Source organism: Xylocopa sonorina, chromosome 2 (assembly GCF_050948175.1).
Source record: "Xylocopa sonorina isolate GNS202 chromosome 2, iyXylSono1_principal, whole genome shotgun sequence".
Taxonomy (NCBI): domain Eukaryota; kingdom Metazoa; phylum Arthropoda; class Insecta; order Hymenoptera; family Apidae; genus Xylocopa; species Xylocopa sonorina.
Window position 1 is genome coordinate 3,320,678 of NC_135194.1, and position 576,716 is coordinate 3,897,393.

Here is a 576,716-nt window from a genome sequence, read left to right on the forward strand (position 1 = left end):
CTATATTGCTACGATAGTCAGACATCAGCAAACGCTCTTTCCTAGCAAGGAAGTGTCGCATTTACATTCTTTTGAAGTGAATACGAGGTATACATAACACTGCACTCTGAATATTATACCTTATCATGAAACATAGAAATGAGATGCGATATGACGATTTAAGAAGCATTAGAACTCTATTGCTTCGATACGTAGACATCTGCAAACACTATTTCCCAGCAAGGAACTGTCGCATTCACATTCGTTTGAATTGTATGCGAGGTATACATGGAACTTCGCAATGAATATTATATATTATCATGAAACATAGATATGAGATGCGATATCGCGAATTAGCAAGCTTTAGAAATCTATTGCTTCGATACGTAGACATCTGCAAACGCTATTTCCTAGCAAGGAAGTGTTGCATTTACATTCATTTTAAGTGTATGCGAGGCATACATGACACTTCGCAATGAATGTTATATATTGTCATGAAACATAGGAATGAAATGCGATACCGCGATTTAAGAAGCATTAGAACACTATTGCTTCGAAACGTAGATATCTGCAAACACTATTTCCTAGCAAGGAACTGTCGCATTCACATTCATTTGAAGTGCATGCGAGGTATACATAACACTCCACAATGAATATTATATGTTATCATGAAACATAGTAATGAGTAGCGATATGGCGATTTAAGAAGCATTAGAACACTATTTCTTCGATACGTAGACATCTGCAAACGCTACATCCTAGCAAGGAAGTGTCGCATTTACATTCTTTGAAAGGAATACGAGGTATACATGACACTTCCCCAATGAATACTATATCTTATCATGAAACGTAGATATGAGATGCGATATGACGATTTAAGAAGCATTAGAAAACTATTTCTTCGATACGTAGACATCTGCAAACGCTATTTCCAAGCAAGGAAGTGTCGCATTTGCATTCTTTTGAAGTGAATACGAGGTATTCGTAACACTGCACAATGAATATTATATCTTACCATGAAACATAGAAATGAGATGCGATATCGCGAATTAGGAAGCATTAGAACACTATTGCTTCGATACGTAGACATCTGCAAACGTACTTCCTAGCAAGGAAGTGACGCATTTACATTCATTTGAAAGGAATACGAGGTATACGTGACATTTCGCAATGAATGTTATATATTATCATGAAACATAGATATGAGATGCGATATCGCGAATTTGCAAGCTTTAGAAATCCATCGCTTCGATACGTAGACATCTGCAAACGCTATTTCCTAGCAAGGAAGTGTCCCATTTACATTCATTTGAAGTATAGAGGAGATAAACATAACACTACATAATGAATATTATATCTTATCATGAAACATAGAAATGAGGTGCGATATGGCGATATATGAAGCATTTGATGTCTATTACTTCGATACGTAGACATCTGCAAACGCTATTTCGTAGCAAGAAATTGTAGCATTTTCATTCTTGTGAAGTGAATAAGAGGTATACGTGACACTGCACAAAGAATATTATATCATATCAAGAAACGTAGAAATGAAATGCGATATTGCGTTTTAAGAAGCATTAGAAATCTATTGCTTTAGTACGTAGACATCTGCAAACGCTATTTCCTAGCAATGAAACGTCGCAATTTACATTCACCTGAAGTGTATGGAAGGTACAAGTGACACTTCGCAATGAATATTATATCTTATCATGAAACATAGAAACGAGATGCGTTATCGCGTTTTAGGGAGCATTAGAACACCATTGCTACGATACGTAAACATCTGGAATCGCTATTTCCTAACGGAAGTATCGCATTTACATTCCTTTGAAGTGAATACGGGGTATACATAACACTCCACAATGAACATTATACCTTATCAAGAAACATAGAAATGGGATGCGATATCGAGATTGAAGAAGCATTAGAACTCTATTGCTACGATACGTAGACATCTGCATACGCTATTTCTTAGGAAGGAAATATCGCATTTACATTCATTTGATGGGAATGCGAGGTATACATGACACTTCGCAATGAATATTATATCTAATTATGAAACATAGAAATGAAATGCGACGTCTTGTTTTAAGAAGCATTAGGACTCCATTGCTACGATACCTAGACATCTGCAAATGCTATTTCCTGGCAAGGAAGTGTCGCGTTTACATTCTTTTGAGTGAATACGAGGTATACATAAAACTCCGCTATGAATATTATATCTTATCATGAAAAGTAGATATGGGATGCGATATGACGATTTAAGAAGCATTAGAAAACTATTGCTTCGATACGTAGGCATCTGCAAACGCTATTTCCAAGCTAGGAAGTGTCGCATTTATTCTTTTGAAAGGAATACGAGGCATACATGACACTTCGCAATGAATGTTTTATCTTATCATGAAACATAGAAACGAGATGCGATATGGCGATTTATGAAGCATTAGATGTCTAGAGCTTCGATACGTAGACATCTACAAACGCTAATGCCTAGCAAGGAAGTGTCGCGTTTACACTCATTTGAAGTGAATACAAGGTATACATGACACTTCGCAATGAATATTATATCTTATCATGAAACATAGAAATGAGATGCGACATCTCGTATTGAGAAGCATTAGAACTCTATTGCTGCGATACGGAGACATCTGCAAACGCTATTACCTACCATGGAAGTGTCGAACTTACATTCTTTTGAAGTGAATACGAGGTATACATGACACTTCGCAATGAATCTTATACCTTGTCATGAAACGTAGAAATGAGAAGCGATATCGCGATTTAAAAAGCACTAGAACCCTATTGCTTCGATACGTAGACATCTCCAAACGCTATTTCGTAACATGGAAGTGTCGCATTTACATTCTTTCGAAGTGAATACGAGGTATTCATGAAACTTCGCAATTAATATTATATCATATCATGAAACAAAGAAATGAGATGCGATATTCCGTTTTAAGAAGCATTTGCACTCTATTGCTTCGATACGTAGACATCTGCAAACACTATTTCCTAGCAAGGAAGTGTCGCATTTACATTCATTTGAAGTGTATGCGAGGAATACATAACACTTCGCAATGAATATTATATCTTATCATGAAACGTAGAAATGAGATGCGATATCTCACTCCACAATGAATACTATATCTAGTCATGAAACAAAGAAATGAGATGCGATATTCCGTTTTAAGAAGCATTAGCACTCTATTGCTTCGATACGTAGACATCTGCAAACACTATTTCCTAGCATGGAATTGTCGCATTTATATTCTTTTGAAGTGAGTACGAGGTATACATGGCACCTCGCAATGAGTATTATACCTTATCATGAAACATAGAAATGGTATGCGATATCGCGTTGCAAGAAGCATTAAAGCACTATTGTTACGATACGTAGACATCTACAAACGCTAGTTACTAGCAAGGAAGTGCCGCATTTACATTCTTTTGAGGTGTATACGAGGAATACATAACACTTCGCAGTGAATATTGTATCTTATCGTGAAACACAGAACTGAGATGCGGTATCTCGTTTTAAGAAGCAATAGAACTCTATTGCTTCGATACGTAGACATCTGCAAACGCTATTTCCTTGCAAGGAAATGTCGCATTTAATTCATTTTAAGTGTATGCGAGGTATACATGACACTTGGCAATGAATATTATATATTATAAAGAGACACAGAAATGAGAAGCGATATCGCGTTTTGAGAAGCCTAGAGCACTAATGCTGCGATACGTAGACATCTGCAAACGCTACTTCCTAGCAAGGAAATGTCGCATTCACATTCATTTGAAGTATAGACGAGATATACATAACACTGCACAATGGATATTATATCTTATCATGAAACATAGAAATGAGATGCGATATCGCGAATTAGCAAGCTTTAGAAATCTATTGCTTCGATACGTAGACATCTGCAAACGCTATTTCCTAGAAAGGAAGTGTCGCATTTACATACTTTTGAAGTGAATACGAGGTACACATTACACTCCACAATGAATATTATATATTATCATGATACATAGCATTGAGTAGCGATATCGCGTTTTGAGAAGCATTAGAACACTAATGCTACGATACGTAGCCACCTGCAAATGCTATCTCCTGGCAAGGAAGTATCGCGTTTACACTCTGTTTAGTGAATTCGAGGTATACATAACACTCCGCAATGAATATTATATCTTATCATGAAACATAGAAATGAGATGCGATATTGCGATTTATGAAGCATTAGATGTCTAGAGCTTCGATACGTAGATATCTGCAAACGCTATTTCCTAGCAAGGAAGTGTCGCATTTACATTCATTTTAAGTGTATGCGTGGTGTACATGACACTTCGCAAGGAATATTATATATTATCATGATACATAGAAATGAGATGCGATATCGCGTTTTGAGAAGCTTTAGTGATCTAATGCCACGATACGTAGACACCTGCAAACGCTATTTCCGAGCAAGGAAGTGTGGCATTTACATTCATTTTAAGTATATGCGAGGTATACATGACACATCGCAATGAATATTATATATTATCATGAAACACAGAAATGAGATCCGACCTCGCGTTTTGTGAAGCATTAGAACTCTATTGCTGCGCTACGTAGGTATGTGTAAACGCTATTTCCTAGCAAGGAAGTGTCGCATTTACATTCTTTTGAAATGAATACCAGGTAAGAACGACACTTCCCAATGAATATTATATCTTATCATGAAACATAGAAATGAGATGCGATATCATTTTTTACGAAGATTTAGAAATCTACTGCTTCGATACGTAGACATCTGCAAACGCTAGTTCCTAGCAAGGAAGTGTCGCATTTACATTCTTTTGAAGTGAATACGAGGTATACATAACACTGCACAATGAATATTATATCTTATCATGAAACATGGAAATGATATGCGATATCGCGTTTTAAGAAGCGTTAGAACTCTATTGCTACGAAACGTAGACACCTGCAAACGCTATTCCCAAGCAAGGAAGTATCGCATTTACATTCATTTTATATGTATGCGAGGTATACATGACACTTCGCAATGAATATTATATATTATCATGAAACACAGGAATGAGATGCGACCTAGTGTTTTGTGAAGCAATAGAACTCTATTGCTACGATACGCAGATATCTGTAAACGCTATTACCTAGCAAAGAAGTGTCGCATTTACACTCCATTGATATGAATACCAGGTAAGCATGACACTTCCCAATGAATATTATATCTTATCATGAAACATAGAAATGTTATGCCATATCATGTTTTACGAAGATTTAGAACTCTATTGCTTCGATACGTAGGCACCTGCAAACGCTACTTCCTAACAAGGAAGAGTCGCATTTACATTCTTTTGAAAGGAATACGAGGTATACATGACACTTCGCAATGAATATTATATCTTATCATGAAACATAGAAATGAGATTCGATATGACGATTTAAGAAGCTTTAGAATTCTATTGCTTCGACACGTAGACATCTGCAAACGCTATTTCCTAGCAAGGAAGTGTCGCATTTACATTCTTTTCAAGTGAATACGAGGTATACATAACACTCCACAATGAATATTATATATTATCATGAAACATAGCATTGAGTAGCGATGTCGCGTTTTGAGAAGCATTAGAAATCTAATGCTACGATACGTGGACATCTGCAAATGCTATGTCCTGGCAAGGAAGTGTCGCGTTTACATTCTATTGGGTGAAAACGAGGTATACATAACACTCCGCAATGAATATTATATCTTATCATGAAACATAGAAATGAGATGCGATATCGCGAATTAGCTAGCTTTAGAACCCTATTTCTTCGATACGTAGACATCTGCAAACGCTATTTCCTGGCAAGGAAGTGTCGCGTTTACATTCTTTTGAAGTGAATACGGGGTATACGTAACACTCCACAATGAATATTATATCTTATTATGAAACATAGTAATGAGATGCAATATTGCGATTTAAGAAGCATTAGAACTGTATTGCTTCGATACGTAGACATCTGCAAACGCTACTTCCTAACAAGGAAGTGTCGCATTTACATTCTTTTGAAAGGAATACGAGGTATAAATGACACTTCGCTATGAATTTTATATCTTATCATGGAAAGAAGATATGGGATGCGATATGACGATTTAAGAAGCATTAGAAAACTATTGCTTCCATACGTAGACATCTGCAAACGCTATTTCCAAGCTGGGAAGTGTCGCATTTATTCTTTTGAAAGGAATACGAGGCATACATGACACTCCGCAATGAATATTATATCTTGTCATGAAACATAGAAATAAGGAGCGATTTCGCTTTTTAAGAAGCATTAGAACTCTATTGCTACGATACGTAGATATCTGCAAACCCTATTTCCTAGCAAGGAAGTGTCGCATTTACATTCTTTTGAAGATAATACGAGGTATACATAACACTTCGCAATGAATATTATATATTATAATGAAACATGGTAATGAGATGCGATATCGCGATTTAAGAAGCTTTAGAACTCTATTGCTTCGATACTAGATACGTGCAAACACTATTTCCTAGGAAGGAAATGTCGCCTTCACATTCTTTTGAAGTGGATACGAGGTATACATGACACTTCGCAATGAATATTATATCTTAACATGAAGCACAGAAATGTGATGCGATATCTCGTTTTAAGATGCATTAAAATACTATTACTTCGATACGGAGACATCTGTAAACGCTATTTCCTAGCAAGGAAGTGTCGCATGTACATTCAGTTGATGTGTTTGCGAGGTATACATGGCACTTCGCAATGAATATTATATGTTATCATGAAACATAGAAATGAGATGCGATATCGCGAATTAGCAAGCATTAGAACACTATTGCTTCGATACGTAGACATCTGCAAGCGCTATTTCCTAGCAAGGAAGTGTCGCATTTACATTCTTTTGAAGTGTATGCGAGGTATACATGACACTTCGCAATGAATATTATCTATTATCATGAGACATAGTAATGAGTAGCGATATCGCGAATGAGCAAGCTTTGGAACTCTATTGCTTCGATACGTAGACATCTGCAAGCGCTATTTCCTAGCAAGGATGTGTCGCATTTACATTCATTTGAAGTATAGACGAGATATACATAACACTGCACATTGAATATTATATCTTATCATGAAACACAGAAACGAGATGCGATAAGGCGACGTAAGAAGCATTAGAACACTATTGCTTAGATACGTCGACATCTGCAAACGCTACTTTCTAGCAGCGAAGTGTCGCATTTACATTCTTTTGAAGGGAATACGAGGTATGCAAGACACTTCGCAATGAATATTCTATCTTATCAGGAAACGTAGATATAAGATGCAAAATGACGATTTAAGAAGCATTAGAAAACTATTGCCTCGATACGTAGACATCTGCAAACGCTATTTCCAAGCAAGGAAGTGTCGCATTTACATTCTTCTGAAGTGAATACGAGGTATTCATAACACTACAAAATGAATATTATATCTTATCATGAAACATAGAAATGAGATGCGATATCGCGATTTAAGAAGCAGTAGAACTCTATTGCTTCGATACGTAGACATCTGCAAACGCTATTTCAGGGCAGGGAAGATTCGCATTTACACTCATTTGACGTGTATGCGAGGTATGCATGACACTTCTCAATGAATATTATATCTTATCATGAAACATAGAAATGGGATGCGATATCTCGTTTTAAGAAGCATTAGAACTCTATTGCTTCGATACGTAGACATCTGCAAACGCTATTTCCTAGCAAGGAAGTGTCGCATTTACATTCTTTTGAAGATAATACGAGGTATACATAACACTTCGCAATGAATATTATATATTATAATGAAACATAGAAATGAGATGCGATATCCCGTTCTAAGAAGCATTAGAACGCAATTGCTTCGATACGTAGACATCTGGAAACGCTACTTCCTAGCAAGGAAGTTTTGCAGTTACATTCTTTTGAAGTGAATACGGGGTATGCATAACACTGCAGAATGAATATTATATATTATCATGAAACATAGAAATGAGATGCGATATCGCGATTTAAGGAGCATTAGAACATTATTGCTTCGATAGGAAGACATCTGCAAACGCTATTTCGTAGGAAGGAAGTGTCGCATTTACATTATTTTGAAGTGAGTACGAGGTATACATGCCACTTCGCAATGAATATTATATATTATCATGAAACATAGAAATGAAATGCGATATCGCGGTTTAAGAAGCTTTAGAACTCTATTGCTTCGATACGTAGATATCTGCGAACGCTATTTCCTAGCAAGGAACTGTCGCATTCACATTCATTTGAAGTGTATGCGAGTTATACATGACACTTCGCAATGAATATTATAAATTATCATGAAACATATGTATGAGATAAGATATCGCGTTTTGAGAAGCATTAGAACTCTAATACCACGATACGTAGACATCTGCAAACGCTATATCCTAGCAAGGAAGTGTCGTATTTACATTCATTTGAAGTATAGACGAGATATACATAACACTGCACAATGAATATTATATCTTATCAGGAAACGTAGATATGAGATGCGATATGACGATTTATGAAGCACTAGAAATCTATTACCTCGATACGTAGACATCTGCAAACGCTATTTCCTAGCAAGGAAGTGTCGCATTTACATTCTTTTGAAGTGAATACGAGGTATTCATAACACTGCACAATGAATATTATATCTTATCATGAAACATAAAAATGAGATGCGATATCGCGATTTATGAAGCTTTAGAAATCTATTGCTTCGATACGTCGATATCTGCAAACACTATTTCCTAGCAAGGAACTGTCGCACTCACATTCATTTGAAGTGTATGCGAGGTATACATGGCACTGCACAATGGATATTATATCGTATCATGAAACATAGAAATGACATGCGATATGGCGATTTAAGAAGCATTAGAACTGTATTGCTTCGATACGTAGACATCTGCAAACGCTATTTCCTAGCAAGGAAGTGTCGCATTTAGTTTCTTTTGGAGTGAGTACGAGGTATACATAACACTGCACAGTGAATATTGTATCTCATCATGTAACATAGAAATGAGATGCGATATGGCGATTTAAGAAGCTTTAGAACTCTATTGCTTCGATACGTAGACATCTGCAAACGCTATTTCCTAGCAAGGAAGTGTCGCATTTACATTCATTTGAAGTGTATGCGAGGTATACATGACACTTCGCAGTGAATATTATATATTATCATGAAACATAGAAATGAGAAGCGATATCGCGATTTAAGAAGCATTAGATACCTATTGCTTCGATTCGTAGACATCTGCAAACACTGCTTCCTAGCAAGGAAGTGTCGCATTTACATTCTTTTGAAAGGAATGCGAGGTATACATGACACGTCGCAATGAATATTATATCTGATCATGAAACATAGAAATGAGATGCGATATGGCGATTTTTGAAGCATTAGATGTCTATTGCTTCGATACGTAGAAATCTGCAAACGCTATTTCCCAGCAAGGAATTGTCGCATTTACATTCTTTTGAAGTGAATACGAGGTATACATGCCACTTCGCAATGAATATTATATATTATCATGAAACATAGAAATGAAATGCGATATCGCGGTTTAAGAAGCTTTAGAACTCTATTGCTTCGATACGTAGATATCTGCGAACGCTATTTCCTAGCAAGGAACTGTCGCATTCACATTCATTTGAAGTGTATGCGAGTTATACATGACACTTCGCAATGAATATTATAAATTATCATGAAACATATGTATGAGATAAGATATCGCGTTTTGAGAAGCATTAGAACTCTAATACCACGATACGTAGACATCTGCAAACGCTATATCCTAGCAAGGAAGTGTCGTATTTACATTCATTTGAAGTATAGACGAGATATACATAACACTGCACAATGAATATTATATCTTATCAGGAAACGTAGATATGAGATGCGATATGACGATTTATGAAGCACTAGAAATCTATTACCTCGATACGTAGACATCTGCAAACGCTATTTCCTAGCAAGGAAGTGTCGCATTTACATTCTTTTGAAGTGAATACGAGGTATTCATAACACTGCACAATGAATATTATATCTTATCATGAAACATAAAAATGAGATGCGATATCGCGATTTATGAAGCTTTAGAAATCTATTGCTTCGATACGTCGATATCTGCAAACACTATTTCCTAGCAAGGAACTGTCGCACTCACATTCATTTGAAGTGTATGCGAGGTATACATGGCACTGCACAATGGATATTATATCGTATCATGAAACATAGAAATGACATGCGATATGGCGATTTAAGAAGCATTTGAACTGTATTGCTTCGATACGTAGACATCTGCAAAGCAAGGAAGTGTCGCATTTACATTCTTTTGAAAGGAATACGAGGTATACATGACACTTCGCAATGAATATTATATCTTATCAGGAAACGTAGATATGAGAAGCGATATGACGATTTAAGAAGCATTAGAACACAACTGCTTCGATACGTAGACATCTGCAAACGCTATTTCCTAGCAAGAAAGTGTCGCATTTACATGCTTCTCAAGTGAATACGAGGTATACATAACACTGCACAGTGAATATTATATCTTATCATAAAACATAGAAATGAGATGCGATAGGACGATTTAAGAAGCATTAGATCTCTATTCTTTCGATACGTAGACACCTGCAAACGCTATTTCCTAGCAAGGAAGTGTAGCATTTACATGCATTTGAACCGTATGCGAGGTATAGATGACACAACGCAATGAATATTATATACTATCATGAAACATAGAAATGAGAAACGATGTCGCGTTTTGAGAAGCATTAGAGCACTAATGCAACGATACGTAGACATCTGCAAACGCTATTTCCTAGCAAGGAAGTGTCGCATTTAGTTTCTTTTGGAGTGAGTACGAGGTATACATAACACTGCACAGTGAATATTGTATCTCATCATGAAACATAGAAATGAGATGCGATATGGCGATTTAAGAAGCTTTAGAACTCTATTGCTTCGATACGTAGACATCTGCAAACGCTATTTCCTAGCAAGGAAGTGTCGCATTTACATTCATTTGAAGTGTATGCGAGGTATACATGACACTTCGCAGTGAATATTATATATTAACATGAAACATAGAAATGAGAAGCGATATCGCGATTTAAGAAGCATTAGATACCTATTGCTTCGATTCGTAGACATCTGCAAACACTGCTTCCTAGCAAGGAAGTGTCGCATTTACATTCTTTTGAAAGGAATGCGAGGTATACATGACACGTCGCAATGAATATTATATCTGATCATGAAACATAGAAATGAGATGCGATATGGCGATTTTTGAAGCATTAGATGTCTATTGCTTCGATACGTAGAAATCTGCAAACGCTATTTCCTAGCAGGGAAGTGTCGCATTTACATTTATTTGACGTGTATGCGAGGTATACATGACACTTCGCAGTGAATATTATATATTATCATGAAACATAGAAATAAGAATCAATATCGCGATTTAAGAAGCATTAGATCCCTATTGCTTCGATACGTAGACATCTGCAAACGCTGCTTCCTAGCAAGGAAGTGTCGCATTTACATTCTTTTGAAAGGAATACGAGGTATACATGACACTTCGCAATGAGTATTACATCTTATTATGAAACATAGAAATGGGATACAATATGGCGATTTAAGAAGCATTAGAATTCTATTACTTCGATACGTAGATATCTGCAAACGCTATTTCCTAGCAAGGAACTGTCGCATTCACATTCATTTGAAGTGTATGCGAGGTATACATGACACCTCGCAATGAATATTAAACATTATCATGAAACATAGAAAGGAGATGCGATATCGCGAATTAGCAAGCTTTAGAACTTTATTGCTTCGATACGTAGACATCTGCAAACGCTGTTTCCTAGCAAGGAAGTGTCACATTTACATTCTTTTGTAAGTGAATACGAGGTAAGTGAATACAAGTGAATACGAGGTACACATAACACTCTACAATGAATATTATATATTATCATGAATCATAGTAATGAATAGCCATATCGCGCTTTGAGAAGCATTACAACTCTAATGCTACGACACGTAGACATCTGCAAGATCTAATTCCTAGCAAGGAAGTGTCGCATTTACATTGTTTTGAAAGGAATACGAGGTATACATGACACATCGCAATGAATATTATATCTTATCATGAAACATAGAACTGAGGTGCGATAGATAGTTTTAAGAAGTATTAGAACTCTATTCCTTCGATACGTAGATATCTGCTAACGCTACTTCCTAGCAAAGTGTCGCATTTTGTGACGTCAGGCGTATCGCCTGCCACCCTCAGACGTCGCCCCCCAACCTCGACGGCCACAGATCAGCATCCGCATCTCCTCCAGCATCCGGATCCCCTACACGCTGGCAACCCGCATACTCGCCGCCACGGAATGGGGAGGAGACGCCGCACATACGCCACGCTACGAGTATGAGGAGAGCTACGACGCCTGGAGCATCGAAAGGTAAGTTGCACGCCACTGTACCCTGTAAATCGAGTCTTGTCCCCCGACGAACCCAGCTCCGCGCAATTCGCGTCGATTTCGGGAACGGCTACGAAAAGTGTCCACGTGACGAGCGCTTTCGCGACTTCAGCACGTGACACTTCAAAAAAATGTAAATGAGACACTTCCTTGTTAGGAAATAGCCTTTGCAGATGCCTCCGTAACGAAGCAATACTGTTATAGTGCTTCCTAAAACGCGATATCGCATCTCATTTCTATGTTTCATGATAAGATATAATGTTCATTGCGAAGAGTCCTGTATACCTAGTACTCACTTCAAGGGAATGTAAATGCGACACTTCCATGATAGGAAATAGCGTTTGCAGATGTCTCCGCATTGAGAGGATATATTATTCATATATAATAAGATATATTATTAATTGAATAAGAGATATTATCTCTTAATGAGAATAAGATATATTATTCATTGCGAAGTGTCGTGTATACCTCGTATTCACTTTAAAAGAATGTAAATGCGACTATTCCTTGCTAGGATATAGCGTTTGCAAATGTCTACGTATCGAAACAATAGAGTTTTAATGTTTCTTATAACGAGATGTCGCATCTCACATCTATATTTCATGATAAGATATAATATTCATTGCGAAGTGTCATGTATATCTCGAATTCACTTCAAAAGAATGTAGATGCGACGTTTCCATTCTAGGAAATAGCGTTTGCAGATGTCTATGTATCTTGGCAGTAGAGTCCTAATGCTACTTAAATTGCGATATCACATCTCATTTCTACGTTTCGTGATAAGATATAATATTCATTGCGAAGTGTCATGTATACCTCGTATTCACTTCAAAGGAATGCAAATGCGACAATTCCTTGCTAGGAAATAGCGTTGGCAGATGTTTACGTATCGAAGAAATGGCGTCCTAATGCTTCTTATAACGCGATATCGCATCTCACTTCTAGGTTTCATGATAAGATATAATGTTCATTGCGAAGTGTCCTGTATACCACGTCTTCACTTCAAATGAATATAAATGCGAATCTTCCTTCCTAGAAAATAGCGTTTGCACATGTCTACGTACCGTAGCAACAGAGTTCTAATGCTACTCAACACGCGATATCGCATCTCATTTCTGTGTTTCATGATAAGATGTAACATTCATTGCGAAGTGTCCTGTACACCTCGTCTTCACTTCAAATGAATGTAAATGCGAAACTTCCTTCCTAGGAAATAGCGTTTGCAGATGTCTAAGTACCGTAGCAATAGGGTTCTAATGCTTCTCAAAACGCGATATCACATCTCATTTCTATGTTTCATGATAGATATAATATTAAATGCGAAGTTTCATGTATACATCGTATTCACTTCAAAAGTATGCAAGTACTACACTTCCGTGCTAGGAATAGGCGTTTGCAGAAGTCTACGTATCGTAGCAACAGAGTTCTAATGCTTCTCAAAACGCGATATCGCATATCATTTCTACGTTTCATGATAACATATAATATTCATTGCGAAGTGTCATGTATACCTCTTATTCACTTCAAAGGAATCTAAATGCGACAATTCCTTGCTAGGAAATACCGTTTGCAGATGTCTACGTATCGTAGCAATAGTGTTCTAATGCTTCTAAAATCGCGATATCGCATCTCATTTCTATGTTTCGTGATAAGTTATAATATTTATTGCGAAGTATCATGTATACCTCGTATTCACTTCTAGAGAATGTAAATGCGACACTTCTATGCTATGAAATAGCGCTTGCAGATGTCTCCGCATCGTGGCTATACGGTTCTAATGCTTCTCAAAACGCGATATCGCATCCCACTTCCATGTTTCATGACAAGATGTATTATTCATTGGGAAGTGTCGTGTATACCTCGTGTTCACTTCAAAGGACTGTAAATGCGACAATTCCTTGCTAGGAAATAGCGTTTGCAGATGTTTACGTATCGAAGAAATAACGTTCTAATGCTTCTTATAACGCGATATCACATCTCACCTCTAGGTTTCATGATAAGATATAATGTTCATTGCGAAGTGTCCTGTATACCTCGTCTTCACTTCAAATGAATGTAAATGCGAAACTTTCTTCCTAGGAAACAGCGTTTGCAGATGTCTAAGTATCGTAGCAGTAGAGATCTAATGCTTCTTAAATCGCGATATCGCATACCATTTCTATGCTTCATGATAAGATATAATATTCACTGCGATGTGTCCTGTATACCTCGTCTTCACTTCAAATGAATGTAAATGCGAAACTTCCTTCCTAGGAAATAGCGTTTGCAGATGTCTAGGTACCGTAGCAATAGAGTTCTAATGCCTCTCAAAGCGCGATATCGCATCACATTTCCGTGTTTCGTGATAAGATATAATATTCATTGCGAAGTGTCATGCATACCTCGTACTCACTTCAAAAGAATGTAAATGCTACACTTCCTTGCTAGGCATTAGCGTTTGCAGATGTCTACGTATCGAGGCAATAGGGTTCTAATGCTCCTTAAAACGCGATACCGCATCTCATTTCTATGTTTCATGATAGATATAATATTCATTGCGAAGTGTCATGTATACCTCGTATTCACTTCAGAAGAATGTAAATGCGACACTTCCTTGCTATTAAATAGCGTTTCCAGGTGTCTGCGTATCGAAGCAATAGAACTTTAATGCCTCTTAGGCATATAATAAATATTATATCTTATCATGGAACATAGAAATCAGATGCGATATCGCGTTTTAAGAAGCATTGGAACCCTATTGCTACGATACGTAGACATCTGTAACGCTATTTCCTAGCAAGGAACTATCGCATTTACATTCATTTGATGTGTAGACTAGGAATTCATAACACTTCACAATGAATATTATATCTTATCTTGAAACATAGAAATGTGATGCGATATCGCGATTTAACAAGCCTTAGAACTCCATTGCTTCCATACGTAGACATCCGCAAATGCTATTTCCTAGCAAGGAAGTGTCGCATTTACATTCTTTTGAAGCGAATACGAGGTATACATGACACTTCGCAATGAATATTATATCTTATCATGAAACATAGAAATGCGATGCGATATCGCCATTTAACAAGCGTTAGAACTCTATTGCTACGATACGTAGACACCTACAAACGCTATTTCCTAGCAAGGAAGTGTCGCATTTACATTTTTCTGATGTGGATACGAGGTATACATAACACTGCACAATGAATATTATTTGTAATCATGAAACAGAGATATGAGATCAGACATCGCGTTTTGAGAAGCATTAGAACACTATTGCTTCGATACGTAGACATCTGCAAACGCTACTTCCTAGCAAGGAAGTGTCGCATTTAAGTTCTTTTGAAGTGAATACGAGGTATTCATAACACTGCACAATGAATATGATATCTTATCATGAAACTTAGAAATGTGTTGCGATATCGCGATTTATGAAGCTTTGGAACTCTATTGCTTCGATACGTAGATGTCTGCAAACACTATTTCCTAGCAAGGAACTGTCGCATTCACATTCATTTGAAGTGTATGCGAGGTATACATAACACTGCACAATGAATATGATATCTTATCATGAAACATAGAAATGTGATGCGATATCGCGGTTTAAGGAGCTTTAGAAATCTATTTCTTCGATACGTAGATATCTGCAAACACTATTTCCTAGAAGGAAGTGTCGCATTTACATTCATTTGAAGTGTATGCGAGGTATACATGTCACTTCGCAGTGAATATTATATATTATCATGAAACATAGAAATGAGATGCGGTATCCCGTTTTAAGAAGCATTAGAACTTTATTGCTTCGATACGTAGACATCTGCAAACGCTATTTCCTAGCAAGGAAGTGTCGCATTTACATTCTTTTGAAGTGAATACAAGGTATACATAACACTCCACAATGAATAACATATATTATAATGAAACATGGTAATGAGTAGCGATATCGCGTTTTGAGAAGCATTAGAACTCTACTGGTACGATACGTAGATATCTGCAATCGCTATTTCCTAGCAAGGAAGTGTCGCACTTACATTCTTTTGAGGTGAATACGAGGTATACATAACACTGCACAATGAGTATTATATCTTATCATGAAACATAGAAATGAGATGCGATATGGCGATTTATGAAGCAGTAGATGTCTATTGCTTCGATACGTAGACATCTGCAAACGCTATTTCCTAGCAGGGAAGTGTCGCATTTACATTCATTTGAAGTGTATGCGAGGTATACATGACACTTCGCAGTGAATATTATTTATTGCCACGAAACATAGAAATGAGAAGCGATATGGCGATTTAAGAAGCATTAGATCCCTATTGCTTCGATACGTAGACATCTGCCAACGCTACTTCCTAGCAAAGAAGTGTCGCATTTACATTCTTTTGAAAGGAATACGAGGTATACATAGCACTCCACAATGAATATTATACATTATCACGAAACATATTAATGAGTAGCGATATCGCGTATTGAGAAGCATTAGAACTCTAATGCCACGATACGTAGACGTCTGCAAACGCTATTTCCTAGCAAGGAAGATTCGCATTTACATTCATTTGAAGCATAGACGAGATATACATAACACTGCACAATGAATATTATATCTTATCATGAAACATAGAAACTAGATGCGATGTGGCGATTTAAGAAGCATTAGAAGTCTATTGGCTCGATACGTAGACATCTGTAAACGCTACTTCCTAGCAAGGAAGTGTCGCATTTACATTCTTTTGAAAGGAATACGAGGTATACATGACACTTCGCAATGAATATTATATCTTATCATGAAACATAGATATGAGATGCGATATGACGATTTAAGAAGCATTAGAGGTCTATTGGTTCGATACGTAGACATCTGTAAACGCTACTTCCTAGCAAGGATGTGTCGTATTTACATTCTTTTGAAAGGAATACGAGGTATACATGACACTTCTCAATGAAGATTATATCTTATCATGAAACATAGAATTGAGATACGATATCGTGTTGATAGAAGCATTAGAACTCTATTCCTTCGATACGAAGACATCTCGAAACGCTATTTCCTGGCGAGGAAGTGTGGCATTTACATTATATTGAAGTGTAGGCGAGGCATACGTAACACTTCGCAGTGAATATTGTATCTTATCATGAAACATAGAATTGAGATGCGATATTGTTTTTAAGCAAGTATTAGAACTCTGTTGCATCGATACGCAGACATCTAGAAACTCTATTACGTCGCAAGGAAGAGTGGGATTTACATTCTTTTGACATGCAGGCGAGATATACATAACGGGTTGCATTGAATATTACATCTGATCATGAGACACAGAAATGAGATGCGATATCGCGTTTTATGAAGAATTAGAACACTATTGCTTCGACATGTAGTTTGACATGATGACGTCACAAGGCTTGCTCACCTCTCCCCCCTGCTTCGGTTAGACTATCTCGCTGATCACCACCCATGCGAGAAGCGCGACACGGACAATCCCCCCCTTGTTCTTTTTTCTCTCTCCGTTCTACGGATTAGACTCGCGAGCTGATTGAAGAAGCGACCCAGGTGACACCCCTTCGGCGAATTAAAATACCACAGGTTCTCGGAAGTACTGTGCGCCGAGGTAGCGTGACGGGCTCGACGGTGGCGGAGTCGGGAAGTGAGCAAGAACAGACCCTGAAGCCCAAGGGATACGATCCAAGGCCCTGCAACGATATGACCGTTGCCACAGTCCATGGAGACGAACAGGATGGACTCCGGGTGTGAGAAGAACCACCACCCCTCCCGTGAGCCCATGAAGAGGAAAATGCAAGGTGCGCTGCGGAACTGCAGGTGAGCCGTGGAATACGCGGCGCGCGACACGCGCCGCAGTTCAAATAATCCAGAGGACTCCCTCTAGACACACCAGAGGGGGGCGATCAGGGAAGATCACCGAAATCCACCGATCGATGCCCCGAACAATACCGAAGCATATAGTCCTACCCCACCAAGGAGCCTTAAGGAGGATCTAAGGGGATCCGAAGACCCCCAGCAAACCTATATAACCAGCTCGCCAGCATGAAGACAGCCTCTACATCTTAGCGACTTCTTAGCGACTACTTAGCGACGACTTAGCGAAGACTTAGCGAAGACATAGCGAGCAACCTAGCAAACGATTGTACGGAGCGATTTGGAGGAGAGAGAGAGAGAGAGAGAAAGAGAGAGAAGGACGGAGCGAGATCCAGAATTGTTGGAAACGAGAACGTGAGTCCTTCTACGCTAAAGCGTCCCATTTGTTCCCTGCCGCAATTGTGATATCGCGTATTGTAATTTGTATTGTATAACGGGTGGTGATCCACGGTCATTCGCGGCGTGTCGTATACCCTTTTGTAATACCGCGTCGAGGCAATCTAGAAAGAAGCCGTGAGTTCAGTATCCCGCGACCCTAATTTGCGCACTCGGCTAGAAGCAGTCGAGCGAAAGAGTATTTCGAAATTTCGAGGGTTATCTTGAACCGGGTTGCGTGGTTTACTAGTTTTTGCTACTTTTTGAGTAGCTGGCGCTCAGAAAGTCCCAACCTCGCAGCTTCGAAATACTCGCTGGATAGGAAATTTATTGTTCTGTACTTCGCGTTGCCGAATCACGCGGATATTCTGTACCCCGATATAACCCCGGATTAAGCTTCTGGATACCCCGTTATTATTGGTTCTATATACCCTTTTCTTGAGGATTGAAACGAGAAAAACCGTCACAGTACATAATTATACATGACTGCATAAGAAGGATATCATACACTTTTATAATTAATGCGATATAAGAATATAAAACGAAGAACTATCCACTCCCATCAGGAGTAAAAACAATGTTTTGTACGCAAAGTTCATTGCAAAATATAATCAAGCAGTTAATATATCAAATCACAGCACACAATAAATCACTGAATGTATAATGATATGAATAGTAAGAAAAACATATTTACCTGTTAGATGTTTATAAATTCAAATTTAAAAGTCCAAGTCACATTTAATATATTATTGTTTAACAAGGTGATTTAATGTTGTTTCAAATAGGCGTGCAGAACTAGCTCGTACTTCTGTCAATGTAATTTCACTCGAAAAATACAAAGGATAAGAGGAAATATTCTCCAATATATAACATATATAAATCAACGGATGCAAGAGAGAACACTCGATCTCGGTGTAACGAGACCGGGGCGTCATCCTGCAGTAATCGTATAACGCCTGTTCCGAGATGGTGTACAGAGGGACTGTGGAGGGTGAAAAGCATAAAATAACAACAATGTAACTAAAGAGAAAGAGAAAGAAAATATGTGGAAGCATTGCATTTATTAAGAGGAAAACCTAGAAATATCAAACAACAGATTATATACCATACTGTAAAGGTAAGATACAACCAAATAGACGTTATCGTGAGAGAAACTAAAAAAATCGAGAAACTTAAACAGAAAATAATAATTTAGATTGAGCGAATCAATATCACTGATCCCGGCAAGCTTAATGGAAAACGCATAACGATGAATCGATTAGAGTATAAGATAGATGTTGGTCGCGGTTTGAGTGGCCCTGGGAATCCTTTGCCCGCATCAGGGCAGGCAGTAGGATGGTGGAGGGCCTGCCCTCCTGTTGCTTGGATCTATAGAATTCACATTCTATTGTAGAGTAGAAGCAGATAATTATCATGCTTTTCATAGAAGATTACAGCTTACTTAATTCGAAACGTTGAAATGAGATGAGTCATGGCATTGTGTAATGCATTAGTACTCTATTGTCTCGACATGTAGACACTACGAAGGGCAATCCTGTTGCATGGAGCTGTAGAATTTACATTCTTATGAAGTTTTAAAGCAGATAAGCATAGAGCTATGCATTAGAGATTACAGCATTCTTACATTAAAACGATGAAATGGGATGCGCTAGCGCATTGCATGGAGAATTCTAGCTCGATTGCTTTAACAGACAGGCACTACGGAGCGCCATGCCGTTGCATGGAATTATATAGTTCACATTCTATTGAAGACCTCTAACAGTTAAGCATAATGTTATGGATATATGATTACAGATTCTTTGCTTTGAAACGTTGAAATGAGATGCGACATTGCGCTGCATGAAGTATTATAAATGTCTTGCTTGGACACGTAGAGATCTGGAAAAGATATTCTGTTGCAAGTAAGTATAGGATTCACATCCTTCTAAGGACTAGATGCAGACAAATGTAAGATATTGCATAGAACAATGCAATTTACCATGAATCATTGAAATGACTTGCGACATCGTGTTGAATGAAGCAATAGAACTCCATTGCTCCGATAAGTAAACAACTGGAAACGCTATTTTCTAGCAAGGAAGTGTGGCATTTACATCCTTTTGGAGTGTAGACGAGGTATACATAACACTTCGCAATGAATATTATATCTTATTATGCAACATAGAAATGAGATGCGATATCGCGTTTTAAGAAGCAATAGAACTATATTGCTTCGATACGTATGCATCTGGAAACGCATTTCCTAGCAAGCATGTGTAGCATTTACATTCCTTTGAAGTGTAGACGAGGCATACCTAAAATTTCGCAATGAATATTATGCCTTGCCATGAAACATAGAAATGTGATGCGATATCGCGTTTTAAGAAGCATTAGAACTCCATTGCTTCGATACCTAAACACATGGAAACGCATTTCCTAGCAAGGATGTGTGACGTTTAAATCCTTTTAAAGTATGGACGAGGTATACATAACACTTCGCAATAAATATTATGCCTTGTCACGAAACATAGAAATGAGATGCGATATCGCGTTTTAAGATGCATTAGAACTCTATTGGTACGATACGTAGATATTTGGAGACGCTATTTCCTAGCAAGGAAGTGTCGCATTTACATTCTTTTGAAGTAAATACGGGGTGTACGTGACACTTCGCAGTGGATATTATATCTTATCATGAAACGTAGAAGTAAGATGCGACATCACGTTTTAAGAATCACTAGAACACCATTGCTTCGATACACAAACATGTGCAAACGCTATTTCCTAGCAAGGAAGTATCGCGTTTACATTCATTTGAAGTAAATACGAGGTATACATGACACTCCGCAATGATTATTATATATTATCACGAAACATAGAAATGAGATGCGATATCGCGATTTAAGAAGCATTAGAACTCTATTGCTACGATACGTAGACATCTGCGAACGCTATTTCCTAGCAAGGAAGTGTCGCATTTACATTCTTTTGAAGTGAATAAGAGCTATACATAACACTTCGCAATTAATATTATATGTTATCATAAAACATAGAAACGAGATGCGATATCGCGTTTTAAGCAGCAATAGAACTCAATTGCATCGATACGGTGACATCTGCAAACGCTATTTCCTAGCAAGGAAGTGTCGCATTTACATTCTTTTGAAGTGAATACGATGTATACATGACACTTCACACTGAATATTATATCTTATCACGAGACATAGAAATGAAATGCGACATCTCCTTTTAAGAAGCATTAGGACTCTATTGCTACGATACATAGACATCTGCAAACGCTATTTCCTAGGATGGAAACATCGCATTTACATTCTTTTGAAGTGAATACGAGGTATGCATGACACTTCGCAATGTATATTATATCTTATCCCGAAACATAGAAATGAGATGTGATATCGCGATTTAAGAGCATTAGAACTCTATTGCTACGATTCGTAGACATCTGCAAACGCTATTCCCTAGCATGGAAGTGTCGCATTTACATTCTTTTGATGTGAATACGAGCTATACATGACACTTCGCAATGAATATTGTATCATATCATGAAACATAGAAATGAGATGCGATATCGCGTTTTGAGATGCATTAGAAGCCTACTACTACGATACGTGGATATCTGGAGACGTTATTTCCTAGCAAGGAAGTGTCGCATTTGCATTCTTTTGAAGTGAACACGATGTATACATGACACTTCGCAATGAATATTATATCTTATCTTGAAACATAGAAACGAGATGCGATATCGCGATTTAAGAAGCATTAGAACTCTATTGCTACGATACGTAAATATCTGGAGACGCTATTTCCTAGCAAGGAAGTGTCGCATTTACATTCTTTTGAAGCGAATACGAGGTATACATGACACTTTGCAATGGATATTATATCTTATCATGAAACATAGAAATGAGATGCGATATCACGTTTTAAGAAGCATTAGAACTCTATTGCTTGGGTACGTAGACATGTGCAAACGCTATTTCCTAGCAAGGAAGTGTCGCATTTACATCCATTTGAAGTGAATACGCGATATAAGTGACACTTCGCAATGGATATTATATCCTATCTTGATCAATAGTAGTGAAAAGCGATATCGCGGTTTAAGCAGTATTAGAACATTATTCCTACGATACGCAGACATCTGCAAACGCTATTTCCTAGCATGGAAGTGAAGCATTTACCTTCTTTTGAAGTGAATACGAGGTATGCATGACATTTCGCAATGAACATTATATCTTATCACGAAACAAAGAAATGATATGCGACATCTCGTTTTAAGAAGCATTGGAACTCTATTGTTTCGATACGTAGACATCTGGAAATGCTATTTCCTGGCAACGACGTGTCGCATTTACATTCTTTCGAAGTGAATTACGAGGTATACATGACACTTTGCAGTGAATATTATATCTTAGCACGAAACATAGAAATGAAATGCGACATCACGTTTTAAGAGGCATTAGGACTCTATTGCTACGATACATAGACATCTGCAAACGCTATTTCCTTGGATGGAAACGTCGCATTTACATTCTTTTGAAGTGAATACGAGGTATGCATGACACTTCGCAATGTATATTATATCTTATCCCGAAACATTGAATTGAGATACGATATCGCGATTTCAGAGCATTAGAACCCTATTGCTACGATACGTAGACATCTGCAAACGCTATTTCCTGGCAACGACGTGTCGCATTTACATTCTTTCGAAGTGAATTACGAGGTATACATGACACTTTGCAGTGAATATTATATCTTAGCACGAAACATAGAAATGAAATGCGACATCACGTTTTAAGAGGCATTAGGACTCTATTGCTACGATACATAGACATCTGCAAACGCTATTTCCTAGCATGGAAGTGTCGCAATTTCATTCTCTTGAAGTGAATTACGAGGTATACATGACACTTCGCAATGAATATTATATCTTAGCACGAAACATAGAAATGAAATGCGACATCACGTTTGAAGAAGCATTAAGACTCTATTGCTACGATTCGTAGACATCTGTAAACGCTATTTCCTAGCATGGAAGTGTCGCATTTACATTCATTTGAAGTGTATGCGAGGTATACATGACACTTCGCAATGAATATTATATCTTATCATGAAACACTGAAATGAGATGCGATATTGCGTTTTGAGAAGCGTTAGAACTCTATTGCTACGATACGTAGACATCTGCGAACGCTATTTCTTAGCAAGGAAGTGTCGCATTTACATTCTTTTGAGTTGAATACGAGGAATACATAACCCTCCTCAATGAATATTATATCTCATCATGAAGCATAGAAATGAGATACGATATGGCGAATTAAGGTGCATTAGAACTCTATTGCTTCGATACGTAGACATCTGCAAACGCTATTTAATAGCAAGGAAATGTCGCATTTACATTCTTCTGAAGTGAATACGAGGTATACATAATACTGCACAATAAATATTGTGTCTTCTCGCGAAACATAGAAATGAGATGCGATATCGCGTCTTAAGAAGCATTAGAACCCTATTGCTTCGATACGTAAACATCTGCAAACGCTATTTCCTAGCAATGAAGTGTCGCATTTACACTCTTTTGTTGTGAATTCGATGTAGACATAACACTCCACAGTGAATATTATATCTTATCAGGAAACATAGAAGTGAGATGCGATATCGCGTTCTAAGAAGCATTACAACTCCATTGCAACGATACGTACATATCTGCAAACTCTATTTCGTAACAAGGAAGTGTCGCATTTACATTTATTTGATGTGTATGCGAGGTATACATGACACTTCGCAATGAATATTATATCTTATCATGAAACATTGAAATGAGATGCGATATCGCGAATTGAGATGCATTAGAACTTTATTGGTACGATACGTAGACATCTGCAAACGCTATTTCCTAACATGAAATTGTCGCATTCACATTCCTTTCAAGTCAATACGAGATATACGTGGCACTGCACAATGTATATTATATCTTATCATGAAACATAGAAATGAGATGCGATATCGTGTTTTAAGAAGCATTAGAGCTATATTACTTCGATACCTTGACACCTGCAAACGCTATTCCTTACCAAGGAAGTGTCAAATTTACATTCTTCTGAGGTGAATATGAGGTATATATAACACTCCACAATGAATATTATATCTTATCATGAAACATAGGAATGAGATGTGATATCGCGATTTAAGATGCATTAGAAATCTATTGCTTCGATACGTAGACATGTGCAAGCGCTACTTCCCTGCAAGGAAGTGTCGCTTTTAGATTCTTCTGAAATGAATACGAGGTATACATAACACTCCACAATGAATATTATATCTTATAATGAACAATAGAAATAAGATACTATATAGCGATTTAAGAAGCATTAGAACTCTATTGCTATGATACATAGACATCTGCAAACGCTTTTTCCTAGCAAGGAAGTGTCGCATTTACATTCTTTTGAAAGGAATACGAGGTATACATAATACTCCACAACGAATATTATATATTATCATGAAACATAGTAATGATTAGCGATATCGCGTTTTGAGAAGCATTGGAACTCTAATGCTACGATACGTAGACATCTGCAAGCGCTATTTCCTGGCAAGGAAGTGTCGCGGTTACATTATTTTGAAGTGAATACGAGGTATACATAACACTCCACAATGATTATTATATATTATCATGAAATATAGTAATGAGTAGCGATATCGCGTTTTGAGAAGCATTAGAACTCTAATGCTACCATACGTAGACATCTGCAAACGCTATTTCCTTGCAGAGAGGTGTCGCGTTTACATTATTTTGAAGTGAATACGAGGTATACAGAACACTCCACAATGTATATTATATCTTATCATGAAACATAGAAATGAGATGTAATATGGCGGTTTAAGAAGCACTAGAACCCTATTGCATCGATACATAGACATCTGCAAACGCTATTTCCAAGCAAGGAAGTGTCGCATTTACATACTTTTGAAGTGAATACGAGGTATTCATAACACTGCACAATGAAAATTATATTTTATCATGAAACATAGAAATGAGATGCGATATCGCGATTTAAGAATCTTTAGAACACTATTGCCTCGATACGTTGATATCTGCAAACACTATTTCCTCGCAAGGAAGTGTCGCATTTACATTCATTTGAAGTGTATGCGAGGTATACATGTCACTTCGCAGTGAATATTATATATTATCATGAAACATAGAAATAAGAAGCGATATGGCGGTTTAAGAAGTATTACATACCTATTGCTTCGATACGTAGACATCTGGAAACGCTATTTCCTAGCATGGAAGTGACGCATCTACATTCCTTTCAAGTGAAAACAAGGTATACATGACACTTCGCAATGAATACTATATCTTATCATGAAACGTAGATGTGAGATGCGATATCGCGTCTTAAAAGCATTAGAACTCCATTGCTTCTATACGTAGACATCTGCAATTGCTGTTTTCAAACATTTAAGTGTCGCATTTACATTCATTAGAAGTATAGACGAGACATACATAACACTGCACAATGAATATTATATCTTATCATGAAATATAGAAATGAGATGCGATATGGCGATGTAAGAAGCATTAGAAGTCTATTGGTTCGATACGTAGACATCTGCAAACGCTACTTCCTAGCAAGGACGCGTCGCATTTACATCCACTTGAAGTATAGACGAGGTATACATGACACTTCGCAATGAATATTATATCTTATCATGAAACATAGATATGAGATGCGATATGACGATTTAAGAAGCATTAGAACTCTATTGCTTCGATACGTGGACATCTGCAAACGCTACTTCCTGGCAAGGAAGTGTCGCGTTTACATTCTTTTGAAGTGAATACGGGGTATACATAACACTGCACAGTGAATATTATATCTTATCATGAAACATAGAAATGGGATGCAATATAGCAATTTAAGGAGCATTGGAACTCTATTGCTACGATACGTAGACATCTGCAAACGCTATTTCCTTCCATGGAAGTGTCGCATTTACATTCACTTGAAGTGTGTGCGAGGTATAGATGAAACTTTGCAATGAATATTATGCGTCATCATGGAACATAGAAATGAGATGCGATATCGCGATTTAAAAAGCATTGGAACATTACTGCTTCGATACGGAGACAATTGCAAACGCTATTTCCTCGCATGGAAGTGTCGCGTTTACGTTCTTTTAGAAGTGAATACGAGGTATACATAACACTCCGCAAAGAATATTATATCTTATCATGAAACACAGAAATGGGATGCAATATAGCGACTTAAGAAGCATTAGAACTCTATTGCTTCGATACGTAGACATCTGCTAACTCTATTTCCTAGCAAGGAAGTGTCGCATTTACATTCACTTTATGTGTAAGCGAGGTATACATGAAACTTCGCAATGAACATTATATCTTATCATGAAACCTAGATGTGAGATGCGATATCGCTTTATAAGAAGCATTAGAACCCTATTTCTTCGATACGTAAACAACTGCAAACGCTATGTCCTAGCAAAGAAGTGTCGCATTTACACTCTTTTGAAGTGAATACGAGGTATACATGACACTTCGCAATGAATATTATAACTTATTCCAGGCGTCGTAGCTCTCCTCATTCTCGTAGCGTGGAGTGGAATCCTCCCTCGCATATGTGTGGCATTGCATCTCCGTTCCGTGGCGGCGAGTATGGGGGTTGCCAGCGTGTAGGGGATCCGGATGCTGGAGGAGATGCGGATGCTGATCTGTGGCCATCGAGGTTGGCGGGCGATGCCTGAGTGTGGCAGGCGGTACGCCTGACGTCACAAAATGCGACAATTTGCTAGGAAGTAGCGTTGGCAGATATCTACGTATCGAAGCAATAGATTTCTAATGCTTCTTCAAACGAGATATCGCATCTCATTCCCATGTTTCATGATAAGATATAATATTCACTGCGAAGTGCCATGTATACCTCGCATACACTTCAAATGAATGTAAATGCGACACTTCCTTGCTAGGAAATAGCGTTTGCAGATGTCTACGTATCGAAGAATTAGAGTTCTAATGCTTCTTAAATGGTTATGTCGCATCTCATATCTACATTTCCTGATAAGATATAATATTCATTGCGAAGTGTCAGGTATACCTCGAATTCCTTTCAAAAGAATGTAAATGCGACACTTCCTTGCTAGGAAGTAGCGTTTGCAGGTGTCTACGTATCGAAGCAATAGTATTCTAATGCTTCTCAAAACGCGATATCGCTACTCATTACTATGTTTCATGATAATATATAATACTCATTGTGGAGTGTTATGTATACCTCGTATTCACTTCCAAAGAATGTAAATGCGACACTTCCTTGCTAGGAAGTAGCGTTTGCAGATGTCTACGTATCGAAGCAATAGAATTCTAATGCTTCTTAAAACGTCATATCGCATCTCATTTCTATGTTTCATGATAAGGTATAATATTCATTGTGAAGTGCCACGTATACCTCGTACTGACTTCAAAAGAATGTAAATGCGACACTTCCTTGCTAGGAAATAACGATTGCAGATGTCCACGTATCGAAGCAGTAGATATCTAATGCTTCTTAATACGTGACATAGCATCTGATTTCTATTTTTCACCATAAGATATAATATTCATTGCGAAGTTTCAAGTATACCTAGTATTCACTTAAAAGTATGTAAACGCGACACTTCCTTGCTAGGAAGTAGCGTTTGCAGATGTCTGCGTATCGTAGCAATAGAGTTCTAATGATCCTCAAATCGCGATGTCGCATCTCATTTCTATGATTCATGATAAGATATAATATTCATTGTGCAGTGTTACGTATACCTCGTATTCACCTCAAAAGAATGTAAATGCGACACTTCCTTGCTAGGAAGTAGCGTTTGCAGATGTCTACGTATCGAAGAAATAGAATTCTAATGCTTCTTAAAACGTCATATCGCATCTCATTTCTATGTTTCATGTTAAGATATAATATTCATTGTGGAGTGTTATGTATACCTCGTATTCACTTCAAAAGAATGTAAACGCGACACTTCCTTGCCAGGAAATAGCGTTTGCAGATGTCTACGTATGGTAGCATTAGAGTTCTAATGCTTCTCAAAACGCGCTATCGCTACTCATTACTATGTTTCATGATAATATATAATACTCATTGTGGAGTGTTATGTATACCTCGGATTCACTTCCAAAGAATGTAAATGCGACACTTCCTTGCTTGGTAATAGCGTTTGCAGATATCTACGTATCGAAGCAATAGAGTTCTAATGCTTCTTAATTCGCCATATTGCATCTCATTTCTATGTTTCATGATTAGATATAATATTCATTGTGGAGTGTTATGTATACCTCGTATTCACTTCAAGAGAATGTAAACGCGACACTACCTTGCGAGGAAATAGCGTTTGCAGATGTCTACGTATCGTAGAATTAGAGTTCTAATGCTTCTCAAAACGTGATATCGTTACTCATTACTATGTTTCTTATAAGATACAATATTCATTGCGGAGGGTTATGTATACCTCGTATACACATCAAGTGAATGTAAATGCGACACTTCCGTGCTAGGAAATAGCGTTTGCAGATGTCTACGTATCGAAGAAATAGATTCCTAAAACTTGCTAATTCGCGATATCGCATCTCATATCTATGTTTCATGATAATATATAATATTCATTGCGAAGTGTAATGTATACCACGCATACACTTCAAATGAATGTGAATGCGACAGTTCCTTGCTGGGAAATAGTGTTTGCAGATGTCTACGTATCGTAGAATTAGAGTTCTAATGCTTCTCAAAACGCGCTATCGCTACTCATTACTATGTTTCATGATAATATATAATACTCATTGTGGAGTGTTATGTATACCTCGGATTCACTTCCAAAGAATGTAAATGCGACACTTCCTTGCTTGGTAATAGCGTTTGCAGATATCTACGTATCGAAGCAATAGAGTTCTAATGCTTCTTAATTCGCCATATTGCATCTCATTTCTATGTTTCATGATTAGATATAATATTCATTGTGGAGTGTTATGTATACCTCGTATTCACTTCAAGAGAATGTAAACGCGACACTACCTTGCGAGGAAATAGCGTTTGCAGATGTCTACGTATCGTAGAATTAGAGTTCTAATGCTTCTCAAAACGTGATATCGTTACTCATTACTATGTTTCTTATAAGATACAATATTCATTGCGGAGGGTTATGTATACCTCGTATACACATCAAGTGAATGTAAATGCGACACTTCCGTGCTAGGAAATAGCGTTTGCAGATGTCTACGTATCGAAGAAATAGATTCCTAAAACTTGCTAATTCGCGATATCGCATCTCATATCTATGTTTCATGATAATATATAATATTCATTGCGAAGTGTAATGTATACCACGCATACACTTCAAATGAATGTGAATGCGACAGTTCCTTGCTGGGAAATAGTGTTTGCAGATATCTACGTATCGAAGCAATAGAGTTCTAAAGCTTCTTAAATCGTCATATCGCATCTCATTCCTATGTTTCATGATAAGATATAATATTCATTGCGAAGTGTCAGGTATGCCTCGAATTCCTTTCAAAAGATTGTAAATGCGACACTTCCTTGCTAGGAAGTAGCGTTTGCAGGTGTCTACGTATCGAAGCAATAGAATTCTAATGCTTCTTAAATCGTCATATCGCATCACATTTCTATGTTTCATGTTAAGATATAATATTCATTGTGGAGTGTTATGTATACCTCGTATTCACTTCAAAGGAATGTAAACGCGACACTTCCATGCTAGGAAGTAGCGTTTGCAGATGCATACGTATGGTAGCATTAGAGTTCTAATGCTTCTCAAAACGCGATATCGCTTCATTACTATGTTTCATGATAATATATAATACTCATTGTGGAGTGTTATGTATACCTCGGATTCACTTCCAAAGAATGTAAATGCGACACTTCCTTGCGAGGAAATAGCGTTTGCAGATGTCTACGTATCGTAGAATTAGAGTTCTAATGCTTCTCAAAACGTGATATCGTTACTCATTACTATGTTTCATGATAACATATAATATTCATTGTGGAGTGTTATGTATACCTCGTATTCACATCAAAAGAATGTAAGTGCGACACTTCCCTGCTAGGAAATAGCGTTTGCAGATGCCTACGTATCGAAGCAATAGAGTTCTAATGCTTCTCAAAACGCGATATCGCATCTCATTTCTATGATTCATGATAAGATATAATATTCACTGTGCATTGTTATGTATACCTCGTATTCACTTCAAAAGAATGTAAATGCGACACTTCCTTGCTAGGAAATAGCGTTTGCAGATGTCTATGTATCGTAGAGTTAGTGCTCTAATGCTTCTCAAAACGCGACAGCGTTTCTCATTTCTATGTTTCATGATAGTATATAATATTCATCGAGTAGTGTCGTGTATACCTTGCATACACTTCAAATGAATGTAAATGCGACACTTCCTTGCTAGGAAATAGCGTTTGCTGATGTCTTCGTATCGAAGCAATAGAGTTCTAATGCTTCTTAAATCGCCATATCGCATCTCATTCCTATGTTTCATGATAAGGTATAATATTCATTGTGCAGTGTTATGTATATCTCGTCTATACTTCAAATGAATGTAACTGCGACACTTCCTTGCTAGGAAATAGAGTTTGCAGATGTCTACGTATCGATGCAATAGAGTTCTAATGCTTCTCAAATCGCCATATTGCACCTCATTCCTATGTTTCATGATAAGATATAATATTTATTGTGGAGTGTTATGTATACCTCGTATTCACATCAAATGTATGTAAATGCGACACTTCCTTGCCAGGAAATAGCGTTTGCAGATGTCTACGTATCGTAGAGTTAGTGCTCTAATGCTTCTCAAAACTCGACAGCGTTACTCATTTCTATGCTACATGATAGTATACAATATTCATCGAGTAGTGTCATGTATATCTCGCAAACACTTCAAAAGAATGTACATGCGACACTTCCTTGCTAGGAAATAGCGTTCGCAGATGTCTACGTATCGAAGCAATAGAGTTCTAATGCCTCTTAAATCGCCATATCGCATCTCATTTCTATGTTTCATGATAAGATATAATATTCACTGTGCAGTGTTATGTATACCTCGTATTCACTTCAAAAGAATGTAAATGCGACACTTCCTTGCTAGGAAATAGCGTTTGCAGATGTCTATGTATCGTAGAGATTGTGCTCTAATGCTTCTCAAAACGCGACATCGTTTCTCCTTTCTATGTTTCATGATAGTATATAATATTCATTGCGTAGTGCCATGTATACCTCGCATACACTTCAATTGAATGTAAATGCGACACTTCCTTGCTAGGAAATAGCGTTTGCTGATGTCTTCGTATCGAAACAATAAAGTTCTAAATCTTCTTAAATCGCGATATCGCATCTCATTCCTATGTTTCATGATAAGATATAATATTCATTGTGCAGTGTTATGTATACCTCATCTATACTTCAAATGATTATAAATGCGACACTTCCTTGCTAGGAAATAGCGTTTGCAGATGTCTACGTATCGTGGCATTAGAGTTCTAATGCCTCTTAAATCGCCATATCGCATCTCATTTCTATGTTTCATGATAAGATATAATATTCACTGTGCAGTGTTATGTATACCTCGTATTCACTTCAAAAGAATGTAAATGCGACACTTCCTTGCTAGGAAATAGCGTTTGCAGATGTCTACGTATCGAAGCATTAGACATCTAATGCTTCATAAATCGCGATATCGCATCTCATTTCTATGTTTCATGATAAGATATAATATTCACAGTGCAGTGTTATGTATACCTCGTATTTACGTCGAAAGAGTGTAAATGCGACACTTCCTTCCTAGGAAATAGCGTTTGCAGATGTCTACGTATCAAAGCAATAGGGTTCTAATGCTTCTTAAATCGCGATATCGCACCTCATTTCTATGTTTCATGATAAGATATGATGTTCATTGTGTAGTGTTATGTTTATCTCATCTATACTTGAAAGGAATGTAAATGCAACACTTCCTTGCTAGGAAATAGCGTTTGCAGATGTCTTCGTATCGTGGCAGTAGAGTTCTAATGCTTCTCAAAACCCGATATCCCATATCATTTCTATGTTTCATGATAAGATATAATATTCAGAGTGCAGTGTTATGTATACCTCGTATTCACTTCTAAAGAATGTAAATGCGACACTTCCTTGCTAGGAAGTAGCGTTTGCAGATGTCTACGTATCGAAGCAATAGAGTTCTAATGCTTCTCAAAACGCGATATCGCTACTCATTAGTATGTTTCATGATAATATATAAAATTCATTGTGGAGTGTTATGTATACCTCGTATTCACTTCAAAAGAATGTAAATGCGACACTTCCTTGCTAGGAAATAGCTGTTTGCAGATGTCTACTTATCGAAGCAATAGAGTTCCAAAGCTTTCTAATTCGCGATATCGCATCTCATTTCTATGTTTGATGATAAGTTATAATATTCATTGTCGAATGTTATGTATACCTCGTATTCGTTTCAGAAGAATGTAAATGCGACACTTCCTTGCTAGGAAGTAGCGTGTGCAGATGTCTACGTATCGAAGCAATAGTTTTCTAATGCTTCTTAAATCGCGATATCGCATCTCATTTCTATGTTTCATGTCAATATATAATATTCATTGCGAAGTGTCATGTATACCTCGCATACACTTCAAATGAATGTGAATGCGACAGTTTCTTGCTAGGAAATAGTATTTGCAGATATCTAGTATCGAATCAATAGAGTTCCAAAGCTTCTTAAATCGCGATATCACATCTTATTTCTATGTTTCATGATAAGATATCATATTCATTGTGCAGTGTTATGAATACCACGTATTCACATCAAAAGAATATAAATGCAACACTTCCTTGCTTGGAAATAGCGTTTGCAGATGTCTACGTATCGAAGCAATGGAGTTCTAATGCTTCTTAAAACGCGATATCCCATGTCATTTCCATGTTTCATGATAAGTTATAACATTCACTGCGAAGTGTCATGTATACATTGTATTCACTTCAAAAGAATGTAAATGCGACACTTCCTTGCAAGGTAGTAGCGTTTGCAAATGTCTACGTATCGAAGCAATAGATTTCTAAAGCTTGCTAATTCGCGATATCGCGTCTCATATCTATGTTTCATGATAATATATAATATTCATTGCTAAGTTTCATGTATACTTCGCATACAATACAAACGAATGTGAATGCGACAGTTCCTTGCTAGGAAATAGTGTTTGCAGATGTCTACGTATCGAAGAAATAGTGTTCTAATGCTTCTTATATCGCGATATCGCATCGCATTTCTATGTTTCATGATAAGATATAATACTCATTGCGAAGTGTCATGTATACCTCGTATTCCTTTCAAAAGAATGTAAATGCGACACTTCCTTGTTAGGAAGTAGCTTTAGCAGATGTCTACGTATCGAAGCAATAGAGTACTAATGCTTCTTAAATCGCCATATCGCATCTCATTTCTATGTTTCGTGATAAGATATAATATTCATTGCGAAGTGTCATGTACACCTCGTATTCCTTCCAGAAGAATGTAAATGCGACACTTCCTTTCTAGGAAGTTACGTTTCCAGACGTCTACGTATCGAAGCAAGAGAGTTCTAACGCGTCTTAAAACGCGATATCGCATATCATTTCCATGTTTCATAATAAGTTATAATATTCATTGCGAAGTGTCATGTGTACCTTGTATTCACTTCAAAAGAATGTAAATGCGACACTTCCTTGCAAGGTAGTAGCTTTTGCACATGTTTACGAATCGAAGCAATAGAGATCAAATGCTTCTTAAATAGCGATATCGCATCTCATTTCTGTGTTTCATGATAAGATACAATTTTCATTGTGCAGTGTTATGTATACCTCGTTTTCACATCAAAAGTAAGTAAATGCGACACTTCCTTGCTAGGATATAGCGATGGCAGATGTCTACGTATCGAAGCAACAGAGTTCCAATGCTTCTTTAAACGAGATATCGTAATCTCATTTCTATGTTTTATGATAGGATATAATGTTCATTACGAAATGTCAAACATTCCTCGCATATGTTAGGAAGTAGCGTTTGCAGGTGTCTACGTATCGATGCAGTAGGGTTCTAATGCTTCTTATATCGCAATATCGCATCTCAAGTGTTATGTCTAATTCGCATACACTACAAATGCATGTAAATGCGACACTTCCTTGCTATTAAATAGCGTTTGCAGATGTCTACGTATCGCAGCAATAGAGTTCTAATGCTCTTTAAATCGCAATATCGCACCTCATTTCTATGTTTCATGATAAGATATAATATTCCTTGTGCAGTGTTATGTATACCTCGTATTCACTTCAAAAGAATGTAATTGCGACACTTCCTTGCTAGAAAGTAGCGTTTGCAGATGTCTACGTATCGAAGCAATAGAGTTCTAATGCTTCTTAAATCGCGATATCGCACCTCATTTCTATGTTTCATGATAAGATATAATATTCATTATATAGTGTTATGTTTATCTCATCTATACTTCAAATGAATGTAAATGCGACACTTCCTTGCTAGGAAATAGCGTTTGCAGATGTCTGCGCATCGTGGCATTAGTGTGCTAATGCTACTCAAAACGCGATATCGCATCTCATTACTATGTTTCATGATAATATATTATATTCACTGTGCAGTGTTATGTATACCTCGTATTCACGTCAGAAGAATGTAAATGCGACACTTCCTTGCTAGGAAGTAGCGTTTGCAGATGTCTACGTATCGAAGCAACAGATTTCTAAAGCTTGCTAGTTCGCAAATTCGCATCTCATATCTATGTTTCAAGATAGTATATAATATTCATTGCGAAGTTTCATGTATACCTCGCATACAATACAAGCGAATGTGAATGCAACAGTTACCTGCTGGGAAATAGTGTTTGCAGATGTATACGTATCGGAGCAATAGAGTACTAATGCTTCTTAAATCATCATATCGCATCTCATTTCTATGTTTCATGATAAGATATAATATTCATTGCGAAGTGTCACGTATACCTCATATTCCTTTCAAAATAATGTAAATGCGACACTTCCTTACTGGGAAGTAGCGTTTGCAGATGTCTACGCATGGAAGCAATAGAGTTCTAATGCTTCTTAAATCGTCATATCGCATCTCATATCTACGTTTCAGGACAAGATATAATATTCATTGCGAAGTGTCATGAATACCTCGTATTCCTTTCAAAAGAATGAAAACGCGACACTGCCTTGCTAGGAAGTAGCGTTTACAGATGTCTACGTATCGAAGAAATAGTGTTCTAATGCTTCTTAAATCGCGATATCGCATAACATTTCTATGTTTCATGATAAGATATCATATTCATTGTGCAGTGTTATGAATACCTCATATTCACTTCAAAAGAATATAAATGCGACACTTCCTTGCTAGGAAATAGCGTTTGCAGATGCCTACGTATCGAAGCAATAGTTTTCTAATGTTTCCTAAATCGTCATATCGCATCTGATATCCACGTTTCTTGATAAGATATAATATTCATTGCGAAGTGTCACGTATACCTCGTGTTCCTTTCAAAAGAACGTAAGTACGACACTTCCTTGCTCGGAAGTAGCGGTTGCATGTGTCTACGTATCGAAGCAATAGGGATCTAATGCTTCTTAAATCGCCATATCGCTTCTCATTTCTATGTTTCATGATAATATATAATATTCACTGCGAAGTGTCATGTATACGTCGCATACACTTAAAATGAATGTAAATGCGACACTTTCTTGCTAGGAAATAGCGTTTGCAGATGTCTACGTATCGAAGCAATAGATTTCTAAAGCATGCTAATTCGCGATATCGCATCTCATATCTATGTTTCAAGATAGTATATAATATTCATTGCGAAGTTTCATGTATACCTCGCATACAATACAAGCGAATGTGAATGCAACAGTTACCTGCTGGGAAATAGTGTTTGCAGATGTATACGTATCGGAGCAATAGAGTACTAATGCTTCTTAAATCATCATATCGCATCTCATTTCTATGTTTCATGATAAGATATAATATTCATTGCGAAGTGTCACGTATACCTCATATTCCTTTCAAAATAATGTAAATGCGACACTTCCTTACTGGGAAGTAGCGTTTGCAGATGTCTACGCATGGAAGCAATAGAGTTCTAATGCTTCTTAAATCGTCATATCGCATCTCATATCTACGTTTCAGGACAAGATATAATATTCATTGCGAAGTGTCATGAATACCTCGTATTCCTTTCAAAAGAATGAAAACGCGACACTGCCTTGCTAGGAAGTAGCGTTTACAGATGTCTACGTATCGAAGAAATAGTGTTCTAATGCTTCTTAAATCGCGATATCGCATAACATTTCTATGTTTCATGATAAGATATCATATTCATTGTGCAGTGTTATGAATACCTCATATTCACTTCAAAAGAATATAAATGCGACACTTCCTTGCTAGGAAATAGCGTTTGCAGATGCCTACGTATCGAAGCAATAGTTTTCTAATGTTTCCTAAATCGTCATATCGCATCTGATATCCACGTTTCTTGATAAGATATAATATTCATTGCGAAGTGTCACGTATACCTCGTGTTCCTTTCAAAAGAACGTAAGTACGACACTTCCTTGCTCGGAAGTAGCGTTTGCATGTGTCTACGTATCGAAGCAATAGGGATCTAATGCTTCTTAAATCGCCATATCGCTTCTCATTTCTATGTTTCATGATAATATATAATATTCACTGCGAAGTGTCATGTATACGTCGCATACACTTCAAATGAATGTAAATGCGACTCTTCCTTGCTAGGAAATAGCGTTTGCAGATGTCTACGTATCGAAGCAATAGAGTTCTAATGCTTCTTAAATCGCGATATCGCACCTCATTTCTATGTTTCATGATAAAATACAATATTCATTATATAGTGTTATGTTTATCTCATCTGTACTTCAAATGAATGTAAATGCGACACTTCCTTGCTAGGAAATAGCGTTTGCAGAAGTCTGCGTATCGTGGCATTAGAGTGCTAATGCTACTCAAAACGCGATATCGCATCTCATTTCTATGTTTCATGATAAGATATAATATTCATTGTGCAGTGTTATGTATATCTCGTCTATACTTCAAATGGATGTAAATGCGACACTTCCTTGCTAGGAAATAGCGTTTGGAGATGTCTACGTATCAAAGCAATAGAGTTCTAATGCTTCTTAAATCGTCATATCGCATCTCACTTCTATGGTTCATGATAAGATACAATATTCATTGCGAAGTGTCTTGTATACCTCGTATTCCTTTCAAAAGAATGTAAATACGACACTTCCTTGCTAGGAAGTAGCGTTTGCAGATGTCTAGGTATCGAACCAATGGATTTCTAATGCTTCTTAAGTCGCCATATCGCATCTCATTTCTATGTTTTGTGATAAGATATAATATTCATTGTGCAGTGTTATATATACCTCGCATACACTTAAAATGAATGTAAATGCGACACTACCTTGCTAGGAAATAGCGATTGCAGATGTCTACGTATCGAAGCAATAGTTTTTTAATGCTTCTGAAATCGTCATATCGCATCTCATATCTACGTTTCATGATAAGATATAATATTCATTGCGAAGTGTCATGTATTCCTCGTATTCCTTTCAAAAGAATGTAAACGCGACACTTCCTTGCTAGGAACTAGCGTTTGCAGATGTCTACGTATCGAAGCAATAGGGATCTAATGCTTCTTAAATCGCCATATCACTTCTCATTTCTATGTTTCATGATAATATATAATATTCACTGCGAAGTGTCATGTATACGTCGCATACACTTCAAATGAATGTAAATGCGACACTTCCTTGCATGGAAATAGCATTTGCAGATGTCTACGTATCGAAGCAATGGTGTTCTAATGTTTCTTAAATCGCGATATCGCATCCCATTTCTATGTTTCATGATAAGATATAATATTCATTGTGCAGACTTATGTATACCTCGTATTCACTTCAAAAGAATGTAAATGCGACACTTCCTTGCAAGGAAATATCGTTTGCAGATGTCTACGTATCGAAGCAATAGGGATCTAATGCTTCTTAAATCGCCATATCGCTTCTCATTTCTATGTTTCATGATAATATATAATATTCACTGCGAAGTGTCATGTATACGTCGCATACACTTCAAATGAATGTAAATGCGACTCTTCCTTGCTGGGAAATAGCGTTTGCAGGTGTCTACGTATCGAAGCAACAGTGTTCTAATGCTTCTCAAAACGCGATATCGCTTCGCATTTTTATGTTTCATGATAATATATAATATTCATTGCGAAGTGTCATGTATATCTCGCATACACTACAAATGACTGTGAACGCGACAGTTCCTTGCTAGGATGTAGCGTTTGCAGATGTCTACGTATCGAACCAATAGATTTCTAATGCTTCTTAAATCGCCACATCGCATCTCATTCCTATGTCTCATGATAAGATATAATATTCAATGTGGAGTGTTATGTGTACCTCGTATTCACTTCAAAAGTATGTAAATGCGACACTTCCTTGCTAGGAAATAGCGTTTGCAGATGTCTACCTATCGTGGCATTAGATTTCTAATGCTTGTCAAAACGCGATATCGCTACTTATTACTATGTTTCATGATAATAAATAATATTCATTGTGGAGGGTTATGTATACCTCATATTCACTTCAAAAGAATGTAAATGCGACACTTCCTTCCTAGGAAATAGCGTTTGCAGATGTCTACGTATCGAAGCAATAGAGTTCTAAAACTTTCTAATTCGCGATATCGTCATCTCATTTCTATGTTTCATGATAAGATATAATATTCATTGTGGAGTGTTATGTATACCTCGTATTCGTTTCAAAAGAATGTAAATGTGACACTTCCTTGCTAGGAAGTAGCGTTTGCAGATGTCTACGTATCGAAGCAATAGTGTTCTAATGCTTCTTAAATAACGATATCGCATCTCATTTCTATGTTTCATGACAATATATAATATTCATTGCGAAGTGTCATGTATACCTCGCATACACTTAAAATGAATGTAAATGCGACACTTCCTGGATAGGAAATAGCGTTTGCAGATGTCTACGTATCGAAGCAACAGATTTCTAAAGCTTGCTAATTCGCGATATCGCATCTCATATCTATGTTTCATGATAATATATAATATTCATTGCGAAGTTTCATGTATACGTCGCTTACAATTCAAACGAATGTGAATGCGGCAGTTCCTTGCTGGGAAATAGTGTTTGCAGATGTCTACGTATCGAAGCAATAGTGTGCTAATGCTTCTTAAATCGCGATATCGCATCTCCTTTCTATGTTTCATGACAATATATAATATTCATTGCGAAGTGTCATGTATACCGCGCATACACTTAAAATGAATGTAAATGCGACACTTTCTTGCTAGGAAATAGCGTTTGCAGATGTGTACGTATTGAAGCAATAGATTTCCAAAGCATGCTAATTCGCGATATCGCATCTCATATCTATGTTTCAAGATAGTATATAATATTCATTGCGAAGTTTCATGTATACCTCGCATACAATACAAGCGAATGTGAATGCAACAGTTTCCTGCTGGGAAATAGTGTTTGCAGATGTCTACGTATCGGAGCAATAGAGTACTAATGCTTCTTAAATCATCATATCGCATCTCATTTCTATGTTTCATGATAAGATATAATATTCATTGCGAAGTGTCATGTATACCTCGTATTCGTTTCAAAAGAATGTAAATGCGGCACTTCCTTGCTAGGAAGTAGCGTTTGCAGATGTCTACGTATCGAAGCAATAGTTTTCTAATGTTTCTTAAATCGCGATATCGCATCCCATTTCTATGTTTCATGATAAGATATAATATTCATTGTGCAGTGTTATGTATACCTCGTATTCACTTCAAAAGAATGTAAATGCGACACTTCCTTGTTAGGAAGTAGCGATTGCAGATGTCTACGTATCGAAGCAACAGATTTCTAAAGCTTGCTAATTCGCGATATCGCATCTCATATCTATGTTTCATGATAAGATATAATATTCATTGCGAAGTGTTATGTATACCTCGTATTCGTTTCAAAAGAATGTAAATGCGACACTTCCTTGCTAGGAAGTAGCGTTTGCAGATGTCTACGTATCGAAGCAATAGTGTGCTAATGCTTCTTAAATCGCGATATCGCATCTCATTTCTATGTTTCATGACAATATATAATGTTCATTGCGAAGTGTCATCCATACCTCGCATACACTTAAAATGAATGTAAATGCGACACTTCCTGGATAGGAAATAGCGTTTGCAGTTGTCTACGTATCGAAGCAACAGATTTCTAAAGCTTGCTAATTTGCGATATCGCATCTCATATCTATGTTTCATGATAAGATATAATATTCATTGCGAAGTGTTATGTATACCTCGTATTCGTTTCAAAAGAATGTAAATGCGACACTTCCTTGCTAGGAAGTAGCGTTTGCAGATGTCTACGTATCGAAGCAATAGTGTGCTAATGCTTCTTAAATCGCGATATCGCATCTCATTTCTATGTTTCATGACAATATATAATATTCATTGCGAAGTGTCACGTATACCGCGCATACACTTAAAATGAATGTAAATGCGACACTTTCTTGCTAGGAAATAGCGTTTGCAGATGTCTGCGTATCGAAGCAATAGATTTCTAAAGCTTGCTAATTCGCGATATCGCATCTCATATCTATATTTCATGATAATATATAATATTCATTGCGAAGTGTCATGTATACCGCGCATACACTTAAAATGAATGTAAATGCGACACTTTCTTGCTAGGAAATAGCGTTTGCAGATGTCTACGTATCGAAGCAATAGATTTCCAAAGCATGCTAATTCGCGATATCGCGTCTCATATCTATGTTTCAAGATAGTATATAATATTCATTGCGAAGTTTCATGTATACCTCGCATACAATACAAGCGAATGTGAATGCAACAGTTCCCTGCTGGGAAATAGTGTTTGCAGATGTCTACGTATCGGAGCAATAGAGTACTAATGCTTCTTAAATCATCATATCGCATCTCATTTCTATGTTTCATGATAAGATATAATATTCATTGCGAAGTGTCATGTATACCTCGTATTCGTTTCAAAAGAATGTAAATGCGGCACTTCCATGCTAGGAAGTAGCGTTTGCAGATGTCTACGTATCGAAGCAATAGTTTTCTAATGCTTCTTAAATCGCGATATCGCATCCCATTTCTATGTTTCATGATAAGATATAATATTCATTGTGCAGTGTAATGTATACCTCGTATTCACTTCAAAAGAATGTAAATGCGACACTTCCTTGTTAGGAAGTAGCGATTGCAGATGTCTACGTATCGAAGCAACAGATTTCTAAAGCTTGCTAATTCGCGATATCGCATCTCATATCTATGTTTCATGATAAGATATAATATTCATTGCGAAGTGTTATGTATACCTCGTATTCGTTTCAAAAGAATGTAAATGCGACACTTCCTTGCTAGGAAGTAGCGTTTGCAGATGTCTACGTATCGAAGCAATAGTGTGCTAATGCTTCTTAAATCGCGATATCGCATCTCATTTCTATGTTTCATGACAATATATAATGTTCATTGCGAAGTGTCATCCATACCTCGCATACACTTAAAATGAATGTAAATGCGACACTTCCTGGCTAGGAAATAGCGTTTGCAGATGTCTACGTATCGAAGCAACAGATTTCTAAAGCTTGCTAATTCGCGATATCGCATCTCATATCTATGTTTCATGATAAGATATAATATTCATTGCGAAGTGTTATGTATACCTCGTATTCGTTTCAAAAGAATGTAAATGCGACACTTCCTTGCTAGGAAGTAGCGTTTGCAGATGTCTACGTATCGAAGCAATAGTGTGCTAATGCTTCTTAAATCGCGATATCGCATCTCATTTCTATGTTTCATGACAATATATAATATTCATTGCGAAGTGTCACGTATACCGCGCATACACTTAAAATGAATGTAAATGCGACACTTTCTTGCTAGGAAATAGCGTTTGCAGATGTCTGCGTATCGAAGCAATAGATTTCTAAAGCTTGCTAATTCGCGATATCGCATCTCATATCTATATTTCATGATAATATATAATATTCATTGCGAAGTTTCATGTATACCTCGCATACAATTTAAGCGAATGTGAATGCGACAGTTCCCTGCTGGGAAATAGTGTTTGCAGATGTCTACGTATCGAAGCAATAGAGTTCTAATGCTCCTTAAATCGTCATATAGCATCTCATTTCTATGTTTCATGATAAGATATAATGTTCATTGCGAAGTGTCATGTATACCTCGCGTACGCTTCAAATGAATGTAAATGCAACACTTCCTTGCTAGGAAATAGAGTTTGCAGATGTCTACTTATCGTAGCGATTGAGCTCTAATGCTTCTTAAAACACGATATCGCATCTCACTTCTATGTTTCATGATAAGATTTAATAATCATTGCGAAGTGTCATGTATACCTCGTCCACACCTCAGAAGAATGTAACTGCCACACTTCTTCACTAGGAAATAGCGTTTCCAGATGTCAACGTATCGAAGCAATAGAGTTCTAATGTTTCTCAAAACGCGATATCGCATCTCATTTCTATGTTTCATAATAAAATATAATATTCATTGCGACGTGTCATGTATACCTCGTACTCACTTCAAATGAATGTAATTCCGGCACTTCCTTGATAGGAAATAGCGTTTGCAGATGTCTACGTATCGTAGCAATAGGCTTCTAATGCTTCTCAGAACGTGATATCGCATCTCACTTCTATTTTTTCATGATAATATATAGTATTCATTGCGAAGTGCCACGTGTTCCTCGTCTACACTTCAAATGAATGTAGATGCGACACTTCCTCTCTAGGAAATAGCGTTTCCAGATGTCTACGTATCGAAGCAGAAGGGTTCTAATGCTTCTTAAATCGCGGTATCGCTTCTCATTTCTATGTTTCATGATAAGATATAATACTCATTGTGCAGTGTTATGTACACCTCGTATTCACTTCAAAAGAATGTAAATGCGACACTTCCTTGATAGGAAAATGCGTTTGCAGATGTCTACGTATCGTTGCAATAGAGTTCTAATGCTTCTTAGAACGCGATATCGCATCTCACTTCTATCTTTCATGATAAGATATAATATTCAATGCAAAGCGTCATGTATACCTCGTATTCACTTCAAAAGAATGTAAGTGCGACACTTCCTCGCTAGGAAATAGCGTCTGCCGATGTCTACTTATCGTAGCGATTGAGCTCTAATGCTTCTTAAAACACGATATCGCATCTCACTTCTATGTTTCATGATAAGATATAATATTCATTGCGAAGTGTTATGTATACCTCGTATTCGTTTCAAAAGAATGTAAATGCGACACTTCCTTGCTAGGAAGTAGCGTTTGCAGATGTCTACGTATCGAAGCAATAGTGTGCTAATGCTTCTTAAATCGCGATATCGCATCTCATTTCTATGTTTCTTGATGAGATATAATAGTCATTGCGAAGTGTCATGTGTACCTCGTCCACACCTCAGAAGAATGTAACTGCCAGACTTCCTCACTAGGAAATAGCGTTTCCAGATGTCAACGTATCGAAGCAATAGAGTTCTAATGTTTCTCAAAACACGATATCGCATCTCATTTTTATGTTTCATGATAAGATACAATATTCATTGCGAAGTGTCATGTATACCTCGTACTCACTTCAGTGGAATGTGAATGCGACTCTTCCTTGCTAGGAAATAGCGTTTGCAGATGTCTCCGTATCGAAACAATAGAGTTCTAATGCTTCTTAAAACGAAATGTCGCATATCATTTCGATGTTTCATGATAAGATATATTATTCATAGCGAAGTGTCATGTATACTTCGTATTGACTTCAAAAGAATATAAATGCAACACTTCCTCACTAGGAAATAGCGTTTCCAGATGTCAACGTTTCGAAGCAATGGAGTTCTAATGTTTCTCAAAACGCGATATCGCATCTCATTTCTATGTTTCATGGTAAGATACAATATTCATTGCGAAGTGTCATGTATACCTCGCATACACTTAAAATGAATGTAAATGCGACACTTCCTTGCTAGGAAATAGCGTTTGCAGATGTCTACGTATCGAAGCAATAGACATCTAATGCTTCATAAATCGCCATATCACATCTCATTTCTATGTCTCATGATAAGATATAATATGCATTGCGATGTGTCATGTATACCTCGTATTCTGTTCAAAAGAATGTAAATGCGACACTTCCTTGCTACGAAATAGCGATTGCAGATGTCTACGTATCGAAGCAATAGGGATCTAATGCATCTCAAATCGCCATATCGCATCTCATTTCTATGTTTCATGATAAGATATAATATTCATTGCGAAGTGTCATGTATACCTCGTACTCACTTCAAAAGAATGTAAATGCGACACTTCCTTGCTAGGAAATATCGTTTGCAGATGTCTACGTATCGTAGCAATAGAATTCTAAAGCTTCTTAAATCGCGATATCCCTCCTAATTTTTATGTTTCATGACAAGATATAATATTCATTGCGAAGTGTCATGTATACCTCGTATTCACTTAAAAAGAATAAAATGCGACACTTCCTTGCTAGGAAGTAGCATTTGCAGATGTCTACGTAACATAGCAATAGATTTCTAGTGCTTCTTAAATCGCGATATCGCATCTCATTTCTACGTTTCATGATAAGATATAGTATTCATTGCGAAGTGTCATGTATACCTCGTAATCACTTCAAAGGAACGTAAACGCGATACTTCCTTGCTAGGAAATGTCGTTGCAGATGTCTACGTATCGTAGCAATAGAATTCTCATGCTTCTTAAATCGCGATATCTCTCCTAATTTTTATGTTTCATGATAAGATGTAATATTCATTGCGAAGTGTCATGTATACCTCGTATTCACTTCAAAAGAATGTAAATGCGACACTTCTTTCCTAGGAAATAGCGTTTGTAGATGTCTACGTATCGAAGCAATAGAGTTCTAACGCTTCTTCTAACACGATATCGCATCTCTTTTCTATGTTTCATGATAAGATATAGTATTCATTGCGAAATTTCATGTATACCTCGTAATCACTTCGAAAGAATGTAAATGCGAATCTTCCTTGCTAGGAAATATCGCTTGCAGATGTCCACGTATCGTAGCAATAGAGTTCTAATGCTTCTTAAATCGCGATATCCCTCTTAATTTCTATGTTTCATGACAAGATATAATATTCATTGCGAAGTGTCATGTATACCTCGTATTCACTTAAAATGAATTAAGTGCGACACTTCCTTGCTTGGAAATAGCGTTTGCAGATGTTTACGTATCGTAGCAATAGAGTTCTAATGCTTCTTAAAACGCGATATCGCATCTCATTTCTATGTTTCATAATAAGATATAATATTCAATGCGAAGTGTTATCTATACCTCGTATTCATTTCAAAAGAATGTAAATGCGACACTTCCATGCTAGGAAATGTCGTTTGCAGATGCCTACGTATCGTAGCAGTAGAGTTCTAATGCTCCCTAAAACGCGATATCTCATCTCATTTCTATGTTTCACGATAAGATATAATATTCATTGCGAAATGTCACTTATACCTCGCATACACTTCAAACGAATGTAATTGCTACACTTCCTTGCTAGGAAATAGTGTTTGCAGATGTCTACGTATCGAAGCAGCGGAGTTCTAATGCTTCTTATAACGGGATACCGCATCTCTTTTCTGTGTTTCGTGATAAGGTATAATATTCATTTCGAAGTGTCATGTATACCTCGTATTCACTTCAAAAAAAAGTACATCCGACACTTCCTTCCTAGGAAATAGCGTTTGCAGATGTCTACGTATCTTAGCAGTACTGTTCAAATGCTTCTTAAAACGCGATATCGCATCTCATTTCTATGTTTCATAATATGGTAAAATATTCATTGGGAAGTGTCATGTACACCTCGTATTCACTTCGAAAGAATGTAAATGCGACACTTCCTTGCTAGGAAATAGCGTTAGGAGATGTCTCCGTATCGTAGCAATAATGTTCTAATGCTTCTTAAAACGCGATATCGCATCTCATTTCTATCTTTCATAATAAGATATAATATTCAATGCGAAGTGTCATGGATACCTCGTATTCATTTCAAAAGAATGTAAATGCGACACTTCCATGCTAGGAAATAGCGTTTGCAGATGTCTACGTATCGTAGCAATAGATTTCTAATGCTTCTTAAAACGCGATATCGCATCTCAATTCTATGTTTCATGATAACACATAATAGTCATTGCGAAATGTAACTTATACCTCGCATACACTTCAGAAGAATGTAAATGCGACACTTCCTGGCTATGGAATTGCGTTTGCAGATGTCTACGTATCGAAGCAATAGAGTTCTAATGCTTCTTATAACGGCATATCGCATCTATTTCTATGTTTCATAATAAGATATAATATTCATTATGGATTGTAATGTATACCTCGTATTCACTTCGAAAGAATGTCAATGCGACATTTCCTTGCTAGGAAATAGATATATTATTCATTGCGAAGTGTCATGTATACCTCGTATTCACTTCAAATGAATGCAAATGCGACACCTCCTTTCTAGGAAATAGTGTTTCCAGATATCAACGTACCGTAGCTATAGAGTTCTAAAGCTTCTTAAAACAAGATATCGCATCTCATTTCTATGTTTCATGATAAGATATAGTATTCATTGCGAAGTGTCATGTATACCTCGTAATCACTACAAAAGAATGTAAACGCGACACTTCCTTGCTATGAAATGTCGTTTGCAGATGTCTACGTATCGTAGCAATAGAATTCTAATGCTTCTTAAATCGCGATATCGCTCCTAATTTCTATGTTTCATGATAAGATATAATATTCAATGCGAAGTGTCATGTATACCTCGTATTCACTTAAAAAGGATGTAAATGCGACACTTCCTTGCTATTAACACGTTGAACGCCACGTCACCCTGATCTGGGTGACGGCTATATTTCCACAGGGGCCCCGTCACCCGTAAACGAGTGACGCTATTTTTCGTCCAATTAAAACAGGATTTATGGGGTAATTTATAATAGTTTTATTTATAACATAATTATTATGAGTATAAACAACAGAAAGTAACAATAAACTATAAAATAACCAAAAAAAAATTATATAAATAATATTTATATTTGGTTTTATATTATATACTATTTGGTTCTGAAATATTATAATATTTTATTAGTTATGGTATTCGTTAAAACAGTTTAAATATAATTGAGGTGACTGTGGACACTCTGGACAATATGTTATAGTCTTTCGCACATTTTTTTTGCGCCCTGGCGTTCGAGAGTTTCCCTCTGTTTTGCGTAGCACCGAACGCACATTCTTCTAGTAGATTTGCCCTGAGGATTTTTGCGAATTTGCAGGCGCTGAGATGCTTTCTTTACTGCTTGGTGTCTTGCTTTTTCGGATTCCAACCACTCCCGAAATATAAGCTCTCGGAATTTTCTTATTTGTATATTCCGGTGCGTTGCTTTTTGATAAACAGCGTGTGCATTCACTACAGAAGTACCTATTAGGAAATGAATTGCTAGTTTCCGATACCATTTTATGCTCTTTCGAATTGTCGTTGCATATGATGCCATTTGGTCACTTCTGTCAATGCCAGACTTTCCAGTATTGTAAGCTATGACTGTTAAAGGTTTTATTTTTGGAGGACGTCCGCGAAGAGTGGACGAGTTCGAAACTGGTACCATAATAGGTGCATGTTTCGATGATAATATTCTGATAATGCTATTATCGTTCTCCCGTGATATTATTTCACCTGTCTTCAGTGGGTGAAGCATAACAGCTTTTGGCATAAATTTCCTATTATGGCGTACCGTTCCGACAACATGGGTTTTAAAATTTAACAATTTTACTGCTAATTCGTAGCTAGTATAGAAATTGTCGATAAACAAAATTCGCCCTTCGTTCAACAGCTTGTTTATGAGTTCGAAGCAAACGTTTTCGGCCATGCCAACTCGCTGAATTCTGCTGGAATCGCGTCCAGCATATATTTTAGTGGACCACGTATATCCTTCTGTAGAATACAATTTGAAGAGTTTTATCCCATATTTGTGTGATTTTGTCGGTATGTACTGCCTGAATATGAGCCTTCCTCTCCAAGGAACCATAGTCTCATCAACTACAATTTCTGCGCCGGGTAAGAATATTTGTTGGTAATTATTTGTAAGTATCTCCACTAATGGCAATACACTTTCCCAAGTCGATTATTACACTGTATGGCTTCGTTGTTTGCGAAATGTAAATTCGACAACAATAATTCGAATTGATTGCGAGACATTTTACTTCGAGGAAACGGAAAATTATAAAGAATCCGTTTACCAATATTTAGTTAGTGGCACTTCCACTAAACTCATCCAAAGCAACAGTCCAAGAAATATTTTGATTTCTTCGGAATTTGTAGGTTTCCATCTGTTCATTCGAGCGTGTTCGCTGCTTGCATTGTGATCTAATTTGTTTTCTGCATACCTGTTTGTTTCTTTCACCATAAGGTCTATCACTTGTTCATTCAGGAAGAGAGAAAGGGCTTCACCCGCTGTAATATTGGAAGGTAGTTCCACAAGAAGTCCACTTTTTCCGGTGAACTCGAATGATTTTTGTTTTCCGGTGAACTCCTTCCACTGGATATTGTCAGATGAACCGACAGTATCAATCTGTTCATCCTCTTCTTCTACAGCCAGGATTGCTAATAGTTCTTCAAAATCTTCACTCTCATACAAATCCTCATTTTTCGAGCTTGAACTTCACACAACAATAATTCTGACTTTTCTTGGAAACCTGAATAATTCTTCGTCACTATTCGGCTCACTTTCATCTACACTTTTGCGCTGTCTAACGAACATTTTAGGGATCAAGAAGTAAATAAAAATGTCAAAAATATGCAAAAAGTACTGTTTGACTGACTGATTTGAAGAAACTGAAAGTTCTGAGACAACTAAAGGTTCTGAGGAGACTGAAAGTTCTAGTGTAAATGCCATGAGATCTGTCCTAGTGAATTTTGTCCGGAACGCTGATCGCATTCCCCACTTCGAGGCCCTTTATACTTTGTAAGCACTTTCTACAAAGTTATCTTCTAAAACACTTTCAAAAAAATAAACTGTGGTTATATTTATACGACGCATTGCATTGTATCGCTCTTCCTTGCCGCGCTGTTTACACTCCCGGATTTGGGCCCCGGGAGAAACTCCACCGATTTACGCTGGGCGTTCAACGTGTTAAATAGCGTTTGCAGATGTCTACGTATCGAAGCAATAGAGTTCTAATGCTTCTTATAACGGGATATCGCATTTCATTTTTGTGTTTCGTGATAAGATATATTATTCATTGCGAAATATTATATATACCTCGTCTACACTTCAAAAGAATGTAAATGCCGCACTTCCTTGCTACGATATGCGTATCCAGATGTCTACGTTTGGAGGCAATATTTTTCTAATGTTTCTTAAAACGCGATATCGCTTCAGATTTTTATGATTCATGATGAGATATAGTATTCGTTCCGAAGTGTTATGTATATTTCCTCTATGCTTCAAAAGAATGTAAATGCCACACATCCTTGCTAGGAAATGCGTTTCCTGATGTCTACGTATGGAAGCTGTAGAGTTCTAATGCTTCTTAAGACGCGATATCGCATCTCATTTCTATGTTTCACGATAAGATATACTATTCATTGCGAAGTGTTATGTATACCTAGTCTACACATCAAAAGAATGTAAATGCCACACTTCTTTGCTAGGAAATAGCGTTTCCAGATGTCTACGTATCGAAGCAATAGATTTCTAGTGCTTCTTAAAACGCGATATCGAATCGCAGTTCTATGCTTCATGATAGGATATAATATTCATTGCGAAGTGCTATGTATACCTCGTCTACACTTCAAAAGAATGTAAATACCACACTTCCTTGCTAGGAAATTGCGTTTCTAGATGTCTACGCATCGAAGCAATAGATTTCTAACTCTTTATTAAACGCGATATCGAATGTCAGTTCTAAGTCACATGATAAGATGTAATTTCAATGCAACGCGTTATTTATATCTCCTCTACACTTCAAATGAATGTAAATGCATCACTTCCTTGCTACGGAATATCGTTTCTATATCTGAAGGTTTAGAAGCAATAGAGTTATAATGCTTCGTAAAGCGTGGCTGCGCATCTTACTTCTATATTTCATGATAAGATGTAATATTCATAGCATCGCTTTATGTTTATCTGCTTCTGCACATGAATTGAGTGTGAACCCTACACTTTCTTGCCCGGGGATAGCGTTTCTAGATATCCTGGTGCCGAAGCAATTAATTTGTCATGCTTCATGCACCGCAATATCGCATTTCATATAAGCAGTTCAAAGTAAGTTAGAAGGTTGTAAAGCTCTATGCATCGCATTATGCTTATCTGCTTCCGTACTTTATAATGCTCTGGGATGTGAGAAGGTCCTCAACCATCCTTAATCCTCTAAAGAGAAGTCAAAAGTCCAGCGGCCCTGCAGGTGGGCCATGGGAGCGCGGCGCGCGAGGCGCTACGCAATTTAAATTATCAGGAGGATCCCCTCAGGGACACCCAAGGGGGCGAGAAGAGGAAGTCGCCGAAATCCACTGACCGATGGACCCGAACAATGCCGAAGCCTACAGCCCACTCCACCAAGGAGCCCCGAGGAGGATCCAGGAGACCTGAGGACCACCAGCGAATTCAAGGAACCTGAAGAAGAGAACGTGAGAGCTTATTCGCTAAAGCGTCCTATTTCTTGTGTCGCATATTGTATATTGCATCTTATATCGTGAAGCGAGTTATGATACCCGGTAATTCGCGGCGTGTTGCGTAGTTTTCCGTAGCCCTTGTTAGTTAAACCCACGTCGAGACCGTAAATAAACATGCCGTGACTTCAGTATCTCGCGACCTGAGTGTGTTTACTTGGCTAGGCGTACTCGAGAGGAGGAGCATTTCGAAGTTTCAAGGGTTGTTCCGCCTCACGGTTCCCGGTGTCGTGCAGTCTATCCCTTTGCTACTTTCTGAGCAGCTGGCGCCCAAGAAAAGTTGTACGTGAGCGGATACCTTGGAACGATAGATCGCTTTAGATTAAAGTACGTTTTACTCCTTAAAGCATTTAGATAATTAACCCCTTCGAGCTTCCCTGACTTACTATATATAGGTTTCCGTCACAACTAATAGGAACCATCACTTTACATAGATATATAGAACACACATAGTTTTAAACGTAGAACTGAGAATTTGAGAACTTACTTTGAACGTTAGTAGTGAGGAATTCCATCGGATTTCATAGAAATTCAGAACTTACTTGCCATGAAACATAGGCAAATAAGGGCCATAGCGTTGCTTAGGACTTTAGAACTTGCTTACTTCAACAAAGTTTTCTATTGGCTTCGTCCGTTCTTTTAGAAGAGTTTTTGATAAACCACATACTTTTCACGCTTCTGATATCTTTGAAAGTTCGTGAGATGTAATCGTTTAAGTTTTAAAATGATTACTTAGTGTGGATTATTATTTAGTAACTCGCTCATAAACGAGTCTGCATAGGATTTAATCCATAAGTTTTTAAGCCTGGAATTTATGCAGTTATTTGTTATTCACTTATTGCTCAAACGACAAAGATTCTGACCACTTCAAAATGGTTGACTTTCATCAATTTGATTAAAAATTGAAATACTGCCCAACTGCTTGCATTAAAGACTGTAATTAAAGCTTTCAAAACATTTTACCTCTTATAGATGAATTCTGGAATTGAAATTGAATGTTTGACTTTTCTAACTCCTGTTTAGACATCTTTCTATTGGAATGTTCAAGTATTTTTCATATTCATAATTATTAAAAATGTTTTACTTGATTCTTTAATTTAATATTTAGAATTTTCTGAGAAATATTTTTTATCGTAATGAACTATATAATTGCAATTATAATTCTTTATGAAATACTAATAACAGAAAGGTATGTATCCATTCTTGTAATTTTGTAAAGAGTATTTAATCTTACTATCTAAAATGAAACATTGAGATCTGTTTACAATCTAATGGAATTTAATTACCTTTTGATTCAAATTCACAATGATAATCTTCCATAGTTCAACAATTTTGTGAGCTGTCCTCAGGAATCCGCAGCTCAGTACTTATAAAATGAACGACACAAAGAACAGCCTAACCAAACGTATTCGAACCGATTTTTCAATACTAATCTTATCATGTTTAACTTATGCTGCAAACTATTGAAATGCCCTTCGAAAAGTGTTTATTCACAGTGAAGTAAACGGTAAGTATTACGCCTTCCACCACTGTTTACAATACGTATGTTTCATTTACTATCAAAACCGTGAGTATTATCGCCTTTCTTTACTTTTTGTAACCTTCAATGCCTTCATGTTACAGATCGTTAAACTTGCTTTAAAATGCTCTATTACGGAAGAATGGACATACCAATTCATTTTAAAAAAGAAGGAAACCTTCATATGTCCAACATAACTCCACTTAGCAACAACTTCTATGAAACTTATAGTTTCGTGGATATCTGAGGTGCTAATTATTACTGCCCCACCCTGTATATTGTTATGGATGTGTCCAATAAGGCAACGATGAACAGAGTTAAATTTAATATTATGATGCTTATTATTTTACTTATAGTATATTTGTTTTTCTGGAATTTTGCCAAAAAACAATGTTCACGATGTCGACAGATGAATATATTTGCCTTAGAATTACAAGAGCCAACAATTTCGAAAGTAGAATATTACTTTACTTCGCTAACCGAATCATTTCAAACGTTAAGTAAGGTGCGTGCCTTTCAAAACAGTCAGATGCAAATTACGATACAACGTTTCCAAGAAATGGTACGTGCCACTGTTTTTTAATTTCCGTTTATTTAATCAAAGGAAATTTAATTGAAATATCCGCAAAATTTGAGGACAAAAAGTTATTGTAATTTTACGCAACATATATGATGGTGATAAAGGATAAGTATACGGAACTGAAAATGGAAAGTAGCGAGCAGAAAAAGAAACTGATAGAGCTACAAAGTAGATTGATACATCCGTCAAATGATGATTCTAGGTTAATACAATCTGTTAATCAAAGAACTATTGCAAAAATCAAGTATAATCAATATTACTTCTGCTCAAAGGCTATAATAGAATTGGACCGAAATGGGTACAAAACAGGCAATTATATCTATACGTTCTATTCTATGCAAAGGCAAATATTTCAAAGAGAAAAGATGTGTTACTTACAAATTACTTATGTTCCTAGATATCTCACTAATTCAGGCTTCTTGTCTTGCAGAACTAATCATTCATTTAACATGTAAAGGGGTCGAAGAATAGTAAAAGATTTTTATATTTCATAGCCTCACTCGATACGTCAATTCGATCACGTAAAATATCGGACATTAATTGCATCTACATCTTCAGACTTGTAATTTGTATTGTATAACGGGTGGTGATCCACGGTCATATTTCGAAATTTCGAGGGTTATCTTGAACCGGGTTGCGTGGTTTACTAGTTTTTGCTACTTTTTTAGTAGCTGGCGCTCAGAAAGTCCCAACCTCGCAGCTTCGAAATACTCGCTGGATAGGAAATTTATTGTTCTGTACTTCGCGTTGCCGAATCACGCGGATATTCTGTACCCCGATATAACCCCGGATTAAACTTCTGGATACCCCGTTATTATTGGTTCTATATACCCTTTTCTTGAGGATTGAAACGAGAAAAACCGTCACAGTACATAATTATACATGACTGCATAAGAAGGATATCATACACTTTTATAATGAATGCGATATAAGAATATAAAACGAAGAACTATCCACTCCCATCAGGAGTAAAAACAATGTTTTGTACGCAAAGTTCATTGCAAAATATAATCAAGCAGTTAATATATCAAATCACAGCACACAATAAATCACTGAATGTATAATGATATGAATAGTAAGAAAACCATATTTACCTGTTAGATGTTTATAAATTCAAATTTAAAAGTCCAAGTCACATTTAATATATTATTGTTTAACAAGGTGATTTAATGTTGTTTCAAATAGGCGTGCAGAACTAGCTCGTACTTCTGTCAATGTAATTCCATTCGAAAAATACAAAGGATAAGAGGAAATATTCTCCAATATATAACATATATAAATCAACGGATGCAAGAGAGAACACTCGATCTCGGTGTAAAGAGACCGGGGCGTCATCCTGCAGTAATCGTATAAAGCTTGTTCCGAGATGGTGTAGAGAGGGAATGTGGAGGGTGAAAAGCATAAAATAACAAAAATGTAACTAAAGAGAAAGAGAAAGAAAATATGTGGAAGCATTGCATTTATTAAGAGGAAATCCTAGAAATATCAAACAACAGATTATATACCATACTGTAAGGATAAGGTACAACGAAATAGACGATATCGTGAGAGAAACTAAAAAAATCGAGAAACTTAAACAGAAAATAATAATTTAGATTGAGCGAATCAATATCACTGATCCCGGCAAGCTTAATGGAAAACGCATAACGATGAATCGGTTAGAGTATAAGATAGATGTTGGTCGCGGTTTGAGTGGCCCTGGGAATCCTTTGCCCGCATCAGGGCAGGCAGTAGGATGGTGGAGGGCCTGCCCTCCTGTTGCTTGGATCTATAGAATTCACATTCTATTGTAGAGTAGAAGCAGATAATTATAATGCTTTTCATAGAATATTACAGCTTACTTAATTCGAAACGTTGAAATGAGATGAGTCATGGCATTGTATAATGCATTAGTACTCTATTGTCTCGACATGTAGACACTACGAAGGGCAATCCTGTTGCATGGAGCTGTAGAATTTACATTCTTATGAAGTTTTAAAGCAGATAAGCATAGAGCTATGCATAAGAGATTACAGCATTCTTACTTTAAAACGATGAAATGGGATGCGCCAGCGCATTGCATGGAGAATTCTAGCTCGATTGCTCTAACAGACAGACACTACGGAGCGCCATGCCGTTGCATGGAATTATATAGTTCACACTCTATTGAAGACCTCTAACAGTTAAGCATAATGTTATGGATATATGATTACAGATTCTTTGCTTTGAAACGTTGAAATGAGATGCGACATTGCGCTGCATGAAGTATTATAAATGTCTTGCTTGGACACGTAGAGATCTGGAAAAGATATTCTGTTGCAAGTAAGTATAGGATTCACATCCTTCTAAGGACTAGATGCAGACAAATGTAAGATATTGCATAGAACAATGCAATTTACTATGAATCATTGAAATGACTTGCGACATCGTGTTGAATGAAGCAATAGAACTCCATTGCTCCGATAAGTAAACAACTGGAAACGCTATATCCTAGCAAGGAAGTGTGGCACTTACATCCTTTTGGAGTGTAGCCGAGGTATACATAACACTTCGCAATGAATATTATATCTTATCATGAAACATGGAAATGAGATGCGGAATCTCGTTTTAAGAAGTGTCTACTTCGAAACGCAGACATCTGCAAACGCTATATCCTGGCAAGGAACTGTCGCATTTACAATTATTTGAAGTGTGCGCGATGTACACATAACACTGCACAACGAATATTATATCTTATCGTTAAACATTGAAGTGAGATGCGATATCTCGTTATAAGAAGCAATAGAACACTATTATTTCGATACGTAGACATCTGGAAGCGCTATTTCCTAGCATGGAAGAGTCGCATTTACATTCCTTTGAAGTGAATACGAGCTATATATGACACTTCGCAATGAATATTATATCTTATCATGAAACATAGAAATGTGATGCGATATGGGGTTTAAGAAGAATTATAACTCTATTGCTTCGACACGTAGACATCTGCAAACGCTATTTCCTAGGAAGAAAGTGTCTCATTTACAATCATTTGAAGTGAATACGAGGTATAAGTGGCACTTCGCAATGGATATTATATCTTATCATGAAACATAGAAATGAGGTGCGATATCGCGTTTTAAGAAGCATTAGAACTATTTTGCTACGATACGTAGACATCTGCAAACGCCTTCTCCTAACGCGGAAGTGTAGCATTTTCATTCATTTGAAGTGTATGGGAGGTATAAATGACACTTCGCTATGAATATTATACCTTATCGCGAAACATTGAAGAGAGATGCGATATTGTGATTTAATAAGTATTAGAAATCTATTGCTACGATACGTCGACATTTGCTATTTCCTAGCATGGAAGTGTCGCATTTACTTTCTTTTGAAGTGAATACGAGGTATGCATGACACTTCGCAATCAACATTATATCTTATCATGAAACATAGAAATGTGATGCGATGTCGCGTTTTGAGAAGCATTAGAACTCTATTGCTACGGCACGTAGACATCTGCAAACGGTATTTCCTAGGAAGGAAGTTTCGCATTTACATTCATTTGAAGTGCAGACGAGGTATACAGGATACTACGCAATGAATATTATATCTTATCATGAAGCATAGAAATGAGATGCAACATCTCGTTTTAAGAAGCATTAGAACTCTATTGTTTCCATACGTAGACATCTGCAGACGCTATTTCCTAGCAAAGGAAATCTCGCATTTACGTTCATTTGAAGTGAGTACGAGGTATGCATGACACATCGCAATGAATATTATATCTTATCATGAAACATAGAAATGGGATGCGATATCGCGTTTTGAGAAGCATTAGAACTCTATTGCTACGGTACGTAGACATCTGCAAACCCTATTTTCTAGGAAGGAAGTTTCGCGTTTACATTCATTTGAAGTGAAGACGAGGTATACAGGACACTTCGCAATGAATATTATATCTTATTATGAAGCATAGAAATGAGATGCGATATCACGTTTTGAGAAGCATTAGAACTCTACTGCTACAAGACGTAGATATTTTCAATCGTAATTTCCTAGCAAGGAAGTATCGCACTTACATTCTTTTGAACGGAATACGAGGTATACATGACACATCGCAATGAATACTATATCTTACCACGAAACATAGAAATGGTATGCGATATCGCGATTTAAGAAGCATTAGATCTCTATTGCTACGATACTTAGACATATGCAAACGCTATTTCCTAGCAAAGGAAATGTCGCATTTACGTTCATTTGAAGTGTATTCGCGGTATACATGACACTTTACACTGAATATTATATCTTATCATGAAACGTAGAAATGAGATGCAACATCTCGTTATAAGAAGCATTAGAACTCTATTTCTTCCATACGTAGACATCTGAAAACGCTATTTCCTAGCAAAGAAGTGTCGCACTTACATTCTTTTGAAGTGAGTACGAGGTATGCATGACACTTCGCAATGAATATTATATCTTATCACAAAACATAGAAAGGACTTACGATATCGCGTTTTAAGAAGCATTAGAACTCTATTGCTTCGATACGTAGACATCCGCAAACGCTATTTCTAGCAAGGAAATGTCGCATTTACATTCATTTGAAGTGTATGCGAGGAATAAATGACACTTCGCAATGAATATTATATATTATCGTGAAGCATTGAAATGAGATGTGATGTCGCGTTTTAAGAAGCATTGGAACTCCATTGCTTCGATACGTAGAAATCTGCAAACACTATTTCCCAGCAAGGAAGTGGCGCATTTACATTCTTTTGAAGTGAGTACGAGGTATACATGACACTTCGCAATGAATATTATATCTTATCATGAAACATAGAAGTGAGATGCGACATCTCGTTTTAAGCACTAGAAATCAATTGTTCTGATACGTAGACATCTGGATAGGCTATTTCCTAGCAAGGAAGTGTCTCATTTACATTGTTTTTAAGTGAATACGAGGTATACATGACACTTCGCAATGAATATTATATCATATCATGAAACATAGAAATGTGAAGCGATATCGCGTTCTAAGAAGCATTAGGACTCTATTGCTTCGATATGTTGACATCTGGAAACGTAGTTTCCTAGAAATGAAATGACGCATTTACATTCATTGTAAGTGTAGTGGAGGAATACATAACTCTTCGATATTAGTATTATATCTTATAATGAGACATAGAAATGAGATGCGATAACCCGTTTTAGGAATCATTTGAACACTATAGCTTCGATACGTGGACATCTGTCAACGCTATTTCCTAGAAAGGAAGTGTGGCATTTACATTCATCTGAAGTGCAGACGAGGAATACATAACACTTCGCAATGAATATTATATCTTATCATGAATCATAGAAATGAGATGCTATATCGCGTTTTAAGAAGCTCTAGAACCCTATTTCTACGATGCATAGACGATACATCTACAGACGCTATTTCCTAGCAAGGAAGTGTCGCATTTACATTCATTTGAAGTCAATGCGAGGTATAGATAACACTCAACAATGAATATTATATCTTATCACGAAACATAGAAATGAGATGCGATATGGCGTTTTAAGGGGCATTAGTACTCTATAGCTTCGATTCAGAGATATCTGGGAACGTAATTTCTTAGAAAGGAACCTCCTCGCACCCCCCAGCATCAACCCCTGGACGTATGCAACTAGCCAAACTCGCCTGCAGAACCAGCAACTGGAAGTGTTCGTGCGCGCATACCTGCACGCGCTCACTCACACCGAATTTCGCTGCCTCACTCGCACCGTCGAATATACCTGTCTCGCTCGTACCGGGCACCAGTGTCTCACTCGCACCACCGAGTATACCTGTCTCGCCCGCACCAAGGACGGGCAGCCCTATCTCCCTCGCACCGAGGATTCTGTCCTGCAGGAAGACGTAGCCGCAGCCCATCACCTGAATGGGGCCTTTTCCAATTCCGGGAACGGGATCTGCTAGAACCTATATATTACTTCTAAGCTAGGACATACATACCATATCATGACGAATATATAAGAATTCCTAGATGTAAGTTACACTAAGTAAGATGCGTCCGGCCAGCGGCATACGCCAGAGCCGCGAGTCCCCACTCGCTGGACCGCGCGCTCTCCGCCTCGAGACGTGAGTCCCCCACTCGCGGGTGCCACGATCTCCCTACCACGAGCCTCCGCGACCGTAGCGCACCGCGAACCGAGGAGGTCAGAGACGCGTCTCCAGAGCACACACTCTGACTCGAGATCTCCTAGCAAGGAGTCGAAACCTCTAGTTCTAGATCGTTAGCCACCTCATTGTGGGGTTCAGGCATTGTATTTCTATCTCCATTTTAACTTAGTCTTAGTCTTAGAAGAATTCCAGTTCTTGTATACTTTAAACCTAGAATATATTTTATTTTTACTTTTACTATATCCAAGTACAAGTTCTTTTACCAAGTCTACTATCTCCACATCCATTAATTTTATCAAGTGTTTACAATACTAGTTCTACTTTTAACATTACATTTAACTACGAATTCTTCCACGGGTTCTTCCATACAACTGGGGTTGCTCTTCATCAACTTGAAGGAGTATAGAAATCGGCTTTGTGACGTTGAGACCGCCGCCTATCCTTCAGATCTTAGTCGAAAGTACAGAAAAACCTGGTGAATGAATCGTGCTTCCGGTTTGCGAAGAACGCGACGTGCGAGTAGGAAGAACTTCATACGATCACTTGTGCGTGAATATTTGGAGGGCGTTCCGAGAGTCCTCGTATACTAGCGACCTGCCATCGCACCAGCCCAGACGCCGCTTTCCGAAGCGACCGTCGACGCTTCCGATCCAGACACCACGACGCATCACGCCGATTCTGCCACATTCAGCATCATCGCTGTGTTCCGACCGCCGTCCTCCTCTTCGCTGGCGACTGATCGAGATTTCCGTAGCAGCCAACAGAACGTAATCCGCTACGATCCCAGCGAACGATCCTCCACGCTGTATCTACGTACAAATGGAGAGAGAAGTCATCGAAAGGCAGGGTCATTCCCTTATTATCGCGAGTGTTTTCGCTAGTGTCGCGTCAGCCGAAATTGTCGGTCCCGGTCTTAACGCGTTCCCGCAGACCGAATTACGGGAAAATAGGCTCGTGTCGTAAAGCCACCGGAGCAATGGAAAATAGTTTCGCCGGACGTGACATCTCGTATTCACTTCAAAAGAATGTAACTGCGACACTTCCCTGCTAGGAAATAGGGTTTGCTGATTTCTACGTATATTAGCAATAGAGTTCTAACGCTTCTCAAAACGCGATATCGCAACTCAGTTTTGTGTTTCATGATGAGATATAATATTCATTCCGAAGTGTTATGTATACGTCGTGTACACTACAAAAGAAAGTAAATTGCACACTTCCTTCCTAGGACATGCTTTTCCAGATGTCTACGTATCGAAGCAATGGAGTTCTAATGCTTCTTAAAACGCGATATCGCATCTCATTTCTGTATTTCATGATAAGATATAATATGCATCGCGATTTGCTATGTATACCTCGTCTACACTTCAATAGAATGTAAATGTCACACTTCCTTACTAGGAAATAGCGTTTCCTGTTGTCCACGTACCGAAGCAATGAAGTCCTAATGCTTCTTAAAACACGACATCGCATCTCACTTCTGTATTTCATCATAAGATATAGTATGCATCGCGAAGTGCTATGTATACCTCGTCTACACTTCAATAGAATGTAAATGTCACACGTCCTTGCTAGGAATTAGCATTTCTAGATGTCTAGGTATCGAAGGAATAGAGTTCTATTTCTTCTTAAAACGCGAGATCGCATCTCATTTCTATGTTTCATGATGTAATATAATATTCATTGCGATGTGCTATGTATACCTCGTCTACACTTCAAAGGAATGTGAATATCACACTTCCTTGCTTGGAAATGCGTTTTCAGATGTATACGTATCGGAGCAATAGAGTTCTAATGCTCCTTTAAACGCGATATCGCATCACAATTTTGTGTTTCATGATAAGATATAGTATTCATTGCGAAGTGTTATGTATACGTCGTGTACACTTCAAAGGAATGTAAATTGTACACATCATTCCTAGGAAATGCGTTTCCTCTTGTCCACGTATCGGAGCAATGGAGTTCTAATGCTTCTTAAATCGCGATATCGCATCTCAATTCTGTGTTTCATGTTGAGATATAATATTCAATGTGAAGTGTTATGTGTACGTCGTTTACACTTCAAAAGAATGTAAATTGCACACTTCCTTCCTAGGAAATGCGTTTCCTGTTGTCCACGTATCGAAGCAATGGAGTTCTAATACTTCTTAAATCGCGATAACGCATCTCATTTCTATGTTTCATGATAAGACATAATATTCATCGCGAACTGTTATGTATACCTCGCATACACTCAACAGAATGTAAATGTCATATGTGCTTTCTAGGAAATAGCGTTTCCAGATGTCTACGTATCGAAGAAATAGAGTTGTAACGCTTTTTAAAACGCGATATAGCATCTCATTTCTATGTTTCATGATATGATGTAATATTCATTGCGAAGTGTTATGTATACGTCGTGTACACTTCAAAAGAATGTAAATTGCACACTTCCTTTCTAGGAAATGCGTTTCCAGCTGTCCATCTATCGAAGCTATAGAGCTTAGAAGCTAATGCTTCTTAAAACGCTATATCGCATCCCGTTTCTATGTCCCATGGTAAGATATAATATTGATCGCGAAGTGCTATGTATACTTCGTCTACACATCAATAGAATGTAAATGTCACAGGTCCTTGCTAGGAAATAGCGTTTCCATATATCTACGTATCGAAGCAATAGAGTTGTAACGCTTTCTAAAACGCGACATCGCATCTCATTTCTATTTTTCATGATATGATATAATATCCATTGCGAAGTGCTATGTATACATCGTCTACACTTCAAAGGAACATGAATGCCACACCTCCATTCTAGGAAATGCGTTTCCAGATATCTACGTATAGAAGCAATAGTGTTCCAATGTTTCTTAAAACGCGATATAGAATCTCGTTTCTATGTTCCATGATATGATATAGTATTCATTACGAAGTGCTATGTATTGCTCGTCAACACTTCAAAAGCATGTAAATGCCACACTTCCTTGCTAGGAAATGCGTTTCCAGATGTCTACGTATCGAAGCAATAGTTTTGTAATGCTTCTTAAAACGCGATATCGCGTCTCATTTCTATGCTTCATGATATGGTATAAAATTCAATGTGAAGTGTTATGTATACCTCGTCTACACATCAAACGAATGTAAATGCCACATTTCCTTGCTAGGCAATAGCGTTTCCAGATTTCTACGTATCGAAGCTATAGGGTTGTAATGCATCTTAAAACGCGATATCGTATCTCAGTTCTATGTTTCATTATAAGTTATAATATTTATTGCGAAGTGTTATGTATACCTCGTATACACTTCAAATGGATGTAAATGCCACACTTCCTTGCTAGGAAATAGCGTTTCCAGATGGCTAGGTATCGAAGAAATAGAGTTGTAACGCTTTTTAAAACGCGATATCGCATCTCATTTCTATGTTTCATGATATGATATAATATACATTGCGAAGTGTTATGTATACGTCGTGTACACTTCAAAAGAATGTAAATTGCACACTTCCTTTCTAGGAAATGCGTTTCCAGCTGTCTATCTATCGAAGCAATAGAGTGCTAATGCTTCTTAAAACGCTATATCGCATCTCGTTTCTATGTCCCACGGTAAGATATAATATTCATTGCGCAGTGCTATGTATACCTCGTCTACACCTCACATTTACAAATGTAAATGCCACATTTCCTTGTTAGGAAATAGCGTTTGCAGATCTCTACATATCGTAGCAATGGAGTTCTAATGCTTCTCAAAACGCGATATCGCATCTCATTTCCATGTTTCATGATAAGTTATAATGTTCATTGCGAAGTGTCACTTATACCTCGCATACACTTCAAATGAATGTAAGTGCGACACTTCGTTGCTAGGAAATAGCGTTAGCAGATGTCTACGTATCGTAGCAATAGAGTTCTAACGCTTCTTAAAACGCGATATCGCATTTCATTTCTATGTTTCACGATAAGATATAATATTCATTGCGAAGTGCCATGTATACCTCGTATTCACTTCTAAAGAATGTAAATGCGTCACTTCCTTGCTAGGAAATAGCGTTTCCAGATGTCTACGTATCGAAGCAGCAGAGTTCTAATGATTCCTAAATCCGGATATCGCATTTCATTACTATGTTTCGTGATATGGTATAATATTCATTGTGGAGTGTTATATATACCTCGTATTCACATCAAAAGAATGTTAGTGCGACACTTCCATGCTAGGAAATAGCGTTTGCAGATAAAAAATAATAGGAAATAGGTTTCTAATGCTTCTCAAAACGCGCTATCGCATCTCGTCTCTATGCTTCATGATAGGATATAATATTCATTGCGAAGTGTCATGTATACCTCGCATTCACTTCAAAAGAATGTAAATGCGACACTTCCTTGCTAGGAAATAGCGTTTCCAGATGTCTCCGCTTCGAGGCCATAGAGCTCTAATGCTTCTTAAACGCGATATCGCATCTCTCTTCTATATTTCATGATAAGATATAATATTCACTGCGAAGTGACATGTACACCTCGCATTCACTTCAGAAGAATGTAAATGCGACTACTCCTTGCTAGGAAATACCGTTTGCAGATGTCTACGTATCGAAGCAATAGAGTTCTAGTGCTTCTTATAACGCGATATCGCATCGCACTTCTATGTTATTGATAAGATATAATGTTCAGTGCGATGTGTCATGTATACCTCGTATTCACTTCAAAATAATGTAAACGTGACACTTCCATGCTAGGAAATAGCGTCTGCAGATGTCTACGTATCGTAGCAATAGAGTTTTAATGCTTCTCAAAACGCGATATCGCATCTCATTTCTATGTTTCATGATATGATATAACATTCATTGCGAAGTGTCATGTATACCTCGTATTCACTCCAAAAGATTGTAAATGCGAAACTTCTATGCCAGGAAATAGCGTTTGCAGATGTCTCCGCATCGAGGCAATAGGGTTCTAAAGCCCCTTAAAACGCGATATCGCATCTCACTTCTATGTTTCATGTTAAGATATAATGTTCATTGCCAAGTGTCAAGGTATACCTCGTATACACGTCAAAAGAATGTAAATACGACTCATCCTTGCTAGGAAATAGCGTTTCCAGATGTCTACGTATCGAAGCAGTGGAGTTCTAATGCTTCTTAAATCATGATATCGCAACTCATTTCTATGTTTCACGATATGGTATAATATTCATTGCGAAGTGTTATGTATACCTCGTTTACACGTCAAAAGAATGTAAATGCCACAATGCCTTGTTAGGAAATGCGTTTCCAGATGTCTACATACCGAAGCATTAGAACTCTGGTGCTACTTAATACGCGATATCGCATCTCATTCCTATGCTTCATGATAAGATATGATATTCATTGCGAAGTGTTATGTATACCTCATCTACACTTCAAAGAGGTATAAATGCCACATTTCCTTGCTAGGTAATGCGTTTCCAGATGTCTGCGTATCGATGCAAGTGGGTTCTAATGCTTCTTAAGACTCGATATCGCATCTCATTCCTACGTTTCATGATAGGATGTAATATTCATTGCGAAGTGATATGTATACCTCGTCTACACATCAAAAGAATGTAAATGCCAGGCTTCCTTGGTAGGAAATGCGTTTCCTGGAGTCCACGTATCGAAGCAATAAAGTTCTAATGCTTCTTAAAACGCGATAACGCATCTCAGTTTTATGTTTCATGATAAGATATAATATTCATTGCGAAGTGTTATGTTTACCTCGTCTACACTTCAAAAGATTGTAAATGCCACACATCCTTGTTAGGAAAGGCGTTTCCAGATATCTACGTATCGGAGCAAAAGAGTTCTATTGGTCCTTGAAACGCGATAACGCACCTCATTTCTATGTTTCATGATGAGATGGTGAGGTTTCATGATAATATTCATGATGAGGTTTCATGATAATATTCATCGCGAAGTGTTATGTATACCTCGTCTACACTTCAAATGAATGTTAATGTCACACATCCTTGCTAGGATATAGCATTTCCAGATGTCTAAGTATCGGAGCAAAAGAGTTCTATTGTTTCTTAAAACACGATATCGCATCTCCTTCCTATGTTGCATGATAAGATATAATGTTCATTGCGAAGTGTTATGTATACGTCGTGTACACTTCAAAAGAATGTAAATTGCACACTTCCATCCTAGGAAATGTGTTTCCTGTTGTCCACGTATCGAAGCAATGGTGGAATATTTCCCAGCAAGGAAGTGTGGCATTTACTTTCATTCGGAGTATAGACGAAGTATACATAATACGTCGCAGTGAATGTTATATCTTATCATGAAGCATAGAAATGAGATGCGATATCGCGATTTAAGTAGTATTAGAACACTATTGCTACGATAGATAGACATATGCAGACGCTATTTCTTAGCAAGGAAGTGTCGCTTTTACATTCGTTTGGAGTGAATACGAGGTATACATGACACTTCGCAATGAATATTATATCTTATCATGAAGCATAAAAATGAGATGCGTTATCGCGTTTTGAGAAGCATTAGAACTCCATTGCTACGATACGTAGACATCTGCAAACGCTATTTCCTAGCAAGGAAGATTCGCATTTACATTCGTTTGGAGTGAATAGGAGGTATACATGACACTTCGCAATGAATATTATACCTTATCACGAAACATAGAAATGAAATACGACTTCTCGTTTTAAGAAGCATTAGGACTCTATTGCTACGATACGTAGACATCTGCGAACGCTCTTTCCTAGGATGGAAACGTCGCATTAACATTCTTTTGAAGTGAATACGAGGTATACATGACAATTCGCAATGAACATTATATCTTATCACGAAACATATAAATGAGATGCGATATCGCGATTTAAGTAGCATTAGAACTCTATTGCTACGATACGTAGATATCTGCAAACGCTATCTCCTAGCAAGCAATAGTCTCATTTACATTCTTTTGAAGTGAATTCGAGGTGTACATGACACTTCGCAATGAATATTATATCTTATCACGAAACATAGAAATGAGATGCGATATCGCGATCTAAAAAGCATTAGAACCCTATTGCTACGATACGTAGGCATCTGCAAACTCTATTACCTAGCATGGATGTGTCGCACTTACATTCTTTTGAAGTGAATACGTTCATTTCGCAATGAACATTATATCTTATCATGTAACATAGAAGTGAGATGCGATATCGCTGTCTTAGAAGCATTAGAACCCTATTGCCTCGATGCGGAGATATCTGCAAACGCTATTTCCTAGCGTGGAAGTGTCGCACTTACATTCTTTTGAAGTGAATTCGAGGTATGCATGACACTTCGGAATGAATATTATATCTTATCGCGAAACATGGAAATGAGATGCGAAATCGCGATTTAAGAAGCATTATAGCTCTATGGCCTCGATGCGGAGACATCTGGAAACGCTATTTCCTAGCAAGGAAGTGTCTCATTTACATTCTTTTGAAGTGAATGCGAGGTATACATGACACTTCGCAATGAATATTATATCCTATCATGAAGCATAGAAATGAAATGCGATATCGCGTTTTAAGAAGCATTAGAACCCTATTGCCTCGATGCGGAGATATCTGCAAACGCTATTTCCTAGCGTGGAAGTGTAGCATTTACATTCTTTTGAAGTGAATACGAGGTATACGTGACACTCCGCATTGAATATAATATCTTATCATGAAGCACAGAAATGGGATGCGATATCGCGTTATAAGAAGCAATAGAACACTACTGCTACGATACGTAGTTATCTGGAAACGCTACTTCCTAGCAAGGAAGTGTCGCCTTTAAATTCTTTTGAAGTGAATACGAGGTATACGTGACACTTCGCATTGAATATAGTATCTTATCATGAAACATTGAAATGTGATGCGACATCTCGCTTTAAGAAGTATTAGAACGCTCTTCTTTCGATACGTGGTCATCTGGAAACGCTACTTCCTAGCAAGGAAGTGTCGCTTTTACATTCTGTTGAAGTGAATACGAGGTATACATAACATTCCACATTGCATATTATATATTATTACGTAACATAGATTCTACATTGAATATTATATCTTATTACGAAACATAGAAATGAAATACGACTTCTCATTTTAAGAAGCATTAGAACTCTATTATTACGATACATAGACATCTGCAAACGCTATTACCTAGCATGGAAGTGCTGCATTCACATTTGTTTGAAGTGAATACGAGGTATGCATGACACTTTGCAATGAATACTATATCTTATCATGAAACATAGAAATGACGTGCTATATCGCGTATTGAGAAACATTAGAACTCTCTTGCTAATATACCTAGACATCTGCAAACTATATTTCCTAGCAAGGAAATGTCGCATTTACATCCCATTGAAGTGAATACGAGGTATACATGACACTTCGCAGTGGATAGTACATCTTATCGTGAAACATAGCAGCGAGATGCGATATCGCGTTTTAAGAAGCATTAGAACCCTATTCCTACGATGCGTAGACATCTGCAAATGTTATTTGCTAGCAAGGAAGTGTCGCATTTACATTCTTTTGAAGTGAATACGAGGTATACATAACATTCCACAATGAATATCATATCTTATTACGAAACATAGAAATGCAATGCGACTTCTCATTTTAAGCAGCATTAGAACTCTATTGCTACGATACGTAGACACCTGCAAACAATATTTCCTGGCAAGGAAGTGTCGCATTTACATTCTTGTGAAGTGAAATCGAGGTATACATAACACTCCACAATGGATATTATATCTTATCACGAAACATGGAAATGAAATGCGACATCTCGTTTTAAGAAGCATTAGAACTCTATTGCTACGACACGTAGACATCTGCAAACGCTATTTCCTAGCATGGAAGTGTCGCATTTACATTCCTTTGAAGTGAATACGAGGTATACACGACACTTCGCAATGAATATTAAATCTTGTCATGAAACATAGAAATGTTGCGATATCGCTTTTTAATAAGTAATGGAAATCTATTGCTACGGTGCATAGACATTCTCAAACGCTATTTCCTAGGAAGGATGTGTCGCATTTACATTTATTTTAAGTGTATGCGAGGTATGCATGACACATCGCACTGTATATTATATCTTATCATAAAGCATAGGAATTAGATGCGATATCTCGTTCTAAGAAGCATTAGAACTCCATTGCTTCGATACGTATTGATCTGCAAACGCTATTTCCTAGCAAGGAAGTGTCGCATTTACATTCATTTGCGGTGTATGCGAAGTACAAGTGACGCATCGCAATGTATACTATATCTAATCATGAGCGATAGAAATGAGATGCGATATCGCATTTCAAGAAGCATTAGAACTCTATTGCTACGAAACGTAGATATCTGGAAATGCTGTTTCCTAGCATGGAAGTGTCGCATTTATATTCTTTTGAAGTGAATACGAGGTATAAATAACACTCCACAATGAATATTATATATCATCATGAAACATAGAAATGAGATGCGGCCTCCCGTTTTAATAAGCATTAGAACTCTCCTTCGATACGTAGACATCTGCAAACGCTATTTCCTAGGAAGGAAGTGTCGCACTTACATTCATTTGAAGTGTATGCGACGTTTAATTGACATTTCGCAACGAATATTATATTCTATCATGAAACATAAAAATGGGATGCGATATCCCGTTTTAAGAAGCATTAGAACTCTATTGCTTCGATACGTAGAGATCTACAAACGCTATTTCATAGCAAGGAAGCGACGCATTTACATTCATTTCAAGTGTATGCGAGGTATAAGTGACATTTCGCAACGAATATTATATCTTATTTGAAACATAGAAATGAGATGCGACATCGCGTTTTAAGAAGCATTAGAACTATATTGCAACGATACGTAGACATACGCAAACGCTATTTCCTAGCAAGGATGTATCGCAATTATATTCATTTGAAGTGTATGCGAGGTATACATGACACATCACAATGAATATTATACCCTATTACGAAACACAGAAATGAAATGCGATATCGGGATTTAAGAAGCGTTAGAACTCTACTGCTTCGATACGGAGACATCTGCAAACGCTATTTAATAGGAAGAATGTGTCGCATTTACATCCTTTTGAAGTGAATACGAGGTATACTTAACACTCCACAATGAATATTATACCATATCACGAAACATAGAAATGAATTGCGATATCGGTATTTAAGAGGCATTAGAACTCTACTGCTTCGATACGTAGATATCTGGAGACGCTATTTCCTAGCAAGCAAGTGTCGCATTTACATTCCCTTGTAGTGAATACGAGGTATACATGACGTTCGCAATGTATATTAACTATTATTATGAAGCATAGAAATGAAATGCGATATCGCGTTCCGAGACGCATTAGAACATTATTGCTTCGATACGTAGGCATCTGCAAACGCTATTTCCTAGCAAGGAAGTGCCGCATTTACATACTATTGAAGTGAGTACGAGGTATACATGACACTTCGCAATGAATATTATATCTTGTCATGAAACATAGAAATCAGATGCGATATCGCGTTTTAACAAGCATTGGAAATGCATTGCACGATACGTAGATATCTGGAGACGCTATTTCCTAGCACGGAAGTATCGCATTTACATTCTTTTGAAGTGAATACGTGGTATACATGACACTTCGCAATCAATATTATATCTCTTCATGAAACATAAAAATGAGATGCGATATCGCGTTTTAAGAAGCATTAGAACTCTATTGCTACGATACATAGACAGCTGCCAACGCTATTTCCTATGACGGAAACGTCGCATTTACTTTCTTTTGAAGTGAATACGAGGTATACATGACACTTCCCATGAATATTATACCTTATCACGAAACATAGAAATGAGATGTGATATCGCGATTTAGGTAGCATTAGAACTCTATTGCTACAATAATTAGACATCTGCAAGCGCTATTTCCTAACAAGGAATATTCGCTTTTACATTCTTTGAAGTGAATACGAGGTATACATGACACTTCGCAATGAATATTATATCTTATCACGAAATATAGAAATGAAATGCGACATCTCGTTTTAAGAAGCATTAGGACTCTATTGCTACGATACATAGACAGCTGCCAACGCTATTTCCTAGGACGGAAACGTCGCATTTACTTTCTTTTGAAATGAATACGAGGTATACATGACACATCGCACTGAATATTATATCTTATCATGAAACATAGAAATGAGATGCGATACCGCGTTTTATAAAGCGTCAGGACACTATTGCTACGATACGTAGATATCTGCAAGCGCTATTTCCTAGCAAGGAAGCGTCGCATTTACATTGATTAGAAGTGAATACGAGGTATACATGGCACATCGCAATGAATATTATACCCTATCACGAAACATAGAAATGAGATGTGATGTCGCGATTTCAGTAGCATTAGGACTCTATTGCTACGACACGTAGACAGCTGCCAACGCTATTTCCTAGGACGGAAACGTTGCATTTACTTTCTTTTGAAGTGAATACGAGGTATACATGACACTTCCCATGAATATTATGCCCTATCACGAAACATGGAAATGAGATGTGATATCGCGATTTAAGTAGCATTAGATGTCTACTGCTACAATACGTAGACATCTGCAAACGCTATTTCCTAGCAAGGAGGTGCCGCATTTACATTCTTTTGAACGGAATACGAGGTATACATGACACTACGCAATGAATATTATACCTTATCACGAAACATAGAAATGAAATACGGACATCTCGTTTGAAGAAGCATTAGGACTCTATTGCTACGATACATAGACATCTGCCAACGCTATTTCCCGGACGGAAACGTCGCATTTACTTTCTTTTGAAGTGAAAACGAGGTACACATGACACTTCGCAATGAATATTATATTTTATCATGAAACATAGTAGTGAGATGCGATATCGCATTTTAAGAAGCATTAGAACACTATTGCTACGATACATAGACATCTGCAAACGCTATTTCCTAGCAAGGAAGTGGCGCATTTGCATTCTTTTGAAGTGAATACGAGGCATACATGACACTTTGCTATGAATATTATATCTTATCATGAAACACAGAAATGCGATGCGATATCGCGATTTAGAAAGCATTAGAACATTATTCCTGCGATACGTAGGCATCTGCAAACGCTATTTAATAGCAAGGAAGTGTCGTATTTACATTCCTTTGAAGTGAAAACGTGGTATACATAACTCTCCACAATGATTATTATATCTTATCATGAAACATAGAAATGAGATGCGACATCCCGTTTTAAGAAGCTTTAGAATTCTATTGCTTCGATACGCAGACATCTGCAATCGCTATTTCCTAACAAGGAAGTGTCGCGTTTACACTCATTTGAAGTGTATGCGAGGTATACATATCACTTCGCAATTAATATTATATCTTATCGAGAAACATAGAAATGAGTTGCGATATCGCGTTTTAAGATGCATTAGAACCCTATTGTTTTGATGCGGAAACATCTGCAAACGCGATTTCCTAGCATGGAAGTGTCGCATTTACATGCTTTTGAAGTGAACTCGAGGTATACATGACACTTCGCAGTGAATATTATATCTTGTCATGACACATAGAAGTGAGATGCGACATATCGTTTTAGGAAGCACTAGAACCATGTTGCTTCGATACGTAGAGATCAGCAACCGCTATTTCCTAGCAAGGAAGTGTCGCATTTACATTCTTTTGAAGTGACTACGAGGTATACATGACACTTCGCAATGAATATTATATCTTATCATGAAACATAGAAGTGTGGTGCGACATCTCGTTTTAGGAAGCACTGGAACCCTATTGTTTCGATACGTAGAGATCAGCAAACGCTATTTCCTAGCAAGGAAGTGGGGCATTTACATTCTCTTGAAGTGAATACGAGTTATACATGACCCTTCGCAATGAATATTATAACTTATCACGTAACAGAGAAATGAGATGCGATATCGTGATTTAAAAAGCATTAGAACTCTATTGCTACGATACGCAGACATCTGCAAACGCTATTTCCTAGCATGGAAGTGTCGCTTTTATATTCTTTTGAAGCGAATACGAGGTATACATGGCACTTCGCACTGAATATTATAACTTATCACGAAACATAGAAATGAGATGCGTTATCGCGATTTAAGAAGCATTAGAATTCTATTGCTACGATACGTAGACATCTACAATCGCTATTTCCTAGCAAGGAAGTGTCGAATTCGCATTCTTTGGAAGTGAGTAAGAGATATACGTGACACTTCGCAATGAATATTATATCTTATCATGAAGCATAGAAATGAGATGCGATATCGCGTTTTGAGAAGCATTAGAACTATATTGCTACGATGCATAGACATCTGCAAACGCTATTTCCTAGGAAGGAAGTCTCGCATTTATATTCTTTTGAAGTGAATACGAGGTATACATGACACTTCGCAATGAACATTATATCTTATCATGAAACATAGAAGTGAGATGCGATATCGCGTTATAAGAAGCATGAGAACTCTATTGCTTCCATACGTAGAGATCTGCAAACGCTATTTCCTAGCAAGCAAGTGTCGCATTTTCATTCCTTTGAAGTGAATACGAGGTACACATGACACTTCGCAATCAATATTATATCTTATCATGAAACATAGAAGTGTGATGCGACATCTCGGTTTAAGAAGCACTAGAAATCTCTTGTTTTGATACGTAGACATCTGGATACGCTATTTCCTGCTAGGGAAGTGTCGCACTTACATTCTTTTGAAGTGAATTCGAGGTATACATGACCCTTCGCAATGAATATTATAACTTATCACGTAACATAGAAATGAGATGCGATATCGCGATTTAAAAAGCATTAGAACTCTATTGCTACGATACGTAGACATCTGCAAACGCTATTTACTAGGAAGGAAGTCTTGCATTTACATTCTATTGAAGTGAATACGAGGTATACATGACACTTCGCAATGAACATAATATCTTATCATGAAACATAGAAGTGAGATGCGATATCGCGTGATAAGATGCATGAGAACTCTATTGCTTCCATACGTAGACATCTACAATCGCTAATTCCTAGCAAGGAAGTGTCGCATTCTCATTCCTTGGAAGTGAGTACGAGGTATACATGAGACTTCGCAATGAATATTATATCTTTTCATGACACATAGGAGTGAGATGCGACATCTCGTTTTAGGAAGCACTAGATCCCTATTGTTTCGACACGTAGAGATCTGCAAACGCTATTTCCTAGCAAGGAAGTGTCGCATTTACTTTCTTTTGAAGTGAATACGAGGTATACATGACACTTTGCAATGAATATTATATCTTATCATGAAACGTAGAAATGAGATGCGATATCGCGATTTAAGAAGCATTAGAACTCTATTGCATCGATACGTAGACTTCTGCAAACTCTACTACCTAGCAAGGAAGTGTCGCATTTACATTCTTTTAATGTGAATACTAGGTATACATGACTCTTCGCAATGAATATTATATCTTATCATGAAACATAGAAATGAGGAGCTATATCGCGTTTTGTGAAGCACTATATCTCTATAGCTTCGATACAGAGATATCTGGGAACGTAATTTCCTAGAAAGTAAGTGTCGCGTTTACATTCATTTGAAATGTAGACGAGGAATACATAACACTTCGCAATGAATAATATATCTTATCATGAGACATAGAGGTGAGATGCGATATCCCGTTTTAAGAATCATTAGAACTCTATTGCTTCGATAAGTAGACATATGGAAACGTAATTTCCTAAAAGGAAGTGTCACATTTACATTCTTTTGAAGCGAATAGGAGGTATACATAACACTCCACAATGAATATTATATCCTATCATGAGACATAGAAATGAGATGCGATACCCCGTTTTAAGAAGCATTAGAACTCGATTGCTTCGATACGTAGATATCTGCAAACGCCTAGCAAGGAAGTGTCGCCTTTTGTGACGTCAGGCGTACCGCCTGCCACCCTCAGACGCTGCCCGCCACCCTCGACGGCCACAGATCAGCATCCGCATCTCCTCCAACATCCTGATCCACAACACGCTGGCAACCCGCATACTCGCCGCCACGGGACGTGGAGGCGACGCCACACATACGCGAGGGAGGATTTCACCCCACGCTACGAGGATGAGGAGAGCTACGACGCTTACGAACTGGATTCTCCTGCAATCAAGTATCCGTACACGCTATTCTCGTACCGACGATATTAGGATAAGCACACTACACACTCATGTACATACATAAACCACAGTCACATCGAAATAAGCAAAGATCTGTAAATATGTATTTATAAATGCGATATAGATTAAGACGCGCACGCTCGAGCTTGCGGCCCACGCGCGTGGCTCACCGCGTAACGCGGGCGACCCCACCACGAGTAGTCTCCCCGCTCTCCGCCCACGCGCCGTCCTCACTCTGGGGCCAAGCGACTCGCGCGCCGCGCGAACCGACGAGGTCGCGGACGCGCCGATCCGACATCAGTATCATTCTTCGATCCGAACAGAGCAATTGGCTCTCAGGAATACGAGCTCGCATCTCAATGCACCGAACTCATTCGCATCTCCCATAGTGGAGTCTTTATTTTATTCAACTTCCAGTTCTCTTATTATACATTACGTAGTAACTTAGATTTAGTGTATTAGGGTATTCAAGTAAGAATATATCTTAGTTTATAACAAGTCAAAGTGTTTATTCTGTTTCAATTACAAATTCATTTTACATTCCATTCCACGGGTACGCTCGCGATTAGTTACTATTTCTATTAAACCATCCTCAACGGTTTTATGGCTGGACGGTTAGAGCGAACCAACGCTTAGCCGCTCTTACTTTATTTCTGTTGTGTCAAGGTATATTGCGCCTAGGTGTATCCGGTAAGCTAGAGTGAACCAGCGCTTAGCCGTGCCGTGCTTTACCGAAGTGCAAGGACTTTCGATGAGCTTCGATTCTCGGGTAAAGCGTACACGACGCGCGGGGAGGAAGGAATTCATCCGTCGGCTTGCGCGTGAATACATGGGTGGTGCACCCAAATATCCGGACCGTCGCAGAGCTCTTCCGTATGCTGCCAAGGAAGTCTTCACCGCCGTACGTCCCGTACGAGCCTCCGAGCACCCGATTCCAGCTTCAATACCGGTTAGCCGGGATCTGCCTACCTGGCGCCTGATTCCAGTCTCCATTCCGCCGTTCCAGCCGTACGCCACCGTTATCCGGGTCACCGATCCTCGGCGCCTACACTACCTGGACCGAGAAAGAAGTCAATGAATCAAGAGCATCGAAAGGTAAGTTGCACGTCTTTGTACCCGGTAAATCGAGTCTTCTCCGCCGACGAACCCAGCTCCGCGCAATTCGCGTCGATTTAGAGAACGGCTAAGAAAAGTGTCCACGTGACGAGCGCTTTCGCAACTTCAGGACGTGACACTTCAAAAGAATGTAAATGCGACACTTCCCTGCTAGAAAATAGCGTTTGCAGATGTCTCCGTATCGTAGCAACAGAGTTCTAAAGCTTCTTAAATCGCGATATCGCATCCCATTTCTATTTTTCATGATACGATGTAATATTCATTGCGAAGTGTCATGTACACCTCGCGTACACTTTAAATGAATGTAAATGCGTCACATCCTTCCTAGGAAATAGCGTTAGATGTCTGCGTATCGTAGCAATAGATTTCTAATGCTTCTTAAAACGCGATATCTCATCTCATTTCTATGTTTCGAGATAAGAGATACTATTCATTGCGAAGTGTCACGTATACCTCGCATTCACTTCAAAAGAATGTAAATGCGACACTTCCTTTCTAGGAAATAGCGTTTGCAGATGTCGACGTATCGTAGCAATAAAGTTCTAATGCTTCTTAAATGCGATATCGCATCACATTTCTATGATACATGATAAGATGTGATATTCATTGTGGAGTGTTATGTATACCTCATATTCAATTCAAAACAATGTAAATGAGACACTTGCTTGCTAGGAACTAGCGTTTACAGATTTCTACGTATCGAAGCAATAGGGTTCTAATGCTTCTTAAAACGCGATATCTCATCTCTCTTCTATGTTTCATGATAAGATATAGTATTCATCGCGAAGTGTCATGAATACCTCGTACTCTCTCCAAACGAATGTAAATGCGACACTTCCTTGCTAGGAAATGGCGTATTCAGATGTCTACGTATCGTACCAATAGAGTTCTAATGCTACTTATATCGCGATATCGCATCTCATATCTATGTTTCGTGATAAGATATAATATTCATTGCGAAATGTCCTGTACACTTCGTATTCACTTCAAAAGAATGTAAATGCGACACTTCCATGCTAGGAAATAGCATCTGCAGATCTCTACGCGTCGATGCAAAGTAGTTCAAATGCTTCTTATATCGCGATATCGCATCTCACTTCTATGTTTCATGATAAGATATAATATGCATTGTGGTGTGTGATGTATACCTCGTATTCACCTCAAATGAATGTAAATGCGACACTTCCTTGCTTGGAAATAGCGTTTGCAGATGTCTCCGCATTGAGGCCATAGAGTTCTAATGCTTCTTACAACGCGATATCGCAACTCTCTTCTATGTTTCATGATAAGATATAATATTCATTGCGAAGTGTCATGTATACCTCAAATTCACTTCAAAAGAATGTAAGTGCGACACTTCAATGCTAGGAAATAGCGTTTGCAGATGTCTCCGCATCGAGGCCATAGAGTTCCAATGCTTCTTAAAACGCGATATCTCATCTCTCTTCTATGTTTCATGATAAGATATAATATTCATTACGAAGTGGCATGTATACCTCGTATTCACTTCAAAAGAATTTAAAAGCGACACTTCCTTGCTAAGAAATAGCGTTTGCAGAAGTCTACGTATCGTAGCAATATAGTTCTAATGCTTCTCAAAACGAGATGTCGCATCTCATTCCTATGTTTCATGATAAGATATAATATTCATTGCGAAGTGTCATGTATACTTCGTATTCACTTCAAAAGATTGCAGATGCGACACTACCTTCCCAGGCAATAGCGTTTCCAGATATCTACGTATCATAGCAATAGAGTTCTAATGCATCTTAAGACGCGATATCGCATCTCATTTCTATGTTTCGTGATAACATACAATATTCATTGCGAAGTATCATGTATACCTTGTATTCACTTCAAATGTATGTAAACGCGACACTTCCTTGGTAAGATTTAGCGTTTGCAGATGTGTACGTATCGGGGCAGTGGGGTTCTAATGCTTCTTAAAACGCGGTATCGCATCTCATTTCTATGTTTCATGATAGATATAATATTCATTGCAAAGTGTCATGTATACCTCGTATTCACTTCAAAAGAATGCAAATGCTACACTTCCATGATAGGAAATAGCGTTTGCAGAAGTCTACGTATCGTAGCAATGGAGTTCTAATGCTTCTCAAAACGCGATATCGCATTTCATTTCTATGTTTCATGATAAGATATAATATTCATTGCTAAGTGTCATGTATACCTCGTATTCTCTTCAAAGGAATGTAAAAGCGACACTTTCTTGCTAGGAAATAGCGTTCGCAGAAGTCTACGTATCGTAGCAATAGAGTTTTAATGCCTCTCAAAACGAGATGTCGCATCTCATTTCTATGTTTCGTAATAAGATATAATATTCATTGCGAAGTGTCATGTATACCTCGTACTCACATCACAAGAATGTAGATGCGACACTTCTATGCTAGGAAATAGCGTTTGCAGATGTCTACGTATCGCAGCAATAGAGTTCTAATGCACCTTAGAACGCGATATCGCATCTCATTTCTATGTTTCATGATAACAAATAATACTTATTGCGAAGTGTCATGTACACCTCGTATTCACTTCAAAAGAATGTAAGTGCAACACTTCCATGCTAGGAAATAGCGTTTGCAGATGTCAACGAATTGTAGCAATAGATTTCTAATGCTTCTTAAAACGAGATGTCGCATTTCATTTCTATGTTTCGTAGTAAGATATAATATTCATTGTGGAGTATCATGTATACCTCGCACTCACATCACAAGAATGTAAATGCGACACTTCCATGCTAGGATATAGCGTTTGCAGATGTCTATGTATCGTAGCAATGGAGTTCTAATTCATCTCAAAACGCGATATAGCAACTCATTCCTATGTTTCATGATAAGATATAATATTCATTGCAAAGTGTCATGTATACCTCGTATTCTCTTCAAAAGAATGTAAATGCGACACTTCCATGCTAGGAAATAGCATTTGCAGATGTCAATGTATCGTAGCAACAGAGTTCTAATGCTTCTTAAAACGAGATGTCGCATTTCATTTCTATGTTTCGTAATAAGATATAATATTCATTGTGGAGTGTCATGTATACCTCGCACTCACTTCAAAAGAATGTAAATGCGACACTACCTTGCTAGGAAATAGCGTTTGCAGATGTCTACCTATCGTAGCAATAGAGTTCTAATGCTACTTAAATCGCGATATCACATCTCATTTATATGTTTCGTGATAAGATATAATATTCATTGCGATGTGTCATGTATACCTCGTATTCACTTCAAAAGAATGTAAGTACGACACTTTCATGCTAGGAAATAGCGTCTGCAGATCTCTACCCGTCGAGGCAATAGAGTTCTAATGCCTCTTAAAACGCGATATCGCATCGCAATTCTATGTCACATAACAAGATATAATGTTCATTGCGAAGTGTCATGTATACCCCGAATTCACTTCAAAAGAATGTAACTGCGACACTTCCATGCAAGGAAATAGCGTTTGCAGATATTTCCGCATCGAGGCAAAAGGGTTCTAGTGCTTCTCAAAACGCGATATCGCATTTCAATTCTATGTCACATAATAAGATATAATGTTCATTGCGAAGTGTCATGTATACCTCGTATTCACTTCAAAAGAATGTATATGCGAATCTTCCTTGCTAGGAAATAGCGTTTGCAGATCTCTACGTATCGTAGCAATAGAGTTCTAATTCATCTCAAAACGCGATATAGCAACTCATTCCTATGTTTCATGATAAGATATAATACTCATTGCGAAGTGTCATGTATATCTCGTATTCACTTCAAAAGAATGTAAATGCGACACTTCCATGCTAGGAAATAGAGCTTGCAGATGTCTACGTATCGCAGCAATAGAGTTCTAATGCTTCTTAGAACGCGATATCGCATCTCATTTCTATGTTTCATGATAACAAATAATACTTATTGCGAAGTGTCATGTATACCTCGTATTCACTTCAAAAGAATGTAAGTGCAACACTTCCATGCTAGGAAATAGCGTTTGCAGATGTCAACGTATCGTAGCAATAGATTTCTAATGCTTCTTAAAACGAGATGTCGCATTTCATTTCTATGTTTCGTAGTAAGATATAATATTCATTGTGGAGTATCATGTATACCTCGTACTCACATCACAAGAATGTAAATGCGACACTTCCATGCTAGGATATAGCGTTTGCAGATGTCTATGTATCGCAGCAACAGAGTTCTAGTGCTTCTTAAAACGAGATGTCGCATTTCATTTCTATGTTTCGTAATAAGATATAATATTCATTGTGGCGTGCCATGTATACCTCGTACTCACATCACAAGAATGTAAATGCGACACTTCCATGCTAGGATATAGCGTTTGCAGATGTCTACGTATCGTAGCAATAGAGTTCTAATTCATCTCAAAACGCGATATAGCAACTCATTCCTATGTTTCATGATAAGATATAATACTCATTGCGAAGTGTCATGTATATCTCGTATTCACTTCAAAAGAATGTAAATGCGACACTTCCATGCTAGGAAATAGAGCTTGCAGATGTCTACATATCGTACGAATAGTGTTCTAATGCTTCTTAGAACGCGATATCGCATCTCACTTCTATGATTCATGATAAAATATAATATTTATTGCGAAGTGTCATGTATACCTCGTATTCACTTCAAAAGGATGTAAGTGCGACATATCCTTGCTAGAAAATATTGTTTGCAGATGTCTACGTATCGTAGCAATAGAGTTTTAGTGCTCCTTAAATCACGATATCGAATCTCATTTCTATGTTTCGTGATAAGGTATAATATTCATTGCGAAGTGTCATGTATACCTCGTATTCACTTCAATGGAATGTAAGTGCGATATTTCCTTGCTAGGAAATAGAGTTTGCAGATGTCTACGTATATTAGCAATAGAGATCTAATGCTTCTCAAAACGCGATATCGCATCTCATTCCTATGTTTCATGGTAAGATATAATACTCATTGCGAAGTGTCATGTATATCTCGTATTCAATTCAAAAGGAAGTAAGTACGACACTTCGTTGCTAGGAAATATTGTATGCAGATGTCTACGTATCGTAGCAATAGAGTTCTCGTGCTTCTTAAATCACGATTTCGAATCTCATTTCTATGTTTCGTGATAAGGTATAATATTCATTGCGAAGTGTCATGTATACCTCGTATTCACTTCAAAAGAATGTAAATGCGACACTACCTTGCTAGGAAATAGCGTTTGCAGATGTCTACCTATCGTAGCAATAGAGTTCTAATGCTACTTAAATCGCGATATCACATCTCATTTATTGGTTTCGTGATAAGATATAATATTCATTGCGATGTGTCATGTGTACCTCGTATTCACTTCAAAAGAATGTAAGTACGACACTTTCATGCTAGGAAATAGCGTCTGCAGATCTCTACGCGTCGGGGCAATAGAGTTCTAATGCCTCTTAAAACGCGATATCGCATCTCAATTCTATGTCACATAACAAGATATAATGTTCATTGCGAAGTGTCATGTATACCTCGAATTCACTTCAAAAGAATGTAACTGCGACACTTCCATGCGAGGAAATAGCGTTTGCAGATATTTCCGCATCGAGGCAATAGGGTTCTAGTGCTTCTTAAAACGCGATATCGCATTTCAATTCTATGTCACATAATAAGATATAATGTTCATTGCGAAGTGTCATGTATACCTCGTATTCACTTCAAAAGAATGTATATGCGAATCTTCCTTGCTAGGAAATAGCTTTTGCAGATCTCTACGTATCGTAGCAATAGAGTCCTAATGCTTCTTAAAACGAGATGTCGCATTTCATTTCTATGTTTCGTGATAAGATATAATATTCATGGCGAAGTGTCATGTATACCTCCTATTCACTCCAAACGAATGTGAATGCGACACTTGCTTGCTAGGGAATAGCGTATTCAGACGTCTACGTATCGTAGCAATAGCGTTCTAATGCTTCTTAGATCTCGATGTAGCATCTCATTTCTATGATTCGTGATAAGATATAATGTTCATTGCGATGTGTCATGTATACCTCGAATTCACTTCAAAAGAATGTGAATGCGACACTTCCTTGCTAGGGAATAGCGTTTGCGGATGTCTACGTATCGTAGCAATAGTGTTCTAACGGCCCTTAAGCCGCGAAATCCCATCTCATTTCTATCTTTCATGATAGGATATAATATTAATTGCGAAGAGTCATGTATACCTGTCTACACATCAAACGAATGTAAATGCGACACTTCCTTGCTAGGAAATAGCGTATTCAGACGTCTACGTATCGTAGCAATAGCGCTCTAATGCTTCTTAAAACGCGATACCGCATCTCACTTCTATGTTTCATGATAAGATATAATGTTCTTTGCGAAGTGTTATGTCTACCTCGTATTCACACCAAACGAATGTAAATGCGACACTTCCTTGCTCGGAAATAGCGTACTCAGATGTCTACGTATCGTAGCAATAGAGTTCTAATGCTACTTAAATCGCGATATCGCATCTCATTTCTATGTTTCGTGATAAGATATAATATTCATTGCGAAGTGTCATGTATACCTCGTATTCACTTCAAAAGAATGTAAATGCGACTATTGCATGCTAGGAAATGGCGTTTGCAGATGTCTACGTATCGTAGCAATAGCGTTCTAATGCTACTTAAATCGCGATATCACATCTCATTTATATGTTTCGTGATAAGATATAATATTCATTGCGAAGAGTCATGTATACCTCGTATTCACTTCAAAAGAATGGAAAAGCGAATCTTCCTTGCAAGGAAATATCGTTTGCAGATGTCTACGTATCGAAACTATAGGGTTCTAGTGCTTCCTAAAACGAGATGTCGCATTTCACTTCTATGTGTCATGACAAGGTATAATATTCATTGCGAACTGCCATGTATACCTCGTATTCACTTCAAAAGAATGTAAATGCGACACTTCCATGCTAGGAAATCGCGTTTGCGGATGTTTCCGCATCGAAACAATAGGGTTCTAATACATCTTAAAACGCGATATCGCATCTCACTTCTATGATTCATGATAAGATATAATGCTCATTGCGAAGTGTCATGTATACCTCGTATTCACTTCAAAAGAATGTAAATGCGACACTTCCTTGCTAGGAAATAGCGTTTGCAGATGTCTACGCATCGTAGCAATATAGATCTAATGCTTCTCAAAACGCGATATCGCATCTCATTTCTATGCTTCATGACAAGATATAATATTCATTGCGAAGTGTCATGAATACCTCGTAGTCACTTCAAAACAATGTAAATGCGACACTTCCTTGCTAGGAAATAGAGTTTGCAGATCTCTACGTATCGAAACTATAAGGTTCTAGTGCTTCGTAAAACGAGATGTCGCAACTCACTTCTATGTGTCATGACAAGGTATAATATTCATTGCCAACTGCCATGTATACCTCGTATTCACTTCAAAAGAATGTAATCGCGACACTTCCATGCTAGGAAATCGCGTTTGCAGATGTTTCCGCATCGAAACAATAGGGTTCTAATGCATCTTAAAACGCGATATCGCATCTCACTTCTATGTTCCATGACAAGCTATAATATTCATTGCGAAGTGTCATGTATACCTCGTATTCACCTCAAAAGAATGTAAATGCGACACTACCTTGCTAGGAAATAGCGTTTGCCGAAGTCTACGTATCGTAGCAATAGAGTTCTAATGCTTCTCAAAACGCTATATCGGATCCCATTTCTACATTTCATGATAAGATATAATATTCATTACGAAGTGTCATGTATACCTCGTATTCACTTCAAAAGAATTTAAAAGCGACACTTCCTTGCTAAGAAATAGCGTTTGCAGAAGTCTACGTATCGTAGCAATATAGTTCTAATGCTTCTCAAAACGAGATGTCGCATCTCATTCCTATGTTTCATGATAAGATATAATATTCATTGCGAAGTGTCATGTATACTTCGTATTCACTTCAAGAGATTGCAGATGCGACACTACCTTCCCAAGCAATAGCGTTTCCAGATATCTACGTATCGTTGCAATAGAGTTCTAGTGCATCTTAAGACGCGATATCGCATCTCATTTCTATGTTTCGTGATAACATACAATATTCATTGCGAAGTGTCATGTATACCTTGTATTCACTTCAAATGTATGTAAACGCGACACTTCCTAGGTAAGGTTTAGCGTTTGCAGATGTGTACGTATCGGGGCAGTGGGGTTCTAATGCTTCTTAAAACGCGGTATCGCATCTCATTTCTATGTTTCATGATAGATATAATATTCATTGCGAAGTGTCATGTATACCTCGTATTCACTTCAAAGGAATGCAAATGCTACACTTCCATGATAGGAAATAGCGTTTGCAGAAGTCTACGTATCGTAGCAATGGAGTTCTAATGCTTCTCAAAACGCGATATCGCATCTCATTTCTATGTTTCATGACAAGATATAATATTCATTGCTAAGTGTCATGTATACCTCGTATTCTCTTCAAAGGAATGTAAAAGCGACACTTTCTTGCGAGGAAATAGCGTTCGCAGAAGTCTACGTATCGTAGCAATAGAGTTTTAATGCCTCTCAAAACGAGATGTCGCATCTCATTTCTATGTTTCGTAATGAGATATAATATTCATTGCGAAGTGTCATGTATACCTCGTACTCACATCACAAGAATGTAGATGCGACACTTCTATGCTAGGAAATAGCGTTTGCAGATGTCTACGTATCGCAGCAGTAGAGTCCTAATGCTTCTTAGAACGCGATATCGCATCTCATTTCTATGTTTCATGATAACAAATAATACTTATTGCGAAGTGTCATGTGTACCTCGTATTCACTTCAAAAGAATGTAAATGCAACACTTCCATGCTAGGAAATAGCGTTTGCAGATGTCAACGTATCGTAGCAATAGATTTCTAATGCTTCTTAAAACGAGATGTCGCATTTCATTTCTATGTTTCGTAGTAAGATATAATATTCATTGTGGAGTATCATGTATACCTCGTACTCACATCACAAGAATGTAAATGCGACACTTCCATGCTAGGATATCGCGTTTGCAGATGTCTATGTATCGTAGCAATAGAGTTCTAATTCATCTCAAAACGCGATATAGCAACTCATTCCTATGTTTCATGATAAGATATAATATTCATTGCAAAGTGTCATGTATACCTCGTATTCTCTTCAAAAGAATGTAAATGCGACACTTCCATGCTAGGAAATAGCATTTGCAGATGTCAATGTATCGAAGCAACAGAGTTCTAATGCTTCTTAAAACGAGATGTCGCATTTCATTTCTATGTTTCGTAATAAGATATAATATTCATTGTGGAGTGTCATGTATACCTCGCACTCACTTCAAAAGAATGTAAATGCGACACTACCTTGCTAGGAAATAGCGTTTGCAGATGTCTACCTATCGTAGCAATAGAGTTCTAATGCTACTTAAATCGCGATATCACATCTCATTTATATGTTTCCTGATAAGATATAATATTCATTGCGATGTGTCATGTATACCTCGTATTCACTTCAAAAGAATGTAAGTACGACACTTTCATGCTAGGAAATAGCGTCTGTAGATCTCTACGCGTCGAGGCAATAGAGTTCTAATGCCTCTTAAAACGCGATATCGCATCTCAATTCTATGTCACATAACAAGATATAATGTTCATTGCGAAGTGTCATGTATACCCCGAATTCACTTCAAAAGAATGTAACTGCGACACTTCCATGCAAGGAAATAGCGTTTGCAGATATTTCCGCATCGAGGCAAAAGGGTTCTAGTGCTTCTTAAAACGCGATATCGCATTTCAATTCTATGTCACATAATAAGATATAATGTTCATTGCGAAGTGTCATGTATACCTCGTATTCACTTCAAAAGAATGTATATACGAATCTTCCTTGCTAGGAAATAGCGTTTGCAGATCTCTACGTATCGTAGCAATAGAGTCCTAATGCTTCTTAAAACGAGATGTCGCATTTCATTTCTATGTTTCGTGATAAGATATAATATTCATTGCGAAGTGTCATGTATACCTCCTATTCACTCCAAACGAATGTGAATGCGACACTTCCTTGCTAGGGAATAGCGTTTGCGGATGTCTACGTATCGTAGCAATAGAGTCCTAATGCTTCTTAAAACGAGATGTCGCATTTCATTTCTATGTTTCGTGATAAGATATAATATTCATTGTGAAGTGTCATGTATACCTCGTATTCACTCCAAACGAATGTAAATGCGACACTTCCTTGCTAGGAAATAGCGTATTGAGATGTCTACGTATCGTAGCAATAGAGTTCTAATGCTACTTAAATCGCGATATCACATCTCATTTATATGTTTCGTGATAAGATGTAATATTCATTGCGATGTGTCATGTACACCTCGTATTCACTTCAAAAGAATGTAAGTACGACACTTTCATGCTAGGAAATAGCGTCTGCAGATCTCTACGCGTCGTGGCAATAGAGTTCTAATGCCTCTTAAAACGCGATATCGCATCTCAATTCTATGTCACATAACAAGATATAATGTTCATTGCGAAGTGTCATGTATACCTCGAATTCACTTCAAAAGAATGTAACTGCGACACTTCCATGCAAGGAAATAGCGTTTGCAGATATTTCCGCATCGAGGCAATAGGGTTCTAGTGCTTCTTAAAACGCGATATCGCATTTCAATTCTATGTCACATAATAAGATATAATACTCATTGCGAAGTGTCATGTATATCTCGTATTCACTTCAAAAGGAAGTAAGTGCGTCACTACCTTGCTAGGAAATATTGTTTGCAGATGTCTGCGCATCGTAGCAATAGAGTTCTATTGCTTCTTAAAACGAGAAGTCGTATTTCATTTCTATGTTTCGTAATAAGATATAATATTCATTGTGGAATGTTATTTATACCTCGTATTCACTTCCAAAGAATGTAAATGCAACACTTCCTTGCTAGGAAAGAACGTTTACAGATGTCTTTGTATATTAGCAATAGAGTTCTAATGCTTCTCAGAACGCGATATCGCATCTCATTTCTATGTTTCATGATAAGATATAATATTCATTGCGAAGTGTCATATATACCTCGTATTCACTCCAAAAGAATGTAAATGCGACACTTCCTTGCTAGGAAATAGCGTTTGCAGATGTCTACACATCGTAGCAATATAGATCTAATGCTTCTCAAAACGCGATATCGCATCTCATTTCTATGCTTCATGATAAGATATAATATTCATTGCGAAGTGTCATGTATACCTCGTATTCACTTCAAAAGAATGTAAATGCGACACTTCCATGCTAGGAAATAGCGTTCGCAGAAGTCTGCGTATCGTAGCAATAGAGTTTTAATGCTTCTCAAAACGAGATGTCGCATTTCATTTCTATGTTTCAAAATAAGATATAATATTCATTGCGAAGTGTCATGTATACCTCGTACTCACATCACAAGAATGTAAGTGCGACACTTCTATGCTAGGAAATAGCGTCTGCAGATGTCTACGTATCGTCGAAATAGAGTTCTAATTCATCTCAAAACGCGATATCGCAACTCATTCCTATGTTCCATGATAAGCTATAATATTCATTGCGAAGTGTCATGTATACCTCGTATTCACCTCAAAAGAATGTAAATGCGACACTACCTTGCTAGGAAATAGCGTTTGCCGAAGTCTACGTATCGTAGCAATAGAGTTCTAATGCTTCTCAAAACGAGAGGTCGTATTTCATTTCTATGTTTCGTAATAAGACATAATATTCATTGTGGAGTGTTATTTATACCTCGTATTCACTTCAAAAGGGTGTAAGTGCGACACTTCCTTGCTAGGAAATATTGTTTGCAGAGTTCTAATGCTTCTTGAAACGCGATATCGCACCTCATTAATATGTTTCATGATAACAAACAATATTTATTGCGATGTGTCATGTATACCTCGTATTCACTTCAAAAGAATGTAAATGCGAAACTTCCATGCTAGGAAATAGTGTTTGCAGATGTCTGCGTATCGCAGACTAACACTTCTTAAAACGAGATGTCGCATTTCATTTCTATGTTTCGTAATAAGATGTAATATTCATTGTGGAGTGTTATGTGTACCTCGTATTCACTTCAAAAGAATGTAAATGCGACACTTCCATGCTAAGAAATAGCGTTTGCAGATGTCTACGTATCGTAGCAATAGTGTTCTGTTACTTCTTAGAACGCGATATCGCGTCTCACTTCTATGTTTCATGATAAAATATAATATTTATTGCGAAGTGTCACGTATACCTCGTATTTACTTCAAAAGGATGTAAATGCGACACTTCCATGCTAGGAAATATTGTTTGCAGATGTCTACGTATCGTAGCAGTAGTGTTCTAATGCTTCTTAATACGAGATGTCGTATTTCATTTCTATGTTTCGCAATAAGATATAATATTCATTGTGTAATGTTATGTATACCTCGTATTTACTTCAATGAAGTGTAAGTGCGACATTTCCATGCTACGATATAGAGTTTGCAGATGTCTACGTATATTAGCAATAGAGATCTAATGCTTCTCAAAACGCGATATCGCATCTCATTCCTATGTTTCGTGATAAGATATTAGATTCATTGTGGAGTGTTATGTATACCTCGTATTCACATCAAGAGAATGTAAATGCGACATTTCCTTCCTATGAATTAGGGTTTGCAGATGTCTACGTATGTTAGCAATAGAGTACTAATGCTTCTCAAAACGCGATATAGCACCTCATTCCTATGTTTCATGATAGGATATAATATTCATTGCGAAGTGTCATGTATACCTCTCATACACTTCAAATGAATGTAAAAGCGCAGCTACCTTGCTAGGAAATAGCGTTTGCAGAAATCTACGTATCGTAGCAATAGAATTCTAATGCGTCCCAAAACGAGATGTCGCATCTCATTTCTATGTTTCATGATAAGATATAATATTCATTGCGAAGTGTCATGTATACCTTGTATTCACTTCAAATGTATGTAAGCGCGACACTTCCTTGTTAGGAAATATTGTTTGCAGATGTCTACGTAACGTAGCAATAGAGTTCTAAGGCTTCTTAAAACGAGATGTTTCATTTCATTTCTATGTTTCGTGATAAGATATATTATTCATTGTGGAGTGTTATGTATAGCTCGTATTCACATCAAAAGAATGTAAATGCGACACTTCCTTGCTAGGAAATATTGTTTGCAGATGTTTACGTATCGTGGCAATAGAGTTCTAATGCTTCTTAGAACGCGATATCGCATCTCACTTCAATGCTTCATGATAAGATATAATATTCATTGTGAAGAGTCGTGTCTACCTCGTATTAACTTCAAAAGAATGTAAATGCGACACTTCCATGCTAGGAAATATCCTTCGCAGGTGTCTACGTATCGTAGCATTAGATTTCTAATGCTTCTTAAAACGACATGTTGCATTTCAATTCCATATTTCGTGATAAGGTATAATATTCATTGTGGAGTGTTATGTATACCTCGTATTCACTTCAAAAAAATGTAAATACGAAACTTCCTTGTTAGGAAATATTGTTTGCAGATGTCTACGTAACGTAGCAATAGAGTTCTAAGGCTTCTTAAAACGAGATGTTTCATTTCATTTCTATGTTTCGTGATAAGATATATTATTCATTGTGGAGTGTTATGTATACCTCGTATTCACATCAAAAGAATGTAAATGCGACACTTGCATGCTAGGAAATAGCGTTTGCAGATGTCTACGTATCGAAGCAATAGAGTTCTAATGCTTCTCATAACGCGATATCGAATCTCACTTCTATGTTTCATGATAAGATATTATATTCATTGCGAAGTGTCATGTATACCTCGTATTCACTTCAAAGGAATGTAAATGCGACACTTCCATGCTAGGAAATAGCGTTTGCAGATGTCTACGTATCGTAGCAATAGAGTTCTAATCATTCTTAAAACGAGATGTCGCATTTCATTTCTATCCTTCGCGATAAGATATAATATTCATTATGGAATATTATGTATACCTAGTATTCACTTCAAAAGAATGTAAATGCGACACTTCCATGCTAGGAAATAGCGTCTGCAGATGTCTACGTATCGTAGCAATAGAGTTCTAATGCTTCTTAAAACGAGATGTCGCATTTCATTTCTATGTTTCGTGATAAGATATTATATTCATTGTGGAGTGTTATGTATACCTCGTATTCACTTCAAAAGAATGTAAGTGCGACACTTGCATGCTAGGAAATAGCGTTTGCAGATGTCTACGTATCGAAGCAATAGAGTTCTAATGCTTCTTAAAACGCGATATCGAATTTCACTTTTATGTTTCATGATAAGATATTATATTCATTGTGGAGTGTTATGTATACCTCGTATTCACTTCAAAAGAATGTAAGTGCGACACTTGCATGCTAGGAAATAGCGTTTGCAGATGTCTACGTATCGAAGCAATAGAGTTCTAATGCTTCTTAGAACGCGATATCGAATTTCGCATCCATGTTTCATGATAAGATATAATATTCATTGCGAAGTGTCATGTATACCTCGTATTCACATCAAGAGAATGTAAATGCGACATTTCCTTCCTATGAAATAGAGTTTGCAGATGTCTACGTATGTTAGCAATAGAGTACTAATGCTTCTCAAAACGCGATATAGCACCTCATTCCTATGTTTCATGATAGGATATAATATTCATTGCGAAGTGTCATGTATACCTCTCATACACTTCAAATGAATGTAAATGCGCCGCTACCTTGCTAGGAAATAGCGTTTGCAGAAATCTACGAATCGTAGCAATAGAATTCTAATGCGTCCCAAAACGAGATGTCGCATCTCATTTCTATGTTTCATGATAAGATATAATATTCATTGCGAAGTGTCATGTATACCTTGTATTCACTTCAGATGTATGTAAGCGCGACACTTCCTTGTTAGGAAATATTGTTTGCAGATGTCTACGTAACGTAGAAATAGAGTTCTAAGGCTTCTTAAAACGAGATGTTTCATTTTATTTCTATGTTTCGTGATAAGATATATTATTCATTGTGGAGTGTTATGTATAGCTCGTATTCACATCAAAAGAATGTAAATGCGACACTTGCATGCTAGGAAATTGCGTTTGCAGATGCCTACGTATCGAAGCAATAGGGTTCTAATGCTTCTTAAAACGCGATATCGAATCTCACTTCTATGTTTCATGATAAGATATTATATTCATTGCGAAGTGTCATATACACCTCGTATTCACTTGAAAAGAATGTAAATGTGACACTTACATGCTAGGAAATAGCGTTTGCGGATGTCTACGTATCGTAGCAATAGAGTTCTAGTGCTTCTTAAATAGCGATATCGCATCTCACTTCTGTGTTTCATGATAAGATATAATATTCATTGCGAAGTGTCATATACACCTCGTATTCACTTGAAAAGAATGTAAATGTGACACTTACATGCTAGGAAATAGCGTTTGCGGATGTATACGTATCGTAGCAATAGAGTTCCAATGCTTCTTAAAACGAGATGTCGCATTTCATTTCTATTTTTCGTGATAAGATATAATATTCATTGTGGAGTGTTATGTATACCTCGTATTCACTTCAAGAGAATGTAAATGCGAAACTTCCTTGCTAGTAAATATTGTTTGCAGATGTCTACCTATCGAAGCAATAGGGTTCTAATACTTCTTAAAACGCGATATCGAATCTCACTTCTATGTTTCATGATAAGATATAATATTCATTGTGAAGAGTCATGTCTACCTCGTATTAACTTCAAAAGAATGTAAATGCGACACTTCCATGCTAGGAAATATCCTTCGCAGATGTCTACGTATCGTAGCATTAGATTTCTAATGCTTCTTAAAACGACATGTTGCATTTCATTTCTATATTTCGTGATAAGGTATAATATTCATTGTGGAGTGTTTTGTATACCTCGTATTCACTTCAAAAAAATGTAAATACGACACTTCCTTGTTAGAAAATATTGTTTGCAGATGTCTACGTATCGAAGCAATAGTGTTCTAATGTTTCTTAAAACCCGATATCGCATCTCACTTCTATGTTTCATGATAAGATATATTTTTCATTGCGAAGTGTCATGTCTACCTCGTATTCACATCAAAACAATGTAAATGCGACACTTCCATGCTAGGAAATATCGTTTGCAGATGTCTTCGTATCGTAGCAATAGAGTTCTAGTGCTTCTTAAATTGAGCAGTCGTATTTCATTTCTATGATTCGTAATAAGATATAATATACATGGTGGTATGTTATGTATACCTCGTATTCACTTCAAAAGAATGTGAATGCGACACTCCCTTGCTAGGAAATATTGTTTGCAGATGTTTACATATCGTAGCAATAGAGTTCTAATGCTTCTTAAAACGCGATACCGCATCACAATTCTATGTTTCATGATAGGATATAATATCCATTGCGAAGTGCCATGTATACCTCGTATTCACTTCTAAGGAATGTAAACGCGACACTTCCTTGCTAGGAAATAACATTTGCAGATGTCTACGCATCGTAGCAACAGAGTTCTAGTGCTTCTTAAATAGCGATATCGCATCTCACTTCTGTGTTTCATGATAAGATATAATATTCATTGCGAAGTGTCATATACACCTCGTATTCACTTGAAAAGAATGTAAATGTGACACTTACATGCTAGGAAATAGCGTTTGCGGATGTCTACGTATCGTAGCAATAGAGTTCTAATGCTTCTTAAAACGAGATGTCGCATTTCATTTCTATTTTTCGTGATAAGATATAATATTCATTGTGGAGTGCTATGTATACCTCGTATTCACATCAAGAGAATGTAAATGTGACACTTCCTTGCTAGGAAATATTGTTTGCAGATGTCTACGTATCGTAGCAATAGAGTTCTAATGCTTCTTAAAACGCGATACCGCATCACACTACTATGTTTCGTGATAAGATATAATATCCATTGCGAAGTGCCATGTATACCTCGTATTCACTTCAAAAGAATGTAAATGCGACACTTCCATGCTAGCAAATAGCGTTTGCAGATGTCTACGTATCGTAGCAATAGAGTTCTAATGCTTCTTAAAACGAGATGTCGCATTTCATTTCTATGTTTCGTGATAAGATATAATATTCATTGCGAAGTGTAATGTATACCCCGTATTCACTTCAAATGAATGTAAATGCGACACTTCCATGCTAGGAAATAGCGTTTTCAGGTGTCTACGTATCGTAGCAATAGAGTTCTAATGCTTCTTAAAATAAGCAGTCGTATTTCATTTCTATGTTTCGTAATAAGATATAATATACATGGTGGAATGTTCTGTATACCTCGTATTCACTTCAAAAGAATGTAAATGCGGCACTTCCTTGCTAGGAAATATTGTTTGCAGATGTCTACGTATCGTAGTAATAGAGTTCTAATGCTTCTTAAAACGGGATGTCGCATTTCATTTCTATGTTTCGTGATAAGTTATAATATTCATTTTGGAGTGTTATGTATACCTAGTATTCACTTCAAGAGAATGTAAATGCGACACTTACATGCTAGGAAATAGCGTTTGCGGATGTCTACGTATCGTAGCAATAGAGTTCTAATGCTTCTTAAAACGAGATGTCGCATTTCATTTCTATTTTTCGTGATAAGATATAATATTCATTGTGGAGTGTTATGTATACCTCGTATTCACTTCAAAAGAATGTAAATGCGGCACTTCCATGCTAGGAAATAGCGTTTGCAGATGTCTTCGTATCGTAGAAATAGAGTTCTAATGCTTCTTAAAACGCGATATCGAATCTCACTTCTATGTTTCATGATAAGATATTATATTCAATGCGAAGTGTCATGCATACCTCGTATTCACTTCAAAAGAATGTAAATGCGACACTTTCATGCTAGGAAATAGCGTTTGCAGATGTCTACGTATCGTAGCAATAGAGGGCTAATGCTTCTTAGAACGAGATGTTGCACTTCATTTCAATGTCTCGTGAGAAGATATAATATTCATTGTGGAATGTCATGTATACCTGGTATTAACTTCAAAAGAATGTAAATGCGACACTTCCATGCTATGAAATGGCGTTTGCAGATGTCTACGTATCGTAGCAACAGAGTTCAAATGCTTCTTAAAACGAGATATCGCATCTCAATACTATGTTTCATGATAAGATATCATATTCATTGCGAAGTGTTGTGTATGCTTCGTCTACACTTCAGAAGAATGTAAATGCCTCACTTCGTTGCTAGGAAATATCGTTTCCAGATGTCTACGTATCGAAGAAGTAGAGTTCTAATGCTTCTTAGAACGCGATATCGCATCTCAATTCTATGTTTCATGATAAGATATAATATTCATTGCGAAGCGTTATGTATACCTCGTCAACACTTCAAAAGAATGTAAATGCCACACTTCCTTGTATATCTCGTCAGCACTTCAAAAGAATTGAAATGCCACACTTCTTGGCTACGAAATAGCGTTTCCAGGTGTCTACGTATCGAAGCAAAAGAATTCTAATGCTTCTTAAAACGCGATATCGCATTTCATTCCTATGTATCATGATAAGATATAATATTCATTGCGAAGTGTTATGTATACCTCGTCTACACTTCAAAAGAATGTAAATGCCACACTTCTTGGCTAGGAAATAGCGTTTCCAGATGTCTGCGCATCGAAGCGATAGAGTTGTAATGCTTTTTAAAACGCGATATCGCAGCGCTTTTCTATGATTGATGGTAAGATATAATATTCATTACGAAGTGTTATGTATACCACGCCACACTCCAAAAATGCCACACTTCCTTGCGACGGAATAGCGTTTCTAGATGTCTACGCATCGAAGCAATAGATTTCTAACTCTTTATAAAACGCGATATCGCATATCAGTTCTATGTCACATGATAAGATGTAATTTCAATGCAGCGCGTTATGTATATCTCCTCTACACTTCAAATGAATGTAAATGCATCACTTCCTTACTACGGAATATCGTTTTTATATAAACAGTTCAAAGTAAGTTAGAAGGTTGTAAAGCTCCTTCTAAAGGTTTTAAAGCATATCTGCTTCTCTGCTTTATAATGCTCTGGGATGTGAGAAGATCCTCAACCATCCTTAACCCCCTATAGAGAAGTCAAAAGTCCAGGGGCCCTGCAGGTGGGCCATGGGAGCGTGGCGTGCGAGGCGCTACGCAATTTAAATGATCAGGGGGATCCCCACAAGGACACCCAAGGGGGCGAGTGGAGGAAATCGCCGAAGTCCACTGATCGATGGACCCGAACAATACAGAAGCCTACAACCCACTCCTCCAAGGAGCCCCGAGGAGGATCCAGGAGACCCGAGGACCACCAGCGAATTCAATGAACCTGATGAAGAGAACGTGAGAGCTTATTCGCTAAAGCGTTCCGTTTCTTGTGTCGCATATTGTATATTGTATCCTATATCGTGAAGCGAGTTATGATACCCGGTAATTCGCGGCTTGTTGCGTAGTTTCCCGTAGCGCTTGTTAGTTAAACCCACGACGAGACCATAAATAAACATGCCGTGACTTCAGTATCTCGCGACCTGAGTGTGTGTACTTGGCTAGGCGTAGTCGAGAGGAGGAGCATTTCGAAGTTTCAGGGGTTGTTCCGCCCCAGGGTTCCCGGGGTCGTGTAGTCTATCCCTTTGCTACTTTCTGAGCAGCTGGCGCCCAAGAAAAGTTGTACGTGAGCGGATACCTTGGAACGATAGATCGCTTCAGATTAAAGTACGTTTTACACCTTAAAGCATTTAGATAATTAACCCCTTCGAGCTTCCCTGACTTACTACATATAGGTTTCCTTCACAACTAATAGGAACCATCACTTTACATAGATATATAGAACACACATAGTTTTAAACGTAGAACTGAGAATTTGAGAACTTACTTTGAAACATTAGTAGTGAGGAATTCCATCGGATTTCATAGAAATTCAGAACTTACTTGCTATGAAACATAGGCAGATAAGGGCCATCGTGTTGCTTAGAACTTTAGAACTTGCTTACTTCAACAAAGATTTCTATTGGCTTCGTCCGTTCTTTTAGAAGAGTTTTTGATAAACCACATACTTTTCACACTTCTGATATCTTCGAAAGTTCGCGAGATGTAATCGTTTAAGTTTTAAAATGATTACTTAGTGTGGATTATTATTTAGTAACTCGCTCATAAACGAGTCTGCATAGGATATAATCCATAAGTTTTTAAGCCTGGAATTTATGCAGTTATTTGTTATTCACTTATTGCTCAAGCGACAAAGATTCTGACCACTTCAAAATGGTTGACTTTCATCAATTTTCTTAAAAATTGAAATACTGCCCAACTGCTTGCATTAAAGACTGTAATTAAAGCTTTCAAAACATTTTACCTCTTATAGATGAATTCTGGAATTGAAATTGAATGTTTGATTTTTTTAACTCCTGTTTAGACATCTTTCTATTGGAATGTTCAAGTATTTTTCATATTCGTAATTATTAAAAATGTTTTACTTGATTCTTTAATTTAATATTTAGAATTTTCTGAGAAATATTTTTTATCGTAATGAACTATATAATTGCAATTATAATTCTTTATGAAATAATAATAACAGAAAGGTATGTATCCATTCTTGTAGTTTTGTAAAGAGTATTTAATCTTACTATCTTAAATGAAACATTGAGATCTGTTTACAATCTAATGGAATTTAATTACCTTTTGATTCAAATTCACAATGATAATCTTCCATAGTTCAACAATTTTGTGAGCTGTCCTCAGGAATCCGCAGCTCAGTACTTATAAAATGAACGACACAAATAACAGCCTAACCAAACGTATTCGAACCGATTTTTCAATACTAATCTTATCATGTTTAACTTATGCTGCAAACTATTGAAATGCCCTTCGAACAGTGCTTATTCACAGTGAAGTAAACGGTAAGTATTACGCCTTCCACCACTGTTTACAATACGTATGTTTCACTTCCTATCAAAACCGTGAGTATTATCGCCTTTCTTTACTTTTTGTAACCTTCAATGCTTTCATGTTACAGATCGTTAAACTTGCTTTAAAATGCTCTATCGTATTACGGTGGAATGGACATACCAATTCATTTTAAAAAATGAAGGTAACCTTCATATGTCCAACATAACTCCACTTACAAAAAAACTATTTTCATCAATGGTCTTTGTACTATGCAATTTTATATTAGCAAAATCTTCTATGAAACTTATAGTTTCGTGGATATCTGAGGTGCTAATTATTACTGCCCCACCCTGTATATTGTTATGGATGTGTCCAACAAGGCAACGATGAACAGAGTTAAATTTAATATTATGATGTTTATTATTTTACTTATAGTATATTTGTTTTTCTGGAATTTTGCCAAAAAACAATGTTCACGATGTCGACAGATGAATATATTTGCCTTAGAATTACAAGAGCCAACAATTTCGAAAGTAGAATATTTCTTTACTTCGCTAACCGAATCATTGCAAACTTTAAGTAAAGTGCGTGCCTTTCAAAACAGTCAGATGCAAATTACGATACAACGTTTCCAAGAAATGGTACATGCCACTGTTTTTTAATTTCCGTTTATTTAATCAAAGGAAATTTAATTGAAATATCCGCAAAATTTGAGGACAAAAAGTTATTGTAACTTTACGCAACATATATGATGGTAATAAAGGATAAGTATACGGAACTGAAAATGGAAAGTAGCGAGCAGAAAAAGAAACTGATGGAGCTACAAAGTAGATTGATAAATCCGTCAAATAATGATTCTAGGTTAATAAAATCTGTTAATCACAGAACTATTGCAAAAATCAAGTATAATCAATATTACTTCTGCTCAAAGGCTATAATAGAATTGGACCGAAATGGGTACAAAACAGGCAATTATATCTATACGTTCTATTCTATGCAAAGGCAAATATTTCGAAGAGAAAAGATGTATTACTTACAAATTACTTATGTTCCTAGATATCTCACTAATTCAGGCTTCTTGTCTTGCAGAACTTATCATTCATGTAACATGTAAAGGGGTCGAAGAATAGTAGAAGATTTTTATATTTCATAGCCTCACTTGATACGTCGATTGGATCACGTAAAGTATCGGACATTAATTGCATCTACATCTTCAGACCTTAAGTATATAATTGCAACAACATATTTAATAGCGTTTTAATAACATTTTTCTAATTGTTTATATCTATGTCTAATAAATATATATTAATCGAATAAGTTGCTTTACCAAAGAATAAAAGTATCTGAGGCTTACAAATCGGAGCATTACATAACAAACGTGCATCACATATATAATATTACATGTAACAAAAGATGAAGACCAAAAAGATCGTACATAAGATGAATCCACAATGCGGTCATAGAGATACAGAAACGGCAAAAATTCCAAACAATAATGTAAAAAATTCAAAAAGGGGGGAGTGAAAATCCATCTCCTTGACGATGATAAGGAAGAAGTCTGCCTCATGCACTACAATATCCCAAACAGCCAGCGATTGGCACGCCAATGACAACGGATGGAACGAATTCCGTGACAGAAATGTGCTAACAAAGTGGCATACTGTTAGTGCTGGGGCGGCATTCGTATCACGGCACTATTAAAGCACCGAGATATAGCACACGGGCTACACGGCCGTGACAATGACACTATCAGCTCACCATAGCTACACGCGTGGTTGTGGCGTAGGCTGACATTTACTAATGGGGAAGCTGTTTCCATAAAAATTATAAGTAAATATGAAAAATGACTAAACTGCGCAATTTATTTATTTTGATTCCAAAATAGATACACCGGCACAAAACAAAGATATAAGAACTCGATTTTATTATTTTCTATAAACTAGCTCGATAGGGCGATTCTTTCCATAAAGTCGATAATTACTTTGTCATAAAAATATATACACTTATTTTATATGTATTTTCTTCAATTTATTGTTACAAATTCATGCAATTGAGTGTTACATTAAATACGATGACAGCATGTTATTGCAAAAATTACACAAGGCGAAGTTAGGGACGCAACAGCATGAATTTTTATTTTATAAGTAATATTTTTTTATAAATAATATTTTTAGTCTATGATGGGTTGAAAGAAATATATACGACTCGCTCAATAACTATAAATATAGGAAAACGACCATCAAAATGTCTATCAATAGTCATATGCTGAACATCTATTGACATCTAACGGTTCTAATTTGTATGAAAGCACAGGTTCCCCATTGCTAAATGTGATCCTGCGTCATTGCTGAGGAGATTCATGAATGGAGCGATGATACGCGTGTCACCATGGTGCTGGTGCTGCGCGATTCGCTTGTCTAGAACGTGCTGGTAACACGTTCTGGCATTTTAGTTAACGAATCCGGTCACAGATGACTACGAATCAGTTGACACTCCTCGGAAGTGGCAATATAGTGCCAGCATGGTGTCGCTACCATCTTGCCGTTTGTTATCTGGGATGCTTTTTAGTGCATTATTCGGAATTGAATTTGAACACATAGCTACTTAATCGCGAATTTGTATGTACATAATTATACATGACTGCATAAAAAGGATATCATATACTTTTATAATCAGTGCGATATAAGAATATAAAACGAAGAACTATCCACTCCCATCAGGAGTAAAAACAATGTTTGGTACGCAAAGTTCATTGTAAAATATAATCAAGCAGTTAATATATCAAATCACAGCACACAATAAATCACTGAATGTATAACGATATGAATAGTAAGAAAAACATATTTACCTGTTAGATGTTTATAAATTCAAATTTAAAAGTCCAAGTCACATTTAATATATTATTGTTTAACAAGGTGATTTAATGTTGTTTCAAATAGGCAGAACTAACTTGTACTTCTGTCAATGTAATTTCATTCGAAAAATACAAAGGATAAGAGGAAATATTCTCCAATATATAACATATATAAATCAACGGATGCAAGAGAGAACACTCGATCTCGGTGTAACGAGACCAGGGCGTCATCCTGCAGTAATCGTATAACGCCTGTTCCGAGATGGTGTAGATAGGGAATGTGGAGGGTGAAAAGCATAAAATAACAACAATGTAACTAAAGAGAAAGAGAAAGAAAATATGTGGAAGCATTGCATTTATTAAGAGGAAATCCTAGAAATATCAAACAACAGATTATATACCATACTGTAAGGGTAAGGTACCACGAAATAGACGATATCGTGAGAGAAACTAAAAAAATCGAGAAACTTAAAGAGAAAATAATAATTTAGATTGAGCGAATCAATGTCACTGATCCCGGCAAGCTTAATGGAAAACGCATAACGATGAATCGGTTAGAGTATAAGATAGATGTTGGTCGCGGTTTGAGTGGTCCTGGGAATTCTTTGCCCGCATCAGGGCAGGCAGTAGGATGGTGGAGGGCCTGCCCTCCTGTTGCTTGGATCTATAGAATTCACATTCAATTGTAGAGTAGAAGCAGATAATTATAATGCTTTTCATAGAAGATTACAGCTTACTTAATTCGAAACGTTGAAATGAAATGAGTCATGGCATTGTATAATGCATTAGTACTCTATTGTCTCGACATGTAGACACTACGAAGGGCAATCCTGTTGCATAGAGCTGTAGAATTTACATTCTTATGAAATTTTAAAGCAGATAAGCATAGAGCTATGCATAAGAGATTACAGCATTCTTACTTTGAAACGATGAAATGGGATGCGCCAGCGCATTGCATGGAGAATTCTAGCTCGATTGCTTTAACAGACAGACACTACGGAGCGCCATGCCGTTGCATGGAATTATATAGTTCACATTCTATTGAAGACCTCTAACAGTTAAGCATAATGTTATGGATATATGATTATAGATTCTTTGCATTGAAACGTGTAAATGAGATGCGTCATTGCGCTGCATGAAGTATTAGAAATGTCTTGCTTGGACACGTAGAGATCTGGAAACGATATTCTGTTGCAGGCAAGTATAGGATTCACATCCTTCTAAGGTCTAGATGCAGACAAATGTAACATATTGCATAGAACATTGCAATTTACCATGAATCATTGAAATGACTAGCGACATCGTGTTGAATGAAGCAATAGAACTCTATTTCTTCGAAAAGTAGACATCTAAGAACGCAATTCCCTTGCAAGGAAGTGTAGAAATCACAGTCTTTTGGCGTGTATATGCAGACAAGCATAACGAGATGTGTAGAGTATTTTTATCTACTTACATACTTCGAACAGTTGATATCAAATGCGATATCGCGTTTTATATAGCATTAGAAATCTATTGCTTCAATACGAGCACATCTAGAAACGCTACCTTCTGGCAAGATATTGTAGGATTTTTATACTGTTGACGTGTAGAAGCAGATAAACGAAACGAGTTTCATTGAATATTAAATCTCAACACGCGGCATTGAAATGAGATGCGACATCGATCTGAATAAAGTAATAGAACTTTATTGCCCCGACAAGTAGATATCTAAAAACGCTATTCCCCTGCAAGGAAGTGTAGGGTTCATATTCGCTAGAAGTGTTGAAGAGTTAAACGTAACGCGCTGCATTGAATATTACATCTTACATTACACATTGAAATGTGATGCGCGATCGCGATGAATGATGTATTAGAACTCTATTGCTTCGACACATTTACATACAGAATCGCTATCCTCTTGTCAGGAAGTGTGGAAACCACACTTTTGGGGCGCAGAAGCAGATGAGCATAATGATATATACAGTGCATGAAAATCTACATACATACCTCGAACTCTTGATGTGAAATGCTATATCGCATTCCATGAAGCATTAGAACTCCTATGCCTCGATTCGTAGACATCTAGAAACACTGCTCCGTAGCAAGCAAGTGCGGTATTTACATTATTTTGAAGTCTAGATGAGACATACATAACTTGTTGCAATGAATAGTACATCTTATTGGGAGACATAGAAATGAGATGTGATATCGCGTTTTATGAAGCATTAGAACTCTAATGCTTCGATACCTAGACATTTGGAAACGCATTTCCTAGCAAGGAAGTGTGGCATTTACATTCTTTTGATGTGTAGACGAGCTATACATAACACTTCGTAATGAATACTATATCATATCATGGAACCTAGAAACGAGATTCTATATCGCGTTTTAAGAAATATTGGAACACTATTGGTTCTATACGTAGATATCTGGATACGAATTTCCTAGAAAGGAGGTGTGGCATTTACATTCTTTTGAAGTGTAGACTAGGTGTACATAACACTTCGCAATGAATATTATATCTTATCATGAAACATACAAATGAGATGCGATATCGCGCTTGAAGAAGTAATAGAATTCTATTGCTTCGGTACGGAGACATCTGCAAACGCTATTTCCTAGCAAGGAAGTTTCGCATTTACATTCATTTGAACTGTAGGCGAGGAATACATAACACTTCGCAATGAATATTATATCTCATCATGAGACATAGGAATGAGATGCGATATCGCGTTTTAAGAAGCATTGGAACTCTATTGCATCGATACGTAGACATCTGCAGACGCTACTTCCTAGCAAGGAAGTGTCGCATTTACATTCTTTTGAAGTGAAATCGAGGTATAAGTGACACTTCGCAATGAATATTATACCTTGTCATGAAACATAGAAATGAGATGCGATATCGCGTTTTAAGAAGCATTAGAACCCTATTGCCTCGACGCGTAGACATCTGTAGACGCTATTTCCTAGCATGGAAGTGTCGCATTTACATTCTTTTGAAGTGAATACGAGGTGTACATGACACTTCGCAATGAATATTACATCTTATCACGAATCATAGATATGAGATTTAACATCTCGGTTTAAGGAGCATTAGGACTCTTTTCCTACGATACGTAGACATCTGCAAATGCTATTTCCTAGGATGGAAACGTTGCATTTACATTCTTTTGAAGTGAATACGAGGTATACATGACACTTCGGAATGAATATTATATCTTATCACGAAACATAGAAATGAGATGCGATATCGCGATATAAGAAGCATTAGAACTCTATTGCTACGATACGTAGACATCTGCAAACGCTATTTCCTAGCAAGCAATAGTCGCATTTACATTCTTTTGAAGTGAATTCGAGGTTTACATGACACTTCGCAATGAATATTATACCTTGTCATGAAACATAGAAATGAGATGCGATATCGCGTTTTAAGAGGCGTTAGAACACTATTGCTACGTTACGTACACAACTGCAAACGCTATTTCCTAGGAAGGAAGTGTCGCATTTACATTCATTTGAAGTGAATACGAGGTATACATGACACTTCGGAATGGATATTATATCTTATCATTAAACATAGAAACGAGATGCGATATTTCGTTTTAAGAAGCATTAGAACTCTATTGCTTCGATACGTAGACATCTGGAAACGTAATTTCCTAGCAAGGAAGTGTCACATTTACATTCCACTTAAGTGTAGACGATATATACATAACACTTCGCAATGAATATTATGTCTTATCATGAAACATACAAATGTGGCGCGATTTCGCATTCTTAGAAGCATTAGAACACCAATGCTACGATATGTAGGCATCTGCGAACGCTATTTCCTAGCAAGGAAGTGTCGCATATGCATTCTTTTGAAGTAATTACGGGGTATACATAAAACTCCACAAGGAACATTATACCTTATCATGAAACATAGAAATGATATGCGATATCGCGATTTATCAAGATTTAGAACTCTGTTGTTTCGATACATAGACATCTGCAAACGCTACTTCCTAGCAGGGAAGTGTCGCATTTACATTCTTTTGAACTGAATAAGAGGTATACATGACACTTCGCAACGAATATTATATCTTATCTTGAAACATAGAAATGAGGACTGATTTCGCGTTTTAAGAAGCATTAGAATTCCATTGCTACGATACGTCGACATCTGCAAACGCTATTTCCAAGCAAGGAAGTGTCGCATTTACATTCTTTTGAAGTGTATGCAAGGTATACATGACACGTCACAGTCAATATTATATATTATCATGAAACATAGAAATGAGAAGCGATATGGCGATTTAAGAAGCATTAGATCCCAATTGCTTCGATACGTAGACATCTGCAAACGCTACTTCCTAGCAAGGAAGTGTCGCATTTACATTCTTTTGGAAGGAATACGAGGTATACATGACACTTCGCAATGAATATTATATCTTATCGTGAAACGTAGATATGAAATGCGATATGACGATTTAAGAAGTATTAGAAAACCATTTCTTCGATACGTAGACATCTGCAAACGCTATTTCTTAGCAAGGAAGTGTCGCAATTACATTCTTTTGAGGTGAATACGAGGTATACATAACACTGCACAATGAATATTATATCTTATCATGAAACATAGAAATGAGATGTGATATGGCGATTTATGAAGTATTAGATGTCTATTTCTTCTATACGTAGACATCTGCAAACGCTATTTCCTAGGACGGAAGTGTCGCTTTTACATTCATTTTAAGTGTATGCGAGGTATACATGACACTTCGCAACGAATATTATATATTATTATGAAACATAGATATGAGATGCGATATCGTGAATTAGCAAGCTTTAGAAATCTATTGCTTCGATATGTAGACATCTGCAAACGCTAATGCCTAGCAAGGAAGTGTCGCATTTACATTCATTGGTGGTATAGACGAGATATACATAATACTGCACAATGAATATTATATCTCATCATGAAAGGTAGTAATGAGATGTGATATTGCGAGTTAAGAATCATTAGAACTCTATTGCTTCGATACGGAGACATCTGCAAACGCTATTTCCTAGCAGGGAAGTGTCGCATTTACATTCATTTGAAGTGGATGCGTTGTATAATTGACACTTCGCAATGAATATTATATCTTATCATTGAAAATAGAAATGAGATGCGATATCGCGTTTTGCGAAGCATTAGAGCTCTAATGCTAAGATACGTAGACATCTGCAAACGCTATTTCCTAGAAAGGAAGTGTCGCAGTTACATTCCTTTGAAGTGGATGCGAGGTATACATGACACTTCGCAATGAATATGATATCTTATCACGAAACATAGAAATGGGATACGATATCGCGATTTAAGAAGCATTAGAACTCTATTGCTTGGATACGTAGACATCTGCAAACGCTATTTCCTAGCAAGGAAGTGTCGCATTTACATTCTTTTGAAGTGAATACGAGGTATACATAACACTGCACAGTGAATATTATATCTTGTCACGAAACATAGAAATGAGATGCGATATCACGATTTAAGAAGCTTTAGAACTCTTTTGCTTCGATACGTAGACATCTGCAAACGCTACTTCCTAGCAAGGCAGTGTCGCATTTACATTCATTTTAAGTGTATGAGAGGTATACATGACACTTCGCGATGAATATTATATATTATCATGAAACATAGAAATGAGAAGCGATATCGCGTTTTAAGAAGCATTGGAATTCAATTGCTACATACGTAGACATCTGCAGATGCAATTTCCTAGCAAGAAAGTGTCGGATTTACATTCATTTGAGTGTATGCGAGGTATACATGCCACTTTGCAACGAGTATTATATCTTATCATGAAACATAGAAATGGCAGGCTATATCGCGTTTTAAGGAGCAATAGAACTTTATTGCTTCGACACGTAGACAACTGGTAACGTAATTTCCTAGAAAGGAAGTGTCGCATTTACCTTCATTTGAAGTGTAGACGAGGGATGCATAACACTTAGCAATGAATGTTATATCTTATCATGAGACAAATAAATGAGATGCGATATCGATCTCGAGAAGCTAGGAAATAGCGTTTGCAGATGTCTACGTATCGATGCAATAGAGTTCTAATGCTTGTTAAAACGCGATATCGCACCTTATTTCTATGTTTCATGATAAGATATAATAGTCATTGCGCAGTGTCATGTATACCTCGTATTCACTTCAAAAGAATGTAAATGCGACACTTCCTTGCCATTAAATAGCGTTTGCAGATGTCTACGTATCGTAGCATCAGTGTTCTAATGCTTCTTAAAACGAGGTATCGCATCTCATTTCTATGTTCATGTATACCTCGTTTTCACTTCAAAAGAATGAATATGCGACACTTCCTGGCTAGCAAACAGCGTCTGCTGATGTCTACGTATGGCAGCAATTGAATTCTAATGCTTCCTAAAACGCGATATCATATCTCATTTCTATGTTTCGTAATAAGATATAATATTCATGGCGGAGTGTATTGTATACCTCGCATACACTACAAATGAATGTAAATGCGACACTTCCTTGCCAGGAAATAACGTTTGCAGATGTCTACGTTTCGTAGCAATAGAGTTCTAATGCTTCTTAAATCGCGAAAACGCATCTCACTTCTATGTCTCATGATGAAATATATTTTTCATTGCGAAGTGTTATGTATTCCTCGTATTCACTTCTAAAGAATGTAAATACGACACTTTCTTGCCAGGAAACAGCGTCTGCAGATGACTAGGCATGGTAGCAATAGTGTTCAAATGCATCTTCAAACAAGATATCGCATCTCACTTCTATGTATCATGATAAGATATAATATTCATTGCGAAGTGTTATGTATTCCTCGTCTACGTTTCAAATGAATGTAAATTCGACACTTCCTTTCCAGGAAATAGCGTTTCCAGATGTCTACGTATCCTAGCAATAGAGTTCTAATGCTTCTTAAAACGCGATATCGCATCTCTCTTCTATGTTTCATGATAAGATATAATATTCATTGCGAAGTGTCATGTATACCTCGTATTCTCTCCAAACGAATGTAAATGCGACACTTCCTTGCTAGGAAATGGCGTACTCAGATGTCTACGTATCGTAGCAAAAGAGCTCTAATGCTTCTTCAAACGCGATATCGCATCTCATTTCTGTTCCATGATAAGATATAATATCCATTCCGAAGTGTCATGTATACCTCGCATAAACTTACAATGAAGGTAAATGCGACACTTCCTTGCTAGGACATGGCGATGGCAGATGTCTACGTATCGAAGCAACAGAGTTCTAATGCTTCCCAAAACGCGATATCACATCTCATTTCTATGTTTCATGATAAGATATAATATTCATTGCGGAGTGTCATGTTTACCTCGTATTAACTTCAAATGAATGTAAATGCGACACTTCATTCCTAGGAAATAGCGTTTGCACATGTCTACGTAACGAAGCAATAGATTTCTAATGCTTCTTAAAACGGGATGCCGTATCTCATTATTATGTTTCGTGATAAGGAATAATATTCATTTCGAAGTGTCACGTATACCTCGCATTCACTTGAATGGAATGTAAATGCGATACTTCCTTGCTCGGAAGTAGCGTTTGCAGTTGTCTAGGTATCGAAGCAATAGAGTTCTGATGCTGCTTATAAATCGATATCGCATCTCATTTCTATGTTTCATGATAAGATATGATATTCTTTGCAGAGTGTTATGTATACCTCGTATACACTTCAAATGAATGTAAATGCCACTCTTCCTTGCTGGGAAATACCGTTTGCAGATATCTACGTATCGAAGCAATAGAGTTCTAATGCTTCTCAAAACGCCATATCGCATCTGATTTCTATGTTTCATGATATGATACAATATTCACTGCGAAGTGTCATGTATACCTCGGATGCACTTCAAATGATTGTAAATGCGACACTTCCTTGCTAGGAAATAGCGTTTGCAGATGTCTAAGTATCGAAGCAATAGTGTTCTAATGTAACGTAAAACGCGATATCGCATCTCATTTCTATGTTTCATGATAAGATATAATATTCATTGCGAAGTCTTATGTATACCTCGCATACACTTGATATGAATGTAAGTGCGACACTTCCTTGCTATGAAATAGCATTTGCAGATGTCTACGTATCTAAACAATAGAGTTCTAATGCTTCTTAATACGCGATATCGCATCTCATTTCTATGTCCCATGATAAGATATAATATTCATTGCGGAGTGTTATGTATATCTCGTCTACACTTCAGAAGCATGTAAATGCCAAACTACTTTGCCACGGAATAGTAATTCTAGAAGTCTACGGTAACGTCAGGCGTGACGCCTGCCACCCTCCGGCGTGCTCCAGGTCCAGCAACCGCTCATCCGTCAGCATCTGGAACCGCAGCATACGTGCGAGGACCGCACGGCGTCCCGGCGCCTCAGGACGAGGAGACAGAGCTACAAGGACGTAGAGTACAGCAGCACGTACCCACATACTTACCCTCCATACGTGTAACCTTAGGTTAAGCACGCTACACGACTGTGTACATACACACAACAACACACACGTCGAATTCTAAGTTCGATTAGAGATAATCTGTGATGCGCTCGCGCGCACACTCGACGCTCGCAGCTCACGCTCAACGTGAGCCGCACCCCACTCCGACCGGCCGCCCCATCACGAGGGCCGAGTGGCCGCCCTACTCCACCGTCTGCCCCACCGCGAGGGCCCAGAGACTCGCGCGCGGCCCGACCCGAGGAGGTGGCGAACGTGCTTCCGATACGAGACTTCTAATCCGAGCGCCGAACCGAGCAGATCGAATCTGCCTCCGTTGTATCCTGCAGCGAGCTACCAGCTCCAATGCAGTCGTTTCTATTCCATCTCCCATAGAGGAGTCTTTATTATAACTTAGTCTCATCTCTATTTCATTTTGTACTCATATTTAGTAACATAGTCTTAGTGTTTGTATTAGGATAGTATTCATAGAATATACACTAATTTTACCCGATTCGATGTCTCTTTATTATACTACAATCTCCTTCGACTCTATTCCACGGGTACGCTCGCGTATTATTACTATTTCGCACTATTTCATCTGCGACAGTCTTGAAGCTGGACGGTTAGAGCGCACCAACGCTTAGCCGCTCTTACTTCACCTCTGCCGTAACAACGGTGTCTTGACCAGCGCTTAGGCGTGCCGTCGTCCTCCTGTGTGCAAGTACCCACGATGAACTCTGAGCTTTCTATGAAGCGTACTCGACGCGCGGAGAGGAAAGAGTTCCTACGTCGTCTCGTCCGCTAATACGTGGGCAGTGCCTCATGCCCTTTTATGTCTCATGATAAGATGTAATATTCAATGAAACGCTTTAATTATCAACAATTCAAAAGAATGTAAAGCCCACTCTTCCTTGCAACGTAATAGCGTCCCTAAATGTCTACGTATCGAAGCAATAGAGTTGTAATGCTTCACAAGACGCGATATCGTATCTCATTTCTATGTCCAATGATTATATGTAATATTCAATGCAGTGCGGTATGTATATCTCCTCAATACTTCAAGAGAACGTAAATCCCACATTTCCATGCGACGGACTAACGTTTCTGGATGTCTGCGCATCGAAGGAGTAGAGTTCTAATGTTTCATAAAACGCGATATCGCATCTCATTTCTATGTTTTCTGATAAGATGTAATTCAATGCAACGCGTTAATTATATCTCGTCAACATTTCAAAAGGTTGTAAAGCCCACTCTTCCTTGCAATGGAATAGCATCTCTAGATGTCTCCAAATCGAAGTAATAGAGTTCTAACGCTTCATGAAACGCGATATGGCATTTCGTCTCTATGTCTCATGATAAGATGTACTATCAACGCTACGTACTTTGTATATCTAACACATCAAACGGATGTAAATCCTACACTTCCATGTTACGGAATAGCGTTCCTTGATGTTTACGTACCGAAGAAGTATTGTTCTATTCCTTTATAGAACGCGATATCGCATCTCACTTCTATGTCCCATGATAAGATGTAACATTCAATGGAACTCTTTAAGTATATCACGTCTACACTTAAAAAGAATGTAAATGCCACACTTCCTTGTTACGGAATAGCTTTCCTAGATGTCTATGTATCGAAGCAATACAGCTCTAGTCCATCGTATAACGTGATATCGCAACTCATTTCAATTTTTCATGATATGATGTAATTCAATGCAACACGTTATGTACATCCCGTCAACACTTGCCCAAGCTAGTCCGAGCCACATTCATAGAGCAAAATTGAATGATACTGAGGCTGGCAGTCTGCATCATCTACGAATTTGGCCAAACCGATCTATCCTAATTCAAAAAGGGTCAGAGTGAGCGAATCGCGTACACGAAGTGAGTTCGCCTCCCCGTGGTTCCCCGTGGGTACTCCGGCGGTTAAGATTCGTCCCCACCAACGGAGTAGCTAAAGGACGCACCCGCGGGAAAGGCGCCGCGGCACATCTGGATTCTTCAATCGCCCGCTTCAGTGAGGTGGGTGTAACTGGTTGGAAGATGGTAGATTCAGTCTAGGTATACCAGTCTGGGCCATGAACCACGCCCGATCACCGTCCTGGTGCAGGGCAGATAATATCTTGTAAGCACTTCAAAAGAATGTAAAGCACCACACATCTTTGCTACGGAATAGAGTATTAGATGTCTACATATCGAAACAATAGAGTTCTAATGCCTCATGAAACACGATATCTCATATCATTTCTATGTCTCATGAGAAGATGTAACATCAATGCAACGCGTTATGTATATCTCGTCAGCACTTCAATCGAATGAAAGTGCCACACTTCCTTGCGACGGAATAGCGCTTCCCGATGTCTACATATGGAAGAAATAGAGTTCTAATGATTACTAAAACGCGATATGGCATCTCATTTCTATGACTCATGATAAGATGCAATATTCAATGCAGCACGTTATGTACATCTCGTCAACACTTCAAGAGAATGTAAATCCCACACATCCTTGCGGTCGATGAGCGTTTCCATACGTCTACGTATCGAAGCAATACAGTTCTAATTCTTTATAAAACCGGATATCGCAAATCATTTCGATGTTTCATGGCCAGATGCAACTCAATGCAACGCGTTATGTATTTATAGTCGATAATTCTAAAGAATGTAAATGCAACGCCTCCTAGCTCCGGAACAGAGTTCCTAGGTGCCTATGTTTCGAAGCAATAGAATTCAAACCCTTTATGAAGCGCGATATCGCACATCATTTCTATGTCTCACGATAGGATGTAATATTCAGTGCAACGCGTTATGTATGTCTCGTCTACACCTGTAGAGAATGTAAATGTCGCCCTTCCTTGCTACGCAACAGGGTTACTAGATGTCTACGTATCGAAGCAATAGTGTTCTAACTCTTCATAAAACGCCATGTCGCATCTCATTTCTATGTCTCATCATAAGATGTAATATTCAATGCAATGCGTTATGTGTACCTCGTCTGCACTTCAAAAGAATGTAAATGCGACTCTACCTTGCAACGGAATAGTGCTTCCAGGTGTCTACGAATCGAAGCAGTACAGTTCCAATTCTTCATAAAACGCGATTTCGTATCTCAAGTCTATGGTTCACGTTATGATGTAATTCAATGCAACGCGTTATCTATTTTTCGTCATTACTTCAAGAGAATGTAAATCCCACACTTCCTAGCGACGGAATAGCGTTACTAGATGTCAAGTAATCGAAGCAATAGAGTTATAATGCTTGGTAAAACGCGATATCGCATCTAGATGTCCACGTATCGAAGCAATAGATATATTTACGAAATTACTTAAAACGTCTTAATCTCAAAAATAGCCTTTTCATCACAAACGTGTAATAAATAAAGTCTTCGAAGGCCCCACGTTTTATTTGTTCCATCGGTCGGAACATGTTCTCCCCGTTGAGAGACCGTGACGATCAATCTAAATCGGTTTGATCTGAATATCGCCTCGACGTCGATGGTTCACGCTATCGTCTCGGATGTGGGCAGCTCCGCTAACTGCTTGACGTTGCGATTGTAGACCCCCTGGCTGGTCCGTACGGTGACCGTTCGGGTGATCTTGTCTGGACCTGGGTGCACCTCTTCGACTCGACCGCAGTGCCACTGCAAAGGCAGGACGTAGTCATCCCTTAAGACTACGAGGGATCTTTTCTTGATCTCGTGGTAGCCCTTGGTCCATTTTTTTCGCTCGTTCAGATGGTGGATATACTCCTTGTGCCACCTGGTTCAAAATTCCTGCTGGACGTTCTGGATGTGTTGCTAGTGTGACAATCAGTTACGAGGAGTATCGCTGAAATCAGTCTCGGGCAAACTACGTGCCGATCAGGAAGTGGGTCGGAGTTAGGGACCATTAGGATCGGATGATAATGGAGTAAGCGGGCGGGAGTTTAGGATCGCTTCGATTTCGATCGCGAACGTATTGAACTATTCGAATGTATCCCGTATCTTCCCCGATGACTCGTTTGACGTGGTGTTTAAGCGATTTCACAGCTGCCTCCCAAAGGCCGCCGAAATTGGGAGAAGGAGCTGGCATGAAATGCCATGATATTCCTTTGCCCGTGAGGAAGTGTCTTACCTTATCGTCCGTTTGCAGTTTTTGGTACAGTGCGCTTAATTCGTTATTCACTCCAACGAAATTTTGTCCCGTTGTCGGAATAAATGTTCCGACAGATGCCCCTACGACCGATGAAGCGTTTCAATGCCGCGATGAACGCTTCGGTAGTCATGTCACCGACGATCTCAAGATAGACCGCTCTCGTTGCAAAGCACACAAACACTGCTACATATATTTTTACTCGCGCACAATTTCGGAAACGTTTTTCCTTGATATAAAAAGGACCGTAATAATCTGTTCCGCAATTATAAAAGGATCGGCATTCGGATTCGCGTGACGCAGGTAGAGTGCCCATTACGTATTTCACGGCCGGTGGTTTTACGCGGAAGCACCAGATATACTTCTTACCATCAATGGGCCAATACCTCTGCCTTAGTGTCGCCAGCGTGGTATTGATACCCGAATGATGTCCCTCTAATTGCGTGTGACGAATGATCAGATCGGTGATGTGATGCGATCTTGGAAGCAGGATCGGATGTTTCTGTCCGCAGGGAATGTTTGCGTTTTGTAGTCGACCGCCTACCTGTAGAATTCCCGTTTCGTCTAAGAATGGCTGCAGCGAGAGCCGGTTACTGTTTGGATGCAGCTCTGTACCGTTCTTCAAATTTCGGATCTCTTTTTCGAACGCGAAGGCTTTCACGAGCCTCAAGATCCGATCATTAGCGTCGTGGACCTCTCGTACGGTTAGAGGTCCTGTGTTACAATGATTTTTGCGAAATCGGAGGCAATACGCGACGGTCCTCCTTAATTTCGCGATGTCTGAATAGCGGCCGAGAATTTCGTTGCTACGGATGGTCGTTGCCAAGCATGTATGGGGATGAATATCGGGTATTTCCAAATCGAGGTTGAACGTAGATTTCGGCCAATCCCTGTTATCGTCGGCAAACCACGATGGTCCATAACGTCAGATGGAGGACTTCAAGAATTCCGCCGGTGTTTGTCCTCTCTATATGAGGTCCGCTGGATTGTCGTTTGACCCGACGTGCCGCTATCGGTCCTCGTTTGAATTTCGGCCACTCTATTTGCCACGAATGTTCTTAGCGTGGCTGGTTCGAGTTGCAGCCAATTTAAAACTATCGTGGAATGCGTCCAGAAGTTAATCGAGTCGAATCGGCGTGCATTATTATCTCGGACGTTAGACAATAATGACGTCAGTAGCACCGCACCGCAAAGTTCGAGACGTGCGAGGCTGACAACTTTTACTGGTGCTACCCGAAATTTCGCGCATAATAGTCTCGTTTTAATTCGTCCGCGATTGTCGACTGACCGTAGATACACGCACGCTCCGTATGCTCGTTCGCTCGCGTCGCAGAACCTGTGCAATTCCACCCTTCGCACCTTCGATTGGCATACGTGTCACTCGAAGAATGTTTCGTTATATAACTGCATTTCCTTCACGTACGTGGACCATTCTGTATGGAGGATAGTTGGTAACGATTCGTCCCAGGCCAATTGCAGTTTCCAAAGGTGTTGCATAAATATTTTTGCCGTTATTATTACTGGCGCCAGTAAACCTAACGGGTCGAATATTTTTGTCATGGAGGATAAGATCATGCGTTTGGTGATCCTCGTATCGATGTTTGGATCCACGGAATAGATGATTCGGTCGTTCTACGCGTGCCCCGAAACGCCAAGAGATTTCATTGTGGCGTCTCCAAAATACTTTGGGTGAATTTCGCCTTCCGGAAGTCCTACTAAAAGTTTCGGTTCGTTCGAGACCCATTGTTGAATGTGGAGGTTGCCGCCGTTAAGTAGCTTTATTACCTGGTCCCGTAGTTGTCTAGCGTCTTCGTAATTATCTGTGCCAGTTAAGAGATCGTCGACGTATAGATCTCGCTGGAGCACGGTCGATGCGAAAGGAGCATTCACCTTTTCGTCGTCCGCTAGCTGATGAATATACCTGATGACGAGGAAAGGCGCTGAAGATAGTCCGAACGCGATCGTGTTCAGCTCGTACGTTTTCACCTTTCCCTTGTTATCTCGTCACAATATCGGCTGGTATCGCCGGTCTTCCGGTCTTACGAGGAACTGCCGATACATCTTCTCGATATGACTCCGGTTAAGACATAGGTGTGTTGACGGAACCTTATGAGAAAAGCGAATATGTCGTCCTGTATCGTTGGTCCTGCCAAAAGCGTATCGTTCAATGTCAGTCTACTGCTCGATCTTGCAGATCCATCGAAGACGATGCGAACATTCGTTGTAGAGCTGGACAGTTTGATGACGGCGTAGTGGATGAGGTAGAAGCCATCCGAATCGCGTGGCCCTACCTGGCTCATGTGTCCCATCTCGAGATATTCCTCGGTGACGGTGGAGTATTCTCGTTTCAGCTCTGGATCTTTCATGAATTTTCGTTCGAGCGAAACAAGAAGGTTCAGGGCGCGCGACCGAGTTTCGCCTAACTGCATCTTCTTTTCACTGAACGGCAGTGCGACAATGAAACGACCGGTTCGTGTCTGTTTAACGTGGTCGTGAAAATACTGCTCGCATTCCTGCTTCGCGGAAAATAGCTGTCGTACGTGTGGACCCTCTACTAGCACCCAGAATTTTTGAAGTTCGAAATTCAGAGTTGTAACGAACGTTTGATGTCACCTCCACGACGCCGATGTGGATACGCTCCTCCCGATGATCCGTCCAAATTGGGTCCTTTGGAGGATTAATTCAGAATCGTTGCGAGGAGAAAGATTGTACTGGCCGATGCTAAGGGATGATAAAGCGGGGCCGGTGCCGATTAATATATCCACATTTGCCGGTCGATGAAATTGTGAATCTGCTAGTTTTACGTTTGCTGGAGTCGGAATTCACATTCTGTTGTTGGTTGCAAACACGTCGTCCTCTGGTTCTGCAGCGCATACAATTCAATACAATGTAAATGCCACACTTGCTACGGAACAGGGTTTCTAGATGTCTACATATCGGAGCAATGGAGTTCTAATGCTTCATAGAAAGCAATATGGCTTATAAATTCTATGTCTCATGATAAGATGTAATCTTCAATGCAACGCGTTTTGTATATCTCGTCAACACTTAAAAAGAATATAAATCCCACACTTCCATGCTACGTAAAGCGTTTCTAGATGTATACGTTTCGAAGCAATAGAGATCTAATGCTTCATTTAACGCGATACCGCATCTCATTTCTATGTTTCATGATAAGATATAATATTCATTGCGAAGTGTCATGTATACCTCGTATTCACTTCAACGGAATGTAAATGCGACACTTCCTTTCTAGGAAATAGCGTTCGCAGATGTCTACGTATCGTAGCAATAGAGATCTAATGCTTCTTAGAACGCGATATCGCATCACACTACTGTGTTTCATGATATGATATAATATTCACTGCGAAGTGTTATGTATTCCTCGTCTACACTTCAAATGGATGTAAATGCAACACTTCCTTGCTAGGATATAGCTGGTCCAGATGTCTACGTATCGAAGCAGTAGAGTTCTAATGCTTCTTAAAACGCGGCATCGCATTTCATTTCTATGTTTCGTGATAAGATATAATATTCAATGTGCAGTGTTATGTATTCGTCGCCTACACTTCAAAAGAATGTAAATGCGACACTTCCTTGCTAGGAAATAGCGTTTGCACATGTCTACTTATCGAAGCAATAGAGTTCTAATGCTTCTTAAAACTGGATATCGCGTCTAATTACTATGTTAAATGATAAGACATAATATTCATTGCGACGTGTCATGTATACCTCGTATTCACTTCAAATGAATGTAAGTGCGACACTACCTTGCTAGGAAATAGCGTTTGCAGATGTCTACGTATTGTAGCAATAGAGTTCTAATGCTTCTTAAAATGCGGCATTGCATCTCATTTCTATGTTTCGTGATAAGATATAATATTCAATATGCAGTGTTATGTATTCGTCGTCTACACATCAAAGGAATGTAAATGCGACACTTCCTTGCTAGGAAATAGCGTTTGCAGATGTCTACGTATCGAAGCAATAGAATTCTAATGCTTCTTAAACCGTCATATCGCATCTCATTTCTATGTTTCATGATAAGATACAATATTCATTGCGAAGTGTCATGTATACCTCGTATTCCTTTCAAAAGAATGTAAATGCGACACTTCCTTGCTAGGAAGTAGCGTCTGCAGATGTCTACGTATCGAAGCAATAGTGTTCTAATGCTTCTTAAAGCGCGATATCGCATCTCATTTCTATGTTTCATGATAAGATATAATATTCATTGCGAAGTGTCATGTACACCTCGTATTCACTTCAAAAGAATGTAAATGCAACACTTCTATGCTAGGAAATAGCGTTTGCAGATGTCTCCGCATCGGGGCCAGCGATTCCTAATGGCTCTTAAAACGCGATATCGCTTCTCTCTCCTCTGTTTCATGATAAGATATAATATTCATTGCGAAGTGTCATATATATCTCGTATTCTCTCCAAGCGAATGTAAATGCGACACTTCCTTGCTATGAAATAGCATATTCAGATGTCTACGTATCATAACAATAGAGTTCTAATGCTACTTAAATCGCGATATCGCATCTCTTTTCTATGTTTCGTGATAAGATATAATATTCATTGCGAAGTGTCATGTACACTTCGTATTCACTTCAAAAGGATGTAAATGCGACACTTCCATACTAGGAAATTGCGTCTGCAGATCTCTACGCGTCGAGGCAATAGAGTTCTAATGCTTCTCCAAACGCGATACCGCATCTCATTTCTATGTTTCAAGATAAGATATAATATTCATTGCGAAGTGTCACTTATACCTTGCATACACATCAAATGAATGTAAATGCGACACTTCCTTGCTAGGAAATAGCTTTTGCAGATGTCTACGTATCGAAGCAATAGGCATCTAATGCTTCATAAATCGCCATATCGCATCTCATTCCAATGTTTCATGATGAGATATAATATTCATTGTGCAGTGTTATGAATACCTCGTATTCACTTCAAAAGAATGTAAATGCGACACTTCCTAGCTAGGAAGTAGCGTTTGCAGATGTCTACCTATCGAAGCAATAGGGATCTAATGCATCTTAAATCGAGTTATCGCTTCTCATTTCTATGTTTCATGATAATATATAATATTCATTGCGAAGTGTCATGTATACCACGCATACACTTCAAATGAATGTGAATGCGACAGTTCCTTGATAGGAAATAGCGTTTGCAGATGTCTACGTATCGAAGCAATAGTGTTCTAATGCTTCTTAATTCGTCATATCGCATCTCATATCTACGTTTCCAGATAAGATATAATATTCATTGCGAAGTGTCATGTATACCTCTTATTCCTTTCAAAAGAATGAAAATGCGACACTTCCTTGCTAGGAAGTAGCGTTTGTGGATGTCCACGTATCGAAGCAATAGAGATCTAATGCTTCTTAAATCACCCTATCGCATCTCATTTCTATGATTCATAATAAGATATAATACTCATTGCGAAGTGCCATGTATACAACGCATACACTTCAATTTTATGTAGATGCGACTCTTCCTTGCTAGGAAGTAGCGTTTGCAGATGTCTACGTATCGAAGCAATAGGCATCTAATGCTTCATAAATCGCCATATCGCATCTCATTTCAATGTTTCATGATGAGATATAATATTCATTGTGCAGTGTTATGAATACCTCGTATTCACTTCAAAAGAATGTAAATGCGACACTTCCTAGCTAGGAAGTAGCGTTTGCAGATGTCTACGTATCGAAGCAATAGGGATCTAATGCTTCTTAAATCGAGTTATCGCTTCTCATTTCTATGTTTCATGATAATATATAATATTCATTGCGAAGTGTCATGTATACCACGCATACACTTCAAATGAATGTGAATGCGACAGTTCCTTGATAGGAAATAGCGTTTGCAGATGTCTACGTATCGAAGCAATAGTGTTCTAATGCTTCTTAAATCGTCATATCGCATCTCATATCTACGTTTCCAGATAAGATATAATATTCATTGCGAAGTGTCATGTATACCTCTTATTCCTTTCAAAAGAATGAAAATGCGACACTTCCTTGCTAGGAAGTAGCGTTTGCGGATGTCCACGTATCGAAGCAATAGGGATCTAATGCTTCTTAAATCACCCTATCGCATCTCATTTCTATGATTCATAATAAGATATAATATTCATTGCGAAGAGCCATGTATACCTCGCATACACTACAATTGAATGTACATGCGACACTTCCTTGCTAGGAAATAGCGTTTGCAGATGTCTACGTATCGAAGCAATAGAATTCTAATGCTTCTTAAATCGCCATATTACATCTCATTTCTATGTTATAAGATAAGATATAATATTCATTGTGGAGTGTTATGTATACCTCGTATTCACTTCAAGGGAATGTAAATGCGACACTTCCTTGCAAGGAAATATCGTTTGCAAAAGTCTACGTATACAAGCAATAGATTTCTAGAGCTTGCTAATTCGCCATATCGCATCTCATATCTATGTTTCATGATAATATATAATATTCAATGCGAAGTGTCATGTACACCTCGCATACACTTCAAGTGAATGTGAATGCGACAGTTCCATGCTAGGAAATAGTGTTTGCAGATATCTACGTATCGAAGCAATAGAGTTCTATAGCTTCATAAACCGCGATATCGCATCTCGTTTCATTGTTTCATGATGAGATATAATATTCATTGTCCAGTGTTATGAATACCTCGTACTCACATCAGAAGAAAGTAAATGCGACACTTGCTTGCTAGGAAGTAGCGTTTGCAGATGTCTACGTATCGAAGCAATAAAGTTCTAATCCTTCTTAAATCGCCATACCGCATCTCATTTCTATGTTTCATGATAAGATGTAATATTCATTGCGAAGTGTCATGTATACCTCGTATTCACTCCAAGCGAATGTAAATGCGACACTTCCTTGCTATTAAATAGCTTCTTCAGATGTCTACGTGTCGCAGCAATAGAGTTCTAATGCTTCCTAACATCTCATTTGTTTGTTTCATGATATGATATAATATTAATTGCGAAGTGTCATGAATACCTCGTATTCACTTCAAAAGTATGTAAACGCGACACTTCCATGCTAGGAAATTGCGTTTGGAGATGTCTACGTATCGTAGCAATAGAGTCCTAATGCTTCTTAAAACGAGATATCGCATCTCATACCTGTTTCATGATAAGATATAATATTCATTGCGAAGTGTCATGTATACCTCCTATTCACTCCAAACGAATGTAAATGAGAATCTTCCTTGCTAGGAAATAGCGTTTGCAGATTTCTACGTATATTAGCAATAGGGTTCTAATGCTTCTCAAAACGCGATATCGCATCTCATTTCTATGTTTCAAGATAAGATATAATATTCATTGCGAAGTGTCACTTATACCTTGCATACACATCAAATGAATGTAAATGCGACACTTCCTTGCTAGGAAATAGCTTTTGCAGATGTCTACGTATCGAAGCAATAGGCATCTAATGCTTCATAAATCGCCATATCGCATCTCATTCCAATGTTTCATGATGAGATATAATATTCATTGTGCAGTGTTATGAATACCTCGTATTCACTTCAAAAGAATGTAAATGCGACACTTCCTAGCTAGGAAGTAGCGTTTGCAGATGTCTACGTATCGAAGCAATAGGGATCTAATGCATCTTAAATCGAGTTATCGCTTCTCATTTCTATGTTTCATGATAATATATAATATTCATTGCGAAGTGTCATGTATACCACGCATACACTTCAAATGAATGTGAATGCGACAGTTCCTTGATAGGAAATAGCGTTTGCAGATGTCTACGTATCGAAGCAATAGTGTTCTAATGCTTCTTAATTCGTCATATCGCATCTCATATCTACGTTTCCAGATAAGATATAATATTCATTGCGAAGTGTCATGTATACCTCTTATTCCTTTCAAAAGAATGAAAATGCGACACTTCCTTGCTAGGAAGTAGCGTTTGTGGATGTCCACGTATCGAAGCAATAGAGATCTAATGCTTCTTAAATCACCCTATCGCATCTCATTTCTATGATTCATAATAAGATATAATACTCATTGCGAAGTGCCATGTATACAACGCATACACTTCAATTTTATGTAGATGCGACTCTTCCTTGCTAGGAAGTAGCGTTTGCAGATGTCTACGTATCGAAGCAATAGGCATCTAATGCTTCATAAATCGCCATATCGCATCTCATTTCAATGTTTCATGATGAGATATAATATTCATTGTGCAGTGTTATGAATACCTCGTATTCACTTCAAAAGAATGTAAATGCGACACTTCCTAGCTAGGAAGTAGCGTTTGCAGATGTCTACGTATCGAAGCAATAGGGATCTAATGCTTCTTAAATCGAGTTATCGCTTCTCATTTCTATGTTTCATGATAATATATAATATTCATTGCGAAGTGTCATGTATACCACGCATACACTTCAAATGAATGTGAATGCGACAGTTCCTTGATAGGAAATAGCGTTTGCAGATGTCTACGTATCGAAGCAATAGTGTTCTAATGCTTCTTAAATCGTCATATCGCATCTCATATCTACGTTTCCAGATAAGATATAATATTCATTGCGAAGTGTCATGTATACCTCTTATTCCTTTCAAAAGAATGAAAATGCGACACTTCCTTGCTAGGAAGTAGCGTTTGCGGATGTCCACGTATCGAAGCAATAGGGATCTAATGCTTCTTAAATCACCCTATCGCATCTCATTTCTATGATTCATAATAAGATATAATATTCATTGCGAAGAGCCATGTATACCTCGCATACACTACAATTGAATGTACATGCGACACTTCCTTGCTAGGAAATAGCGTTTGCAGATGTCTACGTATCGAAGCAATAGAATTCTAATGCTTCTTAAATCGCCATATTACATCTCATTTCTATGTTATAAGATAAGATATAATATTCATTGTGGAGTGTTATGTATACCTCGTATTCACTTCAAGGGAATGTAAATGCGACACTTCCTTGCAAGGAAATATCGTTTGCAAAAGTCTACGTATACAAGCAATAGATTTCTAGAGCTTGCTAATTCGCCATATCGCATCTCATATCTATGTTTCATGATAATATATAATATTCAATGCGAAGTGTCATGTACACCTCGCATACACTTCAAGTGAATGTGAATGCGACAGTTCCATGCTAGGAAATAGTGTTTGCAGATATCTACGTATCGAAGCAATAGAGTTCTATAGCTTCATAAACCGCGATATCGCATCTCGTTTCATTGTTTCATGATGAGATATAATATTCATTGTCCAGTGTTATGAATACCTCGTACTCACATCAGAAGAAAGTAAATGCGACACTTGCTTGCTAGGAAGTAGCGTTTGCAGATGTCTACGTATCGAAGCAATAAAGTTCTAATCCTTCTTAAATCGCCATACCGCATCTCATTTCTATGTTTCATGATAAGATGTAATATTCATTGCGAAGTGTCATGTATACCTCGTATTCACTCCAAGCGAATGTAAATGCGACACTTCCTTGCTATTAAATAGCTTCTTCAGATGTCTACGTGTCGCAGCAATAGAGTTCTAATGCTTCCTAACATCTCATTTGTTTGTTTCATGATATGATATAATATTAATTGCGAAGGGTCATGAATACCTCGTATTCACTTCAAAAGTATGTAAACGCGACACTTCCATGCTAGGAAATTGCGTTTGGAGATGTCTACGTATCGTAGCAATAGAGTCCTAATGCTTCTTAAAACGAGATGTCGCATTTCATTTCTATGTTTCGTGATAAGATATAATACTCATTGCGAAGTGTCATGTATACCTCCTATTCACTCCAAACGAATGTAAATGAGAATCTTCCTTGCTAGGAAATAGCGTTTGCAGATTTCTACGTATATTAGCAATAGGGTTCTAATGCTTCTCAAAACGCGATATCGCATCTCATTTCTATGTTTCATGATAAGATGTAATATTCATTGCGAAGTGTCATGTATACCTCGCATTCACTCCAAGCGAATGTAAATGCGACACTTCCTTCCTGGGAAATAGCGTATTCGGATGTCTACGTACCGTAGCAATAGAGTTCTAATGCTACTTAAATCGCGATATCGCATCTCACTTACATGTTTCGTGATAAGATATAATATTCGTTGGGAACTGTCATGTATACATCGTATTCACTTCAGAAGAATGTAAATGCGACACTTCCATCCTAGGAAATAGCGTTTGCAGATGTCTACGTATCGTAGCAATAGAATTCTAATGTTTCTCAAAACGCGATATCGCATCTCATTTCTGTGCTTCATGATAAGATATAATATTGATTGCGAAGCGTCATGTATACCTCGTATTCACTCCAAACGAATGTAAATGCGACATTTCCTTGCTGGGAAATAGCGTATTCAGATGTCTACGTATCGTAGCAATAGAGTTCTAATACTACTTAAATCGCGATATCGCATCTCATTTCTATGTTTCGTGATAAAATATAATATTCATTGCGAAGTGTCATGCATCCCTCGTATTCACTTCAAAAGAATGTAAATGCGACTATTCCTTGCTAGGAAATAGCGTTTGCAGATGTCTACGTATCGTAGCGACAGAGTTCTGATGCTACTTGGTCCGCGATATTGCATCTCATTTCTATGTTTCGTGATAAGATATAATATTGATTGCGGAGTGTCATGTATACCTAGTATTCACTTCAAAAGAATGTAAATGCAACTATTGCTTGCTAGGAAATAGCGTTTGCAGATGTCTACGTATCGTAGCAATAGCGTTTTACTGCTACTTAAATCGCGATATCACATCTCATATATTGTAACGTCAGGCGTACCGCCTGCCACCCTCCGGCGTCCAACTCATCATCCCCAGCATCCGTATCCGGAGCCCCTGCACACGGGCCACCCACCGACTCGCCGTCCTTACAGAAGGAGACAAAGGTACGAGAGGGAAGAAGGATGCAGCATGCCGCGCCCACGCGCGATCTCCACACACGAGGGGGAGGACTTCACCCCGTATTACGAGGGCGAGGAGCTCTCCGACACATACTGGGTCGAATCCCCAGCGATCACGAAGCCCTATACGTACTTCTCGTACATGTGGGATTAGAATAAGGACACTACTCACCTATGTACATACACACCAACACACACCTAGATTTAAGTGAATATATGTATATATTTCATTCATGCACGGCTATGTTCCGTGCACTCGCGCGCACACTCGACGCTCGCGGCTCACGCTTAACGCGGGCCGCGCCCCACTCCGAACGGCCGCCCCACCACGAGGGCCGAGCGGCCGCCCTACTCCGACCGTCCGCCCCACCGCGAGGGCCCAGCGACTCGCGCGCCGCGCGACCCGAGGAGGTCGCGGACGCGAGATCCGAGAGTCAGTTCCAATCTCACCTCCGAACGGGAGAGTTCGTAACTCATCTCCGAACTGGAGAGTTCCAATCTCATCTCCGAACTGGAGAGTTGGTATCTCATCTCCGAACCGAGGAGTTCTAATCCAGCATCCGAACGATGCACTTCCGATCCGAGCAATAGGCTCATTCGCAACGAGCAATTAGCTCTAATGCATTCGTCTCTATCCATACTCCCATAGCGGAGTCCATTCGATACTTTATACTATTTTTAATTCTCATTGTAATCGCTAGTCAGTAACTTAGAACTTAGTCAAGTGTATTTAGTATAGTGAAATCATAGAATATAGTTTATTTTTACCAGATTCAAAGTATCTTTATTCGAGTCCAAATACAATTCCTTAATTCTACTCCACGGGTACGCTCGCGATTATTCTATTTCTATATCTCATCTGCGATAGTCTTGAGGCTCGACGACTAGAGCGAACCAGCGCTTAGTTGCTCCATCCTCACTTCTACCGTGTACAGAATATCTTGCGCCCAGGTCGATCCCGGTAAGCTAGAGCGAACCAACGCTTAGCCGTGCCGTACTCAACCGAAGTTCAAGTATTCTCGACGAGCCTTGCACCTCCGACAAAGCGTACACGACGCGCGGGGAGGAGAGAGTTTATTCGTCGTCTCGCTCGGGAATACGTGGGTGATGCACCAGAATATTCAATTTCCTGCGTTCGAGTCCTGGTTCCTGTGAAGGAGGTTTCCTTCGCCGCACGACCCGTACCTCCGTTCCAACCGTACGCCGCCGCCATCCCGGTTGCGGATCCAAGGCGCTCCAGGTACCTGGAAAGAGAAATCAGACAGTAGAATCAAGCCATCACAAGGTAAGTTTCGTGTTAATTACCGTTTTATCGAGTCCGAAACGCCAACGAACCCGGTCCGGACGCAATTCGCGTTATTTTCGGGAACGGTTACGACTTTGTGCCACCGTTGCGAGCGCAACCGCACCTCGGGACGTGACAATATATGCTTCGTGATAAGATAAAATATTCAGTGCGAAGTGTCAACTATACCTCGTATTCACTTCAAAAGTATGTAAGTGCGACACTTCGATGCTAGGAAATAGCGTTTCCAGAGGTCTCCGCATCGAGGCCATATAGTTCTAATGTTTCTCTTCTATTTTTCATGATAAGATATAATATTCATTGTGAAGTGTCATGTATACCTCGTGTTCCCCCCAAACGAATGTAAAAGCGACACTTCCCTGCTAGGAAATGGCGTTTTCAGATGCCTACGTACCGTAGCAATAGATTTCTGATGCTACTTAAATCGCGATATCGCATATCATTTCTATGTTTCGGGATAAGATATAATATTCATTGCGAAGTGTCATGTACACCTCGTATTCAATCCAAAGGAAACTAAATGCGACTATTGGTTGCTAGGAAATAGCGTTTGCAGATGTCTACGTATCGTAGCAATAGACATGTAATGCTTCATAAATCGTCATATCGCATCTCATTTCCATGTTTCATGATAAGATATAATATTCATTGTGGTGTGTTATGTATACCTCGTATTCACTTCAAGAGAATGTAAATGCGACACCTCCTTGCTAGGAAGTAGCGTTTGCAGATGTCTACGTATCGAAGCAATAGAGATCTAATGCTACTTAAATCGAAATATCGCATCTCATTTCCATGTTTCATGATAAGATATAATATTCATTGTGGTGTGTTATGTATCCCTCGTATTCACTTCAAGAGAATGTAAATGCGCCACTTCCTTGCTAGGAAATAGCGATTGCAGATATCTACGTATCGTAGCAATAGAGTTCTAATGCTTCTCAAAACGCGATATAGCTTTACATTTCTATGTCTCATTATAAGATATAATATTCAGTGCGAAGTGCCATGTATACCACGCCTACACTTCAAATGAATGTAAAGGTGACACATCCTTGCAGAGAAATAGCGTTTGAAGATCTCTCCGTATCAAAGCAATAGTGTTCTAACGCTTCTTAAAACGCGATATCGCATGTCATTTCCATGTTTCACGATAAGATATAACATTCATTGTGCAATGTTATGATTACCTCGCATACACTTCAAATGAATGTAAATGCGACACTTCCATGCTAGGAAATAGCGTTTCCAGATATCTACGTACCGTAGCAATAGAGTTCTAATGCATCATAGAACGCGATATCGCATCTCATTTCTATGTTTCATGATAGATATAATATTAAATGCCAAGTGTCATGTATACCTCGTATTCACTTCAAAAGAATGCAAATGCTACACTTCCGCGCTAGGAGAACGCGTTTGCAGATGTCTACGTATCGTAGCAATAGAGTTCTATTGCCTCTTGAGACGGGATGTCGCATCTCATTTCTATGTTACATTATAAGATATAATATTCATTGCGATGTGTCATGAATACCTCGTATTCACTTCAGCATAATGTAAATGCAACACTTCCTTTCTAGGAAATGGCGTTTACAGGTTTCTACTTATCGTAGCAATAGTGTTCTAACGCTTCTTAGAACGAGATATCGCATCTCATATCTACGTTTCATGTTAAGATATAATACACATTGCGAAGTGTCACTTATACCTCGCATACATTTCAAATGAATGTAAATACGACACTTCCTTCCTAGGAAATAGCGTTTGCAGATATCTACGTATTGAAGCAATAGAGCTCTAAAGCTTCTTAAAACAAGATATCGCATCTCATTTCTATGATTCGTGACAAGATATAATATTCATTGCGAAGTGTCATGTATACCTCGTATTCACTTCAAAAGAAAGTAAATGCGACACTTCATTGCTAGGAAATAGCGTTTGCAGAAGTCTAAGTATCGTAGCAATGGAGTTCTAATGCTTCTCAAATCGCGATATCGCATCTCATTTCTATGTTTCGCGATAAGGTATAATATTCATTGTGGAGTGTTATGTATAAATCGTACTCACTTCAAGAGAATGTAAATGCGACACTTCCTAGCTAGGAAATAGCGTTTGGAGATATCTACGTATCGTAGCATTACAGTTCTAATCCTTCTTAGAACGTGATATCGCATCTCATTTCTATGATTCACGATAAGATATAATATTCTTTCCGAAATGTTATGTATTCCTCGTCTACACTTCAAAAGAATGTAAATGCCACACTTAATTTCTAGAAAGCTACGTTTCCAGATATCTCTGCATCGAAGCAATAGAGTTCTAATGCTTCTTAAAACGCGATATCGCATCTCATTCGTATGTATCATGATAAGATATAATATTCATTGTGGAGTGTTACGTATACCTCGCACTCACTTCAAAAGAATGTAAATGCGACACATCCTTGCTAGGAAATAGCGTTTGCAGATGTCTACGTATCGAAGCAATAGAGTTGTAGTGCTTCTTAAAACGCGATATCGCATCTCAGGTCTATGTTGCATGATAAGATATAATGTTCATTGCGAAGTGAGACATAGAAATGAGATGCGATATCGCGTTTTAACAAGCACTACAACACTATTGCTTCGATGCGCAGACATCTGGAAACGCATTTCCTAGCAAGGAAGTGTGGCATTTATGTTCTTTTGAAGTGTAGAAAAGATATACGTAACGTGTTGCTTTGACTATTACATCTCATCATGAAACATAGAAATGAGATGCGATATCGCGTTTTAAGGAGCATTAGAACTCCATTGCTTCGATACCCAGACATCTGCAAACGCTACGTCCTAGCAAGGAACAGTCGCATTTACATTCTTTTGAATTAATACGAGGTATACATGACGCATCGCAATGAATATTATATCTTATCATGAAACATAGCAATGAGATGCGATTTCGCGTTTTGCGAAGCATTAGAACCCTATTGCAATGATACGTAGACATCTGCAAACGCAAATTCCTAGCAAGGAAGTGTCTCATTTACATTCTTTTAAAGTGAATGCGGGGTATACATGACACTTCGCAATGGATATTATATCTTATCATGAAACATAGAACTGAGATGCGATATCGCGATTTAAGAAGCATTAGAACTCTATTGCTACGATACGTAGACATCTGCAAACGCTTTTTCCTAGCAAGGAAGTGTCGCATTTACATTCTGTTGATGTGAATACGAGGTATACATAACACTTCGCAAATGGATATTATATTTTATTATGAAACATAGAACTGAGATGTGATATCGCGTTTTAAGCACTATAAGAACACTATTACTACGATACGTAGACATCTGCAAACGCTATTTCCCAGCAAGGAAGTGTCGCATTTACATTCTCTTCAAGTGAATACGAGGTATACGTGACATATCGCAATGAATATTATACCTTGTCGCGAAACATAGAAATGGAATGCGACATCTCGTTTAAGATGCATTAGATCTCTATTGCTACGATACGTAGACATCTGCAAACGCTATTTCCTAGGATGGAAAGGTCGCATTTACATTCATTTGAAGTGAATACGATGTATACATGACACTTCGCAATGAATATTATATCTTACCATGGAACATAGAAATGAGTTGCGATATCGCCATTTAAGAAGCACTAGAACTCTATTGATACGATACGTAGACATCTGGAAACGCTATTTCCTAGCAAGGAAGTGTCGCATTTACATTCCATTGAGGTGAATACGAGACATACATAGCACTCCACAATGAATATTATATCTTATCATGAAACATAGAAACGAGGTGCGATATCGCGTTTTAAGAAGCAATAGAACACTATTATTTCGATACGTAGACATCTGGAGACGCTATTTCCTAGGAAGGAAGTGTCGCATTTACAGTCTTTTGAAGTGAATACGGTTATACATGACAATTCGCAATGGATATTGTATCTTATCATGAAACATAGAAGTGAGATACGATATCGCGTTTTAAGCGGTATTGGAACACTGTTGCTTCGATACGTAGACATGTGCTAACGCTATTTCCTAGCAAGGAAGTGTCGCATTTACATTCTTTTGAAGTGAATACGATGTATACATGACATTTCGCAAAGAATATTATCTCTTATCATGAAACAAGAAATGAGGTGCGACATCTCGTTTTGAGACGCATTAGAACCCTATTGCTACGATACGTAGACTTCTACAAACGCCATTTCCTAGCAAGGAAGTGTCGCATTTACATACTTTTGAAGTGAATACGAGGTATACATCACACTTCGCAATGAATATTATATCTTAAGATTAAACATAGAAATGAGATGCGATATCCAGTTTTAAGAAGCATTAGAAATCTATTGCTTCGATACGTAGACATCTGCAAACGCTATTTGCTAGCATCGAAGTGTCGCATTTAAATTCTTTAGAAGTGAATACGAGGCACACATGACACTTCGCAATGAATATTATATCGTATCATGAAACATAGGAACCAAATACGATATCTCGTTTTAAGAAGCACTAGAACAGTATTGCTTCGTTGCGGAGACATCTGCAAACGCTATTTCCTAGCAAGGACGTGTCGTATTTACATTTTTTTGAAGTGTCACGTCCTGAAGTCGCGAAAGCGCTCGTCACATGGACACTTTTCGTAGCCGTTCCCGAAATCGGCGTGAATTGCGCGGAGCTGGGTTCGTCGGCGGACAAGACTCGATTTACATGGTACAGTGACGTGCAACTTACCTTTCGATGCTCCAGGCGTCGTAGCTCTCCTCATCCTCGTAGCGTGGAGTGGAATCCTCCCTCGCGTATATGTGGCGTCTCCTCCCCGTTCCGTGGCGGCGAGTATGCGGGTTGCCAGCGTGTAGGGCATCCGGATGCTGGAGGAGATGTGGATGCTGATCCGTGGCCGTCGAGGTTGGCGGGCGACGTCTGAGTGTGGCAGGCGGTACGCCTGACGTCACAAAATGCGACACTTTGCCAGGAAGTAGCGTTAGCAGATATCTACGTATTGAAGTAATAGGGTTCTAATGCTCCTTAAAACGAGATATCGCATTTCAGTTCTATGTTTCATGATAAGATATAATATTCATTGCGAAGTGCCATGTATACCTCGCATACACTTCAATTGAATATACATGCGACACTTCCTTGCAAGGAAATAGCGTTTGCAGATGTCCACGTATCGTAGCAACAGTGTTCTAATGCTTCTCAGAACGCGATATAGCATCTCATTTCTATGTCTCATTATAAGATATAATATTCATTGCGAAGTGTCATGTATACCTCGCATACACTTCAAATGAATCTGAATGCGACAGTTCCTTGCTAGGAAATAGCGTTTGCAGGTGTCTACGCTTCGTAGCAATAGAGTTCTAATTCTTCTTAAATCGTTATATCGCATCTCATTTCTATTACATTATGATAAGATATAATATTCATTGTGCAGTGTTATGTATATCTCGTATTCACTTGAAAAGAATGTAAATGCGATACTTCCTTGCTAGGAAATAGCGTTTGAAGATGTCTACGTATCGAAGCAATAGAGTGCTAATGCTTCTCAAAACGTGATATCGCATCTCGATAACGCACCTCAATTCTATGTTTCATGATAAGATATAATATTCATTGCGAAGTGGCATGTGTACCTCGCATACACTTCAAATGTATGTAAATACGATACATCCTTGCTAGGAAATAGCGTTTGCAGATGTCTACTTATTGAAGCAATAGTGTTCTAATGCTTCTTCAAACGGGATATCGCATCTCATTTCTATGTTTCATGATGAGATATAATATTCATTGCGAAGTGTTATGCAGAGCACGCATACACTTCAAATGAATGCAAATGCGACACTTCCTTGCTAGGAAATAGTGTTTGCAGATGTCTAAGTACCGAAGCAACAGATTGCTAATGCTTCTTTAAACGGGATATCGCATCTCATTTCTATGGTTCATGGTAAGATGTAATATGATTTGCGAAGTGTTATTTATTCCTCGTCTACACTTCAAATGAATGTAAATGCGACACTTCCTTGCTAGGAAATAGCGTTTGCAGATGTCTACGTATCGTAGCAATAGCGTTCTTATGATTCTTAAAACGCGATATCGCATCTCATTTCTATGGTTCATGGTAAGATATAAAATGATTTGCGAAGTGTTATGTATTCCTCGTCTACACCTCAAATGAATGTAAATGCGACACTTCCTCGCTAGGAAATAGCGTTTGCAGATGTCTACGTATCGTAGCAATAGAGTTCTCATGATTCTTAAAACGCGATATCGCATCTCATTTCTATGGTTCATGGTACGATATAATATGATTTGCGAAGTGTTATGTTATTCCTCGTCTACACTTCAAATGAATGTAAATGCGACACTTCCTTGCTAGGAAATAGCGTCTGCAGATGTCTAGGTATCGTAGCGATGGAGTTCTAATGCTTCTTAAAACACGATATCGCATCTCATTTCTATGTTTCATGGTAAGATATAATATGATTTGCGAAGTGTTATGTATTCCTCGTCTACACTTCAAATGAATGTAAATGCGACACTTCCTTGCTAGGAAATAGCGTCTGCAGTTGTCTAGGTATCGTAGCAATAGAGTTCAAATGCTTCTTAAAACGAGATATTGCATCTCATATCTATGTTTCATGATAAGATATAATATTCATTGCGAAGTGTTATGTATTCCTCGTCTACGATTCAAATGAATGTAAATGCGACACTTCCTTGCAAGGAAATAGTGTTTGCAGATGTCTACGTATCGTAGCAATAGAGTTCTAATGCTACTTAAAACGCGATATCGCATCTCATTTCTATGGTTCATGGTAAGATATAATATGAATTGCGAAGTGTTATGTTATTCCTCGTCTACACTTCAAATGAATGTAAATGCGACACTTCCTTGCTAGGAAATAGCGTCTGCAGATGTCTACGTATCGTAGCGATAGAGTTCTGATGCTTCTTAAAACGCGATATCGCAACTCATTTCTATGTTTCATGGTAAGATATAATATGATTTGCGAAGTGTAATGTATTCCTCGTCTACACTTCAAATGAATGTAAATGCGACACTTCCTTGCAAGAAAATAGCGTTTGCAGATGTCTATGTATCGTAGCAATAGAGCTCTTATGATTCTTAAAGCGCGATATCGCATCTTATTTCTATGTTTCATGGTAATATATAATATGATTTGCGAAGTGTCATGTATTCCTTGTCTACACTTCAAATGAATGTAAATGCGACACTTCCTTGCTAGGAAATAGCGTCTGCAGTTGTCTAGGTATCGTAGCAATAGCGTTCAAATGCTTCTTAAAACGAGATATTGCATCTCATATCTATGTTTAATGATAAGATATAATATTCATTGCGAAGTGTTATGCATTCCTCGTCTACGATTCAAATGAATGTAAATGCGACACTTCCTGGCAAGGAAATAGCGTTTGCAGATGTCTACCTATCGTAGCAATAGAGTTCTAATGCTTCTTAAATCGCGATATCGCATCTCATTTCTATGTTTCATGGTAAGATATAATATGATTTGCGAAGTGTTATGTTATTCCTCGTCTACACTTCAAATGAATGTAAATGCGACACTTCCTTGCAAGGAAATAGCGTTTGCAGATGTCTACGTATCGTAGCAATAGAGTTCAAATGCTTCTTAAAGCGACATATTGCATCTCATATCTATGTTTCATGATAAGATATAATATTCATTGCGAAGTGTTATGCATTCCTCGTCTACGATTCAAATGAATGTAAATGCGACACTTCCGTGCTAGGAAATAGCGTCTGCAGATGTCTAGGTATCGTAGCGATAGAGTTCTAATGCTTCTTAAAACGCGATATCGCATCTCATTTCTATGTTTCATGGTAAAATATAATATGATTTGCGATGTGTTATTTATTCCTCGTCTATACTTCAAATGAATGTAAATGCGACACTTCCTTGCAAGGTAATAGCGTTTGCAGATGTCTACCTACCGTAGCAATAGAGTTCTAATGCTTCTTAAAACGCGATATCGCATCTCATTTCTATGTTTCATGGTAAGATATAATATGATTTGCGAAGTGTTATGTATTCCTCGTCTACACCTCAAATGAATGTAAATGCGACACTTCCTCGCTAGGAAATAGCGTTTGCAGATGTCTACGTATCGTAGCAATAGAGTTCTTCTGATTCTTGAAACGCGATATCGCATCGCATTTCTATGTTTCATGGTAAGATATAATATGATTTGCGAAGTGTTACGTATTCCTCGCCTACACATCAAATGAATGTGAATGCGACACTTCCTCGCTAGGAAATAGCGTTTGCAGATGTCTACGTATCGTAGCAATAGAGTTCTCATGATTCTTAAAACGCGATATCGCATCTCATTTCTATGGTTCAGGGTACGATATAATATGATTTGCGAAGTGTTATGTTATTCCTCGTCTACACTTCAAATGAATGTAAATGCGACACTTCCTTGCTAGGAAATAGCGTCTGCAGATGTCTAGGTATCGTAGCGATAGAGTTCTAATGCTTCTTAAAACGCGATATCGCAACTCATTTCTATGTTTCATGGTAAGATATAATATGATTTGCGAAGTGTTATGTATTCCTCGTCTACACTTCAAATGAATGTAAATGCGACACTTCCTTGCTAGGAAATAGCGTCTGCAGTTGTCTAGGTATCGTAGCAATAGCGTTCAAATGCTTCTTAAAACGAGATATTGCATCTCATATCTATGTTTAATGATAAGATATAATATTCATTGCGAAGTGTTATGCATTCCTCGTCTACGATTCAAATGAATGTAAATGCGACACTTCCTGGCAAGGAAATAGCGTTTGCAGATGTCTACCTATCGTAGCAATAGAGTTCTAATGCTTCTTAAATCGCGATATCGCATCTCATTTCTATGTTTCATGGTAAGATATAATATGATTTGCGAAGTGTTATGTTATTCCTCGTCTACACTTCAAATGAATGTAAATGCGACACTTCCTTGCAAGGAAATAGCGTTTGCAGATGTCTACGTATCGTAGCAATAGAGTTCAAATGCTTCTTAAAGCGACATATTGCATCTCATATCTATGTTTCATGATAAGATATAATATTCATTGCGAAGTGTTATGCATTCCTCGTCTACGATTCAAATGAATGTAAATGCGACACTTCCTTGCAAGGAAATAGTGTTCGCAGATGTCTACGTATCGTAGCAATAGAGTTCTAATGCTACTTAAAACGCGATATCGCATCTCATTTCTATGTTTCATGGTAAGATATAATATGATTTGCGAAGTGTTATGTATTCCTTGTCTACACCTCAAATGAATGTAAATGCGACACTTCCTCGCTAGGAAATAGCGTTTGCAGATGTCTACGTATCGTAGCAACAGAGTTCTCATGATTCTTAAAACGCGATATCGCATCTCATTTATATGTTTCATGGTACGATATAATATGATTTGCGAAGTGTTATGTTATTCCTCGTCTACACTTCAAATGAATGTAAATGCGACACTTCCTTGTTAGGAAATAGCGTCTGCAGATGTCTAGGTATCGTAGCGATAGAGTTCTAATGCTTCTTAAAACGCGATATCGCATCTCATTTCTATGTGTCATGGTAAGATATAATATGATTTGCGAAGTGTTATGCATTCCTCGTCTACGATTCAAATGAATGTAAATGCGACACTTCCTTGCAAGGAAATAGCGTTTGCAGATGTCTACGTATCGTAGCAATAGAGTTCAAATGCTTCTTAAAGCGACATATTGCATCTCATATCTATGTTTCATGATAAGATATAATATTCATTGCGAAGTGTTATGCATTCCTCGTCTACGATTCAAATGAATGTAAATGCGACACTTCCTTGCAAGGAAATAGTGTTTGCAGATGCCTACGTATCGTAGCAATAGAGTTCTAGTGCTACTTAAAACGCGATATCGCATCTCATTTCTATGTTTCGTGGTAAGATATAATATGATTTGCGAAGTGTTATGTATTCCTCGTCTACACTTCAAATGAATGAAAATGCGACACTTCCTTGCAAGGAAATAGCGTTTGCAGATGTCTAGGTATCGTAGCAATAGAGTTCTAATGCTTCTTAAAACGCGATATCGCATCTCATTTCTATGTTTCGTGGTAAGATATAATATGATTTGCGAAGTGTTATGCATTCCTCGTCTACGATTCAAATGAATGTAAATGCGACACTTCCTTGCAAGGAAATAGCGTTTGCAGATGTCTACGTATCGTAGCAATAGAGTTCAAATGCTTCTTAAAGCGACATATTGCATCTCATATCTATGTTTCATGATAAGATATAATATTCATTGCGAAGTGTTATGCATTCCTCGTCTACGATTCAAATGAATGTAAATGCGACACTTCCTTGCAAGGAAATAGCGTTTGCAGATGTCTACGTATCGTAGCAATAGAGTTCTTATGATTCTTAAAACGCGATATCGCATCTCATTTCTATGTTTCATGGTGAGATATAATATGATTTGCGAAATGTTACGTATTCCTCGTCTACACTTCAAATGAATGTGAATGCGACACTTCCTCGCTAGGAAATAGCGTTTGCAGATGTCTACGTATCGTAGCAATAGCGTTCTTATGATTCTTAAAACGCGATATCGCATCTCATTTCTATGGTTCATGGTACGATATAATATGATTTGCGAAGTGTTATGTTATTCCTCGTCTACACTTCAAATGAATGTAAATGCGACACTTCCTTGCTAGGAAATAGCGTCTGCAGATGTCTACGTATCGTAGCAATAGAGTTCTAATGCTACTTAAAACGCGATATCGCATCTCATTTCTATGTTTCGTGGTAAGATATAATATGATTTGCGAAGTGTTATGTATTCCTCGTCTACACTTCAAATGAATGAAAATGCGACACTTCCTTGCAAGGAAATAGCGTTTGCAGATGTCTAGGTATCGTAGCAATAGAGTTCTAATGCTTCTTAAAACGCGATATCGCATCTCATTTCTATGTTTCATGGTAAAATATAATATGATTTGCGAAGTGTTATGTATTCCTTGTCTACACCTCAAATGAATGTAAATGCGACACTTCCTCGCTAGGAAATAGCGTTTGCAGATGTCTACGTATCGTAGCAACAGAGTTCTCATGATTCTTAAAACGCGATATCGCATCTCATTTATATGTTTCATGGTACGATATAATATGATTTGCGAAGTGTTATGTTATTCCTCGTCTACACTTCAAATGAATGTAAATGCGACACTTCCTTGTTAGGAAATAGCGTCTGCAGATGTCTAGGTATCGTAGCGATAGAGTTCTAATGCTTCTTAAAACGCGATATCGCATCTCATTTCTATGTGTCATGGTAAGATATAATATGATTTGCGAAGTGTTATGCATTCCTCGTCTACGATTCAAATGAATGTAAATGCGACACTTCCTTGCAAGGAAATAGCGTTTGCAGATGTCTACGTATCGTAGCAATAGAGTTCAAATGCTTCTTAAAGCGACATATTGCATCTCATATCTATGTTTCATGATAAGATATAATATTCATTGCGAAGTGTTATGCATTCCTCGTCTACGATTCAAATGAATGTAAATGCGACACTTCCTTGCAAGGAAATAGTGTTTGCAGATGTCTACGTATCGTAGCAATAGAGTTCTAGTGCTACTTAAAACGCGATATCGCATCTCATTTCTATGTTTCGTGGTAAGATATAATATGATTTGCGAAGTGTTATGTATTCCTCGTCTACACTTCAAATGAATGAAAATGCGACACTTCCTTGCAAGGAAATAGCGTTTGCAGATGTCTAGGTATCGTAGCAATAGAGTTCTAATGCTTCTTAAAACGCGATATCGCATCTCATTTCTATGTTTCGTGGTAAGATATAATATGATTTGCGAAGTGTTATGCATTCCTCGTCTACGATTCAAATGAATGTAAATGCGACACTTCCTTGCAAGGAAATAGCGTTTGCAGATGTCTACGTATCGTAGCAATAGAGTTCAAATGCTTCTTAAAGCGACATATTGCATCTCATATCTATGTTTCATGATAAGATATAATATTCATTGCGAAGTGTTATGCATTCCTCGTCTACGATTCAAATGAATGTAAATGCGACACTTCCTTGCAAGGAAATAGCGTTTGCAGATGTCTACGTATCGTAGCAATAGAGTTCTTATGATTCTTAAAACGCGATATCGCATCTCATTTCTATGTTTCATGGTGAGATATAATATGATTTGCGAAATGTTACGTATTCCTCGTCTACACTTCAAATGAATGTGAATGCGACACTTCCTCGCTAGGAAATAGCGTTTGCAGATGTCTACGTATCGTAGCAATAGCGTTCTTATGATTCTTAAAACGCGATATCGCATCTCATTTCTATGGTTCATGGTACGATATAATATGATTTGCGAAGTGTTATGTTATTCCTCGTCTACACTTCAAATGAATGTAAATGCGACACTTCCTTGCTAGGAAATAGCGTCTGCAGATGTCTACGTATCGTAGCAATAGAGTTCTAATGCTACTTAAAACGCGATATCGCATCTCATTTCTATGTTTCGTGGTAAGATATAATATGATTTGCGAAGTGTTATGTATTCCTCGTCTACACTTCAAATGAATGAAAATGCGACACTTCCTTGCAAGGAAATAGCGTTTGCAGATGTCTAGGTATCGTAGCAATAGAGTTCTAATGCTTCTTAAAACGCGATATCGCATCTCATTTCTATGTTTCATGGTAAAATATAATATGATTTGCGAAGTGTTATGTATTCCTCGTCTACACCTCAAATGAATGCAAATGCGACACTTCCTCGCTAGGAAATAGCGTTTGCAGATGTCTACGTATCGTAGCAATAGAGTTCTAGTGCTACTTAAAACGCGATATCGCATCTCATTTCTATGTTTCATGGTAAGATATAATATGATTTGCGAAGTGTTATGTATTCCTCGTCTACACTTCAAATGAATGTAAATGCGACACGTCCTTGCTAGGAAATAGCGTCTGCAGTTGTCTAGGTATCGTAGCAATAGAGTTCAAATGCTTCTTAAAACGAGATATTGCATCTCATATCTATGTTTCATGATAAGATATAATATTCATTGCGAAGTGCTATGCATTCTTCGTCTACGATTCAAATGAATGTAGATGCGACACTTCCTTGCAAGGAAATTGCATTTGCAGATGTCTACGTATCGTAGCAATAGAGTTCTTATGATTCTTAAAACGCGATATCGCATCTCATTTCTATGTTTCATGGTGAGATATAATATGATTTGCGAAATGTTACGTATTCCTCGTCTACACTTCAAATGAATGTGAATGCGACACTTCCTCGCTAGGAAATAGCGTTTGCAGATGTCTACGTATCGTAGCAATAGCGTTCTTATGATTCTTAAAACGCGATATCGCATCTCATTTCTATGGTTCATGGTACGATATAATATGATTTGCGAAGTGTTATGTTATTCCTCGTCTACACTTCAAATGAATGTAAATGCGACACTTCCTTGCTAGGAAATAGCGTCTGCAGATGTCTACGTATCGTAGCAATAGAGTTCTAATGCTACTTAAAACGCGATATCGCATCTCATTTCTATGTTTCGTGGTAAGATATAATATGATTTGCGAAGTGTTATGTATTCCTCGTCTACACTTCAAATGAATGAAAATGCGACACTTCCTTGCAAGGAAATAGCGTTTGCAGATGTCTAGGTATCGTAGCAATAGAGTTCTAATGCTTCTTAAAACGCGATATCGCATCTCATTTCTATGTTTCATGGTAAAATATAATATGATTTGCGAAGTGTTATGTATTCCTCGTCTACACCTCAAATGAATGCAAATGCGACACTTCCTCGCTAGGAAATAGCGTTTGCAGATGTCTACGTATCGTAGCAATAGAGTTCTCATGATTCTTAAAACGCGATATCGCATCTCATTTCTATGGTTCATGGTACGATATAATATGATTTGCGAAGTGTTATGTTATTCCTCGTCTACACTTCAAATGAATGTAAATGCGACACTTCCTTGCTAGGAAATAGCGTCTGCAGATGTCTACGTATCGTAGCAATAGAGTTCTAATGCTACTTAAAACGCGATATCGCATCTCATTTCTATGTTTCGTGGTAAGATATAATATGATTTGCGAAGTGTTATGTATTCCTCGTCTACACTTCAAATGAATGAAAATGCGACAATTCCTTGCTAGGAAATAGCGTCTGCAGTTGTCTAGGTATCGTAGCAATAGAGTTCAAATGCTTCTTAAAACGAGATATTGCATCTCATATCTATGTTTAATGATAAGATATAATATTCATTGCGAAGTGTTATGCATTCTTCATCTACGACTCAAATGAATGTAAATGCGACACTTCCTTGCAAGGAAATAGCATTTGCAGATGTCTACGTATCGTAGCAATAGAGTTCTTATGATTCTTAAAACGCGATATCGCATCTCATTTCTATGTTTCATGGTAAGATATAATATGATTTGCGAAGTGTTACGTATTCCTCGTCTACACTTCAAATGAATGTGAATGCGACACTACCTCGCTAGGAAATAGCGTTTGCAGATGTCTACGTATCGTAGCGATAGAGTTCTAATGCTTCTTAAAACGCGATATCGCATCTCATTTCTATGTTTCATGGTAAGATATAATATGATTAGCGAAGTGTTACGTATTCCTCGTCTACACTTCAAATGAATGTGAATGCGACACTTCCTCGCTAGGAAATAGCGTTTGCAGATGTCTACGTATCGTAGCAATAGAGTTCTTATGATTCTTAAAACGCGACATCGCATCTCATTTCTATGTTTCATGGTAAGATATAATATGATTTGCGAAGTGTTATGTATTCCTCGTCTACACATCAAAATGAATGTAAATACGACACTTCCTTGCTAGGAAATAGCGTCTGCAGTTGTCTAGGTATCGTAGCAATAGAGTTCAAATGCTTCTTAAAACGAGATATTGCATCTCATATCTATGTTTAATGATAAGATATAATATTCATTGCGAAGTGTTATGCATTCTTCATCTACGACTCAAATGAATGTAAATGCGACACTTCCTTGCAAGGAAATAGCATTTACAGATGTCTACGTATCGTAGCAATAGAGTTCTTATGATTCTTAAAACGCGATATGGCATCTCATTTCTATGTTTCACGGTAAGATATAATATTCATTGCGAAGTGTTGTGCATTCCTCGTCTACGATTCAAATGAATGTAAATGCGACACTTCCGTGCTAGGAAATAGCGTCTGCAGATGTCTAGGTATCGTAGCGATAGAGTTCCAATGCTTCTTAAAACGCGATATCGCATCTCATTTCTATGTTTCATGGTAAGATATAATATGATTTGCGAAGTGTTATGTATTCCTCGTCTACACCTCAAATGAATGTAAATGCGACACTTCCTCGCTAGGAAATAGCGTTTGCAGATGTCTACGTATCGTAGCAATAGAGTTCTCATGATTCTTAAAACGCGATATCGCATCTCATTTCTATGTTTCATGGTAAGATATAATATGATTTGCGAAGTGTTATGTATTCCTCGTCTACACTTCAAATGAATGTAAATGCGACAATTCCTTGCTAGGAAATAGCGTCTGCAGTTGTCTAGGTATCGTAGCAATAGAGTTCAAATGCTTCTTAAAACGAGATATTGCATCTCATATCTATGTTTAATGATAAGATATAATATTCATTGCGAAGTGTTATGCATTCTTCATCTACGACTCAAATGAATGTAAATGCGACACTTCCTTGCAAGGAAATAGCATTTGCAGATGTCTACGTATCGTAGCAATAGAGTTCTTATGATTCTTAAAACGCGATATGGCATCTCATTTCTATGTTTCATGGTAAGATATAATATGATTTGCGAAGTGTTATGTATTCCTCGTCTACACTTCAAATGAATGTAAATGCGACACGTCCTTGCTAGGAAATAGCGTCTGCAGTTGTCTAGGTATCGTAGCAATAGAGTTCAAATGCTTCTTAAAACGAGATATTGCATCTCATATCTATGTTTCATGATAAGATATAATATCCATTGCGAAGTGTTATGCATTCTTCGTCTACGATTCAAATGAATGTAGATGCGACACTTCCTTGCAAGGAAATAGCATTTGCAGATGTCTACGTATCGTAGCAATAGAGTTCTTATGATTCTTAAAACGCGATATCGCATCTCATTTCTATGTTTCATGGTAAGATATAATATGATTTGCGAAGTGTTACGTATTCCTCGTCTACACTTCAAATGAATGTGAATGCGACACTTCCTCGCTAGGAAATAGCGTTTGCAGATGTCTACGTATCGTAGCAATAGCGTTCTTATGATTCTTAAAACGCGATATCGCATCTCATTTCTATGGTTCATGGTAAGATATAAAATGATTTGCGAAGTGTTATGTATTCCTCGTCTACACTTCAAATGAATGTAAATGCGACACTTCCGTGCTAGGAAATAGTGTCTGCAGATGTCTAGGTATTGTAGCGATAGAGTTCTAATGCTTTTTAAAACGCGATATCGCATCTCATTTCTATGTTTCATGGTAAAATATAATATGATTTGCGAAGTGTTATGTATTCCTCGTCTACACCTCAAATGAATGTAAATGCGACACTTCCTCGCTAGGAAATAGCGTTTGCAGATGTCTACGTATCGTAGCAATAGAGTTCTCATGATTCTTAAAACGCGATATCGCATCTCATTTCTATGGTTCATGGTACGATATAATATGATTTGCGAAGTGTTATGTTATTCCTCGTCTACACTTCAAATGAATGTAAATGCGACACTTCCTTGCTAGGAAATAGCGTCTGCAGATGTCTACGTATCGTAGCAATAGAGTTCTAATGCTACTTAAAACGCGATATCGCATCTCATTTCTATGTTTCATGGTAAGATATAATATGATTTGCGAAGTGTTATGTATTCCTCGTCTACACTTCAAATGAATGTAAATGCGACAATTCCTTGCTAGGAAATAGCGTCTGCAGTTGTCTAGGTATCGTAGCAATAGAGTTCAAATTCTTCTTAAAACGAGATATTGCATCTCATATCTATGTTTAATGATAAGATATAATATTCATTGCGAAGTGTTATGCATTCTTCGTCTACGATTCAAATGAATGTAAATGCGACACTTCCTTGCAAGGAAATAGCATTTGCAGATGTCTACGTATCGTAGCAATAGAGTTCTTATGATTCTTAAAACGCGATATCGCATCTCATTTCTATGGTTCATGGTAAGATATAAAATGATTTGCGAAGTGTTATGTATTCCTCGTCTACACTTCAAATGAATGTAAATGCGACACTTCCGTGCTAGGAAATAGTGTCTGCAGATGTCTAGGTATCGTAGCGATAGAGTTCTAATGCTTCTTAAAACGAGATATTGCATCTCATATCTATGTTTCATGACAAGATATAATATTCATTGCGAAGTGTTATGCATTCCTCGTCTACAATTCAAATGAATGTAAATGCGACACTTCCTTGCAAGGAAATAGCGTTTGCAGATGTCTAGGTATCGTAGCAATAGAGTTCTAATGCTTCTTAAAACGCGATATCGCTTCTCATTTCTATGTTTCATGGTAAAATATAATATGATTTGCGAAGTGTTATGTATTCCTCGTCTACACCTCAAATGAATGTAAATGCGACACTTCCCCGCTAGGAAATAGCGTTTGCAGATGTCTACGTATCGTAGCAATAGAGTTCTCATGATTCTTAAAACGCGATATCGCATCTCATTTCTATGGTTCATGGTACGATATAATATGATTTGCGAAGTGTTATGTTATTCCTCGTCTACACTTCAAATGAATGTAAATGCGACACTTCCTTGCTAGGAAATAGCGTCTGCAGATGTCTACGTCTCGTAGCAATAGAGTTCTAATGCTACTTAAAACGCGATATCGCATCTCATTTCTATGTTTCATGGTAAGATATAATATGATTTGCGAAGTGTTATGTATTCCTCGTCTACACTTCAAATGAATGTAAATGCGACAATTCCTTGCTAGGAAATAGCGTCTGCAGTTGTCTAGGTATCGTAGCAATAGAGTTCAAATGCTTCTTAAAACGAGATATTGCATCTCATATCTATGTTTAATGATAAGATATAATATTCATTGCGAAGTGTTATGCATTCTTCATCTACGACACAAATGAATGTAAATGCGACACTTCCTTGCAAGGAAATAGCATTTACAGATGTCTACGTATCGTAGCAATAGAGTTCTTATGATTCTTAAAACGCGATATGGCATCTCATTTCTATGTTTCACGGTAAGATATAATATTCATTGCGAAGTGTTGTGCATTCCTCGTCTACGATTCAAATGAATGTAAATGCGACACTTCCGTGCTAGGAAATAGCGTCTGCAGATGTCTAGGTATCGTAGCGATAGAGTTCCAATGCTTCTTAAAACGCGATATCGCATCTCATTTCTATGTTTCATGGTACGATATAATATGATTTGCGAAGTGTTATGTATTCCTCGTCTACACCTCAAATGAATGTAAATGCGACACTTCCTCGCTAGGAAATAGCGTTTGCAGATGTCTACGTATCGTAGCAATAGAGTTCTCATGATTCTTAAAACGCGATATCGCATCTCATTTCTATGTTTCATGGTAAGATATAATATGATTTGCGAAGTGTTATGTATTCCTCGTCTACACTTCAAATGAATGTAAATGCGACAATTCCTTGCTAGGAAATAGCGTCTGCAGTTGTCTAGGTATCGTAGCAATAGAGTTCAAATGCTTCTTAAAACGAGATATTGCATCTCATATCTATGTTTAATGATAAGATATAATATTCATTGCGAAGTGTTATGCATTCTTCATCTACGACTCAAATGAATGTAAATGCGACACTTCCTTGCAAGGAAATAGCATTTGCAGATGTCTACGTATCGTAGCAATAGAGTTCTTATGATTCTTAAAACGCGATATGGCATCTCATTTCTATGTTTCATGGTAAGATATAATATGATTTGCGAAGTGTTATGTATTCCTCGTCTACACTTCAAATGAATGTAAATGCGACACGTCCTTGCTAGGAAATAGCGTCTGCAGTTGTCTAGGTATCGTAGCAATAGAGTTCAAATGCTTCTTAAAACGAGATATTGCATCTCATATCTATGTTTCATGATAAGATATAATATCCATTGCGAAGTGTTATGCATTCTTCGTCTACGATTCAAATGAATGTAGATGCGACACTTCCTTGCAAGGAAATAGCATTTGCAGATGTCTACGTATCGTAGCAATAGAGTTCTTATGATTCTTAAAACGCGATATCGCATCTCATTTCTATGTTTCATGGTAAGATATAATATGATTTGCGAAGTATTACGTATTCCTCGTCTACACTTCAAATGAATGTGAATGCGACACTTCCTCGCTAGGAAATAGCGTTTGCAGATGTCTACGTATCGTAGCAATAGCGTTCTTATGATTCTTAAAACGCGATATCGCATCTCATTTCTATGGTTCATGGTAAGATATAAAATGATTTGCGAAGTGTTATGTATTCCTCGTCTACACTTCAAATGAATGTAAATGCGACACTTCCGTGCTAGGAAATAGTGTCTGCAGATGTCTAGGTATTGTAGCGATAGAGTTCTAATGCTTTTTAAAACGCGATATCGCATCTCATTTCTATGTTTCATGGTAAAATATAATATGATTTGCGAAGTGTTATGTATTCCTCGTCTACACCTCAAATGAATGTAAATGCGACACTTCCTCGCTAGGAAATAGCGTTTGCAGATGTCTACGTATCGTAGCAATAGAGTTCTAATGCTACTTAAAACGCGATATCGCATCTCATTTCTATGTTTCATGGTAAGATATAATATGATTTGCGAAGTGTTATGTATTCCTCGTCTACACTTCAAATGAATGTAAATGCGACAATTCCTTGCTAGGAAATAGCGTCTGCAGTTGTCTAGGTATCGTAGCAATAGAGTTCAAATTCTTCTTAAAACGAGATATTGCATCTCATATCTATGTTTAATGATAAGATATAATATTCATTGCGAAGTGTTATGCATTCTTCATCTACGACTCAAATGAATGTAAATGCGACACTTCCTTGCAAGGAAATAGCATTTGCAGATGTCTACGTATCGTAGCAATAGAGTTCTTATGATTCTTAAAACGCGATATCGCATCTCATTTCTATGTTTCATGGTAAGATATAATATGATTAGCGAAGTGTTACGTATTCCTCGTCTACACTTCAAATGAATGTGAATGCGACACTTCCTCGCTAGGAAATAGCGTTTGCAGATGTCTACGTATCGTAGCGATAGAGTTCTAATGCTTCTTAAAACGCGATATCGCATCTTATTTCTATGTTTCATGGTAAGATATAATATGATTAGCGAAGTGTTACGTATTCCTCGTCTACACTTAAAATGAATGTGAATACGACACTTCCTCGCTAGGAAATAGCGTTTGCAGATGTCTACGTATCGTAGCAATAGAGTTCTTATGATTCTTAAAACGCGACATCGCATCTCATTTCTATGTTTCATGGTAAGATATAATATGATTTGCGAAGTGTTATGTATTCCTCGTCTACACATCAAATGAATGTAAATACGACACTTCCTTGCTAGGAAATAGCGTCTGCAGTTGTCTAGGTATCGTAGCAATAGAGTTCAAATGCTTCTTAAAACGAGATATTGCATCTCATATCTATGTTTAATGATAAGATATAATATTCATTGCGAAGTGTTATGCATTCTTCGTCTACGATTCAAATGAATGTAAATGCGACACTTCCTTGCAAGGAAATAGCATTTGCAGATGTCTACGTATCGTAGCAATAGAGTTCTTATGATTCTTAAAATGCGATATCGCATCTCATTTCTATGTTTCATGGTAAGATATAATATGATTTGCGAAGTGTTATGTATTGTAACGTCAGGCGTACCGCCTGCCACCCTCCGGCGTCCAACTCATCATCCCCAGCATCCGTATCCGGAGCCCCTGCACACGGGCCACCCGCCGACTCGCCGTCCTTACAGAAGGAGACAAAGGTACGAGAGGGAAGAAGTATGCAGCATGCCGCGCCCACGCGCGATCTCCACACACGAGGGGGAGGACTTCAGGGGAGAGTCAGTCAGCTGCTAACTCATCTCCGAACTGGAGAGTTCGTATCTCATCTCCGAACCGAGGAGTTCTAATCCAGCATCCGAACGATGCACTTCCGATCCGAGCAATAGGCTCATTCGCAACGAGCAATTAGCTCTAATGCATTCGTCTCTATCCATACTCCCATAGCGGAGTCCATTCGATACTTTATACTATTTCTAATTCTCATTGTAATCACTAGTCAGTAACTTAGAACTTAGTCAAGTGTATTTAGTATAGTGAAATCATAGAATATAGTTTATTTTTACCAGATTCAAAGTATCTTTATTCGAGTTCAAATACAATTCCTTAATTCTACTCCACGGGTACGCTCGCGATTATTCTATTTCTATATCTCATCTGCGATAGTCTTGAGGCTCGACGACTAGAGCGAACCAGCGCTTAGTTGCTCCATCCTCACTTCTACCGTGTACAGAATATCTTGCGCCCAGGTCGATCCCGGTAAGCTAGAGCGAACCAACGCTTAGCCGTGCCGTACTCAACCGAAGTTCAAGTATTCTCGACGAGCCTTGCACCTCCGACAAAGCGTACACGACGCGCGGGGAGGAGAGAGCTTATTCGTCGTCTCGCTCGGGAATACGTGGGTGATGCACCAGAATATTCAATTTCCTGCGTTCGAGTCCCGGTTCCTGTGAAGGAGGTTTCCTTCGCCGCACGACCCGTACGAGTCGCCAATCGTCAGGGCCAAACGCCGATACCTGCCAGCCGGAGTCAACCCGCCTGGACGCTTATTCCCGTAGACGTACCTCCGTTCCAGCCGTACGCCGCCGCCATCCCGGTTGCGGATCCAAGGCGCTCCAGGTACCTGGAAAGAAAAATCAGACAGCGGAATCAAGCCTTCGCAAGGTAAGTTTAGTGTTAATTACCGTTTTATCGAGTCCGAAACGCCAACGAACCCGGTCCGGACGCAATTCGCGTTATTTTCGGGAACGGTTACGACTTTGTGCCACCGTTGCGAGCGCAACCGCACCTCGGGACGTGACACGAAAGTTATTTTTGGTGACAGCGGTGGGATAGCCACGCGTTTCCTCCGGAAATTCCGCCGAAAGGAACCGCGAAACTAGATATGGCAACCCGGACTCCGACAAAAACGCGCCAGCAGACACAGCGAGCTGCCGCGATGGCCGATTCCGAACGCGAAAAACGCACTAGCAGAACGCTTGATTTCCAAGACGCTATCGCCGAGCCTCTTCCTAGTACCGCGCAACAAAATACTTCCGCGAAAAATACGAAAACGGCCGATCCGAGTAATGCCGCGTTGCTCCAGCAAATAGAAATTTTACGCCGTGAATTAGAATCTATTCGCAGAACGCCTGATTTAACGCGCGACGAAACTGTTTCTCTGGATATTCCTCGGGGAAATCCGCTTTCCGGACATAATTCGAGCTCCGATTCCAATACAAATAGTTCGCAACACGACGAGCTATCGCTTAAGCAGGCCCTCGAAGCCGTGCCGACATTCGATGGTCAGAACATTCCCATTCTTCAGTTTACCCGAGCGTGTAAACGCGCTTATGAGCTTATCCCTAATGGGTGCGAGCGAACTTTCACACGCCTGCTTAAGGGAAAACTCAAGGGTCGTGCCTACGCCGCGCTAGAAGACGAGCCATGTTACACAATACTCGAATTAACGGACGTTCTTCGCAGCACTTTTTGCTCCGTAAAATCAGCTCATCATTATCGGGGTGAACTTGCAAATATATTTATGCGCGCGAACGAGCACATTCTAGATTACATCGGTCGAGTAAAAGATCTTAGAACCGCTATAATTGATTGCGAGAGGCTTGCTCGACGAGACACACCGGAATCGCTCGATGACGTAGACGCGCTCACTCTACAATGTTTTAAAGACGGTCTCATTCCGGAAATTCGAATGCAAATGACTGTAAATTCATTCGGTACGTTGCGAGAAACGTTCGCTCGAGCGCGAGAGCTTTACCAAATGCACGAACGTGATTGCAACCGACTAGGTAGATCGCGTGCCGCGCGACCAGAATCGCGCGAAAAACCAGCCGAAATTATTTGCCGAAAATGCAATAATATCGGACATTACGCGACCGAGTGTCGGCTCAGACCGCCATCGCCGTACCGACCGCAGGAATACTTGCGATCCAGGGACGTACCGCCTCCTACTCGAGGCCCCGCGTACGAACAACCGAGACAAATCGTAGCCAGGGACGCGCCCAAATTTTGTCGCTATTGCAAGACCCCGGGGCACGAAATAGGCGAGTGCCGCAAAAGACAGTACAACAACGCGGTAAATAAAAATTCGGGAAACGACAATGGCCTCCGCACCCGCCGCGAGACAGGTGGCGAGGCCGCGCACCAAGTCCGTCCTCTCGCCGCGAACAACTCCAACGCGGAAATCGACGAAACGCCGCGATAAACATAACCGGAAAAACTAGCACGCCAAACGTAATTTTAAAATCCGATCTTCTAATTTCACCAACTCGCTTCATGGTGGACACTGGGGCGGAAATAAATATTATAAAACGTTCGGCTCTAAAAGCATCCGCGCGAATCGATAAGTCCGAGATCGTCATAATAACAGGGGTAACCGATGGCAAAACCGCAACCTTAGGGACGGTGAATCTTGTCATTTTCGGTCGCGTCGTTCCTTTTAATGTGGTCGAGGATGATTTTCCCCTTAAACCAAGCGGGATCCTCGGCTCCGGGTTCTGTATGGACGCAGAAATCTCTTTTCCAAATAAAATAATCAAATGGAATGGTAAGAGAATTCCTTTCGAAGACGATATCGAAGCACTCGAGGAACCGTCACCGGACTCGAAAATAAAGCCTCTCCTATCGCCGAAACGTAAACAAGCGCCGCGCACGGAATCTATTCCCCCTCCGCCGCCGCGCCCGCCGCGTAAATCATCGCCTCCGCTGAAACGCGATGCAGCAACGAAATCGAAGCTTCGAACGCAAGACAAAGCAGCTTCTCCGAAGTCAGGAGACCGTATCTCCATTCCGCCGAGATCAAATATCGGTATCAAGGTCCGCGTAGTTAATACGAACCTCGCGGAAGGTATAATTCCTCGTATCGATCTTGCGCCGGGTATATTTTTCGGAAACGCTCTCGTCAGAGTAATTCGGGGCAAAGCGGTAACTCGAATAATTAATTCATCCGACCGCGCCGTCGAAATCGCGTTACCAGAGATCATACTTGAGCCCGCGCAAATCATGACTCCCCTCCATAAGGAGGAAAGTCCATCGCTCTATCCGGTTTTTTCTAAATCCAACGTATCCGCCGTACCGATCGGCTCATCCCAAAAAGGGAAAACTTCTATTTCTTTCTCGAATCAGACACCATATTCGACAATCGAAACTCCTCCTTCGCGTTGCAAAATCGCGAATGTTCAGCAAATCTCCTATGCTCAGGCGGTTAAAAATAATGTACAACAGGCGCCGTTAAAACAAACATCAAAATCCGCCAATCTTTCGAAATCTCGCTTAGATCGAATTCTTAGTCTCCTCCGTCTCGACCACCTCAACGCAGAGGAAAGAGAGCACGTCGTCCGTCTCGTTCAAAGCACGCAGGAGCTTTTTCACATTGAGGGGGATAAATTAGGGCATACGTCAGCAACCACGTACAAGATTCCAACCGTCGACGACCGCCCCGTCAATGTGAAACAATACCGTTTCCCACCAGCTCATAAGGAGGAGATTCGACGACAAGTCGACAAATTTTTACAAAATGGTGTCATCTCTCCGTCAAAATCACCATATAATTCGCCATTGTGGGTTGTCCCAAAGAAACCGGACTCCTTGGGCAACAAGCAATGGCGCGTCGTCATCGACTACCGCGCACTCAATGAGAAATCTGTCGCCGATGCCTATCCCCTCCCTTGCATTACCGAGATACTTGATCAGCTCGGGAGCGCGAAGTATTTTAGTACATTCGATCTCGCGAGCGGATTTCACCAGATCCCAATGGAGCCCGCCGATGCTCCCAAAACCGCTTTTTCGACGCCTCACGGGCATTATGAATTTAAAAGAATGCCATTCGGATTAAAAAATGCGCCAGCGACGTTCCAACGACTTATGGACAATGTCCTGTCCGGTCTCCAGGGGAACGAAATTTTCGTCTATTTGGACGACATTGTTATCTACGCTAGCTCTCTTCAAGAACATCGACTTAAATTCGAGAAATTAACTCAACGGCTCAAAGAAGCTAATTTAGTATTGCAGCCGGATAAGTGCGAATTCTTGAGGAGAGAAGTAAGCTATTTGGGTCATATTATCAGTGAGCATGGTGTAAAACCTGACCCTGCGAAAATTAGCGTCGTCACAAATTTTCCGCGCCCGCGCAACACGAAACAGATCAAACAATTCCTCGGGCTCGCGGGGTACTACAGGCGGTTCATCGCAAATTTTTCTAACATTGCTAAGCCTCTAACGAATTTGTTAAAAAAGGACGCGCCCTTTGTATGGCGTAACGAGCATGAGAATTCATTCGTCAAACTCCGAGATTGCCTATGCGAAGCGCCTATCTTGCAGTACCCCAACTTTAAACAACCATTCGTGATAACGATCGACGCGTCCGCCGAAGCTATTGGTGCTATCTTGAGTCAAGGACCAATAGGCCGCGACTTGCCAATCGCGTACACGTCGCGACTGTTAAACGCTGCGGAGAAAAACTACTCCACGATCGAGAAGGAGTGTCTGGCGATTGTCTACGCCGTCCATTACTTTCGTCCATACATATACGGTAATCAATTCAAACTCGTTACCGACCATCGACCGTTAGTGTGGATGAATTCGGTCAAGGACCCGTCAAGTAGACTCGTACGGTGGAGGCTTAAGTTAGCGGAATTTGACTACGAGATGGTCTATAAAAGTGGAAAAATGAACCTTAATGCGGACGCATTGTCGCGAAATCCCGCTCAAATTTTTCCGCTCTCGTATTCAGAAAACTCGGAGGACGACATCTTCGATGTGCCTCCGGAAACCCGTAAAAAGTATACCACACTAGCGCCTCCTCCTACCCCGGTAACATCAGAACCTGAATTACCGACTCCAGGCACGTCCTTCTGTACCAACACAGCATCACCTCCGCAAGCCGCCAGCGACAGCACCGACTTTTATACTCCTGCTCCAAATGAATTTATCCGACGCGAACCTCTATTTAATTTCAGCCGTGACGCATTATCAACGCGACGAGACAATGTAGTTGTCTTCGTCACGCAATCTGGGCACCCCTATGACACGGGCGCCAAAGATCTAGCGAACGCTGAAAAATTCCTCCTAAACAAAAATCACGTCCTTACCAAAGCCAAAGTCATAAAAATCGAAAACGAATTCCAAATCCAGCTTCCAATCATCGAACATTCCACCAGATCAATCAATTTCCAGACCGTAATAGAAACATTCAGATCCTTGTGCGACGTTGTAAACGAATTACAATTACAAACATTTAGTATCGCACAAACCTATCTAGACTCCGTATCCTGGTCCCGAATCCAGAAAATCCTTCAGGACCTGTTCTACGAAACAACTGTCCAGATTACGGTCTGCCAGGGCCTCATTAAAACCCCTTCGGTCGAAGAGCGACTGAAAATAATAAGAGAAAACCACGACTCCCCTGTGGGAGGTCACAAAGGGGTTAATAAAACTTATTCTCGCATCAGACAACAATACTTTTGGCCAAACATGAAAACACAAATACAAGAATATATTGGCAAATGTAAAAGTTGTCAGACAGAGAAACTGGTCCGGGTGAAGACCAGACAGCCTCTCACTTTAACCGACACCCCTGGCAGGGCATTCGATAAGATTTCAATGGACGTAATGGGTCCTCTTCCCGAAACTTCCGACGGTTATACAAGTATCCTCACGATCCAAGATCTCCTCACTAAATACTCAGTCGCAGTTGCTCTCAAAACCACCACCGCAGTAGACATTGCCGAAGCTTTAATAAAAGAATTCATTTGTAAGTTCGGATGCCCGAAAGGCATACTCACGGACCAAGGTTCGAACTTTATAAATAGCTTGATTAAAGCCATAGCAATCAAATTCCGTATTAAACAATACAAGTCCACTGCGTTCCATCCACAGACAAACGGGTCCGTTGAACGATCTCACCACGTCCTGGCCGAATATCTGAAGCATTACATAGAGTCGAGTAACGATTGGGTGAATTGGTTACCGTATGCAATGTTTTCATACAACACCAGTGTGCACGAGGGTACATTATACACCCCACACGAACTAGTGTTCGGCAGGATAGCTAGGACGCCGTCAGCCACTCCTTTTCAGGACAGCTCTGATAACGAAACCTATAGCGACTATCTTATACAACTTCAGGAGAAAATCTCGAAATCTCAGGATTTGGCCAAAGCCAATCTAGACAATGCGAAACGCCGTTCTAAATATTATTATGACCGAAATCTCAATGTCCAAAACTTCGAGGTAGGCCAATGGGTCTATCTTTTAAAAGAGCCGAACAAACATAAGTTCCAGGCACAGTATTCTGGACCGTACCGTATCCTCGAAATTTTGGGAAATTGTAATGTTAAGCTGAATGTAAAAGGGCGCCATAAAATTGTTCATACGAACAAATTCAAAATTTGTAACCGAATGCATAGTATGCAGAGTATGGATGCTAGTGAAAGAAAAGTGCAAAAAACTGAAAATGAAGCCAGTGAGAGCAGTGACATTCAAACGAACGCTGAAAGTGAAAGCGACGAAAGTGCCTGCAATCCGAAGGAAGCCCGCAGCCACGGTCCAAACTTCAAACGTTATCGCCAGGATCAACCAGGCGAAAAACCTCAGATTCCGCAGCATCCAGCCGACAGGACCAAGAGAAGGATCCAGCATCCCGAAATCTACCCAACAGACAAGAGATCTCGGCATGGCCGAGATTCTTTTTCCAAGGGGGGTGGTGTAACGTCAGGCGTACCGCCTGCCACCCTCCGGCGTCCAACTCATCATCCCCAGCATCCGTATCCGGAGCCCCTGCACACGGGCCACCCGCCGACTCGCCGTCCTTACAGAAGGAGACAAAGGTACGAGAGGGAAGAAGGATGCAGCATGCCGCGCCCACGCGCGATCTCCACACACGAGGGGGAGGACTTTACCCCGTATTACGAGGGCGAGGAGCTCTCCGACACATACTGGGTCGAATCCCCAGCGATCACGAAGCCCTATACGTACTTCTCGTACATGTGGGATTAGAATAAGGACACTACTCACCTATGTACATACACACCAACACACACCTAGATTTAAGTGAATATATGTATATATTTCATTCATGCACGGCTATGTTCCGTGCACTCGCGCGCACACTCGACGCTCGCGGCTCACGCTTAACGCGGGCCGCGCCCCACTCCGAACGGCCGCCCCACCACGAGGGCCGAGCGGGCGCCCTACTCCGACCGTCCGCCCCACCGCGAGGGCCCAGCGACTCGCGCGCCGCGCGACCCGAGGAGGTCGCGGACGCGAGATCCGAGAGTCAGTTGCTAACTCATCTCCGAACTGGAGAGTTCGTATCTCATCTCCGAACCGAGGAGTTCTAATCCAGCATCCGAACGATGCACTTCCGATCCGAGCAATAGGCTCATTCGCAACGAGCAATTAGCTCTAATGCATTCGTCTCTATCCATACTCCCATAGCGGAGTCCATTCGATACTTTATACTATTTCTAATTCTCATTGTAATCACTAGTCAGTAACTTAGAACTTAGTCAAGTGTATTTAGTATAGTGAAATCATAGAATATAGTTTATTTTTACCAGATTCAAAGTATCTTTATTCGAGTTCAAATACAATTCCTTAATTCTACTCCACGGGTACGCTCGCGATTATTCTATTTCTATATCTCATCTGCGATAGTCTTGAGGCTCGACGACTAGAGCGAACCAGCGCTTAGTTGCTCCATCCTCACTTCTACCGTGTACAGAATATCTTGCGCCCAGGTCGATCCCGGTAAGCTAGAGCGAACCAACGCTTAGCCGTGCCGTACTCAACCGAAGTTCAAGTATTCTCGACGAGCCTTGCACCTCCGACAAAGCGTACACGACGCGCGGGGAGGAGAGAGTTTATTCGTCGTCTCGCTCGGGAATACGTGGGTGATGCACCAGAATATTCAATTTCCTGCGTTCGAGTCCCGGTTCCTGTGAAGGAGGTTTCCTTCGCCGCACGACCCGTACGAGTCGCCAATCGTCAGGGCCAAACGCCGATACCTGCCAGCCGGAGTCAACCCGCCTGGACGCTTATTCCCGTAGACGTACCTCCGTTCCAGCCGTACGCCGCCGCCATCCCGGTTGCGGATCCAAGGCGCTCCAGGTACCTGGAAAGAGAAATCAGACAGCGGAATCAAGCCTTCGCAAGGTAAGTTTAGTGTTAATTACCGTTTTATCGAGTCCGAAACGCCAACGAACCCGGTCCGGACGCAATTCGCGTTATTTTCGGGAACGGTTACGACTTTGTGCCACCGTTGCGAGCGCAACCGCACCTCGGGACGCGACAGTATTCCTCGTCTACACTTCAAATGAATGTAAATGCGACACTTCCTTGCAAGGAAATATCGTTTGCAGATGTCTACGTATCGTAGCCATAGAGCTCTTATGATTCTTAAAACGCGATATCGCATCTCATTTCTATGGTTCATGGTAAGATATAATATGATTTGCGAAGTGTTACGTATTCCTCGTCTACACTTCAAATGAATGTGAATGCGACACTTCCTCGCTAGTGTCACGTCCCGAGGTGCGGTTGCGCTCGCAACGGTGGCACAAAGTCGTAACCGTTCCCGAAAATAACGCGAATTGCGTCCGGACCGGGTTCGTTGGCGTTTCGGACTCGATAAAACGGTAATTAACACTAAACTTACCTTGCACAGGCTTGATTCCGCTGTCTGATTTCTCTTTCCAGGTACCTGGAGCGCCTTGGATCCGCAACCGGGATGGCGGCGGCGTACGGCTGGAACGGAGGTACGGGTCGTGCGGCGAAGGAAACCTCCTTCACAGGAACCAGGACTCGAACGCAGGAAATTGAATATTCTGGTGCATCACCCACGTATTCCCGAGCGAGACGACGAATCAACTCTCTCCTCCCCGCGCGTCGTGTACGCTTTGTCGGAGGTGCAAGGCTCGTCGAGAATACTTGAACTTCGGTTGAGTACGGCACGGCTAAGCGTTGGTTCGCTCTAGCTTACCGGGATCGACCTGGGCGCAAGATATTCTGTACACGGTAGAAGTGAGGATGGAGCAACTAAGCGCTGGTTCGCTCTAGTCGTCGAGCCTCAAGACTATCGCAGATGAGATATAGAAATAGAATAATCGCGAGCGTACCCGTGGAGTAGAATTAAGGAATTGTATTTGAACTCGAATAAAGATACTTTGAATCTGGTAAAAATAAACTATATTCTATGATTTCACTATACTAAATACACTTGACTAAATTCTAAGTTACTGACTAACGATTACAATGAGAATTAGAAATAGTATAAAGTATCGACTGGACTCCGCTATGGGAGTATGTATAGAGACGAATGCATTAGAGCTAATTGCTCGTTGCGAATGAGCCTATTGCTCGAAAGTGCATCGTTCGGATGCTGGAGGCGAGTTAGGAACTCGTCGGTTCGGAGATGAGATAGGAACTCTCCAGTTCTGAGATGAGTTACGAACTCTCCCGTTCGGAGGTGAGATTGGAACTGACTCTCGGATCTCGCGTCCGCGACCTCCTTGGGTCGCGCGGCGCGCGAGTCGCTGGGCCCTCGCGGTGGGGCGGACGGTCGGAGTAGGGCGGCCGCTCGGCCCTCGTGGTGGGGCGGCCGGTCGGAGTGGGGCGCGGCCCGCGTTAAGCGTGAGCCGCGAGCGTCGAGTGTGCGCGCGAGTGCACGGAACATAACCGTGCATGAATAAAATATATACATATATTTACTTAAATCTAGGTGTGTGTTGGTGTGTATGTACATATATGAGTAGTGTGCTTATTCTAATCCCACATGTACGAGAAGTACGTATAGGGCTTCGTGATCGCTGGGGATTCGACCCAGTATGTGTCGGAGAGCTCCTCGCCCTCGTAATACGGGGTGAAGTCCTCCCCCTCATGTGTGGAGATCGCGCGTGGGCGCGGCATGCTGCATCCTTCTTCCCTCTCGTACCTTTGTCTCCTTCTGTAGGGACGGCGAGTCGGCGGGTGGCCCGTGTGCAGGGGCTCCGGATACGGATGCTGGGGATGATGAGGTGGACGCCGGAGGGTGGCAGGCGGTACGCCTGACGTTACACTAGGAAATAGCGTTTGCAGATGTCTACGTATCGTAGCAATAGCGTTCTTATGATTCTTAAAACGCGATATCGCATCTCATTTCTATGGTTCATGGTAAGATATAAAATGATTTGCGAAGTGTTATGTATTCCTCGTCTACACTTCAAATGAATGTAAATGCGACACTTCCTCGCTAGGAAATAGCGTTTGCAGATGTCTACGTATCGTAGCAATAGAGTTCTTATGATTCTTAAAACGCGATATCGCATCTCATTTCTATGTTTCATGGTAAGATATAATATGATTTGCGAAGTGTTACGTATTCCTCGTCTACACTTCAAATGAATGTGAATGCGACACTTCCTCGCTAGGAAATAGCGTTTGCAGATGTCTACGTATCGTAGCGATAGAGTTCTAATGCTTTTTAAAACGCGATATCGCATCTCATTTCTATGTTTCATGGTAAGATATAATATGATTAGCGAAGTGTTACGTATTCCTCGTCTACACTTCAAATGAATGTGAATGCGACACTTCCTCGCTAGGAAATAGCGTTTGCAGATGTCTACGTATCGTAGCCATAGAGTTCTTATGATTCTTAAAACGCGACATCGCATCTCATTTCTATGTTTCATGGTAAGATATAATATGATTTGCGAAGTGTTATGTATTCCTCGTCTACACATCAAATGAATGTAAATACGACACTTCCTTGCTAGGAGATAGCGTCTGCAGTTGTCTAGGTATCGTAGCAATAGAGTTCAAATACTTCTTAAAACGAGATATTGCATCTCATATCTATGTTTAATGATAAGATATAATATTCATTGCGAAGTGTTATGCATTCTTCGTCTACGATTCAAATGAATGTAAATGCGACACTTCCTTGCAAGGAAATAGCATTTGCAGATGTCTACGTATCGTAGCAATAGAGTTCTTATGATTCTTAAAACGCGATATCGCATCTCATTTCTATGTTTCATGGTAAGATATAATATGATTTGCGAAGTGTTATGTATTCCTCGTCTACACTTCAAATGAATGTAAATGCGACACTTCCTTGCAAGGAAATAGCGCTTGCAGATGTCTACGTATCGTAGCCATAGTGCTCTTATGATTCTTAAAACGCGATATCGCATCTCATTTCTATGGTTCATGGTAAGATATAATATGATTTGCGAAGTGTTACGTATTCCTCGTCTACACTTCAAATGAATGTGAATGCGACACTTCCTCGCTAGGAAATAGCGTTTGCAGATGTCTACGTATCGTAGCAATAGCGTTCTTATGATTCTTAAAACTCGATATCGCATCTCATTTCTATGTTTCATGGTAAGATATAATATGATTTGCGAAGTGTTATGTATTCCTCGTCTACACTTCAAATGAATGTGAATGCGACACTTCCTCGCTAGGAAATAGCGTTTGCAGATGTCTACGTATCGTAGCGATAGAGTTCTAATGCTTCTTAAAACGCGATATCGCATCTCATTTTTATGTTTCATGGTAAGATATAATATGATTAGCGAAGTGTTACGTATTCCTCGTCTACACTTCAAATGAATGTGAATGCGACACTTCCTCGCTAGGAAGTAGCGTTTGCAGATGTCTACGTATCGTAGCAATAGAGTTCTTATGATTCTTAAAACGCGATATCGCATCTCATTTCTATGGTTCATGGTACGATATAATATGATTTGCGAAGTGTTATGTTATTCCTCGTCTACACTTCAAATGAATGTGAATGCGACACTTCCTCGCTAGGAAATAGCGTTTGCAGATGTCTACGTATCGTAGCAATAGCGTTCTTATGATTCTTAAAACGCGATATCGCATCTCATTTCTATGGTTCATGGTAAGATATAAAATGATTTGCGAAGTGTTATGTATTCCTCGTCTACACTTCAAATGAATGTAAATGCGACACTTCCGTGCTAGGAAATAGTGTCTGCAGATGTCTAGGTATCTTAGCGATAGAGTTCTAATGCTTCTTAAAACGAGATATTGCATCTCATATCTATGTTTCATGACAAGATATAATATTCATTGCGAAGTGTTATGCATTCCTCGTCTACAATTCAAATGAATGTAAATGCGACACTTCCTTGCAAGGAAATAGCGTTTGCAGATGTCTAGGTATCGTAGCAATAGAGTTCTAATGCTTCTTAAAACGCGATATCGCATCTCATTTCTATGTTTCATGGTAAAATATAATATGATTTGCGAAGTGTTATGTATTCCTCGTCTACACCTCAAATGAATGTAAATGCGACACTTCCTCGCTAGGAAATAGCGTTTGCAGATGTCTACGTATCGTAGCAATAGAGTTCTCATGATTCTTAAAACGCGATATCGCATCTCATTTCTATGGTTCATGGTACGATATAATATGATTTGCGAAGTGTTATGTTATTCCTCGTCTACACTTCAAATGAATGTAAATGCGACACTTCCTTGCTAGGAAATAGCGTCTGCAGATGTCTACGTATCGTAGCAATAGAGTTCTAATGCTACTTAAAACGCGATATCGCATCTCATTTCTATGTTTCATGGTAAGATATAATATGATTTGCGAAGTGTTATGTATTCCTCGTCTACACTTCAAATGAATGTAAATGCGACAATTCCTTGCTAGGAAATAGCGTCTGCAGTTGTCTAGGTATCGTAGCAATAGAGTTCAAATGCTTCTTAAAACGAGATATTGCATCTCATATCTATGTTTAATGATAAGATATAATATTCATTGCGAAGTGTTATGCATTCTTCATCTACGACTCAAATGAATGTAAATGCGACACTTCCTTGCAAGGAAATAGCATTTGCAGATGTCTACGTATCGTAGCAATAGAGTTCTTATGATTCTTAAAACGCGATATCGCATCTCATTTCTATGTTTCATGGTAAGATATAATATGATTTGCGAAGTGTTATGTATTCCTCGTCTACACTTCAAATGAATGTAAATGCGACACTTCCTTGCAAGGAAATAGCGCTTGCAGATGTCTACGTATCGTAGCCATAGAGCTCTTATGATTCTTAAAACGCGATATCGCATCTCATTTCTATGTTTCATGGTAAGATATAATATGATTTGCGATGTGTTACGTATTCCTCGTCTACACTTCAAATGAATGTGAATGCGACACTTCCTCGCTAGGAAATAGCGTTTGCAGATGTCTACGTATCGTAGCGATAGAGTTCTAATGCTTCTTAAAACGCGATATCGCATCTCATTCTTATGTTTCATGGTAAGATATAATATGATTAGCGAAGTGTTACGTATTCCTCGTCTACACTTCAAATGAATGTGAATGAGACACTTCCTCGCTAGGAAATAGCGTTTGCAGATGTCTACGTATCGTAGCAATAGAGTTCTTATTATTCTTAAAACGCGATATCGCATCTCATTTCTATGGTTCATGGTACGATATAATATGATTTGCGAAGTGTTATGTATTCCTCGTCTACACTTCAAATGAATGTAAATGCGACACTTCCTTGCTAGGAAATAGCGTCTGCAGTTGTCTAGGTATCGTAGCAATAGAGTTCAAATGCTTCTTAAAACGAGATATTGCATCTCATATCTATGTTTCATGATAAGATATAATATTCATTGCGAAGTGTTATGCATTCCTCGTCTACGATTCAAATGAATGTAGATGCGACACTTCCTTGCAAGGAAATAGCATTTGCAGATGTCTACGTATCGTAGCAATAGAGTTCTTATGATTCTTAAAACGCGATATCGCATCTCATTTCTATGTTTCATGGTAAGATATAATATGATTTGCGAAGTGTTACGTATTCCTCGTCTACACTTCAAATGAATGTGAATGCGACACTTCCTCGCTAGGAAATAGCGTTTGCAGATGTCTACGTATCGTAGCAATAGCGTTCTTATGATTCTTAAAACGCGATATCGCACCTCATTTCTATGGTTCATGGTAAGATATAAAATGATTTGCGAAGTGTTATGTATTCCTTGTCTACACTTCAAATGAATGTAAATGCGACACTTCCGTGCTAGGAAATAGTGTCTGCAGATGTCTAGGTATCGTAGCGATAGAGTTCTAATGCTTCTTAAAACGAGATATTGCATCTCATATCTATGTTTCATGACAAGATATAATATTCATTGCGAAGTGTTATGCATTCCTCGTCTACAATTCAAATGAATGTAAATGCGACACTTCCTTGCAAGGAAAGAGCGTTTGCAGATGTCTAGGTATCGTAGCAATAGAGTTCTAATGCTTCTTAAAACGCGATATCGCATCTCATTTCTATGTTTCATGGTAAAATATAATATGATTTGCGAAGTGTTATGTATTCCTCGTCTACACCTCAAATGAATGTAAATGCGACACTTCCTCGCTAGGAAATAGCGTTTGCAGATGTCTACGTATCGTAGCAATAGAGTTCTCATGATTCTTAAAACGCGATGTCGCATCTCATTTCTATGGTTCATGGTACGATATAATATGATTTGCGAAGTGTTATGTTATTCCTCGTCTACACTTCAAATGAATGTGAATGCGACACTTCCTCGCTAGGAAATAGCGTTTGCAGATGTCTACGTATCGTAGCAATAGCGTTCTTATGATTCTTAAAACGCGATATCGCATCTCATTTCTATGGTTCATGGTAAGATATAAAATGAATTGCGAAGTGTTATGTATTCCTCGTCTACACTTCAAATGAATGTAAATGCGACACTTCCTTGCAAGGAAATAGCGCTTGCAGATGTCTACGTATCGTAGCCATAGAGCTCTTATGATTCTTAAAACCCGATATCGCATCTCATTTCTATGTTTCATGGTAAGATATAATATGATTAGCGAAGTGTTACGTATTCCTCGTCTACACTTCAAATGAATGTGAATGCGACACTTCCTCGCTAGGAAATAGCGTTTGCAGATGTCTACGTATCGTAGCAATAGAGTTCTTATGATTCTTAAAACGCGATATCGCATCTCATTTCTATGGTTCATGGTACGATATAACATGGTTTGCGAAGTGTTATGTTATTCCTCGTCTACACTTCAAATGAATGTAAATGCGACACTTCCTTGCAAGGAAATAGCGTTTGCAGATGTCTACCTATCGTAGCAATAGAGTTCTAATGCTTCTTAAAACGCGATATCGCATCTCATTTCTATGTTTCATGGTAAGATATAATATGATTTGCGAAGTGTTATGTATTCCTCGTCTACACTTCAAATGAATGTAAATGCGACACTTCCTTGCTAGGAAATAGCGTCTCCAGTTGTCTAGGTATCGTAGCAATAGAGTTCAAATGCTTCTTAAAACGAGATATTGCATCTCATATCTATGTTTCATGATAAGATATAATATTCATTGCGAAGTGTTATGCATTCCTCGTCTACGATTCAAATGAATGTAGATGCGACACTTCCTTGCAAGGAAATAGCATTTGCAGATGTCTACGTATCGTAGCAATAGAGTTCTTATGATTCTTAAAACGCGATATCGCATCTCATTTCTATGTTTCATGGTAAGATATAATATGATTTGCGAAGTGTTACGTATTCCTCGTCTACACTTCAAATGAATGTGAATGCGACACTTCCTCGCTAGGACATAGCGTTTGCAGATGTCTACGTATCGTAGCAATAGCGTTCTTATGATTCTTAAAACGCGATATCGCACCTCATTTCTATGGTTCATGGTAAGATATAAAATGATTTGCGAAGTGTTATGTATTCCTCGTCTACACTTCAAATGAATGTAAATGCGACACTTCCGTGCTAGGAAATAGTGTCTGCAGATGTCTAGGTATCGTAGCGATAGAGTTCTAATGCTTCTTAAAACGAGATATTGCATCTCATATCTATGTTTCATGACAAGATATAATATTCATTGCGAAGTGTTATGCATTCCTCGTCTACAATTCAAATGAATGTAAATGCGACACTTCCTTGCAAGGAAAGAGCGTTTGCAGATGTCTAGGTATCGTAGCAATAGAGTTCTAATGCTTCTTAAAACGCGATATCGCATCTCATTTCTATGTTTCATGGTAAAATATAATATGATTTGCGAAGTGTTATGTATTCCTCGTCTACACCTCAAATGAATGTAAATGCGACACTTCCTCGCTAGGAAATAGCGTTTGCAGATGTCTACGTATCGTAGCAATAGAGTTCTCATGATTCTTAAAACGCGATGTCGCATCTCATTTCTATGGTTCATGGTACGATATAATATGATTTGCGAAGTGTTATGTTATTCCTCGTCTACACTTCAAATGAATGTGAATGCGACACTTCCTCGCTAGGAAATAGCGTTTGCAGATGTCTACGTATCGTAGCAATAGCGTTCTTATGATTCTTAAAACGCGATATCGCAACTCATTTCTATGTTTCATGGTAAGATATAATATGATTTGCGAAGTGTAATGTATTCCTCGTCTACACTTCAAATGAATGTAAATGCGACACTTCCTTGCAAGAAAATAGCGTTTGCAGATGTCTATGTATCGTAGCAATAGAGCTCTTATGATTCTTAAAGCGCGATATCGCATCTTATTTCTATGTTTCATGGTAATATATAATATGATTTGCGAAGTGTCATGTATTCCTCGTCTACACTTCAAATGAATGTAAATGCGACACTTCCTTGCTAGGAAATAGCGTCTGCAGTTGTCTAGGTATCGTAGCAATAGCGTTCAAATGCTTCTTAAAACGAGATATTGCATCTCATATCTATGTTTAATGATAAGATATAATATTCATTGCGAAGTGTTATGCATTCCTCGTCTACGATTCAAATGAATGTAAATGCGACACTTCCTGGCAAGGAAATAGCGTTTGCAGATGTCTACCTATCGTAGCAATAGAGTTCTAATGCTTCTTAAAACGCGATATCGCATCTCATTTCTATGTTTCATGGTAAGATATAATATGATTTGCGAAGTGTTATGTATTCCTCGTCTACACTTCAAATGGATGTAAATGCGACACTTCCTTGCAAGAAAATAGCGTTTGCAGATGTCTATGTATCGTGGCAATAGAACTCCTATGATTCTTAAAGCGCGATATCGCATCTCATTACTATGTTTCATGGTAATATATAATATGATTTGCGAAGTGTCATGTATTCCTCGTCTACACTTCAAATGAATGTAAATGCGACACTTCCTTGCTAGGAAATAGCGTCTGCAGTTGTCTAGGTATCGTAGCAATAGAGTTCAAATGCTTCTTAAAACGAGATATTGCATCTCATATCTATGTTTAATGATAAGATATAATATTCATTGCGAAGAGTTATGCATTCCTCGTCTACGATTCAAATGAATGTAAATGCGACACTTCCTTGCAGGGAAATAGCGTTTGCAGATGTCTACCTATCGTAGCAATAGAGTTCTAATGCTTCTTAAAACGCGATATCGCATCTCATTTCTATGTTTCATGGTAAGATATAATATGATTTGCGAAGTGTTATGTATTCCTCGTCTACACCTCAAATGAATGTAAATGCGACACTTCCTCGCTAGGAAATAGCGTTTGCAGATGTCTACGTATCGTAGCAATAGAGTTCTCATGATTCTTAAAACGCGATATCGCATCTCATTTCTATGGTTCATGGTACGATATAATATGATTTGCGAAGTGTTATGTTATTCCTCGTCTACACTTCAAATGAATGTAAATGCGACACTTCCTGGCAAGGAAATAGCGTTTGCAGATGTCTAGGTATCGTAGCGATAGAGTTCTAATGCTTCTTAAAACGCGATATCGCATCTCATTTCTATGTTTCATGGTAAGATATAATTTGATTTGCGAAGTGTTATGTATTCCTCGTCTACACTTCAAATGAATGTAAATGCGACACTTCCTTGCAAGAAAATAGCGTTTACAGATGTCTATGTATCGTAGCAATAGAGCTCTTATGATTCTTAAAGCGCGATATCGCATCTTATTTCTATGTTTCATGGTAATATATAATATGATTTGCGAAGTGTCATGTATTTCTCGTCTACACTTCAAATGAATGTAAATGCGACACTTCCTTGCTAGGAAATAGCGTCTGCAGTTGTCTAGGTATCGTAGCAATAGCGTTCAAATGCTTCTTAAAACGAGATATCGCAACTCATTTCTATGTTTCATGGTAAGATATAATATGATTTGCGAAGTGTAATGTATTCCTCGTCTACACTTCAAATGAATGTAAATGCGACACTTCCTTGCAAGAAAATAGCGTTTACAGATGTCTATGTATCGTAGCAATAGAGCTCTTATGATTCTTAAAGCGCGATATCGCATCTTATTTCTATGTTTCATGGTAATATATAATATGATTTGCGAAGTGTCATGTATTTCTCGTCTACACTTCAAATGAATGTAAATGCGACACTTCCTTGCTAGGAAATAGCGTCTGCAGTTGTCTAGGTATCGTAGCAATAGCGTTCAAATGCTTCTTAAAACGAGATATTGCATCTCATATCTATGTTTAATGATAAGATATAATATTCATTGCGAAGTGTTATGCATTCCTCGTCTACGATTCAAATGAATGTAAATGCGACACTTCCTGGCAAGGAAATAGCGTTTGCAGATGTCTACCTATCGTAGCAATAGAGTTCTAATGCTTCTTAAAACGCGATATCGCATCTCATTTCTATGTTTCATGGTAAGATACAATATGATTTGCGAAGTGTTATGTATTCCTCGTCTACACTTCAAATGAATGTAAATGCGACACTTCCTTGCAAGAAAATAGCGCTTGCAGATGTCTATGTATCGTAGCAATAGAGCTCTTATGATTCTTAAAGCGCGATATCGCATCTCATTACTATGTTTCATGGTAATATATAATATGATTTGCGAAGTGTCATGTATTCCTCGTCTACACTTCAAATGAATCTAAATGCGACACTTCCTTGCTAGGAAATAGCGTCTGCAGTTGTCTAGGTATCGTAGCAATAGAGTTCAAATGCTTCTTAAAACGAGATATTGCATCTCATATCTATGTTTAATGATAAGATATAATATTCATTGCGAAGAGTTATGCATTCCTCGTCTACGATTCAAATGAATGTAAATGCGATACTTCCTTGCAGGGAAATAGCGTTTGCAGATGTCTACCTATCGTAGCAATAGAGTTTTAATGCTTCTTAAAACGCGATATCGCATCTCATTTCTATGTTTCATGGTAAGATATAATATGATTTGCGAAGTGTTATGTATTCTTCGTCTACACCTCAAATGAATGTAAATGCGACACTTCCTCGCTAGGAAATAGCGTTTGCAGATGTCTACGTATCGTAGCAATAGAGTTCTCATGATTCTTAAAACGCGATATCGCATCTCATTTCTATGGTTCATGGTACGATATAATATGATTTGCGAAGTGTTATGTTATTCCTCGTCTACACTTCAAATGAATGTAAATGCGACACTTCCTTGCTAGGAAATAGCGTCTGCAGATGTCTAGGTATCGTAGCGATAGAGTTCTAATGCTTCTTAAAACGCGATATCGCATATCATTTCTATGTTTCATGGTAAGATATAATTTGAGATGCGAAGTGTTATGTATTCCTCGTCTACACTTCAAATGAATGTAAATGCGACACTTCCTTGCAAGGAAATAGCGTTTGCAGATGTCTACGTATCGTAGAAATAGAGCTCTTATGATTCTTAAAACGCGATATCGCATCTCATTTCTATGGTTCATGGTAAGATATAATATGAATTGCGAAGTGTTATGTTATTCCTCGTCTACACTTCAAATGAATGTAAATGCGACACTTCCTTGCTAGGAAATAGCGTCTGCAGATGTCTACGTATCGTAGCGATAGAGTTCTGATGCTTCTTAAAACGCGATATCGCAACTCATTTCTATGTTTCATGGTAAGATATAATATGATTTGCGAAGTGTAATGTATTCCTCGTCTACACTTCAAATGAATGTAAATGCGACACTTCCTTGCAAGAAAATAGCGTTTGCAGATGTCTATGTATCGTAGCAATAGAGCTCTTATGATTCTTAAAGAGCGATATCGCATCTTATTTCTATGTTTCATGGTAATATATAATATGATTTGCGAAGTGTCATGTATTCCTCGTCTACACTTCAAATGAATGTAAATGCGACACTTCCTTGCTAGGAAATAGCGTCTGCAGTTGTCTAGGTATCGTAGCAATAGCGTTCAAATGCTTCATAAAACGAGATATTGCATCTCATATCTATGTTTAATGATAAGATATAATATTCATTGCGAAGTGTTATGCATTCCTCGTCTACGATTCAAATGAATGTAAATGCGACACTTCCTGGCAAGGAAATAGCGTTTGCAGATGTCTACCTATCGTAGCAATAGAGTTCTAATGCTTCTTAAAACGCGATATCGCATCTCATTTCTATGTTTCATGGTAAGATATAATATGATTTGCGAAGTGTTATGTATTCCTCGTCTACACCTCAAATGAATGTAAATGCGACACTTCCTCGCTAGGAAATAGCGTTTGCAGATGTCTACGTATCGTAGCAATAGAGTTCTCATGATTCTTAAAACGCGATATCGCATCTCATTTCTATGGTTCATGGTACGATATAATATGATTTGCGAAGTTTTATGTTATTCCTCGTCTACACTTCAAATGAATGTAAATGCGACACTTCCTGGCAAGGAAATAGCGTTTGCAGATGTCTAGGTATCGTAGCGATAGAGTTCTAATGCTTCTTAAAACGCGATATCGCATCTCATTTCTATGTTTCATGGTAAGATATAATTTGATTTGCGAAGTGTTATGTATTCCTCGTCTACACTTCAAATGAATGTAAATGCGACACTTCCTTGCAAGGAAATAGCGTTTGCAGATGTCTACGTATCGTAGCAATAGAGCTCTTATGATTCTTAAAACGCGATATCGCATCTCATTTCTATGGTTCATGGTAAGATATAATATGAATTGCGAAGTGTTATGTTATTCCTCGTCTACACTTCAAATGAATGTAAATGCGACACTTCCTTGCTAGGAAATAGCGTCTGCAGATGTCTACGTATCGTAGCGATAGAGTTCTGATGCTTCTTAAAACGCGATATCGCAACTCATTTCTATGTTTCTTGGTAAGATATAATATGATTTGCGAAGTGTAATGTATTCCTCGTCTACACTTCAAATGAATGTAAATGCGACACTTCCTTGCAAGAAAATAGCGTTTGCAGATGTCTATGTATCGTAGCAATAGAGCTCTTATGATTCTTAAAGCGCGATATCGCATCTTATTTCTATGTTTCATGGTAATATATAATATGATTTGCGAAGTGTCATGTATTCCTCGTCTACACTTCAAATGAATGTAAATGCGACACTTCCTTGCTAGGAAATAGCGTCTGCAGATGTCTAGGTATCGTAGCGATAGAGTTCTAATGCTTCTTAAAACGCGATATCGCATCTCATTTCTATGTTTCGTGGTAAGATATAATATGATTTGCGAAGTGTTATGCATTCCTCGTCTACGATTCAAATGAATGTAAATGCGACACTTCCTTGCAAGGAAATAGCGTTTGCAGATGTCTACGTATCGTAGCAATAGAGTTCAAATGCTTCTTAAAGCGACATATTGCATCTCATATCTATGTTTCATGATAAGATATAATATTCATTGCGAAGTGTTATGCATTCCTCGTCTACGATTCAAATGAATGTAAATGCGACACTTCCTTGCTAGGAAATAGCGTCTGCAGTTGTCTAGGTATCGTAGCAATACAGTTCAAATGCTTCTTAAAACGAGATATTGCATCTCATATCTATGTTTAATGATAAGATATATTATTCATTGCGAAGTGTTATGCATTCTTCGTCTACGATTCAAATGAATGTAGATGCGACACTTCCTTGCAAGGAAATAGCATTTGCAGATGTCTACGTATCGTAGCAATAGAGTTCTTATGATTCTTAAAACGCGATATCGCATCTCATTTCTATGTTTCATGGTAAGATACAATATGATTTGCGAAGTGTTACGTATTCCTCGTCTACGATTCAAATGAATGTGAATGCGACACTTCCTCGCTAGGAAATAGCGTTTGCAGATGTCTACGTATCGTAGCAATAGCGTTCTTATGATTCTTAAAACGCGATATCGCATCTCATTTCTATGGTTCATGGTAAGATACAATATGATTTGCGAAGTGTTACGTATTCCTCGTCTACACTTCAAATGAATGTGAATGCGACACTTCCTCGCTAGGAAATAGCGTTTGCAGATGTCTACGTATCGTAGCAATAGCGTTCTTATGATTCTTAAAACGCGATATCGCATCTCATTTCTATGGTTCATGGTAAGATATAAAATGATTTGCGAAGTGTTATGTATTCCTCGTCTACACTTCAAATGAATGTAAATGCGACACTTCCGTGCTAGGAAATAGCGTCTGCAGATGTCTAGGTATCGTAGCGATAGAGTTCTAATGCTTCTTAAAACGAGATATTGCATCTCATATCTATGTTTCATGACAAGATATAATATTCATTGCGAAGTGTTATGCATTCCTCGTCTACAATTCAAATGAATGTAAATGCGACACTTCCTTGCAAGGAAATAGCGTTTGCAGATGTCTAGGTACCGTAGCAATAGAGTTCTAATGCTTCTTAAAACGCGATATCGCATCTCATTTCTATGTTTCATGGTAAAATATAATATGATTTGCAATGTGTTATTTATTCCTCGTCTATACTTCAAATGAATGAAAATGCGACACTTTCTTGCAAGGAAATAGCGTTTGCAGATGTCTACCTACCGTAGCAATAGAGTTCTAATGCTTCTTAAAACGCGATATCGCATCTCATTTCTATGTTTCATGGTAAGATATAATATGATTTGCGAAGTGTTATGCATTCCTCGTCTACGATTCAAACGAATGTAAATGCGACACTTCCTTGCAAGGAAATAGCGTTTGCAGATGTCTAGGTATCGTAGCAATAGAGTTCTAATGCTTCTTAAAACGCGATATCGCATCTCATTTCTATGTTTCATGGTAAAATATAATATGATTTGCAATGTGTTATTTATTCCTCGTCTATACTTCAAATGAATGTAAATGCGACACTTCCTTGCAAGGAAATAGCGTTTGCAGATGTCTACCTACCGTAGCAATAGAGTTCTAATGCTTCTTAAAACGCGATATCGCATCTCATTTCTATGTTTCATGGTAAGATATAATATGATTTGCGAAGTGTTATGCATTCCTCGTCTACGATTCAAATGAATGTAAATGCGACACTTCCTTGCAAGGAAATAGCGTTTGCAGATGTCTACGTATCGTAGCAATAGAGTTCAAATGCTTCTTAAAACGAGATATTGCATCTCATATCTATGTTTAATGATAAGATATAATATTCATTGCGAAGTGTTATGCATTCTTCGTCTACGTTTCAAATGAATGTAAATGCGACACTTCCTTGCAAGGAAATAGCATTTGCAGATGTCTACGTATCGTAGCAATAGAGTTCTTATGATTCTTAAAACGCGATATCGCATCTCATTTCTATGTTTCATGGTAAGATATAATATGATTTGCGAAGTGTTACGTATTCCTCGTCTACACTTCAAATGAATGTGAATGCGACACTTCCTCGATAGGAAATAGCGTTTGCAGATGTCTACGTATCGTAGCAATAGCGTTCTTATGATTCTTAAAACGCGATATCGCATCTCATTTCTATGGTTCATGGTAAGATACAATATGATTTGCGAAGTGTTACGTATTCCTCGTCTACACTTCAAATGAATGTGAATGCGACACTTCCTCGCTAGGAAATAGCGTTTGCAGATGTCTACGTATCGTAGCAATAGCGTTCTTATGATTCTTAAAACGCGATATCGCATCTCATTTCTATGGTTCATGGTAAGATATAAAATGATTTGCGAAGTGTTATGTATTCCTCGTCTACACTTCAAATGAATGTAAATGCGACACTTCCGTGCTAGGAAATAGCGTCTGCAGATGTCTAGGTATCGTAGCGATAGAGTTCTAATGCTTCTTAAAACGAGATATTGCATCTCATATCTATGTTTCATGACAAGATATAATATTCATTGCGAAGTGTTATGCATTCCTCGTCTACAATTCAAATGAATGTAAATGCGACACTTCCTTGCAAGGAAATAGCGTTTGCAGATGTCTAGGTACCGTAGCAATAGAGTTCTAATGCTTCTTAAAACGCGATATCGCATCTCATTTCTATGTTTCATGGTAAAATATAATATGATTTGCAATGTGTTATTTATTCCTCGTCTATACTTCAAATGAATGAAAATGCGACACTTTCTTGCAAGGAAATAGCGTTTGCAGATGTCTACCTACCGTAGCAATAGAGTTCTAATGCTTCTTAAAACGCGATATCGCATCTCATTTCTATGTTTCATGGTAAGATATAATATGATTTGCGAAGTGTTATGCATTCCTCGTCTACGATTCAAACGAATGTAAATGCGACACTTCCTTGCAAGGAAATAGCGTTTGCAGATGTCTAGGTATCGTAGCAATAGAGTTCTAATGCTTCTTAAAACGCGATATCGCATCTCATTTCTATGTTTCATGGTAAAATATAATATGATTTGCAATGTGTTATTTATTCCTCGTCTATACTTCAAATGAATGTAAATGCGACACTTCCTTGCAAGGAAATAGCGTTTGCAGATGTCTACCTACCGTAGCAATAGAGTTCTAATGCTTCTTAAAACGCGATATCGCATCTCATTTCTATGTTTCATGGTAAGATATAATATGATTTGCGAAGTGTTATGCATTCCTCGTCTACGATTCAAATGAATGTAAATGCGACACTTCCTTGCAAGGAAATAGCGTTTGCAGATGTCTACGTATCGTAGCAATAGAGTTCAAATGCTTCTTAAAACGAGATATTGCATCTCATATCTATGTTTAATGATAAGATATAATATTCATTGCGAAGTGTTATGCATTCTTCGTCTACGATTCAAATGAATGTAAATGCGACACTTCCTTGCAAGGAAATAGCATTTGCAGATGTCTACGTATCGTAGCAATAGAGTTCTTATGATTCTTAAAACGCGATATCGCATCTCATTTCTATGTTTCATGGTAAGATATAATATGATTTGCGAAGTGTTACGTATTCCTCGTCTACACTTCAAATGAATGTGAATGCGACACTTCCTCGATAGGAAATAGCGTTTGCAGATGTCTACGTATCGTAGCAATAGCGTTCTTATGATTCTTAAAACGCGATATCGCATCTCATTTCTATGGTTCATGGTAAGATATAATATGATTTGCGAAGTGTTATGCATTCTTCATCTACGACTCAAATGAATGTAAATGCGACACTTCCTTGCAAGGAAATAGCATTTGCAGATATCTAGGTATCGTAGCAATAGAGTTCTAATGCTTCTTAAAACGCGATATCGCATCTCATTTCTATGTTTCATGGTAAGATATAATATGATTTGCGAAGTGTTATGTATTCCTCGTCTACACCTCAAATGAATGTAAATGCGACACTCCCTCGCTAGGAAATAGCGTTTGCAGATGTCTACGTATCGTAGCAATAGAGTTCTCATGATTCTTAAAACGCGATATTGTCACGTCCCGAGGTGCGGTTGCGCTCGCAACGGTGGCACAAAGTCGTAACCGTTCCCGAAAATAACGCGAATTGCGTCCGGACCGGGTTCGTTGGCGTTTCGGACTCGATAAAACGGTAATTAACACTAAACTTACCTTGCGAAGGCTTGATTCCGCTGTCTGATTTTTCTTTCCAGGTACCTGGAGCGCCTTGGATCCGCAACCGGGATGGCGGCGGCGTACGGCTGGAACGGAGGTACGTCTACGGGAATAAGCGTCCAGGCGGGTTGACTCCGGCTGGCAGGTATCGGCGTTTGGCCCTGACGATTGGCGACTCGTACGGGTCGTGCGGCGAAGGAAACCTCCTTCACAGGAACCGGGACTCGAACGCAGGAAATTGAATATTCTGGTGCATCACCCACGTATTCCCGAGCGAGACGACGAATAAACTCTCTCCTCCCCGCGCGTCGTGTACGCTTTGTCGGAGGTGCAAGGCTCGTCGAGAATACTTGAACTTCGGTTGAGTACGGCACGGCTAAGCGTTGGTTCGCTCTAGCTTACCGGGATCGACCTGGGCGCAAGATATTCTGTACACGGTAGAAGTGAGGATGGAGCAACTAAGCGCTGGTTCGCTCTAGTCGTCGAGCCTCAAGACTATCGCAGATGAGATATAGAAATAGAATAATCGCGAGCGTACCCGTGGAGTAGAATTAAGGAATTGTATTTGAACTCGAATAAAGATACTTTGAATCTGGTAAAAATAAACTATATTCTATGATTTCACTATACTAAATACACTTGACTAAGTTCTAAGTTACTGACTAGTGATTAAAATGAGAATTAGAAATAGTATAAAGTATCGAATGGACTCCGCTATGGGAGTATGGATAGAGACGAACGCATTAGAGCTAATTGCTCGTTGCGAATGAGCCTATTGCTCGGATCGGAAGTGCATCGTTCGGATGCTGGATTAGAACTCCTCGGTTCGGAGATGAGATACGAACTCTCCAGTTCGGAGATGAGTTAGCAACTGACTCTCGGATCTCGCGTCCGCGACCTCCTTGGGTCGCGCGGCGCGCGAGTCGCTGGGCCCTCGCGGTGGGGCGGACGGTCGGAGTAGGGCGCCCGCTCGGCCCTCGTGGTGGGGCGGCCGTTCGGAGTGGGGCGCGGCCCGCGTTAAGCGTGAGCCGCGAGCGTCGAGTGTGCGCGCGAGTGCACGGAACATAGCCGTGCATGAATGAAATATATACATATATTCACTTAATTCTAGGTGTGTGTTGGTGTGTATGTACATAGGTGAGTAGTGTCCTTATTCTAATCCCACATGTACGAGAAGTACGTATAGGGCTTCGTGATCGCTGGGGATTCGACCCAGTATGTGTCGGAGAGCTCCTCGCCCTCGTAATACGGGGTGAAGTCCTCCCCCTCGTGTGTGGAGATCGCGCGTGGGCGCGGCATGCTGCATCCTTCTTCCCTCTCGTACCTTTATCTCCTTCTGTAAGGACGGCGAGTCGGCGGGTGGCCCGTGTGCAGGGGCTCCGGATACGGATGCTGGGGATGATGAGTTGGACGCCGGAGGGTGGCAGGCGGTACGCCTGACGTTACAATATCGCATCTCATTTCTATGGTTCATGGTACGATATAATATGATTTGCGAAGTGTTATGTTATTCCTCGTCTACACTTCAAATGAATGTAAATGCGACACTTCCTTGCTAGGAAATAGCGTCTGCAGTTGTCTAGGTATCGTAGCAATAGAGCTCAAATGCTTCTTAAAACGAGATATTGCATCTCATATTTATGTTTAATGATAAGATATAATATTCATTGCGAAGTGTTATGCATTCTTCATCTACGACTCAAATGAATGTAAATGCGACACTTCCTTGCAAGGAAATAGCATTTGCAGATATCTAGGTATCGTAGCAATAGAGTTCTAATGCTTCTTAAAACGCGATATCGCATCTCATTTCTATGTTTCATGGTAAGATATAATATGATTTGCGAAGTGTTATGTATTCCTCGTCTACACTTCAAATGAATGTAAATGCGACACTTCCTTGCTAGGAAATAGCGTCTGCAGTTGTCTAGGTATCGTAGCAATAGAGTTCTTATGATTCTTAAAACGCGATATCGCATCTCATTTCTATGTTTCATGGTAAGATATAATATGATTTGCGAAGTGTTACGTATTCCTCGTCTACACTTCAAATGAATGTAAATGCGACACTTCCTTGCTAGGAAATAGCGTCTGCAGATGTCTAGGTATCGTAGCGATAGAGTTCTAATGCTTCTTAAAACGCGATATCGCATCTCATTTCTATGTTTCATGCTAAGATATAATTTGATTTGCGAAGTGTTATGTATTCCTCGTCTACACTTCAAATGAATGTAAATGCGACACTTCCTTGCAAGGAAATAGCGTTTGCAGATGTCTACGTATCGTAGCAATAGAGCTCTTATGATTCTTAAAACGCGATATCGCATCTCATTTCTATGGTTCATGGTAAGATATAATATGAATTGCGAAGTGTTATGTTATTCCTCGTCTACACTTCAAATGAATGTAAATGCGACACTTCCTTGCTAGGAAATAGCGTCTGCAGATGTCTACGTATCGTAGCGATAGAGTTCTGATGCTTCTTAAAACGCGATATCGCAACTCATTTCTATGTTTCATGGTAAGATATAATATGATTTGCGAAGTGTAATGTATTCCTCGTCTACACTTCAAATGAATGTAAATGCGACACTTCCTTGCAAGAAAATAGCGTTTGCAGATGTCTATGTATCGTAGCAATAGAGCTCTTATGATTCTTAAAGAGCGATATCGCATCTTATTTCTATGTTTCATGGTAATATATAATATGATTTGCGAAGTGTCATGTATTCCTCGTCTACACTTCAAATGAATGTAAATGCGACACTTCCTTGCTAGGAAATAGCGTCTGCAGTTGTCTAGGTATCGTAGCAATAGCGTTCAAATGCTTCATAAAACGAGATATTGCATCTCATATCTATGTTTAATGATAAGATATAATATTCATTGCGAAGTGTTATGCATTCCTCGTCTACGATTCAAATGAATGTAAATGCGACACTTCCTGGCAAGGAAATAGCGTTTGCAGATGTCTACCTATCGTAGCAATAGAGTTCTAATGCTTCTTAAAACGCGATATCGCATCTCATTTCTATGTTTCATGGTAAGATATAATATGATTTGCGAAGTGTTATGTATTCCTCGTCTACACCTCAAATGAATGTAAATGCGACACTTCCTCGCTAGGAAATAGCGTTTGCAGATGTCTACGTATCGTAGCAATAGAGTTCTCATGATTCTTAAAACGCGATATCGCATCTCATTTCTATGGTTCATGGTACGATATAATATGATTTGCGAAGTGTTATGTTATTCCTCGTCTACACTTCAAATGAATGTAAATGCGACACTTCCTGGCAAGGAAATAGCGTTTGCAGATGTCTAGGTATCGTAGCGATAGAGTTCTAATGCTTCTTAAAACGCGATATCGCATCTCATTTCTATGTTTCATGGTAAGATATAATTTGATTTGCGAAGTGTTATGTATTTCTCGTCTACACTTCAAATGAATGTAAATGCGACACTTCCTTGCAAGGAAATAGCGTTTGCAGATGTCTACGTATCGTAGCAATAGAGCTCTTATGATTCTTAAAACGCGATATCGCATCTCATTTCTATGGTTCATGGTAAGATATAATATGAATTGCGAAGTGTTATGTTATTCCTCGTCTACACTTCAAATGAATGTAAATGCGACACTTCCTTGCTAGGAAATAGCGTCTGCAGATGTCTACGTATCGTAGCGATAGAGTTCTGATGCTTCTTAAAACGCGATATCGCAACTCATTTCTATGTTTCATGGTAAGATATAATATGATTTGCGAAGTGTAATGTATTCCTCGTCTACACTTCAAATGAATGTAAATGCGACACTTCCTTGCAAGAAAATAGCGTTTGCAGATGTCTATGTATCGTAGCAATAGAGCTCTTATGATTCTTAAAGCGCGATATCGCATCTTATTTCTATGTTTCATGGTAATATATAATATGATTTGCGAAGTGTCATGTATTCCTCGTCTACACTTCAAATGAATGTAAATGCGACACTTCCTTGCTAGGAAATAGCGTCTGCAGTTGTCTAGGTATCGTAGCAATAGCGTTCAAATGCTTCTTAAAACGAGATATTGCATCTCATATCTATGTTTAATGATAAGATATAATATTCATTGCGAAGTGTTATGCATTCCTCGTCTACGATTCAAATGAATGTAAATGCGACACTTCCTGGCAAGGAAATAGCGTTTGCAGATGTCTACCTATCGTAGCAATAGAGTTCTAATGCTTCTTAAAACGCGATATCGCATCTCATTTCTATGTTTCATGGTAAGATATAATATGATTTGCGAAGTGTTATGTATTCCTCGTCTACACTTCAAATGAATGTAAATGCGACACTTCCTTGCAAGAAAATAGCGTTTGCAGATGTCTATGTATCGTAGCAATAGAGCTCTTATGATTCTTAAAGCGCGATATCGCATCTCATTTCTATGTTTCATGGTAATATATAATATGATTAGCGAAGTGTCATGTATTCCTCGTCTACACTTCAAATGAATGTAAATGCGACACTTCCTTGCTAGGAAATAACGTCTGCAGTTGTCTAGGTATCGTAGCAATAGAGTTCAAATGCTTCTTAAAACGAGATATTGCATCTCATATCTATGTTTAATGATAAGATATAATATTCATTGCGAAGAGTTATGCATTCCTCGTCTACGATTCAAATGAATGTAAATGCGATACTTCCTTGCAGGGAAATAGCGTTTGCAGATGTCTACCTATCGTAGCAATAGAGTTCTAATGCTTCTTAAAACGCGATATCGCATCTCATTTCTATGGTTCATGGTACGATATAATATGATTTGCGAAGTGTTATGTTATTCCTCGTCTACACTTCAAATGAATGTAAATGCGACACTTCCTTGCTAGGAAATAGCGTCTGCAGATGTCTAGGTATCGTAGCGATAGAGTTCTAATGCTTCTTAAAACGCGATATCGCATCTCATTTCTATGTTTCATGGTAAGATATAATTTGATTTGCGAAGTGTTATGTATTCCTCGTCTACACTTCAAATAAATGTAAATGCGACACTTCCTTGCAAGGAAATGGCGTTTGCAGATGTCTACGTATAGTAGCAATAGAGCCCTTATGATTCTTAAAACGCGATATCGCATCTCATTTCTATGGTTCATTGTAAGATATAATATGAATTCCGAAGTGTTATGTTATTCCTCGTCTACACTTCAAATGAATGTAAATGCGACACTTACTTGCTAGGAAATAGCGTCTGCAGATGTCTACGTATCGTAGCGATAGAGTTCTGATGCTTCTTAAAACGCGATATCGCAACTCATTTCTATGTTTCATGGTAAGATATAATATGATTTGCGAAGTGTTATGTATTCCTCGTCTACACCTCAAATGAATGTAAATGCGACACTTCCTCGCTAGGAAATAGCGTTTGCAGATGTCTACGTATCGTAGCAATAGAGTTCTCATGATTCTTAAAACGCGATATCGCATCTCATTTCTATGGTTCATGGTACGATATAATATGATTTGCGAAGTGTTATGTTATTCCTCGTCTACACTTCAAATGAATGTAAATGCGACACTTCCTGGCAAGGAAATAGCGTTTGCAGATGTCTAGGTATCGTAGCGATAGAGTTCTAATGCTTCTTAAAACGCGATATCGCATCTCATTTCTATGTTTCATGGTAAGATATAATTTGATTTGCGAAGTGTTATGTATTCCTCGTCTACACTTCAAATGAATGTAAATGCGACACTTCCTTGCAAGGAAATAGCGTTTGCAGATGTCTACGTATCGTAGCAATAGAGCTCTTATGATTCTTACAACGCGATATCGCATCTCATTTCTATGGTTCATGGTAAGATATAATATGAATTGCGAAGTGTTATGTTATTCCTCGTCTACACTTCAAATGAATGTAAATGCGACACTTCCTTGCTAGGAAATAGCGTCTGCAGATGTCTACGTATCGTAGCGATAGAGCTCTTATGATTCTTAAAACGCGATATCGCATCTCATTTCTATGGTTCATGGTAAGATATAATATGAATTGCGAAGTGTTATGTTATTCCTCGTCTACACTTCAAATGAATGTAAATGCGACACTTCCTTGCTAGGAAATAGCGTCTGCAGATGTCTACGTATCGTAGCGATAGAGTTCTGATGCTTCTTAAAACGCGATATCGCAACTCATTTCTATGTTTCATGGTAAGATATAATATGATTTGCGAAGTGTAATGTATTCCTCGTCTACACTTCAAATGAATTTAATGCGACACTTCCTTGCAAGAAAATAGCGTTTGCAGATGTCTATGTATCGTAGCAAAAGAGCTCTTATGATTCTTAAAGCGCGATATCGCATCTTATTTCTATGTTTCATGGTAATATATAATATGATTTGCGAAGTGTCATGTATTCCTCGTCTACACTTGAAATGAATGTAAATGCGACACTTCCTGGCAAGGAAATAGCGTTTGCAGATGTCTACCTATCGTAGCAATAGAGTTCTAATGCTTCTTAAAACGCGATATCGCATCTCATTTCTATGTTTCATGGTAAGATATAATATGATTTGCGAAGTGTTATGTATTCCTCGTCTACACTTCAAATGAATGTAAATGCGACACTTCCTTGCAAGAAAATAGCGTTTGCAGATGTCTATGTATCGTAGCAATAGAGCTCTTATGATTCTTAAAGCGCGATATCGCATCTCATTTCTATGTTTCATGGTAATATATAATATGATTTGCGAAGTGTCATGTATTCCTCGTCTACACTTCAAATGAATGTAAATGCGACACTTCCTTGCTAGGAAATAGCGTCTGCAGTTGTCTAGGTATCGTAGCAATAGAGTTCAAATGCTTCTTAAAACGAGATATTGCATCTCATATCTATGTTTAATGATAAGATATAATATTCATTGCGAAGAGTTATGCATTCCTCGTCTACGATTCAAATGAATGTAAATGCGACACTTCCTTGCAAGGAAATAGCGTTTGCAGATGTCTACCTATCGTAGCAATAGAGTTCTAATGCTTCTTAAAACGCGATATCGCATCTCATTTCTGTGTTTCATGGTAAGATATAATATGATTTGCGAAGTGTTATGTTATTCCTCGTCTACACTTCAAATGAATGTAAATGCGACACTTCCGTGCTAGGAAATAGCGTCTGCAGATGTCTAGGTATCGTAGCGATAGAGTTCTAATGCTTCCTAAAACGCGATATCGCATCTCATTTCTATGTTTCATGGTAAGATATAAAATGATTTGCGAAGTGTTATGTATTCCTCGTCTACACTCAAATGAATGTAAATGCGACACTTCCGTGCTAGGAAATAGCGTCTGCAGATGTCTAGGTATCGTAGCGATAGAGTTCTAATGCTTCTTAAAACGCGATATCGCATCTCATTTCTATGTTTCATGGTAAGATATAATATTCATTGCGAAGTGTTATGCATTCCTCGTCTACGATTCAAGTGAATGTAAATGCGACACTTCCTTGCAAGGAAATAGCGTTTGCAGATGTCTACCTATCGTAGCAATAGAGTTCTAATGCTTCTTAAAACGCGATATCGCATCTCATTTCTATGTTTCATGGTAAGATATAATATGATTTGCGAAGTGTTATGTATTCCTCGACTACACCTCAAATGAATGTAAATGCGACACTTCCTCGCTAGGAAATAGCGTTTGCAGATGTCTACGTATCGTAGCAATAGAGTTCTAATGCTACTTAAAACGCGATATCGCATCTCATTTCTATGTTTCGTGGTAAGATATAATATGATTTGCGAAGTGTTATGCATTCCTCGTCTACGATTCAAATGAATGTAAATGCGACACTTCCTTGCAAGGAAATAGCGTTTGCAGATGTCTACGTATCGTAGCAATAGAGTTCAAATGCTTCTTAAAGCGACATATTGCATCTCATATCTATGTTTCATGATAAGATATAATATTCATTGCGAAGTGTTATGCATTCCTCGTCTACGATTCAAATGAATGTAAATGCGACACTTCCTTGCTAGGAAATAGCGTCTGCAGTTGTCTAGGTATCGTAGCAATACAGTTCAAATGCTTCTTAAAACGAGATATTGCATCTCATATCTATGTTTAATGATAAGATATATTATTCATTGCGAAGTGTTATGCATTCTTCGTCTACGATTCAAATGAATGTAGATGCGACACTTCCTTGCAAGGAAATAGCATTTGCAGATGTCTACGTATCGTAGCAATAGAGTTCTTATGATTCTTAAAACGCGATATCGCATCTCATTTCTATGTTTCATGGTAAGATACAATATGATTTGCGAAGTGTTACGTATTCCTCGTCTACACTTCAAATGAATGTGAATGCGACACTTCCTCGCTAGGAAATAGCGTTTGCAGATGTCTACGTATCGTAGCAATAGCGTTCTTATGATTCTTAAAACGCGATATCGCATCTCATTTCTATGGTTCATGGTAAGATATAAAATGATTTGCGAAGTGTTATGTATTCCTCGTCTACACTTCAAATGAATGTAAATGCGACACTTCCGTGCTAGGAAATAGCGTCTGCAGATGTCTAGGTATCGTAGCGATAGAGTTCTAATGCTTCTTAAAACGAGATATTGCATCTCATATCTATGTTTCATGACAAGATATAATATTCATTGCGAAGTGTTATGCATTCCTCGTCTACAATTCAAATGAATGTAAATGCGACACTTCCTTGCAAGGAAATAGCGTTTGCAGATGTCTAGGTATCGTAGCAATAGAGTTCTAATGCTTCTTAAAACGCGATATCGCATCTCATTTCTATGTTTCATGGTAAAATATAATATGATTTGCAATGTGTTATTTATTCCTCGTCTATACTTCAAATGAATGAAAATGCGACACTTTCTTGCAAGGAAATAGCGTTTGCAGATGTCTACCTACCGTAGCAATAGAGTTCTAATGCTTCTTAAAACGCGATATCGCATCTCATTTCTATGTTTCATGGTAAGATATAATATGATTTGCGAAGTGTTATGCATTCCTCGTCTACGATTCAAACGAATGTAAATGCGACACTTCCTTGCAAGGAAATAGCGTTTGCAGATGTCTAGGTATCGTAGCAATAGAGTTCTAATGCTTCTTAAAACGCGATATCGCATCTCATTTCTATGTTTCATGGTAAAATATAATATGATTTGCAATGTGTTATTTATTCCTCGTCTATACTTCAAATGAATGTAAATGCGACACTTCCTTGCAAGGAAATAGCGTTTGCAGATGTCTACCTACCGTAGCAATAGAGTTCTAATGCTTCTTAAAACGCGATATCGCATCTCATTTCTATGTTTCATGGTAAGATATAATATGATTTGCGAAGTGTTATGCATTCCTCGTCTACGATTCAAATGAATGTAAATGCGACACTTCCTTGCAAGGAAATAGCGTTTGCAGATGTCTACGTATCGTAGCAATAGAGTTCAAATGCTTCTTAAAACGAGATATTGCATCTCATATCTATGTTTAATGATAAGATATAATATTCATTGCGAAGTGTTATGCATTCTTCGTCTACGATTCAAATGAATGCGAATGCGACACTTCCTCGCTACGAAATAGCGTTTGCAGATGTCTACGTATCGTAGCGATAGAGTTCTAATGCTTCTTAAAACGCGATATCGCATCTCATTTCTATGTTTCATGGTAAGATATAATATGATTTGAGAAGTGTTACGTATTCCTCGTCTACACTTCAAATGAATGTGAATGCGACACTTCCTCGGTAGGAAATAGCGTTTGCAGATGTCTACGTATCGTAGCAATAGAGTTCTTATGATTCTTAAAACGCGACATCGCATCTCATTTCTATGGTTCATGGTAAGATATAATATGATTTGCGAGGTGTTATTTATTGCTCGTCTACGATTCAAATGAATGTAAATGCGACACTTCCTTGCAAGGAAATAGCGTTTGCAGATATCTAGGTATCGTAGCAATAGAGTTCTAATGCTTCTTAAAACGCGATATCGCATCTCATTTCTATGTTTCATGGTAAGATATAATATGATTTGCGAAGTGTAATGTATTCCTCGTCTACACTTCAAATGAATGTAAATGCGACACTTCCTTGCAAGGAAATAGCGTTTGCAGATGTCTACGTATCGTAGCCATAGAGCTCTTATGATTCTTAAAACGCGATATCGCATCTCATTTCTATGGTTCATGGTAAGATATAATATGATTTGCGAAGTGTTATGTTATTTCTCGTCTACACTTCAAATGAATGTAAATGCGACACTTCCTTGCTAGGAAATAGCGTCTGCAGATGTCTACGTATCGTAGCGATAGAGTTCTGATGCTTCTTAAAACGCGATATCGCAACTCATTTCTATGTTTCATGGTAAGATATAATATGATTTGCGAAGTGTTATGTATTCCTCGTCTACACTTCAAATGAATGTAAATGCGACACTTCCTTGCAAGAAAATAGCGTTTGCAGATGTCTATGTATCGTAGCAATAGAGCTCTTATGATTCTTAAAACGCGATATCGCATCTCATTTCTATGTTTCATGGTAAGATATAATATGATTTGCGAAGTGTTACGTATTCCTCGTCTACACTTCAAATGAATGTGAACGCGACACTTCCTTGCTAGGAAATAGCGTCTGCAGTTGTCTAGGTATCGTAGCAATAGAGTTCAAATGCTTCTTAAAACGAGATATTGCATCTCATATCTATGTTTAATGATAAGATATAATATTCATTGCGAAGTGTTATGCATTCTTCGTCTACGATTCAAATGAATGTAGATGCGACACTTCCTTGCAAGGAAATAGCATTTGCAGATGTCTACGTATCGTAGCAATAGAGTTCTTATGATTCTTAAAACGCGATATCGCATCTCATTTCTATGTTTCATGGTAAGATATAATATGATTTGCGAAGTGTTACGTATTCCTCGTCTACACTTCAAATGAATGTGAATGCGACACTTCCTCGCTAGGAAATAGCGTTTGCAGATGTCTACGTATCGTAGCAATAGCGTTCTTATGATTCTTAAAACGCGATATCGCATCTCATTTCTATGGTTCATGGTAAGATATAAAATGATTTGCGAAGTGTTATGTATTCCTCGTCTACACTTCAAATGAATGTAAATGCGACACTTCCGTGCTAGGAAATAGCGTCTGCAGATGTCTAGGTGTCGTAGCGATAGAGTTCTAATGCTTCTTAAAACGAGATATTGCATCTCACATCTATGTTTCATGAAAAGATATAATATTCATTGCGATGTGTTATGCATTCCTCGTCTACAATTCAAATGAATGTAAATGCGACACTTCCTTGCAAGGAAATAGCGTTTGCAGATGTCTAGGTATCGTAGCAATAGAGTTCTAATGCTTCTTAAAACGCGATATCGCATCTCATTTCTATGTTTCATGGAAAGATATAATATGATTTGCGAAGTGTCATGTATTCCTCGTCTACACTTCAAATGAATGTAAATGCGACACTTCCTTGCAAGGAAATAGCGTTTGCAGATGTCTACCTACCGTAGCAATAGAGTTCTAATGCTTCTTAAAACGCGATATCGCATCTCATTTCTATGTTTCATGGTAAGATATAATATGATTAGCGAAGTGTTACGTATTCCTCGTCTACACTTCAAATGAATGTGAATGCGACACTTCCTCGCTAGGAAATAGCGTTTGCAGATGTCTACGTATCGTAGCAATATAGTTCTTATGATTCTTAAAACGCGACATCGCATCTCATTTCTATGTTTCATGGTAAGATATAATATGATTTGCGAAGTGTTATGTATTCCTCGTCTACACTTCAAATGAATGTAAATGCGACACTTCCTTGCAAGGAAATAGTGTTTGCAGATGTCTACGTATCGTAGCCATAGAGCTCTTATGATTCTTAAAACGCGATATCGCATCTCATTTCTATGGTTCATGGTAAGATATAATATGAATTGCGAAGTTTTATGTTATTCCTCGTCTACACTTCAAATGAATGTAAATGCGACACTTCCTTGCTTGGAAATAGCGTCTGCAGATGTCTACGTATCGTAGCGATAGAGTTCTGATGCTTCTTAGAACGCGATATCGCAACTCATTTCTATGTTTCATGGTAAGATATAATATGATTTGCGAAGTGTTATGTATTCCTCGTCTACACTTCAAATGAATGTAAATGCGACACTTCCTTGCAAGAAAATAGCGTTTGCAGATGTCTAGGTATCGTAGCAATAGAGTTCTAATGCTTCTTAAAACGCGATATCGCATCTCATTTCTATGTTTCATGGTAAGATATAATATGATTTGCGAAGTGTTATGTATTCCTCGTCTACACCTCAAATGAATGTAATTGCGACACTTCCTCGCTAGGAAATAGCGTTTGCAGATGTCTACGTATCGTAGCAATAGAGTTCTTATGATTCTTAAAACGCGACATCGCATCTCATTTCTATGGTTCATGGTAAGATATAATATTCATTGCGAAGTGTTATGCATTCCTCGTCTACGATTCAAATGAATGTAAATGCGACACTTCCTTGCAAGGAAATAGCGTTTGCAGATGTCTACCTATCGTAGCAATAGAGTTCTAATGCTTCTTAAAACGCGATATCGCATCTCATTTCTATGTTTCATGGTAAGATATAATATGATTTGCGAAGTGTTACGTATTCCTCGTCTACACTTCAAATGAATGTGAATGCGACACTTCCTCGCTAGGAAATAGCGTTTGCAGATGTCTACATATCGTAGCAATAGCGTTCTTATGATTCTTAAAACGCGATATCGCATCTCATTTCTATGGTTCATGGTAAGATATAAAATGATTTGCGAAGTGTTATGTATTCCTCGTCTACACTTCAAATGAATGTAAATGCGACACTTCCGTGCTAGGAAATAGCGTCTGCAGATGTCTAGGTGTCGTAGCGATAGAGTTCTAATGCTTCTTAAAACGAGATATTGCATCTCATATCTATGTTTCATGAAAAGATCTAATATTCATTGCGAAGTGTTATGCATTTCTCGTCTACAATTCAAATGAATGTAAATGCGACACTTCCTTGCAAGGAAATAGCGTTTGCAGATGTCTAGGTATCGTAGCAATAGAGTTCTAATGCTTCTTAAAACGCGATATCGCATCTCATTTCTATGTTTCATGGTAAAATATAATATGATTTGCGATGTGTTATTTATTCCTCGTCTATACTTCAAATGAATGTAAATGCGACACTTCCTTGCAAGGAATTAGCGTTTGCAGATGTCTACCTACCGTAGCAATAGAGTTCTAATGCTTCTTAAAACGCGATATCGCATCTCATTTCTATGTTTCATGGTAAGATATAATATGATTTGCGAAGTGTTAGGTATTCCTCGTCTACACCTCAAATGAATGTAAATGCGACACTTCCTCGCTAGGAAATAGCGTTTGCAGATGTCTACGTATCGTAGCAATAGAGTTCTAATGCTTCTTAAAACGCGATATCGCATCTCATTTCTATGTTTCATGGTAAGATATAATATGATTAGCGAAGTGTTACGTATTCCTCGTCTACACTTCAAATGAATGTGAATGCGACACTTCCTTGCTAGGAAATAGCGTTTGCAGATGTCTACGTATCGTAGCAATAGAGTTCTTATGATTCTTAAAACGCGACATCGCATCTCATTTCTATGTTTCATGGTAAGATATAATATGATTTGCGAAGTGTTATGTATTCCTCGTCTACACTTCAAATGAATGTAAATGCGACACTTCCTTGCAAGGAAATAGCGTTTGCAGATGTCTACGTATCGTAGCCATAGAGCTCTTATGATTCTTAAAACGCGATATCGCATCTCATTTCTATGGTTCATGGTAAGATATAATATGAATTGCGAAGTGTTATGTTATTCCTCGTCTACACTTCAAATGAATGTAAATGCGACACTTCCTTGCTTGGAAATAGCGTCTGCAGATGTCTACGTATCGTAGCGATAGAGTTCTGATGCTTCTTAGAACGCGATATCGCAACTCATTTCTATGTTTCATGGTAAGATATAATATGATTTGCGAAGTGTTATGTATTCCTCGTCTACACTTCAAATGAATGTAAATGCGACACTTCCTTGCAAGAAAATAGCGTTTGCAGATGTCTATGTATCGTAGCAATAGAGCTCTTATGATTCTTAAAGCGCGATATCGCATCTCATTTCTATGTTTCATGGTAATATATAATATGATTTGCGAAGTGTCATGTATTCCTCGTCTACACTTCAAATGAATGTAAATGCGACACTTCCTCGCTAGGAAATAGCGTCTGCAGTTGTCTAGGTATCGTAGCAATAGAGTTCAAATGCTTCTTAAAACGAGATATTGCATCTCATATCTATGTTTAATGATAAGATATAATATTCATTGCGAAGTGTTATGCATTCCTCGTCTACGATTCAACTGAATGTAAATGCGACACTTCCTTGCAAGGAAATAGCGTTTGCAGATGTCTACCTATCGTAGCAATAGAGTTCTAATGCTTCTTAAAACGCGATATCGCATCTCATTTCTATGTTTCATGGTAAGATATAATATGATTTGCGAAGTGTTATGTATTCCTCGTCTACACCTCAAATGAATGTAAATGCGACACTTCCTCGCTAGGAAATAGCGTTTGCAGATGTCTACGTATCGTAGCAATAGACTTCTCATGATTCTTAAAACGCGATATCGCATCTGATTTCTATGTTTTATGGTACGATATAATATGATTTGCGAAGTGTTATGTTATTCCTCGTCTACACTTCAAATGAATATAAATGCGACACTTCCTTGTTAGGAAATAGCGTCTGCATATGTCTAGGTATCGTAGCGATAGAGTTCTAATGCTTCTTAAAACGCGATATCGCATCTCATTTCTATGTTTCATGGTAAGATATAATATGATTTGCGAAGTGTTATGCATTCCTCGTCTACGATTCAAATGAATGCAAATGCGACACTTCCTTGCAAGGAAATAGCGTTTGCAGATGTCTAGGTATCGTACCAATAGAGTTCTAATGCTTCTTAAAACGCGATATCGCATCTCATTTCTATGGTTCATGGTACGATATGATATGATTTGCGAAGTGTTATGTTATTCCTCGTCTACACTTCAAATGAATGTAAATGCGACACTTCCTTGCTAGGAAATAGCGTCTGCAGATGTCTACGTATCGTAGCAATAGAGTTCTAATGCTACTTAAAACGCGATATCGCATCTCATTTCTATGTTTCTTGGTAAGATATAATATGATTTGCGAAGTGTTATGTATTCCTCGTCTACACCTCAAATGAATGTAAATACGACACTTCCTCGCTAGGAAATAGCGTTTGCAGATGTCTACGTATCGTAGCAATAGAGTTCTCATGATTCTTAAAACGCGATATCGCATCTCATTTCTATGGTTCATGGTACGATATAATATGATTTGCGAAGTATTATGCTATTCCTCGTCTACACCTCAAATGAATGTAAATGCGACACTTCCTCGCTAGGAAATAGCGTTTGCAGATGTCTACGTATCGTAGCAATAGAGTTCTCATGATTCTTAAAACGCGATATCGCATCTCATTTCTATGGTTCATGGTACGATATAATATGATTTACGAAGTGTTATGTTATTCCTCGTCTACACTTCAAATGAATGTAAATGCGACACTTCCTTGCTAGGAAATAGCGTCTGCAGATGTCTACGTATCGTAGCAATAGAGTTCTAATGCTACTTAAAACGCGATATCGCATCTCATTTCTATGTTTCATGGTAAGATATAATATGATTTGCGAAGTGTTATGTATTCCTCGTCTACACATCAAATGAATGTAAATGCGACACTTCCTCGCTAGGAAATAGCGTTTGCAGATGTCTACGTATCGTAGCAATAGAGTTCTCGTGATTCTTAAAACGCGATATCGCATCTCATTTCTATGGTTCATGGTACGATATAATATGATTTGCGAAGTGTTATGTTATTCCTCGTCTACACTTCAAATGAATGTAAATGCGACACTTCCTTGCTAGGAAATAGTGTTTGCAGATGTCTACGTATCGTAGCCATAGAGCTCTTATGATTCTTAAAACGCGATATCGCATCTCATTTCTATGGTTCATGGTAAGATATAATATGAATTGCGAAGTGTTATGTTATTCCTCGTCTACACTTCAAATGAATGTAAATGCGACACTTCCTTGCTTGGAAATGGCGTCTGCAGATGTCTACGTATCGTAGCGATGGAGTTCTGATGCTTCTTAGAACGCGATATCGCAACTCATTTCTATGTTTCATGGTAAGATATAATATGATTTGCGAAGTGTTATGTATTCCTCGTCTACACTTCAAATGAATGTAAATGCGACACTTCCTTGCAAGAAAATAGCGTTTGCAGATGTCTATGTATCGTAGCAATAGAGCTCTTATGATTCTTAAAGCGCGATATCGCATCTCATTTCTATGTTTCATGGTAATATATAATATGATTTGCGAAGTGTCATGTATTCCTTGTCTACACTTCAAATGAATGTAAATGCGACACTTCCTTGCTAGGAAATAGCGTCTGCAGTTGTCTAGGTATCGTAGCAATAGAGTTCAAATGCTTCTTAAAACGAGATATTGCATCTCATATCTATGTTTAATGATAAGATATAATATTCATTGCGAAGTGTTATGCATTCCTCGTCTACGATTCAAATGAATGTAAATGCGACACTTCCTTGCAAGGAAATAGCGTTTGCAGATGTCTACCTATCGTAGCAATAGAGTTCTAATGCTTCTTAAAACGCGATATCGCATCTCATTTCTATGTTTCATGGTAAGATATAATATGATTTGCGAAGTGTTACGTATTCCTCGTCTACACTTCAAATGAATGTGAATGCGACACTTCCTCGCTAGGAAATAGCGTTTGCAGATGTCTACGTATCGTAGCAATAGCGTTCTTATGATTCTTAAAACGCGATATCGCATCTCATTTCTATGGTTCATGGTAAGATATAAAATGATTTGCGAAGTGTTATGTATTCCTCGTCGACACTTCAAATGAATGTAAATGCGACACTTCCGTGCTAGGAAATAGCGTCTGCAGATGTCTAGGTGTCGTAGCGATAGAGTTCTAATGCTTCTTAAAACGAGATATTGCATCTCATATCTATGTTTCATGAAAAGATCTAATATTCATTGCGAAGTGTTATGCATTTCTCGTCTACAATTCAAATGAATGTAAATGCGACACTTCCTTGCAAGGAAATAGCGTTTGCAGATGTCTAGGTATCGTAGCAATAGAGTTCTAATGCTTCTTAAAACGCGATATCGCATCTCATTTCTATGTTTCATGGTAAAATATAATATGATTTGCGATGTGTTATTTATTCCTCGTCTATATTTCAAATGAATGTAAATGCGACACTTCCTTGCAAGGAATTAGCGTTTGCAGATGTCTACCTACCGTAGCAATAGAGTTCTAATGCTTCTTAAAACGCGATATCGCATCTCATTTCTATGTTTCATGGTAAGATATAATATGATTTGCGAAGTGTTATGTATTCCTCGTCTACACCTCAAATGAATGTAAATGCGACACTTCCTCGCTAGGAAATAGCGTTTGCAGATGTCTACGTATCGTAGCAATAGAGTTCTAATGCTTCTTAAAACGCGATATCGCATCTCATTTCTATGTTTCATGGTAAGATATAATATGATTAGCGAAGTGTTACGTATTCCTCGTCTACACTTCAAATGAATGTGAATGCGACACTTCCTCGCTAGGAAATAGCGTTTGCAGATGTCTACGTATCGTAGCAATAGAGTTCTAATGCTTCTTAAAACGCGATATCGCATCTCATTTCTATGTTTCATGGTAAGATATAATATGATTAGCGAAGTGTTACGTATTCCTCGTCTACACTTCAAATGAATGTAAATGCGACACTTCCTTGCAAGAAAATAGCGTTTGCAGATGTCTATGTATCGTAGCAATAGAGCTCTTATGATTCTTAAAGCGCGATATCGCATCTCATTTCTATGTTTCATGGTAATATATAATATGATTTGCGAAGTGTCATGTTTTCCTCGTCTACACTTCAAATGAATGTAAATGCGACACTTCCTTGCTAGGAAATAGCGTCTGCAGTTGTCTAGGTATCGTAGCAATAGAGTTCAAATGCTTCTTAAAACGAGATATTGCATCTCATATCTATGTTTAATGATAAGATATAATATTCATTGCGAAGTGTTATGCATTCCTCGTCTGCGATTCAAATGAATGTAAATGCGACACTTCCTTGCAAGGAAATAGCGTTTGCAGATGTCTACCTACCGTAGCAATAGAGTTCTAATGCTTCTTAAAACGCGATATCGCATCTCATTTCTATGTTTCATGGTAAGATATAATATGATTTGCGAAGTGTTACGTATTCCTCGTCTACACTTCAAATGAATGTGAATGCGACACTTCCTCGCTAGGAAATAGCGTTTGCAGATGTCTACGTATCGTAGCGATAGAGTTCTAATGCTTCTTAAAACGCGATATCGCATCTCATTTCTATGTTTCATGGTAAGATATAATATGATTAGCGAAGTGTTACGTATTCCTCGTCTACACTTCAAATGAATGTGAATGCGACACTTCCTCGCTAGTAAATAGCGTTTGCAGATGTCTACGTATCGTAGCAATAGAGTTCTTATGATTCTTAAAACGCGACATCGCATCTCATTTCTATGTTTCATGGTAAGATATAATATGATTTGCGAAGTGTTATGTATTCCTCGTCTACACTTCAAATGAATGTAAATGCGACACTTCCTTGCAAGGAAATAGCGTTTGCAGATGTCTACGTATCGTAGCCATAGAGCTCTTATGATTCTTAAAACGCGATATCGCATCTCATTTCTATGGTCCATGGTAAGATATAATATGATTTGCGAAGTGTAATGTATTCCTCGTCTACACTTCAAATGAATGTAAATGCGACACTTCCTTGCAAGGAAATAGCGTTTGCAGATGTCTACGTATCGTAGCCATAGAGCTCTTATGATTCTTAAAACGCGATATCGCATCTCATTTCTATGGTTCATGGTAAGATATAATATGATTTGCGAAGTGTTATGTTATTTCTCGTCTACACTTCAAATGAATGTAAATGCGACACTTCCTTGCTAGGAAATAGCGTCTGCAGATGTCTACGTATCGTAGCGATAGAGTTCTGATGCTTCTTAAAACGCGATATCGCAACTCATTTCTATGTTTCATGGTAAGATATAATATGATTTGCGAAGTGTTATGTATTCCTCGTCTACACTTCAAATGAATGTAAATGCGACACTTCCTTGCAAGAAAATAGCGTTTGCAGATGTCTATGTATCGTAGCAATAGAGCTCTTATGATTCTTAAAACGCGATATCGCATCTCATTTCTATGTTTCATGGTAAGATATAATATGATTTGCGAAGTGTTACGTATTCCTCGTCTACACTTCAAATGAATGTGAACGCGACACTTCCTTGCTAGGAAATAGCGTCTGCAGTTGTCTAGGTATCGTAGCAATAGAGTTCAAATGCTTCTTAAAACGAGATATTGCATCTCATATCTATGTTTAATGATAAGATATAATATTCATTGCGAAGTGTTATGCATTCTTCGTCTACGATTCAAATGAATGTAGATGCGACACTTCCTTGCAAGGAAATAGCATTTGCAGATGTCTACGTATCGTAGCAATAGAGTTCTTATGATTCTTAAAACGCGATATCGCATCTCATTTCTATGTTTCATGGTAAGATATAATATGATTTGCGAAGTGTTACGTATTCCTCGTCTACACTTCAAATGAATGTGAATGCGACACTTCCTCGCTAGGAAATAGCGTTTGCAGATGTCTACGTATCGTAGCAATAGCGTTCTTATGATTCTTAAAACGCGATATCGCATCTCATTTCTATGGTTCATGGTAAGATATAAAATGATTTGCGAAGTGTTATGTATTCCTCGTCTACACTTCAAATGAATGTAAATGCGACACTTCCGTGCTAGGAAATAGCGTCTGCAGATGTCTAGGTGTCGTAGCGATAGAGTTCTAATGCTTCTTAAAACGAGATATTGCATCTCACATCTATGTTTCATGAAAAGATATAATATTCATTGCGATGTGTTATGCATTCCTCGTCTACAATTCAAATGAATGTAAATGCGACACTTCCTTGCAAGGAAATAGCGTTTGCAGATGTCTAGGTATCGTAGCAATAGAGTTCTAATGCTTCTTAAAACGCGATATCGCATCTCATTTCTATGTTTCATGGAAAGATATAATATGATTTGCGAAGTGTCATGTATTCCTCGTCTACACTTCAAATGAATGTAAATGCGACACTTCCTTGCAAGGAAATAGCGTTTGCAGATGTCTACCTACCGTAGCAATAGAGTTCTAATGCTTCTTAAAACGCGATATCGCATCTCATTTCTATGTTTCATGGTAAGATATAATATGATTAGCGAAGTGTTACGTATTCCTCGTCTACACTTCAAATGAATGTGAATGCGACACTTCCTCGCTAGGAAATAGCGTTTGCAGATGTCTACGTATCGTAGCAATATAGTTCTTATGATTCTTAAAACGCGACATCGCATCTCATTTCTATGTTTCATGGTAAGATATAATATGATTTGCGAAGTGTTATGTATTCCTCGTCTACACTTCAAATGAATGTAAATGCGACACTTCCTTGCAAGGAAATAGTGTTTGCAGATGTCTACGTATCGTAGCCATAGAGCTCTTATGATTCTTAAAACGCGATATCGAATCTCATTTCTATGGTTCATGGTAAGATATAATATGAATTGCGAAGTATTATGTTATTCCTCGTCTACACTTCAAATGAATGTAAATGCGACACTTCCTTGCTTGGAAATAGCGTCTGCAGATGTCTACGTATCGTAGCGATAGAGTTCTGATGCTTCTTAGAACGCGATATCGCAACTCATTTCTATGTTTCATGGTAAGATATAATATGATTTGCGAAGTGTTATGTATTCCTCGTCTACACTTCAAATGAATGTAAATGCGACACTTCCTTGCAAGAAAATAGCGTTTGCAGATGTCTAGGTATCGTAGCAATAGAGTTCTAATGCTTCTTAAAACGCGATATCGCATCTCATTTCTATGTTTCATGGTAAGATATAATATGATTTGCGAAGTGTTATGTATTCCTCGTCTACACCTCAAATGAATGTAATTGCGACACTTCCTCGCTAGGAAATAGCGTTTGCAGATGTCTACGTATCGTAGCAATAGAGTTCTTATGATTCTTAAAACGCGACATCGCATCTCATTTCTATGGTTCATGGTAAGATATAATATTCATTGCGAAGTGTTATGCATTCCTCGTCTACGATTCAAATGAATGTAAATGCGACACTTCCTTGCAAGGAAATAGCGTTTGCAGATGTCTACCTATCGTAGCAATAGAGTTCTAATGCTTCTTAAAACGCGATATCGCATCTCATTTCTATGTTTCATGGTAAGATATAATATGATTTGCGAAGTGTTACGTATTCCTCGTCTACACTTCAAATGAATGTGAATGCGACACTTCCTCGCTAGGAAATAGCGTTTGCAGATGTCTACATATCGTAGCAATAGCGTTCTTATGATTCTTAAAACGCGATATCGCATCTCATTTCTATGGTTCATGGTAAGATATAAAATGATTTGCGAAGTGTTATGTATTCCTCGTCCACACTTCAAATGAATGTAAATGCGACACTTCCGTGCTAGGAAATAGCGTCTGCAGATGTCTAGGTGTCGTAGCGATAGAGTTCTAATGCTTCTTAAAACGAGATATTGCATCTCATATCTATGTTTCATGAAAAGATCTAATATTAATTGCGAAGTGTTATGCATTTCTCGTCTACAATTCAAATGAATGTAAATGCGACACTTCCTTGCAAGGAAATAGCGTTTGCAGATGTCTATGTATCGTAGCAATAGAGCTCTTATGATTCTTAAAGCGCGATATCGCATCTCATTTCTATGTTTCATGGTAATATATAATATGATTTGCGAAGTGTCATGTATTCCTCGTCTACACTTCAAATGAATGTAAATGCGACACTTCCTCGCTAGGAAATAGCGTCTGCAGTTGTCTAGGTATCGTAGCAATAGAGTTCAAATGCTTCTTAAAACGAGATATTGCATCTCATATCTATGTTTAATGATAAGATATAATATTCATTGCGAAGTGTTATGCATTCCTCGTCTACGATTCAACTGAATGTAAATGCGACACTTCCTTGCAAGGAAATAGCGTTTGCAGATGTCTACCTATCGTAGCAATAGAGTTCTAATGCTTCTTAAAACGCGATATCGCATCTCATTTCTATGTTTCATGGTAAGATATAATATGATTTGCGAAGTGTTATGTATTCCTCGTCTACACCTCAAATGAATGTAAATGCGACACTTCCTCGCTAGGAAATAGCGTTTGCAGATGTCTACGTATCGTAGCAATAGACTTCTCATGATTCTTAAAACGCGATATCGCATCTGATTTCTATGTTTTATGGTACGATATAATATGATTTGCGAAGTGTTATGTTATTCCTCGTCTACACTTCAAATGAATATAAATGCGACACTTCCTTGTTAGGAAATAGCGTCTGCATATGTCTAGGTATCGTAGCGATAGAGTTCTAATGCTTCTTAAAACGCGATATCGCATCTCATTTCTATGTTTCATGGTAAGATATAATATGATTTGCGAAGTGTTATGCATTCCTCGTCTACGATTCAAATGAATGCAAATGCGACACTTCCTTGCAAGGAAATAGCGTTTGCAGATGTCTAGGTATCGTACCAATAGAGTTCTAATGCTTCTTAAAACGCGATATCGCATCTCATTTCTATGGTTCATGGTACGATATGATATGATTTGCGAAGTGTTATGTTATTCCTCGTCTACACTTCAAATGAATGTAAATGCGACACTTCCTTGCTAGGAAATAGCGTCTGCAGATGTCTACGTATCGTAGCAATAGAGTTCTAATGCTACTTAAAACGCGATATCGCATCTCATTTCTATGTTTCATGGTAAGATATAATATGATTTGCGAAGTGTTATGTATTCCTCGTCTACACCTCAAATGAATGTAAATGCGACACTTCCTCGCTAGGAAATAGCGTTTGCAGATGTCTACGTATCGTAGCAATAGAGTTCTCATGATTCTTAAAACGCGATATCGCATCTCATTTCTATGGTTCATGGTACGATATAATATGATTTACGAAGTGTTATGTTATTCCTCGTCTACACTTCAAATGAATGTAAATGCGACACTTCCTTGCTAGGAAATAGCGTCTGCAGATGTCTACGTATCGTAGCAATAGAGTTCTAATGCTACTTAAAACGCGATATCGCATCTCATTTCTATGTTTCATGGTAAGATATAATATGATTTGCGAAGTGTTATGTATTCCTCGTCTACACATCAAATGAATGTAAATGCGACACTTCCTCGCTAGGAAATAGCGTTTGCAGATGTCTACGTATCATAGCAATAGAGTTCTCGTGATTCTTAAAACGCGATATCGCATCTCATTTCTATGGTTCATGGTACGATATAATATGATTTGCGAAGTGTTATGTTATTCCTCGTCTACACTTCAAATGAATGTAAATGCGACACTTCCTTGCTAGGAAATAGTGTTTGCAGATGTCTACGTATCGTAGCCATAGAGCTCTTATGATTCTTAAAACGCGATATCGCATCTCATTTCTATGGTTCATGGTAAGATATAATATGAATTGCGAAGTGTTATGTTATTCCTCGTCTACACTTCAAATGAATGTAAATGCGACACTTCCTTGCTTGGAAATGGCGTCTGCAGATGTCTACGTATCGTAGCGATAGAGTTCTGATGCTTCTTAGAACGCGATATCGCAACTCATTTCTATGTTTCATGGTAAGATATAATATGATTTGCGAAGTGTTATGTATTCCTCGTCTACACTTCAAATGAATGTAAATGCGACACTTCCTTGCAAGAAAATAGCGTTTGCAGATGTCTATGTATCGTAGCAATAGAGCTCTTATGATTCTTAAAGCGCGATATCGCATCTCATTTCTATGTTTCATGGTAATATATAATATGATTTGCGAAGTGTCATGTATTCCTTGTCTACACTTCAAATGAATGTAAATGCGACACTTCCTTGCTAGGAAATAGCGTCTGCAGTTGTCTAGGTATCGTAGCAATAGAGTTCAAATGCTTCTTAAAACGAGATATTGCATCTCATATCTATGTTTAATGATAAGATATAATATTCATTGCGAAGTGTTATGCATTCCTCGTCTACGATTCAAATGAATGTAAATGCGACACTTCCTTGCAAGGAAATAGCGTTTGCAGATGTCTACCTATCGTAGCAATAGAGTTCTAATGCTTCTTAAAACGCGATATCGCATCTCATTTCTATGTTTCATGGTAAGATATAATATGATTTGCGAAGTGTTACGTATTCCTCGTCTACACTTCAAATGAATGTGAATGCGACACTTCCTCGCTAGGAAATAGCGTTTGCAGATGTCTACGTATCGTAGCAATAGCGTTCTTATGATTCTTAAAACGCGATATCGCATCTCATTTCTATGGTTCATGGTAAGATATAAAATGATTTGCGAAGTGTTATGTATTCCTCGTCGACACTTCAAATGAATGTAAATGCGACACTTCCGTGCTAGGAAATAGCGTCTGCAGATGTCTAGGTGTCGTAGCGATAGAGTTCTAATGCTTCTTAAAACGAGATATTGCATCTCATATCTATGTTTCATGAAAAGATCTAATATTCATTGCGAAGTGTTATGCATTTCTCGTCTACAATTCAAATGAATGTAAATGCGACACTTCCTTGCAAGAAAATAGCGTTTGCAGATGTCTAGGTATCGTAGCAATAGAGTTCTAATGCTTCTTAAAACGCGATATCGCATCTCATTTCTATGTTTCATGGTAAAATATAATATGATTTGCGATGTGTTATTTATTCCTCGTCTATATTTCAAATGAATGTAAATGCGACACTTCCTTGCAAGGAATTAGCGTTTGCAGATGTCTACCTACCGTAGCAATAGAGTTCTAATGCTTCTTAAAACGCGATATCGCATCTCATTTCTATGTTTCATGGTAAGATATAATATGATTTGCGAAGTGTTATGTATTCCTCGTCTACACCTCAAATGAATGTAAATGCGACACTTCCTCGCTAGGAAATAGCGTTTGCAGATGTCTACGTATCGTAGCAATAGAGTTCTAATGCTTCTTAAAACGCGATATCGCATCTCATTTCTATGTTTCATGGTAAGATATAATATGATTAGCGAAGTGTTACGTATTCCTCGTCTACACTTCAAATGAATGTGAATGCGACACTTCCTCGCTAGGAAATAGCGTTTGCAGATGTCTACGTATCGTAGCAATAGAGTTCTAATGCTTCTTAAAACGCGATATCGCATCTCATTTCTATGTTTCATGGTAAGATATAATATGATTAGCGAAGTGTTACGTATTCCTCGTCTACACTTCAAATGAATGTAAATGCGACACTTCCTTGCAAGAAAATAGCGTTTGCAGATGTCTATGTATCGTAGCAATAGAGCTCTTATGATTCTTAAAGCGCGATATCGCATCTCATTTCTATGTTTCATGGTAATATATAATATGATTTGCGAAGTGTCATGTTTTCCTCGTCTACACTTCAAATGAATGTAAATGCGACACTTCCTTGCTAGGAAATAGCGTCTGCAGTTGTCTAGGTATCGTAGCAATAGAGTTCAAATGCTTCTTAAAACGAGATATTGCATCTCATATCTATGTTTAATGATAAGATATAATATTCATTGCGAAGTGTTATGCATTCCTCGTCTGCGATTCAAATGAATGTAAATGCGACACTTCCTTGCAAGGAAATAGCGTTTGCAGATGTCTACCTATCGTAGCAATAGAGTTCTAATGCTTCTTAAAACGCGATATCGCATCTCATTTCTATGTTTCATGGTAAGATATAATATGATTTGCGAAGTGTTACGTATTCCTCGTCTACACTTCAAATGAATGTGAATGCGACACTTCCTCGCTAGGAAATAGCGTTTGCAGATGTCTACGTATCGTAGCAATAGCGTTCTTACGATTCTTAAAACGCGATATCGCATCTCATTTCTATGGTTCATGGTAAGATATAAAATGATTTGCGAAGTGTTATGTATTCCTCGTCTACACTTCAAATGAATGTAAATGCGACACTTCCGTGCTAGGAAATAGCGTCTGCAGATGTCTAGGTATCGTAGCGATAGAGTTCTAATGCTTCTTAAAACGCGATATCGCATCTCATTTCTATGTTTCATGGTAAGATATAATATGATTTGCGAAGTGTTATGCATTCCTCGTCTACAATTCAAATGAATGTAAATGCGACACTTCCTTGCAAGGAAATAGCGTTTGCAGATGTCTAGGTATCGTAGCAATAGAGTTCTAATGCTTCTTAAAACGCGATATCGCATCTCATTTCTATGTTTCATGGTAAAATATAATATGATTTGCGATGTGTTATTTATTCCTCGTCTATACTTCAAATGAATGTAAATGCGACACTTCCTTGCAAGGAAATAGCGTTTGCAGATGTCTACCTACCGTAGCAATAGAGTTCTAATGCTTCTTAAAACGCGATATCGCATCTCATTTCTATGTTTCATGGTAAGATATAATATGATTTGCGAAGTGTTATGTATTCCTCGTCTACACCTCAAATGAATGTAAATGCGACACTTCCTCGCTAGGAAATAGCGTTTGCAGATGTCTACGTATCGTAGCAATAGAGTTCTCATGATTCTTAAAACGCGATATCGCATCTCATTTCTATGGTTCATGGTACGATATAATATGATTTGCGAAGTGTTATGTTATTCCTCGTCTACACTTCAAATGAATGTAAATGCGACACTTCCTTGCTAGGAAATAGCGTCTGCAGATGTCTACGTATCGTAGCAATAGTGTTCTAATGCTACTTAAAACGCGATATCGCATCTCATTTCTATGTTTCATGGTAAGATATAATATGATTTGCGAAGTGTTACGTATTCCTCGTCTACACTTCAAATGAATGTGAATGCGACACTTCCTCGCTAGGAAATAGCGTTTGCAGATGTCTACGTATCGTAGCGATAGAGTTCTAATGCTTCTTAAAACGCGATATCGCATCTCATTTCTATGTTTCATGGTAAGATATAATATGATTAGCGAAGTGTTACGTATTCCTCGTCTACACTTCAAATGAATGTGAATGCGACACTTCCTCGCTAGTAAATAGCGTTTGCAGATGTCTACGTATCGTAGCAATAGAGTTCTTATGATTCTTAAAACGCGACATCGCATCTCATTTCTATGTTTCATGGTAAGATATAATATGATTTGCGAAGTGTTATGTATTCCTCGTCTACACTTCAAATGAATGTAAATGCGACACTTCCTTGCAAGGAAATAGCGTTTGCAGATGTCTACGTATCGTAGCCATAGAGCTCTTATGATTCTTAAAACGCGATATCGCATCTCATTTCTATGGTCCATGGTAAGATATAATATGAATTGCGAAGTGTTATGTTATTCCTCGTCTACACTTCAAATGAATGTAAATGCGACACTTCCTTGCTTGGAAATAGCGTCTGCAGATGTCTACGTATCGTAGCGATAGAGTTCTGATGCTTCTTAGAACGCGATATCGCAACTCATTTCTATGTTTCATGGTAAGATATAATATGATTTGCGAAGTGTTATGTATTCCTCGTCTACACTTCAAATGAATGTAAATGCGACACTTCCTTGCAAGAAAATAGCGTTTGCAGATGTCTATGTATCGTAGCAATAGAGCTCTTATGATTCTTAAAGCGCGATATCGCATCCATTTCTATGTTTCATGGTAATATATAATATGATTTGCGAAGTGTCATGTATTCCTCGTCTACACTTCAAATGAATGTAAATGCGACACTTCCTCGCTAGGAAATAGCGTCTGCAGTTGTCTAGGTATCGTAGCAATAGAGTTCAAATGCTTCTTAAAACGAGATATTGCATCTCATATCTATGTTTAATCATAAGATATAATATTCATTGCGAAGTGTTATGCATTCCTCGTCTACGATTCAACTGAATGTAAATGCGACACTTCCTTGCAAGGAAATAGCGTTTGCAGATGTCTACCTATCGTAGCAATAGAGTTCTAATGCTTCTTAAAACGCGATATCGCATCTCATTTCTATGTTTCATGGTAAGATATAATATGATTTGCGAAGTGTTATGCATTCCTCGTCTACAATTCAAATGAATGTAAATGCGACACTTCCTTGCAAGGAAATAGCGTTTGCAGATGTCTAGGTATCGTAGCAATAGAGTTCTAATGCTTCTTAGAACGCGATATCGCATCTCATTTCTATGTTTCATGGTAAAATATAATATGATTTGCGATGTGTTATTTATTCCTCGTCTATACTTCAAATGAATGTAAATGCGACACTTCCTTGCAAGGAAATAGCGTTTGCAGATGTCTACCTACCGTAGCAATAGAGTTCTAATGCTTCTTAAAACGCGATATCGCATCTCATTTCTATGTTTCATGGTAAGATATAATATGATTTGCGAAGTGTTATGTATTCCTCGTCTACACCTCAAATGAATGTAAATGCGACACTTCCTCGCTAGGAAATAGCGTTTGCAGATGTCTACGTATCGTAGCAATAGAGTTCTCATGATTCTTAAAACGCGATATCGCACCTCATTTCTATGGTTCATGGTACGATATAATATTCATTGCGAAGTGTTATGCATTCCTCGTCTGCGATTCAAATGAATGTAAATGCGACACTTCCTTGCAAGGAAATAGCGTTTGCAGATGTCTACCTATCGTAGCAATAGAGTTCTAATGCTTCTTAAAACGCGATATCGCATCTCATTTCTATGTTTCATGGTAAGATATAATATGATTTGCGAAGTGTTACGTATTCCTCGTCTACACTTCAAATGAATGTGAATGCGACACTTCCTCGCTAGGAAATAGCGTTTGCAGATGTCTACGTATCGTAGCGATAGAGTTCTAATGCTTCTTAAAACGCGATATCGCATCTCATTTCTATGTTTCATGGTAAGATATAATATGATTAGCGAAGTGTTACGTATTCCTCGTCTACACTTCAAATGAATGTGAATGCGACACTTCCTCGCTAGTAAATAGCGTTTGCAGATGTCTACGTATCGTAGCAATAGAGTTCTTATAATTCTTAAAACGCGACATCGCATCTCATTTCTATGTTTCATGGTAAGATATAATATGATTTGCGAAGTGTTATGTATTCCTCGTCTACACTTCAAATGAATGTAAATGCGACACTTCCTTGCAAGGAAATAGCGTTTGCAGATGTCTACGTATCGTAGCCATAGAGCTCTTATGATTCTTAAAACGCGATATCGCATCTCATTTCTATGGTCCATGGTAAGATATAATATGAATTGCGAAGTGTTATGTTATTCCTCGTCTACACTTCAAATGAATGTAAATGCGACACTTCCTTGCTTGGAAATAGCGTCTGCAGATGTCTACGTATCGTAGCGATAGAGTTCTGATGCTTCTTAGAACGCGATATCGCAACTCATTTCTATGTTTCATGGTAAGATATAATATGATTTGCGAAGTGTTATGTATTCCTCGTCTACACTTCAAATGAATGTAAATGCGACACTTCCTTGCAAGAAAATAGCGTTTGCAGATGTCTATGTATCGTAGCAATAGAGCTCTTATGATTCTTAAAGCGCGATATCGCATCTCATTTCTATGTTTCATGGTAATATATAATATGATTTGCGAAGTGTCATGTATTCCTCGTCTACACTTCAAATGAATGTAAATGCGACACTTCCTCGCTGGGAAATAGCGTCTGCAGTTGTCTAGGTATCGTAGCAATAGAGTTCAAATGCTTCTTAAAACGAGATATTGCATCTCATATCTATGTTTAATCATAAGATATAATATTCATTGCGAAGTGTTATGCATTCCTCGTCTACGATTCAACTGAATGTAAATGCGACACTTCCTTGCAAGGAAATAGCGTTTGCAGATGTCTACCTATCGTAGCAATAGAGTTCTAATGCTTCTTAAAACGCGATATCGCATCTCATTTCTATGTTTCATGGTAAGATATAATATGATTTGCGAAGTGTTATGTATTCCTCGTCTACACCTCAAATGAATGTAAATGCGACACCTCCTCGCTAGAAAATAGCGTTTGCAGATGTCTACGTATCGTAGCAATAGACTTCTCATGATTCTTAAAACGCGATATCGCATCTGATTTCTATGTTTTATGGTACGATATAATATGATTTGCGAAGTGTTATGTTATTCCTCGTCTGCACTTCAAATGAATATAAATGCGACACTTCCTTGTTAGGAAATAGCGTCTGCATATGTCTAGGTATCGTAGCGATAGAGTTCTAATGCTTCTTAAAACGCGATATCGCATCTCATTTCTATGTTTCATGGTAAGATATAAAATGATTTGCGAAGTGTTATGTATTCCTCGTCTACACTTCAAATGAATGTAAATGCGACACTTCCGTGCTAGGAAATAGCGTCTGCAGATGTCTAGGTATCGTAGCGATAGAGTTCTAATGCTTCTTAAAACGCGATATCGCATCTCATTTCTATGTTTCATGGTAAGATATAATATTCATTGCGAAGTGTTATGCATTCCTCGTCTACGATTCAAATGAATGTAAATGCGACACTTCCTTGCAAGGAAATAGCGTTTGCAGATGTCTACCTATCGTAGCAATAGAGTTCTAATGCTTCTTAAAACGCGACATCGCATCTCATTTCTATGTTTCATGGTAAGATATAATATGATTTGCGAAGTGTTATGTATTCCTCGTCTACACCTCAAATGAATGTAATTGCGACACTTCCTCGCTAGGAAATAGCGTTTGCAGATGTCTACGTATCGTAGACATAGAGCTCTTATGATTCTTAAAACGCGATATCGCATCTCATTTCTATGGTTCATGGTAAGATATAATATGATTTGCGAAGTGTTATGTTATTTCTCGTCTACACTTCAAATGAATGTAAATGCGACACTTCCTTGCAAGGAAATAGCGTTTGCAGATATCTAGGTATCGTAGCAATAGAGTTCTAATGCTTCTTAAAACGCGATATCGCATCTCATTTCTATGTTTCATGATAAGATATAATATGATTTGCGAAGTGTTATGTATTCCTCGTCTACACTTCAAATGAATGTAAATGCGACACTTCCTTGCAAGGAAATAGCGTTTGCAGATGTCTACGTATCGTAGCCATAGAGCTCTTATGATTCTTAAAACGCGATATCGCATCTCATTTCTATGTTTCATGGTAAGATATAATATGATTTGCGAAGTGTTACGTATTCCTCGTCTACACTTCAAATGAATGTGAATGCAACACTTCCTCGCTAGGAAATAGCGTTTGCAGATGTCTACGTATCGTAGCAATAGCGTTCTTATGATTCTTAAAACGCGATATCGCATCTCATTTCTATGGTTCATGGTAAGATATAAAATGATTTGCGAAGTGTTATGTATTCCTCGTCTACACTTCAAATGAATGTAAATGCGACACTTCCGTGCTAGGAAATAGCGTCTGCAGTTGTCTAGGTATCGTAGCAATAGAGTTCAAATGCTTCTTAAAACGAGATATTGCATCTCATATCTATGCTTAATGATAAGATATAATATTCATTGCGAAGTGTTATGCATTCCTCGTCTACGATTCAAATGAATGTAAATGCGACTCTTCCTTGCAAGGAAATAGCGTTTGCAGATGTCTACCTATCGTAGCAATAGAGTTCTAATGCTTCTTAAAACGCGATATCGCATCTCATTTCTATGTTTCATGGTAAGATATAATATGATTTGCGAAGTGTTACGTATTCCTCGTCTACACTTCAAATGAATGTAAATGCGACACTTCCGTGCTAGGAAATAGCGTCTGCAGATGTCTAGGTATCGTAGCGATAGAGTTCTAATGCTTCTTAAAACGCGATATCGCATCTCATTTCTATGTTTCATGGTAAGATATAATATTCATTGCGAAGTGTTATGCATTCCTCGTCTACGATTCAAATGAATGTAAATGCGACACTTCCTTGCAAGGAAATAGCGTTTGCAGATGTCTACCTATCGTAGCAATAGAGTTCTAATGCTTCTTAAAACGCGATATCGCATCTCATTTCTATGTTTCATGGTAAGATATAATATGATTTGCGAAGTGTTATGTATTCCTCGTCTACACCTCAAATGAATGTAATTGCGACACTTCCTCGCTAGGAAATAGCGTTTGCAGATGTCTACGTATCGTAGCAATAGAGTTCTTATGATTCTAAAAACGCGACATCGCATCTCATTTCTATGGTTCATGGTAAGATATAATATGATTTGCGAAGTGTTATTTATTGCTCGTCTACGATTCAAATGAATGTAAATGCGACACTTCCTTGCAAGGAAATAGCCTTTGCAGATATCTAGGTATCGTAGCAATAGAGTTCTAATGCTTCTTAAAACGCGATATCGCATCTCATTTCTATGTTTCATGGTAAGATATAATATGATTTGCGAAGTGTTATGTATTCCTCGTCTACACTTCAAATGAATGTAAATGCGACACTTCCTTGCAAGGAAATAGCGTTTGCAGATGTCTACGTATCGTAGCCATAGAGCTCTTATGATTCTTAAAACGCGATATCGCATCTCATTTCTATGTTTCATGGTAAGATATAATATGATTTGCGAAGTGTTACGTATTCCTCGTCTACACTTCAAATGAATGTGAATGCAACACTTCCTCGCTAGGAAATAGCGTTTGCAGATGTCTACGTATCGTAGCAATAGCGTTCTTATGATTCTTAAAACGCGATATCGCATCTCATTTCTATGGTTCATGGTAAGATATAAAATGATTTGCGAAGTGTTATGTATTCCTCGTCTACACTTCAAATGAATGTAAATGCGACACTTCCGTGCTAGGAAATAGCGTCTGCAGATGTCTAGGTATCGTAGCGATAGAGGTCTAATGCTTCTTAAAACGCGATATCGCATCTCATTTCTATGTTTCATGGTAAGATATAATATTCATTGCGAAGTGTTATGCATTCCTCGTCTACGATTCAAATGAATGTAAATGCGACACTTCCTTGCAAGGAAATAGCGTTTGCAGATGTCTACCTATCGTAGCAATAGAGTTCTAATGCTTCTTAAAACGCGATATCGCATCTCATTTCTATGTTTCATGGTAAGATATAATATGATTTGCGAAGTGTTATGTATTCCTCGTCTACACCTCAAATGAATGTAATTGCGACACTTCCTCGCTAGGAAATAGCGTTTGCAGATGTCTACGTATCGTAGCAATAGAGTTCTTATGATTCTTAAAACGCGACATCGCATCTCATTTCTATGGTTCATGGTAAGATATAATATGATTTGCGAAGTGTTATTTATTGCTCGTCTACGATTCAAATGAATGTAAATGCGACACTTCCTTGCAAGGAAATAGCGTCTGCATATGTCTAGGTATCGTAGCAATAGAGTTCTAATGCTTCTTAAAACGCGATATCGCATCTCATTTCTATGTTTCATGGTAAGATATAATATGATTTGCGAAGTGTTACGTATTCCTCGTCTACACTTCAAATGAATGTAAATGCGACACTTCCGTGCTAGGAAATAGCGTCTGCAGATGTCTAGGTATCGTAGCGATAGAGTTCTAATGCTTCTTAAAACGCGATATCGCATCTCATTTCTATGTTTCATGATAAGATATAATATGATTTGCGAAGTGTTATGTATTCCTCGTCTACACTTCAAATGAATGTAAATGCGACACTTCCTTGCAAGGAAATAGCGTTTGCAGATGTCTACGTATCGTAGCCATAGAGCTCTTATGATTCTTAAAACGCGATATCGCATCTCATTTCTATGTTTCATGGTAAGATATAATATGATTTGCGAAGTGTTACGTATTCCTCGTCTACACTTCAAATGAATGTGAATGCAACACTTCCTCGCTAGGAAATAGCGTTTGCAGATGTCTACGTATCGTAGCAATAGCGTTCTTATAATTCTTAAAACGCGATATCGCATCTCATTTCTATGGTTCATGGTAAGATATAAAATGATTTGCGAAGTGTTATGTATTCCTCGTCTACACTTCAAATGAATGTAAATGCGACACTTCCGTGCTAGGAAATAGCGTCTGCAGTTGTCTAGGTATCGTAGCAATAGAGTTCAAATGCTTCTTAAAACGAGATATTGCATCTCATATCTATGCTTAATGATAAGATATAATATTCATTGCGAAGTGTTATGCATTCCTCGTCTACGATTCAAATGAATGTAAATGCGACTCTTCCTTGCAAGGAAATAGCGTTTGCAGATGTCTACCTATCGTAGCAATAGAGTTCTAATGCTTCTTAAAACGCGATATCGCATCTCATTTCTATGTTTCATGGTAAGATATAATATGATTTGCGAAGTGTTACGTATTCCTCGTCTACACTTCAAATGAATGTAAATGCGACACTTCCGTGCTAGGAAATAGCGTCTGCAGATGTCTAGGTATCGTAGCGATAGAGTTCTAATGCTTCTTAAAACGCGATATCGCATCTCATTTCTATGTTTCATGGTAAGATATAATATTCATTGCGAAGTGTTATGCATTCCTCGTCTACGATTCAAATGAATGTAAATGCGACACTTCCTTGCAAGGAAATAGCGTTTGCAGATGTCTACCTATCGTAGCAATAGAGTTCTAATGCTTCTTAAAACGCGATATCGCATCTCATTTCTATGTTTCATGGTAAGATATAATATGATTTGCGAAGTGTTATGTATTCCTCGTCTACACCTCAAATGAATGTAATTGCGACACTTCCTCGCTAGGAAATAGCGTTTGCAGATGTCTACGTATCGTAGCAATAGAGTTCTTATGATTCTAAAAACGCGACATCGCATCTCATTTCTATGGTTCATGGTAAGATATAATATGATTTGCGAAGTGTTATTTATTGCTCGTCTACGATTCAAATGAATGTAAATGCGACACTTCCTTGCAAGGAAATAGCCTTTGCAGATATCTAGGTATCGTAGCAATAGAGTTCTAATGCTTCTTAAAACGCGATATCGCATCTCATTTCTATGTTTCATGGTAAGATATAATATGATTTGCGAAGTGTTATGTATTCCTCGTCTACACTTCAAATGAATGTAAATGCGACACTTCCTTGCAAGGAAATAGCGTTTGCAGATGTCTACGTATCGTAGCCATAGAGCTCTTATGATTCTTAAAACGCGATATCGCATCTCATTTCTATGGTTCATGGTAAGATATAATATGATTTGCGAAGTGTTACGTATTCCTCGTCTACACTTCAAATGAATGTGAATGCGACACTTCCTCGCTAGGAAATAGCGTTTGCAGATGTCTACGTATCGTAGCAATAGAGTTCAAATGCTTCTTAAAACGCGATATCGCATCTCATTTCTATGTTTCATGGTAAGATATAATATGATTTGCGAAGTGTTATGTAGTCCTCGTCTACACTTCAAATGAATGTAAATGCGACACTTCCTTGCTAGGAAATAGCGTCTGCAGTTGTCTAGGTATCGTAGCAATAGAGTTCAAATGCTTCTTAAAACGAGATATTGCATCTCATATATATGTTTAATGATAAGATATAATATTCATTGCGAAGTGTTATGCATTCCTCGTCTACGATTCAAATGAATGTAAATGCGACACTTCCTTGCAAGGAAATAGCGTTTGCAGATGTCTACCTATCGTAGCAATAGAGTTCTAATGCTTCTTAAAACGCGATATCGCATCTCATTTCTATGTTTCATGGTAAGATATAATATGATTTGCGAAGTGTTACGTATTCCTCGTCTACACTTCAAATGAATGTGAATGCGACACTTTCTTGCAAGGAAATAGCGTTTGCAGATGTCTACGTATCGTAGCAATAGAGTTCTCATGATTCTTAAAGCGCGATATCGCATCTCATTTCTATGTTTCATGGTACGATATAATATGATTTGCGAAGTGTTATGTTATTCCTCGTCTACACTTCAAATGAATGTAAATGCGACACTTCCTTGTTAGGAAATAGCGTCTGCAGATGTCTAGGTATCGTAGCGATAGAGTTCTAATGTAACGTCAGGCGTACCGCCTGCCACCCTCCGGCGTCCACCTCATCATCCCCAGCATCCGTATCCGGAGCCCCTGCACACGGGCCACCCGCCGACTCGCCGTCCCTACAGAAGGAGACAAAGGTACGAGAGGGAAGAAGGATGCAGCATGCCGCGCCCACGCGCGATCTCCACACATGAGGGGGAGGACTTCACCCCGTATTACGAGGGCGAGGAGCTCTCCGACACGTACTGGGTCGAATCCCCAGCGATCACGAAGCCCTATACGTACTTCTCGTACATGTGGGATTAGAATAAGCACACTACTCACATTTGTACATACACACCAACACACACCTAGATTTAAGTAAATATATGTATATATTTTATTCATGCACGGCTATGTTCCGTGCACTCGCGCGCACACTCGACGCTCGCGGCTCACGCTTAACACGGGCCGCGCCCCACTCCGAACGGCCGCCCCACCACGAGGGCCGAGCGGCCGCCCTACTCCGACCGTCCGCCCCACCGCGAGGGACCAGCGACTCGCGCGCCGCGCGACCCGAGGAGGTCGCGGACGCGAGATCCGAGAGTCAGTTCCAATCTCACCTCCGAACGGGAGAGTTCGTAACTCATCTCCGAACTGGAGAGTTCCTATCTCATCTCCGAACCGATGAGTTCCTAACTCGCCACCAGCATCCGATCGATGCACTTTCGAGCAATAGGCTCATTCGCAACGAGCAATTAGCTCTAATGCATTCGTCTCTATCCATACTCCCATAGCGGAGTCCAGTCGATACTTTATACTATTTCTAATTCTCATTGTAATCGTTAGTCAGTAACTTAGAATTATAATATAAAGTAGTATAAAGTAAGATATAATATGATTTGCGAAGTGTTATGTATTCCTCGTCTACACTTCAAATGAATGTAAATGCGACACTTCCTTGCTAGGAAATAGCGTCTGCAGTTGTCTAGGTATCGTAGCAATAGAGTTCAAATGCTTCTTAAATCGAGATATTGCATCTCATATCTATGTTTAATGATAAGATATAATATTCATTGCGAAGTGTTATGCATTCCTCGTCTACACTTCAAATGAATGTAAATGCGACACTTCCTTGCAAGGATATAGCGTTTGCAGATGTCTACCTACCGTAGCAATAGAGTTCTAATGCTTCTTAAAACGCGATATCGCATCTCATTTCTATGTTTCATGGTAAGATATAATATGATTTGCGAAGTGTTACGTATTCCCCGTCTACACTTCAAATGAATGTGAATGCAACACTTCCTCGCTAGGAAATAGCGTTTGCAGATGTCTACGTATCGTAGCAATAGCGTTCTTATGATTCTTAAAACGCGATATCGCATCTCATTTCTATGGTTCATGGTAAGATATAAAATGATTTGCGAAGTGTTATGTATTCCTCGTCTACACTTCAAATGAATGTAAATGCGACACTTCCGTGCTAGGAAATAGCGTCTGCAGATGTCTAGGTATCGTAGCGATAGAGTTCTAATGCTTCTTAAAACGCGATATCGCATCTCATTTCTATGTTTCATGGTAAGATATAATATTCATTGCGAAGTTTTATGCATTCCTCGTCTACGATTCAAATGAATGTAAATGCGACACTTCCTTGCAAGGAAATAGTGTTTGCAGATGTCTACGTATCGTAGCAATAGAGTTCTAGTGCTACTTAAAACGCGATATCGCATCTCATTTCTATGTTTCATGGTAAGATATAATATGATTTGCGAAGTGTTATGTATTCCTCGTCTACACCCCAAATGAATGTAATTGCGACACTTCCTCGCTAGGAAATAGCGTTTGCAGATGTCTACGTAACGTAGCAATAAAGTTCTCATGATTCTTAAAACGCGATATCGCATCTCATTTCTATGTTTCATGGTACGATATAATATGATTTGCGAAGTGTTATGTTATTCCTCGTCTACACTTCAAATGAATGTAAATGCGACACTTCCTTGTTAGGAAATAGCGTCTGCAGATGTCTAGGTATCGTAGCGATAGAGTTCTAATGCTTCTTAAAACGCGATATCGCATCTCATTTCTATGTTTCATGGTAAGATATAATATGATTTGCGAAGTGTTATGCATTCCTCGTCTACGATTCAAATGAATGTAAATGCGACACTTCCTTGCAAGGAAATAGCGTTTGCAGATGTCTTCGTATCGTAGCAATAGCGTTCTTATGATTCTTAAAACGCGATATCGCATCTCATTTCTATGGTTCATGGTAAGATATAAAATGATTTGGGAAGTGTTATGTATTCCTCGTCTACACTTCAAATGAATGTAAATGCGACACTTCCGTGCTAGGAAATAGCGTCTGCAGATGTCTAGGTATCGTAGCGATAGAGTTCTAATGCTTCTTAAAACGAGATATTGCATCTCATATCTATGTTTCATGACAAGATATAATATTCATTGCGAAGTGTTATGCATTCCTCGTCTACAATTCAAATGAATGTAGATGCGACACTTCCTTGCAAGGAAATAGCATTTGCAGATGTCTAGGTATCGTAGCAATAGAGTTCTTATGATTCTTAAAACGCGATATCGCATCTCATTTCTATGGTTCATGGTACGATATAATATGATTTGCGAAGTGTTATGTTATTCCTCGTCTACACTTCAAATGAATGTAAATGCGACACTTCCTTGCTAGGAAATAGCGTCTGCAGATGTCTACGTATCGTAGCGATAGAGTTCTGATGCTTCTTAGAACGCGATATCGCAACTCATTTCTATGTTTCATGGTAAGATATAATATGATTTGCGAAGTGTTATGTATTCCTCGTCTACACTTCAAACGAATGTAAATGCGACACTTCCTTGCAAGAAAATAGCGTTTGCAGATGTCTATGTATCGTAGCAATAGAGCTCTTATGATTCTTAAAGCGCGATATCGCATCTCATTTCTATGTTTCATGGTAATATATAATATGATTTGCGAAGTGTCATGCATTCCTCGTCTACACTTCAAATGAATGTAAATGCGATACTTCCTTGCTAGGAAATAGCGTCTGCAGTTGTCTAGGTATCGTAGCAATAGAGTTCAAATGCTTCTTAAAACGAGATATTGCATCTCATATCTATGTTTAATGATAAGATATAATATTCATTGCGAAGTGTTATGCATTCCTCGTCTACGATTCAAATGAATGTAAATGCGACACTTTCTTGCAAGGAAATAGCGTTTGCAGATGTCTACCTATCGTAGCAATAGAGTTCTAATGCTTCTTAAAACGCGATATCGCATCTCATTTCTATGTTTCATGGTAAGATATAATATGATTTGCGAAGTGTTATTTATTCCTCGTCTACGATTCAAATGAATGTAAATGCGACACTTCCTTGCAAGGAAATAGCGTTTGCAGATATCTAGGTATCGTAGCAATAGAGTTCTATTGCTTCTTAAAACGCGATATCGCATCTCATTTCTATGTTTCATGGTAAGATATAATATGATTTGCGAAGTGTTATGTATTCCTCGTCTACACTTCAAATGAAAGTAAATGCGACACTTCCTTGCAACGAAATAGCGTTTGCAGATGTCTACGTATCGTAGCCATAGAGCTCTTATGATTCTTAAAACGCGATATCGCATCTCATTTCTATGGTTCATGGTAAGATATAATATGAATTGCGAAGTGTTATGTTATTCCTCGTCTACACTTCAAATGAATGTAAATGCGACACTTCCTTGCTAGGATATAGCGTCTGCAGATGTCTACGTATCGTAGCGATAGAGTTCTGATGCTTCTTAAAACGCGATATCGCAACTCATTTCTATGTTTCATGGTAAGATATAATATGATTTGCGAAGTGTTATGTATTCCTCGTCTACACCCCAAATGAATGTAATTGCGACACTTCCTCGCTAGGAAATAGCGTTTGCAGATGTCTACGTAACGTAGCAATAAAGTTCTCATGATTCTTAAAACGCGATATCGCATCTCATTTCTATGTTTCATGGTACGATATAATATGATTTGCGAAGTGTTATGTTATTCCTCGTCTACACTTCAAATGAATGTAAATGCGACACTTCCTTGTTAGGAAATAGCGTCTGCAGATGTCTAGGTATCGTAGCGATAGAGTTCTAATGCTTCTTAAAACGCGATATCGCATCTCATTTCTATGTTTCATGGTAAGATATAATATGATTTGCGAAGTGTTATGCATTCCTCGTCTACGATTCAAATGAATGTAAATGCGACACTTCCTTGCAAGGAAATAGCGTTTGCAGATGTCTTCGTATCGTAGCAATAGCGTTCTTATGATTCTTAAAACGCGATATCGCATCTCATTTCTATGGTTCATGGTAAGATATAAAATGATTTGCGAAGTGTTATGTATTCCTCGTCTACACTTCAAATGAATGTAAATGCGACACTTCCGTGCTAGGAAATAGCGTCTGCAGATGTCTAGGTATCGTAGCGATAGAGTTCTAATGCTTCTTAAAACGAGATATTGCATCTCATATCTATGTTTCATGACAAGATATAATATTCATTGCGAAGTGTTATGCATTCCTCGTCTACAATTCAAATGAATGTAGATGCGACACTTCCTTGCAAGGAAATAGCATTTGCAGATGTCTACGTATCGTAGCAATAGAGTTCTTATGATTCTTAAAACGCGATATCGCATCTCATTTCTATGTTTCATGGTAAGATATAATATGATTTGCGAAGTGTTACGTATTCCTCGTCTACACTTCAAATGAATGTGAATGCGACACTTCCTCGCTAGGAAATAGCGTTTGCAGATGTCTACGTATCGTAGCAATAGAGTTCTCATGATTCTTAAAACGCGATATAGCATCTCATTTCTATGGTTCGTGGTACGATATAATATGATTTGCGAAGTGTTATGTTATTCCTCGTCTACACTTCAAATGAATGTAAATGCGACACTTCCTTGCTAGGAAATAGCGTCTGCAGATGTCTACGTATCGTAGCGATAGAGTTCTGATGCTTCTTAGAACGCGATATCGCAACTCATTTCTATGTTTCATGGTAAGATATAATATGATTTGCGAAGTGTTATGTATTCCTCGTCTACACTTCAAATGAATGTAAACGCGACACTTCCTTGCAAGAAAATAGCGTTTGCAGATGTCTATGTATCGTAGCAATAGAGCTCTTATGATTCTTAAAGCGCGATATCGCATCTCATTTCTATGTTTCATGGTAATATATAATATGATTTGCGAAGTGTCATGCATTCCTCGTCTACACTTCAAATGAATGTAAATGCGATACTTCCTTGCTAGGAAATAGCGTCTGCAGTTGTCTAGGTATCGTAGCAATAGAGTTCAAATGCTTCTTAAAACGAGATATTGCATCTCATACCTATGTTTAACACGTTGAGTGCCACGTCAGTCACCGGTGACTGACACCGACTTTTCCGTTCAGGCCGCGTCAGTCACCAGTGACTGACAGTATAAAATATGATAGTAAAAGTAAAAATTTTTTCCCTTTCTTCTTCTTCCTCTGATGAAGAAACAATGCGCACTCTATGCCGCCTTTTAGCAAAAATAATTTCGCTATTGTCACTTTCTGAATCTTGAACTGACATTCTGAGGGCTAAGAAATAACATTGCTGTTCCAAGATATCTGTGCACGCGGCCTGACGGGGAAGTCGCTATAAAACCGCGTGGCACTCAACGTGTTAATGATAAGATATAATATTCATTGCGAAGTGTTATGCATTCCTCGTCTACGATTCAAATGAATGTAAATGCGACACTTCCTTGCAAGGAAATAGCGTTTGCAGATGTCTACCTATCGTAGCAATAGAGTTCTAATGCTTCTTAAAACGCGATATCGCATCTCATTTCTATGTTTCATGGTAAGATATAATATGATTTGCGAAGTGTTATTTATTCCTCGTCTACGATTCAAATGAATGTAAATGCGACACTTCCTTCCAAGGAAATAGCGTTTGCAGATATCTAGGTATCGTAGCAATAGAGTTCTAATGCTTCTTAAAACGCGATATCGCATCTCATTTCTATGTTTCATGGTAAGATATAATATGATTTGCGAAGTGTTATGTATTCCTCGTCTACACTTCAAATGAAAGTAAATGCGACACTTCCTTGCAACGAAATAGCGTTTGCAGATGTCTACGTATCGTAGCCATAGAGCTCTTATGATTCTTAAAACGCGATATCGCATCTCATTTCTATGGTTCATGGTAAGATATAATATGAATTGCGAAGTGTTATGTTATTCCTCGTCTACACTTCAAATGAATGTAAATGCGACACTTCCTTGCTAGGATATAGCGTCTGCAGATGTCTACGTATCGTAGCGATAGAGTTCTGATGCTTCTTAAAACGCGATATCGCAACTCATTTCTATGTTTCATGGTAAGATATAATATGATTTGCGAAGTGTTATGTATTCCTCGTCTACACTTCAAATGAATGTAAATGCGACACTTCCTTGCAAGAAAATAGCGTTTGCAGATGTCTATGTATCGTAGCAATAGAGCTCTTATGATTCTTAAAACGCGATACCGCATCCCATTTCTATGTTTCATGGTAAGATATAATATGATTTGCGAAGTGTTACGTATTCCTTGTCTACACTTCAAATGAATGTAAATGCGACACTTCCTTCCAAGGAAATAGCGTTTGCAGATATCTAGGTATCGTAGCAATAGAGTTCTAATGCTTCTTAAAACGCGATATCGCATCTCATTTCTATGTTTCATGGTAAGATATAATATGATTTGCGAAGTGTTACGTATTCCTCGTCTACACTTCAAATGAATGTGAATGCGACACTACCTCGCTAGGAAATAGCGTTTGCAGATGTCTACGTATCGTAGCAATAGAGTTCTTATGATTCTTAAAACGCGACATCGCATCTCATTTCTATGGTTCATGGTAAGATATAATATGATTTGCGAAGTGTTATGTATTCCTCGTCTACACTTCAAATGAATGTAAATGCGACACTTCCTTGCAAGGAAATAGCGTTTGCAGATGTCTACGTATCGTAGCCATAGAGCTCTTATGATTCTTAAAACGCGATATCGCATCTCATTTCTATGGTTCATGGTAAGATATAATATGAATTGCGAAGTGTTATGTTATTCCTCGTCTACACTTCAAATGAATGTAAATGCGACACTTCCTTGCTAGGAAATAGCGTCTGCAGATGTCTACCTATCGTAGCGATAGAGTTCTGATGCTTCTTAAAACGCGATATCGCAACTCATTTCTATGTTTCATGGTAAGATATAATATGATTTGCGAAGTGTTATGTATTCCTCGTCTACACTTCAAATGAATGTAAATGCGACACTTCCTTGCAAGGAAATAGCGTTTGCAGATGTCTATGTATCGTAGCAATAGAGCTCTTATGATTCTTAAAACGCGATACCGCATCTCATTTCTATGTTTCATGGTAAGATATAATATGATTTGCGAAGTGTTACGTATTCCTTGTCTACACTTCAAATGAATGTGAATGCGACACTTCCTCGCTAGGAAATAGCGTCTGCAGATGTCTACGTATCGTAGCGATAGAGTTCTAATGCTTCATAAAACGCGATATCGCATCTCATTTCTATGTTTCATGGTAAGATATAATATGATTTGCGAAGTGTTACGTATTCCTCGTCTACACTTCAAATGAATGTGAATGCGACACTTCCTCGCTAGGAAATAGCGTTTGCAGATGTCTACGTATCGTAGCAATAGAGTTCTTATGATTCTTAAAACGCGACATCGCATCTCATTTCTATGGTTCATGGTAAGATATAATATGATTTGCGAAGTGTTATTTATTCCTCGTCTACGATTCAAATGAATGTAAATGCGACACTTCCTTACAAGGAAATAGCGTTTGCAGATATCTAGGTATCGTAGCAATAGAGTTCTAATGCTTCTTAAAACGCGATATCGCATCTCATTTCTATGTTTCATGGTAAGATATAATATGATTTGCGAAGTGTTATGTATTCCTCGTCTACACTTCAAATGAAAGTAAATGCGACACTTCCTTGCAAGAAAATAGCGTTTGCAGATGTCTATGTATCGTAGCAATAGAGCTCTTATGATTCTTAAAACGCGATATCGCATCTCATTTCTATGTTTCATGGTAAGATATAATATGATTTGCGAAGTGTTACGTATTCCTCGTCTACACTTCAAATAAATGTGAATGCGACACTTCCTCGCTAGGAAATAGCGTTTGCAGATGTCTACGTATCGTAGTGATAGAGTTCTAATGCTTCTTAAAACGCGATATCGCATCTCATTTCTATGTTTCATGGTAAGATATAATATGATTTGCGAAGTGTTACGTATTCCTCGTCTACACTTCAAATGAATGTGAATGCGACACTTCCTCGCTAGGAAATAGCGTTTGCAGATGTCTACGTATCGTAGCGATAGAGTTCTAATGCTACTTAAAACGCGATATCGCATCTCATTTCTATGTTTCATGGTAAGATATAATATGATTTGCGAAGTGTTATGTATTCCTCGTCTACACTTCAAATGAATGTAAATGCGACACTTCCATGCAAGAAAATAGCGTTTGCAGATGTCTATGTATCGTAGCAATAGAGCTCTTATGATTCTTAAAACGCGATATCGCATCTCATTTCTATGTTTCATGGTAAGATATAATATGATTTGCGAAGTGTTACGTATTCCTCGTCTACACTTCAAATAAATGTGAATGCGACACTTCCTCGCTAGGAAATAGCGTTTGCAGATGTCTACGTATCGTAGTGATAGAGTTCTAATGCTTCTTAAAACGCGATATCGCATCTCATTTCTATGTTTCATGGTAAGATATAATATGATTTGCGAAGTGTTACGTATTCCTCGTCTACACTTCAAATGAATGTGAATGCGACACTTCCTCGCTAGGAAATGGCGTTTGCAGATGTCTACGTATCGTAGCGATAGAGTTCTAATGCTTCTTAAAACGCGATATCGCATCTCATTTCTATGTTTCATGGTAAGATATAATATGATTTGCGAAGTGTTACGTATTCCTCGTCTACACTTCAAATGAATGTGAATGCGACACTACCTCGCTAGGAAATAGCGTTTGCAGATGTCTACGTATCGTAGCAATAGAGTTCTTATGATTCTTAAAACGCGACATCGCATCTCATTTCTATGGTTCATGGTAAGATATAATATGATTTGCGAAGTGTTATGTATTCCTCGTCTACACTTCAAATGAATGTAAATGCGACACTTCCTTGCAAGGAAATAGCGTTTGCAGATGTCTACGTATCGTAGCCATAGAGCTCTTATGATTCTTAAAACGCGATATCGCATCTCATTTCTATGGTTCATGGTAAGATATAATATGAATTGCGAAGTGTTATGTTATTCCTCGTCTACACTTCAAATGAATGTAAATGCGACACTTCCTTGCTAGGAAATAGCGTCTGCAGATGTCTACCTATCGTAGCGATAGAGTTCTGATGCTTCTTAAAACGCGATATCGCAACTCATTTCTATGTTTCATGGTAAGATATAATATGATTTGCGAAGTGTTATTTATTCCTCGTCTACGATTCAAATGAATGTAAATGCGACACTTCCTTGCAAGGAAATAGCGTTTGCAGATATCTAGGTATCGTAGCAATAGAGTTCTAATGCTTCTTAAAACGCGATATCGCATCTCATTTCTATGTTTCATGGTAAGATATAATATGATTTGCGAAGTGTTATGTATTCCTCGTCTACACTTCAAATGAAAGTAAATGCGACACTTCCTTGCAAGAAAATAGCGTTTGCAGATGTCTATGTATCGTAGCAATAGAGCTCTTATGATTCTTAAAACGCGATATCGCATCTCATTTCTATGTTTCATGGTAAGATATAATATGATTTGCGAAGTGTTACGTATTCCTCGTCTACACTTCAAATAAATGTGAATGCGACACTTCCTCGCTAGGAAATAGCGTTTGCAGATGTCTACGTATCGTAGTGATAGAGTTCTAATACTTCTTAAAACGCGATATCGCATCTCATTTCTATGTTTCATGGTAAGATATAATATGATTTGCGAAGTGTTACGTATTCCTCGTCTACACTTCAAATAAATGTGAATGCGACACTTCCTCGCTAGGAAATAGCGTTTGCAGATGTCTACGTATCGTAGTGATAGAGTTCTAATGCTTCTTAAAACGCGATATCGCATCTCATTTCTATGTTTCATGGTAAGATATAATATGATTTGCGAAGTGTTACGTATTCCTCGTCTACACTTCAAATGAATGTGAATGCGACACTTCCTCGCTAGGAAATAGCGTTTGCAGATGTCTACGTATCGTAGCGATAGAGTTCTAATGCTACTTAAAACGCGATATCGCATCTCATTTCTATGTTTCATGGTAAGATATAATATGATTTGCGAAGTGTTATGTATTCCTCGTCTACACTTCAAATGAATGTAAATGCGACACTTCCTTGCAAGGAAATAGCGTTTGCAGATATCTAGGTATCGTAGCAATAGAGTTCTAATGCTTCTTAAAACGCGATATCGCATCTCATTTCTATGTTTCATGGTAAGATATAATATGATTTGCGAAGTGTTATGTATTCCTCGTCTACACTTCAAATGAAAGTAAATGCGACACTTCCTTGCAAGAAAATAGCGTTTGCAGATGTCTATGTATCGTAGCAATAGAGCTCTTATGATTCTTAAAACGCGATATCGCATCTCATTTCTATGTTTCATGGTAAGATATAATATGATTTGCGAAGTGTTATGTATTCCTCGTCTACACTTCAAATGAATATGAATGCCACACTTCCTCGCTAGGAAATAGCGTTTGCAGATGTCTACGTATCGTAGCAATAGAGTTCTTATGATTCTTAAAACGCGACATCGCATCTCATTTCTATGGTTCATGGTAAGATATAATATGATTTGCGAAGTGTTATTTATTCCTCGTCTACGATTCAAATGAATGTAAATGCGACACTTCCTTGCAAGGAAATAGCGTTTGCAGATATCTAGGTATCGTAGCGATAGAGTTCTGATGCTTCTTAAAACGCGATATCGCAACTCATTTCTATGTTTCATGGTAAGATATAATATGATTTGCGAAGTGTTATGTATTCCTCGTCTACACTTCAAATGAAAGTAAATGCGACACTTCCTTGCAAGAAAATAGCGTTTGCAGATGTCTATGTATCGTAGCAATAGAGCTCTTATGATTCTTAAAACGCGATATCGCATCTCATTTCTATGTTTCATGGTAAGATATAATATGATTTGCGAAGTGTTACGTATTCCTCGTCTACACTTCAAATAAATGTGAATGCGACACTTTCTCGCTAGGAAATAGCGTTTGCAGATGTCTACGTATCGTAGCGATAGAGTTCTAATGCTTCTTAAAACGCGATATCGCATCTCATTTCTATGTTTCATGGTAAGATATAATATGATTTGCGAAGTGTTACGTATTCCTCGTCTACACTTCAAATAAATGTGAATGCGACACTTTCTCGCTAGGAAATAGCGTTTGCAGATGTCTACGTATCGTAGCCATAGAGCTCTTATGATTCTTAAAACGCGATATCGCATCTCATTTCTATGGTTCATGGTAAGATATAATATGAATTACGAAGTGTTATGTTATTCCTCGTCTACACTTCAAATGAATGTAAATGCGACACTTCCTTGCTAGGAAATAGCGTCTGCAGATGTCTACGTATCGTAGCGATAGAGTTCTGATGCTTCTTAAAACGCGATATCGCAACTCATTTCTATGTTTCATGGTAAGATATAATATGATTTGCGAAGTGTTATGTATTCCTCGTCTACACTTCAAATGAATGTGAATGCGACACTTCCTCGCTAGGAAATAGCGTTTGCAGATGTCTACGTATCGTAGCGATAGAGTTCTAATGCTACTTAAAACGCGATATCGCATCTCATTTCTATGTTTCATGGTAAGATATAATATGATTTGCGAAGTGTTATGTATTCCTCGTCTACACTTCAAATGAATGTAAATGCGACACTTCCATGCAAGAAAATAGCGTTTGCAGATGTCTATGTATCGTAGCAATAGAGCTCTTATGATTCTTAAAACGCGATATCGCATCTCATTTCTAGGTTTCATGGTAAGATATAATATGATTTGCGAAGTGTTACGTATTCCTCGTCTACACTTCAAATAAATGTGAATGCGACACTTCCTCGCTAGGAAATAGCGTTTGCAGATGTCTACGTATCGTAGTGATAGAGTTCTAATGCTTCTTAAAACGCGATATCGCATCTCATATCTATGTTTCATGGTAAGATATAATATGATTTGCGAAGTGTTACGTATTCCTCGTCTACACTTCAAATGAATGTGAATGCGACACTTCCTCGCTAGGAAATAGCGTTTGCAGATGTCTACGTATCGTAGCGATAGAGTTCTAATGCTACTTAAAACGCGATATCGCATCTCATTTCTATGTTTCATGGTAAGATATAATATGATTTGCGAAGTGTTATGTATTCCTCGTCTACACTTCAAATGAATGTAAATGCGACACTTCCTTGCAAGGAAATAGCGTTTGCAGATATCTAGGTATCGTAGCAATAGAGTTCTAATGCTTCTTAAAACGCGATATCGCATCTCATTTCTATGTTTCATGGTAAGATATAATATGATTTGCGAAGTGTTATGTATTCCTCGTCTACACTTCAAATGAAAGTAAATGCGACACTTCCTTGCAAGAAAATAGCGTTTGCAGATGTCTATGTATCGTAGCAATAGAGCTCTTATGATTCTTAAAACGCGATATCGCATCTCATTTCTATGTTTCATGGTAAGATATAATATGATTTGCGAAGTGTTACGTATTCCTCGTCTACACTTCAAATAAATGTGAATGCGACACTTCCTCGCTAGGAAATAGCGTTTGCAGATGTCTACGTATCGTAGCGATAGAGTTCTAATGCTACTTAAAACGCGATATAGCATCTCATTTCTATGTTTCATGGTAAGATATAATATGATTTGCGAAGTGTTATGTATTCCTCGTCTACACTTCAAATGAATATGAATGCGACACTTCCTCGCTAGGAAATAGCGTTTGCAGATGTCTACGTATCGTAGCAATAGAGTTCTTATGATTCTTAAAACGCGACATCGCATCTCATTTCTATGGTTCATGGTAAGATATAATATGATTTGCGAAGTGTTATTTATTCCTCGTCTACGATTCAAATGAATGTAAATGCGACACTTCCTTGCAAGGAAATAGCGTTTGCAGATATCTAGGTATCGTAGCGATAGAGTTCTGATGCTTCTTAAAACGCGATATCGCAACTCATTTCTATGTTTCATGGTAAGATATAATATGATTTGCGAAGTGTTATGTATTCCTCGTCTACACTTCAAATGAAAGTAAATGCGACACTTCCTTGCAAGAAAATAGCGTTTGCAGATGTCTATGTATCGTAGCAATAGAGCTCTTATGATTCTTAAAACGCGATATCGCATCTCATTTCTATGTTTCATGGTAAGATATAATATGATTTGCGAAGTGTTACGTATTCCTCGTCTACACTTCAAATAAATGTGAATGCGACACTTTCTCGCTAGGAAATAGCGTTTGCAGATGTCTACGTATCGTAGCGATAGAGTTCTAATGCTTCTTAAAACGCGATATCGCATATCATTTCTATGTTTCATGGTAAGATATAATATGATTTGCGAAGTGTTATGTATTCCTCGTCTACACTTCAAATGAATGTAAATGCGACACTTCCTTGCAAGAAAATAGCGTTTGCAGATGTCTATGTATCGTAGCAATAGAGCTCTTATGATTCTTAAAACGCGATATCGCATCTCATTTCTATGTTTCATGGTAAGATATAATATGATTTGCGAAGTGTTACGTATTCCTCGTCTACACTTCAAATGAATGTGAATGCGACACTTCCTCGCTAGGAAATAGCGTTTGCAGATGTCTACGTATCGTAGCGATAGAGTTCTAATGCTACTTAAAACGCGATATCGCATCTCATTTCTATGTTTCATGGTAAGATATAATATGATTTGCGAAGTGTTATGTATTCCTCGTCTACACTTCAAATGAATGTAAATGCGACACTTCCTTGCAAGAAAATAGCGTTTGCAGATGTCTATGTATCGTAGCAATAGAGCTCTTATGATTCTTAAAACGCGATATCGCATCTCATTTCTATGTTTCATGGTAAGATATAATATGATTTGCGAAGTGTTATGTATTCCTCGTCTACACTTCAAATGAAAGTAAATGCGACACTTCCTTGCAAGAAAATAGCGTTTGCAGATGTCTATGTATCGTAGCAATAGAGCTCTTATGATTCTTAAAACGCGATATCGCATCTCATTTCTATGTTTCATGGTAAGATATAATATGATTTGCGAAGTGTTACGTATTCCTCGTCTACACTTCAAATAAATGTGAATGCGACACTTCCTCGCTAGGAAATAGCGTTTGCAGATGTCTACGTATCGTAGCGATAGAGTTCTAATGCTACTTAAAACGCGATATCGCATCTCATTTCTATGTTTCATGGTAAGATATAATATGATTTGCGAAGTGTTATGTATTCCTCGTCTACACTTCAAATGAATATGAATGCGACACTTCCTCGCTAGGAAATAGCGTTTGCAGATGTCTACGTATCGTAGCAATAGAGTTCTTATGATTCTTAAAACGCGACATCGCATCTCATTTCTATGGTTCATGGTAAGATATAATATGATTTGCGAAGTGTTATTTATTCCTCGTCTACGATTCAAATGAATGTAAATGCGACACTTCCTTGCAAGGAAATAGCGTTTGCAGATATCTAGGTATCGTAGCGATAGAGTTCTGATGCTTCTTAAAACGCGATATCGCAACTCATTTCTATGTTTCATGGTAAGATATAATATGATTTGCGAAGTGTTATGTATTCCTCGTCTACACTTCAAATGAAAGTAAATGCGACACTTCCTTGCAAGAAAATAGCGTTTGCAGATGTCTATGTATCGTAGCAATAGAGCTCTTATGATTCTTAAAACGCGATATCGCATCTCATTTCTATGTTTCATGGTAAGATATAATATGATTTGCGAAGTGTTACGTATTCCTCGTCTACACTTCAAATAAATGTGAATGCGACACTTTCTCGCTAGGAAATAGCGTTTGCAGATGTCTACGTATCGTAGCGATAGAGTTCTAATGCTTCTTAAAACGCGATATCGCATCTCATTTCTATGTTTCATGGTAAGATATAATATGATTTGCGAAGTGTTACGTATTCCTCGTCTACACTTCAAATAAATGTGAATGCGACACTTTCTCGCTAGGAAATAGCGTTTGCAGATGTCTACGTATCGTAGCATTAGAGATCTTATGATTCTTAAAACGCGATATCGCATCTCATTTCTATGGTTCATGGTAAGATATAATATGAATTGCGAAGTGTTATGTTATTCCTCGTCTACACTTCAAATGAATGTAAATGCGACACTTCCTTGCTAGGAAATAGCGTCTGCAGATGTCTACGTATCGTAGCGATAGAGTTCTGATGCTTCTTAAAACGCTATATCGCAACTCATTTCTATGTTTCATGGTAAGATATAATATGATTTGCGAATTGTTATGTATTCCTCGTCTACACTTCAAATGAATGTAAATGCGACACTTCCTTGCAAGGAAATAGCGTTTGCAGATGTCTACGTATCGTAGCCATAGAGCTCTTATGATTCTTAAAACGCGATATCGCATCTCATTTCTATGGTTCATGGTAAGATATAATATGAATTACGAAGTGTTATGTTATTCCTCGTCTACACTTCAAATGAATGTAAATGCGACACTTCCTTGCTAGGAAATAGCGTCTGCAGATGTCTACGTATCGTAGCGATAGAGTTCTGATGCTTCTTAAAACGCGATATCGCAACTCATTTCTATGTTTCATGGTAAGATATAATATGATTTGCGAAGTGTTATGTATTCCTCGTCTACACTTCAAATGAATGTAAATGCGACACTTCCTTGCAAGAAAATAGCGTTTGCAGATGTCTATGTATCGTAGCAATAGAGCTCTTATGATTCTTAAAACGCGATATCGCATCTCATTTCTATGTTTCATGGTAAGATATAATATGATTTGCGAAGTGTTACGTATTCCTCGTCTACACTTCAAATGAATGTGAATGCGACACTTCCTCGCTAGGAAATAGCGTTTGCAGATGTCTACGTATCGTAGCGATAGAGTTCTAATGCTACTTAAAACGCGATATCGCATCTCATTTCTATGTTTCATGGTAAGATATAATATGATTTGCGAAGTGTTATGTATTCCTCGTCTACACTTCAAATGAATGTAAATGCGACACTTCCTTGCAAGAAAATAGCGTTTGCAGATGTCTATGTATCGTAGCAATAGAGCTCTTATGATTCTTAAAACGCGATATCGCATCTCATTTCTATGTTTCATGGTAAGATATAATATGATTTGCGAAGTGTTACGAATTCCTCGTCTACACTTCAAATGAATGTGAATGCGACACTTCCTCGCTAGGAAATAGCGTTTGCAGATGTCTACGTATCGTAGCGATAGAGTTCTAATGCTTCTTAAAACGCGATATCGCATCTCATTTCTATGTTTCATGGTAGGATGTAATATGATTTGCGAAGTGTTACGTATTCCTCGTCTACACTTCAAATGAATGTGAATGCGACACTTCCTCGCTAGGAAATAGCGTTTGCAGATGTCTACGTATCGTAGCAATAGAGTTCTTATGATTCTTAAAACGCGACATCGCATCTCATTTCTATGGTTCATGGTAAGATGTAATATGATTTGCGAAGTGTTATTTATTCCTCGTCTACGATTCAAATGAATGTAAATGCGACACTTCCTTGCTAGGAAATAGCGTCTGCAGTTGTCTAGGTATCGTAGCAATAGAGTTCAAATGCTTCTTAAAACGAGATATTGCATCTCATATATATGTTTAATGATAAGATATAATATTCATTGCGAAGTGTTATGCATTCTTCATCTACGACTCAAATGAATGTAAATGCGACACTTCCTTGCAAGGAAATAGCATTTGCAGATGTCTACGTATCGTAGCAATAGAGTTCTTATGATTCTTAAAACGCGATATCGCATCTCATTTCTATGTTTCATGGTAAGATATAATATGATTTGCGAAGTGTTACGTATTCCTCGTCTACACTTCAAATGAATGTGAATCCGACACTTCCTCGCTAGGAAATAGCGTTTGCAGATGTCTACGTATCGTAGCGATAGAGTTCTAATGCTTCTTAAAACGCGATATCGCATCTCATTTCTATGTTTCATGGTAAGATATAATATGATTTGCGAAGTGTTACGTATTCCTCGTCTACACTTCAAATGAATATGAATGCGACACTTCCTCGCTAGGAAATAGCGTTTGCAGATGTCTACGTATCGTAGCAATAGAGTTCTTATGATTCTTAAAACGCGACATCGCATCTCATTTCTATGGTTCATGGTAAGATATAATATGATTTGCGAAGTGTTATTTATTCCTCGTCTACGATTCAAATGAATGTAAATGCGACACTTCCTTGCAAGGAAATAGCGTTTGCAGATATCTAGGTATCGTAGCAATAGAGTTCTAATGCTTCTTAAAACGCGATATCGCATCTCATTTCTATGTTTCATGGTAAGATATAATATTATTTGCGAAGTGTTATGTATTCCTCGTCTACACTTCAAATGAATGTAAATGCGACACTTCCTTGCAAGGAAATAGCGTTTGCAGATGTCTACGTATCGTAGCCATAGAGCTCTTATGATTCTTAAAACGCGATATCGCATCTCATTTCTATGGTTCATGGTGTCACGTCCCGAGGTGCGGTTGCGCTCGCAACGGTGGCACAAAGTCGTAACCGTTCCCGAAAATAACGCGAATTGCGTCCGGACCGGGTTCGTTGGCGTTTCGGACTCGATAAAACGGTAATTAACACTAAACTTACCTTGCGAAGGCTTGATTCCGCTGTCTGATTTTTCTTTCCAGGTACCTGGAGCGCCTTGGATCCGCAACCGGGATGGCGGCGGCGTACGGCTGGAACGGAGGTACGTCTACGGGAATAAGCGTCCAGGCGGGTTGACTCCGGCTGGCAGGTATCGGCGTTTGGCCCTGACGATTGGCGACTCGTACGGGTCGTGCGGCGAAGGAAACCTCCTTCACAGGAACCGGGACTCGAACGCAGGAAATTGAATATTCTGGTGCATCACCCACGTATTCCCGAGCGAGACGACGAATAAACTCTCTCCTCCCCGCGCGTCGTGTACGCTTTGTCGGAGGTGCAAAGCTCGTCGAGAATACTTGAACTTCGGTTGAGTACGGCACGGCTAAGCGTTGGTTCGCTCTAGCTTACCGGGATCGACCTGGGCGCAAGATATTCTGTACACGGTAGAAGTGAGGATGGAGCAACTAAGCGCTGGTTCGCTCTAGTCGTCGAGCCTCAAGACTATCGCAGATGAGATATAGAAATAGAATAATCGCGAGCGTACCCGTGGAGTAGAATTAAGGAATTGTATTTGAACTCGAATAAAGATACTTTGAATCTGGTAAAAATAAACTATATTCTATGATTTCACTATACTAAATACACTTGACTAAGTTCTAAGTTACTGACTAGTGATTACAATGAGAATTAGAAATAGTATAAAGTATCGAATGGACTCCGCTATGGGAGTATGGATAGAGACGAATGCATTAGAGCTAATTGCTCGTTGCGAATGAGCCTATTGCTCGGATCGGAAGTGCATCGTTCGGATGCTGGATTAGAACTCCTCGGTTCGGAGATGAGATACGAACTCTCCAGTTCGGAGATGAGTTAGCAACTCTCCCGTTCGGAGGTGAGATTGGAACTGACTCTCGGATCTCGCGTCCGCGACCTCCTTGGGTCGCGCGGCGCGCGAGTCGCTGGGCCCTCGCGGTGGGGCGGACGGTCGGAGTAGGGCGGCCGCTCGGCCCTCGTGGTGGGGCGGCCGGTCGGAGTGGGGCGCGGCCCGCGTTAAGCGTGAGCCGCGAGCGTCGAGTGTGCGCGCGAGTGCACGGAACATAGCCGTGCATGAATAAAATATATACATTTATTTACTTAAATCTAGGTGTGTGTTGGTGTGTATGTACATATATGAGTAGTGTGCTTATTCTAATCCCACATGTACGAGAAGTACGTATAGGGCTTCGTGATCGCTGGGGATTCGACCCAGTATGTGTCGGAGAGCTCCTCGCCCTCGTAATACGGGGTGAAGACCTCCCCCTCGTGTGTGGAGATCGCGCGTGGGCGCGGCATGCTGCATCCTTCTTCCCTCTCGTACCTTTGTCTCCTTCTGTAAGGACGGCGAGTCGGCGGGTGGCCCGTGTGCAGGGGCTCCGGATACGGATGCTGGGGATGATGAGTTGGACGCCGGAGGGTGGCAGGCGGTACGCCTGACGTTACATGCGACACTTCCTTGCTAGGAAATAGCGTCTGCAGTTGTCTAGGTATCGTAGCAATAGAGTTCAAATGCTTCTTAAAACGAGATATTGCATCTCATATCTATGTTTAATGATAAGATATAATATTCATTGCGAAGTGTTATGCATTCTTCATCTACGACTCAAATGAATGTAAATGCGACACTTCCTTGCAAGGAAATAGCGTTTGCAGATGTCTACGTATCGTAGCCATAGAGCTCTTATGATTCTTAAAACGCGATATCGCATCTCATTTCTATGTTTCATGGTAAGATATAATATGATTTGCGAAGTGTTATGTATTCCTCGTCTACACTTCAAATGAAAGTAAATGCGACACTTCCTTGCAAGAAAATAGCGTTTGCAGATGTCTATGTATCGTAGCAATAGAGCTCTTATGATTCTTAAAACGCGATATCGCATCTCATTTCTATGTTTCATGGTAAGATATAATATGATTTGCGAAGTGTTATGTATTCCTCGTCTACACTTCAAATGAATATGAATGCCACACTTCCTCGCTAGGAAATAGCGTTTGCAGATGTCTACGTATCGTAGCAATAGAGTTCTTATGATTCTTAAAACGCGACATCGCATCTCATTTCTATGGTTCATGGTAAGATATAATATGATTTGCGAAGTGTTATTTATTCCTCGTCTACGATTCAAATGAATGTAAATGCGACACTTCCTTGCAAGGAAATAGCGTTTGCAGATATCTAGGTATCGTAGCGATAGAGTTCTGATGCTTCTTAAAACGCGATATCGCAACTCATTTCTATGTTTCATGGTAAGATATAATATGATTTGCGAAGTGTTATGTATTCCTCGTCTACACTTCAAATGAAAGTAAATGCGACACTTCCTTGCAAGAAAATAGCGTTTGCAGATGTCTATGTATCGTAGCAATAGAGCTCTTATGATTCTTAAAACGCGATATCGCATCTCATTTCTATGTTTCATTGTAAGATATAATATGATTTGCGAAGTGTTACGTATTCCTCGTCTACACTTCAAATAAATGTGAATGCGACACTTTCTCGCTAGGAAATAGCGTTTGCAGATGTCTACGTATCGTAGCGATAGAGTTCTAATGCTTCTTAAAACGCGATATCGCATCTCATTTCTATGTTTCATGGTAAGATATAATATGATTTGCGAAGTGTTACGTATTCCTCGTCTACACTTCAAATGAATGTGAATGCGACACTTCCTCGCTAGGAAATAGCGTTTGCAGATGTCTACGTATCGTAGCGATAGAGTTCTAATGCTACTTAAAACGCGATATCGCATCTCATTTCTATGTTTCATGGTAAGATATAATATGATTTGCGAAGTGTTATGTATTCCTCGTCTACACTTCAAATGAATGTAAATGCGACACTTCCTTGCAAGGAAATAGCGTTTGCAGATATCTAGGTATCGTAGCAATAGAGTTCTAATGCTTCTTAAAACGCGATATCGCATCTCATTTCTATGTTTCATGGTAAGATATAATATGATTTGCGAAGTGTTATGTATTCCTCGTCTACACTTCAAATGAAAGTAAATGCGACACTTCCTTGCAAGAAAATAGCGTTTGCAGATGTCTATGTATCGTAGCAATAGAGCTCTTATGATTCTTAAAACGCGATATCGCATCTCATTTCTATGTTTCATGGTAAGATATAATATGATTTGCGAAGTGTTACGTATTCCTCGTCTACACTTCAAATAAATGTGAATGCGACACTTCCTCGCTAGGAAATAGCGTTTGCAGATGTCTACGTATCGTAGCGATAGAGTTCTAATGCTACTTAAAACGCGATATAGCATCTCATTTCTATGTTTCATGGTAAGATATAATATGATTTGCGAAGTGTTATGTATTCCTCGTCTACACTTCAAATGAATATGAATGCGACACTTCCTCGCTAGGAAATAGCGTTTGCAGATGTCTACGTATCGTAGCAATAGAGTTCTTATGATTCTTAAAACGCGACATCGCATCTCATTTCTATGGTTCATGGTAAGATATAATATGATTTGCGAAGTGTTATTTATTCCTCGTCTACGATTCAAATGAATGTAAATGCGACACTTCCTTGCAAGGAAATAGCGTTTGCAGATATCTAGGTATCGTAGCGATAGAGTTCTGATGCTTCTTAAAACGCGATATCGCAACTCATTTCTATGTTTCATGGTAAGATATAATATGATTTGCGAAGTGTTATGTATTCCTCGTCTACACTTCAAATGAAAGTAAATGCGACACTTCCTTGCAAGAAAATAGCGTTTGCAGATGTCTATGTATCGTAGCAATAGAGCTCTTATGATTCTTAAAACGCGATATCGCATCTCATTTCTATGTTTCATGGTAAGATATAATATGATTTGCGAAGTGTTACGTATTCCTCGTCTACACTTCAAATAAATGTGAATGCGACACTTTCTCGCTAGGAAATAGCGTTTGCAGATGTCTACGTATCGTAGCGATAGAGTTCTAATGCTTCTTAAAACGCGATATCGCATATCATTTCTATGTTTCATGGTAAGATATAATATGATTTGCGAAGTGTTATGTATTCCTCGTCTACACTTCAAATGAATGTAAATGCGACACTTCCTTGCAAGAAAATAGCGTTTGCAGATGTCTATGTATCGTAGCAATAGAGCTCTTATGATTCTTAAAACGCGATATCGCATCTCATTTCTATGTTTCATGGTAAGATATAATATGATTTGCGAAGTGTTACGTATTCCTCGTCTACACTTCAAATGAATGTGAATGCGACACTTCCTCGCTAGGAAATAGCGTTTGCAGATGTCTACGTATCGTAGCGATAGAGTTCTAATGCTACTTAAAACGCGATATCGCATCTCATTTCTATGTTTCATGGTAAGATATAATATGATTTGCGAAGTGTTATGTATTCCTCGTCTACACTTCAAATGAATGTAAATGCGACACTTCCTTGCAAGAAAATAGCGTTTGCAGATGTCTATGTATCGTAGCAATAGAGCTCTTATGATTCTTAAAACGCGATATCGCATCTCATTTCTATGTTTCATGGTAAGATATAATATGATTTGCGAAGTGTTATGTATTCCTCGTCTACACTTCAAATGAAAGTAAATGCGACACTTCCTTGCAAGAAAATAGCGTTTGCAGATGTCTATGTATCGTAGCAATAGAGCTCTTATGATTCTTAAAACGCGATATCGCATCTCATTTCTATGTTTCATGGTAAGATATAATATGATTTGCGAAGTGTTACGTATTCCTCGTCTACACTTCAAATAAATGTGAATGCGACACTTCCTCGCTAGGAAATAGCGTTTGCAGATGTCTACGTATCGTAGCGATAGAGTTCTAATGCTACTTAAAACGCGATATCGCATCTCATTTCTATGTTTCATGGTAAGATATAATATGATTTGCGAAGTGTTATGTATTCCTCGTCTACACTTCAAATGAATATGAATGCGACACTTCCTCGCTAGGAAATAGCGTTTGCAGATGTCTACGTATCGTAGCAATAGAGTTCTTATGATTCTTAAAACGCGACATCGCATCTCATTTCTATGGTTCATGGTAAGATATAATATGATTTGCGAAGTGTTATTTATTCCTCGTCTACGATTCAAATGAATGTAAATGCGGCACTTCCTTGCAAGGAAATAGCGTTTGCAGATATCTAGGTATCGTAGCGATAGAGTTCTGATGCTTCTTAAAACGCGATATCGCAACTCATTTCTATGTTTCATGGTAAGATATAATATGATTTGCGAAGTGTTATGTATTCCTCGTCTACACTTCAAATGAAAGTAAATGCGACACTTCCTTGCAAGAAAATAGCGTTTGCAGATGTCTATGTATCGTAGCAATAGAGCTCTTATGATTCTTAAAACGCGATATCGCATCTCATTTCTATGTTTCATGGTAAGATATAATATGATTTGCGAAGTGTTACGTATTCCTCGTCTACACTTCAAATAAATGTGAATGCGACACTTTCTCGCTAGGAAATAGCGTTTGCAGATGTCTACGTATCGTAGCGATGGAGTTCTAATGCTTCTTAAAACGCGATATCGCATCTCATTTCTATGTTTCATGGTAAGATATAATATGATTTGCGAAGTGTTACGTATTCCTCGTCTACACTTCAAATAAATGTGAATGCGACACTTTCTCGCTAGGAAATAGCGTTTGCAGATGTCTACGTATCGTAGCATTAGAGATCTTATGATTCTTAAAACGCGATATCGCATCTCATTTCTATGGTTCATGGTAAGATATAATATGAATTGCGAAGTGTTATGTTATTCCTCGTCTACACTTCAAATGAATGTAAATGCGACACTTCCTTGCTAGGAAATAGCGTCTGCAGATGTCTACGTATCGTAGCGATAGAGTTCTGATGCTTCTTAAAACGCTATATCGCAACTCATTTCTATGTTTCATGGTAAGATATAATATGATTTGCGAAGTGTTATGTATTCCTCGTCTACACTTCAAATGAATGTAAATGCGACACTTCCTTGCAAGGAAATAGCGTTTGCAGATGTCTACGTATCGTAGCCATAGAGCTCTTATGATTCTTAAAACGCGATATCGCATCTCATTTCTATGGTTCATGGTAAGATATAATATGAATTACGAAGTGTTATGTTATTCCTCGTCTACACTTCAAATGAATGTAAATGCGACACTTCCTTGCTAGGAAATAGCGTCTGCAGATGTCTACGTATCGTAGCGATAGAGTTCTGATGCTTCTTAAAACGCGATATCGCAACTCATTTCTATGTTTCATGGTAAGATATAATATGATTTGCGAAGTGTTATGTATTCCTCGTCTACACTTCAAATGAATGTAAATGCGACACTTCCTTGCAAGAAAATAGCGTTTGCAGATGTCTATGTATCGTAGCAATAGAGCTCTTATGATTCTTAAAACGCGATATCGCATCTCATTTCTATGTTTCATGGTAAGATATAATATGATTTGCGAAGTGTTACGTATTCCTCGTCTACACTTCAAATGAATGTGAATGCGACACTTCCTCGCTAGGAAATAGCGTTTGCAGATGTCTACGTATCGTAGCGATAGAGTTCTAATGCTACTTAAAACGCGATATCGCATCTCATTTCTATGTTTCATGGTAAGATATAATATGATTTGCGAAGTGTTATGTATTCCTCGTCTACACTTCAAATGAATGTAAATGCGACACTTCCTTGCAAGAAAATAGCGTTTGCAGATGTCTATGTATCGTAGCAATAGAGCTCTTATGATTCTTAAAACGCGATATCGCATCTCATTTCTATGTTTCATGGTAAGATATAATATGATTTGCGAAGTGTTACGAATTCCTCGTCTACACTTCAAATGAATGTGAATGCGACACTTCCTCGCTAGGAAATAGCGTTTGCAGATGTCTACGTATCGTAGCGATAGAGTTCTAATGCTTCTTAAAACGCGATATCGCATCTCATTTCTATGTTTCATGGTAGGATGTAATATGATTTGCGAAGTGTTACGTATTCCTCGTCTACACTTCAAATGAATGTGAATGCGACACTTCCTCGCTAGGAAATAGCGTTTGCAGATGTCTACGTATCGTAGCAATAGAGTTCTTATGATTCTTAAAACGCGACATCGCATCTCATTTCTATGGTTCATGGTAAGATGTAATATGATTTGCGAAGTGTTATTTATTCCTCGTCTACGATTCAAATGAATGTAAATGCGACACTTCCTTGCTAGGAAATAGCGTCTGCAGTTGTCTAGGTATCGTAGCAATAGAGTTCAAATGGTTCTTAAAACGAGATATTGCATCTCATATATATGTTTAATGATAAGATATAATATTCATTGCGAAGTGTTATGCATTCTTCATCTACGACTCAAATGAATGTAAATGCGACACTTCCTTGCAAGGAAATAGCATTTGCAGATGTCTACGTATCGTAGCAATAGAGTTCTTATGATTCTTAAAACGCGATATCGCATCTCATTTCTATGTTTCATGGTAAGATATAATATGATTTGCGAAGTGTTACGTATTCCTCGTCTACACTTCAAATGAATGTGAATCCGACACTTCCTCGCTAGGAAATAGCGTTTGCAGATGTCTACGTATCGTAGCGATAGAGTTCTAATGCTTCTTAAAACGCGATATCGCATCTCATTTCTATGTTTCATGGTAAGATATAATATGATTTGCGAAGTGTTACGTATTCCTCGTCTACACTTCAAATGAATATGAATGCGACACTTCCTCGCTAGGAAATAGCGTTTGCAGATGTCTACGTATCGTAGCAATAGAGTTCTTATGATTCTTAAAACGCGACATCGCATCTCATTTCTATGGTTCATGGTAAGATATAATATGATTTGCGAAGTGTTATTTATTCCTCGTCTACGATTCAAATGAATGTAAATGCGACACTTCCTTGCAAGGAAATAGCGTTTGCAGATATCTAGGTATCGTAGCAATAGAGTTCTAATGCTTCTTAAAACGCGATATCGCATCTCATTTCTATGTTTCATGGTAAGATATAATATTATTTGCGAAGTGTTATGTATTCCTCGTCTACACTTCAAATGAATGTAAATGCGACACTTCCTTGCAAGGAAATAGCGTTTGCAGATGTCTACGTATCGTAGCCATAGAGCTCTTATGATTCTTAAAACGCGATATCGCATCTCATTTCTATGGTTCATGGTGTCACGTCCCGAGGTGCGGTTGCGCTCGCAACGGTGGCACAAAGTCGTAACCGTTCCCGAAAATAACGCGAATTGCGTCCGGACCGGGTTCGTTGGCGTTTCGGACTCGATAAAACGGTAATTAACACTAAACTTACCTTGCGAAGGCTTGATTCCGCTGTCTGATTTTTCTTTCCAGGTACCTGGAGCGCCTTGGATCCGCAACCGGGATGGCGGCGGCGTACGGCTGGAACGGAGGTACGTCTACGGGAATAAGCGTCCAGGCGGGTTGACTCCGGCTGGCAGGTATCGGCGTTTGGCCCTGACGATTGGCGACTCGTACGGGTCGTGCGGCGAAGGAAACCTCCTTCACAGGAACCGGGACTCGAACGCAGGAAATTGAATATTCTGGTGCATCACCCACGTATTCCCGAGCGAGACGACGAATAAACTCTCTCCTCCCCGCGCGTCGTGTACGCTTTGTCGGAGGTGCAAAGCTCGTCGAGAATACTTGAACTTCGGTTGAGTACGGCACGGCTAAGCGTTGGTTCGCTCTAGCTTACCGGGATCGACCTGGGCGCAAGATATTCTGTACACGGTAGAAGTGAGGATGGAGCAACTAAGCGCTGGTTCGCTCTAGTCGTCGAGCCTCAAGACTATCGCAGATGAGATATAGAAATAGAATAATCGCGAGCGTACCCGTGGAGTAGAATTAAGGAATTGTATTTGAACTCGAATAAAGATACTTTGAATCTGGTAAAAATAAACTATATTCTATGATTTCACTATACTAAATACACTTGACTAAGTTCTAAGTTACTGACTAGTGATTACAATGAGAATTAGAAATAGTATAAAGTATCGAATGGACTCCGCTATGGGAGTATGGATAGAGACGAATGCATTAGAGCTAATTGCTCGTTGCGAATGAGCCTATTGCTCGGATCGGAAGTGCATCGTTCGGATGCTGGATTAGAACTCCTCGGTTCGGAGATGAGATACGAACTCTCCAGTTCGGAGATGAGTTAGCAACTCTCCCGTTCGGAGGTGAGATTGGAACTGACTCTCGGATCTCGCGTCCGCGACCTCCTTGGGTCGCGCGGCGCGCGAGTCGCTGGGCCCTCGCGGTGGGGCGGACGGTCGGAGTAGGGCGGCCGCTCGGCCCTCGTGGTGGGGCGGCCGGTCGGAGTGGGGCGCGGCCCGCGTTAAGCGTGAGCCGCGAGCGTCGAGTGTGCGCGCGAGTGCACGGAACATAGCCGTGCATGAATAAAATATATACATTTATTTACTTAAATCTAGGTGTGTGTTGGTGTGTATGTACATATATGAGTAGTGTGCTTATTCTAATCCCACATGTACGAGAAGTACGTATAGGGCTTCGTGATCGCTGGGGATTCGACCCAGTATGTGTCGGAGAGCTCCTCGCCCTCGTAATACGGGGTGAAGACCTCCCCCTCGTGTGTGGAGATCGCGCGTGGGCGCGGCATGCTGCATCCTTCTTCCCTCTCGTACCTTTGTCTCCTTCTGTAAGGACGGCGAGTCGGCGGGTGGCCCGTGTACAGGGGCTCCGGATACGGATGCTGGGGATGATGAGTTGGACGCCGGAGGGTGGCAGGCGGTACGCCTGACGTTACATGCGACACTTCCTTGCTAGGAAATAGCGTCTGCAGTTGTCTAGGTATCGTAGCAATAGAGTTCAAATGCTTCTTAAAACGAGATATTGCATCTCATATCTATGTTTAATGATAAGATATAATATTCATTGCGAAGTGTTATGCATTCTTCATCTACGACTCAAATGAATGTAAATGCGACACTTCCTTGCAAGGAAATAGCGTTTGCAGATGTCTACGTATCGTAGCCATAGAGCTCTTATGATTCTTAAAACGCGATATCGCATCTCATTTCTATGTTTCATGGTAAGATATAATATGATTTGCGAAGTGTTATGTATTCCTCGTCTACACTTCAAATGAATGTAAATGCGACACTTCCTTGCAAGAAAATAGCGTTTGCAGATGTCTATGTATCGTAGCAATAGAGCTCTTATGATTCTTAAAACGCGATATCGCATCTCATTTCTATGTTTCATGGTAAGATATAATATGATTTGCGAAGTGTTACGTATTCCTCGTCTACACTTCAAATGAATGTGAATGCGACACTTCCTCGCTAGGAAATAGCGTTTGCAGATGTCTACGTATCGTAGCGATAGAGTTCTAATGCTACTTAAAACGCGATATCGCATCTCATTTCTATGTTTCATGGTAAGATATAATATGATTTGCGAAGTGTTATGTATTCCTCGTCTACACTTCAAATGAATGTAAATGCGACACTTCCTTGCAAGAAAATAGCGTTTGCAGATGTCTATGTATCGTAGCAATAGAGCTCTTATGATTCTTAAAACGCGATATCGCATCTCATTTCTATGTTTCATGGTAAGATATAATATGATTTGCGAAGTGTTACGTATTCCTCGTCTACACTTCAAATTAATGTGAATGCGACACTTCCTCGCTAGGAAATAGCGTTTGCAGATGTCTACGTATCGTAGCAATAGAGTTCTTATGATTCTTAAAACGCGACATCGCATCTCATTTCTATGGTTCATGGTAAGATATAATATGATTTGCGAAGTGTTATGTATTCCTCGTCTACACTTCAAATGAATGTAAATGCGACACTTCCTTGCTAGGAAATAGCGTCTGCAGATGTCTACGTATCGTAGCGATAGAGTTCTGATGCTTCTTAAAACGCGATATCGCAACTCATTTCTATGTTTCATGGTAAGATATAATATGATTTGCGAAGTGTTATGTATTCCTCGTCTACACTTCAAATGAATGTAAATGCGACACTTCCTTGCAAGAAAATAGCGTTTGCAGATGTCTATGTATCGTAGCAATAGAGCTCTTATGATTCTTAAAACGCGATATAGCATCTCATTTCTATGTTTCATGGTAAGATATAATATGATTTGCGAAGTGTTTCGTATTCCTCGTCTACACTTCAAATGAATGTGAATGCGACACTTCCTCGCTAGGAAATAGCGTTTGCAGATGTCTACGTATCGTAGCGATAGAGTTCTAATGCTTCTTAAAACGCGATATCGCACCTCATTTCTATGTTTCATGGTAAGATATAATATGATTTGCGAAGTGTTACGTATTCCTCGTCTACACTTCAAATGAATGTGAATGCGACACTTTCTCGCTAGGAAATAGCGTTTGCAGATGTCTACGTATCGTAGCAATAGAGTTCTTATGATTCTTAAAACGCGACATCGCATCTCATTTCTATGGTTCATGGTAAGATATAATATGATTTGCGAAGTGTTATTTATTCCTCGTCTACACTTCAAATGAATGTAAATGCGACACTTCCTTGCAAGGAAATAGCGTTTGCAGATATCTAGGTATCGTAGCAATAGAGTTCTAATGCTTCTTAAAGCGCGATATCGCATCTCATTTCTATGTTTCATGGTAAGATATAATATGATTTGCGAAGTGTTATGTATTCCTCGTCTACACTTCAAATGAATGTAAATGCGACACTTCCTTGCAAGGAAATAGCGTTTGCAGATATCTAGGTATCGTAGCAATAGAGTTCTAATGCTTCTTAAAACGCGATATCGCATCTCATTACTATGTTTCATGGTAAGATATAATATGATTTGCGAAGTGGTATGTATTCCTCGTCTACACTTCAAATGAATGTAAATGCGACACTTCCTTGCTAGGAAATAGCGTCTGCAGATGTCTACGTATCGTAGCGATAGAGTTCTGATGCTTCTTAAAACGCGATATCGCAACTCATTTCTATGTTTCATGGTAAGATATAATATGATTTGCGAAGTGTTATGTATTCCTCGTCTACACTTCAAATGAATGTAAATGCGACACTTCCTTGCAAGAATATAGCGTTTGCAGATGTCTATGTATCGTAGCAATAGAGCTCTTATGATTCTTAAAGCGCGATATCGCATCTCATTTCTATGTTTCATGGTAAGATATAATATGTTTTGCGAAGTGTTATGCATTCCTCGTCTACGATTCAAATGAATGTAAATGCGACACTTCCTTGCAAGGAAATAGTGTTTGCAGATGTCTACGTATCGTAGCAATAGAGTTCTAATGCTACTTAAAACGCGATATCGCATCTCATTTCTATGTCTCATGGTAAGATATAATATGATTTGCGAAGTGTTATGTATTCCTCGTCTACACCTCAAATGAATGTAAATGCGACACTTCCTCGCTAGGAAATAGCGTTTGCAGATGTCTACGTATCGTAGCAATAGAGTTCTCATGATTCTTAAAACGCGATATCGCATCTCATTTCTATGGTTCATGGTACGATATAATATGATTTGCGAAGTGTTATGTATTCCTCGTCTACACTTCAAATGAATGTAAATGCGACACTTCCTTGCTAGGAAATAGCGTCTGCAGTTGTCTAGGTATCGTAGCAATAGAGTTCTAATGCTTCTTAAAACGAGATATTGCATCTCATATCTATGTTTAATGATAAGATATAATATTCATTGCGAAGTGTTATGCATTCCTCGTCTACACTTCAAATGAATGTAAATGCGACACTTCCTTGCAAGGAAATAGCGTTTGCAGATGTCTACGTATCGTAGACATAGAGCTCTTATGATTCTTAAAACGCGATATCGCATCTCATTTCTATGGTTCATGGTAAGATATAATATGATTTGCGAAGTGTTACGTATTCCTCGTCTACACTTCAAATGAATGTGAATGCGACACTTCCTCGCTAGGAAATAGCGTTTGCAGATGTCTACGTATCGTAGCAATAGCGTTCTTATGATTCTTAAAACGCGATATCGCATCTCATTTCTATGGTTCATGGTAAGATATAAAATGATTTGCGAAGTGTTATGTATTCCTCGTCTACACTTCAAATGAATGTAAATGCGACACTTCCGTGCTAGGAAATAGCGTCTGCAGATGTCTAGGTATCGTAGCGATAGAGTTCTAATGCTTCTTAAAACGAGATATTGCATCTCATATCTATGTTTCATGACAAGATATAATATTCATTGCGAAGTGTTATGCATTCCTCGTCTACAATTCAAATGAATGTAAATGCGACACTTCCTTGCAAGGAAATAGCGTTTGCAGATGCCTAGGTATCGTAGCAATAGAGTTCTAATGCTTCCTAAAACGCGATATCGCATCTCATATCTATGTTTCATGGTAAAATATAATATGATTTGCGATGTGTTATTTATTCCCCGTCTATACTTCAAATGAATGTAAATGGGACACTTCCTTGCAAGGAAATAGCGTTTGCAGATGTCTACCTACCGTAGCAATAGAGTTCTAATGCTTCTTAAAACGCGATATCGCATCTCATTTCTATGTTTCATGGTAAGATATAATATGATTTGCGAAGTGTAATGTATTCCTCGTCTACACTTCAAATGAATGTAAATGCGTCACTTCCTTGCTAGGAAATAGCGTCTGCAGTTGTCTAGGTATCGTAGCAATAGAGTTCAAATGCTTCTTAAAACGAGATATTGCATCTCATATCTATGTTTAATGATAAGATATAATATTCATTGCGAAGTGTTATGCATTCCTCGTCTACGATTCAAATGAATGTAAATGCGACACTTCCTTGCAAGGAAATAGCGTTTGCAGATGTCTACGTATCGTAGCAATAGAGTTCAAATGCTTCTTAAAGCGACATATTGCATCTCATATCTATGTTTCATGATAAGATATAATATTCATTGCGAAGTGTTATGCATTCCTCGTCTACGATTCAAATGAATGTAAATGCGACACTTCCTTGCAAGGAAATAGTGTTTGCAGATGTCTACGAATCGTAGCAATAGAGTTCTAATGCTACTTAAAACGCGATATCGCATCTCATTTCTATGTCTCATGGTAAGATATAATATGATTTGCGAAGTGTTATGTATTCCTCGTCTACACCTCAAATGAATGTAAATGCGACACTTCCTCGCTAGGAAATAGCGTTTGCAGATGTCTACGTATCGTAGCCATAGAGTTCTCATGATTCTTAAAACGCGATATCGCATCTCATTTCTATGGTTCATGGTACGATATAATATGATTTGCGAAGTGTTATGTATTCCTCGTCTACACTTCAAATGAATGTAAATGCGACACTTCCTTGCTGGGAAATAGCGTCTGCAGTTGTCTAGGTATCGTAGCAATAGAGTTCTAATGCTTCTTAAAACGAGATATTGCATCTCATATCTATGTTTAATGATAAGATATAATATTCATTGCGAAGTGTTATGCATTCCACGTCTACACTTCAAATGAATGTAAATGCGACACTTCCTTGCAAGGAAATAGCGTTTGCAGATGTCTACGTATCGTAGACATAGAGCTCTTATGATTCTTAAAACGCGATATCGCATCTCATTTCTATGGTTCATGGTAAGATATAATATGATTTGCGAAGTGTTACGTATTCCTCGTCTACACTTCAAATGAATGTGAATGCGACACTTCCTCGCTAGGAAATAGCGTTTGCAGATGTCTACGTATCGTAGCAATAGCGTTCTTATGATTCTTAAAACGCGATATCGCATCTCATTTCTATGGTTCATGGTAAGATATAAAATGATTTGCGAAGTGTTATGTATTCCTCGTCTACACTTCAAATGAATGTAAATGCGACACTTCCGTGCTAGGAAAAAGCGTCTGCAGATGTCTAGGTATCGTAGCGATAGAGTTCTAATGCTTCTTAAAACGAGATAATGCATCTCATATCTATGTTTCATGACAAGATATAATATTCATTGCGAAGTGTTATGCATTCCTCGTCTACAATTCAAATGAATGTAAATGCGACACTTCCTTGCAAGGAAATAGCGTTTGCAGATGCCTAGGTATCGTAGCAATAGAGTTCTAATGCTTCTTAAAACGCGATATCGCATCTCATATCTATGTTTCATGGTAAAATATAATATGATTTGCGATGTGTTATTTATTCCCCGTTTATACTTCAAATGAATGTAAATGCGACACTTCCTTGCAAGGAAATAGCGTTTGCAGATGTCTATCTACCGTAGCAATAGAGTTCTAATGCTTCTTAAAACGCGATATCGCATCTCATTTCTATGTTTCATGGTAAGATATAATATGATTTGCGAAGTGTTATGTATTCCTCGTCTACACCTCAAATGAATGTAAATGCGACACTTCCTTGCTAGGAAATAGCGTCTGCAGTTGTCTAGGTATCGTAGCAATAGAGTTCAAATGCTACTTAAAGCGACATATTGCATCTCATATCTATGTTTAATGATAAGATATAATATTCATTGCGAAGTGTTATGCATTCCTCGTCTACGATTCAAATGAATGTAAATGCGACACTTCCTTGCAAGGAAATAGCGTTTGCAGATGTCTACGTATCGTAGCAATAGAGTTCAAATGCTTCTTAAAGCGACATATTGCATCTCATATCTATGTTTCATGATAAGATATAATATTCATTGCGAAGTGTTATGCATTCCTCGTCTACGATTCAAATGAATGTAAATGCGACACTTCCTTGCAAGGAAATAGTGTTTGCAGATGTCTACGTATCGTAGCAATAGAGTTCTAATGCTACTTAAAACGCGATATCGCATCTCATTTCTATGTCTCATGGTAAGATATAATATGATTAGCGAAGTGTTATGTATTCCTCGTCTACACCTCAAATGAATGTAAATGCGACACTTCCTCGCTAGGAAATAGCGTTTGCAGATGTCTACGTATCGTAGCCATAGAGTTCTCATGATTCTTAAAACGCGATATCGCATCTCATTTCTATGGTTCATGGTACGATATAATATGATTTGCGAAGTGTTATGTATTCCTCGTCTACACTTCAAATGAATGTAAATGCGACACTTCCTTGCTAGGAAATAGCGTCTGCAGTTGTCTAGGTATCGTAGCAATAGAGTTCTAATGCTTCTTAAAACGAGATATTGCATCTCATATCTATGTTTAATGATAAGATATAATATTCATTGCGAAGTGTTATGCATTCCTCGTCTACACTTCAAATGAATGTAAATGCGACACTTCCTTGCAAGGAAATAGCGTTTGCAGATGTCTACGTATCGTAGACATAGAGCTCTTATGATTCTTAAAACGCGATATCGCATCTCATTTCTATGGTTCATGGTAAGATATAATATGATTTGCGAAGTGTTACGTATTCCTCGTCTACACTTCAAATGAATGTGAATGCAACACTTCCTCGCTAGGAAATAGCGTTTGGAGATGTCTACGTATCGTAGCAATAGCGTTCTTATGATTCTTAAAACGCGATATCGCATCTCATTTCTATGGTTCATGGTAAGATATAAAATGATTTGCGAAGTGTTATGCATTCCTCGTCTACGATTCAAATGAATGTAAATGCGACACTTCCTTGCAAGGAAATAGCGTTTGCAGATGTCTACGTATCGTAGCAATAGAGTTCAAATGCTTCTTAAAGCGACATATTGCATCTCATACCTATGTTTCATGATAAGATATAATATTCATTGCGAAGTGTTATGCATTCCTCGTCTACGATTCAAACGAATGTAAATGCGACACTTCCTTGCAAGGAAATAGTGTTTGCAGATGCCTAGGTATCGTAGCAATAGAGTTCTAATGCTTCTTAAAACGCGATATCGCATCTCATATCTATGTTTCATGGTAAAATATAATATGATTTGCGATGTGTTATTTATTCCCCGTCTATACTTCAAATGAATGTAAATGCGACACTTCCTTGCAAGGAAATAGCGTTTGCAGATGTCTACCTACCGTAGCAATAGAGTTCTAATGCTTCTTAAAACGCGATATCGCATCTCATTTCTATGTTTCATGGTAAGATATAATATGATTTGCGAAGTGTTATGTATTCCTCGTCTACACCTCAAATGAATGTAAATGCGACACCTCCTTGCTACGAAATAGCGTCTGCAGTTGTCTAGGTATCGTAGCAATAGAGTTCAAATGCTTCTTAAAACGAGATATTGCATCTCATATCTATGTTTAATGATGAGATATAATATTCATTGCGAAGTGTTATGCATTCCTCGTCTACGATTCAAATGAATGTAAATGCGACACTTCCTTGCAAGGAAATAGCGTTTGCAGATGTCTACCTATCGTAGCAATAGAGTTCTAATGCTTCTTAAAACGCGATATCGCATCTCATTTCTATGTTTCATGGTAAGATATAATATGATTTGCGAAGTGTTATGTATTCCTCGTCTACACCTCAAATGAATGTAAATGCGACACTTCCTCGCTAGGAAATAGCGTTTGCAGATGTCTACGTATCGTAGCAATAGAGTTCTCATGATTCTTAAAACGCGATATCGCATCTCATTTCTATGGTTCATGGTACGATATAATATGATTTGCGAAGTGTTATGTTATTCCTCGTCTACACTTCAAATGAATGTAAATGCGACACTTCCTTGCTAGGATATAGCGTCTGCAGATGTCTACGTATCGTAGCAATAGAGTTCTAATGCTACTTAAAACGCGATATCGCATCTCATTTCTATGTTTCATGGTAAGATATAATATGATTTGCGAAGTGTTATGTATTCCTCGTCTACACTTCAAATGAATGTAAATGCGACACTTCCTTGCTAGGAAATAGCGTCTGCAGTTGTCTAGGTATCGTAGCAATAGAGTTCAAATGCTTCTTAAAACGAGATATTGCATCTCATATCTATGTTTAATGATAAGATATAATATTCATTGCGAAGTGTTATGCATTCTTCATCTACGACTCAAATGAATGTAAATGCGACACTTCCTTGCAAGGAAATAGCATTTGCAGATGTCTACGTATCGTAGCAATAGAGTTCTTATGATTCTTAAAACGCGATATCGCATCTCATTTCTATGATTCATGGTAAGATATAATATGATTTGCGAAGTGTTACGTATTCCTCGTCTACACTTCAAATGAATGTGAATGCGACACTTCCTCGCTAGGAAATAGCGTTTGCAGATGTCTACGTATCGTAGCGATAGAGTTCTAATGCTTCTTAAAACGCGATATCGCATCTCATTTCTATGTTTCATGGTAAGATACAATATGATTTGCGAAGTGTCATGTATTCCTCGTCTACACTTCAAATGAATGTAAATGCGACACTTCCTTGCTAGGAAATAGCGTCTGCAGTTGTCTAGGTATCGTAGCAATAGAGTTCTAATGCTTCTTAAAACGAGATATTGCATCTCATATCTATGTTTAATGATAAGATATAATATTCATTGCGAAGTGTTATGCATTCCTCGTCTACACTTCAAATGAATGTAAATGCGACACTTCCTTGCAAGGAAATAGCGTTTGCAGATGTCTACGTATCGTAGACATAGAGCTCTTATGATTCTTAAAACGCGATATCGCATCTCATTTCTATGGTTCATGGTAAGATATAATATGATTTGCGAAGTGTTACGTATTCCTCGTCTACACTTCAAATGAATGTGAATGCGACACTTCCTCGCTAGGAAATAGCGTTTGCAGATGTCTACGTATCGTAGCAATAGCGTTCTTATGATTCTTAAAACGCGATATCGCATCTCATTTCTATGGTTCATGGTAAGATATAAAATGATTTGCGAAGTGTTATGTATTCCTCGTCTACACTTCAAATGAATGTAAATGCGACACTTCCGTGCTAGGAAAAAGCGTCTGCAGATGTCTAGGTATCGTAGCGATAGAGTTCTAATGCTTCTTAAAACGAGATATTGCATCTCATATCTATGTTTAATGATAAGATATAATATTCATTGCGAAGTGTTATGCATTCCTCGTCTACACTTCAAATGAATGTAAATGCGACACTTCCTTGCAAGGAAATAGCGTTTGCAGATGTCTACGTATCGTAGACATAGAGCTCTTATGATTCTTAAAACGCGATATCGCATCTCATTTCTATGGTTCATGGTAAGATATAATATGATTTGCGAAGTGTTACGTATTCCTCGTCTACACTTCAAATGAATGTGAATGCGACACTTCCTCGCTAGGAAATAGCGTTTGCAGATGTCTACGTATCGTAGCAATAGCGTTCTTATGATTCTTAAAACGCGATATCGCATCTCATTTCTATGGTTCATGGTAAGATATAAAATGATTTGCGAAGTGTTATGTATTCCTCGTCTACACTTCAAATGAATGTAAATGCGACACTTCCGTGCTAGGAAAAAGCGTCTGCAGATGTCTAGGTATCGTAGCGATAGAGTTCTAATGCTTCTTAAAACGAGATATTGCATCTCATATCTATGTTTCATGACAAGATATAATATTCATTGCGAAGTGTTATGCATTCCTCGTCTACACTTCAAATGAATGTAAATGCGACACTTCCTTGCAAGGAAATAGCGTTTGCAGATGTCTACGTATCGTAGCCATAGGGCTCTTATGATTCTTAAAACGCGATATCGCATCTCATTTCTATGGTTCATGGTAAGATATAATATGAATTGCGAAGTGTTATGTTATTCCTCGTCTACACTTCAAATGAATGTAAATGCGACACTTCCTTGCAAGGAAATAGCGTTTGCAGATGTCTACCTACCGTAGCAATAGAGTTCTAATGCTTCTTAAAACGCGATATCGCATCTCATTTCTATGTTTCATGGTAAGATATAATATGATTTGCGAAGTGTTATGTATTCCTCGTCTACACCTCAAATGAATGTAAATGCGACACTTCCTTGCTAGGAAATAGCGTCTGCAGTTGTCTAGGTATCGTAGCAATAGAGTTCAAATGCTTCTTAAAACGAGATATTGCATCTCATATCTATGTTTAATGATGAGATATAATATTCATTGCGAAGTGTTATGCATTCCTCGTCTACGATTCAAATGAATGTAAATGCGACACTTCCTTGCAAGGAAATAGCGTTTGCAGATGTCTACCTATCGTAGCAATAGAGTTCTAATGCTTCTTAAAACGCGATATCGCATCTCATTTCTATGTTTCATGGTAAGATATAATATGATTTGCGAAGTGTTATGTATTCCTCGTCTACACCTCAAATGAATGTAAATGCGACACTTCCTCGCTAGGAAAAAGCGTTTGCAGATGTCTACGTATCGTAGCAATAGAGTTCTCATGATTCTTAAAACGCGATATCGCATCTCATTTCTATGGTTCATGGTACGATATAATATGATTTGCGAAGTGTTATGTTATTCCTCGTCTACACTTCAAATGAATGTAAATGCGACACTTCCTTGCTAGGATATAGCGTCTGCAGATGTCTACGTATCGTAGCAATAGAGTTCTAATGCTACTTAAAACGCGATATCGCATCTCATTTCTATGTTTCATGGTAAGATATAATATGATTTGCGAAGTGTTATGTATTCCTCGTCTACACTTCAAATGAATGTAAATGCGACACTTCCTTGCTAGGAAATAGCGTCTGCAGTTGTCTAGGTATCGTAGCAATAGAGTTCAAATGGTTCTTAAAACGAGATATTGCATCTCATATCTATGTTTAATGATAAGATATAATATTCATTGCGAAGTGTTATGCATTCTTCATCTACGACTCAAATGAATGTAAATGCGACACTTCCTTGCAAGGAAATAGCATTTGCAGATGTCTACGTATCGTAGCAATAGAGTTCTTATGATTCTTAAAACGCGATATCGCAGCTCATTTCTATGATTCATGGTAAGATATAATATGATTTGCGAAGTGTTACGTATTCCTCGTCTACACTTCAAATGAATGTGAATGCGACACTTCCTCGCTAGGAAATAGCGTTTGCAGATGTCTACGTATCGTAGCGATAGAGTTCTAATGCTTCTTAAAACGCGATATCGCATCTCATTTCTATGTTTCATGGTAAGATATAATATGATTTGCGAAGTGTCATGTATTCCTCGTCTACACTTCAAATGAATGTAAATGCGACACTTCCTTGCTAGGAAATAGCGTCTGCAGTTGTCTAGGTATCGTAGCAATAGAGTTCAAATGCTTCTTAAAACGAGATATTGCATCTCATATCTATGTTTAATGATAAGATATAATATTCATTGCGAAGTGTTATGCATTCCTCGTCTACGATTCAAATGAATGTAAATGCGACACTTCCTTGCAAGGAAATAGCGTTTGCAGATGTCTACGTATCGTAGCAATAGAGTTCAAATGCTTCTTAAAGCGACATATTGCATCTCATACCTATGTTTCATGATAAGATATAATATTCATTGCGAAGTGTTATGCATTCCTCGTCTACGATTCAAATGAATGTAAATGCGACACTTCCTTGCAAGGAAATAGTGTTTGCAGATGTCTACGTATCGTAGGCAATAGAGTTCTAATGCTACTTAAAACGCGATACCGCATCTCATTTCTATGTCTCATGGTAAGATATAATATGATTTGCGAAGTGTTATGTAATCCTCGTCTACACCTCAAATGAATGTAAATGCGACACTTCCTCGCTAGGAAATAGCGTTTGCAGATGTCTACGTATCGTAGCCATAGAGTTCTCATGATTCTTAAAACGCGATATCGCATCTCATTTCTATGGTTCATGGTACGATATAATATGATTTGCGAAGTGTTATGTATTCCTCGTCTACACTTCAAATGAATGTAAATGCGACACTTCCTTGCTAGGAAATAGCGTCTGCAGTTGTCTAGGTATCGTAGCAATAGCGTTCTAATGCTTCTTAAAACGAGATATTGCATCTCATATCTATGTTTAATGATAAGATATAATATTCATTGCGAAGTGTTATGCATTCCTCGTCTACGATTCAAATGAATGTAAATGCGACACTTCCTTGCAAGGAAATAGTGTTTGCAGATGTCTACGTATCGTAGGCAATAGAGTTCTAATGCTACTTAAAACGCGATACCGCATCTCATTTCTATGTCTCATGGTAAGATATAATATGATTTGCGAAGTGTTATGTATTCCTCGTCTACACCTCAAATGAATGTAAATGCGACACTTCCTCGCTAGGAAATAGCGTTTGCAGATGTCTACGTATCGTAGCCATAGAGTTCTCATGATTCTTAAAACGCGATATCGCATCTCATTTCTATGGTTCATGGTACGATATAATATGATTTGCGAAGTGTTATGTATTCCTCGTCTACACTTCAAATGAATATAAATGCGACACTTCCTTGCTAGGAAATAGCGTCTGCAGTTGTCTAGGTATCGTAGCAATAGCGTTCTAATGCTTCTTAAAACGAGATATTGCATCTCATATCTATGTTTAATGATAAGATATAATATTCATTGCGAAGTGTTATGCATTCCTCGTCTACACTTCAAATGAATGTAAATGCGACACTTCCTTGCAAGGAAATAGCGTTTGCAGATGTCTACGTATCGTAGACATAGAGCTCTTATGATTTTTAAAACGCGATATCGCATCTCATTTCTATGGTTCATGGTAAGATATAATATGATTTGCGAAGTGTTACGTATTCCTCGTCTACACTTCAAATGAATGTGAATGCGACACTTCCTCGCTAGGAAATAGCGTTTGCAGATGTCTACGTATCGTAGCAATAGCGTTCTTATGATTCTTAAAACGCGATATCGCATCTCATTTCTATGGTTCATGGTAAGATATAAAATGATTTGCGAAGTGTTATGTATTCCTCGTCTACACTTCAAATGAATGTAAATGCGACACTTCCGTGCTAGGAAAAAGCGTCTGCAGATGTCTAGGTATCGTAGCGATAGAGTTCTAATGCTTCTTAAAACGAGATATTGCATCTCATATCTATGTTTCATGACAAGATATAATATTCATTGCGAAGTGTTATGCATTCCTCGTCTACACTTCAAATGAATGTAAATGCGACACTTCCTTGCAAGGAAATAGCGTTTGCAGATGTCTACGTATCGTAGCCATAGGGCTCTTATGATTCTTAAAACGCGATATCGCATCTCATTTCTATGGTTCATGGTAAGATATAATATGAATTGCGAAGTGTTATGTTATTCCTCGTCTACACTTCAAATGAATGTAAATGCGACACTTCCTTGCAAGGAAATAGCGTTTGCAGATGTCTACCTACCGTAGCAATAGAGTTCTAATGCTTCTTAAAACGCGATATCGCATCTCATTTCTATGTTTCATGGTAAGATATAATATGATTTGCGAAGTGTTATGTATTCCTCGTCTACACCTCAAATGAATGTAAATGCGACACTTCCTTGCTAGGAAATAGCGTCTGCAGTTGTCTAGGTATCGTAGCAATAGAGTTCAAATGCTTCTTAAAACGAGATATTGCATCTCATATCTATGTTTAATGATGAGATATAATATTCATTGCGAAGTGTTATGCATTCCTCGTCTACGATTCAAATGAATGTAAATGCGACACTTCCGTGCTAGGAAAAAGCGTCTGCAGATGTCTAGGTATCGTAGCGATAGAGTTCTAATGCTTCTTAAAACGAGATATTGCATCTCATATCTATGTTTCATGACAAGATATAATATTCATTGCGAAGTGTTATGCATTCCTCGTCTACAATTCAAATGAATGTAAATGCGACACTTCCTTGCAAGGAAATAGCGTTTGCAGATGCCTAGGTATCGTAGCAATAGAGTTCTAATGCTTCTTAAAACGCGATATCGCATCTCATATCTATGTTTCATGGTAAAATATAATATAATTTGCGATGTGTTATTTATTCCCCGTCTATACTTCAAATGAATGTAAATGCGACACTTCCTTGCAAGGAAATAGCGTTTGCAGATGTCTACCTACCGTAGCAATAGAGTTCTAATGCTTCTTAAAACGCGATATCGCATCTCATTTCTATGTTTCATGGTAAGATATAATATGATTTGCGAAGTGTTATGTATTCCTCGTCTACACTTCAAATGAATGTAAATGCGACACTTCCTTGCAAGGAAATAGCGTCTGCAGTTGTCTAGGTATCGTAGCAATAGAGTTCAAATGCTTCTTAAAACGAGATATTGCATCTCATATCTATGTTTAATGATAAGATATAATATTCATTGCGAAGTGTTATGCATTCTTCATCTACGACTCAAATGAATGTAAATGCGACACTTCCTTGCAAGGAAATAGCATTTGCAGATGTCTACGTATCGTAGCAATAGAGTTGTTATGATTCTTAAAACGCGATATCGCATCTCATTTCTATGATTCATGGTAAGATATAATATGATTTGCGAAGTGTTACGTATTCCTCGACTACACTTCAAATGAATGTGAATGCGACACTTCCTCGCTAGGAAATAGCGTTTGCAGATGTCTACCTATCGTAGCAATAGAGTTCTAATGCTTCTTAAAACGCGATATCGCATCTCATTTCTATGGTTCATGGTAAGATATAATATGATTTGCGAAGTGCTATGCATTCCTCGTCTACGATTCAAATGATTGTGAATGCGACACTTCCTTGCAAGGAAATAGCGTTTGCAGATGTCTAGGTATCGTAGCGATAGAGTTTTAATGCTTCTTAAAACGCGATATCGCATCTCATTTCTATGTTTCATGGTAAGATATAATATGATTTGCGAAGTGTTATGCATTCCTCGTCTACGATTCAAATGAATGTGAATGCGACACTTCCTTGCAAGGAAATAGCGTCTGCAGATGTCTAGGTATCGTAGCGATAGAGTTCTAATGCTTCTTAAAACGCGATATCGCATCTCATTTCCATGCTTCATGGTAAGATATAATATGATTTGCGAAGTGTTATTTATTCCTCGTCTACACTTCAAATGAATGTAAATGCGACACTTCCTTGCAAGGAAATAGCGTTTGCAGTTGTCTAGGTATCGTAGCAATCGAGGTCAAATGCTTCTTAAAGCGAGATATCGCATCTCAAATCTATGTTTCATGGTAAGATATAATATGATTTGCGAAGTGTCATGTATTCCTCGTCTACACTTCAAATGAATGTAAATGCGACACTTCCTTGCTAGGAAATAGCGTCTGCAGATGCCTACCTATCGTAGCAATAGAGTTCTAATGCTCCTTAAAACGCGATATCGCATCTCATTTCCATGTTTCATGGTAAGATATAATATTTGTTGCGAAGTGTTATGTATTCCTCGTCTACACTTCAAATGAATGTGAATGCGACACTTCCTTGCAAAGAAATAGCGTTTGCAGATGTCTACGTATCGAAGCAATAGAGTTCCTATGATTCTTAAAACGCGATATCGCATCTCATTTCTATGTTTCATGGCAAGATGTAATATGATTTGCGATGTGTTACGCATTCCCCGTCTACGATTCAAATGAATGTAAATGCGACACTTCCTTGCAAGGAAATAGCGTTTGCAGACGTCTACCTATCGTAGCAATAGGGTTCTAATGTTTCTTAAAACGCGATATCGCATCTCATTTCTATGTTTCATGGTAAGATATAATATGATATGCGAAGTGTTATGTATTCCTCGTCTACACTTCAAATGAATGTAAATGCGACATTTCCTTGCAAGGAAATATCGTTTGCAGATGTCTACCTATCGTAGCAATATGGTTCTAATGCTTCTTAAAACGCGATATCGCATCTCATTTCTATGGTTCATGGTAAGATATAATATGATTTGCGAAGTGTTATGTATTCCTCGTCTACACTTCAAGTGAATGTAAATGCGACACTTCCTTGCTAGGAAATAGCGTCTGCAGATGTCTAGGTATCGTAGCAATAGAGTTCAAATGCTTCTTAAAGCGAGATATTGCATCTCATATCTATGTTTCATGATAAGATATAATATTCATTGCGAAGTGTTATGTATTCCTCGTCTACACTTCAAATGAATGTGAATGCGACACTTCCTTGCAAAGAAATAGCGTTTGCAGATGTCTACGTATCGAAGCAATAGAGTTCCTATGATTCTTAAAACGCGATATCGCATCTCATTTCTATGTTTCATGGCAAGATATAATATGATTTGCGATGTGTTACGCATTCCCCGTCTACGATTCAAATGAATGTAAATGCGACACTTCCTTGCAAGGAAATAGCGTTTGCAGTTGTCTACGTATCGTAGCAATAGAGTTTTTATGATTTTTAAAACGCGATATCGCATCTCATTTCTATGTTTCATGATAAGATATAATATTCATTGCGATGTGTTATGCATTCCTCGTATACGATTCAAATGAATGTAAATGCGACACTTCCTTGCAAGGAAATAGCGTTTGCAGATGTCTAGGTATCGTAGCGATAGAGTTTTAATGCTTCTTAAAACGCGATATCGCATCTCATATCTATGTTTCATGGTAAGATATAATATGATTTGCGAAGTGTTATGTATTCCTCGTCAGCACTTCAAATGAATGTAAATGCGACACTTCCTTGCAAGGAAATAGCGTTTGCCGATGTCTAGGTATCGTATGTAACGTCAGGCGTACCGCCTGCCACCCTCCGGCGTCCACCTCATCATCCCCAGCATCCGTATCCGGAGCCCCTGCACACGGGCCACCCGCCGACTCGCCGTCCCTACAGAAGGAGACAAAGGTACGAGAGGGAAGAGGGATGCAGCATGCCGCGCCCACGCGCTATCTCCACACACGAGGGGGAGGACTTCACCCCGTATTACGAGGGCGAGGAGCTCTCCGACACATACTGGGTCGAATCCCCAGCGATCACGAAGCCCTATACGTACTTCTCGTACATGTGGGATTAGAATAAGCACACTACTCATATATGTACATACACACCAACACACACCTAGATTTAAGTAAATATATGTATATATTTTATTCATGCACGGTTACGTTCCGTGCACTCGCGCGCACACTCGACGCTCGCGGCTCACGCTTAACGCGGGCCGCGCCCCACTCCGAACGGCCGCCCCACCACGGGGGCCGAGCGGCCGCCCTACTCCGACCGTCCGCCCCACCGCGAGGGCCCAGCGACTCGCGCGCCGCGCGACCCGAGGAGGTCGCGGACGCGAGATCGGAGAGCCAGTTCCAATCTCATCTCCGAACTGGAGAGTTCGCACCTCATCTCCGAACCGAGGAGTTCTAATCCAGCATCCGAACGATGCACCTCCGATCCGAGCAATAGGCTCATTCGCAACGAGCAATTAGCTCTAATGCATTCGTCTCTATCCATACTCCCATAGCGGAGTCCATTCGATACTTTATACTATTTCTAATTCTCATTGTAATCGCTAGTCAGTAACTTAGAACTTAGTCAAGTGTATTTAGTATAGTGAAATCATAGAATATAGTTTATTTTTACCAGATTCAAAGTATCTTTATTCGAGTTCAAATACAATTCCTTAATTCTACTCCACGGGTACGCTCGCGATTATTCTATTTCTATATCTCATCTGCGATAGTCTTGAGGCTCGACGACTAGAGCGAACCAGCGCTTAGTTGCTCCATCCTCACTTCTACCGTATACAGAATATCTTGCGCCCAGGTTGATCCCGGTAAGCTAGAGCGAACCAACGCTTAGCCGCGCCGTACTCGACCGAAGTTCAAGTATTCTCGACGAGCCTTGCACCTCCGACAAAGCGTACACGACGCGCGGGGAGGAGAGAGTTTATTCGTCGTCTCGCTCGGGAATACGTGGGTGATGCACCGGAATATTCAATTTCCTGCGTTCGAGTCCTGGTTCCTGTGAAGGAGGTTTCCTTCGCCGCACGACCCGTACCTCCGTTCCAGCCGTACGCCGCCGCCATCCCGGTTGCGGATCCAAGGCGCTCCAGGTACCTGGAAAGAGAAATCAGACAGCGAAATCAAGCCTTCGCAAGGTAAGTTTAGTGTTAGTTACCGTTTTATCGAGTCCGAAACGCCAACGAACCCGGTCCGGACGCAATTCGCGTTATTTTCGGGAACGGTTACGACTTTGTGCCACCGTTGCGAGCGCAACCGCACCTCGGGACGTGACACGAAAGTTATTTTTGGTGACAGCGGTGGGATAGCCCCGCGTTTCCTCCGGAAATTCCGCCGAAAGGAACCGCGAAACTAGATATGGCAACCCGGACTCCGACAAAAACGCGCCAGCAGACACAGCGAGCCGCCGCGATGGCCGATTCCGAACGCGAAAAACGCACTAGCAGAACGCTCGACTTCCAAGACGCTATCGCCGAGCCTCTTCCTAGTACCGCGCAACAAAATACTTCCGCGAAAAATACGAAAACGACCGATCCTAGTAATGCCGCGTTGCTCCAGCAAATAGAAATTCTACGTCGTGAAATAGAATCTATCCGCAGAACGCCTGATTTAACGCGCGACGATACCGTTTCGCTGGATATTCCTCGGGGAAATCCGCTTTCCGGACATAATTCGAGCTCCGATTTTAATACAAATAGTTCGCAACACGACGAGCTATCGCTTAAGCAGGCCCTCGAAGCCGTGCCGACATTCGATGGTCAGAACATTCCAATTCTTCAGTTTACCCGAGCGTGTAAACGCGCTTATGAGCTTATCCCTAATGGGTGCGAGCGAACTTTCACACGCCTGCTTAAGGGAAAACTCAAGGGTCGTGCCTACGCCGCGCTAGAAGACGAGCCGTGTTACACAATACTCGAATTAACGGACGTTCTTCGCAGCACTTTTTGCTCCGTAAAATCAGCTCATCATTATCGGGGTGAACTTGCTAATATATTTATGCGCGCGAACGAGCACATTCTAGATTACATCGGTCGAGTAAAAGATCTTAGAACCGCTATAATTGATTGCGAAAGGCTTGCTCGACGAGACACACCGGAATCGCTCGATGACGTAGACGCGCTCACATTTCAATGTTTTAAAGACGGTCTCATTCCAGAAATTCGAATGCAAATGACGGTAAATTCATTCGGCACATTGCGAGAAACGTTCGCTCGAGCGCGAGAGCTTTACCAAATGCACGAACGTGATTGCAACCGACTAGGTAGATCGCGTGCCGCGCGACCAGAATCGCGCGAAAAACCAGCCGAAATTATTTGCCGAAAATGCAATAATATCGGACATTACGCGACCGAGTGTCGGCTCAGACCGCCATCGCCGTACCGACCGCAGGAATACTTGCGATCCAGGGACGTACCGCCTCCTACTCGAGGCCCCGCGTACGAACAACCGAGACAAATCGTAGCCAGGGACGCGCCCAAATTTTGTCGCTATTGCAAGACCCCGGGGCACGAAATAGGCGAGTGCCGCAAAAGGCAGTACAACAACGCGGTAAATAAAAATTCGGGAAACGACAATGGCCTCCGCACCCGCCGCGAGACAGGTGGCGAGGCCGCGCACCAAGTCCGTCCTCTCGCCGCGAACAACTCCAACGCGGAAATCGACGAAACGCCGCGATAAACATAACCGGAAAAACTAGCACGCCAAACGTAATTTTAAAGTCCGACCTTCTAATTTCACCAACTCGCTTCATGGTGGACACTGGGGCGGAAATAAATATTATAAAACGTTCGGCTCTAAAAGCATCCGCGCGAATCGATAAGTCCGAGATCGTCATAATAACAGGGGTAACCGATGGCAAAACCGCAACCTTAGGGACGGTGAATCTTGTCATTTTCGGTCGCGTCGTTCCTTTTAATGTGGTCGAGGATGATTTTCCCCTTAAACCAAGCGGGATCCTCGGCTCCGGGTTCTGTATGGACGCAGAAATCTCTTTTCCAAATAAAATAATCAAATGGAATGGTAAGAGAATTCCTTTCGAAGACGATATCGAAGCACTCGAGGAACCGTCACCGGAGTCGAAAATAAAGCCTCTCCTATCGCCGAAACGTAAACAAGCGCCGCGCACGGAATCTATTCCCCCTCCGCCGCCGCGCCCGCCGCGTAAATCATCGCCTCCGCTGAAACGCGATGCAACAACGAAATCGAAGCTTCGAACGCAAGACAAAGCAGCTTCTCCGAAGTCAGGAGACCGTATCTCCATTCCGCCGAGATCAAATATCGGTATCAAGGTCCGCGTAGTTAATTCGAATCTCGCGGAAGGTATAATTCCTCGTATCGATCTTGCGCCGGGCATATTTTTCGGAAACGCTCTCGTCAGAGTAATTCGGGGCAAAGCGGTAACTCGAATAATTAATTCATCCGACCGCGCCGTCGAAATCGCGTTACCAGAGATCATACTCGAGCCCGCGCAAATCATGACTCCCCTCCACGAGGAGGATAGTCCGTCGCTCTATCCGGTTTTTTCTAAATCTACTAAATCTAACGTATCCGCCGTACCGATCGGCTCATCCCAAAAAGGGAAAACTTCTATTTCTTTCTCGAGTCAGACACCATACTCGACAATCGAAACTCCTCCTTCGCGTTGCAAAATCGCGAATACTCAGCAAATCTCCTATGCTCAGGCGGTTAAAAATAATGTACAACAGGCGCCGTTAAAACAAACATCGAAATCCGCCAACCTTTCGAAATCTCGCTTAGATCGAATTCTTAGTCTCCTCCGTCTCGACCACCTCAACGCAGAGGAAAGAGAGCACGTCGTCCGTCTCGTTCAAAGCACGCAGGAGCTTTTTCACATTGAGGGGGATAAATTAGGGCATACGTCAGCAACCACGCACAAGATTCCAACCGTCGACGACCGCCCCGTCAATGTGAAACAATACCGTTTCCCACCAGCTCATAAGGAGGAGATTCGACGACAAGTCGACAAATTTTTACAAAATGGTGTCATCTCTCCGTCAAAATCACCATATAATTCGCCATTGTGGGTTGTCCCAAAGAAACCGGACTCCTTGGGCAACAAGCAATGGCGCGTCGTCATCGACTACCGCGCACTCAATGAGAAATCTGTCGCCGATGCCTATCCCCTCCCTTGCATTACCGAGATACTTGATCAGCTCGGGAGCGCGAAGTATTTTAGTACATTCGATCTCGCGAGCGGATTTCACCAGATCCCAATGGAGCCCGCCGATGCTCCCAAAACCGCTTTTTCGACGCCTCACGGGCATTATGAATTTAAAAGAATGCCATTCGGATTAAAAAATGCGCCAGCGACGTTCCAACGACTTATGGACAATGTCCTGTCCGGTCTCCAGGGGAACGAAATTTTCGTCTATTTGGACGATATTGTTATCTACGCTAGCTCTCTTCAAGAACATCGACTTAAATTCGAGAAATTAACTCAACGGCTCAAAGAAGCTAATTTAGTATTGCAGCCGGATAAGTGCGAATTCTTGAGGAGAGAAGTAAGCTATTTGGGTCATATTATCAGTGAGCACGGTGTAAAACCTGACCCTGCGAAAATTAGCGCCGTCAAAAATTTTCCGCGCCCGCGCAACGCGAAACAGATCAAACAATTCCTCGGGCTCGCGGGATACTACAGGCGGTTCATCGCAAATTTTTCCAATATTGCTAAGCCACTTACAAATTTGTTAAAAAAAGACGCGCCCTTTGTATGGCGTAACGAGCAAGAGAATTCATTCGTCAAACTCCGAGATTGCCTATGCGAAGCGCCTATCTTGCAGTACCCCAACTTCAAACAACCATTCGTGATAACGACCGACGCGTCCGCCGAAGCTATTGGTGCTATCTTGAGTCAAGGACCAATAGGCCGCGACTTGCCAATCGCGTACACGTCGCGACTGTTAAACGCTGCGGAGAAAAACTACTCCACGATCGAGAAGGAGTGTCTGGCGATTGTCTACGCCGTCCATTACTTTCGTCCATACATATACGGTAATCAATTCAAACTCGTTACCGACCATCGACCGTTAGTGTGGATGAATTCGGTCAAGGACCCGTCAAGTAGACTCGTACGGTGGAGGCTTAAGTTAGCGGAATTTGACTACGAGATGGTCTATAAAAGTGGAAAAACGAACCTTAATGCGGACGCATTGTCGCGGAATCCCGCTCAAATTTTTCCGCTCTCGTATTCAGAAAACTCGGAGGACGACATCTTCGATGTGCCTCCGGAAACCCGTAAAAAGTATACCACACTAGCGCCTCCTCCTACTCCGGTAACATCAGAACCTGAATTACCGACTCCAGGCACGTCCTTCCGTACCAACACAGCACCACCTCCGCAAGTCGCCAGCGACAGCACCGACTTCTATACTCCTGCTCCAAATGAATTTTTCCGACGCGAACCTCTATTTAATTTCAGCCGTGACGCATTATCAACGCGACGAGACAATGTAGTTGTCTTCGTCACGCAATCTGGGCACCCCTATGACACGGGCGCCAAAGATCTAGCGAACGCTGAAAAATTCCTTCCAAACAAAAATCACGTTCTTACCAAAGCCAAAGTCATACAAATCGGAAACGAATTCCAAATCCAGCTTCCAATCATCGAACATTCCACCAGATCAATCAATTTCCAGACCGTAATAGAAACATTCAGATCCTTGTGCGACGTTGTAAACGAATTACAATTACAAACATTTAGTATCGCACAAACCTATCTAGACTCCGTATCCTGGTCCCGAATCCAGAAAATCCTTCAGGACCTGTTTTATGAAACAACTGTCCAGATTACGGTCTGCCAGGGCCTCATTAAAACCCCTTCGGTCGAAGAGCGACTGAAAATAATAAGAGAAAACCACGACTCCCCTGTGGGAGGTCACAAAGGGGTTAATAAAACTTATTCTCGCATCAGACAACAATACTTTTGGCCAAACATGAAAACACAAATACAAGAATATATTGGCAAATGTAAAAGTTGTCAGACAGAGAAACTGGTCCGGGTAAAGACCAGACAGCCTCTCACTTTAACCGACACCCCTGGCAGGGCATTCGATAAGATTTCAATGGACGTAATGGGTCCTCTTCCCGAAACTTCCGACGGTTATACGAGTATCCTCACGATCCAAGATCTCCTCACTAAATACTCAATCGCAATTCCTCTCAAAACCACCACCGCAGTAGACATTGCCGAAGCTTTAATAAAAGAATTCATTTGTAAGTTCGGATGCCCGAAAGGCATACTCACGGACCAAGGTTCGAACTTTATAAATAGCTTGATTAAAGCCATAGCAATCAAATTCCGTATTAAGCAATACAAGTCCACTGCGTTCCATCCACAGACAAACGGGTCCGTTGAACGATCTCACCACGTCCTGGCCGAATATCTGAAGCATTACATAGAGTCGAGTAACGATTGGGTGAATTGGTTACCGTATGCAATGTTTTCATACAACACCAGTGTGCACGAGGGTACATTATACACCCCACACGAACTAGTGTTCGGCAGGATAGCTAGGACGCCGTCAGCCACTCCTTTTCAAGACAGCTCTGATAACGAAACATATAGCGACTATCTTATACAACTTCAGGAGAAAATCTCGAAATCTCAGGATTTGGCTAAAGCTAATCTAGACAATGCGAAACGCCGTTCTAAATATTATTATGACCGAAATCTCAATGTCCAAAACTTCGAGGTAGGCCAATGGGTCTATCTTTTAAAAGAGCCGAACAAACATAAGTTCCAGGCACAGTATTCTGGACCGTACCGTATCCTCGAAATTTTGGACAATTGTAATGTTAAGCTGAATGTAAAAGGGCGCCATAAAATTGTTCATACGAACAAAATCAAAATTTGTAAACGAATGCATAGTATGCAGAGTGTGGATGCTAGTGAAAGAAAAGTGCGAAAAACTGAAAATGAAGTCAGTGAGAGCAGTGACATTCAAACGAACGCTGAAAGTGAAAGCGACGAAAGTGCCTGCAATCCGAAGGAAGCCCGCAGTCACGGTCCAATCTCCAAACGTTATCGCCAGGATCAACCAGGCGAAAAACCTCAGATTCCGCAGCATCCAGCCGACAGGACCAAGAGAAGGATCCAGCATCCCGAAATCTACCCAACAGACAAGAGATCTCGGCATGGCCGAGATTCTTTTTCCAAGGGGGGTGGTGTAACGTCAGGCGTACCGCCTGCCACCCTCCGGCGTCCACCTCATCATCCCCAGCATCCGTATCCGGAGCCCCTGCACACGGGCCACCCGCCGACTCGCCGTCCTTACAGAAGGAGACAAAGGTACGAGAGGGAAGAAGGATGCAGCATGCCGCGCCCACGCGCGATCTCCACACACGAGGGGGAGGACTTCACCCCGTATTACGAGGGCGAGGAGCTCTCCGACACATACTGGGTCGAATCCCCAGCGATCACGAAGCCCTATACGTACTTCTCGTACATGTGGGATTAGAATAAGCACACTACTCATATATGTACATACACACCAACACACACCTAGATTTAAGTAAATATATGTATATATTTTATTCATGCACGGTTATGTTCCGTGCACTCGCGCGCACACTCGACGCTCGCGGCTCACGCTTAACGCGGGCCGCGCCCCACTCCGAACGGCCGCCCCACCACGAGGGCCGAGCGGCCGCCCTACTCCGACAGTCCGCCCCACCGCGAGGGCCCAGCGACTCGCGCGCCGCGCGACCCGAGGAGGTCGCGGACGCGAGATCCGAGAGTCAGTTCCAATCTCATCTCCGAACTGGAGAGTTCGCACCTCATCTCCGAACCGAGGAGTTCTAATCCAGCATCCGAACGATGCACCTCCGATCCGAGCAATAGGCTCATTCGCAACGAGCAATTAGCTCTAATGCATTCGTCTCTATCCATACTCCCATAGCGGAGTCCATTCGATACTTTATACTATTTCTAATTCTCATTGTAATCGCTAGTCAGTAACTTAGAACTTAGTCAAGTGTATTTAGTATAGTGAAATCATAGAATATAGTTTATTTTTACCAGATTCAAAGTATCTTTATTCGAGTTCAAATACAATTCCTTAATTCTACTCCACGGGTACGCTCGCGATTATTCTATTTCTATATCTCATCTGCGATAGTCTTGAGGCTCGACGACTAGAGCGAACCAGCGCTTAGTTGCTCCATCCTCACTTCTACCGTATACAGAATATCTTGCGCCCAGGTTGATCCCGGTAAGCTAGAGCGAACCAACGCTTAGCCGCGCCGTACTCGACCGAAGTTCAAGTATTCTCGACGAGCCTTGCACCTCCGACAAAGCGTACACGACGCGCGGGGAGGAGAGAGTTTATTCGTCGTCTCGCTCGGGAATACGTGGGTGATGCACCGGAATATTCAATTTCCTGCGTTCGAGTCCTGGTTCCTGTGAAGGAGGTTTCCTTCGCCGCACGACCCGTACCTCCGTTCCAGCCGTACGCCGCCGCCATCCCGGTTGCGGATCCAAGGCGTTCCAGGTACCTGGAAAGAGAAATCAGACAGCGGAATCAAGCCTTCGCAAGGTAAGTTTAGTGTTAGTTACCGTTTTACCGAGTCCGAAACGCCAACGAACCCGGTCCGGACGCAATTCGCGTTATTTTCGGGAACGGTTACGACTTTGTGCCACCGTTGCGAGCGCAACCGCACCTCGGGACGTGACAATATCGCATCTCATTTCTATGGTTCATGGTAAGATATAATATGATTTGCGAAGTGTTATGCATTCCACGTCTACGATTCAAATGAATGTAAATGCGACACTTCCTTGCAAGGAAATAGCGTTTGCAGATGTCTAGGTATCGTAGCGATAGAGTTTTAATGCTTCTTAAAACGCGATATCGCATCTCATTTCCGTGTTTCATGGTAAGATATAATATGATTTGCGAAGTGTTATGTATTCCTCGTCTACACTTCAAATGAATGTAAATGCGACACTTCCTTGCAAGGAAATAGCGTTTGCAGATGTCTACCTATCGTAGCAATAGGGTTCTAATGCTTCTTAAAACGCGATATCGCATCTCATTTCTATGTTTCATGGTAAGATATAATATGATTTGCGAAGTGTCATGTATTCCTCGTCTCCACTTCAAATGAATGTAAATGCGACACTTCCTTGCAAAGAAATAGCGTGTGCAGATGTCTACGTATCGTAGCAATAGAGTTCTTAAGATTCGTAAAACGCGATATCGCATCTCATTTCTATGGTTCATGGTAAGATATAATATGATTTGCGAAGTGTTATGTATTCCTCGTCTACGCTTCAAATGAATGTAAATGCAACACTTCCTTGCAAGGAAATAGCGTTTGCAGATGTCTACCTATCGTAGCAATAGGGTTCTAATGCTTCTTAAAACGCGATATCGCAACTCATTTCTATGTTTCATGGTAAGATATTATATGATTTGCGAAGTGTTATGTATTCCTCGTCTACACTTCAAATGAATGTAAATGCGACACTTCCTTGCAAGGAAATAGCGTTTGGAGATGTCTACGCATCGTAGCAACAGATTTCTAATGCTTCTTAAAACGCGATATCGCATCTCATTTCTATGTTTCATGGTAAGATATAATATGATTTGCGAAGTGTTATGTATTCCTCGTCAGCACTTCAAATGAATGTAAATGCGACACTTCCTTGCAAGGAAATAGCGTTTGCCGATGTCTAGGTATCGTAGCAATCGAGTTAAAATGCTTCTTAAAGCGAGATATCGCATCTCATATCTATGTTTCATGGTAAGATATAATATTCATTGCGAAGTGTTATGTATTCCTCGTCTACACTTCAAATGAATGTGAATGCGACACTTCCTCGCTAGGAAATAGCGATTGCAGATGTCTACGTATCGTAGCAATAGATTTCTAATGCTTCTTAAAACGCGATATCGCATCTCATTTCTATGGTTCATGGTAAGATATAATATTCATTGCGAAGTGTTATGCATTCCCCGTCTACGATTCAAATGAATGTAAATGCGACACTTCCTTGCAAGGAAATAGCGTTTGCCGATGTCTAGGTATCGTAGCAATTGAGTTCAAATGCTTCTAAAAGCGAGATATCGCATCTCATTTCTATGTTTCATGGTAAGATATAATATGATTTGCGAAGTGTCATATATTCCTCGTCTCCACTTCAAATGAATGTAAATGCGACACTTCCTTGCAAAGAAATAGAGTGTGCAGATGTCTACGTATCGTAGCAATAGAGTTCTTAAGATTCGTAAAACGCGATATCGCATCTCATTTCTATGGTTCATGGTAAGATATAATATGATTTGCGAAGTGTTATGTATTCCTCGTCTACGCTTCAAATGAATGTAAATGCAACACTTCCTTGCAAGGAAATAGCGTTTGCAGATGTCTACCTATCGTAGCAATAGGGTTCTAATGCTTCTTAAAACGCGATATCGCAACTCATTTCTATGTTTCATGGTAAGATATTATATGATTTGCGAAGTGTTATGTATTCCTCGTCTACACTTCAAATGAATGTAAATGCGACACTTCCTTGCAAGGAAATAGCGTTTGGAGATGTCTACGCATCGTAGCAACAGATTTCTAATGCTTCTTAAAACGCGATATCGCATCTCATTTCTATGTTTCATGGTAAGATATAATATGATTTGCGAAGTGTTATGTATTCCTCGTCAGCACTTCAAATGAATGTAAATGCGACACTTCCTTGCAAGGAAATAGCGTTTGCCGATGTCTAGGTATCGTAGCAATCGAGTTAAAATGCTTCTTAAAGCGAGATATCGCATCTCATATCTATGTTTCATGGTAAGATATAATATTCATTGCGAAGTGTTATGTATTCCTCGTCTACACTTCAAATGAATGTGAATGCGACACTTCCTCGCTAGGAAATAGCGATTGCAGATGTCTACGTATCGTAGCAATAGATTTCTAATGCTTCTTAAAACGCGATATCGCATCTCATTTCTATGGTTCATGGTAAGATATAATATTCATTGCGAAGTGTTATGCATTCCCCGTCTACGATTCAAATGAATGTAAATGCGACACTTCCTTGCAAGGAAATAGCGTTTGCCGATGTCTAGCTATCGTAGCAATTGAGTTCAAATGCTTCTAAAAGCGAGATATCGCATCTCATTTCTATGTTTCATGGTAAGATATAATATGATTTGCGAAGTGTCATGTATTCCTCGTCTCCACTTCAAATGAATGTAAATGCCACACTTCCTTGCAAAGAAATAGAGTGTGCAGATGTCTACGTATCGTAGCAATAGAGTTCTTAAGATTCGTAAAACGCGATATCGCATCTCATTTCTATGGTTCATGGTAAGATATAATATGGTTTGCGAAGTGTTATGTATTCCTCGTCTACGCTTCAAATGAATGTAAATGCAACACTTCCTTGCAAGGAAATAGCGTTTGCAGATGTCTACCTATCGTAGCAATAGGGTTCTAATGCTTCTTAAAACGCGATATCGCAACTCATTTCTATGTTTCATGGTAAGATATTATATGATTTGCGAAGTGTTACGTATTCCTCGTTACACTTCAAATGAATGTAAATGCGACACTTCCTTGCAAAGAAATAGCGTTTGGAGATGTCTACGCATCGTAGCAATAGATTTCTAATGCTTCTTAAAACGCGATATCGCATCTCATTTCTATGTTTCATGGTAAGATATAATATGATTTGCGAAGTGTCATGTATTCCTCGTCTACACTTCAAATGAATGTAAATGCGACACTTCCTTGCTAGGAAATAGCGTTTGCAGATGTCTACGTATCGTAGCAATAGATTTCTAGTGCTTCTTAAAACGCGATATCGCATCTCATTTCTATGGTTCATGGTAAGATATAATATGATTTGCGAAGTGTTATGTATTCCTCGTCTACACTTCAAATGAATGTAAATGCGACACTTCCTTGCTAGGAAATAGCGTCTGCAGATGTCTACCTATCGTAGCAATAGAGTTCTAATGCTCCTTAAAACGCGATATCGCATCTCATTCCTATGTTTCATGGAAAGATATAATATGATTTGCGAAGTGTTATGTATTCCTCGTCTACACTTCAAATGAATATAAATGCGACACTTCCTTGCAAGGAAATAGCGTTTGCAGATGTCTAGGTATCGTAGCAATAGAGTTCAAATGCTTCTTAAAGCGAGATATTGCATCTCATATCTATGTTTCATGATAAGATATAATATTCATTGCGTAGTTTTATGCATTCCTCGTATACGATTCAAATGAATGTAAATGCGACACTTCCTTGCAAGGAAATAGCGTTTGCAGATGTCTAGGTATCGCAGCGATAGAGTTTTAATGCTTCTTAAAACGCGATATCGCATCTCATTTCCATGTTTCATGGTAAGATATAATATTCATTGCGAAGTGTTATGTATTCCTCGTCTACACTTCAAATGAATGTAAATGCGACAGTTCCTTGCAAAGAAATAGCGTTTGCAGATGTCTACGTATCGTAGCAATAGATTTCTAATGCTTCTTAAAACGCGATATCGCATCTCATTTCTATGTTTCATGGCAAGATATAATATGATTTGCGATGTTACGCATTCCCCGTCTACGATTCAAATGAATGTAAATGCGACACTTCCTTGCTAGGAAATAGCGTCTGCTGATGTCTGGGTATCGTAGCGATAGAGTTTTAATGCTTCTTAAAACGCGATATCGCATCTCATTTCCATGTTTCATGGTAAGATATAATATTCATTGCGAAGTGTTATGTATTCCTCGTCTACACTTCAAATGAATGTGAATGCGACACTTCCTTGCAAAGAAATAGCGTTTGCAGATGTCTATGTATCGTAGCAATAGAGTTCTTATGATTCGTAAAACGCGATATCGCATCTCATTTCTATGGTTCATGGTAAGATATAATATGATTTGCGAAGTGTTATGTATTCCTCGTCTACGCTTCAAATGAATGTAAATGCGACACTTCCTTGCAAGGAAATAGCGTTTGCAGATGTCTACCTATCGTAGCAATAGGGTTCTAATGCTTCTTAAAACGCGATATCGCATCTCATTTCTATGTTTCATGGTAAGATATTATATGATTTGCGAAATGTTATGTATTCCTCGTCTGCACTTCAAATGAATGTAAATGCGACACTTCCTTGCAAGGAAATAGCGTTTGCCGATGTCTAGGTATCGTAGCAATCGAGTTCAAATGCTTCTTAAAGCGAGATATCGCATCTCATATCTATGTTTCATGGTAAGATATAATATTCATTGCGAAGTGTTATGCATTCCTCGTATACGATTCAAATGAATGTAAATGCGACACTTCCTTGCAAGGAAATAGCGTTTGCAGATGTCTAGGTATCGTAGCGATAGAGTTTTAATGCTTCTTAAAACGCGATACCGCATCTCATATCTATGTTTCATGGTAAGATATAATATGATTTGCGAAGTGTTATGTCACGTCCCGAGGTGCGGTTGCGCTCGCAACGGTGGCACAAAGTCGTAACCGTTCCCGAAAATAACGCGAATTGCGTCCGGACCGGGTTCGTTGGCGTTTCGGACTCGATAAAACGGTAATTAACACTAAACTTACCTTGCGAAGGCTTGATTCCGCTGTCTGATTTCTCTTTCTAGGTACCTGGAGCGCCTTGGATCCGCAACCGGGATGGCGGCGGCGTACGGCTGGAACGGAGGTACGGGTCGTGCGGCGAAGGAAACCTCCTTCACAGGTACCAGGACTCGAACGCAGGATATTGAATATTCTGGTGCATCACCCACGTATTCCCGAGCGAGACGACGAATAAACTCTCTCCTCCCCGCGCGTCGTGTACGCTTTGTCGGAGGTGCAAGGCTCGTCGAGAATACTTGAACTTCGGTCGAGTACGGCGCGGCTAAGCGTTGGTTCGCTCTAGCTTACCGGGATCAACCTGGGCGCAAGATATTCTGTCTACGGTAGAAGTGAGGATGGAGCAACTAAGCGCTGGTTCGCTCTAGTCGTCGAGCCTCAAGACTATCGCAGATGAGATATAGAAATAGAATAATCGCGAGCGTACCCGTGGAGTAGAATTAAGGAATTGTATTTGGACTCGAATAAAGATACTTTGAATCTGGTAAAAATAAACTATATTCTATGATTTCACTATACTAAATACACTTGACTAAGTTCTAAGTTACTGACTAGCGATTACAATGAGAATTAGAAATAGTATAAAGTATCGAATGGACTCCGCTATGGGAGTATGGATAGAGACGAATGCATTAGAGCTAATTGCTCGTTGCGAATGAGCCTATTGCTCGGATCGGAAGTGCATCGTTCGGATGCTGGATTAGAACTCCTCGGTTCGGAGATGAGGTACCAACTCTCCAGTTCGGAGATGAGATTGGAACTCTCCCGTTCGGAGGTGAGATTGGAACTGACTCTCGGATCTCGCGTCCGCGACCTCCTCGGGTCGCGCGGCGCGCGAGTCGCTGGGCCCTCGCGGTGGGGCGGACGGTCGGAGTAGGGCGGCCGCTCGGCCCTCGTGGTGGGGCGGCCGTTCGGAGTGGGGCGCGGCCCGCGTTAAGCGTGAGCCGCGAGCGTCGAGTGTGCGCGCGAGTGCACGGAACATAACCGTGCATGAATAAAATATATACATATATTTACTTAAATCTAGGTGTGTGTTGGTGTGTATGTACATATATGAGTAGTGTGCTTATTCTAATCCCACATGTACGAGAAGTACGTATAGGGCTTCGTGATCGCTGGGGATTCGACCCAGTATGTGTCGGAGAGCTCCTCGCCCTCGTAATACGGGGTGAAGTCCTCCCCCTCGTGTGTGGAGATCGCGCGTGGGCGCGGCATGCTGCATCCTTCTTCCCTCTCGTACCTTTGTCTCCTTCTGTAAGGACGGCGAGTCGGCGGGTGGCCCGTGTGCAGGGGCTCCGGATACGGATGCTGGGGATGATGAGGTGGACGCCGGAGGGTGGCAGGCGGTACGCCTGACGTTACAATATCGCGTTTTAAAAATCATAAAAACTCTATTGCTACGATACGTAGACAACTGCAAACGCTATTTCCTTGCAAGGAAGTGTCGCATTTACATTCATTTGAATCGTAGACGGGGAATGCGTAACACATCGCAAATCATATTATATCTTGCCATGAAACATAGAAATGAGATTCGATATCGCGTTTTAAGAATCATAGGAACTCTATTGCTTCGATACGTAGACATCTGCAAACGATATTTCCTTGCAAGGAAGTGTCGCATTTACATTCATTTGAAGTGTAGCCGCGGAATACATAACTGTAACGTCAGGCGTACCGCCTGCCACCCTCCGGCGTCCACCTCATCATCCCCAGCATCCGTATCCGGAGCCCCTGCACACGGGCCACCCGCCGACTCGCCGTCCTTACAGAAGGAGACAAAGGTACGAGAGGGAAGAAGGATGCAGCATGCCGCGCCCACGCGCGATCTCCACACACGAGGGGGAGGACTTCACCCCGTATTACGAGGGCGAGGAGCTCTCCGACACATACTGGGTCGAATCCCCAGCGATCACGAAGCCCTATACGTACTTCTCGTACATGTGGGATTAGAATAAGCACACTACTCATATATGTACATACACACCAACACACACCTAGATTTAAGTAAATATATGTATATATTTTATTCATGCACGGTTATGTTCCGTGCACTCGCGCGCACACTCGACGCTCGCGGCTCACGCTTAACGCGGGCCGCGCCCCACTCCGAACGGCCGCCCCACCACGAGGGCCGAGCGGCCGCCCTACTCCGACCGTCCGCCCCACCGCGAGGGCCCAGCGACTCGCGCGCCGCGCGACCCGAGGAGGTCGCGGACGCGAGATCCGAGAGTCAGTTCGTATCTCATCTCCGAACGGGAGAGTTCCAATCTCACCTCCGAACTGGAGAGTTGCTAACTCATCTCCGAACCGGAGAGTTCCCATCTCATCTCCGAACCGAGGAGTTCTAATCCAGCATCCGAACGATGCACTTCCGATCCGAGCAATAGGCTCATTCGCAACGAGCAATTAGCTCTAATGCATTCGTCTCTATCCATACTCCCATAGCGGAGTCCATTCGATACTTTATACTATTTCTAATTCTCATTGTAATCGCTAGTCAGTAACTTAGAATTTAGTCAAGTGTATCTAGTATAGTGAAATCATAGAATATAGTTTATTTTTACCAGATTCAAAGTATCTTTATTCGAGTTCAAATACAATTCCTTAATTCTAATCCACGGGTACGCTCGCGATTATTCTAATTCTATATCTCATCTACGATAGTCTTGAGGCTCGACGACTAGAGCGAACCAGCGCTTAGTTGCTCCATCCTCACTTCTACCGTATACAGAATATCTTGCGCCCAGGTTGATCCCGGTAAGCTAGAGCGAACCAACGCTTAGCCGCGCCGTACTCGACCGAAGTTCAAGTATTCTCGACGAGCCTTGCACCTCCGACAAAGCGTACACGACGCGCGGGGAGGAGAGAGTTTATTCGTCGTCTCGCTCGGGAATACGTGGGTGATGCACCGGAATATTCAATTTCCTGCGTTCGAGTCCTGGTTCCTGTGAAGGAGGTTTCCTTCGCCGCACGACCCGTACCTCCGTTCCAGCCGTACGCCGCCGCCATCCCGGTTGCGGATCCAAGGCGTTCCAGGTACCTGGAAAGAGAAATCAGACAGCGGAATCAAGCCTTCGCAAGGTAAGTTTAGTGTTAGTTACCGTTTTACCGAGTCCGAAACGCCAACGAACCCGGTCCGGACGCAATTCGCGTTATTTTCGGGAACGGTTACGACTTTGTGCCACCGTTGCGAGCGCAACCGCACCTCGGGACGTGACACGAAAGTTATTTTTGGTGACAGCGGTGGGATAGCCCCGCGTTTCCTCCGGAAATTCTGCCGAAAGGAACCGCGAAACTAGATATGGCAACCCGGACTCCGACAAAAACGCGCCAGCAGACACAGCGAGCCGCCGCGATGGCCGATTCCGAACGCGAAAAACGCATTAGCAGAACGCTCGACTTCCAAGACGCTATCGCCGAGCCTCTTCCTAGTACCGCGCAACAAAATACTTCAGCGAAAAATACGAAAGCGACCGATCCGAGTAATGCCGCGTTGCTCCAGCAAATAGAAATTTTACGTCGTGAAATAGAATCTATTCGCAGAACGCCTGATTTAACGCGCGACGATACCGTTTCGCTGGATATTCCTCGGGGAAATCCGCTTTCCGGACATAATTCGAGCTCCGATTTTAATACAAATAGTTCGCAACACGACGAGCTATCGCTTAAGCAGGCCCTCGAAGCCGTGCCGACATTCGATGGTCAGAACATTCCAATTCTTCAGTTTACCCGAGCGTGTAAACGCGCTTATGAGCTTATCCCTAATGGGTGCGAGCGAACTTTCACACGCCTGCTTAAGGGAAAACTCAAGGGTCGTGCCTACGCCGCGCTAGAAGACGAGCCATGTTACACAATACTCGAATTAACGGACGTTCTTCGCAGCACTTTTTGCTCCGTAAAATCAGCTCATCATTATCGGGGTGAACTTGCTAATATATTTATGCGCGCGAACGAGCACATTCTAGATTACATCGGTCGAGTAAAAGATCTTAGAACCGCTATAATTGATTGCGAGAGGCTTGCTCGACGAGACACACCGGAATCGCTCGATGACGTAGACGCGCTCACATTACAATGTTTTAAAGACGGTCTCATTCCGGAAATTCGAATGCAAATGACGATAAATTCATTCGGCACATTGCGAGAAACGTTCGCTCGAGCGCGAGAGCTTTACCAAATGCACGAACGTGATTGCAACCGACTAGGTAGATCGCGTGTCGCGCGACCAGAATCGCGCGAAAAACCAGCCGAAGTTATTTGCCGAAAATGTAATAATATCGGACATTACGCGACCGAGTGTCGGCTCAGACCGCCATCGCCGTACCGACCGCAGGAATACCGTGACGCTTACTTGCGATCCAGGGACGTACCGCCTCCTACTCGAGGCCCCGCGTACGAACAACCGAGACAAATCGTAGCCAGGGACGCGCCCAAATTTTGTCGCTATTGCAAGACCCCGGGGCACGAAATAGGCGAGTGCCGCAAAAGGCAGTACAACAACGCGGTAAATAAAAATTCGGGAAACGACAATGGCCTCCGCACCCGCCGCGAGACAGGTGGCGAGGCCGCGCACCAAGTCCGTCCTCTCGCCGCGAACAACTCCAACGCGGAAATCGACGAAACGCCGCGATAAACATAACCGGAAAAACTAGCACGCCAAACGTAATTTTAAAATCCGATCTTCTAATTTCACCAACTCGCTTCATGGTGGACACTGGGGCGGAAATAAATATTATAAAACGTTCGGCTCTAAAAGCATCCGCGCGAATCGATAAGTCCGAGATCGTCATAATAACAGGGGTAACCGATGGCAAAACCGCAACCTTAGGGACGGTGAATCTTGTCATTTTCGGTCGCGTCGTTCCTTTTAATGTGGTCGAGGATGATTTTCCCCTTAAACCAAGCGGGATCCTCGGCTCCGGGTTCTGTATGGACGCAGAAATCTCTTTTCCAAATAAAATAATCAAATGGAATGGTAAGAGAATTCCTTTCGAAGACGATATCGAAGCACTCGAGGAACCGTCACCGGAGTCGAAAATAAAGCCTCTCCTATCGCCGAAACGTAAACAAGCGCCGCGCACGGAATCTATTCCCCCTCCGCCGCCGCGCCCGCCGCGTAAATCATCGCCTCCGCTGAAACGCGATGCAACAACGAAATCGAAGCTTCGAACGCAAGACAAAGCAGCTTCTCCGAAGTCAGGAGACCGTATCTCCATTCCGCCGAGATCAAATATCGGTATCAAGGTCCGCGTAGTTAATTCGAATCTCGCGGAAGGTATAATTCCTCGTATCGATCTTGCGCCGGGCATATTTTTCGGAAACGCTCTCGTCAGAGTAATTCGGGGCAAAGCGGTAACTCGAATAATTAATTCATCCGACCGCGCCGTCGAAATCGCGTTACCAGAGATCATACTCGAGCCCGCGCAAATCATGACCCCCCTCCACGAGGAGGATAGTCCGTCGCTCTATCCGGTTTTTTCTAAATCTACTAAATCTAACGTATCCGCCGTACCGATCGGCTCATCCCAAAAAGGGAAAACTTCTATTTCTTTCTCGAGTCAGACACCATACTCGACAATCGAAACTCCTCCTTCGCGTTGCAAAATCGCGAATGTTCAACAGATCTCTTATGCTCAGGCGGTTAAAAATAATGTACAACAGGCGCCGTTAAAACAAACATCGAAATCCGCCAACCTTTCGAAATCTCGCTTAGATCGAATTCTTAGTCTCCTCCGTCTCGACCACCTCAACGCAGAGGAAAGAGAGCACGTCGTCCGTCTCGTTCAAAGCACGCAGGAGCTTTTTCACATTGAGGGGGATAAATTAGGGCATACGTCAGCAACCACGCACAAGATTCCAACCGTCGACGACCGCCCCGTCAATGTGAAACAATACCGTTTCCCACCAGCTCATAAGGAGGAGATTCGACGACAAGTCGACAAATTTTTACAAAATGGTGTCATCTCTCCGTCAAAATCACCATATAATTCGCCATTGTGGGTTGTCCCAAAGAAACCGGACTCCTTGGGCAACAAGCAATGGCGCGTCGTCATCGACTACCGCGCACTCAATGAGAAATCTGTCGCCGATGCCTATCCCCTCCCTTGCATTACCGAGATACTTGATCAGCTCGGGAGCGCCAAGTATTTTAGTACATTCGATCTCGCGAGCGGATTTCACCAGATCCCAATGGAGCCCGCCGATGCTCCCAAAACCGCTTTTTCGACGCCTCACGGGCATTATGAATTTAAAAGAATGCCATTCGGATTAAAAAATGCGCCAGCGACGTTCCAACGACTTATGGACAATGTCCTGTCCGGTCTCCAGGGGAACGAAATTTTCGTCTATTTGGACGACATTGTTATCTACGCTAGCTCTCTTCAAGAACATCGACTTAAATTCGATAAATTAACTCAACGGCTCAAAGAAGCTAATTTAGTATTGCAGCCGGATAAGTGCGAATTCTTGAGGAGAGAAGTAAGCTATTTGGGTCATATTATCAGTGAGCACGGTGTAAAACCTGACCCTGCGAAAATTAGCGCCGTCAAAAATTTTCCGCGCCCGCGCAACGCGAAACAGATCAAACAATTCCTCGGGCTCGCGGGATACTACAGGCGGTTCATCGCAAATTTTTCCAATATTGCTAAGCCACTTACAAATTTGTTAAAAAAAGACGCGCCCTTTGTATGGCGTAACGAGCAAGAGAATTCATTCGTCAAACTCCGAGATTGCCTATGCGAAGCGCCTATCTTGCAGTACCCCAACTTCAAACAACCATTCGTGATAACGACCGACGCGTCCGCCGAAGCTATTGGTGCTATCTTGAGTCAAGGACCAATAGGCCGCGACTTGCCAATCGCGTACACGTCGCGACTGTTAAACGCTGCGGAGAAAAACTACTCCACGATCGAGAAGGAGTGTCTGGCGATTGTCTACGCCGTCCATTACTTTCGTCCATACATATACGGTAATCAATTCAAACTCGTTACCGACCATCGACCGTTAGTGTGGATGAATTCGGTCAAGGACCCGTCAAGTAGACTCGTACGGTGGAGGCTTAAGTTAGCGGAATTTGACTACGAGATGGTCTATAAAAGTGGAAAAACGAACCTTAATGCGGACGCATTGTCGCGGAATCCCGCTCAAATTTTTCCGCTCTCGTATTCAGAAAACTCGGAGGACGACATCTTCGATGTGCCTCCGGAAACCCGTAAAAAGTATACCACACTAGCGCCTCCTCCTACTCCGGTAACATCAGAACCTGAATTACCGACTCCAGGCACATCCTTCCGTACCAACACAGCATCTCCTCCGCAAGTCGCCAGCGACAGCACCGACTTCTATACTCCTGCTCCAAATGAATTTTTCCGACGCGAACCTCTGTTTAATTTCAGCCGTGACGCATTATCAACGCGACGAGACAATGTAGTTGTCTTCGTCACGCAATCTGGGCACCCCTATGACACGGGCGCCAAAGATCTAGCGAACACTGAAAAATTCCTCCTAAACAAAAATCACGTCCTTACCAAAGCCAAAGTCATAAAAATCGGAAACGAATTCCAAATCCAGCTTCCAATCATCGAACATTCCACCAGATCAATCAATTTCCAGACCGTAATAGAAACATTCAGATCCTTGTGCGACGTTGTAAACGAAGTACAATTACAAACATTTAGTATCGCACAAACCTATCTAGACTCCGTATCCTGGTCCCGAATCCAGAAAATCCTTCAGGACCTGTTTTATGAAACAACTGTCCAGATTACGGTCTGCCAGGGCCTCATTAAAACCCCTTCGGTCGAAGAGCGACTGAAAATAATAAGAGAAAACCACGACTCCCCTGTGGGAGGTCACAAAGGGGTTAATAAAACTTATTCTCGCATCAGACAACAATACTTTTGGCCAAACATGAAAACACAAATACAAGAATATATTGGCAAATGTAAAAGTTGTCAGACAGAGAAACTGGTCCGGGTAAAGACCAGACAGCCTCTCACTTTAACCGACACCCCTGGCAGGGCATTCGATAAGATTTCAATGGACGTAATGGGTCCTCTTCCCGAAACTTCCGACGGTTATACAAGTATCCTCACGATCCAAGATCTCCTCACTAAATACTCAGTCGCAGTTCCTCTCAAAACCACCACCGCAGTAGACATTGCCGAAGCTTTAATAAAAGAATTCATTTGTAAGTACGGATGCCCGAAAGGCATACTCACGGACCAAGGTTCGAACTTTATAAATAGCTTGATTAAAGCCATAGCAATCAAATTCCGTATTAAGCAATACAAGTCCACTGCGTTCCATCCACAGACAAACGGGTCCGTTGAACGATCTCACCACGTCCTGGCCGAATATCTGAAGCATTACATAGAGTCGAGTAACGATTGGGTGAATTGGTTACCGTATGCAATGTTTTCATACAACACCAGTGTGCACGAGGGTACATTATACACCCCACACGAACTAGTGTTCGGCAGGATAGCTAGGACGCCGTCAGCCACTCCTTTTCAAGACAGCTCTGATAACGAAACATATAGCGACTATCTTATACAACTTCAGGAGAAAATCTCGAAATCTCAGGATTTGGCTAAAGCTAATCTAGACAATGCGAAACGCCGTTCTAAATATTATTATGACCGAAATCTCAATGTCCAAAACTTCGAGGTAGGCCAATGGGTCTATCTTTTAAAAGAGCCGAACAAACATAAGTTCCAGGCACAGTATTCTGGACCGTACCGTATCCTCGAAATTTTGGGAAATTGTAATGTTAAGCTGAATGTAAAAGGGCGCCATAAAATTGTTCATACGAACAAAATCAAAATTTGTAAACGAATGCATAGTATGCAGAGTGTGGATGCTAGTGAAAGAAAAGTGCGAAAAACTGAAAATGAAGTCAGTGAGAGCAGTGACATTCAAACGAACGCTGAAAGTGAAAGCGACGAAAGTGCCTGCAATCCGAAGGAAGCCCGCAGTCACGGTCCAATCTCCAAACGTTATCGCCAGGATCAACCAGGCGAAAAACCTCAGATTCCGCAGCATCCAGCCGACAGGACCAAGAGAAGGATCCAGCATCCCGAAATCTACCCAACAGACAAGAGATCTCGGCATGGCCGAGATTCTTTTTCCAAGGGGGGTGGTGTAACCTCAGGCGTACCGCCTGCCACCCTCCGGCGTCCACCTCATCATCCCCAGCATCCGTATCCGGAGCCCCTGCACACGGGCCACCCGCCGACTCGCCGTCCTTACAGAAGGAGACAAAGGTACGAGAGGGAAGAAGGATGCAGCATGCCGCGCCCACGCGCGATCTCCACACACGAGGGGGAGGACTTCACCCCGTATTACGAGGGCGAGGAGCTCTCCGACACATACTGGGTCGAATCCCCAGCGATCACGAAGCCCTATACGTACTTCTCGTACATGTGGGATTAGAATAAGCACACTACTCATATATGTACATACACACCAACACACACCTAGATTTAAGTAAATATATGTATATATTTTATTCATGCACGGTTATGTTCCGTGCACTCGCGCGCACACTCGACGCTCGCGGCTCACGCTTAACGCGGGCCGCGCCCCACTCCGAACGGCCGCCCCACCACGAGGGCCGAGCGGCCGCCCTACTCCGACCGTCCGCCCCACCGCGAGGGCCCAGCGACTCGCGCGCCGCGCGACCCGAGGAGGTCGCGGACGCGAGATCCGAGAGTCAGTTCGTATCTCATCTCCGAACGGGAGAGTTCCAATCTCACCTCCGAACTGGAGAGTTGCTAACTCATCTCCGAACCGGAGAGTTCCCATCTCATCTCCGAACCGAGGAGTTCTAATCCAGCATCCGAACGATGCACTTCCGATCCGAGCAATAGGCTCATTCGCAACGAGCAATTAGCTCTAATGCATTCGTCTCTATCCATACTCCCATAGCGGAGTCCATTCGATACTTTATACTATTTCTAATTCTCATTGTAATCGCTAGTCAGTAACTTAGAATTTAGTCAAGTGTATCTAGTATAGTGAAATCATAGAATATAGTTTATTTTTACCAGATTCAAAGTATCTTTATTCGAGTTCAAATACAATTCCTTAATTCTAATCCACGGGTACGCTCGCGATTATTCTAATTCTATATCTCATCTACGATAGTCTTGAGGCTCGACGACTAGAGCGAACCAGCGCTTAGTTGCTCCATCCTCACTTCTACCGTATACAGAATATCTTGCGCCCAGGTTGATCCCGGTAAGCTAGAGCGAACCAACGCTTAGCCGCGCCGTACTCGACCGAAGTTCAAGTATTCTCGACGAGCCTTGCACCTCCGACAAAGCGTACACGACGCGCGGGGAGGAGAGAGTTTATTCGTCGTCTCGCTCGGGAATACGTGGGTGATGCACCGGAATATTCAATTTCCTGCGTTCGAGTCCTGGTTCCTGTGAAGGAGGTTTCCTTCGCCGCACGACCCGTACCTCCGTTCCAGCCGTACGCCGCCGCCATCCCGGTTGCGGATCCAAGGCGTTCCAGGTACCTGGAAAGAGAAATCAGACAGCGGAATCAAGCCTTCGCAAGGTAAGTTTAGTGTTAGTTACCGTTTTACCGAGTCCGAAACGCCAACGAACCCGGTCCGGACGCAATTCGCGTTATTTTCGGGAACGGTTACGACTTTGTGCCACCGTTGCGAGCGCAACCGCACCTCGGGACGTGACAATATCGCATCTCATTTCTATGTTTCATGATAAGATATAATATTCATTGCGATGTGTTATGCATTCCTCGTATACGATTCAAATGAATGTAAATGCGACACTTCCTTGCAAGGAAATAGCGTTTGCAGATGTCTACGTATCGTTGCAATAGATTTCTAATGCTTCTTAAAACGCGATATCGCATCTCATTTCTATGGTTCATGGTAAGATATAATATGATTTGCGAAGTGTTATGCATTCCACGTCTACGATTCAAATGAATGTAAATGCGACACTTCCTTGCAAGGAAATAGCGTTTGCAGATGTCTAGGTATCGTAGCGATAGAGTTTTAATGCTTCTTAAAACGCGATATCGCATCTCATTTCCGTGTTTCATGGTAAGATATAATATGATTTGCGAAGTGTTATGTATTCCTCGTCTACACTTCAAATGAATGTAAATGCGACACTTCCTTGCAAGGAAATAGCGTTTGCAGATGTCTACCTATCGTAGCAATAGGGTTCTAATGCTTCTTAAAACGCGATATCGCATCTCATTTCTATGTTTCATGGTAAGATATAATATGATTTGCGAAGTGTCATGTATTCCTCGTCTCCACTTCAAATGAATGTAAATGCGACACTTCCTTGCAAAGAAATAGCGTGTGCAGATGTCTACGTATCGTAGCAATAGAGTTCTTAAGATTCGTAAAACGCGATATCGCATCTCATTTCTATGGTTCATGGTAAGATATAATATGATTTGCGAAGTGTTATGTATTCCTCGTCTACGCTTCAAATGAATGTAAATGCAACACTTCCTTGCAAGGAAATAGCGTTTGCAGATGTCTACCTATCGTAGCAATAGGGTTCTAATGCTTCTTAAAACGCGATATCGCAACTCATTTCTATGTTTCATGGTAAGATATTATATGATTTGCGAAGTGTTATGTATTCCTCGTCTACACTTCAAATGAATGTAAATGCGACACTTCCTTGCAAGGAAATAGCGTTTGGAGATGTCTACGCATCGTAGCAACAGATTTCTAATGCTTCTTAAAACGCGATATCGCATCTCATTTCTATGTTTCATGGTAAGATATAATATGATTTGCGAAGTGTTATGTATTCCTCGTCAGCACTTCAAATGAATGTAAATGCGACACTTCCTTGCAAGGAAATAGCGTTTGCCGATGTCTAGGTATCGTAGCAATCGAGTTAAAATGCTTCTTAAAGCGAGATATCGCATCTCATATCTATGTTTCATGGTAAGATATAATATTCATTGCGAAGTGTTATGTATTCCTCGTCTACACTTCAAATGAATGTGAATGCGACACTTCCTCGCTAGGAAATAGCGATTGCAGATGTCTACGTATCGTAGCAATAGATTTCTAATGCTTCTTAAAACGCGATATCGCATCTCATTTCTATGGTTCATGGTAAGATATAATATTCATTGCGAAGTGTTATGCATTCCCCGTCTACGATTCAAATGAATGTAAATGCGACACTTCCTTGCAAGGAAATAGCGTTTGCCGATGTCTAGGTATCGTAGCAATTGAGTTCAAATGCTTCTAAAAGCGAGATATCGCATCTCATTTCTATGTTTCATGGTAAGATATAATATGATTTGCGAAGTGTCATGTATTCCTCGTCTCCACTTCAAATGAATGTAAATGCGACACTTCCTTGCAAAGAAATAGAGTGTGCAGATGTCTACGTATCGTAGCAATAGAGTTCTTAAGATTCGTAAAACGCGATATCGCATCTCATTTCTATGGTTCATGGTAAGATATAATATGGTTTGCGAAGTGTTATGTATTCCTCGTCTACGCTTCAAATGAATGTAAATGCAACACTTCCTTGCAAGGAAATAGCGTTTGCAGATGTCTACCTATCGTAGCAATAGGGTTCTAATGCTTCTTAAAACGCGATATCGCAACTCATTTCTATGTTTCATGGTAAGATATTATATGATTTGCGAAGTGTTACGTATTCCTCGTTACACTTCAAATGAATGTAAATGCGACACTTCCTTGCAAAGAAATAGCGTTTGGAGATGTCTACGCATCGTAGCAATAGATTTCTAATGCTTCTTAAAACGCGATATCGCATCTCATTTCTATGTTTCATGGTAAGATATAATATGATTTGCGAAGTGTCATGTATTCCTCGTCTACACTTCAAATGAATGTAAATGCGACACTTCCTTGCTAGGAAATAGCGTTTGCAGATGTCTACGTATCGTAGGAATAGATTTCTAGTGCTTCTTAAAACGCGATATCGCATCTCATTTCTATGGTTCATGGTAAGATATAATATGATTTGCGAAGTGTTATGTATTCCTCGTCTACACTTCAAATGAATGTAAATGCGACACTTCCTTGCTAGGAAATAGCGTCTGCAGATGTCTACCTATCGTAGCAATAGAGTTCTAATGCTCCTTAAAACGCGATATCGCATCTCATTCCTATGTTTCATGGAAAGATATAATATGATTTGCGAAGTGTTATGTATTCCTCGTCTACACTTCAAATGAATATAAATGCGACACTTCCTTGCAAGGAAATAGCGTTTGCAGATGTCTAGGTATCGTAGCAATAGAGTTCAAATGCTTCTTAAAGCGAGATATTGCATCTCATATCTATGTTTCATGATAAGATATAATATTCATTGCGAAGTGTTATGCATTCCTCGTATACGATTCAAATGAATGTAAATGCGACACTTCCTTGCAAGGAAATAGCGTTTGCAGATGTCTACGTATCGTAGCAATAGAGTTCAAATGCTTCTTAAAGCGAGATATTGCATCTCATATCTATGTTTCATGATAAGATATAATATTCATTGCGAAGTGTTATGTATTCCTCGTCTACACTTCAAATGAATGTGAATGCGACACTTCCTCGCTAGGAAATAGCGATTGCAGATGTCTACGTATCGTAGCAATAGATTTCTAATGCTTCTTAAAACGCGATATCGCATCTCATTTCTATGGTTCATGGTAAGATATAATATGATTTGCGAAGTGTCATGTATTCCTCGTCTACACTTCAAATGAATGTAAATGCGACACTTCCTTGCTAGGAAATTGCGTCTGCTGATGTCTAGGTATCGTAGCAATAGAGTTCTTATGATTCTTAAAACGCGATATCGCATCTCATTTCTATGATTCATGGAAAGATATAATATGATTTGCGAAGTGTTATGCATTCCTCGTATACGATTCAAATGAATGTAAATGGGACACTTCCTTGCCAGGAAATAGCGTTTGCAGATGTCTAGGTATCGTAGCAATAGAGTTCAAATGCTTCTTAAAGCGAGATATTGCATCTCATATCTGTGTTTCATGGTAAGATATAATATGATTTGCAAAGTGTTATGCATTCCTCGTATACGATTCAAATGAATGTAAATGTAGCGTTTGCAGATGTCTACGTATCGTAGCAATAGAGTTCAAATGCATCTTAAAGCGAGATATTGCAACTCATATCCATGTTTCATGATAAGATATAATATTCATTGCGAAGTGTTATGCATTCCTCGTACACGATTCAAATGAATGTAAATGAGACACTTCCTTGCTAGGAAATAGCGTTTGCAGATGTCTAGGTATCGTAGCAATAGAGCTCAAATGCTTCTTAATGCGAGATATTGCATCTCATATCTGTGTTTCATGGTAAGATATAATATGATTTGCAAAGTGTTATGCATTCCTCGTATACGATTCAAATGAATGTAAATGCGACACTTCCTTGCAAGGAAATAGCGTTTGCAGATGTCTAGGTATCGTATGTAACGTCAGGCGTACCGCCTGCCACCCTCCGGCGTCCACCTCATCATCCCCAGCATCCGTATCCGGAGCCCCTGCACACGGGCCACCCGCCGACTCGCCGTCCTTACAGAAGGAGACAAAGGTACGAGAGGGAAGAAGGATGCAGCATGCCGCGCCCACGCGCGATCTCCACACACGAGGGGGAGGACTTCACCCCGTATTACGAGGGCGAGGAGCTCTCCGACACATACTGGGTCGAATCCCCAGCGATCACGAAGCCCTATACGTACTTCTCGTACATGTGGGATTAGAATAAGCACACTACTCATATATGTACATACACACCAACACACACCTAGATTTAAGTAAATATATGTATATATTTTATTCATGCACGGTTATGTTCCGTGCACTCGCGCGCACACTCGACGCTCGCGGCTCACGCTTAACGCGGGCCGCGCCCCACTCCGAACGGCCGCCCCACCACGAGGGCCGAGCGGCCGCCCTACTCCGACCGTCCGCCCCACCGCGAGGGCCCAGCGACTCGCGCGCCGCGCGACCCGAGGAGGTCGCGGACGCGAGATCCGAGAGTCAGTTCGTATCTCATCTCCGAACGGGAGAGTTCCAATCTCACCTCCGAACGGGAGAGTTGGTATCTCATCTCCGAACTGGAGAGTTCGTATCTCATCTCCGAACCGAGGAGTTCTAATCCAGCATCCGAACGATGCACTTCCGATCCGAGCAATAGGCTCATTCGCAACGAGCAATTAGCTCTAATGCATTCGTCTCTATCCATACTCCCATAGCGGAGTCCATTCGATACTTTATACTATTTCTAATTCTCATTGTAATCGCTAGTCAGTAACTTAGAATTTAGTCAAGTGTATCTAGTATAGTGAAATCATAGAATATAGTTTATTTTTACCAGATTCAAAGTATCTTTATTCGAGTTCAAATACAATTCCTTAATTCTAATCCACGGGTACGCTCGCGATTATTCTAATTCTATATCTCATCTACGATAGTCTTGAGGCTCGACGACTAGAGCGAACCAGCGCTTAGTTGCTCCATCCTCACTTCTACCGTGTACAGAATATCTTGCGCCCAGGTCGATCCCGGTAAGCTAGAGCGAACCAACGCTTAGCCGTGCCGTATTCAACCGAAGTTCAAGTATTCTCGATGAGCCTTGCACCTCCGACAAAGCGTACACGACGCGCGGGGAGGAGAGAGTTTATTCGTCGTCTCGCTCGGGAATACGTGGGTGATGCACCAGAATATTCAATTTCCTACGTTCGAGTCCTGGTTCCTGTGAAGGAGGTTTCCTTCGCCGCACGACCCGTACGAGTCGCCAATCGTCAGGGCCAAACGCCGATACCTGCCAGCCGGAGTCAACCCGCCTGGACGCTTATTCCCGTAGACGTACCTCCGTTCCAGCCGTACGCCGCCGCCATCCCGGTTGCGGATCCAAGGCGTTCCAGGTACCTGGAAAGAGAAATCAGACAGTAGAATCAAGCCATCACAAGGTAAGTTTCGTGTTAATTACCGTTTTATCGAGTCCGAAACGCCAACGAACCCGGTCCGGACGCAATTCGCGTTATTTTCGGGAACGGTTACGACTTTGTGCCACCGTTGCGAGCGCAACCGCACCTCGGGACGTGACATTATGTATTCCTCGTCTACGCTTCAAATGAATGTAAATGCGACACTTCCTTGCAAGGAAATAGCGTTTGCAGATGTCTACCTATCGTAGCAATAGGGTTCTAATGCTTCTTAAAACGCGATATCGCATCTCATTTCTATGTTTTATGGTAAGATATTATATGATTTGCGAAATGTTATGTATTCCTCGTCTGCACTTCAAATGAATGTAAATGCGAGACTTCCTTGCAAGGAAATAGCGTTTGCAGTTGTCTACGTATCGTAGCAATAGAGTTCTTATGATTCTTAAAACGCGATATCGCATCTCATTTCTATGTTTCATGGTAAGATATAATATTCATTGCGAAGTGTTATGCATTCCTCGTATACGATTCAAATGAATGTAAATGCGACACTTCCTTGCAAGGAAATAGCGTTTGCAGATGTCTAGGTATCGTAGCGATAGAGTTTTAATGCTTCTTAAAACGCGATATCGCATCTCATATCTATGTTTCATGGTAAGATATAATATGATTTGCGAAGTGTTATGTATTCCTCGGCTACACTTCAAATGAATGTAAATGCGACACTTCCTTGCAAGGAAATATCGTTTGCAGATGTCTACCTATCGTAGCAATAGGGTTCTAATGCTTCTTAAAACGCGATATCGCATCTCATTTCCATGTTTCATGGTAAGATATAATATGATTTGCGAAGTGTTATGTATTCCTCGTCTACGCTTCAAATGAATGTAAATGCGACACTTCCTTGCAAGGAAATAGCGTTTGCAGATGTCTACCTATCGTAGCAATAGGGTTCTAATGCTTCTTAAAACGCGATATCGCATCTCATTTCTATGTTTCATGGTAAGATATTATATGATTTGCGAAATGTTATGTATTCCTCGTCTGCACTTCAAATGAATGTAAATGCGAGACTTCCTTGCAAGGAAATAGCGTTTGCCGATGTCTAGGTATCGTAGCAATCGAGTTCAAATGCTTCTTAAAGCGAGATATCGCATCTCATATCTATGTTTCATGGTAAGATATAATATTCATTGCGAAGTGTTATGCATTCCTCGTATACGATTCAAATGAATGTAAATGCGACACTTCCTTGCAAGGAAATAGCGTTTGCAGATGTCTAGGTATCGTAGCGATAGAGTTTTAATGCTTCTTAAAACGCGATATCGCATCTCATATCTATGTTTCATGGTAAGATATAATATGATTTGCGAAGTGTTATGTATTCCTCGGCTACACTTCAAATGAATGTAAATGCGACACTTCCTTGCAAGGAAATATCGTTTGCAGATGTCTACCTATCGTAGCAATAGGGTTCTAATGCTTCTTAAAACGCGATATCGCATCTCATTTCCATGTTTCATGGTAAGATATAATATGATTTGCGAAGTGTTATGTATTCCTCGTCTACACTTCATATGAATGTAAATGCGACACTTCCTTGCTAGGAAATAGCGTTTGCAGTTGTCTACGTATCGTAGCAATAGAGTTCTTATGATTCTTAAAACGCGATATCGCATCTCATTTCTATGTTTCATGGTAAGATATAATATGATTTGCGAAGTGTCATGTATTCCTCGTCTGCACTTCAAATGAATGTAAATGCGACACTTCCTTGCAAGGAAATAGCGTTTGCAGATGTCTAGGTATCGTAGCAATCGAGTTCAAATGCTTCTTAAAGCGAGATATCGCATCTCATTTCTATGTTTCATGGTAAGATATAATATGATTTGCGATGTTACGCATTCCCCGTCTACGATTCAAATGAATGTAAATGCGACACTTCCTTGCTAGGAAATAGCGTCTGCTGATGTCTGGGTATCGTAGCAATAGAGTTCAAATGCTTCTTAAAGCGAGATATTGCATCCCATGTCTATGTTTCATGATAAGATATAATATTCATTGCGAAGTGTTATGCATTCCTCGTATACGATTCAAATGAATGTAAATGCGACACTTCCTTGCAAGGAAATAGCGTTTGCAGATGTCTAGATATCGTAGCGATAGAGTTTTAATGCTTCTTAAAACGCGATATCGCATCTCATTTCCATGTTTCATGGTAAGATATAATATTCATTGCGAAGTGTTATGTATTCCTCTTCTACACTTCAAATGAATGTGAATGCGACACTTCCTTGCAAAGAAATAGCGTTTGCAGATGTCTACCTATCGTAGCAATAGAGTTCTAATGCTCCTTAAAACGCGATATCGCATCTCATTTCCATGTTTCATGGTAAGATATAATATGATTTGCGAAGTGTTATGTATTCCTCGTCTACACTTCATATGAATGTAAATGCGACACTTCCTTGCAAGGAAATAGCGTTTGCAGATGTCTACCTATCGTAGCAATAGGGTTCTAATGTTTCTTAAAACGCGATATCGCATCTCATATCTATGTTTCATGGTAAGATATAATATGATTTGCGAAGTGTTATGTATTCCTCGACTACACTTCAAATGAATGTAAATGCGACACTTCCTTGCAAGGAAATATCGTTTGCAGATGTCTACCTATCGTAGCAATAGGGTTCTAATGCTTCTTAAAACGCGATATCGCATCTCATTTCCATGTTTCATGGTAAGATATAATATGATTTGCGAAGTGTTATGTATTCCTCGTCTACACTTCATATGAATGTAAATGCGACACTTCCTTGCAAGGAAATAGCGTTTGCATATGTCTACCTATCGTAGCAATAGGGTTCTAATGTTTCTTAAAACGCGATATCGCATTTCATATCTATGTTTCATGGTAAGATATAATATGATTTGCGAAGTGTTATGTATTCCTCGTCTACACTTCAAATGAATGTAAATGCGACACTTCCTTGCAAGGAAATATCGTTTGCAGATGTCTACCTATCGTAGCAATAGGGTTCTAATGCTTCTTAAAACGCGATATCGCATCTCATTTCCATGTTTCATGGTAAGATATAATATGATTTGCGAAGTGTTATGTATTCCTCGTCTACACTTCATATGAATGTAAATGCGACACTTCCTTGCAAGGAAATAGCGTTTGCAGATGTCTACCTATCGTAGCAATAGGGTTCTAATGTTTCTTAAAACGCGATATCGCATTTCATATCTATGTTTCATGGTAAGATATAATATGATTTGCGAAGTGTTATGTATTCCTCGTCTACACTTCAAATGAATGTAAATGCGACACTTCCTTGCAAGGAAGTATCGTTTGCAGATGTCTACCTATCGTAGCAATAGGGTTCTAATGCTTCTTAAAACGCGATATCGCATCTCATTTCCATGTTTCATGGTAAGATATAATATGATTTGCGAAGTGTTATGTATTCCTCGTCTACACTTCATATGAATGTAAATGCGACACTTCCTTGCTAGGAAATAGCGTTTGCAGTTGTCTACGTATCGTAGCAATAGAGTTCTTATGATTCTTAAAACGCGATATCGCATCTCATTTCTATGTTTCATGGTAAGATATAATATTCATTGCGAAGTGTTATGCATTCCTCGTATACGATTCAAATGAATGTAAATGCGACACTTCCTTGCAAGGAAATAGCGTTTGCAGATGTCTAGGTATCGTAGCAATCGAGTTCAAATGCTTCTTAAAGCGAGATATCGCATCTCATTTCTATGTTTCATGGTAAGATATAATATGATTTGCGATGTTACGCATTCCCCGTCTACGATTCAAATGAATGTAAATGCGACACTTCCTTGCTAGGAAATAGCGTCTGCTGATGTCTGGGTATCGTAGCAATAGAGTTCAAATGCTTCTTAAAGCGAGATATTGCATCCCATGTCTATGTTTCATGATAAGATATAATATTCATTGCGAAGTGTTATGCATTCCTCGTATACGATTCAAATGAATGTAAATGCGACACTTCCTTGCAAGGAAATAGCGTTTGCAGATGTCTAGATATCGTAGCGATAGAGTTTTAATGCTTCTTAAAACGCGATATCGCATCTCATTTCCATGTTTCATGGTAAGATATAATATTCATTGCGAAGTGTTATGTATTCCTCTTCTACACTTCAAATGAATGTGAATGCGACACTTCCTTGCAAAGAAATAGCGTTTGCAGATGTCTACCTATCGTAGCAATAGAGTTCTAATGCTCCTTAAAACGCGATATCGCATCTCATTTCCATGTTTCATGGTAAGATATAATATGATTTGCGAAGTGTTATGTATTCCTCGTCTACACTTCATATGAATGTAAATGCGACACTTCCTTGCAAGGAAATAGCGTTTGCAGATGTCTACCTATCGTAGCAATAGGGTTCTAATGTTTCTTAAAACGCGATATCGCATCTCATATCTATGTTTCATGGTAAGATATAATATGATTTGCGAAGTGTTATGTATTCCTCGACTACACTTCAAATGAATGTAAATGCGACACTTCCTTGCAAGGAAATATCGTTTGCAGATGTCTACCTATCGTAGCAATAGGGTTCTAATGCTTCTTAAAACGCGATATCGCATCTCATTTCCATGTTTCATGGTAAGATATAATATGATTTGCGAAGTGTTATGTATTCCTCGTCTACACTTCATATGAATGTAAATGCGACACTTCCTTGCAAGGAAATAGCGTTTGCAGATGTCTACCTATCGTAGCAATAGGGTTCTAATGTTTCTTAAAACGCGATATCGCATTTCATATCTATGTTTCATGGTAAGATATAATATGATTTGCGAAGTGTTATGTATTCCTCGTCTACACTTCAAATGAATGTAAATGCGACACTTCCTTGCAAGGAAGTATCGTTTGCAGATGTCTACCTATCGTAGCAATAGGGTTCTAATGCTTCTTAAAACGCGATATCGCATCTCATTTCCATGTTTCATGGTAAGATATAATATGATTTGCGAAGTGTTATGTATTCCTCGTCTACACTTCATATGAATGTAAATGCGACACTTCCTTGCTAGGAAATAGCGTTTGCAGTTGTCTACGTATCGTAGCAATAGAGTTCTTATGATTCTTAAAACGCGATATCGCATCTCATTTCTATGTTTCATGGTAAGATATAATATGATTTGCGAAGTGTCATGTATTCCTCGTCTGCACTTCAAATGAATGTAAATGCGACACTTCCTTGCAAGGAAATAGCGTTTGCAGATGTCTAGGTATCGTAGCAATCGAGTTCAAATGCTTCTTAAAGCGAGATATCGCATCTCATTTCTATGTTTCATGGTAAGATATAATATGATTTGCGATGTTACGCATTCCCCGTCTACGATTCAAATGAATGTAAATGCGACACTTCCTTGCTAGGAAATAGCGTCTGCTGATGTCTGGGTATCGTAGCAATAGAGTTCAAATGCTTCTTAAAGCGAGATATTGCATCCCATGTCTATGTTTCATGATAAGATATAATATTCATTGCGAAGTGTTATGCATTCCTCGTATACGATTCAAATGAATGTAAATGCGACACTTCCTTGCAAGGAAATAGCGTTTGCAGATGTCTAGTGTCACGTCCCGAGGTGCGGTTGCGCTCGCAACGGTGGCACAAAGTAGTAACCGTTCCCGAAGATAACGCGAATTGCGTCCGGACCGGGTTCGTTGGCGTTTCGGACTCGATAAAACGGTAATTAACACTAAACTTACCTTGCGAAGGCTTGATTCCGCTGTCTGATTTCTCTTTCCAGGTACCTGGAGCGCCTTGGATCCGCAACCGGGATGGCGGCGGCGTACGGCTGGAACGGAGGTACGGGTCGTGCGGCGAAGGAAACCTCCTTCACAGGAACCAGGACTCGAACGCAGGAAATTGAATATTCCGGTGCATCACCCACGAATTCCCGAGCGAGACGACGAATAAACTCTCTCCTCCCCGCGCGTCGTGTACGCTTTGTCGGAGGTGCAAGGCTCGTCGAGAATACTTGAACTTCGGTCGAGTACGGCGCGGCTAAGCGTTGGTTCGCTCTAGCTTACCGGGATCAACCTGGGCGCAAGATATTCTGTATACGGTAGAAGTGAGGATGGAGCAACTAAGCGCTGGTTCGCTCTAGTCGTCGAGCCTCAAGACTATCGCAGATGAGATATAGAAATAGAATAATCGCGAGCGTACCCGTGGAGTAGAATTAAGGAATTGTATTTGAACTCGAATAAAGATACTTTGAATCTGGTAAAAATAAACTATATTCTATGATTTCACTATACTAGATACACTTGACTAAATTCTAAGTTACTGACTAGCGATTACAATGAGAATTAGAAATAGTATAAGGTATCGAATGGACTCCGCTATGGGAGTATGGATAGAGACGAATGCATTAGAGCTAATTGCTCGTTGCGAATGAGCCTATTGCTCGGATCGGAGGTGCATCGTTCGGATGCTGGATTAGAACTCCTCGGTTCGGAGATGAGATGCGAACTCTCCAGTTCGGAGATGAGATGAGAACTCTCCCGTTCGGAGGTGAGATTGGAACTGACTCTCGGATCTCGCGTCCGCGACCTCCTCGGGTCGCGCGGCGCGCGAGTCGCTGGGCCCTCGCGGTGGGGCGGACTGTCGGAGTAGGGCGGCCGCTCGGCCCTCGTGGTGGGGCGGCCGTTCGGAGTGGGGCGCGGCCCGCGTTAAGCGTGAGCCGCGAGCGTCGAGTGTGCGCGCGAGTGCACGGAACATAACCGTGCATGAATAAAATATATACATATATTTACTTAAATCTAGGTGTGTGTTGGTGTGTATGTACATATATGAGTAGTGTGCTTATTCTAATCCCACATGTACGAGAAGTACGTATAGGGCTTCGTGATCGCTGGGGATTCGACCCAGTATGTGTCGGAGAGCTCCTCGCCCTCGTAATACGGGGTGAAGTCCTCCCCCTCGTGTGTGGAGATCGCGCGTGGGCGCGGCATGCTGCATCCCTCTTCCCTCTCGTACCTTTGTCTCCTTCTGTAGGGACGGCGAGTCGGCGGGTGGCCCGTGTGCAGGGGCTCCGGATACGGATGCTGGGGATGATGAGGTGGACGCCGGAGGGTGGCAGGCGGTACGCCTGACGTTACACCACCCCCCTTGGAAAAAGAATCTCGGCCATGCCGAGATCTCTTGTCTGTTGGGTAGATTTCGGGATGCTGGATCCTTCTCTTGGTCCTGTCGGCTGGATGCTGCGGAATCTGAGGTTTTTCGCCTGGTTGATCCTGGCGATAACGTTTGGAGATTGGACCGTGACTGCGGGCTTCCTTCGGATTGCAGGCACATTCGTCGCTTTCACTTTCAGCGTTCGTTTGAATGTCACTGCTCTCACTGACTTCATTTTCAGTTTTTCGCACTTTTCTTTCACTAGCATCCACACTCTGCATACTATGCATTCGTTTACAAATTTTGATTTTGTTCGTATGAACAATTTTATGGCGCCCTTTTACATTCAGCTTAACATTACAATTGCCCAAAATTTCGAGGATACGGTACGGTCCAGAATACTGTGCCTGGAACTTATGTTTGTTCGGCTCTTTTAAAAGATAGACCCATTGGCCTACCTCGAAGTTTTGGACATTGAGATTTCGGTCATAATAATATTTAGGACGGCGTTTCGCATTGTCTAGATTGGCTTTAGCCAAATCCTGAGATTTCGAGATTTTCTCCTGAAGTTGTATAAGATAGTCGCTATAAGTTTCGTTATCAGAGCTGTCCTGAAAAGGAGTGGCTGACGGCGTCCTAGCTATCCTGCCGAACACTAGTTCGTGTGGGGTGTATAATGTACCCTCGTGCACACTGGTGTTGTATGAAAACATTGCGTACGGTAACCAATTCACCCAATCGTTACTCGACTCTATGTAATGCTTCAGATATTCGGCCAGGACGTGGTGAGATCGTTCAACGGACCCGTTTGTCTGTGGATGGAACGCAGTGGACTTGTATTGCTTAATACGGAATTTGATTGCTATGGCTTTAATCAAGCTATTTATAAAGTTCGAACCTTGGTCCGTGAGTATGCCTTTCGGGCATCCGTACTTACAAATGAATTCTTTTATTAAAGCTTCGGCAATGTCTACTGCGGTGGTGGTTTTGAGAGGAACTGCGACTGAGTATTTAGTGAGGAGATCTTGGATCGTGAGGATACTTGTATAACCGTCGGAAGTTTCGGGAAGAGGACCCATTACGTCCATTGAAATCTTATCGAATGCCCTGCCAGGGGTGTCGGTTAAAGTGAGAGGCTGTCTGGTCTTTACCCGGACCAGTTTCTCTGTCTGACAACTTTTACATTTGCCAATATATTCTTGTATTTGTGTTTTCATGTTTGGCCAAAAGTATTGTTGTCTGATGCGAGAATAAGTTTTATTAACCCCTTTGTGACCTCCCACAGGGGAGTCGTGGTTTTCCCTTATTATTTTCAGTCGCTCTTCGACCGAAGGGGTTTTAATGAGGCCCTGGCAGACCGTAATCTGGATAGTTGTTTCATAAAACAGGTCCTGAAGGATTTTCTGGATTCGGGACCAGGATACGGAGTCTAGATAGGTTTGTGCGATACTAAATGTTTGTAATTGTAATTCGTTTACAACGTCGCACAAGGATCTGAATGTTTCTATTACGGTCTGGAAATTGATTGATCTGGTGGAATGTTCGATGATTGGAAGCTGGATTTGGAATTCGTTTCCGATTTGTATGACTTTGGCTTTGGTAAGAACGTGATTTTTGTTTGGAAGGAATTTTTCAGCGTTCGCTAGATCTTTGGCGCCCGTGTCATAGGGGTGCCCAGATTGCGTGACGAAGACAACTACATTGTCTCGTCGCGTTGATAATGCGTCACGGCTGAAATTAAATAGAGGTTCGCGTCGGAAAAATTCATTTGGAGCAGGAGTATAGAAGTCGGTGCTGTCGCTGGCGACTTGCGGAGGTGGTGCTGTGTTGGTACGGAAGGACGTGCCTGGAGTCGGTAATTCAGGTTCTGATGTTACCGGAGTAGGAGGAGGCGCTAGTGTGGTATACTTTTTACGGGTTTCCGGAGGCACATCGAAGATGTCGTCCTCCGAGTTTTCTGAATACGAGAGCGGAAAAATTTGAGCGGGATTCCGCGACAATGCGTCCGCATTAAGGTTCGTTTTTCCACTTTTATAGACCATCTCGTAGTCAAATTCCGCTAACTTAAGCCTCCACCGTACGAGTCTACTTGACGGGTCCTTGACCGAATTCATCCACACTAACGGTCGATGGTCGGTAACGAGTTTGAATTGATTACCGTATATGTATGGACGAAAGTAATGGACGGCGTAGACAATCGCCAGACACTCCTTCTCGATCGTGGAGTAGTTTTTCTCCGCAGCGTTTAACAGTCGCGACGTGTACGCGATTGGCAAGTCGCGGCCTATTGGTCCTTGACTCAAGATAGCACCAATAGCTTCGGCGGACGCGTCGGTCGTTATCACGAATGGTTGTTTGAAGTTGGGGTACTGCAAGATAGGCGCTTCGCATAGGCAATCTCGGAGTTTGACGAATGAATTCTCTTGCTCGTTACGCCATACAAAGGGCGCGTCTTTTTTTAACAAATTTGTAAGTGGCTTAGCAATATTAGAAAAATTTGCGATGAACCGCCTGTAGTATCCCGCGAGCCCGAGGAATTGTTTGATCTGTTTCGCGTTGCGCGGGCGCGGAAAATTTTTGACGGCGCTAATTTTCGCAGGGTCAGGTTTTACACCGTGCTCACTGATAATATGACCCAAATAGCTTACTTCTCTCCTCAAGAATTCGCACTTATCCGGCTGCAATACTAAATTAGCTTCTTTGAGCCGTTGAGTTAATTTATCGAATTTAAGTCGATGTTCTTGAAGAGAGCTAGCGTAGATAACAATGTCGTCCAAATAGACGAAAATTTCGTTCCCCTGGAGACCGGACAGGACATTGTCCATAAGTCGTTGGAACGTCGCTGGCGCATTTTTTAATCCGAATGGCATTCTTTTAAATTCATAATGCCCGTGAGGCGTCGAAAAAGCGGTTTTGGGAGCATCGGCGGGCTCCATTGGGATCTGGTGAAATCCGCTCGCGAGATCGAATGTACTAAAATACTTCGCGCTCCCGAGCTGATCAAGTATCTCGGTAATGCAAGGGAGGGGATAGGCATCGGCGACAGATTTCTCATTGAGTGCGCGGTAGTCGATGACGACGCGCCATTGCTTGTTGCCCAAGGAGTCCGGTTTCTTTGGGACAACCCACAATGGCGAATTATATGGTGATTTTGACGGAGAGATGACACCATTTTGTAAAAATTTGTCGACTTGTCGTCGAATCTCCTCCTTATGAGCTGGTGGGAAACGGTATTGTTTCACATTGACGGGGCGGTCGTCAACGGTTGGAATCTTGTGCGTGGTTGCTGACGTATGCCCTAATTTATCCCCCTCAATGTGAAAAAGCTCCTGCGTGCTTTGAACGAGACGGACGACGTGCTCTCTTTCCTCTGCGTTGAGGTGGTCGAGACGGAGGAGACTAAGAATTCGATCTAAGCGAGATTTCGAAAGGTTGGCGGATTTCGATGTTTGTTTTAACGGCGCCTGTTGTACATTATTTTTAACCGCCTGAGCATAAGAGATCTGTTGAACATTCGCGATTTTGCAACGCGAAGGAGGAGTTTCGATTGTCGAGTATGGTGTCTGACTCGAGAAAGAAATAGAAGTTTTCCCTTTTTGGGATGAGCCGATCGGTACGGCGGATACGTTAGATTTAGTAGATTTAGAAAAAACCGGATAGAGCGACGGACTATCCTCCTCGTGGAGGGGAGTCATGATTTGCGCGGGCTCGAGTATGATCTCTGGTAACGCGATTTCGACGGCGCGGTCGGATGAATTAATTATTCGAGTTACCGCTTTGCCCCGAATTACTCTGACGAGAGCGTTTCCGAAAAATATGCCCGGCGCAAGATCGATACGAGGAATTATACCTTCCGCGAGATTCGAATTAACTACGCGGACCTTGATACCGATATTTGATCTCGGCGGAATGGAGATACGGTCTCCTGACTTCGGAGAAGCTGCTTTGTCTTGCGTTCGAAGCTTCGATTTCGTTGTTGCATCGCGTTTCAGCGGAGGCGATGATTTACGCGGCGGGCGCGGCGGCGGAGGGGGAATAGATTCCGTGCGCGGCGCTTGTTTACGTTTCGGCGATAGGAGAGGCTTTATTTTCGACTCCGGTGACGGTTCCTCGAGTGCTTCGATATCGTCTTCGAAAGGAATTCTCTTACCATTCCATTTGATTATTTTATTTGGAAAAGAGATTTCTGCGTCCATACAGAACCCGGAGCCGAGGATCCCGCTTGGTTTAAGGGGAAAATCATCCTCGACCACATTAAAAGGAACGACGCGACCGAAAATGACAAGATTCACCGTCCCTAGGGTTGCGGTTTTGCCATCGGTTACCCCTGTTATTATTACGATCTCGGACTTATCGATTCGCGCGGATGCTTTTAGAGCCGAACGTTTTATAATATTTATTTCCGCCCCAGTGTCCACCATGAAGCGAGTTGGTGAAATTAGAAGGTCGGACTTTAAAATTACGTTTGGCGTGCTAGTTTTTCCGGTTATGTTTATCGCGGCGTTTCGTCGATTTCCGCGTTGGAGTTGTTCGCGGCGAGAGGACGGACTTGGTGCGCGGCCTCGCCACCTGTCTCGCGGCGGGTGCGGAGGCCATTGTCGTTTCCCGAATTTTTATTTACCGCGTTGTTGTACTGCCTTTTGCGGCACTCGCCTATTTCGTGCCCCGGGGTCTTGCAATAGCGACAAAATTTGGGCGCGTCCCTGGCTACGATTTGTCTCGGTTGTTCGTACGCGGGGCCTCGAGTAGGAGGCGGTACGTCCCTGGATCGCAAGTATTCCTGCGGTCGGTACGGCGATGGCGGTCTGAGCCGACACTCGGTCGCGTAATGTCCGATATTATTGCATTTTCGGCAAATAATTTCGGCTGGTTTTTCGCGCGATTCTGGTCGCGCGGCACGCGATCTACCTAGTCGGTTGCAATCACGTTCGTGCATTTGGTAAAGCTCTCGCGCTCGAGCGAACGTTTCTCGCAATGTGCCGAATGAATTTACCGTCATTTGCATTCGAATTTCTGGAATGAGACCGTCTTTAAAACATTGAAATGTGAGCGCGTCTACGTCATCGAGCGATTCCGGTGTGTCTCGTCGAGCAAGCCTTTCGCAATCAATTATAGCGGTTCTAAGATCTTTTACTCGACCGATGTAATCTAGAATGTGCTCGTTCGCGCGCATAAATATATTAGCAAGTTCACCCCGATAATGATGAGCTGATTTTACGGAGCAAAAAGTGCTGCGAAGAACGTCCGTTAATTCGAGTATTGTGTAACACGGCTCGTCTTCTAGCGCGGCGTAGGCACGACCCTTGAGTTTTCCCTTAAGCAGGCGTGTGAAAGTTCGCTCGCACCCATTAGGGATAAGCTCATAAGCGCGTTTACACGCTCGGGTAAACTGAAGAATTGGAATGTTCTGACCATCGAATGTCGGCACGGCTTCGAGGGCCTGCTTAAGCGATAGCTCGTCGTGTTGCGAACTATTTGTATTAAAATCGGAGCTCGAATTATGTCCGGAAAGCGGATTTCCCCGAGGAATATCCAGCGAAACGGTATCGTCGCGCGTTAAATCAGGCGTTCTGCGGATAGATTCTATTTCACGACGTAGAATTTCTATTTGCTGGAGCAACGCGGCATTACTAGGATCGGTCGTTTTCGTATTTTTCGCGGAAGTATTTTGTTGCGCGGTACTAGGAAGAGGCTCGGCGATAGCGTCTTGGAAGTCGAGCGTTCTGCTAGTGCGTTTTTCGCGTTCGGAATCGGCCATCGCGGCGGCTCGCTGTGTCTGCTGGCGCGTTTTTGTCGGAGTCCGGGTTGCCATATCTAGTTTCGCGGTTCCTTTCGGCGGAATTTCCGGAGGAAACGCGGGGCTATCCCACCGCTGTCACCAAAAATAACTTTCGTGTCACGTCCCGAGGTGCGGTTGCGCTCGCAACGGTGGCACAAAGTAGTAACCGTTCCCGAAGATAACGCGAATTGCGTCCGGACCGGGTTCGTTGGCGTTTCGGACTCGATAAAACGGTAATTAACACTAAACTTACCTTGCGAAGGCTTGATTCCGCTGTCTGATTTCTCTTTCCAGGTACCTGGAGCGCCTTGGATCCGCAACCGGGATGGCGGCGGCGTACGGCTGGAACGGAGGTACGGGTCGTGCGGCGAAGGAAACCTCCTTCACAGGAACCAGGACTCGAACGCAGGAAATTGAATATTCCGGTGCATCACCCACGAATTCCCGAGCGAGACGACGAATAAACTCTCTCCTCCCCGCGCGTCGTGTACGCTTTGTCGGAGGTGCAAGGCTCGTCGAGAATACTTGAACTTCGGTCGAGTACGGCGCGGCTAAGCGTTGGTTCGCTCTAGCTTACCGGGATCAACCTGGGCGCAAGATATTCTGTATACGGTAGAAGTGAGGATGGAGCAACTAAGCGCTGGTTCGCTCTAGTCGTCGAGCCTCAAGACTATCGCAGATGAGATATAGAAATAGAATAATCGCGAGCGTACCCGTGGAGTAGAATTAAGGAATTGTATTTGAACTCGAATAAAGATACTTTGAATCTGGTAAAAATAAACTATATTCTATGATTTCACTATACTAGATACACTTGACTAAATTCTAAGTTACTGACTAGCGATTACAATGAGAATTAGAAATAGTATAAGGTATCGAATGGACTCCGCTATGGGAGTATGGATAGAGACGAATGCATTAGAGCTAATTGCTCGTTGCGAATGAGCCTATTGCTCGGATCGGAGGTGCATCGTTCGGATGCTGGATTAGAACTCCTCGGTTCGGAGATGAGATGCGAACTCTCCAGTTCGGAGATGAGATGAGAACTCTCCCGTTCGGAGGTGAGATTGGAACTGACTCTCGGATCTCGCGTCCGCGACCTCCTCGGGTCGCGCGGCGCGCGAGTCGCTGGGCCCTCGCGGTGGGGCGGACTGTCGGAGTAGGGCGGCCGCTCGGCCCTCGTGGTGGGGCGGCCGTTCGGAGTGGGGCGCGGCCCGCGTTAAGCGTGAGCCGCGAGCGTCGAGTGTGCGCGCGAGTGCACGGAACATAACCGTGCATGAATAAAATATATACATATATTTACTTAAATCTAGGTGTGTGTTGGTGTGTATGTACATATATGAGTAGTGTGCTTATTCTAATCCCACATGTACGAGAAGTACGTATAGGGCTTCGTGATCGCTGGGGATTCGACCCAGTATGTGTCGGAGAGCTCCTCGCCCTCGTAATACGGGGTGAAGTCCTCCCCCTCGTGTGTGGAGATCGCGCGTGGGCGCGGCATGCTGCATCCCTCTTCCCTCTCGTACCTTTGTCTCCTTCTGTAGGGACGGCGAGTCGGCGGGTGGCCCGTGTGCAGGGGCTCCGGATACGGATGCTGGGGATGATGAGGTGGACGCCGGAGGGTGGCAGGCGGTACGCCTGACGTTACACTAGATATCGTAGCGATAGAGTTTTAATGCTTCTTAAAACGCGATATCGCATCTCATTTCCATGTTTCATGGTAAGATATAATATTCATTGCGAAGTGTTATGTATTCCTCTTCTACACTTCAAATGAATGTGAATGCGACACTTCCTTGCAAAGAAATAGCGTTTGCAGATGTCTACCTATCGTAGCAATAGAGTTCTAATGCTCCTTAAAACGCGATATCGCATCTCATTTCCATGTTTCATGGTAAGATATAATATGATTTGCGAAGTGTTATGTATTCCTCGTCTACACTTCATATGAATGTAAATGCGACACTTCCTTGCAAGGAAATAGCGTTTGCAGATGTCTACCTATCGTAGCAATAGGGTTCTAATGTTTCTTAAAACGCGATATCGCATCTCATATCTATGTTTCATGGTAAGATATAATATGATTTGCGAAGTGTTATGTATTCCTCGACTACACTTCAAATGAATGTAAATGCGACACTTCCTTGCAAGGAAATATCGTTTGCAGATGTCTACCTATCGTAGCAATAGGGTTCTAATGCTTCTTAAAACGCGATATCGCATCTCATTTCCATGTTTCATGGTAAGATATAATATGATTTGCGAAGTGTTATGTATTCCTCGTCTACACTTCATATGAATGTAAATGCGACACTTCCTTGCAAGGAAATATCGTTTGCAGATGTCTACCTATCGTAGCAATAGGGTTCTAATGCTTCTTAAAACGCGATATCGCATCTCATTTCCATGTTTCATGGTAAGATATAATATGATTTGCGAAGTGTTATGTATTCCTCGTCTACACTTCATATGAATGTAAATGCGACACTTCCTTGCAAGGAAATAGCGTTTGCATATGTCTACCTATCGTAGCAATAGGGTTCTAATGTTTCTTAAAACGCGATATCGCATTTCATATCTATGTTTCATGGTAAGATATAATATGATTTGCGAAGTGTTATGTATTCCTCGTCTACACTTCAAATGAATGTAAATGCGACACTTCCTTGCAAGGAAATATCGTTTGCAGATGTCTACCTATCGTAGCAATAGGGTTCTAATGCTTCTTAAAACGCGATATCGCATCTCATTTCCATGTTTCATGGTAAGATATAATATGATTTGCGAAGTGTTATGTATTCCTCGTCTACACTTCATATGAATGTAAATGCGACACTTCCTTGCAAGGAAATAGCGTTTGCAGATGTCTACCTATCGTAGCAATAGGGTTCTAATGTTTCTTAAAACGCGATATCGCATTTCATATCTATGTTTCATGGTAAGATATAATATGATTTGCGAAGTGTTATGTATTCCTCGTCTACTGTCACGTCCCGAGGTGCGGTTGCGCTCGCAACGGTGGCACAAAGTCGTAACCGTTCCCGAAAATAACGCGAATTGCGTCCGGACCGGGTTCGTTGGCGTTTCGGACTCGATAAAACGGTAATTAACACGAAACTTACCTTGTGATGGCTTGATTCTACTGTCTGATTTCTCTTTCCAGGTACCTGGAACGCCTTGGATCCGCAACCGGGATGGCGGCGGCGTACGGCTGGAACGGAGGTACGTCTACGGGAATAAGCGTCCAGGCGGGTTGACTCCGGCTGGCAGGTATCGGCGTTTGGCCCTGACGATTGGCGACTCGTACGGGTCGTGCGGCGAAGGAAACCTCCTTCACAGGAACCAGGACTCGAACGTAGGAAATTGAATATTCTGGTGCATCACCCACGTATTCCCGAGCGAGACGACGAATAAACTCTCTCCTCCCCGCGCGTCGTGTACGCTTTGTCGGAGGTGCAAGGCTCATCGAGAATACTTGAACTTCGGTTGAATACGGCACGGCTAAGCGTTGGTTCGCTCTAGCTTACCGGGATCGACCTGGGCGCAAGATATTCTGTACACGGTAGAAGTGAGGATGGAGCAACTAAGCGCTGGTTCGCTCTAGTCGTCGAGCCTCAAGACTATCGTAGATGAGATATAGAATTAGAATAATCGCGAGCGTACCCGTGGATTAGAATTAAGGAATTGTATTTGAACTCGAATAAAGATACTTTGAATCTGGTAAAAATAAACTATATTCTATGATTTCACTATACTAGATACACTTGACTAAATTCTAAGTTACTGACTAGCGATTACAATGAGAATTAGAAATAGTATAAAGTATCGAATGGACTCCGCTATGGGAGTATGGATAGAGACGAATGCATTAGAGCTAATTGCTCGTTGCGAATGAGCCTATTGCTCGGATCGGAAGTGCATCGTTCGGATGCTGGATTAGAACTCCTCGGTTCGAAGATGAGATGGGAACTCTCCGGTTCGGAGATGAGTTAGCAACTCTCCAGTTCGGAGGTGAGATTGGAACTCTCCCGTTCGGAGATGAGATACGAACTGACTCTCGGATCTCGCGTCCGCGACCTCCTCGGGTCGCGCGGCGCGCGAGTCGCTGGGCCCTCGCGGTGGGGCGGACGGTCGGAGTAGGGCGGCCGCTCGGCCCTCGTGGTGGGGCGGCCGTTCGGAGTGGGGCGCGGCCCGCGTTAAGCGTGAGCCGCGAGCGTCGAGTGTGCGCGCGAGTGCACGGAACATAACCGTGCATGAATAAAATATATACATATATTTACTTAAATCTAGGTGTGTGTTGGTGTGTATGTACATATATGAGTAGTGTGCTTATTCTAATCCCACATGTACGAGAAGTACGTATAGGGCTTCGTGATCGCTGGGGATTCGACCCAGTATGTGTCGGAGAGCTCCTCGCCCTCGTAATACGGGGTGAAGTCCTCCCCCTCGTGTGTGGAGATCGCGCGTGGGCGCGGCATGCTGCATCCTTCTTCCCTCTCGTACCTTTGTCTCCTTCTGTAAGGACGGCGAGTCGGCGGGTGGCCCGTGTGCAGGGGCTCCGGATACGGATGCTGGGGATGATGAGGTGGGCGCCGGAGGGTGGCAGGCGGTACGCCTGACGTTACACCACCCCCCTTGGAAAAAGAATCTCGGCCATGCCGAGATCTCTTGTCTGTTGGGTAGATTTCGGGATGCTGGATCCTTCTCTTGGTCCTGTCGGCTGGATGCTGCGGAATCTGAGGTTTTTCGCCTGGTTGATCCTGGCGATAACGTTTGGAGATTGGACCGTGACTGCGGGCTTCCTTCGGATTGCAGGCACTTTCGTCGCTTTCACTTTCAGCGTTCGTTTGAATGTCACTGCTCTCACTGACTTCATTTTCAGTTTTTCGCACTTTTCTTTCACTAGCATCCACACTCTGCATACTATGCATTCGTTTACAAATTTTGATTTTGTTCGTATGAACAATTTTATGGCGCCCTTTTACATTCAGCTTAACATTACAATTGCCCAAAATTTCGAGGATACGGTACGGTCCAGAATACTGTGCCTGGAACTTATGTTTGTTCGGCTCTTTTAAAAGATAGACCCATTGGCCTACCTCGAAGTTTTGGACATTGAGATTTCGGTCATGATAATATTTAGAACGGCGTTTCGCATTGTCTAGATTGGCTTTAGCCAAATCCTGAGATTTCGAGATTTTCTCCTGAAGTTGTATAAGATAGTCGCTATAAGTTTCGTTATCAGAGCTGTCCTGAAAAGGAGTGGCTGACGGCGTCCTAGCTATCCTGCCGAACACTAGTTCGTGTGGGGTGTATAATGTACCCTCGTGCACACTGGTGTTGTATGAAAACATTGCGTACGGTAACCAATTCACCCAATCGTTACTCGACTCTATGTAATGCTTCAGATATTCGGCCAGGACGTGGTGAGATCGTTCAACGGACCCGTTTGTCTGTGGATGGAACGCAGTGGACTTGTATTGCTTAATACGGAATTTGATTGCTATGGCTTTAATCAAGCTATTTATAAAGTTCGAACCTTGGTCCGTGAGTATGCCTTTCGGGCATCCGTACTTACAAATGAATTCTTTTATTAAAGCTTCGGCAATGTCTACTGCGGTGGTGGTTTTGAGAGGAACTGCGACTGAGTATTTAGTGAGGAGATCTTGGATCGTGAGGATACTTGTATAACCGTCGGAAGTTTCGGGAAGAGGACCCATTACGTCCATTGAAATCTTATCGAATGCCCTGCCAGGGGTGTCGGTTAAAGTGAGAGGCTGTCTGGTCTTTACCCGGACCAGTTTCTCTGTCTGACAACTTTTACATTTGCCAATATATTCTTGTATTTGTGTTTTCATGTTTGGCCAAAAGTATTGTTGTCTGATGCGAGAATAAGTTTTATTAACCCCTTTGTGACCTCCCACAGGGGAGTCGTGGTTTTCCCTTATTATTTTCAGTCGCTCTTCGACCGAAGGGGTTTTAATGAGGCCCTGGCAGACCGTAATCTGGATAGTTGTTTCATAAAACAGGTCCTGAAGGATTTTCTGGATTCGGGACCAGGATACGGAGTCTAGATAGGTTTGTGCGATACTAAATGTTTGTAATTGTAATTCGTTTACAACGTCGCACAAGGATCTGAATGTTTCTATTACGGTCTGGAAATTGATTGATCTGGTGGAATGTTCGATGATTGGAAGCTGGATTTGGAATTCGTTTCCGATTTGTATGACTTTGGCTTTGGTAAGAACGTGATTTTTGTTTGGAAGGAATTTTTCAGCGTTCGCTAGATCTTTGGCGCCCGTGTCATAGGGGTGCCCAGATTGCGTGACGAAGACAACTACATTGTCTCGTCGCGTTGATAATGCGTCACGGCTGAAATTAAATAGAGGTTCGCGTCGGAAAAATTCATTTGGAGCAGGAGTATAGAAGTCGGTGCTGTCGCTGGCGACTTGCGGAGGTGGTGCTGTGTTGGTACGGAAGGACGTGCCTGGAGTCGGTAATTCAGGTTCTGATGTTACCGGAGTAGGAGGAGGCGCTAGTGTGGTATACTTTTTACGGGTTTCCGGAGGCACATCGAAGATGTCGTCCTCCGAGTTTTCTGAATACGAGAGCGGAAAAATTTGAGCGGGATTCCGCGACAATGCGTCCGCATTAAGGTTCGTTTTTCCACTTTTATAGACCATCTCGTAGTCAAATTCCGCTAACTTAAGCCTCCACCGTACGAGTCTACTTGACGGGTCCTTGACCGAATTCATCCACACTAACGGTCGATGGTCGGTAACGAGTTTGAATTGATTACCGTATATGTATGGACGAAAGTAATGGACGGCGTAGACAATCGCCAGACACTCCTTCTCGATCGTGGAGTAGTTTTTCTCCGCAGCGTTTAACAGTCGCGACGTGTACGCGATTGGCAAGTCGCGGCCTATTGGTCCTTGACTCAAGATAGCACCAATAGCTTCGGCGGACGCGTCGGTCGTTATCACGAATGGTTGTTTGAAGTTGGGGTACTGCAAGATAGGCGCTTCGCATAGGCAATCTCGGAGTTTGACGAATGAATTCTCTTGCTCGTTACGCCATACAAAGGGCGCGTCTTTTTTTAACAAATTTGTAAGTGGCTTAGCAATATTAGAAAAATTTGCGATGAACCGCCTGTAGTATCCCGCGAGCCCGAGGAATTGTTTGATCTGTTTCGCGTTGCGCGGGCGCGGAAAATTTTTGACGGCGCTAATTTTCGCAGGGTCAGGTTTTACACCGTGCTCACTGATAATATGACCCAAATAGCTTACTTCTCTCCTCAAGAATTCGCACTTATCCGGCTGCAATACTAAATTAGCTTCTTTGAGCCGTTGAGTTAATTTATCGAATTTAAGTCGATGTTCTTGAAGAGAGCTAGCGTAGATAACAATGTCGTCCAAATAGACGAAAATTTCGTTCCCCTGGAGACCGGACAGGACATTGTCCATAAGTCGTTGGAACGTCGCTGGCGCATTTTTTAATCCGAATGGCATTCTTTTAAATTCATAATGCCCGTGAGGCGTCGAAAAAGCGGTTTTGGGAGCATCGGCGGGCTCCATTGGGATCTGGTGAAATCCGCTCGCGAGATCGAATGTACTAAAATACTTCGCGCTCCCGAGCTGATCAAGTATCTCGGTAATGCAAGGGAGGGGATAGGCATCGGCGACAGATTTCTCATTGAGTGCGCGGTAGTCGATGACGACGCGCCATTGCTTGTTGCCCAAGGAGTCCGGTTTCTTTGGGACAACCCACAATGGCGAATTATATGGTGATTTTGACGGAGAGATGACACCATTTTGTAAAAATTTGTCGACTTGTCGTCGAATCTCCTCCTTATGAGCTGGTGGGAAACGGTATTGTTTCACATTGACGGGGCGGTCGTCAACGGTTGGAATCTTGTGCGTGGTTGCTGACGTATGCCCTAATTTATCCCCCTCAATGTGAAAAAGCTCCTGCGTGCTTTGAACGAGACGGACGACGTGCTCTCTTTCCTCTGCGTTGAGGTGGTCGAGACGGAGGAGACTAAGAATTCGATCTAAGCGAGATTTCGAAAGGTTGGCGGATTTCGATGTTTGTTTTAACGGCGCCTGTTGTACATTATTTTTAACCGCCTGAGCATAAGAGATCTGTTGAACATTCGCGATTTTGCAACGCGAAGGAGGAGTTTCGATTGTCGAGTATGGTGTCTGACTCGAGAAAGAAATAGAAGTTTTCCCTTTTTGGGATGAGCCGATCGGTACGGCGGATACGTTAGATTTAGTAGATTTAGAAAAAACCGGATAGAGCGACGGACTATCCTCCTCGTGGAGGGGAGTCATGATTTGCGCGGGCTCGAGTATGATCTCTGGTAACGCGATTTCGACGGCGCGGTCGGATGAATTAATTATTCGAGTTACCGCTTTGCCCCGAATTACTCTGACGAGAGCGTTTCCGAAAAATATGCCCGGCGCAAGATCGATACGAGGAATTATACCTTCCGCGAGATTCGAATTAACTACGCGGACCTTGATACCGATATTTGATCTCGGCGGAATGGAGATACGGTCTCCTGACTTCGGAGAAGCTGCTTTGTCTTGCGTTCGAAGCTTCGATTTCGTTGTTGCATCGCGTTTCAGCGGAGGCGATGATTTACGCGGCGGGCGCGGCGGCGGAGGGGGAATAGATTCCGTGCGCGGCGCTTGTTTACGTTTCGGCGATAGGAGAGGCTTTATTTTCGACTCCGGTGACGGTTCCTCGAGTGCTTCGATATCGTCTTCGAAAGGAATTCTCTTACCATTCCATTTGATTATTTTATTTGGAAAAGAGATTTCTGCGTCCATACAGAACCCGGAGCCGAGGATCCCGCTTGGTTTAAGGGGAAAATCATCCTCGACCACATTAAAAGGAACGACGCGACCGAAAATGACAAGATTCACCGTCCCTAGGGTTGCGGTTTTGCCATCGGTTACCCCTGTTATTATTACGATCTCGGACTTATCGATTCGCGCGGATGCTTTTAGAGCCGAACGTTTTATAATATTTATTTCCGCCCCAGTGTCCACCATGAAGCGAGTTGGTGAAATTAGAAGGTCGGACTTTAAAATTACGTTTGGCGTGCTAGTTTTTCCGGTTATGTTTATCGCGGCGTTTCGTCGATTTCCGCGTTGGAGTTGTTCGCGGCGAGAGGACGGACTTGGTGCGCGGCCTCGCCACCTGTCTCGCGGCGGGTGCGGAGGCCATTGTCGTTTCCCGAATTTTTATTTACCGCGTTGTTGTACTGCCTTTTGCGGCACTCGCCTATTTCGTGCCCCGGGGTCTTGCAATAGCGACAAAATTTGGGCGCGTCCCTGGCTACGATTTGTCTCGGTTGTTCGTACGCGGGGCCTCGAGTAGGAGGCGGTACGTCCCTGGATCGCAAGTATTCCTGCGGTCGGTACGGCGATGGCGGTCTGAGCCGACACTCGGTCGCGTAATGTCCGATATTATTGCATTTTCGGCAAATAATTTCGGCTGGTTTTTCGCGCGATTCTGGTCGCGCGGCACGCGATCTACCTAGTCGGTTGCAATCACGTTCGTGCATTTGGTAAAGCTCTCGCGCTCGAGCGAACGTTTCTCGCAATGTGCCGAATGAATTTACCGTCATTTGCATTCGAATTTCTGGAATGAGACCGTCTTTAAAACATTGAAATGTGAGCGCGTCTACGTCATCGAGCGATTCCGGTGTGTCTCGTCGAGCAAGCCTTTCGCAATCAATTATAGCGGTTCTAAGATCTTTTACTCGACCGATGTAATCTAGAATGTGCTCGTTCGCGCGCATAAATATATTAGCAAGTTCACCCCGATAATGATGAGCTGATTTTACGGAGCAAAAAGTGCTGCGAAGAACGTCCGTTAATTCGAGTATTGTGTAACACGGCTCGTCTTCTAGCGCGGCGTAGGCACGACCCTTGAGTTTTCCCTTAAGCAGGCGTGTGAAAGTTCGCTCGCACCCATTAGGGATAAGCTCATAAGCGCGTTTACACGCTCGGGTAAACTGAAGAATTGGAATGTTCTGACCATCGAATGTCGGCACGGCTTCGAGGGCCTGCTTAAGCGATAGCTCGTCGTGTTGCGAACTATTTGTATTAAAATCGGAGCTCGAATTATGTCCGGAAAGCGGATTTCCCCGAGGAATATCCAGCGAAACGGTATCGTCGCGCGTTAAATCAGGCGTTCTGCGAATAGATTCTATTTCACGACGTAAAATTTCTATTTGCTGGAGCAACGCGGCATTACTAGGATCGGTCGTTTTCGTATTTTTCGCGGAAGTATTTTGTTGCGCGGTACTAGGAAGAGGCTCGGCGATAGCGTCTTGGAAGTCGAGCGTTCTGCTAGTGCGTTTTTCGCGTTCGGAATCGGCCATCGCGGCGGCTCGCTGTGTCTGCTGGCGCGTTTTTGTCGGAGTCCGGGTTGCCATATCTAGTTTCGCGGTTCCTTTCGGCGGAATTTCCGGAGGAAACGCGGGGCTATCCCACCGCTGTCACCAAAAATAACTTTCGTGTCACGTCCCGAGGTGCGGTTGCGCTCGCAACGGTGGCACAAAGTAGTAACCGTTCCCGAAGATAACGCGAATTGCGTCCGGACCGGGTTCGTTGGCGTTTCGGACTCGATAAAACGGTAATTAACACTAAACTTACCTTGCGAAGGCTTGATTCCGCTGTCTGATTTCTCTTTCCAGGTACCTGGAGCGCCTTGGATCCGCAACCGGGATGGCGGCGGCGTACGGCTGGAACGGAGGTACGGGTCGTGCGGCGAAGGAAACCTCCTTCACAGGAACCAGGACTCGAACGCAGGAAATTGAATATTCCGGTGCATCACCCACGAATTCCCGAGCGAGACGACGAATAAACTCTCTCCTCCCCGCGCGTCGTGTACGCTTTGTCGGAGGTGCAAGGCTCGTCGAGAATACTTGAACTTCGGTCGAGTACGGCGCGGCTAAGCGTTGGTTCGCTCTAGCTTACCGGGATCAACCTGGGCGCAAGATATTCTGTATACGGTAGAAGTGAGGATGGAGCAACTAAGCGCTGGTTCGCTCTAGTCGTCGAGCCTCAAGACTATCGCAGATGAGATATAGAAATAGAATAATCGCGAGCGTACCCGTGGAGTAGAATTAAGGAATTGTATTTGAACTCGAATAAAGATACTTTGAATCTGGTAAAAATAAACTATATTCTATGATTTCACTATACTAGATACACTTGACTAAATTCTAAGTTACTGACTAGCGATTACAATGAGAATTAGAAATAGTATAAGGTATCGAATGGACTCCGCTATGGGAGTATGGATAGAGACGAATGCATTAGAGCTAATTGCTCGTTGCGAATGAGCCTATTGCTCGGATCGGAGGTGCATCGTTCGGATGCTGGATTAGAACTCCTCGGTTCGGAGATGAGATGCGAACTCTCCAGTTCGGAGATGAGATGAGAACTCTCCCGTTCGGAGGTGAGATTGGAACTGACTCTCGGATCTCGCGTCCGCGACCTCCTCGGGTCGCGCGGCGCGCGAGTCGCTGGGCCCTCGCGGTGGGGCGGACTGTCGGAGTAGGGCGGCCGCTCGGCCCTCGTGGTGGGGCGGCCGTTCGGAGTGGGGCGCGGCCCGCGTTAAGCGTGAGCCGCGAGCGTCGAGTGTGCGCGCGAGTGCACGGAACATAACCGTGCATGAATAAAATATATACATATATTTACTTAAATCTAGGTGTGTGTTGGTGTGTATGTACATAGGTGAGTAGTGTGCTTATTCTAATCCCACATGTACGAGAAGTACGTATAGGGCTTCGTGATCGCTGGGGATTCGACCCAGTATGTGTCGGAGAGCTCCTCGCCCTCGTAATACGGGGTGAAGTCCTCCCCCTCGTGTGTGGAGATCGCGCGTGGGCGCGGCATGCTGCATCCCTCTTCCCTCTCGTACCTTTGTCTCCTTCTGTAGGGACGGCGAGTCGGCGGGTGGCCCGTGTGCAGGGGCTCCGGATACGGATGCTGGGGATGATGAGGTGGGCGCCGGAGGGTGGCAGGCGGTACGCCTGACGTTACAACGTATCGTAGCAATAGAGTTCTTATGATTCTTAAAACGCGATATCGCATCTCATTTCTATGTTTCATGGTAAGATATAATATGATTTGCGAAGTGTCATGTATTCCTCGTCTGCACTTCAAATGAATGTAAATGCGACACTTCCTTGCAAGGAAATAGCGTTTGCAGATGTCTAGGTATCGTAGCAATCGAGTTCAAATGCTTCTTAAAGCGAGATATCGCATCTCATTTCTATGTTTCATGGTAAGATATAATATGATTTGCGAAGTGTTATGTATTCCTCGTCTACACTTCAAATGAATGTAAATGCGACAGTTCCTTGCAATGAAATAGCGTTTGCAGATGTCTACGTATCGTAGCAATAGATTTCTAATGCTTCTTAAAACGCGATATCGCATCTCATTTCTATGTTTCATGGCAAGATATAATATGATTTGCGATGTTACGCATTCCCCGTCTACGATTCAAATGAATGTAAATGCGACACTTCCTTGCTAGGAAATAGCGTCTGCTGATGTCTGGGTATCGTAGCAATAGAGTTCAAATGCTTCTTAAAGCGAGATATTGCATCTCATGTCTATGTTTCATGATAAGATATAATATTCATTGCGAAGTGTTATGCATTCCTCGTATACGATTCAAATGAATGTAAATGCGACACTTCCTTGCAAGGAAATAGCGTTTGCAGATGTCTAGGTATCGTAGCGATAGAGTTTTAATGCTTCTTAAAACGCGATATCGCATCTCATTTCCATGTTTCATGGTAAGATATAATATTCATTGCGAAGTGTTATGTATTCCTCGTCTACACTTCAAATGAATGTGAATGCGACACTTCCTTGCAAAGAAATAGCGTTTGCAGATGTCTACTGTAACGTCAGGCGTACCGCCTGCCACCCTCCGGCGCCCACCTCATCATCCCCAGCATCCGTATCCGGAGCCCCTGCACACGGGCCACCCGCCGACTCGCCGTCCCTACAGAAGGAGACAAAGCTACGAGAGGGAAGAGGGATGCAGCATGCCGCGCCCACGCGCGATCTCCACACACGAGGGGGAGGACTTCACCCCGTATTACGAGGGCGAGGAGCTCTCCGACACATACTGGGTCGAATCCCCAGCGATCACGAAGCCCTATACGTACTTCTCGTACATGTGGGATTAGAATAAGCACACTACTCACCTATGTACATACACACCAACACACACCTAGATTTAAGTAAATATATGTATATATTTTATTCATGCACGGTTATGTTCCGTGCACTCGCGCGCACACTCGACGCTCGCGGCTCACGCTTAACGCGGGCCGCGCCGCACTCCGAACGGCCGCCCCACCACGAGGGCCGAGCGGCCGCCCTACTCCGACAGTCCGCCCCACCGCGAGGGCCCAGCGACTCGCGCGCCGCGCGACCCGAGGAGGTCGCGGACGCGAGATCCGAGAGTCAGTTCCAATCTCACCTCCGAACGGGAGAGTTCTCATCTCATCTCCGAACTGGAGAGTTCGCATCTCATCTCCGAACCGAGGAGTTCTAATCCAGCATCCGAACGATGCACCTCCGATCCGAGCAATAGGCTCATTCGCAACGAGCAATTAGCTCTAATGCATTCGTCTCTATCCATACTCCCATAGCGGAGTCCATTCGATACCTTATACTATTTCTAATTCTCATTGTAATCGCTAGTCAGTAACTTAGAATTTAGTCAAGTGTATCTAGTATAGTGAAATCATAGAATATAGTTTATTTTTACCAGATTCAAAGTATCTTTATTCGAGTTCAAATACAATTCCTTAATTCTACTCCACGGGTACGCTCGCGATTATTCTATTTCTATATCTCATCTGCGATAGTCTTGAGGCTCGACGACTAGAGCGAACCAGCGCTTAGTTGCTCCATCCTCACTTCTACCGTATACAGAATATCTTGCGCCCAGGTTGATCCCGGTAAGCTAGAGCGAACCAACGCTTAGCCGCGTCGTACTCGACCGAAGTTCAAGTATTCTCGACGAGCCTTGCACCTCCGACAAAGCGTACACGACGCGCGGGGAGGAGAGAGTTTATTCGTCGTCTCGCTCGGGAATTCGTGGGTGATGCACCGGAATATTCAATTTCCTGCGTTCGAGTCCTGGTTCCTGTGAAGGAGGTTTCCTTCGCCGCACGACCCGTACCTCCGTTCCAGCCGTACGCCGCCGCCATCCCGGTTGCGGATCCAAGGCGCTCCAGGTACCTGGAAAGAGAAATCAGACAGCGGAATCAAGCCTTCGCAAGGTAAGTTTAGTGTTAATTACCGTTTTATCGAGTCCGAAACGCCAACGAACCCGGTCCGGACGCAATTCGCGTTATCTTCGGGAACGGTTACTACTTTGTGCCACCGTTGCGAGCGCAACCGCACCTCGGGACGTGACACGAAAGTTATTTTTGGTGACAGCGGTGGGATAGCCCCGCGTTTCCTCCGGAAATTCTGCCGAAAGGAACCGCGAAACTAGATATGGCAACCCGGACTCCGACAAAAACGCGCCAGCAGACACAGCGAGCCGCCGCGATGGCCGATTCCGAACGCGAAAAACGCATTAGCAGAACGCTCGACTTCCAAGACGCTATCGCCGAGCCTCTTCCTAGTATCGCGCAACAAAATACTTCAGCGAAAAATACGAAAGCGACCGATCCGAGTAATGCCGCGTTGCTCCAGCAAATAGAAATTTTACGTCGTGAAATAGAATCTATTCGCAGAACGCCTGATTTAACGCGCGACGATACCGTTTCGCTGGATATTCCTCGGGGAAATCCGCTTTCCGGACATAATTCGAGCTCCGATTTTAATACAAATAGTTCGCAACACGACGAGCTATCGCTTAAGCAGGCCCTCGAAGCCGTGCCGACATTCGATGGTCAGAACATTCCAATTCTTCAGTTTACCCGAGCGTGTAAACGCGCTTATGAGCTTATCCCTAATGGGTGCGAGCGAACTTTCACACGCCTGCTTAAGGGAAAACTCAAGGGTCGTGCCTACGCCGCGCTAGAAGACGAGCCATGTTACACAATACTCGAATTAACGGACGTTCTTCGCAGCACTTTTTGCTCCGTAAAATCAGCTCATCATTATCGGGGTGAACTTGCTAATATATTTATGCGCGCGAACGAGCACATTCTAGATTACATCGGTCGAGTAAAAGATCTTAGAACCGCTATAATTGATTGCGAGAGGCTTGCTCGACGAGACACACCGGAATCGCTCGATGACGTAGACGCGCTCACATTACAATGTTTTAAAGACGGTCTCATTCCGGAAATTCGAATGCAAATGACGATAAATTCATTCGGCACATTGCGAGAAACGTTCGCTCGAGCGCGAGAGCTTTACCAAATGCACGAACGTGATTGCAACCGACTAGGTAGATCGCGTGTCGCGCGACCAGAATCGCGCGAAAAACCAGCCGAAGTTATTTGCCGAAAATGTAATAATATCGGACATTACGCGACCGAGTGTCGGCTCAGACCGCCATCGCCGTACCGACCGCAGGAATACCGTGACGCTTACTTGCGATCCAGGGACGTACCGCCTCCTACTCGAGGCCCCGCGTACGAACAACCGAGACAAATCGTAGCCAGGGACGCGCCCAAATTTTGTCGCTATTGCAAGACCCCGGGGCACGAAATAGGCGAGTGCCGCAAAAGGCAGTACAACAACGCGGTAAATAAAAATTCGGGAAACGACAATGGCCTCCGCACCCGCCGCGAGACAGGTGGCGAGGCCGCGCACCAAGTCCGTCCTCTCGCCGCGAACAACTCCAACGCGGAAATCGGCGAAACGCCGCGATAAACATAACCGGAAAAACTAGCACGCCAAACGTAATTTTAAAATCCGATCTTCTAATTTCACCAACTCGCTTCATGGTGGACACTGGGGCGGAAATAAATATTATAAAACGTTCGGCTCTAAAAGCATCCGCGCGAATCGATAAGTCCGAGATCGTCATAATAACAGGGGTAACCGATGGCAAAACCGCAACCTTAGGGACGGTGAATCTTGTCATTTTCGGTCGCGTCGTTCCTTTTAATGTGGTCGAGGATGATTTTCCCCTTAAACCAAGCGGGATCCTCGGCTCCGGGTTCTGTATGGACGCAGAAATCTCTTTTCCAAATAAAATAATCAAATGGAATGGTAAGAGAATTCCTTTCGAAGACGATATCGAAGCACTCGAGGAACCGTCACCGGAGTCGAAAATAAAGCCTCTCCTATCGCCGAAACGTAAACAAGCGCCGCGCACGGAATCTATTCCCCCTCCGCCGCCGCGCCCGCCGCGTAAATCATCGCCTCCGCTGAAACGCGATGCAACAACGAAATCGAAGCTTCGAACGCAAGACAAAGCAGCTTCTCCGAAGTCAGGAGACCGTATCTCCATTCCGCCGAGATCAAATATCGGTATCAAGGTCCGCGTAGTTAATTCGAATCTCGCGGAAGGTATAATTCCTCGTATCGATCTTGCGCCGGGCATATTTTTCGGAAACGCTCTCGTCAGAGTAATTCGGGGCAAAGCGGTAACTCGAATAATTAATTCATCCGACCGCGCCGTCGAAATCGCGTTACCAGAGATCATACTCGAGCCCGCGCAAATCATGACCCCCCTCCACGAGGAGGATAGTCCGTCGCTCTATCCGGTTTTTTCTAAATCTACTAAATCTAACGTATCCGCCGTACCGATCGGCTCATCCCAAAAAGGGAAAACTTCTATTTCTTTCTCGAGTCAGACACCATACTCGACAATCGAAACTCCTCCTTCGCGTTGCAAAATCGCGAATGTTCAACAGATCTCTTATGCTCAGGCGGTTAAAAATAATGTACAACAGGCGCCGTTAAAACAAACATCGAAATCCGCCAACCTTTCGAAATCTCGCTTAGATCGAATTCTTAGTCTCCTCCGTCTCGACCACCTCAACGCAGAGGAAAGAGAGCACGTCGTCCGTCTCGTTCAAAGCACGCAGGAGCTTTTTCACATTGAGGGGGATAAATTAGGGCATACGTCAGCAACCACGCACAAGATTCCAACCGTCGACGACCGCCCCGTCAATGTGAAACAATACCGTTTCCCACCAGCTCATAAGGAGGAGATTCGACGACAAGTCGACAAATTTTTACAAAATGGTGTCATCTCTCCGTCAAAATCACCATATAATTCGCCATTGTGGGTTGTCCCAAAGAAACCGGACTCCTTGGGCAACAAGCAATGGCGCGTCGTCATCGACTACCGCGCACTCAATGAGAAATCTGTCGCCGATGCCTATCCCCTCCCTTGCATTACCGAGATACTTGATCAGCTCGGGAGCGCGAAGTATTTTAGTACATTCGATCTCGCGAGCGGATTTCACCAGATCCCAATGGAGCCCGCCGATGCTCCCAAAACCGCTTTTTCGACGCCTCACGGGCATTATGAATTTAAAAGAATGCCATTCGGATTAAAAAATGCGCCAGCGACGTTCCAACGACTTATGGACAATGTCCTGTCCGGTCTCCAGGGGAACGAAATTTTCGTCTATTTGGACGACATTGTTATCTACGCTAGCTCTCTTCAAGAACATCGACTTAAATTCGATAAATTAACTCAACGGCTCAAAGAAGCTAATTTAGTATTGCAGCCGGATAAGTGCGAATTCTTGAGGAGAGAAGTAAGCTATTTGGGTCATATTATCAGTGAGCACGGTGTAAAACCTGACCCTGCGAAAATTAGCGCCGTCAAAAATTTTCCGCGCCCGCGCAACGCGAAACAGATCAAACAATTCCTCGGGCTCGCGGGATACTACAGGCGGTTCATCGCAAATTTTTCTAATATTGCTAAGCCACTTACAAATTTGTTAAAAAAAGACGCGCCCTTTGTATGGCGTAACGAGCAAGAGAATTCATTCGTCAAACTCCGAGATTGCCTATGCGAAGCGCCTATCTTGCAGTACCCCAACTTCAAACAACCATTCGTGATAACGACCGACGCGTCCGCCGAAGCTATTGGTGCTATCTTGAGTCAAGGACCAATAGGCCGCGACTTGCCAATCGCGTACACGTCGCGACTGTTAAACGCTGCGGAGAAAAACTACTCCACGATCGAGAAGGAGTGTCTGGCGATTGTCTACGCCGTCCATTACTTTCGTCCATACATATACGGTAATCAATTCAAACTCGTTACCGACCATCGACCGTTAGTGTGGATGAATTCGGTCAAGGACCCGTCAAGTAGACTCGTACGGTGGAGGCTTAAGTTAGCGGAATTTGACTACGAGATGGTCTATAAAAGTGGAAAAACGAACCTTAATGCGGACGCATTGTCGCGGAATCCCGCTCAAATTTTTCCGCTCTCGTATTCAGAAAACTCGGAGGACGACATCTTCGATGTGCCTCCGGAAACCCGTAAAAAGTATACCACACTAGCGCCTCCTCCTACTCCGGTAACATCAGAACCTGAATTACCGACTCCAGGCACGTCTTTCCGTACCAACACAGCACCACCTCCGCAAGTCGCCAGCGACAGCACCGACTTCTATACTCCTGCTCCAAATGAATTTTTCCGACGCGAACCTCTATTTAATTTCAGCCGTGACGCATTATCAACGCGACGAGACAATGTAGTTGTCTTCGTCACGCAATCTGGGCACCCCTATGACACGGGCGCCAAAGATCTAGCGAACGCTGAAAAATTCCTTCCAAACAAAAATCACGTTCTTACCAAAGCCAAAGTCATACAAATCGGAAACGAATTCCAAATCCAGCTTCCAATCATCGAACATTCCACCAGATCAATCAATTTCCAGACCGTAATAGAAACATTCAGATCCTTGTGCGACGTTGTAAACGAATTACAATTACAAACATTTAGTATCGCACAAACCTATCTAGACTCCGTATCCTGGTCCCGAATCCAGAAAATCCTTCAGGACCTGTTTTATGAAACAACTGTCCAGATTACGGTCTGCCAGGGCCTCATTAAAACCCCTTCGGTCGAAGAGCGACTGAAAATAATAAGAGAAAACCACGACTCCCCTGTGGGAGGTCACAAAGGGGTTAATAAAACTTATTCTCGCATCAGACAACAATACTTTTGGCCAAACATGAAAACACAAATACAAGAATATATTGGCAAATGTAAAAGTTGTCAGACAGAGAAACTGGTCCGGGTAAAGACCAGACAGCCTCTCACTTTAACCGACACCCCTGGCAGGGCATTCGATAAGATTTCAATGGACGTAATGGGTCCTCTTCCCGAAACTTCCGACGGTTATACAAGTATCCTCACGATCCAAGATCTCCTCACTAAATACTCAGTCGCAGTTCCTCTCAAAACCACCACCGCAGTAGACATTGCCGAAGCTTTAATAAAAGAATTCATTTGTAAATTCGGATGCCCGAAAGGCATACTCACGGACCAAGGTTCGAACTTTATAAACAGCTTGATTAAAGCCATAGCAATCAAATTCCGTATTAAGCAATACAAGTCCACTGCGTTCCATCCACAGACAAACGGGTCCGTTGAACGATCTCACCACGTCCTGGCCGAATATCTGAAGCATTACATAGAGTCGAGTAACGATTGGGTGAATTGGTTACCGTATGCAATGTTTTCATACAACACCAGTGTGCACGAGGGTACATTATATACCCCACACGAACTAGTGTTCGGCAGGATAGCTAGGACGCCGTCAGCCACTCCTTTTCAAGACAGCTCTGATAACGAAACATATAGCGACTATCTTATACAACTTCAGGAGAAAATCACGAAATCTCAGGATTTGGCTAAAGCCAATCTAGACAATGCGAAACGCCGTTCTAAATATTATTATGACCGAAATCTCAATGTCCAAAACTTCGAGGTAGGCCAATGGGTCTATCTTTTAAAAGAGCCGAACAAACATAAGTTCCAGGCACAGTATTCTGGACCGTACCGTATCCTCGAAATTTTGGGCAATTGTAATGTTAAGCTGAATGTAAAAGGGCGCCATAAAATTGTTCATACGAACAAAATCAAAATTTGTAAACGAATGCATAGTATGCAGAGTGTGGATGCTAGTGAAAGAAAAGTGCGAAAAACTGAAAATGAAGTCAGTGAGAGCAGTGACATTCAAACGAACGCTGAAAGTGAAAGCGACGAAAGTGCCTGCAATCCGAAGGAAGCCCGCAGTCACGGTCCAATCTCCAAACGTTATCGCCAGGATCAACCAGGCGAAAAACCTCAGATTCCGCAGCATCCAGCCGACAGGACCAAGAGAAGGATCCAGCATCCCGAAATCTACCCAACAGACAAGAGATCTCGGCATGGCCGAGATTCTTTTTCCAAGGGGGGTGGTGTAACGTCAGGCGTACCGCCTGCCACCCTCCGGCGCCCACCTCATCATCCCCAGCATCCGTATCCGGAGCCCCTGCACACGGGCCACCCGCCGACTCGCCGTCCCTACAGAAGGAGACAAAGGTACGAGAGGGAAGAGGGATGCAGCATGCCGCGCCCACGCGCGATCTCCACACACGAGGGGGAGGACTTCACCCCGTATTACGAGGGCGAGGAGCTCTCCGACACATACTGGGTCGAATCCCCAGCGATCACGAAGCCCTATACGTACTTCTCGTACATGTGGGATTAGAATAAGCACACTACTCACCTATGTACATACACACCAACACACACCTAGATTTAAGTAAATATATGTATATATTTTATTCATGCACGGTTATGTTCCGTGCACTCGCGCGCACACTCGACGCTCGCGGCTCACGCTTAACGCGGGCCGCGCCCCACTCCGAACGGCCGCCCCACCACGAGGGCCGAGCGGCCGCCCTACTCCGACAGTCCGCCCCACCGCGAGGGCCCAGCGACTCGCGCGCCGCGCGACCCGAGGAGGTCGCGGACGCGAGATCCGAGAGTCAGTTCCAATCTCACCTCCGAACGGGAGAGTTCTCATCTCATCTCCGAACTGGAGAGTTCGCATCTCATCTCCGAACCGAGGAGTTCTAATCCAGCATCCGAACGATGCACCTCCGATCCGAGCAATAGGCTCATTCGCAACGAGCAATTAGCTCTAATGCATTCGTCTCTATCCATACTCCCATAGCGGAGTCCATTCGATACCTTATACTATTTCTAATTCTCATTGTAATCGCTAGTCAGTAACTTAGAATTTAGTCAAGTGTATCTAGTATAGTGAAATCATAGAATATAGTTTATTTTTACCAGATTCAAAGTATCTTTATTCGAGTTCAAATACAATTCCTTAATTCTACTCCACGGGTACGCTCGCGATTATTCTATTTCTATATCTCATCTGCGATAGTCTTGAGGCTCGACGACTAGAGCGAACCAGCGCTTAGTTGCTCCATCCTCACTTCTACCGTATACAGAATATCTTGCGCCCAGGTTGATCCCGGTAAGCTAGAGCGAACCAACGCTTAGCCGCGCCGTACTCGACCGAAGTTCAAGTATTCTCGACGAGCCTTGCACCTCCGACAAAGCGTACACGACGCGCGGGGAGGAGAGAGTTTATTCGTCGTCTCGCTCGGGAATTCGTGGGTGATGCACCGGAATATTCAATTTCCTGCGTTCGAGTCCTGGTTCCTGTGAAGGGGGTTTCCTTCGCCGCACGACCCGTACCTCCGTTCCAGCCGTACGCCGCCGCCATCCCGGTTGCGGATCCAAGGCGCTCCAGGTACCTGGAAAGAGAAATCAGACAGCGGAATCAAGCCTTCGCAAGGTAAGTTTAGTGTTAATTACCGTTTTATCGAGTCCGAAACGCCAACGAACCCGGTCCGGACGCAATTCGCGTTATCTTCGGGAACGGTTACTACTTTGTGCCACCGTTGCGAGCGCAACCGCACCTCGGGACGTGACACTACGTATCGTAGCAATAGAGTTCTTATGATTCGTAAAACGCGATATCGCATCTCATTTCTATGGTTCATGGTAAGATATAATATGATTTGCGAAGTGTTATGTATTCCTCGTCTACGCTTCAAATGAATGTAAATGCGACACTTCCTTGCAAGGAAATAGCGTTTGCAGATGTCTACCTATCGTAGCAATAGGGTTCTAATGCTTCTTAAAACGCGATATCGCATCTCATTTCTATGTTTCATGGTAAGATATTATATGATTTGCGAAATGTTATGTATTCCTCGTCTGCACTTCAAATGAATGTAAATGCGAGACTTCCTTCCAAGGAAATAGCGTTTGCCGATGTCTAGGTATCGTAGCAATCGAGTTCAAATGCTTCTTAAAGCGAGATATCGCATCTCATATCTATGTTTCATGGTAAGATATAATATTCATTGCGAAGTGTTATGCATTCCTCGTATACGATTCAAATGAATGTAAATGCGACACTTCCTTGCAAGGAAATAGCGTTTGCAGATGTCTAGGTATCGTAGCGATAGAGTTTTAATGCTTCTTAAAACGCGATATCGCATCTCATATCTATGTTTCATGGTAAGATATAATATGATTTGCGAAGTGTTATGTATTCCTCGGCTACACTTCAAATGAATGTAAATGCGACACTTCCTTGCAAGGAAATATCGTTTGCAGATGTCTACCTATCGTAGCAATAGGGTTCTAATGCTTCTTAAAACGCGATATCGCATCTCATTTCCATGTTTCATGGTAAGATATAATATGATTTGCGAAGTGTTATGTATTCCTCGTCTACACTTCATATGAATGTAAATGCGACACTTCCTTGCTAGGAAATAGCGTTTGCAGTTGTCTACGTATCGTAGCAATAGAGTTCTTATGATTCTTAAAACGCGATATCGCATGTCATTTCTATGTTTCATTGTAAGATATAATATGATTTGCGAAGTGTCATGTATTCCTCGTCTGCACTTCAAATGAATGTAAATGCGACACTTCCTTGCAAGGAAATAGCGTTTGCAGATGTCTAGGTATCGTAGCAATCGAGTTCAAATGCTTCTTAAAGCGAGATATCGCATCTCATTTCTATGTTTCATGGTAAGATATAATATGATTTGCGATGTTACGCATTCCCCGTCTACGATTCAAATGAATGTAAATGCGACACTTCCTTGCTAGGAAATAGCGTCTGCTGATGTCTGGGTATCGTAGCAATAGAGTTCAAATGCTTCTTAAAGCGAGATATTGCATCCCATGTCTATGTTTCATGATAAGATATAATATTCATTGCGAAGTGTTATGCATTCCTCGTATACGATTCAAATGAATGTAAATGCGACACTTCCTTGCAAGGAAATAGCGTTTGCAGATGTCTAGATATCGTAGCGATAGAGTTTTAATGCTTCTTAAAACGCGATATCGCATCTCATTTCCATGTTTCATGGTAAGATATAATATTCATTGCGAAGTGTTATGTATTCCTCTTCTACACTTCAAATGAATGTGAATGCGACACTTCCTTGCAAAGAAATAGCGTTTGCAGACGTCTACCTATCGTAGCAATAGAGTTCTAATGCTCCTTAAAACGCGATATCGCAGCTCATTTCTATGTTTCATGGTAAGATATAATGTGATTTGCGAAGTGTTATGTATTCCTCGTATACGATTCAAATGAATGTAAATGCGACACTTCCTTGCAAGGAAATAGCGTTTGCAGATGTCTACCTATCGTAGCAATAGGGTTCTAATGCTTCTTAAAACGCGATATCGCATCTCATTTCTATGTTTCATGGTAAGATATAATATGATTTGCGAAGTGTCATGTATTCCTCGTCTACACTTCAAATGAATGTAAATGCGAGACTTCCTTGCTAGGAAGTAGCGTCTGCTGATGTCTAGGTATCGTAGCGATAGAGTTCTAATGCTTCTTAAAACGCGATATCGCATCTCATTTCCATGTTTCATGGTAAGATATAATATGATTTGCGAAGTGTTATGTATTCCTCGTCTATACTTCATATGAATGTAAATGCGACACTTCCTTGCAAGGAAATAGCGCTTGCAGATGTCTACCTATCGTAGCAATAGGGTTCTAATGTTTCTTAAAACGCGATATCGCATTTCATATCTATGTTTCATGGTAAGATATAATATGATTTGCGAAGTGTTATGTATTCCTCGTCTACACTTCAAATGAATGTAAATGCGACACTTCCTTGCAAGGAAATATCGTTTGCAGATGTCTACCTATCGTAGCAATAGGGTTCTAATGCTTCTTAAAACGCGATATCGCATCTCATTTCCATGTTTCATGGTAAGGTATAATATGATTTGCGAAGTGTTATGTATTCCTCGTCTACACTTCATATGAATGTAAATGCGACACTTCCTTGCTAGGAAATAGCGTTTGCAGTTGTCTACGTATCGTAGCAATAGAGTTCTTATGATTCTTAAAACGCGATATCGCATCTCATTTCTATGTTTCATGGTAAGATATAATATGATTTGCGAAGTGTCATGTATTCCTCGTCTGCACTTCAAATGAATGTAAATGCGACACTTCCTTGCAAGGAAATAGCGTTTGCAGATATCTAGGTATCGTAGCAATCGAGTTCAAATGCTTCTTAAAGCGAGATATCGCATCTCATTTCTATGTTTCATGGTAAGATATAATATGATTTGCGAAGTGTTATGTATTCCTCGTCTACACTTCAAGTGAATGTAAATGCGACAGTTCCTTGCAAAGAAATAGCGTTTGCAGATGTCTACGTATCGTAGCAATAGATTTCTAATGCTTCTTAAAACGTGATATCGCATCTCATTTCTATGTTTCATGGCAAGATATAATATGATTTGCGATGTTACGCATTCCCCGTCTACGATTCAAATGAATGTAAATGCGACACTTCCTTGCTAGGAAATAGCGTTTGCAGATGTCTACGTATCGTAGCAATAGAGTTCTTATGATTCGTAAAACGCGATATCGCATCTCATTTCTATGGTTCATGGTAAGATATAATATGATTTGCGAAGTGTTATGTATTCCTCGTCTAAGCTTCAAATGAATGTAAATGCGACACTTCCTTGCAAGGAAATAGCGTTTGCAGATGTCTACCTATCGTAGCAATAGTGTTCTAATGCTTCTTAAAACGCGATATCGCATCTCATTTCTATGTTTCATGGTAAGATATTATATGATTTGCGAAATGTTATGTATTCCTCGTCTGCACTTCAAATGAATGTAAATGCGACACTTCCTTGCAAGGAAATAGCGTTTGCCGATGTCTAGGTATCGTAGCAATCGAGTTCAAATGCTTCTTAAAGCGAGATATCGCATCTCATATCTATGTTTCATGGTAAGATATAATATTCATTGCGAAGTGTTATGCATTCCTCGTATACGATTCAAATGAATGAAAATGCGACACTTCCTTGCAAGGAAATAGCGTTTGCAGATGTCTAGGTATCGTAGCGATAGAGTTTTAATGCTTCTTAAAACGCGATATCGCATCTCATTTCCATGTTTCATGGTAAGATATAATATGATTTGCGAAGTGTTATGTATTCCTCGTCTACACTTCAAATGAATGTAAATGCGACACTTCCTTGCAAGGAAATAGCGTTTGCAGATGTCTACGTATCGTAGCAATAGATTTCTAATGCTTCTTAAAACGCGATATCGCATCTCATTTCTATGGTTCATGGTAAGATATAATATTCATTGCGAAGTGTTATGCATTCCCCGTCTACGATTCAAATGATTGTAAATGCGACTCTTCCTTGCAAGGAAATAGCGTTTGCCGATGTCTAGGTATCGTAGCAATCGAGTTCAAATGCTTCTTAAAGCGAGATATCGCATCTCATTTCTATGTTTCATGGTAAGATATAATATGATTTGCGAAGTGTGATGTATTCCTCGTCTAGACTTCAAATGAATGTAAATGCGACACTTCCTTGCAAGGAAATAGCGTCTGCTGATGTCTAGGTATCGTAGCAATAGAGTTCTTATGATTCTTAAAACGCGATATCGCATCTCATTTCTATGTTTCATGGTAAGATATAATATGATTTGCGAAGTGTCATGTATTCCTCGTCTACACTTCAAATGAATGTAAATGCGAGACTTCCTTGCTAGGAAGTGGCGTCTGCTGATGTCTAGGTATCGTAGCGATAGAGTTCTAATGCTTCTTAAAACGCGATATCGCATCTCATTTCCATGTTTCATGGTAAGATATAATATGATTTGCGAAGTGTTATGTATTCCTCGTCTACACTTCAAATGAATGTGAATGCGACACTTCCTTGCAAAGAAATAGCGTTTGCAGATGTCTACCTATCGTAGCAATAGAGTTCTAATGCTCCTTAAAACGCGATATCGCATCTCATTTCTATGTTTCATGGTAAGATATAATATGATTTGCGAAGTGTCATGTATTCCTCGTCTCCACTTCAAATGAATGTAAATGCGACATTTCCTTGCAAAGAAATAGCGTTTGCAGATGTCTACGTATCGTAGCAATAGAGTTCTTATGATTCGTAAAATGCGATATCGCATCTCATTTCTATGGTTCATGGTAAGATATTATTTGATATGCGAAATGTTATGTATTCCTCGTCTGCACTTCAAATGAATGTAAATGCGACACTTCCTTGCAAGGAAATAGCGTTTGCCGATGTCTACGTATCGTAGCAATAGAGTTCAAATGCTTCTTAAAGCGAGATATTGCATCTCATATCTGTTTCATGGTAAGATATAATATTCATTGCGAAGTGGTATGTATTCCTCGTCTACACTTCAAATGAATGTGAATGCGACACTTCCTCGCTAGGAAATAGCGATTGCAGATGTCTACGTATCGTAGCAATAGATTTCTAATGCATCTTAAAACGCGATATCGCATCTCATTTCCATGTTTCATGGTAAGATATAATATGATTTGCGAAGTGTTATGTATTCCTCGTCTACACTACATATGAATGTAAATGCGACACTTCCTTGCAAGGAAATATCGTTTGCAGATGTCTACCTATCGTAGCAATAGGGTTCTAATGCTTCTTAAAACGCGATATCGCATCTCATTTCTATGTTTCATGGTAAGATATAATATGATTTGCGAAGTGTCATGTATTCCTCGTCTACACTTCAAATGAATGTAAATGCGACACTACCTTGCAAAGAAATAGCGTTTGCCGATGTCTACGTATCGAAGCAATAGAGTTCTAATGCTTCTTAAAACGCGATATCGCATCTCATTTCCATGTTTCATGGTAAGATATAATATGATTTGCGAAGTGTTATGTATTCCTCGTCTACACTTCAAATGAATGTAAATGCGACACTTCCTTACAAGGAAATAGCGTTTGCAGATGTCTACGTATCGAAGCAATAGAGTTCAAAAGCTTCTTAAAACGAGATATTGCATCTCATATCTATGTTTCATGATAAGATATAATATTCATTGCGAAGTGTTATGCATTCCTCGTATACGATTCAAATGAATGTAAATGCGACACTTCCTTGCAAGGAAATAGCGTTTGCAGATGTCTACGTATCGTAGCAATGGAGTTCAAATGCTTCTTAAAGCGAGATATCGCATCTCATTCCTATGGTTCATGGTAAGATATTATATGATTTGCGAAATGTTATGTATTCCTCGTCTGCACTTCAAATGAATGTAAATGCGACACTTCCTTGCAAGGAAATAGCGTTTGCCGATGTCTAGGTATCGTAGCAATCGAGTTCAAATGCTTCTTAAAGCGAGATATCGCATCTCATATCTATGTTTCATGGTAAGATATAATATTCATTGCGATGTGTTATGCATTCCTCGTATACGATTCAAATGAATGTAAATGCGACACTTCCTTGCAAGGAAATAGCGTTTGCAGATGTCTACGTATCGTAGCAATAGAGTTCAAATGCTTCTTAAAGCGAGATATTGCATCTCATGTCTATGTTTCATGATAAGATATAATATTCATTGCGAAGTGTTATGTAACGTCAGGCGTACCGCCTGCCACCCTCCGGCGCCCACCTCATCATCCCCAGCATCCGTATCCGGAGCCCCTGCACACGGGCCACCCGCCGACTCGCCGTCCCTACAGAAGGAGACAAAGGTACGAGAGGGAAGAGGGATGCAGCATGCCGCGCCCACGCGCGATCTCCACACACGAGGGGGAGGACTTCACCCCGTATTACGAGGGCGAGGAGCTCTCCGACACATACTGGGTCGAATCCCCAGCGATCACGAAGCCCTATACGTACTTCTCGTACATGTGGGATTAGAATAAGCACACTACTCACCTATGTACATACACACCAACACACACCTAGATTTAAGTAAATATATGTATATATTTTATTCATGCACGGTTATGTTCCGTGCACTCGCGCGCACACTCGACGCTCGCGGCTCACGCTTAACGCGGGCCGCGCCCCACTCCGAACGGCCGCCCCACCACGAGGGCCGAGCGGCCGCCCTACTCCGACAGTCCGCCCCACCGCGAGGGCCCAGCGACTCGCGCGCCGCGCGACCCGAGGAGGTCGCGGACGCGAGATCCGAGAGTCAGTTCCAATCTCACCTCCGAACGGGAGAGTTCTCATCTCATCTCCGAACTGGAGAGTTCGTATCTCATCTCCGAACGGGAGAGTTCCAATCTCATCTCCGAACTGGAGAGTTCGCACCTCATCTCCGAACCGAGGAGTTCTAATCCAGCATCCGAACGATGCACCTCCGATCCGAGCAATAGGCTCATTCGCAACGAGCAATTAGCTCTAATGCATTCGTCTCTATCCATACTCCCATAGCGGAGTCCATTCGATACTTTATACTATTTCTAATTCTCATTGTAATCGCTAGTCAGTAACTTAGAACTTAGTCAAGTGTATTTAGTATAGTGAAATCATAGAATATAGTTTATTTTTACCAGATTCAAAGTATCTTTATTCGAGTTCAAATACAATTCCTTAATTCTACTCCACGGGTACGCTCGCGATTATTCTATTTCTATATCTCATCTGCGATAGTCTTGAGGCTCGACGACTAGAGCGAACCAGCGCTTAGTTGCTCCATCCTCACTTCTACCGTATACAGAATATCTTGCGCCCAGGTTGATCCCGGTAAGCTAGAGCGAACCAACGCTTAGCCGCGCCGTACTCGACCGAAGTTCAAGTATTCTCGACGAGCCTTGCACCTCCGACAAAGCGTACACGACGCGCGGGGAGGAGAGAGTTTATTCGTCGTCTCGCTCGGGAATACGTGGGTGATGCACCGGAATATTCAATTTCCTGCGTTCGAGTCCTGGTTCCTGTGAAGGAGGTTTCCTTCGCCGCACGACCCGTACCTCCGTTCCAGCCGTACGCCGCCGCCATCCCGGTTGCGGATCCAAGGCGTTCCAGGTACCTGGAAAGAGAAATCAGACAGCGGAATCAAGCCTTCGCAAGGTAAGTTTAGTGTTAGTTACCGTTTTATCGAGTCCGAAACGCCAACGAACCCGGTCCGGACGCAATTCGCGTTATTTTCGGGAACGGTTACGACTTTGTGCCACCGTTGCGAGCGCAACCGCACCTCGGGACGTGACACGAAAGTTATTTTTGGTGACAGCGGTGGGATAGCCACGCGTTTCCTCCGGAAATTCCGCCGAAAGGAACCGCGAAACTAGATATGGCAACCCGGACTCCGACAAAAACGCGCCAGCAGACACAGCGAGCCGCCGCGATAGCCGATTCCGAACGCGAAAAACGCACTAGCAGAACGCTTGATTTCCAAGACGCTATCGCCGAGCCTCTTCCTAGTACCGCGCAACAAAATACTTCCGCGAAAAATACGAAAGCGACCGATCCGAGTAATGCCGCGTTGCTCCAGCAAATAGAAATTTTACGCCGTGAATTAGAATCTATTCGCAGAACGCCTGATTTAACGCGCGACGATACCGTTTCGCTGGATATTCCTCGGGGAAATCCGCTTTACGCACATAATTCGAGCTCTGATTTCAATACAAATAGTTCGCAACACGACGAGCTATCGCTTAAGCAGGCCCTCGAAGCCGTGCCGACATTCGATGGTCAGAACATTCCTATTCTTCAGTTTACCCGAGCGTGTAAACGCGCTTATGAGCTTATCCCTAATGGGTGCGAGCGAACTTTCACACGCCTGCTTAAGGGAAAACTCAAGGGTCGTGCCTACGCCGCGCTAGAAGACGAGCCGTGTTACACAATACTCGAATTAACGGACGTTCTTCGCAGCACATTTTGCTCCGTAAAATCAGCTCATCATTATCGGGGTGAACTTGCAAATATATTTATGCGCGCGAACGAGCACATTCTAGATTACATCGGTCGAGTAAAAGATCTTAGAACCGCTATAATTGATTGCGAGAGGCTTGCTCGACGAGACACACCGGAATCGCTCGATGACGTAGACGCGCTCACTCTACAATGTTTTAAAGACGGTCTCATTCCGGAAATTCGAATGCAAATGACTATAAATTCATTCGGTACATTGCGAGAAACGTTCGCTCGAGCGCGGGAGCTCTATCAAATGCACGAACGTGATTGCAACCGACTAGGTAGATCGCGTGTCGCGCGACCAGAATCGCGTGAAAAACCAGCCGAGATTATTTGCCGAAAATGTAATAATATCGGACATTACGCGACCGAGTGTCGGTTCAGACCGCCATCGCCGTACCGACCGCAGGAATACCGTGACGCTTACTTGCGATCCAGGGACGTACCGCCTCCTACTCGAGGCCCCGCGTACGAACAACCGAGACAAATCGTAGCCAGGGACGCGCCCAAATTTTGTCGCTATTGCAAGACCCCGGGGCACGAAATAGGCGAGTGCCGCAAAAGGCAGTACAACAACGCGGTAAATAAAAATTCGGGAAACGACAATGGCCTCCGCACCCGCCGCGAGACAGGTGGCGAGGCCGCGCACCAAGTCCGTCCTCTCGCCGCGAACAACTCCAACGCGGAAATCGACGAAACGCCGCGATAAACATAACCGGAAAAACTAGCACGCCAAACGTAATTTTAAAGTCCGACCTTCTAATTTCACCAACTCGCTTCATGGTGGACACTGGGGCGGAAATAAATATTATAAAACGTTCGGCTCTAAAAGCATCCGCGCGAATCGATAAGTCCGAGATCGTCATAATAACAGGGGTAACCGATGGCAAAACCGCAACCTTAGGGACGGTGAATCTTGTCATTTTCGGTCGCGTCGTTCCTTTTAATGTGGTCGAGGATGATTTTCCCCTTAAACCAAGCGGGATCCTCGGCTCCGGGTTCTGTATGGACGCAGAAATCTCTTTTCCAAATAAAATAATCAAATGGAATGGTAAGAGAATTCCTTTCGAAGACGATATCGAAGCACTCGAGGAACCGTCACCGGAGTCGAAAATAAAGCCTCTCCTATCGCCGAAACGTAAACAAGCGCCGCGCACGGAATCTATTCCCCCTCCGCCGCCGCGCCCGCCGCGTAAATCATCGCCTCCGCTGAAACGCGATGCAACAACGAAATCGAAGCTTCGAACGCAAGACAAAGCAGCTTCTCCGAAGTCAGGAGACCGTATCTCCATTCCGCCGAGATCAAATATCGGTATCAAGGTCCGCGTAGTTAATTCGAACCTCGCGGAAGGTATAATTCCTCGTATCGATCTTGCGCCGGGTATATTTTTCGGAAACGCTCTCGTCAGAGTAATTCGGGGCAAAGCGGTAACTCGAATAATTAATTCATCCGACCGCGCCGTCGAAATCGCGTTACCAGAAATCGTACTTGAGCCCGCGCAAATCATGACTCCCCTCCATAAGGAGGAAAGTCCATCGCTCTATCCGGTTTTTTCTAAATCCAACGTATCCGCCGTACCGATCGGCTCATCCCAAAAGGGAAAACCTTCTAATTCTTTCTCGAGTCAGACACCATATTCGACACTCGAAACTCCTCCATCGCGTTGCAAAATCGCGAATGTTCAACAGATCTCCTATGCTCAGGCGGTTAAAAATAATGTACAACAGGCGCCGTTAAAACAAACATCGAAATCCGCCAACCTTTCGAAATCTCGCTTAGATCGAATTCTTAGTATCCTCCGTCTCGACCACCTCAACGCAGAGGAAAGAGAGCACGTCGTCCGTCTCGTTCAAAGCACGCAGGAGCTTTTTCACATTGAGGGGGATAAATTAGGGCATACGTCAGCAACCACGCACAAGATTCCAACCGTCGACGACCGCCCCGTCAATGTGAAACAATACCGTTTCCCACCAGCTCATAAGGAGGAGATTCGACGACAAGTCGACAAATTTTTACAAAATGGTGTCATCTCTCCGTCAAAATCACCATATAATTCGCCATTGTGGGTTGTCCCAAAGAAACCGGACTCCTTGGGCAACAAGCAATGGCGCGTCGTCATCGACTACCGCGCACTCAATGAGAAATCTGTCGCCGATGCCTATCCCCTCCCTTGCATTACCGAGATACTTGATCAGCTCGGGAGCGCGAAATATTTTAGTACATTCGATCTCGCGAGCGGATTTCACCAGATCCCAATGGAGCCCGCCGATGCTCCCAAAACCGCTTTTTCGACGCCTCACGGGCATTATGAATTTAAAAGAATGCCATTCGGATTAAAAAATGCGCCAGCGACGTTCCAACGACTTATGGACAATGTCCTGTCCGGTCTCCAGGGGAACGAAATTTTCGTCTATTTGGACGACATTGTTATCTACGCTAGCTCTCTTCAAGAACATCGACTTAAATTCGATAAATTAACTCAACGGCTCAAAGAAGCTAATTTAGTATTGCAGCCGGATAAGTGCGAATTCTTGAGGAGAGAAGTAAGCTATTTGGGTCATATTATCAGTGAGCACGGTGTAAAACCTGACCCTGCGAAAATTAGCGCCGTCAAAAATTTTCCGCGCCCGCGCAACGCGAAACAGATCAAACAATTCCTCGGGCTCGCGGGATACTACAGGCGGTTCATCGCAAATTTTTCTAATATTGCTAAGCCACTTACAAATTTGTTAAAAAAAGACGCGCCCTTTGTATGGCGTAACGAGCAAGAGAATTCATTCGTCAAACTCCGAGATTGCCTATGCGAAGCGCCTATCTTGCAGTACCCCAACTTCAAACAACCATTCGTGATAACGACCGACGCGTCCGCCGAAGCTATTGGTGCTATCTTGAGTCAAGGACCAATAGGCCGCGACTTGCCAATCGCGTACACGTCGCGACTGTTAAACGCTGCGGAGAAAAACTACTCCACGATCGAGAAGGAGTGTCTGGCGATTGTCTACGCCGTCCATTACTTTCGTCCATACATATACGGTAATCAATTCAAACTCGTTACCGACCATCGACCGTTAGTGTGGATGAATTCGGTCAAGGACCCGTCAAGTAGACTCGTACGGTGGAGGCTTAAGTTAGCGGAATTTGACTACGAGATGGTCTATAAAAGTGGAAAAACGAACCTTAATGCGGACGCATTGTCGCGGAATCCCGCTCAAATTTTTCCGCTCTCGTATTCAGAAAACTCGGAGGACGACATCTTCGATGTGCCTCCGGAAACCCGTAAAAAGTATACCACACTAGCGCCTCCTCCTACTCCGGTAACATCAGAACCTGAATTACCGACTCCAGGCACGTCTTTCCGTACCAACACAGCACCACCTCCGCAAGTCGCCAGCGACAGCACCGACTTCTATACTCCTGCTCCAAATGAATTTTTCCGACGCGAACCTCTATTTAATTTCAGCCGTGACGCATTATCAACGCGACGAGACAATGTAGTTGTCTTCGTCACGCAATCTGGGCACCCCTATGACACGGGCGCCAAAGATCTAGCGAACGCTGAAAAATTCCTTCCAAACAAAAATCACGTTCTTACCAAAGCCAAAGTCATACAAATTGGAAACGAATTCCAAATCCAGCTTCCAATCATCGAACATTCCACCAGATCAATCAATTTCCAGACCGTAATAGAAACATTCAGATCCTTGTGCGACGTTGTAAACGAATTACAATTACAAACATTTAGTATCGCACAAACCTATCTAGACTCCGTATCCTGGTCCCGAATCCAGAAAATCCTTCAGGACCTGTTTTATGAAACAACTGTCCAGATTACGGTCTGCCAGGGCCTCATTAAAACCCCTTCGGTCGAAGAGCGACTGAAAATAATAAGAGAAAACCACGACTCCCCTGTGGGAGGTCACAAAGGGGTTAATAAAACTTATTCTCGCATCAGACAACAATACTTTTGGCCAAACATGAAAACACAAATACAAGAATATATTGGCAAATGTAAAAGTTGTCAGACAGAGAAACTGGTCCGGGTAAAGACCAGACAGCCTCTCACTTTAACCGACACCCCTGGCAGGGCATTCGATAAGATTTCAATGGACGTAATGGGTCCTCTTCCTGAAACTTCCGACGGTTATACAAGTATCCTCACGATCCAAGATCTCCTCACTAAATACTCAGTCGCAGTTCCTCTCAAAACCACCACCGCAGTAGACATTGCCGATGCTCTAATAAAAGAATTCATTTGTAAGTTCGGATGCCCGAAAGGCATACTCACGGACCAAGGTTCGAACTTTATAAATAGCTTGATTAAAGCCATAGCAATCAAATTCCGTATTAAGCAATACAAGTCCACTGCGTTCCATCCACAGACAAACGGGTCCGTTGAACGATCTCACCACGTCCTGGCCGAATATCTGAAGCATTACATAGAGTCGAGTAACGATTGGGTGAATTGGTTACCGTATGCAATGTTTTCATACAACACCAGTGTGCACGAGGGTACATTATACACCCCACACGAACTAGTGTTCGGCAGGATAGCTAGGACGCCGTCAGCCACTCCTTTTCAGGACAGCTCTGATAACGAAACTTATAGCGACTATCTTATACAACTTCAGGAGAAAATCTCGAAATCTCAGGATTTGGCTAAAGCCAATCTAGACAATGCGAAACGCCGTCCTAAATATTATTATGACCGAAATCTCAATGTCCAAAACTTCGAGGTAGGCCAATGGGTCTATCTTTTAAAAGAGCCGAACAAACATAAGTTCCAGGCACAGTATTCTGGACCGTACCGTATCCTCGAAATTTTGGGCAATTGTAATGTTAAGCTGAATGTAAAAGGGCGCCATAAAATTGTTCATACGAACAAAATCAAAATTTGTAAACGAATGCATAGTATGCAGAGTGTGGATGCTAGTGAAAGAAAAGTGCGAAAAACTGAAAATGAAGTCAGTGAGAGCAGTGACATTCAAACGAACGCTGAAAGTGAAAGCGACGAAAGTGCCTGCAATCCGAAGGAAGCCCGCAGTCACGGTCCAATCTCCAAACGTTATCGCCAGGATCAACCAGGCGAAAAACCTCAGATTCCGCAGCATCCAGCCGACAGGACCAAGAGAAGGATCCAGCATCCCGAAATCTACCCAACAGACAAGAGATCTCGGCATGGCCGAGATTCTTTTTCCAAGGGGGGTGGTGTAACGTCAGGCGTACCGCCTGCCACCCTCCGGCGTCCACCTCATCATCCCCAGCATCCGTATCCGGAGCCCCTGCACACGGGCCACCCGCCGACTCGCCGTCCCTACAGAAGGAGACAAAGGTACGAGAGGGAAGAGGGATGCAGCATGCCGCGCCCACGCGCGATCTCCACACACGAGGGGGAGGACTTCACCCCGTATTACGAGGGCGAGGAGCTCTCCGACACATACTGGGTCGAATCCCCAGCGATCACGAAGCCCTATACGTACTTCTCGTACATGTGGGATTAGAATAAGCACACTACTCACCTATGTACATACACACCAACACACACCTAGATTTAAGTAAATATATGTATATATTTTATTCATGCACGGTTATGTTCCGTGCACTCGCGCGCATACTCGACGCTCGCGGCTCACGCTTAACGCGGGCCGCGCCCCACTCCGAACGGCCGCCCCACCACGAGGGCCGAGCGGCCGCCCTACTCCGACAGTCCGCCCCACCGCGAGGGCCCAGCGACTCGCGCGCCGCGCGACCCGAGGAGGTCGCGGACGCGAGATCCGAGAGTCAGTTCCAATCTCACCTCCGAACGGGAGAGTTCTCATCTCATCTCCGAACTGGAGAGTTCGTATCTCATCTCCGAACGGGAGAGTTCCAATCTCATCTCCGAACTGGAGAGTTCGCACCTCATCTCCGAACCGAGGAGTTCTAATCCAGCATCCGAACGATGCACCTCCGATCCGAGCAATAGGCTCATTCGCAACGAGCAATTAGCTCTAATGCATTCGTCTCTATCCATACTCCCATAGCGGAGTCCATTCGATACTTTATACTATTTCTAATTCTCATTGTAATCGCTAGTCAGTAACTTAGAACTTAGTCAAGTGTATTTAGTATAGTGAAATCATAGAATATAGTTTATTTTTACCAGATTCAAAGTATCTTTATTCGAGTTCAAATACAATTCCTTAATTCTACTCCACGGGTACGCTCGTGATTATTCTATTTCTATATCTCATCTGCGATAGTCTTGAGGCTCGACGACTAGAGCGAACCAGCGCTTAGTTGCTCCATCCTCACTTCTACCGTATACAGAATATCTTGCGCCCAGGTTGATCCCGGTAAGCTAGAGCGAACCAACGCTTAGCCGCGCCGTACTCGACCGAAGTTCAAGTATTCTCGACGAGCCTTGCACCTCCGACAAAGCGTACACGACGCGCGGGGAGGAGAGAGTTTATTCGTCGTCTCGCTCGGGAATACGTGGGTGATGCACCGGAATATTCAATTTCCTGCGTTCGAGTCCTGGTTCCTGTGAAGGAGGTTTCCTTCGCCGCACGACCCGTACCTCCGTTCCAGCCGTACGCCGCCGCCATCCCGGTTGCGGATCCAAGGCGTTCCAGGTACCTGGAAAGAGAAATCAGACAGCGGAATCAAGCCTTCGCAAGGTAAGTTTAGTGTTAGTTACCGTTTTATCGAGTCCGAAACGCCAACGAACCCGGTCCGGACGCAATTCGCGTTATTTTCGGGAACGGTTACGACTTTGTGCCACCGTTGCGAGCGCAACCGCACCTCGGGACGTGACAGTTATGTATTCCTCGTCTACACTTCAAATGAATGCGAACGCGACACTTCCTTGCAAAGAAATAGCGTTTGCAGATGTCTACCTATCGTAGCAATAGAGTTCTAATGCTCCTTAAAACGCGATATCGCAGCTCATTTCTATGTTTCATGGTAAGATATAATGTGATTTGCGAAGTGTTATGTATTCCTCGTATACGATTCAAATGAATGTAAATGCGACACTTCCTTGCAAGGAAATAGCGTTTGCAGATGTCTACCTATCGTAGCAATAGGGTTCTAATGCTTCTTAAAACGCGATATCGCATCTCATTTCTATGTTTCATGGTAAGATATAATATGATTTGCGAAGTGTCATGTATTCCTCGTCTCCACTTCAAATGAATGTAAATGCGACATTTCCTTGCAAGGAAATAGCGTTTGCAGATGTCTACGTATCGTAGCAATAGATTTCTAATGCTTCTTAAAACGCGATATCGCATCTCATTTCTATGTTTCATGGTAAGATATAATATGATTTGCGAAGTGTCATGCATTCCTCGTCTACACTTCAAATGAATGTAAATGCGACACTACCTTGCAAAGAAATAGCGTTTGCAGATGTCTACGTATCGAAGCAATAGAGTTCTTATGATTCTTAAAACGCGATATCGCATCTCATTTCTATGTTTCATGGCAAGATATAATATGATTTGCGAAGTGTGATGTATTCCTCGTCTACACTTCAAATGAATGTAAATGCGACACTTCCTTACAAGGAAATAGCGTTTGCAGATGTCTACGTATCGAAGCAATAGAGTTCAAAAGCTTCTTAAAACGAGATATTGCATCTCATATCTATGTTTCATGATAAGATATAATATTCATTGCGAAGTGTTATGCATTCCTCGTATACGATTCAAATGAATGTAAGTGCGACACTTCCTCGCTAGGAAATAGCGATTGCAGATGTCTACGTATCGTAGCAATAGATTTCTAATGCTTCTTAAAACGCGATATCGCATCTCATTTCTATGGTTCATGTTAAGATATAATATTCATTGCGAAGTGTTATGCATTCCCCGTCTACGATTCAAATGAATGTAAATGCGACACTTCCTTGCAAGGAAATAGCGTTTGCAGTTGTCTACGTATCGTAGCAATAGAGTTCTTATGATTCTTAAAACGCGATATCGCATCTCATTTCTATGTTTCATGGTAAGATATAATATGATTTGCGAAGTGTGATGTATTCCTCGTCTACACTTCAAATGAATGTAAATGCGACACTTCCTTACAAGGAAATAGCGTTTGCAGATGTCTACGTATCGAAGCAATAGAGTTCAAAAGCTTCTTAAAACGAGATATTGCATCTCATATCTATGTTTCATGATAAGATATAATATTCATTGCGAAGTGTTATGCATTCCTCGTATACGATTCAAATGAATGTAAATGCGACACTTCCTTGCTAGGAAATAGCGTTTGCAGATGTCTAGGTATCGTAACAATAGAGTTCAATTGCTTCTTAAGGAGAGATATTGCATCTCATATCTATGTTTCATGGTAAGATATAATATGATTTGCAAAGTATTATGCATTCCTCGTATACGATTCAAATGAATGTAAATGCGACACTTCCTTGCAAGGAAATAGCGTTTGCAGATGTCTACGTATCGTAGCAATAGAGTTCAAATGCATCTTAAAGCGAGATATTGCATCTCATATCTATGTTTCATGATAAGATATAATATTCATTGCGATGTGTTATGCATTCCTCGTATACGATTCAAATGAATGTAAATGCGACACTTCCTTGCAAGGATATAGCCTTTGCAGATGTCTAGGTATCGTAGCGATAGAGTTCTAATGCTTCTTAAAACGCGATATCGCATCTCATTTCCACGTTTCATGGTAAGATATAATATGATTTGCGAAGTGTTATGTATTCCTCGTCTGCACTTCAAATGAATGTAAATGCGACACGCCCTAGCTAGGAAATAGCGTCTGCAGATGTCTAGGTATCGTAGCGATAGAGTTCTAATGCTTCTTAAAACGCGATATCGCATCTCATTTCTATGTTTCATGGCAAGATATAATATTCATTGCGAAGTGTTATGCATTCCTCGTCTACGATTCAAATGAATGTAAATGCGACACTTCCTTGCAAGGAAATAGCGTTTGCAGATGTCTACGTATCGTAGCAATAGAGTTCTTATGATTCTTAAAACGCGATATCGCATCTCATTTCTATGTTTCATGGTAAGATATAATATGATTTGCGAAGTGTGATGTATCCTCGTCTACACTTCAAATGAATGTAAATGCGACACTTCCTTACAAGGAAATAGCGTTTGCAGATGTCTACGTATCGAAGCAATTGAGTTCAAAAGCTTCTTAAAACGAGATATTGCATCTCATATCTATGTTTCATGATAAGATATAATATTCATTGCGAAGTGTTATGCATTCCTCGTATACGATTCAAATGAATGTAAATGCGACACTTCCTTGCTAGGAAATAGCGTTTGCAGATGTCTAGGTATCGTAGCAATAGAGTTCAAATGCTTCTTAAGGCGAGATATTGCATCTCATATCTATGTTTCATGGTAAGATATAATATGATTTGCAAAGTGTTATGCATTCCTCGTATACGATTCAAATGAATGTAAATGCGACACTTCCTTGCAAGGAAATAGCGTTTGCAGATGTCTACGTATCGTAGCAATAGAGTTCAAATGCATCTTAAAGCGAGATATTGCATCTCATATCTATGTTTCATGATAAGATATAATATTCATTGCGATGTGTTATGCATTCCTCGTATACGATTCAAATGAATGTAAATGCGACACTTCCTTGCAAGGAAATAGCGTTTGCAGATGTCTACGTATCGTAGCAATGGAGTTCAAATGCTTCTTAAAGCGAGATATTGCATCTCATATCTATGTTTCATGATAAGATATAATATTCATTGCGAAGTGTTATGCATTCCTCGTATACGATTCAAATGAATGTAAATGCGACAGTTCCCCGCTAGGAAATAGCGATTGCAGATGTCTACGTATAGTAGCAATAGATTTCTAATGCTTCTTAAAACGCGATATCGCATCTCATTTCCATGTTTCATGGTAAGATATAATATGATTTGCGAAGTGTTATGTATTCCTCGTCTACACTTCATATGAATGTAAATGCGACACTTCCTTGCGAGGAAATAGCGTTTGCAGATGTCTACTGTCACGTCCCGAGGTGCGGTTGCGCTCGCAACGGTGGCACAAAGTAGTAACCGTTCCCGAAGATAACGCGAATTGCGTCCGGACCGGGTTCGTTGGCGTTTCGGACTCGATAAAACGGTAATTAACACTAAACTTACCTTGCGAAGGCTTGATTCCGCTGTCTGATTTCTCTTTCCAGGTACCTGGAGCGCCTTGGATCCGCAACCGGGATGGCGGCGGCGTACGGCTGGAACGGAGGTACGGGTCGTGCGGCGAAGGAAACCTCCTTCACAGGAACCAGGACTCGAACGCAGGAAATTGAATATTCCGGTGCATCACCCACGAATTCCCGATCGAGACGACGAATAAACTCTCTCCTCCCCGCGCGTCGTGTACGCTTTGTCGGAGGTGCAAGGCTCGTCGAGAATACTTGAACTTCGGTCGAGTACGGCGCGGCTAAGCGTTGGTTCGCTCTAGCTTACCGGGATCAACCTGGGCGCAAGATATTCTGTATACGGTAGAAGTGAGGATGGAGCAACTAAGCGCTGGTTCGCTCTAGTCGTCGAGCCTCAAGACTATCGCAGATGAGATATAGAAATAGAATAATCGCGAGCGTACCCGTGGAGTAGAATTAAGGAATTGTATTTGAACTCGAATAAAGATACTTTGAATCTGGTAAAAATAAACTATATTCTATGATTTCACTATACTAGATACACTTGACTAAATTCTAAGTTACTGACTAGCGATTACAATGAGAATTAGAAATAGTATAAGGTATCGAATGGACTCCGCTATGGGAGTATGGATAGAGACGAATGCATTAGAGCTAATTGCTCGTTGCGAATGAGCCTATTGCTCGGATCGGAGGTGCATCGTTCGGATGCTGGATTAGAACTCCTCGGTTCGGAGATGAGATACGAACTCTCCAGTTCGGAGATGAGATACCAACTCTCCCGTTCGGAGGTGAGATTGGAACTCTCCCGTTCGGAGGTGAGATTGGAACTCTCCCGTTCGGAGGTGAGATTGGAACTGACTCTCGGATCTCGCGTCCGCGACCTCCTCGGGTCGCGCGGCGCGCGAGTCGCTGGGCCCTCGCGGTGGGGCGGACGGTCGGAGTAGGGCGGCCGCTCGGCCCTCGTGGTGGGGCGGCCGTTCGGAGTGGGGCGCGGCCCGCGTTAAGCGTGAGCCGCGAGCGTCGAGTGTGCGCGCGAGTGCACGGAACATAACCGTGCATGAATAAAATATATACATATATTTACTTAAATCTAGGTGTGTGTTGGTGTGTATGTACATATATGAGTAGTGTGCTTATTCTAATCCCACATGTACGAGAAGTACGTATAGGGCTTCGTGATCGCTGGGGATTCGACCCAGTATGTGTCGGAGAGCTCCTCGCCCTCGTAATACGGGGTGAAGTCCTCCCCCTCGTGTGTGGAGATCGCGCGTGGGCGCGGCATGCTGCATCCCTCTTCCCTCTCGTACCTTTGTCTCCTTCTGTAGGGACGGCGAGTCGGCGGGTGGCCCGTGTGCAGGGGCTCCGGATACGGATGCTGGGGATGATGAGGTGGACGCCGGAGGGTGGCAGGCGGTACGCCTGACGTTACACCACCCCCCTTGGAAAAAGAATCTCGGCCATGCCGAGATCTCTTGTCTGTTGGGTAGATTTCGGGATGCTGGATCCTTCTCTTGGTCCTGTCGGCTGGATGCTGCGGAATCTGAGGTTTTTCGCCTGGTTGATCCTGGCGATAACGTTTGGAGATTGGACCGTGACTGCGGGCTTCCTTCGGATTGCAGGCACTTTCGTCGCTTTCACTTTCAGCGTTCGTTTGAATGTCACTGCTCTCACTGACTTCATTTTCAGTTTTTCGCACTTTTCTTTCACTAGCATCCACACTCTGCATACTATGCATTCGTTTACAAATTTTGATTTTGTTCGTATGAACAATTTTATGGCGCCCTTTTACATTCAGCTTAACATTACAATTGCCCAAAATTTCGAGGATACGGTACGGTCCAGAATACTGTGCCTGGAACTTATGTTTGTTCGGCTCTTTTAAAAGATAGACCCATTGGCCTACCTCGAAGTTTTGGACGTTGAGATTTCGGTCATAATAATATTTAGAACGGCGTTTCGCATTGTCTAGATTGGCTTTAGCCAAATCCTGAGATTTCGAGATTTTCTCCTGAAGTTGTATAAGATAGTCGCTATATGTTTCGTTATCAGAGCTGTCTTGAAAAGGAGTGGCTGACGGCGTCCTAGCTATCCTGCCGAACACTAGTTCGTGTGGGGTGTATAATGTACCCTCGTGCACACTGGTGTTGTATGAAAACATTGCATACGGTAACCAATTCACCCAATCGTTACTCGACTCTATGTAATGCTTCAGATATTCGGCCAGGACGTGGTGAGATCGTTCAACGGACCCGTTTGTCTGTGGATGGAACGCAGTGGACTTGTATTGCTTAATACGGAATTTGATTGCTATGGCTTTAATCAAGCTATTTATAAAGTTCGAACCTTGGTCCGTGAGTATGCCTTTCGGGCATCCGAACTTACAAATGAATTCTTTTATTAAAGCTTCGGCAATGTCTACTGCGGTGGTGGTTTTGAGAGGAATTGCGATTGAGTATTTAGTGAGGATATCTTGGATCGTGAGGATACTCGTATAACCGTCGGAAGTTTCGGGAAGAGGACCCATTACGTCCATTGAAATCTTATCGAATGCCCTGCCAGGGGTGTCGGTTAAAGTGAGAGGCTGTCTGGTCTTTACCCGGACCAGTTTCTCTGTCTGACAACTTTTACATTTGCCAATATATTCTTGTATTTGTGTTTTCATGTTTGGCCAAAAGTATTGTTGTCTGATGCGAGAATAAGTTTTATTAACCCCTTTGTGACCTCCCACAGGGGAGTCGTGGTTTTCTCTTATTATTTTCAGTCGCTCTTCGACCGAAGGGGTTTTAATGAGGCCCTGGCAGACCGTAATCTGGACAGTTGTTTCATAAAACAGGTCCTGAAGGATTTTCTGGATTCGGGACCAGGATACGGAGTCTAGATAGGTTTGTGCGATACTAAATGTTTGTAATTGTAATTCGTTTACAACGTCGCACAAGGATCTGAATGTTTCTATTACGGTCTGGAAATTGATTGATCTGGTGGAATGTTCGATGATTGGAAGCTGGATTTGGAATTCGTTTCCGATTTGTATGACTTTGGCTTTGGTAAGAACGTGATTTTTGTTTGGAAGGAATTTTTCAGCGTTCGCTAGATCTTTGGCGCCCGTGTCATAGGGGTGCCCAGATTGCGTGACGAAGACAACTACATTGTCTCGTCGCGTTGATAATGCGTCACGGCTGAAATTAAATAGAGGTTCGCGTCGGAAAAATTCATTTGGAGCAGGAGTATAGAAGTCGGTGCTGTCGCTGGCGACTTGCGGAGGTGGTGCTGTGTTGGTACGGAAGGACGTGCCTGGAGTCGGTAATTCAGGTTCTGATGTTACCGGAGTAGGAGGAGGCGCTAGTGTGGTATACTTTTTACGGGTTTCCGGAGGCACATCGAAGATGTCGTCCTCCGAGTTTTCTGAATACGAGAGCGGAAAAATTTGAGCGGGATTCCGCGACAATGCGTCCGCATTAAGGTTCGTTTTTCCACTTTTATAGACCATCTCGTAGTCAAATTCCGCTAACTTAAGCCTCCACCGTACGAGTCTACTTGACGGGTCCTTGACCGAATTCATCCACACTAACGGTCGATGGTCGGTAACGAGTTTGAATTGATTACCGTATATGTATGGACGAAAGTAATGGACGGCGTAGACAATCGCCAGACACTCCTTCTCGATCGTGGAGTAGTTTTTCTCCGCAGCGTTTAACAGTCGCGACGTGTACGCGATTGGCAAGTCGCGGCCTATTGGTCCTTGACTCAAGATAGCACCAATAGCTTCGGCGGACGCGTCGGTCGTTATCACGAATGGTTGTTTGAAGTTGGGGTACTGCAAGATAGGCGCTTCGCATAGGCAATCTCGGAGTTTGACGAATGAATTCTCTTGCTCGTTACGCCATACAAAGGGCGCGTCTTTTTTTAACAAATTTGTAAGTGGCTTAGCAATATTAGAAAAATTTGCGATGAACCGCCTGTAGTATCCCGCGAGCCCGAGGAATTGTTTGATCTGTTTCGCGTTGCGCGGGCGCGGAAAATTTTTGACGGCGCTAATTTTCGCAGGGTCAGGTTTTACACCGTGCTCACTGATAATATGACCCAAATAGCTTACTTCTCTCCTCAAGAATTCGCACTTATCCGGCTGCAATACTAAATTAGCTTCTTTGAGCCGTTGAGTTAATTTATCGAATTTAAGTCGATGTTCTTGAAGAGAGCTAGCGTAGATAACAATGTCGTCCAAATAGACGAAAATTTCGTTCCCCTGGAGACCGGACAGGACATTGTCCATAAGTCGTTGGAACGTCGCTGGCGCATTTTTTAATCCGAATGGCATTCTTTTAAATTCATAATGCCCGTGAGGCGTCGAAAAAGCGGTTTTGGGAGCATCGGCGGGCTCCATTGGGATCTGGTGAAATCCGCTCGCGAGATCGAATGTACTAAAATACTTCGCGCTCCCGAGCTGATCAAGTATCTCGGTAATGCAAGGGAGGGGATAGGCATCGGCGACAGATTTCTCATTGAGTGCGCGGTAGTCGATGACGACGCGCCATTGCTTGTTGCCCAAGGAGTCCGGTTTCTTTGGGACAACCCACAATGGCGAATTATATGGTGATTTTGACGGAGAGATGACACCATTTTGTAAAAATTTGTCGACTTGTCGTCGAATCTCCTCCTTATGAGCTGGTGGGAAACGGTATTGTTTCACATTGACGGGGCGGTCGTCGACGGTTGGAATCTTGTGCGTGGTTGCTGACGTATGCCCTAATTTATCCCCCTCAATGTGAAAAAGCTCCTGCGTGCTTTGAACGAGACGGACGACGTGCTCTCTTTCCTCTGCGTTGAGGTGGTCGAGACGGAGGAGACTAAGAATTCGATCTAAGCGAGATTTCGAAAGGTTGGCGGATTTCGATGTTTGTTTTAACGGCGCCTGTTGTACATTATTTTTAACCGCCTGAGCATAGGAGATCTGTTGAACATTCGCGATTTTGCAACGCGATGGAGGAGTTTCGAGTGTCGAATATGGTGTCTGACTCGAGAAAGAAATAGAAGGTTTTCCCTTTTGGGATGAGCCGATCGGTACGGCGGATACGTTGGATTTAGAAAAAACCGGATAGAGCGATGGACTTTCCTCCTTATGGAGGGGAGTCATGATTTGCGCGGGCTCAAGTACGATTTCTGGTAACGCGATTTCGACGGCGCGGTCGGATGAATTAATTATTCGAGTTACCGCTTTGCCCCGAATTACTCTGACGAGAGCGTTTCCGAAAAATATACCCGGCGCAAGATCGATACGAGGAATTATACCTTCCGCGAGGTTCGAATTAACTACGCGGACCTTGATACCGATATTTGATCTCGGCGGAATGGAGATACGGTCTCCTGACTTCGGAGAAGCTGCTTTGTCTTGCGTTCGAAGCTTCGATTTCGTTGTTGCATCGCGTTTCAGCGGAGGCGATGATTTACGCGGCGGGCGCGGCGGCGGAGGGGGAATAGATTCCGTGCGCGGCGCTTGTTTACGTTTCGGCGATAGGAGAGGCTTTATTTTCGACTCCGGTGACGGTTCCTCGAGTGCTTCGATATCGTCTTCGAAAGGAATTCTCTTACCATTCCATTTGATTATTTTATTTGGAAAAGAGATTTCTGCGTCCATACAGAACCCGGAGCCGAGGATCCCGCTTGGTTTAAGGGGAAAATCATCCTCGACCACATTAAAAGGAACGACGCGACCGAAAATGACAAGATTCACCGTCCCTAGGGTTGCGGTTTTGCCATCGGTTACCCCTGTTATTATTACGATCTCGGACTTATCGATTCGCGCGGATGCTTTTAGAGCCGAACGTTTTATAATATTTATTTCCGCCCCAGTGTCCACCATGAAGCGAGTTGGTGAAATTAGAAGATCGGATTTTAAAATTACGTTTGGCGTGCTAGTTTTTCCGGTTATGTTTATCGCGGCGTTTCGTCGATTTCCGCGTTGGAGTTGTTCGCGGCGAGAGGACGGACTTGGTGCGCGGCCTCGCCACCTGTCTCGCGGCGGGTGCGGAGGCCATTGTCGTTTCCCGAATTTTTATTTACCGCGTTGTTGTACTGCCTTTTGCGGCACTCGCCTATTTCGTGCCCCGGGGTCTTGCAATAGCGACAAAATTTGGGCGCGTCCCTGGCTACGATTTGTCTCGGTTGTTCGTACGCGGGGCCTCGAGTAGGAGGCGGTACGTCCCTGGATCGCAAGTATTCCTGCGGTCGGTACGGCGATGGCGGTCTGAGCCGACACTCGGTCGCGTAATGTCCGATATTATTACATTTTCGGCAAATAACTTCGGCTGGTTTTTCGCGCGATTCTGGTCGCGCGACACGCGATCTACCTAGTCGGTTGCAATCACGTTCGTGCATTTGGTAAAGCTCTCGCGCTCGAGCGAACGTTTCTCGCAATGTGCCGAATGAATTTATCGTCATTTGCATTCGAATTTCCGGAATGAGACCGTCTTTAGAACATTGTAATGTGAGCGCGTCTACGTCATCGAGCGATTCCGGTGTGTCTCGTCGAGCAAGCCTTTCGCAATCAATTATAGCGGTTCTAAGATCTTTTACTCGACCGATGTAATCTAGAATGTGCTCCTTCGCGCGCATAAATATATTAGCAAGTTCACCCCGATAATGATGAGCTGATTTTACGGAGCAAAAAGTGCTGCGAAGAACGTCCGTTAATTCGAGTATTGTGTAACACGGCTCGTCTTCTAGCGCGGCGTAGGCACGACCCTTGAGTTTTCCCTTAAGCAGGCGTGTGAAAGTTCGCTCGCACCCATTAGGGATAAGCTCATAAGCGCGTTTACACGCTCGGATAAACTGAAGAATAGGAATGTTCTGACCATCGAATGTCGGCACGGCTTCGAGGGCCTGCTTAAGCGATAGCTCGTCGTGTTGCGAACTATTTGTATTGAAATCAGAGCTCGAATTATGTGCGTAAAGCGGATTTCCCCGAGGAATATCCAGCGAAACGGTATCGTCGCGCGTTAAATCAGGCGTTCTGCGAATAGATTCTATTTCACGACGTAAAATTTCTATTTGCTGGAGCAACGCGGCATTACTCGGATCGGTCGCTTTCGTATTTTTCGCGGAAGTATTTTGTTGCGCGGTACTAGGAAGAGGCTCGGCGATAGCGTCTTGGAAATCAAGCGTTCTGCTAGTGCGTTTTTCGCGTTCAGAATCGGCCATCGCGGCGGCTCGCTGTGTCTGCTGGCGCGTTTTTGTCGGAGTCCGGGTTGCCATATCTAGTTTCGCGGTTCCTTTCGGCGGAATTTCCGGAGGAAACGCGTGGCTATCCCACCGCTGTCACCAAAAATAACTTTCGTGTCACGTCCCGAGGTGCGGTTGCGCTCGCAACGGTGGCACAAAGTAGTAACCGTTCCCGAAGATAACGCGAATTGCGTCCGGACCGGGTTCGTTGGCGTTTCGGACTCGATAAAACGGTAATTAACACTAAACTTACCTTGCGAAGGCTTGATTCCGCTGTCTGATTTCTCTTTCCAGGTACCTGGAGCGCCTTGGATCCGCAACCGGGATGGCGGCGGCGTACGGCTGGAACGGAGGTACGGGTCGTGCGGCGGAGGAAACCTCCTTCACAGGAACCAGGACTCGAACGCAGGAAATTGAATATTCCGGTGCATCACCCACGAATTCCCGAGCGAGACGACGAATAAACTCTCTCCTCCCCGCGCGTCGTGTACGCTTTGTCGGAGGTGCAAGGCTCGTCGAGAATACTTGAACTTCGGTCGAGTACGGCGCGGCTAAGCGTTGGTTCGCTCTAGCTTACCGGGATCAACCTGGGCGCAAGATATTCTGTATACGGTAGAAGTGAGGATGGAGCAACTAAGCGCTGGTTCGCTCTAGTCGTCGAGCCTCAAGACTATCGCAGATGAGATATAGAAATAGAATAATCGCGAGCGTACCCGTGGAGTAGAATTAAGGAATTGTATTTGAACTCGAATAAAGATACTTTGAATCTGGTAAAAATAAACTATATTCTATGATTTCACTATACTAGATACACTTGACTAAATTCTAAGTTACTGACTAGCGATTACAATGAGAATTAGAAATAGTATAAGGTATCGAATGGACTCCGCTATGGGAGTATGGATAGAGACGAATGCATTAGAGCTAATTGCTCGTTGCGAATGAGCCTATTGCTCGGATCGGAGGTGCATCGTTCGGATGCTGGATTAGAACTCCTCGGTTCGGAGATGAGATACGAACTCTCCAGTTCGGAGATGAGATACCAACTCTCCCGTTCGGAGGTGAGATTGGAACTCTCCCGTTCGGAGGTGAGATTGGAACTCTCCCGTTCGGAGGTGAGATTGGAACTGACTCTCGGATCTCGCGTCCGCGACCTCCTCGGGTCGCGCGGCGCGCGAGTCGCTGGGCCCTCGCGGTGGGGCGGACGGTCGGAGTAGGGCGGCCGCTCGGCCCTCGTGGTGGGGCGGCCGTTCGGAGTGGGGCGCGGCCCGCGTTAAGCGTGAGCCGCGAGCGTCGAGTGTGCGCGCGAGTGCACGGAACATAACCGTGCATGAATAAAATATATACATATATTTACTTAAATCTAGGTGTGTGTTGGTGTGTATGTACATATATGAGTAGTGTGCTTATTCTAATCCCACATGTACGAGAAGTACGTATAGGGCTTCGTGATCGCTGGGGATTCGACCCAGTATGTGTCGGAGAGCTCCTCGCCCTCGTAATACGGGGTGAAGTCCTCCCCCTCGTGTGTGGAGATCGCGCGTGGGCGCGGCATGCTGCATCCCTCTTCCCTCTCGTACCTTTGTCTCCTTCTGTAGGGACGGCGAGTCGGCGGGTGGCCCGTGTGCAGGGGCTCCGGATACGGATGCTGGGGATGATGAGGTGGACGCCGGAGGGTGGCAGGCGGTACGCCTGACGTTACACTACCTATCGTAGCAATAGGGTTCTAATGCTTCTTAAAACGCGATATCGCATCTCATTTCTATGTTTCATGGTAAGATATAATATGATTTGCGAAGTGTTATGTATTCCTCGTCTACACTTCAAATGAATGTAAATGCGACACTTCCTTGCAAGGAAATATCGTTTGCAGATGTCTACCTATCGTAGCAATAGGGTTCTAATGCTTCTTAAAACGCGATATCGTATCTCATTTCTATGTTTCATGGTAAGATATAATATGATTTGCGAAGTGTCATGTATTCCTCGTCTACACTTCAAATGAATGTAAATGCGACACTACCTTGCAAAGAAATAGCGTTTGCAGATGTCTACGTATCGTAGCAATGGAGTTCAAATGCTTCTTAAAGCGAGATATTGCATCTCATATCTATGTTTCATGATAAGATATAATATTCATTGCGAAGTGTTATGCATTCCTCGTATACGATTCAAATGAATGTAAATGCGACAGTTCCCCGCTAGGAAATAGCGATTGCAGATGTCTACGTATAGTAGCAATAGATTTCTAATGCTTCTTAAAACGCGATATCGCATCTCATTTCCATGTTTCATGGTAAGATATAATATGATTTGCGAAGTGTTATGTATTCCTCGTCTACACTTCATATGAATGTAAATGCGACACTTCCTTGCAAGGAAATAGCGTTTGCAGATGTCTACCTATCGTAGCAATAGGGTTCTAATGCTTCTTAAAACGCGATATCGCATCTCATTTCTATGTTTCATGGTAAGATATAATATGATTTGCGAAGTGTTATGTATTCCTCGTCTACACTTCAAATGAATGTAAATGCGACACTTCCTTGCAAGGAAATATCGTTTGCAGATGTCTACCTATCGTAGCAATAGGGTTCTAATGCTTCTTAAAACGCGATATCGTATCTCATTTCTATGTTTCATGGTAAGATATAATATGATTTGCGAAGTGTCATGTATTCCTCGTCTACACTTCAAATGAATGTAAATGCGACACTACCTTGCAAAGAAATAGCGTTTGCAGATGTCTACGTATCGAAGCAATAGAGTTCTAATGCTTCTTAAAACGCGATATCGCATCTCATTTCCATGTTTCATGGTAAGATATAATATGATTTGCGAAGTGTTATGCATTCCCCGTCTGCGATTCAAATGAATGTAAATGCGACACTTCCTTGCAAGGAAATAGCGTTTGCAGTTGTCTACGTATCGTAGCAATAGAGTTCAAATGCATCTTAAAGCGAGATATTGCATCTCATATCTATGTTTCATGATAAGATATAATATTCATTGCGATGTGTTATGCATTCCTCGTATACGATTCAAATGAATGTAAATGCGACACTTCCTTGCAAGGAAATAGCCTTTGCAGATGTCTAGGTATCGTAGCGATAGAGTTCTAATGCTTCTTAAAACGCGATATCGCATCTCATTTCCATGTTTCATGGTAAGATATAATATTCATTGCGAAGTGTTATGCATTCCTCGTATACGATTCAAATGAATGTAAGTGCGACACTTCCTCGCTAGGAAATAGCGATTGCAGATGTCTACGTATCGTAGCAATAGATTTCTAATGCTTCTTAAAACGCGATATCGCATCTCATTTCTATGGTTCATGTTAAGATATAATATTCATTGCGAAGTGTTATGCATTCCCCGTCTACGATTCAAATGAATGTAAATGCGACACTTCCTTGCAAGGAAATAGCGTTTGCAGATGTCTACGTATCGTAGCAATAGAGTTCTTATGATTCTTAAAACGCGATATCGCATCTCATTTCTATGTTTCATGGTAAGATATAATATGATTTGCGAAGTGTGATGTATCCTCGTCTACACTTCAAATGAATGTAAATGCGACACTTCCTTACAAGGAAATAGCGTTTGCAGATGTCTACGTATCGAAGCAATAGAGTTCAAAAGCTTCTTAAAACGAGATATTGCATCTCATATCTATGTTTCATGATAAGATATAATATTCATTGCGAAGTGTTATGCATTCCTCGTATACGATTCAAATGAATGTAAATGCGACACTTCCTTGCTAGGAAATAGCGTTTGCAGATGTCTAGGTATCGTAGCAATAGAGTTCAAATGCTTCTTAAGGCGAGATATTGCATCTCATATCTATGTTTCATGGTAAGATATAATATGATTTGCAAAGTGTTATGCATTCCTCGTATACGATTCAAATGAATGTAAATGCGACACTTCCTTGCAAGGAAATAGCGTTTGCAGATGTCTACGTATCGTAGCAATAGAGTTCAAATGCATCTTAAAGCGAGATATTGCATCTCATATCTATGTTTCATGATAAGATATAATATTCATTGCGATGTGTTATGCATTCCTCGTATACGATTCAAATGAATGTAAATGCGACACTTCCTTGCAAGGATATAGCCTTTGCAGATGTCTAGGTATCGTAGCGATAGAGTTCTAATGCTTCTTAAAACGCGATATCGCATCTCATTTCCACGTTTCATGGTAAGATATAATATGATTTGCGAAGTGTTATGTATTCCTCGTCTGCACTTCAAATGAATGTAAATGCGACACGCCCTAGCTAGGAAATAGCGTCTGCAGATGTCTAGGTATCGTAGCGATAGAGTTCTAATGCTTCTTAAAACGCGATATCGCATCTCATTTCTATGTTTCATGGCAAGATATAATATGATTTGCGATGTTACGCATTCCCCGTCTACGATTCAAATGAATGTAAGTGCGACACTTCCTTGCAAGGAAATAGCGTTTGCAGTTGTCTACGTATCGTAGCAATAGAGATCTTATGATTTTTAAAACGCGATATCGCTTCTCATTTCTATGTTTCATGATAAGATATAATATTCATTGCGATGTGTTATGCATTCCTCGTATACGATTCAAATGAATGTAAATGCGACACTTCCTTGCAAGGAAATAGCGTTTGCAGATATCTACGTATCGTAGCAATAGATTTCTAATGCTTCTTAAAACGCGATACCGCATCTCATTTCTATGGTTCATGGTAAGATATAATATGATTTGCGAAGTGTTATGTATTCCTCGTCTACACTTCAAATGAATGTAAATGCGACATTTCCTTGCAAGGAAGTATCGTTTGCAGATGTCTACCTATCGTAGCAATAGGGTTCTAATGCTTCTTAAAACGCGATATCGCATCTCATTTCTATGTTTCATGGTAAGATATAATATGATTTGCGAAGTGTTATGTATTCCTCGTCTACACTTCAAATGAATGTAAATGCGACACTTCCTTGCAAGGAAATATCGTTTGCAGATGTCTACCTATCGTAGCAATAGGGTTCTAATGCTTCTTAAAACGCGATATCGTATCTCATTTCTATGTTTCATGGTAAGATATAATATGATTTGCGAAGTGTCATGTATTCCTCGTCTACACTTCAAATGAATGTAAATGCGACACTACCTTGCAAAGAAATAGCGTTTGCAGATGTCTACGTATCGAAGCAATAGAGTTCTAATGCTTCTTAAAACGCGATATCGCATCTCATTTCCATGTTTCATGGTAAGATATAATATGATTTGCGAAGTGTTATGTATTCCTCGTCTACACTTCATGTGAATGTAAATGCGACACTTCCTTGCAAGGAAATAGCGTTTGCAGATGTCTACGTATCGTAGCAATGGAGTTCAAATGCTTCTTAAAGCGAGATATTGCATCTCATATCTATGTTTCATGATAAGATATAATATTCATTGCGAAGTGTTATGCATTCCTCGTATACGATTCAAATGAATGTAAATGCGACAGTTCCCCGCTAGGAAATAGCGATTGCAGATGTCTACGTATAGTAGCAATAGATTTCTAATGCTTCTTAAAACGCGATATCGCATCTCATTTCTATGGTTCATGGTAAGATATAATATTCATTGCGAAGTGTTATGCATTCCCCGTCTGCGATTCAAATGAATGTAAATGCGACACTTCCTTGCAAGGAAATAGCGTTTGCAGTTGTCTACGTATCGTAGCAATAGAGTTCAAATGCATCTTAAAGCGAGATATTGCATCTCATATCTATGTTTCATGATAAGATATAATATTCATTGCGATGTGTTATGCATTCCTCGTATACGATTCAAATGAATGTAAATGCGACACTTCCTTGCAAGGAAATAGCCTTTGCAGATGTCTAGGTATCGTAGCGATAGAGTTCTAATGCTTCTTAAAACGCGATATCGCATCTCATTTCCATGTTTCATGGTAAGATATAATATGATTTGCGAAGTGTCATGTATTCCTCGTCTACACTTCAAATGAATGTAAATGCGACACTTCCTTGCAAGGAAATATCGTTTGTAGATGTCTAGGTATCGTAGCAATAGAGTTCAAATGCTTCTTAAGGCGAGATATTGCATCTCATATCTATGTTTCATGATAAGATATAATATTCATTGCGAAGTGTTATGTATTCCTCGTCTACACTTCAAATGAATGTGAATGCGACACTTCCTTGCAAAGAAATAGCGTTTGCAGATGTCTACCTATCGTAGCAATAGAGTTCTAATGCTCCTTAAAACGCGATATCGCAGCTCATTTCTATGGTTCATGGTAAGATATAATATTCATTGCGAAGTGTTATGCATTCCCCGTCTGCGATTCAAATGAATGTAAATGCGACACTTCCTTGCAAGGAAATAGCGTTTGCAGTTGTCTACGTATCGTAGCAATAGAGTTCAAATGCATCTTAAAGCGAGATATTGCATCTCATATCTATGTTTCATGATAAGATATAATATTCATTGCGATGTGTTATGCATTCCTCGTATACGATTCAAATGAATGTAAATGCGACACTTCCTTGCAAGGAAATAGCCTTTGCAGATGTCTAGGTATCGTAGCGATAGAGTTCTAATGCTTCTTAAAACGCGATATCGCATCTCATTTCCATGTTTCATGGTAAGATATAATATGATTTGCGAAGTGTCATGTATTCCTCGTCTACACTTCAAATGAATGTAAATGCGACACTTCCTTGCAAGGAAATATCGTTTGTAGATGTCTAGGTATCGTAGCAATAGAGTTCAAATGCTTCTTAAGGCGAGATATTGCATCTCATATCTATGTTTCATGATAAGATATAATATTCATTGCGAAGTGTTATGTATTCCTCGTCTACACTTCAAATGAATGTGAATGCGACACTTCCTTGCAAAGAAATAGCGTTTGCAGATGTCTACCTATCGTAGCAATAGAGTTCTAATGCTCCTTAAAACGCGATATCGCAGCTCATTTCTATGTTTCATGGTAAGATATAATGTGATTTGCGAAGTGTTATGTATTCCTCGTCTACACTTCAAATGAATGTAAATGCGACACTTCCTTGCAAGGAAATAGCGTTTGCAGATGTCTACCTATCGTAGCAATAGGGTTCAAATGCTTCTTAAAGCGAGATATTGCATCTCATATCTATGTTTCATGATAAGATATAATATTCATTGCGAAGTGTTATGTATTCCTCGTCTGCACTTCAAATGAATGTAAATGCGACACTTCCTTGCAAGGAAATAGCGTTTGCAGATGTCTGCGTACCGTACCAATAGAGTTCTTATGATTCTTAAAACGCGATATCGCATCTCATTTCTATGTTTCATGGTAAGATATAATATGATTTGCGAAGTGTTATGTATTCCTCCTCTACAGTTCATATGAATGTAAATGCGACACTTCCTTGCAAGGAAATAGCGTTTGCAGATGTCTACCTATCGTAGCGATAGAGTTCTAATGCTTCTTAAAACGCGATATCGCATCTCATTTCTATGTTTCATGGTAAGATATAATATGGTTTGCGAAGTGTTATTTGTTCCTCGTCTACACTTCAAATGAATGTAAATGCAACACTTCCTTGCAAGGAAATAGCGTTTGCAGATGTCTAGGTATCGTAGCAATAGGGTTCAAATGCTTCTTAAAGCGAGATATTGCATCTCATATCTATGTTTCATGATAAGATATAATATTCATTGCGAAGTGTTATGCATTCCTCGTATACGATTCAAATGAATGTAAATGCGACACTTCCTTGCAAGGAAATAGAGTTTGCAGATGTCTACGTATCGTGGCAATAGAGTTCTTATGGTTCTTAAAACGCGATATCGCATCTCATTTCTATGTTTCATGGCAAGATATAATATGATTTGCGAAGTGTTATGTATTCCTCGTCTACACTTCAAATGAATGTGAATGCGACACTTCCTCGCTAGGAAATAGCGTTTGCAGAAGTCTACGTATCGTTGCAATAGAGATCTTATGATTCTTAAAACGCGATATCGCATCTCATTTCTATGGTTCATGGTAAGATATAATATGATTTGCGAATTGTTATGTATTCCTCGTCTACACTTCAAATGAATCTAATTGCGACACTTCCTTGCTAGGAAATAGCGTCTACAGATGTCTAGGTATCGTAGCGATAGAGTTCTAATGCTTCTTAAAACGAGATATCGCATCTCATTTCTATGTTTCATGGTAAGATATAATATGATTTGCGAAGTGTTATGAATTCCTCGTCTACGCTTCAAATGAATGTAAATGCGACACTTCCTTGCTAGGAAATAGCGTCTGCAGATGTCTAGGTATCGTAGCGATAGAGTTCTAATGCTTCTAAAACGAGATATTGCATCTCATATCTATGTTTTATGATAAGATATAATATTCATTGCGAAGTGTTATGCATTCCTCGTATACGATTCAAATGAATGTAAATGCGACACTTCCTTGCAAGGAAATTGCGTTTGCAGATGTCTAGGTATCGTAGCAATAGAGTTCTAATGCTTCTTAAAACGGGATATTGCATCTCATATCTATGTTTCATGATAAGATATAGTATGATTTGCGAAGTGTTATGTATTCCTCGTCTACACTTCATATGAATGTAAATGCGACACTTCCTTGCAAGGAAATAGCGTTTGCAGATGTCTACCTATCGTAGCAATAGAGTTCTAATGCTTCCTAAAACGCGATATCGCATCTCATTTCTATGTTTCATGGTATGATATAATATGATTTTCGAAGTGTTATGTATTCCTCGTCTACACTTCAAATGAATGTAAATGCGACACTTCCTTGCTAGGAAATAGCGTCTGCAGATGTCTAGGTATCGTAGCGATAGAGTTCTAATGCTTCTTAAAACGAGATATTGCATCTCATACCTATGTTTCATGATAAGATATAATATGATTTGCGAAGTGTTATGTATTCCTCGTCTACACTTCATATGAATGTAAATGCGACACTTCCTTGCAAGGAAATAGCGTTCGCAGATGTCTACCTATCGTAGCAATAGAGTTCTTATGATTCTTAAAACGCGATATCGCATCTCATTTCTATGGTTCATGGTAAGATATAATATGATTTGCGAAGTGTTATGAATTCCTCGTCTACGCTTCAAATGAATGTAAATGCGACACTTCCTTGCTAGGAAATAGCGTCTGCAGATGTCTAGGTATCGTAGCGATAGAGTTCTAATGCTTCTTAAAACGAGATATTGCATCTCATATCTATGTTTCATGATAAGATATAGTGTGATTTGCGAAGTGTTATGTATTCCTCGTCTACACTTCATATGAATGTAAATGCGACACTTCCTTGCAAGGAAATAGCGTTTGCAGATGTCTACCTATCGTAGCAATAGAGTTCTAATGCTTCCTAAAACGCGATATCGCATCTCATTTCTATGTTTCATGGTATGATATAATATGATTTTCGAAGTGTTATGTATTCCTCGTCTACATTTCACATGAATGTAAATGCGACCCTTCCTTGCTAGGAAATAGCGTCTGCAGATGTCTAGGTATCGTAGCGATAGAGTTCTAATGCTTCTTAAAACGAGATATTGCATCTCATATCTATGGTTCATGGTAAGATATAATATGATTTGCGAAGTGTTATGTATTCCTCGTCTACACTTCAAATCATTGTGAATGCGACACTTCCTCGCTAGGAAATAGCGTTTGCAGAAGTCTACGTATCGTAGCAATAGAGTTCTTATGATTCTTAAAACGCGATATCGTATCTCATTTCTATTGTTCATGGTATGATATAATATGATTTGCGAAGTGTTATGTATTCCTCGTCTACACTTCAAATGAATGTAAATACGACACTTCCTTGCTAGGAAATAGCGTCTGCAGATGTCTAGGTATCATAGCGATAGAGTTCTAATGCTTCTTAAAACGCGATATCGCATCTCATTTCTATGTTTTATGGTAAGATATAATATGATTTGCGAAGTGTCATGTATTCCTCGTCTACACTTCAAATGAATGTGAATGCGACACTTCCTCGCTAGGAAATAGCGTTTGCAGATGTCTACGTATCGTAGCAATAGAGTTCTTATGATTCTTAAAACGCGATATCGCATCTCATTTCTATGGTTCATGGTAAGATATAATATGATTTGCGAAGTGTTATGAATTCCTCGTCTACGCTTCAAATGAATGTAAATGCGACACTTCATTGCTAGGAAATAGCGTCTGCAGATGTCTAGGTATCGTAGCGATAGAGTTCTAATGCTTCTAAAACGAGATATTGCATCTCATATCTATGTTTTATGATAAGATATAATATTCATTGCGAAGTGTTATGCATTCCTCGTATACGATTCAAATGAATGTAAATGCGACACTTCCTTGCAAGGAAATTGCGTTTGCAGATGTCTAGGTATCGTAGCAATAGAGTTCTAATGCTTCTTAAAACGAGATATTGCATCTCATATCTATGTTTCATGATAAGATATAGTATGATTTGCGAAGTGTTATGTATTCCTCGTCTACACTTCATATGAATGTAAATGCGACACTTCCTTGCAAGGAAATAGCGTTTGCAGATGTCTACCTATCGTAGCAATAGAGTTCTAATGCTTCCTAAAACGCGATATCGCATCTCATTTCTATGTTTCATGGTATGATATAATATGATTTTCGAAGAGTTATGTATTCCTCGTCTACACTTCAAATGAATGTAAATGCGACACTTCCTTGCTAGGAAATAGCGTCTGCGGATGTCTAGGTATCGTAGCGATAGAGTTCTAATGCTTCTTAAAACGAGATATTGCATCTCATACCTATGTTTCATGATAAGATATAATATGATTTGCGAAGTGTTATGTATTCTTCGTCTACACTTCATATGAATGTAAATGCGACACTTCCTTGCAAGGAAATAGCGTTCGCAGATGTCTACCTATCGTAGCAATAGAGTTCTTATGATTCTTAAAACGCGATATCGCATCTCATTTCTATGGTTCATGGTAAGATATAATATGATTTGCGAAGTGTTATGAATTCCTCGTCTACGCTTCAAATGAATGTAAATGCGACACTTCCTTGCTAGGAAATAGCGTCTGCAGATGTCTAGGTATCGTAGCGATAGAGTTCTAATGCTTCTTAAAACGAGATATTGCATCTCATATCTATGGTTCATGGTAAGATATAATATTCATTGCGAAGTGTTATGCATTCCTCGTATACGATTCAAATGAATGTAAATGCGACACTTCCTTGCAAGGAAATTGCGTTTGCAGATGTCTAGGTATCGTAGCAATAGAGTTCTAATGCTTCTTAAAACGAGATATTGCATCTCATATCTATGTTTCATGATAAGATATAGTATGATTTGCGAAGTGTTATGTATTCCGCGTCTACACTTCATATGAATGTAAATGCGACCCTTCCTTGCTAGGAAATAGCGTTTGCAGATGTCTAGGTATCGTAGCGATAGAGTTCTAATGCTTCTTAAAACGAGATATTGCATCTCATATCTATGGTTCATGGTAAGATATAATATGATTTGCGAAGTGTTATGTATTCCTCGTCTACACTTCAAATGAATGTAAATGCGACCCTTCCTTGCTAGGAAATAGCGTCTGCAGATGTCTAGGTATCGTAGCGATAGATTTCTAATGCTTCTTAAAACGAGATATTGCATCTCATATCTATGTTTCATGATAAGATATAATATTCATTGCGAAGTGTTATATATTTCTCGTCTACACTTCAAATGATTGTGAATGAGACACTTCCTCGCTAGGAAGTAGCGTTTGCAGAAGTCTACGTATCGTAGCAATAAGAGTTCTTATGATTCTTAAAACGCGATATCGCATCTCATTTCTATGGTTCATGGCAAGATATAATATGATTTGCGAATTGTTATGTATTCCTCGTCTACACTTCAAATGAATCTAATTGCGACACTTCCTTGCTAGGAAATAGCGTCTGCAGATGTCTAGGTATCGTAGCAATAGAGTTCTTATGATTCTTAAAACGCGATATCGCATCTCATTTCTATGTTTCATGGTAAGATATAATATGATTTGCGAAGTGTTATGTATTCCTCGTCTACACTTCAAATGAATGTGAATGCGACACTTCCCCGCTAGGAAATAGCGTTTGCAGAAGTCTACGTATCGTAGCAATAGAGTTCTTATGATTCTTAAAACACGATATCGCATCTCATTTCTATGGTTCATGGTTAGACATAATATGATTTGCGAAGTGTTTTGTATTCCTCGTCTACACTTCCTATGAATGTAAATGCGACACTTCCTTGCAAGGAAATAGCGTTTGCAGATGTCTACCTATCGTAGCAATAGAGTTCTAATGCTTCCTAAAACGCGATATCGCATCTCATTTCTATGTTTCATGGTATGATATAATATGATTTGCGAAGTGTTATGTATTCCTCGTCTACACTTCATATGAATGTAAATGCGACCCTTCCTTGCTAGGAAATTGCGTCTGCAGATGACTAGGTATCGTAGCGATAGAGTTCTAATGCTTCTTAAAACGAGATATTGCATCTCATATCTATGTTTCATGATAAGATATAATATTCATTGCGAAGTGTTATATATTTCTCGTCTACACTTCAAATGATTGTGAATGAGACACTTCCTCGCTAGGAAGTAGCGTTTGCAGAAGTCTACGTATCGTAGCAATAAGAGATCTTATGATTCTTAAAACGCGATATCGCATCTCATTTCTATGGTTCATGGCAAGATATAATATGATTTGCGAATTGTTATGTATTCCTCGTCTACACTTCAAATGAATCTAATTACGACACTTCCTTGCTAGGAAATAGCGTCTGCAGATGTCTAGGTATCGTAGCAATAGAGTTCTTATGATTCTTAAAACGCGATATCGCATCTCATTTCTATGTTTCATGGTAAGATATAATATGATTTGCGAAGTGTTATGTATTCCTCGTCTACACTTCAAATGAATGTGAATGCGACACTTCCCCGCTAGGAAATAGCGTTTGCAGAAGTCTACGTATCGTAGCAATAGAGTTCTTATAATTCTTAAAACACGATATCGCGTCTCATTTCTATGGTTCATGGTAAGACATAATATGATTTGCGAAGTGTTATGTATTCCTCGTCTACACTTCCTATGAATGTAAATGCGACACTTCCTTGCAAGGAAATAGCGTTTGCAGATGTCTACCTATCGTAGCAATAGAGTTCTAATGCTTCCTAAAACGCGATATCGCATCTCATTTCTATGTTTCATGGTATGATATAATATGATTTGCGAAGTGTTATGTATTCCTCGTCTACACTTCGTATGAATGTAAATGCGACCCTTCCTTGCTAGGAAATTGCGTCTGCAGATGTCTAGGTATCGTAGCGATAGAGTTCTAATGCTTCTTAAAACGAGATATTGCATCTCATATCTATGGTTCATGGTAAGATATAATATGATTTTCGAAGTGTTATGTATTCCTCGTCTTCACTTCAAATGAAAGTAAATGCGACACTTCTTTGCTAGGAAATAGCGTCTGCAGATGTCTAGGTATCGTAGCGATGGAGTTCTAATGCTTCTTAAAACGCGATATCGCATCTCATTTCTATGTTTCATGGTAAGATATAATATGGTTTGCGAAGTGTTATTTGTTCCTCGTCTACACTTCAAATGAATGTAAATGCAACACTTCCTTGCAAGGAAATAGCGTTTGCAGATGTCTAGGTATCGTAGCAATAGGGTTCAAATGCTTCTTAAAGCGAGATATTGCATCTCATATCTATGTTTCATGATAAGATATAATATTCATTGCGAAGTGTTATGCATTCCTCGTATACGATTCAAATGAATGTAAATGCGACACTTCCTTGCAAGGAAATAGCGTTTGCAGATGTCTACCTATCGTAGCAATAGGATTCAAATGCTTCTTAAAGCGAGATATTGCATCTCATATCTATGTTTCATGATAAGATATAATATTCATTGCGAAGTGTTATGCATTCCTCGTATACGATTCAAATGAATGTAAATGCGACACTTCCTTGCAAGGAAATAGCGTTTGCAGATGTCTACGTATCGTGGCAATAGAGTTCTTATGGTTCTTAAAACGCGATATCGCATCTCATTTCTATGTTCCATGGTAAGATATAATATGATTTGCGAAGTGTTATGTATTCCTCGTCTACACTTCAAATGATTGTGAATGCGACACTTCCTCGCTAGGAAATAGCGTTTGCAGAAGTCTAGGTATCGTAGCAATAGAGTTCTTATGATTCCTAAAACGCGATATCGCATCTCATTTCTATGGTTCATGGTATGATATAATATGATTTGCGAAGTGTTATGTATTCCTCGTCTACACTTCAAATGAATGAAAATGCGACACTTCCTTGCTAGGAAATAGCGTCTGCAGATGTCTAGGTATCGTAGCGATAGAGTTCTAGTGCTTCTTAAAACGCGATATCGCATCTCATTTCTATGTTTCATGGTAACATATAATATGATTTGCGAAGTGTTATGTATTCCTCGTCTACACTTCAAATTAATGTAAATGCGACACTTCCTTGCAAAGTAATAGCGTTTGCAGATATACACGTATCGTAGCAATAGATTTCTAATGCTTCTTAAAACGCGATATCGCATCTCATTTCTATGTTTCATGGTAAGATTTAATATGATTTGCGACGTGTTATGAATTCCTCGTCTACGCTTCAAATGAATGTAAATGCGACACTTCCTTGCTAGGAAATAGCGTCTGCAGATGTCTAGGTATCGTAGCGATAGAGTTCTAATGCTTCTTAAAACGAGATATTGCATCTCATATCTATGGTTCATGGTAAGATATAATATGATTTGCGAAGTGTTATGTATTCCTCGTCTACACTTCAAATGAATGTAAATGCGACACTTCCTCGCTAGGAAATAGCGTTTGCAGAAGTCTACGTATCGTAGCAATAGAGTTCTTATGATTCTTAAAACGCGATATCGCATCTCATTTCCATGGTTCATGGTAAGATATAATATGATTAGCGAATTGTTATGTGTTCCTCGTCTACACTTCAAATGAATCTAATTGCGACACTTCCTTGCTAGGAAATAGCGTCTGCAGATGTCTAGGTATCGTAGCGATAGAGTTCTAATGCTTCTTATAACGAGATATTGCATCTCATATCTATGTTTCATGATAAGATATAATATGATTTGCGAAGTGTTATGTATTCCTCGTCTACACTTCAAATGAATGTAAATGCGACACTTCCTTGCTAGGAAATAGCGTCTGCAGATGTCTGGGTATCGTAACGATAGAGTTCTAATGCTTCTTAAAACGCGATATCGCAACTCATTTCTATGTTTCATGGTAAGATATAATATGATTTGCGAAGTGTTATGTATTCCTCGTCTACACTTCATATGAATGTAAATGCGACACTTCCTTGCAAGGAAATAGCGTTTGCAGATGTCTACCTATTGTAGCAATAGAGTTCTAATGCTTCTTAAAACGCGATATCGCATCTCATTTCTATGGTTCATGGTATGATATAATATGATTTGCGAAGTGTTATGTATTCCTCGTCTACACTTCAAATGAATGAAAATGCGACACTTCCTTGCTAGGAAATAGCGTCTGCAGATGTCTAGGTATCGTAGCGATAGAGTTCTAATGCTTCTTAAAACGCGATATCGCATCTCATTTCTATGTTTCATGGTAACATATAATATGATTTGCGAAGTGTTATGTATTCCTCGTCTACACTTCAAATGAATGTAAATGCGACACTTCCTTGCAAAGTAATAGCGTTTGCAGATATACACGTATCGTAGCAATAGATTTCTAATGCTTCTTAAAACGCGATATCGCATCTCATTTCTATGGTTCATGGTAAGATATAATATGATTTGCGATGTGTTATGTATTCCTCGTCTACACTTCAAATGAATGTAAATGCGACACTTCCTTGCAAAGAAATAGCGTTTGCAGATGTCTACCTATCGTAGCAATAGAGTTCTTATGATTCTTAAAACGCGATATCGCATCTCATTTCTATGGTTCATGGTATGATATAATATGATTTGCGAAGTGTTATGTATTCCTCGTCTACACTTCAAATGAATGTAAATGCGACACTTCCTTGCTAGGAAATAGCGTCTGCGGATGTCTAGGTATCGTAGCGATAGAGTTCTAATGCTTCTTAAAACGCGATATCGCATCTCATTTCTATGTTTCATGGTAAGATATAATATGATTTGCGAAGTGTTATGTATTCCTCGTCTACACTTCAAATGAATGTAAATGCGACACTTCCTTGCAAGGAAATAGCGTTTGCAGATGTCTACCTATCGTAGCAATAGAGTTCTAATGCTTCTTAAAACGCGATATCGCATCTCATTTCTATGTTTCATGGCAAGATATTATATGATTTGCGAAGTGTTATGTATTCCTCGTCTACACTTCAAATGAATGTAAATGCGACACTTCCTTGCTAGGAAATAGCGTCTGCAGATGTCTAGGTATCGTAGCGATAGAGTTCTAATGCTTCTTAAAACGAGATATTGCATCTCATATCTATGGTTCATGGTAAGATATAATATGATTTGCGAAGTGTTATGTATTCCTCGTCTACACTTCAAATCATTGTGAATGCGACACTTCCTCGCTAGGAAATAGCGTTCGCAGAAGTCTACGTATCGTAGCAATAGAGTTCTTATGATTCTTAAAACGCGATATCGTATCTCATTTCTATTGTTCATGGTATGATATAATATGATTTGCGAAGTGTTATGTATTCCTCGTCTACACTTCAAATGAATGTAAATGCGACACTTCCTTGCTAGGAAATAGCGTCTGCAGATGTCTAGGTATCATAGCGATAGAGTTCTAATGCTTCTTAAAACGCGATATCGCATCTCATTTCTATGTTTTATGGTAAGATATAATATGATTTGCGAAGTGTCATGTATTCCTCGTCTACACTTCAAATGAATGTGAATGCGACACTTCCTCGCTAGGAAATAGCGTTTGCAGATGTCTACGTATCGTAGCAATAGAGTTCTTATGATTCTTAAAACGCGATATCGCATCTCATTTCTATGGTTCATGGTAAGATATAATATGATTTGCGAAGTGTTATGAATTCCTCGTCTACGCTTCAAATGAATGTAAATGCGACACTTCCTTGCTAGGAAATAGCGTCTGCAGATGTCTAGGTATCGTAGCGATAGAGTTCTAATGCTTCTAAAACGAGATATTGCATCTCATATCTATGTTTTATGATAAGATATAATATTCATTGCGAAGTGTTATGCATTCCTCGTATACGATTCAAATGAATGTAAATGCGACACTTCCTTGCAAGGAAATTGCGTTTGCAGATGTCTAGGTATCGTAGCAATAGAGTTCTAATGCTTCTTAAAACGAGATATTGCATCTCATATCTATGTTTCATGATAAGATATAGTATGATTTGCGAAGTGTTATGTATTCCTCGTCTACACTTCATATGAATGTAAATGCGACACTTCCTTGCAAGGAAATAGCGTTTGCAGATGTCTACCTATCGTAGCAATAGAGTTCTAATGCTTCCTAAAACGCGATATCGCATCTCATTTCTATGTTTCATGGTATGATATAATATGATTTTCGAAGAGTTATGTATTCCTCGTCTACACTTCAAATGAATGTAAATGCGACACTTCCTTGCTAGGAAATAGCGTCTGCAGATGTCTAGGTATCGTAGCGATAGAGTTCTAATGCTTCTTAAAACGAGATATTGCATCTCATACCTATGTTTCATGATAAGATATAATATGATTTGCGAAGTGTTATGTATTCTTCGTCTACACTTCATATGAATGTAAATGCGACACTTCCTTGCAAGGAAATAGCGTTCGCAGATGTCTACCTATCGTAGCAATAGAGTTCTTATGATTCTTAAAACGCGATATCGCATCTCATTTCTATGGTTCATGGTAAGATATAATATGATTTGCGAAGTGTTATGAATTCCTCGTCTACGCTTCAAATGAATGTAAATGCGACACTTCCTTGCTAGGAAATAGCGTCTGCAGATGTCTAGGTATCGTAGCGATAGAGTTCTAATGCTTCTTAAAACGAGATATTGCATCTCATATCTATGGTTCATGGTAAGATATAATATTCATTGCGAAGTGTTATGCATTCCTCGTATACGATTCAAATGAATGTAAATGCGACACTTCCTTGCAAGGAAATTGCGTTTGCAGATGTCTAGGTATCGTAGCGATAGAGTTCTAATGCTTCTTAAAACGAGATATTGCATCTCATATCTATGGTTCATGGTAAGATATAATATGATTTGCGAAGTGTTATGTATTCCTCGTCTACACTTCAAATGAATGTAAATGCGACCCTTCCTTGCTAGGAAATAGCGTCTGCAGATGTCTAGGTATCGTAGCGATAGATTTCTAATGCTTCTTAAAACGAGATATTGCATCTCATATCTATGTTTCATGATAAGATATAATATTCATTGCGAAGTGTTATATATTTCTCGTCTACACTTCAAATGATTGTGAATGAGACACTTCCTCGCTAGGAAGTAGCGTTTGCAGAAGTCTACGTATCGTAGCAATAAGAGTTCTTATGATTCTTAAAACGCGATATCGCATCTCATTTCTATGGTTCATGGCAAGATATAATATGATTTGCGAATTGTTATGTATTCCTCGTCTACACTTCAAATGAATCTAATTGCGACACTTCCTTGCTAGGAAATAGCGTCTGCAGATGTCTAGGTATCGTAGCAATAGAGTTCTTATGATTCTTAAAACGCGATATCGCATCTCATTTCTATGTTTCATGGTAAGATATAATATGATTTGCGAAGTGTTATGTATTCCTCGTCTACACTTCAAATGAATGTGAATGCGACACTTCCCCGCTAGGAAATAGCGTTTGCAGAAGTCTACGTATCGTAGCAATAGAGTTCTTATGATTCTTAAAACACGATATCGCATCTCATTTCTATGGTTCATGGTTAGACATAATATGATTTGCGAAGTGTTTTGTATTCCTCGTCTACACTTCCTATGAATGTAAATGCGACACTTCCTTGCAAGGAAATAGCGTTTGCAGATGTCTACCTATCGTAGCAATAGAGTTCTAATGCTTCCTAAAACGCGATATCGCATCTCATTTCTATGTTTCATGGTATGATATAATATGATTTGCGAAGTGTTATGTATTCCTCGTCTACACTTCATATGAATGTAAATGCGACCCTTCCTTGCTAGGAAATTGCGTCTGCAGATGACTAGGTATCGTAGCGATAGAGTTCTAATGCTTCTTAAAACGAGATATTGCATCTCATATCTATGTTTCATGATAAGATATAATATTCATTGCGAAGTGTTATATATTTCTCGTCTACACTTCAAATGATTGTGAATGAGACACTTCCTCGCTAGGAAGTAGCGTTTGCAGAAGTCTACGTATCGTAGCAATAAGAGTTCTTATGATTCTTAAAACGCGATATCGCATCTCATTTCTATGGTTCATGGCAAGATATAATATGATTTGCGAATTGTTATGTATTCCTCGTCTACACTTCAAATGAATCTAATTGCGACACTTCCTTGCTAGGAAATAGCGTCTGCAGATGTCTAGGTATCGTAGCAATAGAGTTCTTATGATTCTTAAAACGCGATATCGCATCTCATTTCTATGTTTCATGGTAAGATATAATATGATTTGCGAAGTGTTATGTATTCCTCGTCTACACTTCAAATGAATGTGAATGCGACACTTCCCCGCTAGGAAATAGCGTTTGCAGAAGTCTACGTATCGTAGCAATAGAGTTCTTATAATTCTTAAAACACGATATCGCGTCTCATTTCTATGGTTCATGGTAAGACATAATATGATTTGCGAAGTGTTATGTATTCCTCGGCTACACTTCCTATGAATGTAAATGCGACACTTCCTTGCAAGGAAATAGCGTTTGCAGATGTCTACCTATCGTAGCAATAGAGTTCTAATGCTTCCTAAAACGCGATATCGCATCTCATTTCTATGTTTCATGGTATGATATAATATGATTTGCGAAGTGTTATGTATTCCTCGTCTACACTTCGTATGAATGCAAATGCGACCCTTCCTTGCTAGGAAATTGCGTCTGCAGATGTCTAGGTATCGTAGCGATAGAGTTCTAATGCTTCTTAAAACGAGATATTGAATCTCATATCTATGGTTCATGGTAAGATATAATATGATTTTCGAAGTGTTATGTATTCCTCGTTTACACTTCAAATGAATGTAAATGCGACACTTCCTTGCTAGGAAATAGCGTCTGCAGATGTCTAGGTATCGTAGCAATAGAGTTCTAATGCTTCTTAAAACGCGATATCGCATCTCATTTCTATGTTTCATGGTAAGATATAATGTGATTTGCGAAGTGTTATGTATTCCTCGTTTACACTTCAAATGAATGTAAATGCGACACTTCCTTGCTAGGAAATAGCGTCTGCAGATGTCTAGGTATCGTAGCAATAGGGTTCAAATGCTTCTTAAAGCGAGATATTGCATCTCATATCTATGTTTCATGATAAGATATAATATTCATTGCGAAGTGTTATGCATTCCTCGTATACGATTCAAATGAATGTAAATGCGACACTTCCTTGCAAGGAAATAGCGTTTGCAGATGTCTACGTATCGTGGCAATAGAGTTCTTATGGTTCTTAAAACGCGATATCGCATCTCATTTCTATGTTTCATGGTAAGATATAATATGATTTGCGAAGTGTTATGTATTCCTCGTCTACACTTCATATGAATGTAAATGCGACACTTCCTTGCAAGGAAATAGCGTTTGCAGATGTCTACGTATCGTAGCAATAGAGTTCTTATGATTCTTAAAACGCGATATCGCAACTCATTTCTATGGTTCATGGTAAGATATAATATGATTTGCGATGTGTTATGTATTCCTCGTCTACACTTCAAATGAATGAAAATGCGACACTTCCTTGCTAGGAAATAGCGTCTGCAGATGTCTAGGTATCGTAGCGATAGAGTTCTAGTGCTTCTTAAAACGCGATATCGCATCTCATTTCTATGTTTCATGGTAACATATAATATGATTTGCGAAGTGTTATGTATTCCTCGTCTACACTTCAAATTAATGTAAATGCGACACTTCCTTGCAAAGTAATAGCGTTTGCAGATATACACGTATCGTAGCAATAGATTTCTAATGCTTCTTAAAACGCGATATCGCATCTCATTTCTATGTTTCATGGTAAGATTTAATATGATTTGCGACGTGTTATGAATTCCTCGTCTACGCTTCAAATGAATGTAAATGCGACACTTCCTTGCTAGGAAATAGCGTCTGCAGATGTCTAGGTATCGTAGCGATAGAGTTCTAATGCTTCTTAAAACGAGATATTGCATCTCATATCTATGGTTCATGGTTAGATATAATATGATTTGCGAAGTGTTATGTATTCCTCGTCTACACTTCAAATGAATGTAAATGCGACACTTCCTCGCTAGGAAATAGCGTTTGCAGAAGTCTACGTATCGTAGCAATAGAGTTCTTATGATTCTTAAAACGCGATATCGCATCTCATTTCCATGGTTCATGGTAAGATATAATATGATTAGCGAATTGTTATGTGTTCCTCGTCTACACTTCAAATGAATCTAATTGCGACACTTCCTTGCTAGGAAATAGCGTCTGCAGATGTCTAGGTATCGTAGCGATAGAGTTCTAATGCTTCTTATAACGAGATATTGCATCTCATATCTATGTTTCATGATAAGATATAATATGATTTGCGAAGTGTTAAGTATTCCTCGTCTACACTTCAAATGAATGTAAATGCGACACTTCCTTGCTAGGAAATAGCGTCTGCAGATGTCTGGGTATCGTAACGATAGAGTTCTAATGCTTCTTAAAACGCGATATCGCAACTCATTTCTATGTTTCATGGTAAGATATAATATGATTTGCGAAGTGTTATGTATTCCTCGTCTACACTTCATATGAATGTAAATGCGACACTTCCTTGCAAGGAAATAGCGTTTGCAGATGTCTACCTATCGTAGCAATAGAGTTCTAATGCTTCTTAAAACGCGATATCGCATCTCATTTCTATGGTTCATGGTATGATATAATATGATTTGCGAAGTGTTATGTATTCCTCGTCTACACTTCAAATGAATGAAAATGCGACACTTCCTTGCTAGGAAATAGCGTCTGCAGATGTCTAGGTATCGTAGCGATAGAGTTCTAATGCTTCTTAAAACGCGATATCGCATCTCATTTCTATGTTTCATGGTAACATATAATATGATTTGCGAAGTGTTATGTATTCCTCGTCTACACTTCAAATGAATGTAAATGCGACACTTCCTTGCAAAGTAATAGCGTTTGCAGATATACACGTATCGTAGCAATAGATTTCTAATGCTTCTTAAAACGCGATATCGCATCACATTTCTATGGTTCATGGTAAGATATAATATGATTTGCGATGTGTTATGTATTCCTCGTCTACACTTCAAATGAATGTAAATGCGACACTTCCTTGCAAAGAAATAGCGTTTGCAGATGTCTACCTATCGTAGCAATAGAGTTCTTATGATTCTTAAAACGCGATATCGCATCTCATTTCTATGGTTCATGGTATGATATAATATGATTTGCGAAGTGTTATGTATTCCTCGTCTACACTTCAAATGAATGTAAATGCGACACTTCCTTGCTAGGAAATAGCGTCTGCGGATGTCTAGGTATCGTAGCGATAGAGTTCTAATGCTTCTTAAAACGCGATATCGCATCTCATTTCTATGTTTCATGGTAAGATATAATATGATTTGCGAAGTGTTATGTATTCCTCGTCTACACTTCAAATGAATGTAAATGCGACACTTCCTTGCAAGGAAATAGCGTTTGCAGATGTCTACCTATCGTAGCAATAGAGTTCTAATGCTTCTTAAAACGCGATATCGCATCTAATTTCTATGTTTCATGGTAAGATATAATATGATTTGCGACGTGTTATGAATTCCTCGTCTACGCTTCAAATGAATGTAAATGCGACACTTCCTTGCTAGGAAATAGCGTCTGCAGATGTCTAGGTATCGTAGCGATAGAGTTCTAATGCTTCTTAAAACGAGATATTGCATCGCATATCTATGTTTCATGATAAGATATAATATGATTTGCGAAGTGTTATGTATTCCTCGTCTACACTTCATATGAATGTAAATGCGACACTTCCTTGCAAGGAAATAGCGTTTGCAGATGTCTACCTATCGTAGCAATAGAGTTCTAATGCTTCTTAAAACGCGATATCGCATCTCATTTCTATGTTTCATGGTAAGATATAATATGATTTGCGAAGTGTTATGTATTCCTCGTCTTCACTTCAAATGAATGTAAATGCGACACTTCTTTGCTAGGAAATAGCGTCTGCAGATGTCTAGGTATCGTAGCGATGGAGTTCTAATGCTTCTTAAAACGCGATATCGCATCTCATTTCTATGTTTCATGGTAAGATATAATATGGTTTGCGAAGTGTTATTTGTTCCTCGTCTACACTTCAAATGAATGTAAATGCAACACTTCCTTGCAAGGAAATAGCGTTTGCAGATGTCTAGGTGTCGTAGCAATAGGGTTCAAATGCTTCTTAAAGCGAGATATTGCATCTCATATCTATGTTTCATGATAAGATATAATATTCATTGCGAAGTGTTATGCATTCCTCGTATACGATTCAAATGAATGTAAATGCGACACTTCCTTGCAAGGAAATAGCGTCTGCAGATGTCTACGTATCGTAGCAATAGAGTTCTTATGATTCTTAAAACGCGATATCGCAACTCATTTCTATGGTTCATGGTAAGATATAATATGATTTGCGATGTGTTAAGTATTCCTCGTCTACACTTCAAATGAATGTAAATGCGACACTTCCTTGCAAGGAAATAGCGTTTGCAGATGTCTACCTATCGTAGCAATAGAGTTCTAATGCTTCTTCAAACGCGATATCGCATCTCATTTCTATGTTCCATGGTAAGATATAATATGATTTGCGAAGTGTTATGTATTCCTCGTCTACACTTCAAATGATTGTGAATGCGACACTTCCTCGCTAGGAAATAGCGTTTGCAGAAGTCTACGTATCGTAGCAATAGAGTTCTTATGATTCTTAAAACGCGATATCGCATCTCATTTCTATGGTTCATGGTATGATATAATATGATTTGCGAAGTGTTATGTATTCCTCGTCTACACTTCAAATGAATGAAAATGCGACACTTCCTTGCTAGGAAATAGCGTCTGCAGATGTCTAGGTATCGTAGCGATAGAGTTCTAATGCTTCTTAAAACGCGATATCGCATCTCATTTCTATGTTTCATGGTAACATATAATATGATTTGCGAAGTGTTATGTATTCCTCGTCTACGCTTCAAATGAATGTAAATGCGACACTTCCTTGCAAAGTAATAGCGTTTGCAGATATACACGTATCGTAGCAATAGATTTCTAATGCTTCTTAAAACGCGATATCGCATCTCATTTCTATGTTTCATGGTAAGATTTAATATGATTTGCGAAGTGTCATGTATTCCTCGTCTACACTTCAAATGAATGTAAATGCGACGCTTCCTTGCAAGGAAATAGCGTTTGCAGATGTCTACGTATCGTAGCGATAGAGTTCTAATGCTTCTTAAAACGAGATATTGCATTTCATATCTATGTTTCATGATAAGATATAATATGATTTGCGAAGTGTTATGTATTCCTCGTCTACACTTCATATGAATGTAAATGCGACACTTCCTTGCAAGGAAATAGCGTTTGCAGATGTCTACCTATCGTAGCAATAGAGTTCTAATGCTTCTTAAAACGCGATATCGCATCTCATTTCTATGTTCCATGGTAAGGTATAATATGATTTGCGAAGTGTTATGTATTCCTCGTCTACACTTCAAATGATTGTGAATGCGACACTTCCTCGCTAGGAAATAGTGTTTGCAGAAGTCTACGTATCGTAGCAATAGAGTTCTTATGATTCTTAAAACGCGATATCGCATCTCATTTCTATGGTTCATGGCATGATATAATATGATTTGCGAAGTGTTATGTATTCCTCGTCTACACTTCAAATGAATGTAAATGCGACACTTCCTTGCTAGGAAATAGCGTCTGCGGATGTCTAGGTATCGTAGCGATAGAGTTCTAATGCTTCTTAAAACGCGATATCGCATCTCATTTCTATGTTTCATGGTAAGATATAATATGATTTGCGAAGTGTTATGTACTCCTCGTCTACACTTCAAATGAATGTAAATGCGACACTTCCTTGCAAGGAAATAGCGTTTGCAGATGTCTACCTATCGTAGCAATAGGGTTCTAATGCTTCTTAAAACGCGATATCGCATCTCATTTCTATGGTTCATGGTAAGATATAATATGATTTGCGAAGTGTTATGAATTCCTCGTCTACGCTTCAAATGAATGTAAATGCGACACTTCCTTGCTAGGAAATAGCGTCTGCAGATGTCTAGGTATCGTAGCGATAGAGTTCTAATGCTTCTTAAAACGAGATATTGCATCTCATATCTATGGTTCATGGTAAGATATAATATGATTTGCGAAGTGTTATGTATTCCTCGTCTACACTTCAAATGAATGTAAATGCGACACTTCCTCGCTAGGAAATAGCGTTTGCAGAAGTCTACGTATCGTAGCAATAGAGTTCTTATGATTCTTAAAACGCGATATCGCATCTCATTTCTATGGTTCATGGTAAGATATAATATGATTTGCGAATTGTTATGTATTCCTCGTCTACACTTCAAATGAATCTAATTGCGACACTTCCTTGCTAGGAAATAGCGTCTGCAGATGTCTAGGTATCGTAGCGATAGAGTTCTAATGCTTCTTAAAACGCGATATCGCATCTCATTTCTATGTTTCATGGTAAGATATAATATGATTTGCGAAGTGTTATGTATTCCTCGTCTACACTTCAAATGAATGTAAATGCGACACTTCCTTGCAAGGAAATAGCGTTTGCAGATGTCTACCTATCGTAGCAATAGGGTTCTAATGCTTCTTAAAACGCGATATCGCATCTCATTTCTATGTTTCATGGTAAGATATAATATGATTTGCGAAGTGTTATGTATTCCTCGTCTACACTTCAAATGAATGTAAATGCGACACTTCCTTGCAAGGAAATAGCGTTTGCAGATGTCTACCTATCGTAGCAATAGGGTTCTAATGCTTCTTAAAACGCGATATCGCATCTCATTTCTATGTTTCATGGTAAGATATAATATGATTTGCGAAGTGTTATGTATTCCTCGTCTACACTTCAAATGAATGTAAATGCGACACTTCCTTGCAAGGAAATAGCGTTTGCAGATGTCTACCTATCGTAGCAATAGGGTTCTATTGCTTCTTAAAACGCGATATCGCATCTCATTTCTATGTTTCATGGTAAGATATAATATGATTTGCGAAGTGTTATGTATTCCTCGTCTACACTTCAAATGAATGTAAATGCGACACTTCCTTGCAAAGTAATAGCGTTTGCAGATATCTACGTATAGTAGCAATAGATTTCTAATGCTTCTTAAAACGCGATATCGCATCTCATTTCTATGTTTCATGGTAAGATTTAATATGATTTGCGAAGTGTCATGTATTCCTCGTCTACACTTCAAATGAATGTGAATGCGACACTTCCTCGCTAGGAAATAGCGTTTGCAGATGTCTAGGTATCGTAGCGATAGAGTTCTAATGCTTCTTAAAACGAGATATTGCATCTCATATCTATGTTTTATGATAAGATATAATTTTCATTGCGAAGTGTCATGTATTCCTCGTCTACGATTCAAATGAATGTAAATGCGACACTTCCTTGCAAGGAAATAGCGTTTGCAGATGTCTAGGTATCGTAGCAATAGAGTTCTAATGCTTCTTAAAAAGCGATATCGCATCTCATTTCTATGTTTCATGGTAAGATATAATATGATTTGCGAAGTGTTATGTATTCCTCGTCTACACTTCAAATGAATGTGAATGCGACACTTCCCCGCTAGGAAATAGCGTTTGCAGAAGTCTACGTATCGTAGCAATAGAGTTCTTATGATTCTTAAAACGCGATATCGCATCTCATTTCTATGTTTCATGGTAAGATATAATATGATTTGCGAAGTGTTATGTATTCCTCGTCTACACTTCAAATGAATGTAAATGCGACACTTCCTTGTTAGGAAATAGCGTCTGCAGATGTCTAGGTATCGTAGCGATAGAGTTCTAATGCTTCTTAAAAAGCGATATCGCATGTCATTTCTATGTTTCATGGTAAGATATAATATGATTTGCGAAGTGTTACTTATTCCTCGTCTACACTTCAAATGAATGTAAATGCAACACTTCCTTGCTAGGAAATAGCGTTTGCAGATGTCTAGGTATCGTAGCAATGGAGTTCAAATGCTTCTTAAAGCGAGATATTGCATCTCATATCTATGTTTTATGATAAGATATAATATTCATTGCGAAGTGTTATGCATTCCTCGTATACGATTCAAATGAATGTAAATGCGACACTTCCTTGCAAGGAAATAGCGTTTGCAGATGTCTACGTATCGTGGCAATAGAGTTCTTATGGTTCTTAAAACGCGATATCGCATCTCATTTCTATGTTTCATGGCAAGATATAATATGATTTGCGAAGTGTTATGTATTCCTCGTCTACACTTCAAATGAATGTAAATGCCACACTTCCTTGCTAGGAAATAGCGTCTGCAGATGTCTAGGTATCGTAGCGATAGAGTTCTAATGCTTCTTAAAACGAGATATTGCATCTCATATCTATGTTTTATGATAAGATATAATATTCATTGCGAAGTGTTATGCATTCCTCGTATACGATTCAAATGAAAGTAAATGCGACACTTCCTTGCAAGGAAATTGCGTTTGCAGATGTCTAGGTATCGTAGCAATAGAGTTCTAATGCTTCTTAAAACGCGATATCGCATCTCATTTCTATGTTTCATGGTAAGATATAATATGATTTGCGAAGTGTTATGTATTCCTCGTCTACACTTCATATGAATGTAAATGCGACACTTCCTTGCAAGGAAATAGCGTTTGCAGATGTCTACCTATCGTAGCAATAGAGTTCTAATGCTTCTTAAAACGCGATATCGCATCTCATTTCTATGTTTCATGGTAAGATATAATATGATTTGCGAAGTGTTATGTATTCCTCGTCTACACTTCAAATGAATGTAAATGCGACACTTCCTTGCAAGGAAATAGCGTTTGCAGATGTCTACCTATCGTAGCAATAGGGTTCTAATGCTTCTTAAAACGCGATATCGCATCTCATTTCTATGTTTCATGGTAAGATATAATATGATTTGCGAAGTGTTATGTATTCCTCGTCTACACTTCAAATGAATGTAAATGCGACACTTCCTTGCAAGGAAATAGCGTTTGCAGATGTCTACCTATCGTAGCAATAGGGTTCTAATGCTTCTTAAAACGCGATATCGCATCTCATTTCTATGTTTCATGGTAAGATATAATATGATTTGCGAAGTGTTATGTATTCCTCGTCTACACTTCAAATGAATGTAAATGCGACACTTCCTTGCAAAGTAATAGCGTTTGCAGATATCTACGTATAGTAGCAATAGATTTCTAATGCTTCTTAAAACGCGATATCGCATCTCATTTCTATGTTTCATGGTAAGATTTAATATGATTTGCGAAGTGTCATGTATTCCTCGTCTACACTTCAAATGAATGTGAATGCGACACTTCCTCGCTAGGAAATAGCGTTTGCAGATGTCTACGTATCGTAGCAATAGAGTTCTTATGATTCTTAAAACGCGATATCGCATCTCATTTCTATGGTTCATGGTAAGATATAATATGATTTGCGAAGTGTTATGTATTCCTCGTCTACACTTCAAATGAATGTAAATGCCACACTTCCTTGCTAGGAAATAGCGTCTGCAGATGTCTAGGTATCGTAGCGATATAGTTCTAATGCTTCTTAAAACGAGATATTGCATCTCATATCTATGTTTCATGATAAGATATAATATTCATTGCGAAGTGTTATGCATTCCTCGTCTACGATTCAAATGAATGTAAATGCGACACTTCCTTGCAAGGAAATAGCGTTTGCAGATGTCTAGGTATCGTAGCAATAGAGTTCTAATGCTTCTTAAAACGCGATATCGCATCTCATTTCTATGTTTCATGGTAAGATATAATATGATTTGCAAAGTGTTATGTATTCCTCGTCTGCACTTCAAATGAATGTAAATGCGACACTTCTTTGCAAGGAAATAGCGTTTGCAGATGTCTACGTATCGTAGCGATAGAGTTCTAATGCTTCTTAAAACGTGATATTGCATCTCATATCTATGGTTCATGGTAAGATATAATATGATTTGCGAAGTGATATGTATTCCTCGTCTACACTTCAGATGAATGTAAATGCGACACTTCCTTGCTAGGAAATAGCGTCTGCAGATGTCTAGGTATCGTAGCGATAGAGTTCTAATGCTTCTTAAAACGAGATATTGCATCTCATATCTATGTTTTATGATAAGATATAATTTTCATTGCGAAGTGTCATGTATTCCTCGTCTACGATTCAAATGAATGTAAATGCGACACTTCCTTGCAAGGAAATAGCGTTTGCAGATGTCTAGGTATCGTAGCAATAGAGTTCTAATGCTTCTTAAAAAGCGATATCGCATCTCATTTCTATGTTTCATGGTAAGATATAATATGATTTGCGAAGTGTTATGTATTCCTCGTCTACACTTCAAATGAATGTGAATGCGACACTTCCCCGCTAGGAAATAGCGTTTGCAGAAGTCTACGTATCGTAGCAATAGAGTTCTTATGATTCTTAAAACGCGATATCGCATCTCATTTCTATGTTTCATGGTAAGATATAATATGATTTGCGAAGTGTTATGTATTCCTCGTCTACACTTCAAATGAATGTAAATGCGACACTTCCTTGTTAGGAAATAGCGTCTGCAGATGTCTAGGTATCGTAGCGATAGAGTTCTAATGCTTCTTAAAAAGCGATATCGCATGTCATTTCTATGTTTCATGGTAAGATATAATATGATTTGCGAAGTGTTACTTATTCCTCGTCTACACTTCAAATGAATGTAAATGCAACACTTCCTTGCTAGGAAATAGCGTTTGCAGATGTCTAGGTATCGTAGCAATAGAGTTCAAATGCTTCTTAAAGCGAGATATTGCATCTCATATCTATGTTTTATGATAAGATATAATATTCATTGCGAAGTGTTATGCATTCCTCGTATACGATTCAAATGAATGTAAATGCGACACTTCCTTGCAAGGAAATAGCGTTTGCAGATGTCTACGTATCGTGGCAATAGAGTTCTTATGGTTCTTAAAACGCGATATCGCATCTCATTTCTATGTTTCATGGCAAGATATAATATGATTTGCGAAGTGTTATGTATTCCTCGTCTACACTTCAAATGAATGTAAATGCCACACTTCCTTGCTAGGAAATAGCGTCTGCAGATGTCTAGGTATCGTAGCGATAGAGTTCTAATGCTTCTTAAAACGAGATATTGCATCTCATATCTATGTTTTATGATAAGATATAATATTCATTGCGAAGTGTTATGCATTCCTCGTATACGATTCAAATGAATGTAAATGCGACACTTCCTTGCAAGGAAATTGCGTTTGCAGATGTCTAGGTATCGTAGCAATAGAGTTCTAATGCTTCTTAAAACGCGATATCGCATCTCATTTCTATGTTTCATGGTAAGATATAATATGATTTGCGAAGTGTTATGTATTCCTCGTCTACACTTCATATGAATGTAAATGCGACACTTCCTTGCAAGGAAATAGCGTTTGCAGATGTCTACCTATCGTAGCAATAGAGTTCTAATGCTTCTTAAAACGCGATATCGCATCTCATTTCTATGTTTCATGGTAAGATATAATATGATTTGCGAAGTGTTATGTATTCCTCGTCTACACTTCAAATGAATGTAAATGCGACACTTCCTTGCAAGGAAATAGCGTTTGCAGATGTCTACCTATCGTAGCAATAGGGTTCTAATGCTTCTTAAAACGCGATATCGCATCTCATTTCTATGTTTCATGGTAAGATATAATATGATTTGCGAAGTGTTATGTATTCCTCGTCTACACTTCAAATGAATGTAAATGCGACACTTCCTTGCAAGGAAATAGCGTTTGCAGATGTCTACCTATCGTAGCAATAGGGTTCTAATGCTTCTTAAAACGCGATATCGCATCTCATTTCTATGTTTCATGGTAAGATATAATATGATTTGCGAAGTGTTATGTATTCCTCGTCTACACTTCAAATGAATGTAAATGCGACACTTCCTTGCAAAGTAATAGCGTTTGCAGATATCTACGTATAGTAGCAATAGATTTCTAATGCTTCTTAAAACGCGATATCGCATCTCATTTCTATGTTTCATGGTAAGATTTAATATGATTTGCGAAGTGTCATGTATTCCTCGTCTACACTTCAAATGAATGTGAATGCGACACTTCCTCGCTAGGAAATAGCGTTTGCAGATGTCTACGTATCGTAGCAATAGAGTTCTTATGATTCTTAAAACGCGATATCGCATCTCATTTCTATGGTTCATGGTAAGATATAATATGATTTGCGAAGTGTTATGTATTCCTCGTCTACACTTGAAATGAATGTAAATGCCACACTTCCTTGCCAGGAAATAGCGTCTGCAGATGTCTAGGTATCGTAGCGATAGAGTTCTAATGCTTCTTAAAACGAGATATTGCATCTCATATCTATGTTTCATGATAAGATATAATATTCATTGCGAAGTGTTATGCATTCCTCGTCTACGATTCAAATGAATGTAAATGCGACACTTCCTTGCAAGGAAATAGCGTTTGCAGATGTCTAGGTATCGTAGCAATAGAGTTCTAATGCTTCTTAAAACGCGATATCGCATCTCATTTCTATGTTTCATGGTAAGATATAATATGATTTGCGAAGTGTTATGTACTCCTCGTCTACACTTCAAATGAATGTAAATGCGACACTTCCTTGCAAGGAAATAGCGTTTGCAGATGTCTACCTATCGTAGCAATAGGGTTCTAATGCTTCTTAAAACGCGATATCGCATCTCATTTCTATGGTTCATGGTAAGATATAATATGATTTGCGAAGTGTTATGAATTCCTCGTCTACGCTTCAAATGAATGTAAATGCGACACTTCCTTGCTAGGAAATAGCGTCTGCAGATGTCTAGGTATCGTAGCGATAGAGTTCTAATGCTTCTTAAAACGAGATATTGCATCTCATATCTATGGTTCATGGTAAGATATAATATGATTTGCGAAGTGTTATGTATTCCTCGTCTACACTTCAAATGAATGTAAATGCGACACTTCCTCGCTAGGAAATAGCGTTTGCAGAAGTCTACGTATCGTAGCAATAGAGTTCTTATGATTCTTAAAACGCGATATCGCATCTCATTTCTATGGTTCATGGTAAGATATAATATGATTTGCGAATTGTTATGTATTCCTCGTCTACACTTCAAATGAATCTAATTGCGACACTTCCTTGCTAGGAAATAGCGTCTGCAGATGTCTAGGTATCGTAGCGATAGAGTTCTAATGCTTTTTAAAACGCGATATCGCATCTCATTTCTATGTTTCATGGTAAGATATAATATGATTTGCGAAGTGTTACTTATTCCTCGTCTACACTTCAAATGAATGTAAATGCAACACTTCCTTGCTAGGAAATAGCGTTTGCAGATGTCTAGGTATCGTAGCAATAGAGTTCAAATGCTTCTTAAAGCGAGATATTGCATCTCATATCTATGTTTTATGATAAGATATAATATTCATTGCGAAGTGTTATGCATTCCTCGTATACGATTCAAATGAATGTAAATGCGACACTTCCTTGCAAGGAAATAGCGTTTGCAGATGTCTACGTATCGTGGCAATAGAGTTCTTATGGTTCTTAAAACGCGATATCGCATCTCATTTCTATGTTTCATGGCAAGATATAATATGATTTGCGAAGTGTTATGTATTCCTCGTCTACACTTCAAATGAATGTAAATGCCACACTTCCTTGCTAGGAAATAGCGTCTGCAGATGTCTAGGTATCGTAGCGATAGAGTTCTAATGCTTCTTAAAACGAGATATTGCATCTCATATCTATGTTTTATGATAAGATATAATATTCATTGCGAAGTGTTATGCATTCCTCGTATACGATTCAAATGAATGTAAATGCGACACTTCCTTGCAAGGAAATTGCGTTTGCAGATGTCTAGGTATCGTAGCAATAGAGTTCTAATGCTTCTTAAAACGCGATATCGCATCTCATTTCTATGTTTCATGGTAAGATATAATATGATTTGCGAAGTGTTATGTATTCCTCGTCTACACTTCATATGAATGTAAATGCGACACTTCCTTGCAAGGAAATAGCGTTTGCAGATGTCTACCTATCGTAGCAATAGAGTTCTAATGCTTCTTAAAACGCGATATCGCATCTCATTTCTATGTTTCATGGTAAGATATAATATGATTTGCGAAGTGTTATGTATTCCTCGTCTACACTTCAAATGAATGTAAATGCGACACTTCCTTGCAAGGAAATAGCGTTTGCAGATGTCTACCTATCGTAGCAATAGGGTTCTAATGCTTCTTAAAACGCGATATCGCATCTCATTTCTATGTTTCATGGTAAGATATAATATGATTTGCGAAGTGTTATGTATTCCTCGTCTACACTTCAAATGAATGTAAATGCGACACTTCCTTGCAAGGAAATAGCGTTTGCAGATGTCTACCTATCGTAGCAATAGGGTTCTAATGCTTCTTAAAACGCGATATCGCATCTCATTTCTATGTTTCATGGTAAGATATAATATGATTTGCGAAGTGTTATGTATTCCTCGTCTACACTTCAAATGAATGTAAATGCGACACTTCCTTGCAAAGTAATAGCGTTTGCAGATATCTACGTATAGTAGCAATAGATTTCTAATGCTTCTTAAAACGCGATATCGCATCTCATTTCTATGTTTCATGGTAAGATTTAATATGATTTGCGAAGTGTCATGTATTCCTCGTCTACACTTCAAATGAATGTGAATGCGACACTTCCTCGCTAGGAAATAGCGTTTGCAGATGTCTACGTATCGTAGCAATAGAGTTCTTATGATTCTTAAAACGCGATATCGCATCTCATTTCTATGGTTCATGGTAAGATATAATATGATTTGCGAAGTGTTATGTATTCCTCGTCTACACTTCAAATGAATGTAAATGCCACACTTCCTTGCTAGGAAATAGCGTCTGCAGATGTCTAGGTATCGTAGCGATATAGTTCTAATGCTTCTTAAAACGAGATATTGCATCTCATATCTATGTTTCATGATAAGATATAATATTCATTGCGAAGTGTTATGCATTCCTCGTCTACGATTCAAATGAATGTAAATGCGACACTTCCTTGCAAGGAAATAGCGTTTGCAGATGTCTAGGTATCGTAGCAATAGAGTTCTAATGCTTCTTAAAACGCGATATCGCATCTCATTTCTATGTTTCATGGTAAGATATAATATGATTTGCAAAGTGTTATGTATTCCTCGTCTGCACTTCAAATGAATGTAAATGCGACACTTCTTTGCAAGGAAATAGCGTTTGCAGATGTCTACGTATCGTAGCGATAGAGTTCTAATGCTTCTTAAAACGTGATATTGCATCTCATATCTATGGTTCATGGTAAGATATAATATGATTTGCGAAGTGATATGTATTCCTCGTCTACACTTCAGATGAATGTAAATGCGACACTTCCTTGCTAGGAAATAGCGTCTGCAGATGTCTAGGTATCGTAGCGATAGAGTTCTAATGCTTCTTAAAACGAGATATTGCATCTCATATCTATGTTTTATGATAAGATATAATTTTCATTGCGAAGTGTCATGTATTCCTCGTCTACGATTCAAATGAATGTAAATGCGACACTTCCTTGCAAGGAAATAGCGTTTGCAGATGTCTAGGTATCGTAGCAATAGAGTTCTAATGCTTCTTAAAAAGCGATATCGCATCTCATTTCTATGTTTCATGGTAAGATATAATATGATTTGCGAAGTGTTATGTATTCCTCGTCTACACTTCAAATGAATGTGAATGCGACACTTCCCCGCTAGGAAATAGCGTTTGCAGAAGTCTACGTATCGTAGCAATAGAGTTCTTATGATTCTTAAAACGCGATATCGCATCTCATTTCTATGTTTCATGGTAAGATATAATATGATTTGCGAAGTGTTATGTATTCCTCGTCTACACTTCAAATGAATGTAAATGCGACACTTCCTTGTTAGGAAATAGCGTCTGCAGATGTCTAGGTATCGTAGCGATAGAGTTCTAATGCTTCTTAAAAAGCGATATCGCATGTCATTTCTATGTTTCATGGTAAGATATAATATGATTTGCGAAGTGTTACTTATTCCTCGTCTACACTTCAAATGAATGTAAATGCAACACTTCCTTGCTAGGAAATAGCGTTTGCAGATGTCTAGGTATCGTAGCAATAGAGTTCAAATGCTTCTTAAAGCGAGATATTGCATCTCATATCTATGTTTTATGATAAGATATAATATTCATTGCGAAGTGTTATGCATTCCTCGTATACGATTCAAATGAATGTAAATGCGACACTTCCTTGCAAGGAAATAGCGTTTGCAGATGTCTACGTATCGTGGCAATAGAGTTCTTATGGTTCTTAAAACGCGATATCGCATCTCATTTCTATGTTTCATGGCAAGATATAATATGATTTGCGAAGTGTTATGTATTCCTCGTCTACACTTCAAATGAATGTAAATGCCACACTTCCTTGCTAGGAAATAGCGTCTGCAGATGTCTAGGTATCGTAGCGATAGAGTTCTAATGCTTCTTAAAACGAGATATTGCATCTCATATCTATGTTTTATGATAAGATATAATATTCATTGCGAAGTGTTATGCATTCCTCGTATACGATTCAAATGAATGTAAATGCGACACTTCCTTGCAAGGAAATTGCGTTTGCAGATGTCTAGGTATCGTAGCAATAGAGTTCTAATGCTTCTTAAAACGCGATATCGCATCTCATTTCTATGTTTCATGGTAAGATATAATATGATTTGCGAAGTGTTATGTATTCCTCGTCTACACTTCATATGAATGTAAATGCGACACTTCCTTGCAAGGAAATAGCGTTTGCAGATGTCTACCTATCGTAGCAATAGAGTTCTAATGCTTCTTAAAACGCGATATCGCATCTCATTTCTATGTTTCATGGTAAGATATAATATGATTTGCGAAGTGTTATGTATTCCTCGTCTACACTTCAAATGAATGTAAATGCGACACTTCCTTGCAAGGAAATAGCGTTTGCAGATGTCTACCTATCGTAGCAATAGGGTTCTAATGCTTCTTAAAACGCGATATCGCATCTCATTTCTATGTTTCATGGTAAGATATAATATGATTTGCGAAGTGTTATGTATTCCTCGTCTACACTTCAAATGAATGTAAATGCGACACTTCCTTGCAAGGAAATAGCGTTTGCAGATGTCTACCTATCGTAGCAATAGGGTTCTAATGCTTCTTAAAACGCGATATCGCATCTCATTTCTATGTTTCATGGTAAGATATAATATGATTTGCGAAGTGTTATGTATTCCTCGTCTACACTTCAAATGAATGTAAATGCGACACTTCCTTGCAAAGTAATAGCGTTTGCAGATATCTACGTATAGTAGCAATAGATTTCTAATGCTTCTTAAAACGCGATATCGCATCTCATTTCTATGTTTCATGGTAAGATTTAATATGATTTGCGAAGTGTCATGTATTCCTCGTCTACACTTCAAATGAATGTGAATGCGACACTTCCTCGCTAGGAAATAGCGTTTGCAGATGTCTACGTATCGTAGCAATAGAGTTCTTATGATTCTTAAAACGCGATATCGCATCTCATTTCTATGGTTCATGGTAAGATATAATATGATTTGCGAAGTGTTATGTATTCCTCGTCTACACTTGAAATGAATGTAAATGCCACACTTCCTTGCCAGGAAATAGCGTCTGCAGATGTCTAGGTATCGTAGCGATAGAGTTCTAATGCTTCTTAAAACGAGATATTGCATCTCATATCTATGTTTCATGATAAGATATAATATTCATTGCGAAGTGTTATGCATTCCTCGTCTACGATTCAAATGAATGTAAATGCGACACTTCCTTGCAAGGAAATAGCGTTTGCAGATGTCTAGGTATCGTAGCAATAGAGTTCTAATGCTTCTTAAAACGCGATATCGCATCTCATTTCTATGTTTCATGGTAAGATATAATATGATTTGCGAAGTGTTATGTACTCCTCGTCTACACTTCAAATGAATGTAAATGCGACACTTCCTTGCAAGGAAATAGCGTTTGCAGATGTCTACCTATCGTAGCAGTAGGGTTCTAATGCTTCTTAAAACGCGATATCGCATCTCATTTCTATGGTTCATGGTAAGATATAATATGATTTGCGAAGTGTTATGAATTCCTCGTCTACGCTTCAAATGAATGTAAATGCGACACTTCCTTGCTAGGAAATAGCGTCTGCAGATGTCTAGGTATCGTAGCGATAGAGTTCTAATGCTTCTTAAAACGAGATATTGCATCTCATATCTATGGTTCATGGTAAGATATAATATGATTTGCGAAGTGTTATGTATTCCTCGTCTACACTTCAAATGAATGTAAATGCGACACTTCCTCGCTAGGAAATAGCGTTTGCAGAAGTCTACGTATCGTAGCAATAGAGTTCTTATGATTCTTAAAACGCGATATCGCATCTCATTTCTATGGTTCATGGTAAGATATAATATGATTTGCGAATTGTTATGTATTCCTCGTCTACACTTCAAATGAATCTAATTGCGACACTTCCTTGCTAGGAAATAGCGTCTGCAGATGTCTAGGTATCGTAGCGATAGAGTTCTAATGCTTTTTAAAACGCGATATCGCATCTCATTTCTATGTTTCATGGTAAGATATAATATGATTTGCGAAGTGTTACTTATTCCTCGTCTACACTTCAAATGAATGTAAATGCAACACTTCCTTGCTAGGAAATAGCGTTTGCAGATGTCTAGGTATCGTAGCAATAGAGTTCAAATGCTTCTTAAAGCGAGATATTGCATCTCATATCTATGTTTTATGATAAGATATAATATTCATTGCGAAGTGTTATGCATTCCTCGTATACGATTCAAATGAATGTAAATGCGACACTTCCTTGCAAGGAAATAGCGTTTGCAGATGTCTACGTATCGTGGCAATAGAGTTCTTATGGTTCTTAAAACGCGATATCGCATCTCATTTCTATGTTTCATGGCAAGATATAATATGATTTGCGAAGTGTTATGTATTCCTCGTCTACACTTCAAATGAATGTAAATGCCACACTTCCTTGCTAGGAAATAGCGTCTGCAGATGTCTAGGTATCGTAGCGATAGAGTTCTAATGCTTCTTAAAACGAGATATTGCATCTCATATCTATGTTTTATGATAAGATATAATATTCATTGCGAAGTGTTATGCATTCCTCGTATACGATTCAAATGAATGTAAATGCGACACTTCCTTGCAAGGAAATTGCGTTTGCAGATGTCTAGGTATCGTAGCAATAGAGTTCTAATGCTTCTTAAAACGCGATATCGCATCTCATTTCTATGTTTCATGGTAAGATATAATATGATTTGCGAAGTGTTATGTATTCCTCGTCTACACTTCATATGAATGTAAATGCGACACTTCCTTGCAAGGAAATAGCGTTTGCAGATGTCTACCTATCGTAGCAATAGAGTTCTAATGCTTCTTAAAACGCGATATCGCATCTCATTTCTATGTTTCATGGTAAGATATAATATGATTTGCGAAGTGTTATGTATTCCTCGTCTACACTTCAAATGAATGTAAATGCGACACTTCCTTGCAAGGAAATAGCGTTTGCAGATGTCTACCTATCGTAGCAATAGGGTTCTAATGCTTCTTAAAACGCGATATCGCATCTCATTTCTATGTTTCATGGTAAGATATAATATGATTTGCGAAGTGTTATGTATTCCTCGTCTACACTTCAAATGAATGTAAATGCGACACTTCCTTGCAAGGAAATAGCGTTTGCAGATGTCTACCTATCGTAGCAATAGGGTTCTAATGCTTCTTAAAACGCGATATCGCATCTCATTTCTATGTTTCATGGTAAGATATAATATGATTTGCGAAGTGTTATGTATTCCTCGTCTACACTTCAAATGAATGTAAATGCGACACTTCCTTGCAAAGTAATAGCGTTTGCAGATATCTACGTATAGTAGCAATAGATTTCTAATGCTTCTTAAAACGCGATATCGCATCTCATTTCTATGTTTCATGGTAAGATTTAATATGATTTGCGAAGTGTCATGTATTCCTCGTCTACACTTCAAATGAATGTGAATGCGACACTTCCTCGCTAGGAAATAGCGTTTGCAGATGTCTACGTATCGTAGCAATAGAGTTCTTATGATTCTTAAAACGCGATATCGCATCTCATTTCTATGGTTCATGGTAAGATATAATATGATTTGCGAAGTGTTATGTATTCCTCGTCTACACTTGAAATGAATGTAAATGCCACACTTCCTTGCTAGGAAATAGCGTCTGCAGATGTCTAGGTATCGTAGCGATAGAGTTCTAATGCTTCTTAAAACGAGATATTGCATCTCATATCTATGTTTCATGATAAGATATAATATTCATTGCGAAGTGTTATGCATTCCTCGTCTACGATTCAAATGAATGTAAATGCGACACTTCCTTGCAAGGAAATAGCGTTTGCAGATGTCTAGGTATCGTAGCAATAGAGTTCTAATGCTTCTTAAAACGCGATATCGCATCTCATTTCTATGTTTCATGGTAAGATATAATATGATTTGCGAAGTGTTATGTACTCCTCGTCTACACTTCAAATGAATGTAAATGCGACACTTCCTTGCAAGGAAATAGCGTTTGCAGATGTCTACCTATCGTAGCAATAGGGTTCTAATGCTTCTTAAAACGCGATATCGCATCTCATTTCTATGGTTCATGGTAAGATATAATATGATTTGCGAAGTGTTATGAATTCCTCGTCTACGCTTCAAATGAATGTAAATGCGACACTTCCTTGCTAGGAAATAGCGTCTGCAGATGTCTAGGTATCGTAGCGATAGAGTTCTAATGCTTCTTAAAACGAGATATTGCATCTCATATCTATGGTTCATGGTAAGATATAATATGATTTGCGAAGTGTTATGTATTCCTCGTCTACACTTCAAATGAATGTAAATGCGACACTTCCTCGCTAGGAAATAGCGTTTGCAGAAGTCTACGTATCGTAGCAATAGAGTTCTTATGATTCTTAAAACGCGATATCGCATCTCATTTCTATGGTTCATGGTAAGATATAATATGATTTGCGAATTGTTATGTATTCCTCGTCTACACTTCAAATGAATCTAATTGCGACACTTCCTTGCTAGGAAATAGCGTCTGCAGATGTCTAGGTATCGTAGCGATAGAGTTCTAATGCTTTTTAAAACGCGATATCGCATCTCATTTCTATGTTTCATGGTAAGATATAATATGATTTGCGAAGTGTTATGTATTCCTCGTCTACACTTCAAATGAATGTAAATGCGACACTTCCTTGCAAGGAAATAGCGTTTGCAGATGTCTACCTATCGTAGCAATAGGGTTCTAATGCTTCTTAAAACGCGATATCGCATCTCATTTCTATGTTTCATGGTAAGATATAATATGATTTGCGAAGTGTTATGTATTCCTCGTCTACACTTCATATGAATGTAAATGCGACACTTCCTTGCTAGGAAATAGCGTCTGCAGATGTCTAGGTATCGTAGCGATAGAGTTCTAATGCTTCTTAAAACGAGATATTGCATCTCATATCTATGTTTTATGATAAGATATAATATTCATTGCGAAGTGTTATGCATTCCTCGTATACGATTCAAATGAATGTAAATGCGACACTTCCTTGCAAGGAAATTGCGTTTGCAGATGTCTAGGTATCGTAGCAATAGAGTTCTAATGCTTCTTAAAACGCGATATCGCATCTCATTTCTATGTTTCATGGTAAGATATAATATGATTTGCGAAGTGTTATGTATTCCTCGTCTACACTTCAAATGAATGTAAATGCGACACTTCCTTGCAAGGAAATAGCGTTTGCAGATGTCTACCTATCGTAGCAATAGGGTTCTAATGCTTCTTAAAACGCGATATCGCATCTCATTTCTATGTTTCATGGTAAGATATAATATGATTTGCGAAGTGTTATGTATTCCTCGTCTACACTTCAAATGAATGTAAATGCGACACTTCCTTGCAAAGTAATAGCGTTTGCAGATATCTACGTATAGTAGCAATAGATTTCTAATGCTTCTTAAAACGCGATATCGCATCTCATTTCTATGTTTCATGGTAAGATTTAATATGATTTGCGAAGTGTCATGTATTCCTCGTCTACACTTCAAATGAATGTGAATGCGACACTTCCTCGCTAGGAAATAGCGTTTGCAGATGTCTACGTATCGTAGCAATAGAGTTCTTATGATTCTTAAAACGCGATATCGCATCTCATTTCTATGGTTCATGGTAAGATATAATATGATTTGCGAAGTGTTATGTATTCCTCGTCTACACTTCAAATGAATGTAAATGCCACACTTCCTTGCTAGGAAATAGCGTCTGCAGATGTCTAGGTATCGTAGCGATAGAGTTCTAATGCTTCTTAAAACGAGATATTGCATCTCATATCTATGTTTCATGATAAGATATAATATTCATTGCGAAGTGTTATGCATTCCTCGTCTACGATTCAAATGAATGTAAATGCGACACTTCCTTGCAAGGAAATAGCGTTTGCAGATGTCTAGGTATCGTAGCAATAGAGTTCTAATGCTTCTTAAAACGCGATATCGCATCTCATTTCTATGTTTCATGGTAAGATATAATATGATTTGCAAAGTGTTATGTATTCCTTGTCTGCACTTCAAATGAATGTAAATGCGACACTTCCTTGCAAGGAAATAGCGTTTGCAGATGTCTACGTATCGTAGCGATAGAGTTCTAATGCTTCTTAAAACGAGATATTGCATCTCATATCTATGGTTCATGGTAAGATATAATATGATTTGCGAAGTGATATGTATTCCTCGTCTACACTTCAGATGAATGTAAATGCGACACTTCCTTGCTAGGAAATAGCGTCTGCATATGTCTAGGTATCGTAGCGATAGAGTTCTAATGCTTCTTAAAACGAGATATTGCATCTCATATCTATGTTTTATGATAAGATATAATTTTCATTGCGAAGTGTCATGTATTCCTCGTCTACGATTCAAATGAATGTAAATGCGACACTTCCTTGCAAGGAAATAGCGTTTGCAGATGTCTAGGTATCGTAGCAATAGAGTTCTAATGCTTCTTAAAAAGCGATATCGCATCTCATTTCTATGTTTCATGGTAAGATATAATATGATTTGCGAAGTGTTATGTATTCCTCGTCTACACTTCAAATGAATGTGAATGCGACACTTCCCCGCTAGGAAATAGCGTTTGCAGAAGTCTACGTATCGTAGCAATAGAGTTCTTATGATTCTTAAAACGCGATATCGCATCTCATTTCTATGTTTCATGGTAAGATATAATATGATTTGCGAAGTGTTATGTATTCCTCGTCTACACTTCAAATGAATGTAAATGCGACACTTCCTTGTTAGGAAATAGCGTCTGCAGATGTCTAGGTATCGTAGCGATAGTGTTCTAATGCTTCTTAAAAAGCGATATCGCATGTCATTTCTATGTTTCATGGTAAGATATAATATGATTTGCGAAGTGTTACTTATTCCTCGTCTACACTTCAAATGAATGTAAATGCAACACTTCCTTGCTAGGAAATAGCGTTTGCAGATGTCTAGGTATCGTAGCAATAGAGTTCAAATGCTTCATAAAGCGAGATATTGCATCTCATATCTATGTTTTATGATAAGATATAATATTCATTGCGAAGTGTTATGCATTCCTCGTATACGATTCAAATGAATGTAAATGCGACACTTCCTTGCAAGGAAATAGCGTTTGCAGATGTCTACGTATCGTGGCAATAGAGTTCTTATGGTTCTTAAAACGCGATATCGCATCTCATTTCTATGTTTCATGGCAAGATATAATATGATTTGCGAAGTGTTATGTATTCCTCGTCTACACTTCAAATGAATGTAAATGCCACACTTCCTTGCTAGGAAATAGCGTCTGCAGATGTCTAGGTATCGTAGCGATAGAGTTCTAATGCTTCTTAAAACGAGATATTGCATCTCATATCTATGTTTTATGATAAGATATAATATTCATTGCGAAGTGTTATGCATTCCTCGTATACGATTCAAATGAATGTAAATGCGACACTTCCTTGCAAGGAAATTGCGTTTGCAGATGTCTAGGTATCGTAGCAATAGAGTTCTAATGCTTCTTAAAACGCGATATCGCATCTCATTTCTATGTTTCATGGTAAGATATAATATGATTTGCGAAGTGTTATGTATTCCTCGTCTGCACTTCAAATGAATGTAAATGCGACACTTCCTTGCAAGGAAATAGCGTTTGCAGATGTCTACATATCGTAGCAATAGAGTTCTTATGATTCCTAAAACGCGATATCGCATCTCATTTCTATGTTTCATGGTAAGATATAATATGATTTGCGAAGTGTTATGTATTCCTCGTCTACACTTCAGATGAATGTAAATGCGACACTTCCTTGCTAGGAAATAGCGTTTGCAGATGTCTAGGTATCGTAGCAATAGAGTTCTAATGCTTCTTAAAACGCGATATCGCATCTCATTTCTATGTTTCATGGTAAGATATAATATGATTTGCGAAGTGTTATGTATTCCTCGTCTACACTTGAAATGAATGTAAATGCCACACTTCCTTGCTAGGAAATAGCGTCTGCAGATGTCTAGGTATCGTAGCGATAGAGTTCTTATGATTCTTAAAACGCGATATCGCATCTCATTTCTATGGTTCATGGTAAGATATAATATGATTTGCGAATTGTTATGTATTCCTCGTCTACACTTCAAATGAATCTAATTGCGACACTTCCTTGCTGGGAAATGGCGTCTGCAGATGTCTAGGTATCGTAGCGATAGAGTTCTAATGCTTTTTAAAACGCGATATCGCATCTCATTTCTATGTTTCATGGTAAGATATAATATGATTTGCGAAGTGTTATGTATTCCTCGTCTACACTTCAAATGAATGTAAATGCGACACTTCCTTGCAAGGAAATAGCGTTTGCAGATGTCTACCTATCGTAGCAATAGGGTTCTAATGCTTCTTAAAACGCGATATCGCATCTCATTTCTATGTTTCATGGTAAGATATAATATGATTTGCGAAGTGTTATGTATTCCTCGTCTACACTTCATATGAATGTAAATGCGACACTTCCTTGCTAGGAAATAGCGTCTGCAGATGTCTAGGTATCGTAGCGATAGAGTTCTAATGCTTCTTAAAACGAGATATTGCATCTCATATCTATGTTTTATGATAAGATATAATATTCATTGCGAAGTGTTATGCATTCCTCGTATACGATTCAATTGAATGTAAATGCGACACTTCCTTGCAAGGAAATTGCGTTTGCAGATGTCTAGGTATCGTAGCAATAGAGTTCTAATGCTTCTTAAAACGCGATATCGCATCTCATTTCTATGTTTCATGGTAAGATATAATATGATTTGCGAAGTGTTATGTATTCCTCGTCTACACTTCAAATGAATGTAAATGCGACACTTCCTTGCAAGGAAATAGCGTTTGCAGATGTCTACCTATCGTAGCAATAGGGTTCTAATGCTTCTTAAAACGCGATATCGCATCTCATTTCTATGTTTCATGGTAAGATATAATATGATTTGCGAAGTGTTATGTATTCCTCGTCTACACTTCAAATGAATGTAAATGCTACACTTCCTTGCAAAGTAATAGCGTTTGCAGATATCTACGTATAGTAGCAATAGATTTCTAATGCTTCTTAAAACGCGATATCGCATCTCATTTCTATGTTTCATGGTAAGATTTAATATGATTTGCGAAGTGTCATGTATTCCTCGTCTACACTTCAAATGAATGTGAATGCGACACTTCCTCGCTAGGAAATAGCGTTTGCAGATGTCTACGTATCGTAGCAATAGAGTTCTTATGATTCTTAAAACGCGATATCGCATCTCATTTCTATGGTTCATGGTAAGATATAATATGATTTGCGAAGTGTTATGTATTCCTCGTCTACACTTCAAATGAATGTAAATGCCACACTTCCTTGCTAGGAAATAGCGTCTGCAGATGTCTAGGTATCGTAGCGATAGAGTTCTAATGCTTCTTAAAACGAGATATTGCATCTCATATCTATGTTTCATGATAAGATATAATATTCATTGCGAAGTGTTATGCATTCCTCGTCTACGATTCAAATGAATGTAAATGCGACACTTCCTTGCAAGGAAATAGCGTTTGCAGATGTCTAGGTATCGTAGCAATAGAGTTCTAATGCTTCTTAAAACGCGATATCGCATCTCATTTCTATGTTTCATGGTAAGATATAATATGATTTGCAAAGTGTTATGTATTCCTCGTCTGCACTTCAAATGAATGTAAATGCGACACTTCCTTGCAAGGAAATAGCGTTTGCAGATGTCTACGTATCGTAGCGATAGAGTTCTAATGCTTCTTAAAACGAGATATTGCATCTCATATCTATGGTTCATGGTAAGATATAATATGATTTGCGAAGTGATATGTATTCCTCGTCTACACTTCAGATGAATGTAAATGCGACACTTCCTTGCTAGGAAATAGCGTCTGCAGATGTCTAGGTATCGTAGCGATAGAGTTCTAATGCTTCTTAAAACGAGATATTGCATCTCATATCTATGTTTTATGATAAGATATAATTTTCATTGCGAAGTGTCATGTATTCCTCGTCTACGATTCAAATGAATGTAAATGCGACACTTCCTTGCAAGGAAATAGCGTTTGCAGATGTCTACGTATCGTGGCAATAGAGTTCTTATGGTTCTTAAAACGCGATATCGCATCTCATTTCTATGTTTCATGGCAAGATATAATATGATTTGCGAAGTGTTATGTATTCCTCGTCTACACTTCAAATGAATGTAAATGCCACACTTCCTTGCTAGGAAATAGCGTCTGCAGATGTCTAGGTATCGTAGCGATAGAGTTCTAATGCTTCTTAAAACGAGATATTGCATCTCATACCTATGTTTTATGATAAGATATAATATTCATTGCGAAGTGTTATGCATTCCTCGTATACGATTCAAATGAATGTAAATGCGACACTTCCTTGCAAGGAAATTGCGTTTGCAGATGTCTAGGTATCGTAGCAATAGAGTTCTAATGCTTCTTAAAACGCGATATCGCATCTCATTTCTATGTTTCATGGTAAGATATAATATGATTTGCGAAGTGTTATGTATTCCTCGTCTGCACTTCAAATGAATGTAAATGCGACACTTCCTTGCAAGGAAATAGCGTTTGCAGATGTCTACCTATCGTAGCAATAGAGTTCTTATGATTCCTAAAACGCGATATCGCATCTCATTTCTATGTTTCATGGTAAGATATAATATGATTTGCGAAGTGTTATGTATTCCTCGTCTACACTTCAAATGAATGTAAATGCGACACTTCCTTGTTAGGAAATAGCGTCTGCAGATGTCTAGGTATCGTAGCGATAGAGTTCTAATGCTTCTTAAAAAGCGATATCGCATCTCATTTCTATGTTTCATGGTAAGATATAATATGATTTGCGAAGTGTTACTTATTCCTCGTCTACACTTCAAATGAATGTAAATGCAACACTTCCTTGCTAGGAAATAGCGTTTGCAGATGTCTAGGTATCGTAGCAATAGAGTTCAAATGCTTCTTAAAGCGAGATATTGCATCTCATTTCTATGTTTCATGGTAAGATATAATATGATTTGCGAAGTGTTATGTATTCCTCGTCTACACTTCAGATGAATGTAAATGCGACACTTCCTTGCTAGGAAATAGCGTCTGCAGATGTCTAGGTATCGTAGCGATAGAGTTCTAATGCTTCTTAAAACGAGATATTGCATCTCAGATCTATGTTTCATGATAAGATATAATATTCATTGCGAAGTGTTATGCATTCCTCGTCTACGATTCAAATGAATGTAAATGCGACACTTCCTTGCAAGGAAATAGCGTTTGCAGATGTCTAGGTATCGTAGCAATAGAGTTCTAATGCTTCTTAAAACGCGATATCGCATCTCATTTCTATGTTTCATGGTAAGATATAATATGATTTGCGAAGTGTTATGTATTCCTCGTCTACACTTCAAATGAAAGTGAATGCGACACTTCCCCGCTAGGAAATAGCGTTTGCAGAAGTCTACGTATCGTAGCAATAGAGTTCTTATGATTCTTAAAACGCGATATCGCATCTCATTTCTATGGTTCATGGTAAGATATAATATGATTTGCGAAGTGTTATGTATTCCTCGTCTACACTTCAAATGAATGTAAATGCGACACTTCCTTGCAAGGAAATAGCGTTTGCAGATGTCTAGGTATCGTAGCGATAGAGTTCTAATGCTTCTTAAAACGCGATATCGCACCTCATTTCTATGTTTCATGGTAAGATATAATATGATTTGCGAAGTGTTACGTATTCCTCGTCTGCACTTCAAATGAATGTAAATGCGACACTTCCTTGCAAGGAAATAGCGTTTCCAGATGTCTACGTATCGTAGCGATAGAGTTCTAATGCCTCTTAAAGCGAGATATTGCATCTCATATCTATGATTCATGATAAGATATAATATTCATTGCGAAGTGTTATGTATTCCTCGTCTACACTTCAAATGAATGTAAATGCCACACTTCCTTGCTAGGAAATAGCGTCTGCAGATGTCTAGGTATCGTAGCGATAGAGTTCTAATGTTTCTTAAAACGAGATATTGCATCTCATATCTATGTTTTATGATAAGATATAATATTCATTGCGAAGTGTTATGCATTCCTCGTATACGATTCAAATGAATGTAAATGCGACACTTCCTTGCAAGGAAATTGCGTTTGCAGATGTCTAGGTATCGTAGCAATAGAGTTCTAATGCTTCTTAAAACGCGATATCGCATCTCATTTCTATGGTTCATGGTAAGATATAATATGATTTGCGAATTGTTATGTATTCCTCGTCTACACTTCAAATGAATCTAATTGCGACACTTCCTTGCTAGGAAATAGCGTCTGCAGATGTCTAGGTATCGTAGCGATAGAGTTCTAATGCTTCTTAAAACGAGATATTGCATCTCATATCTATGTTTCATGATAAGATATAATATGATATGCGAAGTGTTATGTATTCCTCGTCTACACTTCATATGAATGTAAATGCGACACTTCCTTGCAAGGAAGTAGCGTTTGCAGATGCCTACCTATCGTAGCAATAGAGTTCTAATGCTTCTTAAAACGCGATATCGCATCTCATTTCTATGTTTCATGGTAAGATATAATATGATTTGCGAAGTGTTATGTATTCCTCGTCTACACTTCAAATGATTGTGAATGCGACACTTCCTCGCTAGGAAATAGCGTTTGCAGAAGTCTACGTATCGTAGCAATAGAGTTCTTATGATTCTTAAAACGCGATATCGTATCTCATTTCTATGTTTCATGGTAAGATATAATATGATTTGCGAAGTGTTACTTATTCCTCGTCTACACTTCAAATGAATGTAAATGCAACACTTCCTTGCAAGGAAATAGCGTTTGCAGATGTCTAGGTATCGTAGCAATAGAGTTCAAATGCTTCTTAAAGCGAGATATTGCATCTCATATCTATGTTTTATGATAAGATATAATATTCATTGCGAAGTGTTATGCATTCCTCGTATACGATTCAAATGAATGTAAATGCGACACTTCCTTGCAAGGAAATAGCGTTTGCAGATGTCTACGTATCGTGGCAATAGAGTTCTTATGGTTCTTAAAACGCGATATCGCATCTCATTTCTATGTATCATGGCAAGATATAATATGATTTGCGAAGTGTTATGTATTCCTCGTCTACACTTCAAATGAATGTAAATGCGACACTTCCTTGTTAGGAAATAGCGTCTGCAGATGTCTAGGTATCGTAGCGATAGAGTTCTAATGCTTCTTAAAACGCGATATCGCATCTCATTTCTATGTTTCATGGTAAGATATAATATGATTTGCGAAGTGTTATGTATTCCTCGTCTACACTTCAAATGAATGTGAATGCGACACTTCCTCGCTAGGAAATAGCGTTTGCAGAAGTCTACGTATCGTCGCAATAGAGTTCTTATGATTCTTAAAACGCGATATCGCATCTCATTTCTATGGTTCATGGTAAGATATAATATGATTTGCGAATTGTTATGTATTCCTCGTCTACACTTCAAATGAATCTAATTGCGACACTTCCTTGCTAGGAAATAGCGTCTGCAGATGTCTAGGTATCGTAGCGATAGAGTTCTAATGCTTCTTAAAACGAGATATTGCACCTCATATCTATGTTTCATGATAAGATATAGTATGATTTGCGAAGTGTTATGTATTCCTCGTCTGCACTTCATATGAATGTAAATGCGATACATCCTTGCAAGGAAATAGCGTTTGCAGATGTCTACCTATCGTTGCAATAGAGTTCTAATGCTTCTTAAAACGCGATAACGCATCTCATTTCTATGTTTCATGGTAAGATATAATATGATTTGCGAAGTGTTATGTATTCCTCGTCTACACTTCAAATGATTGTGAATGCGACACTTCCTCGCTAGGAAATAGCGTTTGCAGAAGTCTACGTATCGTAGCAATAGAGTTCTTATGATTCTTAAAACGCGATATCGCATCTCATTTCTATGGTTCATGGTAAGATATAATATGATTTGCGAATTGTTATGCATTCCTCGTCTACACTTCAAATGAATCTAATTGCGACACTTCCTTGCTAGGAAATAGCGTCTGCAGATGTCTAGGTATCGTAGCGATAGAGTTCTAATGCTTCTTAAAACGAGATATTGCATCTCATATCTATGTTTCATGATAAGATATAGTATGATTTGCGAAGTGTTATGTATTCCTCGTCTGCACTTCATATGAATGTAAATGCGATACTTTCTTGCAAGGAAATAGCGTTTGCAGATGTCTACCTATCGTAGCAATAGAGTTCTAATGCTTCTTAAAACGCGATATCGCATCTCATTTCTATGTTTCATGGTAAGATATAATATGATTTGCGAAGTGTTATGTATTCCTCGTCTACACTTCAAATGATTGTGAATGCGACACTTCCTCGCTAGGAAATAGCGTTTGCAGAAGTCTACGTATCGTAGCAATAGAGTTGTTATGATTCTTAAAACGCGATATCGCATCTCATTTCTATGGTTCATGGTAAGATATAATATGATTTGCGAATTGTTATGTATTCCTCGTCTACACTTCAAATGAATCTAATTGCGACACTTCCTTGCTAGGAAATAGCGTCTGCAGATGTCTAGGTATCGTAGCGATAGAGTTCTAATGCTTCTTAAAACGAGATATTGCATCTCATATCTATGTTTCATGATAAGATATAATATGATATGCGAAGTGTTATGTATTCCTCGTCTACACTTCATATGAATGTAAATGCGACACTTCCTTGCAAGGAAATAGCGTTTGCAGATGTCTAGGTATCGTAGCAATAGAGTTCAAATGCTTCTTAAAGCGAGATATTGCATCTCATATCTATGTTTTATGATAAGATATAATATTCATTGCGAAGTGTTATGCATTCCTCGTATACGATTCAAATGAATGTAAATGCGACACTTCCTTGCAAGGAAATAGCGTTTGCAGATGTCTACGTATCGTGGCAATAGAGTTCTTATGGTTCTTAAAACGCGATATCGCATCTCATTTCTATGTATCATGGCAAGATATAATATGATTTGCGAAGTGTTATGTATTCCTCGTCTACACTTCAAATGAATGTGAATGCGACACTTCCTCGCTAGGAAATAGCGTTTGCAGAAGTCTACGTATCGTCGCAATAGAGTTCTTATGATTCTTAAAACGCGATATCGCATCTCATTTCTATGGTTCATGGTAAGATATAATATGATTTGCGAATTGTTATGTATTCCTCGTCTACACTTCAAATGAATCTAATTGCGACACTTCCTTGGTAGGAAATAGCGTCTGCAGATGTCTAGGTATCGTAGCGATAGAGTTCTAATGCTTCTTAAAACGAGATATTGCATCTCATATCTATGTTTCATGATAAGATATAATATGATTTGCGAAGTGTTATGTATTCCTCGTCTACACTTCATATGAATGTAAATGCGACACTTCCTTGCAAGGAAATAGCGTTTGCAGATGTCTACCTATCGTAGCAATAGAGTTCTAATGCTTCTTAAAACGCGATATCGCATCTCATTTCTATGTTTCATGGTAAGATATAATATGATTTGCGAAGTGTTATGTATTCCTCGTCTACACTTCAAATGAATGTAAATGCGACACTTCCTTGCAAGGAAATAGCGTTTGCAGATGTCTACCTATCGTAGCAATACGGTTCTAATGCTTCTTAAAACGCGATATCGCATCTCATTTCTGTGTTTCATGGTAAGATATAATATGATTTGCGAAGTGTTACGTATTCCTCGTCTGCACTTCAAATGAATGTAAATGCGACACTTCCTTGCAAGGAAATAGCGTTTGCAGATGTCTACGTATCGTAGCGATAGAATTCTAATGCCTCTTAAAGCGAGATATTGCATCTCATATCTATGTTTCATGATAAGATATAATATTCATTGCGAAGTGTTATGCATTCCTCGTATACGATTCAAATGAATGTAAATGCGACACTTCCTTGCAAGGAAATAGCGTTTGCAGATGTCTACGTATCGTGGCAATAGAGTTCTTATGGTTCTTAAAACGCGATATCGCATATCATTTCTATGTTTCATGGTAAGATATAATATGATTTGCGAAGGTTTATGTATTCCTCGTCTACACTTCATATGAATGTAAATGCGACACTTCCTTGCAAGGAAATAGCGTTTGCAGATGTCTACCTATCGCAGCAATAGAGTTCTAATGCTTCTTAAAACGCGATATCGCATCTCATTTCTATGTTTCATGGTAAGATATAATATGATTTGCGAAGTGTTATGTATTCCTCGTCTACACTTCAAATGATTGTGAATGCGACACTTCCTCGCTAGGAAATAGCGTTTGCAGAAGTCTACGTATCGTAGCAATAGAGTTCTTATGATTCTTAAAACGCGATATCGCATCCCATTTCTATGGTTCATGGTAAGATATAATATGATTTGCGAAGTGTTACTTATTCCTCGTCTACACTTCAAATGAATGTAAATGCGACACTTCCTTGCAAGGAAATAGCGTTTGCAGATGTCTACCTATCGTAGCTATACGGTTCTAATGCTTCTTAAAACGCGATATCGCATCTCATTTCTGTGTTTCATGGTAAGATATAATATGATTTGCGAAGTGTTACGTATTCCTCGTCTGCACTTCAAATGAATGTAAATGCGACACTTCCTTGCAAGGAAATAGCGTTTGCAGATGTCTACGTATCGTAGCGATAGAGTTCTAATGCCTCTTAAAGCGAGATATTGCATCTCATATCTATGTTTCATGATAAGATATAATATTCATTGCGAAGTGTTATGCATTCCTCGTATACGATTCAAATGAATGTAAATGCGACACTTTCTTGCAAGGAAATAGCGTTTGCAGATGTCTACGTATCGTGGCAATAGAGTTCTTATGGTTCTTAAAACGCGATATCGCATCTCATTTCTATGTTTCATGGCAAGATATAATATGATTTGCGAAGTGTTATGTATTCCTCGTCTACACTTCATATGAATGTAAATGCGACACTTCCTTGCAAGGAAATAGCGTTTGCAGATGTCTACCTATCGTAGCAATAGAGTTCTAATGCTTCTTAAAACGCGATATCGCATCACATTTCAATGTTTCATGGTAAGATATAATATGATTTGCGAAGTGTTATGTATTCCTCGTCTACACTTCAAATGATTGTGAATGCGACACTTCCTCGCTAGGAAATAGCGTTTGCAGAAGTCTACGTATCGTAGCAATAGAGTTCTTATGATTCTTAAAACGCGATATCGCATCCCATTTCTATGGTTCATGGTAAGATATAATATGATTTGCGAAGTGTTATGTATTCCTCGTCTACACTTCAAATGAATGTAAATGCGACACTTCCTTGTAAGGAATTAGCGTTTGCAGAAGTCTACGTATCGTCGCAATAGAGTTCTTATGATTCTTAAAACGCGATATCGCATCTCATTTCTATGGTTCATGGTAAGATATAATATGATTTGCGAAGTGTTATGTATTCCTCGTCTACACTTCATATGAATGTAAATGCGACACTTCCTTGCAAGGAAATAGCGTTTGCAGATGTCTACCTATCGTAGCAATATTGTTCTTATGATTCTTAAAACGCGATATCGTATCTCATTTCTATGTTTCATGGTAAGATATAATATGATTTGCGAAGTGTTACTTATTCCTCGTCTACACTTCAAATGAATGTAAATGCAACACTTCCTTGCAAGGAAATAGCGTTTGCAGATGTCTAGGTATCGTAGCAATAGAGTTCTTATGATTCTTAAAACGCGATATCGCATCTCATTTCTATGGTTCATGGTAAGATATAATATGATTTGCGAATTGTTATGTATTCCTCGTCTACACTTCAAATGAATCTAATTGCGACACTTCCTTGCCAGGAAATAGCGTTTGCAGAAGTCTACGTATCGTAGCAATAGAGTTCTTATGATTCTTAAAACGCGATATCGCATCCCATTTCTATGGTTCATGGTAAGATATAATATGATTTGCGAAGTGTTATGTATTCCTCGTCTACACTTCAAATGAATGTAAATGCGACACTTCCTTGTAAGGAATTAGCGTTTGCAGATGTCTACGTATCGTAGCAATAGAGTTCTTATGATTCTTAAAACGCGATATCGCAACTCATTTCTATGGTTCATGGTAAGATATAATATGATTTGCGAACTGTTATGTATTCCTCGTCTACACTTCAAATGAATGTGAATGCGACACTTCCTCGCTAGGAAATAGCGTTTGCAGAAGTCTACGTATCGTAGCAAAAGAGTTCTTATGATTCTTAAAACGCGATATCGCATCTCATTTCTATAGTTCATGATAAGATATAATATGATTTGCGAAGTGTTATGTATTCCTCGTCTACACTTCAAATGATTGTGAATGCGACACTTCCTCGCTAGGAAATAGCGTTTGCAGAAGTCTACGCATCGTAGCAATAGAGTTCTTATGATTCTTAAAACGCGATATCGCATCTCATATCTATGTTTCATGATAAGATATAATATGATATGCGAAGTGTTATGTATTCCTCGTCTACACTTCATATGAATGTAAATGCGACACTTCCTTGCAAGGAAATAGCGTTTGCAGATGTCTACCTATCGTAGCAATAGAGTTCTAATGCTTCTTAAAACGCGATATCGCATCTCATTTCTATGTTTCATGGTAAGATATAATATGATTTGCGAAGTGTTATGTATTCCTCGTCTACACTTCCAATGATTGTGAATGCGACACTTCCTCGCTAGGAAATAGCGTTTGCAGAAGTCTACGTATCGTAGCAATAGAGTTCTTATGATTCTTAAAACGCGATATCGTATCTCATTTCTATGTTTCATGGTAAGATATAATATGATTTGCGAAGTGTTACTTATTCCTCGTCTACACTTCAAATGAATGTAAATGCAACACTTCCTTGCAAGGAAATAGCGTTTGCAGATGTCTAGGTATCGTAGCAATAGAGTTCAAATGCTTCTTAAAGCGAGATATTGCATCTCATATCTATGTTTTATGATAAGATATAATATTCATTGCGAAGTGTTATGCATTCCTCGTATACACTTCAAATGATTGTGAATGCGACACTTCCTCGCTAGGAAATAGCGTTTGCAGAAGTCTACGTATCGTAGCAATAGAGTTCTTATGATTCTTAAAACGCGATATCGCATCCCATTTCTATGGTTCATGGTAAGATATAATATGATTTGCGAAGTGTTACTTATTCCTCGTCTACACTTCAAATGAATGTAAATGCGACACTTCCTTGCAAGGAAATAGCGTTTGCAGATGTCTACCTATCGTAGCTATACGGTTCTAATGCTTCTTAAAACGCGATATCGCATCTCATTTCTGTGTTTCATGGTAAGATATAATATGATTTGCGAAGTGTTACGTATTCCTCGTCTGCACTTCAAATGAATGTAAATGCGACACTTCCTTGCAAGGAAATAGCGTTTGCAGATGTCTACGTATCGTAGCGATAGAGTTCTAATGCCTCTTAAAGCGAGATATTGCATCTCATATCTATGTTTCATGATAAGATATAATATTCATTGCGAAGTGTTATGCATTCCTCGTATACGATTCAAATGAATGTAAATGCGACACTTTCTTGCAAGGAAATAGCGTTTGCAGATGTCTACGTATCGTGGCAATAGAGTTCTTATGGTTCTTAAAACGCGATATCGCATCTCATTTCTATGTTTCATGGCAAGATATAATATGATTTGCGAAGTGTTATGTATTCCTCGTCTACACTTCATATGAATGTAAATGCGACACTTCCTTGCAAGGAAATAGCGTTTGCAGATGTCTACCTATCGTAGCAATAGAGTTCTAATGCTTCTTAAAACGCGATATCGCATCACATTTCTATGTTTCATGGTAAGATATAATATGATTTGCGAAGTGTTATGTATTCCTCGTCTACACTTCAAATGATTGTGAATGCGACACTTCCTCGCTAGGAAATAGCGTTTGCAGAAGTCTACGTATCGTAGCAATAGAGTTCTTATGATTCTTAAAACGCGATATCGCATCCCATTTCTATGGTTCATGGTAAGATATAATATGATTTGCGAAGTGTTATGTATTCCTCGTCTACACTTCAAATGAATGTAAATGTGACACTTCCTTGTAAGGAATTAGCGTTTGCAGAAGTCTACGTATCGTCGCAATAGAGTTCTTATGATTCTTAAAACGCGATATCGCATCTCATTTCTATGGTTCATGGTAAGATATAATATGATTTGCGAAGTGTTATGTATTCCTCGTCTACACTTCATATGAATGTAAATGCGACACTTCCTTGCAAGGAAATAACGTTTGCAGATGTCTACCTATCGTAGCAATAGAGTTCTTATGATTCTTAAAACGCGATATCGTATCTCATTTCTATGTTTCATGGTAAGATATAATATGATTTGCGAAGTGTTACTTATTCCTCGTCTACACTTCAAATGAATGTAAATGCAACACTTCCTTGCAAGGAAATAGCGTTTGCAGATGTCTAGGTATCGTAGCAATAGAGTTCTTATGATTCTTAAAACGCGATATCGCATCTCATTTCTATGGTTCATGGTAAGATATAATATGATTTGCGAATTGTTATGTATTCCTCGTCTACACTTCAAATGAATCTAATTGCGACACTTCCTTGCCAGGAAATAGCGTTTGCAGAAGTCTACGTATCGTAGCAATAGAGTTCTTATGATTCTTAAAACGCGATATCGCATCCCATTTCTATGGTTCATGGTAAGATATAATATGATTTGCGAAGTGTTATGTATTCCTCGTCTACACTTCAAATGAATGTAAATGCGACACTTCCTTGTAAGGAATTAGCGTTTGCAGATGTCTACGTATCGTAGCAATAGAGTTCTTATGATTCTTAAAACGCGATATCGCAACTCATTTCTATGGTTCATGGTAAGATATAATATGATTTGCGAACTGTTATGTATTCCTCGTCTACACTTCAAATGAATGTGAATGCGACACTTCCTCGCTAGGAAATAGCGTTTGCAGAAGTCTACGTATCGTAGCAAAAGAGTTCTTATGATTCTTAAAACGCGATATCGCATCTCATTTCTATAGTTCATGATAAGATATAATATGATTTGCGAAGTGTTATGTATTCCTCGTCTACACTTCAAATGATTGTGAATGCGACACTTCCTCGCTAGGAAATAGCGTTTGCAGAAGTCTACGCATCGTAGCAATAGAGTTCTTATGATTCTTAAAACGCGATATCGCATCTCATATCTATGTTTCATGATAAGATATAATATGATATGCGAAGTGTTATGTATTCCTCGTCTACACTTCATATGAATGTAAATGCGACACTTCCTTGCAAGGAAATAGCGTTTGCAGATGTCTACCTATCGTAGCAATAGAGTTCTAATGCTTCTTAAAACGCGATATCGCATCTCATTTCTATGTTTCATGGTAAGATATAATATGATTTGCGAAGTGTTATGTATTCCTCGTCTACACTTCAAATGATTGTGAATGCGACACTTCCTCGCTAGGAAATAGCGTTTGCAGAAGTCTACGTATCGTAGCAATAGAGTTCTTATGATTCTCAAAACGCGATATCGTATCTCATTTCTATGTTTCATGGTAAGATATAATATGATTTGCGAAGTGTTACTTATTCCTCGTCTACACTTCAAATGAATGTAAATGCAACACTTCCTTGCAAGGAAATAGCGTTTGCAGATGTCTAGGTATCGTAGCAATAGAGTTCAAATGCTTCTTAAAGCGAGATATTGCATCTCATATCTATGTTTTATGATAAGATATAATATTCATTGCGAAGTGTTATGCATTCCTCGTATACACTTCAAATGATTGTGAATGCGACACTTCCTCGCTAGGAAATAGCGTTTGCAGAAGTCTACGTATCGTAGCAATAGAGTTCTTATGATTCTTAAAACGCGATATCGCATCCCATTTCTATGGTTCATGGTAAGATATAATATGATTTGCGAAGTGTTACTTATTCCTCGTCTACACTTCAAATGAATGTAAATGCGACACTTCCTTGCAAGGAAATAGCGTTTGCAGATGTCTACCTATCGTAGCTATACGGTTCTAATGCTTCTTAAAACGCGATATCGCATCTCATTTCTGTGTTTCATGGTAAGATATAATATGATTTGCGAAGTGTTACGTATTCCTCGTCTGCACTTCAAATGAATGTAAATGCGACACTTCCTTGCAAGGAAATAGCGTTTGCAGATGTCTACGTATCGTAGCGATAGAGTTCTAATGCCTCTTAAAGCGAGATATTGCATCTCATATCTATGTTTCATGATAAGATATAATATTCATTGCGAAGTGTTATGTATTCCTCGTCTACACTTCATACGAATGTAAATGCGACACTTCCTTGCAAGGAAATAGCGTTTGCAGATGTCTACGTATCGTGGCAATAGAGTTCTTATGGTTCTTAAAACGCGATATCGCATCTCATTTCTATGTTTCATGGCAAGATATAATATGATTTGCGAAGTGTTATGTATTCCTCGTCTACACTTCATATGAATGTAAATGCGACACTTCCTTGCAAGGAAATAGCGTTTGCAGATGTCTACCTATCGTAGCAATAGAGTTCTAATGCTTCTTAAAACGCGATATCGCATCACATTTCTATGTTTCATGGTAAGATATAATATGATTTGCGAAGTGTTATGTATTCCTCGTCTACACTTCAAATGATTGTGAATGCGACACTTCCTCGCTAGGAAATAGCGTTTGCAGAAGTCTACGTATCGTAGCAATAGAGTTCTTATGATTCTTAAAACGCGATATCGCATCCCATTTCTATGGTTCATGGTAAGATATAATATGATTTGCGAAGTGTTATGTATTCCTCGTCTACACTTCAAATGAATGTAAATGCGACACTTCCTTGTAAGGAATTAGCGTTTGCAGAAGTCTACGTATCGTCGCAATAGAGTTCTTATGATTCTTAAAACGCGATATCGCATCTCATTTCTATGGTTCATGGTAAGATATAATATGATTTGCGAAGTGTTATGTATTCCTCGTCTACACTTCATATGAATGTAAATGCGACACTTCCTTGCAAGGAAATAGCGTTTGCAGATGTCTACCTATCGTAGCAATAGAGTTCTTATGATTCTTAAAACGCGATATCGTATCTCATTTCTATGTTTCATGGTAAGATATAATATGATTTGCGAAGTGTTACTTATTCCTCGTCTACACTTCAAATGAATGTAAATGCAACACTTCCTTGCAAGGAAATAGCGTTTGCAGATGTCTAGGTATCGTAGCAATAGAGTTCTTATGATTCTTAAAACGCGATATCGCATCTCATTTCTATGGTTCATGGTAAGATATAATATGATTTGCGAATTGTTATGTATTCCTCGTCTACACTTCAAATGAATCTAATTGCGACACTTCCTTGCCAGGAAATAGCGTTTGCAGAAGTCTACGTATCGTAGCAATAGAGTTCTTATGATTCTTAAAACGCGATATCGCATCCCATTTCTATGGTTCATGGTAAGATATAATATGATTTGCGAAGTGTTATGTATTCCTCGTCTACACTTCAAATGAATGTAAATGCGACACTTCCTTGTAAGGAATTAGCGTTTGCAGATGTCTACGTATCGTAGCAATAGAGTTCTTATGATTCTTAAAACGCGATATCGCAACTCATTTCTATGGTTCATGGTAAGATATAATATGATTTGCGAACTGTTATGTATTCCTCGTCTACACTTCAAATGAATGTGAATGCGACACTTCCTCGCTAGGAAATAGCGTTTGCAGAAGTCTACGTATCGTAGCAAAAGAGTTCTTATGATTCTTAAAACGCGATATCGCATCTCATTTCTATAGTTCATGATAAGATATAATATGATTTGCGAAGTGTTATGTATTCCTCGTCTACACTTCAAATGATTGTGAATGCGACACTTCCTCGCTAGGAAATAGCGTTTGCAGAAGTCTACGCATCGTAGCAATAGAGTTCTTATGATTCTTAAAACGCGATATCGCATCTCATATCTATGTTTCATGATAAGATATAATATGATATGCGAAGTGTTATGTATTCCTCGTCTACACTTCATATGAATGTAAATGCGACACTTCCTTGCAAGGAAATAGCGTTTGCAGATGTCTACCTATCGTAGCAATAGAGTACTAATGCTTCTTAAAACGCGATATCGCATCTCATTTCTATGTTTCATGGTAAGATATAATATGATTTGCGAAGTGTTATGTATTCCTCGTCTACACTTCAAATGATTGTGAATGCGACACTTCCTCGCTAGGAAATAGCGTTTGCAGAAGTCTACGTATCGTAGCAATAGAGTTCTTATGATTCTTAAAACGCGATATCGTATCTCATTTCTATGTTTCATGGTAAGATATAATATGATTTGCGAAGTGTTACTTATTCCTCGTCTACACTTCAAATGAATGTAAATGCAACACTTCCTTGCAAGGAAATAGCGTTTGCAGATGTCTAGGTATCGTAGCAATAGAGTTCAAATGCTTCTTAAAGCGAGATATTGCATCTCATATCTATGTTTTATGATAAGATATAATATTCATTGCGAAGTGTTATGCATTCCTCGTATACACTTCAAATGATTGTGAATGCGACACTTCCTCGCTAGGAAATAGCGTTTGCAGAAGTCTACGTATCGTAGCAATAGAGTTCTTATGATTCTTAAAACGCGATATCGCATCCCATTTCTATGGTTCATGGTAAGATATAATATGATTTGCGAAGTGTTACTTATTCCTCGTCTACACTTCAAATGAATGTAAATGCGACACTTCCTTGCAAGGAAATAGCGTTTGCAGATGTCTACCTATCGTAGCTATACGGTTCTAATGCTTCTTAAAACGCGATATCGCATCTCATTTCTGTGTTTCATGGTAAGATATAATATGATTTGCGAAGTGTTACGTATTCCTCGTCTGCACTTCAAATGAATGTAAATGCGACACTTCCTTGCAAGGAAATAGCGTTTGCAGATGTCTACGTATCGTAGCGATAGAGTTCTAATGCCTCTTAAAGCGAGATATTGCATCTCATATCTATGTTTCATGATAAGATATAATATTCATTGCGAAGTGTTATGTATTCCTCGTCTACACTTCATACGAATGTAAATGCGACACTTCCTTGCAAGGAAATAGCGTTTGCAGATGTCTACGTATCGTGGCAATAGAGTTCTTATGGTTCTTAAAACGCGATATCGCATCTCATTTCTATGTTTCATGGCAAGATATAATATGATTTGCGAAGTGTTATGTATTCCTCGTCTACACTTCATATGAATGTAAATGCGACACTTCCTTGCAAGGAAATAGCGTTTGCAGATGTCTACCTATCGTAGCAATAGAGTTCTAATGCTTCTTAAAACGCGATATCGCATCACATTTCTATGTTTCATGGTAAGATATAATATGATTTGCGAAGTGTTATGTATTCCTCGTCTACACTTCAAATGATTGTGAATGCGACACTTCCTCGCTAGGAAATAGCGTTTGCAGAAGTCTACGTATCGTAGCAATAGAGTTCTTATGATTCTTAAAACGCGATATCGCATCCCATTTCTATGGTTCATGGTAAGATATAATATGATTTGCGAAGTGTTATGTATTCCTCGTCTACACTTCAAATGAATGTAAATGCGACACTTCCTTGTAAGGAATTAGCGTTTGCAGAAGTCTACGTATCGTCGCAATAGAGTTCTTATGATTCTTAAAACGCGATATCGCATCTCATTTCTATGGTTCATGGTAAGATATAATATGATTTGCGAAGTGTTATGTATTCCTCGTCTACACTTCATATGAATGTAAATGCGACACTTCCTTGCAAGGAAATAGCGTTTGCAGATGTCTACCTATCGTAGCAATAGAGTTCTTATGATTCTTAAAACGCGATATCGTATCTCATTTCTATGTTTCATGGTAAGATATAATATGATTTGCGAAGTGTTACTTATTCCTCGTCTACACTTCAAATGAATGTAAATGCAACACTTCCTTGCAAGGAAATAGCGTTTGCAGATGTCTAGGTATCGTAGCAATAGAGTTCTTATGATTCTTAAAACGCGATATCGCATCTCATTTCTATGGTTCATGGTAAGATATAATATGATTTGCGAATTGTTATGTATTCCTCGTCTACACTTCAAATGAATCTAATTGCGACACTTCCTTGCCAGGAAATAGCGTTTGCAGAAGTCTACGTATCGTAGCAATAGAGTTCTTATGATTCTTAAAACGCGATATCGCATCCCATTTCTATGGTTCATGGTAAGATATAATATGATTTGCGAAGTGTTATGTATTCCTCGTCTACACTTCAAATGAATGTAAATGCGACACTTCCTTGTAAGGAATTAGCGTTTGCAGATGTCTACGTATCGTAGCAATAGAGTTCTTATGATTCTTAAAACGCGATATCGCAACTCATTTCTATGGTTCATGGTAAGATATAATATGATTTGCGAACTGTTATGTATTCCTCGTCTACACTTCAAATGAATGTGAATGCGACACTTCCTCGCTAGGAAATAGCGTTTGCAGAAGTCTACGTATCGTAGCAAAAGAGTTCTTATGATTCTTAAAACGCGATATCGCATCTCATTTCTATAATTCATGATAAGATATAATATGATTTGCGAAGTGTTATGTATTCCTCGTCTACACTTCAAATGATTGTGAATGCGACACTTCCTCGCTAGGAAATAGCGTTTGCAGAAGTCTACGCATCGTAGCAATAGAGTTCTTATGATTCTTAAAACGCGATATCGCATCTCATATCTATGTTTCATGATAAGATATAATATGATATGCGAAGTGTTATGTATTCCTCGTCTACACTTCATATGAATGTAAATGCGACACTTCCTTGCAAGGAAATAGCGTTTGCAGATGTCTACCTATCGTAGCAATAGAGTACTAATGCTTCTTAAAACGCGATATCGCATCTCATTTCTATGTTTCATGGTAAGATATAATATGATTTGCGAAGTGTTATGTATTCCTCGTCTACACTTCAAATGATTGTGAATGCGACACTTCCTCGCTAGGAAATAGCGTTTGCAGAAGTCTACGTATCGTAGCAATAGAGTTCTTATGATTCTTAAAACGCGATATCGTATCTCATTTCTATGTTTCATGGTAAGATATAATATGATTTGCGAAGTGTTACTTATTCCTCGTCTACACTTCAAATGAATGTAAATGCAACACTTCCTTGCAAGGAAATAGCGTTTGCAGATGTCTAGGTATCGTAGCAATAGAGTTCAAATGCTTCTTAAAGCGAGATATTGCATCTCATATCTATGTTTTATGATAAGATATAATATTCATTGCGAAGTGTTATGCATTCCTCGTATACACTTCAAATGATTGTGAATGCGACACTTCCTCGCTAGGAAATAGCGTTTGCAGAAGTCTACGTATCGTAGCAATAGAGTTCTTATGATTCTTAAAACGCGATATCGCATCCCATTTCTATGGTTCATGGTAAGATATAATATGATTTGCGAAGTGTTACTTATTCCTCGTCTACACTTCAAATGAATGTAAATGCGACACTTCCTTGCAAGGAAATAGCGTTTGCAGATGTCTACCTATCGTAGCTATACGGTTCTAATGCTTCTTAAAACGCGATATCGCATCTCATTTCTGTGTTTCATGGTAAGATATAATATGATTTGCGAAGTGTTACGTATTCCTCGTCTGCACTTCAAATGAATGTAAATGCGACACTTCCTTGCAAGGAAATAGCGTTTGCAGATGTCTACGTATCGTAGCGATAGAGTTCTAATGCCTCTTAAAGCGAGATATTGCATCTCATATCTATGTTTCATGATAAGATATAATATTCATTGCGAAGTGTTATGTATTCCTCGTCTACACTTCATACGAATGTAAATGCGACACTTCCTTGCAAGGAAATAGCGTTTGCAGATGTCTACGTATCGTGGCAATAGAGTTCTTATGGTTCTTAAAACGCGATATCGCATCTCATTTCTATGTTTCATGGCAAGATATAATATGATTTGCGAAGTGTTATATATTCCTCGTCTACACTTCATATGAATGTAAATGCGACACTTCCTTGCAAGGAAATAGCGTTTGCAGATGTCTACCTATCGTAGCAATAGAGTTCTAATGCTTCTTAAAACGCGATATCGCATCACATTTCTATGTTTCATGGTAAGATATAATATGATTTGCGAAGTGTTATGTATTCCTCGTCTACACTTCAAATGATTGTGAATGCGACACTTCCTCGCTAGGAAATAGCGTTTGCAGAAGTCTACGTATCGTAGCAATTGAGTTCTTATGATTCTTAAAACGCGATATCGCATCCCATTTCTATGGTTCATGGTAAGATATAATATGATTTGCGAAGTGTTATGTATTCCTCGTCTACACTTCAAATGAATGTAAATGCGACACTTCCTTGTAAGGAATTAGCGTTTGCAGAAGTCTACGTATCGTCGCAATAGAGTTCTTATGATTCTTAAAACGCGATATCGCATCTCATTTCTATGGTTCATGGTAAGATATAATATGATTTGCGAAGTGTTATGTATTCCTCGTCTACACTTCATATGAATGTAAATGCGACACTTCCTTGCAAGGAAATAGCGTTTGCAGATGTCTACCTATCGTAGCAATAGAGTTCTTATGATTCTTAAAACGCGATATCGTATCTCATTTCTATGTTTCATGGTAAGATATAATATGATTTGCGAAGTGTTACTTATTCCTCGTCTACACTTCAAATGAATGTAAATGCAACACTTCCTTGCAAGGAAATAGCGTTTGCAGATGTCTAGGTATCGTAGCAATAGAGTTCTTATGATTCTTAAAACGCGATATCGCATCTCATTTCTATGGTTCATGGTAAGATATAATATGATTTGCGAATTGTTATGTATTCCTCGTCTACACTTCAAATGAATCTAATTGCGACACTTCCTTGCCAGGAAATAGCGTTTGCAGAAGTCTGCGTATCGTAGCAATAGAGTTCTTATGATTCTTAAAACGCGATATCGCATCCCATTTCTATGGTTCATGGTAAGATATAATATGATTTGCGAAGTGTTATGTATTCCTCGTCTACACTTCAAATGAATGTAAATGCGACACTTCCTTGTAAGGAATTAGCGTTTGCAGATGTCTACGTATCGTAGCAATAGAGTTCTTATGATTCTTAAAACGCGATATCGCAACTCATTTCTATGGTTCATGGTAAGATATAATATGATTTGCGAACTGTTATGTATTCCTCGTCTACACTTCAAATGAATGTGAATGCGACACTTCCTCGCTAGGAAATAGCGTTTGCAGAAGTCTACGTATCGTAGCAAAAGAGTTCTTATGATTCTTAAAACGCGATATCGCATCTCATTTCTATAGTTCATGATAAGATATAATATGATTTGCGAAGTGTTATGTATTCCTCGTCTACACTTCAAATGATTGTGAATGCGACACTTCCTCGCTAGGAAATAGCGTTTGCAGAAGTCTACGCATCGTAGCAATAGAGTTCTTATGATTCTTAAAACGCGATATCGCATCTCATATCTATGTTTCATGATAAGATATAATATGATATGCGAAGTGTTATGTATTCCTCGTCTACACTTCATATGAATGTAAATGCGACACTTCCTTGCAAGGAAATAGCGTTTGCAGATGTCTACCTATCGTAGCAATAGAGTTCTAATGCTTCTTAAAACGCGATATCGCATCTCATTTCTATGTTTCATGGTAAGATATAATATGATTTGCGAAGTGTTATGTATTCCTCGTCTACACTTCAAATGATTGTGAATGCGACACTTCCTCGCTAGGAAATAGCGTTTGCAGAAGTCTACGTATCGTAGCAATAGAGTTCTTATGATTCTTAAAACGCGATATCGTATCTCATTTCTATGTTTCATGGTAAGATATAATATGATTTGCGAAGTGTTACTTATTCCTCGTCTACACTTCAAATGAATGTAAATGCAACACTTCCTTGCAAGGAAATAGCGTTTGCAGATGTCTAGGTATCGTAGCAATAGAGTTCAAATGCTTCTTAAAGCGAGATATTGCATCTCATATCTATGTTTTATGATAAGATATAATATTCATTGCGAAGTGTTATGCATTCCTCGTATACACTTCAAATGATTGTGAATGCGACACTTCCTCGCTAGGAAATAGCGTTTGCAGAAGTCTACGTATCGTAGCAATAGAGTTCTTATGATTCTTAAAACGCGATATCGCATCCCATTTCTATGGTTCATGGTAAGATATAATATGATTTGCGAAGTGTTACTTATTCCTCGTCTACACTTCAAATGAATGTAAATGCGACACTTCCTTGCAAGGAAATAGCGTTTGCAGATGTCTACCTATCGTAGCTATACGGTTCTAATGCTTCTTAAAACGCGATATCGCATCTCATTTCTGTGTTTCATGGTAAGATATAATATGATTTGCGAAGTGTTACGTATTCCTCGTCTGCACTTCAAATGAATGTAAATGCGACACTTCCTTGCAAGGAAATAGCGTTTGCAGATGTCTACGTATCGTAGCGATAGAGTTCTAATGCCTCTTAAAGCGAGATATTGCATCTCATATCTATGTTTCATGATAAGATATAATATTCATTGCGAAGTGTTATGTATTCCTCGTCTACACTTCATACGAATGTAAATGCGACACTTCCTTGCAAGGAAATAGCGTTTGCAGATGTCTACGTATCGTGGCAATAGAGTTCTTATGGTTCTTAAAACGCGATATCGCATCTCATTTCTATGTTTCATGGCAAGATATAATATGATTTGCGAAGTGTTATGTATTCCTCGTCTACACTTCATATGAATGTAAATGCGACACTTCCTTGCAAGGAAATAGCGTTTGCAGATGTCTACCTATCGTAGCAATAGAGTTCTAATGCTTCTTAAAACGCGATATCGCATCACATTTCTATGTTTCATGGTAAGATATAATATGATTTGCGAAGTGTTATGTATTCCTCGTCTACACTTCAAATGATTGTGAATGCGACACTTCCTCGCTAGGAAATAGCGTTTGCAGAAGTCTACGTATCGTAGCAATAGAGTTCTTATGATTCTTAAAACGCGATATCGCATCCCATTTCTATGGTTCATGGTAAGATATAATATGATTTGCGAAGTGTTATGTATTCCTCGTCTACACTTCAAATGAATGTAAATGCGACACTTCCTTGTAAGGAATTAGCGTTTGCAGAAGTCTACGTATCGTCGCAATAGAGTTCTTATGATTCTTAAAACGCGATATCGCATCTCATTTCTATGGTTCATGGTAAGATATAATATGATTTGCGAAGTGTTATGTATTCCTCGTCTACACTTCATATGAATGTAAATGCGACACTTCCTTGCAAGGAAATAGCGTTTGCAGATGTCTACCTATCGTAGCAATAGAGTTCTTATGATTCTTAAAACGCGATATCGTATCTCATTTCTATGTTTCATGGTAAGATATAATATGATTTGCGAAGTGTTACTTATTCCTCGTCTACACTTCAAATGAATGTAAATGCAACACTTCCTTGCAAGGAAATAGCGTTTGCAGATGTCTAGGTATCGTAGCAATAGAGTTCTTATGATTCTTAAAACGCGATATCGCATCTCATTTCTATGGTTCATGGTAAGATATAATATGATTTGCGAATTGTTATGTATTCCTCGTCTACACTTCAAATGAATCTAATTGCGACACTTCCTTGCCAGGAAATAGCGTTTGCAGAAGTCTACGTATCGTAGCAATAGAGTTCTTATGATTCTTAAAACGCGATATCGCATCCCATTTCTATGGTTCATGGTAAGATATAATATGATTTGCGAAGTGTTATGTATTCCTCGTCTACACTTCAAATGAATGTAAATGCGACACTTCCTTGTAAGGAATTAGCGTTTGCAGATGTCTACGTATCGTAGCAATAGAGTTCTTATGATTCTTAAAACGCGATATCGCAACTCATTTCTATGGTTCATGGTAAGATATAATATGATTTGCGAACTGTTATGTATTCCTCGTCTACACTTCAAATGAATGTGAATGCGACACTTCCTCGCTAGGAAATAGCGTTTGCAGAAGTCTACGTATCGTAGCAAAAGAGTTCTTATGATTCTTAAAACGCGATATCGCATCTCATTTCTATAATTCATGATAAGATATAATATGATTTGCGAAGTGTTATGTATTCCTCGTCTACACTTCAAATGATTGTGAATGCGACACTTCCTCGCTAGGAAATAGCGTTTGCAGAAGTCTACGCATCGTAGCAATAGAGTTCTTATGATTCTTAAAACGCGATATCGCATCTCATATCTATGTTTCATGATAAGATATAATATGATATGCGAAGTGTTATGTATTCCTCGTCTACACTTCATATGAATGTAAATGCGACACTTCCTTGCAAGGAAATAGCGTTTGCAGATGTCTACCTATCGTAGCAATAGAGTACTAATGCTTCTTAAAACGCGATATCGCATCTCATTTCTATGTTTCATGGTAAGATATAATATGATTTGCGAAGTGTTATGTATTCCTCGTCTACACTTCAAATGATTGTGAATGCGACACTTCCTCGCTAGGAAATAGCGTTTGCAGAAGTCTACGTATCGTAGCAATAGAGTTCTTATGATTCTTAAAACGCGATATCGTATCTCATTTCTATGTTTCATGGTAAGATATAATATGATTTGCGAAGTGTTACTTATTCCTCGTCTACACTTCAAATGAATGTAAATGCAACACTTCCTTGCAAGGAAATAGCGTTTGCAGATGTCTAGGTATCGTAGCAATAGAGTTCAAATGCTTCTTAAAGCGAGATATTGCATCTCATATCTATGTTTTATGATAAGATATAATATTCATTGCGAAGTGTTATGCATTCCTCGTATACACTTCAAATGATTGTGAATGCGACACTTCCTCGCTAGGAAATAGCGTTTGCAGAAGTCTACGTATCGTAGCAATAGAGTTCTTATGATTCTTAAAACGCGATATCGCATCCCATTTCTATGGTTCATGGTAAGATATAATATGATTTGCGAAGTGTTACTTATTCCTCGTCTACACTTCAAATGAATGTAAATGCGACACTTCCTTGCAAGGAAATAGCGTTTGCAGATGTCTACCTATCGTAGCTATACGGTTCTAATGCTTCTTAAAACGCGATATCGCATCTCATTTCTGTGTTTCATGGTAAGATATAATATGATTTGCGAAGTGTTACGTATTCCTCGTCTGCACTTCAAATGAATGTAAATGCGACACTTCCTTGCAAGGAAATAGCGTTTGCAGATGTCTACGTATCGTAGCGATAGAGTTCTAATGCCTCTTAAAGCGAGATATTGCATCTCATATCTATGTTTCATGATAAGATATAATATTCATTGCGAAGTGTTATGTATTCCTCGTCTACACTTCATACGAATGTAAATGCGACACTTCCTTGCAAGGAAATAGCGTTTGCAGATGTCTACGTATCGTGGCAATAGAGTTCTTATGGTTCTTAAAACGCGATATCGCATCTCATTTCTATGTTTCATGGCAAGATATAATATGATTTGCGAAGTGTTATATATTCCTCGTCTACACTTCATATGAATGTAAATGCGACACTTCCTTGCAAGGAAATAGCGTTTGCAGATGTCTACCTATCGTAGCAATAGAGTTCTAATGCTTCTTAAAACGCGATATCGCATCACATTTCTATGTTTCATGGTAAGATATAATATGATTTGCGAAGTGTTATGTATTCCTCGTCTACACTTCAAATGATTGTGAATGCGACACTTCCTCGCTAGGAAATAGCGTTTGCAGAAGTCTACGTATCGTAGCAATTGAGTTCTTATGATTCTTAAAACGCGATATCGCATCCCATTTCTATGGTTCATGGTAAGATATAATATGATTTGCGAAGTGTTATGTATTCCTCGTCTACACTTCAAATGAATGTAAATGCGACACTTCCTTGTAAGGAATTAGCGTTTGCAGAAGTCTACGTATCGTCGCAATAGAGTTCTTATGATTCTTAAAACGCGATATCGCATCTCATTTCTATGGTTCATGGTAAGATATAATATGATTTGCGAAGTGTTATGTATTCCTCGTCTACACTTCATATGAATGTAAATGCGACACTTCCTTGCAAGGAAATAGCGTTTGCAGATGTCTACCTATCGTAGCAATAGAGTTCTTATGATTCTTAAAACGCGATATCGTATCTCATTTCTATGTTTCATGGTAAGATATAATATGATTTGCGAAGTGTTACTTATTCCTCGTCTACACTTCAAATGAATGTAAATGCAACACTTCCTTGCAAGGAAATAGCGTTTGCAGATGTCTAGGTATCGTAGCAATAGAGTTCTTATGATTCTTAAAACGCGATATCGCATCTCATTTCTATGGTTCATGGTAAGATATAATATGATTTGCGAATTGTTATGTATTCCTCGTCTACACTTCAAATGAATCTAATTGCGACACTTCCTTGCCAGGAAATAGCGTTTGCAGAAGTCTGCGTATCGTAGCAATAGAGTTCTTATGATTCTTAAAACGCGATATCGCATCCCATTTCTATGGTTCATGGTAAGATATAATATGATTTGCGAAGTGTTATGTATTCCTCGTCTACACTTCAAATGAATGTAAATGCGACACTTCCTTGTAAGGAATTAGCGTTTGCAGATGTCTACGTATCGTAGCAATAGAGTTCTTATGATTCTTAAAACGCGATATCGCAACTCATTTCTATGGTTCATGGTAAGATATAATATGATTTGCGAACTGTTATGTATTCCTCGTCTACACTTCAAATGAATGTGAATGCGACACTTCCTCGCTAGGAAATAGCGTTTGCAGAAGTCTACGTATCGTAGCAAAAGAGTTCTTATGATTCTTAAAACGCGATATCGCATCTCATTTCTATAGTTCATGATAAGATATAATATGATTTGCGAAGTGTTATGTATTCCTCGTCTACACTTCAAATGATTGTGAATGCGACACTTCCTCGCTAGGAAATAGCGTTTGCAGAAGTCTACGCATCGTAGCAATAGAGTTCTTATGATTCTTAAAACGCGATATCGCATCTCATATCTATGTTTCATGATAAGATATAATATGATATGCGAAGTGTTATGTATTCCTCGTCTACACTTCATATGAATGTAAATGCGACACTTCCTTGCAAGGAAATAGCGTTTGCAGATGTCTACCTATCGTAGCAATAGAGTTCTAATGCTTCTTAAAACGCGATATCGCATCTCATTTCTATGTTTCATGGTAAGATATAATATGATTTGCGAAGTGTTATGTATTCCTCGTCTACACTTCAAATGATTGTGAATGCGACACTTCCTCGCTAGGAAATAGCGTTTGCAGAAGTCTACGTATCGTAGCAATAGAGTTCTTATGATTCTTAAAACGCGATATCGTATCTCATTTCTATGTTTCATGGTAAGATATAATATGATTTGCGAAGTGTTACTTATTCCTCGTCTACACTTCAAATGAATGTAAATGCAACACTTCCTTGCAAGGAAATAGCGTTTGCAGATGTCTAGGTATCGTAGCAATAGAGTTCAAATGCTTCTTAAAGCGAGATATTGCATCTCATATCTATGTTTTATGATAAGATATAATATTCATTGCGAAGTGTTATGCATTCCTCGTATACACTTCAAATGATTGTGAATGCGACACTTCCTCGCTAGGAAATAGCGTTTGCAGAAGTCTACGTATCGTAGCAATAGAGTTCTTATGATTCTTAAAACGCGATATCGCATCCCATTTCTATGGTTCATGGTAAGATATAATATGATTTGCGAAGTGTTACTTATTCCTCGTCTACACTTCAAATGAATGTAAATGCAACACTTCCTTGCAAGGAAATAGCGTTTGCAGATGTCTAGGTATCGTAGCAATAGAGTTCTTATGATTCTTAAAACGCGATATCGCATCTCATTTCTATGGTTCATGGTAAGATATAATATGATTTGCGAATTGTTATGTATTCCTCGTCTACACTTCAAATGAATCTAATTGCGACACTTCCTTGCCAGGAAATAGCGTTTGCAGAAGTCTGCGTATCGTAGCAATAGAGTTCTTATGATTCTTAAAACGCGATATCGCATCCCATTTCTATGGTTCATGGTAAGATATAATATGATTTGCGAAGTGTTATGTATTCCTCGTCTACACTTCAAATGAATGTAAATGCGACACTTCCTTGTAAGGAATTAGCGTTTGCAGATGTCTACGTATCGTAGCAATAGAGTTCTTATGATTCTTAAAACGCGATATCGCAACTCATTTCTATGGTTCATGGTAAGATATAATATGATTTGCGAACTGTTATGTATTCCTCGTCTACACTTCAAATGAATGTGAATGCGACACTTCCTCGCTAGGAAATAGCGTTTGCAGAAGTCTACGTATCGTAGCAAAAGAGTTCTTATGATTCTTAAAACGCGATATCGCATCTCATTTCTATAGTTCATGATAAGATATAATATGATTTGCGAAGTGTTATGTATTCCTCGTCTACACTTCAAATGATTGTGAATGCGACACTTCCTCGCTAGGAAATAGCGTTTGCAGAAGTCTACGCATCGTAGCAATAGAGTTCTTATGATTCTTAAAACGCGATATCGCATCTCATATCTATGTTTCATGATAAGATATAATATGATATGCGAAGTGTTATGTATTCCTCGTCTACACTTCATATGAATGTAAATGCGACACTTCCTTGCAAGGAAATAGCGTTTGCAGATGTCTACCTATCGTAGCAATAGAGTTCTAATGCTTCTTAAAACGCGATATCGCATCTCATTTCTATGTTTCATGGTAAGATATAATATGATTTGCGAAGTGTTATGTATTCCTCGTCTACACTTCAAATGATTGTGAATGCGACACTTCCTCGCTAGGAAATAGCGTTTGCAGAAGTCTACGTATCGTAGCAATAGAGTTCTTATGATTCTTAAAACGCGATATCGTATCTCATTTCTATGTTTCATGGTAAGATATAATATGATTTGCGAAGTGTTACTTATTCCTCGTCTACACTTCAAATGAATGTAAATGCAACACTTCCTTGCAAGGAAATAGCGTTTGCAGATGTCTAGGTATCGTAGCAATAGAGTTCAAATGCTTCTTAAAGCGAGATATTGCATCTCATATCTATGTTTTATGATAAGATATAATATTCATTGCGAAGTGTTATGCATTCCTCGTATACACTTCAAATGATTGTGAATGCGACACTTCCTCGCTAGGAAATAGCGTTTGCAGAAGTCTACGTATCGTAGCAATAGAGTTCTTATGATTCTTAAAACGCGATATCGCATCCCATTTCTATGGTTCATGGTAAGATATAATATGATTTGCGAAGTGTTACTTATTCCTCGTCTACACTTCAAATGAATGTAAATGCGACACTTCCTTGCAAGGAAATAGCGTTTGCAGATGTCTACCTATCGTAGCTATACGGTTCTAATGCTTCTTAAAACGCGATATCGCATCTCATTTCTGTGTTTCATGGTAAGATATAATATGATTTGCGAAGTGTTACGTATTCCTCGTCTGCACTTCAAATGAATGTAAATGCGACACTTCCTTGCAAGGAAATAGCGTTTGCAGATGTCTACGTATCGTAGCGATAGAGTTCTAATGCCTCTTAAAGCGAGATGTTGCATCTCATATATATGTTTCATGATAAGATATAATATTCATTGCGAAGTGTTATGTATTCCTCGTCTACACTTCATACGAATGTAAATGCGACACTTCCTTGCAAGGAAATAGCGTTTGCAGATGTCTACGTATCGTGGCAATAGAGTTCTTATGGTTCTTAAAACGCGATATCGCAACTCATTTCTATGGTTCATGGTAAGATATAATATGATTTGCGAACTGTTATGTATTCCTCGTCTACACTTCAAATGAATGTGAATGCGACACTTCCTCGCTAGGAAATAGCGTTTGCAGAAGTCTACGTATCGTAGCAAAAGAGTTCTTATGATTCTTAAAACGCGATATCGCATCTCATTTCTATAGTTCATGATAAGATATAATATGATTTGCGAAGTGTTATGTATTCCTCGTCTACACTTCAAATGATTGTGAATGCGACACTTCCTCGCTAGGAAATAGCGTTTGCAGAAGTCTACGCATCGTAGCAATAGAGTTCTTATGATTCTTAAAACGCGATATCGCATCTCATATCTATGTTTCATGATAAGATATAATATGATATGCGAAGTGTTATGTATTCCTCGTCTACACTTCATATGAATGTAAATGCGACACTTCCTTGCAAGGAAATAGCGTTTGCAGATGTCTACCTATCGTAGCAATAGAGTTCTAATGCTTCTTAAAACGCGATATCGCATCTCATTTCTATGTTTCATGGTAAGATATAATATGATTTGCGAAGTGTTATGTATTCCTCGTCTACACTTCAAATGATTGTGAATGCGACACTTCCTCGCTAGGAAATAGCGTTTGCAGAAGTCTACGTATCGTAGCAATAGAGTTCTTATGATTCTTAAAACGCGATATCGTATCTCATTTCTATGTTTCATGGTAAGATATAATATGATTTGCGAAGTGTTACTTATTCCTCGTCTACACTTCAAATGAATGTAAATGCAACACTTCCTTGCAAGGAAATAGCGTTTGCAGATGTCTAGGTATCGTAGCAATAGAGTTCAAATGCTTCTTAAAGCGAGATATTGCATCTCATATCTATGTTTTATGATAAGATATAATATTCATTGCGAAGTGTTATGCATTCCTCGTATACACTTCAAATGATTGTGAATGCGACACTTCCTCGCTAGGAAATAGCGTTTGCAGAAGTCTACGTATCGTAGCAATAGAGTTCTTATGATTCTTAAAACGCGATATCGCATCCCATTTCTATGGTTCATGGTAAGATATAATATGATTTGCGAAGTGTTACTTATTCCTCGTCTACACTTCAAATGAATGTAAATGCGACACTTCCTTGCAAGGAAATAGCGTTTGCAGATGTCTACCTATCGTAGCTATACGGTTCTAATGCTTCTTAAAACGCGATATCGCATCTCATTTCTGTGTTTCATGGTAAGATATAATATGATTTGCGAAGTGTTACGTATTCCTCGTCTGCACTTCAAATGAATGTAAATGCGACACTTCCTTGCAAGGAAATAGCGTTTGCAGATGTCTACGTATCGTAGCGATAGAGTTCTAATGCCTCTTAAAGCGAGATGTTGCATCTCATATCTATGTTTCATGATAAGATATAATATTCATTGCGAAGTGTTATGTATTCCTCGTCTACACTTCATACGAATGTAAATGCGACACTTCCTTGCAAGGAAATAGCGTTTGCAGATGTCTACGTATCGTGGCAATAGAGTTCTTATGGTTCTTAAAACGCGATATCGCATCTCATTTCTATGTTTCATGGCAAGATATAATATGATTTGCGAAGTGTTATGTATTCCTCGTCTACACTTCATATGAATGTAAATGCGACACTTCCTTGCAAGGAAATAGCGTTTGCAGATGTCTACCTATCGTAGCAATAGAGTTCTAATGCTTCTTAAAACGCGATATCGCATCACATTTCTATGTTTCATGGTAAGATATAATATGATTTGCGAAGTGTTATGTATTCCTCGTCTACACTTCAAATGATTGTGAATGCGACACTTCCTCGCTATGAAATAGCGTTTGCAGAAGTCTACGTATCGTAGCAATAGAGTTCTTATGATTCTTAAAACGCGATATCGCATCCCATTTCTATGGTTCATGGTAAGATATAATATGATTTGCGAAGTGTTATGTATTCCTCGTCTACACTTCAAATGAATGTAAATGCGACACTTCCTTGTAAGGAATTAGCGTTTGCAGAAGTCTACGTATCGTCGCAATAGAGTTCTTATGATTCTTAAAACGCGATATCGCATCTCATTTCTATGGTTCATGGTAAGATATAATATGATTTGCGAAGTGTTATGTATTCCTCGTCTACACTTCATATGAATGTAAATGCGACACTTCCTTGCAAGGAAATAGCGTTTGCAGATGTCTACCTATCGTAGCAATAGAGTTCTTATGATTCTTAAAACGCGATATCGTATCTCATTTCTATGTTTCATGGTAAGATATAATATGATTTGCGAAGTGTTACTTATTCCTCGTCTACACTTCAAATGAATGTAAATGCAACACTTCCTTGCAAGGAAATAGCGTTTGCAGATGTCTAGGTATCGTAGCAATAGAGTTCTTATGATTCTTAAAACGCGATATCGCATCTCATTTCTATGGTTCATGGTAAGATATAATATGATTTGCGAATTGTTATGTATTCCTCGTCTACACTTCAAATGAATCTAATTGCGACACTTCCTTGCCAGGAAATAGCGTTTGCAGAAGTCTACGTATCGTAGCAATAGAGTTCTTATGATTCTTAAAACGCGATATCGCATCCCATTTCTATGGTTCATGGTAAGATATAATATGATTTGCGAAGTGTTATGTATTCCTCGTCTACACTTCAAATGAATGTAAATGCGACACTTCCTTGTAAGGAATTAGCGTTTGCAGATGTCTACGTATCGTAGCAATAGAGTTCTTATGATTCTTAAAACGCGATATCGCAACTCATTTCTATGGTTCATGGTAAGATATAATATGATTTGCGAACTGTTATGTATTCCTCGTCTACACTTCAAATGAATGTGAATGCGACACTTCCTCGCTAGGAAATAGCGTTTGCAGAAGTCTACGTATCGTAGCAAAAGAGTTCTTATGATTCTTAAAACGCGATATCGCATCTCATTTCTATAGTTCATGATAAGATATAATATGATTTGCGAAGTGTTATGTATTCCTCGTCTACACTTCAAATGATTGTGAATGCGACACTTCCTCGCTAGGAAATAGCGTTTGCAGAAGTCTACGCATCGTAGCAATAGAGTTCTTATGATTCTTAAAACGCGATATCGCATCTCATATCTATGTTTCATGATAAGATATAATATGATTTGCGAAGTGTTATGTATTCCTCGTCTACACTTCAAATGATTGTGAATGCGACACTTCCTCGCTAGGAAATAGCGTTTGCAGAAGTCTACGTATCGTAGCAATAGAGTTCTTATGATTCTTAAAACGCGATATCGTATCTCATTTCTATGTTTCATGGTAAGATATAATATGATTTGCGAAGTGTTACTTATTCCTCGTCTACACTTCAAATGAATGTAAATGCAACACTTCCTTGCAAGGAAATAGCGTTTGCAGATGTCTAGGTATCGTAGCAATAGAGTTCTTATGATTCTTAAAACGCGATATCGCATCTCATTTCTATGGTTCATGGTAAGATATAATATGATTTGCGAATTGTTATGTATTCCTCGTCTACACTTCAAATGAATCTAATTGCGACACTTCCTTGCTAGGAAATAGCGTTTGCAGAAGTCTACGTATCGTAGCAATAGAGTTCTTATGATTCTTAAAACGCGATATCGCATCCCATTTCTATGGTTCATGGTAAGATATAATATGATTTGCGAAGTGTTATGTATTCCTCGTCTACACTTCAAATGAATGTAAATGCGACACTTCCTCGCTAGGAAATAGCGTTTGCAGAAGTCTACGCATCGTAGCAATAGAGTTCTTATGATTCTTAAAACGCGATATCGCATCTCATTTCTATGGTTCATGGTAAGATATAATATGATTTGCGAATTGTTATGTATTCCTCGTCTACACTTCAAATGAATCTAATTGCGACACTTCCTTGCTAGGAAATAGCGTCTGCAGATGTCTAGGTATCGTAGCGATAGAGTTCTAATGCTTCTTAAAACGAGATATTGCATCTCATATCTATGTTTCATGATAAGATATAATATGATATGCGAAGTGTTATGTATTCCTCGTCTACACTTCATATGAATGTAAATGCGACACTTCCTTGCAAGGAAATAGCGTTTACAGATGTCTACCTATCGTAGCAATAGAGTTCTAATGCTTCTTAAAACGCGATATCGCATCTCATTTCTATGTTTCATGGTAAGATATAATATGATTTGCGAAGTGTTATGTATTCCTCGTCTACACTTCAAATGATTGTGAATGCGACACTTCCTCGCTAGGAAATAGCGTTTGCAGAAGTCTACGTATCGTAGCAATAGAGTTCTAATGCTTCTTAAAACGAGATATTGCATCTCATATCTATGTTTCATGATAAGATATAATATGATTTGCGAAGTATTATGTATTCCTCGTCTACACTTCAAATGAATGTAAATGCGACACTTCCTTGCTAGGAAATAGCGTCTGCAGATGTCTAGGTATCGTAACGATAGAGTTCTAATGCTTCTTAAAACGCGATATCGCATCTCATTTCTATGTTTCATGGTAAGATATAATATGATTTGCGAAGTGTTATGTATTCCTCGTCTACACTTCATATGAATGTAAATGCGACACTTCCTTGCAAGGAAATAGCGTTTGCAGATGTCTACCTATCGTAGCAATAGAGTTCTAATGCTTCTTAAAACGCGATATCGCATCTCATTTCTATGTTTCATGGTAAGATATAATATGATTTGCGAAGTGTTATGTATTCCTCGTCTACACTTCAAATGAATGTAAATGCGACATTTCCTTGCAAGGAAATAGCGTTTGCAGATGTCTACGTATCGTAGCAATAGAGTTCTTATGATTCTTAAAACGCGATATCGCAACTCATTTCTATGGTTCATGGTAAGATATAATATGATTTGCGAAGTGTTATGTATTCCTCGTCTACACTTCATATGAATGTAAATGCGACACTTCCTTGCAAGGAAATAGCGTTTGCAGATGTCTACCTATCGTAGCAATAGAGTTCTAATGCTTCTTAAAGCGCGATATCGCATCTCATTTCTATGTTTCATGGTAAGATATAATATGATTTGCGAAGTGTTATGTATTCCTCGTCTACACTTCAAATGATTGTGAATGCGACACTTCCTCGCTAGGAAATAGCGTTTGCAGAAGTCTACGTATCGTAGCAATAGAGTTCTTATGATTCTTAAAACGCGATATCGTATCTCATTTCTATGTTTCATGGTAAGATATAATATGATTTGCGAAGTGTTACTTATTCCTCGTCTACACTTCAAATGAATGTAAATGCAACACTTCCTTGCAAGGAAATAGCGTTTGCAGATGTCTAGGTATCGTAGCAATAGAGTTCTTATGATTCTTAAAACGCGATATCGCATCTCATTTCTATGGTTCATGGTAAGATATAATATGATTTGCGAATTGCTATGTATTTCTCGTCTACACTTCAAATGAATCTGATTGCGACACTTCCTTGCTAGGAAATAGCGTTTGCAGAAGTCTACGTTTCGTAGCAATAGAGTTCTTATGATTCTTAAAACGCGATATCGCATCCCATTTCTATGGTTCATGGTAAGATATAATATGATTTGCGAAGTGTTATGTATTCCTCGTCTACACTTCAAATGAATGTAAATGCGACACTTCCTTGTAAGGAATTAGCGTTTGCAGATGTCTACGTATCGTAGCAATAGAGTTCTTATGATTCTTAAAACGCGATATCGCAACTCATTTCTATGGTTCATGGTAAGATATAATATGGTTTGCGAACTGTTATGTATTCCTCGTCTACACTTCAAATGAATGTGAATGCGACACTTCCTCGCTAGGAAATAGCGTTTGCAGAAGTCTACGTATCGTAGCAATAGAGTTCTTATGATTCTTAAAACGCGATATCGTATCTCATTTCTATGTTTCATGGTAAGATATAATATGATTTGCGAAGTGTTACTTATTCCTCGTCTACACTTCAAATGAATGTAAATGCGACACTTCCTTGCAAGGAAATAGCGTTTGCAGATGTCTACGTATCGTGGCAATAGAGTTCTTATGGTTCTTAAAACGCGATATCGCATCTCATTTCTATGTTTCATGGCAAGATATAATATGATTTGCGAAGTGTTATGTATTCCTCGTCTACACTTCAAATGATTGTGAATGCGACACTTCCTCACTAGGAAATAGCGTTTGCAGAAGTCTACGTATCGTAGCAATAGATTTCTTATGATTCTTAAAACGCGATATCGCATCTCATTTCTATGGTTCATGGTAAGATATAATATGATTTGCGAAGTGTTATGTATTCCTCGTCTACACTTCAAATGAATGTAAATGCGACACTTCCTTGTAAGGAAATAGCGTTTGCAGAAGTCTACGTATCGTAGCAATAGAGTTCTTATGATTCTTAAAACGCGATATCGCATCTCATTTCTATGGTTCTTGGTAAGATATAATATGATTTGCGAAGTGTTATGTATTCCTCGTCTACACTTCAAATGATTGTGAATGCGACACTTCCTCGCTAGGAAATAGCGTTTGCAGAAGTCTACGTATCGTAGCAATAGAGTTCTTATGATTCTTAAAACGCGATATCGCATCTCATATCTATGTTTCATGATAAGATATAATATGATATGCGAAGTGTTATGTATTCCTCGTCTACACTTCATATGAATGTAAATGCGACACTTCCTTGCAAGGAAATAGCGTTTGCAGATGTCTACCTATCGTAGCAATAGAGTTCTTATGATTCTTAAAACGCGATATCGTATCTCATTTCTATGTTTCATGGTAAGATATAATATGATTTGCGAAGTGTTACTTATTCCTCGTCTACACTTCAAATGAATGTAAATGCAACACTTCCTTGCAAGGAAATAGCGTTTGCAGATGTCTAGGTATCGTAGCAATGGAGTTCAAATGCTTCTTAAAGCGAGATATTGCATCTCACATCTATGTTTTATGATAAGATATAATATTCATTGCGAAGTGTTATGCATTCCTCGTATACGATTCAAATGAATGTAAATGCGACACTTCCTTGCAAGGAAATAGCGTTTGCAGATGTCTGCGTATCGTGGCAATAGAGTTCTTATGGTTCTTAAAACGCGATATCGCATCTCATTTCTATGTTTCATGGCAAGATATAATATGATTTGCGAAGTGTTATGTATTCCTCGTCTACACTTCAAATGATTGTGAATGCGACACTTCCTCGCTAGGAAATAGCGTTTGCAGAAGTCCACGTATCGTAGCAATAGAGTTCTTATGATTCTTAAAACGCGATATCGCATCTCATTTCTATGGTTCATGGTAAGATATAATATGATTTGCGAATTGTTATGTATTCCTCGTCTACACTTCAAATGAATCTAATTGCGACACTTCCTTGCTAGGAAATAGCGTCTGCAGATGTCTAGGTATCGTAGCGATAGAGTTCTAATGCTTCTTAAAACGCGATATCGCATCTCATTTCTATGTTTCATGGTAAGATATAATATGATTTGCGAAGTGTTATGTATTCCTCGTCTACACTTCAAATGATTGTGAATGCGACACTTCCTCGCTAGGAAATAGCGTTTGCAGAAGTCTACGTATCGTGGCAATAGAGTTCTTATGCTTCTTAAAACGCGATATCGCATCTCATTTCTATGTTTCATGGTAAGATATAATATGATTTGCGAAGTGTTATGTATTCCTCGTCTACACTTCAAATGATTGTGAATGCGACACTTCCTCGCTAGGAAATAGCGTTTGCAGAAGTCTACGTATCGTAGCAATAGAGTTCTTATGATTCTTAAAACGCGATATCGTATCTCATTTCTATGTTTCATGGTAAGATATAATATGATTTGCGAAGTGTTACTTATTCCTCGTCTACACTTCAAATGAATGTAAATGCAACACTTCCTTGCAAGGAAATAGCGTTTGCAGATGTCTAGGTATCGTAGCAATAGAGTTCTTATGATTCTTAAAACGCGATATCGCATCTCATTTCTATGGTTCATGGTAAGATATAATATGATTTGCGAATTGTTATGTATTCCTCGTCTACACTTCAAATGAATCTAATTGCGACACTTCCTTGCTAGGAAATAGCGTTTGCAGAAGTCTACGTATCGTAGCAATAGAGTTCTTATGATTCTTAAAACGCGATATCGTATCTCATTTCTATGTTTCATGGTAAGATATAATATGATTTGCGAAGTGTTACTTATTCCTCGTCTACACTTCAAATGAATGTAAATGCAACACTTCCTTGCAAGGAAATAGCGTTTGCAGATGTCTAGGTATCGTAGCAATAGAGTTCTTATGATTCTTAAAACGCGATATCGCATCTCATTTCTATGGTTCATGGTAAGATATAATATGATTTGCGAATTGCTATGTATTTCTCGTCTACACTTCAAATGAATCTGATTGCGACACTTCCTTGCTAGGAAATAGCGTTTGCAGAAGTCTACGTTTCGTAGCAATAGAGTTCTTATGATTCTTAAAACGCGATATCGCATCCCATTTCTATGGTTCATGGTAAGATATAATATGATTTGCGAAGTGTTATGTATTCCTCGTCTACACTTCAAATGAATGTAAATGCGACACTTCCTTGTAAGGAATTAGCGTTTGCAGATGTCTACGTATCGTAGCAATAGAGTTCTTATGATTCTTAAAACGCGATATCGCAACTCATTTCTATGGTTCATGGTAAGATATAATATGATTTGCGAACTGTTATGTATTCCTCGTCTACACTTCAAATGAATGTGAATGCGACACTTCCTCGCTAGGAAATAGCGTTTGCAGAAGTCTACGTATCGTAGCAATAGAGTTCTTATGATTCTTAAAACGCGATATCGTATCTCATTTCTATGTTTCATGGTAAGATATAATATGATTTGCGAAGTGTTACTTATTCCTCGTCTACACTTCAAATGAATGTAAATGCGACACTTCCTTGCAAGGAAATAGCGTTTGCAGATGTCTACGTATCGTGGCAATAGAGTTCTTATGGTTCTTAAAACGCGATATCGCATCTCATTTCTATGTTTCATGGCAAGATATAATATGATTTGCGAAGTGTTATGTATTCCTCGTCTACACTTCAAATGATTGTGAATGCGACACTTCCTCACTAGGAAATAGCGTTTGCAGAAGTCTACGTATCGTAGCAATAGAGTTCTTATGATTCTTAAAACGCGATATCGCATCTCATTTCTATGGTTCATGGTAAGATATAATATGATTTGCGAAGTGTTATGTATTCCTCGTCTACACTTCAAATGAATGTAAATGCGACACTTCCTTGTAAGGAAATAGCGTTTGCAGAAGTCTACGTATCGTAGCAATAGAGTTCTTATGATTCTTAAAACGCGATATCGCATCTCATTTCTATGGTTCTTGGTAAGATATAATATGATTTGCGAAGTGTTATGTATTCTGCGTCTACACTTCAAATGATTGTGAATGCGACACTTCCTCGCTAGGAAATAGCGTTTGCAGAAGTCTACGTATCGTAGCAATAGAGTTCTTATGATTCTTAAAACGCGATATCGCATCTCATATCTATGTTTCATGATAAGATATAATATGATATGCGAAGTGTTATGTATTCCTCGTCTACACTTCATATGAATGTAAATGCGACACTTCCTTGCAAGGAAATAGCGTTTGCAGATGTCTACCTATCGTAGCAATAGAGTTCTTATGATTCTTAAAACGCGATATCGTATCTCATTTCTATGTTTCATGGTAAGATATAATATGATTTGCGAAGTGTTACTTATTCCTCGTCTACACTTCAAATGAATGTAAATGCAACACTTCCTTGCAAGGAAATAGCGTTTGCAGATGTCTAGGTATCGTAGCAATGGAGTTCAAATGCTTCTTAAAGCGAGATATTGCATCTCACATCTATGTTTTATGATAAGATATAATATTCATTGCGAAGTGTTATGCATTCCTCGTATACGATTCAAATGAATGTAAATGCGACACTTCCTTGCAAGGAAATAGCGTTTGCAGATGTCTGCGTATCGTGGCAATAGAGTTCTTATGGTTCTTAAAACGCGATATCGCATCTCATTTCTATGTTTCATGGCAAGATATAATATGATTTGCGAAGTGTTATGTATTCCTCGTCTACACTTCAAATGATTGTGAATGCGACACTTCCTCGCTAGGAAATAGCGTTTGCAGAAGTCCACGTATCGTAGCAATAGAGTTCTTATGATTCTTAAAACGCGATATCGCATCTCATTTCTATGGTTCATGGTAAGATATAATATGATTTGCGAATTGTTATGTATTCCTCGTCTACACTTCAAATGAATCTAATTGCGACACTTCCTTGCTAGGAAATAGCGTCTGCAGATGTCTAGGTATCGTAGCGATAGAGTTCTAATGCTTCTTAAAACGCGATATCGCATCTCATTTCTATGTTTCATGGTAAGATATAATATGATTTGCGAAGTGTTATGTATTCCTCGTCTACACTTCAAATGATTGTGAATGCGACACTTCCTCGCTAGGAAATAGCGTTTGCAGAAGTCTACGTATCGTGGCAATAGAGTTCTTATGCTTCTTAAAACGCGATATCGCATCTCATTTCTATGTTTCATGGTAAGATATAATATGATTTGCGAAGTGTTATGTATTCCTCGTCTACACTTCAAATGATTGTGAATGCGACACTTCCTCGCTAGGAAATAGCGTTTGCAGAAGTCTACGTATCGTAGCAATAGAGTTCTTATGATTCTTAAAACGCGATATCGTATCTCATTTCTATGTTTCATGGTAAGATATAATATGATTTGCGAAGTGTTACTTATTCCTCGTCTACACTTCAAATGAATGTAAATGCAACACTTCCTTGCAAGGAAATAGCGTTTGCAGATGTCTAGGTATCGTAGCAATAGAGTTCTTATGATTCTTAAAACGCGATATCGCATCTCATTTCTATGGTTCATGGTAAGATATAATATGATTTGCGAATTGTTATGTATTCCTCGTCTACACTTCAAATGAATCTAATTGCGACACTTCCTTGCTAGGAAATAGCGTTTGCAGAAGTCTACGTATCGTAGCAATAGAGTTCTTATGATTCTTAAAACGCGATATTGCATCTCATATCTATGTTTCATGATAAGATATAGTATGATTTGCGAAGTGTTATGTATTCCTCGTCTACACTTCATATGAATGTAAATGCGACACTTCCTTGCAAGGAAATAGCGTTTGCAGATGTCTACCTATCGTAGCAATAGTGTTCTAATGCTTCTTAAAACGCGATATCGCATCTCATTTCTATGTTTCATGGTAAGATATAATATGATTTGCGAAGTATTATGTATTCCTCGTCTACACTTCAAATGATTGTGAATGCGACACTTCCTCGCTAGGAAATAGCGTTTGCAGAAGTCTACGTATCGTAGCAATAGAGTTCTTATGATTCTTAAAACGCGATATCGTATCTCATTTCTATGGTTCATGGTATGATATAATATGATTTGCGAAGTGTTATGTATTCCTCGTCTACACTTCAAATGAATGTAAATGCGACACTTCCTTGCTAGGAAATAGCGTCTGCAGATGTCTAGGTATCATAGCGATAGAGTTCTAATGCTTCTTAAAACGCGATATCGCATCTCATTTCTATGTTTCATGGTAAGATATAATATGATTTGCGAAGTGTTATGTATTCCTCGTCTACACTTCATATGAATGTAAATGCGACACTTCCTTGCAAGGAAATAGCGTTTGCAGATGTCTACCTATCGTAGCAATAGAGTTCTAATGCTTCTTAAAACGCGATATCGCATCTCATTTCTATAGTTCATGATAAGATATAATATGATATGCGAAGTGTTATGTATTCCTCGTCTACACTTCATATGAATGTAAATGCGACACTTCCTTGCAAGGAAATAGCGTTTGCAGATGTCTACCTATCGTAGCAATAGAGTTCTAATGCTTCTTAAAACGCGATATCGCATCTCATTTCTATGTTTCATGGTAAGATATAATATGATTTGCGAAGTGTTATGTATTCCTCGTCTACACTTCAAATGATTGTGAATGCGACACTTCCTCGTTAGGAAATAGCGTTTGCAGAAGTCTACGTATCGTACCAATAGAGTTCTTATGATTCTTAAAACGCGATATCGTATCTCATTTCTATGGTTCATGCTATGATGTAATATGATTTGCGAAGTGTTATGTATTCCTCGTCTACACTTCAAATGAATGTAAATGCGACACTTCCTTGCTAGGAAATAGCGTCTGCAGATGTCTACCTATCGTAGCAATAGAGTTCTAATGCTTCTTAAAACGCGATATCGCATCTCATTTCTATGTTTCATGGTAAGATATAATATGATTTGCGAAGTGTTATGTATTCCTCGTCTACACTTCAAATGAATGTAAATGCGACACTTCCTTGCAAGGAAATAGCGTTTGCAGATGTCTACCTATCGTAGCAATAGGGTTCTAATGCTTCTTAAAACGCGATATCGCATCTCATTTCTATGTTTCATGGTAAGATATAATATGATTTGCGAAGTGTTATGTATTCCTCGTCTACACTTCAAATGAATGTAAATGCGACACTTCCTTGCTAGGAAATAGCGTCTGCAGATGTCTAGGTATCGTAGCGATAGAGTTCTAATGCATCTTAAAACGCGATATCGCATCTCATTTCTATGGTTCATGGTATGATATAATATGATTTGCGAAGTGTTATGTATTCCTCGTCTACACTTCAAATGAATGTAAATGCGACACTTCCTTGCTAGGAAATAGCGTCTGCAGATGTCTACCTATCGTAGCAATAGAGTTCTAATGCTTCTTAAAACGCGATATCGCATCTCATTTCTATGTTTCATGGTAAGATATAATATGATTTGCGAAGTGTTATGTATTCCTCGTCTACACTTCAAATGAATGTAAATGCGACACTTCCTTGCTAGGAAATAGCGTCTGCAGATGTCTACCTATCGTAGCAATAGAGTTCTAATGCTTCTTAAAACGCGATATCGCATCTCATTTCTATGTTTCATGGTAAGATATAATATGATTTGCGAAGTGTTATGTATTCCTCGTCTACACTTCAAATGAATGTGAATGCGACACTTCCTCGCTAGGAAGTAGCGTTTGCAGAAGTCTACGTATCGTAGCAGTAAGAGTTCTTATGATTCTTAAAACGCGATATCGCATCTCATTTCTATGTTTCATGGTAAGATATAATATGATTTGCGAAGTGTTATGTATTCCTCGTCTACACTTCAAATGAATGTAAATGCGACACTTCCTTGCTAGGAAATAGCGTCTGCAGATGTCTACCTATCGTAGCAATAGAGTTCTAATGCTTCTTAAAACGCGATATCGCATCTCATTTCTATGTTTCATGGTAAGATATAATATGATTTGCGAAGTGTTATGTATTCCTCGTCTACACTTCAAATGAATGTAAATGCAACACTTCCTTGCAAGGAAATAGCGTTTGCAGATGTCTAGGTATCGTAGCAATAAGGTTCAAATGCTTCTTAAAGCGAGATATTGCATTTCATATCTATGTTTCATGATAAGATATAATATTCATTGCGAAGTGTTATGCATTCCTCGTATACGATTCAGATGAATGTAAATGCGACACTTCCTTGCAAGGAAATAGCGTTTGCAGATGTCTAGGTATCGTAGCGATAGAGTTCTAATGCTTCTTAAAACGCGATATCGCATCTCATTTCTATGTTTCATGGTAACATATAATATGATTTGCGAAGTGTTATGTATTCCTCGTCTACACTTCCTATGAATGTAAATGCGACACTTCCTTGCAAGGAAATAGCGTTTGTAGATGTCTACCTATCGTAGCAATAGAGTTCTAATGCTTCCTAAAACGCGATATCGCATCTCATTTCTATGTTTCATGGTATGATATAATATGATTTGCGAAGTGTTATGTATTCCTCGTCTACACTTCATATGAATGTAAATGCGACCCTTCCTTGCTAGGAAATAGCGTTTGCAGATGTCTAGGTATCGTAGCGATAGAGTTCTAATGCTTCTTAAAACGAGATATTGCATCTCATATCTATGGTTCATGGTAAGATATAATATGATTTGCGAAGTGTTATGTATTCCTCGTCTACACTTCAAATGAATGTAAATGCGACACTTCCTTGCTAGGAAATAGCGTCTGCAGATGTCTAGGTATCGTAGCGATAGAGTTCTAATGCTTCTTAAAACGAGATATTGCATCTCATATCTATGTTTCATGATAAGATATAATATTCATTGCGAAGTGTTATGCATTCCTCGTCTACGATTCAAATGAATGTAAATGCGACACTTCCTTGCAAGGAAATAGCGTCTGCAGATGTCTACCTATCGTAGCAATAGAGTTCTAATGCTTCTTAAAACGCGATATCGCATCTCATTTCTATGTTTCATGGTAAGATATAATATGATTTGCGAAGTGTTATGTATTCCTCGTCTACACTTCAAATGAATGTAAATGCGACACTTCCTTGCAAGGAAATAGCGTTTGCAGATGTCTACCTATCGTAGCAATAGGGTTCTAATGCTTCTTAAAACGCGATATCGCATCTCATTTCTATGTTTCATGGTAAGATATAATATGATTTGCGAAGTGTTATGTATTCCTCGTCTACACTTCAAATGAATGTAAATGCGACACTTCCTTGCTAGGAAATAGCGTCTGCAGATGTCTAGGTATCGTAGCGATAGAGTTCTAATGCTTCTTAAAACGCGATATCGCATCTCATTTCTATGGTTCATGGTATGATATAATATGATTTGCGAAGTGTTATGTATTCCTCGTCTACACTTCAAATGAATGTAAATGCGACACTTCCTTGCTAGGAAATAGCGTCTGCAGATGTCTACCTATCGTAGCAATAGAGTTCTAATGCTTCTTAAAACGCGATATCGCATCTCATTTCTATGTTTCATGGTAAGATATAATATGATTTGCGAAGTGTTATGCATTCCTCGTATACGATTCAGATGAATGTAAATGCGACACTTCCTTGCAAGGAAATAGCGTTTGCAGATGTCTACGTATCGTGGCAATAGAGTTCTTATGGTTCTTAAAACGCGATATCGCATCTCATTTCTATGTTTCATGGCAAGATATAATATGATTTGCGAAGTGTTATGTATTCCTCGTCTACACTTCAAATGAATGTGAATGCGACACTTCCTCGCTAGGAAGTAGCGTTTGCAGAAGTCTACGTATCGTAGCAGTAAGAGTTCTTATGACTCTTAAAACGCGATATCGCATCTCATTTCTATGTTTCATGGTAAGATATAATATGATTTGCGAAGTGTTATGTATTCCTCGTCTACACTTCAAATGAATGTAAATGCGACACTTCCTTGCTAGGAAATAGCGTCTGCAGATGTCTACCTATCGTAGCAATAGAGTTCTAATGCTTCTTAAAACGCGATATCGCATCTCATTTCTATGTTTCATGGTAAGATATAATATGATTTGCGAAGTGTTATGTATTCCTCGTCTACACTTCAAATGAATGTAAATGCAACACTTCCTTGCAAGGAAATAGCGTTTGCAGATGTCTAGGTATCGTAGCAATAAGGTTCAAATGCTTCTTAAAGCGAGATATTGCATCTCATATCTATGTTTCATAATAAGATATAATATTCATTGCGAAGTGTTATGCATTCCTCGTATACGATTCAGATGAATGTAAATGCGACACTTCCTTGCAAGGAAATAGCGTTTGCAGATGTCTAGGTATCGTAGCGATAGAGTTCTAATGCTTCTTAAAACGCGATATCGCATCTCATTTCTATGTTTCATGGTAACATATAATATGATTTGCGAAGTGTTATGTATTCCTCGTCTACACTTCCTATGAATGTAAATGCGACACTTCCTTGCAAGGAAATAGCGTTTGTAGATGTCTACCTATCGTAGCAATAGAGTTCTAATGCTTCCTAAAACGCGATATCGCATCTCATTTCTATGTTTCATGGTATGATATAATATGATTTGCGAAGTGTTATGTATTCCTCGTCTACACTTCATATGAATGTAAATGCGACCCTTCCTTGCTAGGAAATAGCGTTTGCAGATGTCTAGGTATCGTAGCGATAGAGTTCTAATGCTTCTTAAAACGAGATATTGCATCTCATATCTATGGTTCATGGTAAGATATAATATGATTTGCGAAGTGTTATGTATTCCTCGTCTACACTTCAAATGAATGTAAATGCGACACTTCCTTGCTAGGAAATAGCGTCTGCAGATGTCTAGGTATCGTAGCGATAGAGTTCTAATGCTTCTTAAAACGAGATATTGCATCTCATATCTATGTTTCATGATAAGATATAATATTCATTGCGAAGTGTTATGCATTCCTCGTCTACGATTCAAATGAATGTAAATGCGACACTTCCTTGCAAGGAAATAGCGTCTGCAGATGTCTACCTATCGTAGCAATAGAGTTCTAATGCTTCTTAAAACGCGATATCGCATCTCATTTCTATGTTTCATGGTAAGATATAATATGATTTGCGAAGTGTTATGTATTCCTCGTCTACACTTCAAATGAATGTAAATGCGACACTTCCTTGCAAGGAAATAGCGTTTGCAGATGTCTACCTATCGTAGCAATAGGGTTCTAATGCTTCTTAAAACGCGATATCGCATCTCATTTCCATGTTTCATGGTAAGATATAATATGATTTGCGAAGTGTTATGTATTCCTCGTCTACACTTCAAATGAATGTAAATGCGACACTTCCTTGCTAGGAAATAGCGTCTGCAGATGTCTAGGTATCGTAGCGATAGAGTTCTAATGCTTCTTAAAACGCGATATCGCATCTCATTTCTATGGTTCATGGTATGATATAATATGATTTGCGAAGTGTTATGTATTCCTCGTCTACACTTCAAATGAATGTAAATGCGACACTTCCTTGCTAGGAAATAGCGTCTGCAGATGTCTACCTATCGTAGCAATAGAGTTCTAATGCTTCTTAAAACGCGATATCGCATCTCATTTCTATGTTTCATGGTAAGATATAATATGATTTGCGAAGTGTTATGTATTCCTCGTCTACACTTCAAATGAATGTAAATGCAACACTTCCTTGCAAGGAAATAGCGTTTGCAGATGTCTAGGTATCGTAGCAATAAGGTTCAAATGCTTCTTAAAGCGAGATATTGCATCTCATATCTATGTTTCATGATAAGATATAATATTCATTGCGAAGTGTTATGCATTCCTCGTATACGATTCAGATGAATGTAAATGCGACACTTCCTTGCAAGGAAATAGCGTTTGCAGATGTCTACGTATCGTGGCAATAGAGTTCTTATGGTTCTTAAAACGCGATATCGCATCTCATTTCTATGTTTCATGGCAAGATATAATATGATTTGCGAAGTGTTATGTATTCCTCGTCTACACTTCAAATGAATGTGAATGCGACACTTCCTCGCTAGGAAGTAGCGTTTGCAGAAGTCTACGTATCGTAGCAGTAAGAGTTCTTGTGATTCTTAAAACGCGATATCGCATCTCATTTCTATGTTTCATGGTAAGATATAATATGATTTGCGAAGTGTTATGCATTCCTCGTCTACACTTCAAATGAATGTAAATGCGACACTTCCTTGCTAGGAAATAGCGTCTGCAGATGTCTACCTATCGTAGCAATAGAGTTCTAATGCTTCTTAAAACGCGATATCGCATCTCATTTCTATGTTTCATGGTAAGATATAATATGATTTGCGAAGTGTTATGTATTCCTCGCCTACACTTCAAATGAATGTAAATGCGACACTTCCTTGCAAGGAAATAGCGTTTGCAGATGTCTACCTATCGTAGCAATAGGGTTCTAATGCTTCTTAAAACGCGATATCGCATCTCATTTCTATGTTTCATGGTAAGATATAATATGATTTGCGAAGTGTTATGTATTCCTCGTCTACACTTCAAATGAATGTAAATGCGACACTTCCTTGCTAGGAAATAGCGTCTGCAGATGTCTAGGTATCGTAGCGATAGAGTTCTAATGCTTCTTAAGACGCGATATCGCATCTCATTTCTATGGTTCATGGTATGATATAATATGATTTGCGAAGTGTTATGTATTCCTCGTCTACACTTCAAATGAATGTAAATGCGACACTTCCTTGCTAGGAAATAGCGTCTGCAGATGTCTACCTATCGTAGCAATAGAGTTCTAATGCTTCTTAAAGCGCGATATCGCATCTCATTTCTATGTTTCATGGTAAGATATAATATGATTTGCGAAGTGTTATGTATTCCTCGTCTACACTTCAAATGAATGTAAATGCAACACTTCCTTGCAAGGAAATAGCGTTTGCAGATGTCTAGGTATCGTAGCAATAAGGTTCAAATGCTTCTTAAAGCGAGATATTGCATCTCATATCTATGTTTCATGATAAGATATAATATTCATTGCGAAGTGTTATGCATTCCTCGTATACGATTCAGATGAATGTAAATGCGACACTTCCTTGCAAGGAAATAGCGTTTGCAGATGTCTACGTATCGTGGCAATAGAGTTCTTATGGTTCTTAAAACGCGATATCGCATCTCATTTCTATGTTTCATGGCAAGATATAATATGATTTGCGAAGTGTTATGTATTCCTCGTCTACACTTCAAATGAATGTGAATGCGACACTTCCTCGCTAGGAAGTAGCGTTTGCAGAAGTCTACGTATCGTAGCAGTAAGAGTTCTTATGATTCTTAAAACGCGATATCGCATCTCATTTCTATGTTTCATGGTAAGATATAATATGATTTGCGAAGTGTTATGCATTCCTCGTCTACACTTCAAATGAATGTAAATGCGACACTTCCTTGCTAGGAAATAGCGTCTGCAGATGTCTACCTATCGTAGCAATAGAGTTCTAATGCTTCTTAAAACGCGATATCGCATCTCATTTCTATGTTTCATGGTAAGATATAATATGATTTGCGAAGTGTTATGTATTCCTCGTCTACACTTCAAATGAATGTAAATGCGACACTTCCTTGCAAGGAAATAGCGTTTGCAGATGTCTACCTATCGTAGCAATAGGGTTCTAATGCTTCTTAAAACGCGATATCGCATCTCATTTCTATGTTTCATGGTAAGATATAATATGATTTGCGAAGTGTTATGTATTCCTCGTCTACACTTCAAATGAATGTAAATGCGACACTTCCTTGCTAGGAAATAGCGTCTGCAGATGTCTAGGTATCGTAGCGATAGAGTTCTAATGCTTCTTAAAACGCGATATCGCATCTCATTTCTATGGTTCATGGTATGATATAATATGATTTGCGAAGTGTTATGTATTCCTCGTCTACACTTCAAATGAATGTAAATGCGACACTTCCTTGCTAGGAAATAGCGTCTGCAGATGTCTACCTATCGTAGCAATAGAGTTCTAATGCTTCTTAAAACGCGATATCGCATCTCATTTCTATGTTTCATGGTAAGATATAATATGATTTGCGAAGTGTTATGTATTCCTCGTCTACACTTCAAATGAATGTAAATGCAACACTTCCTTGCAAGGAAATAGCGTTTGCAGATGTCTAGGTATCGTAGCAATAAGGTTCAAATGCTTCTTAAAGCGAGATATTGCATCTCATATCTATGTTTCATGATAAGATATAATATTCATTGCGAAGTGTTATGCATTCCTCGTATACGATTCAGATGAATGTAAATGCGACACTTCCTTGCAAGGAAATAGCGTTTGCAGATGTCTACGTATCGTGGCAATAGAGTTCTTATGGTTCTTAAAACGCGATATCGCATCTCATTTCTATGTTTCATGGCAAGATATAATATGATTTGCGAAGTGTTATGTATTCCTCGTCTACACTTCAAATGAATGTGAATGCGACACTTCCTCGCTAGGAAGTAGCGTTTGCAGAAGTCTACGTATCGTAGCAGTAAGAGTTCTTATGATTCTTAAAACGCGATATCGCATCTCATTTCTATGTTTCATGGTAAGATATAATATGATTTGCGAAGTGTTATGTATTCCTCGTCTACACTTCAAATGAATGTAAATGCGACACTTCCTTGCTAGGAAATAGCGTCTGCAGATGTCTACCTATCGTAGCAATAGAGTTCTAATGCTTCTTAAAACGCGATATCGCATCTCATTTCTATGTTTCATGGTAAGATATAATATGATTTGCGAAGTGTTATGTATTCCTCGTCTACACTTCAAATGAATGTAAATGCAACACTTCCTTGCAAGGAAATAGCGTTTGCAGATGTCTAGGTATCGTAGCAATAAGGTTCAAATGCTTCTTAAAGCGAGATATTGCATTTCATATCTATGTTTCATGATAAGATATAATATTCATTGCGAAGTGTTATGCATTCCTCGTATACGATTCAGATGAATGTAAATGCGACACTTCCTTGCAAGGAAATAGCGTTTGCAGATGTCTAGGTATCGTAGCGATAGAGTTCTAATGCTTCTTAAAACGCGATATCGCATCTCATTTCTATGTTTCATGGTAACATATAATATGATTTGCGATGTGTTATGTATTCCTCGTCTACACTTCCTATGAATGTAAATGCGACACTTCCTTGCAAGGAAATAGCGTTTGTAGATGTCTACCTATCGTAGCAATAGAGTTCTAATGCTTCCTAAAACGCGATATCGCATCTCATTTCTATGTTTCATGGTATGATATAATATGATTTGCGAAGTGTTATGTATTCCTCGTCTACACTTCATATGAATGTAAATGCGACCCTTCCTTGCTAGGAAATAGCGTTTGCAGATGTCTAGGTATCGTAGCGATAGAGTTCTAATGCTTCTTAAAACGAGATATTGCATCTCATATCTATGGTTCATGGTAAGATATAATATGATTTGCGAAGTGTTATGTATTCCTCGTCTACACTTCAAATGAATGTAAATGCGACACTTCCTTGCTAGGAAATAGCGTCTGCAGATGTCTAGGTATCGTAGCGATAGAGTTCTAATGCTTCTTAAAACGAGATATTGCATCTCATATCTATGTTTCATGATAAGATATAATATTCATTGCGAAGTGTTATGCATTCCTCGTCTACGATTCAAATGAATGTAAATGCGACACTTCCTTGCAAGGAAATAGCGTCTGCAGATGTCTACCTATCGTAGCAATAGAGTTCTAATGCTTCTTAAAACGCGATATCGCATCTCATTTCTATGTTTCATGGTAAGATATAATATGATTTGCGAAGTGTTATGTATTCCTCGTCTACACTTCAAATGAATGTAAATGCGACACTTCCTTGCAAGGAAATAGCGTTTGCAGATGTCTACCTATCGTAGCAATAGGGTTCTAATGCTTCTTAAAACGCGATATCGCATCTCATTTCTATGTTTCATGGTAAGATATAATATGATTTGCGAAGTGTTATGTATTCCTCGTCTACACTTCAAATGAATGTAAATGCGACACTTCCTTGCTAGGAAATAGCGTCTGCAGATGTCTAGGTATCGTAGCGATAGAGTTCTAATGCTTCTTAAAACGCGATATCGCATCTCATTTCTATGGTTCATGGTATGATATAATATGATTTGCGAAGTGTTATGTATTCCTCGTCTACACTTCAAATGAATGTAAATGCGACACTTCCTTGCTAGGAAATAGCGTCTGCAGATGTCTACCTATCGTAGCAATAGAGTTCTAATGCTTCTTAAAACGCGATATCGCATCTCATTTCTATGTTTCATGGTAAGATATAATATGATTTGCGAAGTGTTATGCATTGCTCGTATACGATTCAGATGAATGTAAATGCGACACTTCCTTGCAAGGAAATAGCGTTTGCAGATGTCTACGTATCGTGGCAATAGAGTTCTTATGGTTCTTAAAACGCGATATCGCATCTCATTTCTATGTTTCATGGCAAGATATAATATGATTTGCGAAGTGTTATGTATTCCTCGTCTACACTTCAAATGAATGTGAATGCGACACTTCCTCGCTAGGAAGTAGCGTTTGCAGAAGTCTACGTATCGTAGCAGTAAGAGTTCTTATGATTCTTAAAACGCGATATCGCATCTCATTTCTATGTTTCATGGTAAGATATAATATGATTTGCGAAGTGTTATGTATTCCTCGTCTACACTTCAAATGAATGTAAATGCGACACTTCCTTGCTAGGAAATAGCGTCTGCAGATGTCTACCTATCGTAGCAATAGAGTTCTAATGCTTCTTAAAACGCGATATCGCATCTCATTTCTATGTTTCATGGTAAGATATAATATGATTTGCGAAGTGTTATGTATTCCTCGTCTACACTTCAAATGAATGTAAATGCAACACTTCCTTGCAAGGAAATAGCGTTTGCAGATGTCTAGGTATCGTAGCAATAAGGTTCAAATGCTTCTTAAAGCGAGATATTGCATCTCATATCTATGTTTCATGATAAGATATAATATTCATTGCGAAGTGTTATGCATTCCTCGTATACGATTCAGATGAATGTAAATGCGACACTTCCTTGCAAGGAAATAGCGTTTGCAGATGTCTAGGTATCGTAGCGATAGAGTTCTAATGCTTCTTAAAACGCGATATCGCATCTCATTTCTATGTTTCATGGTAACATATAATATGATTTGCGATGTGTTATGTATTCCTCGTCTACACTTCCTATGAATGTAAATGCGACACTTCCTTGCAAGGAAATAGCGTTTGTAGATGTCTACCTATCGTAGCAATAGAGTTCTAATGCTTCCTAAAACGCGATATCGCATCTCATTTCTATGTTTCATGGTATGATATAATATGATTTGCGAAGTGTTATGTATTCCTCGTCTACACTTCATATGAATGTAAATGCGACCCTTCCTTGCTAGGAAATAGCGTTTGCAGATGTCTAGGTATCGTAGCGATAGAGTTCTAATGCTTCTTAAAACGAGATATTGCATCTCATATCTATGGTTCATGGTAAGATATAATATGATTTGCGAAGTGTTATGTATTCCTCGTCTACACTTCAAATGAATGTAAATGCGACACTTCCTTGCTAGGAAATAGCGTCTGCAGATGTCTAGGTATCGTAGCGATAGAGTTCTAATGCTTCTTAAAACGAGATATTGCATCTCATATCTATGTTTCATGATAAGATATAATATTCATTGCGAAGTGTTATGCATTCCTCGTCTACGATTCAAATGAATGTAAATGCGACACTTCCTTGCAAGGAAATAGCGTCTGCAGATGTCTACCTATCGTAGCAATAGAGTTCTAATGCTTCTTAAAACGCGATATCGCATCTCATTTCTATGTTTCATGGTAAGATATAATATGATTTGCGAAGTGTTATGTATTCCTCGTCTACACTTCAAATGAATGTAAATGCGACACTTCCTTGCAAGGAAATAGCGTTTGCAGATGTCTACCTATCGTAGCAATAGGGTTCTAATGCTTCTTAAAACGCGATATCGCATCTCATTTCTATGTTTCATGGTAAGATATAATATGATTTGCGAAGTGTTATGTATTCCTCGTCTACACTTCAAATGAATGTAAATGCAACACTTCCTTGCAAGGAAATAGCGTTTGCAGATGTCTAGGTATCGTAGCAATAAGGTTCAAATGCTTCTTAAAGCGAGATATTGCATCTCATATCTATGTTTCATGATAAGATATAATATTCATTGCGAAGTGTTATGCATTCCTCGTATACGATTCAGATGAATGTAAATGCGACACTTCCTTGCAAGGAAATCGCGTTTGCAGATGTCTACGTATCGTGGCAATAGAGTTCTTATGGTTCTTAAAACGCGATATCGCATCTCATTTCTATGTTTCATGGCAAGATATAATATGATTTGCGAAGTGTTATGTATTCCTCGTCTACACTTCAAATGAATGTGAATGCGACACTTCCTCGCTAGGAAGTAGCGTTTGCAGAAGTCTACGTATCGTAGCAGTAAGAGTTCTTATGATTCTTAAAACGCGATATCGCATCTCATTTCTATGTTTCATGGTAAGATATAATATGATTTGCGAAGTGTTATGTATTCCTCGTCTACACTTCAAATGAATGTAAATGCGACACTTCCTTGCTAGGAAATAGCGTCTGCAGATGTCTACCTATCGTAGCAATAGAGTTCTAATGCTTCTTAAAACGCGATATCGCATCTCATTTCTATGTTTCATGGTAAGATATAATATGATTTGCGAAGTGTTATGTATTCCTCGTCTACACTTCAAATGAATGTAAATGCAACACTTCCTTGCAAGGAAATAGCGTTTGCAGATGTCTAGGTATCGTAGCAATAAGGTTCAAATGCTTCTTAAAGCGAGATATTGCATCTCATATCTATGTTTCATGATAAGATATAATATTCATTGCGAAGTGTTATGCATTCCTCGTATACGATTCAGATGAATGTAAATGCGACACTTCCTTGCAAGGAAATAGCGTTTGCAGATGTCTAGGTATCGTAGCGATAGAGTTCTAATGCTTCTTAAAACGCGATATCGCATCTCATTTCTATGTTTCATGGTAACATATAATATGATTTGCGAAGTGTTATGTATTCCTCGTCTACACTTCCTATGAATGTAAATGCGACACTTCCTTGCAAGGAAATAGCGTTTGTAGATGTCTACCTATCGTAGCAATAGAGTTCTAATGCTTCCTAAAACGCGATATCGCATCTCATTTCTATGTTTCATGGTATGATATAATATGATTTGCGAAGTGTTATGTATTCCTCGTCTACACTTCATATGAATGTAAATGCGACCCTTCCTTGCTAGGAAATAGCGTTTGCAGATGTCTAGGTATCGTAGCGATAGAGTTCTAATGCTTCTTAAAACGAGATATTGCATCTCATATCTATGGTTCATGGTAAGATATAATATGATTTGCGAAGTGTTATGTATTCCTCGTCTACACTTCAAATGAATGTAAATGCGACACTTCCTTGCTAGGAAATAGCGTCTGCAGATGTCTAGGTATCGTAGCGATAGAGTTCTAATGCTTCTTAAAACGAGATATTGCATCTCATATCTATGTTTCATGATAAGATATAATATTCATTGCGAAGTGTTATGCATTCCTCGTCTACGATTCAAATGAATGTAAATGCGACACTTCCTTGCAAGGAAATAGCGTCTGCAGATGTCTACCTATCGTAGCAATAGAGTTCTAATGCTTCTTAAAACGCGATATCGCATCTCATTTCTATGTTTCATGGTAAGATATAATATGATTTGCGAAGTGTTATGTATTCCTCGTCTACACTTCAAATGAATGTAAATGCGACACTTCCTTGCAAGGAAATAGCGTTTGCAGATGTCTACCTATCGTAGCAATAGGGTTCTAATGCTTCTTAAAACGCGATATCGCATCTCATTTCTATGTTTCATGGTAAGATATAATATGATTTGCGAAGTGTTATGTATTCCTCGTCTACACTTCAAATGAATGTAAATGCAACACTTCCTTGCAAGGAAATAGCGTTTGCAGATGTCTAGGTATCGTAGCAATAAGGTTCAAATGCTTCTTAAAGCGAGATATTGCATCTCATATCTATGTTTCATGATAAGATATAATATTCATTGCGAAGTGTTATGCATTCCTCGTATACGATTCAGATGAATGTAAATGCGACACTTCCTTGCAAGGAAATCGCGTTTGCAGATGTCTACGTATCGTGGCAATAGAGTTCTTATGGTTCTTAAAACGCGATATCGCATCTCATTTCTATGTTTCATGGCAAGATATAATATGATTTGCGAAGTGTTATGTATTCCTCGTCTACACTTCAAATGAATGTGAATGCGACACTTCCTCGCTAGGAAGTAGCGTTTGCAGAAGTCTACGTATCGTAGCAGTAAGAGTTCTTATGATTCTTAAAACGCGATATCGCATCTCATTTCTATGTTTCATGGTAAGATATAATATGATTTGCGAAGTGTTATGTATTCCTCGTCTACACTTCAAATGAATGTAAATGCGACACTTCCTTGCTAGGAAATAGCGTCTGCAGATGTCTACCTATCGTAGCAATAGAGTTCTAATGCTTCTTAAAACGCGATATCGCATCTCATTTCTATGTTTCATGGTAAGATATAATATGATTTGCGAAGTGTTATGTATTCCTCGTCTACACTTCAAATGAATGTAAATGCAACACTTCCTTGCAAGGAAATAGCGTTTGCAGATGTCTAGGTATCGTAGCAATAAGGTTCAAATGCTTCTTAAAGCGAGATATTGCATCTCATATCTATGTTTCATGATAAGATATAATATTCATTGCGAAGTGTTATGCATTCCTCGTATACGATTCAGATGAATGTAAATGCGACACTTCCTTGCAAGGAAATAGCGTTTGCAGATGTCTAGGTATCGTAGCGATAGAGTTCTAATGCTTCTTAAAACGCGATATCGCATCTCATTTCTATGTTTCATGGTAACATATAATATGATTTGCGAAGTGTTATGTATTCCTCGTCTACACTTCCTATGAATGTAAATGCGACACTTCCTTGCAAGGAAATAGCGTTTGTAGATGTCTACCTATCGTAGCAATAGAGTTCTAATGCTTCCTAAAACGCGATATCGCATCTCATTTCTATGTTTCATGGTATGATATAATATGATTTGCGAAGTGTTATGTATTCCTCGTCTACACTTCATATGAATGTAAATGCGACCCTTCCTTGCTAGGAAATAGCGTTTGCAGATGTCTAGGTATCGTAGCGATAGAGTTCTAATGCTTCTTAAAACGAGATATTGCATCTCATATCTATGGTTCATGGTAAGATATAATATGATTTGCGAAGTGTTATGTATTACTCGTCTACACTTCAAATGAATGTAAATGCGACACTTCCTTGCTAGGAAATAGCGTCTGCAGATGTCTAGGTATCGTAGCGATAGAGTTCTAATGCTTCTTAAAACGAGATATTGCATCTCATATCTATGTTTCATGATAAGATATAATATTCATTGCGAAGTGTTATGCATTCCTCGTCTACGATTCAAATGAATGTAAATGCGACACTTCCTTGCAAGGAAATAGCGTCTGCAGATGTCTACCTATCGTAGCAATAGAGTTCTAATGCTTCTTAAAACGCGATATCGCATCTCATTTCTATGTTTCATGGTAAGATATAATATGATTTGCGAAGTGTTATGTATTCCTCGTCTACACTTCAAATGAATGTAAATGCGACACTTCCTTGCAAGGAAATAGCGTTTGCAGATGTCTACCTATCGTAGCAATAGGGTTCTAATGCTTCTTAAAACGCGATATCGCATCTCATTTCTATGTTTCATGGTAAGATATAATATGATTTGCGAAGTGTTATGTATTCCTCGTCTACACTTCAAATGAATGTAAATGCAACACTTCCTTGCAAGGAAATAGCGTTTGCAGATGTCTAGGTATCGTAGCAATAAGGTTCAAATGCTTCTTAAAGCGAGATATTGCATCTCATATCTATGTTTCATGATAAGATATAATATTCATTGCGAAGTGTTATGCATTCCTCGTATACGATTCAGATGAATGTAAATGCGACACTTCCTTGCAAGGAAATAGCGTTTGCAGATGTCTACGTATCGTGGCAATAGAGTTCTTATGGTTCTTAAAACGCGATATCGCATCTCATTTCTATGTTTCATGGCAAGATATAATATGATTTGCGAAGTGTTATGTATTCCTCGTCTACACTTCAAATGAATGTGAATGCGACACTTCCTCGCTAGGAAGTAGCGTTTGCAGAAGTCTACGTATCGTAGCAGTAAGAGTTCTTATGATTCTTAAAACGCGATATCGCATCTCATTTCTATGTTTCATGGTAAGATATAATATGATTTGCGAAGTGTTATGTATTCCTCGTCTACACTTCAAATGAATGTAAATGCGACACTTCCTTGCTAGGAAATAGCGTCTGCAGATGTCTACCTATCGTAGCAATAGAGTTCTAATGCTTCTTAAAACGCGATATCGCATCTCATTTCTATGTTTCATGGTAAGATATAATATGATTTGCGAAGTGTTATGTATTCCTCGTCTACACTTCAAATGAATGTAAATGCAACACTTCCTTGCAAGGAAATAGCGTTTGCAGATGTCTAGGTATCGTAGCAATAAGGTTCAAATGCTTCTTAAAGCGAGATATTGCATCTCATATCTATGTTTCATGATAAGATATAATATTCATTGCGAAGTGTTATGCATTCCTCGTATACGATTCAGATGAATGTAAATGCGACACTTCCTTGCAAGGAAATAGCGTTTGCAGATGTCTAGGTATCGTAGCGATAGAGTTCTAATGCTTCTTAAAACGCGATATCGCATCTCATTTCTATGTTTCATGGTAACATATAATATGATTTGCGAAGTGTTATGTATTCCTCGTCTACACTTCCTATGAATGTAAATGCGACACTTCCTTGCAAGGAAATAGCGTTTGTAGATGTCTACCTATCGTAGCAATAGAGTTCTAATGCTTCCTAAAACGCGATATCGCATCTCATTTCTATGTTTCATGGTATGATATAATATGATTTGCGAAGTGTTATGTATTCCTCGTCTACACTTCATATGAATGTAAATGCGACCCTTCCTTGCTAGGAAATAGCGTTTGCAGATGTCTAGGTATCGTAGCGATAGAGTTCTAATGCTTCTTAAAACGAGATATTGCATCTCATATCTATGGTTCATGGTAAGATATAATATGATTTGCGAAGTGTTATGTATTCCTCGTCTATACTTCAAATGAATGTAAATGCGACACTTCCTTGCTAGGAAATAGCGTCTGCAGATGTCTAGGTATCGTAGCGATAGTGTTCTAATGCTTCTTAAAACGAGATATTGCATCTCATATCTATGTTTCATGATAAGATATAATATTCATTGCGAAGTGTTATGCATTCCTCGTCTACGATTCAAATGAATGTAAATGCGACACTTCCTTGCAAGGAAATAGCGTTTGCAGATGTCTGCGTACCGTAGCAATAGAGTTCTTATGATTCTTAAAACGCGATATCGCATCTCATTTCTATGGTTCATGGTAAGATATAATATGATTTGCGAAATGTTATGTATTCCTCGTCTACACTTCAAATGAATGAAAATGCGACACTTCCTTGCTAGGAAATAGCGTCTGCAGATGTCTAGGTATCGTAGCAATAGGGTTCTAATGCTTCTTAAAACGCGATATCGCATCTCATTTCTATGTTTCATGGTAAGATATAATATGATTTGCGAAGTGTTATGTATTCCTCGTCTACACTTCAAATGAATGTAAATGCGACACTTCCTTGCTAGGAAATAGCGTCTGCAGATGTCTAGGTATCGTAGCGATAGAGTTCTAATGCTTCTTAAAACGCGATATCGCATCTCATTTCTATGTTTCATGGTAAGATATAATATGGTTTGCGAAGTGTTATTTGTTCCTCGTCTACACTTCAAATGAATGTAAATGCAACACTTCCTTGCAAGGAAATAGCGTTTGCAGATGTCTAGGTATCGTAGCAATAGGGTTCAAATGCTTCTTAAAGCGAGATATTGCATCTCATATCTATGTTTCATGATAAGATATAATATTCATTGCGAAGTGTTATGCATTCCTCGTATACGATTCAAATGAATGTAAATGCGTCACTTCCTTGCAATTAAATAGCGTTTGCAGATGTCTACGTATCGTGGCAATAGAGTTCTTATGGTTCTTAAAACGCGATATCGCATCACATTTCTATGGTTCATGGTAAGATATAATATGATTTGCGAAGTGTTATGTATTCCTCGTCTACACTTCAAATGAATGAAAATGCGACACTTCCTTGCTAGGAAATAGCGTCTGCAGATGACTAGGTATCGTAGCGATAGAGTTCTAATGCTTCTTAAAACGCGATATCGCATCTCATTTCTATGTTTCATGGTAAGATATAATGTGATTTGCGAAGTGTTCTGTATTCCTCGTCTGCACTTCAAATGAATGTAAATGCGACACTTCCTTGCAAGGAAATAGCGTTTGCAGATGTCTGCGTACCGTAGCAATAGAGTTCTTATGATTCTTAAAACGCGATATCGCATCTCATTTCTATGGTTCATGGTAAGATATAATATGATTTGCGAAGTGTTATGTATTCCTCGTCTACACTTCAAATGAATGAAAATGCGACACTTCCTTGCTAGGAAATAGCGTCTGCAGATGTCTAGGTATCGTAGCAATAGGGTTCTAATGCTTCTTAAAACGCGATATCGCATCTCATTTCTATGTTTCATGGTAAGATATAATATGATTTGCGAAGTGTTATGTATTCCTCGTCTACACTTCAAATGAATGTAAATGCAACACTTCCTTGCAAGGAAATAGCGTTTGCAGATGTCTAGGTATCGTAGCAATAGGGTTCAAATGCTTCTTAAAGCGAGATATTGCATCTCATATCTATGTTTCATGATAAGATATAATATTCATTGCGAAGTGTTATGCATTCCTCGTATACGATTCAAATGAATGTAAATGCGACACTTCCTTGCAAGGAAATAGCGTTTGCAGATGTCTACGTATCGTGGCAATAGAGTTCTTATGGTTCTTAAAACGCGATATCGCATCTCATTTCTATGTTTCATGGTAAGATATAATATGATTTGCGAAGTGTTATGTATTCCTCGTCTACACTTCAAATGAATGTGAATGCGACACTTCCCCGCTAGGAAATAGCGTTTGCAGAAGTCTACGCATCGTAGCAATAGAGTTCTTATGATTCTTAAAACGCGATATCGCATCTCATTTCTATGGTTCATGGTAAGATATAATATGATTTGCGAAGTGTTATGTATTCCTCGTCTAAACTTCAAATGAATGAAAATGCGACACTTCCTTGCTAGGAAATAGCGTCTGCAGATGTCTAGGTATCGTAGCGATAGAGTTCTAATGCTTCTTAAAACGCGATATCGCATCTCATTTCTATGTTTCATGATAACATATAATATGATTTGCGAAGTGTTATGTATTCCTCGTCTACACTTCCTATGAATGTAAATGCGACACTTCCTTGCAAGGAAATAGCGTTTGCAGATGTCTACCTATCGTAGCAATAGAGTTCTAATGCTTCTTAAAACGCGATATCGCATCTCATTTCAATGTTTCATGGTAAGATATAATATGATTTGCGAAGTGTTATGTATTCCTCGTCTACACTTCAAATAAATGTAAATGCGACACTTCCTTGCAAGGAAATAGCGTTTGCAGATGTCTACCTATCGTAGCAATTGGGTTCTAATGCTTCTTAAAACGCGATATCGCATCTCATTTCTATGTTTCATGGTAAGATATAATATGATTTGCGAAGTGTTATGTATTCCTCGTCTAAACTTCAAATGAATGAAAATGCGACACTTCCTTGCTAGGAAATAGCGTCTGCAGATGTCTAGGTATCGTAGCGATAGAGTTCTAATGCTTCTTAAAACGCGATATCGCATCTCATTTCTATGTTTCATGATAACATATAATATGATTTGCGAAGTGTTATGTATTCCTCGTCTACACTTCCTATGAATGTAAATGCGACACTTCCTTGCAAGGAAATAGCGTTTGCAGATGTCTACCTATCGTAGCAATAGAGTTCTAATGCTTCTTAAAACGCGATATCGCATCTCATTTCAATGTTTCATGGTAAGATATAATATGATTTGCGAAGTGTTATGTATTCCTCGTCTACACTTCAAATAAATGTAAATGCGACACTTCCTTGCAAGGAAATAGCGTTTGCAGATGTCTACCTATCGTAGCAATTGGGTTCTAATGCTTCTTAAAACGCGATATCGCATCTCATTTCTATGTTTCATGGTAAGATATAATATGATTTGCGAAGTGTTATGTATTCCTCGTCTACACTTCAAATGAATGTGAATGCGACACTTCCCCGCTAGGAAATAGCGTCTGCAGATGTCTAGGTATCGTAGCGATAGAGTTCTAATGCTTCTTAAAACGAGATATTGCATCTCATATCTATGTTTCATGATAAGATATAATATTCATTGCGAAGTGTTATGCATTCCTCGTCTACGATTCAAATGAATGTAAATGCGACACTTCCTTGCAAGGAAATTGCGTTTGCAGATGTCTAGGTATCGTAGCAATAGTGTTCTAATGCTTCTTAAAACGCGATATCGCATCTCATTTCTATGTTTCATGGTAAGATATAATATGATTTGCGAAGTGTTATGTATTCCTCGTCTACACTTCAAATGAATGTGAATGCGACACTTCCACGCTAGGAAATAGCGTCTGCAGATGTCTAGGTATCGTAGCGATAGAGTTCTAATGCTTCTTAAAACGAGATATTGCATCTCATATCTATGTTTCATGATAAGATATAATATTCATTGCGAAGTGTTATGCATTCCTCGTATACGATTCAAATGAATGTAAATGCGACACTTCCTTGCAAGGAAATAGCGTTTGCAGATGTCTACGTATCGTGGCAATAGAGTTCTTATGGTTCTTAAAACGCTATATCGCATCTCATTTCTATGTTTCATGGTAAGATATAATATGATTTGCGAAGTGTTATGTATTCCTCGTCTACACTTCAAATGAATGTGAATGCGACACTTCCCCGCTAGGAAATAGCGTTTGCAGATGTCTAGGTATCGTAGCGATAGAGTTCTAATGCTTCTTAAAACGCGATATCGCATCTCATTTCTATGTTTCATGGTAACATATAATATGATTTGCGAAGTGTTATGCATTCCTCGTCTACGATTCAAATGAATGTAAATGCGACACTTCGTTGCAAGGAAATAGCGTTTGCAGATGTCTAGGTATCGTAGCAATAGAGTTCTAATGCTTCTTAAAACGCGATATCGCATCTCATTTCTATGTTTCATGGTAAGATATAATATGATTTGCGAAGTGTTATGTATTCCTCGTCTACACTTCAAATGAATGTAAATGCGACACTTCCTTGCTAGGAAATAGCGTCTGCAGATGTCTAGGTATCGTAGCGATAGATTTCTAATGCTTCTTAAAACGCGATATCGCATCTCATTTCTATGTTTCATGGTAAGATATAATATGATTTGCGAAGTGTTATGTATTCCTCGTCTACACTTCAAATGAATGTAAATGCGACACTTCCTTGCTAGGAAATAGCGTCTGCAGATGTCTAGGTATCGTAGCGATAGAGTTCTAATGCTTCTTAAAACGCGATATCGCATCTCATTTCTATGGTTCATGGTAAGATATAATATGATTTGCGAAGTGTTATGTAGTCCTCGTCTACACTTCAAATGAATGAAAATGCGACACTTCCTTGCTAGGAAATAGCGTCTGCAGATGTCTAGGTATCGTAGCGATAGAGTTCTAATGCTTCTTAAAACGCGATATCGCATCTCATTTCTATGTTTCATGGTAACATATAATATGATTTGCGAAGTGTTATGTATTCCTCGTCTACATTTCCTATGAATGTAAATGCGACACTTCCTTGCAAGGAAATAGCGTTTGCAGAAGTCTACGTATCGTAGCAATAAGAGTTCTTATGATTCTTAAAACGCGATATCGCATCTCATTTCTATGGTTCATGGTATGATATAATATGATTTGCGAAGCGTTATGTATTCCTCGTCTACACTTCAAATGAATGTAAATGCAACACTTCCTTGCAAGGAAATAGCGTTTGCAGATGTCTAGGTATCGTAGCAATAGGGTTCAAATGCTTCTTAAAGCGAGATATTGCATCTCATATCTATGTTTCATGATAAGATATAATATTCATTGCGAAGTGTTATGCATTCCTCGTATACGATTCAAATGAATGTAAATGCGACACTTCCTTGCAAGGAAATAGCGTTTGCAGATGTCTACGTATCGTGGCAATAGAGTTCTTATGGTTCTTAAAACGCGATATCGCATCTCATTTCTATGTTTCATGGCAAGATATAATATGATTTGCGAAGTGTTATGTATTCCTCGTCTACACTTCAAATGAATGTGAATGCGACACTTCCTCGCTAGGAAATAGCGTTTGCAGAAGTCTACGTATCGTAGCAATAGAGTTCTTATGATTCTTAAAACGCGATATCGCATCTCATTTCTATGGTTCATAGTAAGATATAATATGATTTGCGAATTGTTCTGTATTCCTCGTCTACACTTCAAATGAATCTAATTGCGACACTTCCTTGCTAGGAAATAGCGTCTGCAGATGTCTAGGTATCGTAGCGATAGAGTTCTAATGCTTCTTAAAACGAGATATTGCATCTCATATCTATGTTTCATGATAAGATATAATATTCATTGCGAAGTGTTATGCATTCCTCGTCTACGATTCAAATGAATGTAAATGCGACACTTCCTTGCAAGGAAATAGCGTTTGCAGATGTCTAGGTATCGTAGCAATAGAGTTCTAATGCTTCTTAAAACGCGATATCGCATCTCATTTCTATGTTTCATGGTAAGATATAATATGATTTGCGAAGTGTTATGTATTCCTCGTCTACACTTCAAATGAATGTGAATGCGACACTTCCCCGCTAGGAAATAGCGTTTGCAGAAGTCTACGTATCGTAGCAATAGAGTTCTTATGATTCTTAAAACGCGATATCGCATCTCATTTCTATGTTTCATGGTAAGATATAATGTGATTTGCGAAGTGTTATGTATTCCTCGTCTACACTTCAAATGAATGTAAATGCGACACTTCCTTTCTAGGAAATAGCGTCTGCAGATGTCTAGGTATCGTAGCGATAGAGTTCTAATGCTTCTTAAAACGCGATATCGCATCTCATTTCTATGGTTCATGGTAAGATATAATATGATTTGCGAAGTGTTATGTAGTCCTCGTCTACACTTCGAATGAATGAAAATGCGACACTTCCTTGCTAGGAAATAGCGTCTGCAGATGTCTAGGTATCGTAGCGATAGAGTTCTAATGCTTCTTAAAACGCGATATCGCATGTCATTTCTATGTTTCATGGTAACATATAATATGATTTGCGAAGTGTTATGCATTCCTCGTCTACGATTCAAATGAATGTAAATGCGACACTTCGTTACAAGGAAATAGCGTTTGCAGATGTCTAGGTATCGTAGCAATAGAGTTCTAATGCTTCTTAAAACGCGATATCGCATCTCATTTCTATGTTTCATGGTAAGATATAATATGATTTGCGAAGTGTTATGTATTCCTCGTCTACACTTCAAATGAATGTAAATGCGACACTTCCTTGCTAGGAAATAGCGTCTGCAGATGTCTAGGTATCATAGCGATAGAGTTCTAATGCTTCTTAAAACGCGATATCGCATCTCATTTCTATGTTTCATGGTAAGATATAATATGATTTGCGAATTGTTATGTATTCCTCGTCTACACTTCAAATGAATCTAATTGCGACACTTCCTTGCAAGGAAATAGCGTTTGCAGATGTCTACGTATCGTAGCGATAGAGTTCTAATGCTTCTTAAAACGAGATATTGCATCTCATATCTATGTTTCATGATAAGATATAATATGATTTGCGAAGTGTTATGTATTCCTCGTCTACACTTCAAATGAATGTGAATGCGACACTTCCTCGCTAGGAAATAGCGTTTGCAGAAGTCTACGTATCGTAGCAATAGAGTTCTTATGATTCTTAAAACGCGATATCGCATCTCATTTCTATGGTTCATGGTAAGATATAATATGATTTGCGAATTGTTATGTATTCCTCGTCTACACTTCATATGAATGTAAATGCGACACTTCCTTGCAAGGAAATAGCGTTTGCAGATGTCTACCTATCGTAGCAATAGGGTTCTAATGCTTCTTAAAACGCGATATCGCATCTCATTTCTATGTTTCATGGTAAGATATAATATGATTTGCGAAGTGTTATGTATTCCTCGTCTACACTCCAAATGATTGTGAATGCGACACTTCCTCGCTAGGAAATAGCGTTTGCAGAAGTCTACGTATCGTAGCAATAGAGTTCCTGTGATTCTTAAAACGCGATATCGCATCTCATTTCTATGGTTCATGGTATGATATAATATGATTTGCGAAGTGTTATGTGTTCCTCGTCTACACTTCAAATGAATGTAAATGCGACACTTCCTTGCTAGGAAATAGCGTCTGCAGATGTCTAGGTATCGTAGCGATAGAGTTCTAATGCTTCTTAAAACGAGATACTGCATCTCATATCTATGGTTCATGGTAAGATATAATATGGTTTGCGAAGTGTTATTTGTTCCTCGTCTACACTTCAAATGAATGTAAATGCAACACTTCCTTGCAAGGAAATAGCGTTCGCAGATGTCTAGGTATCGTAGCAATAGTGTTCAAATGCTTCTTAAAGCGAGATATTGCATCTCATATCTATGTTTCATGATAAGATATAATATTCATTGCGAAGTGTTATGCATTCCTCGTATACGATTCAAATGAATGTAAATGCGACACTTCCTTGCAAGGAAATAGCGTTTGCAGATGTCTACGTATCGTGGCAATAGAGTTCTTATGGTTCTTAAAACGCGATATCGCATCTCATTTCTATGTTTCATGGTAAGATATAATATGATTTGCGAAGTGTTATGTATTCCTCGTCTACACTTCAAATGAATGTGAATGCGACACTTCCCCGCTAGGAAATAGCGTTTGCAGATGTCTAGGTATCGTAGCGATAGAGTTCTAATGCTTTTTAAAACGCGATATCGCATCTCATTTCTATGTTTCATGGTAACATATAATATGATTTGCGAAGTGTTATGCATTCCTCGTCTACGATTCAAATGAATGTAAATGCGACACTTCGTTGCAAGGAAATAGCGTTTGCAGATGTCTAGGTATCGTAGCAATAGAGTTCTAATGCTTCTTAAAACGCGATATCGCATCTCATTTCTATGTTTCATGGTAAGATATAATATGATTTGCGAAGTGTTATGTATTCCTCGTCTACACTTCAAATGAATGTAAATGCGACACTTCCTTGCTAGGAAATAGCGTCTGCAGATGTCTAGGTATCGTAGCGATAGATTTCTAATGCTTCTTAAAACGCGATATCGCATCTCATTTCTATGTTTCATGGTAAGATATAATATGATTTGCGAAGTGTTATGTACTCCTCGTCTACACTTCAAATGAATGAAAATGCGACACTTCCTTGCTAGGAAATAGCGTCTGCAGATGTCTAGGTATCGTAGCGATAGAGTTCTAATGCTTCTTAAAACGAGATATTGCATCTCATATCTATGTTTCATGATAAGATATAATATGATTTGCGAAGTGTTATGTATTCCTCGTCTACACTTCAAATGAATGAAAATGCGACACTTCCTTGCTAGGAAGTAGCGTTTGCAGAAGTCTACGTATCGTAGCAATAGAGTTCTTATGATTCTTAAAACGCGATATCGCATCTCATTTCTATGGTTCATGGTAAGATATAATATGATTTGCGAATTGTTATGTATTCCTCGTCTACACTTCATATGAATGTAAATGCGACACTTCCTTGCAAGGAAATAGCGTTTGCAGATGTCTACCTATCGTAGCAATAGGGTTCTAATGCTTCTTAAAACGCGATATCGCATCTCATTTCTATGTTTCATGGTAAGATATAATATGATTTGCGAAGTGTTATGTATTCCTCGTCTACACTCCAAATGATTGTGAATGCGACACTTCCTCGCTAGGAAATAGCGTTTGCAGAAGTCTACGTATCGTAGCAATAGAGTTCTTATGATTCTTAAAACGCGATATCGCATCTCATTTCTATGGTTCATGGTATGATATAATATGATTTGCGAAGTGTTATGTGTTCCTCGTCTACACTTCAAATGAATGTAAATGCGACACTTCCTTGCTAGGAAATAGCGTCTGCAGATGTCTAGGTATCGTAGCGATAGAGTTCTAATGCTTCTTAAAACGAGATACTGCATCTCATATCTATGGTTCATGGTAAGATATAATATGGTTTGCGAAGTGTTATTTGTTCCTCGTCTACACTTCAAATGAATGTAAATGCAACACTTCCTTGCAAGGAAATAGCGTTCGCAGATGTCTAGGTATCGTAGCAATAGTGTTCAAATGCTTCTTAAAGCGAGATATTGCATCTCATATCTATGTTTCATGATAAGATATAATATTCATTGCGAAGTGTTATGCATTCCTCGTATACGATTCAAATGAATGTAAATGCGACACTTCCTTGCAAGGAAATAGCGTTTGCAGATGTCTACGTATCGTGGCAATAGAGTTCTTATGGTTCTTAAAACGCGATATCGCATCTCATTTCTATGTTTCATGGTAAGATATAATATGATTTGCGAAGTGTTATGTATTCCTCGTCTACACTTCAAATGAATGTGAATGCGACACTTCCCCGCTAGGAAATAGCGTTTGCAGATGTCTAGGTATCGTAGCGATAGAGTTCTAATGCTTTTTAAAACGCGATATCGCATCTCATTTCTATGTTTCATGGTAACATATAATATGATTTGCGAAGTGTTATGCATTCCTCGTCTACGATTCAAATGAATGTAAATGCGACACTTCGTTGCAAGGAAATAGCGTTTGCAGATGTCTAGGTATCGTAGCAATAGAGTTCTAATGCTTCTTAAAACGCGATATCGCATCTCATTTCTATGTTTCATGGTAAGATATAATATGATTTGCGAAGTGTTATGTATTCCTCGTCTACACTTCAAATGAATGTAAATGCGACACTTCCTTGCTAGGAAATAGCGTCTGCAGATGTCTAGGTATCGTAGCGATAGATTTCTAATGCTTCTTAAAACGCGATATCGCATCTCATTTCTATGTTTCATGGTAAGATATAATATGATTTGCGAAGTGTTATGTACTCCTCGTCTACACTTCAAATGAATGAAAATGCGACACTTCCTTGCTAGGAAATAGCGTCTGCAGATGTCTAGGTATCGTAGCGATAGAGTTCTAATGCTTCTTAAAACGAGATACTGCATCTCATATCTATGTTTCATGATAAGATATAATATGATTTGCGAAGTGTTATGTATTCCTCGTCTACACTTCAAATGAATGAAAATGCGACACTTCCTTGCTAGGAAGTAGCGTTTGCAGAAGTCTACGTATCGTAGCAATAGAGTTCTTATGATTCTTAAAACGCGATATCGCATCTCATTTCTATGGTTCATGGTAAGATATAATATGATTTGCGAATTGTTATGTATTCCTCGTCTACACTTCATATGAATGTAAATGCGACACTTCCTTGCAAGGAAATAGCGTTTGCAGATGTCTACCTATCGTAGCAATAGGGTTCTAATGCTTCTTAAAACGCGATATCGCATCTCATTTCTATGTTTCATGGTAAGATATAATATGATTTGCGAAGTGTTATGTATTCCTCGTCTACACTCCAAATGATTGTGAATGCGACACTTCCTCGCTAGGAAATAGCGTTTGCAGAAGTCTACGTATCGTAGCAATAGAGTTCTTATGATTCTTAAAACGCGATATCGCATCTCATTTCTATGGTTCATGGTATGATATAATATGATTTGCGAAGTGTTATGTGTTCCTCGTCTACACTTCAAATGAATGTAAATGCGACACTTCCTTGCTAGGAAATAGCGTCTGCAGATGTCTAGGTATCGTAGCGATAGAGTTCTAATGCTTCTTAAAACGAGATACTGCATCTCATATCTATGGTTCATGGTAAGATATAATATGGTTTGCGAAGTGTTATTTGTTCCTCGTCTACACTTCAAATGAATGTAAATGCAACACTTCCTTGCAAGGAAATAGCGTTCGCAGATGTCTAGGTATCGTAGCAATAGTGTTCAAATGCTTCTTAAAGCGAGATATTGCATCTCATATCTATGTTTCATGATAAGATATAATATTCATTGCGAAGTGTTATGCATTCCTCGTATACGATTCAAATGAATGTAAATGCGACACTTCCTTGCAAGGAAATAGCGTTTGCAGATGTCTACGTATCGTGGCAATAGAGTTCTTATGGTTCTTAAAACGCGATATCGCATCTCATTTCTATGTTTCATGGTAAGATATAATATGATTTGCGAAGTGTTATGTATTCCTCGTCTACACTTCAAATGAATGTGAATGCGACACTTCCCCGCTAGGAAATAGCGTTTGCAGATGTCTAGGTATCGTAGCGATAGAGTTCTAATGCTTTTTAAAACGCGATATCGCATCTCATTTCTATGTTTCATGGTAACATATAATATGATTTGCGAAGTGTTATGCATTCCTCGTCTACGATTCAAATGAATGTAAATGCGACACTTCGTTGCAAGGAAATAGCGTTTGCAGATGTCTAGGTATCGTAGCAATAGAGTTCTAATGCTTCTTAAAACGCGATATCGCATCTCATTTCTATGTTTCATGGTAAGATATAATATGATTTGCGAAGTGTTATGTATTCCTCGTCTACACTTCAAATGAATGTAAATGCGACACTTCCTTGCTAGGAAATAGCGTCTGCAGATGTCTAGGTATCGTAGCGATAGATTTCTAATGCTTCTTAAAACGCGATATCGCATCTCATTTCTATGTTTCATGGTAAGATATAATATGATTTGCGAAGTGTTATGTACTCCTCGTCTACACTTCAAATGAATGAAAATGCGACACTTCCTTGCTAGGAAATAGCGTCTGCAGATGTCTAGGTATCGTAGCGATAGAGTTCTAATGCTTCTTAAAACGAGATATTGCATCTCATATCTATGTTTCATGATAAGATATAATATGATTTGCGAAGTGTTATGTATTCCTCGTCTACACTTCAAATGAATGAAAATGCGACACTTCCTTGCTAGGAAGTAGCGTCTGCAGATGTCTAGGTATCCTAGCAATAGGGTTCTAATGCTTCTTAAAACGCGATATCGCATCTCATTTCTATGTTTCATGGTAAGATATAATATGATTTGCGAAGTGTTATGTATTCCTCGTCTACACTTCAAATGAATGTAAATGCGACACTTCCTTGCTAGGAAATAGCGTCTGCAGATGTCTAGGTATCGTAGCGATAGAGTTCTAATGCTTCTTAAAACGCGATATCGCATCTCATTTCTATGGTTCATGGTAAGATATAATATGATTTGCGAAGTGTTATGTAGTCCTCGTCTACACTTCAAATGAATGAAAATGCGACACTTCCTTGCTAGGAAATAGCGTCTGCAGATGTCTAGGTATCGTAGCGATAGAGTTCTAATGCTTCTTAAAACGCGATATCGCATCTCATTTCTATGTTTCATGGTAACATATAATATGATTTGCGAAGTGTTATGTATTCCTCGTCTACATTTCCTATGAATGTAAATGCGACACTTCCTTGCAAGGAAATAGCGTTTGCAGAAGTCTACGTATCGTAGCAATAAGAGTTCTTATGATTCTTAAAACGCGATATCGCATCTCATTTCTATGGTTCATGGTATGATATAATATGATTTGCGAAGCGTTATGTATTCCTCGTCTACACTTCAAATGAATGTAAATGCAACACTTCCTTGCAAGGAAATAGCGTTTGCAGATGTCTAGGTATCGTAGCAATAGGGTTCAAATGCTTCTTAAAGCGAGATATTGCATCTTATATCTATGTTTCATGATAAGATATAATATTCATTGCGAAGTGTTATGCATTCCTCGTATACGATTCAAATGAATGTAAATGCGACACTTCCTTGCAAGGAAATAGCGTTTGCAGATGTCTACGTATCGTGGCAATAGAGTTCTTATGATTCTTAAAACGCGATATCGCATCTCATTTCTATGGTTCATGGTAAGATATAATATGATTTGCGAATTGTTATGTATTCCTCGTCTACACTTCATATGAATGTAAATGCGACACTTCCTTGCAAGGGAATAGCGTTTGCAGATGTCTACCTATCGTAGCAATAGGGTTCTAATGCTTCTTAAAACGCGATATCGCATCTCATTTCTATGGTTCATGGTATGATATAATATGATTTGCGAAGTGTTATGTGTTCCTCGTCTACACTTCAAATGAATGTAAATGCGACACTTCCTTGCTAGGAAATAGCGTCTGCAGATGTCTAGGTATCACAGGGATAGAGTTCTAATGCTTCTTAAAACGCGATATCGCATCTCATTTCTATGGTTCATGGTAAGATATAATATGATTTGCGAAGTGTTATGTATTCCTCGTCTACACTTCAAATGAATGTAAATGCGACACTTCCTTGCTAGGAAATAGCGTCTGCAGATGTCTAGGTATCGTAGCGATAGAGTTCTAATGCTTCTTAAAACTAGATATTGCATCTCATATCTATGTTTCATGATAAGATACAATATTCATTGCGAAGTGTTATGCATTCCTCGTCTACGATTCAAATGAATGTAAATGCGACACTTCCTTGCAAGGAAATTGCGTTTGCAGATGTCTAGGTATCGTAGCAATAGAGTTCTAATGCTTCTTAAAACGCGATATCGCATCTCATTTCTATGTTTCATGGTAAGATATAATGTGATTTGCGAAGTGTTATGTATTCCTCGTCTGCACTTCAAATGAATGTAAATGCGACACTTCCTTGCAAGGAAATAGCGTTTGCAGATGTCTGCGTACCGTAGCAATAGAGTTCTCATGATTCTTAAAACGCGATATCGCATCTCATTTCTATGTTTCATGGTAAGATATAATATGATTTGCGAAGTGTTATGTATTCCTCGTCTACACTTCAAATGAATGTAAATGCGACACTTCCTTGCTAGGAAATAGCGTCTGCAGATGTCTAGGTATCGTAGCGATAGAGTTCTAATGCTTCTTAAAACGAGATACTGCATCTCATATCTATGGTTCATGGTAAGATATAATATGGTTTGCGAAGTGTTATTTGTTCCTCGTCTACACTTCAAATGAATGTAAATGCAACACTTCCTTGCAAGGAAATAGCGTTTGCAGATGTCTAGGTATCGTAGCAATAGGGTTCAAATGCTTCTTAAAGCGAGATATTGCATCTCATATCTATGTTTCATGATAAGATATAATATTCATTGCGAAGTGTTATGCATTCCTCGTATACGATTCAAATGAATGTAAATGCGACACTTCCTTGCAAGGAAATAGCGTTTGCAGATGTCTACGTATCGTAGCAATAGAGTTCTTATGATTCTTAAAACGCGATATCGCATCTCATTTCTATGGTTCATAGTAAGATATAATATGATTTGCGAATTGTTCTGTATTCCTCGTCTACACTTCAAATGAATCTAATTGCGACACTTCCTTGCTAGGAAATAGCGTCTGCAGATGTCTAGGTATCGTAGCGATAGAGTTCTAATGCTTCTTAAAACGAGATATTGCATCTCATATCTATGTTTCATGATAAGATATAATATTCATTGCGAAGTGTTATGCATTCCTCGTCTACGATTCAAATGAATGTAAATGCGACACTTCCTTGCAAGGAAATAGCGTTTGCAGATGTCTAGGTATCGTAGCAATAGAGTTCTAATGCTTCTTAAAACGCGATATCGCATCTCATTTCTATGTTTCATGGTAAGATATAATATGATTTGCGAAGTGTTATGTATTCCTCGTCTACACTTCAAATGAATGTGAATGCGACACTTCCCCGCTAGGAAATAGCGTTTGCAGAAGTCTACGTATCGTAGCAATAGAGTTCTTATGATTCTTAAAACGCGATATCGCATCTCATTTCTATGTTTCATGGTAAGATATAATGTGATTTGCGAAGTGTTATGTATTCCTCGTCTACACTTCAAATGAATGTAAATGCGACACTTCCTTGCTAGGAAATAGCGTCTGCAGATGTCTAGGTATCGTAGCGATAGAGTTCTAATGCTTCTTAAAACGCGATATCGCATCTCATTTCTATGGTTCATGGTAAGATATAATATGATTTGCGAAGTGTTATGTAGTCCTCGTCTACACTTCGAATGAATGAAAATGCGACACTTCCTTGCTAGGAAATAGCGTCTGCAGATGTCTAGGTATCGTAGCGATAGAGTTCTAATGCTTCTTAAAACGCGATATCGCATGTCATTTCTATGTTTCATGGTAACATATAATATGATTTGCGAAGTGTTATGCATTCCTCGTCTACGATTCAAATGAATGTAAATGCGACACTTCGTTGCAAGGAAATAGCGTTTGCAGATGTCTAGGTATCGTAGCAATAGAGTTCTAATGCTTCTTAAAACGCGATATCGCATCTCATTTCTATGGTTCATGGTAAGATATAATATGATTTGCGAATTGTTATGTATTCCTCGTCTACACTTCATATGAATGTAAATGCGACACTTCCTTGCAAGGGAATAGCGTTTGCAGATGTCTACCTATCGTAGCAATAGGGTTCTAATGCTTCTTAAAACGCGATATCGCATCTCATTTCTATGGTTCATGGTATGATATAATATGATTTGCGAAGTGTTATGTGTTCCTCGTCTACACTTCAAATGAATGTAAATGCGACACTTCCTTGCTAGGAAATAGCGTCTGCAGATGTCTAGGTATCACAGGGATAGAGTTCTAATGCTTCTTAAAACGCGATATCGCATCTCATTTCTATGGTTCATGGTAAGATATAATATGATTTGCGAAGTGTTATGTATTCCTCGTCTACACTTCAAATGAATGTAAATGCGACACTTCCTTGCTAGGAAATAGCGTCTGCAGATGTCTAGGTATCGTAGCGATAGAGTTCTAATGCTTCTTAAAACTAGATATTGCATCTCATATCTATGTTTCATGATAAGATACAATATTCATTGCGAAGTGTTATGCATTCCTCGTCTACGATTCAAATGAATGTAAATGCGACACTTCCTTGCAAGGAAATTGCGTTTGCAGATGTCTAGGTATCGTAGCAATAGAGTTCTAATGCTTCTTAAAACGCGATATCGCATCTCATTTCTATGTTTCATGGTAAGATATAATGTGATTTGCGAAGTGTTATGTATTCCTCGTCTGCACTTCAAATGAATGTAAATGCGACACTTCCTTGCAAGGAAATAGCGTTTGCAGATGTCTGCGTACCGTAGCAATAGAGTTCTTATGATTCTTAAAACGCGATATCGCATCTCATTTCTATGTTTCATGGTAAGATATAATATGATTTGCGAAGTGTTATGTATTCCTCGTCTACACTTCAAATGAATGTAAATGCGACACTTCCTTGCTAGGAAATAGCGTCTGCAGATGTCTAGGTATCGTAGCGATAGAGTTCTAATGCTTCTTAAAACGAGATACTGCATCTCATATCTATGGTTCATGGTAAGATATAATATGGTTTGCGAAGTGTTATTTGTTCCTCGTCTACACTTCAAATGAATGTAAATGCAACACTTCCTTGCAAGGAAATAGCGTTTGCAGATGTCTAGGTATCGTAGCAATAGGGTTCAAATGCTTCTTAAAGCGAGATATTGCATCTCATATCTATGTTTCATGATAAGATATAATATTCATTGCGAAGTGTTATGCATTCCTCGTATACGATTCAAATGAATGTAAATGCGACACTTCCTTGCAAGGAAATAGCGTTTGCAGATGTCTACGTATCGTAGCAATAGAGTTCTTATGATTCTTAAAACGCGATATCGCATCTCATTTCTATGGTTCATAGTAAGATATAATATGATTTGCGAATTGTTCTGTATTCCTCGTCTACACTTCAAATGAATCTAATTGCGACACTTCCTTGCTAGGAAATAGCGTCTGCAGATGTCTAGGTATCGTAGCAATAGAGTTCTAATGCTTCTTAAAACGCGATATCGCATCTCATTTCTATGTTTCATGGTAAGATGTAATATGATTTGCGAAGTGTTATGTATTCCCCGTCTACACTTCAAATGAATGTGAATGCGACACTTCCCCGCTAGGAAATAGCGTTTGCAGAAGTCTACGTATCGTAGCAATAGAGTTCTTATGATTCTTAAAACGCGATATCGCATCTCATTTCTATGTTTCATGGTAAGATATAATGTGATTTGCGAAGTGTTATGTATTCCTCGTCTACACTTCAAATGAATGAAAATGCGACACTTCCTTGCTAGGAAATAGCGTCTGCAGATGTCTAGGTATCGTAGCGATAGAGTTCTAATGCTTCTTAAAACGCGATATCGCATGTCATTTCTATGTTTCATGGTAACATATAATATGATTTGCGAAGTGTTATGCATTCCTCGTCTACGATTCAAATGAATGTAAATGCGACACTTCGTTGCAAGGAAATAGCGTTTGCAGATGTCTAGGTATCGTAGCAATAGAGTTCTAATGCTTCTTAAAACGCGATATCGCATCTCATTTCTATGTTTCATGGTAAGATATAATATGATTTGCGAAGTGTTATGTATTCCTCGTCTACACTTCAAATGAATGTAAATGCGACACTTCCTTGCTAGGTAATAGCGTCTGCAGATGTCTAGGTATCGTAGCGATAGAGTTCTAATGCTTCTTAAAACGCGATATCGCATCTCATTTCTATGTTTCATGGTAAGATATAATATGGTTTGCGAAGTGTTATTTGTTCCTCGTCTACACTTCAAATGAATGTAAATGCGACACTTCCTTGCAAGGAAATAGCGTTTGCAGATGTCTAGGTGTCGTAGCAATAGGGTTCAAATGCTTCTTAAAACGAGATATTGCATCTCATATCTATGTTTCATGATAAGATATAATATTCATTGCGAAGTGTTATGCATTCCTCGTCTACGATTCAAATGAATGTAAATGCGACACTTCCTTGCAAGGAAATAGCGTTTGCAGATGTCTAGGTATCGTAGCAATAGAGTTCTAATGCTTCTTAAAACGCGATATCGCATCTCATTTCTATGTTTCATGGTAAGATATAATATGATTTGCGAAGTGTTATGTATTCCTCGTCTACACTTCAAATGAATGTGAATGCGACACTTCCCCGCTAGGAAATAGCGTTTGCAGAAGTCTACGTATCGTAGCAATAGAGTTCTTATGATTCTTAAAACGCGATATCGCATCTCATTTCTATGTTTCATGGTAAGATATAATGTGATTTGCGAAGTGTTATGTATTCCTCGTCTACACTTCAAATGAATGTAAATGCGACACTTCCTTGCTAGGAAATAGCGTCTGCAGATGTCTAGGTATCGTAGCGATAGAGTTCTAATGCTTCTTAAAACGCGATATCGCATCTCATTTCTATGGTTCATGGTAAGATATAATATGATTTGCGAAGTGTTATGTAGTCCTCGTCTACACTTCGAATGAATGAAAATGCGACACTTCCTTGCTAGGAAATAGCGTCTGCAGATGTCTAGGTATCGTAGCGATAGAGTTCTAATGCTTCTTAAAACGCGATATCGCATGTCATTTCTATGTTTCATGGTAACATATAATATGATTTGCGAAGTGTTATGCATTCCTCGTCTACGATTCAAATGAATGTAAATGCGACACTTCGTTGCAAGGAAATAGCGTTTGCAGATGTCTAGGTATCGTAGCAATAGAGTTCTAATGCTTCTTAAAACGCGATATCGCATCTCATTTCTATGTTTCATGGTAAGATATAATATGATTTGCGAAGTGTTATGTATTCCTCGTCTACACTTCAAATGAATGTAAATGCGACACTTCCTTGCTAGGTAATAGCGTCTGCAGATGTCTAGGTATCGTAGCGATAGAGTTCTAATGCTTCTTAAAACGCGATATCGCATCTCATTTCTATGTTTCATGGTAAGATATAATATGGTTTGCGAAGTGTTATTTGTTCCTCGTCTACACTTCAAATGAATGTAAATGCGACACTTCCTTGCAAGGAAATAGCGTTTGCAGATGTCTAGGTGTCGTAGCAATAGGGTTCAAATGCTTCTTAAAGCGAGATATTGCATCTCATATCTATGTTTCATGATAAGATATAATATTCATTGCGAAGTGTTATGCATTCCTCGTATACGATTCAAATGAATGTAAATGCGACACTTCCTTGCAAGGAAATAGCGTTTGCAGATGTCTACGTATCGTGGCAATAGAGTTCTTATGGTTCTTAAAACGCGATATCGCATCTCATTTCTATGTTTCATGGCAAGATATAATATGATTTGCGAAGTGTTATGTATTCCGCGTCTACACTTCAAATGAATGTGAATGCGACACTTCCTCGCTAAGAAGTAGCGTTTGCAGAAGTCTACGTATCGTAGCAATAAGAGTTCTTATGATTCTTAAAACGCGATATCGCATCTCATTTCTATGGTTCATGGTATGATATAATATGATTTGCGAAGTGTTATGTATTCCTCGTCTACACTTCAAATGAATGTAAATGCGACACTTCCTTGCTAGGAAATAGCGTCTGCAGATGTCTAGGTATCGTAGCGATAGAGTTCTAATGCTTCTTAAAACGCGATATCGCATCTCATTTCTATGGTTCATGGTAAGATATAATATGATTTGCGAAGTGTTATGTAGTCCTCGTCTACACTTCAAATGAATGAAAATGAGACACTTCCTTGCTAGGAAATAGCGCCTGCAGATGTCTAGGTATCGTAGCGATAGAGTTCTAATGCTTCTTAAAACGCGATATCGCATCTCATTTCTATGTTTCATGGTAACATATAATATGATTTGCGAAGTGTTATGCATTCCTCGTCTACGATTCAAATGAATGTAAATGCGACACTTCGTTGCAAGGAAATAGCGTTTGCAGATGTCTAGGTATCGTAGCAATAGAGTTCTAATGCTTCTTAAAACGCGATATCGCATCTCATTTCTATGTTTCATGGTAAGATATAATATGATTTGCGAAGTGTTATGTATTCCTCGTCTACACTTCAAATGAATGTGAATGCGACACTTCCTTGCTAGGAAATAGCGGCTGCAGATGTCTAGGTATTGTCACGTCTCAAGTTCGGGAAAATTTCCTATTTGACCGTGATCGACACGTAGCCGTCTCCGAAATCTGCGCGCTGAATTGCGGCGGACGCCGGGTTCTTTATGGCTCGCGAAACACTGGTACGAAACGCGGACGCGGTGAACAAGGACGTTCACCTACCTTTTGATGGCTTGAGTGGCTGCTTTAATCGGCTTTCCTTTGTAGATACCGCTGGAAACGTGGATCCCCCTCCGGAATGGTCCCAGTATACGGGCTGTGAGGCGGAATCGTCAAAGGGATGAGTTTCCAGCGAGACTGCTCGGTGGTGTTGGACTTCTCTGTACTCTGCGGTGAAGACGGCTGTGCAGGACGGCCGGTGTGCGGAGGAGCCACGGCGAGGATGGCTGAATAGCTGAAGATCGGTACTTGACTTTCCAGGCCCGCGTATTCTCGCACCAATCGACGTATGAAATTCTTCCTTCCCGCGCGTCGAGTTCTTTTCCTACCGTCGGCACAACGCATTCAGCCTACTTCCTCAAAGTCCGGATACGGGTCCACTAAGCGGCGGTCCGCTCTAGTTTGCCGGTCCGTAAGAGTGGAAGGTCGACGTAGATTCGCTCGTAGTGAGACAATGGGTCGATCCAGCTAAGCGGCGGTCCTCTCTAACCGATCGATTACCAAGCCTCGACTACGGTGAAACTCGAATGTGTTTAATACGCGAGAACTCGTGGAAGACTTCGTATTATACTCGACCCTGTTGCAAGGAATTGTATTAACGAGAGATATTAATTCTGATAAAATAAAGATATATTCTAAATAATCCTACGCTTACACTTACTGTCCCTATCGAGCTAAGTTAAAATTAGTTTAATATTAGAAATAGAATAACAAGACTTTAGAATTAGAATTGACTTTGATTTAGAAGTTGTAATACCTCCAAGTGAGGCAGAGACTGGCCCGAAGGCATGAGGCTGAAGACCGTTCAGCTTGAGCGACAGACGATTACTGATCTCTGACTTGCGTGTCCGCGACCTCCTCGGATCGCGCGGCGCGCGAGTCGTTGGGCCCCAGAGTGGGGCGGCCGCTCGGCCCGCGAAGTGGGGCGGCCGGTCGTGGAGGGGCGCGGCTCGCGTTGAGCGTGAGCCGGGCGCGTCGGACGCTTGTTCGAGCGTATCGTAGCGGATTATAATGTAATTTAGAAATTAGTATTCAACATAGATTTGCCTTAAAATTATTCGTGTGTGTTGTTTCTGTATATACATGGTCGTGTAGTGTGCTTACTAGCTACGGACTTAAGATATCTTATGAGTAGACATTAGAGAAGTATATATAATGGAGATTTACAGCTGCTGACTCTGTGCAGTGTGCGATGGCGTCTTCGTGCTGCGGCTGGGGGTTGCGTACCCTCCAACTTCGTCGAGGTCGCGCGTCGTGGCGCGGTCGAGTGGTCGAATCCCCGGGTGTGTAGATGGCTGCCTTGGCTCGGCGATCGGGCTGGTTGCCCGTGTACAGGGGCGCTCGTCCCTTGTGGCTACGTGCGGCTGGCGGTGCGTATGGACCTGCCGGGTGCTGCGGGAGGCGTTGGGGGGTGGAAGGCGGTACGCCGGACGTCACACCTCCCCCCTTAAAAAAGGAATCTTGGCGTTGCCAAGATCTCCTGACTGCTAGGTGCGTCTGTGGAGAAGACTGCATTTTCGAGATTTTGCCGGTTAGTTGCCGTACTTCGAGATTGTCCTCGTCGGATGTGTTGCAGCGGGCTCGCTTCGTTCCTGTAGGATGACCCTGGTTGGAGTTGCTTTCCCTCGATGGCCTGTTTTTTGCACTATGCGCTCTCACACTACTGTCACTGCTGTGTTTAATGTTTTTGGTACGCGGTTTTTCAGTTTTTTCACTTTTCGCGTTAGCACTATCAGTCTTTGTCTCTCTCACGTTACTCATTCTCTTACAAAGTTTTAGCTTATTTGTATGTACGATCTTATATCTACCTTTAATATCTAATTTGGCGTTGTTATTATTCAGAATTTCGACGATTCTGTAAGGTCCCACGTACTGGGACTGAAATTTGTGTTTGTTGGGTTCTCTTAGCAAGAAAACCCATTGTCCTGCTTCGAATTTCTGAATATTTACCTTCTTATCATAATAAAATTTTGCGCGGCGTTTTGCGTTTTCGAGATTTTCCCTTGCGATTTTCTGAGACTTGGTGATTTTATCGTTGAGGTTAATAAGATAATCTGAATATGTTTCATTTTCTGTGTTATCTTGAAACGGTGTGTCTGACGGAACCCTCGCAATACGGCCAAAAACCAATTCGTGAGGTGTATACAGCGTGCCCTCGTGGACGCTGGTATTATAGGAAAGCATGGCATACGGGAGCCATCTTTCCCAATCGTTACTGGTGTGGATGAAGTGTTTCAGGTACTCCGCGAGAACATGATGGGAGCGTTCCACCGAGCCGTTGGTCTGTGGGTGGAAGGCGGTGGACTTGTATTGTTTTATTTTAAACTTAATCGCGATTGCCTTAATCAAACTGTTAATAAAGTTAGAACCTTGGTCTGTTAGGATGCCCTTTGGGCAACCGAATCTGCATATAAATCCAGTAATTAGTGCGTCTGCAATATCGACCGCTGATGTTTGCTTCAAGGGTATAGCTACTGAGTACTTAGTCAAAAGATCCTGGATGGTTAGGATATTCGTGTAACCGTCGGGGGTAGTCGGGAGAGGACCCATCACGTCCATGGAAATCTTGTCGAAAGCACATCCCGGAGTGTCTGTTAATGTCAAGGGTTGCTTTGTCTTAACGCGAACTAGTTTTTCTAACTGACAGCTCCTGCACTTGCTGATATAATCTTGGATTTGTGATTTCATGTTCGACCAATAGTATTTTTCTCTAATCCGCGAGTAAGTTTTATTTACACCTTTATGACCTCCCACGGGTGTGTCGTGATTATCCTGAATTATTTTTAATCTTTTTTCTTCGGGTGGGATATGAATTAAACCCTGGCATACTGTTATTTGAATCGGTTGTTCGTAAAATAGGTCCTGTAACGCTCTCTGAATCTGAGACCATGGCAGTGAATCGAGCGAGGTTTGTGCTATGCTAAAGGATTTTAGTTGGAGTTCGGTAGTTACGTCGAACAATGAGCGTAGTGATTCAATAATAATTTGATAATCGATGGATCGACTTGCGTGTTCTATTATGGGCAGTTGAATTTGATAATGGTCGTCTATCTTGGTTACCCTGGCTTTCGCGAGATTTATGTCCTTTTTGTTAAATAAAAATTTTCCGGATTTTTCGATTTCTTTGGCGCCGGCGTCGTATGGATGTCCCGATTGCGTGATAAAAATTACATTGTTGTCGCGTCTAGTCGCTATGGTGTCTCTAGTGAATTTAAATAACGGTTCGTAACGTACGTGTTCGTGTGGCATTGGTGTGTACATTTCTGTTTTTGAGCTGGAAGTCGGTAATGGCGCCGGTAATGAAGGACTTGGTTTTGGTATAGTAGGAACCTGTGTAGGACGGTTATCGTCGGAACTCGGAGAAGGTGGTGATGGAGGAGGAACTACGTGTTTTTTCCGTTGGTAGCGTTTCGGTAGTGGGTCAAATATATTTTCGTCGGAAGATGATGATAGCGTAATAGGAAGAACTTTGACTGGATTGCGAGAAAGCGCATCTGCGTTTAAATTAGTTTTTCCGGTTTTATATATCATCTCGTAATCGTATTCAGCTAATTTGAGCCTCCACCTCACAAGACGGCTGGATGGATCCTTCACGGAATTCATCCACACCAGTGGACGGTGGTCAGTGACTAATTTAAATTGGTTGCCGTAAATGTACGGCCTGAAATGGTGTACAGCGTAAATAATGGCCAAACATTCCTTTTCGATGGTTGAGTAATTTTTTTCGGCGGAATTCAGAAGTCGTGACGTGTATGCGATCGGTAAATCGCGGCCTATCGGTCCTTGACTCAGGACAGCGCCTATAGCATCCGCTGATGCGTCGGTTGTAATTACGAATGGTAATTTAAAATTCGGGTATTGTAAGATGGGCGCCTCGCATAGCGCGTCTCGTAGTTTCACAAATGCATTTTCTTGTTCATTTCGCCAGATAAATTGAACATCTTTCTTCAATAGGTTGGTTAAAGGTTTCGAAATGTTTGAGAAGTTAGAAATAAAGCGTCTATAGTATCCTGCTAGGCCTAAGAACTGTTTTATTTGTTTAGAATTGGTCGGACGGGGAAAATCTCGAACAGCGCTTACTTTAGCGGGATCCGGTTTCACGCCACTCTCACTGATTATGTGCCCGAGGTAACTCACTTCGCGCCTCAAGAACTCGCACTTATCCGGCTGGAGGACCAGGTTGGCCTCTCTCAGACGGCGCGTTAGTTTATCGAACTTGACTTGGTGTTCTTGTAGCGAGCTTGCGTAAATTACGATATCGTCTAAGTAAACGAAAAGTTCGTTACCTTGGAGTCCCGCGAGCACATTGTCCATGAGTCGCTGGAATGTGGCGGGCGCATTTTTTAAACCAAACGGCATCCTCGTAAACTCAAAGTGGCCATGCGGTGTGGAGAATGCCGTTTTGTGCGCGTCAGCGGGTTCCATTGGAATTTGATGAAACCCGCTGGCTAAATCAAACGTGCTGAAATACTTGGCACTGCCAAGCTGGTCAAGTATTTCAGTGATGCATGGCAAGGGATAAGCGTCGGCGATAGATTTTTCGTTCAATGCCCGATAATCTATTACGACGCGCCAGCGCTTATTCCCTTGCGAGTCTGCTTTTTTTGGAACAACCCACAACGGCGAGTTATAGGGTGACTTTGAATCTCGAATGATACCGTTTTGCAAGAGTTTCCCTACCTGGTCACGAATCTCCTCTTTGTGCGCAGGGGGAAATCTATATTGCTTGACATTAATCGGTCTATCGTCGACCGTCGGAATTTTGTGAGTGGTAGCTGTTGTATATCCTAACGTGTCTCCTTCGATGTAAAATAGGTCTTGCGTTTTTTCTACCAACCCGATAACATATTGCCTTTCCTCGTCGTTGAGGTGATTCAGCCTTAATAGTTCGATTAATTGGTTTAATCGAGGTTTCGACGCGGTTACAGGATTTTGCGACGGACGTTTATTTTCGATCGGTGTGGCTTTTATAACGGATTTTGCTACTTGTGCATATGTTAAAGATCTCGTGCTTCTAGAGCAAAGGGGAGGTTCGTAACCGGGATACGGTGTCGAACGCGAACTTGAATTTAATATTTTCCCTTTTTGGGAAGAACCCAACAGCGCGGATTGGGCGATATTTGGAGCTAGATTTGCATTTGATTTTGTATTAACGGGCGGATTTGGATTATGAAAGACCGGGAAGAGCGCGGGGCAATCTTCCTCGGGTATCGGAGATATGACCTGCACTGGTTCCAGTTTCACGGCAGGTAAAGCGATTTTGACCGTCCTATCGGTTGAGTTAATTACTCGCGTAATCGCTTCACCTTCGTTAACCTTTACCAGCGCGTTTCCGAGAAACACGCCAGGCGCGATGTCGAGTCGAGGAATTATCCCCTCTGAAATTTGTGAGTTGATTACTCGTATTTTTAACCCGACGTTCATTCGCGGCGGCAGAGAGACCTTTTCCGAGGGTTTTGAAAAATTTTGTGGCGTTGAGGAGTATTTATCGGCGATTTTCGGAGCGTTTTTCGACGATCGATATACCTTCTCGGCGGTCTTTAGAATGTTTCTCGGCGTAGAGTTTTCTTTTTCAGCGATTTTCGATGTCGTCACGAACGGAACCGGCGGAGGCTTATTTTCGATACGTTCGATCTCACATTTGAATGGGATTGTTTTCCCGTACCACTTTATTAATCCCTTTGGAAATGATATTTCCGCGTCGGCGCAGAAACCCGAACCTAAAATGCCGTCTGGTCCGAGGGGAAAATCATCGCTTACGACATTAAACGGCACTACGCGGTCAAACAAGACTATGTTCACGGTACCGATCGTAGTAGTTTTCCCGTTAGTGACCCCCGTGATTACCACTGTTTCCGACGGGTCGATGCGAGCGAGGGTGGAAAGCGCGGAATGCTTAATAACATTTATTTCAGCACCGGTGTCGATCATAAATTCGGTGGGCTCAATTAGCGCACTCGAAGTTAGTACGACACTCGGCGTGTTTGTTTTCCCTGTTAAATTTATTGCGGCACCCGCTCCACGATTTCCGCGGGGATATCGTTCGTCGCGAGAGAGCGGATGTTCGGATGGGCCTCGCGTCCTGTCTCGCGGCGCGGCGGGAGGCCACTCTCGTTTCCCGAATATCGAGTATTATTATAATATTGACGTTTCCGGCATTCGTCAATCTCGTGGCCGGGAGTCTTGCAGTACCTACAGTATTTCTCCCGCACTGCAGGCGGTCGTGGTTGTTCGATAACGGGTCTCGGGGTCGAGGTATACCTGCTATGGGTATTAACGGTACGCGGGTAATATTCGCGTTGATCGGTCGGCGGTTCTCGTTGCGGAAGCGGCCTGGATCGGCAATCCCTCGCATAGTGGCCGGAATTGTTGCAAATAGAACATATTATTTCGGGACGTCTTTCCCGAGGATCTGCGCGCGGGCGAGGATTGCGTAACCTATCGCAATCCAGCTCGTGTCTCTTATGCAATTCGCGAGCGCGTGCAAACGCGTCCCTATGTGACTCAAAAGAATTTATTGGCATCTGGATGCGAATTTCGGGTATAAGACCGTCGATAAAGCATCTGAGTGTTAGTTCGTCGACGTTCGAGAAGCTGCCGTGAGACGCGTACGGCGTTAGTCGCTCGCAGTCTATGATGGCGGTACGCAAATCTTTCACGCGGCTAATGTACTCTAAGATGTGTTCTCCCGGCTTCATAAAAATGTTTGTAAGTTCTCCGCGGTAGTGGTCAGCGGAGCGGATAGCGCCAAACGAATTCCTAAGTATATCGGTAAATTCCAAAATAGTATGGCACGGCTCGTCCTCGAGTGCCAGGTATGCGCGACCTTTTAATTTAGATTTCAGTAAACGCGTGAATGCCCTTTCGCAACCGTTTGGGATTAGGTCGTATGCCCGTTTACACGCCCGGGTAAATTGGAGGACAGGCATATTTTGCCCGTCATAATTCGGTACCGCTTCTAGAGCTTGCTTTAAGGAAAGTTCATCGTGGTGCGAACTCGGAGTTTCTATTTGTGAATTAGGCGATGTTGTTTGTAACAGAGGAAGCGTATCGGTACGCGATACGTCCTGAGAACGGCGAAGAGCCTCTAGTTCACGACGCATTTGCTCGATCTGTTGCATAAGCGAGATTGTATTGTCGGGCGTCTTATTAACGGTCGCGGTATCGGATGTACGTGGTAACGGATCGGCGAGCGCGTCTTGGAAATCAATTGCTCGAGTTACGCGTTTATCGCGGTCGGCATCTACGCCGGCGGCGACGGCTCGAGGTGGTTGGTGTCGCGTTTTTGTTGGCGTTCGCGTAGCCATGGTTTATCGTATTCCTTACGCGGCTGAATTTCCGGAATGAAACACGAGATATCCCACCGCTGTCACCAAAAATACGTGTCACGTCTCAAGTTCGGGAAAATTTCCTATTTGACCGTGATCGACACGTAGCCGTCTCCGAAATCTGCGCGCTGAATTGCGGCGGACGCCGGGTTCTTTATGCCTCGCGAAACACTGGTACGAAACGCGGACGCGGTGAACAAGGACGTTCACCTACCTTTTGATGGCTTGAGTGGCTGCTTTAATCGGCTTTCCTTTGTAGATACCGCTGGAAACGTGGATCCCCCTCCGGAATGGTCCCAGTATACGGGCTGTGAGGCGGAATCGTCAAAGGGATGAGTTTCCAGCGAGACTGCTCGGTGGTGTTGGACTTCTCTGTACTCTGCGGTGAAGACGGCTGTGCAGGACGGCCGGTGTGCGGAGGAGCCACGGCGAGGATGGCTGAATAGCTGAAGATCGGTACTTGACTTTCCAGGCCCGCGTATTCTCGCACCAATCGACGTATGAAATTCTTCCTTCCCGCGCGTCGAGTTCTTTTCCTACCGTCGGCACAACGCATTCAGCCTACTTCCTCAAAGTCCGGATACGGGTCCACTAAGCGGCGGTCCGCTCTAGTTTGCCGGTCCGTAAGAGTGGAAGGTCGACGTAGATTCGCTCGTAGTGAGACAATGGGTCGATCCAGCTAAGCGGCGGTCCTCTCTAACCGATCGATTACCAAGCCTCGACTACGGTGAAACTCGAATGTGTTTAATACGCGAGAACTCGTGGAAGACTTCGTATTATACTCGAGTGTTGCAAGGAATTGTATTAACGAGAGATATTAATTCTGATAAAATAAAGATATATTCTAAATAATCCTACGCTTACACTTACTGTCCCTATCGAGCTAAGTTAAAATTAGTTTAATATTAGAAATAGAATAACAAGACTTTAGAATTAGAATTGACTTTGATTTAGAAGTTGTAATACCTCCAAGTGAGGCAGAGACTGGCCCGAAGGCATGAGGCTGAAGACCGTTCAGCTTGAGCGACAGACGATTACTGATCTCTGACTTGCGTGTCCGCGACCTCCTCGGATCGCGCGGCGCGCGAGTCGTTGGGCCCCAGAGTGGGGCGGCCGCTCGGCCCGCGAAGTGGGGCGGCCGGTCGTGGAGGGGCGCGGCTCGCGTTGAGCGTGAGCCGGGCGCGTCGGACGCTTGTTCGAGCGTATCGTAGCGGATTATAATGTAATTTAGAAATTAGTATTCAACATAGATTTGCCTTAAAATTATTCGTGTGTGTTGTTTCTGTATATACATGGTCGTGTAGTGTGCTTACTAGCTACGGACTTAAGATATCTTATGAGTAGACATTAGAGAAGTATATATAATGGAGATTTACAGCTGCTGACTCTGTGCAGTGTGCGATGGCGTCTTCGTGCTGCGGCTGGGGGTTGCGTACCCTCCAACTTCGTCGAGGTCGCGCGTCGTGGCGCGGTCGAGTGGTCGAATCCCCGGGTGTGTAGATGGCTGCCTTGGCTCGGCGATCGGGCTGGTTGCCCGTGTACAGGGGCGCTCGTCCCTTGTGGCTACGTGCGGCTGGCGGTGCGTATGGACCTGCCGGGTGCTGCGGGAGGCGTTGGGGGGTGGAAGGCGGTACGCCGGACGTCACAGTATCATAGCAATAGAGTTCTAATGCTTCTTAAAACGCGATATCGCATCTCATTTCTATGTTTCATGGTAAGATATAATATGATTTGCGAAGTGTTATGTATTCCTCGTCTACACTCCAAATGATTGTGAATGCGACACTTCCTCGCTAGGAAATAGCGTTTGCAGAAGTCTACGTATCGTAGCAATAGAGTTCTTATGATTCTTAAAACGCGATATCGCATCTCATTTCTATGGTTCATGGTATGATATAATATGATTTGCGAAGTGTTATGTGTTCCTCGTCTACACTTCAAATGAATGTAAATGCGACACTTCCTTGCTAGGAAATAGCGTCTGCAGATGTCTAGGTATCATAGCGATAGAGTTCTAATGCTTCTTAAAACGCGATATCGCATCTCATTTCTATGTTTCATGGTAAGATATAATATGATTTGCGAATTGTTATGTATTCCTCGTCTACACTTCAAATGAATCTAATTGCGACACTTCCTTGCAAGGAAATAGCGTTTGCAGATGTCTACGTATCGTAGCGATAGAGTTCTAATGCTTCTTAAAACGAGATATTGCATCTCATATCTATGTTTCATGATAAGATATAATATGATTTGCGAAGTGTTATGTATTCCTCGTCTACACTTCAAATGAATGTGAATGCGACACTTCCTCGCTAGGAAATAGCGTTTGCAGAAGTCTACGTATCGTAGCAATAGAGTTCTTATGATTCTTAAAACGCGATATCGTATCTCATTTCTATGGTTCATGGTAAGATATAATATGATTTGCGAATTGTTATGTATTCCTCGTCTACACTTCATATGAATGTAAATGCGACACTTCCTTGCAAGGAAATAGCGTTTGCAGATGTCTACCTATCGTAGCAATAGGGTTCTAATGCTTCTTAAAACGCGATATCGCATCTCATTTCTATGTTTCATGGTAAGATATAATATGATTTGCGAAGTGTTATGTATTCCTCGTCTACACTCCAAATGATTGTGAATGCGACACTTCCTCGCTAGGAAATAGCGTTTGCAGTAGTCTACGTATCGTAGCAATAGAGTTCTTATGATTCTTAAAACGCGATATCACATCTCATTTCTATGGTTCATGGTATGATATAATATGATTTGCGAAGTGTTATGTGTTCCTCGTCTACACTTCAAATGAATGTAAATGCGACACTTCCTTGCTAGGAAATAGCGTCTGCAGATGTCTAGGTATCATAGCGATAGAGTTCTAATGCTCCTTAAAACGCGATATCGCATCTCATTTCTATGTTTCATGGTAAGATATAATATGATTTGCGAAGTGTTATGTATTCCTCGTCTACACTTCATATGAATGTAAATGCGACACTTCCTTGCAAGGAAATAGCGTTTGCAGATGTCTACGTATCGTAGCGATAGAGTTCTAATGCTTCTTAAAACGAGATATTGCATCTCATATCTATGGTTCATGGTAAGATATAAAATGATTTGCGAAGTGTTATGTATTCCTCGTCTACACTTCAAATGAATGTAAATGCGACACTTCCTTGCTAGGAAATAGCGTCTGCAGATGTCTAGGTATCGTAGCGATAGAGTTCTAATGCTTCTTAAAACGAGATATTGCATCTCATATCTATGTTTCATGATAAGATATAATATTCATTGCGAAGTGTTATGCATTCCTCGTCTACGATTCAAATGAATGTAAATGCGACACTTCCTTGCAAGGAAATTGCGTTTGCAGATGTCTAGGTATCGTAGCAATAGAGTTCTAATGCTTCTTAAAACGCGATATCGCATCTCATTTCTATGTTTCATGGTAAGATATAATATGATTTGCGACTTGTTATGTATTCCTCGTCTACACTTCAAATGAATCTAATTGCGACACTTCCTTGCTAGGAAATAGCGTCTGCAGATGTCTAGGTATCGTAGCGATAGAGTTCTAATGCTCCTTAAAACGAGATATTGCATCTCATACCTATGTTTCATGATAAGATATAATATGATTTGCGAAGTGTTATGTATTCCTCGTCTACACTTCATATGAATGTAAATGCGACACTTCCTTGCAAGGAAATAGCGTTTGCAGATGTCTACCTATCGTAGCAATAGAGTTCTAATGCTTCTTAAAACGCGATATCGCATCTCATTTTTATGTTTCATGGTAAGATATAATATGACTTGCGAAGTGTTATGTATTCCTCGTCTACACTCCAAATGATTGTGAATGCGACACTTCCTCGCTAGGAAATAGCGTTTGCAGAAGTCTACGTATCGTAGCAATAGAGTTCTTATGATTCTTAAAACGCGATATCGCATCTCATTTCTATGGTTCATGGTATGATATAATATGATTTGCGAAGTGTTATGTGTTCCTCGTCTACACTTCAAATGAATGTAAATGCGACACTTCCTTGCAAGGAAATAGCGTTTGCAGATGTCTAGGTGTCGTAGCAATAGGGTTCAAATGCTTCTTAAAGCGAGATATTGCATCTCATATCTATGTTTCATGATAAGATATAATATTCATTGCGAAGTGTTATGCATTCCTCGTATACGATTCAAATGAATGTAAATGCGACACTTCCTTGCAAGGAAATAGCGTTTGCAGATGTCTACGTATCGTGGCAATAGAGTTCTTATGGTTCTTAAAACGCGATATCGCATCTCATTTCTATGTTTCATGGCAAGATATAATATGATTTGCGAAGTGTTATGTATTCCGCGTCTACACTTCAAATGAATGTGAATGCGACACTTCCTCGCTAAGAAGTAGCGTTTGCAGAAGTCTACGTATCGTAGCAATAAGAGTTCTTATGATTCTTAAAACGCGATATCGCATCTCATTTCTATGGTTCATGGTATGATATAATATGATTTGCGAAGTGTTATGTATTCCTCGTCTACACTTCAAATGAATGTAAATGCGACACTTCCTTGCTAGGAAATAGCGTCTGCAGATGTCTAGGTATCGTAGCGATAGAGTTCTAATGCTTCTTAAAACGCGATATCGCATCTCATTTCTATGGTTCATGGTAAGATATAATATGATTTGCGAAGTGTTATGTAGTCCTCGTCTACACTTCAAATGAATGAAAATGAGACACTTCCTTGCTAGGAAATAGCGCCTGCAGATGTCTAGGTATCGTAGCGATAGAGTTCTAATGCTTCTTAAAACGCGATATCGCATCTCATTTCTATGTTTCATGGTAACATATAATATGATTTGCGAAGTGTTATGCATTCCTCGTCTACGATTCAAATGAATGTAAATGCGACACTTCGTTGCAAGGAAATAGCGTTTGCAGATGTCTAGGTATCGTAGCAATAGAGTTCTAATGCTTCTTAAAACGCGATATCGCATCTCATTTCTATGTTTCATGGTAAGATATAATATGATTTGCGAAGTGTTATGTATTCCTCGTCTACACTTCAAATGAATGAAAATGCGACACTTCCTTGCTAGGAAGTAGCGTCTGCAGATGTCTAGGTATCCTAGCAATAGGGTTCTAATGCTTCTTAAAACGCGATATCGCATCTCATTTCTATGGTTCATGGTATGATATAATATGATTTGCGATGTGTTATGTGTTCCTCGTCTACACTTCAAATGAATGTAAATGCGACACTTCCTTGCTAGGAAATAGCGTCTGCAGATGTCTAGGTATCATAGCAATAGAGTTCTAATGCTTCTTAAAACGCGATATCGCATCTCATTTCTATGTTTCATGGTAAGATATAATATGATTTGCGAATTGTTATGTATTCCTCGTCTACACTTCATATGAATGTAAATGCGACACTTCCTTGCTAGGAAATAGCGTCTGCAGATGTCTAGGTATCGTAGCGATAGAGTTCTAATGCTTCTTAAAACGAGATATTGCATCTCATATCTATGTTTCATGATAAGATATAATATTCATTGCGAAGTGTTATGCATTCCTCGTCTACGATTCAAATGAATGTAAATGCGACACTTCCTTGCAAGGAAATTGCGTTTGCAGATGTCTAGGTATCGTAGCAATAGAGTTCTAATGCTTCTTAAAACGCGATATCGCATCTCATTTCTATGTTTCATGGTAAGATATAATATGATTTGCGACTTGTTATGTATTCCTGGTCTACACTTCAAATGAATCTAATTGCGACACTTCCTTGCTAGGAAATAGCGTCTGCAGATGTCTAGGTATCGTAGCGATAGAGTTCTAATGCTCCTTAAAACGAGATATTGCATCTCATACCTATGTTTCATGATAAGATATAATATGATTTGCGAAGTGTTATGTATTCCTCGTCTACACTTCATATGAATGTAAATGCGACACTTCCTTGCAAGGAAATAGCGTTTGCAGATGTCTACCTATCGTAGCAATAGAGTTCTAATGCTTCTTAAAACGCGATATCGCATCTCATTTTTATGTTTCATGGTAAGTTATAATATGATTTGCGAAGTGTTATGTATTCCTCGTCTACACTCCAAATGATTGTGAATGCGACACTTCCTCGCTAGGAAATAGCGTTTGCAGAAGTCTACGTATCGTAGCAATAGAGTTCTTATGATTCTTAAAACGCGATATCGCATCTCATTTCTATGGTTCATGGTATGATATAATATGATTTGCGAAGTGTTATGTGTTCCTCGTCTACACTTCAAATGAATGTAAATGCGACACTTCCTTGCTAGGAAATAGCGTCTGCAGATGTCTAGGTATCATAGCAATAGAGTTCTAATGCTTCTTAAAACGCGATATCGCATCTCATTTCTATGTTTCATGGTAAGATATAATATGATTTGCGAAGTGTTATGTATTCCTCGTCTACACTCCAAATGATTGTGAATGCGACACTTCCTCGCTAGGAAATAGCGTTTGCAGAAGTCTACGTATCGTAGCAATAGAGTTCTTATGATCCTTAAAACGCGATATCGCATCTCATTTCTATGGTTCATGGTATGATATAATATGATTTGCGAAGTGTTATGTGTTCCTCGTCTACACTTCAAATGAATGTAAATGCGACACTTCCTTGCTAGGAAATAGCGTCTGCAGATGTCTAGGTATCATAGCGATTGAGTTCTAATGCTTCTTAAAACGCGATATCGCATCTCATTTCTATGTTTCATGGTAAGATATAATATGATTTGCGAATTGTTATGTATTCCTCGTCTACACTTCAAATGAATCTAATTGCGACACTTCCTTGCTAGGAAATAGCGTCTGCAGATGTCTAGGTATCGTAGCGACAGAGTTCTAATGCTTCTTAAAACGAGATATTGCATCTCATACCTATGTTTCATGGTAAGATATAATATGATTTGCGAATTGTTATGTATTCCTCGTCTACACTTCAAATGAATCTAATTGCGACACTTCCTTGCTAGGAAATAGCGTCTGCAGATGTCTAGGTATCGTAGCGATAGAGTTCTAATGCTTCTTAAAACGAGATATTGCATCTCATACCCATGTTTCATGATAAGATATAATATGATTTGCGAAGTGTTATGTATTCCTCATCTACACTTCATATGAATGTAAATGCGACACTTCCTTGCAAGGAAATAGCGTTTGCAGATGTCTACCTATCGTAGCAATAGAGTTCTAATGCTTCTTAAAACGCGATATCGCATCTCATTTCTATGTTTCATGGTAAGATATAATATGATTTGCGAAGTGTTATGTATTCCTCGTCTACACTCCAAATGATTGTGAATGCGACACTTCCTCGCAAGGAAATAGCGTTTGCAGAAGTCTACGTATCGTAGCAATAGAGTTCTTATGATTCTTAAAACGCGATATCGCATCTCATTTCTATGGTTCATGGTATGATATAACATGATTTGCGAAGTGTTATGTGTTCCTCGTCTACACTTCAAATGAATGTAAATGCGACACTTCTTTGCTAGGAAATAGCGTCTGCAGATGTCTAGGTATCATAGCAATAGAGTTCTAATGCTTCTTAAAACGCGATATCGCATCTCATTTCTATGTTTCATGGTAAGATATAATATGATTTGCGAAGTGTTATGTATTCCTCGTCTACACTCCAAATGATTGTGAATGCGACACTTCCTCGCTAGGAAATAGCGTTTGCAGAAGTCTACGTATCGTAGCAATAGAGTTCTTATGATTCTTAAAACGCGATATCGCATCTCATTTCTATGGTTCATGGTATGATATAATATGATTTGCGAAGTGTTATGTGTTCCTCGTCTACACTTCAAATGAATGTAAATGCGACACTTCCTTGCTAGGAAATAGCGTCTGCAGATGTCTAGGTATCATAGCAATAGAGTTCTAATGCTTCTTAAAACGCGATATCGCATCTCATTTCTATGTTTCATGGTAAGATATAATATGATTTGCGAAGTGTTATGTATTCCTCGTCTACACTCCAAATGATTGTGAATGCGACACTTCCTCGCTAGGAAATAGCGTTTGCAGAAGTCTACGTATCGTAGCAATAGAGTTCTTATGATCCTTAAAACGCGATATCGCATCTCATTTCTATGGTTCATGGTATGATATAATATGATTTGCGAAGTGTTATGTGTTCCTCGTCTACACTTCAAATGAATGTAAATGCGACACTTCCTTGCTAGGAAATAGCGTCTGCAGATGTCTAGGTATCATAGCGATAGAGTTCTAATGCTTCTTAAAACGCGATATCGCATCTCATTTCTATGTTTCATGGTAAGATATAATATGATTTGCGAATTGTTATGTATTCCTCGTCTACACTTCAAATGAATCTAATTGCGACACTTCCTTGCTAGGAAATAGCGTCTGCAGATGTCTAGGTATCGTAGCGATAGAGTTCTAATGCTTCTTAAAACGAGATATTGCATCTCATACCTATGTTTCATGGTAAGATATAATATGATTTGCGAATTGTTATGTATTCCTCGTCTACACTTCAAATGAATCTAATTGCGACACTTCCTTGCTAGGAAATAGCGTCTGCAGATGTCTAGGTATCGTAGCGATAGAGTTCTAATGCTTCTTAAAACGAGATATTGCATCTCATATCTATGGTTCATGGTAAGATATAATATGATTTGCGAAGTGTTATGTATTCCTCGTCTACACTTCATAAGAATGTAAATGCGACACTTCCTTGCAAGGAAATAGCGTTTGCAGATGTCTACCTATCGTAGCAATAGAGTTCTAATGCTTCTTAAAACGCGATATCGCATCTCATTTCTATGTTTCATGGTAAGATATAATATGATTTGCGAAGTGTTATGTATTCCTCGTCTACACTCCAAATGATTGTGAATGCGACACTTCCTCGCTAGGAAATAGCGTTTGCAGATGTCTGCGTACCGTAGCAATAGAGTTCTAATGCTTCTTAAAACGCGATATCGCATCTCATTTCTATGTTTCATGGTAAGATATAATATGATTTGCGAAGTGTTATGTATTCCTCGTCTACACTTCATATGAATGTAAATGCGACACTTCCTTGCTAGGAAATAGCGTCTGCAGATGTCTAGGTATCATAGCGATAGAGTTCTAATGCTTCTTAAAACGCGATATCGCATCTCATTTCTATGTTTCATGGTAAGATATAATATGATTTGCGAATTGTTATGTATTCCTCGTCTACACTTCAAATGAATCTAATTGCGACACTTCCTTGCTAGGAAATAGCGTCTGCAGATGTCTAGGTATCGTAGCGATAGAGTTCTAATGCTTCTTAAAACGAGATATTGCATCTCATACCTATGTTTCATGGTAAGATATAATATGATTTGCGAAGTGTTATGTATTCCTCGTCTACACTTCAAATGAATGTAAATGCGACACTTCCTTGCTAGGAAATAGCGTCTGCAGATGTCTAGGTATCGTAGCGATAGAGTTCTAATGCTTCTTAAAACGCGATATCGCATCTCATTTCTATGGTTCATGGTAAGATATAATATGATTTGCGAAGTGTTATGTAGTCCTCGTCTACACTTCAAATGAATGAAAATGCGACACTTCCTTGCTAGGAAATAGCGTCTGCAGATGTCTAGGTATCGTAGCGATAGAGTTCTAATGCTTCTTAAAACGCGATATCGCATCTCATTTCTATGTTTCATGGTAACATATAATATGATTTGCGAAGTGTTATGTATTCCTCGTCTACACTTCCTATGAATGTAAATGCGACACTTCCTTGCAAGGAAATAGCGTTTGCAGAAGTCTACGTATCGTAGCAATAAGAGTTCTTATGATTCTTAAAACGCGATATCGCATCTCATTTCTATGGTTCATGGTATGATATAATATGATTTGCGAAGTGTTATGTATTCCTCGTCTACACTTCAAATGAATGTAAATGCGACACTTCCTTGCTAGGAAATAGCGCCTGCAGATGTCTAGGTATCGTAGCGATAGAGTTCTAATGCTTCTTAAAACGCGATATCGCATCTCATTTCTATGTTTCATGGTAACATATAATATGATTTGCGAAGTGTTATGCATTCCTCGTCTACGATTCAAATGAATGTAAATGCGACACTTCGTTGCAAGGAAATAGCGTTTGCAGATGTCTAGGTATCGTAGCAATAGAGTTCTAATGCTTCTTAAAACGCGATATCGCATCTCATTTCTATGTTTCATGGTAAGATATAATATGATTTGCGAATTGTTATGTATTCCTCGTCTACACTTCAAATGAATCTAATTGCGACACTTCCTTGCAAGGAAATAGCGTTTGCAGATGTCTACGTATCGTAGCGATAGAGTTCTAATGCTTCTTAAAACGAGATATTGCATCTCATATCTATGTTTCATGATAAGATATAATATGATTTGCGAAGTGTTATGTATTCCTCGTCTACACTTCAAATGAATGTGAATGCGACACTTCCTCGCTAGGAAATAGCGTTTGCAGAAGTCTACGTATCGTAGCAATAGAGTTCTTATGATTCTTAAAACGCGATATCGCATCTCATTTCTATGGTTCATGGTAAGATATAATATGATTTGCGAATTGTTATGTATTCCTCGTCTACACTTCATATGAATGTAAATGCGACACTTCCTTGCAAGGAAATAGCGTTTGCAGATGTCTACCTATCGTAGCAATAGGGTTCTAATGCTTCTTAAAACGCGATATCGCATCTCATTTCTATGTTTCATGGTAAGATATAATATGATTTGCGAAGTGTTATGTATTCCTCGTCTACACTCCAAATGATTGTGAATGCGACACTTCCTCGCTAGGAAATAGCGTTTACAGAAGTCTACGTATCGTAGCAATAGAGTTCTTATGATTCTTAAAACGCGATATCGCATCTCATTTCTATGGTTCATGGTATGATATAATATGATTTGCGAAGTGTTATGTGTTCCTCGTCTACACTTCAAATGAATGTAAATGCGACACTTCCTTGCTAGGAAATAGCGTCTGCAGATGTCTAGGTATCATAGCGATAGTGTTCTAATGCTCCTTAAAACGCGATATCGCATCTCATTTCTATGTTTCATGGTAAGATATAATATGATTTGCGACTTGTTATGTATTCCTCGTCTACACTTCAAATGAATCTAATTGCGACACTTCCTTGCTAGGAAATAGCGTCTGCAGATGTCTAGGTATCGTAGCGATAGAGTTCTAATGCTCCTTAAAACGAGATATTGCATCTCATACCTATGTTTCATGATAAGATATAATATGATTTGCGAAGTGTTATGTATTCCTCGTCTACACTTCATATGAATGTAAATGCGACACTTCCTTGCAAGGAAATAGCGTTTGCAGATGTCTACCTATCGTAGCAATAGAGTTCTAATGCTTCTTAAAACGCGATATCGCATCTCATTTTTATGTTTCATGGTAAGATATAATATGATTTGCGAAGTGTTATGTATTCCTCGTCTACACTTCAAATGAATCTAATTGCGACACTTCCTTGCTAGGAAATAGCGTCTGCAGATGTCTAGGTATCGTAGCGACAGAGTTCTAATGCTTCTTAAAACGAGATATTGCATCTCATACCTATGTTTCATGGTAAGATATAATATGATTTGCGAATTGTTATGTATTCCTCGTCTACACTTCAAATGAATCTAATTGCGACACTTCCTTGCTAGGAAATAGCGTTTGCAGATGTCTACCTATCGTAGCAATAGAGTTCTAATGCTTCTTAAAACGCGATATCGCATCTCATTTCTATGTTTCATGGTAAGATATAATATGATTTGCGCAGTGTTATGTATTCCTCGTCTACACTCCAAATGATTGTGAATGCGACACTTCCTCGCTAGGAAATAGCGTTTGCAGAAGTCTACGTATCGTAGCAATAGAGTTCTTATGATTCTTAAAACGCGATATCGCATCTCATTTCTATGGTTCATGGTATGATATAACATGATTTGCGAAGTGTTATGTGTTCCTCGTCTACACTTCAAATGAATGTAAATGCGACACTTCTTTGCTAGGAAATAGCGTCTGCAGATGTCTAGGTATCATAGCAATAGAGTTCTAATGCTTCTTAAAACGCGATATCGCATCTCATTTCTATGTTTCATGGTAAGATATAATATGATTTGCGAAGTGTTATGTATTCCTCGTCTACACTCCAAATGATTGTGAATGCGACACTTCCTCGCTAGGAAATAGTGTTTGCAGAAGTCTACGTATCGTAGCAATAGAGTTCTTATGATTCTTAAAACGCGATATCGCATCTCATTTCTATGGTTCATGGTATGATATAATATGATTTGCGAAGTGTTATGTGTTCCTCGTCTACACTTCAAATGAATGTAAATGCGACACTTCCTTGCTAGGAAATAGCGTCTGCAGATGTCTAGGTATCATAGCAATAGAGTTCTAATGCTTCTTAAAACGCGATATCGCATCTCATTTCTATGTTTCATGGTAAGATATAATATGATTTGCGAAGTGTTATGTATTCCTCGTCTACACTCCAAATGATTGTGAATGCGACACTTCCTCGCTAGGAAATAGCGTTTGCAGAAGTCTACGTATCGTAGCAATAGAGTTCTTATGATCCTTAAAACGCGATATCGCATCTCATTTCTATGGTTCATGGTATGATATAATATGATTTGCGAAGTGTTATGTGTTCCTCGTCTACACTTCAAATGAATGTAAATGCGACACTTCCTTGCTAGGAAATAGCGTCTGCAGATGTCTAGGTATCATAGCGATAGAGTTCTAATGCTTCTTAAAACGCGATATCGCATCTCATTTCTATGTTTCATGGTAAGATATAATATGATTTGCGAATTGTTATGTATTCCTCGTCTACACTTCAAATGAATCTAATTGCGACACTTCCTTGCTAGGAAATAGCGTCTGCAGATGTCTAGGTATCGTAGCGATAGAGTTCTAATGCTTCTTAAAACGAGATATTGCATCTCATACCTATGTTTCATGATAAGATATAATATGATTTGCGAAGTGTTATGTATTCCTCATCTACACTTCATATGAATGTAAATGCGACACTTCCTTGCAAGGAAATAGCGTTTGCAGATGTCTACCTATCGTAGCAATAGAGTTCTAATGCTTCTTAAAACGCGATATCGCATCTCATTTCTATGTTTCATGGTAAGATATAATATGATTTGCGAAGTGTTATGTATTCCTCGTCTACACTCCAAATGATTGTGAATGCGACACTTCCTCGCTAGGAAATAGCGTTTGCAGAAGTCTACGTATCGTAGCAATAGAGTTCTTATGATTCTTAAAACGCGATATCGCATCTCATTTCTATGGTTCATGGTATGATATAATATGATTTGCGAAGTGTTATGTGTTCCTCGTCTACACTTCAAATGAATGTAAATGCGACACTTCCTTGCTAGGAAATAGCGTCTGCAGATGTCTAGGTATCATAGCGATAGAGTTCTAATGCTTCTTAAAACGCGATATCGCATCTCATATCTATGGTTCATGGTAAGATATAAAATGATTTGCGAAGTGTTATGTATTCCTCGTCAACACTTCAAATGAATGTAAATGCGACACTTCCTTGCTAGGAAATAGCGTCTGCAGATGTCTAGGTATCGTAGCGATAGAGTCCTAATGCTTCTTAAAACGAGATATTGCATCTCATATCTATGTTTCATGATAAGATATAATATTCATTGCGAAGTGTTATGCATTCCTCGTCTACGATTCAAATGAATGTAAATGCGACACTTCCTTGCAAGGAAATAGCGTTTGCAGATGTCTAGGTATCGTAGCAATAGAGTTCTAATGCTTCTTAAAACGCGATATCGCATCTCATTTCTATGTTTCATGGTAAGATATAATATGATTTGCGAAGTATTATGTATTCCTCGTCTACACTTCAAATGAATGTGAATGCGACACTTCCCCGCTAGGAAATAGCGTTTGCAGAAGTCTACGTACCGTAGCAATAGAGTTCTTATGATTCTTAAAACTCGATATCGCATCTCATTTCTATGGTTCATGGTAAGATATAATATGATTTGCGAAGTGTTATGTATTCCTCGTCTACACTTCAAATGAATGTAAATGCGACACTTCCTTGCTAGGAAATAGCGTCTGCAGATGTCTAGGTATCGTAGCGATAGAGTTCTAATGCTTCTTAAAACGAAATACTGCATCTCATATCTATGGTTCATGGTAAGATATAATATGATTTGCGAAGTGTTATGTATTCCTCGTCTACACTTCAAATGAATGTAAATGCGACACTTCCTTGCTAGGAAATAGCGTCTGCAGATGTCTAGGTATCGTAGCAATAGAGTTCTTATGATTCTTAAAACGCGATATCGCATCTCATTTCTATGTTTCATGGTAAGATATAATATGATTTGCGAAGTGTTATGTATTCCTCGTCTACACTTCAAATGAATGTGAATGCGACACTTCCCCGCTAGGAAATAGCGTTTGCAGAAGTCTACGTATCGTAGCAATAGAGTTCTTATGATTCTTAAAACGCGATACCGCATCTCATTTCTATGGTTCATGGTAAGATATAATATGATTTGCGAAGTGTTATGTATTCCTCGTCTACACTTCCTATGAATTTAAATGCGACACTTCCTTGCAAGGAAATAGCGTTTGCAGATGTCTACCTATCGTAGCAATAGAGTTCTAATGCTTCCTAAAACGCGATATCGCATCTCATTTCTATGTTTCATGGTGTGATATGATATGATTTGCGAAGTGTTATGTATTCCTCGTCTACACTTCATGTGAATGTAAATGCGACCCTTCCTTGCTAGGAAATAGCGTCTGCAGATGTCTAGGTATCGTAGCGATAGAGTTCTAATGCTTCTTAAAACGAGATATTGCATCTCATATCTATGGTTCATGGTAAGATATAATATGATTTGCGAAGTGTTATGTATTCCTCGTCTACACTTCATATGAATGTAAATGCGACACTTCCTTGCAAGGAAATAGCGTTTGCAGATGTCTACCTATCGTAGCAATAGAGTTCTAATGCTTCTTAAAACGCGATATCGCATCTCATTTCTATGTTTCATGGTAAGATATAATATGATTTGCGAAGTGTTATGTATTCCTCGTCTACACTCCAAATGATTGTGAATGCGACACTTCCTCGCTAGGAAATTGCGTTTGCAGATGTCTGCGTACCGTAGCAATAGAGTTCTTATGATCCTTAAAACGCGATATCGCATCTCATTTCTATGGTTCATGGTATGATATAATATGATTTGCGAATTGTTATGTATTCCTCGTCTACACTTCAAATGAATCTAATTGCGACACTTCCTTGCTAGGAAATAGCGTCTGCAGATGTCTAGGTATCGTAGCGATAGAGTTCTAATGCTTCTTAAAACGAGATATTGCATCTCATACCTATGTTTCATGATAAGATATAATATGATTTGCGAAGTGTTATGTATTCCTCGTCTACACTTCATATGAATGTAAATGCGACACTTCCTTGCAAGGAAATAGCGTTTGCAGATGTCTACCTATCGTAGCAATAGAGTTCTAATGCTTCTTAAAACGCGATATCGCATCTCATTTCTATGTTTCATGGTAAGATATAATATGATTTGCGAAGTGTTATGTATTCCTCGTCTACACTTCATATGAATGTAAATGCGACACTTCCTTGCTAGGAAATAGCGTCTGCAGATGTCTAGGTATCATAGCGATAGAGTTCTAATGCTTCTTAAAACGCGATATCGCATCTCATTTCTATGTTTCATGGTAAGATATAATATGATTTGCGAATTGTTATGTATTCCTCGTCTACACTTCAAATGAATCTAATTGCGACACTTCCTTGCTAGGAAATAGCGTCTGCAGATGTCTAGGTATCGTAGCGATAGAGTCCTAATGCTTCTTAAAACGAGATATTGCATCTCATATCTATGTTTCATGATAAGATATAATATTCATTGCGAAGTGTTATGCATTCCTCGTCTACGATTCAAATGAATGTAAATGCGACACTTCCTTGCAAGGAAATAGCGTTTGCAGATGTCTAGGTATCGTAGCAATAGAGTTCTAATGCTTCTTAAAACGCGATATCGCATCTCATTTCTATGTTTCATGGTAAGATATAATATGATTTGCGAAGTATTATGTATTCCTCGTCTACACTTCAAATGAATGTGAATGCGACACTTCCCCGCTAGGAAATAGCGTTTGCAGAAGTCTACGTACCGTAGCAATAGAGTTCTTATGATTCTTAAAACTCGATATCGCATCTCATTTCTATGGTTCATGGTAAGATATAATATGATTTGCGAAGTGTTATGTATTCCTCGTCTACACTTCAAATGAATGTAAATGCGACACTTCCTTGCTAGGAAATAGCGTCTGCAGATGTCTAGGTATCGTAGCGATAGAGTTCTAATGCTTCTTAAAACGAAATACTGCATCTCATATCTATGGTTCATGGTAAGATATAATATGATTTGCGAAGTGTTATGTATTCCTCGTCTACACTTCAAATGAATGTAAATGCGACACTTCCTTGCTAGGAAATAGCGTCTGCAGATGTCTAGGTATCGTAGCAATAGAGTTCTTATGATTCTTAAAACGCGATATCGCATCTCATTTCTATGTTTCATGGTAAGATATAATATGATTTGCGAAGTGTTATGTATTCCTCGTCTACACTTCAAATGAATGTGAATGCGACACTTCCCCGCTAGGAAATAGCGTTTGCAGAAGTCTACGTATCGTAGCAATAGAGTTCTTATGATTCTTAAAACGCGATACCGCATCTCATTTCTATGGTTCATGGTAAGATATAATATGATTTGCGAAGTGTTATGTATTCCTCGTCTACACTTCCTATGAATTTAAATGCGACACTTCCTTGCAAGGAAATAGCGTTTGCAGATGTCTACCTATCGTAGCAATAGAGTTCTAATGCTTCCTAAAACGCGATATCGCATCTCATTTCTATGTTTCATGGTGTGATATGATATGATTTGCGAAGTGTTATGTATTCCTCGTCTACACTTCATGTGAATGTAAATGCGACCCTTCCTTGCTAGGAAATAGCGTCTGCAGATGTCTAGGTATCGTAGCGATAGAGTTCTAATGCTTCTTAAAACGAGATATTGCATCTCATATCTATGGTTCATGGTAAGATATAATATGATTTGCGAAGTGTTATGTATTCCTCGTCTACACTTCATATGAATGTAAATGCGACACTTCCTTGCAAGGAAATAGCGTTTGCAGATGTCTACCTATCGTAGCAATAGAGTTCTAATGCTTCTTAAAACGCGATATCGCATCTCATTTCTATGTTTCATGGTAAGATATAATATGATTTGCGAAGTGTTATGTATTCCTCGTCTACACTCCAAATGATTGTGAATGCGACACTTCCTCGCTAGGAAATAGCGTTTGCAGATGTCTGCGTACCGTAGCAATAGAGTTCTTATGATCCTTAAAACGCGATATCGCATCTCATTTCTATGGTTCATGGTATGATATAATATGATTTGCGAATTGTTATGTATTCCTCGTCTACACTTCAAATGAATCTAATTGCGACACTTCCTTGCTAGGAAATAGCGTCTGCAGATGTCTAGGTATCGTAGCGATAGAGTTCTAATGCTTCTTAAAACGAGATATTGCATCTCATACCTATGTTTCATGATAAGATATAATATGATTTGCGAAGTGTTATGTATTCCTCGTCTACACTTCATATGAATGTAAATGCGACACTTCCTTGCAAGGAAATAGCGTTTGCAGATGTCTACCTATCGTAGCAATAGAGTTCTAATGCTTCTTAAAACGCGATATCGCATCTCATTTCTATGTTTCATGGTAAGATATAATATGATTTGCGAAGTGTTATGTATTCCTCGTCTACACTTCATATGAATGTAAATGCGACACTTCCTTGCTAGGAAATAGCGTCTGCAGATGTCTAGGTATCATAGCGATAGAGTTCTAATGCTTCTTAAAACGCGATATCGCATCTCATTTCTATGTTTCATGGTAAGATATAATATGATTTGCGAATTGTTATGTATTCCTCGTCTACACTTCAAATGAATCTAATTGCGACACTTCCTTGCTAGGAAATAGCGTCTGCAGATGTCTAGGTATCGTAGCGATAGAGTTCTAATGCTTCTTAAAACGAGATATTGCATCTCATACCTATGTTTCATGGTAAGATATAATATGATTTGCGAAGTGTTATGTATTCCTCGTCTACACTTCAAATGAATGTAAATGCGACACTTCCTTGCTAGGAAATAGCGTCTGCAGATGTCTAGGTATCGTAGCGATAGAGTTCTAATGCTTCTTAAAACGCGATATCGCATCTCATTTCTATGGTTCATGGTAAGATATAATATGATTTGCGAAGTGTTATGTAGTCCTCGTCTACACTTCAAATGAATGAAAATGCGACACTTCCTTGCTAGGAAATAGCGTCTGCAGATGTCTAGGTATCGTAGCGATAGAGTTCTAATGCTTCTTAAAACGCGATATCGCATCTCATTTCTATGTTTCATGGTAACATATAATATGATTTGCGAAGTGTTATGTATTCCTCGTCTACACTTCCTATGAATGTAAATGCGACACTTCCTTGCAAGGAAATAGCGTTTGCAGAAGTCTACGTATCGTAGCAATAAGAGTTCTTATGATTCTTAAAACGCGATATCGCATCTCATTTCTATGGTTCATGGTAAGATATAATATGAATTGCGAAGTGTTATGTATTCCTCGTCTACACTCCAAATGATTGTGAATGCGACACTTCCTCGCTAGGAAATAGCGTTTGCAGAAGTCTACGTATCGTAGCAATAGAGTTCTTATGATCCTTAAAACGCGATATCGCATCTCATTTCTATGGTTCATGGTATGATATAATATGATTTGCGAATTGTTATGTATTCCTCGTCTACACTTCAAATGAATCTAATTGCGACACTTCCTTGCTAGGAAATAGCGTCTGCAGATGTCTAGGTATCGTAGCGATAGAGTTCTAATGCTTCTTAAAACGAGATATTGCATCTCATACCTATGTTTCATGATAAGATATAATATGATTTGCGAAGTGTTATGTATTCCTCATCTACACTTCATATGAATGTAAATGCGACACTTCCTTGCAAGGAAATAGCGTTTGCAGATGTCTACCTATCGTAGCAATAGAGTTCTAATGCTTCTTAAAACGCGACATCGCATCTCATTTCTATGTTTCATGGTAAGATATAATATGATTTGCGAAGTGTTATGTATTCCTCGTCTACACTCCAAATGATTGTGAATGCGACACTTCCTCGCTAGGAAATAGCGTTTGCAGAAGTCTACGTATCGTAGCAATAGAGTTCTTATGATTCTTAAAACGCGATATCGCATCTCATTTCTATGGCTCATGGTATGATATAATATGATTTGCGAAGTGTTATGTGTTCCCCGTCTACACTTCAAATGAATGTAAATGCGACACTTCCTTGCTAGGAAATAGCGTCTGCAGATGTCTAGGTATCATAGCGATAGAGTTCTAATGCTTCTTAAAACGCGATATCGCATCTCATATCTATGGTTCATGGTAAGATATAAAATGATTTGCGAAGTGTTATGTATTCCTCGTCAACACTTCAAATGAATGTAAATGCGACACTTCCTTGCTAGGAAATAGCGTCTGCAGATGTCTAGGTATCGTAGCGATAGAGTTCTAATGCTTCTTAAAACGAGATATTGCATCTCATATCTATGTTTCATGATAAGATATAATATTCATTGCGAAGTGTTATGCATTCCTCGTCTACGATTCAAATGAATGTAAATGCGACACTTCCTTGCAAGGAAATAGCGTTTGCAGATGTCTAGGTATCGTAGCAATAGAGTTCTAATGCTTCTTAAAACGCGATATCGCATCTCATTTTTATGTTTCATGGTAAGATATAATATGACTTGCGAAGTGTTATGTATTCCTCGTCTACACTCCAAATGATTGTGAATGCGACACTTCCTCGCTAGGAAATAGCGTTTGCAGAAGTCTACGTATCGTAGCAATAGAGTTCTTATGATTCTTAAAACGCGATATCGCATCTCATTTCTATGGTTCATGGTATGATATAATATGATTTGCGAAGTGTTATGTGTTCCTCGTCTACACTTCAAATGAATGTAAATGCGACACTTCCTTGCAAGGAAATAGCGTTTGCAGATGTCTAGGTGTCGTAGCAATAGGGTTCAAATGCTTCTTAAAGCGAGATATTGCATCTCATATCTATGTTTCATGATAAGATATAATATTCATTGCGAAGTGTTATGCATTCCTCGTATACGATTCAAATGAATGTAAATGCGACACTTCCTTGCAAGGAAATAGCGTTTGCAGATGTCTACGTATCGTGGCAATAGAGTTCTTATGGTTCTTAAAACGCGATATCGCATCTCATTTCTATGTTTCATGGCAAGATATAATATGATTTGCGAAGTGTTATGTATTCCGCGTCTACACTTCAAATGAATGTGAATGCGACACTTCCTCGCTAAGAAGTAGCGTTTGCAGAAGTCTACGTATCGTAGCAATAAGAGTTCTTATGATTCTTAAAACGCGATATCGCATCTCATTTCTATGGTTCATGGTATGATATAATATGATTTGCGAAGTGTTATGTATTCCTCGTCTACACTTCAAATGAATGTAAATGCGACACTTCCTTGCTAGGAAATAGCGTCTGCAGATGTCTAGGTATCGTAGCGATAGAGTTCTAATGCTTCTTAAAACGCGATATCGCATCTCATTTCTATGGTTCATGGTAAGATATAATATGATTTGCGAAGTGTTATGTAGTCCTCGTCTACACTTCAAATGAATGAAAATGAGACACTTCCTTGCTAGGAAATAGCGCCTGCAGATGTCTAGGTATCGTAGCGATAGAGTTCTAATGCTTCTTAAAACGCGATATCGCATCTCATTTCTATGTTTCATGGTAACATATAATATGATTTGCGAAGTGTTATGCATTCCTCGTCTACGATTCAAATGAATGTAAATGCGACACTTCGTTGCAAGGAAATAGCGTTTGCAGATGTCTAGGTATCGTAGCAATAGAGTTCTAATGCTTCTTAAAACGCGATATCGCATCTCATTTCTATGTTTCATGGTAAGATATAATATGATTTGCGAAGTGTTATGTATTCCTCGTCTACACTTCAAATGAATGAAAATGCGACACTTCCTTGCTAGGAAGTAGCGTCTGCAGATGTCTAGGTATCCTAGCAATAGGGTTCTAATGCTTCTTAAAACGCGATATCGCATCTCATTTCTATGGTTCATGGTATGATATAATATGATTTGCGATGTGTTATGTGTTCCTCGTCTACACTTCAAATGAATGTAAATGCGACACTTCCTTGCTAGGAAATAGCGTCTGCAGATGTCTAGGTATCATAGCAATAGAGTTCTAATGCTTCTTAAAACGCGATATCGCATCTCATTTCTATGTTTCATGGTAAGATATAATATGATTTGCGAATTGTTATGTATTCCTCGTCTACACTTCAAATGAATCTAATTGCGACACTTCCTTGCAAGGAAATAGCGTTTGCAGATGTCTACGTATCGTAGCGATAGAGTTCTAATGCTTCTTAAAACGAGATATTGCATCTCATATCTATGTTTCCTGATAAGATATAATATGATTTGCGAAGTGTTATGTATTCCTCGTCTACACTTCAAATGAATGTGAATGCGACACTTCCTCGCTAGGAAATAGCGTTTGCAGAAGTCTACGTATCGTAGCAATAGAGTTCTTATGATTCTTAAAACGCGATATCGCATCTCATTTCTATGGTTCATGGTAAGATATAATATGATTTGCGAATTGTTATGTATTCCTCGTCTACACTTCATATGAATGTAAATGCGACACTTCCTTGCTAGGAAATAGCGTCTGCAGATGTCTAGGTATCGTAGCGATAGAGTTCTAATGCTTCTTAAAACGAGATATTGCATCTCATATCTATGTTTCATGATAAGATATAATATTCATTGCGAAGTGTTATGCATTCCTCGTCTACGATTCAAATGAATGTAAATGCGACACTTCCTTGCAAGGAAATTGCGTTTGCAGATGTCTAGGTATCGTAGCAATAGAGTTCTAATGCTTCTTAAAACGCGATATCGCATCTCATTTCTATGTTTCATGGTAAGATATAATATGATTTGCGACTTGTTATGTATTCCTGGTCTACACTTCAAATGAATCTAATTGCGACACTTCCTTGCTAGGAAATAGCGTCTGCAGATGTCTAGGTATCGTAGCGATAGAGTTCTAATGCTCCTTAAAACGAGATATTGCATCTCATACCTATGTTTCATGATAAGATATAATATGATTTGCGAAGTGTTATGTATTCCTCGTCTACACTTCATATGAATGTAAATGCGACACTTCCTTGCAAGGAAATAGCGTTTGCAGATGTCTACCTATCGTAGCAATAGAGTTCTAATGCTTCTTAAAACGCGATATCGCATCTCATTTTTATGTTTCATGGTAAGTTATAATATGATTTGCGAAGTGTTATGTATTCCTCGTCTACACTCCAAATGATTGTGAATGCGACACTTCCTCGCTAGGAAATAGCGTTTGCAGAATTCTACGTATCGTAGCAATAGAGTTCTTATGATTCTTAAAACGCGATATCGCATCTCATTTCTATGGTTCATGGTATGATATAATATGATTTGCGAAGTGTTATGTGTTCCTCGTCTACACTTCAAATGAATGTAAATGCGACACTTCCTTGCTAGGAAATAGCGTCTGCAGATGTCTAGGTATCATAGCAATAGAGTTCTAATGCTTCTTAAAACGCGATATCGCATCTCATTTCTATGTTTCATGGTAAGATATAATATGATTTGCGAAGTGTTATGTATTCCTCGTCTACACTCCAAATGATTGTGAATGCGACACTTCCTCGCTAGGAAATAGCGTTTGCAGAAGTCTACGTATCGTAGCAATAGAGTTCTTATGATCCTTAAAACGCGATATCGCATCTCATTTCTATGGTTCATGGTATGATATAATATGATTTGCGAAGTGTTATGTGTTCCTCGTCTACACTTCAAATGAATGTAAATGCGACACTTCCTTGCTAGGAAATAGCGTCTGCAGATGTCTAGGTATCATAGCGATTGAGTTCTAATGCTTCTTAAAACGCGATATCGCATCTCATTTCTATGTTTCATGGTAAGATATAATATGATTTGCGAATTGTTATGTATTCCTCGTCTACACTTCAAATGAATCTAATTGCGACACTTCCTTGCTAGGAAATAGCGTCTGCAGATGTCTAGGTATCGTAGCGACAGAGTTCTAATGCTTCTTAAAACGAGATATTGCATCTCATACCTATGTTTCATGGTAAGATATAATATGATTTGCGAATTGTTATGTATTCCTCGTCTACACTTCAAATGAATCTAATTGCGACACTTCCTTGCTAGGAAATAGCGTCTGCAGATGTCTAGGTATCGTAGCGATAGAGTTCTAATGCTTCTTAAAACGAGATATTGCATCTCATACCCATGTTTCATGATAAGATATAATATGATTTGCGAAGTGTTATGTATTCCTCATCTACACTTCATATGAATGTAAATGCGACACTTCCTTGCAAGGAAATAGCGTTTGCAGATGTCTACCTATCGTAGCAATAGAGTTCTAATGCTTCTTAAAACGCGATATCGCATCTCATTTCTATGTTTCATGGTAAGATATAATATGATTTGCGAAGTGTTATGTATTCCTCGTCTACACTCCAAATGATTGTGAATGCGACACTTCCTCGCAAGGAAATAGCGTTTGCAGAAGTCTACGTATCGTAGCAATAGAGTTCTTATGATTCTTAAAACGCGATATCGCATCTCATTTCTATGGTTCATGGTATGATATAACATGATTTGCGAAGTGTTATGTGTTCCTCGTCTACACTTCAAATGAATGTAAATGCGACACTTCTTTGCTAGGAAATAGCGTCTGCAGATGTCTAGGTATCATAGCAATAGAGTTCTAATGCTTCTTAAAACGCGATATCGCATCTCATTTCTATGTTTCATGGTAAGATATAATATGATTTGCGAAGTGTTATGTATTCCTCGTCTACACTCCAAATGATTGTGAATGCGACACTTCCTCGCTAGGAAATAGCGTTTGCAGAAGTCTACGTATCGTAGCAATAGAGTTCTTATGATTCTTAAAACGCGATATCGCATCTCATTTCTATGGTTCATGGTATGATATAATATGATTTGCGAAGTGTTATGTGTTCCTCGTCTACACTTCAAATGAATGTAAATGCGACACTTCCTTGCTAGGAAATAGCGTCTGCAGATGTCTAGGTATCATAGCAATAGAGTTCTAATGCTTCTTAAAACGCGATATCGCATCTCATTTCTATGTTTCATGGTAAGATATAATATGATTTGCGAAGTGTTATGTATTCCTCGTCTACACTCCAAATGATTGTGAATGCGACACTTCCTCGCTAGGAAATAGCGTTTGCAGAAGTCTACGTATCGTAGCAATAGAGTTCTTATGATCCTTAAAACGCGATATCGCATCTCATTTCTATGGTTCATGGTATGATATAATATGATTTGCGAAGTGTTATGTGTTCCTCGTCTACACTTCAAATGAATGTAAATGCGACACTTCCTTGCTAGGAAATAGCGTCTGCAGATGTCTAGGTATCATAGCGATAGAGTTCTAATGCTTCTTAAAACGCGATATCGCATCTCATTTCTATGTTTCATGGTAAGATATAATATGATTTGCGAATTGTTATGTATTCCTCGTCTACACTTCAAATGAATCTAATTGCGACACTTCCTTGCTAGGAAATAGCGTCTGCAGATGTCTAGGTATCGTAGCGATAGAGTTCTAATGCTTCTTAAAACGAGATATTGCATCTCATACCTATGTTTCATGGTAAGATATAATATGATTTGCGAATTGTTATGTATTCCTCGTCTACACTTCAAATGAATCTAATTGCGACACTTCCTTGCTAGGAAATAGCGTCTGCAGATGTCTAGGTATCGTAGCGATAGAGTTCTAATGCTTCTTAAAACGAGATATTGCATCTCATATCTATGGTTCATGGTAAGATATAATATGATTTGCGAAGTGTTATGTATTCCTCGTCTACACTTCATAAGAATGTAAATGCGACACTTCCTTGCAAGGAAATAGCGTTTGCAGATGTCTACCTATCGTAGCAATAGAGTTCTAATGCTTCTTAAAACGCGATATCGCATCTCATTTCTATGTTTCATGGTAAGATATAATATGATTTGCGAAGTGTTATGTATTCCTCGTCTACACTCCAAATGATTGTGAATGCGACACTTCCTCGCTAGGAAATAGCGTTTGCAGATGTCTGCGTACCGTAGCAATAGAGTTCTAATGCTTCTTAAAACGCGATATCGCATCTCATTTCTATGTTTCATGGTAAGATATAATATGATTTGCGAAGTGTTATGTATTCCTCGTCTACACTTCATATGAATGTAAATGCGACACTTCCTTGCTAGGAAATAGCGTCTGCAGATGTCTAGGTATCATAGCGATAGAGTTCTAATGCTTCTTAAAACGCGATATCGCATCTCATTTCTATGTTTCATGGTAAGATATAATATGATTTGCGAATTGTTATGTATTCCTCGTCTACACTTCAAATGAATCTAATTGCGACACTTCCTTGCTAGGAAATAGCGTCTGCAGATGTCTAGGTATCGTAGCGATAGAGTTCTAATGCTTCTTAAAACGAGATATTGCATCTCATACCTATGTTTCATGGTAAGATATAATATGATTTGCGAAGTGTTATGTATTCCTCGTCTACACTTCAAATGAATGTAAATGCGACACTTCCTTGCTAGGAAATAGCGTCTGCAGATGTCTAGGTATCGTAGCGATAGAGTTCTAATGCTTCTTAAAACGCGATATCGCATCTCATTTCTATGGTTCATGGTAAGATATAATATGATTTGCGAAGTGTTATGTAGTCCTCGTCTACACTTCAAATGAATGAAAATGCGACACTTCCTTGCTAGGAAATAGCGTCTGCAGATGTCTAGGTATCGTAGCGATAGAGTTCTAATGCTTCTTAAAACGCGATATCGCATCTCATTTCTATGTTTCATGGTAACATATAATATGATTTGCGAAGTGTTATGTATTCCTCGTCTACACTTCCTATGAATGTAAATGCGACACTTCCTTGCAAGGAAATAGCGTTTGCAGAAGTCTACGTATCGTAGCAATAAGAGTTCTTATGATTCTTAAAACGCGATATCGCATCTCATTTCTATGGTTCATGGTATGATATAATATGATTTGCGAAGTGTTATGTATTCCTCGTCTACACTTCAAATGAATGTAAATGCGACACTTCCTTGCTAGGAAATAGCGCCTGCAGATGTCTAGGTATCGTAGCGATAGAGTTCTAATGCTTCTTAAAACGCGATATCGCATCTCATTTCTATGTTTCATGGTAACATATAATATGATTTGCGAAGTGTTATGCATTCCTCGTCTACGATTCAAATGAATGTAAATGCGACACTTCGTTGCAAGGAAATAGCGTTTGCAGATGTCTAGGTATCGTAGCAATAGAGTTCTAATGCTTCTTAAAACGCGATATCGCATCTCATTTCTATGTTTCATGGTAAGATATAATATGATTTGCGAATTGTTATGTATTCCTCGTCTACACTTCAAATGAATCTAATTGCGACACTTCCTTGCAAGGAAATAGCGTTTGCAGATGTCTACGTATCGTAGCGATAGAGTTCTAATGCTTCTTAAAACGAGATATTGCATCTCATATCTATGTTTCATGATAAGATATAATATGATTTGCGAAGTGTTATGTATTCCTCGTCTACACTTCAAATGAATGTGAATGCGACACTTCCTCGCTAGGAAATAGCGTTTGCAGAAGTCTACGTATCGTAGCAATAGAGTTCTTATGATTCTTAAAACGCGATATCGCATCTCATTTCTATGGTTCATGGTAAGATATAATATGATTTGCGAATTGTTATGTATTCCTCGTCTACACTTCATATGAATGTAAATGCGACACTTCCTTGCAAGGAAATAGCGTTTGCAGATGTCTACCTATCGTAGCAATAGGGTTCTAATGCTTCTTAAAACGCGATATCGCATCTCATTTCTATGTTTCATGGTAAGATATAATATGATTTGCGAAGTGTTATGTATTCCTCGTCTACACTCCAAATGATTGTGAATGCGACACTTCCTCGCTAGGAAATAGCGTTTACAGAAGTCTACGTATCGTAGCAATAGAGTTCTTATGATTCTTAAAACGCGATATCGCATCTCATTTCTATGGTTCATGGTATGATATAATATGATTTGCGAAGTGTTATGTGTTCCTCGTCTACACTTCAAATGAATGTAAATGCGACACTTCCTTGCTAGGAAATAGCGTCTGCAGATGTCTAGGTATCATAGCGATAGTGTTCTAATGCTCCTTAAAACGCGATATCGCATCTCATTTCTATGTTTCATGGTAAGATATAATATGATTTGCGACTTGTTATGTATTCCTCGTCTACACTTCAAATGAATCTAATTGCGACACTTCCTTGCTAGGAAATAGCGTCTGCAGATGTCTAGGTATCGTAGCGATAGAGTTCTAATGCTCCTTAAAACGAGATATTGCATCTCATACCTATGTTTCATGATAAGAAATAATATGATTTGCGAAGTGTTATGTATTCCTCGTCTACACTTCATATGAATGTAAATGCGACACTTCCTTGCAAGGAAATAGCGTTTGCAGATGTCTACCTATCGTAGCAATAGAGTTCTAATGCTTCTTAAAACGCGATATCGCATCTCATTTTTATGTTTCATGGTAAGATATAATATGATTTGCGAAGTGTTATGTATTCCTCGTCTACACTTCAAATGAATCTAATTGCGACACTTCCTTGCTAGGAAATAGCGTCTGCAGATGTCTAGGTATCGTAGCGACAGAGTTCTAATGCTTCTTAAAACGAGATATTGCATCTCATACCTATGTTTCATGGTAAGATATAATATGATTTGCGAATTGTTATGTATTCCTCGTCTACACTTCAAATGAATCTAATTGCGACACTTCCTTGCTAGGAAATAGCGTTTGCAGATGTCTACCTATCGTAGCAATAGAGTTCTAATGCTTCTTAAAACGCGATATCGCATCTCATTTCTATGTTTCATGGTAAGATATAATATGATTTGCGCAGTGTTATGTATTCCTCGTCTACACTCCAAATGATTGTGAATGCGACACTTCCTCGCTAGGAAATAGCGTTTGCAGAAGTCTACGTATCGTAGCAATAGAGTTCTTATGATTCTTAAAACGCGATATCGCATCTCATTTCTATGGTTCATGGTATGATATAACATGATTTGCGAAGTGTTATGTGTTCCTCGTCTACACTTCAAATGAATGTAAATGCGACACTTCTTTGCTAGGAAATAGCGTCTGCAGATGTCTAGGTATCATAGCAATAGAGTTCTAATGCTTCTTAAAACGCGATATCGCATCTCATTTCTATGTTTCATGGTAAGATATAATATGATTTGCGAAGTGTTATGTATTCCTCGTCTACACTCCAAATGATTGTGAATGCGACACTTCCTCGCTAGGAAATAGTGTTTGCAGAAGTCTACGTATCGTAGCAATAGAGTTCTTATGATTCTTAAAACGCGATATCGCATCTCATTTCTATGGTTCATGGTATGATATAATATGATTTGCGAAGTGTTATGTGTTCCTCGTCTACACTTCAAATGAATGTAAATGCGACACTTCCTTGCTAGGAAATAGCGTCTGCAGATGTCTAGGTATCATAGCAATAGAGTTCTAATGCTTCTTAAAACGCGATATCGCATCTCATTTCTATGTTTCATGGTAAGATATAATATGATTTGCGAAGTGTTATGTATTCCTCGTCTACACTCCAAATGATTGTGAATGCGACACTTCCTCGCTAGGAAATAGCGTTTGCAGAAGTCTACGTATCGTAGCAATAGAGTTCTTATGATCCTTAAAACGCGATATCGCATCTCATTTCTATGGTTCATGGTATGATATAATATGATTTGCGAAGTGTTATGTGTTCCTCGTCTACACTTCAAATGAATGTAAATGCGACACTTCCTTGCTAGGAAATAGCGTCTGCAGATGTCTAGGTATCATAGCGATAGAGTTCTAATGCTTCTTAAAACGCGATATCGCATCTCATTTCTATGTTTCATGGTAAGATATAATATGATTTGCGAATTGTTATGTATTCCTCGTCTACACTTCAAATGAATCTAATTGCGACACTTCCTTGCTAGGAAATAGCGTCTGCAGATGTCTAGGTATCGTAGCGATAGAGTTCTAATGCTTCTTAAAACGAGATATTGCATCTCATACCTATGTTTCATGATAAGATATAATATGATTTGCGAAGTGTTATGTATTCCTCATCTACACTTCATATGAATGTAAATGCGACACTTCCTTGCAAGGAAATAGCGTTTGCAGATGTCTACCTATCGTAGCAATAGAGTTCTAATGCTTCTTAAAACGCGATATCGCATCTCATTTCTATGTTTCATGGTAAGATATAATATGATTTGCGAAGTGTTATGTATTCCTCGTCTACACTCCAAATGATTGTGAATGCGACACTTCCTCGCTAGGAAATAGCGTTTGCAGAAGTCTACGTATCGTAGCAATAGAGTTCTTATGATTCTTAAAACGCGATATCGCATCTCATTTCTATGGTTCATGGTATGATATAATATGATTTGCGAAGTGTTATGTGTTCCTCGTCTACACTTCAAATGAATGTAAATGCGACACTTCCTTGCTAGGAAATAGCGTCTGCAGATGTCTAGGTATCATAGCGATAGAGTTCTAATGCTTCTTAAAACGCGATATCGCATCTCATATCTATGGTTCATGGTAAGATATAAAATGATTTGCGAAGTGTTATGTATTCCTCGTCAACACTTCAAATGAATGTAAATGCGACACTTCCTTGCTAGGAAATAGCGTCTGCAGATGTCTAGGTATCGTAGCGATAGAGTCCTAATGCTTCTTAAAACGAGATATTGCATCTCATATCTATGTTTCATGATAAGATATAATATTCATTGCGAAGTGTTATGCATTCCTCGTCTACGATTCAAATGAATGTAAATGCGACACTTCCTTGCAAGGAAATAGCGTTTGCAGATGTCTAGGTATCGTAGCAATAGAGTTCTAATGCTTCTTAAAACGCGATATCGCATCTCATTTCTATGTTTCATGGTAAGATATAATATGATTTGCGAAGTATTATGTATTCCTCGTCTACACTTCAAATGAATGTGAATGCGACACTTCCCCGCTAGGAAATAGCGTTTGCAGAAGTCTACGTACCGTAGCAATAGAGTTCTTATGATTCTTAAAACTCGATATCGCATCTCATTTCTATGGTTCATGGTAAGATATAATATGATTTGCGAAGTGTTATGTATTCCTCGTCTACACTTCAAATGAATGTAAATGCGACACTTCCTTGCTAGGAAATAGCGTCTGCAGATGTCTAGGTATCGTAGCGATAGAGTTCTAATGCTTCTTAAAACGAAATACTGCATCTCATATCTATGGTTCATGGTAAGATATAATATGATTTGCGAAGTGTTATGTATTCCTCGTCTACACTTCAAATGAATGTAAATGCGACACTTCCTTGCTAGGAAATAGCGTCTGCAGATGTCTAGGTATCGTAGCAATAGAGTTCTTATGATTCTTAAAACGCGATATCGCATCTCATTTCTATGTTTCATGGTAAGATATAATATGATTTGCGAAGTGTTATGTATTCCTCGTCTACACTTCAAATGAATGTGAATGCGACACTTCCCCGCTAGGAAATAGCGTTTGCAGAAGTCTACGTATCGTAGCAATAGAGTTCTTATGATTCTTAAAACGCGATACCGCATCTCATTTCTATGGTTCATGGTAAGATATAATATGATTTGCGAAGTGTTATGTATTCCTCGTCTACACTTCCTATGAATGTAAATGCGACACTTCCTTGCAAGGAAATAGCGTTTGCAGATGTCTACCTATCGTAGCAATAGAGTTCTAATGCTTCCTAAAACGCGATATCGCATCTCATTTCTATGTTTCATGGTGTGATATGATATGATTTGCGAAGTGTTATGTATTCCTCGTCTACACTTCATGTGAATGTAAATGCGACCCTTCCTTGCTAGGAAATAGCGTCTGCAGATGTCTAGGTATCGTAGCGATAGAGTTCTAATGCTTCTTAAAACGAGATATTGCATCTCATATCTATGGTTCATGGTAAGATATAATATGATTTGCGAAGTGTTATGTATTCCTCGTCTACACTTCATATGAATGTAAATGCGACACTTCCTTGCAAGGAAATAGCGTTTGCAGATGTCTACCTATCGTAGCAATAGAGTTCTAATGCTTCTTAAAACGCGATATCGCATCTCATTTCTATGTTTCATGGTAAGATATAATATGATTTGCGAAGTGTTATGTATTCCTCGTCTACACTCCAAATGATTGTGAATGCGACACTTCCTCGCTAGGAAATAGCGTTTGCAGATGTCTGCGTACCGTAGCAATAGAGTTCTTATGATCCTTAAAACGCGATATCGCATCTCATTTCTATGGTTCATGGTATGATATAATATGATTTGCGAATTGTTATGTATTCCTCGTCTACACTTCAAATGAATCTAATTGCGACACTTCCTTGCTAGGAAATAGCGTCTGCAGATGTCTAGGTATCGTAGCGATAGAGTTCTAATGCTTCTTAAAACGAGATATTGCATCTCATACCTATGTTTCATGATAAGATATAATATGATTTGCGAAGTGTTATGTATTCCTCGTCTACACTTCATATGAATGTAAATGCGACACTTCCTTGCAAGGAAATAGCGTTTGCAGATGTCTACCTATCGTAGCAATAGAGTTCTAATGCTTCTTAAAACGCGATATCGCATCTCATTTCTATGTTTCATGGTAAGATATAATATGATTTGCGAAGTGTTATGTATTCCTCGTCTACACTTCATATGAATGTAAATGCGACACTTCCTTGCTAGGAAATAGCGTCTGCAGATGTCTAGGTATCATAGCGATAGAGTTCTAATGCTTCTTAAAACGCGATATCGCATCTCATTTCTATGTTTCATGGTAAGATATAATATGATTTGCGAATTGTTATGTATTCCTCGTCTACACTTCAAATGAATCTAATTGCGACACTTCCTTGCTAGGAAATAGCGTCTGCAGATGTCTAGGTATCGTAGCGATAGAGTTCTAATGCTTCTTAAAACGAGATATTGCATCTCATACCTATGTTTCATGGTAAGATATAATATGATTTGCGAAGTGTTATGTATTCCTCGTCTACACTTCAAATGAATGTAAATGCGACACTTCCTTGCTAGGAAATAGCGTCTGCAGATGTCTAGGTATCGTAGCGATAGAGTTCTAATGCTTCTTAAAACGCGATATCGCATCTCATTTCTATGGTTCATGGTAAGATATAATATGATTTGCGAAGTGTTATGTAGTCCTCGTCTACACTTCAAATGAATGAAAATGCGACACTTCCTTGCTAGGAAATAGCGTCTGCAGATGTCTAGGTATCGTAGCGATAGAGTTCTAATGCTTCTTAAAACGCGATATCGCATCTCATTTCTATGTTTCATGGTAACATATAATATGATTTGCGAAGTGTTATGTATTCCTCGTCTACACTTCCTATGAATGTAAATGCGACACTTCCTTGCAAGGAAATAGCGTTTGCAGAAGTCTACGTATCGTAGCAATAAGAGTTCTTATGATTCTTAAAACGCGATATCGCATCTCATTTCTATGGTTCATGGTAAGATATAATATGAATTGCGAAGTGTTATGTATTCCTCGTCTACACTCCAAATGATTGTGAATGCGACACTTCCTCGCTAGGAAATAGCGTTTGCAGAAGTCTACGTATCGTAGCAATAGAGTTCTTATGATCCTTAAAACGCGATATCGCATCTCATTTCTATGGTTCATGGTATGATATAATATGATTTGCGAATTGTTATGTATTCCTCGTCTACACTTCAAATGAATCTAATTGCGACACTTCCTTGCTAGGAAATAGCGTCTGCAGATGTCTAGGTATCGTAGCGATAGAGTTCTAATGCTTCTTAAAACGAGATATTGCATCTCATACCTATGTTTCATGATAAGATATAATATGATTTGCGAAGTGTTATGTATTCCTCATCTACACTTCATATGAATGTAAATGCGACACTTCCTTGCAAGGAAATAGCGTTTGCAGATGTCTACCTATCGTAGCAATAGAGTTCTAATGCTTCTTAAAACGCGACATCGCATCTCATTTCTATGTTTCATGGTAAGATATAATATGATTTGCGAAGTGTTATGTATTCCTCGTCTACACTCCAAATGATTGTGAATGCGACACTTCCTCGCTAGGAAATAGCGTTTGCAGAAGTCTACGTATCGTAGCAATAGAGTTCTTATGATTCTTAAAACGCGATATCGCATCTCATTTCTATGGCTCATGGTATGATATAATATGATTTGCGAAGTGTTATGTGTTCCCCGTCTACACTTCAAATGAATGTAAATGCGACACTTCCTTGCTAGGAAATAGCGTCTGCAGATGTCTAGGTATCATAGCGATAGAGTTCTAATGCTTCTTAAAACGCGATATCGCATCTCATATCTATGGTTCATGGTAAGATATAAAATGATTTGCGAAGTGTTATGTATTCCTCGTCAACACTTCAAATGAATGTAAATGCGACACTTCCTTGCTAGGAAATAGCGTCTGCAGATGTCTAGGTATCGTAGCGATAGAGTTCTAATGCTTCTTAAAACGAGATATTGCATCTCATATCTATGTTTCATGATAAGATATAATATTCATTGCGAAGTGTTATGCATTCCTCGTCTACGATTCAAATGAATGTAAATGCGACACTTCCTTGCAAGGAAATAGCGTTTGCAGATGTCTAGGTATCGTAGCAATAGAGTTCTAATGCTTCTTAAAACGCGATATCGCATCTCATTTCTATGTTTCATGGTAAGATATAATATGATTTGCGAAGTGTTATGTATTCCTCGTCTACACTTCAAATGAATGTGAATGCGACACTTCCCCGCTAGGAAATAGCGTTTGCAGAAGTCTACGTACCGTAGCAATAGAGTTCTTATGATTCTTAAAACTCGATATCGCATCTCATTTCTATGGTTCATGGTAAGATATAATATGATTTGCGAAGTGTTATGTATTCCTCGTCTACACTTCAAATGAATGTAAATGCGACACTTCCTTGCTAGGAAATAGCGTCTGCAGATGTCTAGGTATCGTAGCGATAGAGTTCTAATGCTTCTTAAAACGAAATACTGCATCTCATATCTATGGTTCATGGTAAGATGTAATATGATTTGCGAAGTGTTATGTATTCCTCGTCTACACTTCAAATGAATGTAAATGCGACACTTCCTTGCTAGGAAATTGCGTCTGCAGATGTCTAGGTATCGTAGCAATAGAGTTCTTATGATTCTTAAAACGCGATATCGCATCTCATTTCTATGTTTCATGGTAAGATATAATATGATTTGCGAAGTGTTATGTATTCCTCGTCTACACTTCAAATGAATGTGAATGCGACACTTCCCCGCTAGGAAATAGCGTTTGCAGAAGTCTGCGTATCGTAGCAATAGAGTTCTTATGATTCTTAAAACGCGATACCGCATCTCATTTCTATGGTTCATGGTAAGATATAATATGATTTGCGAAGTGTTATGTATTCCTCGTCTACACTTCCTATGAATGTAAATGCGACACTTCCTTGCAAGGAAATAGCGTTTGCAGATGTCTACCTATCGTAGCAATAGAGTTCTAATGCTTCCTAAATCGCGATATCGCATCTCATTTCTATGTTTCATGGTATGATATGATATGATTTGCGAAGTGTTATGTATTCCTCGTCTACACTTCATGTGAATGTAAATGCGACCCTTCCTAGCTAGGAAATAGCGTCTGCAGATGTCTAGGTATCGTAGCGATAGAGTTTTAATGCTTCTTAAAACGAGATATTGCATCTCATATCTATGGTTCATGGTAAGATATAATATGATTTTCGAAGTGTTATGTATTCCTCGTCTACACTTCAAATGAATGTAAATGCGACACTTCCTTGCTAGGAAATAGCGTCTGCAGATGTCTAGGTATCGTAGCGATAGAGTTCTAATGCTTCTTAAAACGCGATATCGCATCTCATTTCTATGGTTCATGGTATGATATAATATGATTTGCGAAGTGTTATGTATTCCTCGTCTACACTTCAAATGAATGTAAATGCGACACTTCCTTGCTAGGAAATAGCGTCTGCAGATGTCTACCTATCGTAGCAATAGAGTTCTAATGCTTCTTAAAACGCGATATCGCATCTCATTTCTATGTTTCATGGTAAGATATAATATGATTTGCGAAGTGTTATGCATTCCTCGTATACGATTCAGATGAATGTAAATGCCACACTTCCTTGCAAGGAAATAGCGTTTGCAGATGTCTACGTATCGTGGCAATAGAGTTCTTATGGTTCTTAAAACGCGATATCGCATCTCATTTCTATGTTTCATGGCAAGATATAATATGATTTGCGAAGTGTTATGTATTCCTCGTCTACACTTCAAATGAATGTGAATGCGACACTTCCTCGCTAGGAAGTAGCGTTTGCAGAAGTCTACGTATCGTAGCAGTAAGAGTTCTTATGATTCTTAAAACGCGATATCGCATCTCATTTCTATGTTTCATGGTAAGATATAATATGATTTGCGAAGTGTTATGTATTCCTCGTCTACACTTCAAATGAATGTAAATGCGACACTTCCTTGCTAGGAAATAGCGTCTGCAGATGTCTACCTATCGTAGCAATAGAGTTCTAATGCTTCTTAAAACGCGATATCGCATCTCATTTCTATGTTTCATGGTAAGATATAATATGATTTGCGAAGTGTTATGTATTCCTCGTCTACACTTCAAATGAATGTAAATGCAACACTTCCTTGCAAGGAAATAGCGTTTGCAGATGTCTAGATATCGTAGCAATAAGGTTCAAATGCTTCTTAAAGCGAGATATTGCATCTCATATCTATGTTTCATGATAAGATATAATATTCATTGCGAAGTGTTATGCATTCCTCGTATACGATTCAGATGAATGTAAATGCGACACTTCCTTGCAAGGAAATAGCGTTTGCAGATGTCTAGGTATCGTAGCGATAGAGTTCTAATGCTTCTTAAAACGCGATATCGCATCTCATTTCTATGTTTCATGGTAACATATAATATGATTTGCGAAGTGTTATGTATTCCTCGTCTACACTTCCTATGAATGTAAATGCGACACTTCCTTGCAAGGAAATAGCGTTTGTAGATGTCTACCTATCGTAGCAATAGAGTTCTAATGCTTCCTAAAACGCGATATCGCATCTCATTTCTATGTTTCATGGTATGATATAATATGATTTGCGAAGTGTTATGTATTCCTCGTCTACACTTCATATGAATGTAAATGCGACCCTTCCTTGCTAGGAAATAGCGTTTGCAGATGTCTAGGTATCGTAGCGATAGAGTTCTAATGCTTCTTAAAACGAGATATTGCATCTCATATCTATGTTTCATGATAAGATATAATATTCATTGCGAAGTGTTATGCATTCCTCGTCTACGATTCAAATGAATGTAAATGCGACACTTCCTTGCAAGGAAATAGCGTCTGCAGATGTCTACCTATCGTGGCAATAGAGTTCTAATGCTTCTTAAAACGCGATATCGCATCTCATTTCTATGTTTCATGGTAAGATATAATATGATTTGCGAAGTGTTATGTATTCCTCGTCTACACTTCAAATGAATGTAAATGCGACACTTCCTTGCAAGGAAATAGCGTTTGCAGATGTCTACCTATCGTAGCAATAGGGTTCTAATGCTTCTTAAAACGCGATATCGCATCTCATTTCTATGTTTCATGGTAAGATATAATATGATTTGCGAAGTGTTATGTATTCCTCGTCTACACTTCAAATGAATGTAAATGCGACACTTCCTTGCTAGGAAATAGCGTCTGCTGATGTCTAGGTATCGTAGCGATAGAGTTCTAATGCTTCTTAAAACGCGATATCGCATCTCATTTCTATGGTTCATGGTATGATATAATATGATTTGCGAAGTGTTATGTATTCCTCGTCTACACTTCAAATGAATGTAAATGCGACACTTCCTTGCTAGGAAATAGCGTCTGCAGATGTCTACCTATCGTAGCAATAGAGTTCTAATGCTTCTTAAAACGCGATATCGCATCTCATTTCTATGTTTCATGGTAAGATATAATATGATTTGCGAAGTGTTATGTATTCCTCGTCTACACTTCAAATGAATGTAAATGCGACACTTCCTTGCTAGGAAATAGCGTCTGCAGATGTCTACCTATCGTAGCAATAGAGTTCTAATGCTTCTTAAAACGCGATATCGCATCTCATTTCTATGTTTCATGGTAAGATATAATATGATTTGCGAAGTGTTATGTATTCCTCGTCTACACTTCAAATGAATGTAAATGCAACACTTCCTTGCAAGGAAATAGCGTTTGCAGATGTCTAGGTATCGTAGCAATAAGGTTCAAATGCTTCTTAAAGCGAGATATTGCATCTCATATCTATGTTTCATGATAAGATATAATATTCATTGCGAAGTGTTATGCATTCCTCGTATACGATTCAGATGAATGTAAATGGGACACTTCCTTGCAAGGAAATAGCGTTTGCAGATGTCTAGGTATCGTAGCGATAGAGTTCTAATGCTTCTTAAAACGCGATATCGCATCTCATTTCTATGTTTCATGGTAACATATAATATGATTTGCGAAGTGTTATGTATTCCTCGTCTACACTTCCTATGAATGTAAATGCGACACTTCCTTGCAAGGAAATAGCGTTTGTAGATGTCTACCTATCGTAGCAATAGAGTTCTAATGCTTCCTAAAACGCGATATCGCATCTCATTTCTATGTTTCATGGTATGATATAATATGATTTGCGAAGTGTTATGTATTCCTCGTCTACACTTCATATGAATGTAAATGCGACCCTTCCTTGCTAGGAAATAGCGTTTGCAGATGTCTAGGTATCGTAGCGATAGAGTTCTAATGCTTCTTAAAACGAGATATTGCATCTCATATCTATGGTTCATGGTAAGATATAATATGATTTGCGAAGTGTTATGTATTCCTCGTCTACACTTCAAATGAATGTAAATGCGACACTTCCTTGCTAGGAAATAGCGTCTGCAGATGTCTAGGTATCGTAGCGATAGTGTTCTAATGCTTCTTAAAACGAGATATTGCATCTCATATCTATGTTTCATGATAAGATATAATATTCATTGCGAAGTGTTATGCATTCCTCGTCTACGATTCAAATGAATGTAAATGCGACACTTCCTTGCAAGGAAATAGCGTTTGCAGATGTCTGCGTACCGTAGCAATAGAGTTCTTATGATTCTTAAAACGCGATATCGCATCTCATTTCTATGGTTCATGGTAAGATATAATATGATTTGCGAAGTGTTATGTATTCCTCGTCTACACTTCAAATGAATGAAAATGCGACACTTCCTTGCTAGGAAATAGCGTCTGCAGATGTCTAGGTATCGTAGCAATAGGGTTCTAATGCTTCTTAAAACGCGATATCGCATCTCATTTCTATGTTTCATGGTAAGATATAATATGATTTGCGAAGTGTTATGTATTCCTCGTCTACACTTCAAATGAATGTAAACGCGACACTTCCTTGCTAGGAAATAGCGTCTGCAGATGTCTAGGTATCGTAGCGATAGAGTTCTAATGCTTCTTAAAACGCGATATCGCATCTCATTTCTATGTTTCATGGTAAGATATAATATGGTTTGCGAAGTGTTATTTGTTCCTCGTCTACACTTCAAATGAATGTAAATGCGACACTTCCTTGCTAGGAAATAGCGTCTGCAGATGTCTAGGTATCGTAGCGATAGAGTTCTAATGCTTCTTAAAACGCGATATCGCATCTCATATCTATGTTTCATGATAAGATATAATATTCATTGCGAAGTGTTATGCATTCCTCGTATACGATTCAAATGAATGTAAATACGTCACTTCCTTGCAAGGAAATAGCGTTTGCAGATGTCTACGTATCGTGGCAATAGAGTTCTTATGGTTCTTAAAACGCGATATCGCATCACATTTCTATGGTTCATGGTAAGATATAATATGATTTGCGAAGTGTTATGTATTCCTCGTCTACACTTCAAATGAATGAAAATGCGACACTTCCTTGCTAGGAAATAGCGTCTGCAGATGACTAGGTATCGTAGCGATAGAGTTCTAATGCTTCTTAAAACGCGATATCGCATCTCATTTCTATGTTTCATGGTAAGATATAATGTGATTTGCGAAGTGTTATGTATTCCTCGTCTGCACTTCAAATGAATGTAAATGCGACACTTCCTTGCAAGGAAATAGCGTTTGCAGATGTCTGCGTACCGTAGCAATAGAGTTCTTATGATTCTTAAAACGCGATATCGCATCTCATTTCTATGGTTCATGGTAAGATATAATATGATTTGCGAAGTGTTATGTATTCCTCGTCTACACTTCAAATGAATGAAAATGCGACACTTCCTTGCTAGGAAATAGCGTCTGCAGATGTCTAGGTATCGTAGCAATAGGGTTCTAATGCTTCTTAAAACGCGATATCGCATCTCATTTCTATGTTTCATGGTAAGATATAATATGATTTGCGAAGTGTTATGTATTCCTCGTCTACACTTCAAATGAATGTAAATGCGACACTTCCTTGCGAGGAAATAGCGTCTGCAGATGTCTAGGTATCGTAGCGATAGAGTTCTAATGCTTCTTAAAACGCGATATCGCATCTCATTTCTATGTTTCATGGTAAGATATAATATGGTTTGCGAAGTGTTATTTGTTCCTCGTCTACACTTCAAATGAATGTAAATGCAACACTTCCTTGCAAGGAAATAGCGTTTGCAGATGTCTAGGTATCGTAGCAATAGGGTTCAAATGCTTCTTAAAGCGAGATATTGCATCCCATATCTATGTTTCATGATAAGATATAATATTCATTGCGAAGTGTTATGCATTCCTCGTATACGATTCAAATGAATGTAAATGCGACACTTCCTTGCAAGGAAATAGCGTCTGCAGATGTCTAGGTATCGTAGCGATAGAGTTCTAATGCTTCTTAAAACGCGATATCGCATCTCATTTCTATGTTTCATGATAACATATAATATGATTTGCGAAGTGTTATGTATTCCTCGTCTACACTTCCTATGAATGTAAATGCGACACTTCCTTGCAAGGAAATAGCGTTTGCAGATGTCTACCTATCGTAGCAATAGAGTTCTAATGCTTCTTAAAACGCGATATCGCATCTCATTTCAATGTTTCATGGTAAGATATAATATGATTTGCGAAGTGTTATGTATTCCTCGTCTACACTTCAAATAAATGTAAATGCGACACTTCCTTGCAAGGAAATAGCGTTTGCAGATGTCTACCTATCGTAGCAATTGGGTTCTAATGCTTCTTAAAACGCGATATCGCATCTCATTTCTATGTTTCATGGTAAGATATAATATGATTTGCGAAGTGTTATGTATTCCTCGTCTACACTTCAAATGAATGTGAATGCGACACTTCCCCGCTAGGAAATAGCGTCTGCAGATGTCTAGGTATCGTAGCGATAGAGTTCTAATGCTTCTTAAAACGAGATATTGCATCTCATATCTATGTTTCATGATAAGATATAATATTCATTGCGAAGTGTTATGCATTGCTCGTCTACGATTCAAATGAATGTAAATGCGACACTTCCTTGCAAGGAAATTGCGTTTGCAGATGTCTAGGTATCGTAGCAATAGAGTTCTAATGCTTCTTAAAACGCGATATCGCATCTCATTTCTATGTTTCATGGTAAGATATAATATGATTTGCGAAGTGTTATGTATTCCTCGTCTACACTTCAAATGAATGTGAATGCGACACTTCCCCGCTAGGAAATAGCGTCTGCAGATGTCTAGGTATCGTAGCGATAGAGTTCTAATGCTTCTTAAAACGAGATATTGCATCTCATATCTATGTTTCATGATAAGATATAATATTCATTGCGAAGTGTTATGCATTCCTCGTATACGATTCAAATGAATGTAAATGCGACACTTCCTTGCAAGGAAATAGCGTTTGCAGATGTCTAGGTATCGTAGCAATAGAGTTCTAATGCTTCTTAAAACGCGATATCGCATCTCATTTCTATGTTTCATGGTAAGATATAATGTGATTTGCGAAATGTTATGTATTCCTCGTCTGCACTTCAAATGAATGTAAATGCGACACTTCCTTGCAAGGAAATAGCGTTTGCAGATGTCTAGGTATCGTAGCGATAGAGTTCTAATGCTTCTTAAAACGAGATACTGCATCTCATATCTATGGTTCATGGTAAGATATAATATGGTTTGCGAAGTGTTATTTGTTCCTCGTCTACACTTCAAATGAATGTAAATGCAACACTTCCTTGCAAGGAAATAGCGTTCGCAGATGTCTAGGTATCGTAGCAATAGTGTTCAAATGCTTCTTAAAGCGAGATATTGCATCTCATATCTATGTTTCATGATAAGATATAATATTCATTGCGAAGTGTTATGCATTCCTCGTATACGATTCAAATGAATGTAAATGCGACACTTCCTTGCAAGGAAATAGCGTTTGCAGATGTCTACGTATCGTGGCAATAGAGTTCTTATGGTTCTTAAAACGCGATATCGCATCTCATTTCTATGTTTCATGGTAAGATATAATATGATTTGCGAAGTGTTATGTATTCCTCGTCTACACTTCAAATGAATGTGAATGCGACACTTCCCCGCTAGGAAATAGCGTTTGCAGAAGTCTACGTATCGTAGCAATAGAGTTCTTATGATTCTTAAAACGCGATATCGCATCTCATTTCTATGGTTCATGGTAAGATATAATATGATTTGCGAAGTGTTATGTATTCCTCGTCTACACTTCAAATGAATGAAAATGCGACACTTCCTTGCTAGGAAATAGCGTCTGCAGATGTCTAGGTATCGTAGCGATAGAGTTCTAATGCTTCTTAAAACGCGATATCGCATCTCATTTCTATGTTTCATGGTAACATATAATATGATTTGCGAAGTGTTATGTATTCCTCGTCTACACTTCCTATGAATGTAAATGCGACACTTCCTTGCAAGGAAATAGCGTTTGCAGATGTCTACCTATCGTAGCAATAGAGTTCTAATGCTTCTTAAAACGCGATATCGCATCTCATTTCTATGTTTCATGGTAAGATATAATATGATTTGCGAAGTGTTATGTATTCCTCGTCTACACTTCAAATGAATGAAAATGCGACACTTCCTTGCTAGGAAGTAGCGTCTGCAGATGTCTAGGTATCGTAGCAATAGGGTTCTAATGCTTCTTAAAACGCGATATTGCATCTCATATCTATGGTTCATGGTAAGATATAATATGATTTGCGAAGTGTTATGTATTCCTCGTCTACACTTCAAATGAATGTAAATGCGACACTTCCTTGCTAGGAAATAGCGTTTGCAGTTGTCTACGTATCGTAGCAATAGAGTTCTAATGCTTCTTAAAACGAGATATTGCATCTCATATCTATGGTTCATGGTAAGATATAATATGATTTGCGAAGTGTTATGTATTCCTCGTCTACACTTCAAATGAATGTAAATGCGACACTTCCTTGCTAGGAAATAGCGTCTGCAGATGTCTAGGTATCGTAGCGATAGTGTTCTAATGCTTCTTAAAACGAGATATTGCATCTCATATCTATGTTTCATGATAAGATATAATATTCATTGCGAAGTGTTATGCATTCCTCGTCTACGATTCAAATGAATGTAAATGCGACACTTCCTTGCAAGGAAATAGCGTTTGCAGATGTCTGCGTACCGTAGCAATAGAGTTCTTATGATTCTTAAAACGCGATATCGCATCTCATTTCTATGGTTCATGGTAAGATATAATATGATTTGCGAAGTGTTATGTATTCCTCGTCTACACTTCAAATGAATGAAAATGCGACACTTCCTTGCTAGGAAATAGCGTCTGCAGATGTCTAGGTATCGTAGCAATAGGGTTCTAATGCTTCTTAAAACGCGATATCGCATCTCATTTCTATGTTTCATGGTAAGATATAATATGATTTGCGAAGTGTTATGTATTCCTCGTCTACACTTCAAATGAATGTAAATGCGACACTTCCTTGCTAGGAAATAGCGTTTGCAGATGTCTAGGTATCGTAGCGATAGAGTTCTAATGCTTCTTAAAATGAGATGTTGCATCTCATATCTATGTTTCATGATAAGATATAATATGATTTGCGAAGTGTTATGTATTCCTCGTCTACACTTCAAATGAATGAAAATGCGACACTTCCTTGCTAGGAAGTAGCGTCTGCAGATGTCTAGGTATCGTGGCAATAGGGTTCTAATGCTTCTTAAAACGCGATATCGCATCTCATTTCTATGTTTCATGGTAAGATATAATATGATTTGCGAAGTGTTATGTATTCCTCGTCTACACTTCAAATGAATGTAAATGCGACACTTCCTTGCAAGGAAATAGCGTCTGCAGATGTCTAGGTATCGTAGCGATAGAGTTCTAATGCTTCTTAAAACGCGATATTGCATCTCATATCTATGGTTCATGGTAAGATATAATATGATTTGCGAAGTGTTATGTATTCCTCGTCTACACTTCAAATGAATGTAAATGCGACACTTCCTTGCTAGGAAATAGCGTCTGCAGATGTCTAGGTATCGTAGCGATAGAGTTCTAATGCTTCTTAAAACGAGATATTGCATCTCATATCTATGTTTCATGATAAGATATAATATTCATTGCGAAGTGTTATGCATTCCTCGTCTACGATTCAAATGAATGTATATGCGACACTTCCTTGCAAGGAAATTGCGTTTGCAGATGTCTAGGTATCGTAGCAATAGAGTTCTAATGCTTCTTAAAACGCGATATCGCATCTCATTTCTATGTTTCATGGTAAGATATAATGTGATTTGCGAAGTGTTATGTATTCCTCGTCTGCACTTCAAATGAATGTAAATGCGACACTTCCTTGCAAGGAAATAGCGTTTGCAGATGTCTGCGTACCGTAGCAATAGAGTTCTTATGATTCTTAAAACGCGATATCGCATCTCATTTCTATGTTTCATGGTAAGATATAATATGATTTGCGAAGTGTTATGTATTCCTCGTCTACACTTCAAATGAATGTAAATGCGACACTTCCTTGCTAGGAAATAGCGTCTGCAGATGTCTAGGTATCGTAGCGATAGAGTTCTAATGCTTCTTAAAACGAGATACTGCATCTCATATCTATGGTTCATGGTAAGATATAATATGGTTTGCGAAGTGTTATTTGTTCCTCGTCTACACTTCAAATGAATGTAAATGCAACACTTCGTTGAAAGGAAATAGCGTTTGCAGATGTCTAGGTATCGTAGCAATAGGGTTCAAATGCTTCTTAAAGCGAGATATTGCATCTCATATCTATGTTTCATGATAAGATATAATATTCATTGCGAAGTGTTATGCATTCCTCGTATACGATTCAAATGAATGTAAATGCGACACTTCCTTGCAAGGAAATAGCGTTTGCAGATGCTTACGTATCGTAGCAATAGAGTTCTTATGATTCTTAAAACGCGATATCGCATCTCATTTCTATGGTTCATGGTAAGATATAATATGATTTGCGAATTGTTATGTATTCCTCGTCTACACTTCAAATGAATCTAATTGCGACACTTCCTTGCTAGGAAATAGCGTCTGCAGATGTCTAGGTATCGTAGCGATAGAGTTCTAATGCTTCTTAAAACGAGATATTGCATCTCATATCTATGTTTCATGATAAGATATAATATTCATTGCGAAGTGTTATGTATTCCTCGTCTGCACTTCAAATGAATGTAAATGCGACATTTCCTTGCAAGGAAATAGCGTTTGCAGATGTCTGCGTACCGTAACAATAGAGTTCTTATGGTTCTTAAAACGCGATATCGCATCTCATTTCTATGTTTCATGGCAAGATATAATATGATTTGCGAAGTGTTATGTATTCCGCGTCTACACTTCAAATGAATGTGAATGCGACACTTCCTCGCTAAGAAGTAGCGTTTGCAGAAGTCTACGTATCGTAGCAATAAGAGTTCTTATGATTCTTAAAACGCGATATCGCATCTCATTTCTATGGTTCATGGTATGATATAATATGATTTGCGAAGTGTTATGTATTCCTCGTCTACACTTCAAATGAATGTAAATGCGACACTTCCTTGCTAGGAAATAGCGTCTGCAGATGTCTAGGTATCGTAGCGATAGAGTTCTAATGCTTCTTAAAACGCGATATCGCATCTCATTTCTATGGTTCATGGTAAGATATAATATGATTTGCGAAGTGTTATGTACTCCTCGTCTACACTTCAAATGAATGAAAATGCGACACTTCCTTGCTAGGAAATAGCGTCTGCAGATGTCTAGGTATCGTAGCGATAGAGTTCTAATGCTTCTTAAAACGAGATATTGCATCTCATATCTATGTTTCATGATAAGATATAATATGATTTGCGAAGTGTTATGTATTCCTCGTCTACACTTCAAATGAATGAAAATGCGACACTTCCTTGCTAGGAAGTAGCGTCTGCAGATGTCTAGGTATCGTAGCATTAGGGTTCTAATGCTTCTTAAAACGCGATATCGCATCTCATTTCTATGTTTCATGGTAAGATATAATATGATTTGCGAAGTGTTATGTATTCCTCGTCTACACTTCAAATGAATGTAAATGCGACACTTCCTTGCTAGGAAATAGCGTCTGCAGATGTCTAGGTATCGTAGCGATAGAGTTCTAATGCTTCTTAAAACGCGATATCGCATCTCATTTCTATGGTTCATGGTAAGATATAATATGATTTGCGAAGTGTTATGTAGTCCTCGTCTACACTTCAAATGAATGAAAATGCGACACTTCCTTGCTAGGAAATAGCGTCTGCAGATGTCTAGGTATCGTAGCGATAGAGTTCTAATGCTTCTTAAAACGCGATATCGCATCTCATTTCTATGTTTCATGGTAACATATAATATGATTTGCGAAGTGTTATGTATTCCTCGTCTACACTTCCTATGAATGTAAATGCGACACTTCCTTGCAAGGAAATAGCGTTTGCAGAAGTCTACGTATCGTAGCAATAAGAGTTCTTATGATTCTTAAAACGCGATATCGCATCTCATTTCTATGGTTCATGGTATGATATAATATGATTTGCGAAGCGTTATGTATTCCTCGTCTACACTTCAAATGAATGTAAATGCAACACTTCCTTGCAAGGAAATAGCGTTTGCAGATGTCTAGGTATCGTAGCAATAGGGTTCAAATGCTTCTTAAAGCGAGATATTGCATCTCATATCTATGTTTCATGATATGATATAATATTCATTGCGAAGTGTTATGCATTCCTCGTATACGATTCAAATGAATGTAAATGCGACACTTCCTTGCAAGGAAATAGCGTTTGCAGATGTCTACGTATCGTGGCAATAGAGTTCTTATGGTTCTTAAAACGCGATATCGCATCTCATTTCTATGTTTCATGGCAAGATATAATATGATTTGCGAAGTGTTATGTATTCCTCGTCTACACTTCAAATGAATGTGAATGCGACACTTCCTCGCTAGGAAATAGCGTTTGCAGAAGTCTACGTATCGTAGCAATAGAGTTCTTATGATTCTTAAAACGCGATATCGCATCTCATTTCTATGGTTCATGGTAAGATATAATATGATTTGCGAATTGTTATGTATTCCTCGTCTACACTTCATATGAATGTAAATGCGACACTTCCTTGCAAGGGAATAGCGTTTGCAGATGTCTACCTATCGTAGCAATAGGGTTCTAATGCTTCTTAAAACGCGATATCGCATCTCATTTCTATGTTTCATGGTAAGATATAATATGATTTGCGAAGTGTTATGTATTCCTCGTCTACACTCCAAATGATTGTGAATGCGACACTTCCTCGCTAGGAAATAGCGTTTGCAGAAGTCTACGTATCGTAGCAATAGAGTTCTTATGATTCTTAAAACGCGATATCGCATCTCATTTCTATGGTTCATGGTATGATATAATATGATTTGCGAAGTGTTATGTGTTCCTCGTCTACACTTCAAATGAATGTAAATGCGACACTTCCTTGCTAGGAAATAGCGTCTGCAGATGTCTAGGTATCACAGGGATAGAGTTCTAATGCTTCTTAAAACGCGATATCGCATCTCATTTCTATGGTTCATGGTAAGATATAATATGATTTGCGAAGTGTTATGTATTCCTCGTCTACACTTCAAATGAATGTAAATGCGACACTCCCTTGCTAGGAAATAGCGTCTGCAGATGTCTAGGTATCGTAGCGATAGAGTTCTAATGCTTCTTAAAACTAGATATTGCATCTCATATCTATGTTTCATGATAAGATACAATATTCATTGCGAAGTGTTATGCATTCCTCGTCTACGATTCAAATGAATGTAAATGCGACACTTCCTTGCAAGGAAATTGCGTTTGCAGATGTCTAGGTATCGTAGCAATAGAGTTCTAATGCTTCTTAAAACGCGATATCGCATCTCATTTCTATGTTTCATGGTAAGATATAATGTGATTTGCGAAGTGTTATGTATTCCTCGTCTGCACTTCAAATGAATGTAAATGCGACACTTCCTTGCAAGGAAATAGCGTTTGCAGATGTCTGCGTACCGTAGCAATAGAGATCTTATGATTCTTAAAACGCGATATCGCATCTCATTTCTATGTTTCATGGTAAGATATAATATGATTTGCGAAGTGTTATGTATTCCTCGTCTACACTTCAAATGAATGTAAATGCGACACTTCCTTGCTAGGAAATAGCGTCTGCAGATGTCTAGGTATCGTAGCGATAGAGTTCTAATGCTTCTTAAAACGAGATACTGCATCTCATATCTATGGTTCATGGTAAGATATAATATGGTTTGCGAAGTGTTATTTGTTCCTCGTCTACACTTCAAATGAATGTAAATGCAACACTTCCTTGCAAGGAAATAGCGTTTGCAGATGTCTAGGTATCGTAGCAATAGGGTTCAAATGCTTCTTAAAGCGAGATATTGCATCTCATATCTATGTTTCATGATAAGATATAATATTCATTGCGAAGTGTTATGCATTCCTCGTCTACGATTCAAATGAATGTAAATGCGACACTTCCTTGCAAGGAAATAGCGTTTGCAGATGTCTAGGTATCGTAGCAATAGAGTTCTAATGCTTCTTAAAACGCGATATCGCATCTCATTTCTATGTTTCATGGTAAGATATAATATGATTTGCGAAGTGTTATGTATTCCTCGTCTACACTTCAAATGAATGTGAATGCGACACTTCCCCGCTAGGAAATAGCGTTTGCAGAAGTCTACGTATCGTAGCAATAGAGTTCTTATGATTCTTAAAACGCGATATCGCATCTCATTTCTATGTTTCATGGTAAGATATAATGTGATTTGCGAAGTGTTATGTATTCCTCGTCTACACTTCAAATGAATGTAAATGCGACACTTCCTTGCTAGGAAATAGCGTCTGCAGATGTCTAGGTATCGTAGCGATAGAGTTCTAATGCTTCTTAAAACGAGATACTGCATCTCATATCTATGGTTCATGGTAAGATATAATATGGTTTGCGAAGTGTTATTTGTTCCTCGTCTACACTTCAAATGAATGTAAATGCAACACTTCCTTGCAAGGAAATAGCGTTTGCAGATGTCTAGGTATCGTAGCAATAGGGTTCAAATGCTTCTTAAAGCGAGATATTGCATCTCATATCTATGTTTCATGATAAGATATAATATTCATTGCGAAGTGTTATGCATTCCTCGTATACGATTCAAATGAATGTAAATGCGACACTTCCTTGCAAGGAAATAGCGTTTGCAGATGTCTAGGTATCGTAGCAATAGAGTTCTAATGCTTCTTAAAACGCGATATCGCATCTCATTTCTATGTTTCATGGTAAGATATAATGTGATTTGCGAAATGTTATGTATTCCTCGTCTGCACTTCAAATGAATGTAAATGCGACACTTCCTTGCTAGGAAATAGCGTCTGCAGATGTCTAGGTATCGTAGCGATAGAGTTCTAATGCTTCTTAAAACGAGATACTGCATCTCATATCTATGGTTCATGGTAAGATATAATATGGTTTGCGAAGTGTTATTTGTTCCTCGTCTACACTTCAAATGAATGTAAATGCAACACTTCCTTGCAAGGAAATAGCGTTTGCAGATGTCTAGGTATCGTAGCAATAGGGTTCAAATGCTTCTTAAAGCGAGATATTGCATCTCATATCTATGTTTCATGATAAGATATAATATTCATTGCGAAGTGTTATGCATTCCTCGTCTACGATTCAAATGAATGTAAATGCGACACTTCCTTGCAAGGAAATAGCGTTTGCAGATGTCTAGGTATCGTAGCAATAGAGTTCTAATGCTTCTTAAAACGCGATATCGCATCTCATTTCTATGTTTCATGGTAAAATATAATATGATTTGCGAAGTGTTATGTATTCCTCGTCTACACTTCAAATGAATGTGAATGCGACACTTCCCCGCTAGGAAATAGCGTTTGCAGAAGTCTACGTATCGTAGCAATAGAGTTCTTATGATTCTTAAAACGCGATATCGCATCTCATTTCTATGTTTCATGGTAAGATATAATATTCATTGCGAAGTGTTATGCATTCCTCGTATACGATTCAAATGAATGTAAATACGTCACTTCCTTGCAAGGAAATAGCGTTTGCAGATGTCTACGTATCGTGGCAATAGAGTTCTTATGGTTCTTAAAACGCGATATCGCATCACATTTCTATGGTTCATGGTAAGATATAATATGATTTGCGAAGTGTTATGTATTCCTCGTCTACACTTCAAATGAATGAAAATGCGACACTTCCTTGCTAGGAAATAGCGTCTGCAGATGACTAGGTATCGTAGCGATAGAGTTCTAATGCTTCTTAAAACGCGATATCGCATCTCATTTCTATGTTTCATGGTAAGATATAATGTGATTTGCGAAGTGTTATGTATTCCTCGTCTGCACTTCAAATGAATGTAAATGCGACACTTCCTTGCAAGGAAATAGCGTTTGCAGATGTCTGCGTACCGTAGCAATAGAGTTCTAATGCTTCTTAAAACGCGATATCGCATCTCATTTCTATGTTTCATGGTAAGATATAATATGGTTTGCGAAGTGTTATTTGTTCCTCGTCTACACTTCAAATGAATGTAAATGCAACACTTCCTTGCAAGGAAATAGCGTTTGCAGATGTCTAGGTATCGTAGCAATAGGGTTCAAATGCTTCTTAAAGCGAGATATTGCATCCCATATCTATGTTTCATGATAAGATATAATATTCATTGCGAAGTGTTATGCATTCCTCGTATACGATTCAAATGAATGTAAATGCGACACTTCCTTGCAAGGAAATAGCGTCTGCAGATGTCTAGGTATCGTAGCGATAGAGTTCTAATGCTTCTTAAAACGCGATATCGCATCTCATTTCTATGTTTCATGATAACATATAATATGATTTGCGAAGTGTTATGTATTCCTCGTCTACACTTCCTATGAATGTAAATGCGACACTTCCTTGCAAGGAAATAGCGTTTGCAGATGTCTACCTATCGTAGCAATAGAGTTCTAATGCTTCTTAAAACGCGATATCGCATCTCATTTCAATGTTTCATGGTAAGATATAATATGATTTGCGAAGTGTTATGTATTCCTCGTCTACACTTCAAATAAATGTAAATGCGACACTTCCTTGCAAGGAAATAGCGTTTGCAGATGTCTACCTATCGTAGCAATTGGGTTCTAATGCTTCTTAAAACGCGATATCGCATCTCATTTCTATGTTTCATGGTAAGATATAATATGATTTGCGAAGTGTTATGTATTCCTCGTCTACACTTCAAATGAATGTGAATGCGACACTTCCCCGCTAGGAAATAGCGTCTGCAGATGTCTAGGTATCGTAGCGATAGAGTTCTAATGCTTCTTAAAACGAGATATTGCATCTCATATCTATGTTTCATGATAAGATATAATATTCATTGCGAAGTGTTATGCATTCCTCGTCTACGATTCAAATGAATGTAAATGCGACACTTCCTTGCAAGGAAATTGCGTTTGCAGATGTCTAGGTATCGTAGCAATAGAGTTCTAATGCTTCTTAAAACGCGATATCGCATCTCATTTCTATGTTTCATGGTAAGATATAATATGATTTGCGAAGTGTTATGTATTCCTCGTCTACACTTCAAATGAATGTGAATGCGACACTTCCCCGCTAGGAAATAGCGTCTGCAGATGTCTAGGTATCGTAGCGATAGAGTTCTAATGCTTCTTAAAACGAGATATTGCATCTCATATCTATGTTTCATGATAAGATATAATATTCATTGCGAAGTGTTATGCATTCCTCGTATACGATTCAAATGAATGTAAATGCGACACTTCCTTGCAAGGAAATTGCGTTTGCAGATGTCTAGGTATCGTAGCAATAGAGTTCTAATGCTTCTTAAAACGCGATATCGCATCTCATTTCTATGTTTCATGGTAAGATATAATGTGATTTGCGAAATGTTATGTATTCCTCGTCTGCACTTCAAATGAATGTAAATGCGACACTTCCTTGCAAGGAAATAGCGTTTGCAGATGTCTGCGTACCGTAGCAATAGAGTTCTTATGATTCTTAAAACGCGATATCGCATCTCATTTCTATGGTTCATGGTAAGATATAATAAGATTTGCGAAGTGTTATGTATTCCTCGTCTACACTTCAGATGAATGAAAATGCGACACTTCCTTGCTAGGAAATAGCGTCTGCAGATGTCTAGGTATCGTAGCGATAGAGTTCTAATGCTTCTTAAAACGAGATACTGCATCTCATATCTATGGTTCATGGTAAGATATAATATGGTTTGCGAAGTGTTATTTGTTCCTCGTCTACACTTCAAATGAATGTAAATGCAACACTTCCTTGCAAGGAAATAGCGTTCGCAGATGTCTAGGTATCGTAGCAATAGTGTTCAAATGCTTCTTAAAGCGAGATATTGCATCTCATATCTATGTTTCATGATAAGATATAATATTCATTGCGAAGTGTTATGCATTCCTCGTATACGATTCAAATGAATGTAAATGCGACACTTCCTTGCAAGGAAATAGCGTTTGCAGATGTCTACGTATCGTGGCAATAGAGTTCTTATGGTTCTTAAAACGCAATATCGCATCTCATTTCTATGTTTCATGGTAAGATATAATATGATTTGCGAAGTGTTATGTATTCCTCGTCTACACTTCAAATGAATGTGAATGCGACACTTCCCCGCTAGGAAATAGCGTTTGCAGAAGTCTACGTATCGTAGCAATAGAGTTCTTATGATTCTTAAAACGCGATATCGCATCTCATTTCTATGGTTCATGGTAAGATATAATATGATTTGCGAAGTGTTATGTATTCCTCGTCTACACTTCAAATGAATGAAAATGCGACACTTCCTTGCTAGGAAATAGCGTCTGCAGATGTCTAGGTATCGTAGCGATAGAGTTCTAATGCTTCTTAAAACGCGATATCGCATCTCATTTCTATGTTTCATGGTAACATATAATATGATTTGCGAAGTGTTATGTATTCCTCGTCTACACTTCCTATGAATGTAAATGCGACACTTCCTTGCAAGGAAATAGCGTTTGCAGATGTCTACCTATCGTAGCAATAGAGTTCTAATGCTTCTTAAAACGCGATATCGCATCTCATTTCTATGTTTCATGGTAAGATATAATATGATTTGCGAAGTGTTATGTATTCCTCGTCTACACTTCAAATGTATGTAAATGCGACACTTCCTTGCTAGGAAATAGCGTCTGCAGATGTCTAGGTATCGTAGCGATAGAGTTCTAATGCCTCTTAAAACGCGATATCGCATCTCATTTCTATGTTTCATGGCAAGATATAATATGATTTGCGAAGTGTTATGTATTCCTCGTCTACACTTCAAATGAATGAAAATGCGACACTTCCTTGCTAGGAAGTAGCGTCTGCAGATGTCTAGGTATCGTAGCAATAGGGTTCTAATGCTTCTTAAAACGCGATATTGCATCTCATATCTATGGTTCATGGTAAGATATAATATGATTTGCGAAGTGTTATGTATTCCTCGTCTACACTTCAAATGAATGTAAATGCGACACTTCCTTGCTAGGAAATAGCGTTTGCAGTTGTCTACGTATCGTAGCAATAGAGTTCTAATGCTTCTTAAAACGAGATATTGCATCTCATATCTATGGTTCATGGTAAGATATAATATGATTTGCGAAGTGTTATGTATTCCTCGTCTACACTTCAAATGAATGTAAATGCGACACTTCCTTGCTAGGAAATAGCGTCTGCAGATGTCTAGGTATCGTAGCGATAGTGTTCTAATGCTTCTTAAAACGAGATATTGCATCTCATATCTATGTTTCATGATAAGATATAATATTCATTGCGAAGTGTTATGCATTCCTCGTCTACGATTCAAATGAATGTAAATGCGACACTTCCTTGCAAGGAAATAGCGTTTGCAGATGTCTGCGTACCGTAGCAATAGAGTTCTTATGATTCTTAAAACGCGATATCGCATCTCATTTCTATGGTTCATGGTAAGATATAATATGATTTGCGAAGTGTTATGTATTCCTCGTCTACACTTCAAATGAATGAAAATGCGACACTTCCTTGCTAGGAAATAGCGTCTGCAGATGTCTAGGTATCGTAGCAATAGGGTTCTAATGCTTCTTAAAACGCGATATCGCATCTCATTTCTATGTTTCATGGTAAGATATAATATGATTTGCGAAGTGTTATGTATTCCTCGTCTACACTTCAAATGAATGTAAATGCGACACTTCCTTGCTAGGAAATAGCGTCTGCAGATGTCTAGGTATCGTAGCGATAGAGTTCTAATGCTTCTTAAAACGCGATATCGCATCTCATTTCTATGTTTCATGGTAAGATATAATATGGTTTGCGAAGTGTTATTTGTTCCTCGTCTACACTTCAAATGAATGTAAATGCAACACTTCCTTGCAAGGAAATAGCGTTTGCAGATGTCTAGGTATCGTAGCAATAGGGTTCAAATGCTTCTTAAAGCGAGATATTGCATCCCATATCTATGTTTCATGATAAGATATAATATTCATTGCGAAGTGTTATGCATTCCTCGTATACGATTCAAATGAATGTAAATGCGACACTTCCTTGCAAGGAAATAGCGTCTGCAGATGTCTAGGTATCGTAGCGATAGAGTTCTAATGCTTCTTAAAACGCGATATCGCATCTCATTTCTATGTTTCATGATAACATATAATATGATTTGCGAAGTGTTATGTATTCCTCGTCTACACTTCCTATGAATGTAAATGCGACACTTCCTTGCAAGGAAATAGCGTTTGCAGATGTCTACCTATCGTAGCAATAGAGTTCTAATGCTTCTTAAAACGCGATATCGCATCTCATTTCAATGTTTCATGGTAAGATATAATATGATTTGCGAAGTGTTATGTATTCCTCGTCTACACTTCAAATAAATGTAAATGCGACACTTCCTTGCAAGGAAATAGCGTTTGCAGATGTCTACCTATCGTAGCAATTGGGTTCTAATGCTTCTTAAAACGCGATATCGCATCTCATTTCTATGTTTCATGGTAAGATATAATATGATTTGCGAAGTGTTATGTATTCCTCGTCTACACTTCAAATGAATGTGAATGCGACACTTCCCCGCTAGGAAATAGCGTCTGCAGATGTCTAGGTATCGTAGCGATAGAGTTCTAATGCTTCTTAAAACGAGATATTGCATCTCATATCTATGTTTCATGATAAGATATAATATTCATTGCGAAGTGTTATGCATTCCTCGTCTACGATTCAAATGAATGTAAATGCGACACTTCCTTGCAAGGAAATTGCGTTTGCAGATGTCTAGGTATCGTAGCAATAGAGTTCTAATGCTTCTTAAAACGCGATATCGCATCTCATTTCTATGTTTCATGGTAAGATATAATATGATTTGTGAAGTGTTATGTATTCCTCGTCTACACTTCAAATGAATGTGAATGCGACACTTCCCCGCTAGGAAATAGCGTCTGCAGATGTCTAGGTATCGTAGCGATAGAGTTCTAATGCTTCTTAAAACGAGATATTGCATCTCATATCTATGTTTCATGATAAGATATAATATTCATTGCGAAGTGTTATGCATTCCTCGTATACGATTCAAATGAATGTAAATGCGACACTTCCTTGCAAGGAAATTGCGTTTGCAGATGTCTAGGTATCGTAGCAATAGAGTTCTAATGCTTCTTAAAACGCGATATCGCATCTCATTTCTATGTTTCATGGTAAGATATAATGTGATTTGCGAAATGTTATGTATTCCTCGTCTGCACTTCAAATGAATGTAAATGCGACACTTCCTTGCAAGGAAATAGCGTTTGCAGATGTCTGCGTACCGTAGCAATAGAGTTCTTATGATTCTTAAAACGCGATATCGCATCTCATTTCTATGGTTCATGGTAAGATATAATAAGATTTGCGAAGTGTTATGTATTCCTCGTCTACACTTCAGATGAATGAAAATGCGACACTTCCTTGCTAGGAAATAGCGTCTGCAGATGTCTAGGTATCGTAGCGATAGAGTTCTAATGCTTCTTAAAACGAGATACTGCATCTCATATCTATGGTTCATGGTAAGATATAATATGGTTTGCGAAGTGTTATTTGTTCCTCGTCTACACTTCAAATGAATGTGAATGCAACACTTCCTTGCAAGGAAATAGCGTTCGCAGATGTCTAGGTATCGTAGCAATAGTGTTCAAATGCTTCTTAAAGCGAGATATTGCATCTCATATCTATGTTTCATGATAAGATATAATATTCATTGCGAAGTGTTATGCATTCCTCGTATACGATTCAAATGAATGTAAATGCGACACTTCCTTGCAAGGAAATAGCGTTTGCAGATGTCTACGTATCGTGGCAATAGAGTTCTTATGGTTCTTAAAACGCGATATCGCATCTCATTTCTATGTTTCATGGTAAGATATAATATGATTTGCGAAGTGTTATGTATTCCTCGTCTACACTTCAAATGAATGTGAATGCGACACTTCCCCGCTAGGAAATAGCGTTTGCAGAAGTCTATGTATCGTAGCAATAGAGTTCTTATGATTCTTAAAACGCGATATCGCATCTCATTTCTATGGTTCATGGTAAGATATAATATGATTTGCGAAGTGTTATGTATTCCTCGTCTACACTTCAAATGAATGAAAATGCGACACTTCCTTGCTAGGAAATAGCGTCTGCAGATGTCTAGGTATCGTAGCGATAGAGTTCTAATGCTTCTTAAAACGCGATATCGCATCTCATTTCTATGTTTCATGGTAACATATAATATGATTTGCGAAGTGTTATGTATTCCTCGTCTACACTTCCTATGAATGTAAATGCGACACTTCCTTGCAAGGAAATAGCGTTTGCAGATGTCTACCTATCGTAGCAATAGAGTTCTAATGCTTCTTAAAACGCGATATCGCATCTCATTTCTATGTTTCATGGTAAGATATAATATGATTTGCGAAGTGTTATGTATTCCTCGTCTACACTTCAAATGTATGTAAATGCGACACTTCCTTGCTAGGAAATAGCGTCTGCAGATGTCTAGGTATCGTAGCGATAGAGTTCTAATGCCTCTTAAAACGCGATATCGCATCTCATTTCTATGTTTCATGGCAAGATATAATATGATTTGCGAAGTGTTATGTATTCCTCGTCTACACTTCAAATGAATGAAAATGCGACACTTCCTTGCTAGGAAGTAGCGTCTGCAGATGTCTAGGTATCGTAGCAATAGGGTTCTAATGCTTCTTAAAACGCGATATTGCATCTCATATCTATGGTTCATGGTAAGATATAATATGATTTGCGAAGTGTTATGTATTCCTCGTCTACACTTCAAATGAATGTAAATGCGACACTTCCTTGCTAGGAAATAGCGTTTGCAGTTGTCTACGTATCGTAGCAATAGAGTTCTAATGCTTCTTAAAACGAGATATTGCATCTCATATCTATGGTTCATGGTAAGATATAATATGATTTGCGAAGTGTTATGTATTCCTCGTCTACACTTCAAATGAATGTAAATGCGACACTTCCTTGCTAGGAAATAGCGTCTGCAGATGTCTAGGTATCGTAGCGATAGTGTTCTAATGCTTCTTAAAACGAGATATTGCATCTCATATCTATGTTTCATGATAAGATATAATATTCATTGCGAAGTGTTATGCATTCCTCGTCTACGATTCAAATGAATGTAAATGCGACACTTCCTTGCAAGGAAATAGCGTTTGCAGATGTCTGCGTACCGTAGCAATAGAGTTCTTATGATTCTTAAAACGCGATATCGCATCTCATTTCTATGGTTCATGGTAAGATATAATATGATTTGCGAAGTGTTATGTATTCCTCGTCTACACTTCAAATGAATGAAAATGCGACACTTCCTTGCTAGGAAATAGCGTCTGCAGATGTCTAGGTATCGTAGCAATAGGGTTCTAATGCTTCTTAAAACGCGATATCGCATCTCATTTCTATGTTTCATGGTAAGATATAATATGATTTGCGAAGTGTTATGTATTCCTCGTCTACACTTCAAATGAATGTAAATGCGACACTTCCTTGCTAGGAAATAGCGTTTGCAGATGTCTAGGTATCGTAGCGATAGAGTTCTAATGCTTCCTAAAATGAGATGTTGCATCTCATATCTATGTTTCATGATAAGATATAATATGATTTGCGAAGTGTTATGTATTCCTCGTCTACACTTCAAATGAATGAAAATGCGACACTTCCTTGCTAGGAAGTAGCGTCTGCAGATGTCTAGGTATCGTGGCAATAGGGTTCTAATGCTTCTTAAAACGCGATATCGCATCTCATTTCTATGTTTCATGGTAAGATATAATATGATTTGCGAAGTGTTATGTATTCCTCGTCTACACTTCAAATGAATGTAAATGCGACACTTCCTTGCAAGGAAATAGCGTCTGCAGATGTCTAGGTATCGTAGCGATAGAGTTCTAATGCTTCTTAAAACGCGATATTGCATCTCATATCTATGGTTCATGGTAAGATATAATATGATTTGCGAAGTGTTATGTATTCCTCGTCTACACTTCAAATGAATGTAAATGCGACACTTCCTTGCTAGGAAATAGCGTCTGCAGATGTCTAGGTATCGTAGCGATAGAGTTCTAATGCTTCTTAAAACGAGATATTGCATCTCATATCTATGTTTCATGATAAGATATAATATTCATTGCGAAGTGTTATGCATTCCTCGTCTACGATTCAAATGAATGTATATGCGACACTTCCTTGCAAGGAAATTGCGTTTGCAGATGTCTAGGTATCGTAGCAATAGAGTTCTAATGCTTCTTAAAACGCGATATCGCATCTCATTTCTATGTTTCATGGTAAGATATAATGTGATTTGCGAAGTGTTATGTATTCCTCGTCTGCACTTCAAATGAATGTAAATGCGACACTTCCTTGCAAGGAAATAGCGTTTGCAGATGTCTGCGTACCGTAGCAATAGAGTTCTTATGATTCTTAAAACGCGATATCGCATCTCATTTCTATGTTTCATGGTAAGATATAATATGATTTGCGAAGTGTTATGTATTCCTCGTCTACACTTCAAATGAATGTAAATGCGACACTTCCTTGCTAGGAAATAGCGTCTGCAGATGTCTAGGTATCGTAGCGATAGAGTTCTAATGCTTCTTAAAACGAGATACTGCATCTCATATCTATGGTTCATGGTAAGATATAATATGGTTTGCGAAGTGTTATTTGTTCCTCGTCTACACTTCAAATGAATGTAAATGCAACACTTCGTTGCAAGGAAATAGCGTTTGCAGATGTCTAGGTATCGTAGCAATAGGGTTCAAATGCTTCTTAGAGCGAGATATTGCATCTCATATCTATGTTTCATGATAAGATATAATATTCATTGCGAAGTGTTATGCATTCCTCGTATACGATTCAAATGAATGTAAATGCGACACTTCCTTGCAAGGAAATAGCGTTTGCAGATGCTTACGTATCGTAGCAATAGAGTTCTTATGATTCTTAAAACGCGATATCGCATCTCATTTCTATGGTTCATGGTAAGATATAATATGATTTGCGAATTGTTATGTATTCCTCGTCTACACTTCAAATGAATCTAATTGCGACACTTCCTTGCTAGGAAATAGCGTCTGCAGATGTCTAGGTATCGTAGCGATAGAGTTCTAATGCTTCTTAAAACGAGATATTGCATCTCATATCTATGTTTCATGATAAGATATAATATTCATTGCGAAGTGTTATGTATTCCTCGTCTGCACTTCAAATGAATGTAAATGCGACATTTCCTTGCAAGGAAATAGCGTTTGCAGATGTCTGCGTACCGTAACAATAGAGTTCTTATGGTTCTTAAAACGCGATATCGCATCTCATTTCTATGTTTCATGGCAAGATATAATATGATTTGCGAAGTGTTATGTATTCCGCGTCTACACTTCAAATGAATGTGAATGCGACACTTCCTCGCTAAGAAGTAGCGTTTGCAGAAGTCTACGTATCGTAGCAATAAGAGTTCTTATGATTCTTAAAACGCGATATCGCATCTCATTTCTATGGTTCATGGTATGATATAATATGATTTGCGAAGTGTTATGTATTCCTCGTCTACACTTCAAATGAATGTAAATGCGACACTTCCTTGCTAGGAAATAGCGTCTGCAGATGTCTAGGTATCGTAGCGATAGAGTTCTAATGCTTCTTAAAACGCGATATCGCATCTCATTTCTATGGTTCATGGTAAGATATAATATGATTTGCGAAGTGTTATGTACTCCTCGTCTACACTTCAAATGAATGAAAATGCGACACTTCCTTGCTAGGAAATAGCGTCTGCAGATGTCTAGGTATCGTAGCGATAGAGTTCTAATGCTTCTTAAAACGAGATATTGCATCTCATATCTATGTTTCATGATAAGATATAATATGATTTGCGAAGTGTTATGTATTCCTCGTCTACACTTCAAATGAATGAAAATGCGACACTTCCTTGCTAGGAAGTAGCTTCTGCAGATGTCTAGGTATCGTAGCATTAGGGTTCTAATGCTTCTTAAAACGCGATATCGCATCTCATTTCTATGTTTCATGGTAAGATATAATATGATTTGCGAAGTGTTATGTATTCCTCGTCTACACTTCAAATGAATGTAAATGCGACACTTCCTTGCTAGGAAATAGCGTCTGCAGATGTCTAGGTATCGTAGCGATAGAGTTCTAATGCTTCTTAAAACGCGATATCGCATCTCATTTCTATGGTTCATGGTAAGATATAATATGATTTGCGAAGTGTTATGTAGTCCTCGTCTACACTTCAAATGAATGAAAATGCGACACTTCCTTGCTAGGAAATAGCGTCTGCAGATGTCTAGGTATCGTAGCGATAGAGTTCTAATGCTTCTTAAAACGCGATATCGCATCTCATTTCTATGTTTCATGGTAACATATAATATGATTTGCGAAGTGTTATGTATTCCTCGTCTACACTTCCTATGAATGTAAATGCGACACTTCCTTGCAAGGAAATAGCGTTTGCAGAAGTCTACGTATCGTAGCAATAAGAGTTCTTATGATTCTTAAAACGCGATATCGCATCTCATTTCTATGGTTCATGGTATGATATAATATGATTTGCGAAGCGTTATGTATTCCTCGTCTACACTTCAAATGAATGTAAATGCAACACTTCCTTGCAAGGAAATAGCGTTTGCAGATGTCTAGGTATCGTAGCAATAGGGTTCAAATGCTTCTTAAAGCGAGATATTGCATCTCATATCTATGTTTCATGATATGATATAATATTCATTGCGAAGTGTTATGCATTCCTCGTATACGATTCAAATGAATGTAAATGCGACACTTCCTTGCAAGGAAATAGCGTTTGCAGATGTCTACGTATCGTGGCAATAGAGTTCTTATGGTTCTTAAAACGCGATATCGCATCTCATTTCTATGTTTCATGGCAAGATATAATATGATTTGCGAAGTGTTATGTATTCCTCGTCTACACTTCAAATGAATGTGAATGCGACACTTCCTCGCTAGGAAATAGCGTTTGCAGAAGTCTACGTATCGTAGCAATAGAGTTCTTATGATTCTTAAAACGCGATATCGCATCTCATTTCTATGGTTCATGGTATGATATAATATGATTTGCGAAGTGTTATGTGTTCCTCGTCTACACTTCAAATGAATGTAAATGCGACACTTCCTTGCTAGGAAATAGCGTCTGCAGATGTCTAGGTATCACAGGGATAGAGATCTAATGCTTCTTAAAACGCGATATCGCATCTCATTTCTATGTTTCATGGTAAGATATAATGTGATTTGCGAAGTGTTATGTATTCCTCGTCTACACTTCAAATGAATGTAAATGCGACACTTCCTTGCTAGGAAATAGCGTCTGCAGATGTCTAGGTATCGTAGCGATAGAGTTCTAATGCTTCTTAAAACGAGATACTGCATCTCATATCTATGGTTCATGGTAAGATATAATATGGTTTGCGAAGTGTTATTTGTTCCTCGTCTACACTTCAAATGAATGTAAATGCAACACTTCCTTGCAAGGAAATAGCGTTTGCAGATGTCTAGGTATCGTAGCAATAGGGTTCAAATGCTTCTTAAAGCGAGATATTGCATCTCATATCTATGTTTCATGATAAGATATAATATTCATTGCGAAGTGTTATGCATTCCTCGTATACGATTCAAATGAATGTAAATGCGACACTTCCTTGCAAGGAAATAGCGTTTGCAGATGTCTACGTATCGTAGCAATAGAGTTCTTATGATTCTTAAAACGCGATATCGCATCTCATTTCTATGGTTCATGGTAAGATATAATATGATTTGCGAATTGTTATGTATTCCTCGTCTACACTTCAAATGAATCTAATTGCGACACTTCCTTGCTAGGAAATAGCGTCTGCAGATGTCTAGGTATCATAGCGATAGAGTTCTAATGCTTCTTAAAACGAGATATTGCATCTCATATCTATGTTTCATGATAAGATATAATATTCATTGCGATGTGTTATGCATTCCTCGTCTACGATTCAAATGAATGTAAATGCGACACTTCCTTGCAAGGAAATAGCGTTTGCAGATGTCTAGGTATCGTAGCGATAGAGTTCTAATGCTTCTTAAAATGAGATGTTGCATCTCATATCTATGTTTCATGATAAGATATAATATGATTTGCGAAGTGTTATGTATTCCTCGTCTACACTTCAAATGAATGAAAATGCGACACTTCCTTGCTAGGAAGTAGCGTCTGCAGATGTCTAGGTATCGTGGCAATAAGAGTTCTTATGATTCTTAAAACGCGATATCGCATCTCATTTCTATGGTTCATGGTATGATATAATATGATTTGCGAAGTGTTATGTATTCCTCGTCTACACTTCAAATGAATGTAAATGCGACACTTCCTTGCTAGGAAATAGCGTCTGCAGATGTCTAGGTATCGTAGCGATAGAGTTCTAATGCTTCTTAAAACGCGATATCGCATCTCATTTCTATGGTTCATGGTAAGATATAATATGATTTGCGAAGTGTTATGTAGTCCTCGTCTACACTTCGAATGAATGAAAATGCGACACTTCCTTGCTAGGAAATAGCGTCTGCAGATGTCTAGGTATCGTAGCGATAGAGTTCTAATGCCTCTTAAAACGCGATATCGCATCTCATTTCTATGGTTCATGGTATGATATAATATGATTTGCGAAGTGTTATGTATTCCTCGTCTACACTTCAAATGAATGTAAATGCGACACTTCCTTGCTAGGAAATAGCGTCTGCAGATGTCTAGGTATCGTAGCGATAGAGTTCTAATGCTTCTTAAAACGCGATATCGCATCTCATTTCTATGGTTCATGGTAAGATATAATATGATTTGCGAAGTGTTATGTACTCCTCGTCTACACTTCAAATGAATGAAAATGCGACACTTCCTTGCTAGGAAATAGCGTCTGCAGATGTCTAGGTATCGTAGCGATAGAGTTCTAATGCTTCTTAAAACGAGATATTGCATCTCATATCTATGTTTCATGATAAGATATAATATGATTTGCGAAGTGTTATGTATTCCTCGTCTACACTTCAAATGAATGAAAATGCGACACTTCCTTGCTAGGAAGTAGCTTCTGCAGATGTCTAGGTATCGTAGCATTAGGGTTCTAATGCTTCTTAAAACGCGATATCGCATCTCATTTCTATGTTTCATGGTAAGATATAATATGATTTGCGAAGTGTTATGTATTCCTCGTCTACACTTCAAATGAATGTAAATGCGACACTTCCTTGCTAGGAAATAGCGTCTGCAGATGTCTAGGTATCGTAGCGATAGAGTTCTAATGCTTCTTAAAACGCGATATCGCATCTCATTTCTATGGTTCATGGTAAGATATAATATGATTTGCGAAGTGTTATGTAGTCCTCGTCTACACTTCAAATGAATGAAAATGCGACACTTCCTTGCTAGGAAATAGCGTCTGCAGATGTCTAGGTATCGTAGCGATAGAGTTCTAATGCTTCTTAAAACGCGATATCGCATCTCATTTCTATGTTTCATGGTAACATATAATATGATTTGCGAAGTGTTATGTATTCCTCGTCTACACTTCCTATGAATGTAAATGCGACACTTCCTTGCAAGGAAATAGCGTTTGCAGAAGTCTACGTATCGTAGCAATAAGAGTTCTTATGATTCTTAAAACGCGATATCGCATCTCATTTCTATGGTTCATGGTATGATATAATATGATTTGCGAAGCGTTATGTATTCCTCGTCTACACTTCAAATGAATGTAAATGCAACACTTCCTTGCAAGGAAATAGCGTTTGCAGATGTCTAGGTATCGTAGCAATAGGGTTCAAATGCTTCTTAAAGCGAGATATTGCATCTCATATCTATGTTTCATGATATGATATAATATTCATTGCGAAGTGTTATGCATTCCTCGTATACGATTCAAATGAATGTAAATGCGACACTTCCTTGCAAGGAAATAGCGTTTGCAGATGTCTACGTATCGTGGCAATAGAGTTCTTATGGTTCTTAAAACGCGATATCGCATCTCATTTCTATGTTTCATGGCAAGATATAATATGATTTGCGAAGTGTTATGTATTCCTCGTCTACACTTCAAATGAATGTGAATGCGACACTTCCTCGCTAGGAAATAGCGTTTGCAGAAGTCTACGTATCGTAGCAATAGAGTTCTTATGATTCTTAAAACGCGATATCGCATCTCATTTCTATGGTTCATGGTAAGATATAATATGATTTGCGAATTGTTATGTATTCCTCGTCTACACTTCATATGAATGTAAATGCGACACTTCCTTGCAAGGGAATAGCGTTTGCAGATGTCTACCTATCGTAGCAATAGGGTTCTAATGCTTCTTAAAACGCGATATCGCATCTCATTTCTATGTTTCATGGTAAGATATAATATGATTTGCGAAGTGTTATGTATTCCTCGTCTACACTCCAAATGATTGTGAATGCGACACTTCCTCGCTAGGAAATAGCGTTTGCAGAAGTCTACGTATCGTAGCAATAGAGTTCTTATGATTCTTAAAACGCGATATCGCATCTCATTTCTATGGTTCATGGTATGATATAATATGATTTGCGAAGTGTTATGTGTTCCTCGTCTACACTTCAAATGAATGTAAATGCGACACTTCCTTGCTAGGAAATAGCGTCTGCAGATGTCTAGGTATCACAGGGATAGAGTTCTAATGCTTCTTAAAACGCGATATCGCATCTCATTTCTATGGTTCATGGTAAGATATAATATGATTTGCGAAGTGTTATGTATTCCTCGTCTACACTTCAAATGAATGTAAATGCGACACTCCCTTGCTAGGAAATAGCGTCTGCAGATGTCTAGGTATCGTAGCGATAGAGTTCTAATGCTTCTTAAAACTAGATATTGCATCTCATATCTATGTTTCATGATAAGATACAATATTCATTGCGAAGTGTTATGCATTCCTCGTCTACGATTCAAATGAATGTAAATGCGACACTTCCTTGCAAGGAAATTGCGTTTGCAGATGTCTAGGTATCGTAGCAATAGAGTTCTAATGCTTCTTAAAACGCGATATCGCATCTCATTTCTATGTTTCATGGTAAGATATAATGTGATTTGCGAAGTGTTATGTATTCCTCGTCTGCACTTCAAATGAATGTAAATGCGACACTTCCTTGCAAGGAAATAGCGTTTGCAGATGTCTGCGTACCGTAGCAATAGAGATCTTATGATTCTTAAAACGCGATATCGCATCTCATTTCTATGTTTCATGGTAAGATATAATATGATTTGCGAAGTGTTATGTATTCCTCGTCTACACTTCAAATGAATGTAAATGCGACACTTCCTTGCTAGGAAATAGCGTCTGCAGATGTCTAGGTATCGTAGCGATAGAGTTCTAATGCTTCTTAAAACGAGATACTGCATCTCATATCTATGGTTCATGGTAAGATATAATATGGTTTGCGAAGTGTTATTTGTTCCTCGTCTACACTTCAAATGAATGTAAATGCAACACTTCCTTGCAAGGAAATAGCGTTTGCAGATGTCTAGGTATCGTAGCAATAGGGTTCAAATGCTTCTTAAAGCGAGATATTGCATCTCATATCTATGTTTCATGATAAGATATAATATTCATTGCGAAGTGTTATGCATTCCTCGTCTACGATTCAAATGAATGTAAATGCGACACTTCCTTGCAAGGAAATAGCGTTTGCAGATGTCTAGGTATCGTAGCAATAGAGTTCTAATGCTTCTTAAAACGCGATATCGCATCTCATTTCTATGTTTCATGGTAAGATATAATATGATTTGCGAAGTGTTATGTATTCCTCGTCTACACTTCAAATGAATGTGAATGCGACACTTCCCCGCTAGGAAATAGCGTTTGCAGAAGTCTACGTATCGTAGCAATAGAGTTCTTATGATTCTTAAAACGCGATATCGCATCTCATTTCTATGTTTCATGGTAAGATATAATGTGATTTGCGAAGTGTTATGTATTCCTCGTCTACACTTCAAATGAATGTAAATGCGACACTTCCTTGCTAGGAAATAGCGTCTGCAGATGTCTAGGTATCGTAGCGATAGAGTTCTAATGCTTCTTAAAACGAGATACTGCATCTCATATCTATGGTTCATGGTAAGATATAATATGGTTTGCGAAGTGTTATTTGTTCCTCGTCTACACTTCAAATGAATGTAAATGCAACACTTCCTTGCAAGGAAATAGCGTTTGCAGATGTCTAGGTATCGTAGCAATAGGGTTCAAATGCTTCTTAAAGCGAGATATTGCATCTCATATCTATGTTTCATGATAAGATATAATATTCATTGCGAAGTGTTATGCATTCCTCGTATACGATTCAAATGAATGTAAATGCGACACTTCCTTGCAAGGAAATAGCGTTTGCAGATGTCTACGTATCGTAGCAATAGAGTTCTTATGATTCTTAAAACGCGATATCGCATCTCATTTCTATGGTTCATGGTAAGATATAATATGATTTGCGAATTGTTATGTATTCCTCGTCTACACTTCAAATGAATCTAATTGCGACACTTCCTTGCTAGGAAATAGCGTCTGCAGATGTCTAGGTATCATAGCGATAGAGTTCTAATGCTTCTTAAAACGAGATATTGCATCTCATATCTATGTTTCATGATAAGATATAATATTCATTGCGATGTGTTATGCATTCCTCGTCTACGATTCAAATGAATGTAAATGCGACACTTCCTTGCAAGGAAATAGCGTTTGCAGATGTCTAGGTATCGTAGCGATAGAGTTCTAATGCTTCTTAAAATGAGATGTTGCATCTCATATCTATGTTTCATGATAAGATATAATATGATTTGCGAAGTGTTATGTATTCCTCGTCTACACTTCAAATGAATGAAAATGCGACACTTCCTTGCTAGGAAGTAGCGTCTGCAGATGTCTAGGTATCGTGGCAATAAGAGTTCTTATGATTCTTAAAACGCGATATCGCATCTCATTTCTATGGTTCATGGTATGATATAATATGATTTGCGAAGTGTTATGTATTCCTCGTCTACACTTCAAATGAATGTAAATGCGACACTTCCTTGCTAGGAAATAGCGTCTGCAGATGTCTAGGTATCGTAGCGATAGAGTTCTAATGCTTCTTAAAACGCGATATCGCATCTCATTTCTATGGTTCATGGTAAGATATAATATGATTTGCGAAGTGTTATGTAGTCCTCGTCTACACTTCGAATGAATGAAAATGCGACACTTCCTTGCTAGGAAATAGCGTCTGCAGATGTCTAGGTATCGTAGCGATAGAGTTCTAATGCCTCTTAAAACGCGATATCGCATGTCATTTCTATGTTTCATGGTAACATATAATATGATTTGCGAAGTGTTATGCATTCCTCGTCTACGATTCAAATGAATGTAAATGCGACACTTCGTTGCAAGGAAATAGCGTTTGCAGATGTCTAGGTATCGTAGCAATAGAGTTCTAATGCTTCTTAAAAGGCGATATCGCATCTCATTTCTATGTTTCATGGTAAGATATAATATGATTTGCGAAGTGTTATGTATTCCTCGTCTACACTTCAAATGAATGTAAATGCGACACTTCCTTGCTAGGTAATAGCGTCTGCAGATGTCTAGGTATCGTAGCAATAGAGTTCTAATGCTTCTTAAAAGGCGATATCGCATCTCATTTCTATGTTTCATGGTAAGATATAATATGATTTGCGAAGTGTTATGTATTCCTCGTCTACACTTCAAATGAATGTAAATGCGACACTTCCTTGCTAGGTAATAGCGTCTGCAGATGTCTAGGTATCGTAGCGATAGAGTTCTAATGCTTCTTAAAACGCGATATCGCATCTCATTTCTATGTTTCATGGTAAGATATAATATGGTTTGCGAAGTGTTATTTGTTCCTCGTCTACACTTCAAATGAATGTAAATGCGACACTTCCTTGGAAGGAAATAGCGTTTGCAGATGTCTAGGTGTCGTAGCAATAGGGTTCAAATGCTTCTTAAAGCGAGATATTGCATCTCATTTCTATGTTTCATGGTAAGATATAATATGATTTGCGAAGTGTTATGTATTCCTCGTCTACACTCCAAATGATTGTGAATGCGACACTTCCTCGCTAGGAAATAGCGTTTGCAGAAGTCTACGTATCGTAGCAATAGAGTTCTTATGATTCTTAAAACGCGATATCGCATCTCATTTCTATGGTTCATGGTATGATATAACATGATTTGCGAAGTGTTATGTGTTCCTCGTCTACACTTCAAATGAATGTAAATGCGACACTTCTTTGCTAGGAAATAGCGTCTGCAGATGTCTAGGTATCATAGCAATAGAGTTCTAATGCTTCTTAAAACGCGATATCGCATCTCATTTCTATGTTTCATGGTAAGATATAATATGATTTGCGAAGTGTTATGTATTCCTCGTCTACACTCCAAATGATTGTGAATGCGACACTTCCTCGCTAGGAAATAGCGTTTGCAGAAGTCTGCGTATCGTAGCAATAGAGTTCTTATGATTCTTAAAACGCGATATCGCATCTCATTTCTATGGTTCATGGTATGATATAATATGATTTGCGAAGTGTTATGTGTTCCTCGTCTACACTTCAAATGAATGTAAATGCGACACTTCCTTGCTAGGAAATAGCGTCTGCAGATGTCTAGGTATCATAGCAATAGAGTTCTAATGCTTCTTAAAACGCGATATCGCATCTCATTTCTATGTTTCATGGTAAGATATAATATGATTTGCGAAGTGTTATGTATTCCTCGTCTACACTCCAAATGATTGTGAATGCGACACTTCCTCGCTAGGAAATAGCGTTTGCAGAAGTCTACGTATCGTAGCAATAGAGTTCTTATGATCCTTAAAACGCGATATCGCATCTCATTTCTATGGTTCATGGTATGATATAATATGATTTGCGAAGTGTTATGTGTTCCTCGTCTACACTTCAAATGAATGTAAATGCGACACTTCCTTGCTAGGAAATAGCGTCTGCAGATGTCTAGGTATCATAGCGATAGAGTTCTAATGCTTCTTAAAACGCGATATCGCATCTCATTTCTATGTTTCATGGTAAGATATAATATGATTTGCGAATTGTTATGTATTCCTCGTCTACACTTCAAATGAATCTAATTGCGACACTTCCTTGCTAGGAAATAGCGTCTGCAGATGTCTAGGTATCGTAGCGATAGAGTTCTAATGCTTCTTAAAACGAGATATTGCATCTCATACCTATGTTTCATGGTAAGATATAATATGATTTGCGAATTGTTATGTATTCCTCGTCTACACTTCAAATGAATCTAATTGCGACACTTCCTTGCTAGGAAATAGCGTCTGCAGATGTCTAGGTATCGTAGCGATAGAGTTCTAATGCTTCTTAAAACGAGATATTGCATCTCATACCCATGTTTCATGATAAGATATAATATGATTTGCGAAGTGTTATGTATTCCTCATCTACACTTCATATGAATGTAAATGCGACACTTCCTTGCAAGGAAATAGCGTTTGCAGATGTCTACCTATCGTAGCAATAGAGTTCTAATGCTTCTTAAAACGCGATATCGCATCTCATTTCTATGTTTCATGGTAAGATATAATATGAATTGCGAAGTGTTATGTATTCCTCGTCTACACTCCAAATGATTGTGAATGCGACACTTCCTCGCTAGGAAATAGCGTTTGCAGAAGTCTACGTATCGTAGCAATAGAGTTCTTATGATTCTTAAAACGCGATATCGCATCTCATTTCTATGGTTCATGGTATGATATAATATGATTTGCGAATTGTTATGTATTCCTCGTCTACACTTCAAATGAATTTAATTGCGACACTTCCTTGCTAGGAAATAGCGCCTGCAGATGTCTAGGTATCGTAGCGATAGAGTTCTAATGCTTCTTAAAACGAGATATTGCATCTCATACCTATGTTTCATGATAAGATATAATATGATTTGCGAAGTGTTATGTATTCCTCATCTACACTTCATATGAATGTAAATGCGACACTTCCTTGCAAGGAAATAGCGTTTGCAGATGTCTACCTATCGTAGCAATAGAGTTCTAATGATTCTTAAAACGCGATATCGCATCTCATTTCTATGTTTCATGGTAACATATAATATGATTTGCGAAGTGTTATGCATTCCTCGTCTACGATTCAAATGAATGTAAATGCGACACTTCGTTGCAAGGAAATAGCGTTTGCAGATGTCTAGGTATCGTAGCAATAGAGTTCTAATGCTTCTTAAAAGGCGATATCGCATCTCATTTCTATGTTTCATGGTAAGATATAATATGATTTGCGAAGTGTTATGTATTCCTCGTCTACACTTCAAATGAATGTAAATGCGACACTTCCTTGCTAGGTAATAGCGTCTGCAGATGTCTAGGTATCGTAGCGATAGAGTTCTAATGCTTCTTAAAACGCGATATCGCATCTCATTTCTATGTTTCATGGTAAGATATAATATGGTTTGCGAAGTGTTATTTGTTCCTCGTCTACACTTCAAATGAATGTAAATGCGACACTTCCTTGGAAGGAAATAGCGTTTGCAGATGTCTAGGTGTCGTAGCAATAGGGTTCAAATGCTTCTTAAAGCGAGATATTGCATCTCATTTCTATGTTTCATGGTAAGATATAATATGATTTGCGAAGTGTTATGTATTCCTCGTCTACACTCCAAATGATTGTGAATGCGACACTTCCTCGCTAGGAAATAGCGTTTGCAGAAGTCTACGTATCGTAGCAATAGAGTTCTTATGATTCTTAAAACGCGATATCGCATCTCATTTCTATGGTTCATGGTATGATATAACATGATTTGCGAAGTGTTATGTGTTCCTCGTCTACACTTCAAATGAATGTAAATGCGACACTTCTTTGCTAGGAAATAGCGTCTGCAGATGTCTAGGTATCATAGCAATAGAGTTCTAATGCTTCTTAAAACGCGATATCGCATCTCATTTCTATGTTTCATGGTAAGATATAATATGATTTGCGAAGTGTTATGTATTCCTCGTCTACACTCCAAATGATTGTGAATGCGACACTTCCTCGCTAGGAAATAGCGTTTGCAGAAGTCTACGTATCGTAGCAATAGAGTTCTTATGATTCTTAAAACGCGATATCGCATCTCATTTCTATGGTTCATGGTATGATATAATATGATTTGCGAAGTGTTATGTGTTCCTCGTCTACACTTCAAATGAATGTAAATGCGACACTTCCTTGCTAGGAAATAGCGTCTGCAGATGTCTAGGTATCATAGCAATAGAGTTCTAATGCTTCTTAAAACGCGATATCGCATCTCATTTCTATGTTTCATGGTAAGATATAATATGATTTGCGAAGTGTTATGTATTCCTCGTCTACACTCCAAATGATTGTGAATGCGACACTTCCTCGCTAGGAAATAGCGTTTGCAGAAGTCTACGTATCGTAGCAATAGAGTTCTTATGATCCTTAAAACGCGATATCGCATCTCATTTCTATGGTTCATGGTATGATATAATATGATTTGCGAAGTGTTATGTGTTCCTCGTCTACACTTCAAATGAATGTAAATGCGACACTTCCTTGCTAGGAAATAGCGTCTGCAGATGTCTAGGTATCATAGCGATAGAGTTCTAATGCTTCTTAAAACGCGATATCGCATCTCATTTCTATGTTTCATGGTAAGATATAATATGATTTGCGAATTGTTATGTATTCCTCGTCTACACTTCAAATGAATCTAATTGCGACACTTCCTTGCTAGGAAATAGCGTCTGCAGATGTCTAGGTATCGTAGCGATAGAGTTCTAATGCTTCTTAAAACGAGATATTGCATCTCATACCTATGTTTCATGGTAAGATATAATATGATTTGCGAATTGTTATGTATTCCTCGTCTACACTTCAAATGAATCTAATTGCGACACTTCCTTGCTAGGAAATAGCGTCTGCAGATGTCTAGGTATCGTAGCGATAGAGTTCTAATGCTTCTTAAAACGAGATATTGCATCTCATACCCATGTTTCATGATAAGATATAATATGATTTCCGAAGTGTTATGTATTTCTCATCTACACTTCATATGAATGTAAATGCGACACTTCCTTGCAAGGAAATAGCGTTTGCAGATGTCTACCTATCGTAGCAATAGAGTTCTAATGCTTCTTAAAACGCGATATCGCATCTCATTTCTATGTTTCATGGTAAGATATAATATGAATTGCGAAGTGTTATGTATTCCTCGTCTACACTCCAAATGATTGTGAATGCGACACTTCCTCGCTAGGAAATAGCGTTTGCAGAAGTCTACGTATCGTAGCAATAGAGTTCTTATGATTCTTAAAACGCGATATCGCATCTCATTTCTATGGTTCATGGTATGATATAATATGATTTGCGAATTGTTATGTATTCCTCGTCTACACTTCAAATGAATTTAATTGCGACACTTCCTTGCTAGGAAATAGCGCCTGCAGATGTCTAGGTATCGTAGCGATAGAGTTCTAATGCTTCTTAAAACGAGATATTGCATCTCATACCTATGTTTCATGATAAGATATAATATGATTTGCGAAGTGTTATGTATTCCTCATCTACACTTCATATGAATGTAAATGCGACACTTCCTTGCAAGGAAATAGCGTTTGCAGATGTCTACCTATCGTAGCAATAGAGTTCTAATGATTCTTAAAACGCGATATCGCATCTCATTTCTATGGTTCATGGTATGATATAATATGATTTGCGAAGTGTTATGTGTTCCTCGTCTACACTTCAAATGAATGTAAATGCGACACTTCCTTGCTAGGAAATAGCGTCTGCAGATGTCTAGGTATCATAGCGATAGAGTTCTAATGCTTCTTAAAACGCGATATCGCATCTCATATCTATGGTTCATGGTAAGATATAAAATGATTTGCGAAGTGTTATGTATTCCTCGTCAACACTTCAAATGAATGTAAATGCGACACTTCCTTGCTAGGAAATAGCGTCTGCAGATGTCTAGGTATCGTAGCAATAGAGTTCTTATGATTCTTAAAACGCGATATCGCATCTCATTTCTATGTTTCATGGTAAGATATAATATGATTTGCGAAGTGTTATGTATTCCTCGTCTACACTTCAAATGAATGTGAATGCGACACTTCCCCGCTAGGAAATAGCGTTTGCAGAAGTCTACGTATCGTAGCAATAGAGTTCTTATGATTCTTAAAACGCGATACCGCATCTCATTTCTATGGTTCATGGTAAGATATAATATGATTTGCGAAGTGTTATGTATTCCTCGTCTACACTTCCTATGAATGTAAATGCGACACTTCCTTGCAAGGAAATAGCGTTTGCAGATGTCTACCTATCGTAGCAATAGAGTTCTAATGCTTCCTAAAACGCGATATCGCATCTCATTTCTATGTTTCATGGTGTGATATGATATGATTTGCGAAGTGTTATGTATTCCTCGTCTACACTTCATGTGAATGTAAATGCGACCCTTCCTTGCTAGGAAATAGCGTCTGCAGATGTCTAGGTATCGTAGCGATAGAGTTCTAATGCTTCTTAAAACGAGATATTGCATCTCATATCTATGGTTCATGGTAAGATATAATATGATTTTCGAAGTGTTATGTATTCCTCGTCTACACTTCAAATGAATGTAAATGCGACACTTCCTTGCTAGGAAATAGCGTCTGCAGATGTCTAGGTATCGTAGCAATAGAGTTCTAACGCTTCTTAAAACGCGATATCGCATCTCATTTCAATGTTTCATGGTAAGATATAATATGATTTGCGAAGTGTTATGTATTCCTCGTCTACACTTCAAATGAATGTAAATGCGACACTTCCTTGCAAGGAAATAGCGTTTGCAGATGTCTACCTATCGTAGCAATTGGGTTCTAATGCTTCTTAAAACGCGATATCGCATCTCATTTCTATGTTTCATGGTAAGATATAATGTGATTTGCGAAGTGTTATGTATTCCTCGTCTGCACTTCAAATGAATGCAAATGCGACACTTCCTTGCAAGGAAATAGCGTTTGCAGATGTCTGCGTACCGTAGCAATAGAGTTCTTATGATTCTTAAAACGCGATATCGCATCTCCTTTCTATGTTTCATGGTAAGATATAATATGATTTGCGAATTGTTATGTATTCCTCGTCTACACTTCAAATGAATCTAATTGCGACACTTCCTTGCTAGGAAATAGCGTCTGCAGATGTCTAGGTATCGTAGCGATAGAGTTCTAATGCTTCTTAAAACGAGATATTGCATCTCATACCTATGTTTCATGATAAGATATAATATGATTTGCGAAGTGTTATGTATTCCTCGTCTACACTTCATATGAATGTAAATGCGACACTTCCTTGCAAGGAAATAGCGTTTGCAGATGTCTACCTATCGTAGCAATAGAGTTCTAATGCTTCTTAAAACGCGATATTGCATCTCATTTCTATGTTTCATGGTAAGATATAATATGATTTGCGAAGTGTTATGTATTCCTCGTCTACACTTCATATGAATGTAAATGCGACACTTCCTTGCTAGGAAATAGCGTCTGCAGATGTCTAGGTATCATAGCGATAGAGTTCTAATGCTTCTTAAAACGCGATATCGCATCTCATTTCTATGTTTCATGGTAAGATATAATATGATTTGCGAATTGTTATGTATTCCTCGTCTACACTTCAAATGAATCTAATTGCGACACTTCCTTGCTAGGAAATAGCGTCTGCAGATGTCTAGGTATCGTAGCGATAGAGTTCTAATGCTTCTTAAAACGAGATATTGCATCTCATACCTATGTTTCATGGTAAGATATAATATGATTTGCGAATTGTTATGTATTCCTCGTCTACACTTCGAATGAATCTAATTGCGACACTTCCTTGCTAGGAAATAGCGTCTGCAGATGTCTAGGTATCGTAGCGATAGAGTTCTAATGCTTCTTAAAACGAGATATTGCATCTCATACCTATGTTTCATGATAAGATATAATATGATTTGCGAAGTGTTATGTATTCCTCATCTACACTTCATATGAATGTAAATGCGACACTTCCTTGCAAGGAAATAGCGTTTGCAGATGTCTACCTATCGTAGCAATAGAGTTCTAATGCTTCTTAAAACGCGATATCGCATCTCATTTCTATGTTTCATGGCAAGATATAATATGATTTGCGAAGTGTTATGTATTCCTCGTCTACACTTCAAATGAATGTGAATGCGACACTTCCTCGCTAGGAAATAGCGTTTGCAGAAGTCTACGTATCGTAGCAATAGAGTTCTTATGATTCTTAAAACGCGATATCGCATCTCATTTCTATGGTTCATGGTAAGATATAATATGATTTGCGAATTGTTATGTATTCCTCGTCTACACTTCAAATGAATCTAATTGCGACACTTCCTTGCTAGGAAATAGCGTCTGCAGATGTCTAGGTATCGTAGCGATAGAGTTCTAATGCTTCTTAAAACGAGATATTGCATCTCATACCTATGTTTCATGGTAAGATATAATATGATTTGCGAATTGTTATGTATTCCTCGTCTACACTTCAAATGAATCTAATTGCGACACTTCCTTGCTAGGAAATAGCGTCTGCAGATGTCTAGGTATCGTAGCGATAGAGTTCTAATGCTTCTTAAAACGAGATATTGCATCTCATACCCATGTTTCATGATAAGATATAATATGATTTGCGAAGTGTTATGTATTCCTCATCTACACTTCATATGAATGTAAATGCGACACTTCCTTGCAAGGAAATAGCGTTTGCAGATGTCTACCTATCGTAGCAATTGGGTTCCAATGCTTCTTAAAACGCGATATCGCATCTCATTTCTATGTTTCATGGTAAGATATAATGTGATTTGCGAAGTGTTATGTATTCCTCGTCTGCACTTCAAGTGAATGCAAATGCGACACTTCCTTGCAAGGAAATAGCGTTTGCAGATGTCTGCGTACCGTAGCAATAGAGTTCTTATGATTCTTAAAACGCGATATCGCATCTCCTTTCTATGTTTCATGGTAAGATATAATATGATTTGCGAATTGTTATGTATTCCTCGTCTACACTTCAAATGAATCTAATTGCGACACTTCCTTGCTAGGAAATAGCGTCTGCAGATGTCTAGGTATCGTAGCGATAGAGTTCTAATGCTTCTTAAAACGAGATATTGCATCTCATACCTATGTTTCATGGTAAGATATAATATGATTTGCGAATTGTTATGTATTCCTCGTCTACACTTCAAATGAATCTAATTGCGACACTTCCTTGCTAGGAAATAGCGTCTGCAGATGTCTAGGTATCGTAGCGATAGAGTTCTAATGCTTCTTAAAACGAGATATTGCATCTCATACCCATGTTTCATGATAAGATATAATATGATTTGCGAAGTGTTATGTATTCCTCATCTACACTTCATATGAATGTAAATGCGACACTTCCTTGCAAGGAAATAGCGTTTGCAGATGTCTACCTATCGTAGCAATAGAGTTCTAATGCTTCTTAAAACGCGATATCGCATCTCATTTCTATGTTTCATGGTAAGATATAATATGAATTGCGAAGTGTTATGTATTCCTCGTCTACACTCCAAATGATTGTGAATGCGACACTTCCTCGCTAGGAAATAGCGTTTGCAGAAGTCTACGTATCGTAGCAATAGAGTTCTTATGATTCTTAAAACGCGATATCGCATCTCATTTCTATGGTTCATGGTATGATATAATATGATTTGCGAAGTGTTATGTGTTCCTCGTCTACACTTCAAATGAATGTAAATGCGACACTTCCTTGCTAGGAAATAGCGTCTGCAGATGTCTAGGTATCATAGCAATAGAGTTCTAATGCTTCTTAAAACGCGATATCGCATCTCATTTCTATGTTTCATGGTAAGATATAATATGATTTGCGAAGTGTTATGTATTCCTCGTCTACACTCCAAATGATTGTGAATGCTACACTTCCTCGCTAGGAAATAGCGTTTGCAGAAGTCTACGTATCGTAGCAATAGAGTTCTTATGATCCTTAAAACGCGGTATCGCATCTCATTTCTATGGTTCATGGTATGATATAATATGATTTGCGAATTGTTATGTATTCCTCGTCTACACTTCAAATGAATCTAATTGCGACACTTCCTTGCTAGGAAATAGCGTCTGCAGATGTCTAGGTATCGTAGCGATAGAGTTCTAATGCTTCTTAAAACGAGATATTGCATCTCATACCTATGTTTCATGATAAGATATAATATGATTTGCGAAGTGTTATGTATTCCTCATCTACACTTCATATGAATGTAAATGCGACACTTCCTTGCAAGGAAATAGCGTTTGCAGATGTCTACCTATCGTAGCAATAGAGTTCTAATGCTTCTTAAAACGCGATATCGCATCTCATTTCTATGTTTCATGGTAAGATATAATATGATTTGCGAAGTGTTATGTATTCCTCGTCTACACTCCAAATGATTGTGAATGCGACACTTCCTCGCTAGGAAATAGCGTTTGCAGAAGTCTACGTATCGTAGCAATAGAGTTCTTATGATTCTTAAAACGCGATATCGCATCTCATTTCTATGTTTCATGGTAAGATATAATATGATTTGCGAAGTGTTATGTATTCCTCGTCTACACTTCAAATGAATGTGAATGCGACACTTCCCCGCTAGGAAATAGCGTTTGCAGAAGTCTACGTACCGTAGCAATAGAGTTCTTATGATTCTTAAAACTCGATATCGCACCTCATTTCTATGGTTCATGGTAAGATATAATATGATTTGCGAAGTGTTATGTATTCCTCGTCTACACTTCAAATGAATGTAAATGCGACACTTCCTTGCTAGGAAATAGCGTCTGCAGATGTCTAGGTATCGTAGCGATAGAGTTCTAATGCTTCTTAAAACGAAATACTGCATCTCATATCTATGGTTCATGGTAAGATATAATATGATTTGCGAAGTGTTATGTATTCCTCGTCTACACTTCAAATGAATGTAAATGCGACACTTCCTTGCTAGGAAATAGCGTCTGCAGATGTCTAGGTATCGTAGCAATAGAGTTCTTATGATTCTTAAAACGCGATATCGCATCTCATTTCTATGTTTCATGGTAAGATATAATATGATTTGCGAAGTGTTATGTATTCCTCGTCTACACTTCAAATGAATGTGAATGCGACACTTCCCCGCTAGGAAATAGCGTTTGCAGAAGTCTACGTATCGTAGCAATAGAGTTCTTATGATTCTTAAAACGCGATACCGCATCTCATTTCTATGGTTCATGGTAAGATATAATATGATTTGCGAAGTGTTATGTATTCCTCATCTACACTTCATATGAATGTAAATGCGACACTTCCTTGCAAGGAAATAGCGTTTGCAGATGTCTACCTATCGTAGCAATAGAGTTCTAATGCTTCTTAAAACGCGATATCGCATCTCATTTCTATGTTTCATGGTAAGATATAATATGAATTGCGAAGTGTTATGTATTCCTCGTCTACACTCCAAATGATTGTGAATGCGACACTTCCTCGCTAGGAAATAGCGTTTGCAGAAGTCTACGTATCGTAGCAATAGAGTTCTTATGATTCTTAAAACGCGATATCGCATCTCATTTCTATGGTTCATGGTATGATATAATATGATTTGCGAAGTGTTATGTGTTCCTCGTCTACACTTCAAATGAATGTAAATGCGACACTTCCTTGCTAGGAAATAGCGTCTGCAGATGTCTAGGTATCATAGCAATAGAGTTCTAATGCTTCTTAAAACGCGATATCGCATCTCATACCTATGTTTCATGATAAGATATAATATTCATTGCGAAGTGTTATGCATTCCTCGTCTACGATTCAAATGAATGTAAATGCGACACTTCCTTGCAAGGAAATAGCGTTTGCAGATGTCTAGGTATCGTAGCAATAGAGTTCTAATGCTTCTTAAAACGCGATATCGCATCTCATATCTATGTTTCATGATAAGATATAATATTCATTGCGAAGTGTTATGCATTCCTCGTCTACGATTCAAATGAATGAAAATGCGACACTTCCTTGCTAGGAAATAGCGTCTGCAGATGTCTAGGTATCGTAGCGATAGAGTTCTAATGCTTCTTAAAACGAGATATTGCATCTCATACCTATGTTTCATGGTAAGATATAATATGATTTGCGAATTGTTATGTATTCCTCGTCTACACTTCAAATGAATCTAATTGCGACACTTCCTTGCTAGGAAATAGCGTCTGCAGATGTCTAGGTATCGTAGCGATAGAGTTCTAATGCTTCTTAAAACGAGATATTGCATCTCATACCCATGTTTCATGATAAGATATAATATGATTTGCGAAGTGTTATGTATTCCTCATCTACACTTCATATGAATGTAAATGCGACACTTCCTTGCAAGGAAATAGCGTTTGCAGATGTCTACCTATCGTAGCAATAGAGTTCTAATGCTTCTTAAAACGCGATATCGCATCTCATTTCTATGTTTCATGGTAAGATATAATATGAATTGCGAAGTGTTATGTATTCCTCGTCTACACTCCAAATGATTGTGAATGCGACACTTCCTCGCTAGGAAATAGCGTTTGCAGAAGTCTACGTATCGTAGCAATAGAGTTCTTATGATTCTTAAAACGCGATATCGCATCTCATTTCTATGGTTCATGGTATGATATAATATGATTTGCGAAGTGTTATGTGTTCCTCGTCTACACTTCAAATGAATGTAAATGCGACACTTCCTTGCTAGGAAATAGCGTCTGCAGATGTCTAGGTATCATAGCAATAGAGTTCTAATGCTTCTTAAAACGCGATATCGCATCTCATTTCTATGTTTCATGGTAAGATATAATATGATTTGCGAAGTGTTATGTATTCCTCGTCTACACTCCAAATGATTGTGAATGCGACACTTCCTCGCTAGGAAATAGCGTTTGCAGAAGTCTACGTATCGTAGCAATAGAGTTCTTATGATCCTTAAAACGCGATATCGCATCTCATTTCTATGGTTCATGGTATGATATAATATGATTTGCGAATTGTTATGTATTCCTCGTCTACACTTCAAATGAATCTAATTGCGACACTTCCTTGCTAGGAAATAGCGTCTGCAGATGTCTAGGTATCGTAGCGATAGAGTTCTAATGCTTCTTAAAACGAGATATTGCATCTCATACCTATGTTTCATGATAAGATATAATATGATTTGCGAAGTGTTATGTATTCCTCATCTACACTTCATATGAATGTAAATGCGACACTTCCTTGCAAGGAAATAGCGTTTGCAGATGTCTACCTATCGTAGCAATAGAGTTCTAATGCTTCTTAAAACGCGATATCGCATCTCATTTCTATGTTTCATGGTAAGATATAATATGATTTGCGAAGTGTTATGTATTCCTCGTCTACACTCCAAATGATTGTGAATGCGACACTTCCTCGCTAGGAAATAGCGTTTGCAGAAGTCTACGTATCGTAGCAATAGAGTTCTTATGATTCTTAAAACGCGATATCGCATCTCATTTCTATGGTTCATGGTATGATATAATATGATTTGCGAAGTGTTATGTGTTCCTCGTCTACACTTCAAATGAATGTAAATGCGACACTTCCTTGCTAGGAAATAGCGTCTGCAGATGTCTAGGTATCATAGCGATAGAGTTCTAATGCTTCTTAAAACGCGATATCGCATCTCATATCTATGGTTCATGGTAAGATATAAAATGATTTGCGAAGTGTTATGTATTCCTCGTCAACACTTCAAATGAATGTAAATGCGACACTTCCTTGCTAGGAAATAGCGTCTGCAGATGTCTAGGTATCGTAGCGATAGAGTTCTAATGCTTCTTAAAACGAGATATTGCATCTCATATCTATGTTTCATGATAAGATATAATATGATTTGCGAAGTGTTATGCATTCCTCGTCTACGATTCAAATGAATGTAAATGCGACACTTCCTTGCAAGGAAATAGCGTTTGCAGATGTCTAGGTATCGTAGCAATAGAGTTCTAGTGCTTCTTAAAACGCGATATCGCATCTCATTTCTATGTTTCATGGTAAGATATAATATGATTTGCGAAGTGTTATGTATTCCTCGTCTACACTTCAAATGAATGTGAATGCGACACTTCCCCGCTAGGAAATAGCGTTTGCAGAAGTCTACGTACCGTAGCAATAGAGTTCTTATGATTCTTAAAACTCGATATCGCATCTCATTTCTATGGTTCATGGTAAGATATAATATGATTTGCGAAGTGTTATGTATTCCTCGTCTACACTTCAAATGAATGTAAATGCGACACTTCCTTGCTAGGAAATAGCGTCTGCAGATGTCTAGGTATCGTAGCGATAGAGTTCTAATGCTTCTTAAAACGAGATATTGCATCTCATACCCATGTTTCATGATAAGATATAATATGATTTGCGAAGTGTTATGTATTCCTCATCTACACTTCATATGAATGTAAATGCGACACTTCCTTGCAAGGAAATAGCGTTTGCAGATGTCTACCTATCGTAGCAATAGAGTTCTAATGCTTCTTAAAACGCGATATCGCATCTCATTTCTATGTTTCATGGTAAGATATAATATGAATTGCGAAGTGTTATGTATTCCTCGTCTACACTCCAAATGATTGTGAATGCGACACTTCCTCGCTAGGAAATAGCGTTTGCAGAAGTCTACGTATCGTAGCAATAGAGTTCTTATGATTCTTAAAACGCGATATCGCATCTCATTTCTATGGTTCATGGTATGATATAATATGATTTGCGAAGTGTTATGTGTTCCTCGTCTACACTTCAAATGAATGTAAATGCGACACTTCCTTGCTAGGAAATAGCGTCTGCAGAAGTCTAGGTATCATAGCAATAGAGTTCTAATGCTTCTTAAAACGCGATATCGCATCTCATTTCTATGTTTCATGGTAAGATATAATATGATTTGCGAAGTGTTATGTATTCCTCGTCTACACTCCAAATGATTGTGAATGCGACACTTCCTCGCTAGGAAATAGCGTTTGCAGAAGTCTACGTATCGTAGCAATAGAGTTCTTATGATCCTTAAAACGCGATATCGCATCTCATTTCTATGGTTCATGGTATGATATAATATGATTTGCGAATTGTTATGTATTCCTCGTCTACACTTCAAATGAATCTAATTGCGACACTTCCTTGCTAGGAAATAGCGTCTGCAGATGTCTAGGTATCGTAGCGATAGAGTTCTAATGCTTCTTAAAACGAGATATTGCATCTCATACCTATGTTTCATGATAAGATATAATATGATTTGCGAAGTGTTATGTATTCCTCATCTACACTTCATATGAATGTAAATGCGACACTTCCTTGCAAGGAAATAGCGTTTGCAGATGTCTACCTATCGTAGCAATAGAGTTCTAATGCTTCTTAAAACGCGATATCGCATCTCATTTCTATGTTTCATGGTAAGATATAATATGATTTGCGAAGTGTTATGTATTCCTCGTCTACACTCCAAATGATTGTGAATGCGACACTTCCTCGCTAGGAAATAGCGTTTGCAGAAGTCTACGTATCGTAGCAATAGAGTTCTTATGATTCTTAAAACGCGATATCGCATCTCATTTCTATGGTTCATGGTATGATATAATATGATTTGCGAAGTGTTATGTGTTCCTCGTCTACACTTCAAATGAATGTAAATGCGACACTTCCTTGCTAGGAAATAGCGTCTGCAGATGTCTAGGTATCATAGCGATAGAGTTCTAATGCTTCTTAAAACGCGATATCGCATCTCATATCTATGGTTCATGGTAAGATATAAAATGATTTGCGAAGTGTTATGTATTCCTCGTCAACACTTCAAATGAATGTAAATGCGACACTTCCTTGCTAGGAAATAGCGTCTGCAGATGTCTAGGTATCGTAGCGATAGAGTTCTAATGCTTCTTAAAACGAGATATTGCATCTCATATCTATGTTTCATGATAAGATATAATATGATTTGCGAAGTGTTATGCATTCCTCGTCTACGATTCAAATGAATGTAAATGCGACACTTCCTTGCAAGGAAATAGCGTTTGCAGATGTCTAGGTATCGTAGCAATAGAGTTCTAGTGCTTCTTAAAACGCGATATCGCATCTCATTTCTATGTTTCATGGTAAGATATAATATGATTTGCGAAGTGTTATGTATTCCTCGTCTACACTTCAAATGAATGTGAATGCGACACTTCCCCGCTAGGAAATAGCGTTTGCAGAAGTCTACGTACCGTAGCAATAGAGTTCTTATGATTCTTAAAACTCGATATCGCATCTCATTTCTATGGTTCATGGTAAGATATAATATGATTTGCGAAGTGTTATGTATTCCTCGTCTACACTTCAAATGAATGTAAATGCGACACTTCCTTGCTAGGAAATAGCGTCTGCAGATGTCTAGGTATCGTAGCGATAGAGTTCTAATGCTTCTTAAAACGAAATACTGCATCTCATATCTATGGTTCATGGTAAGATATAATATGATTTGCGAAGTGTTATGTATTCCTCGTCTACACTTCAAATGAATGTAAATGCGACACTTCCTTGCTAGGAAATAGCGTCTGCAGATGTCTAGGTATCGTAGCAATAGAGTTCTTATGATTCTTAAAACGCGATATCGCATCTCATTTCTATGTTTCATGGTAAGATATAATATGATTTGCGAAGTGTTATGTATTCCTCGTCTACACTTCAAATGAATGTGAATGCGACACTTCCCCGCTAGGAAATAGCGTTTGCAGAAGTCTACGTATCGTAGCAATAGAGTTCTTATGATTCTTAAAACGCGATACCGCATCTCATTTCTATGGTTCATGGTAAGATATAATATGATTTGCGAAGTGTTATGTATTCCTCATCTACACTTCATATGAATGTAAATGCGACACTTCCTTGCAAGGAAATAGCGTTTGCAGATGTCTACCTATCGTAGCAATAGAGTTCTAATGCTTCTTAAAACGCGATATCGCATCTCATTTCTATGTTTCATGGTAAGATATAATATGAATTGCGAAGTGTTATGTATTCCTCGTCTACACTCCAAATGATTGTGAATGCGACACTTCCTCGCTAGGAAATAGCGTTTGCAGAAGTCTACGTATCGTAGCAATAGAGTTCTTATGATTCTTAAAACGCGATATCGCATCTCATTTCTATGGTTCATGGTATGATATAATATGATTTGCGAAGTGTTATGTGTTCCTCGTCTACACTTCAAATGAATGTAAATGCGACACTTCCTTGCTAGGAAATAGCGTCTGCAGATGTCTAGGTATCATAGCAATAGAGTTCTAATGCTTCTTAAAACGCGATATCGCATCTCATACCTATGTTTCATGATAAGATATAATATTCATTGCGAAGTGTTATGCATTCCTCGTCTACGATTCAAATGAATGTAAATGCGACACTTCCTTGCAAGGAAATAGCGTTTGCAGATGTCTAGGTATCGTAGCAATAGAGTTCTAATGCTTCTTAAAACGCGATATCGCATCTCATTTCTATGTTTCATGATAAGATATAATATTCATTGCGAAGTGTTATGCATTCCTCGTCTACGATTCAAATGAATGAAAATGCGACACTTCCTTGCTAGGAAATAGCGTCTGCAGATGTCTAGGTATCGTAGCGATAGAGTTCTAATGCTTCTTAAAACGCGATATCGCATCTCATTTCTATGTTTCATGGTAACATATAATATGATTTGCGAAGTGTTATGCATTCCTCGTCTACGATTCAAATGAATGTAAATGCGACACTTCGTTGCAAGGAAATAGCGTTTGCAGATGTCTAGGTATCGTAGCAATAGAGTTCTAATGCTTCTTAAAACGCGATATCGCATCACATTTCTATGTTTCATGGTAAGATATAATATGATTTGCGAAGTGTTATGTATTCCTCGTCTACACTTCAAATGAATGTAAATGCGACACTTCCTTGCTAGGAAATAGCGTCTGCAGATGTCTAGGTATCGTAGCGATAGATTTCTAATGCTTCTTAAAACGCGATATCGCATCTCATTTCTATGTTTCATGGTAAGATATAATATGATTTGCGAAGTGTTATGTATTCCTCGTCTACACTTCAAATGAATGTGAATGCGACACTTCCCCGCTAGGAAATAGCGTTTGCAGAAGTCTACGTATCGTAGCAATAGAGTTCTTATGATTCTTAAAACGTGATACCGCATCTCATTTCTATGGTTCATGGTAAGATATAATATGATTTGCGAAGTGTTATGTATTCCTCGTCTACACTTCAAATGAATGAAAATGCGACACTTCCTTGCTAGGAAGTAGCGTCTGCAGATGTCTAGGTATCGTAGCAATAGGGTTCTAATGCTTCTTAAAACGCGATATCGCATCTCATTTCTATGTTTCATGGTAAGATATAATATGATTTGCGAAGTGTTATGTATTCCTCGTCTACACTTCAAATGAATGTAAATGCGACACTTCCTTGCTAGGAAATAGCGTCTGCAGATGTCTAGGTATCGTAGCGATAGAGTTCTAATGCTTCTTAAAACGCGATATCGCATCTCATTTCTATGTTTCATGGTAAGATATAATATGATTTGCGAAGTGTTATGTATTCCTCGTCTACACTTCAAATGAATGTAAATGCGACACTTCCTTGCTAGGAAATAGCGTCTGCAGATGTCTAGGTATCGTAGCGATAGATTTCTAATGCTTCTTAAAACGCGATATCGCATCTCATTTCTATGTTTCATGGTAAGATATAATATGATTTGCGAAGTGTTATGTATTCCTCGTCTACACTTCCTATGAATGTAAATGCGACACTTCCTTGCAAGGAAATAGCGTTTGCAGATGTCTACCTATCGTAGCAATAGAGTTCTAATGCTTCCTAAATCGCGATATCGCATCTCATTTCTATGTTTCATGGTATGATATGATATGATTTGCGAAGTATTATGTATTCCTCGTCTACACTTCATGTGAATGTAAATGCGACCCTTCCTTGCTAGGAAATAGCGTCTGCAGATGTCTAGGTATCGTAGCGATAGAGTTTTAATGCTTCTTAAAACGAGATATTGCATCTCATATCTATGGTTCATGGTAAGATATAATATGATTTTCGAAGTGTTATGTATTCCTCGTCTACACTTCAAATGAATGTAAATGCGACACTTCCTTGCTAGGAAATAGCGTCTGCAGATGTCTAGGTATCGTAGCAATAGAGTTCTTATGATTCTTAAAACGCGATATCGCATCTCCTTTCTATGTTTCATGGTAAGATATAATATGATTTGCGAATTGTTATGTATTCCTCGTCTACACTTCAAATGAATCTAATTGCGACACTTCCTTGCTAGGAAATAGCGTCTGCAGATGTCTAGGTATCGTAGCGATAGAGTTCTAATGCTTCTTAAAACGAGATATTGCATCTCATACCTATGTTTCATGATAAGATATAATATTCATTGCGAAGTGTTATGCATTCCTCGTCTACGATTCAAATGAATGTAAATGCGACACTTCCTTGCAAGGAAATAGCGTTTGCAGATGTCTAGGTATCGTAGCAATAGAGTTCTAATGCTTCTTAAAACGCGATATCGCATCTCATATCTATGTTTCATGATAAGATATAATATTCATTGCGAAGTGTTATGCATTCCTCGTCTACGATTCAAATGAATGCAAATGCGACACTTCCTTGCTAGGAAATAGCGTCTGCAGATGTCTAGGTATCGTAGCGATAGAGTTCTAATGCTTCTTAAAACGCGATATCGCATCTCATTTCTATGTTTCATGGTAACATATAATATGATTTGCGAAGTGTTATGCATTCCTCGTCTACGATTCAAATGAATGTAAATGCGACACTTCGTTGCAAGGAAATAGCGTTTGCAGATGTCTAGGTATCGTAGCAATAGAGTTCTAATGCTTCTTAAAACGCGATATCGCATCTCATTTCTATGTTTCATGGTAAGATATAATATGATTTGCGAAGTGTTATGTATTCCTCGTCTACACTTCAAATGAATGTAAATGCGACACTTCCTTGCTAGGAAATAGCGTCTGCAGATGTCTAGGTATCGTAGCGATAGATTTCTAATGCTTCTTAAAACGCGATATCGCATCTCATTTCTATGTTTCATGGTAAGATATAATATGATTTGCGAAGTGTTATGTATTCCTCGTCTACACTTCAAATGAATGAAAATGCGACACTTCCTTGCTAGGAAATAGCGTCTGCAGGTGTCTAGGTATCGTAGCGATAGAGTTCTAATGCTTCTTAAAACGAGATATTGCATCTCATATCTATGTTTCATGATAAGATATAATATGATTTGCGAAGTGTTATGTATTCCTCGTCTACACTTCAAATGAATGAAAATGCGACACTTCCTTGCTAGGAAGTAGCGTCTGCAGATGTCTACGTATCGTAGCAATAGAGTTCTTATGATTCTTAAAACGTGATACCGCATCTCATTTCTATGGTTCATGGTAAGATATAATATGATTTGCGAAGTGTTATGTATTCCTCGTCTACACTTCAAATGAATGAAAATGCGACACTTCCTTGCTAGGAAGTAGCGTCTGCAGATGTCTAGGTATCGTAGCAATAGGGTTCTAATGCTTCTTAAAACGCGATATCGCATCTCATTTCTATGTTTCATGGTAAGATATAATATGATTTGCGAAGTGTTATGTATTCCTCGTCTACACTTCAAATGAATGTAAATGCGACACTTCCTTGCTAGGAAATAGCGTCTGCAGATGTCTAGGTATCGTAGCGATAGAGTTCTAATGCTTCTTAAAACGCGATATCGCATCTCATTTCTATGTTTCATGGTAAGATATAATATGATTTGCGAAGTGTTATGTATTCCTCGTCTACACTTCAAATGAATGTAAATGCGACACTTCCTTGCTAGGAAATAGCGTCTGCAGATGTCTAGGTATCGTAGCGATAGATTTCTAATGCTTCTTAAAACGCGATATCGCATCTCATTTCTATGTTTCATGGTAAGATATAATATGATTTGCGAAGTGTTATGTATTCCTCGTCTACACTTCCTATGAATGTAAATGCGACACTTCCTTGCAAGGAAATAGCGTTTGCAGATGTCTACCTATCGTAGCAATAGAGTTCTAATGCTTCCTAAATCGCGATATCGCATCTCATTTCTATGTTTCATGGTATGATATGATATGATTTGCGAAGTGTTATGTATTCCTCGTCTACACTTCATGTGAATGTAAATGCGACCCTTCCTTGCTAGGAAATAGCGTCTGCAGATGTCTAGGTATCGTAGCGATAGAGTTTTAATGCTTCTTAAAACGAGATATTGCATCTCATATCTATGGTTCATGGTAAGATATAATATGATTTTCGAAGTGTTATGTATTCCTCGTCTACACTTCAAATGAATGTAAATGCGACACTTCCTTGCTAGGAAATAGCGTCTGCAGATGTCTAGGTATCGTAGCAATAGAGTTCTTATGATTCTTAAAACGCGATATCGCATCTCCTTTCTATGTTTCATGGTAAGATATAATATGATTTGCGAATTGTTATGTATTCCTCGTCTACACTTCAAATGAATCTAATTGCGACACTTCCTTGCTAGGAAATAGCGTCTGCAGATGTCTAGGTATCGTAGCGATAGAGTTCTAATGCTTCTTAAAACGAGATATTGCATCTCATACCTATGTTTCATGATAAGATATAATATTCATTGCGAAGTGTTATGCATTCCTCGTCTACGATTCAAATGAATGTAAATGCGACACTTCCTTGCAAGGAAATAGCGTTTGCAGATGTCTAGGTATCGTAGCAATAGAGTTCTAATGCTTCTTAAAACGCGATATCGCATCTCATATCTATGTTTCATGATAAGATATAATATTCATTGCGAAGTGTTATGCATTCTTCGTCTACGATTCAAATGAATGCAAATGCGACACTTCCTTGCTAGGAAATAGCGTCTGCAGATGTCTAGGTATCGTAGCGATAGAGTTCTAATGCTTCTTAAAACGCGATATCGCATCTCATTTCTATGTTTCATGGTAACATATAATATGATTTGCGAAGTGTTATGCATTCCTCGTCTACGATTCAAATGAATGTAAATGCGACACTTCGTTGCAAGGAAATAGCGTTTGCAGATGTCTAGGTATCGTAGCAATAGAGTTCTAATGCTTCTTAAAACGCGATATCGCATCTCATTTCTATGTTTCATGGTAAGATATAATATGATTTGCGAAGTGTTATGTATTCCTCGTCTACACTTCAAATGAATGTAAATGCGACACTTCCTTGCTAGGAAATAGCGTCTGCAGATGTCTAGGTATCGTAGCGATAGATTTCTAATGCTTCTTAAAACGCGATATCGCATCTCATTTCTATGTTTCATGGTAAGATATAATATGATTTGCGAAGTGTTATGTATTCCTCGTCTACACTTCAAATGAATGAAAATGCGACACTTCCTTGCTAGGAAATAGCGTCTGCAGGTGTCTAGGTATCGTAGCGATAGAGTTCTAATGCTTCTTAAAACGAGATATTGCATCTCATATCTATGTTTCATGATAAGATATAATATGATTTGCGAAGTGTTATGTATTCCTCGTCTACACTTCAAATGAATGAAAATGCGACACTTCCTTGCTAGGAAGTAGCGTCTGCAGATGTCTACGTATCGTAGCAATAGAGTTCTTATGATTCTTAAAACGTGATACCGCATCTCATTTCTATGGTTCATGGTAAGATATAATATGATTTGCGAAGTGTTATGTATTCCTCGTCTACACTTCAAATGAATGAAAATGCGACACTTCCTTGCTAGGAAGTAGCGTCTGCAGATGTCTAGGTATCGTAGCAATAGGGTTCTAATGCTTCTTAAAACGCGATATCGCATCTCATTTCTATGTTTCATGGTAAGATATAATATGATTTGCGAAGTGTTATGTATTCCTCGTCTACACTTCAAATGAATGTAAATGCGACACTTCCTTGCTAGGAAATAGCGTCTGCAGATGTCTAGGTATCGTAGCGATAGAGTTCTAATGCTTCTTAAAACGCGATATCGCATCTCATTTCTATGTTTCATGGTAAGATATAATATGATTTGCGAAGTGTTATGTATTCCTCGTCTACACTTCAAATGAATGTAAATGCGACACTTCCTTGCTAGGAAATAGCGTCTGCAGATGTCTAGGTATCGTAGCGATAGATTTCTAATGCTTCTTAAAACGCGATATCGCATCTCATTTCTATGTTTCATGGTAAGATATAATATGATTTGCGAAGTGTTATGTATTCCTCGTCTACACTTCCTATGAATGTAAATGCGACACTTCCTTGCAAGGAAATAGCGTTTGCAGATGTCTACCTATCGTAGCAATAGAGTTCTAATGCTTCCTAAATCGCGATATCGCATCTCATTTCTATGTTTCATGGTATGATATGATATGATTTGCGAAGTGTTATGTATTCCTCGTCTACACTTCATGTGAATGTAAATGCGACCCTTCCTTGCTAGGAAATAGCGTCTGCAGATGTCTAGGTATCGTAGCGATAGAGTTTTAATGCTTCTTAAAACGAGATATTGCATCTCATATCTATGGTTCATGGTAAGATATAATATGATTTTCGAAGTGTTATGTATTCCTCGTCTACACTTCAAATGAATGTAAATGCGACACTTCCTTGCTAGGAAATAGCGTCTGCAGATGTCTAGGTATCGTAGCAATAGAGTTCTTATGATTCTTAAAACGCGATATCGCATCTCCTTTCTATGTTTCATGGTAAGATATAATATGATTTGCGAATTGTTATGTATTCCTCGTCTACACTTCAAATGAATCTAATTGCGACACTTCCTTGCTAGGAAATAGCGTCTGCAGATGTCTAGGTATCGTAGCGATAGAGTTCTAATGCTTCTTAAAACGAGATATTGCATCTCATACCTATGTTTCATGATAAGATATAATATTCATTGCGAAGTGTTATGCATTCCTCGTCTACGATTCAAATGAATGTAAATGCGACACTTCCTTGCAAGGAAATAGCGTTTGCAGATGTCTAGGTATCGTAGCAATAGAGTTCTAATGCTTCTTAAAACGCGATATCGCATCTCATATCTATGTTTCATGATAAGATATAATATTCATTGCGAAGTGTTATGCATTCCTCGTCTACGATTCAAATGAATGCAAATGCGACACTTCCTTGCTAGGAAATAGCGTCTGCAGATGTCTAGGTATCGTAGCGATAGAGTTCTAATGCTTCTTAAAACGCGATATCGCATCTCATTTCTATGTTTCATGGTAACATATAATATGATTTGCGAAGTGTTATGCATTCCTCGTCTACGATTCAAATGAATGTAAATGCGACACTTCGTTGCAAGGAAATAGCGTTTGCAGATGTCTAGGTATCGTAGCAATAGAGTTCTAATGCTTCTTAAAACGCGATATCGCATCTCATTTCTATGTTTCATGGTAAGATATAATATGATTTGCGAAGTGTTATGTATTCCTCGTCTACACTTCAAATGAATGTAAATGCGACACTTCCTTGCTAGGAAATAGCGTCTGCAGATGTCTAGGTATCGTAGCGATAGATTTCTAATGCTTCTTAAAACGCGATATCGCACCTCATTTCTATGTTTCATGGTAAGATATAATATGATTTGCGAAGTGTTATGTATTCCTCGTCTACACTTCAAATGAATGAAAATGCGACACTTCCTTGCTAGGAAATAGCGTCTGCAGGTGTCTAGGTATCGTAGCGATAGAGTTCTAATGCTTCTTAAAACGAGATATTGCATCTCATATCTATGTATCATGATAAGATATAATATGATTTGCGAAGTGTTATGTATTCCTCGTCTACACTTCAAATGAATGAAAATGCGACACTTCCTTGCTAGGAAGTAGCGTCTGCAGATGTCTAGGTATCGTAGCAATAGGGTTCTAATGCTTCTTAAAACGCGATATCGCATCTCATTTCTATGGTTCATGGTAAGATATAATATGATTTGCGAAGTGTTATGTAGTCCTCGTCTACACTTCAAATGAATGAAAATGCGACACTTCCTTGCTAGGAAATAGCGTCTGCAGATGTCTAGGTATCATAGCGATAGAGTTCTAATGCTTCTTAAAACGATATATTGCATCTCATACCCATGTTTCATGATAAGATATAATATGATTTGCGAAGTGTTATGTATTCCTCATCTACACTTCATATGAATGTAAATGCGACACTTCCTTGCAAGGAAATAGCGTTTGCAGATGTCTACCTATCGTAGCAATAGAGTTCTAATGCTTCTTAAAACGCGATATCGCATCTCATTTCTATGTTTCATGGTAAGATATAATATGAATTGCGAAGTGTTATGTATTCCTCGTCTACACTCCAAATGATTGTGAATGCAACACTTCCTCGCTAGGAAATAGCGTTTGCAGAAGTCTACGTATCGTAGCGATAGAGTTCTAATGCTTCTTAAAACGAAATACTGCATCACATATCCATGGTTCATGGTAAGATATAATATGATTTGCGAAGTGTTATGTATTCCTCGTCTACACTTCAAATGAATGTAAATGCGACACTTCCTTGCTAGGAAATAGCGTCTGCAGATGTCTAGGTATCGTAGCAATAGAGTTCTTATGATTCTTAAAACGCGATATCGCATCTCATTTCTATGTTTCATGGTAAGATATAATATGATTTGCGAAGTGTTATGTATTCCTCGTCTACACTTCAAATGAATGAAAATGCGACACTTCCTTGCTAGGAAATAGCGTCTGCAGGTGTCTAGGTATCGTAGCGATAGAGTTCTAATGCTTCTTAAAACGAGATATTGCATCTCATATCTATGTATCATGATAAGATATAATATGATTTGCGAAGTGTTATGTATTCCTCGTCTACACTTCAAATGAATGAAAATGCGACACTTCCTTGCTAGGAAGTAGCGTCTGCAGATGTCTAGGTATCGTAGCAATAGGGTTCTAATGCTTCTTAAAACGCGATATCGCATCTCATTTCTATGTTTCATGGTAAGATATAATATGATTTGCGAAGTGTTATGTATTCCTCGTCTACACTTCAAATGAATGTAAATGCGACACTTCCTTGCTAGGAAATAGCGTCTGCAGATGTCTAGGTATCGTAGCGATAGAGTTCTAATGCTTCTTAAAACGCGATATCGCATCTCATTTCTATGGTTCATGGTAAGATATAATATGATTTGCGAAGTGTTATGTAGTCCTCGTCTACACTTCAAATGAATGAAAATGCGACACTTCCTTGCTAGGAAATAGCGTCTGCAGATGTCTAGGTATCATAGCGATAGAGTTCTAATGCTTCTTAAAACGATATATTGCATCTCATACCCATGTTTCATGATAAGATATAATATGATTTGCGAAGTGTTATGTATTCCTCATCTACACTTCATATGAATGTAAATGCGACACTTCCTTGCAAGGAAATAGCGTTTGCAGATGTCTACCTATCGTAGCAATAGAGTTCTAATGCTTCTTAAAACGCGATATCGCATCTCATTTCTATGTTTCATGGTAAGATATAATATGAATTGCGAAGTGTTATGTATTCCTCGTCTACACTCCAAATGATTGTGAATGCAACACTTCCTCGCTAGGAAATAGCGTTTGCAGAAGTCTACGTATCGTAGCGATAGAGTTCTAATGCTTCTTAAAACGAAATACTGCATCACATATCCATGGTTCATGGTAAGATATAATATGATTTGCGAAGTGTTATGTATTCCTCGTCTACACTTCAAATGAATGTAAATGCGACACTTCCTTGCTAGGAAATAGCGTCTGCAGATGTCTAGGTATCGTAGCAATAGAGTTCTAGTGCTTCTTAAAACGCGATATCGCATCTCATTTCTATGTTTCATGGTAAGATATAATATGAATTGCGAAGTGTTATGTATTCCTCGTCTACACTCCAAATGATTGTGAATGCGACACTTCCTCGCTAGGAAATAGCGTTTGCAGAAGTCTACGTATCGTAGCAATAGAGTTCTTATGATTCTTAAAACGCGATATCGCATCTCATTTCTATGGTTCATGGTATGATATAATATGATTTGCGAAGTGTTATGTGTTCCTCGTCTACACTTCAAATGAATGTAAATGCGACACTTCCTTGCTAGGAAATAGCGTCTGCAGATGTCTAGGTATCATAGCAATAGAGTTCTAATGCTTCTTAAAACGCGATATCGCATCTCATTTCTATGTTTCATGGTAAGATATAATATGATTTGCGAAGTGTTATGTATTCCTCGTCTACACTCCAAATGATTGTGAATGCGACACTTCCTCGCTAGGAAATAGCGTTTGCAGAAGTCTACGTATCGTAGTAATAGAGTTCTCATGATCCTTAAAACGCGATATCGCATCTCATTTCTATGGTTCATGGTATGATATAATATGATTTGCGAATTGTTATGTATTCCTCGTCTACACTTCAAATGAATCTAATTGCGACACTTCCTTGCTAGGAAATAGCGTCTGCAGATGTCTAGGTATCGTAGCGATAGAGTTCTAATGCTTCTTAAAACGAGATATTGCATCTCATACCTATGTTTCATGATAAGATATAATATGATTTGCGAAGTGTTATGTATTCCTCATCTACACTTCATATGAATGTAAATGCGACACTTCCTTGCAAGGAAATAGCGTTTGCAGATGTCTACCTATCGTAGCAATAGAGTTCTAATGCTTCTTAAAACGCGATATCGCATCTCATTTCTATGTTTCATGGTAAGATATAATATGATTTGCGAAGTGTTATGTATTCCTCGTCTACACTCCAAATGATTGTGAATGCGACACTTCCTCGCTAGGAAATAGCGTCTGCAGATGTCTAGGTATCGTAGCAATAGAGTTCTTATGATTCTTAAAACGCGATATCGCATCTCATTTCTATGTTTCATGGTAAGATATAATATGATTTGCGAAGTGTTATGTATTCCTCGTCTACACTTCAAATGAATGTGAATGCGACACTTCCTTGCAAGGAAATAGCGTTTGCAGATGTCTACGTATCGTGGCAATAGAGTTCTTATGGTTCTTAAAACGCGATATCGCATCTCATTTCTATGTTTCATGGCAAGATATAATATGATTTGCGAAGTGTTATGTATTCCTCGTCTACACTTCAAATGAATGTGAATGCGACACTTCCCCGCTAGGAAATAGCGTTTGCAGAAGTCTACGTATCGTAGCAATAGAGTTCTTATGATTCTTAAAACGCGATACCGCATCTCATTTCTATGGTTCATGGTAAGATATAATATGATTTGCGAAGTGTTATGTATTCCTCGTCTACACTTCCTATGAATGTAAATGCGACACTTCCTTGCAAGGAAATAGCGTTTGCAGATGTCTACCTATCGTAGCAATAGAGTTCTAATGCTTCCTAAAACGCGATATCGCATCTCATTTCTATGTTTCATGGTATGATATGATATGATTTGCGAAGTGTTATGTATTCCTCGTCTACACTTCATGTGAATGTAAATGCGACCCTTCCTTGCTAGGAAATAGCGTCTGCAGATGTCTAGGTATCGTAGCGATAGAGTTTTAATGCTTCTTAAAACGAGATATTGCATCTCATATCTATGGTTCATGGTAAGATATAATATGATTTTCGAAGTGTTATGTATTCCTCGTCTACACTTCAAATGAATCTAATTGCGACACTTCCTTGCTAGGAAATAGCGTCTGCAGATGTCTAGGTATCGTAGCGATAGAGTTCTAATGCTTCTTAAAACGAGATATTGCATCTCATACCTATGTTTCATGATAAGATATAATATTCATTGCGAAGTGTTATGCATTCCTCGTCTACGATTCAAATGAATGTAAATGCGACACTTCCTTGCAAGGAAATAGCGTTTGCAGATGTCTAGGTATCGTAGCAATAGAGTTCTAATGCTTCTTAAAACGCGATATCGCATCTCATATCTATGTTTCATGATAAGATATAATATTCATTGCGAAGTGTTATGCATTCCTCGTCTACGATTCAAATGAATGAAAATGCGACACTTCCTTGCTAGGAAATAGCGTCTGCAGATGTCTAGGTATCGTAGCGATAGAGTTCTAATGCTTCTTAAAACGCGATATCGCATCTCATTTCTATGTTTCATGGTAACATATAATATGATTTGCGAAGTGTTATGCATTCCTCGTCTACGATTCAAATGAATGTAAATGCGACACTTCGTTGCAAGGAAATAGCGTTTGCAGATGTCTAGGTATCGTAGCAATAGAGTTCTAGTGCTTCTTAAAACGCGATATCGCATCTCATTTCTATGTTTCATGGTAAGATATAATATGATTTGCGAAGTGTTATGTATTCCTCGTCTACACTTCAAATGAATGTAAATGCGACACTTCCTTGCTAGGAAATAGCGTCTGCAGATGTCTAGGAATCGTAGCGATAGATTTCTAATGCTTCTTAAAACGCGATATCGCATCTCATTTCTATGTTTCATGGTAAGATATAATATGATTTGCGAAGTGTTATGTATTCCTCGTCTACACTTCAAATGAATGAAAATGCGACACTTCCTTGCTAGGAAATAGCGTCTGCAGATGTCTAGGTATCGTAGCGATAGAGTTCTAATGCTTCTTAAAACGAGATATTGCATCTCATATCTATGTTTCATGATAAGATATAATATGATTTGCGAAGTGTTATGTATTCCTCGTCTACACTTCAAATGAATGAAAATGCGACACTTCCTTGCTAGGAAGTAGAGTCTGCAGATGTCTAGGTATCGTAGCAATAGGGTTCTAATGCTTCTTAAAACGCGATATCGCATCTCATTTCTATGTTTCATGGTAAGATATAATATGATTTGCGAAGTGTTATGTATTCCTCGTCTACACTTCAAATGAATGTAAATGCGACACTTCCTTGCTAGGAAATAGCGTCTGCAGATGTCTAGGTATCGTAGCGATAGAGTTCTAATGCTTCTTAAAACGCGATATCGCATCTCATTTCTATGGTTCATGGTAAGATATAATATGATTTGCGAAGTGTTATGTAGTCCTCGTCTACACTTCAAATGAATGAAAATGCGACACTTCCTTGCTAGGAAATAGCGTCTGCAGATGTCTAGGTATCGTAGCGATAGAGTTCTAATGCTTCTTAAAACGCGATATCGCATCTCATTTCTATGTTTCATGGTAACATATAATATGATTTGCGAAGTGTTATGTATTCCTCGTCTACACTTCAAATGAATGTAAATGCAACACTTCCTTGCAAGGAAATAGCGTTTGCAGAAGTCTACGTATCGTAGCAATAGAGTTCTTATGATTCTTAAAACGCGATATCGCATCTCATTTCTATGGTTCATGGTAAGATATAATATGATTTGCGAATTGTTATGTATTCCTCGTCTACACTTCATATGAATGTAAATGCGACACTTCCTTGCAAGGAAATAGCGTTTGCAGATGTCTACCTATCGTAGCAATAGGGTTCTAATGCTTCTTAAAACGCGATATCGCATCTCATTTCTATGTTTCATGGTAAGATATAATATGATTTGCGAAGTGTTATGTATTCCTCGTCTACACTCCAAATGATTGTGAATGCGACACTTCCTCGCTAGGAAATAGCGTTTGCAGAAGTCTACGTATCGTAGCAATAGAGTTCTTATGATTCTTAAAACGCGATATCGCATCTCATTTCTATGGTTCATGGTAAGATATAATATGATTTGCGAATTGTTATGTATTCCTCGTCTACACTTCAAATGAATCTAATTGCGACACTTCCTTGCTAGGAAATAGCGTCTGCAGATGTCTAGGTATCGTAGCGATAGAGTTCTAATGCTTCTTAAAACGAGATATTGCATCTCATATCTATGTTTCATGATAAGATATAATATTCATTGCGAAGTGTTATGCATTCCTCGTCTACGATTCAAATGAATGTAAATGCGACACTTCCTTGCAAGGAAATAGCGTTTGCAGATGTCTTGGTATCGTATCAATAGAGTTCTAATGCTTCTTAAAACGCGATATCGCATTTCATTTCTATGTTTCATGGTAAGATATAATATGATTTGCGAAGTGTTATGTATTCCTCGTCTACACTTCAAATGAATGTGAATGCGACACTTCCTCGCTAAGAAGTAGCGTTTGCAGAAGTCTACGTATCGTAGCAATAAGAGTTCTTATGATTCTTAAAACGCGATATCGCATCTCATTTCTATGGTTCATGGTATGATATAATATGATTTGCGAAGTGTTATGTATTCCTCGTCTACACTTCAAATGAATGTAAATGCGACACTTCCTTGCTAGGAAATAGCGTCTGCAGATGTCTAGGTATCGTAGCGATAGAGTTCTAATGCTTCTTAAAACGCGATATCGCATCTCATTTCTATGGTTCATGGTAAGATATAATATGATTTGCGAAGTGTTATGTAGTCCTCGTCTACACTTCAAATGAATGAAAATGCGACACTTCCTTGCTAGGAAATAGCGTTTGCAGATGTCTAGGTATCGTAGCAATAGAGTTCTAATGCTTCTTAAAACGCGATATCGCATCTCATTTCTATGTTTCATGGCAAGATATAATATGATTTGCGAAGTGTTATGTATTCCTCGTCTACACTTCAAATGAATGTGAATGCGACACTTCCTCGCTAGGAAATAGCGTTTGCAGAAGTCTACGTATCGTAGCAATAGAGTTCTTATGATTCTTAAAACGCGATATCGCATCTCATTTCTATGGTTCATAGTATGATATAATATGATTTGCGAAGTGTTATGTGTTCCTCGTCTACACTTCAAATGAATGTAAATGCGACACTTCCTTGCTAGGAAATAGCGTCTGCAGATGTCTAGGTATCACAGGGATAGAGTTCTAATGCTTCTTAAAACGCGATATCGCATCTCATTTCTATGTTTCATGGTAAGATATAATATGATTTGCGAAGTGTTATGTATTCCTCGTCTACACTTCATATGAATGTAAATGCGATACTTCCTTGCAAGGAAATAGCGTTTGCAGATGTCTACGTGTCGTAGCGATAGAGTTCTAATGCTTCTTAAAACGAGATATTGCATCTCATATCTATGGTTCATGGTAAGATATAAAATGATTTGCGAAGTGTTATGTATTCCTCGTCTACACTTCAAATGAATGTAAATGCGACACTTCCTTGCAAGGAAATTGCGTTTGCAGATGTCTAGGTATCGTAGCAATAGAGTTCTAATGCTTCTTAAAACGCGATATCGCATCTCATTTCTATGTTTCATGGTATGATATAATGTGATTTGCGAAGTGTTATGTATTCCTCGTCTACACTTCAAATGAATGTAAATGCGACACTTCCTTGCAAGGAAATAGCGTTTGCAGATGTCTACCTATCGTAGCAATTGGGTTCTAATGCTTCTTAACACGCGATATCGCATCTCATTTCTATGTTTCATGGTAAGATATAATATGATTTGCGAAGTGTTATGTATTCCTCGTCTACACTTCAAATGAATGTGAATGCGACACTTCCCCGCTAGGAAATAGCGTCTGCAGATGTCTAGGTATAGTAGCGATAGAGTTCTAATGCTTCTTAAAACGAGATATTGCATCTCATATCTATGTTTCATGATAAGATATAATATTCATTGCGAAGTGTTATGCATTCCTCGTCTACGATTCAAATGAATGTAAATGCGACACTACCTTGCAAGGAAATTGCGTTTGCAGATGTCTAGGTATCGTAGCAATAGAGTTCTAATGCTTCTTAAAACGCGATATCGCATCTCATTTCTATGTTTCAAGGTATGATATAATGTGATTTGCGAAGTGTTATGTATTCCTCGTCTGCACTTCAAATGAATGTAAATGCGACACTTCCTTGCAAGGAAATAGCGTTTGCAGATGTCTGCGTACCGTAGCAATAGAGTTCTTATGATTCTTAAAACGCGATATCGCATCTCATTTCTATGTTTCATGGTAAGATATAATATGATTTGCGAATTGTTATGTATTCCTCGTCTACACTTCAAATGAATCTAATTGCGACACTTCCTTGCTAGGAAATAGCGTCTGCAGATGTCTATGTATCGTAGCGATAGAGTTCTAATGCTTCTTAAAACGAGATATTGCATCTCATACCTATGTTTCATGATAAGATATAATATGATTTGCGAAGTGTTATGTATTCCTCGTCTACACTTCATATGAATGTAAATGCGACACTTCCTTGCAAGGAAATAGCGTTTGCAGATGTCTACCTATCGTAGCAATAGAGTTCTAATGCTTCTTAAAACGCGATATCGCATCTCATTTCTATGTTTCATGGTAAGATATAATATGATTTGCGAAGTGATATGTATTCCTCGTCTACACTCCAAATGATTGTGAATGCGACACTTCCTCGCTAGGAAATAGCGTTTGCAGAAGTCTACGTATCGTAGCAATAGAGTTCTTATGATTCTTAAAACGCGATATCGCATCTCATTTCTATGGTTCATGGTATGATATAAAATGATTTGCGAAGTGTTATGTGTTCCTCGTCTACACTTCAAATGAATGTAAATGCGACACTTCCTTGCTAGGAAATAGCGTCTGCAGATGTCTAGGTATCATAGCAATAGAGTTCTAATGCTTCTTAAAACGCGATATCGCATCTCATTTCTATGTTTCATGGTAAGATATAATATGATTTGCGAAGTGTTATGTATTCCTCGTCTACACTCCAAATGATTGTGAATGCGACACTTCCTCGCTAGGAAATAGCGTTTGCAGAAGTCTACGTATCGTAGCAATAGAGTTCTTATGATTCTTAAAACGCGATATCGCATCTCATTTCTATGGTTCATGGTATGATATAAAATGATTTGCGAAGTGTTATGTATTCCTCGTCTACACTTCAAATGAATGAAAATGCGACACTTCCTTGCTAGGAAATAGCGTCTGCAGATGTCTAGGTATCGTAGCGATAGAGTTCTAATGCTTCTTAAAACGCGATATCGCATCTCATTTCTATGTTTCATGGTAACATATAATATGATTTGCGAAGTGTTATGTATTCCTCGTCTACACTTCCTACGAATGTAAATGCGACACTTCCTTGCAAGGAAATAGCGTTTGCAGATGTCTACCTATCGTAGCAATAGAGTTCTAATGCTTCTTAAAACGCGATATCGCATCTCATTTCAATGTTTCATGGTAAGATATAATATGATTTGCGAAGTGTTATGTATTCCTCGTCTACACTTCAAATGAATGTAAATGCGACACTTCCTTGCAAGGAAATAGCGTCTGCAGATGTCTAGGTATCGTAGCGATAGATTTCTAATGCTTCTTAAAACGCGATATCGCATCTCATTTCTATGTTTCATGGTAAGATATAATATGATTTGCGAAGTGTTATGTATTCCTCGTCTACACTTCAAATGAATGAAAATGCGACACTTCCTTGCTAGGAAATAGCGTCTGCAGGTGTCTAGGTATCGTAGCGATAGAGTTCTAATGCTTCTTAAAACGAGATATTGCATCTCATATCTATGTTTCATGATAAGATATAATATGATTTGCGAAGTGTTATGTATTCCTCGTCTACACTTCAAATGAATGAAAATGCGACACTTCCTTGCTAGGAAGTAGCGTCTGCAGATGTCTAGGTATCGTAGCAATAGGGTTCTAATGCTTCTTAAAACGCGATATCGCATCTCATTTCTATGTTTCATGGTAAGATATAATATGATTTGCGAAGTGTTATGTATTCCTCGTCTACACTTCAAATGAATGTAAATGCGACACTTCCTTGCTAGGAAATAGCGTCTGCAGATGTCTAGGTATCGTAGCGATAGAGTTCTAATGCTTCTTAAAACGCGATATCGCATCTCATTTCTATGGTTCATGGTAAGATACAATATGATTTGCGAAGTGTTATGTAGTCCTCGTCTACACTTCAAATGAATGAAAATGCGACACTTCCTTGCTAGGAAATAGCGTCTGCAGATGTCTAGGTATCATAGCGATAGAGTTCTAATGCTTCTTAAAACGAGATATTGCATCTCATACCCATGTTTCATGGTAAGATATAATATGAATTGCGAAGTGTTATGTATTCCTCGTCTACACTCCAAATGATTGTGAATGCGACACTTCCTCGCTAGGAAATAGCGTTTGCAGAAGTCTACGTATCGTAGCGATAGAGTTCTAATGCTTCTTAAAACGAAATACTGCATCACATATCTATGGTTCATGGTAAGATATAATATGATTTGCGAAGTGTTATGTATTCCTCGTCTACAATTCAAATGAATGTAAATGCGACACTTCCTTGCTAGGAAATAGCGTCTGCAGATGTCTAGGTATCGTAGCAATAGAGTTCTTATGATTCTTAAAACGCGATATCGCATCTCATTTCTATGTTTCATGGTAA